Here is a 506,211-nt window from a genome sequence, read left to right as displayed (position 1 = left end):
TGGGACCTAAACACGTATGGGTTTAAGCTTAACCAGTGCTGGTCAGAGGACCTTCTCCCCCCGGGTCCGTGGGCCGTCAGCTCCAATGGGGGATGGCATGGGAAGGGAGGGATGGAGGTTTAAAAAGTTTTAGGTCTCAAACAGAAGATGTATCCATACAGAGTTAGAAGTGCTTTGGCTCCGATGTATGGAAAGAGATGATTTGTTCCCCATGTTCTCTCTATGATGCGTAGAGATGGCACAGGTAGAAGGTGCAGATGTACCCTATCACAAGGGTGCCTTACTCCAACACCAGCTTGTTTAATGTCATTGGACTGGCCCCGAGTTTCAGCAGGAGCTGTGGGATTCTTTTAATAGGCTGTCAGCAGTTCCCGTAGGAGCCACCTCCTCTACTCTGTGGGGCTGTCACTAACCAGGCAGCAGAGGTCAGCAGCTGGAGCAGCAAGGAGAAGTGTAGGTATAGGTGTGATGGAGATGGTGCCTGCTTGTGCCAAAGTCGTCCTGCAGTGGGAGAAGCTGAAGTCATGGGGGAAGGGAGGCGAGACAAGGGCAGGTGTCCCGAATCATGGAATGGGGAATGAGGCGGTGGGTCAGAAACGGGGGCCATCGAACAATTTCCTATCGCTGTGGCAGTATTGGTGGTGGTCTTCTATCAATTCCAAATCCCACTAGAAACAGAGGAAGAGGTCTATTTCTATACCTGTCATTTGATCTTAATGGAAGGAAGGGGAGGGAGCTGACGGGGTTCCAATCTAATGTTCTGAGCGCCCCTGAACCCTTGAATGAGCTTTTTCAGAGGATGTAAAAAGAGACACAGCTGGCAAATAAAAGAGTGGGCTACCTCCCTCACAGGGCTGCTGTGAGGAAAGTGTTCTGTACATCTTAAAATCTGACTTTCTGTCTCTCCCTCCACCCTTCTCCTCAATCTTTATTTATCAGCGTGAGGAACTCTTTGGTATGGTAACACCTTCGACCAAAGTAGACTGGAATGTAAGACCATAGAATTAGAACCAGAAGTGAATTAATTTTTAACCCAGTCTTAGAGAGTTGCCTGAAGGTACTTACAGGTTAAGTACCCTCCCATTGTCTCTCTGCTAAGATAGAGATGTGACTCGAATCCAGGTGTTCCTGACTCCAAAGCTGGTTCTCTAAACTCTATGCCATGCTTCCTCTCATAAAATGCAATATATGTGTGTTAATATTATTTCAGAAACTTAAAGTAGAACAAGGTAAAGCTCCTGATCCTATTTTCTATTTCTTATAGGAGCCAGGGTTGGAGAGGAACAGACACTCCTTGGCGTCTCTTCAGTCCCAAGAATGTGAATGCAGAGGCTGTGAATGTAGAGGAAACTTACCTCCTGCTTTCCTAATTATTATGTTTGTCCCAGAAAAAGAAAGTTAAGGCATTGCTGTTGTGTCTTCCCCCTCCAACAGGGAAATGGCTTGGGTTAGGTAACCCAGGAGATTAATGGGCATCTATAAATTATACTCTTAATTTAATGCACACAGCAGATTTTGAAGTTTCTAATTCTGTTGCCTTTTGGTGACTAGGTTGGAAAAAATCAAGTAACGAAAGCCTTACTTAACTCTACAAGAATCAGGAAAAAAGTCAGAATATATTGGGCATATTGATTCATTCAGAAAACTATTTACTGATCACCTACCATGTACAAGACACTACTACTAAAATAAAGAATGCCACATAAGAAATAAATTAATCAGTCATCCAATATTTATTAAACACTTTCCACAACTGAGGGGCAGCATACCATTATTGATAAAGGTTTAGCCTTGAAGTCAAGGTGACCTGGGTTCAAGCCTTGTCTGTAACACAAGTATAAGCTATGTGACCACAGGAAAATCACCTAGCTTCCAAGCATTAATGGTAACTCTCAAAAAAACTATACATTATAGATAGTCATAGATCTTCATAGGTAAAAATAATTCCACACTAGGCAGTTCAATACCTGATGAAAAAGAAACATGTATTTCAAGTTTATTTGAGTTTTTTCTTTGTAATACATTCTTTGTAATACATTTCTTTATAATACATTCATGAGGTGGATAGCAGAGATATTACTATCCTCATTCTACAAATGAGAAATTGAAATCTAGAGACTCATGCTTGATCACCCAGCTAGCAAATGCCATGGCCAGATTTCGAACACAAGTCTCCCTTTTTCAGTCCTGGATTTTTTTCTGTTACCCCACACTGTCTCTCTATGGAATATTAAATTATTTCTCTAGCTTGTTTCAAGGTTCAGCTTAAAGCCCATCTTCTGCTGTAAATTCCAGCTGTTTGCATCATGCCATCTGAATTATCTACTCTGTATATATCTTAGTTATTTCCCTCCATTAGAACTGAATTCCTTGAGGGTAAAACTTTTTCTTTTTGTCTTTTCTTTGTATCCCCAGTGCTTAGCACTATACCTGGAGTGTCATAATTTGTTGAAGGCACTGTTGTGGCTACAGAAAATCTATGACGTGATTCTTTTCTTTGAAAGACTTATAGATGATAAATGTTGGAGAAGATGTAGGAGAGTTGAAACACTAATTCATTGTTGGTAGAGCTGTGAGCTGATCCAAACTTTCTGGAGAACAATTTGGAACTATGCCCAAAGGGCTACAAAAATGTGCATACCCTTTGACCTAGCAATATCACTTCTAGAACTGTATCCCAAAGAGATCATAAAAATGGGAAAGGGTCCCACATGTACAAAAATATTTATAGCAGCTCTCTTTGTAGTGGCCAAAAACTGGAAATCAAGGGGATGCCCATCAATTGGGGAATGGCTGAATAAACGATGGTATATGAATGTAATGGGATACTATTGTGCTATAAGAAATGATGAAAAGAAGGACTTCAGAGAGGCCTGAAAGGACTTACACGAACTGATGCTGAGTGAAAGGAACGGAACCAGGAGAACTTTGTACACAGCAACAACCATGGTGTGCGAGAAATTTTTCTGGTTGACTTACTCCTTCAGAGCAATGCAAGGACCTAAAAAATTCCCAATGAACTCGAGATAAAATGCCTTCCACATCCAGAGAAAGAACTATGGAATTGGATTGCAGAATGAAGCAGACCATTTTCTCTTGTGTTATGTTATATTTTGTTTTGTTTTATTGTTTCTCCCATTCATTTTAATTCTTCTATGCAACATGACTAAGGTGAAAATGTATTTAGTGGGAATGTATGCGTAGAGCCGAAATGGGATTGCATGCTGTCTTGGGGAGGGAGTGTGGAAGGAGGGGGAAAAATCTGGGATGTGTCGAGGTGATTGTGGAAAACTGAAAAAAAATAAAGGAAAAAAAGACTTATAGCCTAGTTGGTGGCCATAAGACACACACCACACACACACACACACACACACACACACACACACACACACACACATACACACGCACACACACAGCTTAGGAATTCAATTGATTCAGAAATAACAGCTACAGAGAAGGTAGAGATAATTGGCCTACAGCTAAAAGGCTCCTTAGAAGTCATCTAGTCAGAGGTTACAGAAAGAGCCCCCATGGAAATCATGTATTTCAATCCCATTCACTTTACCATTGAGGTCTAGAGAATTTAAGAGACTTGCCCAAGGGCACAGAGATACTAAGTGACTGAGTTAGGATCTGAACCCAGCTCCTGTGTCTCCAAATGAAGCATTTTCCCCACTTCATCACAAAGCCTATCAGAATTTAGCAGAGAGTCTGGAACATAACAGGTACTTAGATGATTTGACTGTCAGTATGGGCTGATTTAGTTGGGGAAGGCTTTTTGGAAATGATATGGCTTGGGCTGGGCTTTGAAAGGTATTTAGGCTTTGGAAAGGTGACAAGAGAAACAGAAAGAAGGATGGATTTCTTTTGGGTTTGGAGAGAATTCATAAGCAAGGCCTCCCACATGCATAGATGAGCATAGTTTATACAGGAACAATGAGAAGACTAGCCTGATTAGGATCTAAAATGAAGATACATACATAGATACATACATAGTTTGAGATCAGGAAGGCATAAAAGACTAAGCAGAAAATGCAGTAAGAAGCAGGATTTACTATTTCTTACAATTTTTTTTTGATCAAGTGCATTATGTGGTTTAAAAAAAACTGTTTTAATAAGATTAGTCTGAAAGAAGTGTTCAAAGTGAACTAAAGGTGGAATGGAAGTAGAAAATGAAGCCAGGGAAACTAGCTAGTTTTGACTATTGTGGTGCTACAAGTAGGAAGCAATCAGGGGTAGGACTATGCTAGTGAGAACAGCAATAGAAGGCAAAACCCGGAGACATTTCAAAGGAACAAAAGGATTTAGTAATTATAATAGATGACGTTAACATAGCACCTTCAAGTTTATATAAACACTTAATTATTCATGATCTTATTGGTCTTGGTGACAGAATGAACTCCAGGGCTCCCACTGCAGATTCTCCTATAAAGAAACTCAGCAAGGTAACTTGGTAGTGCAGTGGGTAGAGCACTAGCTCTGGAATCAGGAGGGCCTGAGTTCAACTCTGACCTCAGATGCTTGACACTTGCAATCTCTGTGACTCTGGGAAAGTCACTTAACCCCAACTGCCTTGCAAAAAAACCCAACAAAGCAAAAAAGAATCTTTGCCTCAAGGTGGGGGCTGGGCACCTGAGAGCTTGATGGATCAAAATCCTTTAGCTGAGCCCTAAGTGTGCTTGGAGGACATAGCACTGCCATTAAGACATGGAAATAGCAATTTTCTACGTAGGGAAGAATTCAGTATTTTTTGTGAAAGATCAGAATGTACCTGATAGATTTGATCCCTTGAAGGACCAGGGCTTCTTCACCTTTTTTTTTTGTTTCCTTGTCCCTTTGATCAGCCTGATAAAGGTTATGAACTCCTTCTCAGAATCATGTTTTCAAATGTGTAAAATAACATATGTAGAATTACAAAGGAAGCAAATTATATTGAATTATAGTTATCAAAATATTACAAAACCAAAATCATGGATTTGAGATTAAGAATTCCTATTCTAGGACAACCCACTTTAATAGTAGAATTGACTGGTGAAAATCTTAGCTGCCCAAGCTAAAAAGGCAGACATTGGGCCCTAGCAGTTCATGGGCTCATAGTTTAGAACTGGAAGGGACTTTAGAGGTCATCTAGTTCAACTCTCTCATTTTACAAATAAGAAAACAGACTTGGAGAGATTAAGAGATTTACTCAAGACTGTGCAGGTGACCAAGATTAGTAAATCCAACTTTCATACCACGGTCCTCAGATACCAAATGTGGTGCTTTCCCCACTATATTGTACTATTTGTCTTCCACCATGGCCCTAGAAGCTGTTATGTTTGCAGATCCTTCAAAGTCTTTTGCTTTGCTAAGCTTTCAGACTCTATCATGTCATGCCATGAACTTTGCCCAGGCTCATTATTACTTGACAATGACTATTCTGTAACTAGAATCCTGTTTACTTCCCAAATCCCTAAAAAAGCAGCCGGCACACAGCTGCCTCATTTATGAAGATAAAAGCTAGTGAAGAATCAGAGATGATTCCCAGTTGTTAAGCTTTCGAGACACTAGAAGAAAGGTGTTGCTCCAGATGAAAGTGGGGTGGTGAAAAAAGGGAGTTCATTCAGTAGGGGAAGAAAGTGACTTCAGTTTAGAACACAGTAAATTAAAGGTAAGAGCCAATGGAGATGTCCTATTTGTTGTTGTTCATTCATTTAAGTTGTATTCGACTCTGCACAACCCTATTTAGGGTTTTCTTGGCAAAGATACTGGAAAGGCTTGCCATTTCCTTCTCCAACTCATCTTACAGATGAGAAAACTGAGGCAAACAGGGTTAAATGACTTGCCTAGGGCCACACAGATAGTAAAGAGTCTGAGTCCAGATTTGAACTCAGGAAAAGATGAGTCTTTATGACTCCAGACCTAGAACTCTATCCACTGTGCCACTTATCAGCAGTTGAAAAATATAGGCATGGAGAACAGCCTGGAGATATAAATTTGGCATCAACATAATACTTTGAATCATTTTAGTTCTTCAGCTGATCAGAGGGAATGAGTGCACAAAGCAAAAAGTAAAGCTGGGGGCTGTGGACTGACATTCACCCACCACTGAAAGGGTTAGGAGAGGAACAGAATCAGGAAAAGTACAATGTCAAAGAAGCCAAAGAAGGAGGGAAGAAAGGAACAAAAACAGCATTTATTAAATGTTTGGGCAGTGTGATCTAATGGATGGAGCCCTGACCTTGGATTCAGAAAGACCTGAGTTCAACCCTAGCCAAGACACTGGGTAGGACCTTGGGAAAATCACTTCACTTCTCTGTGCCTCAGTTTCTTCATTTGTAAGATAAGGGAATTGGATCTGATGGTCTCTATGATCCTTTCTAGCTCTAAATCTATGATCCTGTGATCCTATATGCCCGGCAATATGCACACAGAATGGGTCTTAAAAGTGTTAAGCAATGGAAAAAGCACAGACTTTAGACTCAGAAGATATGAATTCAAATCCTGCCTCTGAATATATACAGGTTCTTCTCAAAGTGGGTGCAATTTTGGACATAACTTGTATAACTTCGGGTGAGTAATTTCATGACCCTGAACCTCATTTTCCTTATTTGTAAAACGAGACACTTGGATTAGATGGCCTCCCAGATCTCTTCTAACTCTAAATCTTATCATCCATACTACAGATGAAAGATACTCAGGTCTGACTAAAGGCCACTTGACAAGAAGGAGGCCATTGGTGATCTTTAAGAAAATGCTGTGAAAGACTGACATATTTCTCTCCATCCTATCCCGTTCCCCAATTATTCTATTTTTCCTTTGATACTGTCCCTTTTCAAAAATGTTTGCTTTTGATTACCCCCTCCCCCAATCTCCTCTCCCTTTTATTATCCCCCTCCCTCCTCTTATCCCTTTCCCCCCTACTTTCCTGTAGTGTAAGATACCCAACTGAGTGTGTATGTTATTTCTTCCTTTAAGCCAAATCTGGTGAGAGTAAGGTTCACTCATTCCTTTTCACCTCTCCCCTCTTCCTGTCCATTGTGAAACCTTCTCTTGCTTCTTTTATGTAAGTTAATTTACTCCATTCTATCTCTCCCTTTCTTCTTCTCCCAATATATTCCTCTCTCACCCCTTAATTTTATTTTTTAGATATCATCCCTTCATATTCAACTCACCCTTTGCCATTTATCTACCTACCTACCTACCTATCTATCTATCTATCTATCTATCTATCTATCTATCTATCTATCTATCTATATTTCCTCCAACTGCCCTAATACTGAGAAAGGTTTCAGGAGCTATAAATATCATATTTCCACGTAGGAATCCGAACGCCTGCCACCAGCCAGAATTGGACATCTCTGAGAGGGGTCCCAGTGAATTGGTTTGGGGGAGAGGGTTAGAACAAGGGTATAAGGGAGAGAGGGACAGATAGGGTACTCTACTCAGACCTCTTTTCCTCCTCCAACACGAGTCCCATGTTGTACACAAAATGACTATTATGGAAGTGTTTTGCATAACTACACATGTATAACCTACATTGAATTGCTTACCTTTTCAGTGAGGGTGGGTAGGGAGGGAAGAAGGGAGAGAATTTGGAACTCAAAGTTTTAAAAACAAATGTTAAAAAACTGTTTTTATACGCAACTGGGAAATAATATATACAGGCAGTGGGATATAGAAATCTATCTTACCCTTCAAGAAAGTAAAGGGGAAGGGGATAAGAGAGAGAGATAATAGAAGGCTGGGGGAAGGGGTAATCAGAACAAATGCCATCTCAGCCTGAGGGGTAAGGGAGAGATGGGGAGAAAATTTGAAAGTCAAAGACTTGTGGAAATGAATGTTGAAAACTAAAAAATAAATAAATAAAATTTAAAAAAGAAAACACCTTTAGCAATCTTAAAAGTGGAATACAGAAATCATGAAGATAATGTGGGAATGGTGTGTTGGAAGCAGAGGCAAATGGTATAGATTGTTAGTTTGACAATTTTGGTGGGGATCAGTTGATCAGACATAGGTTAGATAATAACTAATGGGTGGAAGGGTCAAGAGAAAGAGCTTTTTTGTCTATTTATTTTTAAGACATGAGCAATAACTAGTGTGGGGTGACTTGTGCCTTGCCCCAGGGTATCAATATCCAGAATGAGTACTTCTTAATCAGAAAGATACATTCTCTTGGTAACTACTATCTCCATGTCTTGTTTCTAGTGTTCACCTGGCCCATGTTTCTTTGTGCTATGAAACTCTTCCTGTCTCTTTTTTTTTTACTTCTCTTTTTTCTTTTTTTGTTTGTTTTTATTTATTTTAAGTTTTCAACATTCATTTCCACAAAATTTTGAGTTCTAAATTTTCTTCCCATCTCTTCTCTCCCTCCTACCCCAAAATGTGAGCATTCTGATTATCCCTACCATCACTCTGCCCTCCCTTCTAACATCCCTCCCTTTCCTTATCCCCATGTTCTCTTCTGTCCTGTAGGGAAAGATAAATTTCTATACCCCATGACCTGTATTTCTTATTTCCCAGTTGTATGCAATAACAATACTCAACATTTTTTTCCTAAAACTTTGAGTTCCAACTTCTCTTCCTTCCTCCCTCCCCACCCATCCCCACTGAGAAGGTAAGCAATTCAATATAGGTTAAATATGTGTAGTTTTGCAAATGACTTCCATAATAGTCATGTTGTATAAGACTAACTATATTTCCCTCCATCCTATCCTGCCTTCCATTTCTTCTCTTCTCTCTTTTGACCTTGTCCCTCCCCAAGAGTGTTTACTTCTAATTGCTCCCTCCTCCCATTTGCCCTCCCTTCTTCTATCATTCCCCCCCCCCGCCCTGCTTATCCCCTTCTCCCCTACTTTCCTGTATTATAAGATAGGTTTTCATACCAAATTGAGTGTGCATTTTATCCCTTCCTTGAGCCAAATGTGATGAGAGTAAGCTTCACTTTTTCCCTCTCACCTCCCCACTTTTTCCCTCCATTGAAAAAGCTTTTTCTTGCCTCTTTTATGAGAAATAATTTGCCCCATTCCATTTCTCCCTTTCTCCTCCCAATATATTCCTCTCTCACCCCTCAATTTTATTTTTTTAGATATGACCCCTTCCTATTCAACTCACCCTCTCTCTCTTCCTCTCTGTCCCTCTCTGCCCCTTTCTCTCCCCTTCCCTGTGTATAATTCTTCCATCTACCTAGATGCTGAGAAAATTTTCAAGAGTTACAAATATTGTCTTTTCATGTAGGAATGTAAACAGTTCAACTTTAGTAAGTCCCTTATGATTTTTCTTTCCTGTTTAGCTTTTCATGCTTCTCTTGTTTCCTGTGTTTGAAAGTCAAATTTTCTTTTCAGCTCTGGTCTTTTCATCAAGAATGCTTCAAAGTCTTCTATTTCATGGAAAGATCATTTTTTCCCCTGAAGTATTATACTCAGTTTTGTTGGGTAGGTAATTCTTGGTTTTAGTCCTAGTTCCTTTGACTTTTGGAGTATTCCTCACCCTTTGATCCCTTAATGTAGAAGATGCTAGATCTTGTGTTATCATGATTTTATTTCCACAATACTCAAATTATTTCTTTCTAGCTGCTTGCAATATTTTCTCCTTGACCAGGGAACTCTGAAATTTGGCTACAATGTTCCTAGGAGTTTCCCTTTTTGGATCTCTTTCAGGAGGTAATTAATGGATTCTTTCAATATTTATTGTGCCCTCTGGTTCTAGAATATCAGGGAGTTTTCCTTGATAATTTCATGAAAGATGAGGTCTAGACTCTTTTTTTGATCATGGCTTTCAGGTAGTCCCATAATTTTTAAATTGTCTCTCCTGGATCTATTTTCCAGGTCAGTTGTTTTTCCAAGAAGATATTTCACATGATCTTCCATTTTCATTCTTTTGGTTTTGTTTTATGATTTCTTGGTTTCTTATAAAGTCGTTAGCTTCCATCTGTTCCATTCTAATTTTTAAAGACCTTTTTTTTTTGAGTGAGCTTTTGAACCTCCTTTTCCATTTGGCTAATTTTGCTTTTTAAAACATTCTTCTCATTGGCTTTGTGAACCTCTTTTGCCAATTGAGTTAGTCTATTTTTAAAGGTGTTACTTTCTTCAGCATTTTTTTGGGTCTCCTTTAGCAAGCTGTTGACTCACTTTTCATGATTTTCTTACATCTCTCTCATTTCTCTTCCCCATTTTTCCTCCACCTCTCTTACTTGATTTTCAAAATCCTTTTTGAGCTCTTCCATGGCCTGAGCCCATTAAATATTTATTTTGGATGTTTGGGATACAGAAGCCTTGACTTTCCCTGATGGTAAGCATTGTTCTTCCTCATCTAAAAGGATGGGAGAAGATACCTGTTTACCAAGAAAGTAACCTTGTATAGTCTTACTATTTTTTTCCCTTTTTTGGGCATTTTCTCAACCAGTTACTTGACTTTTGGTTCCTTTGTCAAGAGTAGGATATACTCTGGGACCCTGTAAGATCTCAGTTTATCCAGGGTGGCACAATCAAGCCTGCACACTGGTCTGGGAGCAACCAGAAAACTTTTATGCACAGAATCTTCAAGTAGTATAATGTCCTCTCCACAAACACCTCTCCTCCAGTTCCACCATGCCAGCACTCAGGGCTGAGGTTCAGATCAGCTGCTCAGTGCACCCAGGGTCTTCCACCTCTGCCCTCTGTGGCCTCTGCTGGTGCTGCTTGGGGCTGGAGCTATGGGGAGACCTTGCTCCCTTCTTGGCCAGCTGAAAATGCCCTCTCACTGACCTTTGGTGCCTGTGGGTTGAGGGTTTTGTGCTGCTTCTGGGGATTCTTCCCTGAAACCTGCTCTGGCCCTGCTCCTCCAGGCTCTATGGTCAAGGCTGGGCTGCCCTCCACTCCACATCCAGTGCGAAAGACCTTTCCCATCAGCCTTCTAGGTCAACCTGGGCTGGAAGTCTCCTCTACTCCATTGTTCTGTGGCTTCTGCTGCTCCAGAATTTGTCATTCTTTACAGTCATTCTTTACAGGTATTTTATGGGCTGTAGGGGAAGAGCTAGTGTATGTGCATCTTTCTACCCCACCATCTTGGCTCCACTCCCTCTCCCTGCCTCTTTCCCTAGGTATCTACTCTTAAGGCCCTATTCTTTTCTTCTCCTTTTCTGAGAGTTCATCTTTCCCCAAGTGAACTGGACTGTGTGGGAGATGGGCAGCTCCTCCCTCAGCACAACTATATCACTAGCAGGAAAAGCATAGTTGGAATCGACTCTCTTCTATGTTGCCACTATCTTTTCCCTTCTTGTCTCCATGCAATTGAATTTACCCAGGCATACGAATTTTTAGTTATAGTTTTGAAGACACCAGAGTACATATGAAGTCAAGAAAAGAAGACTGAGGAGAAACATTTTAAGATGTTGGAGAGGGAGGTGATAATTAAGAAAACAAGGTCCTAGAAAAGGGGTGGGATGGAATTGATAGCAAAAAGCAATAGAAAACTGTTAATTTTAGTAAATGAAAATATTTTACAACAGTCCTCCAAAAAGTCCTTATTAGGGAGCTGTGACATAGAATCAGGAAGAATATTAGACATAGAGGCAGGATCATTGAATTCCAATTCCCTACCCTAGTTTGTTTAACTTTAGGCAAGTAAAGTGGCCCTTCTGAGCCTCAGTTTTATCATTTATAAAATGGGTATAATAATACTTTTATTACCTATTTAATAGTCTGGTTATGTTAAAAAATAATACTTTATTAACTGTAGAGTGCTATAGAAATGTCAGTCATAACCATTCATTATATGCACCAATTACTATAAGACATTATGATAGACTATGGGGAATATATAAATAAGTAATCCATACTTTCTCCTTTCAAGAACTTTACAGTCAACTAAGAGAGAGGAGACACATTAATAAGTCAATATAATGAAAAGACAGATTGTAATAAATGGCATTGGAGTGGTATAAATAAAGTCCTATGGAAATAGAAATGAAGGAAAGATTGCTTCTGAATGGAGAATGTAGCTTTTAAACTGGGTCTTTCATGGAGGATAAGATTCTGATAGCTAGAGAGAAAGCTTAAAAGTAGATTGGAGCCAGAATGTGGACAGCTTTAAAAGACAAAAAGAGAAGCTTGTATTCAAGTTCATGGGCAATAGAGAGTTACCAGAACTTTTTTGAGGACAATGAGAGGTGAGAATGGCCTGTGTGGGTAGAAGATAAATAGGAGAGGGAAGAGAATTGGGTGAAAAGATCAAATAGGAAGCTGTTGTAAGAGTTTAGGCAAGAGATTGTTGTGTTCCTCCTTCGTTTTTGAAGAGGACCATGACATCAGAGAATGATGACATGACTTTCACTTGTCTGTTTTGAGTGAAGGAGGGCTGTGCAAGGTCACCAGTCTCACTTTCTCCTTCTGAGCCATCTTGTAAGAGTTTAGGCAAGAAATAATTAGAGCCTCAACTAGCATGACTGAGGCATGAATTGAGGGAAGTGTAGAGATGGGAGACTGTTGTACAGGTTGAATCAACAAAACTTGGCAAGTGATTTGATTGGTTGGAAGGGAGATGAGTAAGAGTGAAAAGCTGAGGATGACTCTAGAGTGTGAACCCAGGTGACTAAAAAGATAGTAGTTCTCATGACAAAAATAGAGATGATAGGAAGAAGGGAAGAGTTTTAGGGAAAGATAATGAGTTCTGGTTTGGGCATGTTGAATTTGAAATGCCTATGGAACATCCAGCTGGAAATATTCAACAGGTAGTTGGTGATGTAGGACTGTTATTTTTTTCTTCTTCATTTTCAAAGAAGACCAATGACATCCTGGGGTGATGTCTTGACTGGTGCGTGAAATTGGATTTAAGTGAGGCAGAGTTGCACAAAGTTGTCAGATTCACACTCTCAGAGCCATTGAATTCTAGTGGCAAGACAAAAATCTAGACAACTGAAGAGGGCCTGGGATGTAGTTGATGACATTGGCATCTTCAGTGTCTGACTAAGTTTTAAGCCCTCCACAGCACCTCTTCAGGGGCTTTCATAGCTGTTGGAACACATATTTCTTGCTTACCCATTTCTGATGTAGGACTAAATTTCAGGAGAAACACTAGGTCTGAGAATGAAGGCATTTCACATAGAAGAAATGGTATGAGGGAAAACAAAATATTGGAAAGCATGAGGGGTATGAATACCTGTGTGTGTGTGTGCGTGTGTGTGTGTGTGTGTATGTGTGTGTGTGTGTGTGTGTGTGTGTGTGTGTGTGTGTGTGTATAGAAGAGAGGGCTGTTCGTCAAATGACTTGGGCTAGAACATAGAGCATGTGAAAGGGAGGAGTGGTGATCAAAGGTAGGAAAGGTAGATTAAGGCTGAATTGCAGAGGGTTTTGAATGACAGGTTAAAGAGTTTGAAGTTTATATGATAGACAATGAGGAACTACCAAAAGTTTTTAAGCAAGGGAATGACAGTTGACCAGAGATATGAATTAAGAAGATTAATCTAGCAGTGATTTGAAATATGGATTTGGGGGGCAAGGAAGAGCCTGGAGACCAGGAGACCAGTTAGGAAGCAATTGCAATGACATAGGATAATTTTTCTCAGTTGTGTACTACAAAGCAGAACTATACTTAGCTTGGTGGCATGCTTTGTACTATTAGCTGCAGGGTGTTGGTCTTTTTTTCTTTAATGGTTCTGGAAATAAAGAAATGAGAAATAAACTTGTCATTCCACAATGGAGGATGAGGCCTTGAATCCCTTTATTTTATCTTCATCATTGAAACCCTGATCAGAACCAGGTGAGGGGGACCTTTAGATCATGCCTCCAGGCAAGACAACCTCATTGTGTCCAAGTGTGCCTTTTTTAAAGGTATTCAGACGAAGAAGATACCCCAGATCTCTCCAGTGATGTGCTCCAGTGTCTAACAGACTTTGCAGTCAGGAAATCTTTCTTTTGTATAACTGAAATTTCTCCCTGAGGCAATTTAATCCCATTTCTTTGGTGGATATAGGAAATCAACAGCATTTGTTGCCAAATCAGAAGTAAGACAGATGTGGCTATAGAACCAGTGAAATTCCAGAACTCTGGTATTAAATAAGTCCTCTAAATATGTAGAAGGAAGGAAAATGTTAGGCTGGAAAAGAATCTCATCCTTTGAGACCATCAGTGAGGAAGGAAAATGAGGGACTTTGAGTTTCCTTTTCCTAGGGAAAACTAAGGAGGAGAGGGAGTTTTTGAAGGGACTTAGAGAGTAACAATTTTCCCACTTTCCCCAGTTTCCAGCCCATAGGGAATTGATCTGGGCCCCTCTTCCTCAGTCATCCCTCCTTTTGATTTCTAGAAAAATGGAAGGATTTCTGTAACGTCAGCCCTCTGATACTTAGGCAGAGCTACAGGCAACCTCGTTTGATTTTCAGTTTGGCAACAAATGCAATTGCAGTACCACTGGCCCTTTCCCAGCCAATGCAGAGTCCACCCTCCAGTATCGCTGAATTGTTGCCTAGAAGAAGGGAAGAGGAGGCTGTGTTCCTCTTTATGATGACACTTGGCATACTTTATGACTTTCATTGTCAACTTTCAGCCATAGCTTCTGCAAGCAAAGCACTTCCAGGTTCTGTAACCTCTCCTCAGGGCCTTTATTTTTCTGCTCTTTAAAAATTTTGCCAGATCCTTCATACCCTTTTCTCTTAAGTAAAAGAAGCACTCACTGACAGGTAGTATGCTTATGATAATATAGTAAATGTGGAAGGGTTGATATAAGATTTAGAAAGCAATGGGATCTAAAGACCCTCTGGTCCAACCCTCTATATTCTATAGATGATGTGAAGATTGGTAGAATGATTTGCTCAATCATATGGATGGTAAACAGTAGAATCAAAAATTGAACCCAGGCCCTCTGACTCCACATCTGTGCTTTTGCTGTTATGTCATGGATATTCATTATTTATTCCAATTTATATTTCAATGAATACATTTACACTAATATAAGAGGTATGTGTGTGTGTGTATACTGCCCATGTAGTATATGTCACATGGATTCCTCTAAATTTGGCTCTGGGGAGGTATGAATAGATATCTCTGGAATCTTGCCCACCCTTCTCTAAGGGAGTCTGATTTCTTCTTGAAGCAGAGCAGGACCCTGGAGTCACAAAACTGACCATGCTGCTCTGCTTAAAGAGGAAATATCAAATTAGAGTTAGATTTACAGTTTCCCAAAGTGAGCAATACTGCTCACTGGGGGGCTCTGGAACAATCCAGAGTGGCAATAGTAGCCCCGGGTGCAATTGGGGGATGTTGAATAAAAATAAGGGACATAAGGAAAGAAGAAAAGAGAAGAAATTTTTGAAAAACCATTCACACATGTTTCATCTGTTGTGTAACAAAGTTAAAGGCATAGTGATTACATTATTTTCCAAATAAACACACAAAATGCAAGTAATAATCAATTGGTGGTCAAGTCTGTGGACAGGTCTTTACAACCAAGTGTTGGTAGGCCAGTCTGTCATGTATTGTCAGGAAGTCTGGCATGCATCAGCAGAAATATGTGCATGTGGTGACTTGTTTACAATACAATACTATACTGTTACATGATATGATATTGCATCATGAAAATTTCAATGCAGGAAAATCTCCCACAAATTTATAATAAATTATTAAATTTAAAATGTCATTTTTTTAAAAATTATATTTTTTTGAAATGATGCATATAAAATTTCTAAGGCTACAATGTACCCTTGGGGGAAGGACTAGAAGCAAGGAGGCCAGAAATGGCCTCATACAAAAGGTGGCACTTGAGTTGATTCCTGAAGGCAATCACAGATTCTAAGAGGTGGAGATAAGAGAGAGTATATTCCAGGAAAGTGAGGATGAGAGATGGGAGATTTTGTGTTTTGTGTAAAAATTAGCAAGTAAGTCACAGAGTATAGAATAGTGGAATGATATGTAATAATAATAAGATGTTTAGAGCGAGTGACAAGAGGTAAAGACAGAATACAAATGTGGAAAAAAATTCTGGGAAAGGCTAAAACATCAAGATGTTGACTTTGAGGGATATTGCATGTCTGCTACTGCATACTCTTTGGTTATTTAAATACTTCAGTGCCTCAAAGAATACAATCCAACTGATATAGATTGCAACTCAGGTAAAGTTTTTAAATTCTTGACCATATTCTTCCATTAATCCTCCAAAGAGAATCTTGTTACCATGATGGAGGCCTTCATAATCAGTGAATGCTAGTGCCAGTCAGTCCATCAAATAGTCTGTTAACCACAAACATGCATGCCAGGCACTGTGCTAATATATAGTATAAGTATATGTATAACATAAACTAAATGAGTGCAAGGTGGTTTATGGGAGCAAGGGCACCAGCATCTAGGGAATCAGAAAAGGCTTTATGCAGAACATGGCATCTGGGATTGTTTTAGACACCTGGCATGTCAGTTATCCCTTACTATTGTAATATGCATAGCCTATATCATTTTTTGACTATCCTTTTATGGAAATTCTCACACACCAGTAAATACTGGAAATAAGTTAGGGATTACTTATACCCACCATATGTCTCTCCATCCATTTTCTGAAGACAACACTAGAAAAATATTTAAATATTTTTATATATACTAAGAAACAACTTAGGATTATTAAAAGTGATGCACAGTTTCTGAAGTGGAATTAGTTTTCTTTTCTTCCTCATCTTCAATTGTAGTCCCAGCCTTTTCAGCCTCTGCAACACATGTGCAAGGTCTATATTCACCGTGCTGGACTAAGTCAGTGAGCTGCCCATTCCACTGCATGCCATAGTCTGAGCAACAGGCATTCTATATTCATTTCTTCTGTGGATTATTAGTCCAACTGCTCTTGAATAGTTACTGGATTTTTTAAAAGAAGATGGGTGGAATGCTGGGGTTTGTTAAAATCAGCAATATATCATTTGCAAACCAAAGTTTCTCAAAATGCTTTCATGAAAATCTGGCTTAGTTATATCTCATATTAGGCTTCCTGCAGACTCATCTTCCCCTCTACTGTACTTGGCTCTTTTGTGAGGTGATACTGCATGCAATCTTCCACCATTCTTTTCTGTTAACATTTTGCAAATGAGCTTATATTATAAACCAGCGTTGACTCTGGCTGTCATGTCTCTGTGCTTGGCAAAGAAATCACATACTTGTTGACTGAGGTAGTTCCTGGGCTTCTTTGGCCAATTCATTGTAGAAATTGCTTGATCAAGATTATCTAACTTTTTCAGGAAATGATGATTGAAGTGATAACCCCGCCTTTGTTCAGTTTGATTTGGTTCAAGTCAATTCAATTTGATCCAGTTCAAGTTAGCATGGGTTTATTAAACACCTACTATGTGCCAAGCAATATGCTGGGTATTAGAGCTACAGAAACACAGATAAAATCTGTTCCTTCCCTCAGGTAGTTTAAATGCTACTGAGAGAAAACAACCTGTGTGCAGATACATACAAAATAAATGCAAAATAATAGTTTGGAGGAGTTCTGACATTTATGGAAATATAGAAAGGCAGCTTTTAGGAAGTGACACTTGAGCTGACTTGGAGAGAGCTAAGCATATCAAGAAATAGGTGGGAGGAAAAAGAACATTCCAAGCCTGTACAAAGCATGGAGGCTAGAAATGGAACACAGTGTAGAAGGGAGAGCAAGTGGGCCAATTTAACTGGAATTTAGAGTTTATGAGGAAGAATGAGGTGAAATTAGTCTGGAAAACTGGCTAAAGCCAGATTTCAAAGGGTATACTGATGAGGGGGGCACGGCAGTATATTATACTAAAGACAATGGGAAAGATTCAAATACTTCAAGACAAAACTAAGTCAAGATGGTAGAATGAAAGGAAACATTTTTGCCTAGCTTTCCCAACACACTTCCTCCAGAAAAACATAGAAAACATGCCAGATTAGATTATGATCAAGAAAATCAAGAAAAAGTCCTAGTGAGTCATTTTTCCAACCAGGGGCAGCTTAGAAAAATAAAAGAGAGATCTATGAATACAGAATTAGGGGTGACCAGGAGCACAGTGCAGTGGCAGAAGGATCAGTTCCAGTGCTCAGGGAGAGCACAAGAGCAGGAAAAATGGGAAGAGAAAGAGATCCCAGGGGACCCCTGAACTAGAGCTGGGTGCAGAAACAAGTATCATCTATTGGACTCTGTTATCCATTACCCAGTTTCGGTCACAAATCCAGGGTGAAAAGGAGTAGCTATGACTGATGGCAGGGCCCTACTTGAGTATTAAGACAAAACAAATTTCAGAAACATGGCTGCATGACTCTGCATTTAGGAGAGGAGTGGTTAACTCAGTTTTAGCTGTTAGCCCAGTATATAAGTCTGTACTGGAAAAACCAGTGCAGGAGACCAAGACCAAAGGGGAGCCAACAGTTCAGTCACTCTGAACCTGCAGAACCTTCTAGCAGACTAACAATGACTGGGGTCAGCAACAATCCACTGATGCTCAACTATATAGAAGCCAACACACCCAATCCTTTGTCAGGAACTTGCAGAGCTCAGACCAAGAGGGCAGTGAACAGACCTCTTCCCAGATCACATCACTTTAGAAGTGCTGAAAACTTGCAACTCCCTCAGACTGATATGTGAAAGCAGCAGAAGCTCAGGTCAGATATTTTCCCCCTATGCCTCAGAAGTGAGCAGAGTACAACACTAACATAAAGTCCAAAGTCAAGAAGTAGGCTGGAAAAATGAGCAAAAAAAAAAAAAAGAACCTAAAAATAAAGGGCTACTATGGTGATAGGGAACCTAAGACATAACTTGAAAAGAAGAAAATTACTTGAAAACATATGAAAGAAAAGCTTTGCAAATTGGATAAAATGCCAAGCAGAATTCCTAGAAGAGTTCAGGAAAGAAAGAGATTTTTAAAAGATCAAAGAAAGTTTTTTTAAGAAAACCAAATAAGAGAGGAAATAAGTAGAGGAAAAAATGTAAAGATAAATAAAAGCTATATAGGAAAGTTATGAGATGAAATTTAACAGCTTGGTAAAGAGGTACAAAAAAATAAATTTAAAAATTAGAACTAGACTAATGGAAGCTAATGACTCCAGTAGACAGCAAGAAGTAAAAAAACAAAGTCAAAAGACTGAAAAAATAGAAGAAAACATGAAATGCCTGATAGGAAAAGCAAGTAAACTGGAAAATGGATCAAGGAGATATAATTTAAGGATCATTGGTTTACTTAAAGTCATGAAGACAAAAAAACCTAGACATCGTATTTCAAGAAATTATAAAGAAAAAAATAACCATGTATCTTAGAACCAGAGGGCAAAGTAGGAGTTGAAAAAATTCACCAGTCACCTCCTAAAAGAAACTCCAAATAAAAACTCAAATATTGCAGTTGACATCCAGAATTCCCAGATCAAGGACAAAATATTGAAATCAAACATAAAGAAAGAATTCAAGTACCATGGAGTCACAGTCAGAATCACACAAGATTTAGCATCTACTAATATGAAGAAATAGAGGACTTGGAATATAATATTCCAGAAGACAAAAGAGCTGGGTTACAACCAAGAATAACCTACCCAGAAAAACTGAGTATAATCTTATGGAGGCAAGTGGACATTTAATGAAATAGAGGACTTTCCTGGTGAAAAGATCAGAGCTAAATAGAAATTCTGACATTCAAACATAGAACTCAGAGGAAGCATAAAAAAAGATATATGACTTAGAAATAAGGGATTTTAAAAAATTAAATTGTTTATATTAGTGTGTGAGGAAATGATACATGTAACTTCTCAGAACTTTCTTATCACCAAGGATCTGAGAGGGAGTCTAATTAGAGAGCACAGGTATAATTCTATTATGTTTGAATTATCTTAAAAGAAGAATGGAAGATTGGAAAGAGGAATGCACTAGGAGAGGGGGGAAGGGAAAAAAAGAATAGGGATCTTATGTAAATTGAGTACAAAGGAAAGAATATATGTAGTGGAGGGGGCAGAGGTGAAGAGCAGTCAACACCTGAACCTCACTTAAATCTGGCTGTTTCAAGGAGGGAAGAATACACATAAACACAGTTGGATACATAAATTCATCTTATCCAACAGGCAAGTTGAGTGGAAAGAGCAGGGGGAAAATAAGAACAGGAACAGATTAAAGGAGACAATAGTCAGAAGCAAAACAGACTCTTGAAGGATAAAAAAGATAAGTATAAGAGAAAAGAGGAGCCAAAAATGCAATTAGCAATCATAACTGTGAAGGCTAATGGGATGAATTTATACATAAAAGAGAACAGGATATCAGGACAGATTAGAAATCAGAATCCAACAATATTTGTTTACAAAAACACACAACAGAAAGAATCACATAGAGTTAAAATAAGGGGCTGCAATAGAATCTATTGTGGTTTTGTTGAAATGATAAAGGAAGAGGGGACATACATGATTTCCGATAAATTAAAAGCAAAAATACACATAATGAAAAGAGAGAAACAAGGAAACTACCTTCTAGTAAAAGGTACTATAGACAGTGAGTTAATATCAATATTAAACATATTACTGTGCTATAAGAAATGATGAGCTCAATGATTTTAGGAAAACATGGAAAGACTTGCATGAAGTAATGAAGAGCAAAATGAGCAGGACCAAGAGAACATTGTATACAGTATTCTTTTAAGAATGACTTTGAGCAAATGAGTTATTTTGTCTACTGTAAATAACCAAATTATTTATCTATTTACTCAATTTATGTACTGTAAATATCCCAAAAGACATAGGAAGAAAGATGTTACCTGCATCCAAAGAAAAATAAATAGAAATATGAATAAAATAATTTTATACACACATATATTTGTGTGTGTGTCTCTCTATGTGTGTATGTATGTATGTATGTATACATGTGTCTATAGTCATCTATCTATAGTCATCTATCGGGGGGAAATGGAAGAAAAAATAAATTTACATGATAATTTTGTTGTATATTTGAAAGGAATAGCAAGTTGTGCATAGTAGATTTGGAGTTTCATGTGCAATCATCTTTTTATTATAGTATGTTATGGAAATACTTGTTTTATTCCATTAATTAAAAATAAAATTTAAAAAATAAACATATATGTGCCAAATGATATATAACTTAAGTTCTTAAAGGAAAACAAATTGAGTTTCAGGAGGAAATAGCAAAATTGTGATAGTGGGGTTCTGTGGTAAATCTAGGTAAATCTAACTATAAAATAAGCAATAAAGAAGTTAATGAGATAAATAGAATTTTTAGAAAAGTTAGATGTGACAGACACAGGAGAATTCTGAATGAGAGTAGATAGGAATATACATATTTTCAGCTGTGTCTGGAACCTTCACAAAAATCGGCAAATGTATTAGGCCATAAAAATCGTACAGCATACCAAAAATTTGAGGATACAGCCAGAGGAGTACTTAGGGAAACATTTATATCTCTAAATGCTTACATCAACAAAAGAGAGAGAAGCATATCAATGAATGAGACATGCAACTAAAGACATTTGAAAACCAACAAAAGAAAAATCTCCAAATAAACATCAAAACAGTAATCCTAAAAAATCAAAGGAGGGATTAATAAAATTGAGTGTTAAGAAAAACTCATTGAGCTAATAAGTAAAACCAAGAGCTGTTTTTTTAACCAACAAAATAGGAAAACCATTGGCTAATTTGATTTTTTTTAAAAAAGGCAAAATAAATTACTAATATCAAAAATAAAAAAGATGGAATGACAACCAATGATGATGAGATAAAGGCAATTATTCAAAGATATTTTGCCCAACTATATGCCAATAAAACTGATAATTTTAATAAAACGGATAAATATTTTTAAAATTTAAAAAATATAAATTACTGATATTAGCAGTTATTCTGTTATAAATAAAATATTGAAATAGAAATAAAATACTTAGAATAACCCTATCTTAGAATGAAAAATTGAATGCCATAAGAAACTCCTTAAGGAAAAATACCCAGGGACAGATGGATTTACAAGGGAAATTTGCCAAAAAATTTAAAGAACAATTAATTTCAATAAAATATAAACTGTTTGGAAAATTAAGTAAAGAAGGAATCCTATCAACTTCCTTCTATGGCACATATATGTTCTTGATATCTGATCCAGGGAGTGTCAAAACAACAACAACAAATTACAGACCGATTTCTTGGTGTAAATATTTTATGTAAAATAATAGCAAGGAGATTATAGAATATATCACAAAGAGTCTACTCTGATGAGCCTGCATTTATATCAGGAATGCAGGGCTGTTTCTATTTTAGAAAACTATATGCAGAATTGACTGTTAACAACAAAAACCATCTGATTATCTCTATAGCTACAGAAAAAGCATTCGACAAAATATGATACTCATTCCTGTTAAAAGCAGAAAGAACCGGAATAAATGTTTTCTTTAAAATAGTAAGTAGCTATCTAAAACCAAGATCAATGATTATCTGTAATGAGGATAAGGTATAAGCCTTTCCAGTAATAGAAGGAGTGAAGTAAGAATGTCCATTATCATCATTACTATACAATATTATACCACAACATGTTATTCATAACAATAAGAAAAGAAAAAATGATATTGAAGGATTAAGAATAAGCAATGAGGAAACAAAATGACCACTCTGCCAATGATATGATAGCTTACTTAGAAAACACTAGGAGGTCAATTTTAAAAATTAATGAAACAACTTCATCAAAGTTGCAGTATATAAAATAAACCCACACAACTCATCAGCATTTCTGTATATTACTAACAAAACTTAGCAGAGAGAGATAGAGAAATTTCATTTAAAATAACCACATACATCATAAAATACTTGAGTCTATCTGCCAAGATATACACAACTATATAAGCACAATTATAAAATCTTCTTTACACAAATAAATACTGATCTAAATAATTGGAGAAATATTATTTGCTTATGGGTAGACAGAGCCAATATTTTTTAAAATTACAATAATGCCTAAATTTATTTACTTAGTGCCATATCAATCAAACTGGTAAAGAATTACTATATAGAGCTAGAAAAAATATTAACAATTTATTTGGAGATAAAGGTCAAGGATATTAAGGAAATTAACGAAAAAGTGAAGAAAGGGGACCTTGTGCAGTACCAGATCTCCAACTATACTACAAAATATAATCATCAAAGCAATTTAGTAAGGATTAAGAAACAGAGAGCTTTGTCAGTGAAACAGATTATACACACAGTATGCAGAAGCAAATGAGCACAGCAATCCAGTGTTTAATAAATCCAAATACTGGGGCAAGAACTCACTATTTGACAAGAACTGTTGGGAAAACCGGAAGGTCATTTGGCAAAAACTAGGCGTAGATGAAATCTCACACCATATACCAAGATAAACTCAAAATGGGTACATGATTTAGATAAAAATGGTGATATCATGAGCAAATTAGTGGAGTATAAAAAAATTACTTGTCAGATCTGTCATTAAGGGAAGAATTCAGAGACAATGATACACAAGAGGTAAAATGGACAATTTTATTACATAAAATTAAAAAGATTGGATACAAATATAACCAATGTAGCTAAAATTAGAAAAAAAACAGGCTTGGAAAAATTGTAGGAAGTTTCTCTGATAAAGGTGCTATTTCTAAAGTATATAAAGAATTGAGTTACATTTAAAAGGATAAGAATAATTTCCCAATTGATAAATGGTCAAGGGATTCAAATAGGGAGTTTTCAGAGCAAGAAATCCAAGTCATCAATAGTCATATGATTACCTAAATCATTAATAATTATGGAAATGCTTTTGTTATGTTTTGTTTTTCTCATGGTTTCTCCCATTTGTTTTAATTTCCATGCAACATGACTAATGTGAAAATATGTTTAATAAGAATGTATGTGTAGAGCCTTTATAAAATTGCATGCCATCTTAGGGAGGGAGGTGGGAGACGGGGAGAAAATTTGGAACTTATAGAAGTGATTGTTGAAAACTGAAAACAAATAAATTGATAAATTTGGAAAAAAATAATTATAGAAATTCAAATTAAAACAACTGTAAACAACTCATATCCATCAGATTGGTTAAAGTGATAAAAAGGAAAAATGACAATTGCTGGAGGGAAGTGGGGAAATTGGTACACTAATATACTCTATGGTGGAGCTGTGAACTAGTCCAACAATTCCGGAAAGCAATTTGGAATCATGCTTCAAAACCCATTAAACTATGCATGCCCTTTCACCCAGAGACACTACTACTAAATCTACATTCCACAGTGATCAAATAAACAAAAAAAAGTGTGTGTGTATACACATGTGTATACATATATCAGTTTTTCATTGTAGTAAAGAATTAGAAACTTTAGGGATACCCACTGATTTAGGAATGGCTAAACAACTTATAGAATGAGTATAATAGAATACAATTGTGCTGTAAAAGATGATGAAGGGGTTGGTTTCAGAAAAGACTTGGGAAGACTCGTATGAACTAATGTAAAGTGAAGTGAGTAAAACCAGAAGAACAATTGATGGAGTGAAAGAAATATTGTAAACATAATCAACTTTGAAAAATTTAGTAACTAATCAACACAATGACCAACCACAATTCCAAATGACTCATGAAACATGCCATCCACTTCTAGAAAAAGAGCTGATTAACTCAAAGTGTATATTGAAGCATATTTTCTTCTATTTCTTTCTTTTCCTTGCTTTTTTTCCTGAAATGTGACTAATTTGAAAATTTGTTTTCTATGCCTTTACGTATTTGTAATGGGTTTTTGGTTTTCTTGTTTTCTCGGTAACTTGGGGAGCATAAGGTAGGGGTGGGAGAAAATTTGGAATGGAAAATTAAATTAAATTTTAAAATAATACAATAAGAGATAACATGCATCTTGAACAAGGGATGAGCTTGTTGGAGCTTCTTTTGCTTTAGTAATATTAATTTGATAGTTGTGAGAAATGTGGCTTGGAGAGGGGAGAGATGAGACAGAATGTGGGGAGACTAATTAATACACTACTGTAATAGGAGAGAAAGGATATGAAAAGTGAACAGTTGGCTAAGAAGATAATGCTGGAGTTTGTCATTTGGCTGCTAGAATGTGGCATAAGATACAGGAATCAGAGCCTCTTGGCTAAGGACGGAGTGCATCTAAGGGCAACTAGAAGAATATATTTGGATATTAGTTGATTTAATTTAAAGAACTTTAAATTGAAGATGTAAGAAGAGGGAAAAAAGTGTTCAACCATGTCAATAATGGTCATTGGGTTCTCAGGACAATCCACAAAGTTTTATTTATCTCAGTTAACAGTGGGTTGGGGAAAGGAGGAAAAGAGGCAATAGTAAAGGGCAAAATGGACTAATTAAGTGAGAAGAGACTCATATGGCCGCTAGGTAATCCAGCTTAGACGCCCATTTCAAGTGACTATTCACATGGGGACAAAGGATTGAGACTGCTTATATTATGACTTCCAATCATATCAGAAAGAAACATACTTGAATTTTAAGTATTGATAAATTTTGCCAAGTCAAATATAATTGTAGGGATAATTTATGTCTTGGCTTTCCTCAGTTAATGTAGACAGACAAGAGTTTACTATGCTCTAATTATCATTTTCTACTGCCTTTGATGCTTTTAGAGGAGAAAAACAAGGTTTCTTGATTGATAGGTAAAGTTCTGCGAACTGTGGGTGTTATTGGGAGTATGTTTACCTTCAGTAATATTCCTGGGTCTGCTTCCCTATGGATATAAATCTCCCTTGGTACTCTCAAATATTCAAATTGGCAATGACAACTAGAAAAAAGGTTTCCATTTACTGCTTTTTTTTTTTTTAAGTCAGCAACTCATTTGAGCAAGTCAAATTGGAGCTGCTCTGATGGAATGCAATATCATCTCATCTTTATCCTTTATTCTGTTTTGGTGTCAATTATGACCCTTTTCCTAATTAGTCAGTGGTCTGACTTTACACAGACAGTTGGTTCAGAAATGATACCTGCATTATTAACCAGTCATTTCCAATCTGTAAAGAAAGAATTAATTTCATTTCTTATGAGGGTAATTAAATCCTTATCCTGTCCTGAACTGTACAATTCTCTTCTGGAAGAATGTATTCTTGATTTGCAGATGTGAAGCTTCTAAGTTATCTATAAGTCTTTGGTCTCTTTTGTTTTTTGTTCTTAAACCATACATTCCAACACATTTGTCACTACCCTCCCCTACGCCCACCTGTGTCTTAAAATAAAATAGCAGATGTTGACTGGTTTTAGTTCTCCCTAAAATTTCTCGGCCTCTTCATCCATTGCAATAGATACAGGTACATGAGCCGCAATCACCTCCATGTCAGTCTTTTTGCTTGCATTTGCCATGAGGGTTGCATGACAAGATGACCATCTGTTCTATCAAGGCACACTCCTTGTTGTCTTTGAGTTTATGATGAAAGTAACCCTACCTGCTCTTCTATGTATCTTTCCAAGGAAAGCCCATGAGATATGTTTCCATTTATCTTTAACTTCCTTCTGTCTTCTGATTTAGCTTATGTATAAATGTCAATATTTCTGTGGTTTACTTCTTCAAGTAGTGTGTTAGCTGGTTAGTGTTTGGACAAGGATCTCTCAATTAGAGATGAACAGCTAAATAAGTTTCTGGTCTATATACTCTAGATTATTTAGCACCCTCTGTCCTTGTTTCTGCCACTTTGCTACCATGACTGCAGATGTAGAAGGAAATCATGTTGGAATAACTTTTCTTTTCTTTTTTCCCTTTGCTTCATGTGCTAGCATGGCCAAATAATTCATCACCAAGTTAGTCAGTCTCCTGGTGATGAAGTTCTTCATCTTTAGTAAGACTAGCACTTGGAAATAATATAATCTATTTCTGAAACTGTTTCTGAAACTACACTTGAAACTTTTCTAACTTGGCAAAACGTCTATTTTGAGCTTGCACTACCTAGTTTTCAAGAACCCAAGCTCACCTTCATTTCATGAATTATTATTTCTGTAATAGTTTTTTAGTCTTTAAAAGAAAATATTTCAGAATTTTATTTTTTTGTAGGGCCCCTCTCTCACTGTAGTACATATTGTTGTAGTGGGCAGTGCTGGGCAGTGAGAGAGAAATGACATGAGCAGGTACCACAAAAGGGTCATGGAATGAAGATGGTGAAAAGAGGGATTCTAAGGTAGTATGGAAGGGGCAGGTTTCTCTTTGCCAAGGCATGCTGCTGAATGTGCCCACCTTGCTCTGTGATGGTTAACTAGGGTCAAAGGAGATCAGATGTCTCCACCAGTGACAGGTCAGTGAGGTCAATAAAGATACTGACTGTGAGAGTTTCTGTCTTCTCAATCTAGCTAGATCCTAAGTCCACCCCTTATGCTTCAAGTTCTAGGTCCAAAATTTCTACATTTCTACTTGCTGGGTGAATGACTCAAACATCAAATTTTAAATCATGTAGTATGGTCTATATTCTTTTGCATGCTTCAAGGGGGAATGAATTATGCCTTTCCTGGAACTCCTTGTCTTCGCTTAGAACCTGTGTACTGTTTGCCAGTCTATGGGCAATGTACTGTCTTGCAACTGCTTGGTAGCTATTTTTTATTCTTTCCTTATTTTCACAGAATCATAGAACTGAAGGGTCAGAAGGAACCTATAATGCATATACTCCAACCAATACACAAAATGAATCTTTACTATAGAATACCTCATGAGTGGTCATCTAGTCTCTTGCCTTAAGATTTCTAATATAGGAAAACTGACCACCTGTGGTGACAGTCTATGGCACTTTTAAACAATTCACACTATTAAGAAGTTTTCATTTTTGTGACATCAGGACTAAATTTCCACTTTGCAGTTTACACCTAATGTTACTACTTATGTCCTCTGGGGGTCAAACAGAATAAGTCTAATCCCTTTTATTTGTGTCAGTCTTTTGAATATTTATGTAGCAGGGGGCTGTCCCCCACATGTAGCTTGGGGGGTGTCCTTGTGTAGCTCAAAGGGAGGCAGAATAGACATCTCTAGCCTATTTTCCCCATACACACCTTTCTTGAAGAGAGATTTTAATGCCTGCCAATAGCTTTGTTACTCTGTTCTGCTTGGAGAGAAGGGAAACTGGATAAAAATCATATCTATCTTTTCCCTTAAATATTATTGGTCTAGGTTCAGGCTAGCTTCTGATTACTTTTTTTTTTAACTGACAGAAAGCAGACATCAAGCTTCATATCCAAAGCTTGATTCCCTTCCCACCAAGTATTAGTATCACAATGAACACACATTAATAGGAAGTAGCAAAGAAACTCATTTATCCAAGTTGATAGCAAAACAGAAATTCAAGAAAGTATACCCAACAGAATATATACCAAACAATGCAGAGTGAAGGAGCTCTCAGTTTGGGAATAAAGTAACTCAGCTCAACGAAGGGTGAAAGAGTCCTAGATCTCAGTCAAAGTCTGTAAGGTAGCAAGCTGGGAATAGGTACATGATGGAGACTGCCAGCACTCATGTTATCTTCTTCCCAGAGTCTTTTCATTCAGCAACCTGGAATTCGGTTGACACTTTTTATCTTCTCTTTCAAAACTGGAAGCCAAAAGCGCCTGAAAGAATTGTAGACATTGGAGAAAACTAAAGAACTAAAGAAATTCTCAAGCTTGAAGAGACTGGCACTCTCCTGCTCCCACCAACTCCATCTCACTCCTCATATAAGTACAGGGCACTGATCTCCACTAATGAGGAGAGAGTCCTATACCAAGGAGCTTAAGGACTCAGAATATACTTAAACACAAGTATCATATCAATTTTGGGTCTTTTCTTTGTTAGGCTATATATTCCTTTGTTATGTACTGTTTATTTAGTTTTCAGTTCTGTGGCAAGAATTAAGCATATCTGCCTGCTTCTATGGAGAGTTGACTCCATTATGCCAAGGTCATGTGATGAGGGTTAGCCGAAGTACAGGAAGTTCAAGTAGGAGATGAGGTTTACCAGTGATTGGCTTCTCAAAATCTGCTTTTTGAGAACAAGTTGTTACTGTCTTCAGGAAAACGACAGAGTTGGGGGATGGAAGGTTGCATGCTCCCTGGGAACTTTACAGAACTTGAGACTTTCTCAGCTTTTCTACACTGTTCATGTAAATAATAATAACAACAACAACTAACAATTTTATAGTGCTTACTATATACCAGACTCTGTGCTAAGTACTTTGTAATTATTATCTCACTTGATCCTGACAACCTGGGAAGTAGATGATTATTCTCATTTTATAGCTGAAGAAACTGAAATAGAGGTTAAGTGACTTGCTCAGGGTCATATAGCTAAGGAAGTGTCTAAAGCTGGATTTGAACTCATGTTTTCCTGACTCCAGTCCTAGCACTCTATCCACTGTGCCACCTAACTGTCAAGTGAGCCCATAGCTGAACAGAATCAGCATCACCTTGTTAGCTTGGTGAACTACTCAGTAATTCTTCTGTTTGAACCTCATACAGAATTAGGACATATATATATATATATATACATGGATTGAAATTTCAGTAAAGAACCTTTTAGGTTCTTTAGGGTGTGATATTCTTAGACATTTAAGTTATCGATAGTAAATGTTAAAATAAGAACTGCTCTTAAGAAAAATGTCTCTAAAACTTTAGAAAAAATAGGTTAAAATGAAACTGTAACCTCTTAGTGACTACATTTAGTCATTGAGTTTGATTCACACCTTTTCCCCACTGAGAATTAATTATTGGGAAAGAATTGTTGAGCCTGAGGTATTTAATTTCATTAATCTCTAATAAATATTTTGAGTAAAGGTTGTTAAAACTATTGCATAACAAATATCTTAATATTGAAAAGCTCTTTGAGGGCCTTCAGTCACTTTTTTTTTGCTTTTGAAAAGTATGAGTTTCATAACTGATGTTTATTTCAGCCTTAAGATACTATCTAATCCAGAAGTGAGAAACTTGTGACTTCAAGGCCACATGTGGCCCTCTAGGTTCTCTGGTATGGCCTTTTGATTAAATCCAAACTTACAGAAAAAATAGTTTGGATTCAGTCAAAGGGCCACACTTGAGGACCTAGAAGTCTACATGTGACCTCAAGGCTGTAAGTTTCACGCTCCCAATAGTCTGTAATTCTCTGAAGAAAATCAGATGTTACTAAATTAAGGGGAATATTTCATTGTAAAATGGATAACAAATCAAACCTTTGTTTTCCTGTAAGCAAAGCCAGTCAGGAGAAAATTTCAAAGGGACTAATTTGTCCTTAGTACCTTCCTTTGTCCCTTTTAGTGCGCTTTCATACCTAGAATGTATCTCTCTTCCCATGACCAAATACCTTAGTACCTTCATGCTCTCTTAACAACATTCAACTATTGCAGGGTCCAAGGGGTTGGAGCACTGATTCAGGAGTGTGCTGCTAAATGATCAATCACTGGCTCTCTGAAAACACATGGCACATTTTAAAGTTTAATTTTCATTATTAACGTTTTCTCCAGGACTTTCTTTAGTCTAGACAATCCACAAAACAAGAAATAATCACATGATGTGCAGCATTTCCCAATTTCTAAGGTGTAAATGCTCGCACTGAAAATTTAACAACTGGCTCCCAAGAGTCTATTTGATCTTGCTCCAGCATACTCCTGTAGCATACTACATCCACTTCCTATCCCTGAGGGGCCTGTGTGTTGTGGTCCTAGGCATGCAACCTGGTTAAGTCATGGGGAACTTGGCCTTTAATGATATGGATGCTTATATTTTCTCTCACACTTCAACTCTTAAAACTACAACCCTGCACTCTGGTACAAATTAATTAAAGGTTAGCATTAGGATCATGTGTAGTTTCTCCAGAAGGAAGAATGGAAATTCACTGAGGATAGAATATGAATCAGGTATGGGACAAGTATTTTTCTTTTTGCCTATACACAGAAGAAATACTAAAACATAAGTCTCTCAGAAAAAAATGGATCGACAATATGAGAAAGTTACAAGTGGTTACAAGTGGTTACAAGCTACTGTTTCATCCATGTGGGAAATTGAGACTATTATGCAAACTTTTATAGTTCAGTCATTTGTCCATATGGAGTTTGTCTTGGTATGTTGTATGAGATATAGATCTAAACTTAATTTCTGCCAGAATGCCCTTAAGTTTTTAAAGAAGTTTTTGTTGGCTAGTGAATCATTTCATTAGTATACGGTGTCTCTGGATCTATCAGATACTAAGTTACTATATTCAGACACTTTTGGGTCATGTGCCTAATCCATCCCACTGAATAATCTCTCAATTTTTTAAGGAGCGCTAAATTGTTTTTCTTAATGATTACTGCTCTGTTGTTATTATTCAGTCATTTTCAGTCATGTCTGAATCTTCATGATTCCATTTGGGGTTTTCTTGGCAAATATACTGGAGTGGTTTGCCACTTTTTTCTCTAGCTTATTTTACAGATAAGAAACTGAGGTAAACAGAGTCAAGTGTCAAGGGTCAAGCCTAAGGACACACAGCTAGTAAGTGTATGGTACAAATATAGACTTAAACAATTGGAGAGAGATTAATACTTTGTTAGGCAGGCAATAGAATAAAAATGACAGTGCTACCTAAGTCAATGCATTTATTCCGTGCCATGACAATCAAACTAACAAATAATTATTTTATAGAACTAGAAAAAGTAAGGACATTCATCTGGAAGAATAAAAAGTTAAAAATTTTAAGAGAAATAGTGAAAAAAGTACAAAAGAATTAGGAAAAAAGTAAGAGTACTCCCCCCAAAATTAAGAAAATTATGAAAACAAAGTCAACCAATTGAAAAGAGAGATCCAAAAACTTAGGGAAGATAACTCCTTAAAAATTAGAGTTAGGCAAAGGGAAGCCAATGACATTATAAGAGATCAAGAAATAATAAAACAAAATCAAAAGAAAAAATGGAAGAGAATATGAAACATCTCAGAAAAACAACTGATCTAGAGAATAGTATTTTTGGACTATTTGAAAGTTATGAACACAAAAAGTCTAAACACTATATTTGAAGAAATTATTAAGGAAAATTGCCTTGGAGTTTTAGAATTAGAGGGTAAAAGAGAAATAGGAAAAATCCACTTATTACTACATTAAAGAGATCCCAAGATGAAAACTCACAGGAACATTATAGTGAAGTTTTGAAACTCTAAGGTCAAGGAGAAAATACTACAAGCAACTACCTTAAAATAGACTAACCCAAATGACAAAAGAGATCCAAAAAGCCAATGAGGAGAAGAATGCCTTAAAAAGCAGAGTTGGCCAGATGGAAAAGGAGGTTCAAAAGCTCACTGAAGAAAATAATTCCTTAAAGATTCAAATGGAGCAGATGGAAGTTTTATGAAACTTTATGAAAAATCAAGAAATTTGAAACAAAATCAAAGGAATGAAAAAATAGCAGACAATGTGAATTATCTCATTGGAAAAACAACTGACCTGGAAAATAGATCCAGGAGAGATAATTTAAAAATTTTTGGACTACCTGAAAACCATGAAAAAAAGTGCCTAGACATCATCTTTCATGAAATGATCCAGGAAAACTGTCCTGATATTCTAGAACCAGAGGGTAAAACAGATATTGACAGAATCCACCAATCACCTCCTGAAAGAGATCCCAAAAGGAAAACCCCTAGGAATATTGTAGCCAAATTCCAGATCTCCCAGATCAAGGAGAATATATTGCAAACAGTCAGAAAGAAACAATTCAAGTATTGTGGAAACACAATCAGGATAACACCAGATCTAGCAATTCTATAAGCGATTGGAAGGTTTAGAATATGATATTCCAGAGGTCAAAGGAGTTTGGATTAAAATCAAGAATCATCTACCCAGCAAAACTGAGTATAACACTTCAAGGGAAAAAATGGTCATTCAGTGAAATGGAAGACTTTCACACATTCTTCATGAATGACCAGCGCTGAACAGAAAATGTGACTTTCAAACACAAGATTCAAGAGAAGCATGAAAAGGTAAACAGGAAAGAGAACTCACTAAAGTTGAACTGTTTACATTCCTACATGGAAAGATATTTGTAACCATTGAGAGTTTTCTCAGTATTGGGGTAGTTAGCAGGACTATAACTATATCTATATCTACACACACACACAAACACACACACACAGAGGGCACAGGGTGAGTTGAATATGAAGAGATATCTAAAAAATAAAATTAAGGGGTAAGAGAGGAATATATTGGGAGAAGAAAGGGAGGAATAGAAAGGGGTAAATTATCTCTCACATAAAACAGGCAAGAAAAAACTTTTATGGTGGAGGAGAAGAGGGGGGAGGAGAGAGGGAAAAAATGAATCTTACTCTCACTGGATTTGGCTTAAGGAGGGAATAACACACACACTTAATTGACTATGAAAATTTATCATACCCTACAGGAGTCAGGGAAAAAGGGGAGAAGGGGAGAAGGGGATGACAGAAGGGAGGGCAAATAGGAGGAGGGGGTAATTAGAAGTAAATACTTTTGAGGAGAGACAGGGTCAAAGCGAGAGTAAAATAAATGGGGGGCAGCATAGGATAGAGGGAAATATAGTCTTTCATAAGATGACTGTTATGGAAGCGTTTTGCATAACTGCACATATACAATCTGTACTGAATTGCTTGCTTTCTCAATGGGAGTGGATGGGGAGGGAGGAAGGGAGAGAAGTTGGAACTCAAAGTTTTAAAAACAATTGTTAAAAATTGTTTTTACATGCTATTGGGAAATAAGACGTACAGGCAATGGGGTACAGAAATCCATCTTTCCCTACAAGAAAATAGAGGGGAATGGAATAAAGAAGTGTGTGTGTGTGTGTGTGTGTGTGTGTGTGTGTGTGTATGTGTGTGTGTGTATGATAGAAGCAAGACCAGATTTGGGGAAGGGGTAATCAGAAAGCACACTGTCTTGGGGTGGGGATTGGGGAGAGATGGGATTCACTTCCAAAATCTTGTGGAAGTGAATGTTGCAAACTAAAAATTAATTAAAAAATTACTAGAAAGCAGAAAGATAAATAGAACTTTCCTTAATATATTAAGTACTATCTATCTAAAATCATAAGCAAACATTGGATATAAGGGGGTTAATTAAGCTAGAATCCTTTCAAGTAAGATTAGTGGTAAAGTAAGGATATGTACTATCACAATGACGGGTCAATATTGTGTTAGAAATGAAAAGGAAACTGAGGGAATAAACATAGGCAAAGAAGAAACAAAATTAATTTTTTTGCCAATTATAATATAATGGTTTATTTCAAGAATCCCTAAGAATCAATAACAACAACAACAAACTAGTGGAAACAATTAATACCTATAGCAAAGCTGCAGTATGTAAAATAAATATACAGAAATTATCAACATTTCTGTATATTATCAACAAAATCCAGCTTTCCTACTCCTTCCATTTCCTGGTATTTATTGATATCTGGCTGTTTCCTGATAACATAGCTTCTCTGGCCTCTCTTTCTGGCATTGGAAGAACTTTTATTTATACCCTTTCTCTCCAATTCATTGGTTACTTTGGGGAGTAAGAATGCTATCTTTGGTCATCTTCAGGCTCTCCCTCTACTACATTACTCAGTAATCTCTCCCTTTTTGAAGTTAACTTAAACCTTATCTACCATCTGATCAAAATTCTGGTAGCTCTTGTCTACTGGCCTCCAAGAACACTTCTTCCCTCAAAGTGGTCAGTGCCTAGCTTACAGTCTTTCTCTCTTTCTCAGTTCCTCCCCTCATACCAGAGGACTTCAATATACACACTGTTAATCTCTAACTTCAGAGTTCCTCAATTTATTTATTTTACATGATCACATGTGCCACTTGTCATTACACAACTAATCATTACACCTTGATCTTGCCATCACTCACAAATGCACCACTTCCATGTTGATGAACTCTGAAATTTATTTATCTGATCACACTCTGTTGTCATTCTACCTCTCCCTCTGCCTTGCAATTCTCAAATCTGTTCTTCACCTTCTTATGATCTCCAGTCCCTCAACTCCTCAGTTCCAACTCAAGCAATCACTCCTACACTGGTTACACTCTCCTCCTTTCCCTTATTGACCCTCTTGATGAAACCAGACTAATTCTACATTTCTCTCTTCTCAAGTCCCTTGCCCTTTTAACCGATTATCACCAATCTTGTCATGGAAAACCTCAAGCTTGGATTACTCCTGTTGTCTGCTGCCTTTTCTAATACTCACATACTGCTGAAGAAAATCACTAAATCATGCTTCCTGAGTCCACCACAAATTTATGTCTCCTCAAGCATTCACTATCCCAATTATCATGCCAGCTTTTCCTAACCTTTTTATTTTTCCTCACGTCTATAGTTTCACTTCCTCCCCTTACATTCTCAGATGAGAATCTTGCCTCAGATTTTATTGAAAAAATTGAGAGCAAGAGCTCCCACATCTCCATTCTTCCTCATTTCATCTCACTCAGATGTCTTTCCCTACTATCTCCTCTTTTATCAGTCTCACATAAAGAGACAGCCTTTCTCCTTGCCAAGACAAATGTTTCTACATATACAAGTGATCCAATTCCATTCTTTCTTCTGAAGTAGATGGTATTTTATATAATTCCTACTTTATCACTTATCTTCAATCTCATTTTTACTGAATTCTTCCCTACTACCTACAAATATGCCCATATATTTTTTACCTTAAAAAAACCCTCATTTGATCCTTCCATCTTCACCAGCTATCATCTACATCTCTCCTCTGTTTTGTGCCTAAACTCCTTGGGGTGGTTTCTACAATCAATGTCTTTACTTTCCTTCCTTTCACTCTCTGACTTTTGTCTTCAAATCAAACTCAACCAAAACTACCTCTTTCCAAAGTTAACAATGACCTATTAATTGCCGAATCTAATAGCCTTTTCTCTATCTCTATTCTTCTTGTTCCCTTAGTATTCTTTGATGCTGTCAGTCATCCTCTTTTCCTTGATAAACTTTTTTCTCTAGGTTTCCATAACACTATCCTAGTTTTCCTTCTGTCTGTGTGACTATTCATTTTCAGCCTCCTTTGCTGACATTTGATCTATGTGATATCTACTAATGTTATATGTCCCCTAGGGCTGAGACTTCTCTTTGTATAGTATTTTGCTAGGTTTTATCAACTTTCAAGGATTCAATTATCATTTATAGGCTAATGATTCTCAGATCTACATATGAAGCCCTATCCTCTCTGCTAATATGTAGACTTGCATCTTCAGATGTCAGTTGGACACCTTGAACTGTATGTCCTATAAACATCTTAAACTCAACATATCCAGAACTGAAGTCATTATTTCCATCCTGATATCCCCTGTTCCAACTTCCTTATCACTCTCAAGGGTACTACCATTCTCCTGCTAAACTCCCATGATTGCAACCTAGGTATAATATTTGCCTCCTCAATCTTTTTCATTCCCCATATCCAGTCTGTTGCCTATCAAGTCTACTTTTGCAATATCTCTTGCGTTCACCCACTTCTCTCTTCTGACAATGACACCACCCTAGTGCAAACTTTCATTACCCCATACCTGGACTATTTCAATAACCTTCTTGTTAGTATCTCTGATCATAATTCCTTATCATTCAATCTTTCCTTCTACCTTATAACCACTAACCCTATTCTTTGTCTTCACCAAAACCTCCAATTCCTCCATCTTTTAGTTGTTGGTTTTTCCTAGGACATTGCTACACTCTCCTTTCTTCTCTAACACCAACTTAGTATTCTCTATATTCCAGTCCCTTACCTCTTATTCTATCATTGTTCATGATAGAATTGTTCATGCTTTGCCAAGCCCTAACCTTGTATTACTCCCACTATCTCATTCCTTTGCTACTGTTCATATGCTGCTGAACAGAACTGGAGGAAATCACAAAACTGTCCATTACAAATTTATATTATATAATCTCAATTGGAGTCTCACTGCAGCAAGACAATCCTTTTATATATCTTTAATTCACTATTCCAATCATCATAGTGGTTTTTCCAAACTTTTTTTACCCTTCTTCAAATTTTCAATGTCATTTACTCTCCCTATTCCCTCAGCTGAAAATCTTCTCCCATACTGAAATCAAGACCATTTACCAAGAGATCTCTCTTCTCTCCTCTTCTCAGCACACATAGATGCTTTCCCCCAGTATCTCCTCCTTTACCTGTGTTCCATATAAAAATGTAGCCCTCCCCCTTGTCAAGACTGATGTCTCTACATGCACAAGTGATCCCATTCCATTCTCTCTCCTCCAGCAAATTGTTCCATCTTTCCTACTCTCTTATTAATCTCCAATATCTTCCTGCCTACTGGTTGCTAGTCTACTGGCTGCAAACTCATCAATGTTTCCACTATCCTTAAACAACCACAGCCACAAGCCTTAATTGATCTAATCTTCCCCATTAGCTATCATCCTATACCCCTTCTTCCTTTCTTGTCTAAATTCCTTGACATGGTCATCCTCCTGTCTGACCAATCTTTCTCAGTCTCTTTTTCTGGATCTTTGCACAGGTCATGTCTGCTAGCCATGAATGTCCCCTAAAGCTCTGTCCTAGGTCGTCTTCTCTCTTCCCTCTATACAGTCTTGCTTGGTGAACTCATCAGCCCCAAGGGACTCTATTATTACCTCTATGAAGATGATCTCAGATCTTTTTATTCAGTTTTAACCTCTTTCTTGCTCTATGGACTGGTATCTCCAACTGCCTATTCAACATCTCAAACTGAGTGTCTCATAGACATCTTAAGATTATCATGTCCAAAACTGAGCTCATTTATTTCTCTCTCCCAAAACCCTCCTCTCTTCTGAATCTCTCTTTTACTCTTTAGGGCATCACCATCTTCTCAGTTACTCAGCTTACAAACTAGGTAAAATCATTGACTCCCCACTCTCTCTCAATTCCCATATCCAATTTGTCACCAAGTTCTGTCAAGTCTACTGTCACAGCATTTTACAGGTTTCATTTTTCTACTCTTCCACTGCCACCACCCCAGTACAGATCCTCATCATCTCATGCTTAGACTGCTATAATAGCATTCTGATTGATTTCTCTGCCTCAGATCTCTCTCCCATCCAGTCCATTTTCTACTGAGCTTCCAAAGTGATCTACCTAAAGTACAGGTCTAACTACGGTGACTACCCCTCACCCCCCCCCCACACACACACACACTCAATATCATTTTTAGAATCAAATATAAAATCTTCTGTTGAGCTTTTAAATTCCTTCACAACCCAGCTCATCTCTATCTTTCCAGATTTCTTACGCATTAATCCTCCCTCCTCATGTACTTGGTGATCCAGTGTAACAGCAAGCACCCTGACACACATCCAGGATGACCTGCTGGCACAAGTTCTTAGATCTGCTTTTTTAAGGAAAGCAACTTAAAAAAATGTCAACAATCTACTTTAATTACATTTACCAACAGAGAAAACAGAAGCAGAGAAACAAAGGCCAACAGAGAGGGCTTCTAACTGTCTGACCATAAACTATATATATATATATCTCACAGATCGACAGAAAGATCCAACTGTCTGACCATTACATACATACATAGTTACCAGAAAGAGAAGCACCAACATCTGGGTTTTCAAAGCTGGGGGCTCCTTAACACTTACCCAGAATCTCATCTGGCACATGAATCTTCTTCCAAGGAGTAAGCCCCAAAGCAAAATCTCACCTCAGTGTATATATAAACTTTTCAGAACTGAAGGACATCATGATCCTTGTGACCCAGTGCCTCATTAGAAATTAACAAAAGGTGTGGGCCTTCCTACAAAACAAGTCTCCCTTATGAGGTCTATTAGTGGACAGGGGAAGATCTTTAACTCTCATTACATCCAGTGACACTCCATCTCTCAACTCTATGCCTTTTCCCTAGATGTTCCCATGCCTGGAATGCTCAAGTCTAACTCCCTCCTTTGTAAAACCAAGGCCCATGCAGTTTACGTGTCTTGTTTATAGTCACATAAGTAATAAACATCATGATAGGATTTGAACCCAGGTCTTCTGACTGTAGAACTAGTGCTTTCTCCCCTGTGTTTTGCAGCAGATGGTGATGAGAAAAGAGTACGTTCCAGGCACAGGGAACAGTTGAATGATCTGTGTGAAAGCACAGAGGTGAAAGACTTAAAAAAGATAAATGTAAAGTCCCACACTTAAGTTAAAAAAAATTAAACTCACAAGTGCAGGGATAAAGAAGACATAATCAGTTGACAAGTATTAAGTGCTCACTATGTGCTAGGAGCTATGTTAGATCCTTAGGATACAAGTACAAATGATGAAATAAGTTTATATTCTACAGAAAGGTTTTATATAGAACATGGTGCTTGAATTGCATCTCAAAGAAAGAAAAGGTCTCTATGAGTCACAGTTAAGGAGGGAGTGCATTCTAGGCCTGGTGGACAGCTAGTGTGAAGGCCAGAATATGGGAGAGAGTGTGGCATGTCTGAGGAACAGAGAGAAAATCATTTTGGTTGGATCAAAGAGTATGTGAGGGCGAGTAATGTCCAGTGAAGCTGGAGAGATTGATTAGGGTCAGGTTGTTTAGTGCTTTCAAAGCTAACCAAAGGGATTGTATTTACCCTACAGGCAATAGGAAGCCACTGGTACTGGCTGAGCAGGGCAGTCACATTGTCATATCTGCGCTTAAGGCATAATGTATAGCATGGATTAGCATTTTAGAGTCAGGAGGGATGTTAGAAATGATCTAGTGGCATTTATTATATTCATAATGCAATTAAGTTCTAAAGAAGTGAAATCAATTAAACAAGGTCACACTGCTAGTAAGGGGCAAAGCTGGCCTATACCAAGAGTACAATTTATAAGCTTAGAAAGACTTTACAGCATGATATGATTGCTAAGAGATGATGTCAGGCAGTGTTCAGAACATGAGGCAGGACAACACCAGTGTACTCAAGGCAAGTCAGACCACACCTAAGTATCTTGTTTAAATCTGGAAAGTACCTTTTAGAGGGGATACTGACAAACTAGAATAGGTTACCAGGATAGGAAAAGATTTAAATCTGCTATCATGAGAATCAATGGAAAGAACTGCCAAGATTTAGGTTGGAAAAAAGACTGTGATTATCATCTTTAACCATCTAGTAAGCTGCCATGTGAACAAGGAATTAGATGTATTCATCTTAGCTCTAAAAAGAAGAACCAGATTAATGGCTATGAATTACAGTCAAGAAAACCTTCTTAACAATTAGAGCTTTAGGCAAAAAGAATAATCTAAATGTCCAAGCAGAGAATGGGCAATCAATTGGAGATGATGTATAAATTACTCATGAATTGGGTAGGAGGGTGGGCTAGATGCCCTCTATGATCTCTTCTAACTATGAGATTCTATAATTCTATTCTATGATTCACTATTAAGACAGGGATTATTTTAGTCATTGTGGCTGGCGTTTCTCACCCCCAAAGTTTAGGCAACTGCCTGATCCACTTGCGCTAAGGCTGAACCTGTCTGTACATATTTATGAGCAGCAGGAAATGGGAGAAAACTCTATTAACCTATACTTTTGTTTTGCATAGTTTCATTTTAACCAGGAAATTAGATTTGGTGTCCTATTTACCTTGCATAAAGATAATCCTTCTATAAAATTAATTTGGGTAGATTTAAAAAATAAAATGTTTCTACATTATTGCCTTATTGTGCTATGAATTAGATGTTGAAATATGTCATAGAAATCAATTACTAAAATAGAAATAGGATTTTTAAAATGAGGTTATGGGTCCATGGAATCATTCTATGGAAAAAAGAATATCAACTACCTGAAGAGACAACTGGAGTCTCAAACTTGAGAAAATGGAAATTGCTTGGCTTTTGAACTGCCTTCCACGTGCAGTTAGTCTGTATTATTTCTCAGAGAGTGAGGAATTTAATAAGTATTTGTTGAATTATTGACTTATCTCCTAGATGGAACAACCTACTTCTTCTGAGGGACAATTGATTGATATCTCAAATACAGCATAATGGTACCTGCATTAGTGAAGTTAATGAATTCCAGATTCCCTTCAATATGAGAAATTTTATCAGGTGAAAAGTTGTATGGAAGGCCTAACAGTGTAGATCATAGAATGTTACATAAGGAAGGGAAGTTAGACCTGATCTACTCCCCTCCCCAATTTTGCAGCTGAGGAAACTGATGTTCAGATGAGGGAAATGACTTGTCCAAGTGTATATAGGTGCTAATGACACAGCTTGGACCTCCATCCTATAACTAGAAATAAAAACCTAAAATGCAAATGACTGGAGGAACGCATTGAACTCTGACACTGAAGTGTAGGCAATCAGGCAATCAAGGAGAGGCTCTGGCAAAGCAGAAAAACACAGACATAGGAGATTTAAGACATGAGTTTGAACTTTCCCTCCAATACTTGCCAGCTGGCATGTTCTTCTGTGAGTCATTTAACATTTCCATGTTAGTTATTTCATACATAAAATAAAAATTATAATAACCTACCTGCTGGTAGGGAACTGGACTAGACAATCTCTTAATGTCAGCAAGTTCCTATCTTATAGGATCTTGTTCCTCTCCTCTAGCTAGAATTTTGCTTTCCTTCATAGTGCTGTGATGATGATCATCATAAGCAAATTTTTACAGAGCATCCACTGTGTTTAGAGCACTCTGGTTGGCTGTGGAGATGCAAAGAGCTCTGAAGGAGGCATTTCCTGTCCTCAAGGCCTTTACAATATGTTTGGGTTTACATATATGTCAGTGAGGTAAATACTAGTACAAAGTACCGTATGCTAAATGCCAAATGACCACACAGTAAGCACTGCTGGAGTTCTGAAGGAATATACTTAGAAAACATAATGGAGAAGATAGACCTCAAAGGAAGAAAAGGCCTTGAATAAATGGACAAAATGGAAGAAGGTATTCCACAAAGCTAAATTCATTGAAACAAAGGTAGAGATAAGATGATAGACAGACAGACAGATAGATAGAGATAGAGATATACACAAATATATAGATGTACACATATATATAGATAGATAGAAATAGATACAAAGATATCTGTATCTCTATATAATCTGCATATCCAGAGAAATAACTGATAAGTAGAAGTATATGTAGAATAATTTGCACACATACATTTGTGTCTAATGGTAGCCATCTCTGGGGTGGGATGGCAAAGAGGGAAGAAAAAAAGGAAGAAACTTATATGATAATTTTCTTGTATATTTGAAAGGAATAGCAAATTGTGCACGGTAGATTTTTATTTTCATGCGCAATCATCTCTTATATTGCACTATATTATGGAAATGCTTGTTTTATTTCATAATTTAAAAATAATTTTTTTATAAAAAAGACTGAATATATTGTGTCTGAATGAAAGGAAGACAATTTGGAGAAGAGATAATGGTTAAACAAGTTGTAGTACATGATTGTGCTACAAGAAATGACAAGGAGGATAGTTTCAGAAAAACTTGAAAAGACTTATATGAACTTATACAAAGTGAAATGAACAGAACCAGGGGAACATTGTGCATAGTTAATAGCAATACTGTATAATGATCAATTGTGAATGACTTAGCTATCCTCAGCCATACAGTGATTCAAGACAATTCCAAAGGATGAATGATGAAAAATGTTAGCTACTTTCAGAGAAAGAACTGATAAACTCTGAATGTAGATTGAAGTATATACATATATATGTATATGTATGTATGTATGTATATGTGTATATGCATATACACATATATATTTCTTTTACTTTATTTTTCTCTGTTTTAATCTGGTTTTTTTGCAACATGGCTAATATAGAAATATGGCTTGCATAACTTCACATGTATAATTGATACTAAATTGCTTGCCTTCTCAAGTAGTGGAGAAGGGTAAGAGGGAAGGAGAGAATATGGAAATTGAATTTTTAAAAAATCATTGTCAATAATTTTTTACTTCTAATTCAGAAATATTTAATGAAATAAAAATATTTTTTTAAAAAATTGATTTTTGGAGGGAGGAGCCAAGATGGCAGAGTAGAAAGATTCACATACGCTAGCTCTGAACCCACAGCCCATAAAATATCTGTAAAAAGGAACTCCCAACAAATTCTGGAGCAGCAGAAGCCACAGAACAACGGAGCAGAGGAGATTTCTGTTTCAGAGAGCCTTGAAAAACCAATGAAAGGTCTGTTGCACCCCGGACCCAGAGCCCAGCCCAGCCCTGCCTTGGCCGTGCGGCACCAAGAGGAGCAAATCCAAGCAGGCTTCAGGGACAGAATCTCCAGCTGCCGCACGGGTCCCTCCACCCACAGGCGCCAGGGGTGAGTGAGAGAGTCTTGTTGGCTCACCAGGAGGGGAGCGGGGTGCCTCCATAACTCAGGTCCCCTCGGGAGGCAGTAGCGGAGGCGGCAGCAGACCAGGGCTCCCCAAGCAGGCAGGAGCTCGGATCCATTGTTGAAGGTCTCCACATAAACCCCCTGAGGGAACTGAGCCCGTGAGGTGGCCCTGCCCCCACCTGAGCACCTGAACTCAATCTCACACTGAATAGCAGCCCTGCCCCAACCCAAACCCCTGAGGCTGGGAAGCAGCATTTGAATCTCAGACCCCAAGCACTGCCTGGGCTGATCTGGAGGTGAGGTGGGGGTGGAAAGAAAACTCAGAAGTCAAGTCACTGGCTGGGAAAATGCCCAGAAAAGGGAAAAAAATAAGACTATAGAAGGTTACTTTCTTGGTGAACAGGTATTTCCTCCCTTCCTTTCAGATGAGGAAGAACAATGCTTACCATCAGGGAAAGACATAGAAATCAAGGCTTCTGTATCCCAGCCCACCCAATGGGCTCAGGTCATGGAAGAGCTCAAAAAGGATTTTGAAAATCAAGTTAGAGAGGTGGAGGAAAAACTGGGAAGACAAATGAGAGAGATGCAAGTAAAGTATGAAAAGCAGGTCAACACCTAGCTAAAGGAGACCCAAAAAAATGCTGAAGAAAATAACACCTTGAAAAATAGGCTAACTCAACTGGTAAAAGAGGTTCAAAAAGCCAATGGGGAGAAGAATGCTTTCAAAAGCAGAATTAGCCAAATGGAAAAGGAGGTTCAAAAGCTCACTGAAGAAAATAGTTCTTTCAAAATTGGAATGGAACAGATGGAGGCTAATGACTTTATGAGAAAACAAGAAATCACAAAACAAAACCAAAAGAATGAGAAAATGGAAGATAATATGAAATATCTCATTGGAAAAACAACTGACCTGGAAAATAGATCCAGGAGAGACAATTTAAAAATTACGGGACTACCTGAAAGCCATGATCAAAAAAAGAGCCTAGACATCATTTTTCATGAAATTATCAAGGAAAACTGCCCTGAGATTCTAGAACCAGAGGGCAAAATAAATATTGAAAGAATCCACAGATCCCCTCCTGAAAGAGATCCAAAAAGAGAAACTCCTAGGAACATTGTGGCCAAATTCCAGAGTTCCCAGATCAAGGAGAAAATATTGCAAGCAGCTAGAAAGAAACAATTCAAGTATTGTGGAAATACAATCAAGCTAACACAAGATCTAGCAGCTTCTACACTAAGGGATCAAAGGGCATGGAATAGGATATTCCAGAAGTCAAAGGAACTAGGACTAAAACCAAGAATCACCTACCCAGCAAAACTGGGTATAATACTTCAGGGAAAAAATTGGTCTTTCAATGAAATAGAGGACTTTCAAGCATTCTTGATGAAAAGACCAGAGCTGAAAAGAAAATTTGACTTTCAAACAGAAGAATGAAGAGAACCATGAAAAGGTAAACAGCAAAGAGAAGTCATAAGGGACTTACTAAAGTTGAACTGTTTACATTCCTACATGGAAAGACAATATTTGTAACTCTTGAAACTTTTCAGTATCTGGGTAGTGGGTGGGATTACACACACACACACACGCACACACACACACACACACACGCACATGCACACACACACAGACAGAGTGCACAGAGTGAATTGAAGAGGATGGGATCATATCTTAAAAAAATGAAATTAAGCAGTGGGAGAGAAATATATTGGGAGGAGAAAGGGAGAAATGGAATGGGGCAAATTATCTCTCATAAAAGAGGCAGGCAAAAGACTTTTTAGTGGAGGGAAAAAGAGGGGAGGTGAGAGAAAAACACGAAGTTTACTCTCATCACATTCCACTAAAGGAAGGAATAAAATGCACACTCATTTTTGTATGAAAACCTATTTTACAATACAGGAAAGTGGGGGATAATGAGGAGGGATAAGGGGATAAGCAGGGTGGGGGGGATGATGGAAGGGAAGGCATTGGGAGGAGGGAGCAATTTGAGGTCAACACTCATGGGGAGGGACAGGACCAAAAGAGAGAATAGAAGCAATGGGGGGCAGGATAGGATGGAGGGAAATATAGTTAGTCTTACACAACACTACTATTATGGAAGTCATTTGTAAAACTACACAGATATGTCCTATATTGAATTGCTTGCCTTCCAAAGGGAATGGGTGGGGAGGGAGGGATGAAGAGAAGTTGGAGCTCAAAGTTTTAGGAACAGCTGTCGAGTACTGTTCTTGCTACTAGGAAATAAGAAATACAGGTAAAGGGGTATAGAAAGTTATTTGGCCCTACAGGACAAAAGAGAAGAAGGGGCCAAGGGCAGAGAGGGATGATAGAAGAGAGGACAGATTGGTGATAGGGGCAATTAGAATGCTTGGTATTTTGGGGTGGGGGAAGGGGACAAATGGGGAGAAAATTTGGAACCCAAAATTTTGTGAAAATGAATGTTAAAAGTTAAATAAATACATTTTAAAAATTGATTTTTTTTTTGGTAGAGGGCATGAAGACCTTATATGCTAAGTAAAGACTTAATAGACAATGGAAAGCAACTGAAGTTTTTGAGTATAGGGGTGATGTGACCAGTGCTGTGAATAAGATTGTTCCTGACAGTGATATAGACAGATTAGAAAGAAAATGGAAGTAGGAATCCCTTGTTAGAAGCTGTTGGAATTGTCCAAACAGGTGTTAAGAAAGGCCTGAATAAGAGTGATATCAGTGGGAAAAGAGAAAGGACAGTTCCAAGAAATGATCTGGAAATACTACCAGAACATAGCAATCAATCAACAAACATTTATTAAGCACCTGTTATGTTCCACACTGTCCTAGGTCCTGGGGACATAAATTCAAAGAGTGAAACAATCTCTACTCTTAGTAAACTTGCATTCTAATTAAGTATAAAAGGAAAATGAAAAACAGGTGAAATATACCATTGTTTTCAAAGGTGAAATAATGAATGGTGACAAAGACAAACACAACGGAGACACAAGGAGGAACAAAGTTAAACGAAAAATATGTAGAGTTTGAGGTTGTGACTGGCCATTCAGGTGGAGATGTGTCAAAGGAAGTGGGAGACTGTAACTCATATATGGAAATATATCTGTAGGGCTGGAAGTTGACATTTGCCATCACTACTATTTTTTCTGGAATCATAACCATCACTTCTAATTTCCCTAACTTTGACTATCTGTTGCTTTCTATGTTCTGTTCTCCATTTTTCTTCTTTCTTGACTCAATTTTCCCCTGTGATTTTATCCATACTTCTTGACTTTGAACATCAGAGTGAAGGAGGAGCTAAGGGTGCAGGCAAACTTGTTAATCTGCATACTGGATGCAGACCCCTGGTCTCTGGAACTTTTGATTTGTTTGTGGAGGGTTGGGTATTGCTTGTTCACTAGAAAAGATCAATTCTGGGGACCATGTCTGGACTCAAAATCATTCTGGATCCTGAGGGTTCTGAAAGTCTGGCACCTGGAAACCTGTGATATAGCCTGTTCTTAAGAAGACATCTGTATGTGACTCATTAACTGAGGTGCAATTTGCCAAAATGTTCTATTGCCAACTATCAAAAGATCCCTGGGTATAAAAGACTGTTGCAAAATTGGGAGAACAGCTACATCAACCATTCTAGTAGAGAATATGGCATGAAGGGAGATTCTCTAATGTCAAAGCACATGTGCATAGGTCTTTGGGACCAGAAAGATTCTACCAGGAGTTCTTGTGTAAGCACATACCATAGAGAAGTCTCAAATATTTGAAGAGAACCTTGGAAGCTGGAGGCAGTATAAGGAGGAAACAGAGAAAGAAAAGTGCTGCTAAATTTGGGGACTCCTCTTATGCCAGACATCATACCACAAAGTTTTCTAGACACTGAGATTTCTCCTTTCCTCTGACCAAAGAAGATTTTGAGGCATTGTTGTTACAGCACTGTTACATCTCAGGGAGGCTGCATTGTTTCCCCTGATTCTTGATTTGGGGCTCATTGTGATCATGTCCTCCCTACCCAGAGATACCTTGTCCTTTTGTGTAGTATCTGCAGGTTCCTGAAAACTCAGTATTTCTTATCAAACAGCAATGATTTCTAGATACTGAGTCTATGGCATTCCTGTGGTATTAGGTATACCTCTAACACCATTTCACATCCTCTAGACCAGTGGTATCAAGCTCAAATAGAAAGAGAGGCCTATACAGAAGAATGTTTGCAGGCCATATATTGAGTTAGAAAACCACACATTTATATATTTCTTTTTCATTAATACATCAACACGTTAACATTAGATAGGAAGTACATTTCAATTTGGTATGTGCCACGTTTGAGTGTTGTGGGCCCCATGTGCTGCATGTTTGACACTTCTGCTCCAGACCAGGGATTTGTAAACTTTTTTATGTCATGGACCCCTTTGGCATTTGGGGAGGTCTGTGAACCCCTGCTTATAATGACATTTTAAAATAATTTAAGGAAATACTAACTTTCATTTAGAGGTTACTGCAAATAAAGATGTAATTTTTTTTTTCTCATCCAAGTTAATTTGATCCTCTGAAATCTATCCATCAACCCTTTGACTGTAAAGTCCAGTTAAGAATCTCTTATCTAGATGAAGGGCTAAATTGACAGCAGTGATATAGTACAGGGTTGGACTTTCTACCCCTGAGGTTGGGAGATGTGTTGCCTTGTTAAATGGGAGTTGAAAGTGTTGACTCTTAATGTATCTTCCTTCTATTCACTTTGCTTTTCTAGCTTAAGTAAAATATACATTTGTATCACTGTAATGTGATGCCATGTGATTAATTCTTGGCTTATTACAGGAAACAAATTCTAAGGGACTGAGGATTCAAAGAACTAGTTTTAGAAAACATGAATCTATCCCTGATTTAGTAACCAGAACAAACAGAAGTGATCTGTTACATTGATAATAGATCAAAATTTTGTTCAAATTCTCATTGTCTTTTATGTTCCAGATATTTCTTTTTTACTTGCTCTCTCATATTTGTCCAAACATAAGACATTTAAATGCCATTTTCATTTATAAAATAATATTGCTAGGTTGCAGAATACCAGAAAAGAATTAGTGTCATTGAAAATATCAAAACTTTGGTTTGTAGTCAATAAAAAAAAATCTTATTTTAAAAGTAAAAATAAAATATGTAGACATAAACATAAATTCACTTTTTTAATGGACATCATTTTAACTACTGTTTTAAAATCCAAGAAGAAATTCACGAAAAAACTCCTTCTATTAAACTCAATAATGGCTTTCAGGAAGAAAAATACTATGAAGAATTTAATCTATATGGGAAGAGAATATGAGACATACAAATACATGTTAAGTTGCAATTACAAGAATGGAGTTTAGATGTTATCCCTTTATGGCAAATTCTAAAATGTAACAAATTTCACCCACTTTCAAGTAACAAAGCCTGACCAAACACTAAAAAAGGTGGGAAACTAAAAATGCCATATGTATCTCAAACAAAAGTGAAGCTGAATTTCCTAGAGGAAGAGTCATCTCAACAAATTTGCATTCAACTAGATTTTTCATTGCAATGTTTATCAAAGTCTGTTCTCTACAAAAAATAGGGACCTCCCAAAAAGAAGAATTGGAATAGTGGACAATCAGCTAATCATTCAATAATTATTTCAGCACCTATCATGTGTCAACTGTATCACAGAGTGATAAATCTCTTGTTCAAGGCAAACCATGAAATAAATGTAATTGCATTTATTCTGCAATGGTGGTAGCAGAGTAAAGGGAAAGGGGACAAAAGTTGTTATGGGTATGTTATAATAAGAATTCTTTTTGTATATGAAATAGACAAGATGGCATCTGAGGTCCCTTCTCTCAAATTCTATGAATCAGTTTTTGGACTATCTATAAACATTAGTGAGATATTTGTCTAATGATGAATGAGTGTATTACATATTATTAGAAGAAGTGACTAATATTAATCATATAATTGTGTAAAGTAATTTATAAAGCAGTTGACTTAGTGAATTGGAATTTATCTTGTATGCAGGATGGTATAATGAATAGAGAACTGACCTTGAAATCAAGAAAGTCTGGGCTCAAATAGTACCATCTCTGATATGTAGTGGGCAAGTCATTTAACCTCTCAGTGCTCTGACCCATATGGGGTTGAAATCCACAGTTTAAGAAATGCTGAAGGGGTCATGAGTGGAAAAAGTTTAAGAAGCTGTGCTCTAGGCAATTCTTTAAGACTACAAATTCCAGAAAAGGCATCAGTTTGACCTAAGAGGGGAAATTTTCTTTCCTGGCAATTCCATATACCAATTACTATTAATCTTGCACCCCATTCTTTAAATTATATTAACGCAGTATATAAAATATGAGTATGAATACAGATTAACAAAATATAATTTTTAAACATCAATATATGGTATTTAGATATGTCAAAACATAAAAAACAGATTAACAAAATAATAAATAGGGAGTTTAAATAAGCCCACTCTAGGGAAGAATTTGAACCAGCCATAAAGGAATTATCACAGAAAAAAGCAAGACAAAATTTACAAGTGAATCTACGAAATGACAAAACATCGAATAATTCCAATATTATATATGTAACATGGCCTTCAGAGCATGCTTAGATAACCTAACAACGAGGCATCTTGCTTCTGAGGAAAGACATCCTGTGTTTCCCCTACCAAATAGATAAGTGTGGTGGCCTCCTTTTTTTCTATTATATAATTTATTTTCAGTTTTCAGTATTCACTTCCACAAGATTTTGAATTCCAAATTTTCTCCCCATCTCTCACCTCCTCCCACCCCAGGACACCATGCACCCCAACCACCCTTTTCCCCAATCTGCCCTCCCTTCTATCACCACTCTTCTCCCGTCCTCCTCCCCTCTATTTTCGTGTACACGTCAAGATAGATTGCTATACCCCATTGCCTATACATCTTATTTCCCATTTGCATGCAAAAACAATTTTTAACATTCATTCTTAAAGCTCTGAGTTCCTCCCTCCCCACCCACCCTCATTGAGAAAGCAAGCAATTCAATATAGGTCATACATGTGTAGCTATGCAAAACACTTCCATAACAGTCATCTTGTAAAAGACTAACCACATTTCCCTCTATCCTGTCTTGTCCTCTAATTATTCCATTCTCTCTCTTGACTGGTCCCTCCACAATCGTGTTTGCTTCTGATTACCCCTTCCCCCAATCTGTTGCCTTTTCTATTATCCTCCCTCTTCTATCCCTTCCCCCTGGGAAGAGAGATCTCCATGCCCAATTAAATGTGTTATTCCCTCCTTAAATCAAATCCAATGAAAGTAAGGCTCACTTATTCCCTTTCACCTCCCCCTTCTTCCCCTCTATGGTAAAAGCATTTTCTTGCCTATTTTATGTGAGATGATTTATTACATTTTACCCCTCCCTTTCTCTTTCTCCCAGTATATTCCTCTCAACACCTAATTTTACTTTTTAGGTATCCTCCCTCCATATTCAGTTCACCCTGTGCCCTCTGTCTACATACACACATATATACGCACACATATACATACATAGAACACACAAACACACTTACACATATATGTATACATGTATACATGAATGTATTGTACATGCGTGTGTATGTATATGTGTGTATGTAGATAGATAGATAGATAGATAGATAGATAGATAGATAGATAGATAGATAGATAGATCCATCCCTCTAATTACGCTAATACTGAGAAAGGTCTCAGGATTTAAAGACATCATCTTTCCATGTAGGAATGCAAACAATTAAACTTTAATGAGTCCCTTATGGCTTCTCCTTCTTGTTTACCTTTCCATATTTCTGTTTATTCTTGTATTTAAATTTAAATTTTCTACTCAACTCTTGTATTTTCAACAAGAATGCCTGGAAATCCTATATTTCATTGAAATTCCATTTTCCCCCCTGAAATATTATACTCAGTTTTTCTGGGTAGGTGATCTTGGTTTTAATCCTACGTCCTTTGTCCTCCAGAATATCATATTCCAAGCCCACAGATCCCTTAATGTAGAAGATACTACATCCTGTGTTATCCCGATTATGTGTCCATAATACTTGAATTGTTTCTTTCTGGCTGCTTGCAATATTTTATATTTGACTTGAGAACTCTGGAATTTGGCTACAACAGTCCTAGGAGTTTTCCTTTCAGGAGGTGATTGGTGGATTCTTTCCATTCCTATTTTACCCTCTGGTTCTAGAATATCAGGGCAGTTTTCTTTTTTACTTTTTCATTTTTTTTTTAATTTTGGTGGTCAAAATACTTATCTCATTTCTTCTTTTTTTATTAATTAATTTTATTTATTTTCAGTGTTCTACAATAACTACCATAAAACTTAGATTATTATTTTCCCCTCCCTCCCCACTACCTTCTCCCTGCCTCCCTGAGACAGCACACAATTTTGTATAGGTTCTACACTTATATTCCTATTAAATACATTTTTACTATAATCATACTGTGTTGAAGAATTAAAATGGGTGAGAGAAATCATCTAACAAACCAAAACACAACACAACACACACACACACACACACACACAAATGATCTGCTACATTCTGCGATTTAATTTCATAGTCCTTTCTTGCGATGTGGAAGGCATTTTGCCTTAGAAAACCATTGGGAATTTTTTTAAGTCTTTGCATTGCAATGAAGTTACAAGTCTATCAGAAAAAACTCTCGCACACTGTGGTCATTGCTGTGCACATAGTTCTGGTTCTGCGACTTTTGCTCAGCATCAGATCATATAAGTCTTTCCAGGCATCTCTGAAGTCTTCCTTTTCATCATTTCTTATAGCACAATAGTATTCCATTACATCCATATATCACAACTTGTTCAGCCATTCCCCAATTGATGGGCATCCCCTTGATTTCCAGTTTTTGGCCGCCACACAGAGGGCTGCTATAAATATTTTTGTACATGTGGGACATTTTCCATTTTTATGATCTCTTGGGGATACAGTCCTAGAAGTGCTACTGGGTCAAAGGGTAGGCACATTTTTGTAGGCCTTTGGCCATAGTTCCAAATTGCTCTCCAGAATGGTTGGATCAGCTCACAGTTACACCAACAGTGTATTAGTATTCCAACTCTCCCACATCCTCTCCAACATTTATCATCTTCCTGTTCTGTCATGTTTGCCAATCTGATTGGTATGATGTGGTACCTCAGAGTTGTTTTGATTTGCATTTCTCTAATCAAAAGTGATTTAGAGCATTTTTTCATATGACTATAGATATCTTTAGTTTCTTCCTCTGAAAATTGTCTGTTCATATCCTTTGACCATTTATCAATTGGAGAATGACTTGTATTTTTGTATATTTGACTGAGTTCTCTATATATTCTAGAAATGAGGCCTTTATCCCCGAGATTAGCTGTGAAAATTCTTTCCCAGTTTTCTACATCCCTCCAAATTTTGGTTGCATTGGGTTTGGTTGTGCAAAACCTTTTCAGTTTAATGTAATCAAAATTATCCATCTTACACTTCATAATGCTTTCTTTCTCTTCTTTAGTCAAAAATTGTTCCCTTCTCCATAAATCTGATAAATACCCTATTCCTTGCTCCACCAATTTGTCCACAGTGTCCATCTTTATACCTAGATCATGTACCCATTTGGATTTTATTCTGGGGTACAGTGTCAGTCATTGGCCTTTGCTTAGTTTCCACCACACTTTTATACAGTTTTCCCAGCAATTTTTGTCAGTGAGTTCTTATCCCTTGGGGTCCTTGGATTTATGAAACAGTAGATTGCAATATTCATTGTCTACTGTGTCTTGAGTACCTAGCCTATTCCACTTGTCTACCCTTCTGTTTCCTAGCCAATACCAAGTGGTTTTGAAAACTGCTGTTTTATAATACAATTTGAGATCTGGTAGGGCTAGGCCACCTTCCCTAGCATTTCTTTTCATTAGTCCCCTTGACATTCTGGACCTTTTGTTCTTCCAGATGAATTTTGATACTATTTTTTCCAGCTCTAGAAAATAATTATCTGATAGTTTAATTGGTATGGCACTAAATAAGTAAATTAATTTAGGTAAAATTGTCATTTTTATTATATAGACTCGACATACCCATGAGCAACTGAGCCTACCCACTTAGATGTGACTTTATTTGTGTGAAAAGTGTCTTGTAGCTGTGTTCATATAGTCCCTGGGTTTCTTTTGGCAGGTAAACTACCAAATATTTTATAGTGTCTACCCTAGCTTTAAAGGGGATTTCTTGCTATCTCTTGCTGTTGGGCTTTGTTACTAATATATAGAAATGCAGAAGATTTGTGTGGGTTTATTTTGTAACCTGCAAATTTGCCAAAGTTGTTTATTACTTGGAGTAGTTTTTTACTTGAATCTCTGGGATTTTCTAAGTATATCATCATATCATCTGCAAAGAGTGATAACTTAGTTTCTTCTTTGCCTATTCTAATTCCTTCAATTTCTTTATCTTGTCTAATTTCTATAGCTAACATTTCTAGCACCATATTGAATAATAGTGGTGATAAGGGACATCCTTGTTTTACCCCTGATCTTATTGGAAATACATCTAGCTTATCACCATTGCATGTAATGCTTACAGAAGGTTTTAGGTAGATACTGCTTATTATTTTATGGAAAGTTCCCTTTATTCCTATGCTCTCCAACGTTTTCAATAGGAATCGGTATTGTATTTTGTCAAAAGCTTTTTCTGCATCTGTTGAGATAATCATGTGATTTCTGTTAGTTTTGTTGTTGATGTAGTTAATAATGCTAATAGTTTTCCTAACATTGAACCAGCCCTGCATTCCTGGTATGAATCCTACCTGATTATAATGTATTATTCTCATGATAAGTTGCTATATTCTTTTTGCTAAAATCTTATTTAAAATGTTCACATCTATATTCATTAGAGAAATTGGTCTATAATTTTCCTTCTGTGTTTTGGCTCTTCCTGGTTTAGGTATCAAAACCATATTTGTATCATAAAAAGAATTTGGGAAGTCTTCTCCCCCAATTTTCAAAAATAATCTATATAGTATTAGAATTAACTGTTCTTTAAATGTTTGATGGAATTCACTTTGTAAATCCATCTGCTCCTGGAGACTTTTTCCTAGAGAGTTCCCTGATGGCTTGTTCAATTTCCATGGGGTTGTTTAAGTATACAACTTTCTCTTCTGTTTATCTGGGCAATCTGTATTTTTTAAAATACTCATCCATCTGATTTAGATTGTTGAATTTATGAGCATAAAGTTGGTCAAAGTAATTTCTAATTATTGTTTTAACTTCTTTATTGGAGGTGAGTTCACCCCTTTCATTTTTGATTTTAGTAATTTGGTATTCTTTCTTTTTTTAAAATCAGATTCATTTTATCAATCTTATTAGTTTATCAATTTTATTAGTTTTTTTAAATAAAACTAACAATTGGTTTTATTTATTAATTCAGTAGTTTTCTTAATTTCAATTTTATTAATCTCTCCTTTGGTTTTCAATATTTCTAATTTGGTATTTATTTGGGGATTTTCAATTTGTTCTTTTTCTATTTTTTTCAGATTCATGCCCAAGTCATTGATCTCCTCTTTCTATATTTTATTCCATGTAGGCACTCAAAGATATAAAACTTCCCCTAAGAACTGCTTTTGCAGTATACCATAAAATTTGGTAGGTTGTCTCATTATTTTCAGTCTCTTGAATGAAGTTGTTGATTGTTTCTATGATTTGCTGTTTAACCTACTCCTTCTTTAGGATTAGATTATTTAGTTTCCAATTAATTTTTGGCTCATCTTTCCATGGTCTTTTATCACATATAATTTTTATTACATTATGATCTGAGAAGGATGCATTGGCTATCTCTGCCTTTCTGCACTGGATTGTGAGGTTTTAATTCCCTAGTACATGGTCAGTTTTTGTATATGTGCCATGTACTGCTGAGAAAAAGGTATATTCTGTCCTATTTCCATTCAATTTCCTCTAGAGATCTATCATATCTACCTTATGCAGAGTTTTATTTACCTCCTTAGGCTCTTGTTTATTTTGAGGTTAGATTTATCAAGTTCAGAGAGGGGGAGGTTGAGGCTCCCTACTAGTACAGGTTTGCTGTCTATTTCTTCCCTCAACTCCCCCAGCCTCTCTTCTAAGAATTTGGATGCTATACCACTTGGAGCATACATGTTTAGTAATGATATTGCTTCATTGTTTATTGTTTTATTTTAGCAGGATATAGTTTCCTTCCTTATCTCTTTTTATTAGATCTATTTCTGCTTTTGCTTTGCCTGAGATTAAGATTGCTACCTCTGCTTTTCTTGCATCAGCTAAGGTGCAATATATTCTGCAACCTTTTACCTTTACCCTGTGTGTATCCCCCCATTTCAAATGTGTTTCTTGTAAACAACATGTTGTTGGATTATGGCTTTTAATCCATTCTGCTGTCCATCTCTGTTTTATGGGAGAGTTCATTTCATTAACATTCACAGTTATGATTACAATCTGTATCTTCTCCTCCATCCTCTTTCCCACTGTTTTTGCTTTTAGTTCTCCCTTCTCCCTTCTTCTCCTCAATAGAGTTTTACTCTTCACCACTCCTGCAGTCTTTCCTTCCTTCTTTCACCTCCCCTCCCTTTTACTCCCCTTTACCCTTACTACTTCTTCCCTCCCTTTTGCTTCCCCTCCCTTTTCTTCTCCCTTCCCCTAGTACTGCCTATACAGCTAGTTAGATTTATATACTTAAGTTTATTGTTCCTCCCTTGAAGCAAATCAGATGAGAGTACCTCACAAACAATGCTCATCTCCCTCCCCTCTTTACCTCTACTACAATTTTGTACTTCTTCCTGTGATGTAATTTACCATTTTCTGCATCCTCATTTTCACATCTACTGTTACAGTCCCTTAGCAGGGTTAAATCATATTTTTATCATCACATCATTTACTTTATACCCATTCCCTTTATGTATATCCCTTTTATATTTCACAATAGACATACAATTCTCAGGATTAACAAGTATCATCTTGCCTTATAGGGAGGTAAACAGTTTGCCCAAATTGAGTAACAAGTTTTTCTTTTCCCCTGTTTATCTTTTTATGCCTCTCTTGCAACCTGCATTTGAAGTTCAAATTTTCTATTGAGTTCTGCCCTTTTTGTCAGGATGGTCTGGAAATCTAAAATTTCTTTGAATGTCCATGTACTTGCCTGACATGTTATGCTGACCTTTGCTGGGTAATTGATCCTTAGTTGTGTCCCAGCTCCTTTCCCTTATGGAATATCGTATTCCAATTCCTTTGATCTTTCAATATAGAAACAGCAAGGTCCTATGTGATCCTGACTGTTGCTCCTCGATATTTGAATGGTTTCTTTCTGATTGCCTGTAGTATTTTCTCCTTTACTTGATAGATCTGAAATTTGGCAACAATATTTCTTGGGGTTTTTAGTTTGAGATCCCTTTTGGAAGGTGAACGGTGGATTCTTTCAATGACTATTTTTCCCTGGGGATCTAGCACTTCTGGGCAATTTTCCTTGATGATTTCTTGGAAGATATTGTCCAGACTCTTTCATTATGGCTTTCTGGTAGGCCAGTAACCTTAAATTTTCTCTCCTGCATCTCTCTTCTAGATCAGTTGTTTTTCCAATTAGATATTTTGCATTTTCTTCTATCTTTTCATCCTTTGGGTTTTGTTTGGCTCATTCTTGATGTCTCATAGAGTCATTAGTTTCTACTTGTCCAATTCTAATTTTTATCAAATTATTTTCTTTAGTTAACTTGTGCATCTCCTTTTCCATCTATCCAGTTATTCCTTTTAAGGAATTATTTTCACCAGTTAGGTTTTGTACTTTCTTTTCCATTTGTTCAAATTTCTTTTTTGAAGAGATGTTCTCATCAGTGAATTCCTTTTTCATACTTTTAAAATCATTGGCCATGTTTTCTTCTGTTTCCTTCTTCAGCTATTCCAGGAGAGATGTTTGTGCATGCAAGAAGTTCATACTCCCTTTTGAAGTTTCAGATGGAAGTACAATCTCACTTCTGACTTCTTTGGTATTCTTCTTTTGGTCCTTGTCCCCATAGAAAGATTATATGTTTTTTTCCACCTTTGTTTTACTTTTTCTTGCTCATGATAGTGATTTATGTAGTGGCTTCTGGTTCTTTCAGTTAGAAGCTGCAGAACTTAGTGTTGAGCTGACTGGTATAAAAAAACTAAGGGCAGATGCCTTTTCATCTTTTTGCATTCTGTTTCCCCTATCAGCCCTGGGGCTAGCTTGTTAATTATAGGGGAGGGGTGGTCTGGTCCAGGGAGATATCCTCAGCTGAGCTGAGGCAAAGGCAAGGTCAGGGGTTTGTCATCCTGGCCGCCCTATTGTCTTCCTCTTTCACCTGGAGTGCTGAGGCTCACCTGGGTCCTAGTGCCAGTTTCCTCCTCCCCTAGAGCTCCTCTCCTAGTGCTGAGGCACGCCTGGGTCCTAGTTCCACCATGCTAGGGTCCCTCTCCTTTTGGTTCACCTCTGCCACAGTAAGAGAAATCCCCCTTAGCTATTTTCCTGTCCTTAGGTGTTATGAGACTGTGCCCTTTGATCCGACATTTTTCTAGGGGAAATATTTTATGGTTCTTTCGAGGTCAACAAAGGGGAAGCATTTACTGATCACTCCACCATTTTAGCTCCTGGAAGTTCAAGTAGGTGACTACAAGATGTTTAATCTGTGGGCTGAAAGTCTCAGGAGCTGACGTGGCTGATATCTGTGGCTCAGCAGCTGTCACTTGCTTGGCTCTGCTGGTCTCTCACTCTGGGCTGCCACTCCACCATTCTGCCTACTGCTGCCTCAGGCCTCCCCAGGGCTTTCCTCCTCCGCTGCACTGGACGTGCTGTGCTGTGTGCTGTGGGCTCACCCCCATGGAACAGATCCTTCCCCTGACCTTCCAGTCTGTTCTGGGCTGTGAATCTGCCACAGCCTGTCTCCTATTGGATTCTGCACCTCCAAAATTTGGTCAGATTCTCTTTTTTAGAGGTATCCAAAGGAGTTTGTCTAAGAGCTTAGGTGAGTAGTTGCTCTCATTCCGCCATCTTGGCTCTGCCCTACAGGGCAGTTTTCCTTGATAATTTCTTGAAAGATGATGTCTAGGCTCTTTTTTTTTAACCATGTCTTTCAGGTAGTCCAATAATTTTTAAAATTATCTCTCCTTTTTTTTTAAAATAAATTTATTTATTTAACTTTTAACATTCATTTTCACAAAATTTTGCGTTACAAATTTTCTCCCCTTTTATCCCCTCCCCCCCCAAACACCAAGCATTCTAATTGCCCCTATGACCAATCTGCTCTCTCTTCTATCATCCCCCCTCTGCCCTTGTCTCCGTCTTCTCTTTTGTCCTGTAGGGCCAGATAGCTTTCTATACCCTTTACCTGTATTTCTTATTTCCTAGTGGCAAGAACATTACTCCACAGTTGATCCTAACACTTTGAGTTCCAACTTCTTTACCTCCCTCCCTCTCCACCCCTTCCCTTTGGAAGGCAAGCAATTCAATACAGACCAAATCTGTGTAGTTTTGCAAATGACTTCTATAATAGTTGTGTTGTATAGGACTGACTATATTTCCCTCCATCCTATCTTGTCCCCCATTACTTCTATTCTCTTTTGATCCTATCCCTCCCCATGAGTGTCGACCTCGAATTGCACTCTCCTCCCCATGCCCTCCCTTCTATCATGCCCCCCACCCTGCTTGTCCCCTTATCCCCCACTTTCCTGTATTGTGAGATAGGTTTTCATACCAAAATGAATGTGCATTTTATTCTTTCCTTTAGTGGAATGTGATGAGAGTAGACTTCATGTTTTTCTCTCACCTCCCCTCTTTATCCCTCCACTAATGAGTCTTTTGCTTGCCTCTTTTATGAGAGATAATTTGCCCCCATTCAATTTCTCCCTTTCTCCTCCCAATATATTTGTCTCTCACTGCTTGATTTCGTTTTTTTTTAAGATATGATCCCATCCTCTTCAATTCACTCTGTGCACTCTGTCTCTATGTATGTGCGTGTGTGTGCATGTGTGTGTGTGTACTCCCACCCAGTAACCAGATACTGAAATGTTTCAAGAGTTACAAATATTATCTTTCCATGTAGGAATGTAAACAGTTCAACTTTAGTAAGTCCCTTATGACTTCTCTTTGCTGTTCACCTTTTCATGCTTCTCTTCATTCTTGTGTTTGAAAGGCAAATTTTCTTTTCAGCTCTGGTCTTTTCATCAAGAATGCTTGAAAATCCTCTGTTTCATTGAAAGACCAATTTTTCCCCTGAAGTATTATACTCAGTTTTTCTGGGTAGGTGATTCTTGGTTTTAGTCCTACTTCCTTTGACTTCTGGAATATCCTATTCCATGCTCTTCAATCCCTTAATGTAGAGGCTGCTAGATCTTGTATTATCCTGATTGTATTTCCACAATACTTGAATTGTTTCTTTCTAGCTGCTTGCAATATTTTCTCCTTGACCTGGGAACTCTGGAATTTGGCCACAATGTTCCTAGGAGTTTCTCTTTTTGGATCTCTTTCATGTGGTGTTCTGTGGATTCCTTGAATATTTATTTTGCCCTCTGGTTCTAGAATCTCAGAGCAGTTTTCCTTGATAATTTCATGAAAGATGATGTCTAGGCTCTTCTTTTGATCATGGCTTTCAGGTAATCCCATAATTTTTAAATTGTCTCTCCTGGATCTATTTTCCAGGTCTGTTGTTTTTCCAATGAGATATTTCACATTATCTTCCATTTTTCCATTCTTCTCACTTTGTTCTGTGATTTCTTGCTTTCTCATAAAGTCCTTAGCCTCCATCTGTGCCATTCCAATTTTGAAAGAACTATTTTCTTCAGTGAGCTTTTGAATCTCCTTTTGCATCTGGCTAATTCTGCTTTTGAAAGCATTCTTCTCCTCATTGGCTTTTTGAACCTCTTTTGCCAATTGAGTTAGGCTAGTTTTCAAGGTATTATTTTCTTCAACGTTTTTTTGGGTCTCCTTTAGCAGGGAGCTAATCTGCTGTTCATGCTTTGACTTCATGTCTCTCATTTCTCTTCCCAGCTTTTCCTCTACCTCTCTAACTTGATTTTCAAAATTGTTTTTGAGCTCTTCCATGGCCTGAGCCCATTGGGTGGGCTGGGACACAGAAGCCTTGATTTCTGTGTCTTTGCCTGATGGTAAGCATTGTTCTTCCTCATCAGAAAGGAAGGGAGGAAATGCCTGTTCACCAAGAAAGTAACCTTCTATAGTCTTATTTCTTTTCCCTTTTCTGGGCATTTTCCCAGCCAGTGACTTGACCTCTGAATATTCTCCTCACACCCACCTCACCTCCTGATCCTCCCAGCCAGCGTTTGGGGTCTGAGATTCAAATGCTGCTTCCAGCCTTAGGGCTTTTGGCAGGGGCAGGGCTGCTATTCAGTGTGAGATTAAGTTCAGGTGCTGAGGTTGGGGCAGGGCCACCTCTCAGGCTCAGTTCCCTCAGAGGGTTTATGCACAGACCTTCCACAATGGATGCAGGCTCCTGCCCCCTTGGGGAGCCCCGGTCTGCAGCTGCCTCTCAGCTTCTACCTCCCGGGGGGGCCTGAGTTATGGGGGCACCCCACTCCCCTCTCGATCTGCCAAAGAGACTCTCTCACCGACCCCTGTCACCTGTGGGTGGAGGGACTTGTGTGGCCGCTGGAGATTCTGTCCCTGAAGCCTGCTCGGATCTTTTCCTCTCGGTGCCGTGACCGTGGCAGGGCTGCACTCAGCTCCCAGTCCCGGCACCCAGTCCGCAGCGCGAAGGACCCCCCGCGAGAGGTTTGCAGGTCTCTCTGGAACAGAAATCTCCCTCGCTCCAATGTTCCATGGCCTCTGGGTGCAGAATTCACCGTGAGTTACTTCCCTGTAGCCGTTCTATGGGTTGTGGGTTCGGAGCTATATGTATGTGCGTCTTTCTACTCCGCCATCTTGGTTCCGACCCCCCAATTCTGCTTTTTAAGACATTTTTCTCCTCATTGGTTTTTTGGACCTCTTTTGCCATTTGGGTTAGTCTATTTTTAAAGGTGCTATTTTCTTTTATATTTTTTTGGGTATCCTTTAGCAAGTAGTTGACTCTTCATGATTATTTTGCACTGTTATCACTTCTCTTCCCAATTTTTCCTCTACTCCTCTTGATTTTTCAAAATTCTTTTTTCATTCTTCCATGGCCTGAGACCATTTCATATTTTTCTTGGAGGCTTTGCATGTAGGAACCTTGATATTGCTATCTTCCTCTGGTTTTATGATTTGATCTTTCTTGTCCTCAAGGGCATAAGAAAAGTAATGCGTGTAATGTATTTCACCAAGAAAGCAATCTTCTGTAGTCTTATTTTTCTCCTGCTTGGTCTCCCAGACAATTACTTGACTTTTGAGCTCTTTGTTAAGTGGAAGATATATTGCCCTAAGTTTCAGGGGTTTTGTGCAGCTATTTTCAAAGATATCTCTGGAGAGCTGTAAATTTTCATTTCTTCCAAAGAGGTATGATGAAAGAAAAGGTGTTTATTCTTCTCCTGGCTCACACTCTGGTCTGTGAACAACCATAAGAACTCCTTTTTGTCCTGGAACTGTGAGTAGGATTCCTCTCTACGGCCACAATAGCTCTGCCACCCATCACTCCTCCTTGCCCCAGGACTGCTACCTAGGACTGTCACCCAGAACTGCAACCCAGATTCCCCCATCATTTGTAGTTTGAGAGCTCCAGAAGCAGCTGCTACTGTGGCAGTGGGGCTGGGGTTGGAGCCAAATCATGTTCTTCTCTCACCTAGGTGAAAGAGCTTTCCCACTGACCTTTGAAGCTGTTTTTGGGATTTGTGGGTTGAAAAGTCTGGAAACCACTGCAGCTGCCAGTGATTCAAGATCCTAAGGCCTGTTCCAGTTCCATATGTGCTGGTGTGGCCCATGCTGAACTGCACTCTGCTCTGAGCCCAGTCAGCCTTCCAGGTTGTCTTGGACTGGGAATCTGTTTCACTCTGTCATTCTGTGGCTTCTGCTGCTCTAGAGTTTGTTTAGAGTCATTTTTACAGGTATTTTGAGGGGTTTAGGGGAGAGCTAATGTAGGTCCCTGCTTTTACTCCACCATCTTGGCTCTGCCCTGTAGCCTCCTTTAATTGACTGCATAGCCAGAATGATCTGTCTCTGTAAAACTGCCAAACTAGGATAGTCTCATTTTCTTGACATATCTAGACAGGGTGAAGGTCACAGTTTATCAAAGTCAGTGAAAGGGGTGGAGAGAGCTTCCTTCCCTTCCTCCCTTTTTTGCCCTGTTTTGGTTTGTATCCTTATCATTTCTGATTCTAGGAGCAGGTTGTAGAATTCCACTGCCCCCAGGATTTCAGGCCAAATAGAAGCCAGCCAGCCTAGCAAGGAAGGCTGCAGAAGCCAGGGAACCTAAAACTTGAACCCAAGCTGGGCTTTGGACTTGGGACTGTTCTACATACTACCTGAGCTAAATAGTAAAATTAATATCCTCTTCCTTCACAGAGCAGGAAACAGTGGGGTAGGGAGTATTATGCTCCCAAGTGTTAGAAGGAATGGTATACCTTTGAAGTAAATATTCTTTTGTAAAAGTTCATCAGCTATTGAGTGGTTAAATGGAACTACAGTACAAAGGGACCTCTTACAATCTGGGGAACACCTGTGGTGGAGGCTGGAACTAGTGTCAGAGAGCTTAGAAACCTTTTTCCTCTCTTTTTGCAAACAATTTCTGTGTAGCAAAGACCCTGCTACCTGGAAATTATGTCTGCTACATCTCACCCTTCCCCCAGGGTTCTCATTCAGTACTGAAGAGGAAAACAATTATGGATACTTAAGAACTATGATCAAGACAATTACCAACCACAACTTCAGAAGATGAATCACGAATTATGTTTTCCATCTCTTAGCAAAAATAGGATGGACTCCAGGTACAGAATAAGTCATAGATTTTCAGACTTGGTTGACATGTGGATTGTTTATCAGGATCATGTTTATTTGGCACAAGGGAAGGCTTTTTTCTTTTTTTCCCTTCCTTCCTTTCTTCCTTCCTTCCTTCTTACCTTCCTTCCTCCTTCCCTCTCTTTATCTCTCCCTCCCTCCTTTCCTTTTTTTATTTCTGGGGAGGGAAGAGTTAGAAGTATGAGTGAGTGGTGATCATAACACTTTAAAAGATAGAAAAGAAAAATAATTACTGAATCATTAAAAATACACAGAAGAAAGTAGAAAGAATTTCAGATAGGGACATATTTAAACAAGCTAGTATTAGGTATTAGAACTACCATGTTAAATTTGAAATATACTTTTTAAAAACCACCAAGCTAGCAGATATGTAGTACAGATTCAAAATTCTACATGTGGTCCCTTTTTTCTTTATATAGGAAAATGCTCATATTAGTTGATGTTTTTCAAGTTTGTATAATAAAAAGGAAAACCAAATGCATATACCTTACTTTAGGAAAACAATCTTTTATAGCACCACTCTTTGTGGTGGCCAAAAACTGGAAATCAAGGGGATGCCCATCAACTGAGGAATGGCTGAATAAATTATGGTATATGCATGTAATGGAATACTATTGTGCTATAAGAAATGATGAACAGGAAGACTTCAGAGAGGTCTGGCAAGACTTATATGATCTGATGCTGAGTGAAAGGAGCAGAACCAAGAGAACTTTGTACCCAGCAACAGCCACAGTGTGTGAGGATTCTTCTGGTAGACTTAGAACTTCATTGCAATGCAAGGACCTAAAAAATTCCCAATGGTTGTTTAAGGCAAAATGTCTTCCACATCCAGAGAAAGAATTGTGGAATTCAATGGCAGAATGTAGCAGATCATCTTCTTTTGTATTATTTTTTGGTTCGTTATATGATTTCTCCCATTCATTTTAATTCATCTATGCAACATGACTATGGTGAATATATATTTAATAGGAATGTATATGTAGAACCTATACAAAACTGTATGCCATCTCGGGGAGGGAGGGGGGAGAAAGAGGGAGAAGGAGGGAGAGGGAGGTAAAAAAACCCTAAATTTTATGGTAGTGACTGTAGAATACTGAAAATAAAAAAGATAATAAAAAAAAATCTACTATAAACTTGCAAAACAGATAAACTAGCATTTAATTATTTTCCTTCATACCAAAAGGATTCACCAGTGATTCCTACAAGTAATCAAACTCCCACAGCACATTTAAAATTTAATATGGCTTACAAAAACTTGATTTGTGTGCAACTATTCAGGAAAAATATCTCTACTGCAAATCAGGACACATCACTTGTCAACAAAATCTTCATCTTATCAATGACAGAAGAAACAGAACAACACAATACTGATATTAGGTGAAACTCAAAAAAGAAAAAGTCCACTAATCATTTTAAGTAATTTTATAATTTCCCTACAAATTTAATTAAATATGCATTTTAATGGCATTTTTATTCTCCATCAAATTCTTGCTCTGATGCCTCATTGTGGAAGCCTTAAACAACTTTTAGGTACCCTGAGTTCTTGAAGGTTATACCAATGCAATGCAAGTTCCAGCAGGTCCTACCAATGTAGAAAGGCTACAAGTAAGGATATGACAATGCACTGCACCTGAACTCTAGACCTATGGTAATCTAGTTATGCACAGAGAATATCATCACCAATTAGTATACTCACCACTAGCACCCTCATTCTCACATCAATATTCTACCAGTCTCCACATCTGTCACAAACTTTCAAAGGCCGAGTTGTTGTGGTTTTTAAGCCTGAGAATACCTTGATTAATTTTTAAAACATGGGGGTGGTATTTAACAGCTGTAAAGAGGTATGCTAAAACTATATCTTCCATATACAGCTATCTGCTTCTTCCTAGGATTCTCAGCCTCGATATCAATACTGACATACTCCCTAAAGATGAAAATAAAAGCATATCTCATTTTATGTGCTTTGCAGATATTGTGGGGTTTGTTCTTACAAATTGAAGGTTTGTGGCACCATTTTTCCAACATATGCTCACATTGTGCCTCTGTGTCACATTTTGGTAATTCTTATAATAGTTCAAACTTTTTCACTATTATGTTATGATGATCTGTGATCATGATCTTTGATGCTATTGTGTTTCAGGGGGCAATAAACCATGCCCAAGTAAGCCAGGGAACTTAATTGATAAATGTTGTGTGTATGTTCTGACTGCTCCATCAATGGGATGTTCTCCATCTCTCTCCCTCCCCTCAGGCCTCCTTATTTCCTGAGACACAATATTGAAATTGAATCAATCAATAACCCTACAACGGCCTCTAAGTTTTTAAGTGAAAGGAAGAGTCAATCAACGAAGCAAACTTCATTGCCTTATTTTAAGAAATTGCCAGAGCTCCCCCAACCTTCAGGAACCACCACCCTGATCAGGCAGAAGCCATCAACATTGAGGTAAGACACTTAGTAACAAGGACAAAAATGGTATCAAGGTCATCTTGAAAAGGCTACAAACCAAGACTAAAATGGAGGAAGAGTTGGTACATGACTTTTTGTTCATAGATGATTGTGCACTCAATGCAGTCTCTGAGGCTGAGATGCAACAGAGTATATATAGAATGATTCTCTACTGTTTGTACTAATTTTGGCCTAACAATTAACAAGAAAATAGGTTCTCTACCAGCCAACACCACATCATTCATACATGGAACCATAGGTTACAGCAAATTGAGAAATTCTGAATGCTGTGGATAAGTTCACTTACCTTGGCAGTATACTTTCCAAGGATGTACACATAGATGATTACATTGATACATGTTGCCAGAGTTAGCTTAGTGTTTAGGAGGTTCTGAAGGAAAGTGTAGGAGAGAAGAGGTATTAGACTGACTACCAAACTGAAGGTTTACAGAGCCATTGTGCTGACCTTATTGTTACATGCCTATGAAACCTGGACAGTATACCAGCACCATGTCAGGAAACTGAATTGCTTCCATTTGAGTTATCTTAGGAAGATTCTGAAGATCACCTGGCAGGACAAGATACCAGACACTGAGATCCTTTCTCAAACTAAATTGACAAGCATTCAAACTCTATTGCAGAGTGCAACTAAGATGTGCTGGACAGGTTGTTTGAATGCCAAATACATTTGCCTAAAAGACTATTTTAAGGAGAGTTCACACAAGGCAAGTGCTCACATGGAGGTCAAAAGAAGTGATACAAGGATACTTTTTTTCATTATTCCAAATAATTTATTTAATAGTGGAATTAGTTGATCTTTAAACGTATGGTAGAATTCACTTGTGAATCTATCTGCTTCTGATGCTTTTTTCTTTTTTATTATTTATTTTTAACACAATTTATAACAGATAAAGCAATTCCAACTTTTGGGTGATACTTCTTTTTAAAACATTTACAATATGGACCACAAAAGAAAAATTTTTTAAAATATTAACCAACTGAGACACAAATAACATTTATGTTGCTAACTTCACAAGCTCTTGACCTAATTGTCTCCACAGTATTACTAATAATTAAAGGACCCTAACTTATTGTTGTTGGTCTAAAGTCCTGTGCCTAATAGCTTAATTTTAGACAACCTCAGATGTTCCCCTACCCATAATCTATAATTGAATAGATCTGGTATTAAGCTTACAAAACTTTTGACTATAGGAAATTGCCACCAATAGTAAGGACATTGCAGGGATACAATATCTCCCCAACTTCCTGTCAATTCAGGTAGGATTAGATTATCCACTTGCATTCAGTCAGGCTTAAAGTCTGCCAGGTGTCAGCGGGGAAATTGAATCAGGAGAATCCCACCTCAGCCCATGCTGAACAGGCGCTCTCCCACCCTTCCCTTGAGATCACCTATGCAGTTCATACCAGCATCTCATCAGCTTACTGGCATCATGGATTGGAGGCTCAGATCGCCTTTCTTGCTACCCATACTTGGAGTTAGACTCAGAAGAACAGCCACTTAATAGTTCCATAGCATCTAAAAATGGCAAGTTCCAATAACCAGGTTTCAAATATGATTACAGTTTCACTTTGGCTAAGGAACATCTTTTGAGGCAAGTCTTAAGTGGCTTACATGCCTTTCTATACATGTTCTAGTTCCTGATTAAATGGCAATCATAAAATCAAATTTACCATTAAAACCTTGACTTTTCCACCAATGCCAAATTTTAACCGAGGTTACCTTCCTCTAGGAAATTTAGGCTGAAATTCTTTTCTCCAAACTAAAGATGTCATTGATTTATTCTCAGTAATTAATTCAGTCTATTGTTTTAATACTAATTGCTTTTACCTCACTTGATACAAGGATACTTTTAAGGTCTGTCTAAAGAATTTTGGAATCAATTGTGTAACATAGGAGACACTGGCAAACGGTTACCCAGCAAGCATGGTGTGCCCATATCAGAGAAGGCACTGTGCTCTATGAGTGAAGAAGAATTGCAGTAGCCCAAAAGAAAGGTGAGATGCACAAATTTACAATCCAAATGTTCATGTGGACTATTTGTGCCTGATCTGTTGTAGAAACTTCTGACTGGACACAGTCCGATGTATATCTTAACCCCAACACAATGATGTCATTTTGGTCCTCTCTGAGAACAAAGGACAACTACAAACCAACCAATCATTCATGTCAGATATTATGCTAGGTGCTGGGAATACAGAGAAAGAAATGAAATATCTCTGACATCAAGAAGCTTACCATTTTATTAAGAGAAACAATATGAACACACAGAAGTATATACAAAGTATAATCAAAGTAAATAATTTTAGAGCAATTTTCCTCTAGCTTTTAGAGGAAAGAGCATCTGGGGGGGGGGGGGGGGAAGAAATAACTTCAAATAGGGATGGTGTTTGAGCTGAGTTTTGGAGGATTTGTGATTCTTAGTGATGAAGGTGAAGAACGGGGGACAGAATATGGAAAAGCACAGAAAGAGCAGACAGAAGAAAGTATGTGAGAAATAGAAAGAAGGCAGTTTGGCTACCAGAGAATAAAGGGGAATAATGTGTGACAAGCCTGGAAAGACAGATCAAAAAGTGACTTCACCTTAACATTTTTCCCTCTGTTGTTTGTTTGTCCTTCATTTTGAAGAGGACAAATGAGATTGTGAGGTGATGTCTTGACTCTTGAGTGAACTGGATTTAAATGAGACAGAGGCACATTAAGTTGTCGGTCTCATTCTCTTTTCCAGAGTCAAAATCCAGTGGCAAGTAAAAAGATAAGGCTAAAGGGTTCTGACAGTTGGTGATCTTTTTCAGCTTGAGAGATGGAATGTCCACTTGATTGATGGAATGTCTTGATTCACTTGATTCAGTCCACTGCTTTGGATGGCATGAAGCACAACAATATGGCATAGCCAGAGTCATGGAAAATCAGATAATTCCTTCTCGTGGAAGAATTTTGTTGATACCATCTGAAACATCACTATGGAACAGCAAGCTTTGTTGGTAGCTAAAAATGTCGACATGTTCCCACAAAACCAAGAGTGCTTTAGCCAGGGTAACATAGATTTATAGTAGATCATCCATGATGGGGGCATGCTAATGCTGCTGCCATTTCTGCTTTACCAGTACAAGGTATGGAGAAAGTGCAGGATGAGCATCTTCACAGTAGCTCAAATGGATGACAACAGCATTCAAAAGAGGAAAGATTTTTAAATGTTTTTGCACCATCTGTGAATCAGTGATGAAGTTGAGGTTGTTGAAATGATTGAAAATGACATTTCAGATTTTACCTATGAAAAGACATTACTGATGGAGCAGAGATCCCAAATGTTGAAACAGATGCAGCTTTCTAAGAATGAAAGTAAAAGAAGGGTCCATGATAGAAAAATCATATTCCATTCTGCAGTGGTGGCCAGGATGAAGGCAGTGGAGAAGATGCACATGATCTGCAGTAAGAAAAAACTAGTCAATGAAAAACTTAGACAAACAAAAAAAAAAAACAAAGACAAATTTAGCTAGATTCTGAGACATTTTCACTTTGAAACCAAATCAGTTCAATGTCAGGAAGATGTGTGCTCAACAAATCCCAGGATGCCTAGCTGATCTCGTCGAATATGCCCGGTCTCCCTAAAAATCGACAAGGAGATAAAAACTATGTGGGACTCCTAGAAGTTTTGACAGAAAGACTAAACTACATGCTTGGGGAAGTGATCACCATCTACTCCTAGATTGCTGGTGACCACCTGGAACTTGTTTAGAACTTGGTGGCACTGAGGAGGTAGATAGAAACATTGGATAAGCAGGTCTTGAGTTCCTGGAGGTTGAGCAGTTGAAATATTCCTGTGTACTTGAAATGATATGCCAGCTTGATCTACTGATCCATATGCTGTGTTCTTGTTTTTGTTTTTACAAAAAGAAGTGATCTGATTTTTTTTGTTTAAACCTAGGGCAAAACTCTAGTTAATACTGAAGAAGCTTTATCTGTTTGTACTGTTAAATAAAAGTCTGAGGGAGGGATTTAGGGGTAGGAAGTTGGAGTGTGAGTATGTGAGAGATTAAAAAGAATTTTTAAAAAATCAAAAAACAAAAACCCTTGGTATCTTTGATATTTGACCAAGCTCTAAGCACAACAGCACCTGTTTCATAGCATAAACCCTCAAGCTGAGACCTCTCAGTTGTGTCTTTCCCAACTTAAATCCATCCTCCACATAGTTACCAAGGTGATATTCCTAAAGTACATTTCTGACCATGTCATTCCTCTGCTCAAGAATCTCCTCCTTTCTTGACTTTTTGGATAAAATATGAACTCCTCTATTTGACATTTAAAGCCTTTCACAATTTAGCTCTAGCTGACCTTTCCAAGTTAATTAAACAAAACTCCCCTTCTCTATTCTACACTACAAACTGACCTGTCTGCCAATGACCCTGATCATGGCATATCTGCTTCTATCCATCCCTTTCCACTTTTGCAACTGGTATAAGGTGGCAGAATCTGTTCTGCCCCAATTATGATAATTGTAGAGTGGCATAACCTCCAAGAGAATGATACTGGAGAAAGAGGGGCCCATACTAGCTTGGTTATTAATATGTTTTATTTGGGTTAATTAGGTTAATTGGGGAGAGTTTACTCAAAAGAGATTTGTCCTTCTGTATGGGAGCAAGACAAAGAAATATCATTGCTCCTCCAACAGGTCAAGTTGGATATTATATAGAAACATAACAAAGATGGCATAGTGCCATCATGGCCCAGGGTCACATGCAAATTTTCCCATGGCATAGTTGGAGATTCTCTTCTCAAGGTAGTTTACATTTATCTGTGGAGTCATAGGTCACATTCCCGCTCTAGTTACTATCATACAGATGGTTATACATGCCTAGAACATTGTCCTTCCTAACATCTGGCTCTTAGAACCTATGGTTCCCTTAACAGCTCAAGCATCACTTCATTCAAGAGATCTAGTTGCCCAAGTTGTTTGTGCTTCCTTATATCCCACCTCTCCTAAAGTATTACGTATTTCTTTTGTACATATCCTATGCTGTGAACATAGGTGGCAAAATGGATAGAGTACTGGGCCTGGAGTAAGGAAGACTCCTCTTCCTGAGTTTAAATCTGGCCGCAGACACTTACGAGCTGTGTGACCCTGGGCAAGTCACTTAACCCCGTTTGCCTCAGTTTCTTCATTTGTAAAATGAGCTGGAGAAGGAAAAGGCAAATCACTCCAGTATCTTTGCCAAGAAAATCCCATATAGTGTCATTGAGAGTTGGTTAGGATGGAAACAGCAACATCATGTAAGCTCCTTGAGAACAGGGATTATCTCATTATTCCCAATGACTGGCACTTAATAAATGCCTGTTGACTGACAGATAAGACAACAAATGTCTAAAAAGTAAAAGCACCGTGGAATTTTAAAATGGAGAAAAAGCAAATTACAGATGACAAGTTTTTAAAAATAAAACTGGAAAATTGTTCCGGACTAGTCAAAGTGAAATGGAGAAGATCCGAAACAATCATTAGGACATTCTACTGTACATTTTAATACTAAGATATATTCACATGAATCATTTAGGGCAAATCCATTTCTGCTCTAGTTTGAACAAACTGTGTAAATTTATCCTAAGAATTTAGTTTTCCATAAATGTAAGTATACTTCTAATTTTCCATGAACAGGTCTGGTGTTAGTTTTTTTGAAGCAGCCATGTTTAAGTTCAGGATGTGTTATCACTATACAAGGGAAGGAGTTTGTTGTTACAGGGCTTAGTCAAAACATGAAGTCATGCTTCCCTGTAAAATTAACTAATCAGTATGGGAATGAGGGATTAATCTAATTTAGATAATCATTCTCTAAAATACATCTTTTTAAAGCACCTAGTTGAAGTTCTGGGGCACAAGAAGTGCTAAATAAATATTTGTTGTTACAGGGTAGTAACTAGAAAGCTAATAACATTATTTTATTGTTAGACTTGGGAGTAGCAAAACCTGGATTAAAGGCCTGCACTTGACAGAGAATGTGTGAGCCCCCTAAACTTCTAGCAACTCTTATATAGGGGTTCTTATACTTTTTTGTGTTCTTTTATGAGCTGTTCTGAGAACGTTTTTAATTGCATGAAACAAAATATACTAGAATACGCTGGTAGCCATGAAAATAACCCTCTAAATTAGATTTACCCTACAGCAAGTTTAATTATTCCGGTCATACTTATTTTGGAGTATTTCGGGCCCTCTGCCTCTCTACCCTTTTGCTAAAGCTGTCTGCGTTCCAGTCATTTTACAGCTTCAGATGGGTATACTTAAAACTGCAACACTTCTCAGGTTAAATTAGAGAAGTGGGGTGAAAAATACAGGCTTTGACTCCTGCAGCCAGCACTTGGTGCACGACTCTGGGCAATCCCAATCTCTCTGGTCCTCAGTTTCCTCATATGTAAAATGAGGGGTAGAGGGGGTCCAACCCCCTGCTTCCCCGCTCCCCTCTCAGTAACTGGGAACTATTTAGCAAAGTCAGTCTACATTAGACCATCTATCATGTTACTACAGCTTCTAAGCCAAGGCGCTGCAGGGTTCAGTGGCCCCCATTTCCATTTGACACCTAGGTCAGGAGAAGCAGGCCTGAGAGTGCACTGCACAGAATACACAGAGACGGCATGGGACGCACAGGGATGGAAGGTGGGAAACAGCAGAGAGGGAGAAGAGAAGAGAGCCCAGGGCAGCACCTCAGGGGGCCTGCCGGAGCTAAGGAGCCAGAGAAGGAGAAACCTAGGCAGAAGAGCCCCGAGGAGCCCCAGGCGAGCCCAGCGCCCAAGAACCACGAGGACCGAGGTCCGGCAACTTCCGAGAGCGCAGTCTGGGCCGAGTCAAGCCGGAAGTCGGCCGGGCTCTTCGTCGGGATCCACGAGCGGTCTTCTGGCTGCAGGCTCTACCTCCGGGGCGCTGGGAAGTTCGGAAAAGCGTTTGCACTCCGGAAGCAAAAATCGGAAAAGGCCCCCGCTCGCGGCGCTCCTTCCAAGTCTGGAAGCAGTAAGACTGGAGTTGTTTGTCCAGGAGCTTGGGATAAAAAATAAAAACTGGAATTTTAAAACTCTCCAGCCATTCAGAACCCTGCTCTTTTTCCGTCCTGCCTAGTGGTCACCACCAGCGGCGGTCTAAATTTCTGTTACAGCTACAACAATAGTCCCCTCCCCCACACCTTTAGCAGTCCCCCCCAACGCCCACACCTGCGCAGTAGGAAGGAGGAGGCTAGCAAGGCGCAGGCACGTGCGGCTCACGTGACCGTGGGCTTTCTGCGCCTGCGCCACTGCTCAGCGGTGCCCGCCCTCCACTCTCCAAGTACCTAGATAAGGCCTCAGGCAGGACGAGCACGTCGAAGCAAGGGCGGGAGCTACTGCTCCCCTTGGGTAAATGGAGGAGGCCGACTCAGCCCCTGTGTCTGGGCCTGCTCCTCCCTCGGAGCCCGAGATGGAGGTCTCCCCTTTAAGCTCGGGGGTCCTGTGCATGGAGAATGGCCCCTGCGACCTGACCATCCTCCATTTTAACGATGTTTACGACGTAGACCCGAGGGTCGAGGAGCCCGTGGGAGGGGCCGCCAGGTACGCCCCTCGCACTCTTTCCTGCCCACAGCCTGCCTCCCGGAAGGGAACGGAAACCGAGGGTGTGTGGAAGTGGGAGGGGCGCCCTTAATCCTGAAGGCCTGGAAGCTGTTCAGGATGCGAGGCCCGCGGAGCAGCCCCGGCCCGACCCCTCCCAGACTGACCCCTCCCAGACTGACCCCTCCCAGACTGACCCCTCCCAGACTGACCCCTCCCAGCCTGGCCCCTCCCAGACTGACCCCTCCCAGCCTGGCCCCTCCCAGACTGGCCCCTCCCAGACTGGCCCCTCCCAGACTGACCCCTCCCAGCCTGACCCCTCCCAGACTGGCCCCTCCCAGACTGGCCCCTCCCAGCCTGACCCCTCCCAGACTGGCCCCTCCCAGACTGGCCCCTCCCAGACTGGCCCTGCCCGTGGCTGCCGCGCTCCCGAAGTTCTGCACAGTACACCCTGGCTCTACTGCAGGACTCTCCAGGCCTTTTGGGCCACATTGCCAGAGCTCCTTCAGTGGGGTAGGGAGACAAATCGGTCTGAACTGCTCCCTTTAAAAAAGTTTCTATTTTTGTCTCATGTTTTTGATATCAGTATAATTTCCCCAGCGAACTCCCTGATGCTGTTCCTCCCCTTCCCAGAGATCCATCTTACATATTTTTAAAGACAAAAGAAAAGAGAGAAAAAAGCAGCACAATCGATGAACTTACATGCCTGCTCTCTTTTAGCCTCAGTTTCCTCCTCGGGGAAAAAAATGGAGGTAAAAATGTGAGAAGTAACTCACCCCGACAGAGTTGTTCTTCCAGTCAAGTGTAAACATAAGCTAAACCCTGCGAACTTTAAGGCTCTCCATATATGTCACTTGATATTCCAGGATAGCTTTCAAAATCCTTTGCTCTGACCAAGGCAGGATCTACAACAACAATTCTAATAATAAGGGCTTTTGCTTCCTTTCCGGGCACAGGTTTGGTTTTTTTTTTAACTCTTTGCAGTCTGGCTTCCAACTTCATACAACGGAAACTGCTTTCTCTAAAATTACCAACGATCTCTTTATTGCCTTTTCTCAGTCCTCATTGTTGTTGGACTCTCTGAAGCCTTTGACACTGTTGATCACATTCTGCACCTTGATACTCTTCTTTCTGGGTTTCCATGACTATTCTATTCTAGTTCTTTTACTTGTCTGACCGCTTCTTTATCTCCTTTCTTCCTGTGGTCCCCATAAGGCTCTGTTCTGGACTCTCTTCTTTTCTCCCTCTGTACTATTTCACTAGGTAACCTCATCAGCTTATATCTCTATGCATCCCCTACCATCTCTATGTATTCTGTGCAGTGCACTCTTAGATCTACTTGTCCTAGTCTCTCTCCTGACCTCCAGTCTTTCACTCCAACAACTGGTTGGATATCCCCTAAACATTCTAAACTCAACATGTCCAAAACTGTCCCCCACCAAACCTTCCCGTTTTCCTAATTTCTTGTTAATGTTGAGGGTATCACCATCTTCTCAGTTCCCTAGGTACATATTCTTCTGCCTCGTCTCTCTCCCTCTCTCTCTTCCCCTCTCTGTCTCCCCCCATATCTAATCAGTTGCCAACACCTATCATTTCTGTATTTGAAACATTGCTTCTATATGTCCCTGTCTCTGAGACTACCTCTAATTTATATGTCTTGTTTGTACGTATTTGTTGGCATGTTCTTTCCTGTTAGACTGTGAGCTCCTTTAGAGCAGGGACAGTTTTTTGCCTTTTTTTTTTTTTTTGATTCCCCAATGCTTAGTTAGCATAGTGCCTGAAACATAGAAAATGCTTAGTAAATACTTGTTAGCTTTCTGATTTGAACCTTACAAACTCTTTTGAGGGTATTTCTATTATCATTGTCCCTATTTTACAAAAGATAAAACAAATTCTGAGAGAAAGCAAGCTGTCCATGGTCACATAAAAAAATAAGGATTCAAGGAAGTATTTAAATCCTTCTCTTATTGACTAATTGGTAGGTGTTATTGTTGTACTCAATTTACAAATGAGGAAGTTAAAGCTAAATTTAAATCATACAGTCATAGCTGTCCAAGGTAGGATTTAAGCTCAAGTCTGACTGATTCCAAGTTTGTTGTTTAGTCCTGTCTGTCCAATGTGCCACCTATCTTCATTCCAGTTTTAGGCACTAAAAACTATGCTATCTAGCTGCCTAACCTCTGAGGTAAACAGGGCTTTTTTCAGGAAGTTTCTCAGAAGGAGTAGTGACCCAGGTTACCAGTGGCTCCAGTTATTTGGGTAACAGCAATTTCAAATTATAGAATGGTGGAAAACCAGCTCCTAGATAACCTTGAGTTTTGCATATTAGTAGTTAATGGTAAAATATACACAGATAGATTAGCTCAGTTCATCAATCTCTAGAAAGATGTCATCACTGTTCATTGCAGAAGCACAATGTTCTATAGCTTTTTTTCTCTACTTTGTCTCATAGGAGACCAATTAGGAACTCCATTTTGGAGCTTATGGTTTAAGCTATGAGGTGTTGGTCTAAAACTAATTGCTACTAGATTGCTGTTAAATTTTCTAAGAAGTTTAGTCTTTGGGTTTGTGAAACACAATGTTACTATATTTGTTTGCTTTTTTGCTATTGTTGTCCTTCATTCTGGAAGAGGACCAAAATGACATCACTATGCTAGAGTCAAATTTCATTGTATCCAACTATGGCTGATGAGACCAATACAAGCATGGAATGCTCTACTACAGGTCCAACACAAATAGTCTAAGTTTGGGATGGATACTTTAAATTTGATCATCCTGCATTTCCTTTGAGCTGTTTCAATTCTGCTATTGTATGCTTAATTTGATCCCCCAATAGATTCTGCCTCTTTCTTAATGGCCAGTACCAAATTGGTTTCATGACAACTGTTTTGTAATACAGTTTGAGATCTAATGGTGATAGCCACCTTCCTCCCCCACCTTCACAGATATTTTTTCATCATTATCCTTGAGATTCTTGATCTTTAGTTTATTTTGTATGGAATTTATTAATTATTTTTTCCAGTTCTAGAAAATATTACTTTGGCAATTTTATTAGTACAACTCTAAATATGTAAATTAATTTGGTTATATCATTTTTATTATATTTTATTATATTGGCTCAACTTACCTATGAACAATTCATCTTTTTCCAATCATTTAGGTTGGTTAGGTTCATATAAACCAGAGGTAAACTTTTAAATGTACTCCCAAATATCTTATAGATTCTGTAGAATTTTTGAATGGGATTTCTCTTTCAAGTTCTTCCTGTTGATTTTTTGTTAGTTATATGTAGAGATGCTGATGATTTATGTCAGTTTATATTGTATCCTACAAATTTATTCAAGTTATTAGTTAAATTAATTTTTGAATTTACTCTCCAGGTTGTGGACTGATCTTACCATTCTGGAAAGCAATTTGGAACTATGCGTACCCTTTGATCCAGCAACACCACTTCTAGGTCTATATATCAAAGAGATCATAAAAAAGAGAAAGGGACCTAGACATACAAAAATATTTATACTAGCTCTTTTTGTGGTGGCAAAGAATTGGAAATTGAGGGGATGTCTGTCAGCTGGGGAATGACTGAACAAGTCATGGCATATGAATGTAGTGGAATACTGTTGTGTTGTAAGAAATGATGAGCAGGAGAATCTCATAAAAACCTAGAAAAATTTGCATGAACTGATGCTGAGTGAAGTGAGCAGAACCAGGAGAACATTGTGCACAGTAACAGTAACATTGTTTGATGATCAACTTTGATAGCCTTAGCTCTTCAGCAATACAATGATCTTAAATAGTGTGACATTAATATAATGTTAATAGGAGTTAAAAGATCTTCCCTGCCCATTAATAGGCCTCAGGTAGAGTCCATTAAGGGAAGCTTGATTAGAGGAGACTTGTTTTGTAGGAAGACCCATACCTTTTGTTAATTGCTAATGAGGCACTGGATCACAAGGGCTCTCTGGCTCTGAAAAGTGTATATATACTCTGAGGTAAGGTTGTGTTTGGGGGGCCTTACTCTTTGGAAGAAGATACATGTGCTAGATAAGACTCTGGGCAGCTGTTAAGGAGTACCCTGCCCTTGAAAAACCTAGATATTGGTCCTTCTTTCTCTGACAACTATGTATGTGTGTAATGGTCAGACAGTTGGATCTGTCTGTTGATCTTTGATGCATGTATTGCATAGGGTAAGACGTTTAGAAACCCTGTCTGTTGGTCTTTATTTCTCAGCTTGTATTTTCTCTGTTGGTATATGTGATTAAAGAAGACTGTTAACCCCTCAAAGTTGCTTTCCTTTTAGAAAAGCAGATCTGAGAACCTGTATTAGCAGGCCATCTTGGATGTGTTAGGGTACTTGCTGCTACAGATAGTTCCAAAAGACTCATGATGGAAAATGCTATCCACATCCAGAGAAAGAATTATGGAATCTTAATGCAGATTGAAATATACTATTTTCACTTTTTTGGGTTTTTTTTGTGGTTTTTCCCTTTTGTTCTGATTCTTCTTTCACAACATGACTAATGTGGAAATGTGTTTAATATGATTGTACATGTATAGCCTATATCATATTGCTTTCTGTCTTGGGGAGAGGGGAGGGAAGGAAGAGAGAAAAAAATTTGGAACTCAAAATCTTATAAAAGTGAATGATGGAAACTATCTTTATATGTAACTATAAAAAATAAAACACTATTAAGTGGAAAAAGAAGTAAATTGACTCTCCAGAGTTCCTATATACAGTCATATCATTTGTTAAAAGTGGTTTCTTCTTTACCTCTTCTTACTCTCTCAATTTCTCTCTCCTTTTTGTCTTACTGTTATAGCTATCATTTCTTGAACTATGTTAAATAATAGTGGTAATAATGGGTAGTCTGGCTTTATTCTTGATACTATTGAAAAGGCTCCTGACTTGTCTATTACATGTAAGTTTTGCTCTTAGATTTAGGTAAATACTATTCTATTAATGAAATTTCTTAACCTATGATTGTGAATTTTTAATAGAAATTAACAAAGGATTTTGTCAAAATTCTTTTCAGCATCTCGATAAAATTACATGGTTTTTATTATTTATGTGACAAAAGTTATATTTATGATCTTTCTTAAGTTGAACCAATCTGGCATTCCTGGTAATAAATCCATCTAAGTCATAGTGTATAACCTTTCTAATATGTTATTATAGCCTACTTGCTAATATTTTATTTGAAGATTTTGTTTTAAGGTCCATTAGGGATATTGTTCTATAGTTTCCTTTTTCTGTTTTCTCTCTCAAGGAAACATTGTAATTGCAAAAATAAGAACTCATGAAGTTCTGAAATGAAGGTCTTTTCTAGGTCTTCTTTAGTTGTGGGAAAAAGGTTATAGAACAGAATCAAAAGCTGGGCAACTGTAAAAGGAAGCAAAGTAGAATTTTTTTGCTGCTATTCTGGATTGAGTTTTAGCTAGTCAAGTGCCTTTCATTGCAGCTTGTCTTTTATTGAATCAATCAAGAAACTTGGATTGGAAAACAGTATATACATATATATGTGTGTATATATACACATATTATACACACACACACACACACACACACAGAGACATACACCCTTATATTATTACTTGGAGAGCTGAAGAGAGCAGTCAGAAGCAGAGCTGAGAGCGAGAAGCAACTATGAATGGACTAGGGGAACTTGTTTGTGGGAAGGCCTAACAGAAAGAATGTTTGTGATGTTGGGAGCCCTGTCTGTTCATCTATGTTATTCTTCAGACAGAAGCCCTGTCTGTTGATCTGTGTTAATTTCTCAAACAGAAGTCCTTTCTGTTGATCTTTTTGAATGAATTGAGATGATGGTACTGGTAATGTGTATAAATATTATTATAGCCCCGTTAAGCTTTATTTTACTAGAAACAGAAGCTGCAGGCAGGAGCCCCTAGAATCTGCCATTAGGCAGAAGCAGGAAGAGTTTGGAGTGGAACAGTCCCCATGAGCTGAGACAAGGAGCAGGAGCAGACAGCTGTCTCTGTGTGAACCCAGGCAAGAGCTGGGAGCAGTTGGCCCATAGAGGAGGAGCTGTGGGATTTGGAAGTCAGCCTCGAGTCATGATGAGAGAGGACTTTACTTGGACACTGTGTATTGATTAAGGAGGTTGTTCTTACGGTGACCTAGGGGTGATGGTGTAGTATTCTCTGCTACCCCTTTAAGGATACATTGTGCTAGGGAAGACCCTAGCCTGGGACCCTCTGACTTTGGAAATGCAATGATATATACTATGCACCATGTGACTCACTGAGTGTTATGAGATACATATATGTATTAGATGATATGCTTTGCTTAAGGATGCTGCTATGAATGTTATGCTTTACTTTATTGAACAATGCTTAGATTATTGCTGAATAAATAGAGAGTTTATTATACTGTACAATTAGACCCTTAAAATCATTCACAGTAGCAGTCCTTAGATGTGCTGCCATGATTGGCATTACAGCAGCTGATTGGATATGGTGTGATGAGGGAGAGTGAAGAGTCAAGCATGATTCTAAGACTATGCATCTACAGAAACAGGAAGGTTAGAAAGGGGTTAAATTTAAAAGGAAAGATCATGATGAAAGTCCATGAGTGCCTGGCTAATGACAAGGTCATTGAAATGGGCTTCCTTTCTTTCTTAAACAGGAGAGTAATATAATTAAATTTATTCTTTAGAAAGATTTATTTGACAGTGGTATGTAGCATTAAATGAAAGGAAAGAATCTTTGAGCAGGGAGGTTTCTGGGGAAAATTATTGCAGTAGACCAAGGATGAGTTATGAAGACCTAAAGTAATGGCAAAAATGAAATAGAAGGAGAAAATTTTGGAAAAATAACCAACCGAATTTTGGTGACCAGATATCAGGAGAGAAGGAACAGTTTAAGATTATTCTGAAGTTTCAAAAGCAAGTGGCTAAGAAAAATGGTGGTACCATTAACAGAAACTGTGAAATCAGGACAAGTTGGGTTGGACATCAGATAATTTCAGGTTTAAGTATGGGATCTTAGAATTTTAGAGTTGAAAGTGACACCACCAGTTTTCAGAGGAGGAAATTAAAGATACCCGTAGTCATATGAAAAAAAATGCTCCAAATCACTAGAGATTAGATACAAATTAAAATAACTCTGAAGTACCACATCACATCTATCAGATTGGCTAACATAACAAAACAGGAAGATGATAAATATTGGGGAAGATGTGGGAGAGTTGGAACACTAATTCATTTATTGGTGGAGTTGTGAGCTGATCCAGCTTTTCTGGAGAGCAATTTAGAACTATGCCCAAAAGGCTATAAAAATGTGCTTACTGTTTGACCCAGCAATATTACTTCCCAATACAATATTGTATCCCAAAGAGATGTTCAAAATAGGAAAAGGCAGAGCCAAGGTGGTGGAGTGTAAGGACAGACCTGCTGTGGCTCTCCCCCCAAAGCCCATAAAATACCTGCAAAAATGACTCTAAATAAATTCTAGAGCAGCAGAAGCCACAAAACAACAGAGTGAAAGAGATTTCCAGCCAACAGCAGCCTGGAAGGCTGACAGGAAAGGTCTATTGCACCGGGCTCAGAACAAGAGCTATGTGGCATGGCAGGGACAGGACTGGAGCATCCTTTAGGGTACAGAATCCCAGGTAGCAGCTGTGGTTCCCAGATTCCTTAAACCATAAATGCCAGAGACAGCTTCAAAAGTCAGAAAGGTCTTTCACTTGGGTCAGAAGGGAACAGTGGCCCCAGGTGGCTGCAGTGTCCATTTTTGGAGCCATTGGCCTAAAGACTCTGGAGGAATCAAGTGACTGATCTGAATCTCAGCCTTGAGAGGTGGCCCTAGGGTGAAGAGGAGTGCTGGTGTGCTGGAGTTGGTTATGGCTGTGGAGAGGGAACCTTGCTTATTGATCCTGGGCAGAAAAACTTGTGGTTGCTCCCAGATCAGAGTGCAGGCCAGGAGAGGAGTAAATTCCTCTCCCTTGATTGTGCCACCTTGAAGGAACTGAGAATTTACAGGTCCCTAGAGTATACCCTCACTTGATAAAGGACTAAAAAGTCAAGTCATTGGCTGGGAAAATGCCCCCTAAAGGGAAAAAAATAAGACTATAGAAGGTTACTTTCTTGGTGAACAGGTGTTTTCTTCCATCCTTTCAAGTGAGGAAGACCAAAGCATACCATTAGAGGAAGACATAAAAATCGATGCTTCTTCATCCAAAACCTCCAAAATAAATTTGCAATGGTCTCAGGCCATGGAAGAGCTCAAAAGAGATTTTGAAAATCAAGTAAGAGAGGTAGAGGAAAAATTGGGAAGAGAAATGAGAGTGATGTGAGAAAATCATAAAAAGTGAGTCAACAGTCAAAAAAATGCTAAAGAAAATAACACCTTTAAAAATAGACTAAGCCAAATGGCAAAAGAGGTCCAAAAAGTCAATGAAGAGAAAAATGCTTTAAAAAACAGAATTAGCCAAATGGAAAAGGAGGTTCAAAAGCTCACTGAAGAAAATAGTTCTTTAAAAATTAGAATGGAGCAGATGGAAGCTAATGATTTTATGAGAAACCAAGAAATTATAAAACAAAACCAAAAGAATGAAAAAAATTGAAGACAATGTGAAATATCTCATTGGAAAAACACCTGACCTGGAAAATAGATCTAGGAGAGATAATTTAAAAATTATTGGTCTGCCTGAAAACCATGATCGAAAAAAGAGCCTGGACACCATCTTTCATGAAATTATCAAGGAAAACTGCCCTGATATTCTAGAACCAGAGGGTAAAATAGAAATTGAAAGAATTCACTGATCACCTCCTGAAAGAGATCTGAAAAGAAAAAACTCCTAGGAATATTATAGCCAAATTTCAGAGTTCCCAGATCAAGGATAAAATATTGAAAGCAGTCAGAAAGAAACAATTCAAGTATTATGAAAATACCTTCAGGGTAACACAAGATCTAGCTGCTTCTGTTGCATTAAGGGATCAAAGGGCTTGGAATATTATATTCCAAAAATCAAAGGAAGTAGGATTAAAACCAAGAATCACTTTCCCAGCCAAACTGAGTACAATGCTTCCAGGGGGGAAAATGGTCATTCAGTGAAATATAGGACTTTCATACATTCTTGATGAAAATACCAGAGCTGAATAGAAAATTTGACTTTCAAACACAAGAATCAAGAGAAGCATGAAAAGGTAACCAGGAAAGAGAAATCATAAGGGACTTACTAAGGTTGAACTGTTTACATTCCTACATGGAAAGACAATATTTGTAACTCTTGAAACTGTTCTCAGAATTTGGGTAGTTGGAGGGATTACGTACATATAGACAGAGGGCATAGGGTGAGTTGAATAGGAAGAGATGATATCTAAAAAAATAAAATTAAGGGGTGAGAGAGGAATGTATTGGGAGAAGAAAGGGAGAAATAGAATGGGGCAAATTATCTCTCATAAAAGAGGCAAGAGAAAGCATTTTCAATGGAAGGGAAAAGAGAGGTGAGAGGGAAAAAGTGAAGCTTACTCTCATCACATTTGGCTTAAAGAGGGAATAATATGCACACTCAATTTGGTATAAAAATCTATCTTACTCTACAGGAAAATAGAGTAGAAGGGGATAAGTGGGCTGTGGGAGGGTGATAGAAGAGAGGACAAATGGGAGGAGGGGATAATTAGAAGTAAACACTTTTGGGGAGAGACAAGGACAAAGGAGACTACAGAACAAATGGGAGACAGGATAGGATGGAGGGAAATATAGTTAGTCTTTCACAGCATGACTATTATGGAAGTCTTTTGCATAACTACACATAAATAACCTATATTGAATTGCTTGCCTTCACAGTGGGGATGTGTGGGGAGGGAGGGAGGGAGAGAAGTTGGAACTCAAAGATTTAGGAATGAATGTTGAGAATTGTTTTTGTATGCAACAGGGAAACAAGAAATACAGGTAGTGGGGTATAGAAATCTATCTTGCCCTACAAGAAAAGAGAGAAGATAGTATAATGGAAGGGAGAGGTGTGATAGAAGTGAGGGCAGATTGGGGGATGGGGTAATCAGAATGCACAGTGACTTGGGGGTGGGGAGGGGAGAGATGGGGAGAAAATTTGGAACTCAAAATCTTGTGGAAATGAATGTTGAAAATTAAAAAATTATTCAATTAAAAATTTGGGAAAGGACCCACATGTACAAAAATATTTATAGCAGCTCTTTCTGTTGTGACCAAGAATTGCAAATCAAGGGAAATGTCCATCAGTGGCTGAACAAGTTGTGGTATTTGAAAGTGATGGAATACTATTGTGCTATAAGAAATGAAGAACAGGTAGACTTCAGAAAAACCTGGAAAGACTTATATGAACTGATCCTAAGTGAAATGAGCAGAACCAGGAGAACATCATACACAGGAACAGCTACAGTGTGCAAAGACTGTTTCTGATAGACTTAGCCCTTCACAGCAATGCAAGGATCTAAAACATTTTTAAAAGACTTTGATGCAAAATGCCATCCACATCCAGTGAAAGAACTATGCAGTCAGAATGCAGAATGAAGCAGACTGTTTTCTCCTTTGTTACATTTTGTTTTGTTTTTTTCTCATGATTTCTTCCATTTGTCTCAGTTTTTCTATGCGACATGACTAATGTGAAAATGTGTTTAATTAGAATGTAAGTATAGAACCCACATAACCTCCTATCTTAGAGAGGGAGAGAAAATTTAAAACATGTGGAAGTGATGGCTGCAAACTCAATACAAATTAATGGTATAGTGCCAATGTGACATACACAGTGCCTCTGGTGGCTATGAATATGCCAGTGTAATTCTGAATCACAAAATATAACAGATTCTGTACATGGAAGACAGAATGAAAACATTCATTTAAACACCAGAAAGCCAAATCCATCATAGCAACAAAAAATACACAATATAACAAAGACATACACATATACAACCTATGCAATAACAATGCAGGGGGCATCTCCATCCTTCCTGCTAGAACCTTCCCACAAATGAACACTCACAGTTCGCTGCATGCTTCCTCCCTCTCCCTCAGCTCTAACTGCTGTGTCCAACTTCCTCTCAGCTCTGCTCCACCCATTTGCCAAGCTCTTCCCACCACAGACTCATATGACAGGCTTCCATGTGACTCAAGCAGGTCACCTGGGCCACTGGATGGGAAATATCTTCCCATTATGCAAAAGTGAACAATACAGCTTAGTATTTTGGATCACTAGGAGAGGGTATTGGAGGGTGGGAGTTTGTTAATCATTAGGGAATGTGCTAGGGTGGTTTTATCAGTATAGCTATTCAAAGCCTCAGGGTAGAGTCCTTTCAGGATGTAGGCAATTTAGCAAGGAAGCCAGGCTAGGCAATCTGTGAGTGTTGTTACAGGTAACTCAAAGGGTAATGGAGATATCAATGGTTGTTTCAAGTAGACTTCAGCATGTATCTATCAATGATCCATGCTCAAGAAGTGGTTTAAGGAATATCATTGAGGAAGTATATGATTGGAAAAGGAGATCTTTTGATATATGATTGGCCCTGAGTGTAGTACTGATACTCTTGAAATTTAAAAATAACTAGAAGTAGGCCTGAAGCACATTAAGTTAATCCTTTGATAGGTTTCTTGGGAGAACATGAATAAGAATTGCACAGAATAGGAAGGTGTAGATGGGTTGTATTCTCTGCAGGCAAAGGAAATATTTAGATCTTTGAGAATTTTTTCATTGAAGATGAGGATGAAAATTACAGTAAGGGACACCAGTTCTTTAGCCCATTTCCTCATCTATAAAATGAAGGGGTTGGACTATGTTATCTCTAAGATCTATGAATTTTATTAATAGTTTAGCTATCTAAAAGAAGGCTTGTTAGTAGAAAAGTAGTGAAAACCCTTTTTGTATGTTTAGATAAGCCCTAAAGCAGTTCATTCATTGAAGTTCCTGGAGTTGTTATTTTAATAATCTGATAGCTACATTTCACTGTAATTGGTTTCCTCTTTAATGCTATGTATTTCATTTTATTAAAAACATTATTCTGAGAAGGAATCCATAAATTTCATGAAATTGTCAAAGAATTCCATGACACAAAATGCTTAAGAACTTTTGTTGTTAAGAGAAGGAACAGATTATATAAATGGCTGAATTTTGTATCCAGTGCCAAGTAATAGATTAAATTTAAGTAGACAAGCAGAATATAAAATACATTTCCCTGTGCTGTGGAGCTATACCCAGGGGATCATTCGTTTTTAATGTATTTAGAGTTTCAGTATGTTATTTGTACTTAATGTTAATCAGTAAGCATTTATTAAGCACTTACTATGTGCCAGACACTATGCATAGTGTCTAGGCACTGGGGATATAAGCACAAAGAATGAAATAATCCTTACTAGTAAAAGGAGTATAAAGTTCATTGTAATGGAGGAGACTACAAGCACACGCAGTTTATATATGTACATATATATTTTACATATTATATGTATAGATAGCATAAATATAAAGTGAATGCATATAAATATATCGAGTATTATTGTTTTATCCAAAATCTTTTCATTATTTTAGATAATTCTAAACCATTTTTTAAACAATGTCTGTCAATTTAAATCTTGAAAATTATTAGGAAAATATTATTGACTTAATAGAAGTTTACTTTTTAGTCAGTTTCTCTGAGTATTGAATATTGGAATATTGGCGTTAGCAGTTTGTCCTTAAAAAAAATACAACATCTAGAAAACAAAGTCAAATTTGGAAGGTGTTTGGGTTTCCTATGTTCCACAAAATAATGAAATCAGTTTCTGGAAAAAAAATCATTTAGGAATTTTCTAACACCCTTAGTTATAACTCAAAGAAAATATTTTATTTAGACTTTACTCTGTTATACTAGTAAATATTTTCTTTCATGTTAATTTATTTTTCCATTTTAAAAGGCATCTATCTAATCATGTGCAAAATTCTGTTTCTCTTAGATTTGCAACAGCTGTGAAAAAGTTCAGTTTCCTGAATCCACTTTTAATTTTTAGTGGAGACTGCTTAAATCCTTCAGTATTAAGTACAATAACAAAAGGAAAACACATGATTCCTATTTTAAATGAATTAGGAGTACAGTTTGCAGTCTTTGGTAAGTAAATATAATTTTCATTGAAATTCATAAAATACTCTATATGAGCAATATTTTTAGGTTGTTTCCCTTGTAAGACAAAAGCCTGATCAATCCCATGAGTGGTAATACATAATATCCTATTTTTAAATTTAAATATTATGCTGTTCTTTCTACATTGTCAAATTATTGGAAGAAAAATGTATAAGTTAATTATGTAGAATTAGGGAGCAACTATCATTTCATTTATTTTAGAAATAGAGAGGGAAGGGCTCTTGAAGATAATTTGAACCAAACTATAGTTGACATGTAAATCCCATCTGAAGCATTCCCAACAAGTGATCAGCCAGCTTTTTTTTTGAAGACCTCCCTATCACCCATGTCATCCCATTTTATGATGCTAAGGTTTTAATTGTTTGGGTGTTTTTCTATATATTGACCTCAAATCTCCTTTCCTGTCACTTTTACCCAGTGATATTAATTTTGTTTTCTGGGGTTGACCAGGCAGGTAAAAAAGGCTTCATGTGACTAAATATTTGAAGACACTTGGGACTCATTAAGAACAAATGTTGCCAAAGTATTCTCAATTCTTTCTTTCTTTTCTTGACAGCATTTCTAAATACATAGATCAAGAAATTCTGTCAATATAACATATTTGCATTTATGGTTTCTCTTACTTCCTTTTAAAAAAATATGAGTATGTTTTATTGATTCTTTTTGTTTTTACATTATAGTCATTTCTGAATATACAGCTCTTGTGCCATATTAGTTCTCCCTTCTAACATTACTTTGTGTCACCTAGAGTGTAAACTTCCACGTCTGTGCCACTTGCAACTTTAAGAACCATACCATTTATGTTTTTTGTCCAAGTAAGTGATAAAAATGTTTAATAGGGCACTGGGGGGAGGGAGGATGGAGCCAAGATGGTGGAATGAGAGCAACTGCTCAAGTAAGCTCTTAGATAAACTCCTTCAGTTACCTCTAAAAAGAGAACCTGACCAAATTTTGGAGGTGCAGAATCCAATAGGAGACAGACTGTGGCAGATTCAAAGCCCAGGACATACTGGAAGGTCGACGGGAAGGATCTGTTCCTTGGAGGTGAAAGTGTCCACAGCATAAAGCACAGCATATCCTGCCATGGCACAGCAGAGAGGGAAAGCCCCAGGGCTGCCTGAGCCAGCAGCAGAACAGCAGACTGGCAGCCTAGGGCTGGACACCAGCGGAGCTGAGGGAATGACAGCCGCTGAGCCTGAGGTATCAGCCGCAGCCACTCCTGAGACTTTTACCCTGTAGATTAAACATATGTAAGTCACTTACTTTAACTTCTGGGGTCAAAATGACAAAATGATCAGTAAATGCTCTTTCCCCCTCCCCTTGTTGACCTCAAAAGAAGCATAAAATATTTCCCCAGAATAATCCTAGATCAGTGGGATCAGCAAAAGGGAAAAACAGTCTTGTAGCACCTGAGGCTAGGAAAATCGCTAAAGAATATTCCTCTTACTGTGGCAGAGGAATGGAACTGTCCCAGACAGCCAGAGTTCCCAGGGGGCAGAGCCTCTCACTAGGACCTCAGCACGACAGGGGAAATGGGAAGACAATAGAGCAGCCAGGATCACCAAGTGCTGAGCTTGCCTTTGCTCTAGTACAGCTGAAGAAATCTCTGGTGACCAGACCATTCCTCCCCCAAACTTAACAAGCTAGCTCCAGCGCTAATCTAGGGGAATAAAAAACAAAAAGAAAAAAATACACCTGCCCTTTGCCTTCTCACACCAGCCAGCTCAACATCAGGTTCTCCAGCTTCTAGCAGAACCAGAGGCCACAATACACAAAGCATCATCATCATGAGTAAGAAGAAGCAAGGCAAGAAGGAAAAGACCATAGACTCTTTCTATGGGGACAAGAACTAAAGCATGAATACCAAAGATGACAGTATTGAGATGGTACTCCCATCTGAAACTTTAAAAGGAACTATGAATTGTTCACAGGTGGAAAGAGCTCTCCTGGAACAGCTGAAGAAGGAAATAGAAGAAAAACTGGCCAATGATTTTAAAACTATGAAAAAAGAATTCTGTGAAGAGAATAGCTCTTTAAAAAGGAAAATTGAACAAATGGAAAAGGAAACACAAAACCTAACTTGGAAAATTGGACAAATGGAAACGGAAGTACAAAAACTAATTGGAGAAAATAATTCTTTAAAAGGAATAATTGGACAGATGGAAAAGGAGGTGCAAAAGTTAACTGAAGAAAACAATTTGATAAAAATGAGAATTGGGCCAGTAGAAACTAATGACTCTATGAGACAGCAAGAATCAGTCAAACAGAATCTAAAGAATGAAAAGACAGAAGAAAATGTAAAATACCTAATTGGAAAAACAACTAACCTGGAAAATAGATTCAGGAGAGAAAATTTAAGAATTATTGACCTACCAGAAAGCCACAATGAAAAAAAAGAGTCTGGACAATGTCTTCCCAGAAATCATCAAGGAAAACTGCTCAGAAATGCTAGATCCAGAGGGCAAAATAATCATCAAAAGAATCCACTGTTCACCTCCCAAAAGGGATCACAAACTAAAAGCCCCAAGAAATATTGTTACCAAATTCCACAACTATCAAGTGAAGGAGAAGATACTACAGGCAGTCAGAAAGAAACCATTCAAATATTGAGGACCTACAGTCAGGGTCACGTAGGACCTTGTGTGACCTTCTACATTAAAAGATTAAAGGACCTGGAATATTCCATAAGGCAAAGGAGCTGGGACTACAGCCAAGGATCAATTACCCATCAAAGTTCAGCATAACATTTCAAGCAAGGAGATGGATATTCAACAAAATAAGGGATTTCCAGACCTTTGACAGAAAGGTTGGAACTCGATAGAAAATTTGATCTTCAAACACAGGTCTCAAGAGAGGCTTAAAAGGTAAACAGAGAAAAAGAAAAACTTGTTACTCAATTTGGGCAAACTGTTTACCTCCCTATAAGGGAAGATGATATTTGTTAATATTGAGAATTGTACATCTATTCTGATATATAAAAGGGATATACATAGATAGAGGAAACAGTTATAAAGTAAATGATGTGATGATAAAAATGTGATTCAAGCATGTGAAGGGTTTGGAACAGGAGATGTGAAAAGGAGGAAGCAGAAAATGGTAAATTACATCACAGGAAGAAGTACAAAATTATAGTAGAGGTAAAGAGGGGAGGGAGATGAGCATTGCTTGAGAGGTACTCTTATCTGATTTGTTTCAAGGAGGGAACAATAAACTTAAGTATATAAATCTAACTATCTCTATAGGCAGTAGGAGTAGGAAGGGGGAAGAAAGGGGAAGGGAAGCAAAAGGGAGGGAAGAAGTAGTAAGGGTAAAGGGGAGTAAAAGGGAGGGGAGCTGAAGGAAGGAAGGAAAGACTGCAGGAGGTGGTGGTGAAAAGAAAAACTCTATTGAGGAGAGGAAGGGAGAACTAAAAGCAAAAACAGTGGGAAAGAGAATGGAGGGGAAGACACAGGTTGTAATCATAACTTTGAATGTGAATGGAATGAACTCTTCCATAAAACAGAGACAGACAGCAGAATGGATTAAAAGCCATGATCCAACAATATGTTGTTTACAAGAAACACATTTGAAACAGAGGGATACACACAGGGTAAAGTAAAAAGTCAAAACAGAATATATTGTGCTTCAGCTGATGTAAGAAAAGCAGGGGTAGCAATTCTAATCTCAGACACAACAAAAGCAGAAATAGATCTAATAAAAAGAGATAAGGGAGGAAACTATATCCTGCTAAAAGGCACCATAGACAGTGAAGCAGTATCATTACTAAACATGTATGCTCCAAGTGGTATAGCATCCAAATTCTTAGAGGACAGGTTGGGGGAGATGTAGGGAAGAAATAGACAGCACAACTATACTACTGGGGGACCTCAACCTCCCCCTCTCTGAACTTGATAAATCTAACTTCAAAATAAACAAAGAAGTTAAGGAGATGAATAAAAGTATGGATAAGGTAGATTTGATAGATCTCTGAAGAAAATTGAATGGGTATAGAAAGGAATATATCTTTTTCTCACAGTATATGGCACATATACAAAAATTGACCATGTTCTAGGGCATTAAAAACCTCACAATCCAGTGCAGAAAGGCAGAGATAGTCAATGCATCCTTCTCAGATCACAACGCAATAAAAATTGTATGTAATAAAAAGCCATGGAAAGATAAATCAAAAATTAATTGGAAACTAAATAATTTAATCCTAAAGAAGGAGTGGGTTAAACAACAAATCATAGAAACAATCAGCAACTTCAGTCAAGAGAACAACAATAATGAGACAACCTACTGCAAAAGCAGTTCTTAGGGAAAGTTTTATATCTTTGAATGCCTACATGAATAAAATAGAGAAAGAGGAGATCAATGGCTTGGGCAGGCAGCTGAAAAAGCTAGAAAAAGAACAAATTGAAAATCCCCAAGTAAATACTATATTAGAAATACTGAAAAACCAAAGGAGAGATCAATAATATTGAAATTAAGAAAACTAGTGAACTAATAAATAAAACTAATAGTTGGTTTTATGAAAAAAACTAATAAAATTGATAAGCCTTTGGTCAATTTGATTAAAAAAAGAAAACCAAATTACGAATATCAAAAATAAAAGGAGTGAACTCACCTCCAGTGAGGAGGAAATTAAAATAATAATTAGAAATTACTTTGCCCAACTTTATGTCCATAAATTCGACAATCTAAATGAGATGGATGAGTATTTTAAAAAATACAAATTGCCCAGATAAACAGAAGAGAAAGTTGTGTACTTAAACAACCCCATCTCAGAAAAAGAAATTGAACAAGCCATCAGTGAACTCCTTAGGAAAATGTCTCCAGCACCAGACGGATTTACAAGTGAATTCTATCAAACGGTTAAAAAACAATTAATTCCAATACTTTATAGACTATTTGGGAAAATTGGGGAAGGAGTCCTCCCAAATTCTTTCTATGTTACAAATATGGTTTTGATACCTAAACCAGAAAGAGACAAAACACAGAAAGAAAATTATAGACCAATTTCTCTAATGAGTAGAGATGCAAAAATTTTAAATAAGATTTTAGCAAAAAGAATATAGCAGCTTATCATGAGAATAATACATTATGATCAGGTAGGATTCATACCAGGAATGCAGGGCTGGTTCAATATTAGGAAAACTATTAGCATTATTGACCATATCAACAACAAAACTAACAGAAACCACATGATTATCTCAATAGATGCAGAAAAAGCTTTTGACAAAATACAACACCCATTCCTATTAAAAACATTGGAAAGGATAAGAAGAAAGGGAACTTTCCATAAAATAATATGCAGTATCTACCTAAAACTTTCAGCAAGCATTATATGCAAGGGAGAAAAGCTAGATGCATTTCCAATAAGATCAGGGGTGAAACAAGGATGTCTGTTATCACCACTATTATTCAATATGGTACTAGAAATGTTAGCTGTAGCAATTAGACAAGATAAAGAAACTGAAGGAATTAGAATAGGCAAAGAAGAACCTAAGCCATCACTCTTTGCAGATGATATGATGATATGCTTAAGGAATCCCAGAGATTCAAGTAAAAAAAACTTGAAGTAATAAACAACTTTGGCAAATTTGAAGGTTACGAAATAAACCCACACAAATCTTATGCATTTCTATATGTTAATAACAAATCCAATAGCAAGAGATAGAAAGAGAAATCCCATTTAAAGCTAGGGTAGACACTATAAAATATTTGAGAGTTTACTTGCCAAAACAAACCCAGGGACTATATGAACACAATTGCAGGACACTTTTCGCACAAATAAAGTCACATCTAATTAAATGGAAAAACATCAGTTGCTTGTGTGTAGGCCGAGCCAATATAATAAAAATGACAATTCTACCTAAATTAATTTACTTATTTAGTGCCATACCAATTAAACTATCAGATAATTATTTTCTAGAGCTGAAAAAAGTAAAATCAAAATTCATCTGGAAGAACAAAAGGTCCAGAATATCAAGGGGACTAATGAAAAGAAATGCTAGGGAAGGTGGCCTAGAGCTACCAGATTTCAAATTGTATTATAAAGCAGCAATTATCAAAATCACTTGGTCCTGGCTAAGAAACAGAAGGGTAGACAAGTGGAATAGGCTAGGTACTCAAGACACAGTAGGCAATGAATACAGCAATATCCTGTTTGATAAACCCAAGGACCCCAGCTTCTAGGATAAGAACTCACTGCTTGACAAAAATTACTGGGAAAACTGGATTACGGTGTGGTGGAAACTAGGCCAACACTTGACACCATACACAAGAATAAAGTTCAAATGGGTATATGATCTAGGTATAAAGATTGATACTATGGACAGATTGGTGGAGCAAGAAATAGCATATTTATCACATTTATGGAGAATGGAAGAATTTTTGACTAAAGAAGAGATAGAAAGCATTATGAAGTGCAAGATTGATAATTTTGATTACATTAAGCCGAACAGTTTTTGCACGACCAAATCTAATGCAACCAAGACTCAGAGGGATGCAGAAAACTGGGAAAGAATTTTTACAGCTAGTGTCTGTGATAAAGATCTCATTTCTAAAATATATAGAGAACTGAGTCAAATGTACAAAAATACAAGTCATTCCCCAGATGATAAATGGTCAAAGGATATGAACAGGCAGTTTTCCGAGGAAGAAATTAAAGATATATATAGTCATGTGAAAAAATGCTGCAAAGCACTATTGATTAGAGAGATGCAAATCAAAACAACTCTGAGGTATCACATCATACCTATCAGATTGGGAAACATGACAGAACAGGGTGATGATATATGTTGGAGACGATGTGGGAGAGTTGGAACACTAATTTATTGTGGGTGGAACTGTGAGCTTATCCAGCCATTCTGAAGAGCAAGAATTATGGCCAAAGGGCTACGAAAATATGCATACCCTTTGACCTGGCAATATCGCTTCTAGGACTGTATCCCCAAGAGATCATAAAAATTGGAAAGGGTCCCACATGTAGAAAAAGATTTATAGCAGCACTCTTTGTGGTGGCCAAAAACTGGAAATCAAGGGGATGCCCATCAACTGGGGAATGGCTGAATAAATTGTGGTATATTAATGTAAAGGAATACTATTTAAGAAATGATGAAAAGGAAAACTTCAGAGGGGCCTGGAAACACTTATATGATCTGATGCTAAATGAAAGGAGCAAAACCAGGAGAACTTTGTGCACAACAGTGATCACAGTGTGCGAGAGTTTTTTTTCTCATAGACTTGGAACTTCATTGCAGTGCAAGGACTTAAAAAAAATTCCCTATGGTATTTTAAGGCAAAATGCCTTCCACATCCAGAGAAAGAATTATGTAATTCAATTGTAGAATGTAGCAGATCATTTGTGTGTGTGTGTGTGTGTGTGTGTGTGTATTGCATTTTGGTTTGTTAGATGATTTCTCCCATTTTAATTCTTCTACAGAGCATGCCTATATTGAAAATGTGTTTAATAGGAATATATGTATAGAATCTATACAAAATTGTATGCTGTCTCAGGGAGGCAAGGAGGAGATAGGGGAGAGGAAGAGGAAAATAATAATCTAAGTTATATGGTAGTGATTGTAGAACACTGAAAATAAAAAGAAAAAATAAAAATGTTTAATAGCACAGGTCTAAGGATATAGAATCCCTGAGTTATTTCACTGGATATTGTCTTCTAGGTTGACATTAAACCATTAGACTACTCTTTAGGTCTGGCCACATAACCAGGTCTGAATCCATCTGTTTATACTACTGGTTAATCTAAATATCTCCTTTTTCTCACTGTCAGGATAGCTTACATAATGCCCAGCAAATGGTAGGTATTAGTTGACTATTAAATGCTTTGCTAAAATCTAGATAAATGGAAAGCAATTTAGAACTATACCCCCAAATTAAATCATATATATCTTTTGACCCAACAATATCACCATTAAATTCAGCATCACTATTAAGATCTCCAAAGACATCACAGAAAGAGGAAAAGGATGCATATATGCAAAAATACTTACAGCAGCTCTTTTTATAGTGGCAAAGAGTTAGAAACTGATTAACCCATCAGGTGAGCAATGGCTATGTGGTATATGAATATGATGGAATACTCTTTTGGTGTAAGAAATGATGAGGGAATGCTTTCAGAAAAACACAGAGAGAGTTGTATGAAGTGATGCCAAATGATGCAGGAAGAACCAGGAGAACAACCTATACGATTACAAACTATTGTTGGTTGTTGTCCTTCATCCGACTATCAGAACAATATGAGCTCAGAATGCTATTCCACAGGTTGGACGCAGATAGTTCTTGTGAATATTTGGGGTGGATACTCCAAATTTGCACATCCTATGTTTACTTTGTGCTGTCTCAATTCTGCTTTGCTCATAGAGCACAGCACCCTTTCTGATGTGAGGATGCCATGCTGAGCAGTCCTGTGCCAGTGTCTCCCATGTTGCAAGGTCAAATCCAAAGTTCTTGAGAGAGACCTTGAGAGTATCCTTGTATTGCTTCTTCTCACCACCATGTGCCTGCCCCATGTGAGTTCTCCATAAAATAGTCTTTCTGGCAAGCACACATTTTGTATTCAAACCACATGGCCAGCCCATTGGAGTTGTGCTCTCTGAAGCATAGTTTGATTGCTTGGCAGTTCAGCTTGAGCAAGGACTTCAGTGTCTGCTATGGTATCCTGCCAGGTGATCCTCAGAATCTTCCTAAGACAGTTGGAATGTTAGTGATTCAGTGTCCTGGCATGGTGCTGGTAGACTGTTTCACAGGCATACAATGATGAGGTCAGCACAACAGCTCTGTAGTCAGTTTGGTAGTCAGTCTAATACCTCTTCTCTCCCAAACTTTTCTTTGAAGCCTCCCAAACACTGAGCTAGCTCTGGCAATGCATGCGTCAGCCTCATTGTCAATGTGCACATCCCTGGAAAGTACACTACCAAGGTAAGTGAACTTGTCCACATCATTCAAAACTTCTTCATTTGTAGTAACTGATGGTTCCATGTATCGATGGTGTGGTGGTGGCTGATGTATCACCTGTATTTTCTTGTTAATTATTAGGTCAAAATTAGCACAGGTTGCAGAGGATTGATCCATACATTGTTGCATCTCAGATTCAGAGGCTGCATTGCATGCATAATCATCTGCAAACAGAAAATCATGTACCAACACTCCCTCCACTTTGGTCTTGGCTTGTAGCCTTTTCAAATTGAAGAACTTAACATGAGTGTGGTAGAACCTTGATGCCATGTTCATCCTCTTTGAAAGCATTTGACAGCGTGACTGAAAACATCATGCTAAGAAGCATGGGAACAAGCACACAGCCCTGTTTCACTCCGTTGGTGACTGGGAAGGCACAAGAGCATTGCCCACTATCCAGAACTGGGGCAAATATGCCATCGTGAAATTGGCGTATGATGCTGATGAACTTCTCTGGGCAACTCAATTTTGATATGATTTTCCATAAGCCTCATGACTAACAGTGTCAAAGGCCTTGGTCAGATCTACAGACATTGTGTACAAACCTCTGTTCTGCTCCTGAAATTTCTCCTGAAGTAGTTGGGCAGCAAGCACCATATCAACTGTTCCTTGGCCCTTTCTGAAGCCACACTGGCTCTCAGGTATATGCCTATCTTCCAGGTGAAGGATCAGCCTACTAAGGAGGAGTCTCACAAGAATTTTGTCAGCAATGACTAAGAGCAGACCCACCTATGATTGTTGCAGGACAATATATTCCCTTTACCTTTATAGAGATGGACAGTGGAGGCATCCTTGAACTCCTGGGGGATAATTTCCTCTTGCCATATAACCTGGAAAATTTCAGTCAGTTTTTGTATGAGCAATAGTCCCCCTACCTTGTAAATTTCAGCTGGAATAGAATCAGCACCAGGTGCTTTGCCATATGAAAGGAGCCTAATAGCCCTCAAAACCTTTTCTTCAGTTGGAAGTTCAGCTAAGGAGGGATTGACTTCAACTTGAGGTAAACTGTCAGTGGCCTCAGCCTTAATTGATGATGGTCTGTTGAGAACACTATGGAAGTGTTCAGCCCATCTCTCTAGGATCATGTCCTTATCACTAATCAATGTGGCTCCATCAGCACTGAGTAGTTGTCATGCACTGTAAGTTTTTGGTCCATATGTAGCTTTCAGGGAATCATAAAAGCAGTTTGGATTGTTACTATCAGCATAAAACTGAATTTTATCTGCCTTCTTTCTGAGCCAGGAATCCTTCATCTCTCTCAGCTTTGCTCGTACTTTGCTTTTGATGAAATTAAATGCTGCCTTCTTAAGAGATGGATGAACTATCCTGCTGGTATATCCTGTGGATTTCTCGTTTTGACCATTGCAATTGCTGTTTCCAACTCCATTCCTCCCTAGGACTCTCTGTCAAGTCTGGTAGTCTGAGCATGCTCTAGCATTAAAGTCACCCAGAATTATAAGCTTGCCCTCTTTTGGCATATTGATGACAAGAGTCTCTAAGTCTTCATAAAATTTTCCTTTAACCTCATCAGGGTTTGTCATGGTGGGAGAATAGGCACTGATGGTGGTGGCAATAGTGTTTTCCTGTGAGTGGCAGTTGCATTGTCATGAGCCTGTCATTCACTTCTTTTGGCAGGCATACCAGCTTGCTGACTAGATTAGCTTTGATAGCAAAACCCACACCAGCTTCATGGCGCTCTCCTTCACTGTACCCACTCCAGAAAAATGTGTATCCAGCTCCAACTTCAGTAAGCTGGCCTTCATTTGCCATCCTTGTTTCACTCAGAGTTGCTATTTGGATGCAATACCTGTTGAGTTCTCTTGCAGCAACAGTAGTTCGCTTTTCAGGTCTACTGGATTTTGTGTTGTTTATAGGTGGGCACACATTCCTTGTGCTGATCGTGAGAGTTGGGTGGAACAGGTGAACACTAAAGGTGGAAAGAGCCCCAAAAAGAGCTCGACAGCCATCATACCAAAGGTACTGGTCCTCCCTGAGCACACCCTACACACCAACACTCTTGTAAAGACACTTTGAAAGACTTAGGAATGCTGATTAACACAATGACCAACTGTAGTTCTAGAGGAAAAGCATTTTTTTCCACCTCCAGATGGAACAGTGATGGACTCAAAGTACAGATTGAGGTTTTGTGTGCTTGTGTGTGTGTATGTATGTGCACACACCTGTGTGTGTATACATATCCATATATATGTATACATGGCTAATGTGAGAATTTATTTTGTTTAACTATACATATTTGTAAAGGGTTTTTTTGGTTTTTTGTTTTTTGTTTTTGTTTTTTGCTTAGTGGGGGAAAGAGGGGGAAAGGAGAGAATTCAGAACTGAAAATAAAATAAAATTTAAAAAATTGTAAATACTATGTACAGCATTTTACTGATTTTCCAGTCTAGTAACTTGCACTAACTGTACTAATTTTGACCTAGATGCAGTTTGCTATGATTTATATTTGGGGAAGCCATCATGTTTTTTGTAGTCTTTTCTTGTAGTCTTATAGTCTTGTAGTACTTTCTTTTCTAGGTATTTCCTAACCATCCCTTGAGTACTACATTCTAGAATTTTGCTAGGAATCTATGTTTAGCATATTAGTATGCTATTTTTTACTCCATTCTTTTTAATTTCCTGAAAGTTGAGATAATATTTCTCCTTTTATAAATCTATAATGCTTCTTTTCTCCCCCACTTTTTGAAAGTGGGTCAGCAGTCATATTTTTCATTTCTTTTGTATAGTTTGCTTGGGTGAATTGACTGACCCTTATCCAGTACAACTAGGTTCTCTGTTACTATCTCCCTACTCATCTTGACTTTTAACTTCTTATTAGCTGTTTTTGTTTGTTCTTTTCCAGTCCAATTCAACCCAATAAACATTTACTAAGCATCTGTCTTATATGCTATCCATATAATTAATGAAAGATAGTCATTGCCCTTAAGGAGCTTGCAGTCTAAAGGGGTAAATAACACAATAAAGGAGGCAGGGAAGGATTTGGGGAGACCAGGAGGTATCCTATTCTGTGGGGTTGAAATTAGTCAGAGCAACAGATGCAAAGTGGAGTGAGTTGAGTTCACTTTCTGATTTCCATAAAGAAAAGCATTGGGAGGAGTTGGGTATTCTATCATATAGAGGAGAGGAGGTTGAGCAGGTGGTGTCAATCAAGGCTTGAGTTAGCACATAATAATGAGATTAGAAGAGATTTATCCTGGAAGAGGGATCTAGTTTAGCTGAGTTGAAACTAGGCAGGGCAGCAGATAAAAAGAGGAGTGACTTTCCTAGTCAAAAGATCATTATCTTTTGCAAAAGTATGCCAACACACCAAAAACCTTGTGATTATTAGTGTGGGAGGTCCTGGTATAGGAATTTTCTTCACCAACAGATCAAGCAAAATAAGAGTTGAGCAGCTCTTCCATCTATTATTATTATTATTCCATCCACTGCCATTAGCCCCTTTTAGCATATCTATTCCAGGTGGGTTTTGTTGGTAGGGTATAGAAATCCTGATGCTTTATATGGGTTTATTTTATATTGTTAGTTGTTTCTACTCTTAAAATTAATTATTAGAAATAAGAAAAATTCTGAGGCTTATTATCTCCTAGTGAAAATGATTTAATACTAGCCAGCAAGTTACTATAGAATCAGGTCAACTAATTTCTGAGTAATTAGTAACAAAAGAATGACTTGCAAAGCTATTTTTGTAACAAAAAAGGAGGAAAAATATTACAGCAATCTTAGTAAAGTGTTTTGAACATAATTCATTTAGACAAGGCATGTTATCTGACTAGTTTGTTTCTCCTAGGTTTTCTTAACCCAAATTTGTACTGTTGCCAACATTTAGCTATCAAAGTGAGATTACCTGAGAAGTCGCTGTCCTGTACCTGTAACACTGGGAAAGAGAAACTTGTGGTTTGTAGTTAGCAATCACCACCCCCATCCTCCAACTGCCAGAAAGGGAAATTCAACTTTAGAACATGACGCTACTAACATCTGGCTCAAGAAAAAAGGGAGCTTATCCACTAAGACTGAAAAGAGAAACTTAACCTTTAGTCAACTTACTTTTTTCCAGGTGCCAGAAAGGAGAACTTAGCCTTTAAAAAGACTTATACTCCTATGATTATTTGATTCCTACAAAGATATATATCTTACTCTAAATTATCTATTATTAAATGATAAAGTCTTATCAGTCTATCCATTCACTAAATCTGTAGGTATCCTAGACTTAAGAGAAAGTCTGTATTGGTTTGGCTTAGCTTTTTGGACTTGCTTTTCCATTTTTTTTTTAAAGGAACTTAATCCTGTAATCAAACTAAAAAGAAATCAGAGCAATCAGTACTAACTGATTTAAAGGCTATTTCTTGTCACAACTAATTTTTTAGTTGATTCTCTAGGGTTCTCTAAGTATACACCATCATATCACTTGCAAAGAAGGATAGTTTTGCTTTCTCATTGACTATTTTAGTCAATGCAGCTTCTTTTTCATGTCTTATTGCTTTAGCTAGCATTTCTAGTACAGTATTGAATAATAGCAGTGATAATGGACATCCTTTCTTGAATTCTGATCTTATTGGGAAAGCTGGAAAAAACCGATTCATGATTTTTTTCTTCTAATTAGATTTTGGTTTAATGAATTTTTTCTATCTGTATGGAGGCATTGAGGACAGAAGGGAGCTTTTGCTGTCCAGTTTTGTCATCTTGATTTTGCCTTCTGAAGTGATTTTTCTAAAACGTAAGTCTGGCCAAGTTCATTGTATTCTAGTGATTCCCTATTAATGCCCACATCAAAGAAATTTTTTGTTTGTCATTAAGAATTCTTCATAATCTTCTTAAATTTTATCTTGCTCTATATTCTTACTTTATATTCTACTTATATTGACTTCCTTGTAGTTTCTCAATATGCTCTGTACCTTTATAGAATATGTCCCCCATACCTAGAATGATCAGTCCTTTCAGCTATGCCTCTTTTTTTCCCTCTGACTTCCTTCGAATTTCAGCTCAAATTACTTCTACTCTTGGAAACCTTTATCTATTTCCCCTAGCTGCTAATGTTTTGCCCTCTATCCTGTATTTACCTCGTTATTAGCCTGTTGTTCCCCTTCTCCCCCCAGTTAAAATGTCCAGGGACTGTTTTTTTGTTTTGATTTGTTTTACTTTTAATTCTATTTTCAGTTATTCCCTATAGTCTTTTCTAGTATTTGAAATCAGTACAAATTCTAGATTAATATGGTGCAAGTTAATTATTTTACTTTAGGTTTAATATGTATTTGTTCATTTCAATAGTCTCTAATCACTGATTTTATTGCTATTAATTATAAAGAATTAAATTTGAAGGTTGTATAACCTTAAGCAAGACATTTAAGCTTTCTGGACCTCAGTTTCCTTATTTGTAAAATGAAGGAGCTTGATTTCTGAGTTCTTTCTCATCTTTAAGATTCTATCTAAAGTTTCAACTAAGAATTTTATCTTTCTCATAATAAGAATAGGAAGACGTTTTGCTAATTTGCTTCTTATTTTTTGCATAATAATGATATCTTTGCCCTTTCTTCCTACTTTTAGGAATGTTGTAAGAATAGATGATAGCCAAATTTTCCAAGAACTTATGCTACAATTTAAGAAAGCTTCATTAACAGTTTTAGGCTACTAGGGCAATACTTAGTAAATTAGTGGAAAAAAAGTAATGCACTTTCAAAGCTTATTAATTTAGCTTGAACATTAGGAGGATATGGGGTTGGTATCCCTCTAGACATGGAGGGAAGTCAAATGGTTTTTCAACATGGCTCCAAATTATTTGATACTCTTCTCTGACTCTCCATACATAATTATGTATATCACTAAGTGGTTCTGTTAAGAAAAAATACTCATTGTTTAATGAACTGGAGAATATCAGCAGAGGGAAGTTAGGATGAAGATGATGATATACTAGGAGGGGCTGGAAAAATGGGTACCTGGACCCCCAAAAGCCCTAAGACCATGTCTAAGTAACCCAGTGCCCCACTCCCCCCACACCATGTGAGAAAATTCTCTGCTTGTTACAAGCACAGACAGAGCTGACCTGTAATTCCCTTATCAGAGCAGAAAGTTTTGATCCGAGGTCTCTCTTGGCACCAGATCCCCAAAGTTCATGCCTCTGACAGCTACCAAAAAAGCTGTCTTTTCTCCCTCAAAGTCTGGTATCAACAAAGTTGTCTCTGCTGAATCCTTGAATTTTCCCATTCATAGATCACTGACACCTACTCCCAAAGATACTTGGACCCTTTGCATTACCCAATTAGCATCCTTACCATTCCTTTCCCTGCCTCTTTCCTGCATAAGTTTTAGATTCACCCTCATTAAGCTGCAAGTTACCCAAAGGAACTTTGCCCATTACTATTAGCTTTACAGTAACTTTTTTGCCACTTGACTGAAAGAAGGCTTGAGTGTGTGAATTCTTTCCAGGCAACTCTGCCTTGTCTTTCGCAGGATCCTGGCACCCCTAACCCATGTAAACACCCCAGCCCTCATCAACATGATAGCTGTTAAGTATTTTATGTATTTGAAGAGCTGACACCCTGGAAGAAAGATTAGACTTATTCATTAATTCTCAGAATATAGAACTATGAGCAATGGTAGAAGTTGCAGAGAAAAAGATTCAGTCATGGAGTATGAAAAAACTTTCTGAAACTCATGGTTATCCCCATGAATAACTAAAGATGACGAAGTATGAAAATGTCAAACTTAAGAGAGTCTGTAAAAACACAGTAACATCTAGCCATTTTGGAAAAAAATTAAGAATTATGCAAAAAGTAACTGAAATGACCATGCCATTTGACTTGTCATCCCACTAGCAGGACATGTACCCTAAGTAGTTCAAATACAGAAACATGACTGAGAGGGTAGAGCCAAGATAATGAAGTGATAGGAAACAATATGATGAGGAATCCTCCAAAAACTCTTACAAATTCCTCTAGAAAATGGCCCAGCCTCAATCCTGGTGGGCAAAAATAGAAAAAGTCATGGTGAGTCATTTGTCCAGCCAGCTTGCAGGACTTTGGGGATGGGATCAGGTACAAGGGTGGGGAACTAGCGGCCTCAAGGTCACATTTGGTCATCTAGATCCTCAAGTGTGGCCTTTTGACTGGATCCAAACTTTACAAAACAAATTGCCTGAATAAAAGGATTTGTTCTGTAAAATTTGGACTTAGTCAAAAGACCATACCCAAGGACCTAGAAGACCAAATTGGCCTTGAGACCACAGGATCCCCATTCCCAGGCTAGGAGTACATCAAATAAAGTACTACAGTGTCCAGTGAGAGACTGTGTAACAGAGCAAGAAGAGGTCCTACACCCATACCAGGACTTCATTAGACTTTTACCAGGGTACTACAAATGGGGGTAAGTGCAAACTAGCAACTTTGTCTCCTATTACTCCATTCTAGGTCACAGATCCAGGGCAGAGTAGGAAAAAGACCTGCACAGGGGAGTGACATTTCTGGGTAGATAGACACTGGTTATATATGAAAAAAGGATGAAGTTCAGAAGCCAGCAGTAGTATTACTCAGTAGTATGACTCAGATTCCAGACACGTAACAGTGTCACACATCTATTCCAGCCTGCAGAGGAATAACTAAAACAGGAATCCCAGACTAAAGGGGAGTCTACAGTTCTGCTGCTCTGAACCCATAGAACTTTCAGAAAGTTGGCTGAAAGGGTAGAGAAGGAGAATGACTGAAACACCCATAAACAAAGCCTCAGAGAATAGCATAGCTTGGGCAAGACTCAACTAGAATTCCTGGAAGAGATAAAGAAAAAGGTTTTTTTAAAGAGTTTAAAAATGTTTTCATAAAAGGAATGGAAGAAATTGAAAAAATTGGGAAATAAATAAGAGCTATGGAATAAAGAATTGGAGGAGTTAACAACTTGGCACAAAAGGTTAAAGAAAAAAAAAGCCTGGCCTGTGAAACAAATTAGCTGAAAATTAGAATGAATTTAAAAAAAAGCCAATGAATCCATGAGGTAGCAAGAAATATTAAAACAAAGTCAAAAAACTGAAAATATAAATAGAAGATAGTTATTTCATAGCAAAAGCAACTGATCTGGAAAAGAGGTTTAACGGGGAAAAAAATGAGCCATTAGATTATCTGAACACCATGACTGAAGAAAGAACCTAGATGTCATATTTCAAGAAGTTTTAATAGAAAACTGTCCAGATCTCTTAGAACCAAAAGATGAAATAGAAATAGAAAGAACCCACTGATTACCTCCTGGAAAAAAAGAAAACTCCTAGGAACATCATAACCAATATCCAGAGCCTGCAGGTTAAAGAAAATACTGTGAATAGGCAGGAAGAAAACAAATTTAAGTATTGAGGGGCCATAATCAGGCTCACATATGATTTAGCAGTCACTACTCTTATGGAGGAGAGACTTTGGAATATTCCAGAAGGCAAAGGACATGGGCTTAAAACTGAGAATAACTTAAACAGAAAAGATTAGTAAAGTGCTGCAGTGGGGGAAAATGGCTCTTTAATGAAATAACGGACTTTCAAGCATTCTTGATGAAAAGACCAACACATGAGAGAAATTTTGATGTTCAAATGTAGGAGGGAAGAGAAACATTAAAAGATATACATGATTGAACAATGATTATTTATAATGATGTTTATCCTTTAAACAAGGATAAACTGCTTACACTCAAATATGGATAGATAATGCTTGTCAAATATAGATAGATAATACCGATTATCAGTAGGGTTCATAGAGGCAATCCAATTATATGAGGCCTAGGAATGGTTCTGTTATGTCTTGATGTTAAGAAAAAATGGAAAAAAGAAGGGAAGATGAATACATTGGAGGAAGGAAAGAGAAAATTATCTCACATAATAAGGATGCACAAGTTGACATCTATACAAACAAGGGGTGAGGGGAACAGTAGCTGATGTTTGAATCTCAATCTAATCTGAACTGGTCAAAAGAAAGAAAAATGCAAGCAAAACAAACTCTAAGGATATGTATGTATGTCTATATATACATGTATGTTTACATATGGATAAGCAAGTTATGGTATATAAATGTTATGCAATACTATTGAGCTAAACTTATATCAGCTAAACTTATATCAAACTATGTTTCCAACAGATTGATGATGAAACATGTTACCCACCTCTGATAGAGAGGTGAAGGACTCAAGATGAAGAATAGGACAATATTTTTTGGTCATGAAAATTTATTTTGATTGACTATACATGTTTTTCCATGGGTTTTGTTTTCCTTGTGTTTTCATTTTGGGGAGTGTGAGGGAGAGGTTTGGCATGAGAGGATGAGAAGGTGAATCTTGGCTGACTAAAACATTTTTATTTTTAAAGGAAAGGGTGTGAATATATCAAAATATTAATAGAAGTATTTTTGGTGTTAGAACTGGAAAAAGTGGATGCCCGTTTATTGGGGAATGACACAAAAATTGTGGTACATGTGACATAAGAAATGATGAATATGAGGCATTCATGTAAACATAGGACTACTCATATAAACTGAGGAGCAAAGTAAGAACAAGGAAATTTATATACAATGATAAAACTAAACAAATGGGATGATGAAACATTATGTAAAGATAACACTTTCATTAGAAAGATGAGGAATGATGTGTATAGAATGTTGGCTATGTTGTAAGACATGTCCAGAGTGTTAGTTGTTTTTGCTGAATTTTTTTTCATATCATCTTTGTTATAAGAAAAGCCTTGCTAGTTGGTGAGAGATGTAAGACTGGAATGAAAAAGCAGATTATATTAATAAAACTTTTTGTTTTTTTAATCACAGGAATATCCAAAATTAGAATGGGTTTTCTTAGGTGATTAGTGGATTCCCCCTAAATAGCAGTCATTAAGTAAAGTGTGGATAATTACTTTGGGACATTTGTATAAAGAGGATAGGTTCAGGTTGGACCAAATCAGAGGTGTCATACTTGTGACCCATCAGCTGTAAATGACCTGCAAATCTCTCAAGTACAACAGAACCAGATTACATTAAAATATAATTGGGAAATGTTTAACAAAATAAATAAAAATATAATGCAATATAATGTTTGTGGTTTTCTAAGTCATTATGTGACTCACAGAGATCCTTTTTTATTTAGATTTAACACCACCATAGATGAGCTTTAAGATACCTTCCCACTCTGAGATTAGGTTATGGTCCTCTGGGGCAAATGTGGGCTTTTTCCTAAAGGAGGAGCTATATGGCTCCTACTACTTTTGGATATTCTAGATTCTGGTGAGCTTTCATAATTCTTGGAATGCAAAATGGGCTGGAATGGTAGAGATCTTTGAAGTTATGTTAGGCCAAATTGTATTGTATCCTCAGATGATAGGGTCTTCCTACGGCAGTTTTATTTTAGATGTACCCTCCTAGAGCTGCATTGCTATTGACATATTTGTGTACATGCATCAATTATTTAGATACCCATTTAGATACCATAGGAAAATGTGAGGATATTCTCAGTTACTGCCTTGTCACCCTACAAGTCAACATAGAGGAGTTCCTGGAAGAAGTAACCTTGGAAGTAAGGTATGTTTCAGGGAACTCTGTGTTAAAACTCTTCAACTTATTTAATAAGCATCACATCTCTAAAAGCCACAGGCAAATATGATTAATAATATTATTTTCCTTTTTTCCTCCCAGTGTTTGCAGATTTGTGTTTACATCATTTGAGAGGCAAAGTGATATGGAGAAAAGAACACCACACCTGGATTTGGTTTGAGTTGCAGTTTTACTATTTATACCTTGGACAAATCATTTTGTCTCGCTGAACCTCCATTCTCATCTTTAAAATAAAGGATAATAAATAATGTTTACACCATATTCTCCACATAGGTATTGCACTGGAAGTACTTTGTAAATTGTGAAGGGATACAGAAACACAGGCAGTGTTGTGTTTTGTAAACTAGTTTAAAAATAAATGAGGCTATTTTTCACTTGGTATTTTTCTTTCTCATTAATTGGTTTCCTTTCTTCTACTAAATGTGTGTGTATATGTGTGTATATACATACAAACATGTGTATGTGTATATATGTATGTATATGCTATTTAGAATTATGTTATACAGATATAAGGCCTGTGCATTTATTTTTTGCAACATACTTCAAATACACCCCCTTCTCTACTCTTAACACTCTAGTGCAGGCTCTCATCATCTCATGTCTGGACTTGTACAGTAGTCCACTGGTGGTTCTGCCTGCCTCAAGTCTCTCCCCACTTCAATCCATCCTCCAATCAACCACTGATTTTTTTTAGGTGAAAGTTTAAACAAGTAGCCCTCCTACTCAATAAACTTCCCTACACCCTCAAGATCAAATTAAAAAATGATGTTTAACATTCAAAGCCCTTTCCAGCCTTCATATACCTTATTCCCCAAGATGAGCTCTTCTATCCAATGACACTGGCCTCTGGCTGTTCCATGAACAAGACACTCCCATCTCTTGGCTTCAGACACTTTCTCTGACTGTCTCCCATGCCTGGGATGCTCTCCTTCCTCCATTCTAACTACTGACTTCTCTGTCTTCCTTTAAGTCTGAACTAAAATCCCTCTTTTTATGGGATATCTTCTCTAGCCCCTCTTAATTCTGGTACTTTCTGTTAATTATTTCCTATTTATCCTGTAGATAACTTGCTTTGTACATATTTCTTTGCATGTACACTTCCTCTATTATATTGTAAACTCTTTTAGGACAGGGATTGTTTTTTGCCTCTTTTTGTATCTCCACTGCTTAGTACAGTACCTGACATATAAGAGGTACCTAATAAATGTTTATTGATGAATCATCTCAGTATTACTTATTGATGTTGGTACTTCCTCCAAATAGTCCACATTTTATTATCCTGTGCATTTCTTATTCATTCTCTTCTAGAACTTCTTCGTTGAAGATTGATCCAATGTCAAACTTCTGTTTTTGTTTTTTTAACATTACAAGGGAACTAGTATAGCATGTGGGCCAGTCTGACTTTATAAATCAGAAAATTGAGGAGCAGGTGATTATTGTCATATATCTATAGCCCTATCTATATCTATTGTTTACAAAAGATTTTGCTATAGAACTCCTCTAAATCATCAACTGTGAACATGTGTTTTGAATATAATTCCACAGATATCATAAATATTTGTTGTATACATATTAAAAGATTTAACCAATTCAGTATAACAGCATTGAGATCTTTTTTGTTCTCTCTCAGTGGTGCCTGAAAACATTTTATTATTTTCAATAAGAAAAATTAATTACAAAAATTATTTTTAAATAAGAAAAAAATCAAGTTTTCTGTTGCTAAGAACATTGATATTGACTTAATACATGTAGGTCTACAAATTAACTAACTACAATTTCTTAACAAAATGAAAATGGAATACCCCTGTTTTATCAAAATAGTTACTAAACTTGTTGTTGATTTTTTTATTAGGAAACCATGAATTTGATTTTGGTGTGGATATTTTGGAAGAATATAAAAGACAAATGCATTTCCCATGGTTTCTCAGCAATGTAGATGACAGATTTACTTCAGAACCTCTTGGACATGGCATAGTTAAAAAAATAATTAATTGGAACAATATAACAATTGGCTTGATGGGACTAGTGGAAGAAGACTGGCTAGATACATTAGCCACAGTTAGCAAATCAAATCTAAACTATAAAGATTATGTTGAAGTTGCTAATCAAATATCTGTAGAACTTAAGGAAGAAGGAGCAGATCTTATCATTGCAATTACACACATGAAATGGATAAATGATACACGGCTTGCCCAGAAAGCTCAAGGAGTAGATCTTATTCTAGGTGGCCATGACCATGAATATGGAATCAAGAAAGTTAATAACACATGGATTGTGAAAAGTGGATCTGATTTTAAGAACTTGACAAAGATAAATATAAGACGCTTTGGTGCATCTTTTCAATATATATTTGAGAAGTTGGACATTTTGAATCATTTGGAAGAAGATCCACATATTAAAGCAATAGTAAAAGATTATACCCAAAACCTACAGGTAAGTAAAATTTTATCATGGACATTGTCTTGGAAATCATAGATCAGCTTAACAAAGTCTCAAAGGTAAATGTTATCACACAGACACTTCAAAGAACATAAAATTCCTAGCAATTAATATAGTTTTGTGAAGAGGCAGTTATGTCATAATAGTTTAATTCTATGAAACTAAGAAAGCATGGTCCTATTTGTACTATAGTTAGATTATTGATTAACAAACCAGTTGAAGGGATATTCTTAAGCAATAGTTATAAATTAGTCAATGTAAGCCTTAGTTGTCATATTTCATGATGTCTGACAGGAGTTGGTCATGTTACATACTCTTCATTAAGTTGTTTAATGTGCTAGATGAAGGGAATTAAGTCTATTCTTGTCACAGTTACAAATGATACTAAATTAGGCATACTTTTTAATACTCTAGAATTATTCTATGAAATTAAAAATGACCCTAATCTAGGTCATTTGATAGAAAAAAATGGCTCTACTAAAATAGGATGAAATCCATTAGGACAAAATGCAAGGTAATACAGCAAGAAACAAAAGATAACCAACATTAGCTATAGGGTTGGGAAGAACTAGGTAGACAAAGTACTGAAGAAAGTAGTAGTAATTGGTCAGAGAAGCTAAATATCATTGGGAAATTTGATATTTTATATGTGTGGTAAAAATCAAAATGGTGCTTGAAATCATGAAATTAGATGAAAAAATCAAAGTGATCTTGTGCATTACAAGAAATGGGAAAGTAGCTTTTCTTCTTTAGACCTCTTTTTAGAGAATTATGTTTAGTTTTGTGAACAAATTATAGACTTAAGGAAAGACTAAAAGATAAAAAGATGGAAAATAGGTCCTCCAAACAAAGGTTAAAGGAATTACTTTATTGATTTAGAGAAGAGAAGGTAAATTTGACTTTGGTCTTTAGATTCTTAATGGTAGCAATGCTTATCAGTTACATAAATCCAAGAACAAGCAAAAGGGAATGGAATTTAAGAGGAAAATACATACAAATGGGTTGTTACTAGAGATTTTGAGTCTCTAACTCTGGAGATCTTCTAACTCTCAAGTCTTGGCTATTCCAAACCTCTTTTCCCCTCAAGTCATCTAGGTAACCCCTGCCACCTCTGAACAGATGACCTTACCTCTTAATTTATTGAGAAAATTGAGACCTCTTGTCATGAGGAGAATTCTTGAAGGCAGGTACTAGCTTACTTTTTTATGTGTATTCCAGATGCTTCCATGTCTAGCAAATAGCAGTCATTTAATAAATTAAAGCATTAATTGATGAGTTCTCTCATTTTTCATGCTCGGTACATTCATGGTGGGGGTGATAGTGTTAAAAACTTCAAAGGATAACTTCACAAGAAACATCAATAAGGAGCTAATAATATAAGAATGGGGAAAATTCATGGATGATATTGATACCCCTCAAATGGAATTGAGAGAATATTAACTACTCAATCATATGTCTGCTTTCTCATTTTTATAAAATATTTTTGAGAATGTTCCACATATATTGAAGTTATTTTCCTTGATCAAAATATGAAGAAGGAAACAAGCAGGCTTTTTCAAATGATTCTTTGCAGTAGGTCAGATCTTTGTAGTTTCTGCATGGAAAGGTACAGAGAATATAATATTGTCCTATGATTACTTTTTTAAATGTATTTTTACTTAATAGTGAAAAGCATGACTCTAATGAATGTCCTTCAACAAGGAGTCTATCATGCATAGATTAAGGTCTTAGAAGAATACTTGACAAATACAACTATAGTGATAATTCTTTTCATTGTAGGTGTGTTTCAAGAATATTTTGCAAAAACCTGCCTGTCGATATTTTCATCAATGATATCCTTAATACATGTATAAAACATCCTTATAAAATTTTTATAAAGATAAGGAAGAAGGCATATGATTCAGTAATTATTAAAGTCCTGTATTATTAACTGTCTATTGGCAGTATTCAAAGTGGATGTTCTATAGATATCTTAAATTAAACATGTCAGAAATAGAACCCATTATATTTCCTGCAGACCCACCCTTCTTCTTGAGCTTCCCTATTTCTGTTGAGGGTACTATCATCCTTCCAGTTTCACAGATTTGCAACCTTGGCATTATCCTTGACTCCCCATTCTCTTTCATTTTGTTTATTGAATCAGTTACTAAATCTTGCACTTCCTGCCTTTATGTCTCTCACAGCAGTCTCCTTTCTATTTTTACAACCACAAACCTTATATCACTCCTTGCTTGAACTGTTGCAGTGGCTTCCTGATGGATCTTTCTTCAAGTCCCTCTCCACTCTAGTCCATCAGACATATAGCTACTAAAGTAGTTTTCCTTAAGTGCAAGTCTGACTGTCATTCACTCTCCTTTCCATTAAATTCTAGTAGATCCCCAGTGCTTCCAGGATAAAATAAACTCTCTTCTTTTTGATTTTCAAATCCTTTAACAACCTTGTCCCAGTCTATCTTTCCAATAATTATACATTACTTCCCTTCATGCACCATACAGCCTTGCTAACCTGGGCTTCTTGCCATTCCTTGCATATGGTGCTCCATCTTGCACCTCTTTGCCTTTGCATGGGTTTTCCCCCCATTTTTAAAATGCTCTCCTGCCTCACCTTTCCCTTATAAAATCCCTTACTTTATTCATTTCAGCTCAAGCACTACCTTTTGAGTGAGGCTTTTTACAGTTTCCCCAACTGTGAATGCCCTTCCTCCCTAACATACCTTGCATTTATTTGATTTCTATTTACATTGTTTATTTGTTTCTCCCAATAAAAAGTGAGCCTAGTGAGAGCAGAGACTATTGCTTTTGTAAGTCCAATTACTAGCACATATTAGGTATCAGTCATTTAATTAATTATTCAAACAAAGCATAAAATGAGATATATTTTCACCAAGGGTATTCACTATTACTATGGAGGATGTTTTACATTTGAAATGTAAGAGAAACGCTCTGTAGTAGTGAGGTTCTTCAGATGTTTCTTTTTATAGATAATATTCTATTAGTTGTCTCAAGCAATAGAACATTATAGATTACCCTTAATTAGATTTATGATTATTCAAGAAATCGACTTCATGATCAATAAAGGAAAAACTAAAAGGATTTAAAATGTCTGTTTTTTAGATATGGCATACAATTTTATGGCCAGTCCATTGAGTTCCTCCTGGAACTCTGGTTAAAGTTTGGATGCTTGGGTTAGGGGAAGGAGAAAGGACCTTCACTGTCCCCCTGTTCTTTTCACAGGGTGAAGGAACTCTCCCATTGGTTATGAGATAACTCAGCTCAACCAAGAGAGAGGATCCTGGATTTTACCCGTGGGAAAATTCCCATGTGAACATGATGGAGACTGCCAGCTGCTCTCATGTCTTGCCAGATTCTTGGGTGAGATTCATGCTGAGAACTAAAGCTATCTGTCTCACCAACTCTACCTTGCCCCTCACATTGGGCTGGGCCTTCATTTCCACCAATAATGAGAGAGTCCTATGCCAGTGGGCTCTGGGATGGGAGTTACATAAATTTTAAAAGGCAGGTCTTTGCCCTCAAATCCAATGGGAGAAGACAACACACAAAAGTAAACTAACAGTGGAGGGGTGGGGAGTGGAGTACCAGGGGTACCCAGCAGAGGGCATCATGTTTCATGGCATCAGACCAAACAGAGCTACAGGCAGAAAATAGAGAGTTATCTGAAAAGTTCAGATCTATAAAGTAAAACCTCTATAAAGTAAAGCTCTGGGAGTTTAGTGCTCAATCCAATAGCCCCCTAACCAGTGGGGAGAGGAGACTGAAGGAGTTGAGAAGGCATTGAATATTAAAAATTAAACATCGAGATGATGAAATTTTGGGTAAGCAGCTTATCCTTAGTTGGGCATTCTGTTTCCTGGAGTCCAAACCAAGCAGGTGCCGGTGGAACGTGGAGAGTTGACTGGTATATCCCTTTCATCTCCATTTCTTTTCTTTTACCTGCATCTCTATCTTCCTCTAAAGCATCTCTGTCTGTATGCTCTAGTAATGTCTTAAACTATGTCTAAGACTAAGTAACTTCACTATTTCTCACAGTATTACCATTATCTTCCATTTTTCTAAACTTGAGATTATTTACCTTTCCCTGTCCCTCATCATTAATATCTAGGTAGTTACCAAGTACTATTGATTCTATCTCCACATCTCTTAAATCTGTCTTTTTTATGTAATATTACCACTCCAATAAAGGCCCTCATTACTAACCAGTTGTTTGTCATAATGTTCTGATGAGTGCTTTGGCCCTACTCTCCCCTGCCTTCAATATGTCTCTTGTATCACTCCCAAAATATTCTTATACATAGGGATGCTCAGATCATTCTGTTGTTCAAAAATCATTAGTGATTGTCTATTGCTTCCCGCATTAACTTTAAATTCTTTTGTCATCCAAAGTCCTTTCTAGTCTGACCGCATCCCATCTTTAGAAATTATGTCACATGTTTTCTTCTACATATTCACATTTCAGATAACCAGTAATAGGAAAGAAAACATTTTCTTTCCACCTCATCTGGTGTCCGTCAGATCTCTGTTTTTGTTTTATGATTATTCAAAAGAGTCCCTTGATGATTCACCCCAGCATAAAACAGCTTTTGCTTGCTTTGAACTTGCATCTGGAAATGAAACCCTATGGTGTCTTCAGGGTCATTGGAATTGTATCATATATTTTTAGAAATAGCATAAGAATTTCTGTTATAGGTCAAAATAAACTAATAATATAACTCTTTAATGAAGAAACAAATGGGCTTTAATGATTAACCTACTTAAAAAGCTTAGCTTTCCATATGTACAAAATGTGTAGTCCAGCCTTGTAGGCCTGCAAATTTTTACTAGCTTTGGAAAAATGTTTCCCATATAATATCACATTTAATAGCATCAGGCTCCTGAGGAAACAATATGCTAATGTCATGGATAGATAATATTTTAAAAATTACAAGTCCTTATGTGTAGACTGACAGTTTAAATTCAACCTTATTTCTTTCAGTTCACAGATAGGTAGGTCCTTCATTTTTAAAAATCTGTCTTAACTTTTTATTTTATATAAGTCAGATGTAGTAAGATTCCACTTGATTGGCAGAAATGTCCAACATATGCAATTTTTCCAGATAGCCATCAACCTGAAAGTAATTTTTAAAGCCTCTAAATATAGGAAGTGGCAAGAGACCTTGAAGAACCAAAGAGAGGAAAGTGATAGATATCAGTGTCATCAGGTGGTTAAAAAAATGAAGCAAAGAGAATCTGGTTAGTGGACAGCATAAAGGGAAGTTTCACCAAGCTCAGTGGTGCCACAGCCTTCTGGCAAATGGCAGTGAAGAGAAAAGAAAAGTTGAGGGGAGAGAACCATTGACAAATAGGCTCAGCAAATGGCAGACATGATACTACGGGCTAGAAATTAGGAGAGGCAGCAAAGACAAGAAGTAACAGGGAAAACAGAGGGTGTCCCAAGGTAGGAGAAAGAATGGTGTAACAGCCTAAGAATGAAAAATGTAGATTTAAAGAGCTTCCAAAACGCAGTAGCTTTCAGTGGTATCACTGCATACTACAAAAATTAGTCATAATAATGCCCTTGAATCATCAAGAAAAGATTTCATTATATTTAATATGCAGTGTTTAGTAAGGCAAGAAAGTATAGACTTTGTTTAAGAAAGATTTCCATCTTTAGTAATCAAAAAGGCTTTAGGACTTAGAGAGTTAGCCTTCAGTTATCTGTAAACTTGGTTCATTCCCTAGACATTCTTGATAACTGAGGTGTTAATACATAATTTCTTGTAATACATATTGAAGAAAGATATTGAGTGTAAGAAAATATTGGCCCTTAATTCACAATTATCTTGATATTCTGTGCTCTATATATTCATTACTGTGTTTGTAATTTTGATTGTTTTGGAGTAAGGATTATTAAAATATAACCTTAATTGGCAGAAGACTGAGTAATAATTGACTTTTGTTAAGAAATTTGATAAAGTTAAATGTTTCTGGTGAGTAAGCCTCTTTCTATTTTGGTATGAGAGAAAAAAACTTTCGTTTGGCCTATAAATCTCATGCTTTATGTACTTTAGTGATAATCAGAAATTTGGTGTCTATTCTACCAAAAACTTCTGCTAATAACAAAAATGGAATAATAATGTATTTGATGAAATTTAACAGGGAATATAATGTATTTAATAGGGAAAAAGGTTAGGTGATACTGCTGAGATTGAGACTAGGTAGCAATAAAATCAAGGCAAGATTCTAGGATATAAAAATCTTGAAGAGTATATGTGGGAATGTCATTGCATACATATAAGATTGCAATGAAGATAAAATTGGAGGAATGAAAATGTTCATGTATTGGCTTCAGAAAACTGAGAAACGAAGATAAGTTAACATCTTGGTATCGTTAAATGTAATACCTCTGCTATTCCCGGGCAGATTCCAGGATGAAAGCCCAGAAAATGTGCTTTTGTCTAGTATTTTGCCATCTTGGTGTTTGCCTAGACTTCTGGCACCTCTGTCCAGGTTCTCTGGAACTCAGGCTGGTTTCAGGTTTTTGGAACCCTCTCAGAACAGTAAATCTAATTTTGTCTTAGGTATTCATAGGACCACTCTTGGTTTTGATTTACTTATTTGGAAATGTATCTTTTTTCATTTTTTCCTATATCTAGAGCAAAACTAGTATCTAATGAGAGTTCCTAAAACCTGAAAATTTATTAGACTGGTCTAGTAAACTAGCATACTAGTCTACTTAGTTTCTTAACCAAACAAACTCTCAACCTAAGAATTTTCTGGAATACGTTACAATGTTTAGGAAGCACTGGGATCTAGAGAGTAAAAAGGATAAAAAAACACTGTTTTGAGCTTGAGAGAGACAAGTTTCTTTTAAAAGGAATAAAGACTAATAGAAAAATAGAAGAAATTAAATTAATTTTAAACAGCTCTTTCTTTTTCTTCTTTTAGTATATGTTAAAAGAAGTTCTGTGCCCAATTGACATGGAATTAGATGGACGTGCAATTACTGTAAGAAGATCAGAGAGCAACTTGGGAAATCTAGTAACTAATGCAATGTTGGAAGCTACTCGTGCTGATGTCGCACTACTTAATTCAGGTAGTTTTATTACCTTACTTTTTAAAAATGTTAATCACATTTCAAATTGATTTTAAATTAAATATATATTGATTAGCTTCCTACTGTCATTTACACTATTATTAATAATTCTAAAATTCAGTTCAGAAGCACTTTCTGTCACTTCTGCATGATGGATCAGATTTTAATTTGGTATACTTTTGCTATGCTGAACTATATCAGTTTAGAATTAATAATTCTATTAATTGTATTGTTCATTATATTTGTAAACTTAAACTTCACTTTCTCTTTGATTTGACTTTTGCTAATAATAAGCATTTTGTATTTAATTCATTACATTTTCCATAAAGATTATTATGATTCCCCTAAAAGTTGTAAATTTTAAACTTGGTATATAAGCCAGTCTTGTTTGAGAATCAGTAGATTTTAAGGTGCTTTTGGATAACTTGAAAAATTTAATTTAACTGAGAAATCTCAATATAGTTGCTCTTCTGTCCTATTATCTTTACTTAACTATGTGATAATAGGGAATTATAAAGCTAGATTATTTTCTTTAAGCCTAATAGTGAATCTTTACTTCTGCTCCATACCCTGAAAGTGACTTGTCCTGTAAATTTTTCTTTGTGTAGTCATAGGGCCCTGAGCTGAAGTTGGGATGTCTGCATGCTTTTTACCTTAGAAGAAAATGAGAACTAACTTTGCTTTGATGTGAACTGTTATCAGTATTATGCTATAATCCAGAAACAGAGATAATGGCTTGGCTATTCTGCATTACCTCTGAGTTGAAAAATGCTCTAATTTCCTGATGACATCATTTTACATTTGTCTTAACCAGCATCCTCTTTAAAAGCCCATTTCCTCTAAGGACAGAAGAAGCAGTGATTTTAAGTACCCATACAAGAAATTTAGGCTTGAAATAGAGTTATTTGCATATTGGGAATGACTTATTTGGAAAGGTTGTGGAATTTCTTCCTATAAGAGTATTTAAAAAGTTAGCTTTTTATCCGTTTGGGAAGCTTTATGTGTGGTAGGGGAAAACTGGAGATTTAAGTTCCCCTTTATCCATAGTAGTCAGTGATAATGGGCATAAGATTAATAGATAGTTTTTAAGTATAACTTTCTTTTAAAATAACTATGATAGATAGAGTTCTCAAATTGACACACATGGAGAAATAGTGAAGAAATTGTTGGAAAGTATATTTCTGACAGTGTGGTACAGAGCAATCTGAAATGTTGAACTTCATGAAATCATTGAGTTGAATCTTTTTCTGTTAAGAGTCAAATCAAGAAGTACATAGTTTCTTATTGTAACTATTACAGGTACTCTTCGTTCTGATCGAATACATCCAGCAGGGGATTTCACTTTGCATGATCTTTTGGCTATTCTTCCCATAGTGGACCCAGTTCTAGTTGTCAGAGTAACAGGTGCACAGCTGCTTGAAGCACTTGAAAATGGGGTTTACAAATATCCAGATCTTGATGGGAGGTATGTATAATATATTTCTGCTGGCTGTCCTTATATTTGGAATAATATATATATGGAAAAATATAAATTTTAGGATGCTTTAAAAATAATAATAGTAAATAGAGATGATTTTTATTTTCAATTTATTTTTAGTTAGGGTATGAAATTAAATACATGTAAATTAAATACATATTAGTCTTTGGAAAAAATACTTATTTAAATTTAGCTATGACTATCCAAATGCAGAGACCAGAAGGTCTCAAATATTCTCTCAGCAAGCAAATATTTGATCTTCTTGCCAAATGAAGGGAGATGGTCGCCAAGAGTAATATTTGTTTAGAGTACAAGATCATTTGCCTAACATAACAGAGAGTGATGAATGATTATTCATAATAACACCTCAAAAAATAACAAAAAGCATTTGGAAAGGATGCTAGGAAAATTGGAATGGGACCCGGTGAAGCCAGATCATTCTGAGAACATTTGTAGATGAAACAGAGGACAACAGATATGTGTGAAATGGAACAGATCTTTGACTATTTCTGTGGTGATTTGTTTTTATCGTTAAAGACAGTAGAACCATTGCCTTTGGACATCATCACATCAGTACCTGACGAACTATCTGAGAAAATGTCGAGGTCATTCAAAAAGATGAAGACTGGAAACAACTCCATGATATTCTATGTACATTTATTTTGATTCAGCTATAGCACAATTTAAACTCACTAAGGGATTGATTTTTAAGATGGCTTAAAGGGAAGGATTACACAAGAATAAAAAAGACTTCACTATTATGAAAAAACATTAATTTAGGAAATATCAGCAAATATTGAACCATATGCTTACTTTCATATCTCTCTAAAATATCTCTCTAAAATGCTCTACACATATTCCTGATGAAAGGATGAGAAGGAAATAGACAAGTTTTCACAGAGTTGTTTGTTTCTGTTTTTGAAGTAACAACAGGATAGAAGATTACATTGTATCTAAAACTATAGAATAAGTTTCTAAAAACTGAATATTTACCAGACTGATGAGCATGCTGGCTTCCTTTAAAAAATATTTATAGGGCAAAATGTATCCTTTAAAGATATTGGTGAAAAATTACTTTTCCATGAATATGTTAAAATTATATGGGATTCCATAACAGATATGACCATTAAGATAACTTTCTTCACAGATATGTGAAGTATCAGACCCTGTCAGATACTAATATATATGTTCACTGAAAGTATTTGTCAGTACCTTGGGCAAATCCAAATTTTATTGTCTTGACACTGAGGCTTTTCAGATGCTCTGGTCTACAGATGACTTTATGATCATTTTACGTATCAAGCTTGAAATGCTACAGACCTATTTGGTAAGATCCATGACTGTTCAGTTGGTTCTACCATATATACTAAAAAAGCATAGTAGATGAAGAACATGACTTGCCTAGATTTTGACATGTAGATGAATAGAGAGTCTATTGAATTACATCACTGATATATTTATCTTGGATAAGAGCTTCTGGTGGATAATGACCTGGGTACATAATTAAATAGGAAATAGAGACCAGGCTACTTCTTATTTAGGACTCTCAATGAGCCCAAGCTACTTATTATTGAAATAACCCATCCTAGTTAAGCTATGAGGCTGTTGTTATTTGTCCTTCATTCTTGAAGAGGATCATGACATCAGGAAAGTGATGACATGACTTGAACATGAATTGGATTTAAGTGAGGGGGGGGGGGCTGTGCAAAGTCAGCAGCCTCACTTTCTTCTTTGGAGCTATCTGGGTCCAGTGACAAGGTATAGATCAGGATAACAGCAGATAGTCCCACATGCAGTAGAAGACCTTGGCCTTTTTAAGCCAAGTTCTTTCAGAATTCTCATTTTGACTGAGGAAACATCCATTCAGTGATTAAGCCTAGATAAGAAAAGAGCCATGGAATGGTCCCTTTTACTAATGAAACTCTATACTCCCCCCTGCAAAAGGTTTAAATTCCAGATGACACAAAGGGCTGTGGAAAGATGGTTAATAAATAGGTTGTAGCATATGAGAAGGGGCATAAAAGACACCATTGAGGATATGTGTGATTGGAAAATGAAGTGAATCATGTAGTGAGATTAGAGTTTGACATCTTATGTACTGTATTGGTATTCACAAAATGTTGAAACTACTAGATCAAGGTCTCTCTGATGCTTTGGGTAGGGCCATGCATGAAGGATTTATTTAGAACATGTGAAAAAGAAGCACAGAATGCAAAGGCATGGGTAGGTTCTGATCTATATTTTTAGAGCAAATATCAACACCAGAGAGATTCATTTACATATGTGAGTACCTCTAGTAATCTTAACTTATTTATCATTTTGAGAGATAGTGGTAATTTTTTGTATTATCAACAGAGATGTATGTAACAATAATAGGAGTGAATAAAAGCTTATAAAGGAAATAAACTGTGATTTACAGGAAGGTTTTATAGAAAACCATTTACTTTTATGTGTGTTATGTCAGTTTTTTCCCTAATCTCAAGGATTTCAAGCTTATTTTCTTGGAGTACCTGTGCTAAAAATTCAGGCAATTTAGGGTGGGGTGTTTAAAGAGTCCTGTATATATTATTGTATTTTATATCTCAGTCTCTGTATTCTGAACCCATGACTTCTCTTTCAGGAGGGTAGCAGGTTCCATCCTGAATCTCTGGAACTGTTGTATGTCATTATGTTAATCAGAGATCCTAAGTCTTTCAAAGTTAGTTGTCTTTACAATATTACTACTATTAAATAAATTCTCCTGATTCTACTTGCTTTGCTCTGCATCAGTTCATCTAAATCTTCTCTTGTTTCTTTGAAGCCAGTTCTTTAATCTTTTCTTACAGCACAGTATTCTATCACATACATATATACTGTAACTTGTTTAGCATTCCCCAATTGATGGGTACCCCTCAGTTTCCAATTCTTTGCCATAAAAAGAGTTACTATAAATATTTCTGTACATTTGAGTTCTTTTTCTCTTTCTTTGATTTCTCACTAGGTAAAGACTTAGTAGTGGTATCATTGGGTCAAAGGTTATGCACAGTTTAATAGGGTTTTGGGGGGGCATAGTTATGAACTGCTTTCGAGAATGGTTGGATTAGTTAAAAAGCTAATATACTCAAACTTTCTTGAGAAGTATAATGTATACAACTAGGGAGGTGATAGATGCATTGTATTCTTAGTCTGGTCAGACCACATCATGGCTATTATGTTCAGTTCTGAGCACCACATTTTAGGAAAGCTTGGATCAGTTGAAAAAGCCTCCTGAGAAGAGCATCCAGGATGGTGAAGGGTCTTATAGTCATGTGGTATGAGGATCAGTTAAAGGAACTCAAGAGTGGTTAACGTGGAGAAGACTCCAAAGGGAGACTCATAAGGAGAGCATATGATAGCTATCTTTTAAAGTATTTGAAGAGCTGTCACATAAAAGAGAGATTAGATTTGTTTTCCTGGGCTCCAGAAGATAAAATATCTGTTAGCAGTTGTGAAGAGGCAACTTTAGACTTGATAGAAGGAAAAACTTTATAACAATTAGACCTTTCCAAGATTGGGAGAGGCTTGGAAAGCAGTAGTGAAGAAGACCCCAACACTGGAGATATTCAAGCAAAAGCTGGTTGACTTGTTCAGTGTTAAGACTGTGGAGATTCTTTTGCAAGTATAGGTTAGAAAAGATGACCTCTGAAGTCTTTTCCAGTTTTGAATACTGACAATAAGTGTTATCTTCATTCTCTTCACCTTCTAGCCCATCTTTCGCATCATCAATACTTACCCAGCTTATGAATATATACAGTTTATACAATTCCTTTGCTTAACACCCTCCATGAACTACCAAATAAAGTTCTTACTACTTATCATGGCATGTAGAGTCTCCATAATCTGCCATCACACTATCTTTGCAACTTAATATTTTTTTTCTGCTATATTCCATGTGTTCCACACTGTGGACAAACGAAACTACTTGCTGATCCTCCCAACCACCTACTCTCAGTACATACTTTCCAATTTCATTCCTCCATGCTTTTTCACACGTGGTTCTTTTTGTCTGTAATGCTTTCTTTTTCCCAACTCCATACCCTCTTTCCTACCTGTTGAATTTCTATCCATTCTATAAAGTTTAGCTTAAGTGCTATCTTATCTTCAACCTTCTCTGATCTTATAGTTGGTACTAACCTTTCCCTCCAAGACTTTACATAGCACTTTAGACATATTATAGATATTTGTTTGTCACATTCTAGTGGAAAGTATATACCATTCCCAGTATCTGGCATAGTACTTTGCATACAGGTATTAATAAATAGTTGTTGAATTTACTTGAAAGAAATCCCTCATAAATTTGCCTCGTGTTCATTTGCCTCTTTTCATTTAAGATGAAACAATAAAGCTATAAAACTTATATAAACTAGCAAATCTTGGTTGCCTTTCTATAAAGTTAATTTAACAAGTTGACTTTCTAACATTCCAGAGAATCACCATTTTCCCTTGATATTGGTACTCTTTGACTTATTTGCATTATTGCAAATCAGTAACTATCATCTCTGTATAATTAACATGATGAACTACAAGTACCTATTGCACTATATTTTGATAGCGTGTGACAAGATTTTCCTGATCCTTGTAGGAATTTGTGTTAGCATGTTTGTGGCTTGAAAATATATTACCATATGAGGAGGATGCCTTTTTGCAGCAGTGACACCAGGTTATCATTTTCTCTGAGTTCTTCTTCTTATTTGAATTTAAACAAAATTCCAGGCATGAATAACAGTAAAAAATCCTAGAAATGCATAGGGGACAAAAATTCAAGAAATGGCCTCAGATGTCAGTGTACAAATACAACAAAGTCTGAGTAAGCTTCTAACTCAAGGAGGCAAATATAACATCAGATATATCACTAAGACTTGGTAGAAGAGGACACCTAACTAGCTCTGGAGGGGAATTGTTATCAAAGAATAAAGAAATATCAAAGTAGCATTGCATATTAAATAAGATATCCATATGAAGAAGTCCCAGAACATGAGTGGAAGGAAGAAGGTAGAATATGGTGGATAATATTTAGATGAGGATGAACAGAGACAGAAACAAAATCAGTTCTATTATTAGTACATATTGTAGACCAGAGGTGTCAAACACACTGCCCTTGGGCCACACATTCTTGAGTACTCCTCAAAATAGATTGAAATGAGGCCTGGAAGGACTTATATGATCTGATGCTGAGTGAAAGGAGCAGAACCAGGAGAACTTTGTGCACAACAATGACCACAGTATGCGAGAGTTTTTTCTGGTAGACTTGGAACTTCATAACAACACAAGAACTTAAAAAGAAAATTTCCCAATGGTCTTTTAAGGCAAAATGCCTTCCACACTCAGAGAAAGAACTACGGAATTCATTCGCAGAATGTAGCAGATCATTGTGTGTGTGTGTGTGTGTGCGCGCGCACACATTATGTTTTGATTTGTTATATGATTTCTTCCATTTATTTTAGTTCATCTACACAGCATGACTATAGTGAAAACGTATTCAATAGGAAAGTATGTCTAGATCCTATATAGAATTGTATGCCATCTTGGGGAGGAAGAGGGGTGGTGGGGAATAGGTAGGGGAGATGAAAAATCTAAGTGTCATAGTAGTGATTGTAGAACATTAAAAACAAAAAAAATAGATTGAAATGTAATTGGGAGATATTTAACAAAATAAATAAAAATATAATAGAATACAGATAATACTAAGATGTAGTTTTCTAAGTCAGTAAGCAGTTCTAGGGATTCTCATGTAAGGTTTTTTGGCTCCCATTTCTGTTTGAGTTTGACAGCACTGTTACAGACTACGTGGAAAGAAAAGAAATAGTTGAGTTCAGGAAACAGATCACAAGCTGAGCACGGAGACATGATAGGTAGGGTAGATAGAGATCTTCAGTTACCTTGTTTTCTGCTAGGTTTCTCCGACTCTGCCAAAAAGAGAATTGTAATTTTTTAACTTGCCTTGCTTTGATGGTTATTTCATACTTCAAAAGGTAGAAGTACTCTATCTGATTTTCACCAACAAAGAGGAATGGGTTCTTAAGGTGGAATTGTTGAGAACCTTGTAGGTAGGCTGTCTTGAAAGTTGTGATAGAAAAAGAAAAGAAAGCTATGCATTATTTGACATACTGTCTAGATATGGGGAGAAAGAGATTTCAGTGTTTATAGAGAAAGGATAATTCTATCGAATTTTATGGACTAAGATTCTTCAGAGGAAGTTAGCCCGTGCTCAAGAAAGAATTTCCGAAGAGACACACATGTATGTGCACACACCCTCACACACACATACACACACCAAATTCTTGGTGAAGAGGAAAAGGAGATCAAGAGAGTGACGCAAATGCACAGGGAACGGATTATTTGAGAATTTTAAAAGACATATGAAGATACTAGAAGCAAGGGCAGGTAATGGAAAATGAAAGTGTGGTATTATAAGAATCTAATTAAGAGTGGCAAAGCTTGGGATGAGATGGGGCTAGTAAGGAATGTTAAAGATTTAAAGACCAGAGAGGGAAAGAGAGGGGAGGGGAGAGAGAGAGAGAGAGAAAGAGAATTTTAAAATGTGTTGGGAAAAAATAGCAACAAGGAAGGGATATGAGTGGAAGTTGGAGTGAATGGAATGATGATAAATTATAGAGAGAAGACAGAGCTCCTCAGTTCTTATTGCACTTTTTTTTGTCTCAAGCTGCCAAAATGATTGACCTAAAATATAGGTCTGATTATTTCACTCTCATGCTCATTAAACTCCAGTGCCTTTCTACTGTTACCTCTGGGATCAAATATGAATTCTTCTGCTTGGCATTTAAAAATATAACCTGACTCCAGTCTACCTTTCCAGCTTTATTATGTATGATTTTCCTTCACACATTCGAATCTCGTCAAACTAGTTTTCCTTCAGTTGTTCACACTTAATAATCCATCATTTGTCTCTTTGTCTTTGTACAGGATGTTTCCCTTGTCTATAATGCCCTCCCTACTCATTTCCACCTCTGATCATCTCGTTTCCCCCAAAGCACAGTTCACAAATTATATCCTAGAGAAGACATTTCTTGAAACTCCCAAATGCTAATACCTTCCACCGAAATTACTTTGTATTTATTTTGTATACATATATTTGTATCAGTTTTTATTTGTATTTTGTTTCTCCTCACAAAATGTAAGCTCCTTGAGACCAGGGACTGTTTCATTTTTGTGTTTGTATCTTCAGTTCCTGGCACATATTGCACACTTAATAAAGCCTACTTAGTGAGTAACTGACCTACAAAATTATAGGTCCTTGATATTTTAACATCTTTTTCTTGCTCAGGAAAATTATCTTTATAATGAATAGGACATAACACAAATGGCTGATATGGAGCTGATAACCAGTGCTAGGTAGGGAGACAAAAGAGAACCTAGCTACCCTTGATATATTTGTCACCAGGACCAGAATTGACAGATATGATTGATTGTTGAGCTCCTGCTAATAGTCTTTGAAAGATGGTAGAAAATGAGGGACATATCACAGGATTGGAGAAGGGAAAATCTTCTGATTTGTTTAAAAGAAAAGAGAATGGAATCACATACACAGGAGGGCCTGCTATCACAGTTTCTATGATCTGCTTTTCTAAAAGGAAAGGCAACTTTTGAGGGGTTCACAATCTTCTTTAATCAAGCACATGTATCATTCACTTAGTTGAAGGGAAAAAGTCAGCAGCCTGAACTTCAGAGAAAATACAGAGAAATCTAAATCAACAGACAGCGCTTCCAAACTGTCTCACAGTAAGCAATACATACAGACCAACAGGCCAATGCAACTGCCTGACCATATATACGTAGTTATCAGATAGGAAAGCACCAACATCTGGGTTTTCAAAGCCCAGGGGCTGCTTAGCAGCTTCCCAGAATCTCATCTGGCAAACAAACACTTCCAGATAGTAAGCACCAAAGTAAAACCTTACCCTCAGAGTTTTTATACATTTTTTAGAGCCAGAGGGCATCACAACACTTGAAAACCAGTGCTTCATTAACAAAAGGTGTGGTCCTTCCTACAAATTTTCCCAGGCCCATTAATGGGTGATGAAGATCTTTAATCACATTATTCAGTCAGAGGCACTTGATTATACTAAAACAAAAACAGCAAAAGATCCTACTTGCTTACTATCACAGCCATTAAACTTGACTTTGATTTCTGCACAAAAATTCTAAAACAGGGATTATTAGTGAATATCTAGAAAGTAAGTCATGATCACGGAGAGCCATTGTGCCTTAATTGAGAATAGTTCGTGCCAGACTAGACTTGTTTCCATCAAAAAAGGAAACATTGTAGATGAAGGGAATACTGTTAAAAAGTCTCCTGTGCAATTCTAGTTGATGTGATGGGGAGATGTGAGTGAGAGGGATAAACTACTTTCCGGGGATTTGAAACTGGTTGAATGGCTAGACTCAAAAGATAGTCATCAATAATTTGAGGTCAGATTTGAAGGGATTCTCCAGTGGAATGTTTTGGGGATCTGAATTTGAGTTAGTGCTGTATAACCTTTTTATCAGTGACTCAAATAAAACATTAGATGGCGTATTTATCAGGTGTGCTAGGACAAATAACTAAGATATTAGATGACAAGATCAGGATCCAAAAGATTTTAACAAGTTGGAACACTGGGTCAAATCTAAAAAGATGAAATTTAATTGTAATAAATACAAAGCCTTATTGTTGAGATTAGAAAAAAATTCACAAATATGAAGAGAGAGTGATGACTAGAAAATAGTTTATCAGAGAAAGATCTGGATATTGTAGTAACTTGCAGCCTCAGTAGCAGTTGAAGATTCCATATAACAGCAAAAAAGAAAAGTTATCTTAGACAGTCTTCTGTGATGGTCAGACCGCATGTGGATTCTTTTGTCGAGTTTGGGATACCATGTTTTAGAAAAGACACTGATCTGCTAGAGAGCATTCAGAGGACTATCATCATGCTGAAAGGTCTGGAGGTTGTGTTGTTTAAGAATCAGTTGAATGAATGAGAAATGTTAGCCTAGAGAAAGAGATTAAAGAAAACTCTCATGTCCCCTTTAAGTGTTTAAAGAACTGACCATGTGGTGGGAGGATTAGACTATTCTCCTTGGCCCCAGGGAACAGAGTGATAAATAATTCATAGAAGTTGAAAGAAACAAATTTGGGTTTGATATAAGGAAAAACTTCCAGTTTTTTTTTTGTTGTTGTTTGTTTGTTTGTTTGTTTTTTAATGAGGGTATAGAGCTGTGATTTTATCATTACCGGTAACTTTCTATGAGGAAACTGTCTCTACTAGGGCAGATAGACACCTGCATTGCAACTTATAGTCTTAGGTTTCTTGAGTCATAGCGAGGTGTGTCACCAGTGAGATACAGGATATTTTAAGGATTGAATCATGCAGTATAATAAGCACTCTTTTCAAAACTAAACCTTGAGCCAAGAAACTAAAACTAAATTCATAACAACATAACAACTTATTACCAGGGTGGCCACATGGCCTTAAAGAGACATGCCTTTTTCCCCCAACAAGTATGGCCACATATCATTCAATATATAACATAACATAGCATAGCCCCACCTTATACATTCTTTGGGGGTCAAAATCTTTGAAGAATCTGTAAAATGTAAAAAATGACTCTAAACAAATTCTAGAGTAGCAGGAGCCACAAAAACGACAGAGTGAAAGAGATGTCCAGCCCAAGAAAGCCTGAAAGGCTGACAGGAAAGGTCTATCACACCAGGCTCAGAGTAGAGTGAGCCCAGCCTTGGGAGGGACAGAACTGGAGCAGAATTCAGGGTATAGAATCATGGGTAGCAGCAGTAGTTCTCAGATTTCTGAACCCCAAAACACCAAAGACAGCTTAAAAGGTCCATGAGAAAAGGCTTTCACCTGGGTGGGAAGAGAATGTGGTCTGGCCCTGGCTTTGGTGGAAGTCACTACAGCAGCATCCATTTGAGAAGCCCTTGGTCTAAAGACTCTGGGGGAATCAAACAGCTGATCTGGGTCTCAGCCCAGAGTGGCAGCCCTGGAGTGAGGAAGAGCCCTGATGTGGTTGAGCGGGTGGAGGTTCTGGAGAGGGAATTCTACTCAGAGATCCTGGGCAGAAAAGCTTGTGGTTGCTCCCAGAGGAGAGCACAGGCCAGGAGAGGAGTTTACTTGATTGTGCCACCTTGGAGGAACTGAGAACTTATAGGTCTTTAGAGTATACCCTCCTGTTGATAAAGGACTCAAAAGTCAAGTAACTGGCTGGGAAAATGCCCAAAAAAGGGGAAAAATAAGACTATAGAAGGTTAATTTCTTGGTGGACAGGTATTTTCTTCCATCCTTTTGGATGAGGAAGAATAAAGCATACTATCAGAAGAAAACATATAAGTCTAGACTTTTGCATCCAAAACCTCCAAAATAAATATGTAGTGGTGTCAGGCCATGGAAGAGCTCAAAAATGATTTTGAAAATCAAGTAAGAGAGATAGAAGAAAAATTGAGAAAGGAAATGAGAGTGATACAAAAAGTGAGTAAACAGTTTGCTAAAGGAGACCCCCTAAAAATGCTGAAGAAAATAACACCTTTAAAAAACTAACCCAAATGGCAAAAGAAGTCCAAAAAGCCCATTAGGAGAAGAATGCTTTTAAAAACAGAGTTAGCCAAATGGAAAAGGAGGTTCAAAAGGTCACTGAAGAAAATAGTTCTTTACAAATTAAAATGGAGCAGATGGAAACTAATGACTTTAGGAGAAACCAAGAAATTACAAAACAAAACCAAAAGAATGAAAAAATAGAAGACAATGTGAAATACCTCACTGGAAAAACAACTGACCTGAAAAATAGATCCAGGAGAGACAATTTAAAAATTATGGGACTACCTGAAAGCCGTGATCAAAAAAAGAGTCTAGACGTCATCTTTCATGAAATTATCAAGGAAAACTGCCCTGATATACTAGAACCAGAGGATAAAATAGAAATGGAAAGAATCCACCAATCACCTCCTGAAAGAGATCTGAAAAGAAAAACTCCTAGGAATATTGTAGCCAAATTCCTGAGTTCCCAGGTCAAGGAGAAAATATTGGAAGCAGCCAGAAAGAAACAATTAGAATATTGTGAAAATACAGTCAGGATAACACAACATCTAGCAGCTTCTACATTAAGGGACCAAAGGGCTTGCAGTATGATATTCCAGAAGTCAAAGGAAGTAGGATTAAAACCAAGAATCCTTCTGTTTGATAAACCCAAGGACCCCAGCTTCTGGGATAAGAACTCATTGTTTGACAAAAATTGCTGGGAAAACTGGATAACAGTGTGGCGGAAATTAGGCATAGACCCATACCTGACACCGTACACAAGAATAAAGTCCAAATGGGTACATGATTTAAGTATAAAGATTGATACCATGAATAAACTGGAGAAGCAAGGAATAGTGTATTTATCAGATCTATGGAGAAGGGAAGAATTCTTTACTAAAGGAGAGATAGAATGCATTATGAAATGCAAAATGGATAACTTTGATTACATTAAACTGAGAAGTTTTTGCACAACCAAACCCAATGCAACCAAAATCCGGAGGGATGTAGTAATTTGGGAAAGAATTTTTACAGCTAAGCTCGGGGATAAAGGCCTCATTTCTAGAATTTATAGAGAACTGATCCAAATGTATAATCATACAAGTCATTCCCCAATTGATAAATGGTCAAAGGATATGAACAGGCAATTTTCAGAGGAAGAAATTAAAGCTATCTATAATCATATGAAAAAATGCTCTAAATCACTTTTGATTAGAGAAATGCAAATCAAAACAACTCTGAGGTACCACATCATACCAATCAGATTGGCAAACATGACAGAACAGGAAGATGATAAATGTTGGAGAGGATGTGGGAGAGTTGGAATACTAATACACTGTTTGTGTAACTGTGAGCTGATCCAACCATTCTGGAGAGCAATTTGGAACTATGCTCAAAGGGCTACAAAAATGTGCATACCCTTTGACCCAGCAATATCGCTACTAGGACTATATCCCCAAGAGATCATAAAAATGGGAAAGGGTCCCACATGTACAAAAATATTTATAGCAGCACTCTATGTAGTTGCCAAAAACTGGAAGTCAAGGGGATGTCCATCAATTGGGGAATGGCTGAATAAATTATGGTATATGAATGTAATGGAGTACTATTGTGCCATAAGAAATGATGAACAAGAAGACTTCAGAGAGTCCTGGAAGGACTTATATGACCTGATGCTGAGTGAAAGGAGCAGAACCAGGAGAACTTTATGCACAGCAACAACCACAGTGTGTGAGAGGTTTTTCTGGTAGACTTAGATTTTTGTAATAACACAAGAACTTCTTACCAAAAAAAAAAAAAAAAAAATCCCAATGGAGGATCTCAAGGCAAAATGCCTGCCACACTCAGAGAGAGAAATATGGAAGTCACTCACATATTGTAGCAGATCATGTTTGTGTATGTGTATGTGTTTGTGTATCATGTTCTGATTTGTTATACGATTTCTTTCATTTATCTTAGTCTGACTACATAGCATGACTATAGTGAAAATATACTCAATAGGAAAGTATATGTAGAATCTATACAGAATTGTATGCAGTCGTGGGGAGGGAGGGGGGTAGTGGGGAGTAGGTGGGGAGGGATAAAATCGCAATTGTATGGCAGTGATTGTTAAACATTAAAAAATAAAAATAAAATAAAATAAAATAAAATACAAGTGACATAAAATAAAGATTCATATTTTCATAAAAAAAAAAAAAAACCAAGAATCACCTACCCAGGAAAACTGAGTATAATACTTCAGGGGAAAAAATGGTCATTCAATGAAATAGAGGACTTTCAAACATTCTTGATGAAAAGACCAGAGCTGAATAGAAAATTTGACTTTCAAACACAAGAATCAAGAGAAGCATGAAAAGGCAAACAAGAAACGGAAATCACAAAGAACTTTCTAAAGTTGAACTGTTTACGTTCTTACATGGAAAGATAATATTTGTAACTCTTGAAACTTTTCTCAGTATTTGGATAGTTGGAGGGATTATACACACACACACATATACACACATGCATATAGACAGAGGGCACAGGGTAAGTTGAATAGGAGGGGATATCTAAAAAAATAAAATTAAGAGGTGAGAGAGGAATATATTGGGAGGAGAAAGTAAGAAATGGAATGGGGCAAATTATCTCTCATAAAAGAGGCAAGAAAAAACTTTTTCAGTGGAGGGAAAAAGTGGGGAGGTGAAAAGGAAAAAGTGAAGCTTACTCTCATCACATTTGGCTTAAAGAGGGAATAATATGCACACTCAATTTGGTATGACAATTTTTCTTACGCTACAGGAAAGTAGGGGAGAAAGGGATAAGTGGGGTATGGGGAGGATGATAGAAGGGAGGGCAAATGGGAGGAGGGAGTAATTAGAAGTGAACAGTTTTGGGGAGGGACAAGGCCAAAAGAAAGAACAGAATAAATGGGGGCAGGATAGGATGGAGGGAAATATAGTTAGTCTTTCACAATGTGACTATTATGAAAGTCTTTTGAAAAACTACACATATATAGCCTACATTGAAATACTTGCCTTCTCAGTAGGAATGGGTGGGGAGGGAGGAAGGGAGAGAAGTTGGAACTTAAAGTTTTAGGAACAAATGTTCAAAAATGCCTTTGCATGCAACTGGGAAATAAGAAATATAGGTAATGGGATATAGAAATCGATCCTATACAGCCCTATAAGAAAAGAGAGAAGATGGGGATAAGGGAAGGGAGGGGTGTGATAGAAGGGAGGGCAGATTGAGGGAAGGGTTAATCAGAATGCACTGTGTTTTGGAGTGGGGGAAGGAGAGAGATGGGGAGAAAATTTGGAACTCAAAATCTGGTGGAAATGAATGTTGAAAACTAAAAATAAATAAATTTATTTTTTTCATTAATTTATTTATTTAACTTTTAACATTCATTTTCACAAAATTTTGGTTTCCAAATTTTCTCCCCATTTGTCCCCTCCCCCCACCCCAAAACACTGAGCATTCTAATTGCCCTTATCACTGATCTGCCCTCTCTTCTATCATCCCCCCCTTCCCTTGTCCCCATCTTCTCTTTTGTCCTGTAGGGCCAGATAACTTTCTATACCCCATTGCCTGTATTTCTTATTTCCTAGTAGCAAGAACAGTACTCAACAGTTGTTCCTAAAACTTTTGAGTTCCAACTTCTCTTCATCCCTCCCTCCCCACCCATTCCCTTTGGGAAGGCAAGCAATTCAATATAGGCCATATCTGTGTAGTTTTGCAAATGACTTCCATAATAGTCATGTTGTGTAAGACTAACTATATGTCCCTTCATCCTATCCTGCCCCCATTGCTTCTATTCTCTCTTTTGATCCTGTCCCTCCCCATGAGTGTCAACCTCAAATTGCTCCCTCCTCCCCATGCCCTCCCTTCCATCATCCCCCCCACCCTGCTTATCCCCTTATCCCCAACTTTCCTGTATTGTAAGATAGGTTTTCATACCAAAATGAGTGTGCATTTTATTCTTTCCTTTAGTGGAATGTGATGAGAGTAAACTTCATGTTTTTCTCTCACCTCCCCTTTTTTCCCCTCCAATAAAAAGTCTTTTGCTTGCCTCTTTTATGAGAGATAATTTGCCTCATTCCATTTCTCCCTTTCTCCTCCCAATATATTTCTCTCTCACCGCTTAATTTCATTTTAAGATATGATCCCATCCTATTTAGTTCACTCTGTGCTCTGTGTGTGTGTGTGTGTGTGTGTGTGTGTGTGTGTGTGTGTTATCCTACCCACTACCCAGATACTGAAAAGTTTCAAGAGTTACAAATATTGTTTTTCCATGTAGGAATGTAAACAGTTCAACTTTAGTAAGTCCCTTATGACTTCTCTTTGCTGCTTAGCTTTTCATGGTTCTCTTCATTCTTGTGTTTGAAAGTCAAATTTTCTTTTCAGCTCTGGTCTTTTCATCAAGAATGCTTGAAAGTCCTCTATTTTATTGAAAGACTATTTTTTCCCCTGAAGTATTATACTCAGTTTTGCTGTGTAGGTAATTCTTGGTTTTAATCCTACTTCCTTTGACTTCTGGAATATCATACTGCAAGCCCTTTGATCCCTCAATGTACAAGCTGCTAGATCTTGTGTTAGCTTGATTGTATTTCCACAATACTTGAATTGTTTCTTTCTAGCTGCTTGCAATATTTTCTCCTTGACCAGGGAACTCTGGAATTTGGCCACAATGTTCCTAGAAGTTTCTCTTTTTGGGTCTCTTTCAGCAGAGGATCTGTGGATTCTTTCAATATTTCTTTTGCCCTCTGGTTCTAAAATATCAGGGCAGTTTTCCTTGATAATTTCATGAAAGATGATGTCTAGGCTCTTTTTTGGATCATGGCTTTCAGGTAGTCCCATAATTTTTAAATTGTCTCTCCTGGATCTATTTTCCAGGTAAGTTGTTTTTCCAATGAGATATTTCACATTATCTTCTATTTTTTCATTCTTTTGGTTTTATTTTGTGATTTCTTGGTTTCTCATAAAGTCATTAGCCTTCATCTGTTCCATTCTAATTTTGAAAGAACTATTTTCTTCAGTGAGCTTTTGAACCTCCTTTTCCATTTGGCTAATTCTGCTTTTGAAAGCATTCTTCTCCTCATTGGCTTTTTTAACCTCTTTTGCCAATTGAGTTGGCCTATTTTTCAAGGTGTTATTTTCTTCAGCATTTTTTTGGGTCTCCTTTAGCAAGGTATTGACCTGTTTTTCATGCTTTTCTTGCATCTCTCTCATTTCTCTTCCCAGTTTTTCCTCCACCTCTTTAACTTGATTTTCAAAATCCTTTTTGAGCTCTTCCATGGCTTGAGCCCATTGAATATTTATTTTGGGTGTTTGGGATACAGAAGCCTTGACTTCTATGTCTTTCCCTGATGGTAAGCATTGTTCTTCCTCATCTGAAAGGATCTCTTCACCAAGAAAGTAACCTTCTGTGGTCTTATTTTTTTTCCCTTTTCTGGGCATTTTCCCAGCCAGTGACTTGACTTCTGAGCTTCCTCTTCACACCCACCTTGCCTCCAGATCTGCCCAGCGAGTGCTTGGAGTCTGCGATTCAAATGCTGCTTCCTAGCCTCAGGGCAGGGGTGGGGCAGGGCTGTTATTCAGTGTGAGATTAAGTTCAGGTGTTCAATGGGGGTAGTGCAGACACACAGGGCTTAGTTCCCTCAGAGGGTTTTATGTGGAGACCTTCAACAATGAATCTGAGCTCCTGCCTCCTTTGGGAGCCATTGTCTGCTGCCGCCTCCGCTGCTGCCTCTCGAGAGGGCCTGAGTTCTGGGGACACCCCACTCTGTTCTCGGCCACCCAGAAAGACTCTCTCACTGACCTTTGGTGCCTGTGGGTGGAGGGACCTGTGTGGCCACTGGAGATTCTGTCCCTGAAGCCTGCTCAGATCTGCTCCTCTTGGTGCTGCGCGGCCAAGGCAAGGCTGGGCTCTGCTCCAGGTCTGGTGTGCAACAGACCTTTCGGGTCAGTTTTTCATGTCTCTCTGGAACAGAAATCTCCTCCACTCCATTGTTCTGTGGCTTCTGCTGCTCCAGAATCTGTTGGGAGTTCTTCTTTACAGGTAATTTATGGGCTGTGGGTTTGGAGCTAGCATATATGTATCTTTCTACTCCACCATCTTGGCTCCTCCCCCAAAATAAATAAATTTAAATTAAACGAAATAAAGAAACAAACCTAAAAAAGAGAAAATTAACCTGTTAATATCCTTTGATCTTATCTTTTGAGCAACTGCTCTTGTTCTTAGATATTTCAAGTCTTTCATTTCCCAACACTGATTCTTTTCTTCTGATATTTTAGAATATCTTTAAAGGGAACACATACTTGTGTACATGTGTGTGTCTGTGTGTGTGAGAGAGAGTGTATTGTTGTTGAATCATTCATGTCCAACTCTTCATGATCCCATCAACATAACAATCCCATAAGCCCTTCTATCCTTCACTCTCTCTCAAAGTCTGTCCAACTTCATGTTTGTTCCATGATATTATTCTTCTGTCTCATCCTCTGCCATCCTCTTTTCCTTTTACTGACATCAAGGTCTTGTCTAGAATAGTTAAGCTTCAGCTTCAGTATTTGACCTTCCAGTAAATAACCTGAATTAATTTCTTTATGTATGGACTGATTTGACTTCCTTGCTGTCTAAAGGACTCTCAGAAATCTTCTCCAGAACCAAAATTCAAAAACATTGATTCTATGGACTTACCTTTCCTTATAGTCCAACTCTTACAGCCATACAATACTACTGGAAAAACCATGACTTTCACTGTGTGAACCTTTATGATGTCTCTTATTTTTTAGTATGCTGTCCAGATTTGCCATAGCTTTCCTTCCACAGAACAAGTGTCTTTTAATTTCATGACTGTAGTTGCCATCTGCAGTGATCTTTGAGCCCAAAAATCTAAAATCTGATACTGTTTCCATTCTCACTCTGTTTGCCAGGAAGTGATGGGACCAGTTTGCCAAGATCTTAGTATTTTTTTTTTTAATGTTAAGCTTCAAGCCAGCTTTTAAACTCTTACTCTCATCAAGAGGCTTCTTAATTCCTCTGCACTTTCTGCCTTTAAAATGGTGTTATCTGCATATCTGAGGTGGTTGTTATTTCTCCTGGCAACCTTAATTCTGGCTTTTTGATTTATCCAGATGGGCATTTCACATGATGTACTCTGTACATAAGTTAAATAAATAAGGTGACAATGTACAGCCTTGTCATACTCCTTTTCCAATCTTAAGCCAATCAGTTGTTTCATGTTCGGTTCTAAGTTGCTTCTTATCTAGCATACAGGTTCTTCAGGAGACAAGTAAGATGATGATCTAGCACTCCCATCTCTTGGAGCACTTGCCACATTTTGTTGTGATCCACTTTAATGTAGTCAGTGAAGCAGAAGTAGATGTTTTTCTGGAACTCCCTTGCTTTCTCCATTGTTAACAATGAATGTTAACAATTTGATCGCTAGTTCCTTTGAAACTTTGAAAATTAGTCTGTTCTTCTGATAACTCTCTGTTCACATATTGCTGAAGTCTGGCTTGCAGAATTCTGAAGCATAACTTTTCTGGTGTGTGAAATGAGCACAATTGTTTGATAATTTGAACATTCTCTGACCTGGCCTTTCTTTAGGATTGGGATGTAAACTGATCTTTTCCAAACTACTGGCCACTATTATGTTTTCCAAATTTGCTGGCATATTGAGTGCAACATTTTAACAGCATCATTTTTTAGGGTTTTAAATGGCTTAGCTGGAATTTCATCACCTCCACTAGTATTGTTAGCAATGCTTTCTAAGGCCTTTTGAGTATTACCAATTAAAAGAGTTGTTTCTTATTCTAGCTTTTTGATTCATCCAGATGGGCATTCTTGAAGGTAACTAATTTTGTTAATTTTTATTTTTAACTGGCTAACAAAATATGTTCATTTATAGTTAAAAAAAATTATTTCACAATGAAATATCTTTTAATAGAGATAGCAGTTCTGTTATAACATTACCTTTTTAAATTTCAGATTTCCTCAGGTTGCAGGAATGGAGTTTGGATTTGATCCAGATGCAGAGCCAGGACACCGAATTATACGAGACACTGTAAAAATTCAAGGACAGTACTTAAGGAAAAAACAAGTATATCTTCTTGCTATTAAGGAGTACATTGCAAATGTGAGATTTCATTCTTTTGAAATTATTATTTGAAATTAAATCAGTACCTTGGAAGGTTTTTTTTGTAAAGTAAAACTTTGTTTTTTGATGATTTCATTTTATCATTGATTTCAATAAATACTATCAGTAAATTTTAAGTTGCTTCCTACATTTTGAATTCCATTTTTTTCATTATTTGAATCTCTGGCCGCATTATAATCTCTGTACTTTTTGTATGGCTAGATAGTAAAAATATAGCAACACATTCATATATCCTTTTTTTGAAACTTTTTAAAAAATAAGTTGTCAACATTCTTAGCTATGTTTACTAGAAAGAATGAATTTCTGTATTTTTATTTTATAAATAGTTCTAATTTGTTTAAAAGCATTTTATTAATTGTAGTAACTTTTGATGATGCACAAACTTGAGCCTGCTGTGGCTCATTTGTAAGAACTTTCTGCCCAGACAGGCCCTAGGCTGCTTGATAATAGAGTCAAAGGGATCAGGACTAAGCACAGGGAGTAGGAAGGGAGATTGTGAGATTATTAGTGCATATGTGTAGAAATGTCCATCTTTGACAACATATTAGTGAATGTATGTCATTATTTCAAAAGCAAATATAAAAATTTTAAATCATCCTTCATGTTGTATTACTTGAAATGGATAATTGAAATCTTTGTTGATTTTTCAGGGGAAGGATGGTTATATAATGCTTAAAAGTTGTCCTCGAATGTTTGATACAGAAACTGCACAGACACTTTCTACAGTGGTTCTGAATCATTTTGAATCGGTCAAAATTATGCAGGGCAGGAAGCAGTGCCTTTCAGGCCATCGAATGAGCTTAATTACTATGTCTAAAACAGCATCATTTACAGGTAATTGAAATTTTATTTTACAGAAAATAACTTGCTCATGACATTTTAATAGGTAGCATTCACTTAGTATTGATTCACATTCATTTTTATATTAATCATCACTTGATATAATGAGATTGGAGATAAACTTAAGTGTCAAAAATGGATACTCTTGTGTGTGTTGTTTCAATTTCTGGTCAAATTACTGAGCCATTTAATCATCCTACTGGGTTTTGGACCTCCTGCTGTCCATTTGTGGTCCTGTGGCTTCCAATTTATGAAACAAGTGATGCATTCATTATCCATTATTCTTGCTATGTGAACTACTGAATCCCTCTAACAAGACAAATTGTGTACTGTACTTGTCATGTAAATCATAGAAAGGTTCTACATAAGAAAGGTTTTGATTCAAGGAAATCTAGTAATATAATGTTGTGTATTCTTTTGAGAATGTAGTAAAGAAATGGAAAAGATAATTTCCAAATGAACACCATAACTTCTTTGGAAGTATGTTTGCTTGTTTATTTATAACTTGAAATTCACAATTTGACTTTAGAATTTCTGGTGACGATGATTAGTCTGAATTCACCTCCAAATTGAACTGGAAAAATCTCTCTAATCTCATGCTAATTTTTTTTTCCCATATGAGAGTAAAAGAAGTTCTTTTTTATGGCCAGTGCCTCAGTTTGTGCCTGTGATTCCATTTATCCACCTCCTCTCCTTCTAGATGCTTATTCTTTCAGTTTTAACTTCTCTATGGTCTTTTACGCTACAGTAATGGTCAGGACTACCTTATCATAATAAGGGGGAAAATAACTCACTTGAACCTTTTGCCCTCTAAAACAACTATCATCTCTCTCTCCCTCCCTGCCTCCCTGCCTCCCTCCCTCCCCCCCTCCTCCTTTCCCCCCCTCGGTCAATGTTTGATCATAAATTAGAAATGTATCAAGTGCTACTTCTCTTTCTTCACTACATTTTCCTATTAACCCACTGGCTTCTAACTTCTTCATTCCTCTAAGAACTCTTATCTTCATCTCCAAATCTGATGGCGGTTCCTCATTTCTCATTTGTCTTGATCACTGTATCATTTGATACCATCCACTTTATCCAAAAAGCATTTACTGTTTACTAAGATAATCATCAATGACTTGTCAAATGCTTATCACTGTGTTCCAGGCACTGTTCTAAGTGTTGAAGAAACAAACAGAACCAAAAACAATCCTTGCTCTCAAGGAGCATACATTCTAATAACTAGATGTAGCAATAATAGAAAATGTACAGAGTACACGTAAGACAGTCTGATAGGAGGAGGCATTTGCAGCAAGGGGACCGGAGAATGGCCTCCTACCTGAGGTTAGATTTGAGAATGGTCTTTAAGAAAGTAAGGGAAAAGAAGGAGTTGGATAGAAGGAAGGAGAAGGGCATGCCAGGCAAGAACAAAGGTGTGGAGACAGGAGGTGGAATATTGTGTTCAAGGAATTGCAAGTTGACCAGTGCAGCTGGATTGCAGAATACATGAAGAGCAGTAAGGGTAAAAAGAATGGAAAGAGAGGAAGGAGGCAGTTATGATGGGCTTGAGATGCCAAACAAAAGAGCCCATATTTGATTCTGATGGTAAGAAGTTGCTACTGGAGCTCACTAAAGCAGGGAGGAAAAATAATCACTCCTTCATTTTAGAAAAATCACCTTGGCAGCAGAGGAGGAAGATTTAGAATGGAGAGAAACTTGAAACACATACACTAGTTAGAAAGCTATTGCAGCCATCCAGGCAAAGAATGGGAGCCCAAACTAAAGTTGTGACTATATGTATGTATGTATGCATGCATACATATATATGTGTATGTATATATGTGTGTGTGTATACATATATATATATATACATACAGAAGGAGACATAGATGAGAGACATTGTGAAGATAGAAATAACAAGATTTGTCAGTGGATTCAGAAAGGTAAAGATAATGAGTTTTGTTTTATATATGTTGAATTTGAGATACCTGCAGGATATCCAACTCAATATTTCCAAGACGCAACTGGAGATGGGTGACTGTACTTCAGGAGAGAGCCAGTTTTCTTCAAAAACTATTGAAACAGTTCTTGAGACCCAAAACAGTGCACAAGGAGTCAAAAACTCCTTCAAAATTGACACCCAGCACGCCACCATGGCAAATGTGGAGGCAGGAAAGCTGCATCCAAGTGAATCAGTGCTGTATCCTTGCTGAATTTCTTTTCCATGCTATGGTTCAGTAAACTTCCTTTTGTTAAATGTCACATGGACTATAAGTGTCTCATTTCTTAATAGTCCTGACCACTTGAACCACTGGACAAGCCTGAGTCAGATCTGGTTTGCAATACCCTCTGTCTTGAAATGCTTTTATCCCTTTGTGATGCATAATCCTACTTCTTATTTTTCTTTTGCCCCTTAAATATTAGCAGTCCCCACTTTTTCCTTTTGATTCTCTTTTCTTCCTTCTTCATTTCCTTTCCCTTGGAAATTTCATGGCTTTGAGTACCATTTTTATTTCGATGATTTTCAGATAATTAACATTCAATCACAGGTTCTCTCCTGAACTAAGATCTTGGTTTTTCAACTGGTTACTAGACATTTCAATTTGGATGTCAAAACTGAAGTCATCTTCACATCAAAAATCTGACCTCTCCCACCTGACTTTTAGCAGTGCCATCATCCTACTAGTTACCTAGATTTGGGAATCTTGGAGCAATCTTTAACTTCTTTCTTTTTATTTCTTCCCACATATATTACCTATTACTTCTATCTCCACAATTTCTTGATTTAACCCTTTCCTTTGCATTTTAACCACTGGGGGTAGCTGATTGGCATAGTAAGTATAGTATTGAACTTGGATTCAGGGGGTTGATTTCAAATCCTGCCTCACATATTTACTTTCTATGTTACCCTGGGCAAGTCACTTAAACTCAGTTTCCTCATCTGTAAAATGAGAATATTAATAGTACCTATTTCATAGGGTTATTGTGAGGATCAAATAAAATAACATATGTAAAGTGCTTTGTAAACCTTAAAGCTTAAACCTTAAAACCTTAAATGTTATTATTATTATCATTATTATTATTGCCATCCTAATTAAGACTCTTGTTGGAATACCATAATATTATTTTTATCAATTTACCTTTTACCTTCAAAACTTTCAGTAAATTCCTTTTGCCTCTAATTTAAATGAAATTTAATTGTTAGGTATTTACTGAGTACCAACTGTATGGAAAAACCTATGTTTTAAGGGATTTTTGAAAAATTTTGGTCCTTTCTTTCAAGCAACTTTTTACTTGGGACCAAGCCATAAACATGGGAAAAGTTAAATAACAGCAAAATATTTAAAAAATGGTTTACGGCAATAATAGAAAGTGTCATAAAACAATACAAAGTTAGTTGCCAAAATGAGTGAATAAACAGTAATTTACTGTAAGATTTAAGAGGAGAAAGAGATCACTTTAGACTGAGATGATCAGGGAAAGCATTATGCCAATGGTAAGTAAGACTTGAGCTGAAGGTTCTTGGAAGTCTGGTAGGAGTTTAATATTATAAAGAAGAAGGAGAAGTAATTTAAAGTCAGGTTTTGTAGGTTATGTGACCAACAAAACAGGGGATTATTTTCTTTTGTCCCCATCACCTCTCCAAAATTCCTCAAAAGGGCAATTCTGTGTGAAGAGATAGAGCAGTTACAGTTTTCTTCACAGGCTGTTGCCAAGAAGCCTAACAAGGTAACAGCTGAGAACGCAAATTCCTAACTCTCTCCCCACCCCCACTACTGCTTCCCACCCTCGCCAGCTCCCACTCTCTGGCAAAGTGCACAGCCAGAATTACTACCAGCTCCAGAATTCAGAATTTCTTGCTGCTATCACAGTTTCTGCTAGCATACCTTGTCTCTCTCCTCACCTCACCATTTTGTGGTAATAAGAATATACCTCAACTCTGTCTTCCTACATGCAGAGGAAGTTGTATGGGAGGGTGACAGAGTATTCCAACAGAGAACTAAAGAACAGAGGGAGCTGGGGGAGGGAGCCAGTGTACATGTGAGCCTAAACCTGGCCTGGTGAAAAGGGACTTAGAGCAGGCCAGTCCTGTCCCCCAAGGAGTCATTGAGACAAGAACTGCTGATGCTAATGTAAAGGGAATTCCTCAATGCAAAATGAAGCTGAGATGAATTTGACATATATTCCTCAGGGGATCTGCCTTCAAAAGGGAAGGAGTCAGAAAGTAATAATTAGGGAATGAGGAAAAAAGATTAAAAGCACCAATGATTTCAATGATTTTTTTATGTAAAACTTAGATAAATGGAAGAACTTATCCTTCCATTAAATTGCAATGTTCTTGTTCTTTTGTGTATAGAATGTTAAGATTGGTATAATTCATCCCTTCTAATATTAAATCCTTTCCATTCTTTAATCATTGGTCAAGGATCTCTGATTTAGAGTATCAGTAGTAAAATTAAAGTTTGTAGAGACAGCCTAATAATTGTGACTTTTAATACACTATTCCCTTTCCTATCACTATACCACCATCATTGCAAAAGCAACATAAGAGCCACACAGGATTGAGGGGCTTTTTTATATTTTTCTTTGTTTCATGGATTGGCCTGGCCAAAAGATGCATCACTGTTCCATTGGTAATGAGCCTTTGGATATGTAGGTGGACTAGTACTCAGAAAACTGATTCAGTTTATTGCCAGAACTGTACTTAAAACTATTCCAGTTGTAGGACCTACAGGATCTTATGCTCCAAAGCAGAGTGCTCACCTCCATGCCATGAAGAGACATTGGATGAGAACTTTGTAGAGAATATAGAGGGAAAAGTAGTGGAGAAAAGATAGAACAGTAGTTCTCTAACAGAAAAAGTATTTCTTTTAATATAGTAGTAATATCCTGTAAGTAGAATAAGTATTTTTCTTTAATATAGTATACTAGGACCAGATTGTAGAAAGTCTTGAAATGGATATATTTGCTCTTTTGAGAAAAGTGTTTTTCTGGTTTCCTACTTTTGTATTCTTTTTTATATGCCACAGTAACCTAGCACAGCAACTTACAAATGTTCAAAAAAGGGTGTTTAATATACATATTTTAAATTATATTTTAAAATTCTGTTTATGAAATAAACTGACTGAATACTGATTTATCATGACTTCAGCTCGGATTCATTTTTTAAGAAGATATGGAAAACATAAAGGTAGCTCCATAGCCTCTTTTATTCCCTTACTCATTTCTGAAGTTGAAAGAGCTGTGGTATAAGATTTCCTGAAATAAATGCTAGATTGTAATTTGAATTAAGAAAAGTGAATGGAATTCTGATTTCATTAGGATATATAATATTTACCTGTTAAAATTTTTATATGTAATTAGATTTAGAGAGAATAGATCATCAGAGAAATTCCAGTTAGAAAATGTAATTATAGTAAAAAATAAAAGTTCCTATATATAAGTAAACTTTCAAATTTAAGTAACAAAATCCCCTATTTATATGGACATTATTATTGCACATAACTACTTAATATTTTTTGAATCAGTGCTATATGTTAAATTTAATAAACTTACCTTAATCACAGCCTTTGAAGAACAATCAGATAAAAGAACATCAATAATGGCAGTACCGCGTATAGAAGGAAGGATTTGCCATATTTCTCAGGATATGAAAGAACATTTGCGGCAACTTAGAACTGCAAGAAAGCAAGGATTAAGAACATATCCCACAATTAATGACAGTACATGTGAAAATTCTGATTCTGACTGAAAATACTATAAGTAATATTTGGAGCCTAATTACAGAAAATTCTACCAATTAATGCCAGGATATATTTCACTTAATTTATAATTTTTGTATATTCAGGTTTGATTATAATAGCATGTTTAATGCATTTAGATTTTTTAAAAATTGTTTAAACTGTGATTCTTATCTTACTGTTATCATTCTGATAGTTTTTGTTTCTGTTCACCTTACAGCTTATCAAGACATATAAACTATGTTCTCTTAAGTGTCATTTGGGGGAAAATGTATATACTGTGTGCATATTATTCTGTTGTATTTACTTGAAATGAATGAATTTCATAGTGTTATTTTCCATATTAAATTATTCTTATACCCACATTTCATAGCAGCAATTTATATATCCAATCCTATCTTAATCGTTTTGTTTTTATCCTACTTACAAGTAATTCTTTTAATATATCTTCATCTTGTGCTTTATTTCTTTATGATTGTACTTTTCCTTCTATCACTGGTTTCAAAAAGCACCATTAACTTTTTAGACTGGGGCATAGGCTTATCAGCTCCATGAAGACAAATAGAGGAAAAAAAGTAAGTCTGTGACATTAATTAACACTCATAATTGTCTCATTACAGACTTGCCCCTACTTGTAAACTCCTTTCAACTCCCTATCATCAACACTCTCATTGCTACTGCTATGAAAACTGAGGGCTATTGTGAAAAATTTGGGTGCATTTAAAAATTTTGTGGATTCAAATATTAAAGAATAATATGTGAAAAGCAGAAAAGGCATAATAACAGAACTGACCTAGCATATTCCCAGGCAGCACTGAATCTGCCCCAAATGTTTTTCTCTATAATACCTGGAAATTTTCACTTTATTGTTACATTGCTTGAAATGCTGATTTTGAGAATAATTTGAGTAAGCAGATTTTTTTTACTATAAATTTTTATTCTATTTTTTATATTTTAAATTTTAAAGCACATAGCACTCTTAATAGTGGTAAGGGTCTATCACCTATCACCTACATATTGTGAATCAGTTTAATCAGTTTGCTTTCTTCTCAGCATCTAGGTACGCTGAAGGGGGGGTAGGGGTTTTGCTTGAGGCTTATAGGAAAATGCTGAAGGACATTAATTTTCAAATAAATATTTGAGGTAGATGTCAGAAAACCAGGGGTTGGCATTTTCTATAGATAAAAACATAATTAGGGGAAAGGGCCCTTTTTAACTACAGAGCTAAATGAAATATATTCCATTAATATTTTCTGTACCAGAAAGCATTCCCCTAGCTCTCAAAGGATGTACCCCTCCATACAACATTTTACATGGGATTAGTAAGCAGTGGCAATGATTCAACATTCTTAACAGAATTATTGTAAAAGTTGGGATTCTTCTAATAGAGAGAAGAACTCCAGTTGTACTGTTGGATTTTATTTTCCCTCTAGTTCAAAACTATTAATGGTCATAAAACCTTGAAGCAGAAACAGATAGACTAGTTTTCCAGGGCCTTCTGATGAATCCTTGATGATAGGAAGTAGACAGAAGGGGTTAACTTGACTTTCTGAAAAAGTTTCAGTTCTCAGTCCAGTAGCTTTCTTAGCCACATCTTAAAATAAGAACATTTGAAACCTCTAAATTTAGAGGAGAAGTCTTTAAAAGGACTTAATAATAAAGGCCTGAGTACATGTTACATACAAAAATCTGGAGTGGAGCCTAGGTGGGGATTGGATTGTGACCAAAATTTGTAGTATGTTGGGGGAGTTAAGGACTCTTAATTGTTTGTTGAGCCCTCCATATGGGCAGAATAAAGTACTGGTTGCCTGGAAATTATAATGAATGTAGAGAATCCTATCAAATCTAAATTGGAGACAATACATAGAAAAGTAAAGACAGAAAAAAAATTGAAGACAGGAACAAGGTAATGAAACAAATGAAAAACCCTGAGACAGAGTTTTTGGGTAACTAATAATCAATTTATTAATTAGGCTAGCCAGCAATAAGTAAGTTGATGGTCATTGGTTTCTCTTGGTAACCAAAGATGCCCAATGGAGACCATGTGAGCCTTAAATACCTTTCTGAAAGGGAACACCATTGACAAGTGAAAATTAACCTGAATTGGTACACATTTAATGAAGAGGTAGGCTAGAAGTCTTCATCTTCTACTGAAAACATGACTTGATTTTGACACTCAGTAACCTCCATCGCTTTGAACAAGGGAATTCATCTCCATTCAGTCCTCTCTGATTGTTTTTCTCCTTCATGAGCTGAGTCACCCTAAATTCTAAAGGACAGGGGCTCCTTTCCCTAGGGTAAGGACTGGCTGAAACTGAATTCTATTTATACTTTAACCAGAAATCAGTTCTACTTGGGTGAGGTCCTGCCTGAGACTGAAGCTCATGTTTTCCTTGAAGGATAAGAGAAATCTCATCAGTCATGTCCTTGGGAAACTGACTTTAAGAAGAACTGGGTCTTAATGAGGAAATAGTAAAGAGAAAAGCCTAGACCCCAATTTAATAATTGGTTATTAATTTTACAGTATAATAATTTCTCTTAGCAACAAATAAACTAGAATGGATTTTCTCTTTCCTACATATTATACACATTAATTCAAGAGTTAAGATACCACATTTCTATCAAATCTTTTGAGATGATCTAAAGAAAATTATTTTCAGGGAGGGGGACTTCCAGTAAAGATAATTACATGAAAATTATATTTCCTTTTAAAACCCACCTCAAGTACATTAAAAAAAACCCCACACACCTGAAAACAAAAGACAACAAAAAAATACAAAGGACTAGCCTATTGGTCTGTTACCAGTTCAACTCCTCTTAGAGCCAATTCTGAGGGAAAAGGTGTAAGTCACCACTATCCCCTAGTTTGAAGCCAGTCCCATCTGAGACTGGATCCCTTGGTATAGTAATAATCACCATTCTCAAAGTTTACTAAGAGTTGCTTTTCTATTTTTTTTTTGGTCAAAACTTTTCTATTTCAGCTTTTCTGTTTGTTATCTCTAATTTAAAATTTAATTTAAGTATTTCCTCCAGTTTAAGTATTTCCTAGACTGCCTATCAGTATTTACATTGACCCAATGCAGCATTCACTCCATTGTGATAATACTTCTCAGCATCCATGAATCCCCAACTTGACACCTGCCCCAACCCCAGCACCAGCTTTAACTAGGAAGGTGACACTCAGAAGCTATGACTTGTCCCATTCAGAACTGTTATAAAGGGGACAGCTAGAAACTACTATTAATCAGGTTTTCTAGCTACCTTCTACAGACCAAGACAGAGTTCTGTGTTGTTTGCAAAATAGAGCTAGAAGGCACCTTGTTTTGAGAGAAATGGTGAAACTAGGGAGGTAAAGAAGGAAAAGTAATTGACAAACCAGAATCACTAATGAACAGAATACTAATGCAAAAATATTGAATAAAATAAGCAAAAAGCCTATAGTCGTTTATTTCAGAGATTATTTACATTGACTAGGTTGAATTTATATCAGAAATGTAGGGATGGTTTGATGTTAGAAAAATCACAAACATGAAAGGTCACAATAATTACAAAACAAGAACTACATGATTATATCACTGGAAATACCAAGGAAGCATGTGTTTATTAAGTGCCAGATGTGATAAACACTGGAGATACAAATGTAAGCAAAAAGACAACCTCTCTCTTCAAACTGCTTACTTTCTAACAGGGAAAGACAACACAAAAAGGGTGGGTCAGGAGAGGAGAGAAATGAAGGGAGAAGTCTGAAATATGTGCAATAGAGTTAGGAAGAGAATGAAAAAAGGCCAGTCTGGGACAGTCCTTAGAAATGGAGGTCCTGGAAGGAATTCACCGAGAGGCCAGTGTGGTAGAGGAATGTTCCAAGATGAGGTCCTGGACACAGGGAAATCAAGTCCCAGGGCCGTAAGTCAGGTACATCAATAGATGCAGAAAAGGCCCTCAACAAAATACAACGTGAATTTCTATTGAAAACAAACACTGCAAGTCATTGGAATAAATGAATTCTTAATATGATAAACTGAATTTGTATAAAACTAAGAACTAGTGGTATTTGTAATAAAGGAACACTAGGAATATTTGAATAAAATCAGATCCATTTTCAGTGCTATTTCTTAAGTAGTTCTAAAATGCTAGTTATAGTAATTAGATAAGAAAAGTAATTGAGGGATTAAGTTTAAACAGGATTTATATGAACAAAACTATAAAATATGAAAATAAAAGAAAACAAATAATTGGTACAACCCAAAATAGGGTTGTGCCAAAATAAAAAAAAATACTTTATTACCTAAATTAATTTAGAGATTGAATGCCATACCAGACTATCAAAGAGTTATTTCATAGAACTTGACAAATTTCAATTCAACCAGAGGAATAAACTGTTGAGAACAACAAATAATCATCCAAATATTTGTATTTGATTAAAAATAGGAGCTTGGTTTGGACTATTGAAATACCCTCTGGTTCATGTCCCCACCTTAAGGTTCTCTCCATTCCAGGTAATTCTCTACTCAGCTGTGAAGGTGATCATCCTAGAACATGCATCTGATCATATTCCCTCATACTTAATAAACTCTAGTAACTCCTGTCACCTCCAGGATCAAATATAAAGTCTTTGGGGATTCAAAGTTCTTCATAACCTGCCTCTCCCCTTCCCTACCTTTCCACTTTCCTTACATCTTATAACCGAACCTCTACTTACTTGACAAACCAGTGACACTGACTTCCTTGCTACTCTTTGAACAAGAAACTCCATTTCCTGATTCTGGGTTTTTTTACTTTCTGTCCCCCCTGCCTGAAATGTTCTTCCTCTTAATCTCTCCCTCCTGGCTTCCCTCAAATTCCAGCTAAAATCCCAGCTTCTACAAGAATCCCAACTCCTCTTAATTCCAGTGCTTTCTCTCTGTTGATTATTTCAAATCACAGTTTGTACATGGTTGTTTGTAGGTTTCCTTCCTCATTAAACTACAAATTCTTTGAGAGCTGGGACTATCTTTTGCCTTTCTTCACGTCCCCATGGTATATGTTTGGCACAGTGCTCAGCGCTTAGTAGGAGCTTAGTAAATGTTCATTGATTGTCTGACTTTGACCCAGGGATTCAGCTATTAGGTATATGTCCTAATGAAATCATTGACAAAAAGAAAGCCTCTTCATATACCAAAATATTTATAGCACCCCTTTTTTTGGTAACAAACAACTGGAAACAAAGTAGATGCCCAGTGGTTGGAGACTGGTTACACATTGTGCTTCATGAATATAATGGAATATTACTATGCTGTAGAAATGGTAAATATGATTAATGAAGCATATAAAGATACAAAATAATACAAAATGAAAAGACAAGATAAGAAAATAATATATACAATGATCACAGCAATATAAGTGGAAAGGACAAAAATCACAAAACAATTAAAAGCAAATGTTACAAAATTTAAAATGTTGTGACCCCCAAAGGAGAAATATCAGAAAACACTTCTCTTCACTTTGCAGAGGTGGGAGTGGGTAGAAGAGGTTCACAAATATTGCATATTATGTCATAATTTTTCAATGTATTGATTGGTTTTGCTGAATTTTTGGTTCCCTTTTTTTCAATATTTTTCAAATTTTAACAATATTCTTTGTTACATGTGATGACTCTCTGAGAGGGAGCAGGGGAAGGGATACGGAAGGAATTCTAGATGATGTTAAAAGATATCAATAAAAATAGGGTGGGGGAAAGAGCTTTGATACCAATCTTATTTGATATTTTGGGGGCTTTTGGGGGGAACACTGATAAGATCATAAATAAAATTTTAATATTACATATATATGTATATATATAAAACTATACAGAATTATAACCCTACCACCACCATTCTGCTCCCATTGCTTGAATGAGATGACCGCACGTTAGTGAACTTTTGTAATGGTAAGGGAATTTGAAGATCATCCCTGACCCCTAATAAGCCCTTGTGACCTGCTTGGAGATCTGGCCCAACCCACAGCCTATGGTGGGAGGAGGTTGCTGAATGGGTGCAGCAGAAAGAGTGAGGTGGAGCTGAGAGGAGGCAGAGTAGAGTAGCTAGTGTGAGAAAGAGAGCGATTTTGCTTCTGGGAACTTGTTTGTGGGGAGGCCTGACTGAGGGAGGGCTTGAGGATGGCAGTTCTCCCTCTGTTGGTAATTTGTACAAACTTCCTTGTTACCGTGGTACAATTGGTTTTCTGGTATCTGAATAAATATTTTGATTTATCTTGGAGGAAGAGAGTTTATATTTTGTGAATTTACACTGGAACTATTTCTGCATATCCGTAGCGACTGCTGTGGTTATTGCATTGGCACTACAACTTTCTGCAGTTGCTGACATGTCAGTGTTTACTGGGCTGTCAAGAATACTATATAACAGGTATGAATCAAAGGCAAAAAAAAATATACATATTTAGAAGAATTTATGACAAAGTTTGTGTCATCTCAATCCATAATAATTTTTTTTTCTTTTTAACATATTCTAAAAGACATAACTGTTACTTAGCTAGGCTATACAGTGGTAGAAGCACTGGGCCTGCAATCAGAAAAACTTGGGTGTAGATTTCTAGTGAACAAGTTGGAGAGATATGGATTGAGTAATACTATGTAATTAGGTAGATTATGAATTGGTTGCATCTGATGTGGATACTGAACTGAATTTAGTTTTTTAAAAATGCAGAGATATTACTGTCTAAGGAAATCACTTTCAATGCATGGAAAATTACCTATAATTCTTAATTATAATTACTATCTTCTTACAAACTTCCCAGTAGATAAGGATCGTACTCAGGAAGCTCTTCACTGTTCCAGGGCTATTGGCAATTAGCAACTATAAACATCAGCATCTTTAGGACCTCACCATCTTAAGGAAATCTTCCTTCAACTTGAACTCTGCACTTCAATTTCAATTCAATAAACATTTATTAAGAGCCTACTACATGCCAGGCACTGTGCTAAGTACTGGAGAAACAAATAAGAAAAAGAGATAGTTCCTGTCCTCAAAAAACTTATAGTCTAATGGGAGTAGATCACATAAAAGGAATCTGAAAAGGTAAGTCACCAAGTGTACCAGGCATACATGGTGAGGGAGCATGTTGTTCTGGAGTCAAAGACAAATAGAGTTGCTGATGGAAAATGGAGTTAGGAGCTAGATTGGGAGCCCTCTAAAAAGGCAGGTTTTTGGAGCAGTTTAGTCACTCTTCAGCCCTCCACTCAGAGGGCAAGTTCAGAAAGTATAGAATGTCAAAACTTGAGCCATTCTTCCTGGCCATGAGATTTCAGATGATCAGCTTATCTTAGACGGAAGGGCATGCCATTTCTTAGATTTTCAGCCAAGTAGCGCAGCTGATGGAAAATGGAGTAGATAACCTTCATGATATGTTTATTGAACATACTCCTGTTTTGTGCCTTGTTTGATATTAATGATCAAACTATTTCTAAATTAAATATAAAATTCTATTTATAAATAAAATTCAGTTTCTAAATCAAAACATCAAACAAATCGTTCTGACTTTCAAGGAATCTTGCACATTTTTACTCTGAAAAACCAAGTGAATGAAGGTAGTCTATTGTCCAGATTATAAGCAGGTGATAAAACCTGTTCCTTCATTGGTATAAACACACACACATATCACACACATGTGCACGTGCACACACACACACACACAAACATCTTGAAAATGAACAAAAATTCTTATCCAGAATAAAACAAAATGGGGAAACAGCTGGATTGCCTTTCAGAAATTGTAAAGCTCCTTTAATGACCCTAAAGTTCTCTCTTGAACAAAGATTCTTCTTCTTCTTAATACTAATGCCCTACTGGTATTCTTGTATAACTGTGAATCACAACACTAATCTCCTAAGAATTAAAAATGTTTACTGCTCAGAGGGCAGTGAGAGGCACAACGTAAATGTGACCAGACTAACACATCACAAATAAGGAAATACAAGGATGAACTGGAGTAAATGATGCCTTCAAAGAAATGTATGATCAACCTTTTCTTTCACATCAAAGCAGATTGAATATTGCTTATATTTTCTGACAAGTTCTTTGCTTAATTCCTTTTATTTGTTACAAGAGCAGGTACCGTCTGGGGCTGGGTGGGAAATAATTGATGTAAAGATAAGACATCAATAAAACTTTAAAAATGGCATGATTGAAAAAAATAAATGTACTGATCATATGGTAAGAGTGTTGGATAGGTGATGGATCGCTACTCACTTACGTCAGTACTCACTTGTATCTTCACAATGTCAACAGAAATCAAGAAGGGCCCCTAACAAGTTGGATGGTCCCCTTGTGGTTAATTTGGTGGAAGAAATCCTAAGAGTTGCTTAGGATAGACAGTCATGAACAGAACAATAATCTGCACCATTGGAAGGAACTTCTATACTGTCAAGATGAAAGGAAAGAAGAAAGCATTTAAGTGCCCACTCTATGCCAGGCACCGTGCTAAGCAATTTACAAACTCTATCTTATTTTAAAATAATCTTCACAACAGCCTGAGAGGTAGGTACTATTATTATCTTCATTTTACAGTTGAGGAAAGTGAAGCAAGCAAAGGTTAATTGACTCATCCAGAGTCACATAGCTAGTAAGTGTCAGATTGGATTTGAAGTCAGATCTTCATGATTCTGTAAATGGGGTAGTGGGTTGAACTCTGCACCTGGAATTAGGAAAAGCTCAGTTCAGATCCAGCCTCAGACACTGTTTCAAGTTGCTGTCCTAGCTTTTGCTGTAGATAGCAACGTATAAAAATCCTTTTCAATTCCATGAACCTTTAAGTGGTTTCTATTTGGAAAGCTCAATTAGGCACTAGTGATACAAAGATAAAAGTCAAAATGTATATTTGTTGACTACTGATTTTGTGCAAAACTTGTGCTAGATGCTGAGGAAGAGGGGTATAAGAGAGCCAGCTCAGATGAGCTCAGGAGAGCACCCTGTTCACATTGCAATATGAGCATTTACACCTTCTACTTCAGCAAATAATACAAATCAGAGCTTGATTTATTGTTTTATTAATTGTCTAGATTTAGGAAAGTGCTGGAGAAAATAATAATAATGCAGGTGAAATTTAAAAGTGTACCCCACATACACTACCCCCCCCAGTAAGTTATTAAACATTTAGCAGCACAGATTTAAAAAAAAACAACACAATTATTTTGCTTCTTAGGGTATTTTTATAGCAGCTTTTTTCTTATACTGAATTTTGTCTCCTAAATAATCTGGTGAGGTATGTAGATTAGTTGTTATTATTCTTAGTTTATGGAAGCACAGATGGGTGAAATAATTTTTCAGCAATTTGTCTAAAAATATCTGGGTTATTTAGTAGGCTGTAAGCTCAATATGTGTCAGCAGTGTGATATGGCAGCCAAGAAAACTAACATAATAAGTTGCATTAAGGGAGAGCTAGCTTCCAGGAATAAGGACCTAATAATTCTATTGTCTTATTTCCTGGTCAGACCGTATTTTGGAGTAACATTGAGAAGTCCCCCAAAGTCAAGTTTTGCTTTTGTTGCTGAAAGACAATAAATGCTGACAAGAAAGATAATTTCTAATCTTGAATCACATAGTTGTCTGGAAAAAAAGGATTATTATTCCATCAGATAAGAGTTAAAAGAAAAGACTTAATCTTGACCCCAGAGGCACTTTTCCTGGCTTTTGTTAAGTGGGCTCATAGTTTATGATTATAAAGAAGGAAATGTCAATATCTTTAACATAGAGAGGCTTTTTAGCCATTGTCCGCTAAAGATAGGAATTGAGATGTTAACAGGAGAAATTTTTGTTAGTCCCCAAAAAGGGATTCTGCCTATTTCTTAAGGCAGAAAAAAACCCAACCAACCAAATTATGGAACCTATGGTCTTTAAGATAAAAAAGTCCTGGAATGTCTGCTGGACTCTTGAGACAGGATTAAGGATTTTAGGGAGGGAGACATTGAAAGCTCTCAAGTTATCAAAGATGTTAGTAACTCTTCCATGAGTATACTGTGGTCCCATGTGCCTGCTACGCGTAAACCTTTCCATGTACAAGACCTACATATAACTATTCTTTCCAATGATGTGTGCATATTTGTGGGATAGTATGTCCCAGGGTTTTAGGGAGAATGTTTTGGTACTATATTTAGATGGAGTTAGATGATGCACAGTAGTTACAGCACTAGGCCTGGCCTCAGTAAGACCTGAACTGGAAACTCACCTTAAACGTTTACTTCCTGTGTGACCCTGGGCAACTCACTTTAACCTCTTTGCCTCACTTTTCTCATATGTAGAAGGAAGATAACAATAGCCTCAACTCCCCAAGCTTGTGAAAAATAAATGAGGTAATTCTTTGCAAAACCAAAGACCTATATAATTGCTAGTTATTATTTTTCTTAATGTAGGCAGCAGATGGTGGCAGAGAGCAAGGCATATTGAACTTGAAACACACAGTAGAGGTATGGGGGAGACTTTTAATACCCTTTTTCTTTGAGAAGAGAGGCTGTCTTTTAAAATCGAGCTCTCCAAGGACAGTCATCTGTTTGGCCCTACCTTCTCCCTCATCCACCAGTCTTTCATTACCAGATGACTATTGGACATCTTGACTTGGATGTCCCATTGACATCTTAAACTCAACATATCCGAAACTGAACTCATTACCTTTTTCCATGGCCCCCTCTTTATCCTAACTTTTCCATTATTGTTGAGATCATCACCATCCTCCCTCACATGTCATCTCCAATTCTTCACTCTCATCTTCCATATTCAGCTTGTTGTCAAGTCTTGTCAATTCTACCTTTGTAACATCTCTTGTAAATGCCCCTTTCATTCTTCTGACTGTTATTTTGCTGTTGAAGGCCCTAATGATGACTTCATACCTGGATTATTGCAATAGTATAATAGTATTCTGATTGGTCGCACTGACTCAAGTCTCTGCTCATACCAACTCCTCCTCCATTTAGTTATCAAATTCATCTTCCTAAAATGCAGGTCTGACCATGTCACATGCACCCCTCTTTCCCCTCCCCTGCCCCAGGTTCAATGAACTCCAGTTGTTCCTCATTAGTTCTAGGATCAGATATAAAAACCTCTATTTGGTTTTTATAACCTGCCCCCTTTCCCACCATTCCAGTTGTCTTCTTATACCTCACTCTCCCTTCATACACTCTGATTCAGACCTTCTCACACAAGTCACTTCATCTCCTGACCCTACATTTTTAATGACTGTTCCCCTGCGCCTACCATGCTCTTCCTCCTCATTCCCACCTCCTGACTTCCTTCAAAACCAGTTTAATCCCATTTTGTAGGGGGAGCCTTTCCTGATAGCCCTTAATGTGAACTCCTTTCTTCTGTTGATTATTTGTATTTCTCTCTCTCTCTCTCTCTCTCTCTCTCTCTCTCTCTCTCTCTCTCTCTCTGTCTGTCTGTCTCTGCCTCTCTCTTCCTCTGTCTCAATCTCTCTGTCTGTCCATCTGTCTCTGTTTCTGTCTCTCTTTCTCTTCATACTCTCTCCCCTATTACACACTATGAGCTCCTTGAACACAGGGACTGTATTTTGCCTTTCTTTGTATTCTTGGTGCTTTTACAGTGTTAGACACATGTAAGCATTTAATGCATGTTGATTTTGCCTTATTATTCAGAAAGGGAAGTACCCTCTGTTATAGACTGGCAACTTGTTTCTAGGAGCATCTGGATCCTGAATTCATATGCCAGATTTATCCAGTATATTACTATTTCACTTTGTCCTAACAAGGAGAAACTAGCTATCCTTGAAACAAATCTTTTGTCTCCCCAGTATAATGTTCTTTTTCCTATATCTTGCAATTTGTAAACCTTAAATAACATATAAACATAGCTTAGCATTTATTGTACTAAATGGTACTAAACCATGGTACTAAAACCTAAGTCACATGTGGTGGGAGGAGCTTGCTGAACGGGTGAAGCAGGAAGGGTGGAGCAGAGCTGGGAAGGACACATGCAGGCAGGCACAGCTTAGGCTCCTGAGTGTGTTTATTTGTGGGAAGGTCCCAGCAGGGGGCGAGGAAGGCTTGGGAATGGTTTTGCCCCCTGTGGTGATCATGTTTATTGATTTCTTGGTTGCTATGATGGATTGTCCTTTCTGGTTCTGGGATTTGGCTTTCTGGTGTCTAAATAAATGTTTTTCTTTTGCCTTCTATTTGGAGAGTCTGTTATGCTTTGTGACTGAGAACTATATCAGCATATTCATAGTCACTACCAGAGCTGTGAATGTTGCCTTGGCAATACACCTACTTCCAAACTTGCCTTTCCAGTCCCCTTTCTGTTTTCCCAAATTTCTCATGTCTCTTCTTCCTGTAATACCTTCCTCTCCCCCACCTCCCGCAAAGGATCAGTGAAAAGAATCTTAAAGTGAAGGTCATTCTCTCCCCGCAAAAGAGATGTAATACAGGTAGAATTCTTAATACTTGACCACTGGTTGGACTTGGAGGGTGAGGAAACTGGAAGAATTGACGATGTCTGAAGTTGATGAACCTGGATGAGTAGAAGAATGATGGTTTCCTTGATAGAAAACAGAGAAATTAGAAGAAGTGTGGATTTAAGGGGAAAAATAATTAAGTTCTCTTTTGGACAAGCTGGGATTGACATGTTTATAGAATATCAGACTGGAAATGTATACCAGGTAGTTATGCTAGACTTTGAAAGTCTAGCCCAACTTCTCTTTGCTTCAGTTTCCCTGTGTGCAAAAGAAGGAGTTGGATTTGATGACCTCAGGGTGCCTTTCAGCCATGAATCTATGATCTTATGATTAGAGCTCAAGAGAGACATAAGGTCTGGATATGTGTCTTCAGTAATCATCTGTAGAGAGTTGATAGCTGAACACAAGATGATATCACTGAGTGAGACAGAGTAGAGGGAACTAGGAAACACAGCTGGGGTAGACTCACACATAGTGGGATGAGATATCTAGGTAAAGGTACGAGCTGGAATTCAGGGGAGAGACTACATTGAAAAGGATTGAGTTCCAGGAGTCAAATTCACATTGGCAGTAGCATCTATTTTTCTCATAGAAATCAGAATTTTTAAAAAAAAGGTGTCATATTTGAAAGCTTTGGTGTTGGAACAAGCAAAGTAGTAGTTAACCCTTCCAGTTTCTGTGATAATCAGACCCACAGGAAGCCCAAATCATTTATATACAGGTGTGCGGGTGCACACGTGCACGCACGCGTGTGTGTGTGTGTGTGTGTGTGTGTGTGTGTGTGTAGCCAAGAGCCACCTTCCAAGCCTCTTGATCCAACATCCTTCCCCACATTGAGAATACAAGAAAAGCAAAGCCCATTACACAAAAAGAAAGAAAAAGATACAAATAGGTAGATGAAACGTGAAGTTCCAAGCATTCACAGCATTTTAATACCACATCAAGAGGTGGGGCCAAGATGGCAGAGTAGAGGCAGGAATTCACCAGGACTTTCCTAACATTTCCCTCCAAACAACTTTAAAATAACATCTCAAACTGAATTCTGGAATGTCAGAGTTAACAAAAGATTGAGGTAAAACAATTTTCTAGCCCAAGACAATGTTAGTTGGCAGGAAAGGTCTGCCAGACTGAGATGGTGGTCAGACCTGCATTACAATTCAGGCCACACTATGGCAATGCCAGATGCAGCCTTACAGATTGCAGTAGCTGTAGCAGCAGCTCCAGCAGATCTTAGCCCACAGACAGTAAGGGGACTGGACAGCCGGTCAGAAAGATATTAGACGGGATCCTTTGCTGGTGCTGGGTTCAGGAACCTGCTGCATTGCCTATGTGCAGTTCTGAGTTGCAGTTCCAGGGTCGAGAGGAGCACTAGCACTTGCATCCATAGGAGAACAGGTGGCCTGATCACTGTTCCAGGGCAGAAATGAGCACTAGCACCTACAAACACTTACTAGCACTAGCACAAGGGAACAAGTTCTCTTCCTGGGCAAAGACCAGAGTACAGGCTAGGAGAGTGATGACCACATCTCTTCTCAGATCACACTACCTTGGAAACACTTAAAACTTTCAGACCTCTAGAACTAGCTTTAAAAACAGCAGCATGAAAAACCTGAAGTTTGGGTAAGTACCCTCTCCACTCTGGGAGCAGAGCTCAACTTTAACATAAAGTGCCCAAATTTATGGTAAAGTCAAAATAGTATTTAGGGGAAAATTTATATCCCTAAATGCAAGTTACTATGATGACAGGGAAAATCAACACCCAAATTGAAAAGAAGATGACTTCAAAACAGCTACAAGCAAAGACAACCCCTCAAACACCCCAAAATAACAGAAAGAAAAACTGTGAACATCAGTTCAACAAGAATTCTTGGAATATTTGGGGGTCTTGGTCTTTCCTGTCACTATAGTAACATGTTCAATCTCTTATTTTGTTGTTTGCTAACTTTTTCCAGTCTATTTCTTGACTTTTAACTTTATGTTAAAATTGAACACTGCTCCCAAAGTGGAGGGGGTACTATCCCAGATTTCAGATTTTTCATACTGTTGTTTTCAAAGCTAGTTCTGGGGGTCTGTAAATTTTGGGTGTTTCCAAGGTGGTATGATCTAAGGAGGGGTGTAGTCCTATTCTCCTGGCCTGTGCTCTGACCTTACCCAAGAAGAGACACTGGGTTTTTATTGGGAAAAAATCAATAAAATAGGTAAATCATTGATTAATTTGATTGAAAATATAAAGCTTCTAGCTCTATTTATTAGTTCAATGGTTTTCTTTCAATTTTATTAATTTTTTCTTTGATTTTCAGGATTTCCAATTTGGTATCTAATTGGGGATTTCTAATTTGTTCTTTTTCTAGATTTCCTTTTTAGTTGTATGCTTAGTTCATCTGCTCTTTTTCTATTTTATTGATGTATGCTTTTAAGAGATAGGGAAATTATTACCACAATTGACCATATCAATAACAAAAACAACAAAAAAATCAAATGTTTATATAATACAGAAAAAGCTTTTGACAAAATAGAATACTCATTCATATTAAAAATACTGGAAAGCATCAGAATAAAAGGGACTTTCCTTAAAATGATAAGTAGTATCTAAAATCATCAGCAAGTATTATTTGTCATGGGGATAAACTAGAAGCCTTTCCAGTAAAATTGGGATGAAAAGAGGATGCCCATTATCAGCACTGTTATTCAATGTTATTCTTGAAATGCTAGCTGTAGCAATATGAGATGAAAAAGAAATTGAAGGAGCAAACAAAATTATCACTGTTTGCAGATGTTATGATGGTATGCTTAGAATTCTAGCAAATCAGCTAAAAATTTGAAACAATCAACTTCAGCAAAATTACAGCATACTAAATAAACTCACATAAATCACCTGCATTTCTAAATATTATCAACAAAGTCCAGCAGGAATAGATAGAAATTCCATTTAAAATAATTGTAGACAATATAAAGTACTTGGGAGGTTACCAAGACAAACTCAAGAACTATATGATCACAATTATAAAATACTTTTCACACAAATAATGTCAGATCTAAACAACAGGAGAAATATTAATTGCTCATGGGCAGACTGAACCAATATAATAGAAATGACATCTACCTGAATTAATTTACTTATTCAGGGCCATGCCAGTCTAACTACCAAAAATTATCTTATGGGTATATCAAAAATAACAAAATTCAACGGGAAGAACAAATGGTTAAGAATATCAAGAGAATAAATGAAAAAATGTAAAGGACGGTGACCTACTTGTACCAGATCTCAAACTATTACAAACTGGTAATCATTAAAACAGTCTGATACTGGCTAAGAAATGGAGTGAAGCAGTGGAGTAGATTAGGTACACGATACACAGCAGGAAAATTACCAGAGTAATCTAGTGTTTTATAAACCCAAAGATCCAAGCTGTTGGGACAAGAACTTATTATTTTACATAAATTGCTGGGAAAACTGGAAAGCAGTTTAGGAGAAACTAGATATAAGCCATCATCTCACATTTATGTTTACCAACATATGGCTAAAATAGATACATGATTTAGACATAAAATGTAATATAATATGCAAATTAGGGGAGTATGGAATATTTTACCTGCAAGATATATGGATAAGGAAAGAATTTTATGACCAAAAGAGATGGGGAGCATTATGGGATGTAAAATGCATAATTGTGATTACGTCAAATTAAAAAGGGTTTATACAAACCCTTTTTGTTTATACAAACAAAACCAATGCAACTAAGATTTGAAGGAAAGCAGTAAACTGGGAAAATATTTTTACAGCAAATTTTTTATAAAGGCCTCATTTCTCAGTTATGTAGAGTATTGAGTCAAATTTATAAGAATACAAATCATTTCCCAATTGACAGATGGTCAAATAATATGAACAGGCGGTTTTGATGTGAAGAAATCAAAGCTATCTCTAGTCATTTGAAAAAGGTTTTAAATCATTCTTGATCAGAAGAATGCAAATTAAAACAACTCTGAGACACCACTCCACACCTATAAGATTGGCTAATATGACAGAAAAGGAAAATGATAAATGTTAGAGGGGATGTGGGAAAACTAGGAATTTATAGAGAGCAATCTGAAAGTATTTCCCAGAGGCTATAAAACTGTGAATGCCCTTGAACCAGCAATAGCACTACTAAGTCTGTATCCCAAAGAGATTTTTTTAAAGGGAAAGAATCTATTTGCACAAAAATATTTATAGCAGCTCTTTTTGTGGTGGCAAAAAACTGGAAACTGAGGGGATGCCCATGAACTGGGGAATGGCTGAACAAGCCATGGTTTATGATCGTGATAGAATATTATTGTGCTATAAGATATGATAAGTGGAATGGTTTCAGAAAAACCTGGGAAGACTTAATGAACTGTTGTGAAATGAGCTAAACTAGGAGAACATTGTACATAGTACCAGTAATATTGTAAGATGATCAACTGTGAATGGCTTAGCTATTCTCAGCAGTACAATGATCCAAGACAATTCCAAAGGAGTTAGGATGAAAAATACTATTTAGCTCCAGAGAAAGAATTGATTGATTTTGAATTCAGATCAAAGCACACTTTTTTTACTTTTCTTTTCTTTGTTTTTTTTGTCTGTGTTTTCTTTTGCTACATGACTAATGAAATTATGCTTTGTATGACTTCACAGAGGGGATTGAGGGAGTGAGAATTGGAATTCAAATTTTTAAAAAATGAATGTTCAATTTTTTTACATGCCATTGATAAATATTTGATGAAATATGTATGTATGTATATGAAAAATAACAGAAAATCCTATATTGAGGATGATTTATTTATTGGTTCATATGCTTAGACTATTCCCTTGAACCTTGTCTTTGTAAGGAGGGCTGGAGGATCAAGCATGCAGAGAGAAGAAAGGTTTCATACAGACTCAGTTTCCTGAAGTAAAAGTTTGTTTATCTGTGATGATTCTCCCATCCCAAGAATCTCATGACCCTAGAGGTGGCAAATTGTAGATGGTGGTGGATCAGCAAAGAGATACTAGGACAGAGCTTCTGGAAATGTTTTTAAGCTGGAAGCAATGTTGTGACTGTAATGGGGTCAGTGAGATGGATCTGGTGCCCAGTTGGGATGTTTTAGGACCTGAGCTGAGGAACAGCAGAAGAGCTACGACATGGTGAGCTAGCCTGGACCTTGCCCTTCACTCGGGTTGTGCATTATGTAGCCTCCAGAGGCATTGATCACTCTCCAGATCATGAGTGCTTTCTGTTAGCAGGGGTCTCCTTGGCCTCAGAGTAGTAATGTGTCAAGAGGAATACATAAGGTTTCTGGAGGAAGTCGGGTTCTTTGGAGAGTGAAGGGACTGCATTTAGACTTTTTAAGGACTTGGAGGTAATTTTTATTTTGGCTTAATAGAGCCTTTATACTTTTGATGTTATATACATGTGAATGTTTTCATGTGAGCACCGTACTTTTAAAAGTTTGGTGTGTATATTTAGACATGGGCTAAGTATTCCCAGGGCATAAACTCTGATTTGGGAAATGAGCCAAAGAGGGTTCCAGTGGTGCATAGATTTGTAGTTGGAAGATAGATGGTTAGAGCATTTATTATGTGCCAGGTGCTACAAGAGGCAGTGTAGTTCAGCTCCCTCTCCTTAAAGATGAGGAAACTAAAATTTAGAGCAATAAACATTCCCAAGGTTCTAACGGTGGTAAGTGGCAAGAGGCAGAAGGCAAACCTGTGATCTCTGACTCCAAATCCAGCATTATTTCCATGGCACCATGATGGAACATGGTGTAAATCATGAACTTAGTTTCTGGGCCATATTATTATATATTATATTATTATATAATACTATAATATTATTATACCTCCAAATAATCATCTAACATTAAAAAATCTATATGCAAACTACATCTATATCTATATGCATGTGTATATATGTGTGTGTATCTCTATATCTATCTATCTAATCATATGTTGTAGGCATAGCTCTGACACCAGCACACTCTTTTCCCAGTTTGCTTTTGGGATAAAAACTGAAGATAAATGCCACTATGTCCTCGCTGCATATCTCCGGGAAAAGTAAACCTCCTTTGTCCAATGATTTGCATTTATCTTCAGTTTTAGTAGACATGGCTTCTCTTGCTTTGTGATGAAAATATATCTGATTAGCAAGTTGACACGATATAGTGACTCACTCCGAGGTATTCACTAAGTCTGAGAAGCCCAGACTTTATGTGGCTGGTACTTTTTGTGCCCCAGATGACCCAGAAACTGCATCAGGGAAGAGAAGACAGTCAGGTGCCAGGGAAAGCTTTATACTAGGATTACCCAATGTTGACTGAGGGAGTGGGGAAGTTTCTCCATCTGAGAAACAGAGGCAAATTAATTCAACTCAATAAACATTTATTAAGCAACGTGTCAAGCACTGTGATACAAAAAGAGGCAAAAGATAGCACCTGCCCGCAAGGAGCTTACAATCTAATGGGGGAGACAGCGTACAAACAGATGCAGACAAACAAGCTATATAGATGACAAATGGGAAATAATTAACAGAAGGAAGATGCTAGAAGTAAGAGGGGTTGGGGAAGGCTTCCTACAGAAGGTAGGATTTTAGTTGGGACTTAAAGGAAGTCATGGAGGTCAGTAGTCAGAGTGGAGGAGGGCAAGCATTCTAGGCATGGGAGACAGCCAGAGAAAATGCTCAGAGCTGAGAGATGGAGGGTTTTGTTAATGGAACAGCCAGGAAGCCAGTGTCACTGGATGAAAGAATATGAGTTAGGGAGTAAGGTATAATGAGACTGAAGAAGTAGGAGGGGGTCAGGTTATGAAAGGCTTTGAATGCCAAACAGAACGTTATGTATTTGATCCTGGAGGCATTAGGAAGCCACTGGGGTTTATTCAGTGGAAGGCAGAGGGTGACATGATCAGAATTTCATTTTAGGAAAATCACTTTGGGGGCTGAATGGAGGATGGATTGGAGTGGGGAGAGACTTGAGGCAGGCAGACCCACCAGCAGGCTATTGAAGTAATAGAGGTATGAGGTGATGAGAGCTTGCACTAGAGTGTTGGCAGTGTCAAAGGAGAAAAGGGAACATATTTGGGAGATGTTACAAAAATGAAATTGGTAGGCCTAAGCAACAGCTTGGATATGGGGGCGTGAGAGACAGAGGAATCCAAGATGTGATCTAGGGTGTGCGCCTGAGGGACTGGGAGGAGGTTTTGCCCTGTACAGTAATAGGTAAGATGGTGGAAGGGGAGGGTTTGGAGGAAAGGTCATGAGCTCTGCTTTGGACACAATTGATTTGAATACGTCTACTGGACATCCAATTTGAGGTGTCTGAAAGGCAGGTGGAGATGGAGTTCATGAATGCAGCTTTTCTAATACTATGTTATTGTGTGTGCATTTAAACAAGGTTGAGTGCTATGGTATGACATCTGGGGAGGGAATGGAGGCAAGGAGAAAATGAAGCTAAATCTCAACTGCATAAGATCAACTCAAGATGAATAGAGAAAGAGCTCACCAAGTTGACAAGCCAAGAAGGAAATTGCAGTTGAAAAGGCCTTAAGGTATTGTTTCAATCTAAAAATAGGAGGGAAAGAACTGAGATGTCTGACATAAAAGTAGAAAGAACCCCTGTCATCAGTTCTTTGAGTAGCCTATGACTATTTCACTTCCTCCAAAATTCCCAATTTTGAGGGCTGGAGGTATTTTACCCTTTCATTTCAATAGCTCAAGAAATGTATACCTTAAAATGGAATTATGAATGCTTGAATCATGACTATTTTACATTTTCATTCATTCTTATCCTCTTCTACACCTCTCTCCCTCCCTGCCATATTGTTTTTAACTTTCACTTGTGTTTCTTGTTCATGAACAGTGAAAACAGAATAGAAGCCTTGCTACACAGGACCTAAGTTTGAAGGTGTTCTAGGCCAAAGCAACCCAGAAATTCCACGGAATATGCTTCTTAGAGGGTAGTGTGGGATAGAGGAAAAAATCCTGGCCTGCAAGTGAGATGACTTGGTTTGCTGTCCTACCTTTATCCTTCAAAGGATGGGTGACCCTGAACAAAATTCTAAGCCTTTCTATTTGTGAAATTATGAGTAGTGCTGAATCATCTCCAAAGTCTTTTAGCTCCACATTTCTACGACTAGGATCTAGAAGTTGAGGATGGAAACCATGCCACAGGAAGATCATTTTAAAGAAACAGGATTGTTTAGCAAACAGAGGCTTTAAAGGCTGGAAATGTCTTCAAGTACTTGGAGATCTATTGGAGGAGAGATTACACATTTTGCTTGACCCTAGAGAGGAGGAGCAATGAGTGGAGATTACAGAGAAATATATTTTGATTCATGAGGGAAAAAAATCCTAATAATTAGAGCTTTCAAAAAGTAGAACAAGTTGCCTCAGGAGATAGTGGCAGCCCCTTCTCTAGAAAGGATGTTGTAGAGTATTCTCGTGTGGTTTATGATTTGGACTAGGTGACCTCTGAGGTCTTGTCCAACTCTAAAGTTGTAGGTATGTATGCATATCTAAAATATAAGCCAATGTCACTTCTTTCAGAAAAATCTAGGTCACTAAAAAATAACCTAGTGAATAGGCAATAGGCAAATCCTTAAAGTACTCAAATGAAAACTGTGATTATTTCTATGTCTAGATTGAGGGCTTTGTTAAAGAACTAGATGTTTGGGTAGAGGTAGCTTCATAGCCTGTTAAATACAGACATCATAATCAGATTTTTTGAAGAAAACTCAGTTAATTTTAATACCATTGCTATGATGGCTTAGAAGGCAACATTTTAAAAAATCTCATATCCTTTTATAGTTCAAAAATAACAAAGAATATTAAATACATGTCACATTTTGAAAAGTTCACTAAAATAATATTCTGATGCCTCATTGTGATGTGGAGGTGACCCTGGGCTATCAGAGGCTACACAAGTCCCAGGAGAGCCCATTCAGGTTTCAAGTAAAAGTACGATTCTGGACTGTGATGAGGACTGGCCTAGCTAGGTTTATTTAGCCTTCGCAACAGCTGATGAGTTTTGGGGCAGCTAATGAAACCATTTACGGAGGTGTGGAAGAATTCCAACAGGAATCAGTGGAAGGAATACTGATGAAATGACAGCTCTTTCAAAGTAATTTGAAACATTTCTGTAACTTCCAGTGCAACTTAAAAAATGTCTGTTTTTCTGGTTAGTAGAAAAACATTATGAATATTCAGTATTTATGGTTTGATAATGATTTTAGTATCTGGGCCAAATCCCAGCCGAAGTTATACGTGTGGCTCTCTCATTGATTCTTGGCCTGTTTAAATCAATACGCTAGGAGAAAATGTTCTATGATGTACAGTCTGTTATTATCATAGAGATCATAAAAGCTGGGAAGAATTGTGGCAGGAATGCTAGTACTTGGTGGTTGTCAATATCATAAAGACTATGTAATAGCAAAATAATTATATGCACTAAAAACAGGAGTTTGTCATTGTCCCTGACTATATCAATAGTGGGTTTGAATAATTACATGCCTCTATCCCTTTCAGATAAAATAATCTTCAATCTATGTGGTTGAAAATGTGATCCAATTCACTGACTGTAAGAGGTAATTATAACTATTGACATGATTTTTAAACACATTGTAACTGTTCCTGTGACTTTGTTACATATTTTTCTCTCAACCAGATTTGACTTAGAACACTACTTTGATGTGAAATTAATATTAATCAGTTAATCAGATATTAATCAGCCCCATTTTCCAATTTTGGTCCCTCTTTTGGTTTGGACAGCAAACCTCTTTTAGTGAGGAAAAAACATGTAAAAGTTACAAAGATGCTGTAATAGTCAGTGCTTAGTCAATCTCATGACGAGAGAGAGAGAGAGAGAGGGAGGGAGGGAGGGACTGGATCAGTTTAAAGTTTCGACTTTCTAAAGTCACATCTTTCTAATCAGTATGTAGCATTCTGTAAATGTTACTAACTTGTAGGATATTCCTTAAATTGCATGTTTTGTCTGGCTTTATAATGAGACTCCTAAATTTTCCAGATCACTAATAGGAAAATATGATAGAATAAAAAACTGCTTTCAATTGTGGCTTGAGATTTCTCATCTACATAATATTTTTATTTTATACCAGGGACTTCTAAACTGTTAGTATATTTGCAGACTGGCTGCTGTGGTTCTTATTTCTAATAAGAACAGCATAGTTTGATTTAGTTAGCTATCATCTCCCTTCTTCATTCCTTCCTAGGCATCTCCCCCTCACCCAATCTTCATTGCAGTATATTGAGGGAAATGAAAAGAAGATGCTGTTCACACACACACACACACACACACACACACACACACAAATGGGATTAGAAAGTTGCTTTCATGTATATATCAACTTGAGCTAATTTTGTAATAAGTTTGGTTCACCTGATTAAATATGTCATTCATATTCAAATATGTATGATGGGCTTCTTATGGCAACTCACACATTTGGACTGGCAGCACATTCCCTCTTTCCTCACTTACCTTACCCCTAGCACTCCCTACATCTCAAACAAAACAATATTTCTTTCTATCACTAACACTACATGATTTTCCATTTCCCATTTATGCTCCTTCTCCCTTCTTTATTCGGTCCCATTTAGATCTTGTTTTTTTCTGCCATCATATGAACCCTCAATCTGGATTTTTTTTCTTTGTCATGGCACTTGTAGATCTGCCATCTTTCCTTAGACCTTCTGTCCACTAGCAGAATCTTAATAATTTTGCACATTTTGTCCAATACAGGACATCAATGCTGAGGGAAAGAGTTGTAATGTGGCAGTAATAAAATGACTTCAATAACGTTACAAAGTATGTTCTAATCATTTATTCACACAAATTGTTAGACTCAAAGTGCATTACAGAACAGACATTTTTGCAGTTTGCCACTCTCATTTTATAAGTGAGGAAACCAAGGCTGAAAGACATCTACTCAACTGCCCAAGGTTCTATAATGACTTCCAATATGAAGTCTATTCCTGATGCAGTTTTGCTTTTTACTCAATTTCATTCTAAAACATGATTTACTCTTTAATAAAACCATGCTGCTTAGTTCACTTATGCTATTAATTTTTTTAAAATGTCTAATGCTTTAAAGTATTTTTTCAAGATTTAGATAAGCACCAATAAAAGGCTTTACTAAATGAATATTAAGCAGTGTTCTTCGGGGGCCTTTAATGGATATTATTTTATTTAACACTTCTGTGAATGAAAGAAAAACATCCCACTTCATGGAAGACATTAGAATTGAGATTTATTTTTAAAACATACTTTTAATTGAGTATAGTCTATTTGAAAGAACATTGTGGTTAAAGTCAGTCTGAACACTCATCAGTTTTATCATAAATTTGCTGTGTGTGACTTTACACAAGTCATAAGAGTTTTCTTCATGCCTTGGTTTCCTCTTCCACTTCTGCATTATATACAGATGATACAAGGAGAAAACGAGCTAACGTGAAAAATGCATTGGGGGAAAAAGTGCCATGTAATATAATTATTTAGTATATATTAATAATGCTTGTTCATATCTACAAAATTATATGATACATGAAACATGTGATTTTTTTTTTTCAGTGTAGAGAACATCCAGTGTGGGAATTCCTCCACAGACTGAAGATCAAAATTTGTTTATGATTTAGTACTTAAGTCCTAGCAAGCTGCCTGAGGCACACAGAGGTAAGTGCCTTGACTAGAGTCAACCAAACTTCTGTCAGAGGCAGGATCTGAACACAGGTTTTGCTTCCCCTATGTTCAGCACTCTAATCACTATAACATGCTGCCTCATCTACACAATTAAAACATTAATTTAGAATTAAATGTATGTTATATTAAAAACATCAAATATTCATACAATCCATGTTGATGAGTAGGCAGTTGAGCTAAAATACAGTTATCACAATATACTGAAGATAAGTGGGCTAGGATAGAGTGATGGAGTAAAGGATATCTAGAGGTGGGAGGTCTTCATTAAGAATTCAACTTTTTTTTTCATTTCTCTTGCTAAGGCAGATTGAAAACACAGCATCTTCAGTATTTCTGTGCTGTCATTAATTGACTGTTTCTAGCTTATAAATGGGCCCATCTACACAGAACAGAAATAGGCCTGTTGCATTATTTCAGACAAAAACAATTAGGAGGAGGAAAGCACTTTAGACTAGGAGTCCTTTCTCACACAAACACTTGTCATGTGACTTAAAATGTGCAAAAGCTTTCTTTGTGCTTCGGGCTTTTTAGCTTGATCATGGGAACACCTGCTTCAGCTGTACTTATAACGACAGAACATCTGAAGCTTTCGAGCCTGTGAGAAATTACATTACTGCAATTATTCTACAGTAATGTACAGAGAGAAATATTTTATAAGAAGAAAATCAATCTCTGCTGTTTGCTTCAAATAAGTCCTTGTCCTGGGAAGTCCATCAGTGAATAACAAGCCACTTTTTATTGCACATTCATAGCATATTTTACTTAACTCACTTAAGAAAGAGAATCACTAAAGTAAATGAACGGGGGTCATGTGTTCGTTCCTTCTTAGGATACTGAAGCTCACTCAGCAAATTATTTCTTAAGGTCACAAAGTTGTATCTAGGAGTTTTAGAAGAGTTCTTTCCTAAGAAGAGGCATTTATTTCCTTCTTATTGGCAGGATTATTCCCAATGTCCCTTGTTTTTTTCCCTTTTGGTGCTTGAAATAATCATATAAAAAAGAACCAAAGGAAGCTATTGTGGTATAGTCAGCTTCCAGATATCCATATTAACGAGAGGCAATCACTTGAAGTTCAAAATAATTCATTTTTCTGGGTTAGTTTCTGAGGAGCGTGGTTTCTTTTCAAGGCAGATAATTTGCCTAAGAATAATCAGAAAAATACTGGTGTGTATGTGTGTTCAAATAATAAAGAATATTCCCTATCTAGAATAATTCTTCAGTATTGTTAGCAAACTTTTTTTTTTTTGAAGTAGAAAACATCTTTTCAAATTAAGGACAAATGTGGAAAGAAATGTGATAATTGCAAGAATGCTAACAAAATATATTTAAAAAACTATTATGGGATTAACAATGTTGTGCTGAATACTGGATAGGGTTGATCTTGAGTTAAGTTCTTTAATTAAGTTCTTGAGTTAAGCTTATCTACATGAGAAACATCAATCAATAGGTAAGTTTATCAATCCCAGGTTTTGTACAGACCAAATAATTCAATATACTGTAACATATAAAAACTTCAGAAAACTTTAAAAAGACTTATTTTCTATAAGTCACTGCTATTTACATAATCAAGGCTTTATATAATTGTTTGACTTTATTAAGGTGTGAAAATTCCTAAAACGGAAAGAAAAAATAGCAAAGAAAGCAGAAAACAATGAATCCAATGACCCAATTTACTGAATAGATATAGATGATAACCATGTCCATGTCAAACCACCAGGCACGGCTGTCATCCTCAAAATGCATATAATCCATTCTATGAGCACCATGTGGAAATTGTCTCCTTGTAACTGGATCTGCACGTCTACGGAAACCTGAATAAAAACATGAGCACATTTTTTTAAAAAGCTGTTTAAAGCAAATTAATACTCGAGTAAGACTAGGTTATGAACAATTCTAATCTTTTGTGAATATAAAAATCTCAGAATCTGACACTAATTAGGAAGGTTTATATCTGATAGTATCTCAATGAGAAGGCCTCTCCAAGAAATGACTATTAAAGATAGATTGGTTTTCATAGCCATAAGATTATTAAAACTCTGTTTACACAAGTATCAGCATGTCAATGACAAAATGCTTATTTATAATGTTTATTTTTATAGGGGAATATAGAATATAGGTTTATTATCTTATTGCATCAGCTGTTAATGTTAGGATAAAACTCTACCTAGAATTAGGAAAGGATTAAAAGAAGAGGTAGAAACATTGGAGGTCAGTTTGGACTTTATAGGGTAGGTGCTGACAGAGTACACTTTATGGGAAATATTTCTGTACAGCATATCTTGATCCTAACCTGACCTTTAATTTTATTTTGTGCAGCGAGTTAGCTTGTTTATGTGGACAAGAAACAAAGTAAAGAGGCTACAAAGAGTCAAGAGAAAGGTATGATGGAGCAGTGTTTCCAAGGTCAGGGAACGGGCAGGAAAGAGAAAGAATCAAAATAGTATTTATCTATCTCTACGGGAAGGGTGGACCAACTTGTGATGTGACATTCATGTCCACTTTAGTATCAGCCACTCAAAACCTTTAATTTTTCTCTGCATGAATTAATAAGTGTAGGGAGGTGCTATGAATGGTGACTGCTGCATGCTTTCTTAGGGGTCAAATTTAGCACTATACCCATCTTTATTTCAGGAAGTATCACATCAATGGAGAGGAAGGTCATGTCAATATTCATTCAAGATGTCAAAACCTTGGGAATTATACTGATGACTTAAAAAAGGAGTGAGATGGAAGTGTTAAGGATGGGAAAGGATAGAATTCATATATGAACAGGGGAAAACAACCACCAGAATCAAGACTAAATCTTCCCAAAGGCCACATTCCCTAAAAAGGATATCTATGAACTACTTGACTATGAGTTAACAATGGATTAAATTTATTTTCTGGCCCTATGGAGCTGAGGGACCTTTACAGATATGACTCTTAGAGCAGGGGATAACAGCTACTTTAGCCATGCACATAACATCAGCATTCAGGGTTCTACAGTTGGGAAGGTGTGTAGGGGACCTTGTCATGCTGCCAAACATCAATGCCTCATTGACTAAACAACTTTCACTGCATCTTGTTTGACTTCTCTGAAATGGAGGCTATTCAACTGAATACATATTTAATTGCCTGCCACATGCAAAACACTGGACTAGAGGCCAAGAAGAAAAAGGTCAAAACCAAACCAAACAAAAAAAAAAAACAACAACACAAAACACAAAAGTTTGTTCTCTCCTGGCATTTTCATTACACTAGGGGATAAAGTCATGCATACTTGAAGTAATGCAAGATAATGTGAAGAAATAAGAGACCCCTCAAAACTGAGCTCGATCAGTGAAAGCTTCAAAGAGGCAGGCAACCCCAAGCTGAGCTTTGGAAGAAGATCCCTCTGAGAGGCAGAGTTGAGGAGGGTGGGCAATCCAGGCTTCTTAGAGGAGTGGACAGAGTGGAGAGGTAACACTGAATTCAGGGAGTAGCTGGTACTGTGATTGGGTTGGAACAGAGATTTGTAGGAGTTGTAGGATATAGGAGCTGGAAAGGCAGCTTTGAGCCAAACTATAGAAAGAGGATGCTAAGCTATAGAATTATTTTCTCCTAGAAGCAAAAGGGAGCAGTGGATCATTTTAAAGATCTCTACTCCTAATCATCACAATTAAAATTTTCCACTAAGTTCAGAGAGTTGAGGGGAAAGATTATAAAAGCTGACTCATACTCTAGCACTGGTCAAACAGGTCAGACATATAGGTGCTCCTTGAGGAACTTCTACTTTTATTGCCACAGATTGAAGCGTTACCTGGATGAATGGTAGGGAGAATTTCTAAGGCAACAGAGCTATAAATCATGTTAATGGGATGAGCACTGGATTTTAAAAAGAACAAATGGGAACTTTGGAAAATAAAATCTATTTGCCCCATATGCTGGCCAAGTTTGGCCTGATGATGTGGTCTGACTAAGACATTCTGAAAATAAAATACTAAAACAATTCACAATTATTGAATTGTGAGCATGTCTTAAGTCTTGCTCTTCCTTACTCTTGCTGCCTGCTTCAAACAATAAGTCAGTGCTTATGAACACTCCTTAAATCAAAAAGCAGCAAAAAGGAACTTGTACTTCTAGTGCATATGAATGGCTCTGACAACAAGATTTGGTAGGAAATGAATTTGAAGTTAAATCTGAACTGTAACACATTCTAATGCTTATCTAGGCTAACTGGAGATAAGGAGGGGGAAGCACAAATAGATAAGCTAATGGCCCTTGATAAAGGTCTCAATTCAGATCTGGTCTCAGACACTTAATTAGCTGTATGACCCTGGGCAAGTCACTTAATTTGTTTACTTCAGTTTCCTCAACTATCAAAAGGGGAATATAGTAGCACTTACCTTCCGGAGGTGCCATAAGAATCAGATGATAGAATGTTTGTGAAAAGTCCTTAGCACAGCATCTTAGTACATAGTAGGTGCTATATGTTTATTTCTTTCCCTTCCTGTTTATCAATGCTAAATAGTAAGCCCTATATTCCCATTTGTTCTCAGGGGATTCAAGCTAAGCCAGAAAGGTGAGGTGACAGAAAAAACTGTATTCATCTTCCAGGAAAAGGAACTGGGTAAGGGTTACAGACAGAGGATTAGGGTTAGGGTTAGTGGTGGCAGTAAAATTAGGATTGGAGTCAGAGCTGAAACACATCTCTCTTGAAGACTCTAAGTCTATCTTGAACCCTCTACCTCAAATTCTCATATATGCCTGCTGAGCACTGTCAGTTTATCCTGCCTATATATTGTTCATACATAGTTATTTTCATGTTGCCTCTCCTATGTGTCCGTAAGCTTTTTGCCTTTCTTTGTATGTATCCTCAGTGCACTTGCCTAATAAATGCTTACTGCTTGACTGGTCTCCATCTCTACAGATGAAATATGAAAGTACAAAACAGGGCTCCCTCTTTTACTTTATTCTTGCTAAAGAGAGTAGTAAAGGGATAATTCCTTCTTTTGACCTCCAAAAAATCCCCCTCAATTGAGGTATATAAGGATTCCTAGCCTATGTTAGTAGACAGAAAAAGTAGTAAGATCATTCTCTGACACATGTAGCTCTGAGGGGAAAATGAGGGGTAGGGATGGCAGAGGAGGAGGAACTAGAGCCCAGCCCTATCCCACTCCCCGGTTCCTTCGCACAGACCTAGAAAGAGCACCAGAATGAATTCTGAGGGGGAAGGCCAAGAAAAAGTCACTTTTCCAGCCCAAATCAGCATAGGCAGTGTGGATATAGAGTTCTATAGTGTCTGAGGATGGGGTCAGGCCTGAAGTGCACTAGGCAGAGCACTCCAGCATGGGGAGAACTTATGGACAGGACAAAAGGAAGTGCGAGACAGAAGCTGAAGTCTTATCAATACAAAATTCTTGCATATGGTCATGCTTTTAAGTATATATGTTTTTATACAAATATGCCCAAGATATAGGATCATTTCGAATTGCCATATAAGAAAGAAGTGTTCCACACATTTGTTTGTGTGTCTGTGAGTACAAACACATCTAACTAGAATGGGCTCTATCGTATTTTGTGACAAGGAAGTGTTTTTTTCCAATGCCCCAGAGACAGCGTTAAATTCATTGTTTAGTGTTTAGACTACTTTTACAACTGTTACTTTCCAAATGTCTGTTTTTTGGGAGTTGGGGGTAAGGTGAGAAGGATGGTTCTGGTCCTGTGATTTCACTGAAGTAGAGAGCTTTCCAGTGAGGGAAGCTCCTTCTACTAGTTCAGATAGGCACCTGCTTTTCACCTCATAGTCCTAAAGAATTTCCTGTGAACTGAGAGGATAAATTCCTTTTACATGGTCACACAGCTAGCTATATATGTGTCAGAGGCAGGCCTTGAACCCAGGTCTTCTTGCCTTCAAGACTAGCTCTCCATCTGCTACTACCTCATATTCAATAAAGAGTGTTATGGTAATAAACTCATAACTTCATAAGAAAGAAAAGTTTATCTCATATAGAGATATATATACTCATACACATATATACACATACATACATATATATCAGGCACCTAGAATAATGAAACGTAGTAACATGCTTTGTATTTCTTGAGCAAGAACAATTACTGAATAGAATTTGCAAAATAAAAATTCCTATTCTTAAATGTCAAATGATTACATTATAAATTCTAATTTAGGATAAATGTAATACTGGTTTACTTAAAGTGAATCCTACATACAAACAAAAACCAGGGATTATATTTCTTTTTCTAAATCTCCTAGACTCTAGCAACTATTCAATCATAACTAATGTCACCAAATGTTTGCATAATTGTATGCTGATTACATGATGATTTTAAGGTGTTGGCGGCAAAAATAGCCATTTCAATTTTTTTGGCCATGTATTTGCTATGAAAGTTAAAAAAAAATAAAAATAAATCACATATAGCAGGCTTGATTACAGCACTTTAGAGAATGGATAATGGACACTCAAATTTATGGATGGAAAGTAAATAAAAATACTGCTGATGCCAGAACTTATACTATTATCCAAGAGCAGAAAAATGTCACCTTTATTTTTGGCACTTCTGTTTAACAGATATTTATAAAACTTTGTGCACCTAAGTACCCCAGTGGATAGAGTACCAAGGCCTGGAGTCAGAAAGATCTGAGTTCGTATCTGGCCTCAGGCACTAGCTGTGTGACCCTGGGCAAGTTACTGAATGCTGTTTGCCTCAGTTTTCACATCTGTAAAATGAACTGGAGAAGGAAATAGCAAACCACTCCAGTATCTTTGCCAAGAAAACCCCCAAAGGGAACATAAAGAAATGGAAAACTGAAAAACTGAACAACAGTAAAAGTTAAAAAGTAATTGAATTGACATCTATGGGCAAAGCAGGAATTTAACAAAGAAGGGAAGTATGAAAAAAGGCACAGACGCAGAAATGCTGTATTTGTGATAAATTTTTTTTCGTTCTCGAGGGTGAGGGCGAGGGGAGTTGAGGGGGGAGGGTGAAAACCATCAGCAGGATCTCAACGCAATCGTGTCCTCCAAACATGTCTTGAGGGTTCCTCAAACAAGGCTCCACTTCATTCATGATATTTTCCTTAATGCTGTCCTTTTTGGTAGTGACTTCCACTGAGTATTTCACGTAGCATTTTGTTTTACACCCTGCTGATATACTGTTCATATCATGCCACAGTCCTATAGTTATCTGTGTTGGTGTCTTATCCCTCTGGACTGTAAGCATCATGTGTAACTCTGTCATAGCTAGTCTATGTACTCTACCCCTTCCTCCACCTTCCTTACCTCTGCCAAGTACTGACAGCAGTGTTTTGTACATAGTAAGCAGTTAATAAATATTTTTTGAATTATTATTTTTCCCCAGAGGATATACTGCGTAGTTTACATGTATGAACTGATGAGTTTAAGTGAAACATGTAGCATAGTTGATATCTGTCTATAATTACATGAATTTCATACCATAGAAATAGTTCATGAAAAATATCAAGTCAATTCTCAAAGACTATCTAAATAAGAATATTTCCATTGTATTCTGTAATTAAAGTATTCTAGGATGGTCTACACATTTTTAAAATCTTGATCTCTCTAGAAATAGGGATACTGAATAAACTGCAGACAATCAGTCAATCATTACCTATCCCCCTCTGTGACATTCTCATTTGGGAATGGTGCTCCTCAAGTTATTTGTAGGAAAAGACATCAGTGAACTAATGGACAGTAACAATTGGAAGAAAGCTGGTGTAATGGAGGGAGCAGTATCAATCAACAAACATTTATTAAGCACCTACAATGTGCTGTGGAACTGGGGACACAAGACAAATGCACAAGTTCTTTCCCTCAAGCAGCTTATATTTTAATGGAAGAGACTGCATGGAACTGATATAAATATATTCAAAACACAAATAAAGCAGATACAAGATAGCCTTGGAGGTTGCCTAACTACTAATTGAGAGGACCAAGAAAAGCTTTCTTTCTTACAAAGTGATGCTTGAGGTGGGCCTTTGAGGAAACTAGGGATTCTAAGAAGCAGAGGTGAGAATGGAGTGTTTTTCCAACGTGAGGGCTAGCCAATGAAAATGCATGAACATGGAAGCCAGAGGCCTCTAACAGTCAAGATGTCTGAAAGCTTGAGTGTGGGGAGGGAAGTCAAGTACAAGAAATCTGAAAAGATAGGAAGGGGTCAGGTTATGAAGAGCTTTAGATGACAAAAAGGATCTATATTTGATCCTTGAAGTAATAAAGGGCCAATGGAATTTGAGTATGGAGTGTGTGTGTGTGTGTGTGTGTGTGTGTGTGTGTGTGTGTGTGTGTGTGAGACACATGGTCAGACCTGCATTTTAGAAAAAAAAATCACTTCAATGGTTATTAGAATAGGGAGAAAGTTGAGGCAGAGATCAGATGGGAGGCTACTGCAATAGTCTAGGTATAAGGTGATAATGGTCAAAAGGTGGTGGGGAAATGACTAGAGAGATGGAGACAGAAGTGAGAGATGTTGTGGAGGCAGAAGTGACAAGATGTGACAACTGATTGGCTATGTAGGTTGAGTGAAGATGGAGAGCTGAGAATCACAAGATGAAAGATTTAGAATTGGAAGGTGTTTTAGTGGCCATCTAGCCTAGTCCCTTCAAACTTGAGGAACTGAAGTCCAGAGAAGTTTAAATGACTTCTAAATTCGCTCAAGGATAACCCAAGTGTGATACTGAGGTTGTGAACCTGGTTGAATAGAAATATAGTGAGTAGTTCCCTTGATAGTAATTAGGGCGGTTTGGAAGAGAGGTTGATTTGGGGGACAGGAGGAAAGAGATAATGAATTCTGTTTCACACACATCGAATTTAGAATGTTTATGGAATCTCCAGTTTGAAATGTTCAACAGTTCATGATGCAGAGATACAGCTCAAGAGAGAAACAAATATATATGTAGATCTGGCAGCAAGGTGGCACAGTGGATAGAATGCTGGAGTCAGAAAGATTTGTGAGTTCAAATCTAGCCTCAGATACCAGTTGTATGACCCTAGGCAAATCATTTAACCGTGTTTGCCTCAGCTTCCTCATCTGTAAAATAAGTTTGAGAAGGAAATGGCAAACCACTGCATATCTCTGCCAAGAAAATCTCAAATGGGGTAACAAAAAATCGAACATGACTGAAAAGGACTGAACAACAAAAGCCAAACTGAAACAAGCAAGCTGCTAAGGTCACAAAGAGATGAAGTATAGAGAGAAACGAGCCCAGAACAGATACTAACCAGTTAGTGCTCATAACATGGATGATGATAATCCAACAAAGGAGTCTGAGGAGTGGTCAGAGAGGTAGGAAAACAAAGAGAGAAAAATATTATGAAAACCCAGAAAGAAGAGGAGAAAATAGTTAACAGTGTTAAATGCTATAACAAAGTTAAGTGGATAAAGATGGAGAAAATGCTATTACAGTTGACAATTTAAAGATCGTTGGGAACTTTGAAGAGAGTAGTTTTCGATGACTGAGGATGCTGGAAGCAAGATTGCAGAGTTATGATGAAATAAGCATTATTAATTGTCTGTGTGCCAGGCACAATGCCAAGAGCTTTACAAATGTTATCTTGTTTGAGCTTTACAACACCCCTATAAAGTAGGTGTTATTATTATTCTCAGTTGAGTAAACTGAGGCACACAGTTGAAATGACTTACCCAGGGTCACATATCAATAAAGTATCTGAGCTGGATTTGAACTCAGGTCTTCTTGACTCTAGGCCCTGCACTCTATCTATCACCAGGTGCTTTTTAAGATGAAAGTGGGAGGAGACAAGTGGAAGCACTGAATAGTGGTGGCTTTCCTCAAAGAGGCTGAGTGAGAAAGTGAGGAGAGAGCTTTGTAAAAATGAGGTAGACTTGCGAATGTTTATAGGAAACAGAAAAGGAAGTAGATAGGAAGAGGGATACAGATAGGGCCTGATTTCACTGGCATAGGGATCCAACCAGTGTAGTTGGTACTTTCTCTGCAGCTTCTTGTCTTAGGCAGTTGTATAAAGCACCAAGAAATTAAGCATCTCACCTAGGATCACAATGAGGTGGGACTTGAATCCCAGTCATCATGGTTTCAAAACCAGCTCTCTCCATCATGCCACTGTGCCCTGACTGAAGATTAAAAAGAGATAAAACTAGTGGAGGGAATATTGTGGCAGAGAGGGGATGGGATTAAGGATATGTGTGTGTGTATATACACACATATTATGTATACATGTGCACATATACATATGTTCATATATACACACATGTGTATATATGTGTGTGTATGTATACCTACACATAGACAAAAGAGTCCTTTTTTATCAGAAACTGAAATAAAGAGGGAAAAGGAGGTTATGAGAAGAGAAGGTGGAGAGAAGTGGTCATTGGGTTTGCTCTCAATCTTCTTAGTAAAGTATGAGAAGAGATCTTCAAGTGAGAGGATTGGAGAAGGAGGCGCTATGGGAGGCCTGAGAACAAGTATGGAAATACAGTAGTGGTATGTGGGATAGGGATTCACTTAGAGAGTCATAAAAGGCCTTCCTTGCTACAAGGAAGAATGTGCTGGGCCTGTAAATGGTGGTGGGTCTGGTCATCTCCATTTAATAGCATGTGAACGAGAGAGAAGGAAGTGGATGGTGAGAATAATCTATGGTTGGGGTTTGGTAATGTGTGATCAGACAAGGGAGGAGAGCAGAGAATAGCACAAACTCATGTTCCCCAGCCTCAGTTTCCTTCTCTGCAAAATGGGCATAATAGCATGTGCTTAGAAGAACTGTTATGAGCATCAAATGAGGTAATGAAGATAAAGTACTTTGCAGACCTGACTGCACAAAGGCTAGCTATTATTATTACAAGTCTTTTTGTTCCTACTTTTTTTTTTAAATCAGTACACCTTATTTTCTATAGCATTTTAAATAACACAGATTGCTTATGCAGATAAAATATACTTATTAAGCAATTACTATGGAAACTACTTAAAATATTAATGCATGTTGATCTTAACCTCATATATGTTTGAAATGTGAGGAGTGAGACTTTTTTCTTTTCAATAGTGTTAAATGGAGCATTTTTAAACAGTGGGGAAGTTGTGAGCATCTGCTATTTAAGTGCTAGAGGTATGCTTGATGTTGTATAACACACGAAGTCAGCAATGATGCTGACCCTTCTGGAAAGCAGGCAGGCAGAGTGAGAGGATGAGCAAATATTTTTAACAAATGAGGGCATTAAATTACAAGGCCAGGAAAGTTATATGTTGTTGGATTGCTTTTTACTCATTTTCAGATGCCCTGATGTGATTCAGAATAGCTCTCAGAAATGAAAAGCTTTTTTTCCTCTCCACTGTCAGGACTGAAGTCAAGCAAAGGCTCATTTGGTTGGTGTCACACAGAGTTTCAGAGCAGTGTCTTTCTGGAGAGCCTCTGATTCATCACGTTAGGCTGGCACGGCTTGGAGTAGATTGAGTAAAACAAAAATAAAAAAAATAATCAAACATATTAATGCTTTGCTTTTTTTTCAGCCTAACAATGAGTACACTTTAAAGGAAAACAGGATATGATGACACTAGAGAGCATTTTGGACAATTTTCCCCAAGTGTTATAATTATGAATCTCTTCAGACTCAAGAATTATTTTAACAGGGCCTCAGTCACCTCAATGAATTCACTACCTTAGGGAGGAATGGGATATTCAGTGATCTTTGACTGAAAGTGTGGCAAACATCTGACCTGAGAAATTAAATAATGAATTTGGTCCTGCAAATGCTATCAAAGAGAAAGGATTCTGTCTACTTATAAACAGAAGAAAGACATATAGGAAGAAAAACAGAAACCCTTAAAGCAGAAGCTTCTTGTTTCTGCTCATATTTCACCTCTCCATGTTTAAAAAAAATTCATTTATTCACTCACTCAACAGGTATTTATTTACTGATGGGATACAACTGTGGTGTGCTGATGACAATTTCAAGTTTTAAAATGGGAGAATTGGATTAGAGGATCTCTAAGGTCCTTATGAGACCTAAGATTCTTAGTATGAATACAAAAAAAAAAATGGCAAACCTCTAGGAGTTATAATCTAGTTGGTAAAGATAAAACACATGAAAGAGTTAGGCAACAATACATATATATATATATATATATATATATATATATATATATATATATGTGATTAATGACAAAATGAATGATACAGAAGAACTAAAATGAATTATAAAGACAGTGAGTTCTATAGGAGTTGAGAGAAGGGAGGAGATAAATGTGGGTTGGACTAAGTATGGGAATTAAAGTTGATTATGCAATATGGGTAGGATTTGGATAGGCAGGGAACTGGGGAAGAGAAGAAGCCATTTAAGATTGAATGAAACAAGTAGGTCATAGAGTCAGCTGTAAGCACGGGTATGTGCAGAGACAGAAAGCAGACACATGAGGCTAGATCATAGTGAAGGTGCCCCATTGTATGAGGGTGTATGAGTGTGTGTGTGTGTGTGTGTGTGTGTGTGTGTGTGTGTGTGTAGTGTGTGTGTGTGTGTGTGTAAAATGGAATCAGCCTCTTAAAAAAGAATGAATATGCCTCCCCAAGTGCCAACTATTTGCCAAACTGGAGAAATGCTCATTTGAGGAAGAAAAAACTGAGTCTTTAAGGGACATGATAAGTTTCTAGACATCCTGTATGAATCCATATAAAGTGGAAAATGTACTATAAGGAAGACTCTTGCTTCCATAAAAGAATTGTAACTGGTTTTTGGTTTCATTGAAGGAGAACTACCACTTTAGCCTCAGGTTTTCTGCCCTGACAGTACACTTCACCTGCTAAAGCACCTCGGGGCTTTTCAGAAGAAGCCAGAGAAAGAAAGTACATTTGATGACTTAGAGAACCAATTCACCTCAACCCCTATTTTTGACATACCTAGGTAAGCAGAAATAGTTCATTGTGTAGACTAATTCATGTGGCTATTGAGTTAATAAGCTCCTGCCTCTGCTATGAACTAGTTTCTGTGTGTATGTCTGTTACTTGACTTTGACAGCTTCTAGTGTCAAAAAAGATTCTACAATTTGGTAGAAGATACTACTCTTAGTCAAAGCTACATTTGGGACATGAAGGCAATCCATCATTGTATATGATGACTCCAAGAATCTGAACTACTTTCATGCCTCTCAACAGCTCAGTTATCCCAGATCTGTTGGGCACTATTTTTCAGCCGTTCCAATTTCACTTCAATTTCGATTCCTGGACACTGAAGCTGGTGAGCAGATGAGCTTTCATGAACATCTAAATATAGACACCTAATAGATCAAACACCTCAAAGGGCTTTCCTGAAGACTATAAACTTTAACATGACTAAATCTTGGCCAGAGATATTAGAACCCAGGTTCAGTGGGCACAAACCCCATATGTAGAGAAAGACTGGTCTCTGACTGGCTTTATCCCTCTGCTAGTAGAAGTCCCTTTGGGCAAGGAAGAATAAACAATATTCTGTCTTGGTCACAATGTCCCAGTGACAGGCTATGATGGCCTAATTGATTCCTATAACTTTTCGTAGATGAGACACAATTGTGACATAATGTTAGTCAATATATCCAGTCATATGAGGTTTGTCTTTAGGTCAAGGACCCTATGAAGAAGTCAAAAGGTTGCTGCAATTTCTAAATATTTCCTTCCACCCCTAGCTTTAACTGTGGAATTATCCCAATTCAAGGGACACTGGTTGTGGTGAAAACTCTGTCCAAGATGGTTCATTTCTTCCTATGTGGGATGTCACACTGTGATGGTGGAAGTTGCTTGGCTTCTCTGAAAGAAATTTTCTGGTTCCATTGCTTTTCCTGTTTTTTTCACCTCTGATGGAAGATTCTGGATTAGGTCACACTCACCTGGTACTACTGTTATGGCATATCATTTATGGGTGGTTGTTGTCTTTTGTTCTTGAGGAGGACCAAAATGACATAATTATGGTAGAGTGAAGTTACACCGTGTTCAACTATGGCTGATCAGACCAATACAAGCTCGGAATGCTCTACCATAGGTTGGGCACAAGTAGTCCATGTGAACATTTGGGGTGGCTTCCCTAAATTTGTGCATCTCCCACTTCTTTTGAGCTACTTCAATTCTGCTTTGTCCAAAGAGCACAGCACCTTCTTTGATGAGGACATGTCATGCTGGATGGTTCTGTGTCAGTGTCTTTCATGTCTCATAATTGATTCCAAAGTTCTTAAGAAAGACCTTCATTCATTCATGACCTCTCACTTGGACTTATGCCACAACCTCCTAATTGATCTTCTTGCTTCCAATCTCTCATTTCTCCCATTCATTCTCCACTCAAAAAACTCAAATGGATCTGTGTAGATTTGAATGTTCTTTCCAATGGTGCATATGGCAGTCCATATACAACTATCCTAAAAAGCTCTTATACATGTCCTTACACAAGTTTGCCACAGGGTGCACACCCAGCATGCGGGGGTCTTCACTTTCTTTTGACATCCTGAAGATATCAATAGAGCACAGATAAGTATATTAATTGTCTCTCACTTTTAACATATGACCAACTACTCTTCCTTCTTTGCCATATATTTCTTTGATGATATCCTTTGCTCTGGTCCTTTTGTATGGCTTTTTATTATACACTACTATCTATTAATAGTTCCTTATACACTGCAACTTGTTCACAAACATCATGTATCTCTCTTTTTTTCCTCTGAATCACAATATTTTTAAATTCTTTGGAGACTAGTATTCTGTGGCTTTTAGCCAGACATCACATATTCTCTATGGAGCTGCCAAAAATCTTCCTAAAGCAAAGCTTTAACCATGTCACTTCTTTATGCAAGAATCAATGGCTCCCTATTGCCTCTAGAATAAAATATGAACTCCTGAGTTTAGTATTTAGGGTGGTTCAAAGCCATGATCCAGGTTGTGTCTCCAGACTTATTTCACATTTGTCTTCTTCACCCACTGTGTTTCAGCCAAAATGGCTACTTGTTTCTCCCTAAACTTAGCATTCCATTTCCTGATTGAATTCCTTTGATCAGATTGTCAGCCATCCTTGGAATACAGGTGTTTCTCACCTCTGCCCCTTAGAATGCTTAGTGACCTTTATGGCTCAGTTAAAGTACTACATATTGTAGAGAGCTTTCCTTGATCTATTTGTAAATATTCTCTCCCTTCCCCTATGGTAGCAGCTAGGTGACAATGAACAGAGCTCTGGGCATGGAGTCAGGAAGACCTGAAATCAAATCTGGCCTCAAACATCTGCTAGCTGTGTGACTCTGGGCAAGTTATTTAATTTATCTTTACCTCAGTTTCCTCAATTGTAGAATTGGGATAATAATAGTACCTGCCTCCCACTAAATTATATGTAGAGGACCTTAATAAATTTTCCCTCCCTCCCTTTCTTCTTTTCCATAGTAGCTTTTATTTTCTCATCTGTTTACATGTGGTACCCCTTCCCTGTTTCCAAAATAGAATATAAACTTGAAGGCAGGAACTGTTTTTATGGTTTTGCCTTTGCAGGTATGGGATCATACATACAGACTTGGAAAGGACCTTAGAGGTTACCACATCCAAACTTTTCATTTTCCAGAAGAGGAAACTGAATCTCAGCATGTACACGTACTTTGCCTGAGGCCATCCCTATGATGTATATTTGTGTGTGTGTGTGTATGTATGTATGTGTATATGTGTGCATGTATGTATGTATCAGCTGGGATTTGAATCCAGGTCCTCTAAACTTGATAAATGTCAGTTGAATTGAAAGAATTCAAGAAAGCTTTCTGACAATTCTACAAGAGTGTCCTGTGACCCCCCTTTCCAAAGGACAGTGAATCCTCATCTCAGAAAACACTGTATGTAGCAGTCATGCAGATCCCTAAGTGGCCATTGTCCTTAGTGGTAGGTGGCATATTTATCTTGCAAAAAGAACAACCTGGTATGCATACATGTTTCATTTAGTTATATGTTTTTACTATGAGAGTTTAAGCATTCCATCAGTACAAATACTAGTGAGAAATATATTCCTATTTTAAATGGAATATATGGAATTTTATATTTTTATATGGAATTTTATATTTCAAGAATCAATTTAAAAGAAAGGAACAGGCAATTCATTCCAATTCACCTTAAGATGTAACACTTAAAAAGTGCTTCCTTCAGCAGTCTTTCTCCCTGTGTTAAACAATCCCTAGGAAACTCGTTTTAACATTACATTCAAAAGATGCAAACATACATGTAACCATGTGATAGTAGTTATGTATCAAAGAAATCACAAAACATATGTAAATAGAAACTTAAGAAAGAGGTTCCATAGATGTAATATGACCCAAGTAAACAAAGATGGCCTTTACTGGACTATTAGAATGGGTCAAGACTAATTCAGGCCAATCTGACAATTAAGGATTGCAGTTGGAATGCAATGAAATACTACTGAATGCAATAAAAATACCTTGACTGACAAAGGATAACAAAGAATACAGTTTTTGAGTTTAAAACGGTAGTAGGGCAGATAAGCAACTCCCCCAGAATTACGCATTCATTCCACTAAAACCTCTGACCTGAACTCCCTTAAGGCAGAGCCTTTTATAGCCCAGACAGAAAGGAAGACAAACCAATGACAATTCCAAGAAGTACCCCCTGTAAGGGGAAACCAGTCCAACTTACATAAAATAGGATCTGATCCTACCACAGTTGTAGATGAAAAGGTTGACCTATTTCCAGCTTTATTATAAACCTGTGAAAAATATAGACTCTAAACTAGAAAAATCACTCATATACTATGCTTCTTTAGTTTTTTACCATAAAGCAGAAATATTTTCATTGGTGTTACTGAGATTGTAAATAACTTCTTCTGAGGTGAATATAAATTAGGTATTTTTGTCTGAATATGTTTCTGTGTATCTACCCTCCAATTATCTTTCAGGATCATATAGCCTTATTCCTATTATTATTCTTATTCCATATTCCTTATTCCAAGCCTATAGCTTGGAGGGTGGGTTATCAAAAAAATATTATGAGGATATCTTCTAACTAGTGTGTTTGCCTGGCACTGGAGATCCCAACAAATACACAGACATACTGCATTAAGAGAAGGAGTGTCCCTAAAGAGGGAGGTGGTAGCTCTACCTTTCTGTCCTGGTCAGATGATTTTGGAGATATTATGTCCAGTTTCAACTGTTACTTCTCAGAAGAGACAATGATAAGTTGAAGAGCATCCGCATTGGTGACAAGATGCTGAGGGAGGCTCATATCTGGTTTAAGTGCTGGAGATATCTAGCTTGCAGAAGAAATGTTTTGGGCAGGATACAGAAGCATAAGCTTGAAAGCAGGACAAGCATCCAGTCCAATGACTTCATTTTATAGATAAGGAAACTAAAGTCCAAACAAGATATGGTTAAATACAAGGTCACGCAAGTAGTGAAGAGGAGAGCTAGAAATAAAACCCAGTTCTTCCCACTCCAAATACAATGAATTTCCCACTACATCAGGCTGACAAGTCTTTTTTGTTTTTTTAAAACTTTTTTAACAAATCAAAAACTTCCCCTATTATACCTCCCCTTGCTGGTGATATAAATACAAACAAGCAAGGCAGTCTTTGCTCTCAAGGAGATTACACTCAAATGGGGGGCAGGGAAGATGACATAAAAAGAGACGCTGAGAAGTGGGGGAAGAGGCTGTGAGGAGAGCAGAGGCATGGCACTAAGGACTGGACCCTGCAAGACCTCCAGACAGAGGGTGGATGATCACTTAGGCTCATATAATCTAGATTTGGAAGAGATCTCTAACATTATCCTTAATTTTACAGATAAGGAAACTGAGGTCAAGAGAAATTAAATGGTTTGTTAACTATCATATAGCAATGTAGAAAGAACGCTGGGGTCACAATCAGAAGACCTGGGTTCAGTACCTTGTATAGGTCACAACTTTCCTGAGCCTCAGTTTGTTCATCCATAAAGAGATTGTACTAACTGATCCTCTGAGGTTTCTTCCAGTTCTAAACCTATGATCCTAGTTAACAGCAAGGCCGAGATTCAAACCCTCTTTCCAATATGCTTACTGACCACATTGTAGGTTTTATTTGCATCATGATTTTGGTGGGATTTATATTAGATGAATGCTCTTCCATAGCTTATAGTCTCAAGTGGTTGCAATTTTAAAAATTCCAAAATTTTTTAATGTAACAATTTTTGGTTATTGCATGAGATCTCAATTTTAAAACATTAGCACTTGGCTTTTTTAAAAAATGTTTTAGAGTACATTTAATTTATTCTTCACCCAGGCTGGAAATGCAGCAGCCATGCATGAACATAATTCCATTTCTGACTGCACAGACACTCATGATCCAGGCTGGTTTGCTTCTCTCCAAAACAGCCTAGCGGCCCTCTGCTTCTAGGGGCTCACCATATTAGTATGAACTTACTGTGGATGCCTGATTGACGTTAGCCTCATTGAAGCTCAGAACTCCTGAGCTCAAGCCTCCTGGGTAAGAGGGATTATAGACATACACCACCACATCTGGCTTGTAATGGTAAAATTGTTTAGGATGCAATGTCAAGGAAATTTTACATAAGTTGGGGATAGATGAGAAGTGAAGGTTTCAGACCAAAAGATTTCTCTAACTGCAACTTTAAAATGCTAAATATCCTTTTAATAGCTACTCTGTTCCATGGGTAGACTTAGAAAAAATGAAAAAAATGTTCGGAATCTGAAGTACTTGTAAATGAACATGAAAGATGTTTGAACAGCTACATTCTTCAAGATTTAACCTTTACTCTCCTACATTATTTTTTTCCCTCAAAATATATAACTGAATATGTGAGATTTATCAGTGGGGAAAGGATTAGTATTAAATACTTACAGATACCTACTGAAGTTCACTTGATACTATATCTCATGAAACAATAAAGCAGTTGTTGAGGATGTTGTAGAGTTAACTCCTGTTCAGGACTCATCACCTCAGAAATATCTGCCCAGTGTTTCTGGGTGAATCTTGTGAATGCCAAAAGTGAGAGGAGAAAGAACAGAGAAGTCCTTCATTTCTTGCTGTCCATATTCTCTACCAGTAGTAGACTGGCTTTAGGAAAATGATTCAGAACATAGGTAGCACCAAACTAGATACTAACTATGGAATTTCTGATGGAATTGGGGAAAATTCTATTATTTGGAATTTTTACACATTTGTTACTCTGCCACTAGTAATGTGTGGCAACTAAGATGGTGTTCATTATTTCTCTAATTTAGAGGATAATTCCTCATAAGATATAATTCTTCTAAGACTGATGTTGTTAAACTTTTATGTGTCATTGATTCCCCTTTGACAAATGGGTAAAGCCTGTGAACCTCATCTCAGAATAATACTTTTAATGGAAAATACATATTAATGGAATTACAAAGAAAACCAATTAAACTGAAACATAATTATTAAAAAATTAAAAGGTACACATTCTATCCAATGACCCTTTTCTTTTTTTGCAGGGGAGGGGGGAGGGAGGTCTGTGGACTCAAGATTAAGAATCCCTGCTCAAAAATATTATTACTCGAAAAAACTATCAGTAAAGATCTGTGATATGGTGAATACCCTTACTACACTTACATTTGCAGCTGAGTAAGCCAGCTGTCTTTGTTCCTCTCTTTTTCATTTTGAGTAGAAACTTCATGTTTTAAGATAGGTAAGAATAGGCTTATGTTTCATTCCAGTTCTTGTGGAGCTTCACTTCAAGGAAAGGACTGTCATGAGTTCATGACAATGACTGGAAATTTTTCCTGTTCATCTGGTCCAATTAATATGAAAACTATATGCATAATATTGCTATAGGACAACACTTTTTCAGCTACATTTAATAAGCAAGTATATTTTTACTCTCTTACACAAAATTCATCTGTAGCTATATACATGCTGTGAACATGGGCACACTATGTTTGGGAACTAACAATCACCAATCAGATTTTTTCCCACTACAAGATAAAATCTAATAGAATTTAGATTATTCTCAACTTTCTGTCTTTACTTCCTTTCTTTGGTATCAGATATACCTGGTCAATATTTTTAGAAGACAGCAGAGAGGACATTTTAAAATATAGTAATATTACATGAAAAAAGTCAATCATTATTAATAACCAAGATAACACTTTGATTTAGCTATATTTAATTTAAAATGGTACCAAATTCAAGACAAAGATTCACTTTTCATTTGTGTTCTAAAAAGCTAGCCACTGATAAGAATGCAGCAACATGTGGACTTCCCTTATCTAATTCTGGTCAAGCAAATTGTCCAACATGTGTCGGACATATCTATTATATGTCCAATATCTATCTACAATATCTATTATACAGTACCTATAATAACAATATAATATCTATTATATAACAATATATTGTTAGACAATATCTATCTATACAGCATAAATGTGAGAGAAGAGATTTATGCAAATTTTTGAAATTTATTAAAATAAATAACCATCAATGGGTTACTGTAATTTGGGCACAATGTGACAATTTCTGGAGAATGATATGACTCTTACAACCAGAACATGTATTTTGCCATTCTTAAACTTGATGTTCAGCAGCCTTCTGGCTCCTGATCTTCTGAGTTGGGAGAGGGGGCCAGTTGACAGTGAAAAAGAGAATGGGTTGTCAATATTTTTGTTTGAGGGAGAAACAGTTTCTGAATTTTGAACTTATACCATTTAAGCACAACTGAAATTAAATATATCATTATTCTTAACTGAAGAGTGATAGAGGGTACTGACATTAAGAATACTAAATAATTCTTTAAGCCATGTATTCATAGAGACAGGTACTTCCTTCAAAGCATTTCTGCAGAGCTTATTTCATCTGATGGTACAACAGCCCTATTACTCCGTTTTACAGATGAGGAAACTGATGCTGAGAGAAGTGTTCAGGATCACAGAGCAAGCAAATGCCTGAGACAGGATCTGCTTTGAGGTCTACCTGATTCAAAGTCCATTCACTATGCCAGCTCTATTTGACACTGTTCACAATATCTTGGCATGATTATGGATGAAAAGGCCAATGGGGAATTAGCAGTACTTTCTACATGGAGTACACACATTAATAGATAAAACATTTATTAATCATTTACTATGTGCAAAGCTTACATCTGTAATGTCTGCTATTTAAAATAGCTATTACAATTTAGAATAATACTATTTGATAGTTGGAATAGACTTTAAATACTATTTGAAAAATTGCCTCATGAGACAGTACTAGCCCAAAGCCTTTGTTAAAAAAAAAGAGAACTCCATTCCATAGAGATACACACTGGACTACTATTCTGGGACAATTATTTTCCTGCTATCTATAGTTAGGCTTCTTTCTTTGAGGCCATATTTGCATGCATCCTCATGCAAAATTCAGTAATTTCAGATGTGCCAAATCTATTTATTCAATCCTTTATGAGATTGCAGGGGTTTGGTAGCACACACACAATCACCCCACAACGAAGCAAGGAGAGACTACCAGACAGTCTGCAGAAGCATAGGGCAGGATGCCCCAGAGTAATGCTTAGCTGGAGCATAAGTTCTTAGCAACAGAGACAGTGGATGATTGAAAGGAAAAATATGTAAATTGGAAAAGCTCTCTTTTCCCCAAGCCCAGGTATAACCCTAGTTATTCTGCCCAGACCTGAACTTTAATTAGTCAATTCAATCAATCTCCATTGCTTGTCTCCCACTCTTGCAGCTCAATTTCTCTAGCTGTTCAATTTTTTTTCCCCGTTAGCTTCCAAATTTCCTCTTAAAATTCAAATATCTCTTGGATAGGTCAAACATTAAGTGTCTTTAGCTAATGAAATCACTTGTCAATTACCACCATAACAAGGATGAAATGATAACTAGTTTTAAAAAAAAAGAGTAGGATCCAAGTTTGGTACTCAGGAGTCAGAAAGGTCACAGAAAAAAGAAAATGGGTTTTGTTGGAGGGCTTGAAAAGGTTCCAAAACAAACTTTACCTACATGATAGTTTTAGCCAGTTGGTTTAGGTTGTGCCTAAAACCCAGCCGTGTTTGGTATTTGTGCTGTAAACTGCTGCTTCTTACATTAATATGTTTCTTCTGTCCTTGCTCAGTATACTAAGACTATTTTGATATCTTACCATATTAAATGGCTTCCCAAAGTATTAAATCTATACTTTGATTTGGCTATCTATGGCACTGTTAGGCATGGGGAATTCAAAGATAAAGTAAGATACAATCCCTGTCCTCAATAAACAATGTAATAAAATTTAAAACATCAATAGATTACTAAGATGCTAGGTAGAATGCTGTAATTCGATTAAAATATATACTAAGTGTCTGCAATGTGAAAGTGATAGGACAAATTTTCAGGAGGGAAAGAACACTGTTACTTGAAAGGATTAAGCTGGGGTTGAGCAAAGATGGGGGGATGTGGGAAAACGAAGTACAACCAGGTTCTATCCTCTCTACAACTTCACACACAGTGATCTAAACAATGCACCAAACTGAGTCCTGATCAGGAAATGCAAGAAAAAAAAATCATGGTGCTATTTTCTCCAGTCCATATCACCACAGGGAGATAGACAAAAAGGTCTGTGGCCATTAAGATGGTATCTAGCTAGGAATGGCCCTGAGGAGCATTCCAGTGCAGAGAGAGGCTGTGTGTATAGGGCAGAAGGAAGGTCCAAGTCCAGCAGCATGGTCTACTTGAGCAAAGTGCAGGAACAGGTGTCAAAGGGAAGCTCTGCTGCTCACCATCTACTTCCAAATCACACATTCAGGGTGAAGAGAGGAAGAGACCTGAGCCCAGGGGTGAGGAATAAGCTCTACATTGTATATTAATCAATGAATGAGTTCAGAAGCAACAAATTAAAACAACCCTCAAATTAAAACTACCTCACTCCTATCAGATTGGCAAAGATGACAAAAAAAAGAAAGACAAATACTTGCAGGTTTGTGGGAAAAAAGGAACACTAATGCTCTGCTAATCAAACTGTCTGGCAATTCTGGAAAGCAATCTGGAACTATTTCCCCCAAATCTATTAAGCTGTGCATACCTTTTACCTAAGCAATATTGCTATTAAGTGGCAGATTTGGATGGTGAGCTCCTTGAGGGCAGGGAACGCCTTTCTGTCTTCTTTTTTCAATTCCTAGTGCTTAAAACAGTGCCTAGCACAGAGTGAAAACTTAATATTTACTGACTGATTGACTGGCTACGTCTACATCCCCAAAATATCAAACAAAGAGGAAAAGGGCTCACATGAACCAAAATATTTATAGCAGCTTTTCTCATGGTGGAAAAGAACTGGAAACTAGTATGAGTCCGAAGAAGGAGCTGGTTTCAGAGGAATCTGAGAAGATTTGTAGGAACTGATGCAAAGTGAGCAGAACTAGAACAGGGGGCGGAGCCAAGATGGCAGAGTAGAAGGATGGACCTGCTCTAGTTCTACCTCTATAGCCTATAAAATACCTGTTAAAAATGAGGCAGCAGCAGACAGGGGGCTCCCAAGGCAGGCAGCAGCCTGAGTCCATAGCTGAAGGCCTCACTGTAAAGCCCCTGAGGGAACTGAGCCCCTTGTGGCAGCCCTGCCCCACCTGGGCAGCTGATCTTAATCTTACACTGAATAGCAGCCCTGCCCCTCCTTCCCCCCAAAGCCCCTGGAGAATTGGAGCAGTTCATCTGAATCTCAGCCCCCAGTGCTGTCTTGGCTGAACTGGAAGCGAGGTAGTTGTGGAGAAGAAACTCAGAAGTCAAGTAACTGGCTAGGAAAATGCCCAAAAACGAGAGAAAAAAAATAAGACCACAGAAGGTTACTTTCTTGGTGAACTCCCATCCTTTCTGATGAGGAAGAACAAGGCATACTGTCACAGGAAGTCAAGGACCCTGCCTCCAGGGCTTCCAAAGGCAACTTAAATTGGGCTCACAAGATAAGATCTTGAAAAGCGAGTTAGCAGCTTGCTAAAGGAGAACCAAAAAATGCTCAGGAAAATAACACCCTTAAAAAGAGGCTAACTCAATTGGAAAAAGAGGTCCAAAAAGTCAATGAGGAGAAGGAGGCTTTAAAAAGCAGAATGAGCCAAATGGAGGAGAAGGTTCAAAAGCTCACTGAACAAAATAGTTCTCTGAAAGAGAGAACTGAGTTCAGGGAAATGAATGACTATGAGATAAACCAAACAGTTAAAAAACAAAACCAAAAGTTTGAAGAAATAGAAGATAATGTGAAATATCTCATTGGAAAAACAACTGACCTAGAAAATAGATCCAGGAGAAACAATTTAAAAATTATGGGACTACCTGAAAGCCATGATCAAAAAAAGAGCATAGACATTATCTTCCATAAAATTATCAAGGAAAACTGTCCTGATATTCTAGAACTAGAGGGCAAAATATGGAAAGAATCCACTAATCACCACCTGAAAGAGACCAAAAAAGAGAAACTCCTAGGTATATTGTGGCCAAATTTCAGAATTCCCAGATCAAGGAGAAAACATCGCAAGCAGCTAGAAAGAAACAATGTGAGTATTGTGGAAATACAATCAGAATAACACAGGATCTGGCAGCTTCAACATTAAGCGATCAAAGTCCAGAAGTCAAAGGAACTGGGATTAAAACCAAGAATCACCTACCCAGCAAAACTGAGTATAATACTTCAAGAGAATAAATGGTCATTCAATGATATAGAGGACTTTCAAGCATTCATGATGAAAAGATGAGACCTGAAGAAAAACATCTGACTTTCAAAAACAATAATCAAGAGAAGCATGAAAAGGTAAACAGGAAAGAGAAATTATAAAAGACTTTCTAAAGCTGAATTGTTTACATTCCTACACGGAAAGAAAATATTTGTAACTCTTGAGACTGTTCTCAGTATTTGGGTAGGTGGAGGGATTGTACATACACATACACACATACACACACACATATAGACAAGGAATACAGGTTGTGCTGAATCAGAAGAGATGATATCCACACAAAAAATATATAAAATAAAAATTAAGGGGTGCGGGAGGAAAATACTGGGAGGAGAAAGGGAGAAATGGAATGGGGCAGGCTATAACTCATAAAAGAGATAAGAAAAATCTTATTCAATGGAAGAGAAAAGAGAGAAGGGGAGAGGGGAAAAGTGAAGCTACTCTCTCCACATATGGCTGAAGGAGGCAATAACATGCTCACTAAATTTGGTATGAAAATCTATCTTACAATACAGGAAAGTAGGGGAGGAGGTGACAAGTGGAGTGAGAGGCATGATAGAAGGGAGGGTTAACGGGAGAAGGGAGTAACTAGAAATAAACACTTTTGGGAAGGGACAAGGTCAAATGAGGGAATAAAAAAATAAAAATAAAGGGGGACAGAGTAGGATAGAGGAAAATATAGTTAGTATTATACAACATGATTATTATGGAAGTCTTTTGCAAAATGACACATACATACCCTGTATTGAATTACTTTCCTTCTCAGTGGGGTTGGGGAGGGAGGGAGGGAGGGAAGTTGGAATTCAAAGTATTAGAAACGAATGTTGAGAATTTTTATTGCATACAACTGGGAAATAAGAAACGCAGAGAATGGGGTATAGAAATTTATTTTGCCCTACAAGAAAAGAGAGAAAATGGGGATAAGGGAAGGGTGGTGTGTGATAGAAGGGAGGGTACATTGAAGGAAGGAGTAATCAGAATGCAAAGTATTAGGGGATAGGGGGAGGGGAGAGAAGGGGAGAGAAATTGGATATGTAACAAAGTGATGTAAAAGCAATGAGTATTAAAACAATTGGTTGAATTAATTACTGAGACTAAATCAGAGACATCTTTAGTTTGGGGAAATGAATTTTAGTCTAAGTCTCCTGGAGGCAGGTAACTTCGGGTCAAATTTGGCATTGATGGAAAAATTAAGGTTTAATGGTAAATTTGATTTTATGATTTGCTATTTAATCAGGAACTAGAACATGTATAGAAAGGCATGTAAGCCACTTAAGACTTGCCTCAAAAGATGCTCCTTAGCCAAAGTGAAACTGTAGTCATAATTGAAACCTGGTTAATGCCACTTGCTATTTTAAGATGCTATGGGACTATTAAGTGACTATTCTTCTGAGCCTAACTCCAGGTATGGATAGCAAGAAAGCCGGTCTGAGCCTTCAATCCATGATGCCAATAAGCTGGCGAGATGCTGGTATGAACTGCAAAAGGTGATCTCATGGGAAGGGTGGGAGAGCAGCTGTTCAGCCTGGGCTGAGGTAGGATTCTCCTGACTCAATTTCCCCACTGACACTTCCAGACTTTAAGCCTGACTGAATTCAAGTTGACAATATACTCCTATCTGGAACTGACATGAACTTGGGGAGATACTGGTTCCATGCAACTCTTAGTGGCAATTTCCTATAGTCAAAAGATTTGTAAGCTTAATATCAGATTGTTGGTAGGGGAACATCCGAGGTTAAGTCTAAAATTAAGCTATCAGGCTTAGGACTTTAGACAAACAACAATAAGGTAAACTCTAAAGGACTTTAGACCAACAACAATTACTAATTCTTAGTAATACTGTAGAGACAATTAGGTCAAGGGCTTGTGAAGTTAGCACACATAAATATTATTTGTGTCTCAGTTGGTTAATGTTTTAAAAAAATTCTTTTGTGGTCTATATTGTAAATGCTTTAAAAGGAAGTATCACCTGATCAAAAGTTGGAATTGTTTTATGCGATATGAACTGTGTTAAAAATGAAAAATAAAGGAAAAAAAATGATGAACAGGAAGACTTCAGAGAGGCCTGGAAAAACTTATATGATCCGATGCTGAGCGAAAGGCGCAGAACCAGGAGAACTTTGCACACAGCAATGACCACAGTGTGCGAGAGTTTTTTCTGGTAGACTTGGAGCTTTGTAGCAATGCAAGGACGTGAAAAAAAGTTCCCAATCGTCTTCTAAGGCAAAGTGCCTTCTACATTCAGAGAAAGAACTATGGAATTCAATCGCAGAATATAGTAGATCATTTTTGTGTGTGTGTATTATGTTTCGGTTTGTTATATGATTTTTCCCATTCAATTGAATTCTTCTACACACCATGAGTATAGTGAAAATGTATTTAATAAGAATGTTTATGTAGAACTTATATCAAATTGTATGCCATCTCAGGGAGGGAGGGGGGAGATAGGGGGAGGGAGGGAAAATAATAATCTAACTTATATGGTAGTGATTGTAGAACACTGCAAATAAATAAAATTAATTAAAAAAAAAAAGAGTAACCCAAATGGCAGAAGAGGTCCAAAAAGCCAATGAGGAGAAGAATGCTTTAAAAATCTGAATTAGCCAAATGGAAAAGGAAGTTCAAAAGCTCACTGAAGAAAATAGTTCTTTACAAATTAGAATAGAGCAGATGGAAGCTAATGATTTTATGAGAAACCAAGAAATTACAAAACAAAACCAAAAGAATGAAAAAATAGAAGACAATGTGAAAAATCTCATTGGAAAAACAACTGACCTGGAAAATAAATCCAGGAAAGAAAATTTAAAAATTATGGGACTACTTGAAAGCCATGATCAAAAAAAAGATCCTAGACCTCATCTTTCATGAAATTATCAAGGAAAACTGCCCTGATATTCTAGAACCAGAGGGTATAATAGAAATGTAAAGAATCCACTGATCATCTCCTGAAACAGATCTGAAAAAAAAAAAAAAAAAAACAAACTCCTAGGAATATTGTAGCCAAATTCCAGAGTTCCCAGGTCAAGGAGAAAATATTGCAAGCAGCCAGAAGGAACAATTCAAGTATTGTGGAATCACAATCAGGATAACACAAACTCTAGCAGCTTCTAAGGGATCAAAGGGCTTGGAATATGATATTCCAGAAGTCAGAGGAACTAGGGTTAAAACCAAGAATCATTGAATAAAACTGAGTATAATAATTCAGAGGAAAAAATGGTCATTCAATGAAAAAGAGGACTTTAAGCAATTTTGATGAAAAGACCAGAGCAGAATAGAAAATCTGACTTTCAAACACAAGAATCAAGAGAAGTATGAAAAGGTAAACAGGAAAGAGAAATCATAAGGGACACACTGAAGTTGAACTGTTTACATTCCTACATAGAAAGATAATATTTGTAACTTTTGAGACTTTTCTCAGTGTTTGCGTAGTTGGAGGGATTATATACATATAGACAGAGGGCACAGGGTGAGTTGAATAGGAAGTGATATCTAAAAAAATAAAATTCAGGGGTGAGAGAGGCATATATTGGGAGGAGAAAGGGAGAAATGGAATGGGGCAAAGTATCTTTCATAAAAGAGGCAAGAAAAAGCTTTTTCAACAGAGAGGAAAAGGGGGATGGTGAGAGGGAAAAAAGTGAAGCTTACTCATCACATCTGGGTCAAGCATGGAAAAACATACACACTGAGTTTGGTATGAAAATCTCTCTTACACCACAGGAAAGTAGGGGAGAAGAGGATAAGTGGGGTGTGGGGGGATGATAGAAAGAAGGGCAAATGAGAAGAGGGAGTAATTAGAAATAAACACTTTTGGGGAGGGACAAGGTCAAAAGAAAGAATAGAATCAATGAGCGGCAGGATAGGATGGAGGGAAATATAGTCTTACTCAACATGATTATTATGGAAGTTTTTTGCATAACTACATATGTATAGCCTATACTGAATTGCTTGCCTTCTCTGTGGGGATGGGTGGGGAGGAAGGAAGTAAGAGAAGTTGGAAGTCAAAGTTTTAGGAACGAATGATGAGAATTGTTTTTGCATGCAACTGGGAAATAAGAAATAGAGGTAATGGGATGTAGAAATCTATCTTGCCCTACAAGAAAAGAGAGAAGATGGGGATAAGGGAAGGGAGGAGTGTGACAGAAGGGAGGGCAGATTGGCGGAAAGGGTAATCAGAATGCATGGTGTCTTGGGGTGGTGGGAGGAGAGAGACGGGGAGAAAATTTGGAACTCAAAATCTTGTGGAAATGAATGTTGAAAACTAAAAATAAATACATAAATTTTTAAAAAAAGAACTAGGAGAACAGTTTATACAATAATAATATTATAAAGACAAATAAATTTGAAAGCTTAGCAATTCTGATCAACAGAATGAGCAACGACAATTCTAGAGGATTCATAATGAAACATATCATGTATTTCCAGAGACAGAGAGATGAAGGACTTAGAGCGAAGAGTGCAGCTTGTTTATTTTTTTTAAATACGGCCAATGGGGTAATTTGTTTCACTTGATTATTTATATAGAAGAGGTTTTGCTTTTGGGAAAGGGAGAAAGTGGAAAGGAGAGAATTAGGGCCTAAAAATAATTGAAAAACAAAAAAAGAAATGTAAAGGAAATCAATGTCTTGGCACAAGTAGTACAAAATCTTTCCCAAGTAACAAATTCATTGAAAATTAGAATGGACCAAATAGAAGATAATTAAAATAAAGTCAAAAGACTAAAAAAGAATAAGAAAATATAAGGTATCTCATAGCAAAATTACCTGACTTAAAAATCAGATGATAGAGATATGAATCATAAAAAAGACCTGAACATCACCTCTCAAGAAATCATAAAAGAAAAGTGCATATATCTCTTAGAACAATATGACTAAGTGGAAACAGAAAGAATCCACTTGTTACCTCATAAAAGGAATTCCAAAATGGAAACTACTAAAAACATCATAGCCTAAATTCAGAGCATGTAATTAATAGAACAAATACTGCAAATACAAACAAATCTGCTAAAAAGAAAGAACTTAAGCTGCAAGGTGCCAGAATCAGGATCACACATGATTTAGCCACTATAAAAGAATGGAGAGTTTGGAATATGATATTCCAGAAGGTAATGGATATAGGCTTAAAACCAAGAATAACTTACCTAGCAAAACTGATTTTAATTCAACAGGAAAAAAAAGAACTTCGAGGAAAAGATCAGAGTTGCATAGAAATTCTGAATTATAAATACAGGAGTCAATAGTAACATAAAACGATAAACATTAGAGAATAATCATTAGGTACTAAAAAAGGATAAAATATTTACATTCTAATATGGGAAGAGGATACATATACCTTCAGAACCATATCATCATTAGGGGTTACAGCAGGAGCCTAATTTGGACAGCGGGCCTGGAAGTGGTTCTGGTATGTTTTAGGGATCTTAAAAGAAGAATGGAAAGAAAAGAAGGGGGGGGTGGAGGAAAGGAGAGGAGGAATGCAGAAAATTATCTCAAATAATTTGGGCACACAAGTAGTTTATACAATGAAGGAAGAAGGGGTGGGAGAAGCAGCTGACACTTGAACCTCTTATGTGAAGTGGTCGAATAAGGGAAGAATGTACACAGTAGGGGGTATGGAAATACATTTCATTCAATAGGGAAATGGGCAAAAGGGAGAAAATTAGAAGGTAGAATAAGATGAATGGTATATTAAGGAAGGAATTATTTCTAAGCCAAATAAACTAAGGATGCACACAAATATTTATAACAGCTCTTTCTGCAGTGGCAAAGAATTGGAAACAGTACTCATCATTTGGGAAACGCTTGAATGACTTGTGTTATGTGAATGTTATGGAATACTGTTATGATGTAAGAAATGATCAAAAGGATGATTTCAGAGACAATCTGGGAAGGCTTACATGAACTGATGCAGAGTAAAGTGAGTAGAATCAGAAGAATAGTTTACATAGTGACAGTAATATTATAAAGTTAAACAATTTTGTAAGACTTAGGAAATCTGATCAACAAACATGAAAACCAAGTACATACAATTCCAGAGGGCTCATGATGAAACACACTATCTAACTCTTGATAAAGAGGTGCTGGACTCAGTGGAAACTGAAATATATATTTTTTAGATATGGTCAACTTGGAGAATTTTTTATGCTTGACTACATGTGTTTGTAATAGGGGTTTTATTCTTTCTGATGAGAGAAGATGAGCAGGGAAAGTGACAGGGAAAGAATGCAAGTTTCTGCTGTCTGAAAAAATAAAATTTAGTAAAAAATGAATGAACGTTATAAGAGGTTTCGTGGTAATAAAAAGCTTAAGCCTTCATTTCAGGTCAATGGACCTTTGTTAAACACCTACTATTTATATAATACACTATGCTAGACACTGGGGAGATTATTCAATAAAAACACTGTATTTGCCTTATGAAGTTTACACACTAGTAAGAATATATTTCCTATCTAGCTTGGTGGTACAGTGTATAGAGCACTGGACTAGGAGTCAGGGTATTTAAATCCTGCCATGGACACTCACTATCTGTAAAACTGGGCAAGTCACTTAACCTTTCTCTGCCAGGTTCCTCATTTGTAAAATGGGGATAATAATAGTATTTACCTCACCAGGCTGGTATAAAGATTAATATATAATAATATTTATTTAGTTTAATAATAAAAATAATTAAATAATATATTTAAAGCACTTTGCAAATTATAACATGCTCTATAAATGCTAGCTTTATTATTATTATTGCTAATAATAATAATACAAAACAATGCAAAGGAAAAGCAAAGTAAAATGTTATGGGAGGTCCAGAGAATAGTTGAAGATATGGTGGTAGAGCCTGCTCCAAGCTTGGGGCTTAGTTTTAACACAGGCTGGATACAGAAGACGGCAGGGCAAGAATAGGAGGCAGTGCTTACTCTAGCTTGACTGAAATGTAAAGGATATAATGGGGAGTCACTTGAAAGAAAAGGTAATTAGTGGAAAAAGCACTAATTCAAAGTCAGAGAACCAAGGGTTCAATTTCAGCTTGGTTACTTCTATGTAACTTTGGGCAAGTCACTCATAGTCCATGGCCTTAACCTCAATTACAAAATGAAGCGAGGGGATGAGATAATCTCTTATAAGGTCCTTTTCAGCTCTAAACCTATGATCCTATGAAAGTGGTAAAGCAACAGGAAAGGGGCTCAGGTGTGGTTGGAAGAATGATTTCTAAAGTGTTGAATCCTTTTCTTATGCCTTTATGTTCCAGAAAAACAAAATTGACAGAAAAAACACTGTGAAAATAAGTAACTTGAAATGCCTGCCTATACATACCCATTTACATATTTACTCATATAGATCTTTTTTGAAAAGTAATTAGAATTCAGCATGAACTATTCCTGAATTCATTCAACCATAAGGAATTATGACTATCTCTTACATCCAGTGGGGTCACTCTGTTGATAGGGATAAGGAAACAGGAAAATTTAAAAGAAATTTCACTCATATATTTACTATTGGTTCCTGAACACCAATGGTAAATAACTTTACATCACAGGTACCATTTCAGGAGTCAAACGCATTTCAGTATGAATAGGCAAAAATAATCCTAGCTAAGTGATTGTGTTTAAAGTCTCATGCTGGAAATGATTTGTTTGCTTATTTTGACTTTTTTTTTCTGATTGCAGCAGAGACAGAGGAATGAAAAAAAGGGTTTTAAAATTTCATGTCTTAGTTCTGGCCCTAATAACAAAATGTTGCTGAAATGCAGGTGTCTGAGATATCTTAACAAAGCTCCTTCTACTCCCAGTGAACGCCCAGCGAATAGTTCCCCAGTCCTTTATATGTTTGATGGTGTTAGATTGCTTCTGCAAGTTTAAACATGTTGTGTTATAAAGCAAGGGATATCAACATGGCATAGTGTGTCTGTGTGTTGTGGATGATAAAACAGCACACTGAAGGAGCAGGCACAATGAACTTGACCTAACGTAGAGAAGGCAGGGGATTTCCTCTGCCCTCCCCCTAACTACCGCAGACTTGGTTCTAGTTCTGAGAATTTAGGTGCATTCACTTTTCAGATTGGCTTGTCTATGACTTATTAAGTGGATCCTAAGTGATCTGAAAAAAAAAAAAAAGGTGGCCTTCTTTTGTAGCTTCTTGAAATTGTTCCATAACTGTCAAAATGACAGGAAAAGATCCTTGTTTTGTGATATTTTGCTTTTCCTCGTGCTTTTACTGTGTTGAGATTGTTAAAAGCTGTCTTAGGCCTTCAGCAGTTAGATATGATTCTATTAGGACAAAATAAATCATATCATCTTCAGGGGCTGCATAGTTCAATGTCCCATATAATTTTATAACATCCTGAATAGGTGGTCATCTAAATTCTTGAACCTTCTCTAGTAACAGGGAGCTTCGCTCTTCACAATAGTTTTTGCCTACAATGATTCTGTAAGGGAGTGCAAACGATATGACTATTATTTCTACAAAAGTGTTTCTCAGTATTTAATCTGAGGTTAGTTGCCTTTAGTTGTATTTTTATTTGCATTATTATAGTTACTGTGTGTGTTTTCCTGGTTCTTCTAGCAGTTTGTATTCTAAACTACTTCGTCCATTTGCTGATCTGGTCTGTTCAGTGATGTACTACTTTTCTCTCTTTTTAAACCAGTACCAAACTGTTCTGATAATTACTACTTTATAGTGTGAGATCTGATCATTCTAGGCTCCCTTCATTCCTCTTATTTTCTGTCATTATTTCTCTTCTGATTCTGGACAGTTTTCTTATCCAAAGGAATATAACTCTATGAAAGTATTGATTACTTGTCTTTGGGAGTTTAATTTTATAACTCCAAATCTATATATTAATTTAGGTATCAAATACTTTTAATATTGGTATGGCCAACTTATTAACAATGAATGCCTCTCCATTATTTATCTTCCTTTATTTTAAAAATTTACATTTTATTTTATTTAATTTAGCAGCATTTATTGTCTTTTCATCCCTCCCCTCTCACCTAAAGAGAAAAAAACAGAACTTTTATAAAAAACATATAAGGTCAAACAAAACAAATTCTCACACTGGCCATGTCAAAAAAGTATGTTTCATTCTACACATTGAGTTCACTTCTTTGTTAAGTAGCGGAGTAGAGTTATTAACATTCTTCACAACTGGTTCTCTGGAATCACTGTTGGTTATTGTGCTGATCACAGATCTTGAGCCTTTCAAATTGCTCCTTTTTATTTTATAGTAGTATTTATATAATTCTTAAATATGTCTCTGTAGGTTAATTCCGAGATACTTTATGCAATTTGTAGTTATTCTGGAAGAAATCATCTTTATTACTTCCTCCTGGATTTTGTTAATACTCTATAGAAAAGCTTATGATTTTTGTGCAACTCTTTTGTACCTTTACTGAAACTCTTAACAGGCTCAAGGAGAAGATACAAACTCTGGGAAATGCCTTCTTTCTATCTCAGTAAACCATCTTATTATATGCAAATAAGGATAATTTTATCTCTTCTTTATTCTTTTATTTCTTCTAGTACTATGTTGAATAAAAGTGGTAGAGAAGACATTTGCTTTACCGCTGGGTAAACTAACTGGGAAAATTTCAGTATTTCACTTTTCAAATTTTCAAAATTTCAAAATTTCACTTTGCTAATAATACTTACTGTAAGCATATGTATATGTGTATAAATAAAGAAGAGTCCTTCTATGCTATCTATGCATATTGGGTTTTTTAAAAAATCTATAATATATTTTGTAGGCTTTTTTGTGTCTATCAATATAATTTTTTGTTCTTATTTATATGTTTATGTTGTTTTCCTAATGGACTATCCATAAAACCAACTTTGTCACAGCAAAAAAATTTTTTTTTGGCTATGCAGCTATAGTGTCTGCTAATATTTAGTTTAAATATTTGTGTCAGTATTCATTAGTGAAACTGGTCTATAGTTCTCTTTTTCTCATTCATCTCATCCTAGTTAGGATATCAGGATCATATATCTCATGAAAAGAATTTTGTAGACTTCTCTCTCAATTACTAAGGATAATTTTTGTAGTCATTAATTGCTCTTTAAAGATTCGATAAAATTCATCTGGAAATTTATAAGGATAACGGTTCCTTTATTACCTACCTACCTTATGGTAGGTCATTTATAGGCACTTGATTTTTCTTGTTGAGATTGGGCTGTTTAAGAGGCCTATTTATTGTTTTTGCAAATATGGATGTTTTATATTTTTGCTAACCATTTCTTTCTAACTCTCTTATCCTCTGTTCCTTGTGAGTTCCATAAAGTATTGCTCAGATGTCATACTGTGATGTGCAGGTGATTTGTGGCTCTTGAAGGCCATGCTAGCAAAGTGTACACTCCAGCACAATCTTCTCTGTTGGAAAGAGAATGGATATGGTCCTGGTAAAGACTGTGTATCTGCTTTCTAAGGATCAGCCTCTCCTTGTGAAAATGTTAGTTACTGGGGTTCTGGCTACTGGGTGATATTCTAATTATCAAAGGTACTATGTAACTCCCTTCCATTTCTGAAGTGATGGTGGCTGAGTAGTTGGAAGGGGGGCATAAGAAGCTAAGTATCTTATAGATTTTAGACTATCTATGAAACATTAGATTTGCCATTGGTCCTATAATCACTAATAATCACTTTGTCCACTGATCTTTCATATGCTAATGAAGGAGCTAAATTTTATTGATTTTAACATTCTTGCTATAAATATTAAAGTAGAAGTCAATAAGTTCTGTACTTACTATGTGCCAGACACTATACTGACAGCAACAAGAATTGCAAGACAAGTCCTGGCCCTCAAGGATCTCCTATCTGAGGTGAAGAAATATGTAAAAAATAACTAGGCACATATGAAATATACAGAGAATGGATGGAAGGTAGTCTGAGGAGGAAAGGCCTTATCGTATGGGAGAGTAAGGAAAGATCTCCAGTAATCAATGGAAACTGAACTGAGTCTTGAAGGAAGCCAGTGAAACCAAGAGATGGATGTGAGAGGGTTAGAGCAACACAAAGACACAGATCCAGGAGGAGTTTTCTGTTCAAGGAACTTGAAGTGAGCCAGTGTGGCTAGGTTACAGAGTGAGTGGAGGGAAGTAAAATGCAAGAATACTAAAAAGGTAAGAAAGGGTCAGTCTGTGAAGAACTTTATATATAAAAAAAAGACTTTATATTTTATCCATGAGGTAACAGAAAGCTACTGGAGTTCACTGAGCACAGGCAGTGACGTGATCCCACTTCTCATCAGAAAAAACAAAACTGACAGTTGAGTAGAAGCTGTATTAGAGTAGGGAGAGACAAGGTAGGGAGAGTAGTTAGAAAGCTACTGTAATAGTTCAGGCAAGCGGTTGGGGGGGTAGAGAAACACATCTGAAAAATATGAAGACAGAAAAAAAAGATTTGGCCACTGATCTGACACATGAGGTAAGACTGAGGAGTTCAGGATGACAAAGTTTGTGAGCCTGGGTGACTGGTAGGATAGTGATGCTTTTGATAGTAAGTGGGAAGTATATCTATGGAACATACAACTTGTGAGGCTCCAAAGTTAGTCAATGAAGGTTGGCTGTAGCTCAGGAGAGAAAGTAGGACTGGGTATATTTGAGATTATATATACATACATACATACATACATATACACACATATGTGTATACATATATATATATATATATATATATATATACAAATAATGATATCTATCAATAGATAGCGATATACAGATATAGATATATCTGGGAATCATCTGCATAGAGATAACAGCTAAAGCACCATGGGAACTAATGAAATCACCAAGACAAAAGGAAACTGCAGCTAACTGGAAACTATTCTCCTTAGGGAAGCAAATGAAGAAGGTGGATTTTTATATACGGAGGCAGTAAGAATCATCACTGCATAGGATATAAGCATATGCAAAATATCTCCATGAAAATGAGATATGTGCTGATATCTGTTGTAAAGTATGATAAAATAAGAGAAACTCAATGAAGATCCTGATAAGACCCTTAAGATTAATAAAGATTGAAATTAATATGAAGTTAGGAAAAAGAAGTAAAAAGAGAATAGCTATGGAGAACAATTAAAAGAGCATCAACCTGACATATTTAAATAAGCTGCTGATTCTGATAAAATGGGAAATGGATAGAGTAATGTGCATCAATACCAATTATAACAATTTATACAAAATCTCAGCAATATAAGTAAATTGCCACAAAGAGACCAAAATAAGTCTGAAAGAAGCTTGTCTTTTAAAAACTTACTTGACTGCCTTGCCAAGTGGAGAAATGTGGCAGCCAAGGGAAACGTTGATGGCAAACTTCTACAGAAGAGGATTGTGAAAAATCATGAGAAGTTTTATTAGAGCAAAAAACAGTGAGGTGCAGTGAAAGAAAAAAAAATACACTGAAAAGAAAGCTGGTAAGTGACCCAACTAGGCAATTATTTTAAGGACATTTGAAGATGATTTTGGAAGGATGGTAGAAAAGAGATGGAAAATGGAGATCTGTAAAGGTTTCTGTTTTTAAATGTCTTTTCAGAAATCACAGAGGTCCGAAAAATAATTTAGGTGGCACAGTACAATGGAAAGAGCTTTGAATTTGCAGTCAGAGAACCTGTATTTGAATACTGGATCTGCTACTCATTATCTGTGCAAACTTGGGCAAATTACTTAACTTATTTTATTCTTTTCTCATATATAAAATGAAGAGGTTGGACTAGATGGCCTCCAAGGTACTTTTCAATTGTAAATTCATGATCATTGGGCAGGGCACTAACCTTCATTCTCCTCCTGGTTCTGCTTCTTACTTTATGGATTTTGCTGCCATGCCTTAGTGGTTCGGACCATCCTTCTGTCATGCTAGTTCCTTTCACTCACTATTTTCCTTCTGGGGTCTGCCTAAAGGAGGGGGCCAGGCTGGTCAACCTTCATTCCTCCCTGAAGCCCAGCTGAAGTGTATTGTCTTCCCCCATTAGAGCAGGACAGGCCCCTTGAGGGCAGGAGCTGTCTTTCTTTTTGTGGTATTTATATTTAGCACAGGACCTGGCACACAGTAGGTGTTTAATAAGTGCTGTCAGTCTGACTGCCTAATGGTGGAGTCACCACATTTGGACTCAACATCATAATTCTGAATAAACTGCAGGAGTAAGTGAATGCAATGAAGAAAAGAAATGAGGCCTGAGCTGAAAGCAACACAATTCCGAGGACATTAGGTAGAAGAATCTTCTTAGGAAGTCTGACAGTATTAGAACTGATGAACCCATCAAAGTAATCAATATGATAAAAAATTAAAGAGAATACTATTGGTCTCTCCACAATACAGTAACAATGCTCCTTTTCAAATGGTTCAATATTTTGGTTTTTTTAGACTGAGTTTATATCCTTTGATAAAGTTTTAATTATTCAGAGTAAACGCAAATATATAACATCTTCAATTTATCATCTAAGTTGAACTGTGAATTGTCATCATATATTTTCTTAAAATAACACCCAACAATAGTTTTCAGTTATTAAAAAACCCCCGATACCTTATTTGTGTATTATTTACAAACAACTAACTCTACCAAGTCTGTCTCTTCATCTAGCCATCAAATATAAAAAGAAGTTGACAGGAGTTTTTGTCCGCCATATATTATTTTAAACGTAAAGTAGCTTGAAAACTTTAAACTACGTATACCTGCTAGCTATTATTATCATATATGACACTTGTAGATTAATTCAAAATGATATTAGATGGCTGTCACTTTAAGACTTAACAAATATAAAGAAAACGAATTACATGTATTAATCATCTATCAAGCAGATAAAACCAATTTTCCAAGTAATGTTTTAGTTTTACTTCAAGTCAACAGTTCAAGTGTGGAGTTATTTGAACATTAGGAGTTCTTTTTAAAGTGTGGGTGGCCACAAAACAAGAACATTTATAACACCTATTATGACAGTGGCTAAAAAAGAAAACTAATAATCTGTTCTTCTTGTATGTAAATTAAGGACTATGTTACCTAACAACATTAATTATTATATTACTGAAGTAAAGCCTCTCACCGCACTTTGTGCCTCTCTGTGCTTCTTTTCCATTCTGCAGTATGGTTATCTGCAAGCAGTATCTCTGCTGATTGCACTGATTGTTTCTCATTTATTTCGTTTAGTATTCTGCTCAGCTTTCTTTGTTTCAGCTTCATGTGGCTCATTTGTTAAAATACTTTTTTTTCGGTTTCACCTTCCATCACTAGTCAATGATGAACTTCCCCTTTGGACCTACTAGAATATCATTGATATAGCTCTCACTATGTGCCAAGCACTGCACAGGTGTTCAATGACACTTTCCTAGACATCTTTGCAATGTACTTATCATGCATTATCCTGTATTATAATTATATTTATAGGTCATATCCCCCTACTAGTAAACTCCATGAGGACAGAGATTCAATTTTAATTAAACTGTTTATCTCCTTTCCCACTAGCACCTAGACAGCAGTGTTCTTCTACAAAAAGAGCAGGAATTTAATAAGGGTTTGTCGAACTGAAATGAAGGCTTAATTCAGGTACTATTTCTTCCATGAAACTTTCCCTGATCTTTCCCTTCTCAGTTTTTTTTTTCATAGTTCCATATCTCAGTCATTTCTCCTTTGGAGGCATTTTCATTTAATAAAAATTTTAATGGCCTATAATATTATTTTGTATCCTGAAAATCTATGTATATCTTATTTTCCTAGTAAATTACAAATTCATTTTTTTCTGTTCCCTATACCTAACATTGAGCCTTTTTATTCCCTACACCTAACACATTGAGCCTTAGATAACCAAATTAAGGTGTGAACTTATTTATACACAGCAGATACTTAAAATATTTTAAATATGAATGAAAACATTATCCTACCTTCTAGTTTTTTTAAACATCTTATCACTCATTAGATTGTAAGATCTTTAAGTACAGAGGCAGTGATTTACACTACCTTTGTATGTATTCCCCATGCCTATTAGAGTGCCTTACCTATATAACAAGACTTCAATGAGTTGTTCTCATCAACAGCAACCAAAGTTGAGAAGTGAAATTTATCCACATAATTCTTCTTCACTTTTATTCTTCCACAAATCCTCCATAGGTGAATATGCAAAGACCTTCCTCTAGGTGATTTAGAATTCTAATAACTACCAAGTTTAGCACTCAAGCTATCCATTTGACTAGTCAATCTTCTTTTCTAACCCCAAATTTCATAGATTCTACCCTTTTGGGCTAATTTTCATATAAGTCATAATTGGTACTGCCTACTAATTTTATTTATCTTTCTCTTAACCTCTGTTATGACTTACATAATATTGAAGGGGAACGAGATTTGTGATTTTATTAATGTAGGAAACTCCCTCTACCAATGTGGATTGGTAACTATTTTACAATATAAAATCTTAGAGAGTAGTTTGGGAGCCTTGAGAGGTGAGAATGACTCATCCAGGGTGACATGGCTAATATGTGTCAAAGGTGAATCTTAAATTTACATCTTTTTGACTCTGAAGCTGGCTCTCCATCCACCATACTTAAAGTGTTTAGCATAATGCTTGGCAAATAGTAGGCACTATTTTAATGCATATTCCCCTTCTCCCTCACCTACATGTCACTGCAGTATTTAATATTTTCTAAAATTTCATTTTTAAAATTAGTAAGCATTTAAGAAAGTAATCTGCCTCACTTTGCTTATACTCCCCCTGCAAACCCCATCCTGATTTAAAAAAAAAACCACACTGTCCCAACTGCCCCCTCCCCCCCAAAAAAACCCAATACCTGAAAAATAAGGCCCTTAATGCATGGCTACAGAGTCTAGTAAAAACAAATTCTTTTATTAGCCATGCCTAAAAAATTGTCTCTCTCTGCATTTTAAATTCATCACCTCTCTATCAGGAAGCGAGTGTTGTTTGATCTTTCTCTTTTTGGAGGAAATCACTGGAGTGATTTGCCATTTCCTTCTCCAGCTCATTTTACAGATAAGGAAACTGAGGCAAAGAGGTTAAGTGACTTGTCCAGGGTCACACAGCTGGCAAGTGTCTGAGGTTACAGCTGAACTCAGAAAGATTAGTCTTCTTGACTTTAGGCGTGGCACTCAATATTCACTGTGTCACCTAGCTGCCTATATATATATATATATATATATATATATATATATATATATATATATATATATATATATATATATATATATATATATACACACACGCACATACATGTATGATGCGTGTGTGTATATATGTGTACATACATATATGTATATATACATGTATATAATTACATACACTCTTTATATACACCCATATATGGATGCATACAGTGTTTGTGCTCAAAATTTTTTGAACTTGTGGGATATAGGACCAAAGAAGTTTGAAAACCAATGTTCTAAGCCCATGGGAAGTCAGGAAGGCCAAATTACTGCTGGCTGTTTTCTACCCTATAAACTTTATCACTAGGAAGAGCAGACAGAGGAGATACTCAAAAGGAGGAAGCAGGAAAAAGGGCTGAGAAAGTTATGATGACTGTGCTTGAAAATTGTGTTAACTGTTTCTGTTCTAAAATGATTTGTTCTTGCTTTTTTAGACAGCTAATTTTGAGGAGCTCTGTAACTGAAGTCAGCTTAAAAAAAAGAGGTTTTCTAGGGGGTTTCTAAGAACCAGAATTTAAATAGTGGTATCATTCTTAGAAGTAACAATTCTCAAAATGTAGAAAAGTTAAGGAAAGGTAAGGAAGCCTTTATTTCTCTAAAGTTAGAGGGAGTGAGGAAGCATTTCATATTTTAAGGTATTTACTAAAAACAAAAAAAAAAACTTTGAAAATTATGATCACTTCATATTACAATTCTTCTAGTGTGGTATATTATAAGTATATGTAAGAAATTCCCTACATTTACTAGCCAATGAACAAAATAAATAAGGTCTTTTTTTTTTTTGTCTAAATAAAGGAAATATCCTTTTATTTTCTTCAAAACTTTAGTGTTGCTCCTTAGTCCTAGAATATAGGGATTGCCATAGTTTTATAGGCCATTCCTATTTCCTTTCAGGTTTTTCTTAAGAGACAGATAAATCTCATTTTTTTTAGTCTACATTCATCAAAAAGTCTTCTATTTCTCTATTGTGTTAGTTGCTCTTCTCTGTACCTTTTCTAAATTTACTCTATCTTCCTTATGGAGAAATGGCAGGAACTAATAATAGATATACTATGATTTTGTTCAAAATAATTTTATTAAAATATACCATAATCATGAAACTTTATTGCCATTATGTTTATCTGATACCTCTTAAATGTTTGAAAAACGGGAAAAATACACAGAATATTAACAGATCGGTGAAGTAGCTGTATGAATGTAAGCAAATCCCATCACCTTACTTGCAAAATAGAGATCATAATACCTGTAATACCAACTTCTTTTGGAAATGCTGATAACAACTGGAGATCTTTTTAAGTGCTTTTATTCACTCAATGAATAAGAACCAGTGAGTTAAGTTTTCATTTTTGAAAGAATCTTATAAAAGGAAAATGTTGATTTGCTTTTTCCTTCCTTGAAGATAGGGAAGATAATTGTGTTTTTTAAAAGAAATTTATAGCCAGGCATGGCAACTATGAGCTTTGTTAAGATTAATTCTTCTTTCAAATTAATCATGTATTGCTTATTTTATATTTTTTTTGTAAATGGGTATGTACATTTTTTTTTAATAAAGAGGCTTAATTAATTCCTTGATTTACAAAAAAGAAAGTGACTTCTATTCTGATTTCTTAATAAGTATGCAAATAACTCCAGGAAAAGTGATAAGACAAATGGTATTAAAAATGTGACCAGGTTTTTATGCAATGATTAACTTACCTCCAAAGAGATGGAATGCTTTTCTGCAACTTGGTAGGGGCCATTTTGCTGAATTGGATTTCTGAAAGTTTTGCTTTATTTTCAAGTATTCCTTAGTAAAGAATGTTTTTGTAGCATTGTTCAGGTCTAAAATGGAAGCAAAAACGTTTCAAAACACAAATTTAAGCAAAATACAGTGCTTATATGAATACAAAGATGAAAGTATCTTGGTCATGGTTTCAGATCTTTTTCAAAGAGTGAAAATCATATTATAATCAATCTTTTCCATTTATGCAAAGATAGTTCCCTAAATTTCCTATATGACCTGGCAAGCCTACTAATCTCCAATTCTACTACTGATACAACAACCTGAGTAACAATTCTTAGAATGACTTTCCCTTAATTTATTCTGCTTCATCTCATTTATGAAGTATATGTTGAGAGCCTAGTGTATGTGTAAAACCACAGTGATTCTTTGGGGAAGTACAAAAAACACAGAAGGTCCTTGTACTCCTATTCAAGAGTTTTTAGGCCTAGTACGGAAGGCTAAACACAAAAAGACACACAAGCTGAGCTCAATTACAAAACAACATGGTAGAAATTGCAAAAACTGTAATTGGTTGGGGAAAAGGTTACTTAGGTTAAGTTTCTTGGAAGAGGTGAATTCAGATGTTGGTCTTGAGAGAGTTGGTTGATGGAAGGGTGAAAGAAATTCTGTGTATTCCTCAACCCACTTCAGCAGCATAAACAAGCATAATCAACAAATCAGTGGCACAGAGCTATAAGTAAGACAAGTACTGGGGCCAGAATTCTGAGGAAGGAATCAGTTTATACTAATTAGTTTGGGTCAATTTCAGTGACTGTGTGGCACAAAAGAAAAAGAGATAAAGCTGAAAAAAGTAGGAAGGTGGCAGTGGTGAGCAGACAACCGAGAAGGGCTTTGATTGCTTCACCTGTAAGAAGTAATCATACCTTAAAAAAAAAATTAAAATACGGTTAAACCCAATTTATATTTTCCTTTGTATAATTTTTACCTTGGACTGATGCTATTGTTCACAACATTAAAAAAAGGGAATTAGATTCCCAACTTTCAGTTTACACAAAAAGCAACTAGTTGTCTCCCTATTCTTGATTGTTCTTTACTCTCGTAGAGGACCAAAATGACATCATTATATTGGAGTCAAGATACAGCGTGTCCCACTGTGGCTGATTAGACCAACATGAGCTCAAAAAGCTCTACCACAGGTCAGGCACAAATAGTTCAAATGAATATTTGGAGTGGAGATGTCTTTAAATTTGGGCATCTCACTTTTCTTTTAAGCCACCGCAACTGTGTTTTGCTCATAGAAAACAGTACCTTCTTGGATGCGGGCATACTATGTTGGATGGTCCTATCCAAGGTTCGTTAGAAAAACGTCCAGTCTCCTTTTATCACTTCTTCTGACCTCCACATGAGCATTTACTTTGGGTGAGTTGTCCGTAAAATAGTCTTTTAGGCAAACTTATTTTGTGTATTTGAACTAAATTGCCAGCCCATGAGGATTATCTTCCTATTCTAACTGCTCCTTCAATGGCTCTTCTTTCCCACAAGCCCATCAGCATTTTTGACCTTTTCAAGAGTTTTGTAGTCAGTGCTCTTCTCTCTATTCTTTCCTTTGGCAATCTCATTTACTCCTATGACTTCAACTACATTTATGTGAATGACTGTCAAATTTCTGTCACCATCTTTAGCTTCTCTTCCAAATTTTTCTAACCTAGAATTCCCTATTTCTCAAACATGTTTAACCATTTTAAGAAACAAATACTTCAAATTCTACCCATTTTACGAAACAACTCAAATAGCAATTTCTCCCCAAATCCTCCCTTGATATCCCAGCTGGAAATGACCTTTTTCTCCTCCAAACTTACTGTGTCATACTTTATATTATTATTATTTGCAGGCAGTATGGGGCTTTGCTCCCCTACTATATGCTAAATTCTTTAAAGGCTAGAACCATGTAAATCATTTTTGTATCTACTACAGTATCTTACATAATGCTATGTACATAGAAAATATTTAAAGCAACTTGTTGAATCATCACTAAATAAAATGGGAAAAACCCAAAATGCCATGCAAGGGAAATGAAGCAGAATGTGATAGTGAAAAGAACGCTGGATCTGAAGTAGGAGATCCTTATTACAAATCCTAGTTCTGCTCCCTAGTACCTGTATGACTTTTAGTCACATTTGTGATGAGTCACATTATTCTGTTAGATTCACTTTATTCCCAGTGGTAAAATGAGAAAGTTGGATTAGATGAACTCTTAGATCCTTTCTGGCTGTCAAAAAGTATGATCCTATGAATTTAATTTAAATGTTTAACTTGGAAATCTCTCTAACAATTTTAATCCTATATCCATAAATTGAAGTACACTGAAGTACAAAGCAAGATGAACCTGGGAATGATTTGTAAAGTTAAAGTTAATGTATGTTATAGTGTACTTTGTAGCAGTATCAGCATAAGTTAAAAAAGACAGTCTGTCAAAGCCAAAAAAACAAAGGGACTGATAGAATTATTAGTAGATACTATGGTATGAATTTGGGTAAGGGCCTACAACTTAAAATTACTGGCAAAGATTTTATTTTAAGCTTTCAGGCCTAATTCTGAAATCTGTCTGCAAATGACAAAGCCCAGTGCTAGTTTCTCAATGATTAAATGTATCTTTTGTTTGCTTAGTTAAAATCCAGTATTGTCCATGGAATTAAATCAGTAAGTATTTATTTATTTACTCTATGTCCAGGCACTGTGCTAAGTGTTGGGGGTACAAAGAAAGGGGATACAAAATAGTTCCTGCTCTCAAGGAGCTCACAGTTTAATGGGGGAGATAAAATATAAACCACTACGTATAAATGATACATGTACAGAATAAACTGGAAAAATCTCAGAGGCAAAGGTGGATAAGTGCAAAATATACCAATTTTGATAATGCATAGCCTCATAGATTTAACTCAGTGACTATCTAATCTGACTTCCTCACTACAGATGGAAACTAAGGACTAGAGAAGTTAAGTGACTTGCCTAGTGAATAAGTATCAGAGTAATGGACTATTATCTATTTTAAAAGGGGTATTTAAAGGCAAAGTGTTGTTTAGTCCTTTCAGTCATGTCCAATTCTTTATGATCCCATTTTGGCATTTTCTTTGCAAAGATACATTTCCTTCTCCAGCTCACTGTACAGATGAGGAACTGAACCAGCAGGGTTAAATGACTTGCCCACAGTCACACAGCCAGTATCTGAGGCCAAATTTGAATTCATTAAGAGGAGTCTTCCTGATTCCAAGCCAAACGCTCTATCCATTGAGCAACGTAGTTGCCCCCAAAGGTGTAATGTTACCATGTACAACATTTCTAAGTCTCCTAGCACCAAGGAATATAATATGCTTTTCAACCATTTGGTGAATTCTTATTATACCTCATAAGACGGGGAGGGTTAGATTATAGGCATTAGGATTCTTAATTAAGACTACATGGTGAGACAAAGGCAAAAAAAAAAAAAGTTTCAAGAAGGCTCTGCTCTGCGTCTTTGATTAACTTTCACCACAGAATCAATCCCACGTTATGTTATTTCATGTTAACTTGAGTTCCCTCTGCTCTCATCCCAGTTCTACTAATCCAGTCATGTGATCTGGGACAATCTCTTAAATTCAGTACTGTTCAGTTTCTAAATCTGTGAAGGGTCTGGAAAGGTAGTTTTTATGGTTACTTCCATGCCCATAGTGGGGCTAGGTGGTGCAGTGGATAAAGCACCAGTGCAGGAGTCAGGAAGACCTGAGTTCAAATGTCACCTCAGACACTTGACACTCACTAGCTGTGTGACCTTGGGCAAGTCACTTAAGCCCAATTGCCTCATCCTGGGTCATCTCCAGTCATCCTGATGAATATCTGGTCACTGGATTCAGATGGCTGTGGAGGAGAAGTGAGGCTGGTGACCTGCACAGCCCTCCCTCACTCAAAACAAAGTCAAGTGCAAGTCCTGTCATCATTTCTCTGATGGAGTGGTCTTCTTCGGCAATGAAGGACGAACACACACATACACACACACACATCCATGCCTATGGTTTTTGTAATCTCTAAATTGCTATATATGTATAAACCATCATTAGGGAAAAGACAGAGTATGTGTACTTGAGCAAAATGTATGTGGACTACCATCTGCCAGCGGTTTTGAGCCTTCTTTAGAACACAGTTAGGAGAGACTGCAGGGTAGCCACCATTTCCTAGGTTAGGGCTAGGGAGTCAAGCCCTAGTTCTGGCTCTGTTGTTAATATTATTCTGTGATTCTAAATCTTCAGTCATGTTTGATTCTTCTACAGCTTTATAAACATTATCCAAGGCAGGTGCTCACTGAATTCTGCTTCTTTTATATGGTTACACTGGAGCAAAAAAACTGCAGAGTACAGGGTACTTGAAGAGTCTATAACATTTCTCAAAAATATCTTGCAAGATGTCAAACTTTTTGAGGCAAATCTAGGAGGCAAACATGGCATTTTAATGTGAACCTATTATATTATGATGTACTATGCTTAATTTTTTTCGTTAGATTGGGGAATTCTTAACCTTGTAAATGTATCATTGGAATCATACAAAACAGCAATTTTCTCTCCTTTTGATAATGCTGACCTAATTTTAAATGATGACACTGCAAATATTTAAGCATTTAAACTAAAATCAGTATGAAAAGGAATTTATAATACCAACATTGAAATCTTAGTATATCTATCCAGGAGAGGTTCATAACTTCTTGCGTGTTACAAAGCCGTTTAGCAGTCAGGTGAAGCCTACAGAACCCTTTCTGGAATGATGTTTTAAAATAACTGAAGGAAATGCTACATTTAATTTAGAAGCTATAAAAATGAATATATGATTTTTTTAAAGAGGCAACTAGATGGTGTAGAGAATGGAATTCTAGGTCTAGAGTCAGAAACACCTGAGTTCAAATACAGTCTCAGAAACTTACTAGTTATGAGGCTTTCAGCAAGTCATTTAACGTGTTTACCTCACTTTCCTCAGCTGTAAAAACAGGATGATAACAGCACCAAGCATAGTTGTTTTGGGGATCCAATGAGATAATATTTATAAAGTCCTTAGTAGAGCACCTGGCACATGTCAGCACAATATAAATGCTAGCTATGCTGCTACTATCACCATTAAGGATGATCATAACTGTTATTGACAGTGATTATGATAATTATGATCACTGCTGTTGTCATTATCATTATTTGTCTTTTTAATTTTTTTATTATTGGAGGGGCTCCCTTCCCTCCATTATCATTAATATTATTCTGATCCAAGTTCAAAGACTCCTTTTAATCAATTCATAGACCATCAGTTAACCAAAGTACAAAATTGCCCTATGTCTGTACATAATAAATGTCTGGATGCTATTGTTTGTATAATAATCCTAAATTATATTTTAGAAAAAACTACAAGAGCTTTAGAGGATCACATATTTACTCACAAACCTGAAATGAAATGGTTACATATGAACAAAGAAGTAGCCTGATTACATTTCATGGATTAATTCCCCAATATTGCCAACTATCATCATAACAACAGTCTCGCCCATAGGATTTTTTCTTTTTAAGAAACAGAGGCTATAAGTCCTAGGTTCTTTCATATCGTATTCTCAAAGATACCATATTTCTATTGTTAACCACATGGCTATAATTTAACCAGAATATACCTCTTTCAATAAATACTTAACCTGGAGTCCATGGACAAATTTCAGGGGGATTTCTGAACTTAGATGGAGAAAAAAAAATCGCACCATTTCCCAACTGAAAAAAAAGAAAAACCAATCCCACAACACAAAAAAGGTTAAGAATCTCTGTTCTGTACAGACTGTTTCAGTGTTGGAAATATGAATTAAATTTCATAGTGATTTTAGTTCAATGCTTAAATATTGGCAGTTATATTTAAAATCAGATTGGCATTATTAAAAACATAAAGAACTGCTATTGTGTGATTCTAACAATATGCTACTCTATTCTAAAAATGGAAAATATCTTAGCACCTATTTGACAAGGTTGTGAGGATTAAATGAAACAACATTTGTAAAAAGCACGTGGCACAGTGCCTAACACATAGCTGGTGCTACATAAACGCTTATTTCCTTTATTCCCTGCACCTGTATCTTCAACTTTTTCCTTTTTGATGTTATAGATCTTGTTTTCCCCTAATTATTTTTCAGTAGCTTTTTTGCCAACCTTTTCCACGAGATCAAGTAGCTACATTATTTTCTTCCACTGCAACCTTTTAAACTCATATAAGAAAAAAGAGCTTATGTTCAAAAAATAAATGCATATATAAGTAAGAAAAATATGCCTAAAACGACCATGATAACAAGATGAGAACAAAGCAGTTGTTGTTAACTAATACTGAACACATCTTAGTTGGTGTAGTAATTATGATGGCAGCTTTAAATCTACAATGTCTTAGATATACCTTTTCTTTTCATAGTGAATTTGATCATTTTAAATAACTCTGACACTTGGATGATAGGTCTTAGTTCACCAAAACCAAGTTCTACTATACTTGAAAATTTTAATTAACATTTTTTCCGAGTTTACTCTGACACCTACGTCAATACTCTCATTAGAGGTGAACTTTCCATGGTGAGCCAGAGCACTTCCGATCACAGTGAGAAAATTCCGATCAAAACAAGATATAAGGTTTCTTTGGCTGTCAGCCGAGTCCCAATGACATCAGCTAGTGTTTTTCTGGCAGTGAGAAGAGGAAGACAGAACCCCACGTGATGTAACAAGATCTATTCATTCTTTCCCTTAAAACTGGCTCTCTTCTATGTTGTGTGACACGTTTCATTTGCCAGAGATGGAATTTGTAAAGCCCAATCAGGCCTAGCAAGAAACTTTTATTTTTTTTCCATAAACATCACAAATAGGAGATTTCCCTGGAAAGACTTTGATGATGTGCTTTAAAGCATCTGTGACACTGACCATGAACACAGATATGCTTGCTACTCTCTTGCAATGGGAACTGTGACTGCTCAAGGAGATTATGGTATAATAGAGGGCGTTTGCAGAAAGGATGCTACAGAATGCCTACTATACAAACCTGGAAGTCAGAGTTCTCACCCATCAGAATGAATAGTAAAAAAATACAAAAAATGGTTAACAAGCCTTTCACAGCTGATACAGAATCTGGTGGACATCATCTTTTAACGTAGCTTTTAGCTTTAGGACTGTCCTGGTCTTCACATCTCAGATTTTTCTGGCCCCACTTATTTCCCTTCATGTATTGATTTTATTACATTCCTAATGCTACTACATCATCTAAAATGCTTCCCACTTCATTGTCTTGGCACCTGTTAAACATACAGAACCCTCAAAAGACCAGAAAACATTTTTATTCAGGGATTGAGAAAATAATGAGGCAAAATGTGTAGGATTTGTTTTCTGATAACATGTTAGAAAACAGTCTCCTTTATATGATGATGTGCTTTGTGTTTGAATGACAAACAACTTCCTTCACTAAGCATTGATTAATGTCTATTATGCTAGGCATAGAAAAGATACTGGTTCCCATATCTTTTATTTTTGTTTCATCAATTTCAAATAATAGTTGTAATATATAAATTTGTTATGTTTACTTCTATAGGAATAACAACTTGAATTACACTGAGGAATAAAATGAAAAGACAAATCTAATGGGATTAACTTCTTTTGCGAATTCATTTTGCATTTTCAGCTTTTGTTGCAAAAGTGTGTCATCCTGTCTTAGTTCTGTGTACATAGTTAAGCATGAAACAGAGAGAATACTACCTCTTCTACCTCACAAGGATTTGGAGAAGATTTATTAACAAAAAGACACTGCAGATGGCAGGGATATTTTCTCAGGCATGATCTCTACTGGCTGTCTATAAATGGTTACTAATATTGCATCTACTTTTACATAAAGTTTAAAAAAAAGGGGAAGAGTACCTGCTGCTTTTGGAACTTTGCTATTTATTTCACAGAACAACCAGGAAAACACTGATATTTTTCAAACAATTTATTTTCCACAGAAATGGCACAAAAGAAACTGAATATACAACACCCCCTTTGCACAACGCCTTTCTCATATTGAGCAGATTATCTGCAACCTCAAATACTTGAACCTCACTTAAAAACTGTCAACGACTACCTGTCACTGTAGTTAACTAGTGGAAAAAAGTACAAACTCCTTGTTTGGCATTCAAGGTCAAAGGCATTTAAAGTTTGGTTCCAACCTACCTATTTAACCTTATCTCTCATCATTTCTCTTGACACAGCTCATATTCCAGGCAAATCAGAATAACCTCCAAAGACTTCCTTCTGTGCTTCCTCTTACAATTTTCCTCCTGCATGAAAGTCTTCCTTCTCCCTAGAACAGCTCTAATTATCTTAATTTCTTCCAAGCCTTCAAACTCAACTCCAAAGCCACTTCTATCATGGTCTTCCCTAATCTCCTAAAGTTAGAAGTGATCTCGTCCCTCCTTTGAATTAACAAAGTAGGTTATACACCTAATGGTACATTGATGACATATTGTATATTAGTATACATTTGTGTATTATCTGTGTAAGTAAGAGGCAGTGTAGAATAGTGATTAAGAATTAGGAAGAGGCAGGTTGAGATTCCACCTCAGGTACCCACAAGCTGTGTGACCCAAGATAACTCACTTCAACAGTTTCCTCATCTGTAAAGTGAAAGAATTGGTTTGTATGGTCCTTTGATCCTTTATGCCAGTGGTGTCAAACTCAAATAGAAACGGATCCTTACGGGTCACATGTTGACTTAGAAAGTCACCAATTATCCAAATTGTGTTGTATTTTTATTTATTAATTATTTCCTAATTACATTTTAATCTGGTTCTGGCTGGGTCAGGAGTTTGATGCCTCTACTCTACAAGACTTTAAAATCCTTGAGGAAAAAGACTGGATTTTATTTTTTGTATCACAGTACCTAGAACATGGTAGTACTCGAAGTAATTTCTTAAACCAAATATGAATCTATATTTAGTTTTTTTCTTACTGTAAAGAATATTTATTAAGTAGGATTTGAATTAGTAAAGATACAGTCAACAGGAAGTTTAAGTGGACTAAACCTGACAGCAAGTTCCTTGTTTTAAAAATCTAGAGTATCAGTTCAAACTGGTTAAGTCAAAATGGTAAATGGAACTCTCTGAATTTAGAAATGTATGGCTATTTCTAGAATATGATCTTTTTAATCTCTTCATAAAAAGAATTATTTGTGGATCTATATTTTAAAATATATTTTAAAAATATTCCTTGTGTTTTTAAAAAGAATTTAAATGAGTGAATATGTCCAGTCTAACTCATTATAATATATAATCTGTGCATGATAGAATTCAATGTTGCTTTTCTCTTGGGAAGCTGGAAGAGTGTTTGTAATTAGTTTGGATTCTCAACAGACTTACAGGAATCTGAACAGACATTAATGCTGGAATGCTCTCAGGTAAGAACATGTCCTCCTCAACTCTGAGGGTTTTTCACACACTTACACATATTTTGTAACCTATGGTGAGTGAGTTATCTTGTTTACTTTCTAAGATCAACTGACCTTAGATGTTGATTCATCAACATCTATTAAGAATGTACTAAGTGCCAGGAACTGTGCTGGATGAGGGGGAATAGGAAAGGTACCTGAAATGCATCTTGAAGGGAGAAATTCTAAGAAGTGGAAATGAGGACAGAGTGCATTTGAGTGTGAAGAATGGCCAGTAGAAAGGCATGGCAATGAGAGATGGAATGTTATATATGAGCAACTGATTAAAGGTCAGTTTGGTTGTGTTACAGAATCTGGGTGTCCTTACTTTTAATTGCTTTGCTCCAAATCTTTACATAATCAACATTAAGTATATATTTTGAGAGGAAGGAAGGAAAGCATTTAAGTGACTATTATATACCAGGTACTGTGTTAAGCACTTTACAAATATCATCTCATTTGATCCTCACAACCATCCTGGTTGTGATTTCACAGATGAGGAAACCAAGGTATACAGAAGTTAAATAACTTGCTCAGTGACATAAGAAATGATGAGCAGGCTGATTTTAGAAAAACACAGAAAGATTTGCATGAAATAATGAAGAGTGAAATGACTAGAACCAAGAGAACATTTTATACAGTAACAGCAATATTGTTTGAAGAATAACTGTGAATGACTAAATCATTCTGAGTATTATAAATATTCAGATCAACTACAAAGGACCTATCTTCATAGGTCTATCCATCTCCAGATGCTATCTATCTCCAGAGAAAGGACTGATAAATAGAAGCATGCATAGTATGGTTTCACATAAAACGTGGGGGGAGAAGGGAGGGAGACAGTTCAGAACTTAAAATGTGACACAAAAAATTAAACTAAAAAAACTGCTACGGATCACACAGTTAGTGACTGAGGTTGGATCCCAGCTCTCTATCCACTGTGCCATCCAGCCGCTTAGCATGATATAGTCGAAAAGTTGTGGGCATGAAGTCAGGAAGACTTGGGTTCAAATCCCACTTCTGGTAGCTTGTGTAACCTTCATGAAATCCTTAGTCTCTACGTAGTCATAGATGATAGAGGCCTTGAGATCTACCTTGTTGGAAGGAGTTCTCAAACTGATGAAAACATGATTCCTTCATGTATTCATTAACCAGAAAACTGATTTTATAAAACTCATTTTGGTTGCCATGATTTATCAGAGTTGTTTGCTAGACATAACTAAGATATATCGTAGATATGATAAAGTACAATGGAAGTTCCACTCACTACTTTTGGCCTGTGCTTCCATGCCTGGTGAAAGCCTAGTACATCTAGTCCTGGTTCTGCTTCTCCCACCAATTTCCTCCTATGTCTCCTTGCTGCAACACTTTCTAAACAGGATTCAGCAGAACCCATGCCTAGGAACAGCTGAACCTTTAGCTTCAATATACTTATAGTGGGGCTATGTTGATCTTATTGGTGAGAATCCATTTTATTGCCCTGAATTCAAATTCCTAATCATACATCATCTCAGCCATCATCTGTTTGCTACACCTCTTTGCTGCTGATTCATGCCTTTGGAGATGATGCTCTCCCTCCCATTTCTACATCTTGCTCTGGGAAGGGAAACCAAATTAACAGTTTTCATTGTTTCTAGAAAGGAAAGGGGCTCTTTCTATATACCTGAATGTCTGTCATTAAATTTTAAAAGGAATTAAATTTTTGTTTTTAAAAAGAATCACATTCTTTAGAAAAATGAGCAAATAGCATGTATAATAAACAAAGCAACTCAGGATAAGAGAAACTCTTTATCTTAAAATTAAGAAATACTTTAAATAACCAAACGACCCATTTTATCATAATGAGAGATTAAAAGCAAGTCTTTTTGTAACATGTAATTTGAGTTTGTAAATGAGAAATGGATAGTTTAAAATTTTACATGGCACTTATGTAAAACTCTAAACACTGTATACTGCTTTCAAGAATTTTTCTTTTCTTACAATTTATAAACTATTTCAAAATTCATAAGTGTGTGTGTGTGTGTGTGTCCATGTATGCAGAATACTCTTCTAGGGATTAAACAAAAGAGGAAAGTTACCTGTCTGGAAAAAGACTCTAGAAATGATTGTCCGACACAATGGACAGGGTGTGCTTGTCGGGTTGTCTTTGGCCAGGGTCCGGAGGCAAGGTTCACAGAAGATGTGGTGGCAAGGGTAGCACATATATGGGTTGAAATAAACATCCAGACACACGGCACAGATGTAGCTTTCCTTTTCTTCTGTACATTCATTGTCGTCATCTGTACTTACATCATTATTCAAAGTCTATGAAACAAAAACAGAGAGGGCCAGGTTCTTCAATCAGCATAAAAGAGGTTTAGAAACATTACAGAAAGTGGAGGTTTTCTATGGTATCAATGAATAATCTTTGCAATTAATGTGAATCTGCAGTATTTCTAGAAAACAGCAGGGATGGTAGGAATATTTTTACAGAAAAGGGGGAAAAATAAAATAGTACATGAAACTCGGATACCTAAACAAGAAAAAACTTCCGGGCAGGATGAAAATATGCAGGAACACAACTGGAACCAAAAATATGCATACTTGTATAAACACATATGTTTCTATCCAAGCTACTGACATTTTGTTCAACAAATCTTAGAAATCATGGGTATAACATTAAAATTTTTAAAAAAATTTAGCTGAAGCCTATTCAGATTAGCTGACTGTCACAAAGGTATGTTGACATAGAACTTTGCTTTGCATCTCTATGACACTTAAAATGAACTAATATGTGGGGTAGTCACATAGCATATTTTCTTGCCCATCTTTTAGACTCTAACTTCTAGGAGATTTAGGATATTGTGCTTTATTTAAACTTTGTGCCTAACATCAGTTGCTTAATAATTACTTATAAAATATGAATTAAATTAGAACTTTGGACACCCAAATAAGATCACACCTGTCCTATAAAGCACTTCTACTTTATAGTTGTATGCCCAGAAGCGGAGTGGAAGAATATGAGATGGTGGCAACAAACACTGCATGGTCTTTTGATCTGAAAAAAAAAAAGCCGCTGGTATCTTATCAGATGTGAAAAGCTATTATCTTTGTGAACCTTTTCCCCAGGTTTAGTGGCTTATTATGAGAATGTTTCAGCAATGGCAGTCATTTCTGCCCGAGTCATGTAAAGCACAAAAATCCAAAGAGGCCAGTAGAAGACTGTTCTTTCCCCCCAGACCTATATGTTTGAGAAAAATGGAGATGAATGGAGAATAACCCAACATTTTAGTATGTTTTAGTCATAATAACTGTCTGTGCAGTTGTTTGAAATGCAAGGGAAAAAAGGGTACAACTGTAATAATGAGCTTCAGGACAGAGACAAAAAAAAATTAGTATACTCCTACAGGTTTTGAGTCAAATTTTAATTATTTAGTAGTTGATTATTCAGTTTGTGAGTTACCCAAGTGCTTTTTTTCCTCCTCTTTGTCTGTCTTTGGTTTATCTATTTATTGCTCTCCCCACTTCCCCATATCAATAGCACTCTATCAAGGATATCTATGTTAAGGAGCAAAAAGAAAGTCATAAAATTGTACCGTTTATTAAATCACTGGCTAAGAAGTAGGATTTTTTTGCATATGCCAATTATTATCCAGGATATCCAAATGGACCATTAGCCCTGACAATCAATAATAGCTCACTGTACTTTTAAGAGAACATTAATGGGTATGTTTGACCCTCTGTGGAAGTTTATTTGTTGAAATTAGAAGTTTAGAAGGAGCTTCAAAAGGTCATTTTTTTTTCACGTAGCTCTGTACCTAAGCAAAAATGCAATTTAAACCAAAGGACAACTCTCTATTCACGAGGCATCAGGATCTGTATAAGGCTGGTCAGCATAAGATGTAGTAAATCAGATCTCTCAAAATTTCTTGGCCATAAAAAGACATTTCAGTCAAAAATTCATGTGTGGCAAAATGGAAGTTAGATTAGTCAGCAATCTAAGGCACAATATACACTTCTATGGACAACATACACTTCAAAACAAATAGAAAGACGGAAATCTAAATCTTGCTAGTCTAGGGAAATAAATGCCAGAGGAGGAAAAGAAAATTATCCCTGTAGAGATCTGGTAACTTAGCTTGCCTAAACTGGGAAGATTTTCGTAATTAATAATGAGGAAGTTCAGATAAATTAGCTAGCCCAAACTACAACTGTTTAATAAAAGATCATTTATCACCACTAATGACAAAGATGATTAGATAATATGTTGGGGGTTAAGATCCTTGGCTTTTCCCTTGACTTTCAGAATAAACAAGACTACAAAGCCAAGCAAGTCTTTTAATGGAGGGTCAGCTTCAGTTTTTCTTTGTGATTATGTGGGGGGAGGGAAGGAAGGAGAGAAGGAGAGAAAGAGAGGGAGAAAGAGAGAAGGAGAGGGAGGAGGAGAGAGAGGGAGAGAGAGAGAGGAGAGTTTGTGCTCAGCATAAAGAAATAATCAGAAGTCAGTTTCTGCTTGTTTCAAAACAGTTATATTAGTGGTAAATTCAAGTGTAGCATACATATCTCTTCCTATTTGATAAGATAATTGACCGTACAGATTTATATTTCTATCATATGTATCTATTCATATTTCTTCAACAGGCATTTACTAATCATCTATTATTGGCTAGGCACTGTGCAAAGCACTGTGGATACAAAGACAATACTAACAGTCCTAACCTTCTAGGAGCTTATATTCTAGTGGAGGGAAACAATATGTACACAGGTAAAAATGAAATTCAAGTTATCAAGGACCATATGAGAAATGATCAGTCACTAATAAGAGAAATGTAAAATAAAACAATTCTGAGATCAACTCACAATGATCAGATTGACAAATATGACAAAAACAGAAAATGACAACTGTTGGAAGGACTATGGGAGGCCAGGCAGAATAATGACTTTTGTTGATGAAGTTGTTACGTAATCTAGATGTTCTAGAAAGCAGTTTGGAACTATACCTCCAAATTCAAGCACGTGTTTTAATGGAGGCTCTGTGAATCTGGACCCAACAATACCATCTTGCCTGAAACATAGAGTCTTTAAGAGTTGTCTAAGACTACTGAGACAGACTTGCCTGGGCTCAACCCAGCGAGTAACCTGAATTTGTCTTCCTAACTTCAAGGTCACTTTCTTTACACTGCACCATAATGCCATTCATATTATCTGGAAAGTATTGACTTACACTGAGAGAGACCAATGAAATCACAGATCCAAACCCTAACTTTAACAAGGTTTTTAAACTATTATTATAATGAAAGAGAGGGATCACCCAGGGAAGCTTAGGCAGCACTTCAGCTAGGACTACAAAGTAGGAAATATTTCTTGTTACATTTGATTTTGATCCTTGAATTGTTTCAATCCTAGGATAGTTACTAAGTGCATACTCTGTGTAAGGCACTGGCTTAGATAATGCGAAGGCTATGAAGCTGAGCAGGGCACAATTTTGTCCTCAAAAAGAACAATATAGGAGACATATAACATGTATAAAAGGAACAAGTATAATACAAGGCTGGACCCTGAATGTTTTGTAAGAGTGATAAAAACTGTTAATTAAGAAATTCAGAGGAGAGATTTCTTTTGGCTGGAGGGCTTCAAAGAAGGCAATAAGTAACATTTGATTTGGGGAAAAACATGAATAGGCAATTGACAGGAGGTAAGAGAGTTGAAGGTAAAAAGAGGAGCACAAAGGATTATGGGATCTCAATGTGGGAGGGGCCTCAGAGATCATCTAGTCAATTTTTAATTTTATCCTATACATGAAAAAATTCAGGTTCAAAGAGGGGAAGTAATGGACATGCTCAAGGTTGTGATAGCCCAGAATTTGAACCCAGGTTTTTTTAACTCCAAATTCAGTGCTTTTTAAAACTACAGTATGCTCTCTTTTGGATCATTAGCAAGTATTCACCACTCCTTAAGAAGTAAAGATCAGATAAAGAGATCAAAATCAATTGTGTGGGGCAGAAAAGGGCAAGAAATGTTCAGTAAACAGCAAAGATTTCTTTTTGTCTGGATTATAGGGTATACCTGGAATACAGCTTTGAAAGGTCAGTTGGGTCAGATGGGGGAGTCCTTGAATAATATTAAACATTAAAACATTCAGAGGAAATATTCAGAAAATAATGTTACCAAATTAAGGTAAACTATAATATACATTTTCTAGAAATACCAACCTTAACTAATATTAATAATGAAGGCTTCAGCCTAAGCAGGATGTGAAATCAACTTCTGAGCTCATATTTCACAAAATTCAACTTCTTTTGGATATCAAACCTCTTCTAAGTCAGTCTTTTATTGTATACAATGAGACTACAGAAGGCAATAATAGATTAACACAAAAAAAATTAAGGCAAACACTTCTTAAAAATACTTGTTTAACCATTTAGAGGGTAAAGATATTCTATCTTTTCATTATGCTTCTGATGGCCTTGAACCACTTAAACATTTTAAAATTCATCTAACTAGAGATGATAGATTGCTCAGTAAACATTTACTAAGTGCCTCATACATATATGAGGTATGCTGTAAAGTGCTGGGTATATAAAAAGAGGCAAAAAACAGTATCTAACCTAATGGGAGACAGCATGCAAACACACACACAGAGCAATATACAGGGGAAATAGGAAATAACTGACAGAATAACTGACACTAAAATTAAGACACTAAAATTAAGAGAAGTTAGAAAAGTCTTCCTGTAGAAAGCAAGATTTTAGTTGGGACTTAAAGGAAGGTAGGACGGTCAGTAGTTCAAGTGGAGGAGGGAGAGCATTCCAGGCATGAGAGATAATGAGAGAATATGCCAAGAGTTGAGAGATGGAGTATTTTCTTTGCAGAACAGTCAGAAAGCCAGTGCCACTGGATGGAAGATGTTAGGGTGTAAGAAGACTGGAGAAGTAGGAGGAGGCTAGATTTTGAAATCTGACTGAAAAAACATTATGAGTAAACTTGTGAAGTCCAAACATAAATATCCTTACTTGAGCTCAGAAATCCTTTTACCAATTTTGATTGCCACTCTTCACTGAGGCCCCATTAAGTTTCTGGGAACAGCTTATCTAGGTTCAGTTTCCATATGGCTTACAGGTGCTATATGCTTATACATTATACATGTTATAGCAGAATTAAATGTAAAGTAAATCTAATTTCTACTCATTATTTTCTGTGGTTTGGTTTCTGTGGTTCCAATGGTTTGGTTGAAGGTACGGGCAGCATACTTAGCAAAGGTAAAGATGACATAGTTAGCAATGGCAGTTATCCTGCTAAATTAAAGAATTACAACCTAAAAATATCTCTGTTGGATGGAATGATGAGACAAATCTAGTCAGATGGAATCTATTTTAACAGATCAATGATATCCTTGGTATGGATACTAACTCCACTGGTGAAGATGACAATTACCCATGGATTCTCATTTTGTGTAATTCCTATACACTTCTTTCCATAAATACTCCCTCCCTTCAGAGTCCTTTCAAAGAACTGAAGAATTGCCTCTGTTTAAAAGACTCAATTTTCTTGGACTCTATACTTTGAGGAATTTAAAGTATGACTTAATGACTACTACAACTGACATGATTAATATCATATGAAAAATTCCCAAATGACAAATACGGATCAATATGCAAAAAGAAAACAGAGACAAGTAAATATTTCTATCTCTTACTTGGTCATAAAACTTTCCCTTATTCATAGATCTGACAGGTACATTTTTCCATGCTCACCTAATTTACTTATAATATCACTCTCAGGGTGCTCATTGATGGTTTGTTCAATTTCTTTTTCTAAGATAGCATTTAAGCATTCTATTTCTTCTGTTAATCTTGGATATTTTTATTTTTGTAAATATTCATCTACTTCACTTAGTTTATTAGCATATAGTTGGGTAAAATAGTTCATAATTGCTTTTATTTCCTCTTCATTGATAAGTTCACTTTTTTCATTTCTTATATTGGTAACTGGATTTTCTCCTTCCTTTTTTAAAATCAAATTAGCCAATGGTCCATTTTTTTCCCCTTAAAACCTTATTTTCAATTTTCATTCACCTCTCTTTTGAGTTTCAGGATTTCCAATTTGGTGTTTAATTGGACATCTTGAATTTGTTCTTTTTCTAGTTTTTCTTAGTTACATGCCCAGTTCATTGGTCTGCCCTTTTTCTATTTTATTGACATAAGCATTTAGATATAAAATTTCCCCTAAATACTGCTTTAGCTGCATCCCATAAATTTGGTATTTTGTCTCATTATCATTCTCTTTAATAAAATAAAACAATAAAAATAAAATAAAACAATAAAATTATTGTTTCTATGATTCTTCTTTGACTCATTCATTCTTTAAGATTAGATTATTTAATTTCTGATTAATTTTTAGTCAATGTTTCCATAGCTCTTTAGTGAATGTAATTTTTATTGCTTTGGGATCTGAAAAGAATGTATTTATTTTTCTGCATTTTGTTGTGAGAGTTTTGTGCGTATTAACACATGGTCAACTTCTGTGAAAGTTCCATGTACAGCTAAGAGAAAGGTATATTCTTTCCTGTTCCCATTCAATTTTCTCCAGAGGTCTATTATATCTAACTCTTCTAAAATTCTATTCATCTCCTTAACTTATTTTTTGTTTATTTAATGATTAAATTTATCTAGCTCTGAGAAAGCAAAGTCGAGGTTCCCCATTAGCATGGTTTTACTGTCTATTTCCACCTATAATTCATTTAACTTTTCCTTTATTAAGAATCTGGATGCTATGTCATTTGATACATATATGTTTAGTACTGGTATCACTTCACTGTCCCTTTTAGCAAGACAGTTTCCCTGCTTATATCCCTTTTGAGTCTATTTTTGCTTTTTCTTTGTCTAAGATCATGGTTGCTACACCTGTTTTTATTTGTTTATTTTTAACCACAGCTGAAGCATAGTAGATTCTGCTCTGGCCCCTTATTTAACTCTTTGTGCGTCTCTATTCCAAATGTATCTCTTTAAAACAACATATTGTTGGATTCTAGTTTCTAATCCATTTTGCTATCTGCTTCCGTTTTATGTGGGAATTCATCCTACTCACATTTACAGTTATGATTACTAATTGGACATTTACCGCTATTTTATTTTTTGTTTTCTTTCTCTCTACCCTGTGCCTCCTCTACAGTCTGTTTTGCCTCTGATTACTGTCTTTTTTTTCTGCCACATCTTTAACCACCCCTCCCACCTTTCTCCTTTCCTCCTCCCTTCCTACTTCCCTACTGGGTAAGATAGATTTCCAGTACCAATTAAGTATGCATACACACATACACATATACATATGTATCCATATCCATATACCTATTTGTGTATTTTCCCTTTCTGAACCAATGTAGATGCAAGTTTCAAACATTGCTCCATCCCTTATCCTCTACACTATAATTCTTTCTTGTGCTCTTCTTTTATATTCTTCCTCTCCCTTCCCTCTTCTCAGAGCACCCTTAATTTTTGCCTATCCACATTTTTTATGTCATTTCAACATGACATAATGTGAATCAATTCACTCTCATACGTTCTTTCTATGTACAATCCTTCTAACTTCCCTAATGATGATAAAGTTCTTAGAATTTACATATATCATCTTTTCATATAGAAAAGTAAACTGATTAACCTTACTGAATTTATAATGATTTCTCTTTCATGTTTATCTTTTCATGCTTCTCTTGAGTCTTGCATTTAAAGTCCAATTTTCTATTCAGCTAAATGCTTGAAAGTCCCCTATTTCATTAAATTCTGTTTTTCCCTTGAAGAATTCCATTCAGTTTTTCTGGGTAGGTTAGTCTACTCTGGACAAGGTAGTCCTGATAAAGGACATTTTCAGCATCACAACTCAAAGTGCAAGTCCTAGGAGCAGAATTTGATTTCTGGATAATATTATGTGTAATTATATCTACAATAAAAATAATGAGTTCTTGGCATATGTTATGAAATTTCTTAAGGGGACATGTCACAATAACCTTTGGTGTACTTACGATGGAAATTTTAGTTTTTATCTACTAGCATGCCAAAGAACTCTGCTTTTTACTCTCTTCTGGTCAACAATTTTATTAATGATTTGATGGATGAGAAAAGTTACATGATATGACAGCTGTTTTCAGATAGTGCACTGATTCTCATGTTGAATAGAGATTTATTTCTGTATAGCTCCAAAAGGTAGAACTAGCACCAAAGAGTAGAAGTTAACAGGAAGACAAGTTTTGCCCCGATGTGAAAAAAAAAAAGCATCCTTGAGTTGTCAAACAATAAAAAGACTGCTTTATAAAAAAGCAATTTCTTTATTGTTAGATTCATAAAATTTTAGTGCTGGGTGGAACAAGAGAGGTCTTTGAGGGACTAATTTTGAGATGCTGAGGAAGCAATTAGTCTCTCCTGTCCATTCCCCACCACCTAATAGAAAATGCTCTTTAAATGCCTGGTTAGCTTGTCAGCAAACCAGACAAGTGAAAAGATGAACTACGAAGAAATTTACATTTCCTTGCAAAAGTAATTGCATGATATATAGGTACCACTGACCAGGTTTCAGGTGAAGAAAGAGGGCTAAAAGCACAAATTCTCTGATTCTCTCAGGTGCTTCTAGGTGAGAAATATGTTCTTATCCAGGTCTGCAGGCTGAATACCACGTCAGCCTCTGGCAGCCATGTGAGTATAAACTTTTACAAATTAGCGTGTGATATGGCAACAGGATGAGAATAGCATCTGGCTTTCTGATTACATAGAGAAGAAAAAAAACTATGCCAATGGTGTACATTGGTGGCAGTTACATCATTAATTTCCCTACTTTGCTAACTCTGGGATAGTGTCTGTAAAACTTTTTAACATTGTATCCTTAGAGATGAAGGGACATAAAACAACTGTCTTCCAGATCAAATGGCCATTACCTATAGGATTGTAACTCTTAGGGAGATGGAAAAGGGCCTTTTCAGTAGTTTAGGAATGCAAAGAAAAATAACAACTATTTAATAAAAATAATAGTACTACTTAATCATATACAAAGAGATAGCCAAAAAAAAGTTCTAAATAATGCATATGTCATTTTCTAAATCATGTCCACACATTTGGAAAACTATATTTTCATAAAATATTTAAACACTTGAGGAAAATTATTTGTAAAATATCAATTTATATTTCATCAAAGTGGCAGAAAATACAATAACTATTGCTCTGTTATTGGTGAGTTTTATTTAAAGAATCAGATAATTTTTTAAAGGACTTGTAATGTTAATATCATTACATACTAAAACAGACAAGGTGAGGCAGTATGATGTAGTAGTAGAAAGAGGTTTGGACTCAGGGTCAGGAAAAACATGGATCTAAAATCATGGATCCCAAATTAGAAACTAAGGCCTGGTTTCCTCATTTGTAAGACCTGGATAACATCTGTTGCAGATGATAAGATCAAAGATATGCAGTTGGAAGGGCCTTTAAGTGGTCATCCAGTCCAACTCTCTTGTTTTATACACAAGAAAACTGAAGCCCAGAGAAGCTCAATAACTTGTCCAAGGCAGCAAGGGGAAGAACTGGGATTTGCCCATCACACAATCCTCTGACTCTAAATCCACCACTGATTTGTGAAGGACTCCAACAGATAGGCTATCTCATTATGTGAGACAGATGTAGACAGAGGCAGATAGTGAGGTGGATAGAAGAGGTAGCACTCAGTGAATGTCATTCTTAAAAATCAAAATATAAGGCAATGTTCTTAGTTGAAATTGGTGTGGGACTGCTTTTAAGAAATTTCAGGAGGCAGAGCCAAGATGGTAGAGTGAGAGCAACAACTCACCTAAGTTCTTAGACAAACTCCTTCAGATACTTCTAAAAAAGAGAATCTGACCAAATTTTGAAGGGGGAGAATACAAAAGGAGGCAGACTGTGGCTGATTCACAGCCCAGGACAGACTGGGAGGTCCACAGGAAGGACCTGTTCTGTGGGGGGGAGCCCACAGTGCACAGCGAAGCGCATCCAGCACAGCAGAATGGGAGGGCCCCAGGGAAACCTGAGACAGCAGCAGGCAGAACCAGCAGAGCAGCAGCTCAGGGTGAGAGACCAACAGAGCCGAGCAAGTGACAGCTGCTGAGCACCAGATATCAGTTGTAGCAGCTCCTGAGACTTTCAGCCCACAGATTAAACATCTGTAAGTCACCTACTTGAAATTTCAGGAGCCAGGATGGTGGAGTGATCAGTAAATGCTCTGTCCTACCCCACTGATGACCTTGAAAGAACCATAAAATATTTTCCCAGAAAAATCCTGGATCACTGGGAACAGAAGAAGGGGCAAATAGTCTCATAACACCTGAGGCTAGGAAAATAGCTAAGGGGGATTCCTCCTACTGTGGCAGAGACGAACCAGAAGGAGAGGAACCCCAGGGCTGTGGAAACTCGCACTAGAACCCAGGCGACCCTCAGTGTTAGGAGAGGAGCCCTAGGAGGGGAGGAAACTCGCACTAGGATCAAGGCATGCCTTAGCATGCCAGGGAAAATGGGAAGACAATAGGGCAGCTGGGATCACCATTCCCTGAGCTTGCTTTTCCCTCAGCTCAGCTGAGGAGATCTCCCTGGACCAGACCACCCTTCCCCCACACTTAACAAGCTAACCCCAGGGATGATAGGGGAAACACAAAACAAAAACCTGCTCTTAGTTTTTTCACACAAGTCAGCTCAACACCAAGTTCTGCAGCTTCTAACTGAAAGAATCAGAAGCCACAACACACATTCACCCTCATGAACAAGAAAAAGCAAAACAAAGCAAAAACCAAAATAAAACAAAACCAAACCATAGAATCTTTCTATGGCAACAAAGACCAAAACACAAATACCAAAAAGGTCAGTAGTAAGACTGTACTTCCATCTGAAACTTCAGAAGGCACTATGAACTGCTCACATGCACAAACATCTCTCCTGGAACAGCTGAAGAAGGAAACAGAAGAATAACTGGCCAATGATTTTAAAAGTATGATAAAAGAATTCACTGATGAGAACATCTCTTTAAAAAGGAAAATTGAACAAATGGAAAAGGAAGCACAAAACCTAACTGGGAAAATTGGACAAATGGAAAAGGAAACACAAAACCTAACTGGGAAAATTGGACAAATGGAAAAGGAAGTACAAAAATTAACTGGAGAAAATAACTCCTTAAAAGGAACAATTGGACAGATGGAAAAGGAGATGCAAAAGTTAACTGAAGAAAACAATTTGATAAAAATTAGAATTGGGCAAGTAATAACTCTATGAGACAGCAAGAATCAGTCAAACAAAATCTAAAGAATGAAAAGTTAGAAGAAAATGTAAAATATCTAATTGGAAAAACAAATGACCTGGAAAATAGACCCAAGAGAAAAAATTTAAGAATTATTGGCCTGCCAGAAAGCCACAATGAAAAAAAGAGTCTGGACAATATATTCCAGGAAATCATCGAGGAAAACTGCCCAGAAGTGCTAGATCCAAAGGGCAAAATAGTAATCGAAAGAATCCACTGTTCACCTCCCAAAAGGGATACCAAACTCAAAACCCCAAGAAATATCATCACCAAATTCTTAGAGGACAGGTTGGGGGAGTTGTAGGAAGAAATAGACAGCAATACTATACTCGTGGGGGACCTCAACCTCCCCCTCTCTGAACATGATAAATCTAATCTCAGAATAAACAAGAAAGAGGTTAAGGAGGTAAATAAAACTCTGGATAAGGTAGATATGATAGATATCTGGAGAAAATTTAATGGGAATAGAAAGGAATATGCCTTTTTCTCAGCACTACATGGCACATATACTAGGGCATAAAAATCTCACAATTCAGGCAGAAAGGTAGAGATAATCAATGCATCCTTCTCAGATCATAATGCAATAAAAATTATATGTAATAAAAGGACAAGGAAAGATAAACCAAAAATCAAATGGAAACTAAATAATCTAATCCTAAAGAAGGAGTGGGTTAAACAACAAATCATAGAAACAATCAACAACTTCAGTCAAGAGAATGACAATAATGAGACCACACCAAATCTTATGGGATACTGCAAAAGCAGTTCTTAGGGGAAGTTTTATATCTTTGAATGCCTACATAAATAAAATAGAGAAAGAAGAGATCAATAACTTGGGCATGTAGCTAAAAAAGCTAGAAAAAGAATAAATTGAAAATCCCCAAGTAAATACCAAATCAGAAATACTGAAAACCAAAGGAGAGATTAATAAAATTGAAATTAAGAAATGTATTGAATTAATAAATAAAACCAATAGCTGGTTTTATGAAAAAACTAATAAAACTGATAAACCTTTAGTCAATCTGATTTAAAAAAGAAACAAGAAAATCAAATTACTAATATCCAAAATGAAAGGGGTGAACTTACCTCCAATGAGGAGGAAATTAAAACAATAATTAGAAATTACTTTGCCCAACTTTATGCCCACAAATTCAACAATCTAAATGAGATGGATGAGCATTTTAAAAAATGCAAATTGCCCAGATTAACAGAAGAGGAAGTTGAATACTTAAACAACCCCATCTCATAAAAAGAAATTAAAAAAGCCAAAAATGAACTCTCTAGGAAAAAATCTCCAGGGCCAGATGGATTTACAAGTGAATTCTATCAAACATTTAAAGAACAGTTAATTCCAATACTATATAGATTATTTTTGAAAATTGGGGAAGGAGTCATCCCAAATTCTTTTTATGATACAAATATGGTTTTGATACCTACACCAGGAAGAAACAAAACAGAGAAAGAAAATTATAGACCAATTTCTTTAAAGAATATAGATGCAAAAGTTTTAAATAAGATTTTAGCAAAAGGAATACAGCATTTTATCATGAGAATAATACATTATGATCAGGTAGGATTCATACCAGGAATGCAGGGCTGGTTCAATATTAGGAAAACTATTAGCATTATTGACCATACCAACAACAAAACTAACAGAATTGTCTAACAATTGTCTAACATGATTGTCTCAATAGATGCAGAAAAACTTTTGATCCATTCCTATTAAAAATGCTAGAGAACACAGGAATAAAGGGAACTTTCCACAAAATAAGAAGCAGTATCTACCTAAAACCTTCAGCAAGCATTATATGCAATAGAGATAAGCTACATGCATTTCCAATAAGATCAGGGGTAAAACAAGGGTGTCCATTATCAACACTATTATTCAATATGGTACTAGAAATTTTAGCTGCAGCAATTAGAGAAGATAAAGAAATTGAAGGAATAAGAATAGTTATCTAAGTATCTAATAGATACTAAGTTATCACTCTTTGCAGATGATATAATGACATACTTAGAGAATCCCAGAGATTCAAGTAAAAAAACTACTTGAAATAATAAACAACTTTGGCAAAGTTGCAGGTTACAAAATAAACTCACACAAATCTTCTCAATTCCTATATTTTAGTAACAAAGCCCAACAGCAAGAGATAGAAAGAGAAATCCCATTTAAAGGTAGGGTAGACACTATAAAATATTTGAGAGTTTACCTGCCAAAACAAACCCAGGGACTATATGAACACAATTACAAGACACTTTTTGCACAAATAAAAAGTCAGATCTAAGTAAGTGGAAAAACATCAGTTGCTCATGGGTAGGCTGAACCAATATAATAAAAATGACAATTCTGCCTAAATTAATTTACTTATTTAGTGCCATACCAATTAAACTATCAGATAATTATTTTCTAGAGCTGAAAAAAGTAATATCAAAATTCATCTGGAAGAACAAATGGTCCAGAATATAAAAGGGACTAAGGAAAAGAAATGCTAGGGAAGGTGGCCTAGAGCTAGCAGATCTCAAATTGTACTATAAGGTAGCAATTATCAAAACCACTTGGTACTGGCTAAGAAACAGAAGAGTAGACAAGTGGAATAGGCTAGGTACTCAAGACACAGTAGGCAATAAATACAGCAATCTCCTGTTTGATAAACCCAAGGACCCCAGCTTCTGGGATAAGAACTCACTGTTCGACAAAAATTGCTGGGAAAACTGGAGAACAGTGTGGCAAAAACTAGGCATACACCCATGCCTGACACCGTATCCAAGAATAAAGTCCAAATGGGTACAGAATCTAGGTATAAAGATTGATACCATGGACAAACTGGAGGAGCAAGGAATAGTGTATTTATCACATTTATGGAGAAGCGAAGAATTTCTGACAAAAGAAGACATACAAAGCATTATGAAGTGCAAGATGGATAATTTTGATTACATTAAACTGAAAAGTTTTTGCACAACCAAACCCAATGCAACTAAAATTTGGAGGGATGTAGTATATTAGGAAAGATTTTTTATAGCTAATCTCAGGGATAAAGGCCTATTTCTAGAATATATAGAGAACTGAGTCAAATGTACAAAAATACAAGTCATTTTCCAATTGATAAATGGTCAAAGGATATGACCAGGCAATTTTCAGAGGAAGAAATTGAAGATATCTATAATCATATGAAAAAATGCTCTAAATCACTTTTGATTAGAGAGATGCAAATCAAAACAACTCTGAGGTACCACATCACACCTATAATATTGGCAAACATGACAGAACAGGAAAATGATAAATGTTGGTGAGGATGTGGGAGAGTTTGAACACTAATTCATTGTTAGTGAAGCTGTGAGCTCATCCAACCATTCTGGCAAACAGTTTGGAACTATGCCCAAAGGGGTACAAAAATGTTCATACCCTTTGACCCAGCAATATCACTGCTAGAAATGTATCCCCAAGAGATCATAAAAATGGGAAAAGGTCCCACATGTACAAAAATATTTATAGCAGCACTCTTTGTAGTTGCCAAAAACTGGAAATCAAGGGGATGCCCATCAATTAGGGAATGGCTGAATAAATTATGGTATATGAATACAACAGAATACTACTGTGCCATAAGAAATGATGAACAAGAAGACTTCAGAGAGGCCTAGCAAGACTTATATGATCTGATGCTGAGTGAAAGGTGCAGAACCAGGAGAACTTTGTGCACAGCAACAACCACAGTATGCGAGAGTTCTTTCTGGTAGACCTGGATCTTCATAGCAATGCAAGGACATAAAAAACAAAATTCCTAATGGTCTTCTAAGGCAAAATGCCTTCCACTTTCATATTGTGTGTGTGTGTGTGTGTGTGTGTGTGTGTGTGTGTATTATATTTTGGTTTGTCATATGACTTCTCACATTTATTTTAGTTCTTCTACACAGCATGACTATAGTGAAAATGTATTCAATAGGAATGTATGTGTAGATACTATACAGAATTGTATGTTGTCTTGGGGAGGGAGAGGAGTGGTGGGGGGTAGGTAGGAGGGAAAAAAAATCCAAGTTTTATGGTAGTGATTGTAGAACATCAAAAATAAATAAAATGATTATATTTTTTTTTATTTAACTTTTAACATTTATTTTCACAAAATTTTGGGTTACAAATTTTCTCCCCTTTTCTCCCCTCCCCCCCAAACCCAAGCATTCTAATTGCCCCTGTGACCAATCTACTCTCTCTTCTATCATCCCTCTCTGCCCTTGTCTCTGTCTTCTCTTTTGTCCTGTAGGGCCAGATAGCTTTCTTGACCCCTTAACCTGTATTTCTTATTTCCCAGTGGTAAGAACATTACATTTGATCCTAACACTTTGAGTTCCAACTTCTTTAGCTCCCTCCCTCTCCACCCCTTCCCTTTGGAAGGCAAGCAATTCAATATAGGCCAAATCTGTGTAGTTTTGCAAAAGATTTCCATACTAGTTGTGTTGTATAGTACTAATTATATTTCCCTCCATCCTATCCTGACCCCCATTGCTTCTATTCTCTTATGATCCTTTCCCTCCCCATGAGTGTTGACCTCGGATTGCATTCTCCTCCCCATGCTCTCCCCTCCATCCTCCCCCCCACCCTGCTTGTGCCCCTGTCCCCCACTCTCCTGTATTATGAGATGGGTTTTCCTATCAAAATGAGTGTGCATTTTATTCTTTCCTTTAGTGGAATGTGATGAGAGTAGACCTCATGTTTTTCTCTTGCCTCCCCTCTTTATCCCTCCACTAATAAGTCTTTTGCTTACCTCTTTTATGAGAGATAATTTGCCCCATTCAACTTCTCCCTTTCTCCTCCCAATATTTCTCTCTCACTGCTTGATTTCATTTTTTTTTTTAAGATATGATCCCATCCTCTTCAATTCACTCTGTGCACTCTGTCTCTATGTATGTGTGCATGTGTGCATGTGTGTGTGTGTGTACTCCCACCTAGTACCCAGATACTGAAATGTTTCAAGAGTTACAAATATTGTCTTTCCATGTAGGAATGTAAACAGTTCAACTTTAGTAAGTCCCTTATGACTTCTCTTTGCTGTTCACCTTTTCATGCTTCTCTGCATTCTTGTGTCTGAAAGTCAAATTTTCTTTTCAGCTCTGGTCTTTTCATCAAGAAAATTTGAAAGTCCTCTATTTCATTGAAAGACCATTTTTTCTCCTGAAGTATTATACTCAGTTTTGCTGGGTAGGTGATTCTTGGTTTTACTCCTAGTTCCTTTGACTTCTGGAATATCCTATTCCATTCCCTTTGATCCCTTAATGTAGAGGGTGCTAGATCTTGTGTTATCCTGATTGTATTTCCACAATACTTGAATTGTTTCTTTCTAGCTGCTTGCAATATTTTCTCTTTCACCTGGGAATTCTGGAATTTGGCCACAATGCTCCTAGGAGTTTCTCTTTTTGGATCTCTTTCATGCGGTGTTCTGCGGATTCCTTGAATATTTATTTTGCCCTCTGGTTCTAGAATCTCAGGGCAGTTTTCCTTGATAATTTCATGGAAGATGATGTCTAGGCTCTTCTCTTGATCATGGTTTTCAGGTAGTCCAAGAATTTTTACATTGTCTCTCCTGATTCTATTTTCCAGGTCAGTTGCTTTTCCAATAAGATATTTCACATTATCTTCCATTTTTTGAATCTTCACGCTATGTTCTGTGATATCTGTCTTTCTCATAAAGTCCTTAGAGTCCATCTGTACCATTCCAGTTTTGAAAGATCTATTTTCTTCAGTGAGCTTTTGAATCTCCTTTTCCATTTGGCTAATTCTGCTTTTGAAAGCATTCTTCTCCTCATTGGCCTTTTGAACCTCTTTTGCCAATTGAGTTAGGCTAATTTTCAAGGTGTTAATTTCTTCAACATTTTTTTGGTTCTCCTTTAGCAGGGAGCTGATCTGCCTTTCATGCTTCTCTTTCATCCCTCTCATTTCTCTTCCCAGTTTTTCCTCCACCTCTCCAACTTGACTTTCAAAATTCTTTTTGAGTTCTTCCATGGCCTGAGCCCATTGGGTGGGCTGGGACACAGAATCCTTGATTTCTGTGTCTTTGCCTGATGGTAAGCATTGTTCTTCCTCATCAGAAACGAAGGGAGGAGGTGTCTTTTCTCCGAGAAAGTACCCTTCAATAGTCTTATTTCTTTTCCCTTTTCTGGGCATTCTCCCCAGCCAGTGGCTTGACCTCTGAATATTCTCCTCACTCCCACCTCTCCTCCTGGTCCTCCCAGCCAGCGTTTGGGGACTGAGATTCAAATGCTGCTTCCCGCCTTAGGGCTTTTGGCGGGGGCAGGGCTGCTATTCAGTGTGAGAATTAAGTTCAGATGGTCAGGTTGGGGCAGGGCCGCCTCTCAGGCCCAGTTCCCTCAGGAGGTTTATGCACAGACCTTCCACAATGGATCCAGGCTCCCGCCCACTTGGGGAGCCCCTGTCTGCAGCTGCCTCTCAGCTTCTATCTCCCGGGGGGGCCCGAGCCATGGGGGCACCCCACTCCCCTCTCAACCTGCCAAAGAGACTCTCTCACCGACCCTTGTCACCTGTGGGTGGGGGGGCTTGTTCCGCCGCTGGAGATCCCGTCCCTGAAGCCTGCTTGGATCTGTACCTCTCGGAGCCCCGGCCGCTGCAGGTCTGGGCTGGGCTCCACGTCTGCAGCGCGACGGACCTTTTGCGAGAGGTTTGCAGGTCCCTCTGTGGGTGGAGGGACCCGCGTGGCCGCAGGATATCCCTTCTCCGTAGCCCGTTCGGATCTTTTCCTCACGGTGTCGCGGCCGCTGCAGGGCTGCACTCAGCTCCCAGTCCCGGCGCCCAGTCCACAGCGCGAAGGACCCCCCGCGAGAGGTTTGCAGGTCTCTCCGGAACAGAAATCTCCCTCGCTCCAATATTCCGTGGCGTCTGGGTGCAGAATTCACCGTGGGTTGGTCTCTTCTAGCCGTTCTGTGGGTTGTGGGTTCGGAGCTATGTGTATGTGCGTCTTTCTACTCCGCCATCTTGGCTCCGCCCCCCTATATTTTTTAAAAAAAGAAATTTCAAAGCTCCTTTGGTAATTTCAAAGCTTCTCCCAGAAACAAAATCTCATCTTTTTGATATAATTTTTTCTACTAGTATTGTTGTACAGCTGATCAGACTCCAAAGAATTAAAGGTAGACATGGGGGCATGGGGATCATAAGCTCTTTTGTTTAGAGTTGAAAGAGATTTTGAAGGTCATAGTAGGTACAAGCAAGATGCAGCAGACAACCAGTGAAGAACTTCAAGGAAAAATAGGAGCAAAATATATCATCACAAAAATGTGTGACAGGAAAGGAAGACATGCTGGTCATGTGGTGCAGGTGAGGGATTATAGGTGGACAGTCTGACTACTAGTATCCTTACAAAGTCAGGAAAAAGTAAGGAAGGTCTCCAGCATTGTGGGTATATTCTACGTAGCAAACATATGAAATGATATATGGAAACAGATTTTTGCAAAGAAGTGGAAGGCATAGATAAAGTTACAATTTGCACTAGTGAAGGACATATTCAAATCAATGAGATCACAATGTATTTGAGTGTGTCTGGGCAGTGGAATAGATGCTTGATAGATATCTGTCTTTACTTCTCAATCTAATAAACTTATAAATTTCACATATTCAAATGTCTTAAATCTTGGGATTAGAACAAGACAGAGATATGTGTGGATTCACCTTCCTCATTTAACAGTCACACATGATGTTGGTTATATGTACTGAAAGAGCAGCCAGAAAGGCCTCTCAATACCTAAAAAATGTTATTCTATTAGCTGCCCAAATTTGACATTTTATCATCCCTTTGAGTTAAGAACAGATTTACTTATTCAGTTCTTTTAAAATGAAAATACTTCCAAGGCGAATAACATGTGATCATTAATATCTTAACATAAACAGTTATCAAATTGCTTTCTTCTTGGTCTATGATGAATACTAGGTCCCAGAGGGGGAAGAAGTGTTGAAAGGCAGGATGAAAGATATAGAAAGAGTAGCAGGTTTCTGAAGATAAACTTCACCTATTTTACAATTTTACCAAGGGCTGGCCCTGACTATGTTAGACATTTTGTTTCAATAAGACTCAAAGTAAATTGAGCAATTAACAATTTTTCCAATAATTAGATCAATACTGACAGCCTATCCAAGCTGTTTTTAAGGCTAAAAAACCCACTGTGTCTCTGGAACTACAGTAAACTCATTTATATGGAATCCAAATAATCTGAAAACTCAAATGATTATTAGAGAAAAAAATCACAAATAAAAGAACAGAAATTTAGTCACAAAGCAATACTATCAATATCATACAGTAAGGATAGAAACTCTGATATAAATCTACTAGCATATCTACTATATTTATGCCATATAATGAAAATCGAGTTTAAGTTGATAATGAGACGCTACAAGCTTTTGAAGTATTTTTAGATTTTTAAGAAAGGTTATGTTATGTACAGTTTTAAATATTGTTTTGTATTCTAATTCCTAATAACATGATTAGTTTACATACAATGTAAACAACACATATTTGTATACATAAAAATTAATCAGTTTGTTAAATTAACCATAGCATCCTTTGAGTTAGAAGTTGATATTGGTCAGATATGAGTAAAATGATCATGGAATTTCAGAATGGGAAGGGACTTCAGAAGACATCTAGTTCAACATATATTTGAGCAGTAATCTCCCCCATTTTCCTTTGGAGAACTCAACATAATCTTAGTTAGTAACAGAGACAGTGCAAACAGAATAATGACACATTAAATGATTTTATGCTGTGTAGCAATGCCAGCCCTAGGGCAAGTACAAAATAGGCTAAGAGTCTTTTTGGCTCCTTCCTATAATAACTCCTTTCTATCATCTTCCTCTCTTGGCTCAATGCTTCACAGCCCCCACATCCTTCCCAGTGATTCTCTACTCCAAATCCTGTATCTCATCTTTAATTTAGTGAAATGTTAATCTCTGCTGTAAATTCACTGCCAGTTTTGGCCATAGAAGCTACAGGGAGGGCAGAAGATTCTGCTTCCATTAAACAGTATAGTGAAAAGGGTGGATTTGGAGTCAGAAGACCTGGGTTTGAATTCCAAATCTACTACTTGCTACCCATGTTACCTCAAATGAGTGCAGTAATCTTCTTGAGTCTCAGTTTCCTTATTTGTAAAATGAATGTTGGTTTAAATTATCTTTAAGGGCTCTTATAGCTCAAAATTTATTATCCTAGACTTTTTTAAAACTATTTTATTCATTTTCAGTGTTCTGAAAACTTCCATATATCTTAGATTTTTTTTTCTCTCCTTCCCTTTCATACCCCTTTCCCTCCCACTCCCTCCCTGAGATGGCTTGCAATCTTATATAGGTTCTACACACACATTCCTATTTAATACAATTTCACCATAGTCATGTTGAATAGAAGAATTAAAATGAATGGGAGAAACCATAAAACACAATCAAACATAATAGAAAAGAAAATGATCTGCTTCATTCTGTGATCCAATTCCATAGTTCTTTCTCTGCATGTGGAAGGTGTTTTGCCTCAAAAGTCAATCCTAGACTCTTCAAGTATTGAGAGGTGTCAGAAATTGGGCAATATGACCTGGGGAGAATACACATTGTACATGGTACTACTTATGGTACCATGAAATTACCACTTACCTACAAAGTGCTGATTAGTTTTTCTCATAAAGTGGTTTGTGAAAGTACTAAGGCATAATCTCTCCATTCTCCTGGTTACCATGAAGTGATAACTCATAGGAGTGATGATGATGATAGTCAACACCTATATGGTATTTTAAGGTTTGCAAAGTGTTTTACATACATTATCTTTTTTGATAATCTCTATAAAAGAGATGTTACATATGTCATTGACTATATTTTACAAATGAGTAAACTGAGGTTTAATGAAGTTTAAGACTTGCCCGTGGCCACAGTTAATGAATGTTCATGGAAGGATTTGAACTTAGATCTCTTTTCTCTCTCCAAGTCTTATATCTCTCTATTAAACCAGTTTTCTTGAAAAAATACTTTAAGGTAAAAACAAAGAATAAGGAAGTTCCAGAAAGGAGTAGAATCCTGACCTATAAGAGGAGGGTAGAAGAACATGACACAAAAAAGCAAAGGAGGAATGGTCCCTTGAGGAAGAAATAGCTTTTTTATACTAAGGAAAATTAATATGAATGAAAAGGTATAGCATCCAGAGAGTGGTCACCCAGTGAGGGTCGGATGCAGAAGAGATAAGTGGTGGTGCTGGCTGGTGACTCAGATGAGAAGTACCCAAGCAGGTTATTTATCAACTAGATATTAAAAAGAGAAAGCTCATATCTTTTGGGGAATTCATCCAGCATGTGATGGACAGCCATCCAAGATCTGTCAAAAATAAGACAAATCCACTCCCAGTAATTCACTTGGAGATAAATGATATTGACATAAAAAACCAGAAAGCATTGTTATCAATTATAAAGTCTGTGGCAAGAAAATGAATGTCTTAGGGTACAGAGAGCATTTTAATTATAGCTGCTGACTGAAGGAATAGACCTGAAAAAGAAAGATATGGGAAGTAAAAAACTGATGAAGAATATGATGTTGAAGTACAGTGTTTGAATTTCTTGATCACATTTTAATAAAGGAATAAAGTATTCATGGCCACAATGAAGACTAAAAAAAATACAATGAAGACTAAAAACAATTCTCTGGAATCTTACAAATGCAATCATGATGTACACTTTAAATGAAAGGGGAGGGTTGAAACAACTGCCTACAAAAATATGGCAAATCAGATAATCTAAAATATAAGAGGTTACTCAATAAAGTGATATTTGAAAGAGCCAAGATGGTGGAGAGAAATCAGGAAGTTACCTGAGCTCTCCTCAGCTTCTGCCAGAAACAATGTTAAATAAAGGCTCTAAATGAATTTTGGAGAGACAGAATCCACAAAAAGATGAAGTAGAACAATTTTCCAGCCCAAGATAACTTACAAGGACTTCAGGAAAGGTCAGCACAGTCCAGCATAGGTGATGTCCAGGCAAGCCAGTGGGAGACACAGGTCAGCAACCAAGGCCCCACAGTTCTGCCTCAGCAGGCCAGTGGCACAGAAAGCCAGCTGTGAGGCCTCCAGCCCCAGCATGGCAGGCAAATTTCCAGCCCCAGAACCCAGGTCACAACAAGTACAACTAGGATGGTCACCCTAGCCATTATTGGATTACCTGAACTAATTGGTATAAAGGGAATCTCTGGACAGTTATGGATGGGACTGAGGGACCTCTGAAATCTCTTCTAAATCTGAGATTCTGTGATTCTGTAAAGGGATATAATATACCAAAGACAATTAACAGACGGACTATAAAAAATCTGCAGACATCATAAGGCTGGGAGGGATCAGACAACAATCAGGATTCTGAAAGATTTTGACAGTCTAGAATAATGGGCTGATTCTAATAAGATGAAATTCAATTGGGATAAACTTAAAATCCTTCATCCAGATTTTTTAAAAATTAAACTAATTAGAACACAGGGGGACATGGCTAAATTTAACTTACATAAAAAGACCCAGCAGGAGGTTTAATGGATTGCAACAGTGCAATAGAAATGATGGGGCATGCACACACGCACATATACATAAAGGCAGAGTGCACAGAGTGAATTGAAGAGGATGGGATCATATCTTAAAAAAAAAATGAAATCAAGCAGTGAGAGAGAAATATATTGGGAGGAAAAAGGGAGAAATTGAATGGGGCAAATTATCTCTCATAAAAGAGGCAAGCAAAAGACTCATTAGTGGAGGGATAAAGAGGGGAGGTGAGGGAAAAACATGAAGTCTACTCTCATCACATTCCACTAAAGGAAAGAATAAAATGCACACTCATTTTGGTATGAAAACCTATCTCACAATACAGGAAAGTGGGGGACAAGGGGACAAGCAGGGTGGGGGGGATGACAGAAGGGAGGGCATGGGGAGGAGAATGCAATTCGAGGTCAACACTCATGGGGAGGGATAGGATCAAAAGAGAATAGAAGTAATGGGGGACAGGATAGGATGGAGGGAAATATAGTTAGTCCTATACAACACAACAATTATGGAAGTCATTTGCAAAACTACACAGATTTGGCCTATATTGAATTGCTTGCCTTCCAAAGGGAAGGGGTGGAAAGGGAGGGAGGTAAAGAAGCTGGAACTCAAAGTGTTAAGATCAACTGTAATGTTCTTACCACTAGGAAATAAGAAATACAGGTAAAGGGGTATAGAAAGCTATCTGGCCCTACAGGACAAAAGAGAAGACAGAGACAAGGGCAGAGAGGGATGATAGAAGAGAGAGTAGATTGGTCACAGGGGCAATTAGAATGCTTGGTGTTTGGGGGGGGGGAGGGGATAAAATGGGAGAAAATTTGTAACCCAAAATTTTGTGAAAATGAATGTTAAAAGTTAAATAAAAAAAAAAAAGAAATGATGGGGCAGCCAAAAACCTCATGAAATCTTGACTGTGTAGAGAGGTAATGTCCAGAGGTTATGGTCCCAGTCTACTCTACAATGGTCAAATCATATCTGGAGTAGTGTGCTCAGTTTGAGATATGTTTTATGGAGGGCAGTTTCAAAATACAGTCCAGAGAGGAGTGTGGTCTGGATTGAAAAGACTGAAGACAAGTCATATAAGGATTAAATAATGGAGCTGGATAGCCTAGAGAAGAAAAACTACAAGGGTTTTCTTCCAAAACTACAGGGCCTTTTATGTCAGCATGTAGAAAATGTATTAGACTTATTGCACTGGATGGCCTCTGAGGTCCCTTCCAACACTCAGGATAGAAGGTGATAACTGGTTTTGATGCGACTTCTCCCTGGAGTATTTGTATTTTAAAAAGGTATTTTCTTGCTGGCAGAAAAAAAATTTAAAAAAATAAAATTATAATTGCATATGGAAGGTATATTGTAGCTGGGTTTCACTTATGTATTTAGGTTAACCCTATTTTAAAGTGGCTGTGGTAGATGAGAGGAAGGTGAGAACAATGGGTGAGACGACAAGAGGCTGGCTGTTGCCATCTGGTGTTTCCAGAAGTCTCAGACTCCAGTGAATGTCTCAAACTATGGTGGCTTCTAAGGATGACAAGTGGATTGTGGCTCTTATACAACACTTCCATCAACCCCCACATCATTGAGCTAGGTAGCACAGTGGATGGTCACTGGACTTGGAGATGGGGAAAACAGAGTTCAAATTCTGCTTTGGAACTTAGTAGCCATGTGACATGGGCAAATGATTGAATCTCTCTCAGGCTCAGTTTCCTTATCTATAAAATGGGGGTAAGGATAGCACCTACCTTACAGAGTTGTTGTGAGGATCAACAGAAGTAACATCAAAAGTACTATGCATAAAACATATAAGTATTTTAAATAAATCTTAAGCAAATATTTAATATAAATAAAAATTTATATTTTATATTTATATAATAAATATTAAACAAATATTTAATATAAATATGTAAATATTAAATACTGATTTTATTAACATTATTATTATTAGATGAGTATGCAAAGACTTGTCAAACATCTTGGAAAGGTAGCTGATTCCTAGTTCAAAGCATTTTTTGGCCAGTCCCAAGAATTTTGCTTGCTGGGTGTTTGCAGATAACAGTATTCACATTATCCAGGTCATAAGACACAAAGTTATTTAGTCTCTTTATTTTGCTAGGCTGCTTGATTAATCCCTCTGTGCTTTCGATGTACTAATTAGATGACACCTGTTGGGACATACATATGAAACTTAAAACTTCAAAGGAGATTATTATTATTTGAACCCTATTATTGCCTTTAGGGGTTATCATATTTATCTCATTAAGAGCTTTTGGAAATTTAGCTCTGCATGATTCACTTGCTTTCTCAATAAATATGCACAATAAATTAAAAGAATCCTTTTACTTGAAGTATGAAATATTAAGTAAAGATTCCAGCTATGTAACTAGTCTTTCTCACAGAAGAAATGGCAATGACCCATGATGGTTTGTGTTCATCTAGGACATTCCTACAAAAAGAAAAGCAAAAGGTAGCATTTACATATTCTCTTTTTAGTGGTGCCTTGTTTAGAGAATTAAGAACATTTACTCTGAAAGGACAATGCTTTCTTGAGAATGCCATCAAAAGAAATATTGTTACACTCTAAATTTCTCAAAATATTACAACACATACAGGACTTAAATACACTGCTCTATGATGGCAAAACTCACAGTTTAATGGTTTTGTCATAAGCCATGTCCACCAACCCAATCTCTGACATTTACAAAGATGCTGTTTGAAATCTTACCAATCATTGAATACTAGTTTAAAAAAATATCTCCTTCCATTTTGGAAATCAGGGATAAATTAGCAACAAATACCAAACGTACTGGAGAAAATACCATTTTTATCTGAAAGTGACAGACAATACAAAATGTGTGTTCACCGTGGCAAAAATACTTCAGTTCAAACTCCAATTTGAAATCAATGTACCCTTCCTTCAATCACACTACTGTCCTTATTGTGCAACATGTTCTGTTCACACGGGATTATCTGTCAAAGATATTGTCATCACACGCTTTCACATGTGTCTCTGGGCCTTTTCTTACACTGTTTCCATGACTGAAATGTCCTCCTCCTCTGCCTTCTCTTTGTGAAATTAGTGAAATTAGAACAGCTTTTTAATCCATAATTTAAATACTATCTCCTCCATGAGGACTTGTATTTTCTGTTCAGAAGATGAGGATTCTCTCTTCTTGCTCTTGTAATGACCTGTTTTGCATTTCTCTTTTGCACTTATCACTATTTTTCCTTTCATCTTTGTATCCTTAGCACTGAATAGAGTGTCTTCCACTTTATAAATACCTGCTAGATTAGACTGGATGTTATCTGGGTAGTTGTCAAACTATTCCCCCTGTCCCCAGTGAGGACCGGAATGTCATATTTGATCTCTGCAACTCCCCTGGCACACTGTCAACTCTCAAAATGAAATGGAAGCATGAAGACTATGTGAGTAAATACATTAGTTACACAGAAAAATAGAATGCTGTTCTCTTTCCATTATTCTGAAGGAATATGCCTAGGGATTCAGTTTAACCCTTCTCCTAGTAACTGCACAATGTTTTATGAGAATATTGTGAATCAGAATATGGCCATTTGTCTTGATTTATGTAGATGCAGTAAGACTGAGGCTGAAAAGTATATCTATTTTCAGCTCTTAACATGTCATCTGTTACAAGGTAAGAAGCCAGCACGACATGCGATTTCACTCTTTAAAACCTGTTAAGACCCAGCAACGAAAAAAGATATGTAGTATAAAGTACCTGCACTATGACCCCTATCTTACAGATGAATAAATGAAGATGGTGAAGTAAAATGACTTGCCCAGAATCATTCAGGTTCACGTTGTCTGACTTGAAATTCAACACTCTTTCTACTTCCTAATAATAATGGTAGCTTATATCATAGTGTACTTCATGTTGCACAGAGGATTTTATAGTAGAAAGTAAATTCCCTGAGGGCAGGGATAGTTTTGTTTTTATCCCTGTATCATAGGGGATACTCTCTTTGGGGTGCAATAGTCTTGAGATCCAATCATCTCTATTCTCTGAGGAATCCCCTTTCCCTGGGCCAGATAAGGACCAGAGTGGTCTGAAAGTGAAGCTTTGCTAGTTTAACCATTGTAGAGGTCCCAAGAACTAAGTGAGCTGAAGTATTTCCCCTCCCTCTAAACAGCTTGGTCCTCATTCTCCAGGAAGTCCTCTTTACTAAGGCTGAATGAAGTGGAGAAGCCTGAGGCCTGAAGAGTCCCCTTGGCTCAGCTCAAAGTGCTAAGTGATGCACAGAGCCTTAATTAAATCAAATATACACATTATTTCATTTGAAGGATTGCTTTTACAATTTCTTGTTGCTTTGCTTACTGACAAGTAAGCAGAAGCTGACAGAAAGGTGACTCTTAAATAGCTTCATGAAAAATCTGTTTTGGCAATGGATATAATTCATGTTATGCTTACATGCTTATATTATTATGTTTATTTGTGTTGTTCTTAGATGGCACAGAACAGATATTTGACTAATTGGGAATTAGTTAAACATAATTCAAATTCACAACTGACATAGTCATAAAAATATCCGTTGTGGTAATTGCTATTGGGCTGTTCAGAATTACTGTTTCAGTTATTAAGCTGAGGGTAGAAATGTTTAAAAGTAGCCTAAAATATTCTCAACTTTTTGGGCATTATTAACATATATGATGCAGAAAATAGGTCAAAGTTAAGCAGAAACAATCTATAATTTCACAAAATAAAACTGTTCAATTATTAGGTATATTTTGTTACTTTAATTTTCAAGGCTAAATGGAAAATCATCTATTTCCAGTCAGCCAAGTCTGAACCTGAAATTAAATCCCTTGAAAGCAAGGCCAGTAATTAAAATCCAGATTCAACTCTAACTGCAGAATAGCACACTGAATGGTGTCACAAATGTTACCATGGAAGCTACTCATTCTTGTGCTTCTAGTTTGTTGTTTGGTTTGTTTGACAGAATAGGTTCGTAGATATTGACAGAGGAACGATGCTGTAGGAAAATAACTATACATCAGTTAGGAAAATTCTAGTTCTCCACTAGCCTTATGTCTTTCAGAATTTATCTGGAACTCAGAGTGACCAAAAGAATAGTTTTGGGGGTAAACCAGTTTCTGAGCTCTCATTATAAAACTACAAATCAGGAAAAGCCTCCCAAATTACATGGGTTAACTTCTGAACATCTTAAAAGCCAAACTTCTTACAAAAAGTTACAAATTAGTTAAGAAAGAGAAAAAAAGAAAAGGAGTGAGAATGGGGTGGTGGTAAGAACCTGGGCTGAAAATCTGAGGTGGTGACCTAGCAGCTCACTTTGTTTTCTCAACTGTAAAATGTATAATGGCACTTATTTCCTGGAATGTTGCAAAGATCAAATGAGATAAGGTTTGTAAAATGTTTAGTGCAGTGTCTGGCACATAGCAGGAGTTTAATAAACGATCAGTCTTTCCTTCCTTCCTGAATACACTATGAAGACTGAAGGAACACTTGTATTATTAACATTCTAAAGTAGGGAGATGAAACATCATTATGTAGCTCTTTCCAGTTGTTCAAATAAATTTACCTGTGTTGGTAAACATTCATAGGATAAGAGGAGACAGTCTTATATAACAGTGGTCTCTATGGACATCATAACATCATAGCACACTATAATAATTGATTTTCATAATGATAATTTGTAATCGTATAATGGTTAAAAGGTTCACAGAAGACTTTCCCCATGACAGATCTGAGTGCAAATATTTTTATACTGTGTAATGAAGGACAAGAGTTGTATTAATAGACTGTGAATTAGCTCAAAAGGCCCAAATCTTACACTGCCTCTATTTACCTTCTATGCTGTAGACATATTTGCATGTCTTAAGCTTTGCTTTTATGTTTAGATTTCTATTTTCCAAAGAAGCAGGCTTTTCCTAGCTCCTATTCATTTTCAGAGCAAGGTATGCACAGACCACTTCTGTCCATTTTCTGCCTTATCACTTTCCCTTACAAATACCTCAAAAGGCCATCTCAGGAAAGATGAATCATATACTCATTACAGAGGTAGATTTATTGTCACCTATTTCTGGCTTTGCTAGGGTCATTCATGTTTGGGATGACGAATAGGATGCTATATGTTACTTTTTGTCAAGCCTCAGAAATTAAAAGGAATATGTTTGAGTTATCTGAAAAATGTATTTATATGTAATAGCTCATTTTTTAATATTAGATAAAGGGTGTTAGTTTAATGTTAAAAAAATTTAATGGCATTTAATTGGGTAGCTATATGGCACAGTGGTTAGAGCACTGAACCCGAGTTCAGTCCAGTTCAAGACCTGAGTTCAAGATCAGTCTCAGACACTTACTAGTTTTGTGACCGTGGGCAAGTCACTTAATCCTGTTTGTCTTAGTTCCTCATCTGTAAAATTAAACTAGAGAGGGAGATGGCAAACTACTCCAGTATCTTGCCAAGAAAATCCCAAATGGGGTCACGAAGAGTGATACACAACTGAAAAAATGACAGTACAAATATATATAATGTCTTAGAATTGGCATTTATAGCTTTATAATTATATTTTTCTGAATTTCAGAAATTCCTTAGGAACTAAATGACTACAACCATCATTTTCAGCTTCTTTGATTATGTCATGATTCAAACTGGTAAAGCTTCCCTTTCTTTTCTTTTTCGAAAGAATCTAAGAAAAATTCTCAGGAAGAAATAAGAGACTGGCCAAATCTAGAGGGATATAGGGAATTTATTTTGAGTGACTGGATAAGGAAATTGGAAATAAAACTGAACACAGCCAAATAGATAATAATGGATCTGGAGAAAGAACAGACCGGGCACATTAACCTTGAATTTTTTTGTAGTGTGTTGTATAACCTAAAAATTTGAGGACTATCATAATAAAAGCCTGGCAAGGTGTATCTACCTATAAAGTTTTAAAAGAAAAGGAAAACAGATAGAAGAAAGTGCTAAGGAAAAAAGAAATAGCCATGATAATATAGGAAATGACAAAAATAACATAGATTATTGTGGATCACAATTTTATTTTAACTTACCTTATTTATCAATCACAAGAATAAAAATTTCCTTGAATCAAACTTCTTTTTAACAATTTTGGGTCTGATGTCAGTCTCTACATAGTGGCTGCTAGTTTCTTCTACTTTACTATTTTATTTTATAAAATAGGTTGTAACGGTCTTAGAATGTCAATTTGCTATGCATTTCTTACTTGTGCATAAGGTTAAACAAATCTTATTGCATACCTACTATGTGCCAAATATACAAAGATGAATAAGCCACAGTTTCTAACCTCAAGAATTTTATAATCTTGCAAGGGGAGGATGACATAGGAACACATATAACTAAAATACAGATAGGGCCATAACAGAAGTACAAAGTACTATGAATATTAAGAGAATAACAGGATCATAAATTTAGAACTGGAAGAACTAGAAGCACTCAAGTCCAACTCCTTCATTTTATAGATGATAAAACTGATGTTCATACAAGTTTAAGTGTTTTGCAAAATATTACATAGGAAGTACTGATGCATGATTTGAACCTAAGCCTTGAGAAAATTTTGTCCACAACTTTGTCCACTGAACAAAATCCAGTTTTATTTTGAGGTGTGTGAAGGACTAGTCATATTGGTCAGGAAGAAAATCAGGAAAGGTTTCATAAAGGAAGAGATATTAGAGATGGACTTCAAAAGAAAAGTAGAATTTTGATGTTGGGGGCAGCATGTGGTGACCAGGAATAGGAAACAGCAAGAGCAAAATCCCAAATTCTTCAGAAATAGGCTAACATGCTAAGGTCCTTGAAATTAATTCGGCAATGGTATAAAATATGGATCAAGGGAGAGAGTAGTAGTTGTGGAAGGCAGACGAGGCATTTGTTTAAAGGGTACTATAACATTACAAGTCAAATGTAATGGAGCTGTAAGAGATACTAAAGAGTCAATCAGATTTGTCAGTTGACTGGATGTCAGAGGTGAGGAAAAAGGAAGAATCAAAGAAAATATACAGATTTAAAGCATGTAGGTGAATGGGCAATACTGTTAACAGAAACAGGAAAGTCAGGAACAAGAGCAGATTTGGAGGGAAAATATTAATTCAATTTTAAATATGCTAAATTGGAAGGTACCAATGAGACATCTAGCAATGCTGTGTAATAAGCAGTTAAGAGTTTCAGGGCTAGAGGTATCTATAGAGATGTGAATTAAAGGCATAGAAATGTATGAAATTATCCAGGGAACAGAAATTTGGGAAAAGCCTACCTAAGGAGATGAGATGAAATAGTGAACAAGCCATGGAATGAATAATAAGAAAATCATGAGAAGAAAGAGTTAATGCCACAAAAGCCAAGAGAGAATACTAGGGTAAACAACAGTGTTAAATGAACTAGAGAAGCAAAAGAACATGTGAAATGAGAAAAGGCCACTAGAATTGGTAATTATAAGACCCTTGAGAGTATAGTTCCAGTAGAATGATGGAAAAAGGAAACCAGATAAGGAGTCAAATCTGAGTCTTCCATTTGGCAAACAACAATGCTGCTTATTTGAAATTCATTTCTTTATGGATTCTTGGTAGCAGTTCTCCTCAACGTCTGCCTCTGATGTTCTTTTATGTTATGGTACCAAGTCACTGCCACATGGATAATGTTTTACAAACCTTTTACTTCTGAATTTTAGCTTTAGTCTACATGGGGCCTAGATGCAATAAGAAGACATATTTGGGGGCCTAGTCAATAATATGTTAAAGATGATCTAACAGGTTAAAGGTAACTACAAAAAGACATTTTAACACTAATTATATATTTTTTGAAAATAAGGGAGCACTAATTTGGGAGTTAATAAGTTAATATTTCTTTTGCATACTTTTCTCATAGCATTTGTAGTCAGGTCACATACTGACTTGGAATAGCTTTACCTTTTCATTTTTTAGTTCAATTTGTAAAAATGAAATATTTTATTAATTAAAGAGCTGATACAGAAAGAGTGCTGTTCCTACTGTTCTCATTACTTCCATCTACAAATTGTTTAGGTGAAAAGCAGTCAAATCTTTCGTAGTAAAAAGCTGCATTGAAAGATTTTGTACTAATCACAATTCTGCAATGGAAACTTTATTGCAGTTTCAAGATTGGATTCTTCTTTCTTTTAAAGAATAGAGGACATTTATCTTTGTTGGAATTATAAACTATAAGAATAAGTTATAAAATCATGAAAGGTTTTCACAGTTCAATGCTGTAAAATGTAACTCACACTTAAACCTTTCAGGTGCTTTTAATTATTTCAAATACTTTTCTGAAATTCTTGAAAGAAAAATTCTGACGTTTAATGTCATCTTAGAATGAATATATATTTGTTTCATTTAATCATAGACACATACTTGCATATGTGAACTTGTTTTATGAATTGTGTGTAAAATTCGGCTTCTCGACATCCCTGTCTCCCTATCACTCTGCCCCCAAGTTACCACTTATCATAATATTAATAAATGCTGACAAAAGATAGCAGTTGCTATTCATCTCATTAAAGACAGAGCCAAAAGCATATTTTACTTCTACAATGATTCCAAAGAAACCATACCTCAAAACTAATTAAATTGTCTATCCCCTTTTATCCAGCAATAAAAATAACAGGCATATAAGCAAGAGATCAAAGAAAGAGGAAAAGGATCTTCTGTATAAAATGTACAGAAAAGTATGTATATTAGTTCTTTTTTGTAATTCAGAAAAACCCTAGAAACTAAGGAAGTGCCCACCTATTGGAGAATAGCTAAAATAAAAGACAGTACATGAATGTAATGCAATATTATTTTGCCATAAAAAAGTGACAAAATGGACAGTTTCAAAGGAAACTTGGGAGACTACTATTAACTGATATAGAATGAAGTAATACAAATATTATGTATGTATATATGACATTGTAAATCTTTGAAAGACTTGAGAAGCTGGGTCAATCCAATGATAAAGCAGGACTTCAGAAGACTGCAGATTAAGCACTTTACCCACCTCCTCCCAGAAAGGCAACAGATTTAAAATTCAGAATGGACATTTTTTGGTATGTCCGATATGGTTATCTGTTCTGTGTATCTATTTTGAGGGTTTTCTTACTTTAAAAAAGATGCTCAATGTGGGGCAAGAGGTAGAGAGAAATAATATATCCATGGAATAAAATCATTCCAAAAGGAAAAAAAAATCAGAGCTTCTATCTCCCTCATCTGATATCATAGCTGCTAGTACATCTCTATGTATACCTTTTAGTCTGCATATATGTTTCATCACCCCATTTAGATTTTTAATTCCTTCTACAAGGGAGATATTTCTTTGTATCTACCCAACATTTATTTATCAGTGAACATGCTGCATCCCAAGTAGAATATCATCTCTTGGAGAGCAGATATTATTTCACTTTTATACCCAGTGCAGTGCAACTGGTAGGGATTTAAAGGTATACTGAATGCTGAAACCTCCTTACTGAGGAAGGGAAAGCTTTTAATTTCTCAATGATGACATGAAACTTCTCACTGAGTAATTCTTTTCATGTCCTCCTGTAAATCCATCATAGAAGATCTACTGGCCATACTGGCTTGTATTATTCTGGTATTAGGTTTAGAGAAATTGATAGATTGTGTTTTTATTTAAAGGTTTCATTTTTATATTAGTTCTCTATATACTGTCTAGATAAATTATGCCATAATGGCCAAAAGATAAACTACTTGTTAGTAACTCAACTTAGGTGAGCACTTATTAATTATATTTTCATTACTGCATTAATGGAATATAATAAATAACAAAGAATATAAAATAAATTACACTCAGCATTAGAATATTTCTGTAACATGAGTATTTGTGATGTCTTAGAATTTGTTTATTCACTTTAAACAAAGTAAGAAAGTCACATAACAAAGAATAGAAAGGGCGAGGTAGAAGGTGTTCTATTTGAACATCTGCTTAATTCCTGTTTGTGACCTCCCTGATGCCAAAGTGCGGACTTATTTTTCTCTCAAACTCTTACAAATTATTTCCTCAAACTATTGTAAACTACTACTTTTTAGGAACACAGAAAGTGGTTAAACAAATCAATCAAATAAAGATGTATTATATACCTACCAAGTGAAAGTCTTACAAGGCTAGGAATCAGACATAAAATAGTTGAAATGGAGTCCTTACCCTCAAAGGGCTTACATTTTATTGGGAATAAACAAATATATACTTAGAAAATTAAAGAAAAACATGTACAAAGTAATTTCTAGGGAGACAGCACTAGCAGCTGGGGAATTGGCTTCTTATAGGAAGCAATAATTACAGTGAATTTTGAAGGAAACTAGGGATTCTACAAGAAAAGGCTAAGAAGAAAATGCATCCTAAACGTTCTAATAATAATAACACACCATACTTACCTGTTCTAAGGCATGGAGACAGCAATGGAATGCTGTGATTAGTAATAGTAAGCAGGGCCAGTCTGGCCAGAACTCTGAGTGACTGAGAGTAAGCTGTGTAGGTCTGGAAATGGAGGCTGAAGTCAGGGAAGGGTTTTATAAACTACATGGTGGAGTCTTTTATTCTAGACGTGAGAGGGTGTCATGGGAGTTTCTTCAACAGTGCAGATAAAGGGTTATAGCTCTGTTTTAGGAATATCACTTTAGCAGCTGTGTGGAGGATTAAAGGAGAGACAGGAGGCAGAGAGAGAGATTAGAAGCTATTACAATAGTCCATGGGGAGAGATGATGAGGGCTGCGTGAGTAAGAGAAGGGGATGGATGCTGAATATATTTTGAAAGGAATATTAGGGTAAATGGATGGGGATAGAGACGCAGAGAGAGAGAGAGAGAGAGAGGGAGGGAGGGAAAAAGATTATAGAGAAGAGATGACCCAGGATAGAGACCTGGAGTACACCCATGCTTAGAGAGTGAAACAAATCTGAAGACCTTGCGAAGGAGATTGAGTAGAGACCATGGATGACTTCCTCTAATTCATGTAAGATGTGGGAAATAATCTTTGAAAATATTTGAGGCCTTAGAGAATCCTATGTCATATTTTGAGATAAATGCTTTAAAGATAATTGGAAGTGATTATTCTTTATAAAAAAGATTAACAAGTTTTGACAAAATGTGACCTACTCAAACCTCAGTTAAAAACACTGCATTTCATTTGCCTTGCTACTAAGCGACCTTGTAGGGTATATAAAATGGTATACTAATGCCCTGAAAGAGTACAGGCTCCTCCCAAAGCAGCTAAATTACTACCTAAGGGAGTTTTAGACTCTGGACAGTATTTAATACAATGAATTATAACCTTGGTTCTATCACTATCTATGTGGCTTTGGAAAAGTCATGTTTAATAAATATCAAGTTCACCAATGTATTATAAAAATTACACAGTTCACAGAGATGCCAAAATTCTAAAATGATTGTAATGCAGGTCACATTCAAAGGGAAAGTTCCAAAAATTCTACAGACAGATAATACTTCTATCTGCACTAGAAAGTGTCCTGAAAAGTCCTCTTATAGTACAGGGAACATTGAAAATATGTCTCTTACTCTGTTATTTTATCTGTCACATGAAATAAAAAACACAAATGGAATCATCTATTTTAATGGAAACAATTTGATGAAATTGTCTCTCCTAAATGTTAAGAAAATTATTATTATGCTTGTGCAGAAACCATGTGCTACCTTTAAAAAAATCAAATAGTCTCTCAGGGAATAATCAGGAAAGATAAGCACAATGGTAATAGAATCTATATAAAGGAAGATACCCTCATTATACTAAATTTGAGCTAAAATTTTCTAACTTGAAATTTTATTATTTTCATGTATCAAGATTTCCTTTCCTACCAGTTTCTTACTTTTATTAGTTAGTTACAGATTGGCAGCTAGTATGGCCAATATTCCCTGTTTAAGATGAATCATTTTAGAGAAAGAAGGAAGACCAGAGTTCTGATCTACTGCCTGACTATACACAGAAGCTTCTTAGTCAAATCCTTGACATTCAAAGCAGTACTTTTAAGTCACTATAGAATTACTTTACTAGTAGGAGCTGTGTTGCTTAACCTGTTGAAAACTCAGAAAAATTAAGAAAGGTGCATAGGTATTTATTAAGTAGCTATGTATCTGGCATTGTGGGGATATAAATAATGAAAATGCTCTAATTTAGAGAACCCTAGAATTTAATTGAAAAGACAAGACAAAAGTTAAGGGAGAAAAAATATGGTACATAATCTAAGTATGATTTGTGTGTTACACAGTAAATATCATCCTAGAGAATCTCAAAGAAAAGAAAGAACTGTGTGGTTTTTGACCCAATACTTAGGAAAGGTATCGTGAAGGAGGTGTGGCTAAACTTGGGCCTCAAACAAAACAAACTGTTAGAGAGAACAGGTGATGTTTCTATGAGTGTTTTGGTATAACCCTTGAACATTTTTCTAAATGATAACTTTTCAGATATGTGGTACTGAAGGAAAAAAATGGGTTTCACAGTTTCTAGACCCAGGATGAGGACCTTACCACAACTTATTTTATATGTCTGTCTGTGTGTGTGTGTGTGTGTGTGTGTGTGTGTGTGTGTGTAGACACACACATACATATATATGATCTCAAAAATGATATTTATATTAATTTGTTAAATCTTGACAAAACAGTCCTTTAATTTCCATGTAGCTGGAATTTTTCTTATTTTTTAAATAACAGGAAAAGAGCATCATTTTGTCTATTTTTTTTCTGAAACACCATAGAAGACCCTGAAGATCAAGCACTGTGAGCCTCAATAATCCACTGGAGCCTAGGAAATGAAGGTCAGTGTAGGAACCCAGGTGACCCAAATAGAGCAAGCAGGGTTGACTACAACTACACACACACACACACACACACACACACACACACACACACACACACACACACACACACACACACGAAAAGAGGAGAAGAGAATAGCTATCTTTGCTCAAAAGATCTCCAACACAACTGTTCTTTCCTCTTCTTCCTATCTCTTCCCCCTTCTCTGTTTCTTGCCCCATACTTCTTTCTTTCTCTTTAGTCAAACACCCTTGTAAATTTTTTAAATAAGATTTCCACAGTTTCCCCTACCTCCATGTCTTACTATGTGTGCCATGGGAAATTTTTGTATCTTCCAGGATGTGAGAAAATAAAAATGAGCGAGAAACAAAGTACTTAGCAATTAGTTTTCTTTTTAAATACAGCAATGAAAAGTAAAGAATCTATTATGTTTAATTTTTTTCAAACAAGTAAAAATGTATTATTTTTTTCTATTCTAAAATTTTAAATTACCTATAATTTACAATGTATTCTGAAGCAAAATCTCTATTTCTTTTCTCACAATCTGATTTATGGTCTATATTAATGTAAATCATCAACTTGCCAGTTTTTGCTTTCTAGTACGTCACTGTCAATCATGAACAATATAGCTATGTTAAGGAGACAATTGGGAAGTTTTTCATCCTTGGATATTACCAAAGGAAGAAACACTAAATTATTAATATGTAAGATTCCCAAGTGATCCTATAGATCCTGTGAAGAAGGCAGGTCATTTATTTCAGTGTCTAAATCTTAAACAGGCTCTCCTGTAATCCCACCATCTAGACTGAAGAACTGTATCAAAGTAATTCCCTAAAGATAACTAGGCTTTTCTTAAAATCTCTACCAAATGGAGCCTTCCTCTAGTAATTTGAAACCCTAAGATCCCCTAGTCATCTGAAACCCCTTGCCACCTTCTCAATTACCAAGCTGAGTTTTATAATGAATTAACAACTGAATAGGATCTTAAAACACATTAAATCTTTTAAACTGATCAGTACATTAAACTGAGGGATACATTTTATTCATTAAATTCAATGCACTAAGCAAGATCCTAGATTTAACCTTCCCTATGAGGGAAACTTTTCTGATTTGTAAGAGAGAAAAAGTAATCCAAGCTAATTTCTCTCAATTGTGCCTGGCGTTTTAGATATTATGTTACATATATTAGTAGTCACAAATACAAGGACATAAGACACATGATTTAGTCTAGTTCTTTAGGCTATAATAGAGAGCATGGTCTCTCTATTATATATTTATAAGAATTATTATAATTATTAATTTATTTATAATTATTAATATTAATAAGAAATTCATTTGAAACAATCAAATACAAATTTGTGCATAAAAGAACTGTAAATGAATAAAATTGAAAATAAACTCATTAACTATTTAAACATCATTGTTTTATCAAGGAAGCATTTAAAATATACAACTTCTATCAATATCTAAAAAACAGGAAAAGATTCAGTATTGTTAAGTATTTCTTCAACTGAGAAAAACTAATTCTTTATATATTTCTTTTGAGAGCTAAGAAATCATAGGGTCTAACTATTTATTTGATTACTTTAATAAAGTCTCTCCGTGTCACACAAATCTAGAAGCTTTTTGGTTTAATTTGTTTACAGAAAAGGGTGGGAAAACTGTATATACCCAAAGTATATACTGTTGTATATACACTGTACTGTGTATAATGTGAAAATATGAAATTGACAAAAGAACAGACATTGACTACCATTTTTCCTAAAGAAATCTGACTAATGTCAATTAATTGCTACAACGGGGAATCCAAAAGGCGTAGAGATCATCTTGGTTGGCAAAAACTTTATCTATTTGCCAAAAAAGGATACGGAAGCCAAAGTTGACATAGGTATAAAATGTGAACTCACTTGCAAAATTTTAAAGATAATAATAGTGGAGGAGAATGAGCCATCACATCTCATAAAAGAGTGGTAAACAGGAGAAAAAAAAAGATAAGCTTGTAGAAACTTTACCGAGGGATCTAATTAAACCAAATGATCCTAAGAACATTTAAGGATGAGCCTAGAAGAATAAACATTAGAAAAATTGAAAAGAAATACCAATATTACTATCACAAAACATTCTCTCTATAAATAACAGTAGAGCTATCACATGTAATCTGTAATGTTACAATCCCTGATATATATACTTCACAAAGAAATAGAAACAGCATTAAAGAAAACAGAGAGAAGAAAAGCAGTGAAATAAACCAAGTTACATGATGAAGGTCTGTATACTTTTTGCCTCACTTCATATTTATAGTAAGGGAACAAGGAAGTGACACAATTTTAAGTTCACTGAAGCAATGATTCTCATTATATTTTTAAAAAGGGAAGGTTAGTATAGAAATAAATATCAAAATTGTTAATGTCTAACAATTCATACGTCTACTTTTTCATCTTCAGAAAATTTTTGGAAATAAGCAACATACAAGTTATACTTCATAAAGATATGGAAAATGAACAGTCAGGATTTTACTAAGAATATTCTGTAGCAGAAGACGATTGAAGGAAAAGTGAAATAGAGAATATTCACTGTGCTTATTGACTACTGATTATTAAAAAAAGTACTTGATTCAGCAGAACAAAATATCACCTTAAAAGCTCTCCTCTAACAAGGTATTTACACTGCATATATTAAAATCACACACGATTCTGTGAAAGATTCAACAAAAAAATAAAACTTGCTTGATGCTTCCTTGACTACACATATCAAGTGAGTAAGAAAATAGGGAAATGTATACTTGTCAAAGGTGTTTATTATTGTTCAAAAGGCTGCCTAAAGAACATTCCAAATGGAAGAGAAACTCCCTAGAGATGGAATTGTGTTGATGGCATTAAGCTCTAGATCAATGCAAAGCCTTAAAAATGAGATAGATAACCACATCAAGAGTTCAGACTAATAATCCACATGGGAAAACCGAAGAACATGAACTATATTTACTATCCAAAGGACAGCATGCAGTTGGACAGAAAGTGCATAGAGGTGGCCACTACCATACATGCTTTGGAAAAAAAATTTTGTTTGAAAAAAATATTTGGGAAAGATTGTATTTGTAAAAATGCTCAGTGATTTCAGAGAACAAAGATCAATATTTTATTTATTTATTTTTCATTTTTAACACAGTTCATATCACATAACACAATTCCAATTTTTGGTCAGGTTTATATTTATTTTAAAGCATTTACAATAGAGACCACAAATGGATTTTTTTAAACATTAACCAACTAAGACACAAATAATAACTACGTATGCTAACTTCATAAGCCCCTGACCTAATTGTCTCCACACTATTACTAAGAATTAAAGGACCCTAACTTATTGTTGTTGGTCTAAAGTCCTAAGCCTACTAGCTTAATTTTAGACTTGACCTTGGATGTTCCCCTACTAACAATCTATAATTTAATAGATCTGGTATTAAGTTTACAAACTTTTTGACTATAGGAAATTGGCACTAAGAGTAGGGACACTGCAGGGAAACAATATCTCCCAAATTCATGTCAGTTCCAGATAGGAGTAGATTGTCAACTTGCATTCAGTGAGGCTTAGAGTCTGCCAGGTGTCAGTGGAGAAACTGAGTCAGGAGAATTCTACTTCAGCCCAGGCTGAACAGCTGCTCTCCCACCCTTCCCATGAAATCACATTTTTCAGTTCATACCAGTATCTCAGACCGCCTTTCTTGCTATCCATACCTGGAGTCAGACTCAGAAGAACAGTTACTTAATGTTCCCATAGCATCTTAAAATAGCAAGTTCCAATAACCAGGTTTCAGATATGACTATATTTTCACATTGGCTAAGGAACATCTTTTGAGGCAAGTTTTAAGTGGCTTACATACCTTTCTATGCATCTTCTAGTTCTTGCTTAAATAACAATCATAAAATCAAATTTACCATTAAAACCTTAATTTTTCCATCAATGCCAAATTTGACCTGAAGTTACCTACCTTCAGGACTAAAATTCATTTCCCCAAACTAAAGATGTCTCTGATTTAGTCTCAGTAATTAATTCAGCCAATTATTTTAATACTAACTGCTTTTACATCACTTTGTAACATGTCCAATTTTTCTCCCCATCTCTCCCTTCCCCTACCCCCTAATACATTGCATTCTGATTACCCCTTCCCTCAATGAGCCTTCCTTTCTGTCACACACCCCCCCTTCCCTTATCCCCATATTCTCTTTTTCTTGTAGGGCAAGATAAATTTCTATACCCCATTCCCTGTGTTTCTTATTTCCCTATTATATGCAATAATAATTCTCAACATTCGTTTCTAATACTTTGAATTCCACTTTCTTTCCCTCCATCCCTCCCTACCCATCCCCACTGAAAAGGCAAGCAATTCAGTGTAGGTTATATATGTGTCATTTTACAAAAGACTTCCATGATAATCATGTCGTGTAATACTAACTATATTGCCCTCTATTCTACTCTATCTACCCTAATTTTTTCATTCCCTCATTTGACCTTATCCCTTCCCAAAAGTGTTTATTTCTAGCTACTCCCTTTTCCCATTTGCCCTCCCTTCTATCATTCCCCTCACCCCACTTGTTGCTTCCTCCCCTACTTTCCTGTAGTGTAAGATAAGATTTTCATGCCAAATTTAGTGGGCATGTTATTCCCTCCTTAAGCTACACGTAGAGAGAGTAGCTTCACTTTTCCCCTCTCCCCTTCTCCCTTTTCTCCTCCACTGAACAAGATTTTTCTTTATCTCTTTTATGAGTTATAGCCTGCCCCATTCCATTTCTCTCTTTCTCCTCCCAGTATTTTCCTCTCTCACCCCTTAATTTTTATTTTATATATGTTTTTGTGGATATCATCTCTTCTGATTCAACACAGCCTGTAGTCTCTGTCTATATGTGTGTGTGAATGTACAATCTCTCCACCTACTCAAATACTGAGAGAAGTCTCAAGTGTCATAAATATTTTCTTTCCATGTAGGAATGTAAACAGTTCAGCTTTAGAAAGTCTTTTATGATTTCTCTTTCCTGTTTACCTTTTCAAGCTTCTCTAGATTCTTGTGTGTCAAGTCTTCTATACAGTTCTGGTCTTCTCAACATGAATGCTTGAAAGTTCTCTATATCACTAAATGACCATTTATTCCTTTGAAGTTTTATACTCAGTTTTGCTGGTTAGGTGATTCTTGGTTTTAATCCCAGTTCCTTTGACTTTTGGAATATCCTATTCCAAGCCCTTCGATCCCTTAATGCTGAAGCTTCCAGATCCTGTGTTATCCTGATTGTATTTGCACAATACTCAAATTGTTTCTTTATAGCTACTTACAGTATTTTCTCCTTGACCTAGGAACTCTGAAATTTGGCCACAGTATTCCTAGGAGTTTCTCTTTTTGGGTCTCTTTCAGGAAGTGATCAGTGGATTCTTTCAACATTTATTTTGCCCTCTGGTTCTAGAATATCAGGACAGTTTTCCTTGATAATTTCACGAAAGATAATGTCTAGGCTCTTTTTTTTTTGATCATGGCTTTCAGGCAGTCTCATAATTTTTAAATTGTCTCTCCTGGATCTATTTTCCAGGTCAGTTGTTTTTCCAATGAGATGTTTCATATTATCTTCTATTTTTTCAAATTTTTGGTTTTGTTTTCTAACTGCTTGGTTTATCTCACAGTCATTCATTTCCCTGAACTCAATTCTCTCTTTCAGAGAACTATTTTGTTCAGTGAGCTTTTGAAGCTTCTCCATTTGGCTAATTCTGCTTTATAAAGCCTCCTTCTCCTCACTGGCTTTTTGGATCTCTTTTTCCAATTGAGTTAGCCTCTTTTTAGAGGTGTTATTTTCCTCAGCATTTTTTGGTTCCCTTTTAGCAAGCTGCTAACTCGCTTTTCAAGCTCTTATATTGCCTGACCCCAATTTAAGTTCCCTTTGGAGGCCCTGGAGGCAGGGTCCTTGACTTCCTGTGACAGTATGCCTTGTTCTTCCTCATCAGAAAGGATGGGAGAGATACCTGTTCACCAAGAAAGTAAGTTTCTATGGTCTCATTTTTTCCCTTTTTTGGGCATTTTCCCAGCCAGTTACTTTACTTCTGAATCCTTTGTGAAGAGATTAGACTCAGCTGCTTGGTTCCCCTGGGCTTTGGGTGGAAGCGGGGGCCATTACTCAGGGCTGGGATTTAGATCAGCTGCTCCCTACTGACAGATACTTTAAGCTGAGCTGCCTGAACAATGGATCTGGATTGCCTACAGTCTGCTGCGGCAGCCTCTGCCATCGCCTGGGGCTATTGCTGGAGAAACCCTGTTCCCTCTCTTGCCCAGCTGAGAAAGCCCTCCCCCACTAACCTCTGGAGCTTTCTTTTTCTCTTGTGGGTTGAGGTATTTTGGACCTTCCCTGCTATGAACCCTGCCTGGAGGTCTGTTCAGGTCCTTTCCCTCCCAGTGCCACATGGCCAGGGCTGTGCTCTGCTCTGGTCAGCGGCCTGTGAGATAAACCTTTGCTGTCAGCCTTCTGGGTTACCTGTGGCTGGAAACCTCTTTCACTCTGTTGTTCTGTGGCTTCTGCTGCTCTAGACTTTGTTGAGAGTTATTTTTACAGGTATTTTGTGGGCTGTGGGGGAAGTGCTAGAGTATATGCATATTTCTACTCTGCCATCTTGGCTCTGCCCCCAGACCTATCTTTCAAAAGTCAAAAATCACCTGGTAATGTAGTATGATGACAAAGAACTGAACATTTGTTTCAGATTCCATAAAGAACAAGAGTCCAGAGCACATTAAAAGGAAGAATTGAGCAGGAAATGAGATATAAAAATATTAACAAATAAATTATAACCAGAAAATTGGAAGGATTATGTAGTAAGAATAAGGGAGAGCTGATGGACAGTCTATGTGCTTCACCAGTACTCATGCAATATTAAAAATCTAGAAAAAAGCCTTCAGAACACAGAATGGTCCCTTTATGGAAAGATATGGATGACAGTCAATAGACTGTGCCTTGCTCTATTGAAGGCAGTACCCATAATGATGACATCACAAATGTATTAAATGAATGCCCACCATTTATCTCTCTATTATTCTTTAAATGACTAACAATCTTAATTTTTGGAAGATTATGGTATTCTATGAATTTCAACCATAGAGTGAACTACCAGAAAGTTATTACTATTAGAAGGCTGGACCTCTTTTAAGGGTAGAATTTTGGATCATTTAAAGTGCTATGCAATTTCCCAAATGCAAGCCATTCTATTCTCGTTTTCTTAGTTAAGTGCCATCAATATTTTGGCTACAAGAATATAAACCAGGTACCAGCACAGACCCCGCCATAACTAAGTCAAGCAAGAAGCCCTGGGTGGTCTGAAACAGCAGCAGCACTGTGGATTCTCAAACATATGAGGCCAGGACAGAAGTCCAGTGGAACTGAGTGAGAGAAAAGCACAGAATCCCAGGTAACATCAACAACCGCTCCAGAGACTATCAGCCCCCAGAGCAAATGTCTATATGTCACCTATTTGAACTTCCAGGAGCCAAGATGGTTGAGTGATCTGGAAATGCTATCCCTCTCTCCTTGTTGACCTTGAAAAACCCAGAGAAAAATCCTAGAAAAGTGAGATCAGCTGAAGGGGTAAACAATCTCGTAGTCTGTGAGGCTAAGAAATTCACAAAGGGGGGACCCACTTGCTGTGGCTGAAGGGGACAAGTGCAGGACTGGAGCTGTCCCAGACAGGGCCACCTCAGCAAAATGGGAGATCCTGAGTCCTAGGTGGGGTGGAGTCCATAACTGCCAACACCAGGACCCCAGGCATGCCTCAGCACAGTCAGGGGAATCAGGAAGATATTATAGCAGATGGGGTTCACTAACTGCTGAGCCTGCCTGTGTTTTAGCTCAGGAGAGGAGACCTCTTGCAGTCAGACCACCCATCCCCCATACCTCACACAGCGTGCTCCAGTGAAACTCCTGAAAAACTGAGAAAGACTTCACTTTTGGCCTCTGCTTTGGCATATCAGCCAGCTCAGCACCAGATAACCTGCAGCATTTTTTCTAGCTGAAAGAACCAGAGGCCACAATACACAAAGCCACAAGTTCCAAGCACAAGAACACTGGGAAAGAGCCCCTGTGCCCCAGAAGCAGAGATCCACTTTAAAAGTCAGGAAAAAGGCAATTATCATGAGCAGGAACTGAACTAGAAAAGAAAACCATAGAATTTTACCAGGAAGACAAATATCAAAACAGGAATACAGAAGAGATTAGCATTGAGACTATACTCCCATCTATAAGCTCAGAAGGGAAAATGAACTGGTCTCAAGTCCAAAGAGCGCTCTTGGAAGAGCTCAAGAAAGATTTTAAAAGCCAGATTAGAGAAGTAGAAGAAAAACTGGCCAACTATTTAAAAAATATGAAAAAAGAATTCACTGAAGAGAACAGCTCCTTAAAAAGAAAAATTGAAGAAATGGAAAAGGAAGTAGAAACCTAACTGGTGAAAATAACTCCTTAAAAGGAAAAATTGGACAGATGGAAAAGGAAATGCAAAAGTTAACTGAAGAAAACAATCTAATACAAAATAAAATTGGGCAAGTAGAACCTAATGAATCTGAGACATCAAGTATCAGTCAAACAAAATCTAAAGAATGAAAAAGGTAGAAGAAAATACAAAATATCTAACTGGAAAAACAACTGACCTAGAAAACAGATCCAGGAGAGAAAATCTAAGGATTATTGGTCTACCAGAAAGCCATGATGAAAAAAGAGCCTGGACAATATTATCCAAGAAATCATCAAGGAAAACTGTCCGGAAGTCTTAGTCCTAGGGCAAAATAATCATTGAAAGAATACATCATTCACCTCCTGAAAGGCACCCCAAACTAAAAACACCAAGGAATATTGTTGCCAAATTCCAGAACTACCAAGTGAAGGAGAAAATACTGCAGGCAACCAGAAAGAAACAATTCAAATATTGAAGAGTCAGGATCACACAGGACCCTGCAGTTTCCACATTAAAAGACCGAAGGAATTGGAATATGATATTCCATAAGGCAAAGGAGCTGGGACTAAAACCAAGGATTAATTATCCATCAAAGTTGCGCATAATATTTCAGGCAAGGAGATGGCCATTCAATAACATACAGGATTTCCAGACCTTCCAGATGAAAAGGCCAGACCTCAATAGAAAATCTGACCTTCAAACACAGGTCTCAAGAGAAGTACAGAAAGGGGAAAAAAAAACTTATTACACAATATGTGCAAACTGTTTACATCCCTATAAGGGAAGATGATACTTGTTAATCTTGAGAATTGTATATTTCCTATAAAATGTAAAAGGGGTCTATATAGACAGAGGGAGTGGGTATAAATTAAATGATGAGTTGATAATAAATATGATTTAAGTGTATAAAGGGATTGTAATGGGAGATGTGAAAAGGAGGAAGCAGAAAAAAAATTCCATCACAGCAAGAGGCAAAAAAATAGAGTAGAGGGAAAGAGGGTAGGGAGATGAGCATTGTTTCAGAGGTACTCTCATCTGACTGGATTCAAAGAGGATACAAACACAGTTAAGTATAGAAATACAATTAGCTCTGTAGGCAGTAGGAGGGGAAGAGGGAAAGAAAGGGAGGAGAGCCTAAAATAGGGGGAAGAAGTAGTAAGGGAAAAAGGGATTAAAAGGGAGGGGGGCTGAAAGAAGGGAGGGAAGAAGAGGGAAAAAGAAGGGAGGTGGAGGTCAAAAATCAAAACTCTATTGTGGAGGGTAAGGGAGAACTAAAGATAAACAAGGGGAAAGGGAATGGAGGGAAAGACAGATACTAATTACAACTATGAATGTGAATGGGATGAACTCTTCCATAAAACAGAGATGAATTAAAACCATAATCCAACAAGATGCTGTTTACAAGAAACACATTTGAAACGGGGATACACACAGGGTAAAGGTAAAAGGTTGGAGCAGACTATTTTGTGCTTCAGCTGATGTAAAAAAAGCAGGGGTAGCAATCCTAATCCTTAGATTAATCTTAATAAAGCAAAAGCAGAAATAGATCTAATCAAAAGAGTTACGGAAGGAAACTATATCCTGCTAAAAGGGACCACAGATAATCAAGCAATTTCATTACTAAATATATATGCTCCAAGTGGTATAGCATCCAGATTCTTAGAGGAGAAGTTAAGGGAGTTACAGAAAGAAATACACAGCAAAACTATACTAGTAGGGGACCTCAACCTCCCCTTCTCTGAACTTGATAAATCTAACCTCAAAATAAACAAAAAAGAAGTTAAGGAGAACTCTGAATGATGTAGATATGATAGATCTCTGGAGAAAACTGAATGGGGATAGAAAGGAATATACCTTTTTCTCAGTGGTACATGGCATATATAAATATAATTGGCCATGTACTAGGCCATAAAATCCTCACCACATAGTGTAGAAAGGCAGAGACAGTCAACGCATCCTTCTCAGACCATAATGCAATAAAAGTTATATGTAATCAAAGGCCATGGCAATAAAAACCAAAAACTAATTGGAAACTAAACAATCTAATCCTAAAGAATGACTGGGTTAAACAACAAATTACAGAAACAATCAACAACTTCATTCAAGAGAATGACAACAATGAGACAACCTACCAAATTTTATGGTATACTGCAAAAGCAGTTCTTAGGGGAATTTTTATATCTTTGAATGCCTACATGAATAAAATAGAGAAAGAGGAGATTAATGAATTGGGAATGCAGCTGAAAAAGCTCGTAAAATAATAAATTGAAAATCCCTAAGTAAATACCAAATTAGAAATACTGAAAACCAAAGAAGAGATTAATAACAGTGTGATTAAGAAAACTATTGAGAAGATGGAGCCAAGATGGTGGACTAGAAAGACACACTTACATAGGGTCTCCCCACACAGCCTACAAAATACGTGTAGAGAGGGACTCTCAATAAATTCTGGAGCAGCAGAAGTGGAGAACAACAGAGTGGAGGAGATTTCCAGCCCACGGTGACCTGAAAGGCCCACGGAAACAGCGGTTGCGCCAGATATGGCGCAGCATGACAAGACTCTGGGAGGAGGACATCTCGGGGCAGAATCTCCAGTCCCAGCAGCAGGGCCTCAGATCCTCCAACCCACAGGCGTCAAAGGTCAGTGACAGGGTTTTATCAGCTGGCCAGGAAGAGGGAAAGGCCTCCCCATAGCTTTGGCAGCAGGCAGCAGCCACAGAGGGTGCACAGCAGCCTGTACAGACCGCTCATTGCTGGAGAGTAAAAACCCCTAGGGGCACTGAAGAGCTTACCTCAGCCCTGGTTGAAGAACCTGGCCAAGCTGGTCTTTGTCTCACACTGAGTGGTGGCCCTGCCCATCCAGCTTATCTGAAAATCACCCCCCAGGGCTGACTTGGCAGAACTGGAGGCTAGGTGGCTGTGGAGAGATAATTGCTAAGATTCTGGACATAAAAATCCCTTTCTGAGTCCAGACCAGTACACGCTTAATTGTGCCACCTTGGAGGAACTGAGATCTCACAGATTCCCAGAGTATACCCTACTCTTGACAAAGGACCCAAAAGTCCAGTCACTGGTTGGGAAAATGCCCAAAAAAGGGAAAAAAAATAAGACCATAAAAGGCTACTTTCTTGGTGAACAGATCCTTTCAGATGAGGAAGAACAATGCTTACCACCAGGGAAAGACGCAGAAGTCAAGGCTTCTGCATCCCAAACACCCAAAATAAATATTCAATGGGCTCAGGCCATGGAAGAGCTCAAAAAGGATTTTGAAAATCAAGTTAGAGAGGTGGAGGAAAAATTGGGAAGAGAAATGAGAGAGATGCAAGTAAAGTATGAAAAGCAGGTCAACACCCTGCTAAAGGAGAACCAAAAAAATGCTGAAGAAAATAACACCTTGAAAAATAGGCTAACTCAACTGGTAAAAGAGGTTCAAAAAGCCAATGAGGAGAAGAATGCTTTCAAAAGCAGAATTAGTCAAATGGAAAAGGAGGTCCAAAAGCCCACTGAAGAAAATAGTTCTTTCAAAATTACAATGGAACAGATGGAGGCTAATGACTTTATGAGAAATTAAGAAACCACAAAACAAAAACAAAACAATGAAAAATGGAAAATAATGTGAAATATCTCATTGGAAAAACAACTGACCTGGAAAATAGATCCAGGAAAGACAATTTAAAAATTATGGGACTACCTGAAAGTCATGATAAAAAAAAAAAAAAACCTAGATATCATCTTTCATGAAATTATCAAAGAAAACTACCCTGATATTCTAGAACCAGAGGGCAAAATAAATATTGAAAGAATCCACCGATGCCCTCCTGAACGAGATCCACAAAGAGAAACTCCTAGGAACATTGTGGCCAAATTCCAGAGTTCCCTAGTAAAGGAGAAAATATTGCAAGCAGCTAGAAAGAAACAATTCAAATACTGTGGAAATATAATCAGGATAATACAAGATCTAGCAGCTTCTACATTAAGGGATCAAAGGGCATGGAATAGGATATTCCAGAAGACAAAGGATCTAGGATTAAAACCAAGAATCACCTACCCAGCAAAACTGAGTATAATATTTCAGAGGAAAAAATGGTCTTTCAATGAAATAGAGGACTTTCAAGCAATCTTGATGAAAAGACCAGAGCTGAAAAGAAAATCTGACCTTCAAACACAAGAATGAAGAGAAGCATGAAAAGCTAAAAAGCAAAGAGAAGTCATAAGGGACTTACTAAAGTTGAACTGTTTACATTCCTACATGGAAAGACAATATTTGTAACTCTTGAAACTTTTCAGTATTTGGGTAGTTGGTAGGTTTACACACACACACACAGACAGAGAGCACAGAGTGAATTGAATAGTATGGGAAGAGAGAAAAATATGAAGCTTACTCTCATCACATTTGAGAATGGGATAAGCAGAGTGGGGAGGGATGATGGAAGGGAGGGCAGTGGGAGGAGGGAGCAATTTGAAGTCAACACTCTTGGGGAGGGACATGATCAAAAGAGAGAATAGAAGCAATGGGGGGGCAGGATAGGGTGGAGGGAAATATAGTTAGTCTTATATATAACATGACTATTATGGAAGTCATTTGCAAAAGTACACAGATATGGCCTATATTGAATTGCTTGCCTTCCCAAAGGAAATGGGTGGGGAGGGAGGGATGAAGAGAAGTTGGAAGTCAAAGTTTTAGAAACAACTGCTGAGTATTATTCTTGCTACTAGGAAATAAGAAATACAGGTAATGGGGTATAGAAAGTTATCTGGCCCTACAGGACAAGAGAGAAGGTGGGGACAAGGGAAGGGAGGGATGTTAGAAGAGAGGGCAGATTGGTGATAGGGGCAATTAGAATGATTGGCGTTTTGGGGTGGGGGGAGGGGACAAATGGGGAGAAGATTTGGAACCCAAAATTTTGTGAAAATGAATGTTCAAAGTTAAATAAATAAATAAATGATAATTAAAAAAAAAAAAAAAGAATTCATTTAAAAATCTTCCTGTATATGGCTAGAGAGTAATGAGAGTGATTCCATGTCATATATAATAGAATCTCAAAGTTTGGGGGGACCACAGTGAATAATTAGCCTAACTTGTATCTGAAATAGAATCTCTCTGCAACAACATACTGGGCAAGTGGCTTATCTAGCTTTTGTTTGAAGACCTCTAGTGAATAAGAATCTATTAACTTCTATTTCTACCACTGAGGCACCCCTTTTTACTTTTAGATAGTTTAACTGTCAGAAATTATTTACTTCTATCAAGTCTACTTTGCCTCTTTGCAACTTCTAAATAATACTCCTACATTTTGCTCTCTGGAGCCTAGCAGATTAAGTCTAGTATTTCTTTTTTTTTTTTTTTCCACACTTGACTCTCTCTTTATGAACTGTAGCACCTCATTCTCTGGACAAAGAGTGTCCAGAATGAGAAAGTGAGAGGACAGTCTCATTGTTCTCTGAACTACTAAAGCCACATCTCTGGCATTGTGTACAGTTCAGGGATCACATTTTATTTTATTTATTTATTATTTTTTTAATTAATTTATTTAACTTTTAACATTCATTTTCACAAAATTTTGGGTTCCACATTTTCTCCCCTTTTGTCCCCTCCCCCCACCCCAAAACCCCAAGCGTTCTAATTGCCCCTGTCTGCCAATCTGCCCTCCCTCCCTCCCCACCCCTTCCTTTGGAAGGCAAGCAATTCAATATAGGCCAAATCTGTGTAGTTTTGCAAATGACTTCCATAATAGTAGTGTTGTGTAAGAACTAATTATATTTCCCTCCATCCTATCCTGTCCCCCATTACTTCTGTTCTCTCTTTTGATCCTGTCCCTCCCCATGAGTGTTGACCTCAAATTGCTCCCTCCTCCCCATGCCCTCCCTTCCATCATCCCCCCCACCCTGCTTATCCCCTTATCCCCCACTTTCCTGTATTGTAAGATAGGTTTTCATACCAAAATGACTGTGCATTTTATTCCTTCCTTTAGTGGAATGTGATGAGAGTAAACTTCATGTTTTTCTCTCACCTCCCCTCTTTTTCCCTTCACTAAAATGTCTTTTGCTTGCCTCTTTTATGAGAGATAATTTGCCCCATTCCATTTCTCCCTTTCTCCTCCCAATATATTTCTCTCACTGCTTGATTTCATTTTTTTTTAAGATATGATCCCCTCCTCTTCAGTTCACTCTGTGCACTCTGTCTCTATGTGTGTGTGCGTGTGCGTGTGCATGTGTGTGTGTGTGTGTGTGTGTGCATGTGTGTGTGTTATCCCACCCTGTACCCAGATGCTGAATAGTTTCAAGAGTTACAAATATTGTCTTTCCATGTAGGAATGTAAACAGTTCAACTTTTGTAATGTCCCTTATGACTTCTCTTTGCTATTTACTTTTTCATGCTTCTCTTCATTCTTGTGTTTGAAAGTCAAATTTTCTTTTCAGCTCTGGTCTTTTCATGAAGAATGCTTGAAAGTCCTCTATTTCATTGAAAGACCAATTTTTCCCCTGAAGTATTATATTCATTTTTGCTGGGTAGGTGATTCTTGGTTTTAGTCCTAGTTCCTTTGACTTCTGGAATATCCTATTCCATGCCCTTCGATCCCTTAATGTGGAAGCTGCTAGATCTTGTGTTATTCTGATTGTATTTCCACAATACTTGAATTGTTTCTTTCTAGCTGCTTGCAATATTTTCTCCTTGACCAGGGAACTCTGGAATTTGGCCACAATGTTCCTAGGAGTTTCTCTTTTTGGATCTCTTTTAGGCGGTGATCTGTGGATTCCTTGAATACTTATTTTACCCTCTGGTTCTAGAATCTCAGGGCAGTTTTCTTTGATAATTTCATGAAAGATGATGTCTAGGCTCTTTTTTTGATCCTGGCTTTCAGGTAGTCCCATAATTTTTAAATTGTCTCTCCTGGATCTATTCTCCAGGTCAGTTGTTTTTCCAATGAGATATTTCACATTATCTTCCATTTTTTCATTCTTTTGGTTTTGTTTTGTGATTTCTTGGTTTCTCATAAAGTCCTTAGCCTCCATCTGTTCCATTCTAATTTTGAAAGAATTATTTTCTTCAGTGAGCTTTTGAATCTCCTTTTCCATTTGGCTAATTCTGCTTTTGAAAGCATTCTTCTCCTCATTGGCTTCTTGAACCTCTTTTGCCAATTGAGTCAGCCTATTTTTCAAGGTGTTATTTTCTTCAGCATTTTTTTGGGTCTCCTTTAGCAGGGAGCTGATCTGCTGTTCATACTTTGACTGTATGTCTCTCATTTCTCTTCCCAGCTTTTCTTCCACCTCTCTAACTTGATTTTCTATGAGCTCTTCTATGGCCTGAGCCCATTGAGTGGGCTGGGATATAGAGGCCTTGACTTCTGTGTCTTTGCTTGATGGTAAGCATTGTTCTTCCTCATCAGAAAGGAAGGGAGGAAATGCCTGTTCACCAAGAAAGTAACCTTCTATAGTCTTATTTCTTTTCCCTTTTCTGGGAATTTTCCCAGCCAGTGATTTGACTTCTGAATATTCTCTTCACAGCCACTTTGCCTCCGGATCCTCCCAGCCAGCGCTTGGGGTTTGAGATTCAAATGCTGCTTGCCAGCCTCAGGGCTTTTGGCGGGGGCAGGGCTGCTATTCGGTGTGAGATTAAGTTCAGGTGCTCAGGTCAGGGCAAGGCCACCTCAAGGGGTCAGTTCCCTCAGGGGGTTTATGCAGAGACCTTCAACAATGGATCCAGGCTCCTGCCTGCTTGGGGAACCCTGGTCTGCTCCCGTCTCTGCTGTTGCCTCCCGAGGGGGCCTGAGTTATGGGGGCACCCCACTCCCCTCTTGACCCGCCAAAGAGACCCTCTCACCGACCCCTGTCACCTGTGGGTGGAGGGACCCGCGTGGCCGCTGGAGATCCCGTCCCTGAAACCCGCTCAGATCTTTTCTTTTCGGTGCCGCAGCCGCGGCAGGGCTGTACTCAGCTCCCAGTCCCAGCGCCCAGTCCGCGGTGTGAAGGACCTTTTGCAAGAGGTTTGCAGGTCTCTCTGGAGCAGAAATCTCCCTCGCTCCAATGTTCTGTGGCCTCTGGGTGCAGAATTCGCCGTGAGTTACTTTTTTGTAGCCGTTCTGTGGGTTGTGGGTTAGGAGCTATGTGTATGAGCGTCTTTCTACTCCGCCATCTTGGCTCCGCCCCCCCCAAGTCTAGTATTTCTTCCATGTTATTATGTTCCCTAACCTCCAAATCTTCTCTTCAACAGAATAAACAGTCATATGTATTTCAATCAATTCTCATCTATCATGATCGTGAGGTCCTTCAACACCTTGGTTGCTTTCATGCCTTTTATCTTTTATGTATTAGATTTAAGACACTGAGATTTGATAGTGGCTTGAGACCATTTGATGTTGCTGTTGCTTAATTGTTTCAGTTCTTTCTGATTCTGTGTGACCCCATTTGGAGTTCTCTTGGCAAAGACACTAGAGTGGTTTGCCTTTTCCTTTTCTATTATTTGGTACAATCCCCATCGTCTTAGAGGAAAAACAACAAAAACAACAAAACCAGGATACAGAGAAATGATCTGCTTTGTCCCATGGAAAAATCAGGACTAAAACCCACCTCCTGCTTCCCTGTCTAGTCTTTCCTACTGTAAAATGTGTAACTCTGTAAATAAAGGCTCCTTTTCCTACTCTATAAGTAGGGTCTTAATGCAAGTCTTCTTTGTCTTTCTCTAAAACTTGCCTAACTTAATCAGAATTATTATAAAATATCTTAAGTATATGTGTACAATTAATTCCCAGAAAAACACATATTTGCCTAGGTTTGCAGTCAGCAAGACATGAAGAATGCCTGGGGAATGAAGAAGAGGAAATGCAAAAGGCTGAGCAAAGAAGTGAATGGGAAGTAAGACTGAAGAAAAACAGATATGTTAATACTCTCCTTCATTCCCTTCAAACTAGGTTCTACAAATTTAAATGAATAATAGGAAACACATTATAGAAGAAGAAAGGAAAATTTGTATGTCAGGCAGCTCCTAGTTCTCTTTGAAACATGCTAATGCCTGTTAAGGGGTTCCCTGAACTATGGTCTTTTTGAGTTGCCAAATTTTCCAGAAACAATGGCCCTGAATTGTCAAGGGGGAAGCATCTCCCTCCACACATCTAATATAATTTGTTGCTTACACCTCAAGCTGGATTTCCTGCATGTCTTTGGAAGGTAAGGCAAGTGCCAGTCAGTTTGTGTCAGGCTGGGAAAAATGCTTGTGCAGCTGGGATCCTTTGTAGATAAGCAGACTCTCCTGTCTTCTTAGTCTAGCAGTTCCCAACGGAAAAGACTGTGTTCTTGCCTTTCTCCTCCCCTTTGGGAAGGCTTACTGTACCTCTGCCCTCCCATGCCACATGCTTTCCTGTTTTCTTCTACTGTTGTAAATATGCAAACTTCTATAAGGCCTATAAACTCTTCGGGTTCCACAGTCATTTTCATTTCTCTTGTCATAAGCCTGGTTTTCACATAAGTCTCGTGAGGTGATTGCCTGTTGACAAACGCTAAGGGACCAGAAATAATGTGGAAAGAATTAAGATCAATGGTGGACATCACCAATGGGTTTTCCATGGTGACTATATGGAAGGAAGGATTGTTGCTAATCCTGCACTCCAAACATCCAACCAATCATATTGTTTTCCCCATCTATGATGCTGCTTTCTAGTTTCTGAATGCTCCTCCTATAGGCCATAAAAATGATCTACTAGTTCTTATTAAGGGTCTCGGCTAGCTGAGGAGGCTATAACCCTGTTTACTGGCAAATTCATGCTTTACTAATAAACTTGCTGTGCTCAGAGCTTTGTGCCTCAGTTTAACTTACTTCCAATAGCAACAGCATTTAATAAATCATTCTTGATAATTGTGTAGCAGCAGTTTTGCATCAATTAAACTTCTCTGAGAAATGGGTGAGAGCAATGTATTTATTTTTATATATTTCTTATTTTCTGGAGTTGAGAATTTGTTTGAACAGGTTGGGTTAGAATTGCTATAATCCTTTTTATCCTTTCTTCAGTATGTTTATTCTGGTCATAGTTCTAACAAGTCAGTGGTGCACACAGCTAATTGGATATGACTCCTTTTATACAACTGTAACTAGTTATATTTCCTGTCTCTTCAACATTGTTCATTTCATTTTTTATTGTATCATTTCATGTTAAGCATTTCCTTTGCCTTCCAATTTCCTTGAAAAAAGAATGAGCTGTAGGTTTCAAGCTTATGGACAGGCTACAAGTTTTTGGCTTCTTTTATTTCGATTGCACTATATTTTAAAATACAATTTAATTACTCTTCCCTATCCCACTTTCACATTAAAATCACAGGCTGTCAAGGCATATGTTGACTTACTTTGAGGGACTGTATTAAGTTTCTTAAAGAATTTCTCTTTCATCAGTTCTAGTAGATGAGCTTCAGTTATCTACATGTGTTGTCTGTTCATGAACATGACAGACAAAAGGATCTAATGAAATGCAGACCTTCTTCTAACCTTCTTCCTTATATTTCCTGCTCTACATGTCCCCTGAGGGAAGGTTTCTAGGGGCAACTTCTACCTGAGCAGATTGCCTCCTCCATCATCCTCACTCTCTTATTTTTCATCTCTCCCTGTATACTGGTTTATTCCCCACTACCTACAAACATGTATATGAGTATCCTAACCTGAATAAATCCTCACTTGATCCTTCCATCTTCCCCAGCTGCCGTTCTATATCTCTTTTGCCCTTTGTAGCTAAACTCCTCAGAGAAGGCCTATACAACTGGTGCCTCCATTTTCTCTCTTCTCATTCTCTTCTTAACCCCTTAAAAATCTGACTTCTGACCTTATCATTTCACAGATACTGCCACCAGCCTGTGCAGGCCCTCATCACTATATTCTTGAAATACTGCAATAGCCTGCTGGCCTCAAGCCTGTCTCCACTCTATTCAGTCACCGAAGTGAACTTCCTAAAGCACAGATCTGATTGATCATGTCATCCTCCTACTCAATAAGTTTCAGTATCTTCTTATTGCCTTTAGGAGAAAATATAAAATCATCCATTTGACTTTCTAATCCATTCATAACTAAGTGCTCTTCTTTCATTCCAGCCTTCTTATACTTTACTCTCCAGTGCATACTCTTTACTGACACTGGCCTCCTGTCCCTTTTTAGCACTCTCTTTCCCTTTTTGCATTATTTCACTACTGTCATAGTGGGAATAGAAGAGGGTTGCATGAGGTCACATGAGACTGAAGATCATTTTATGAGTCCCTATGACTCCCCTGACTCTCCCCACCCTCCTCCCCACCATTACTTTCCAGAGTTGGCTCGTAGAATTCTCAGTCAGCAAATATAGTCTTTTGCCAGGCCTATGCTCAAAGCCCTCCCAGACTGACAGAACCTGCCAGAGCATGCCCTCTCCACTGGCAAACATACAAGATCATAGTGAGTCACAACCGTGATTCTTTGGAGAGGGTGGTATTCCATGATTCAGAAGTACACAGAATCAATAAATAATACTGATTTAAAATGGATATGTTTATATTTCAGGGGGAAGTCTGGAATCCTTAGAAAGTGCTGTATAATTCCCAAGTGTAATCAATTTGCGGTCCATCTCTTTTTTAATCTTATGATATGACCAAAATATATGTGTATGCTGATGAGAAAGTTCTATATGCTGTTCATTTACCTGTAGGTAAAATAGCTACTTGTTTATTTATTAAACACTGAATATTTTTCATACACTTTTTTTCCTGTTTGGTTCTTTTAAATGACCTCAGATTTCATTTAGGAGGCTCTGTAATATTTTTTTTGCAGTATGAGGCAATCAGGACACTATAATCCACATAGTGGGGCATGTGGAGAACCTTACCATGTATGGAGAATCCCTTTCTTCTTTGAATTCTGTTCTGGATATCCTACAAAATAGCTGAAAACATCTAAGGTATAATGAGCAATGTTCATTATGCTTCTGTTGATATTTTTAAAAAAAGAAAAGAAAAAAGTAAATTTGGAATATGATTCAATTCCGGTTGTTGAGAAATGTAATGCAGATATGATTGATTGAATTTACTTTGATTTTTTTCCACCCTGAAAATATCTGGCAAAATTTCTAATTTTACACCTACTCAATTTTCTGCTTTTCTACTCCCAGGTGTCATAATTCATCAATAACAAGAATTTATTAAGCATATGTCAAATACTATAGTGCCAGGGGACACAAAGTAAAAGTCATGTACCTACACCCACTATTAACTGTTAAGGGACATCAGTGAGGTGAGGTAGTTACACAGTTATACTGCAGAAACATGGCAGATGTTTTGAAGTGTTCTGACTGGTCTCATCTTTAGAACTATGGTGGCAGAAAAAGGCAAAGGTTCTGCAGGGCTTTTTTTTTTTTTTAAATTATTTTTAAATGAATTTGACAGTCATCAAAATAACCTGTCCATATACAAATGATAGAAAGGGGTTGCACATGAAGCCATTTAGGACTCTTGTTTTTAAATATAAATTAAATTTTACATGGTAGTACAAACACTGTCTTTGTCTGTATCCTTTTCTGAACTTCCTTCTGCTCTATGTATTTTTAAATGTTTTACTTATATTCTTTTCTACTTTTTGGTTTACAATATTACCGCAACCCACACATTCTTTTCCATATCACTTTCTCTTTCTCATACGATAGCTCTCTCTTATAACAAAGAGTGTAAAGCAAAAGATGTTGTACTAGCCACATCTGAAAATGTATGAATCACTCTGTACCTAGAGATTATCACCTTTCTGCCAAGAGATGGGCAGCATGCTTGTTCATCAGCCTTTTGGAGCTGTCACTGCAGAACTGAAACAAGAATTAGTTCAACATCTTCCAAAAGAAAACTATTTGATAGAACTACATCTCTAGTGTATTGCATAAGAGAGAAGAATTTTCAAGGTCATTAATGTATATACTTTTTTAATGTAAAAGGCAAGTTATTAGGACTTTGGGATAAAAATAGCCTCTAGTTACTACCTACATTTTTGCAGACTGGTAAAATCATGACTTTTGAATATAAATTTCTGAGAGCAAGGGTTATGTTTTAGTGCACACTATTTTTTGAGCATTTTGTGTATAATGAATACATAATAAGCTGCAGCTATCTCAGAGGTCTAACTGGGAATAAATGTACCTTTCAGGTCAATAGCATGCTTATTATATGTCATTTTATTCAACTGTATAGGAAGAAATTCTCTTACCTGAAATAGTTAATGCAGTTTCTAAAGGGACCTAACTTACTCTTAGAGAACAATCTGAGAAAAAATACTCCTGGAAAAGTATGACTCATTCAATTACACTGATTACGATGATAATGCTAATGGCTGTAAAGCACACTGCACTTTCAGGGAAAAGGCAACAGTATATAACTTACATTGCACAGTTTATAAAGGACTTCCGTATACTTTATTTCAACTGTATCACAAATCAAAAGAGATAACATGCTCAGTACTTTGTAAATTTGAAAATGCCAAATAAATGCTGGCTATTATTGTGGTTTTTTTTTTTTTAAAGAATTGTCATTTAAATGCATATAATAAGCACTGCACTGGAAAATAACACTATCTGATAAAGATGCAAAATTGGCATAAGGAGTTTCCCATTAGATTTCTTTTTAAAAGGAATTTAGTTAATGAAATGCCAAAAGTATCTTAACAAAAAAGGGCAGCTAAGTAGAGTAGTGGATGGCATGCCAGGCCTGGGGTCAGAAGACCCAGAGTTCAAATCCAGTCTCAGATACTCACTAGCTGTGTGACCCTGGACAAGTCACTTAACTCTGTTTACCTCAGTTTCCATATCTGTAAAATGAGCTGGAGAGGGCAATGGCAAATTACTCCACTATTTCTGCCAAGGAAACCCCAAACGGGGTCAGGAAGAGTCAGATATGACTGAAGTGACAACATATTAACAAAAAACAGGTTCAGCACGAAGAGAGAAAGCCTGAAAACAGTGTTTATAGCAAGGGATAATTAATATAATTGAAGTAAAATTGATTTCAGTTCATTGAACATGGGAAACTGGACTTAAGTTATGTCTCTTGGAAATAGTCTGATGAATCTAAATCTATGTCCATTATATGGGGAATCTTGTCAAAACTATATTAAATAGATATAAATGAAGATTACTATTACTACTGGAAATTAAGAATCATCACGACATCTAACAAAATATATGTACAGCAAAGCTTCTTATTTTTCTCACCACAATCTGTCCTTCCCTAAATTCATTACATTTCCCTTGTGGCTAATGTACCAAACTCCTACAATGTGCACATTTCCCACACTCCACACTAATTTATTAGAAATTCTCAGCTTGACATAGCCATTGTTTGTATTGAAACTACCTCTGTCTTGGAAAGAGCAATTTTTAAATGGTGCAGGGAGCGAGCACCTAATGGAAAGCAAAACTTTCATACAGTAAACTCAGAGATAGGCATCCTACTCAAAGTCTCTCTTCAAATATTTCACTCCTTTAGACAGCACCTTGAACATGAGAAGAGCAAATCAATAACTGTAGAATGTAACTGAATGTCCCCTGGGTTGGAACAGTATTAAAAACAACAACACAGTAATAAAAACCTGGAGAAAGTTCTCTAAGTTATCTGGTGTACAGAAAATCACAACCAGTTCTACTTCATCTACTGTTGGCAATTCACTTCATTGTTTGTGTTGACATTAAAGTATATCAAGTCTAATTAATTAATCTCCTTTAATTTTAAATTCCTTTCTACTTCTACTCTGGTCCCAAATATTAGAGAAAAGTATTAAAATGTGTTTTAGTTCATTATTAATGAAATGTGCAGTTATTCTGGTGTACATCTTCAAATAAAAATCAATAAAATCATTTTGCAAATAAAGTATATAATCTCCATATAAAGTTTTAAAAGAATTATATCATTTTGGAAAATTTATTTTCTTAGATTTGCCTCTATGAATAGTTTGATAACACTTTTGTAACTGAAAGGCAACCAATAATAGAAGAACTCTGACAAAAAAATTTCTAAATCCTAAGTTTATAGCTTCTGATAAAATAAACACATTCTAAAAAAAGATTCAGACAGGAATCATTAGTTTACTGTTATCAAATTAGAAGATCTGAAAAAAGAAAAATCCTAATAGAATATAAGAATAATAAATATTCTTATATTTTAGGGCATGGTCTTTGTCATTAATTAGAGTCATCCCTTGGAGGGTAAGCAGAATTGGTTCTGGTAGATGACATGAAAGTTCTGGGGCCTGTTTCCAGTCAAACATGGAACAGAGAGCTTGCTAGTTGAGATGATAAAATGATCCCCTTATTTTCTCCTGTGTTGGAGAAGTCTTTGACTTAGTGTAACTTTTAAAAGGAATGATGGTTTCAAGTGTTGTTGCTTCTGCTTCCACTCTCCAATGTGGCAAATAGTGTACTCTACCTTTAGCTTCTTAGTGGGGTTTGTGAGAGAAATGGATATTCTGTGGTCAATCCTGTATGGAGTATGAACCCAACAAAGCAAGATTGTCTGCAAGTTCTTGGATTCCTCCTGTGCTTTTTATTTCCTTTGCTGAGTAGACATTAAACTCTTTTCTTGAGTTTTCTAAGCTTAGAGGAGACCTACTGAATTTTATAAAGGTCACATGGAGTTAGAGTTGACTACCAGCCTAGGGAGAAGTCAAGCACTAAATTACCAATAAGATGAGCCATCATACAAGACCTGTGGTTTATTACAACAGACATATGCTAAGAGCTGCTTAGATACGCAGGGTCAGCATAAAAGGACTAAGGAAACTGCTTTATATAATTATAAAATTTAGACAGTCTCTCAGTCAAGTGAATAGTAATTATAAGTTAAATTACATAATTCTATTTTAAGGTTGTTTTTTTGTCAAATGTATGCTTGTGAATATTTCATGTTTATCATTTTTATTTGAGTTCAGGAATAAAATACCTGCACCAGTTATTCAACAACATTTACTGAGCTACTTACAATGTACTAGGCACTCTGCTGAGCACTGAAGATATCAATACAAGCAGTAAGAAAGACAGTCCCTATTCTAAAGGAGTTTACGTTCCAACGGAAGAAGACAATACATGAAAGAGGAGGTAAAAAGTGAGAGGGGGAGAAGAACTCACCAGTGGTAGTTCTTTTGATTCACAGCATACATGGACTATCCTTTTTACTTCCCACTTTGGGAGACTTTAGATATGAACCTAAATCTGATCTTTAAATAATCTGTCTACACAGCACTAAGGTGCAGGTTCAATGAGCTTATGAATGTGAGAAAAGGGAATCCAGACCCCTTCTCATAGTTCTCCAGGGTTCTCCCAGGGCTGAACCTGATCCAAATTGCATGCTGGGTCTAGAACATAGGGCCCTCTTAGAGGAGAAAGGAGTAAACCCAGTACTCCATCCCCTGTGGGCCAAGCAGTAGTTTCTCAATGTTATATGAGCCCCAATGAATGGAGCACCATGATGTCTGATACATATGGAAAAAACAGTACAAATGAAAATACATCTAACCAAGGTTATCATGGAAAGAGACCTGGATATGTTCCCTATTTGAAAAAATAACTAATTTCTAAGTTAATCAAAAAATTGTAACAATTGAATGCACTACTGACATTACAGAATGGAACCAGTTACATATTTTTCTTTTACTTCATGGTTACTTCAGTGGAACTCTGATAACATCAATATGGAATGTTCTACAATAAATCCACCATAGAGGACCTAATAACATGCTGGAGGCTTTCCTCTAGATTTGTTTGATCATGCTACAGGAATGGCCCACTTCTGGTCATACATTTCTTAAAGGACATACTTTATGCCACTTTTTATCACTAGGTCATTTCTGGTAGCATGGTGCAACTCATTTTAGGTCAACAGTCATTTTTCTTCTTTGGAAATTGTGGTATTACAAGATTTGCAGCCAAAACCGTAACAAAAATAACTGCCATTTATAAAGTGTTTTAAGGTTCCAAAGTACCTCCCACACAACAATCCTGGGAGTTATATAGTCTTTACTTAGATATTTCTATGGTTCTATGATCTCACTGATGTGGGTACTTCCTAGAATGATGCAGCCTGCAACCTATCCATGCCTGTGTATTCACTGTGACTCTTGTCCATGTTTCCTCCTACATTTACCTCAGATATATCCACTCAGTGCTGAGGGTTCTCCTTTATTGACCTTGTAGCACACAGGCTATCCACCAGTTAACTTTTCCTCTCTCAACCTCATCAGTCCATCTCTTTTTCTAGTCAGACTTTTCAGTGATGACATCTTTTACACAGCTTATTAGATATAATTCTTTGTTTACAATGTGCTGCAGCCTTCTCATTTCCAACCATGTACCTCTACTGCCCTTTAGGCAATCCTCATCTTTTGAAAATGTGATATTCTATACTTCACAGTACATAACGCAGTGTTAAAAGATGGGACTTTGTTTGAAGAAGACAATAGGGGTCATCAAGAGAACTGTACAATTTCCCAAAGACGATTTGTTCTCTTCCTCCTGCTCAATTCTGAGTCTACTTAACTGGCCATCTACATTGCCTCTCTAAGTAAGATATAATTGCTGAAAGACAAGTCCTGTGAAAAGTCCTGTCTGTTATACTCTGGAAAAAAAAATTTTCATTTCATTTATTTGGTTTTGTCCTGTGTAGATAGTCAGACCTAATTCATTTGAGAGATTATGGATCTTGTTTTGGGTGGGTCTAATGTGTTATGGAGTGTGATGCAATCAGTTAAACCTAAGCTACCAACAAGAACACATGGTAGACTGTGCCTCTTCTACTTCTACTTCATATTGGATACATATATTTTAAGAAGCTTTGGGACACACAGGTGGAGAGATGTGGCAATCAGGTACTAATGACAGACAAGAATTCAGGAAAAATAAAGAGTGAATATAGATTTGGTGTCATCTTTATATGGATAACTGAATTTGTGCAAGTTAATTAAATTAAAGTTAATTAAACAACAGAGAGTAGAGAAAAAAGATAGGAGAGAATTCAACAGAATCTGGGACAGAGCTTTGAAGGATGTCAATTATCATTATCAGGGTAATAATAACACCAATAATAATTGCTAGCACTTCAAGATTTGCAAAGGACTTTACACAAGTTATTTCATTTGGTCCTCATAACCATGCAAAGTAGGTTTGTGACAGAATCACACCTAGAAACCAGATCTTCTGAATTGAAAGCTTTCCCTGTCATACTTTTCATTTTGTCCTGTGTGTGTGTGTGTGTGTGTGTGTGTGTGTGTGTGTCTGTGTGTCTGTGTGTGTCTGTGTGTCTGTGTCTGTGTCTGTGTGTGTCTGTGTGTGTGTGTCTATAAACCCAAATAAAGAACAGGTGGATCACCCAAAGAGACTTCTGGTATATTGCTGATTTGATGATACTCTTAGGAGCTCCACTCCTAAGGATCCAAACTTACCTCACACTTTAAATCATACTGTAATGGCAATTCCTCCAGATTCAAACTCTTCTTACTGCTCTTATTAAAAAACAAAATGTAAACAGCCAGACAGTTTTTCTAATCTCCCCAAGGACTAAAATCTCGATGTCCTTGTGTTCTGTCCTTCGTGCTCGAGTTCCCTCTCTCCTCATCTCTGCTACTTAAAATCAAATACAGATAAGATCAGATACCTCTTCTTCTCTTCTGAGCTGCTTGTGCCCTCCTCTCAAAAATTACCTTGTGTATATTTTGTATGTAACTGCATATGCGCATGTTGCCTTCTCACCCCCCTAAATTATGAGCTTCTTGCCTGCAGATGCTTAACAAATGCTAGTTGATTCAACAGCTTAGCTACAGATTTCGCAATCTTGTGAATGTTTTCACAGAGCCTTATTTTAGTCTTATTAGTAAAGTATTCTTTTTGTTTTCCATTTTATTCCTCATCTACTTTTTCAGTTTTCTTGACTGGTGATTACTTTCATTTTACTTATTACTTGATTTTTTATAAGTTCTTAAACTGAAAATTCTACATCAATTCATTCTTTTTCCTATTTCATTAATGTAAGTTTTAGAGGAATAATTTTTCCTTTGAGAACTACTTTAGCTGTATCCTAGAAGTTTTAGTATTTTGTCTTATCATTATCATTCTCTTTCACATAGTCTCCCTAATATATTCTTTAACTTATCCATTGTCATTACTAACTCTCTATTTAGAGGTATATCTTTTGCTTGCATTCCCTGTACACATTGCTATTAATTACTGATCCGTAAAAGATCTCAATTCATCAATAAACATTAAATGCCTATTGTGTGCTATGTGTTGTGCTAAGCACTGAGGATATAAAAAGAAGCAAAGACAGCCCCTTCCTTCAAGGAGTTTATAGTCTAATAGAAGAGATAACATTCAAACAAATATATAGACAGACAGATAGACAGACAGATGGATAGATAGATAGATAGATAGATAGATAGATAGATAGATAGATAGATAGATAAAGTTACATACAGGATATATATATATACAGGATGATTAACCCAGGGAAAGCACTAGAATTAAGAGGGGTTGGGAAAGGCTTCCAGGAAAAGATGGGATTTTAGCTGGGAATTAAAGACACCAGGGAGCTCAGCAGACACAGCGAAGAAGGGAGAGCATTCTAGGCACAGAGGACCACCAGAGAAAATACCTGGAGTGAAGAGATGGATTATCTTATTTGTGTAACAGCCAAGAGGCCAGTGACAGGTATGCCTGCTATCTTTGTTTTTTACATTAGTTTATAATTTCTCACTTCTGTTTTTGTAATAGTATACCAAGGTCCTGGGAAACAGATCTACTCTATAATGTTTCCAATCAGTTATAACATAAATCTTTCACTTCTAACTTCTTCAACAGTTTGTATAGTTCTAGATTTTCCTATAATTTTTATAAACCATTAAACTTTATCTTTATGAATTGGGATGCTATGCCATTTGGTGCATACATGTGTTGTATTGAAATTGGTTCACTGTTTATAGTCTCTGTAAGAATAATATACTTTTTTCCCTAAGAAATTATTCAAATTTTCAAATCATTTTAATAAAATGATAGCAGTAAATAATTTTTTTTTATCAAGCAAGATCACATATTGATATGTAAATGGGCTAATATTGAGATTAACAACATGACGCCAGATTTTGTCCATTTTTTGGAAGATTGTCTTTCACAACACACACACGCAACCCCCAAAGCTACATTTACAGAATAAAGAATAATATACTTTCAAATAGGGGATTAAGAACTCAAAGAAATGGTTTGTCTTCTTCATTATTTCTCTTTCCTTAGAGTAACATTTTGAATTTTATTTTCTAAGACATAGGTGATATCTGTTGGTTTTCCCTATTTAAATATTTACTTTGGTTTCTTAATTTTCTCTGAAGGTAAGCCTCAGGAGTTCTTCATGGGGTAAAGTTATTGGACTACCAGGTTAGACTTTTCCCTCCTAGCTAATTTCTAATATTGTTGCCTTTGTATATTTTATCCCTCTCCTCTCTTTTTTTCTGCTATGTTCATTCATTCCTGAGGGAACTAAAGCAATGCTGTGTGGCAACAATCACTCTGGTGTTTCATGCCTTCATTGTGATTAATTTTCATTACCAAGACTATGTTCTACTACCAACGTGCAGCAGTGGATAGGATACTGGACTTGAGAGTCAGGAAGACTTGGGTGAAAGCCCACTCCCTACTGACTAGCCATTGGAACCTGGGCTAACTTAAGCTCTCTGGGCTCAATTTTCTCACATATGAAATGATTGGAGGTTGGAATCATTGGCCTCCAAGGCATTTTTCTAGTTCCAAATTTATTACCTTATTCTATCTCATTTTATGTCTCTGCTATCACTGGGTGCTGGCTACGCTTTGGGGTCTTATACATCTCCTGGAATAAGATACTGTCCAGGTAAATACAATCTTTTCTCAGAGAAGGCTGTCTTGTGTTGTACAAAGCTGCCCAAAATGAAATCCATTATAAAATCCCATACTGCAGACACACACCTTCTTCCCCACACGAATGTTTAGCAGCATCCTTTTCCCTTCTAGTACAAATTTCCCTTCTACTACCACATGATGCTTGGTTGAAGAAACTAGCACTGTTAAGCCTAGAAAATAGAAGACTTTGAAAAGAAACTGTTCTCAAATATCACAGAGACTTTTACTCTATTTGGCCTCAGGGTAGAAGCTGCAAAGAGGTAAATTTAGGTTAGATCTTCCTAAAAATCAGAGTTAACCAAAGGTGGCACAGAGTACTTCAACTTCAGGTGGCAGCAGGTTTGCTGTCAGTGGAGATATTCAAATAAAGGTCGGATGATTAGATACATCTGAGAGACGATTCTTTTTTGGGTATGAGTTGGACTAGATGGCTACTTAACTACTCCCTTCCAATTCTGAAATTCTGTGATTTTTGCTTTAATGCTTGGAAACTACTTTAAATATATTGTCTCATTTAAGACTTACTACAACACTGTGACCTAAGAACTATGGTATTATGCTCCCTATTTTATACATGAGGAAACTGAGGTTCAAAGAGCAGCTTGTCCAGGGTAGTACAGTTTGTAAATGTTGAAGGTAGGATGAAAACCAGCATTTCTCTTCTCTCTAAAGGAAGCTACACTTTCCCACATTCAATCTACTACTCCAAGCTTCCTCTCACCTATTTGTTGACAAAACTATCTTAGCTCACCCTTATATACCATGGTCTACTCAATAAAACATCAAGTCATATTTTAATTGCAGGACTAGAACATTCCATTTCAAAGGTTCATGACAAATCTTTCTGTAAGTGAAAGAATGTCTTGGGTTTATTTAAAGTAAGGTACACAATAAGTACTACCTTAATCATATTATACTTTCATAAAGTATGATACGTATAATTATAGCCTAAATTAAGGTTGTAGAGGTAGGAGTGGTAAGAAACTGGATATGAGATATATTCTGTAGATAAAAATAATCAGAACTAAGTTACTTAGGCAGGGGTAGGGAACTCGCAGCCTCAAGGCAACATGTGGCCCACTAAGTCCTCAAGTGCAGCCTTTTGAATCCAAACTCCATAAAACAAATCCCCTTAATAAAAAGATCTGTTCTATAAAACCTGGACTCACTCAAAAGGCCACACCCAAGGACCTGGAAGACCACATGTGGTCTTGAGGTCGCAGGTTTCCCATTCTTGGATGGGATGAAGGAAAGAGAAGATCAAAGATGACTGAAGTTCTGAGCAAAGGAGACAGCTTCATTCATGGAGATAGTGACACACTGGGGAGAGAAGCAAGACTTATAATAGTGTTTTCATCTTGGTAGTACCTCCCAGAACTTGTGTTTCCTAGGAACACTGGGTCATCCTAATAACAGAGCAAGATTTAGTGGAAGTTGGAACCTAAAAATTTAGAATAATCATGTATTTCAGATGTAGCATGAGTAATATCATTATTTGAGTGTTGAAGAAGGATCATCCAAAAGAATATTTATTGAACCTGTACAATAGCTATAATCTCAAATAAGAACACCTTAGGATTTTTCATTTGAATGCAGATTTATTTCTATAGGACAATTTATTTCCAAGTAAATATTTTCAGATGAAAACTATGCTTGGTTTTTGGATGATAGTTACTTATTTATACCCAAGCAGACACATTATGAAATATTCATTTTCAACATCATATTTTAAAAACAAAGATAACAGTCTAAAGTAGAGGGAATCATGTTTCATAAGAGCATCGATTTTTAAGTGTTTTGCCTGCCAAATGAAGCTAAATTAATAATTTAGCTTGTTCTAAAATGCCGCAATCAGTACAACAGCTTTAACTCAACTGAAGAAAAATACTATAGAAGACATAATAATAAGACATCTCATAAATTGACTCCATTCTTGTTTTGCTTCAGAGAAATCAAATTAGCAAATTTTTATAGAGAAAAGGGAATAGTTGCAAGCATATAATAAACAAAAAATAATGACAAAAATAATTCAAAAAATATAAAAATAATATAATACAAAAATAATGATCACTTTAGCAAAAGTCTTTGAAGCATTGGAATGAGACACATAACCACCATGAAGTATGTATTCTGTACCTATAATGATGTGATAAACATTAAAATTCAATCCAATCCATCACTGGAATCTTCCCTTCAAGTAAAATGAATGCAAGCAAAAAGTGGAGACAACAGATATGTGGTCACATCTGTTGCTTTGATTCACTTTCTTTTGTGTGCTTCCAACTATATTTTCAACCTTCTGTCCTGACTGTAAACTCTGGGTTGCAAGTGTGGAGTTGTCATATTTGAAAATACACACATACAACAACAACAAAAAACAAACAAAAATGCAGAATGGTAAAGTCCTTTTTTTTCTCCAAACGTCTTAACCAACTTAAACATCTTCAACTTCTAAATCTAAATATACCATGCATATTTATTGTTTTAGATTCTGCACAAGAACTTTCTCACATGCAACATGAATCACTAAGAACTACACAGAATCTCAAATTTGGAAGGAATCTCAGAGACTATGAAGTCTAAACTGTACCTGAACAAAAATCCAGTCTATAAGATCTCCAGGGAAGACCTGTAATGTGTGAGAAATCACAAGATGACAAGGCAGTCCATTCCACTATCTGTTGTTGTTGTTGTTCAGTCATTTAGTTGTGTCTGACTCTGTGAACCCATGGACCACAGCACGCCAGACCCTTTAATCTCCATTATCTCTCAAAGTCTGTCTAAGTTTATGTTAAATGTTTCCATGACACTATCTATCCATGATCCTATGCCATCCCCTTTTCCTTTAGCCTTCGCTTTTCCCCATCATCAAGGTTTTCCCAATGAGTCCCATCTTCTCATTATGTGGCCATAGTATTTAAGCTTCAGTGTATTTGACCTTCCAGTGAATGGCCTGAATTAATTTCTTTAAGTTATGACTAATTTGATCTCCATGCTGTCCAAGGGACTCTTAAAATTCTTCTCCAGTACCACAATTCAAAAGCACTGATTCTGTCATGCTGGGCGTTCCTTATAGTCCAACTTTCACAGCCATACATTGCTACTAGAAAAAAAAAAGAACCATAGCTTGACTATACAGATCTATGTTAGTAAGGTGATGTCTCTGCTTTTTAGTATGCTGTCCAGATTAGCCACAGCTTTCCTTTCACACAGCAAGTGTCTTTTAATTTCATGGCTACAGTCACTGCTTCCATTTTTTCTCCCTCTGTTTGCCAGGAAATGATGGGACCAGTTGTCAAATATCCTAATTTTTTTGATGTTAACCTTCAAGCCAGCCTTTAGACTCTCCTCTTTCACCCTCATCAAGAGGCTTCTTAATTTTTTATTTCTCCCATCAAAATGGTGCCATATACATATCTAAGATGGCTAATATTTCTCTTGGCAATATTAATTCCAGATTTTGATTCATTCAAACTGGTATTTCTCATGATGTACTCTACATATAAATTAAATGAATAAGGAGACAATATAGTCTTGGTGTATTCCTTTTCCAATTTGAACGAATCAGTTGTTCCATGTTTCGTTCTACTGGAGAGCTGTAACTGTTAGGAAGGCTTTCTTTATATTGAGGTGACATTTGCCTCTATGAAACTTTCATGAATTGCTCCTCATTATGACCTCTGGACCAAGCAAACAGGTCTAGAGTGACGGCCTTTCCAGTGGTTCCAAGTATCACAAAAACTGAGTATTTTAACTGGTTACTAATGTGGGAGTTACTTCAAAATCAGTTGTTTTTGTATAAATAGTAGGTCTGTGAAACTAGGGATACCATAATATATGAGGAAACAAAACTGCAGGTCACCCAAAGGTCAATGGCAAGACTCATGGCAGGTGTGAATAGTATATAACTCTATAGCAACTAACATGAAAAAGTAACATAAAAGATATTATGCAAGAGGTGCATGATTACAAAAGAAGGTGAGCCAACCAAGTGGCAAGAGAGAGGGACAACAGATAAATCTGTATCTCCACAATGTTTAGAGATGAAAAATACTAGCGCAGAAGAAGGTAAGCACGGCTAGCTCTCTACATGGCAGAAGGGAATAACAGTTAAATCACATCAGAGCTCTGATTTAATATGAATTGTTAATCAGGATTTATAATTATCCCACAAAACACTCCATATTATGCTCTGGCTATTCTTTTTCTTTGTTTAATTTTTTTAAAATTTTTGTTTAAATTATATATAATTTGTTGTTTAAATTATACAGAGAGCAAATACTAATATGAGCAAATGGATTCTGAAGTTCAAATTCCCAAGGATAATATTGGAAATATTATATCCTGAGATTTTTTTACAAATGATTCTGAGTTTCTAGACTAAATAGAATAATCCCAAGTAGAATGTGCTGCTTCCATTTGCTTCCAGGAAATAGTACAATTTGCCTCACTGGAAGTCTTTAATCAGAGATTAATCAGAGATGGCTACTTGTTAAGGACTTTATTATCTGTCAGTCAATAAACACTTACTAAGCATCTGCTATGTAGTAGACGTGCTAAGTGCTAAATGTATGACACAGTGAAAGCCCTGGAGGAGCTCACAATATAAAAGAGGAGACAACATGCAAACAGTTATGTACTGAAAATCACAATATAAATTTTGGAATTTAATAAGGACCAGAGCTTGAATTAATCAATCTGAAGAAGAGCTAGGACCTAACAGTCTCTTTGTTCTCTGAAGTAAACTCAGAGAATACCTCTTCCTATGTCAACAAGGTCAGATGGGGCTGACTTAGCATTCTTTATGGGACCCTTAACCCAAGACACTATCTTGAATAATGGGACTTTTTCCATATCTTAAGTTTGTGGACATATACTATGTTATGGCATGTTAATGGTAAAGAAAACACAGATATCTTGGGTCATAATTTCAATTCAAACTTTGTCAACTCTGTTATCTTATTGTATTCACGGCCTATGCAAATAAGAAATTCCTTTCTCGAGGTATCATGGTCACTCATGGAGACCATAAATCTGAAGGACACAGACCACCTTGGACTATCCTAAACAGATTTAAACCTGGTCATTCTTGTATTAGTCAGAAGTTTTTCTGGCTTCATGATCATGTAACTGCTAGCTTTAAGGGAATAAACAATTACCTTTCTTAACCAAACTTCCAGGTCAACAGTACAAACAAGCTGTTCACAGGATACATAGGAAATAATCAACAGAGGGAAAATACTAGAAGTCCTGGGAAAGGATTCTTGAAGAAGGTGGGATTTTATCTGGAATTTGAAAGCTAGGGAAATCAGTAATCAGGGATTAGGGAGGGCATATCCAAGCACTGGGGACAGTCAGTAAAAATTCAGAATTGGGAGATGGAGTGTTTTGATTTTGGAACGTCAGGAGGACAGTGTCACTGGATCAAAGAGTATGTGGGGAGGGAGTTGTGGTGTTGGAAAGACAGGAGATGGGTACAGGACAGGCTAGTTTATAATGGGTACCCTCAACAGAACTAGTGAAGTTTGAAGGGACAGGGAGATTTTGAGGAAAAAATGAGTTCAGTTTTGGACATGTTAAATTTAATTTGTCTACAGGACATCCAGTTCAAAATGTCTAATAGGCAGTTGGAAATGGGAGACTGGAGGTCAGCAGAGAAATTAGGACTAGATAAGCATATTTGAGAATCATCAGCATAGAGATCATAACTGAATCAACTTTCAGAAGTTGACCTTTTGCCTACTTTTTCTCTATTTCTGCCCATTCCACATAATTTCTCCTTCTTGTGACACTGCTCTCTTGGAATCCTAGAATATGCCAGTGTAGTGCCTTCAGAGCATGACAAATACAGAAATGATGTTCAACAAACATAACCTAACAACTCTTATCCACTTCACTACCACAAAGGTTTGTTCTGAAGATATAATGAAATATATTTTATAAAGCAATTTTTAAAAATTGAAAACATTATGTAAATTCTAAGTATTTTTAAAATAATAGTTCTGAAACTTGGGATCTAGGAGCTTACTAATCTAATGTAAAGTCACTATTAACAGTGTGCTCTTAATAGGTCAAAATGACTACTCTATGTTACTGGGATAAAAATTTCTTGATAATAAGTTAAATATTTAAAAGTACTATTTCCTGAATTGAAGGTAGAATATGTCTCCAAACAACCCATTAATGAAATAACTCATTTTGAGGAAAAGCATTAAGAACCTCCAAGATAAATGCATAGAAGAATCATAGTCAGCATAAGGGATTTCACACCATACCAGAGACTGACAGTTCTCCTTTGTAGGTAACTGCCAAACTATAATTAATTACTTCAGAAAATTCAGCATTACTATAAATCTAAATATAGATCCTTAAGAAGATGCAAATTGATGAGTATCTTTCATCTTTCATATCTTCCCACACACAACATTTATTAAATCCTTACTTTCTGCCAGATACGGTGTAAGTGTAAGAGCTATAAATACAAATAAAAAAGAAAGTCAGTCCCTGTCCTCAAGAAGTTCACATTTTAATGTGGGAAAACATACAAAAGGAAGTCTAAGAGTTGCTTAGAGAATAAAACACCTAGTGCTGTGGGCAGGGGTTTGAATAGAAGCCAAGAACAGGGCTAGCCTGGGGCCCTTCACAAATTGTTGGTTCCAGGAGTAACTCACCAGAGGAAGAAGAGGGCAGGCCTTACAGAAGGGTGTTCCAGGTTGAGAAGGCTACAGGGATAGTTGGATATTTCAGGGCAAGCAGGCTGCTTGTGCTAAGGGAAATTCTAAGATGAGATAGCATGGTTTGGAGTTCACAATTCACAAACAGGACCTGGAGGGTTTTTACTCTACCTGTTGTTAAATTTGTGGTACTCCAGGGAAGCAGTGCGGTACAATGGAAATAACACCGGCATTCAAATCTCTTTACAGATTTCAGGATGGAAATTTCAGTATGTTCAATATTCATTGAGTATGTTCTCAGAAACTTCTATACAACTCTCATTTCAATTAATGAAGACTATATTCAAGTGTCTATAAGCTGGATTTGGTGCATAGTTTCATGTGTATTTATTCTGCGTCTCAAATGTAATTGTTATTAATTTCTCATTACATGAATTAATGTTTTATTCCTTTCACTACTGTCTATCAAAGAAGTGTTTATAACGGCTGCTTATTTTATAGCATACATTTACACCCCTAAGCTATTTTATACTAAAAGTATAATGCGCTTAAAAAAATCAATGAAGGAAACAACAATGGTCTTTAAAAGTTCTTTCATAAAATCCCTGACCCGTCATCACAGGTGTTGCCCCTCTGCTTAAACAGGAAATGAACTAAATAAAGAGTGTGTACTTAATAGTTTTGATTACGGCTCTTAAAGACAAGAACTTCTAATTTCAGTAGTCGGGGCCAGCTAACCAAAGGAATCATATGGCAATGACTTCAACTGTATGTAACACCACAGAGTTTTCTAATGAGCCTATGGAAGAAAGATAAGTTGATTGCTGGCTAACATATCATTCTAAAGTCTGAAGTAATCAGCTGATGTGACAATAAAAACTAAATTTATATGTAATATGTAATGTTTTAAAGTTTGAAAGGGAAGCTAGGTGGCACAGTGGATAAAGTGCTGGGCCTGGAGTCAGGAAGACTTATTTTTCTGACTTCAAATTTGACCTCAGACATTTACTAGCTACGTGACCTTGGCAAGTCACTTAACCCTGTATGCCTCTAAAATGAGCTAGAGAAGGAAATGGCAAACCACTCCAATACCTTTGCCAAGAAAACCCCAAATATGGTCATGAAGCATCAGGGATGACTGAAACAACTGAACAATAACACTTTCCATTAGTCATATTGGTCTACTTGCTGCTACTCATACATGACCCTCCATCTCCTGTATTCATGCCTTATACTGGTCATCCCTCATGCCTAGAATGTACTAATTTCTCATACTTCCTGGAATTCGCTGATTCTTTCAAGGGTCAGATCAAATGCAATTTGCTTCAAGAGAACTATCCTTATGCCCCAAACACTAAGACCACAAGGATAAAAATGAAATAATACTCTCAGGGGAAATAACATACATATAAATAAATATTAAATACCAACAAAGTAAATATAAGGTAATTTCTGAAGCAGGAAAATACTAGTGGGGGGGAAGGAGGTATCAGAAGAAGCATCATTTAAGAGTTAGCAACTGAGCTAAGACCTACAAGAAAGCTAGGGATTCCAAGAGCAGAGGTTAAGGAGGAAGTATATTTTAGGCATGATGGAAAGCCTGTGCTGTGTAAAGGCAAGAAGACAGGAGATGGAATATCATGTATGAGAAATAGCTTGCTATTTCAGCCAGTATGGCTGGAACACAGAGTGTGTGAAAGGGAATAATGTTACTGGAAATGTAGTCTGGAAGCAGACTGTGAAGGGTTTTTAAATGTCAAACAGAGAAGTCTGTATTTTATCTGAGAGGCATAGGGATCAATGGAGCTTTTTGAACAGGGAAATGACACAGTCAGATTTGTGTTTTAGGAACTTTATTCTCCAGCTAGTTTGATAGTTTGGGGAAGGGCAGGTCAATTAGTAGGCTACTGCAATATTCCAAGTGAGAAAAGATAAGGGCTTGAACCAGACTGGGGATTATGACTGAAAGAAAAAGAAAGATGCTAGAGGTGTTTAGATTATTTCATATTTATTTTCTATGCATTTTGTCTCTGTTCATATTATTTACCCCAAGAAAATATAAAGATTTTGTGCAGAAATTGTTTTCATTTTTATCTTTATATCCTCAGCACAGGGTCTGGCAAATAGTAGGTATTTAATAAATTCTTGATGAATGAACTGGCAGTATTCTATTTAAAGCGAACACTGTATGTCTCCTCATTTTGCAGAAATAATGTAGGGACAAGACATATGACAGAAAGAACATTAAGCTATTAAGTCGGGTAACTTGAATTTTAATTCTGGGTCTGGCACTGGTCTATAATCAAGTCATTTTATCACTTTGTGATTAAGTTTCCTCATAAATAAAATCAGTGTGTTGAACTAGATGAATGTTAACCTTCCTTACCAATTCTAACATCTTGTGAATCTGGGCTGGTTTTTTTTGTTTGTTTATGAAGGACAAATGTCCATGATACAAATTCAAACAATATTTAAATTTCTACAAATATTCAATGTACTTCTTGTGCATTTAATCATTTAGTACAGAAGCAGAATTTCAGATCAAAATGTAAGTGGTCGTTCAAGGTATTCAATAATCTACTACTTAAATATGCCATCATTTTAATGTGAATTCTTAATAAATCTGAAACAAATATATCAAACTTAACTAGATATATTAGATTTCTACAGTGTTCTGGAATTTTGTCTTCCCATTTGCCAATGGAAAAGTCAGCATATTAATGAACACTAATGATTAAATACCCTAAATCAGTGTTAAATATCCTGGATTAAATTAAATACCCTGGATCAGTGTTATTGGAACTGACCCAGAAAACTATAAAAAAAAGTTCATATTCTTTATAATGGCACATTTGATCTATATGTCATTTCCTTATATTCATTAATCTAGTTCTTCTAGTATTTATTGAGCACTTATAATGTAAAAGGCCTTATGTTACATGCTGTGGAAGATAAAAAGTGAGTCCATACTATCATGGATTTTCCAGTCTTGTAAATTTTTGAATCTTCTACACAAACAAAATAAGAGGTAGGATGTGATAAATGCTATAATATAGGATTAGAAAATATGCAGTGGAATTCTAGATAAAAAAGAAATTATTTTAATTGATAGGAATGAAGAAAGTGGTTTCATAAAAAAAGCAACGACTGAACTGGGTCTGGAAAGAGAGGATTTTGAAAGACAAGTTGGGACACTATGACAGAAGTTTTTTTGGGGGGGAACATTTTTTTAATGTTAATAACCACTTTTGATTGATTGTGAGTAAAATCTTTAATGTTCAAATGTCTCCATCTATCACTTCTAGGATAAGCTATATGAATATCCTTCCTAATACAGAAGTCAGCTTGGAACAATGGCTACAGGGTCATCCTGGAAACCAGGAGAAGTTAGATTCAAGTTAACTGAGGCACATTATTTTATTTATTTTTCTTCATTTTAATGTAGGATAGTGAGGAAAAAGAGGAAGGAGGAAAATACATAACAAGTAATTATAGCTTAGAATGTGAATATGATGAAATTACCCATAAAAAAGAAACGAGATTAAAAATTGGAATTCGGGGGCGGAGCCAAGATGGTGGAGTGAAAGCAACGATTCACCTAAGCTCCTGGAAAAACTCCTCTGGATATCTCCGGGGGGAGAGTCTGACCAGACTTTGGAGGTGTAGAATCCAGTGGGTGACGGACTTTGACGGATTCGGAGCCCAGGCTGGACCGGAGGGTCCACGAGAGGGATCTGTTCCACGGGGGTAAGACCCCGGCGCACAGTGCAGCGCGGTCGGCGTGGCAGGGCAGAGGGGACCAGAGGAGCCCGAGAGTGGCGGGCGAGACCAGCGGAGCAGGAGATAAGCCAGGCCGAGCCGGTGAGAGCCGCTGAGTGCCAGACATCAGCGCAGCAGCCCTTGAAATCTTCAGCCTAAAGACGGACTTCGGTGGGTCACTACTTGAACTTCCAGGAACTGGGATGGCAGAGTGATCAGTAAGTGCTCTCTCCTCCCCCCTGATGACCGTGAGGGAACCATAAAATTCTTCCCCAGATTAATCCTGGATCAGCGGGAACAACAGAAGGGGGAGGGTGGTCTCATAACACCAGAGGCTGGAAAAGTGGCAAAGGGGGATTCTTCCTACTGTGGCGGAGGTGATCTGGAGGGACAGACGACCCAGGGCAGAGAAAATTCGCACTGAGACCCAGGCAAGCCTCAGAGCCGGGAGACGAGCCCAAGGAGGGGCGGGAACGCGCGTTAGCTTCTAGGCGTGCCCCAGCCCTCCAGGGGAAAAGGGAAGACAATAGGGAAGCTGGGATCACCCCCTGACCTTGCCTTTGCCTCAAGTCAGCTGAGGAGATATCCTGAGGACAGACCACCCCTCCCACATACCTAACAAGCTAACCCCAGGGTTGATCGGGGAAACAAAAAACAAAAGCCTGCTTTTAGCCTAGACACACATCAGCTCAACTTAAAGATCTGTACCTTCTGACTGAAAGAACCAAAAGCTACAACACTCAGCCAACATCATGAATCGGAAAAAGCAGACGAAAAGTGAAAAAACCATAGAATCTTTCTATGGGGATAAGGACCAAAACACAAACACCAAAGAGGTTAGAGCTGAGACTGTACTTCCATCTGAAACCTCAGATGGGACTATGAATTTCTCGCAAGCACAACTAGATTACCTGGAACGTCTGAAGAAGGATATAAAAGAAAAACTGGCCAATGATTTTAAAACTATAAAAAAAGAATTCACTGATGAGAACATCACCCTGAAAAAGAAAATTGAAGAAATGGAAAAGGAAGTTCAAAAATTAACTGGAGAGAATAATTCCCTAAAAGGAAGAGCTAATCAAATGGAAAAGGAAACCCAAAACCTAATTGGGAAAATTGATCAGATGGAAAAGGAAACCCAAAACCTAACTGGGAAAATTGGTCGAATGGAAAAAGAAGTACAAAAATTAAATGGAGAAAATAGCTCCTTAAAGGGAAAAATTGGTCAGATGGAAAAGGAGATGGAAAAGCTAACTGAAGAAAACACTACGATGAAGATTAGAATTGCGCAAGTAGAAACTAATGACTCAATGAGGCAACAAGAATCAGTCAAACAAAATCTAAAGAATGAAAAGATAGAAGAAAATGTAAAATATTTAATTGGAAAAACAACTGACCTGGAAAATAGATCCAGGAGAGAAAATCTAAGAATTATTGGCCTGCCAGAAACCCATGATGAAGAAAAGAGTCTGGACAATATCTTCCAGGAAATCATCAAGGAAAACTGTCCAGAAGTACTAGACTCAGAGGGCAAAATAGTCATCGAAAGAATCCACCGTTCCCCTCCCGAAAGGGATCCCAAACTCAAAACCCCAAGAAATATAGTTGCCAAATTCCAGAGCTATCAAGTGAAGGAGAAAATACTACAAGCAGCCAGAAAGAAACAATTCAAATATCAAGGACACACAGTCAGGATCACACAGGACCTTGCAGCTTCTACATTAAAAGATCGAAAGAATTGGAACCCAATATTCCATAAGGCAAAGGAGTTGGGACTTCAACCAAGGATCAACTACCCAGCAAAGTTCAGCATAACATTTCAGGCAAGGAGAAAGTCATTCAACGAAATAAGGGATTTCCAGAGCTTCCTGACCAAAACACCAGAACTCAATAGACAATTTGATCTTCAAATGCAGGTCTCCAGAGAATCATAAAAAGGTAAACAGAGGGGAAAAAACAAAAACAAAAACTTGCTACTCAATTAGGGCAATCTGTTTACCTCCCTATAAGGGAAGATGATACCTGTTAATCTTGAGAACTGTGCAGCTATTATGATAAAAGGGATATATGTAGAGGGAACGGGCATAAAGTGAATGATGTCATGTCAAAAATATGATTTAAGTATGAGAAGGAAATGTAATAGGAGGTGTGGAAAGGGGGAAGCAGAAAATGGCAAATTATATCACAGGAAGAAGTACAAAACTATAGTAGAGGGAAGGAGGGGAGGGAGATGAGCATTGTTTGAGAGGTACTCTCATCTGATTTGTTCAAAGGAGGGAACAATAATCTTAAGTTGATAATCCTAACTAGCTCTATAGGTAGTAGGAGGGGAAGGGGGAAGAAAGGGGAGGGTGGCTAAAAGGGAGGAAAGAAGCAATAAGAGTAAAGGGAACTAAAAGGGAGGGGGGTCAAAAGAAGGAGGGGAAGGCTGCAGGAGGAGGGGGAGAAAAGTGAATACTATTGAGGAAGGGAAGGGAGACGGGAGAGCTAAAAGCACAAATGGTGGGAAAGAGGTTGGAGGGAAATACACAGATTGTAATCATAACTGTGAATGTGAATGGAATGAACTCTCCCATAAAACGGAGACGGATAGCAGAATGGATTAAAAGCCATAATCCAACAATATGCTGCTTACAAGAAACACATTTGAAATGGGGGGATACACATAGGATAAAGGTCAAAGGATGGAGCAGAATATATTGTGCTTCAGCTCATGTAAGAAAGGCAGGAGTAGCAATCCTAATCTCAGACAAAGCAAAAGCAGAAATAGATCTAATCAAAAGGGATAAGGATGGAAACTATATCCTGCTAAAAGGCACCACAGACAATGAAGCAATATCATTACTAAACATGTATGCTCCAAGTGGTATAGCATCCAGATTCTTAGAGGAGAGGTTGGGGGAGTTGAAGGAAGAAATTGATAGCAAAACTATACTAGTGGGGGACCTCAACCTCCCCCTCTCTGAACTCGATAAATCCAACCTCAAAATAAACAAGAAAGAGGTTAAGGAGGTAAATAAAACTCTGGATAAGGTAGATATGATAGATCTTTGGAGAAAATTCAATGGGAATAGAAAGGAATATACTTTTTTCTCAGCGGTACATGGAACATTTACAAAAATTGACCATGTACTAGGACATAAAAATCTCACAATCCAGTGCAGAAAGGTAGAGATAATCAATGCATCCTTTTCAGATCATAATGCATTAAAAATTACATGTAATAAAAGGCCATGGAAAGAGAAACCAAAAATCAATTGGAAACTAAATAATCTAATTCTAAAGAAGGGTTGGGTTAAAGACGAAATCATAGAAACAATCAACAATTTCATTCAAGAGAATGACAACAGTGAGACAACATACCAAAACTTATGGGATACTGCAAAAGCAGTTATTAGGGGAAGTTTTATATCTCTGAATGCTTACATAAATAAAATAGAGAAAGAGGAGATCAATGACTTAGGCTTGCAGTTGAAAAAGCTAGAAAAAGAACAAATTGAAAATCCCCAAGTAAATACCAAATTAGAAATACTGAAAACCAAAGGAGAGATTAATAAAATTGAAATTAAGAAAACTATTGAATTAATAAATAAAACCAATAGTTGGTTTTATGAAAAAACTAATAAAATTGATAAACCTTTGGTCAATCTGATTAAAAAAAAGAAAGAAGAAAACCAAATTACTAATATTAAAAATGAAAGGGGTGAACTCACCTCCAATGAGGAGGAAATTAAAACAATAATTAGAAACTACTTTGCCCAACTTTATGCCCACAAATTCGATAATCTAAACGAGATGGATGAATATTTTAAAAAATACAAATTGCCCAGATTAACAGAAGAGGAAGTTGAATACTTAAACAACCCCATCTCAGAAAAAGAAATTGAACAAGCCATCAATGAACTCCCTAGGAAAAAATCTCCAGGGCCAGATGGATTCACAAGTGAATTCTATCAAACATTTAAAGAACAGTTAATTCCAATACTACATACACTATTCTTGAAAATTGGGGAAGAAGGAGTCCTCCCAAATTCTTTCTATGATACAAATATGGTTTTGATACCCAAACCAGGAAGAGACAAAACAGAGAAAGAAAATTATAGACCAATTTCCCTAATGAATATAGATGCAAAAATTTTAAATAAGATTCTAGCAAAACGAATACAGCATCTTATCACGAGATTAATACATTATGATCAGGTAGGATTCATACCAGGACTACAGGGCTGGTTCAATATTAGGAAAACTATTAGCATTATCGATCACATCAACAACAAAGCTAACAAAAACCACATGATTATCTCAATAGATGCAGAAAAAGCTTTTGACAAAATACAGCATCCATTCCTACTAAAAACATTGGAGAATGTAGGAATAAAGGGAACTTTCCATAAAATAATAAGCAGTATCTATCTAAAACCTTCAGCAAGCATTATATGCAATGGGGATAAGCTAGATGCATTCCCAATAAGATCAGGGGTGAAACAAGGTTGTCCATTATCACCACTATTATTTAATATGGTACTAGAAATGTTAGCTGTAGCAATCAGACAAGAAAAAGATATCCAAGGAATTAAAATAGCCAAAGAAGAAACTAAGTTATCACTCTTTGCAGATGATATGATGATTTACCTAGAGAATCCCAGAGATTCAAGTAAAAAATTACTAGAATTAATAAACAACTTTGGCAAAGTTGCAGGGTACAAAATAAACCCACACAAATCTTCTGCATTCCTATATATTAGCAACAAAGTCCAACAGCAAGAGATAGAAAGAGAAATCCCATTTAAAGTTAGGGTAGACAGTATAAAATACTTAGGAGTCTACCTGCCAAAACAAACCCAGGGATTATATGAACACAATTACAAGACACTTTTTGCACAAATAAAGTCAGATTTAAGTAAGTGGAAAAACATCAGTTGCTCATGGGTAGGCCATGCTAATATAATAAAAATGACAATTCTACCCAAATTAATATACTTATTTAGTGCCATACCAATTAAACTATCAGACAATTACTTTCTAGAGCTGGACAAAATAATATCAAAATTCATTTGGAAAAACAAAAGGTCCAGAATATCAAAGGGACTAATGAAAAGAAATGCTTGGGAAGGTGGCCTAGCGCTACCAGACCTCAAACTGTACTATAAAGCAGCAATTATCAAAACCACTTGGTATTGGCTAAGAAACAGAGAGGTAGACAAGTGGAATAGACTTGGCACTCAAGATGCAGTAGGCAAGGAATATAGCAACCTTCTGTTTGATAAACCCAAGGACCCCAGCTTCTGGGATAAGAACTCATTGTTTGACAAAAATTGCTGGGAAAACTGGATAACAGTGTGGCGGAAATTAGGCATAGACCCATACCTGACACCGTACACAAGAATAAAGTCCAAATGGGTACATGATTTAGGTATAAAGATTGATACCATGAATAAACTGGAGAAGCAAGGAATAGTGTATTTATCAGATCTATGGAGAAGGGAAGAATTATTTACTAAAGGAGAGATAGAATGCATTATGAAATGCAAAATGGATAACTTTGATTACATTAAACTGAGAAGTTTTTGCACAACCAAACCCAATGCAACCAAAATCCGGAGGGATGTAGCAAATTGGGAAAGAATTTTTACAGCTAAGCTCGGGGATAAAGGCCTCATTTCTAGAATATACAGAGAACTGATCCAAATGTATAATCATACAAGTCATTCCCCAATTGATAAATGGTCAAAGGATATGAACAGGCAATTTTCAGAGGAAGAGGTTAAGGCTATCTATAATCATATGAAAAAATGCTCTAAATCACTATTGGTTAGAGAGATGCAAATCAAAACAACTCTGAGGTACCACATCACACCTATAAGATTGGCAAACATGACAGAACAAGAAAATGATAAATGCTGGAGAGGATGTGGGAAAGTTGGAACACTAATTCATTGTTGGTGGAGCTGCGAGCGCATCCAACCATTCTGGAGAGCAATTTGGAACTATGCCCAAAGGGCTACAAAAATGTGCATACCCTTTGACCCAGCAATATCACTACTAGGACTGTATCCCCAAGAGATCATAAAAATGGGAAAGGGTCCCACATGTACAAAAATATTTATAGCAGCACTCTATGTAGTTGCCAAAAACTGGAAGTCAAGGGGATGTCCATCAATTGGGGAATGGCTGAATAAATTATGGTATATGAATGTAATGGAGTACTATTGTGCCATAAGAAATGATGAACAAGAAGACTTCAGAGAGGCCTGGAAGGACTTATATGACCTGATGCTGAGTGAAAGGAGCAGAACCAGGAGAACTTTATGCACAGCAACAACCACAGTGTGTGAGAGTTTTTTCTGGTAGACTTAGATTTGTGTAATAACACAAGAACTTCTTACCAAAAAAAAAAAAAAAAAATCCCAGTGGAGGATCTCAAGGCAAAATGCCTGCCACACTCGGAGAGAGAAATATGGAAGTCACTCACATATTGTAGCAGATCATGTTTGTGTATGTGTATGTGTTTGTGTATCATGTTCTGATTTGTTATACGATTTCTTTCATTTATCTTAGTCTGACTACATAGCATGACTATAGTGAAAATATACTCAATAGGAAAGTATATGTAGAATATATACAGAATTGTATGCAGTCGTGGGGAGGGAGGGGGGGAGTGGGGGGTAGGTGGGGGGGATAAAATCACAATTGTATGGCAGTGATTGTTAAACATTACAAAATAAAAAAATTTAAAAAAAAATTGGAATTCAAAAATATGTTGCTTTCAGAAACATAAAAATGAGAACACACAAAGATAAAATAAAGGACAGGAATAGAATTTATTATGTAAAGAAAGCAGGAGTACTAATCATGATCTCAGACAAAGTTAACACTAAAATAGATTTAATCAAAAGAGAAGAATAGGGAAACTATACTTATGTGTCAGCAATATTACTCAATATTGTTTTAGACCATTTAGACCATATTAGATAGTATAAAATACCTGAGAGTATACCTGCCAGAACAGACACCGGAACTATATGAACATAAACATAAAATACTTTTATTATAAATATAGGCAGACCTAAATAAATTAAGTAATATTTATTATTTATGGGAAAGTCAATCCAGTATTAAAAATTACAATATTACGTAACTAATCAAGACCATCCCAAGTAAATTACTAAAAATATCTTACTGAGCTAGCAAAAATAATAATAAAGTTCTTTTGTAAGAACAAAAGGTCAGGAACTTTAAAGAAATCAGGGAAAAAAGATGTAAAAGGAAGATTCAGCAGTATCAGACCTTGAACTAGAAGGTAAGAGTACTACTGCAGTATAAAATGGATAATTTTGATTATTTTCAATTAAAATTTGCTTGTTTAAGTAAAATTTATGCAGCCAACTATGGAAGGCATGCAGAAAACTGGGGAAAAACTTTCATAGACAATCTCTCAGATAGGATATGACTATGCTGGAATACTGCTGTGATATAGAAAATGATGAACTGGCGGATTTCGAAAAACATTGAAAGATTTGGACTTATGAAGGAAGATGCTATCTACCTTCAGAGAAACAGATAACAAGTGGAAATAAGCATAATACATTCTTACATATATGTGTATGAGTTTATAGTGTATATACGTATGCTTATGTGTGTGTGTGTGTATCTATACTTAATTATAGCCTTCTTTAAGGTCAGGGAGGAGAGGGAGAGAGGGGTGAAAGGGAGATATAGAACGGGGTCAATTACGTTACAAAAAAGAGACACAGAAGAGCTTTTACAAGGGAGGGAGAAATGGGTAGTGGTTGTGATAAATGCTTGAACTTTACTCTCAAGAGAATAGGTTCAGAGGGAATGAGACATGCTCAGTTGGATATAAAAATCTATCTTACCCTACAGGGAAGTAGAAGAGGAGGAAAATGAGAGAAGGTGAGGGATGGGGGAAGGCTGATAGGGAGGGCAAATTGAGGGAGGTGGTGGCCAGAAGCAAAACACTTTCGAAGGACAGGGTAAAAGGAGAGAGAAGGATACAATAGGAGTAAACATGATGGGGGGGAAATACAAAGTTAGTAATCATAACTATGAATGTGACTGGAACAAATTCACCTATAAAATGGAAGCAGACAGGAAAATAGATTAGAAACCAGAATCCAATAATATGTTGTTTACAAGAAACACACTTGAAGCAGAAAGACACACACACACACACACAGAATAAATGTAATTATGAGCAAAAAAGCAGGAGTAGTAGCAATTATGATCTCAGACATAGCAAAAGCAAAATTAGATCTAATTAAAATATATAAGGAAGGATACAACATCTTGCTAAAATGTACAACAGACAAATAAGAATACTAAACACATATGTATCAAATTGTATAGTATCCAAATTCTTAAAGGAAAAATTAAATGAGTCACAGGAAGAAACAGAGAGTAAAACTATACCAGTAAAAACTATACCACAAATTTCCCCTTTCAGAACCAGATAAATTTAACCAAAAAATAAACAAGAAAAAAATCAAAGAGATGTACAGAATTTTAGACAAGTTAGAAATAACAGATCTCTGGAGAAAAATGAATGTCAACAGAAAGGAATATAACTTTTTCTCAATGGTACATGGCATCTACACAAAAAGGTGATGGTGTATTAAGACCTAAAACCTCACCACCAAATGCAGAAATGTAGATATATCCTTTTCGATCACAATGTAATTAAAATTATATTCAATAAAAGGCCACAGAAAAACAGATTAATATTAATTGAAAACTAAATAATTTGGCTCAGATGCAATCCAGCTCAGACTCTGTCTAGCTGGGATTCTGTCTGGCCCGCTTGTAAACACAAGCGTTACAAATGCTTAGGCTCCTTAAGAGGCAACCCAATTTGGCGAATCCTTAATAAACTTTGTTTTCTTTGGCTTTAAAAAAAAAGAAAAGAAAAGAAAACTAAATAATTTAATCCTAAAGAATAAGTGCGTCAAAAGACAAATCATATGAACAATCTATAATTTCATTAAAAAGAATGACTACAATGAGACAATATACCACATATCAATAAATCAGAGAAATAGCAGATTAAACAAAAACAACAAGAACAAATTAGAAAAAAGAACAAATTAAAAATCCCCACTTATACACCAAATGGGAAATCCTGAAAATCAAAGGAGAGATTAATCAAATTGAGAGTAGGAAAACCATTGAACTAATCAACAAAATTAGGAGATGGTTTTATATGAAAAAAGCACAATAATAGATAACGCACTGTTAATTTTTTTAAAAAAAGAAAACCAAATTGTCAGTGGTCAAAAACAAAAAAGGTGAGTCAATGAAGGGAAAATGAAAGTTATTATTAGGAAGCATTTTGCCCAATTACATGCCAGTAAATCTAAAAATCTTAGTAAAAGGGTGAATATTTACAAAAATGTAAATTGCTCAGATTAACAGGAAGAAATCAAATGCCTCAACTTAGAAAAACAAATCATATGATGATCTCAATAGATGCAGAAAATACTTTTGACAAAATATAACTTTCATTCCTGCTAAAAACCCTACAGAGCACAGAAATAAATGAAGTTTTCCTTAAAATAATAGTAGTATCTATCTAAAACCAACAGCAAGCAATATCTATACTGGTGAAAAGTTAGAAGCCTTTCCAATAAGAGCAGAGGTGAAGCAAGGAGGCTGATTATTACCACTGTTATTGAATATCTGATGTGAAATACTAGCTATAGCAATGAGAAAAAAAAGAAATTGAAAGAATTAGAATAGGCAACAAGGAAACAAAACTATCACTTGCTGCAGATGATTATACCTGGTATACTTAAAGAATCCTAGAGAATCAACTAAAAACCTAGTGGAAATAATTAATAATTTTAACAACAATGCAGGACATAAAATAAACCACCTAAATCACCATCATTTCCATTATTACCAACAAAATTCAGCAGCAAGAGATATGAAGAGAAATTTCAATTAAAATTACTCAAGACAACATAAAATGCTTGGGAATCTACCTGCCAAGAAAAGCCCTGGAACTATATGAACACAATTACAAAACATTTTTGACACAAATAAAGTCAGATCTAAACAACTAGAAAAATATTAATTTTTCACAGAGAGGCTAAGCTAATGTAATAAAAATGATAATTCTACCTAAATTAATTTACTGTGCTATATCAATAAAACTGTCAAAATTATTTTAGAGAGTTTAAAAAATAAGAAAATTTATTTAAAAGGTGAAGAATATCAAGGGAATCAATGAAAAAATATGGCTTAGCCATACCAGATCTCAAATTATATTACAAAGTGATAATCATTAAAACAGTATGATACTGGCTAAGAAAGAGTGGTGGACCACTGGAATAGATTGGTTACCAGTACACAGTAGTAAATGGCCATAGTAATCTAGTGTTTGATAAACCCAACAATCCAAGCTTTGGGGACAAAAACTCACTATTTGACAAAAACTGCTGGAAAAACTGAAAAGTAGTTTGACAGGAATTAGGTATAGATCAATATCTCACACTATATAGCAAAATAAGTTCAAAATGGGTACATGATTTAGACATAAAAGGCGATACCACAAGCAAATTAGGAAAGCATGAAAACAGTTTATCTGTCAGATCTATGAATAAGGGAAGTATTTCTGACAAACAAGTGACAGAGAATATCATGCGATTTTGTGGCTAATTTTGATTACTTCAAATTAAAAAAAGTTTTACACAAACAAAACCAATGCTGCCAAGATTAGAAGAAAAGTAGGAAATTGGGGGTGGGTGGGGCTTTTACAGCAAGTTTCTCTGATAAAGGCCTCATATCTCAAATATAGAGATAACCGAGTGAAATTTTTAAGAATACAAGTCATTCTCCAACTGATAAATGGTCACAGGATATGAATAGGCAGTTTTCAGATGAAGAAATAAAAGTTGTCTATAGTTATATGAAAAAAATGCTCTAAATCACTACTGATTAGAGAAATGCAAATTAAAACAACTTTGAGGTACCAGCTCACATCTATAAGATTGGCTAATACAACAGAAAAGGAAAATGATAAATGCTGGAGATGTGGGGAAATTGGGATATTAATGCACTGTTAGTAGAGTTGAGAACTGATCCAACCTTTCTGGAGAACAATTTGGAATTATGCCCAAAAGGTTATAAAAACCCTTTGACCCAGAAATACCACTACTCCAATGTCATCTACTGCATCCTGGGTGGCCAGTCTTCTAGACATTTGTCTTGTCACTGAACTTTACAAGTCTGCCTCACTTAAATCCAATTGAAATATAAATCAAGACATCACCGAAAACAAAGGACAAAGAAAACCACCATTAAATCTAAATCCTAAAGAATTAATAAAGTAACAAAAAAGGAAAAGGGGCCTGAGTGTACAAAAATATTTACAATAGCTCTTTTTTTGTGTTGGCAAAGAATTGGAATTTGAGAGGAAGCCCATGAACTGCAGAATAACTAAACAAGTTGTAGTATATGATTGTGATGGAATACTATTGTAGTGTAAGAAATGATGAGCAGGATGCTTTCAGAAAAAACCTAGAACATGTACAGAATACAGAGTGAAGTGAGTAGAACCAGGAGAGCATTGTGCACAGTAACAGCAATACTGTATGATGTTCAACTGTGAATGACTTAGCAATTCTCAACAATACAAGGATCCAACATAACTGAATTTTCATGATGAAAAATGCTATCCACTCCCAGAGGAGGAATTAATAGAATCTGAATGCAGATCAAAGGATGGATGCTTTTTAAAGTTTTCTTAATTTCTTTCTTTCCTTTTCCTTCTTGCTTTCTTCTTTCCTTTTCTTTCTTCCTTTGTTTTTTTCACAATATGACTAATATCAAAATATGTTTTGTATGACTGTACATGTGTAACCTATATCAAACTACTTGCCTTCCGAATGAGGGAATTCAAAGGTTGAGAATTTGGAACTCAAAATTTAAAAAAAAAAATTAAAAATTTAATGTAACAGGAAAAAATAACATTCAAAAAATAAGACACATGCCTCACTCACTAAAGGATGATAGAAAATTTTATTCAATGACTTTCTACCATGTGAGGAATTTAAAAAAAAGCACACATTCACCAAAGCTATCTGCCACTGTCAAAGAGGCTATTACTGGTAAATTCTAGTGAGGCTCTCCAAATATTCCTGTTTGCACATGACATAGCACAGACTGCATCAAAACCTAGAATATTCAAGGGTTTCTTCAGTGAAACCTCTGGCTACTCTAAAGAGATAAACCCATCAATAAATAACAAAAAATTCAATATATGGAGTGTCAAAAAAAAGTCACAGTAGAGTTTTAAGTTTTAATCGTTTAAACAGTTTTACTAACTTAAAACTCTGCTAAGACTTCTGGGACACCCTGTATAACACATACAAACCAAGTACAATTAACCTTGCTAGAGGAGGTACTACAACTTGGAGCACTGGACATGGCTCACAGAGGATGGAAGTTAGGGATTCCAGAAATGAATAATGTATGAAAAAAGGCATCTACTAAGTGCTTATTGTATACAGAATACTTTGCTAAGCACTGGGGACACAAAAAGGCTAGTAAAACAAGACTGTTTCTGCTCTCAAAGGGCGAAATTTTAAATTGAGTAAACATAAAGGAAGTTTCAGGTAGAAAGAGGCATTGATCCTTAGTATGTAATAGCAAAATAGATGGTAACGAACCTTCTTTAATGTCTTTTCCAACAAGAAAACCATTTAAGTTTCTGATGCTAAAACATTTGACTGTGTCAAAACCTTTGGGAGCAAAAATATTTTCTCCAGGTTTCCAAGAGTGGTAATGACAGAAGGTGGGAGCTGAATCATCTGCTATGATAGATGCCAAGTCACTTCTCCACAAAGGTTACTTTCCTAGAATGGGTTTCAGGGACCAGGCCAGAAATAAGGCTGGTGGTCCAGGAGAAGGTACTGCTATTTCCAGGGTTTTGGGGCTTACTTCTCTATACATAGCAGTTGGTCTACGATCTGTGCAATTAAGGAGGGAAGTGGGCTGTTTTTTTATAGGGAATATACCCCTTTATAATATCCTCAAAGGCTGATCTGACAGGCTGAAGAGCACTGCAATCTCCAAGGTTCTTGGGCTTAGGGACCTGGGGCGATATCAATCAAGGTGCGTGAAGAAGGTAGCGATTATGGTAGTTTGACCTGCTTGGCACAGGCTGCCTCCCTCCAAAAGGGTTATTTCTTTGGATGATAGATACTGAGACTATGCTTGAAGCAGAGATGCTAGTGTAGGGGTCCACTGTTTTTCCTGGTGCTCTGTTCCTTTCTGACTCTTTCCATTTTCTAGCACTCACAGAGGTCTGGTTCTCTCCTGATGATATTGCTTCCTTAGCCACCCTTTTCAGCACTGGCTGTACTTCCTTCATACTTTGTCTCACAGGAGGCAGAGAGGTGTTGGGAGAGCATTCTAGTTTCGTGGGATACCCCAAAAAAGGGCTCAAAGACATGAGCATCCTGTATGTAGAACAAGTAATCTAGTATGACTGGATCATTGAAAGGGGTAGCATGTAAGAAAGCAGGAAGGGACCAAGGTGCAGTGTTATCAATTACACAATAGCTGTTTGTTTTTTAATACAAGTACTTTTAAAAGTGATTCTAAAAAGTTGCAAATCACAGGCCATAAAAGTTTCTTCAGAATCAGAATTTAAGGTGACTGAAGAATGGAATGATATATGGTGGATGTGAGTAGAAAACAGCACATTACCATGTAAGAAGTGATTTTAAAAAAAGATATCACTAAAGACAAATATGAGCCAAAAAGGAGATATATCAGCTACATGGTAAAAATGAGGAATTAAAGGCCTGTTTTAAATCAGTACCCATAAAATGTGAAAAGAACAGAGGAAGGACTCCAGCATATTGGCAGATCTCTTGTGAAAAATTTATAGAAACATATAAAGAATCACAGGGAAGGAAAAGTAGAGAGGCTATGATCCCACTGCTGAGACATCAATAAAGCCCACTTAAATATTGAAATATTAAATATCCCTTTGGCCTTATTTTAAATTCATTATTGAAAAAATATCAGAATATACAAGTATTACTAAAGGCTGATAGAAAACCACTACAAAGAGAAAAATCTTACTTTCTCTTCCTTGAATATTTCCTGTTATGAGAATTCAGTCAAAAAGCTTAGAATCTAGAATGCCAGAGCCTTGTAAGCTTTAAATTGCTGAGCAAATTAGTTAAATTCTTACTGATTAATTGAATGATCAATTAGCAATTTTAAATTTAAATATAAAGATAGTCATGAAAAAGAATTTGTGAATTTAAGGATTTCTTTTCATTCCTCAGTCACAAAGCCCTGAACCCTGACACTATCCAAGTTATCTTAATAGAAAAAAATAACAGAATGGACCTTGAGAAAGGGTATAATATGCAGAGGCACCTTAAACCAAAGGAATACTTTCCCAGAATATCAAAGGTACAGAGTCAATAAGTTCTGTCTAATTAATTACTGCTCCTGGACTCTCAGATCACTTTCTTGGCCAAAAATGCTTTCTACTATCAATGCCCAGGACATTGCCTTCTTTTCTTTCACAAGCTGACTTAGTCATAATAATATATGCATTTGTCACATACAGTCTAGATTACTGCAATGCACTAAAATGCCGCAGACAGAACAGGAAGAAGCCAACTACTACTTGATAGGCAAGAATCAAGACTTAGTCAACACAACTTTCCATTACATAAAATGATTACTAATCCAGTTGAAAAGCTAGTAATTCAAAGTTCTAACTTCTGGCAACAATGGTTAGGAAGGAATTTTAAAATAATCAATGGATGAAAGAAATCATGAAAGAGAAATATTTTAAATACAGGAGATGGAAAAATTTCAGAAGGAACAAAATCAATGAACCTCTGAGAAGGGAAACTCCACAATAAAGTGGAATCTTTGCATCAGAAAGCTTTGATAAAGATTTGATATTCAAAATAAAAAGAAAACTGCAAATATTACAAACACATAAAAATCATGGGCTATCCTCCCATGGAAAAGTGATCAAAAACATGAATGAACACTATTAAAAGAATTGAAAACTACTAACTATTGGGTTAAAGAGTACTCCAAATCACTAGTAATAAGAAAAATAATAATTAAACTAACTTATAGAATTTATCTCATGACTAGCACATTAGCAAAGATGACAAAAAATGGATATTAAGTCCATTTTGGAAGGACAGAGGAATGTCAGGCATACTAATAACAAACTTGTTATTCTGGAAAGCAATACAGAAGTCTAATTCAAATTCAATTCTACTTCAAAAGTGAGAAAATGTTTATATCTTTTAAATCAAGATGCCAATGATACACATATATGCTAAGAAGTTAAAAGACTGAAAGGTGCCAGATATACACAAAAATATTCATCCCAGCATTTTTTATGGTAGCAAAGATCTAGAAACAAAGAAGACCCCCAAATGACTGAAGAATGGTTAATGATTCTGATGCTTTTCTAGCAAAATCCGAAATGTTGAACCAGACTATAGATCAAGAAGCCTACTGAGAAACCAGTTACTTTTTCCATCCCAGAACTGAACAAAAAGTCAGCCAGAGTTTCATAGATTACAAGAAATGGGGGCCACCCATAAAGCCAGAGAGAGCAAGAGCTGAGGGTTCCCCTGGGAAATCTGGAAGACTTGTCAAAAAGCCCCAGGGTAATAAGAAATTTCCAGGCTAGAGGCCGTGGAAACCTCAAGGGTCTGCAGTAGGCAACCTGCACAGCAACACATGGCTCAGACTAGGACACTCCAAGCCCTGAGGCTGCCCCAAGATTCTTGACTTTCTTCATGCCACTGGACTTGGATGACTAGAAGAGAGAGTGAGGCTGATGACTTTATACAGTCACTTAAATTCAATTCACAGGCAAGTCAAGACAATTAAAAATTAAGTTAATAATTAACAATAATTAGTGAATAGAAGAAAACAAAATAACAAGAGACTTCAACATTCCATTATAAAAAGATTTGAAAAATAAAATAATAACATCTATTTAATAATCAATATGTAATATATAGAGAGAAAACTAAATGGGATAAAAAGCACACATTTTTCAAGTACACAGAGATCATGAACAAGCATAACAAATTTTTAAAAGGCTGAAATTATACAGGCTGTGTTTCCAGGCAATGATACAATAAAACCTGAATTAAATTACAGTAACGGGGAGGAAAGTTATAAGACTACATGGAAAGTTGAAAACAATAATTGAAACTATAACTGGTTAAAGAAGAATTAAGAAAACTAATATCAGAATGTTAAGTGGTTACTTATTTCTCTCATCATATTACAAGCCTCACTTGCCTATCCTTTTGGGTTTTCTTTTTCAATATATTTTATGCTGCTCCTCTTGTGCAATTTTGCAATAGTGGGATGTTGCAGCCCCTTTGTACCTACCACACACCCTTCCACTGACATTTAGTCTTTGTATGCCCCAGTGTCCGGCCCAAAGCCTTGCTCAAAGAGGGTGTTTCATAAATGTTTGTGGAAATTAACTAAAATGAATTTAGGTGGCACTTTAATTCTTCACATAATCCATGACCTGCTACACTATAGTGTCAACTGAGAGAATGCTGTGAAGTATTTAAAGCTCTTTACAACACAGTTCAAATCTATCTTTCCACACTTACTTATTACCACAACACACTGACTTCCAGCCAAACTTGGTTACTGTGCTTTCTCCCCTCACTAACATCCTGGCTCCTATCCCCATGTTTTTACATCAATGACTGGAATGTTCTCTACTCTTTCACCTCTGTCTCTTGAAGTGCCTAAATTCATTCAAGGTTCAACTCAAGGACTTAGTCAGTCAACAAGTATTTATTAAGTAAATAATATGTGCCAGGAACTGTGCTAAGCATTGGATACAAAGAAAGGCACAACAAAACAAAAAGAACAACAAATGAACAAAACAAAAAAAGTACAGGCCCTGTACTTAAGGAGTATATATTCTAATAGGGAACATAAATATGTACACACAATAGACAGGTATACTTGGATACCTTAAAGGCTTCTCCTGATATGTATATACATATACATACATGAATATACACACATATATATTATTTTTTATGTTATACAAATTTCTATTTAATCATTTGTGCACAAGTTGTTTCCTCAAATTATCTCTTTAGGGACAAGGCTGTTTTCATTTTTTTCTTTGCATTTACTGCATATTACAGGTGCTTAAAAATGCTTACTGAATGACTACATGACTAGTAAGTTAAGAAAAACTGTTAGGTAATTAAGGATCTTATTCAGGAGAGCAAAATGTCTCCCAAAATAGGGACATGAGAAGGATTTCATCAACTACAGAAAATCCCTTTTCTGGATGAACTCTATACTGAACATCCTCCATGGCAATGCCAAACTTTTGGTGTTTATACTTCCTCTTTTTTGTCTTACTTGATATTGGTATACTTTAAATATATATTTGGGAAAAAATGAAAGGCAATTTGGCAGGAATTGGATTAGGACTCATTCCTCATACCATATACCTTAGTGAATTCCATCAGGAATAGAATCAATTTATACATGAAAACAAGAACTATAGAAACATGGAAGAAATGAAATAATATTTTTTATCTCAGTTGTGGAGTGGTAACTTTTTCCTATTAAACAAAAGGGCTGATTAAAGACAAGAATTTTGTGCTTGATTAAAATAAAAACATAAAGATAAAAAAAATAATAAGATTAGAGACACTTTATAACAGATATAAAAAAGACAATTTGACTTTTATACTATATAAGAAAATTTCAGATTTACCAAAGTATCTCTCAGTCCCCCATGTATAAATGACCAAAGGATATGACCAAATAATTTTTGAAAGGGGAAAACCAAATTATTAATAATGACTTGGAAAACATTTTCAACTTCACTAATAATCAGAGGTGAAAATTAAAATAATTCCAGGACATGTCCTCACAACTGTTCCACTGGCAAAAAATAATTAAAATCAACAAAACTCAATGCTGGCAAGATTGTGAGGAATCACATATGTTAATCTATTGTTGATGGAATTGCAAACTAGAATTGCAAAAGGTTTCCAGAAACTTTCTGGAAATCAATCTATCAACAGAGCAAAAGTTACAAAAAAAAATCATCCCCTTTGAGTCCATTATTATATTAGACATACTATATATGTGTGTGTATGTGTGTATGTATGTGTGTACACACACACACATATATATATGTGTATGCATGCATGGACACACCCCTCAAATATGTCATCGCATTGTTAAAGGGGCTTTCTGTTAAAAAAAATTTTAGAGCAACCACCATATTTATAAATGTCAAACCTGGAAGGAATCTCGATTTCTGATAACAAGGAAATGGTAAAATACATATTGTTCCTTTGATGTAATACAATTGACTGCCAAATGTAAGCAATATGAAGAAATCCGCAAAGACCTTGAAGAAATAATGTCAAGTGAATAGAAAACAACAACACTGACACACTGAAGCCAGTATGAACTGGCACAGAGTGAATTCAGCAGAATCAGGAAAATAAAAAGCACTTTGAAGCAAACAAAATCTGAAGACTGGCTCTGATGGACCTAACAATCAAGCAAGATCCCACAGAACTGACAACGAAGTGTGCTATGTACCTCCTTTTAAGGAGGCGACAGATTCAAGGTGTGTGTGTGTGCGCATGTGTGCTCCTCATTTTTCACCCTGAAGCAATCAAGCAAGAAATCCATTTATTTCTGTGTATGTATGTATACTTGTATATAGCATGTGCATGGATAATCTTAGTTCCCTATGGACAAATACCCAAAGGATATAACCAAACACTTTTCAAAATGGGAAGAAAAACAAAATTGTTAATAATTACTGGAAAAAATGTTCAACTTCACTAATAATTAGAGATGAAAGTTACAATACAATACAATAATTCTAGGACATGCCTTCACAACTTATATTAGCAAAAATAATTAAAAGCAACGTACACATTTACACACATACATACACAAACATTCATCTATATGATAGAGGGATGTTTTGCTTAACTATGGAGGTTACAAAAAATTCTAACTTAAAATATTTTAACAGAGCACAAAAATTTTGATTTAAAATATTTTAAAAGAGCACACACTTAAAAACAAAAGAGAATAGATGGCAAAGAATCTTCATGGAAACTTATAAGTGACTGAATAACATGACTGACATTTTACTTGTTGCAACTAGTTTTATTTTTAAAATGTAACTAATTGTGGGTGAGTTTAACTGGCTTATTGATGTTTAAGTTCACAATTATTAAGTCAATATCAAGTTTATAATAAATATTTACAAAGGAAGTATGTATACATACATATTTATGTAAAAATACTTCTACAAGTGATAAAGAAATAAATTGTTTATGTGGCATTCAGAACCCTCATAAGACTGACAATTAAGAAAGGTGTGGTTCACGGAGATTTGTTGTAGTCTAATCTAATTTGTTCTAATCTAAAGGCATATTTAGGCATAATCTAAAGGCAAATTTCTGCTAAAGGCATAAATGGAAATTATGACATTATCATTTAAAATGTCATACTACATGCTGAACATCAAAGTTCATCATTTCTTTTATTTGGAATGTAAGCGCTATTTCTAATCTCAAGAGAACCATACCTCTCATACAAAATACAAAACTGACAGAACCAAATAACACATTCACTTAAAAATAATTTATCTGAACCATTAGCCCAAGGTAGTAGTTGGATATTTTTCCCCTTCCAGCAAGTATATAATAAATCTCCCCGAAAAATAGATAAGCAAAAAATGCTGACAGATTTTTGGCAGACAAACACAGCATCAAACACCACTATGATTCTTACAGCCCTTACTCATTAGACACAAATACTGTTGCTATTTTGATCTATCAAGAGCCTAAAAATACATTGTCACACTTTTCCCTCATAAGTCTGTTGCTCTTTGATGGAAATCAACAATTTTCATTATTTGGTGCCCCCTGGTGTTCAAAATAGCATTTTTTAGAAAGTATAAATACTTCACATGTTCCCAAAATGTAAGTGTTGAGAAAGACTGGTGAAAAAAATCTTATGTTACAAGAAGAATATGGAATCAATAAATTTTACTTTATAAAAAGGATCATAAGATCATAGACTTAGAAGAAGAAACCCTAGAGGACATTTTTTATAACTCTCTCATTTTATACTTCAAGAAATTGAGGCCCAGGGAGGTTAAAAAGATAAGACTGTATAGAAAAACGGAAGACAGAGTGAGAGTTTATTAGGCACTGATGATGTGCCAAGTGCTTTGTTACATGCTGGGAATACAAATATAAACAACCCACCCAATCCTGATTCTCTCGGAGTATGTGTTTTAACTGGAGGAAGATAATAAATAAAAGGAAGCCAGAAAAGATGGTGGTAGTGGAAAGGGTAGGAGGAGGGGAAGTTTGGGGAAAGAAGCATGAGGGGTAGGGATGAAGCGAGAGAGTGGGGTCTTAGGCCACAGATTTCTCCAGGATGAGAAAATAATTGCAAAGGAGAAGTTATGGACAAAGAATGTAAGTGACTTGCCCATGAACATCAGGTCCTTTGATGCAAAATAGTTTTCATTTATCGTGCTGCTTGCCAAAAAGAGTGTTTTACGGAGAACTTCAACGGGGCAGGCGATCACATGATGGTCAGAAGAGGTGATAGAAGGACATTCTCAAGGTGTCTCTCAAGAACTCTGGAATTGATTGTGTGACATGGGAGACACTGGCACAGGACCACTCAGCATGGCGTGCCTCCATCAGAGAAGGTGCTGTGCTCTAAGAGCAAAGCAGAATTGAGACCACACAAAGGAAACATAGGATGTGCACATTCTGAAAATCCACTGCAAGTGTTCACATGGACTATTTGTGCCCAACCTGCGGGAGAGCATTCCAGGCTTGTATTGATCTGATCAGCCACAGTTGGACACACTGAAATGTGACTCTAGCACAGTAATGTCATTTTGGTCCTCTTCAAGGATGAAGAACAACTACTACCTCTTAAGTATAATAGTTCATTTTGTGAGTTTTCTGGAATTTTTATGTATTGAGTATCTACTCTGATAAATAAGGTACCTCTTTTTGTGTTAAGCATGATCTAGAAAAACAAAGGGTTAGCTTAAAAATACTTAATAAAGAAGTAACTTTCTGCCTTACTTATCTAACTGACTTTTGTGAGACAGGAGTGAAGTGCTCTGGAGTCTGTCAAAAAAAAAAAAAACGAAATAGAAAGTAAATAGTATAGCAATACCTCAAGTCAGACAAGCAGAATCTATCTTCTGGGGTTCAGGGGTGGAAGATTAAAAGTCTCTTTGTAAAAGAGTTGTAGGCAGGACAGGGATGTTGCAGATGACCTGACTTTAATGAAATTAAAAACTAAAGAGAATAGAAATTAACAATGGCTGAAATTTTCATAGCATTTTAAGGTTACAAAGTGCTACATATGTTTACTCATTTGATCCTTATAACAGCTATGAGAAATTGATAATAACATTGGTTGTAACTGAAAGTTCTAAAGAGGCTAAGAGAGTATGTAGGGGATTCAAATGAATGGAGACAAAATCAAGTCCGGTAGCTCCTATGCAAGATACAAGGTGGTGCTGGAAATGTAAAAGTAAACAGAAGGTAACCAAACACAGTCCCATTAACTTGCATGTCTGTATAACCAGATAGGATCTACACTACCCCTACACACATCCTCAATCCACTATTAAAAGAACTAGTCTGAGGAACGGCTGAACAAGTTGTGGTGTATGGTTGTGATGGAACACTACTATGCTGTAAGAAATGATGAGCTTAACGATCTTAGAAAAACATGAAAAGACTTGCATGCAATGGTGAAGAGCAAAGTGAGCAAAACCAAGAGAACACTGTATATAGTAACAGCAATATTATTTTAAGAACAATTTTGAGCAACTAAGTAATTTTGACTATTATAAATACACAAATTAAAGGACACATGAAAATGCTATCTACATCCAGAGATAGAACTGATAAACAGAAGTATGTATAGAATAATTTTACACATATATGTATTGCGTATACACACACACACACACACACACACACACACACACACACACACACACCATTTGTGCCTAATGGTAGCCAATTCTAGGATGGGAATGGGGAACACGGAAGAAAAAAAGTAACAAAAAGGGGAAAAAAGTAATTTACATAACTTTATCACATATTTTAAAAAATAGCAAATTATACATAACAGATTTGCAGTTTCGTGTACAATTATCTTTTTTTATTATACTACATTATGGAAATGCTTGTTTTATTCAATAAATTATTATTTATTCAATAAATTTATTCAATAATTTATTCAATAAATTAAATTCAATAAAATTAATTTTTAAAAAAGAGCTAGTCTTGGTCACACATTTCTGTGCAGGTCATGAGTGGATTAATTTCATCTTCTTCCCTTGCTTCAACACCTCAGACATAGTAGATGCTGGGAGGTGAGAAGCCAAAGTAAACAGATATAGTGAGGAACTGATGTGTTAAATGGCAGATAGCTATACTTCACCAGCAGGCGGTTGGGAATGCTGGTCTAAGGTTCAGGACAGAGGCAAGACTGGAGTTAAAGGTACAGAAGTGACTTACCTGGAGGGTGACAAAGGCAGCCATGCAGCATAACCTTTGGGGAATGCCCAAGGTTAAGGGGGAAAAACTAAGAAACGAGAGGCCCCCCTCTCCCATTCCACTCACCCCATGCCATAAGTACCTTTCCTTCCTACTTCCCCAGCTTCCACACATGAGTTCAGGCACTCATCAACTCATTAGTCTTAACAGGTCTCCTTGATTCTACTCTTTCCTTTTCCATCTCATCTTTCACAAAGCTACCAAAGTGATATTTCCAGCAGTTTGATTCAGATCAAACTATGCAAAAGCGTTCTGCTCAGTACTATCCATGTACTGGTCTGCAATTGCGATTTCCTTAACATAGGGAACTCTCCAAAGAAGAAATCCCCTTTTACTAATGTTAGCCAGCATCTTCTTTTCAACTTCAAAGTCTTAGAAAGTTGCCTAGCTCACTGAAAGGTTAGGTGACTTGCCCAGGGATATGAAGCAAGTCTGTGGCAGGGGCAATTGCTGAACTCAAGGTTTCCTAGTCTCAGAGTCAGGAAGGCCTATTTGAGTTTGACGATATTGCTCTAGGGAGTTCTGTAATATTGTAAAATGAAGAGAAAATACATTAGTATAGAAGGTTTCCTCACCAAAGAGTTCCCTAAACTACTGAAATCCTATATATGCATATGAAGTTTAAAAAAAAAAGCCTTTTGCATAAATTGTGCAGATATCTATACTACTACTTTGTATAAAAATCGAACTATGTCCCTATCTATATCCTCACTTCTACTGCTGCTGCTGCCACTTAAGCAGATCCAAATAAGGTGCAATCACATTCCTGCCTGAAGTTGCATCCTTATTCTACATCCCTTATGACAGTTGCTTAAGTGGTGGCCATGTATAAGCTCTGCTGAGAGCAAAGACATCATAAGGCAATGTCCTCTCCACATATACAGATTAAAATCTAAATATGTATACTGTTTAGGTTCATTTAAGCACTTATGAAGGAAGTTGCTTAAATTGGTGCCTAACAAAATCACAGAACCACAGAATTTTAGAGCTGGAAGGGAACTCAGCACATATCCAAAAGGAATCCCTAACTGCCAATTCTTTCAGTAGTCAGTGCCTTCACAGGTGTAAGAAATGGAAAAAGTGATGAAAATTATGATGTAATAATTCATTTAGGATTAAGAAAAGTCAGGCCAAAATTTTACAGATTATATCAAATCTTTATATCTATATGCCATCCATAATAAATCATCCACCTTCTGCTTCCAGATCTCCAATGGCAAGAAACCTACCACCTCCCAAGGCAGTGTATTTCATTTTATACAGCTCTAATTCAAGTAAGGTTTTTGTTTGGTTATTTTGTGGCAGCCAATTTAAATTTACCTTTTTTTTTTTTTTTGGCCATTTTCACTCATTGCTCTTGTTGGGTCCACTTGGCCTATAAAGAATAACTCTTATTCACCTTCCACAAAACAGTTCTTCAAACATTTGGGCACAATCATGCCCCCCATCCCAAGTCTTCTCTTTTCCATGCTTAAAATATCCATCTCCTTCAGCTGACCCCGCATAGGACACAAGATCAAGATTCTGATTGCCATCTGATTGCCTTCCTTTGGACATTCTACAATTAATCAGCATCCTTCTTCAAATGAACACAATATTAATGATGAAAGGGATTTTCACCTCCCTGTTCTTGAAAGACATGTCTCCCTTAATGCAACCTAGGATGTCATTAGCTTTTTTTTTTCTACTTCATATTGGGTTTTTAGTCTATTAAAAACTCTATCTTTTCAGACAAACTGGTGGCTAATGTTTTCTCTCTCATCCTACATTTGTGAAGTTAATTTTTTTGGAACTCAAGTGTAGGGCTTTATATTTATATGTACTGAATATCATTTTATTATATTCAACCCAATTTTCTAGCCTATCAAGATCTTCTTGGACCTTGACTCTATAATCCAGTGTGTATCGATTAATCTTTTCCCCTTCGTGTCTCGTGCAAATTTGAAGAGTATTGTGTGGGATGGCTCAGGTCCCTAGTTAAATCAATTACTCAGAGGCCTCTCAAAGTGATGACAGAAAGTTTATTTACTAGATTCTCGAGAATTGGGACAATCCTACACCAGTTCATCTGGAGTAGGAAAGCCAAAGACAAAGAAAAGGCAGTAATTTATATAGACTGTAACGCAAGTCCCTCCTCCCCCACTGACCATTATCCTCATTAGCTGAGAATATGATCTTACATTCTAGACACGAAATCTAACCAATCCCTTTTGAAATGAAGACATCGAGGAATTATGTAAGTTTTATCCAATCATTGAGACCCTAATACACTACACAGTTTTATATCCTTATATGGAACTATTCTACTCTAAACCTTGTAACCTTGAGCCTCTAGGTCTTACCTCACCCCTGGGAGAAGAATTACAATCCGAGAAGTCTTCACTAAACCTATCCCACTCAGTATGATGCCAATACCTTTATCCAAGTCACTGATAAATATGTCAAACAGCACAGAGCCAAAGAGATAGATATCTATGGGGTGCTCCATTAGAGATCTCCTAAGTCACTTCTGTACCTTTAACTCCAGTCCTGCCTCCATCCTGAATCTTAGACTAACATTTCCAACTGCCTGCTGGTGAAGTATAGCTGTTTGCCATTTGCCACATCAGTTCCTCAGAATATCCATTTACTTTGGCTTCTCCCCTTCTCTAGCATCTACTATGTCTGAAGTGTTGAATCAAGGGAAGATGAAGATGCCATAATCATTAACAAATGACTACTCTTTGAATCCACTCAAACAACTAATTAGTCCACATCTTTCCATGTTTTCCACAAGAATGGTATTAGGTACTCTAAGTTATGCTAAAATCTGGGTAAACCAGACCAAAAGCATTCTCCTGATCTATCTACAAATTTAGCTAATCCTATCAAAAAAAATGAAAGCTTAGTCAGGCACTATCCCTTCTTGAAGAAGACATTCTAGATCTTTATAATCATGGCTTTCTTTATTAGATATTCACTAACCATCTTTTAATTGAACTGTTCTATAGCTCTCCCACAAATGCAAGTCAAATTCACTAGCATTTAAAGTTTAAAGACTCTGTTCTTTTTTTTTTTTTTTTGAAATAAGAACATTTTCTATTCTCTACTCCTATGCTGCTTCTCCTATGACTTTTAAAAAAAAATCCAATGTGTTCAACTGGTCTATCAAAATTTCCAGTTCTTTCAGTAGTCAGTGCCTTCAAAGGTAAAGAAGGGTGAATACAGAGAAAAGTGGACAGGAATCACACAGGATAAGGAGCTGTAATCTGTACCACTGGAGCAATTATCTACATCAGTGAGATCCTCCAGAGTCAACATAATTACTATTCATAATTTGCTAATTATTAACAATCATTATTAAGTAATCACAGCTTGAGGTAACTTCTTAAAATATCAACTTTACTTTTTTTTCAGCATTCCTTTCTCCATCCAGGTCAATTAGCCTCAAGATTCTTTCACTTTTCTCCGCTCCAAAGAAAGTATTGCTCATGATCTTTCTCGGACTTCCAAATGACATAATATCTAAGTTGTCACAATCTTTTAAATCTTTCACATTTCACAGATCTCAAAGTCAAAGATCTGTTTTATATTATCTACGTAATATTTCTGGGATTATATAGGCTATGTCTACACAGGACTACTGGAATGACTATTTTGACTAAAGAGATCCACCTAAACAATTTATTAATTCAACAAAAAAAGAAAAAAGCTTAATTCACTATTTTTAAAATTGAACTGACTCATGAACTAGCAGCTTTATGAAACTAATTACAATTTAATCAAATATAAAGTGATTTTTAATTTCAAAAATCAAATTTATTACTTATTTCAAAACTGAATAGTAGATCATGCCTTCTGGCCTCAAATATTACTACACTGAATTATAGAATGGTAAGAGCTGGAAAAGACTCTTTTGGGATCATCTATTCCAAACTCCCAACAGATAAGTGCTTTAGAAATACAATTCATAAGCATAAAATATTTCATTTCAAAGATGTTATTGTGCAAAGTATAATTAGCATATTATCTTCCATTTTCCATTTCCTAACCCAATGTTTTAGGGCAACCTGCTCAATCACTGTTTGTGACAGCATCTTTCTGTGTATTTACTTATACCACAAGATCAACCTATATTTTACTCAGAGGTAGGTTAGTATTTCAATAAAGAGTTTGGTTTTTACAGTTTAGATAAATAAAAATCCATAAACATGTTTGTGTTGCTAAATAATTTGTTTCATTTTCAACAAAATGTATTTTGATGACACAGGACAATATCACTTGCTGATAAACCAAATAAAAATGCCGCAAAGCCTGTTAGCCTTTACTATATTAATAAATCACCTCTTTTCATTGTTAAAATATATTATCAAAAGATGAAAACAAACTGAAGTATGACATGAGGTAAAGGAGAACACTGAATCTGAAATCAGAGGATGTGGCTTCAACTGGACCTCTGTCACTTACTGCCTGGCATCAGACACTTCCTCGTTGGGTGACCTCAATTTCCTCATTTGTAAAATGAGCTGGAGAAGGACATGGCAAACCATTCCAGTATCTCTGACAAGAAAACCCCAAATGACAAGAAAACCACAAAGAGTCAGATATGACTGAAAAAAGACTAAACAACAACACTCATCACCTACCTGGCTATAGATAAGTCACATAACTGTTCTGCGCCTGTTCCCTCATTTGCAAAATTGAAGTATTGAATCAATTGGTTTGAACATCCCTTTTAGCTCTAAGTATATTATTCCTATGATGCTAAAACGACTATTTCACTGAACCTATCTGCAGCATCCTGTAGATCAGAAGCAATACAAAAAAGTATAGAGTCAGGAAGATCTGAATTCAAATGTAGCCTCAGACACTTACTAGGCATGTGACTGACCCTGGTCAAGTTACTTAATCTCTATTTGCCTCAGTTATCTCATCTGTAAAATGGGGATAATAACAGCACCTACCTCTCAGGGTTGTGGTTAGGGTCAAATGAGATAAAAAATTTTAAGCACTTAGCACAATGATTGGCACTTGGTAAGTATTATATAAAAGTTATTATTATTTAAATTAAAATCATAATCCCATAAATATGCTCTATAGAACAAAACAAAAAGTAGCACTGTAGATCAGGAAAAACACTGGGCGTGGATTCAGAAGGCTTGATTCCCAGCTTATTAGCTATATAATGTTGGGTAAAGTATTTCATCTACCTAGGATTCAGGTTTAAGGGCAGATAACCTTAAAAGTCCTTTCTGGTTAAATTTAGCTTTAAATTGAACATAATATTTATTATTCTTCTGCATACATACAAGTTGTACTAAGCACAAATAAAATAATCTTGAATTTTTTATGAAGCGATGATCAATGTCAATTTGCTTATAAGCAACAAATTCTCTGATATCACTGGTATTACATACATATTGATTAATAAGGATTATGATATATTGCCATAAAAAAAAATAGTGGATCAGACCAGGAAAGGATGCTGATGACAATTTAGTGCAGGGTTTGGAAAGCTACAGTCTGAAGGCCAAACTCAGCCTGTTTTTGTACAAGCAGTGAGCTAAGAATGGTTCTGGTAGTCATTTGCTTTAACATAGCTCATGAGATAAGAATGTTTTTTACATTTTAAAATACAACAAAAGTGGTCTAATACAAATACTTCTCAAAGCATGAATCTCTAATATGATGTCTATGAAGGGTGATCACCCAGTGTCTGCTCATACTCAGAACCTCTAAAGGAAGCCTGATTTATCTGGGGGTAGCTCTAAATCATCTGATTGTAAAGACTGTAAAGAAAATTTGCAAAGAGCAGTCATAAAAATTTATGAGATCTAAAATACTTTCATTGTCATATCTTTTCACAGCAAACAATGTAGTGCCATAAAAAAGCAAAATTTACAGCAGAAGGTCCATAATCCCTCACATTAAATCACATATTAAGATCAAAGTATCATTCTGTTTTATGTATTAATAACAATAATAAAAATTTCTTTTCAAAAACAAAGGAAAGTCAAATTAGTTTTAAATGTAACATACTGTTTATTATTCTTCTGCATACATGGCACTAAACACAAATAAAGTACTCTTGAATTTTTCACAGAGATTTCCAATGTCTTGGTCTTAAGCAAGACACTAACCTCAATTTTATGAAAAATATGAAATAATATAATGCAGGGTTTGTTAACCTTTCCTGTGTAATGAATCCTGCTGGTAGTCTTGGGAAGCCTATGGACTTCCTTCTCAGAATAATGTTTTTAAATGCATACAATGGAATACATTAGGATTATGGAGAGAACCAATTATATTAAATGTTACAAAAATATTTTTTAAGACTCATAGACCCCAAATTAAGAACTCCTGATATAGAAGAAATTAGGGGCATTTGAGAAAAAGACTTAGTTTGTAAAGCCTAATATTGCTACCTAAATATTACTAGTACTTCAGGGTAAAATTATAAGGAAGTTTTCAAAATATCTGTCTATAATACTTAGGCCTAGAAATAAAGCTATAAATATCAGCTGCTCTAGTGCTTTGTATTTATAAGGTATTACTTAAGTACAATGATGAACAGTCATTTAAAAAAGGATTAAATCCTTTAAAAAAATCCAAATATTTTAAGATATGCCCCCCTCCTCCCCAATAAGAGCAACAACAACCACCCTCTGTACGGTGTAGAGTCAAGTTTCCTACCTGTTTCTGTAGCCATCTTCGATGTCTCCGTCGCTTCCTTCTCAGATTCTTTAACTTGTTTCTTTGTCTCTTGCTTAGACTTTGGTTAATGGCACCCAAAGAGAAACCAGCAGACTGTAAGAAACCAATAGATGAGATGCCTTCTTCCTGGTCACCAGGCTCATCCACACCACTGACAGCTACAGGGAAGTCCATCCGGAAAGGCAGTTCATCAATAGTATTATGGTGAGAATGTGCAATGGAAGCCTCTAAACCACACTGAAAGTCTTCCTCTCTTTGTCTCAGAGTATTACAGGAAGGCACTGAAAATCTTTGCAGTAGCCCATTACCATCGAAACTGGATGAATCCGCAGAGGAATGACTATTTTTACTAGAACCTACATACAAGCCATGAGGGTCAAAAGGCTGTGTTTCATTTAGCCTGTTACAGGCAGGAATCTTACCATGTGCTTCATATAAAGTAGGCAATAAGGCCAGTTTCTCTCTGATGTTCAGATCCAAACTATGTGATTTTCTATGAAAAGCTCTTATACTGCATCTGTCATTCACAGGCTGGGGAACAAAAAGATGGTATTTTGGATTAGATGCTTTGAAGTGCAGTTTTTCACTATTCGTCTCAAAATTGGTTGATCGCACCTCCAGGCAAAGAGCTTCAGTTAATCTTCCGGGAACATTATTATTTTGGGCCATGTTTAAAAGCCCTTGATTTCTGTTCTTCCAGGTAACACCTGTACTTTTGAGTGTATTCTCTTTGTTGAGGCCTGACTGAACTCTATAAAGTGACAAGTATTTTACTGATGGTCGCGTTAGTCTGATTATAGGAACAGGCTGGTAATCTGTCCTTCTCTTGCAAAGATGTACAGCTACAAATTGGCCATAGGAACATTTTGGGCTGTTGATGAAGTTAAAGCCCCCCAAAAGGGCCCCACAAAATGGGCAATTCAGTTTTCCAACTGTCCACGGTGCCTACAGGTACAGAAAATAAAAACAATGCATTAATTGTATGTGCATTTGTGTGTGTGTGTGTGTGTGTATGTATGAAAGAGACAGAAAGAGAGAGAGAGAGGAGAGAATAGATGAGAGAAACAGCTACGTAAAACTTTTACTATGGTAAAAGCAAGCTTTCTGTTTGTAAAAGAACAGCTGGAACAGCAAATGAAACAAAACTTTCAATGAATTAAAAGCAACTCCAAAATTCTAGAAAGAACTTTATACACTATTGTCTGAATATTACCCTTAAAATATTATAAAAAAATATACTTAAGTATCTGCCCACAAGATGAAGTATACATATATAACTTGGGAAATAAATTTGTCTATATGTCTGAATTTGAAAGTAAAGTCTCAAAGTTAAGTTATTTTGGCACACTTCTTTCATACTAAGGTTTATGGGAGGCAAATTCTTACAAGAAATAGAATAAAAATTTGCCTGGTTTTTCACATATAACCAAAGTACATATTGATTGCATCCTTTAAGTAGAACACAAGTAATATTCAAATTTAAAAACTAGTAGTAAAATGAATTGGTTTAAATATTCATTGTTACTGTAGGAAGTAACAGAATATTTGCAGTATTATAACACATTACGTAAGGTGCAGAATATTTATAAATATTGAATTATTTTTTGAGGGGATAAATATAGTAAGAAAATGTCAAATTTTTGTACAGCACCAAATATTATAAAATCAGAAATCTGTATGTAAACAAAACTGCAGCAATCTGATTCTAAAAATTTTAAAGAAAAAATATTAGGCCTCTCAGGTTTTAAGATGTATATATACACATATGCACACACACATACACACATACACATACACACACATATATGTATAAGTATATATATATTTGTTCCCTCAGGTATTCTTAATCTATAAAAAGAGGATTTTAATTTGGGAGTAGTCTTTAATGCTTACTAAAGTGTTATCAAAAAAAAAATTTCCATGCTTTTGCGATTTATATTGCTTTGGTACTTAATATGGCATAAATACATCCTGAAAAATTTGTAAAGAGGACAAGCAGGATCTTTCAGAAACAAGTACTTCTGGACTTCTGAAAAAGGTGGAAGAATATTCAGTTTTAGGTCATGGTAGCAATGGCAGGAAGTTTTTAGTGAAAATATTTCTCTTTTTTCCAAGTCTGCTTAAGAACAACCTAAAACAGAGTTTATTTAGGATTTGTTCCAAATAGAACTAATGAATCTCATATCATAGCAATCATTTCTGAACTTGGATCATCTATCCACATAATGAACATGCTCTGAGGTTCCTAACAATGACCCTTCTAGAGGATATAAGTGTTTTTTACATTCCCCAAAATTGGAGTTCAGCAGGGATTTAGGCAGCTAGGTGACACAGTGGATAGAGTGCTAGGCCTGAAGTCAGGAAGACTTAGGAAGCTAAGTTACTAACTGGGTGACCTTGGACAAGTCACTTAACCCTGTTTGCCTCAGTTCCTCATCTGGATGAGCTGGAGAAGGAAATAGCAAGCCACTCCAGTATCTTTGCCAAGAAAACCCTAATTACATCATGAAGATTCAGACATGACTTAAATGACTGATCACTGCCATATGATTTGAGATAATATGAAAAGATACAGAATTTACAGAGCAGGTGTTGGGAAAGAAGCATAAATGGAAAAAATATGGCTGACGTGAACCTAGAATTTGAACTTAGAAGTGAAATACCAAAATCAAATATAAATCTAATTTTATCCTATAAAACTTGGGACTAAATTTGACAAAACCTCAGTTCTTATGAACTGAAGAATGGTTTATTTGGGTGTCCATCCATCCATCTATTTGTCACAAATAAACCACTCCTGGTTTTATATGTATGAATAAGAGACATCATGGCCTTGACATAGTGGCTAGAGAGCTAAAGAACTGACCTTACAATAAGTAGGACTTGGGTTCAAACCCTGTTCAAACCCTGACACACACTGACTGTGTGATTCTCTGATCCCCTTTGCTTTCCAAAAATCCAGGCTGCTGAAAAGGTACAGAACTGTGATGGTCAAGAAACTTCTTACCTGGAGCTCCCTGCACTGATGAAATCACAGATCTGGTAAGTTTCTCTCTGTCTCACACACACACACACACGCGCGCACACACACACACACGTACACACTTTTGCAAAGGTACACAATTAGTCTACTTGTACTTTAATAGCAGAAAGAAAGTATTCCATCCCAAAGTGGAAAAACTCTTCAACCACCTGGTTTAGAGCTACATTTTCAAGCAGCCTTTAACTGGCTGCTTTAGAATATGACTGAAGGGGCACAGGGAAGCCATTTTCAGGTAATATACCTTAGTAGAGATTCTTTTATCAGATGATTTCCCAGCTACAATTCTTAGCTAAGAGCTAGGCATAAGTTGACTGCTGGGACGGGACAGATTTCAGGGAGGAAAGTAGAGGCTACTGGGGGAAAAGGTCTGAAAAGGGAGGGCACCAAACCCAAACTACTGCTATTTCATAATGACCTTACAGACTAAAATACATTTCCATACAACCAGTAACTCCTTTACATGTCCTTTTTTTCCCTTCTCCCCTTGACAAAGTCCTTCTGCTCTTTTCTCATCCTTCTGCTAATCAAAACTGTTTTCAGGAAATGACCTAAGTCAATTTCACCTTAGTGTGAATGAGTCATTATGTTCCCTCTCCCAGGAGTTTTTATATCTGCAATAAATGTTTTACTTCTAAGTATGATTTTAAGCTTCTAGAGGACAATTTCATATTCAACACTGTGGGATATTATCATGCCAATCATCATTATCAGGTATTTAAACACATACTGAATAATGAAATGAATAACAAATGAATGACAATTATACAGAGAATTGGGGGCAGGAGGTTCAAATTGGCCATTTTCTTTGCATCCTAAATTCCAAATTTTTATTATATAAGCAACTTCCCAGGAATAAATGAGCATTTATTAAGCAGCCACTATGTGAAAGCACCTAAGTCCTACAGAAACAAATAGAAAAAGTGAAAAATTCTCTGCCAAAAGGACCATAAAAAGTTCCCTCCCCTTTAATGGGAGACATAATATGACAAAACATAACAGTTTAGCAACAGGGCACATGGAAAGGTGCAAAAGTCCTTAGGGACATCAGCTGGGTGGCTGGCAAGGTCCAGGAATTCTTAACCTAAATAACTAGGTCAAATGACTGTGGTGGGGGACTATAGGTAGGAAAAATGGTAGTGATAGATAGTCCTCCATCTAATATACTCATGTGAACATTCAAGCACCTAAGCGTGAGACTGGCCCTAAATGCTATCATTGTTCAGGTAATTGGGACAGCTATGTCCCACTGTGCACCAGGTCTCATTAGCTAGAGAATCTCTTATTACTTGGCTGAATTTCAGCTGCCCAGTTTGATAATGCTGACATATCCCAACAATTTAAATCATCAAATATTTATTAAGCAGTTTCTGGGCAAAGAAGGTATTATTCTGGATGCCACATTTTAGAAATAATATTGCTAAGCTGGTGAGCATCCTGAGTAGCATGACCAGGATCAAGGTACCTAGAAGTAGAAACAATACCCTGGGTACAGTATGATCAGGTCAAAGTATAACAGTTCTGGATATGATGTTCCTCAGTACAGCTTAGGAGAGAAGAAAGCTCTGTGGATGCTATACCATAATGTTAACCAATAATAAGTTTATATAATCCATAAAAATGACCAGACCTTTCCCAGTCAAACTGCTATCCAATCATGCCTCCTCTACCTTATACTTGTTCATTTTAAGCCAAATATAAGATCTATTTTTAAAAATACATTTATTATATTTTATATATAAAATATATTAAAATATAAAAAAATAAAATTTAAAAAATATAATTTTCTTACAGATTAAATTTCATTTGATGTTCATATGGCTAAGGCTCTCTCTACATAATCGTGATCATACTGCCATAGGAAAGAGAAGACTTGGGTCTCCAAGGAGAGAGAATAATAGCCATCTTCAAGTACCCAAGTGGGTTATCATGTAGAAGAGATTAGATTTTTTTCTTGTTAATCCCAAGGGGGAAAACTATAGCGATGGGTAAAAGCTGAAGATGGTTAGAATGAAGACTCTGTGAGGTAATCATCTAAACGCTGGATTTGCTGCATTGGCAGGGAGTTTCCCCTTACTGAAGGTCTTTTCAAGCAAAAGTTGGATGACCATCTGTTGGATATATTTTAAGAAGGGGGTTCTGAAACATATGCATAGGATAAAATGGTCTCTGAGATTCCTTGTGTGTCACATCTCCCCTGCGGGTACATAAACTTCATGAGGGCTGGAACCTGTGTTTCATCTAGCATTGCCATCAATGACAACAAACATTATTAAGCAGTGACTGCCAGCTGCTGTGCTAAGTGCTGAAGATGCAAAGAAAGACAAAAAATATGGTTTTTGCTCATATAATGCAGGAGAAGACATGCAAACAACTATGAACATACAAGCTATAAGCAGTACAAATACAAAGTAGCATAAGAGGGAAGGGACTAGGTAAGTGAGGGGCAGGCGAGGACTGGAAAAAGTCTCCTAGAAAAGCTAGGATTTAAACTGAGTCTTGAAGGAATCTAAGGAAGGCAGGAGGTAGAGGTGAGGGAGAGAATTGTAGGCATGAGGGACAGGCAATAAAAATGCCCAGAGTTGGGTGATGGAGTATCATGTTAAAGGAGGAATAAGTATTGTTGGTCCATAGAGTATGAAGAAAGGAGTAAGGTATATAGGAAGAAGTCAGGTTGGAACGGGCTTTAAAAAACCTTTGCATTTATTCGAAAGGTTGTAATAGGGAGCCACTGTAGTCTACTGAATTAGGAGAAGTATTTACATGGTAAGACCTTTAGGAAGATCATTTTGGCAGGTGAGTTGAGAATAGACTGGAACTGGGAGAGACCTGAGGCAAGATGATCAACTAGAAAGCTATTGTAATAGTCTAGGCACGAAGTAGTGAGAACCTGCACCATGATGGGAGGTATGTGAGTAGTAAGAAGGGACGCATTAAAGAGATGTTGTGACAGTAGAAATGGCAAATTCAGTGATAAACTGAATATATGGGGTGAGTGTGAGTGAGGAGCTCAAGATGACACCCAGGTTCACAGCCTGGTGGTGATATCCTTGACAATAACTGGGAAGTTCAGAAGAAGGGGTTTGCTTTTATATTTGTTTTGGGGTGGGGGGTAAAGAATGAAATTTGGACAAGTTGTGCTAGATGTTTACAAGACATCCTTCAAGATGTCCAATGTTCAATATAAGATAAAAGAAAGGTTACTGTTAGATAAACAGATATAAGAATATCTACACAGAGATGATAACTGAACCCAAGGTAGCTGATAAGAACAAGTAAAACAGTATAGAAGGAAAAGAGAATAGGGCCCAAGAAAGCTTTGGAGGATACCCATGATTAGTGGGCTCCATTCTTGAGACAGATCCAGCAGAGGAAACTGGGAGTTTTCTGTGCAAAGAAGCTGCTTAATAAGTATTTGTGGACTTTAATTCATAGGACATCAGTCAGTACTATCATATTGATACTAATGTTTACTTTTGGAAGGGAGTCTCTTTTCAAGTCCTCCAGCTATCTGTTCCTTGTCCTATGCTATTTAACCTTTTTATCAGTGATTTGAATAAGAACAGGTGGCATTTTTGTCAAATTTCCAAGTGTCACAAAGCTAAGAGGGAGAGCCAAAATATGGAATGACAGAGAGAAAATCTAAAACTGCACTGACAGGCTATATAAAATTTGGCATCAAACATTAGTCATTAGACTATTTTTTTTTTGCCATTCAAAATCCTACCAGTTCCAAATCTATTTCTATCTAGTTCTTATCTCTACATCTTTTGAAAGAGAATAATAATATGAGAAAGGTCAAATATTTTGCAGAAATTTGCATAAATTATAGCTACAGAAGTCCCTGAAAGTACCAGTCTAATAACCCTGCCAAAAAGAAAATTAAATTAGTCAACTATAACCTGATTTTTCATGAAATCTTTCTGAATATCTCTGATTACTACTTCCTTTTTTTTAGATTTTCACAAATCTTTCCCTTAATTGTTCATTCTAGAATTTTATAAGGAATCTAAGTCAAGCTTGCTGGCACATGGTCTGCAGACTCAACTATCCTCTTTTTTAAAAATTAGAACACTTGCCCCTACTCCAGTCCAGTGATACCTTCAGGACCTTTCAAATATCAATGATAGTGGTCCAAGCAATTGTGGTTTCTAGGTAATTCATTACCCAGGCATGTAGTTCATCTAGGCCAACCTAGGGCAGGAATTCTTACTCTGGTGTTCACCAACTTTTTTAATAGATTTTAGGGAGTGCACGAACTTGGTTGAGAAAAAAACACCTCTTTATTTTCACTAACCTCTAACTGAAATCTAGCATTTCCTTCAATTATGAATTTTTTAAAAGTAGATTATTCTGATGAGTCTAGAGGCTTCACCAGACTGACAAAGGGATCCATGACACAAAAACAGATGGCCTATTGTGCTCACTTTGTAATGACCCTACTTATTTTGGGTTTCAACTGCTTGTTAGCTATTTTTCCTTAGCCCTTTCCAGTCAAAACGTTGGTCTCCTTGAGAAACAAAACAGTTAAGCACTTCTGCCTTCTCACTGTAATTTATGATTTTTATACCATCTATACTGAGCAGTAAATATATGACTTCTTTGATTTTCTTTATCCAAAAATAGCTTTGAAAACAAAACAAAAAAACCTTTCACTATTGTTGTCCTTAGCACTGCTAGTCCTCACTAGCATTTTTTTACTCAGAACTTTAAATACTTTAAAATAAAAGCTTTACTGGTCTACACCATATTTTTCGTCTATATTACATTATCTGTCTTTGTTTCTATCTTCTGTACGTGTCCTTTTTGGAATCCATAATTCTTTCCTTTTTTCTTGACAGAATTATTCCTTATCTTTAAAAATTCTTTCTTGAGAGCTTCCTTTCACTGCAGAATTTTAGCCATGGCACTCTACTTGTCTTCCCTCTAAATGCTTTGAACTCTGCTTTCCCAAAATCCAGAGTACACACCAGATTTCCTCTTTTCTTCAACTTCCTTTACAATGTTTCTAATCATTTCTGCCCTTGCAACTAGTTTCTCCAGTTAATGAAAACTAATCTAGTAAAGCATTTCTCTCTATTGGTTCTTTTCTCTTTTGAAGCTGAAACATAAGGTAGATCAAGAAGATCCTGTTAGATTAGCTGTCCTGCTTTTTTGGCACAGAGAGATCTTCAGCATGTGCATATTCACATGTGAATAACTGAAGTTTTTCACTACTACTATAGTTTGCCTCTGTGCCAGGTTTGTGATACAGTCCCCAAACTCATCTATTTCCTCCTTCTATCCAAGTAGTGTGTAGCATATTACAATTATAACATCTCTATTTTTGTCTATCCTAGTTTTTATCCAAATACCTCATCAGGCTTCCTGGGCTCCTTCATACACCTTCTTCACCTAGTTAGTGAAAGGTAGTAACCTTTTAGAAATCCTTTCTTTTGTATCTATGACACAATTAATGCAAAAGAGAGGTAAGCAAAGTACTAATGCAGAATATGAGGCAAGTCATTACTGATTTAGGGAAGGTTTTATGGAAAAGTTGACTCAGAGTTAGCTTTTAAAAGTAGGAGTCAGAATTCAGAATAAAAACAGCAGGATTTGGGGAGGAGAAGATTTCTAGGCATTGGGAATAGTGTGAACACAAGCATAAAAGGAGTAAGATACAGAGCATGTATGAAAGTGAATAGAATGAGACCAGGCTGTCTTTGTAAGATAGTACTAGACTGCGGTACTTCATTGTGACAAGGCTACCCAAATCTCTTAATATTTTTTGTTCATACAAATAGGTTGTATCAGGAGTGGGAAACCTGTGGCCTGAAGGCCATATGGTCCTTGGGAGTAGCCTTTTGACTGAGACCAAATTTTACAGACAAATCCTTTTATTAAGAGGATTTGTTCTGTGAAGTTTGGATTCAGTCAAAGGGCCACATCTGAGGACTTATAGGGCCACACGTGGCCCTGAGGCCACAGGTTTCCCACCCCTAATAGTCTGTAATTCTCAGAAATAAATCAGGTGTTACTAATTAAGGGGAACACTTCTTTGTGAAGTGGATAACAAATCAACCTTTGTTTTCCTGTAAGCAAAGCCAGTTAGGAGAAAATCTAGTGGGGTCACATGTGGCCTTGAGGCTGCGGGTTCCCCATCCCTGGGCTTATATCCAGACAGGCAAAAGACTGGATTGCTCCAAATTGTACTACCTCATTTCTGCATGCAACTTATAAATATAATGAAATTAAAGCATATAACTTTGGTTCAACAAAATCCTCAGGGGCAATTCCATTGGATCACTTTATGGGTGAAACTACCTTAAAAAGTTCTTTTTGGTATTTCAGTAACATTCTTGTACATATTCCAACCATATTTCTGATTCTTCTCTACTGCAAACATTTTAACACTGAGATTCTAGCTTAATGAGAAAATCAGAATTTTGTGTTCTAGAATACTCAGGCAGTGTTTAAGAATTTCAGAAATGAACAGAGCACAGAACTGTTATTCAAACAGACGATGCTCCAGAAGAATTTGGGGAGATAAATTCAAGACATAAGCTCCTAGATATGGAGCAGTAGCTTCTTTTTTTGTTGCTGTTTTTTATCATTGTATCCCCCAGTGCCTTGCATTTATAGGGTACTTAATAAAGAAATTGAATTATCTTAATTACAAAAGGATTATTTGCCCTGAAAGATATTCAGAGCAAGATGTCTAACTACTTAACAGGTTAATAGTTCCCTAACCAATACAGTACCTTATTTTTATATTATTAAAAACAAATTTAAAAGGACTGATCTGTTAACAAATTAATTATTGAAAGTTGGACAAATTGTAGGATATTTAACCCTTCAACAGCTTATTCAGTCTTTAGGTCTCACAAAAAATAACAGTTACTTCTGACACTTTTCTGCATTACTCTTGAGTAATGTATATCACATGCCAATCTTAAGTAAAGATGCATAATAAAGAAGTTGAACTCAGGAAAGAAAGGAGGGCAAGAATATCCTCCTCCTCCTTAGTTATTTGACCTAATATTGACAGATGTGACTATGAATCTATGACTGCGTGACAGAGTAACTTGCACACAATAGGTTTTCAACAAATGTTTGCTGAAGGAAAGAACAAACAAGCTTAAAAGAAAATTCTAGTTGTACTGCTGTATTTTACTTAATAAAGGGCTGAAAATACCTAGGCATCCCTGCAAAAATGCAAGGATCCTTTAAGTGGTTTAACTTAACTTCAATGAGATTAGAGTACTATTACAAGACCAGAAACTTATACATTTCTCTTTAAATTGTAAAAGAGTTTTCCAGTAGTTTTTTTAAAGTTTTTCTTTTGTAATACTGAGGGCAATTTATTTTCTGTGACAAAATATACATTTCAGGATATTATAATGCAAATCAATGAAAATTATTTTATTTTCATAATTTTAACTCAAATACAATTTTTTTCAGGAACATATTATTTTCTTATCCAAGAACTGTACTAAAAGAAATAGAAATAGTTATGGGGCATATATGGTAGAAGAGAGCAAAAGCACTCTGGCTGAGACTTAATTCTTAACTTTGAGTGGTAAACCCTAAAATATCTGAGATACCAAAGGGATGGATTGCAACACCTCCAACATTGTTTTAAGATCCCTTGAAAACACAGAATTGCTCTAACTTGACATGATTGCACACAAATGGCATATTACATGCAGCAAAGAGTGATACGTAGCTTTTTAAACCTCTGAAACCAAATTCTTCCAAATGGAACAAATCCCCCAAGTCAAAGAGCTTAAACTTAAAGAGACAAAAAACCACTGAAAGTTATTTTTTTCGAATTGATTTTAGTCTAGAAAATAGACACCTACCTTTTCTAGTACATAATTCATCCATTCTGGAAGGGCTTCTACATTCATGTGCCATACATTACAAGTATTTGGAGGTGTAGCAGCTAAACCATTCTGCTAAACAGAGAAGTATGAGATTAGTGGTTTATTTAGTTTATAAGCTATATATTCGAGCACATTCCAATTCAGCAGGGGAAACAAATACTCTACTCCGTGCCTGACCTTCCCCCCACCAAAACCAAAACAAAACAAAAAGAAAACTCAGCAAACAAAAAGCATTTCAGGAAGCATCAATTTGCTTAAAGTAGGGATCTAGTTCTGTTTTCATGGACTCATGAATCAAAAATGTATGATTTAGCAGTAAGTTACCTATGGATTTCTGTCTGTTATTAAGTTCTTCACAAGACTCTCTTGACCTCCTGTCTTTGACTAGCCCCCAAATGACTGAGCATATAAATTTATTCTTTCATTATCTCTTTGGCATGTTTTAGGAGGAAAAAATATCCTGATCACAGTCACTGAGATTTTGTAAAAGTTCCTGATTTTGGCAAAACTGATTATTGTTCTACTAATTTATCTGAAATACTGGCAGGACTACCTAACACACCTAATGTGATAAATACAGTGTAATCTTGTATGAAGATAAAGAACATTGAGAATATTATGCCTAGAGGGAAAAAATGATTTTTGAGCCCACAGGCAGTTGAATTAAAAAAAAAAAAAACAAACAAATAAACTCATTCCTGTCTTCCCTATTGGTCAATCTGATAGCTAGAAACCTATGCTACAGAGCTTCGGGGGTTAATACTCAGAACTAGACATGCTGTTTTGAGCAGAATTCTCAGACTTGCTGAGTATCAGTCCCAATGGAAGGTAACATACAACACAAAACACAATATCTTAAATACGCATTTTAAGCAAACACTCTGCCTAAGTCTTAGGACACTAAAACGAGACACATGTGTCCTGACATCCAGGAGCTTTACAGTTCTAAAGGAAAGGCATAGAATTCCTTATTTGAGAGTCCTTTTATTTTTTAGGAATGTTAAATATTAGAGGCAGAAGAATTCTCAGAATTCATCTAAACTTGACATTTTATAAAAAAGAAACATGCCAAAGGAAGAAATGGGAACTTCAAAATCACACAGAGAATAGCAAAGCTACACAGATAGTGGCAAAGCTGGGATGACAATTATTAAACTGATTAGACGAACATGGGATTAAATATGAGATCTACACAGGCACAACTGGCTCTGATAAAGTTTATCAACCAGCAAAGTAGGCACGTGCTAGGCATAGAGTATACAGAGACAAAAATTAAGTAAGCTGTTAACATTTCATGGGGCGTGGGGTGGGATGACAATATCTCCATATATAGGTACATACAAAATAGAGACAGTAATTTTGGCAGAGAGAATACTACCAGGTAGTAGATCAGGAAATGTTCCATATAGAAGATGGTGCTTAAGTCTTAAAGGAAAACTTGAAATTATGATATGCATCCATATTGAACCTCATTTTTTACATAGAAAAGGAATTTTTATTGATACCTTAGCTAAAACCATAATTAGTTCTTGATTTTTTTAGAATCATTTGAAACAAGTTAGATTTTCACTCTGTTGGTATTTAAGATTTTAATTTTTTTTTTTTTTTGGAAGGTAGCAAATGAAGTAGAAGGGCTCTCTAATTAGTCTAAGAAGAAAGCCCAATCCTATTCTTTACCTTTTCTCTAATTGTTTTCCTCTGTTGATGACATAACACTTTCTTTTTGAACTTAGGTTTCCCTGTTATATTATTTTTGGGGAGATAAGCAATCCCCCTGCCAAAAAATATCATATTGAAAGTTTTTCTTTTATTTCTTGCAAAACAGAAATAATCCTGTTATTGTGACTGATTCTCTCTGGAGTGTTAAAGTTTTCTTTTCCCTTGTTATCTGTAATATGGTTTTATATAATAATTCTGAAGTTTGAGTTATGTTTCCTATTAAACATGGATTTTCATTCTCTTAGTGTTCTATAGATTCCCTTGATATGTATTGTGGTATTTGTTTCTAATATTTCTACTTTTTTTCTAATATTTCTATTTTTCTTAATTTCCCAAAGTAAAGCATTCAGGCTTTCTTTTTCATGATTTTTTTTGTCTCCTGGAAGGCCTAAAATATGTATCACTTCACATCCTATATTCAAGTTCAGTATTGTTGTTTTATTGAAGTCTCAAGTGTTTTACAATTGCCTTTTAATTTTAATTATTTCCCTTTATTTTCCTTTTGTATCTATATGTTTGGGTTCCAATTCTGTTATTGTCTTTTCCAGAGAATCTGTTGTTAGGAGAGTGTCTGTCATGTCCACAGAATTACAGAATTTGAGTACTGGAAGGGACCTCAGAAGTCATATATTCAAATCCATACACGACAAGTAATCATTCAGTCTCCAAGGAGGTGAAACCTACCACTTCTCACAATGCATCACTTTGAGACTTCATTAAGAATTTTTTCTTGCGAGTAGAAAGATGCACATACACATAGCTCCGAACCCACAACCCATAGAACAGCTACAAAGAAGTAACTCACAGCGAATTCTGCACCCAGAGGCCACAGAACATTGGAGCGAGGGAGATTTCTGCTCTGGAGAGACCTGCAAATCTCTCGCAAAAGGTCCTTCGCACTGCGGACTGGGCACCGGGACTGGGAGCTGAGTACAGCCCTGCCGCGGACGCGGCACCAAGAGGAACAGATCCGAGCGGGCTTCAGAGACGGGATCTCCAGCGGCCGCACAAGTCCCTCCACCCACAGGTGACGGGGGTCGGTGAGAGAGTCTCTTTGGCGGGTCGAGGGGGAAGTGGGGTGCCCCCATGGCTTGGGCCCCCTCAGGAGACAGAAGCTGAGGGGAGGCGGGAGACTGGGGCTCCCCAAGCAGGCAGGAGCCTGGATCCATTGTTGAAGGTCTGTGCATAAACTCCCTGAGGGAACTGAGCCTGAGAGGTGGCCCTGCCCCGACCTGAGCATCTGAACTTAATCTCACACTGAATAGCAGCCCTGCCCCCGCCCAAAGCCCTGAGGCTGGAAGCAGCATTTGAATCTCAGACCCCAAATGATGGCTGGGAGGATCAGGAGGCGAGGTGGGTGTGAGGAAAATATTCAGAGGTCAAGTCACTGGCTGGGAAAATGCCCAGAAAAGGGAAAAGAAATAAGACTATAGAAGGTTACTTTCTTGGTGAACAGGCATTTCCTCCCTTCCTTTCTGATGAGGAAGAACAATGCTTACCATCAGGCAAAGACACAGAAATCAAGGCTTCTGTGTCCCAGCCCACACAATGGGCTTAGGCCATGGAAGAGCTCAAAAACAATTTTGAAAATCAAGTTAGAGAGGTGGAGGAAAAGCTGGAAAGAGAAATGAGAGACATGAAGTCAAAGCATGAACAGCAAATCAGCTCCCTGCTAAAGGAGACCCAAAAAAATGCTGAAGAAAATAACACCTTGAAAAATAGCCTAACTAAATTGGCAAAAGAGGTTCAAAAAGCCAATGAGAAGAAGAATGCTTTCAAAAGCAGAATTAGCCAAATGGAAAAGGAGATTCAAAAGCTCACTGAAGAAAATAGTTCTTTCAAAATTAGAATGGAACAGATGGAGGCTAAGGACATTATGAGAAAGTAAGAAATCACAGAACAAAGCCAGAAGAATGGAAAAATGGAAGATAATGTGAAATATCTCATTGGAAAAACAACTGACCTGGAGAATAGATCCAGGAGAGACAATTTAAAAATTATGGGACTACCTGAAAGCCATGATCAAAAGAAGAGCCTAGACATCATCTTTCATGAAATTATCAAGGAAAACTGCCCTGAGATTCTAGAACCAGAGGGCAAAATATTCAAGGAATCCACAGAACACCGCCTGAAAGAGATCCAAAAAGAGAAACTCCTAGGAACATTGTGACCAAATTCCAGAGTTCCCAGGTCAAGGAGAAACTATTGCAAGCAGCTAGAAAGAAACAATTCAAGTATTGTGGAAATACAATCAGGATAACACAAGATCTAGCAGCTTCTACATTAAGGGATCGAAGGGCATGGAATAGGATATTCCAGAAGTCAAAGGAACTAGGACTAAAACCAAGAATCACCTACCCAGCAAAACTGAGTATAATACTTCAGGGGAAAAATTGGTCTTTCAATGAAATAGAGGATTTTCAAGCATTCTTGATGAAAAGACCAGAGCTGAAAAGAAAATCTGACTTCCAAACACAAGAATGAAGAGAACCATGAAAAGGTGAACAGCAAGGAGAAGTCATAAGGGACTTACTAAAGGTGAACTGTTTACATTCCTACATGGAAAGACAATATTTGTAACTCTTGAAACATTTCAGTATCTGGGTACTGGGTGGGATTACACACACACACATGCACACATGCACACATACATAGAGACAGAGTGCACAGAGTGAATTTAAGAGGATGGGATCATATCTTAAAAAAAAATGAAATCAAGCAGTGAGAGAGAAAGATATTGGGAGGAGAAAGGGAGAAATTGAATGGGGCAAATTATCTCTCATAAAAAAGGCAAGCAAAAGACTCATTAGTGGAGGGATAAAGAGGGGAGGTGAGAGAAAAACATGAAGTCTACTCTCATCACATTCCACTAAAGGAAAGTATAAAATGCACTCTCATTTTGATATGAAAACCTATCTTACAATACAGGAAAGTGGGGGATAAGGGGATAAGAAGGGTGGGGGGGATGATGGAAGGGAGGGCATGGGGAGGAGAGTGCAATTTGAGGTCGACACTCATGGGGAGGGATAGGATCAAAAGAGAATAGAAGTAATGGGGGACAGGATAGGATGGAGGGAAATATAGTTAGTCCTATACAACACAACTATTATGGAAGTCATTTGCAAAACTACACAGATTTGGCCTATATTGAATTGCTTGCCTTCCAAAGGGAAGGGGTGGAGAGGGAGGGAGGTAAAGAAGTTGGAACTCAAAGTGTTAGGATCAACTGTCGAGTAATGTTCTTGCCACTAGGAAATAAGAAATACAAGTAAAGGGGTAAAGAAAGCTATCTGGCCCTACAGGACAAAAGAGAAGACGGAGACAAGGGCAGAGAGGGATGATAGAAGAGAGAGCAGATTGGTCATAGGGGCAATTAGAATGCTTGGTGTTTGGGGGGGGGAGGGGATAAAAGGGGAGAAAATTTGTAACCCAAAATTTTGTGAAAATGAATGTTAAAAGTTAAATAAAAAAAACAAAAAACAAACAAAAAAAAATCATTAAAAAAAATAATTTTTTCTTGCTTTGTAACTTCCACGTATAACTTCTTGCTTTGTCTTCTGTGAATGAAAAGAACCAGTCTAATTCCTTCTCCAAATGATAGGTCTTTAAATACTTGCACACAACCAACATGATTTCCCAGAACATTCTGTTCATAAAGGCTTAACATGCCCAGTTCCTTCAATCCATTCTCACATCATAGAATCAAGGCCATATACCTTGCTGCTTATCTCCTCCTCTGAACAATCTCTGGTTTTTTAAGATCCTTAAATTCAGATGCCTAGAAGTGAATGAAATACTACAGAGCATTTGGGGATTATCAGTTTCCTATTCCTGGAATATATGTCTCTTTCAAAATAGATCAAGAGCCCCTTATGTTTGCTGCTGCCACATCACCCTGTTGATTACTTTTGAGCTTATGGTCCACTAAAACCTTAAGATCTTTTTTCAGAGTAACTGCTCTCTATATTTGTAAAGTATTTTAATGCTGAAATGAAAGATTTTGCATTTATCCCTGCTGAACATCATCCTATTCTATTAAGCCCCAAATTCTAATCTGTCAAGATCTTGGAACCTATCTCTATAATTCATTGTGTTAGCTATCTCTCTCAGCTTTCTGTCACTTGCAAATTTGATCAGTATGCCATCTGCCCTTATCCAAGTCATTGATAAAAATGTTAAACAGCACATTGCCAAAGACAGATCCCTAGGACACTCCAACCATTAACAGCTACTCCCAGAGCTCACTTCATTAAAAAGAGATATTGGGAGGACTTCTAGAAGCCAAGATGGTGGAGTGAACAGTAAACCACTACAACTCTTCCACGCTCAGCTCCAAACAACCATAAAATAGAGGCCCAAAACAAGTCCTGGTATAGCAGAACCAGCAAAAGACAAGGGGAAACAATCTTTTAGCCCAAGAAACTTGGAGAATAAGCAAGAAAGTTCCATCTCACTCAGGTGAAAGGGAAGTGCAGCCCAAGACAGGAAGCATCCCAGGAAGCCAACAGCAAGTCCCACCTCAGCAAACCAGCAGGAGATCCTGGATCCCAATGTGGTGGAACAGGCAAACACAAAGAATAGGGAACCCCAATGTACTTTAGCATAACCAAAGGAATCAGCAGACTCCAACTCTGAGAATCACCATATGTTTCAGCATAGCCCCTGGCAAACAGGTAGATGCCTACCCTATGGGTTCCTAAGCAAATAAGTAGCTGCCAGCCCTGGCCATGCAGCAGCATAACCCAGGGCAAACAGGCAGCACCTAGAGGTCAGACCTCCATGTTTCAGTGTAGCTATAAAGAAATGCAGAAACACTGTAGCAGGCCCCAGCACACACCAGATCTTCACCACTAGGAGCCCAGATTAGCACCAGGTAAGCTGCTAGACCCCTACAGTCTTCAGCAGTGCCAACCAACCCCCACCCCATGCCCTCAGTACAGAAGCAGACAGGAGAATCCCTTTTTGGGTCTTGGAGCAACATCAGTACAGCACCAGGTAAACAGCCAGGGCCTGCAATCACTAGTGAAAGAAACTGAAGACAGTGCCCCTGCCACCCTGGGAGCAGAGCTCAAATTTAAAAGAAAGAAAAACAAGCAAACAAAAAAGGATGAACAAAAAAACACACACAAAAAAATCTAACCATATAAAGTTATTATGGTGACAGGGAAGACCAAGACACAAACTCAGAAGAGGACAACAATGTCAAAAGAGTTATGGGAAAAACCCCAAAGAAAAATGGGAAGGGATCTCAAGCCCAGAAAGACCTCAAAAAGAACTCAAAAAGGAGCTTTGAAATCATGAGAGACAGAAGAAAAATTGGGAAAAGAAATGAGAGTAATGCAAAAGAATTATGAAAAAAGTCAACACTTTGGAAAGCTGCTAAAAAGGTAGAATTGGCTAAATGGAACAGGAGATACAAAAATCAACTGAAGAAAACAGTTCCTTAAAGAGTACAGTTGGCTGGGTGGAGCCAAGATGGTGGAGCACAAGGATGAACCTGTAGAAGCTCTCCCTCCACATCCCATAAAATACCTGTACAAATGACTCTAAACAAATTCTGGAGCAGTGGAAGTCATAAAATGACAGAGTAAAAGAGATTTCCAGTCCAAGACAGCCTGGAAGGCTGACAGGAAAGGTCTATCGCACTCAGAGCGGAGTGCAGCCCAGCTTTGGCCACAAAGTGCGGCTTGGACAGGACTGAAACAGGCTTCAGGGCGCAGAATCACAGGTAGCAGTTGTGGTTCCTAGATTACTCAACCCACAAAAGTCAGAGACAGCTTCAAAGGTCAGTGAGAAAGCTCTTTTACCTGGGTGAGAAGGGAGCAGGGTCCTGCCCTAGCCCCAGCCCCCGGCGGCTGCAGTGTCCATTTTTATAGTCCTCAGATTAAAGACACTGGGGGAATAGAGCAGCTGATCTGGATCTCAGCCCTGAGTGGTGGTCCTGGGGTGAAAATGAGCACTGGCTGGTGGAGCTGGTGCAGTCTCTGGAGAGGGAATCCTACTCGCAGATCCTGGGCAGAAAGGTGCTTGTGGCTGCTCCCAGACCAGAGCACAGGACAGGAGAGGAATAATATCCTCTCCCTTGTTTGTGCCACCTTGGAGGAACTGGGAACTTACAGGTCCCTAGAGTATACCCTCCTCTGGACAAAGGACTCAAAAGTCAAGTAACTGGCTGCAAAAATGCCCAAAAATGAGAAAAAAAATAAGACTATAGAAGGTTACTTTCTTGGGGAACAGATATTTTCTTCCACCCTTTAGGATGAGAAAGAACAATGCATACTATCAGAGGAAGACATCAAAGTCAAGGTTTCTGCATACAAAACCTCCAAAATAAATATGCAATGGTCTCAGGCCATGGAAGACCTCAAAAAGGATTTTGAAAATCAAGTAAGAGAGGTGGAAGAAAAATTGAGAAGACTGGGAAGAGAGAGATGCAAGAAAATCATGAAAAACAAGTCAACAGCTTGCTAAATGAGACCTCAAAAAAAAAATCACTGAAGAAAATAACATCTTTAAAAATAGACTAACTGAAATGGCAAAAGAAGTCCAAAAAGACAATAAGGAGAAGAATGCTTTAAAAAGCAGAATTAGCCAAATGGAAAAAGTGGATTAGAATGGAGCAGATGGAAGCTAATGACTTTAGGATAAACCAAGAAATTACAAAACAAAACCTAAAGAATGAAAAAATAGAAGACAATGTGAAATACCTCACTGGAAAAACAACTGACCTGGAAAATAGATCCAGGAGAGACAATTTAAAAATTATGGGACTACCTAAAAGCCATGATCAAAAAAAGAGTCTAGACATCATCTTTCACAAAATTATCAAGGAAAATTGCCTTGAAATTCTAGAACCAGAGGGTAAAATAGAAATGGAAAGAATCCCCGATCACCTCCTGAAAGAGATCCAAAAAGAAAAACTCTAGGAATATTGTAGCCAAATTCCAGAATTTCCAGATCAAAGAGAAAATATTATAAGCAGACAGAAAGAAACAATTTGCATATTGTGGAAATACAATCAGGATAACACAAGATCTAGCAGCTTCTACATTAAGGGATCAAAGAGCTTGGAATAGGATATTTCAGAAGACAAAGGAACTAGGATTAAAACCAAGAATCACTTACCCAGCAAAACTGAGTATAAAAATGGTCATTCAATGAAAAAGAGGACTTTCAAGCATTCTTGATGAAAAGACCAGAACTGAAAGGAAAATCTGACTTTCAAACACAAGAATCAGGAGAAGCATGAAAAGGTAAACAGGAAAGAGAAGGCATAAGGGACTTACTAAAGTTGAACTGTTTACATTCCTACATGAAAAGATAATGTTTGAAAGTTGAAACTTTTCTCATTATTTGTGAAGTTGGAGATATTATACACATAAATATATAGACAGAGAGTACAGTGTGAGTTTAATAGGAAGAGATGATTTCTAAAAAAATAAAATCAAGGGGTGGAAGAGGAATACATTGGGAGGAGAAATGGAATGAAGCAGGTTATCTCTCATGAAAGAGGAAAGAAAAAGCTTATTAAATGGAGGGGAAAAGGGGGGAGGTGAGAGGAAAAAAGTGAAGCATATTCTCATCACATTTTACTTAAGGAGGGAATAACATGCACACTCAATTTGGTATGAAAATCTGTCTTAGACAGGAAAAGTAGAGAAGTGGATAAGCAGGGTGGGGGGGGATGATAGAAGGGAGGGCAAATGGGAAGAGGGAATAATTAGAAGTAAGCATTTATGAGGAGTGACAAGGTCAAAAGAGAGAATAGAATAAATAGAGGGCAGAATAGGATGGAGAGAAATATAGTTAAGTCTTACACAACACGACTATTATGGAAGTCGTTTGCAAAATGACACATATATAACCTACACTGAATTGCTTGCCATCTCAGTGGAGATGGGTGGGGAGGGAGGAAAGGAGAGAAGTTGGAACTCAAAGTTTTAGGAACTAATTTTGAGAACTGTTTTTACATGCAACTGAAAAATAAGAAATACAGGCAATGGTGTATAGAAATCTATCTTGCCCTACAAAAAAAAAGAGAGAAGATGGGGATAAGGGAAGTTAGGGGTGTGATAGAAGGGAGGGCAGACTGAGGGAAGGTGTAATCAGAATGCATGGTGTTTTGGGGTAGGGGGAGAAGAGAGATGGGGAGAAAATTTTGAACTCAAAATCTTGGGGAAATAAATGCTGAAAATGAAAAATAAGTGAATTTTTTTTAAAAAAAGAGTACAATTGGCCAGATGGAAAGAAAGTTACAAAAGTTAACTGAGGAATACAATACTTTAAGAGTTAGAACTGGGCAAGTGGAAGCTAATGACTAGGAGAAATCATGAATCAAACAAATTCAAAAAAATTGAAGAAACGGAAGAAAATATAAATTACCTCATGGAAAAATAAGTGACTTGGAAAACAGATCCAGGACAGACAACATCAGACTCACTGGACTACTTGTAAGCCATAATCAAAAGGAAGATCTGGACAGCATCTTTCCAGAAATTATCAAGGAAAACTGCCCTGATGTCCTGGCACCAGAGGGCAAAATAGGCAATGAAAGAATCCACTGATCACTGCCCCAAAGAACATTATAGCCAAATGTCAGAACTATCAGGTCAAGGGACAAATACTACAAGTGGCCAGAAAGAAAGGGGAATCACAATCAGAATTGCACAAGCCCAGACAGGTCAACATTAAAGAATCAGAGGTCAAGGAATGTGATATTCTGGAGGGCAAAGGTGCTAAGACTATAACCAAGAATCATTTACTCAGCAAAATTAAGCATAATACATCAAGGTAAAAAAATGGTCATTCAATGAAATAAAAGGATTTCAAGCCTTCATAAGGAAAAGACTAGAACTAAACCAAAAATCTGACCTGCAATATCAAGACGTAAGAGAAACATAAACAGGTAAAGAAAACATGAGGGAGTCAACAGAGCTAAACTATTTTATATCCCTACATGTAATTCCTAAAAACTATAACACTAATAGTACAAAAAACAGAAGGAATACAGACATACAGACAATACGTATTGGGCATAAGGTGAATTTGAGGGAATGACCAAAAAAATTATGAAAGGATGAGAAAGAAGAGTACAAAGGATACAGAAGGGAGAGGTAGGATCTGGTAAATTATCACACTTGAAAAGGTGAGAAAGACCTTTTACACTGGAAGGGAAGATGGCAGGGTGGGTGATGGGTAATGCCTGAACCTTACTCTCAACAGTGTTGGCTCAAAGGGGGAATAATATACGCAATAAGTTTAATATAGAAATCTATCTTATCATACAGGGAAAGTAGGAGGGAAGAATATTAAGTAAAAAGGGTGGGGGGGTTGGGGAGTGACATAAGGGAGAGGCAGATTGGGGGAAGTGGTAGACCAACACAAAATACTGGTGAGGTGGGAAAGGGTGAAAGGAGAGAGGACAAACAGGAGGAACAACAGGATGGAGGCAAATATACAGGTAGTAATCATAATTGTAAATGTGAAAGAGATAAACTCTTCCACAAAACAGAAGCAGATAGCAGAATAGATAAAAAACCAGAATCCTACAATATGCTGTTTAGAAGAAACATACTTCAATCAGAGAGAGAGACACAGAATAAAGGTGAAAGGCTGGAACAAAATCTTTTATAACCCAACTGAAGAAAAAAAAAAGCAGGGGTAACAATCCTGATCTTAGACAAAGTAAAAGCAAAACCAGACCTAATTAAAAGATTATGAAGGCAACTACATCTTGCCCCACAGACAACGAAGCAATAAAATTAGAAGACCAAGGATCAGATCTATGGAGAGGAGAATTCACGACCAAACAAGAGATAGAAAAAATTACAAAATACAGAATATGTAATTTTATCACATTAAATTGAAAAGTTTTTGTATAAGCAAAACCAATGTAAACAATATTAGAAAGCAGAAAGCTGGGAAACAATCCTTACAGCAAGTGTCTCATTTCTCAAAGGCCTCATTTCTCAGATATATATGAAGAACTGAGCCAAATTTATGAGACTACAAGTCATTCTTCATTGGAAAAATGGTCAAAGGATATGAATAGGCAGTTTTCAGATGAAGAAATCAAATATATCTATAGGCACATGAAGAAGTGCTCTAAATCACTTGATTAGAGAAATGCAGATTAAAACAATTCTGAAGTACCACCTCACACAAAATCAGATTGGCTAATATTAAAAAAAAAAAAAAAAAAGGAAAATGATAGATGTTGGTGAGGATGTGGAAAAACTGAGACACTAATGTACTCCAAGTGGAGGTGTGCACTGAGACAACCACCCTGGAGAGCAATTTGGAACTATGTCCAAAGGGCCACCAAATTGTGCATACCCTTTGATCCAGCAATGACACTACTAGGTCTGATCATAAAAAAGGGAAAAGAACCTACATATGCTAAAACAATTATAGCAGCCTTCTTCATGGTGGCAAAACACTGAAAACTGAGGGAATGCTCATCAACTACTGAATGGTTGAACAAACTATGGTTGTAGCTAATCTGGACTAGATGTAACTAATTGAATTCATCAAGAGCATCTAGGTGTTCTCTTACTGCTGTCTTACTTATCTTGGATATGGAACTCAGGTTAGTTGTTTTTGTTGTCATTTCCACTGTAAAATTTGTTCTCTTTTGCAGTGAAAAAACAAACAAAATAGAGTTGAACACGTCATCTCTCTTTTGTCAGGTATTGTCATCTCATCCATCTCAAGAAATGTCTGAGCCTCCTTTTTCTCTCAGCATTGCTTTAAAAGCACCCTTTTTATTATTCTTAGCTTCCCTTGCCAACTTCATCTCATTCTGAGCTTTGGTGTTCCCAACAATATTCTTAAAGGACTGTGCCATGCTCTTTATATTCATTTTCTATGACCTGAACTTGCTTCCATTTTCTGTACAGTTCTTCTAAAATAATATCTTTTTTGACATGGCCAATATAGGAATTTGTTTTGGATGACTATGCATATTTGTTGCAAGGGTCTTGTTTTTCTTCCTCCAATAGTGGAGTGAAGGAGGGAGAGAAAAATGACTTTTCTTTTCATTAGATATTTTTTAACTAAATAAAATTTAAGTTGGTTGGTAAATTCCCTATAAGTCCATATTAGTCTTTTCAGACAAATCCCATTTTTTCCTCTTCACTGGAACTATTTTCCTTTGTATTTTCCTAATTTTGTTTCTGAACATCTCTCATTCACCCATGTGCCCTTACCTCCCAATTTCCCACTCTCAACTGACTTTCCCTGAAACATTTTAATCTAAGTAAATCTATGTCAGACTATGCCTAAATTTCAAACCCTTTTCTATTACAAACTCTAAGACTGTGTGGTCATTTCCTCCCCCAAGTTTCTAATCAATTGTACTTCAACAACTCTTTCAAAGTCAGATCAGAACAGAATTTCTCCTTATTGACTGTTTCATCTTTCAAAGGATGAAACTATCACTGTGCCATAGGGAGCTCCAGCAGATGTCTAGAACACTGAAGAAATCTATTACTATTACATCATGTCTCCTCCAGGCTTGTGATTTCTCCCAAACCCTCCAATTATTTCGTCTTTCTATTCAGGTAATCTGTAGTACACTCAAATGACCAAATAATTTTTTTATGTCTCCTTTTACAGTCACTCAAATATTCTCCATCATGCTTCCCTTCATCTGGATCCTGGATTTCCTCACATGAATATACCTCATACACACACCCCTTTCAACTTTTAAAAGGTATATCCATTCAGAGTCATACTCCAGTCGTAGGTTTCATCTTACCTAGTCTTAATGAGATAAGATTTGCCCCCCTGGATAAGGACCTTTAGATCCTATTGTGTGGTCTCTGAACTTTTTGAGAGTTTTGTATAAGCATTTGAGGTTACAGATTTTATTACTGCCTCTTTTTCTGGATTTTCCCTTTAAAATTCCTGGTGTTAGAATTATGGAATTAGAATTAATTATGGTATTAAAATGTGTTATTATTAATGTAGTATTAGAATATGATGGCTACCCACTAGAGTACTCTGTACTCAGTTTTTTGGTTTCTCAGTCAAGAAGAGAAAATGTTAGACAGGAGTATGCTGGTAAATATTTAACAACCAGTTCTCTGAAAAAAAAAATGTAGGTAGGAAATAATTTTAAGTTAAACCTGCATTACTGACATTTCATCCATCACTTTCTTAAGTCTAAATAAGCAATGAAACAAACAAAAAAAACAACAAACTCTGATTTGTAGTTTTTGCTAATTTCTGAGATGCAAACACTAATAAAAATTTAACAATCAGCTCTCCCAAGCAGGTATGAGATGGCTCTAGGCACACCACTTGTTAGGTTACATTTTTTACACAAAAAGAAAGGGCAAATAAAATAACAAGAGGAATGATTTCTCCCCCTTCTCCAACAAATTTAAGGATTTCTTGGATAAGAAATTACATATAATATAACAGACATTGTTTCCAACCAACTTTTTATTAAAGAAGAAAAACAGGTGTTGTGATGGCAATCAAATTAGGATCTTTTGCTGTTTTTGTTTTACTAAAAGTGCCTCTGATTGAATAATGTGATTAAAGAAGATCTTCCCCACCCATTCCTGCTCATTGAAGGAAGTTTGATCAGGAGAGTTGTTTTGTAGGAGGGTCCCAAGTACCTTTTGTTTTTTCTATTAAGGCACTGGATCAGAGGGTTATGCCCTCTGACTCTGAAACGTATATAAATATGCTAAGGGCAAGATTTTACTTTGGGGTTTACAGACTGGAAGTGTTTGTCTGACCAGATAAAGACTCTGGGAAGCCACTAAAGAGCCCCCCAAGAGTTGGAAAACTCAGATGTCGGTGCTTCTCTCTCTGGTACCTATGGTCAAACAGTTGAGCCCATCTGCTGATGGTCAGGCAGAGGAAGCCATGTCTGTTGACTTTTGGTTCTGTGTACTTTCTCTCAAGTTCAGGGTGCAGTTGAATGATATATGTGCTTGGTTAAAAGAATGATACATGTGCTTGATTAAAGTAATTGTTAACCCCTCAAAAGTTGCCTTTCCTTTTAGAAAAGCAGATCAAAGAACCTGTGATAGCAGGCCCCCCCCATGTATTTCAGGGTGCTTACTGATACAGGTAATAGATGACTTCTGAATTAACCTTTTGTAAGTTTGAGAACATAATGTTAAACCACAACTCAGTAAAAGTATGTTTGCGAGATCCTGAAATAATAGGATTAGGCAGTTTAGTTTCTGATAATCTAACAATTTGGAGCAGAACTAGTAAAATAAGAAAAAAAAATAGTGTCTAATAGTGTGTATTTCTCAAATATGTGATATTTAAGGAAGCTTTTGACAGATGCTGAATCACAATTTATTATTAAAATACCTAGAAATATACAGTGCTTTTGGTACATGAGAGGACTGTATTTTGGGAGTGGGTTTCTTGTCCTCTTGTTTGTAACATTAACTGTAAACTTTCCAAGAACTATTTGTCTACAGCTGTTAACCTTCCCTAAAAGATAGTCCACTTTAGATCAAAAGAATCATATGGTACTACTTGTCCTACATCAAATAAAAATATGGTAAACAATTAAAAATATAACATTAAAATGCTAATGAAGTAAAATGTTTCACAGGGGACTAAACAAAGCCTATACCTAGTTTTGAAACTCTGAAGCATAAAGCCTCAATATTCAGCTCACTTGGCGTTCAGACACAATCTGTGTAACTGATATCAGATGTTTTTGAAGGACATTTTATACCTGGGAAGGGAGAGGAGACAAGCCAGTCAGTCAGTCATAGTAGAATTCCAGTTGCAAACTGGCAGCAAGCAAATAGCAAGCAAAGAGTCTTAGACTCTCTTTTTTCAGCTCTTCCCTCAGGTCAAAGGGATCTGAATTTTATACCTGGGAATTAGGATGAGACAAGCCACAATCAGTCATGACACAAATCTAGTTGCAATCTGGCTTTTAGGTAACCCACATGCACATGGCAGATAGATCAGGACCCTGTTTCTCAGACTCAAACACTTTACTTATATATTAAGTTTAATAATACATAGGGCCATACTTAACAGATCACTAAAGTAAATAGCCATGGCTGACACTATTCACTGTGAATATCCCCCTTCCCTACCCTTACTAGCTTGTAAGTACCATGATGGTAGAGACCACTTATTATTTAAAATTTTAGTCTTCCCTAGCACAGTGGCATATATTTACTGGTTACTCAATAAATAATGCTGAACCGAGATAAAATATTGATTTTAGTATTTTATCAGTTTTTCCATAAATTCTGGGTATTCTAATCTATAGAGAGTTTGATAGGATAGCTGAATTACTTAGGTAAAATAAAAGGGTTGCCACAGAGTTAGAAATGGTATGGACAGCCTGGATACAATTTCTGTTCAGTGTCAAAGAACACATGTACAAATGTGGTTTCTATTTTTAACCACCTCAGCCTTTTCAAAATTTTTCATCTATTAGGGTGAATAGGGACCAGTGATTATTTGGCCAGCTACTTCTATCATTCCTCATCCAACTGCATGCTTTATTTTAAGTCAACTACTTGAAACAGAAAGAGAGAACCCTCTCCCATTCATATTTATGTACCACACTCCCTAGTCAATAGTATCACAAGGTTCTACCTTCAAAAGGTAGAAATGAATTCTAAGTGATTTAATCTAGAATAATTGCATTCTCTATGTTCTTTGTTACTTCAAGTTTTTTAAAACTTCAATTGTGTCTTGAATACTATTAGAATTTTAAACCAATTATTAAGTAAAGCATTCCTATTGTCATAATTTCCAATACATCCCAATCAACTAATTTAAAACTGAATCCTATGCATCCTCTTTACTTCTTGATTAGCTATTACTACCTTCAATTTTTCTAGGTTAAGAAATTTGCTAACAGTGCATTTTGTAGAAAATTACAGACAGATATATCAGATTAGCTTTTTACTTATTGCTTAATGTGTCACAAATAAGTAATAAATTTTAATAAATCACAAATTAGATAATGTGAAATGATAACTTCTGTAACCACTTGTACTTGAAGAACTGGTAAAACACATATGCTGATAGTGGCAAAATGAAAAGGAATATACTAGACACCAACCAACCTGGTAATACCTGATATTTATATAATATTTCAATCATAGACTTTATTGTAACTTCAAGACAAATATCAAAAATCCAAGCTTTTCATGTTCCCCACAACAACATTTAAGGTAGTACAGGCTTTTTACTGATGAGGAAGCTGAAGCTCATGTAGGTTTAAGTGCATTACCTAAGGTATCTTACATGTCAGAGGCAGACTCGAACCTATGTCTTCCATTCTAACTATATACCAGGTGGCTTCTCTGCTTAGATTGACATCTTTGACACAATTTTACTGTTCTTTTCTCTAAAAGCCAATGTTCTTAGTAACTCTACCTAATTCCATTACAATAAAGTTCATTAATGCACCATTAATTTATTTCCAAAGTTTGAGGGATATTGCATAGATTTAATCTAACTCCTAAAAATTTCTTAGCCAATGCACTTTAAGGAAATAAAGTTGTAAACTAGTAAATATATTTGTCTGGTATTTAATTATTATATTCAAAATTCTTTCTTGTTATATTTGCCTGATGTACACATAAGAGTTTAAATGAAGTTTAACAAAAACAAAGTTTCATGTTTCCTTTCCAAAGGATTAATGTAGGGTCCCACATTAATAGATATAACAATAATTATGCAACATAACCAAAATAAGTTATACTCAATAAAATTAATCAGGAAATGTTTATTGAATGTCCATTATACAGGAGACCTGTGAGGGTTATAAATTAGCATGAGACATAATCTTCACATAGATCTGTGAACAATATCACATTCATGAAGATGTTTGCCAAAGTTTTTCTCTCTCAGGCTTTGCACATTTAAATCACGTTTTCCTAACAGAATATTTTAATACTTTTTCACTTTTTTTGTGGTTCTACTCTATCTCCCTTTACTAATGAAGAAACATTATTACTTCTATGAGAATTTAACTTCCCTGGCCTTTTAGAATTGGTGAACTTTTAAAGGATGAACTAAAACTAAACAAAGGTTTATTAGTCTGCTATGCTTTAAGAGATTATAATGAACTGACAAAGGCATACCAGAAAATTGGCACAATTTTCTTTCTAAATTAAAAGAGTAAGCTAATATGCCTATGGATAATGAAGACTATATCCACACATTGAAAGAATATTACATTTTCTCTAGTTAAAGTTCAAATTTTGCTTCAATGACAATGAAAAAGATTACTTATAGCAACTAACATAGAGGACAGGGGAAAGAAAGAGAAAAAAGGTTTCTACAGTGATTTGTTTCCTTTTTCTGGTAACTGGGGTGAAGAAAACAGGTCAAGATAAGACATAAACACAGAAGCCTTAATTATAAATCAGATACTATCAACTACTTTTCACCCATGTTTTACAGAAAAATGTCTTGCACAAAGTAAATGTGGAAACTTTTTTTTTATTTTTAGGAACAGGAACTATGACTGTGATTTCATTTGTATAAGGAATTCTTAATTGAAGATTTACTTCTACCCATTGGTATAAGGAATTCTTAATTGAGGAATTATTTCTACCAATGCAAGTCAATATCTGCTCTACAACTTCAAAACTTAAGAGCAGGAGTCCTTGAATTTTTTGGTGTTGTGGGCCCCTTTTAGTAGCCTGATGAAGTCTGTGGAACTCTTCTCAAAATAATGTTTGTTGCCTACATTCATAATTTAATTAAATGCCAAATTCTTCAAATATTAGAGAAACTTAAGATGTAAAATTTTTTCCCATTCAATTTCATAGAGCTCTTGAAATCTATCTATGGTCCCCTTTCTATGTTCACCAAGTTAAGAATCCCTATCTTGCATAGTTGCTTGAAAAATGGTCACTATGTTTCAGAGATAGAACTCAAGCCTGAGTCATCCTGATGCCCAAGTAAAATTTTCTGTTAACTATGCAAAATTACATCCTTTTATTTCAAAAACACATTATTATGGAAGGGTTCTGGATGCTGCAAAGGCACCATATGGTTATATTTAGTCATGAAATTAATATCAAAACTACTAAATTAAAAACAAAAAATATAGATGAAACAAGATACAATCAATACATATAAAATTAGGAGTGATAAAGTGAAAAGGAATCAGATTTTAGAGTCCCAACTCCACATCAAAGTATCTTAAACAATACATTTGCTTTCAAAGATTAAAATTAAAACTTCCCCTACAAGCTAGTTCCTTAGATTTTTTAGAATAGCATAACATACTCAGTTTTTAATGTTTACACAGCTTTTTGGTTTATGGCTAATTATGCAACAGCATAATTGATGATGTTAGCAGGATGGTGAGAAGACAGAAGTAAACTATATTGATGGGGCAGCAGAGGGAGCAATTGCATTGTTTTTAGTTACGAATTCAGGGGATTTTAAAGTTGATTTACATGAGGGTATTTAATTTTAAAATAAATTTTATGAATTCTGAAGTTTTCTTATTGCTTTTCCAAGACATTTATCGTGTGCTTCAATTTGAAGCATAAAAAGTTGAAAAAAGGCTTAACATTTTCAATTACATGATTAGAAAATAAGTTCAACATCATCTGACTTCTGCAATGCTCCCAATAATGATCCCTGGGCTAATTTCTTATAAAACTAATTAAACTTTCTTTCATAATGTAGCTACTACTCATAATATTGCAAAATGTTTTAGAAAGGTGCCTTGAGATTTAGCAGCTACATTTTGCAGTTGGGAAAACTGAAGAAGTCCAGAGCAGTGATGACTCGTTCAAGGTCACATAGCAAATGAATAGAGCTGAAGCTGGAATCCAGGTCAGGAGTCAGGCCTCTTGACTCCAAATTTAATACTTATTCCATTATATCAAGTAAAAATATAGACACTTTTTGGAAGATAATGGTATTATCTAAAACTGAACAACTGCGTGACAAATTTTTTGGTTTTACCTTTTCCCAAAAGGATACTAAACTTGACTTTACTGTAATCACTATTGCTTAGTGGTTTATCCACAGTTTAAAGAGTCATTTGTTCATGAAGTTAAAATCCTTGTTTTTGGAACCTTGAGAATATTACACTAAAAAACTTTTAAAGACAAACCACATTTTCACAACTATAGTTATTAATGAATATTATCAGTAGGAAAAGGAGCTTTTCAGAAACTTTCAGCGGTCAAGATAAAAGCCAGCTTAGGCCTTATGTAGCCTGAAAGCCAAAACTCTCTAAAGAAGCTCTTAGTGAATACTTTAAAAAAGAATAGGTCATACTTACCTCTGACAACTCATTTCCAATACAATTTGTGAAACAATCGGAATTTGCTATACATTTTCTACATTTCCAACAACGGAGAATAGCTACTTCTTCTTGGCTATACATTTTAATTCCCATTTCAAGTCTTTTCATCTGTAGGAAACATTAATGTATTTTTTTTTTATTAGGACAGAACTGGAATGACTAAACTTGTTTTGCTAAGTTCTAAACACTGCATCAGTTATATTTAAGGACAGACCATTCTATTTGATGATAGTGGTAATTCATGTTTTTTTTTTCCTGTCAATTAATTTTCTTTTTGTAGAATGTTTTAATGCTAACAATAATGAACTGTTAACTTTGTTCCATATCACCTCCCCTGCTAATGGTAGCAAAAAGCAATCACGTTAAAAATTACTGTAGTGGTTTAAAAATAACTATTGTAAAAGTTATAAATGTTTTTCATTAAGCTGGGATATGATATAAGACAGTCATTTTAAATTATAATTTAACAGCTTATCTATTCTGCTTATCCATGTGTTCCTAATTGCTGCAAGAATCAGAAAAGCTTACTTTATGACTGCATGTAATGATTTCCACCTTATATATACATTGTTCTCAGTAAACTACATACCTTAGCATGTGTAGTAAAAATTAGAAGACTCAGGAAATATTTTCATAATAATCATTAACCTGTATCTCACATGAGCTAATAATTATAAAGTACTTAACGCAATGCCTGGCACATGATAAACACTATATAAATGTTAGTTATTGTTATTACTGCATTCAAATGTGGGCTTTCATATCAAAATTTTACTTTAAGCTAATTCAGAACATTGTTTTATAGAAACAATACAAGGAACTTATTTTTTTTTTGACATCATAATGTACTTGGAATCTACCTGAGCACTATTTTTCTTTAAGGAAAGCATTTTTAACCTTCCTTTAAATATCACTTGTTAAATTACTTTCTCAGTTAAATTATTTATCTCAAATCATAAGTATAAAAATAACTACTTGTACACCACTTAAGGGAATGTTAAGTACCCTAAAAAAGATGACAGAAAAAGTAAATTCTGTAAGAGCAACCTTATTTTTCAATTCACATCCCAGGGAGAAAAACAACAACACACCTGACAGCTATCACACCAGAAGGGGGCAAAATGAGAAAAAAAAAAAGAGCCCAAGTAGAAAACTTTTGGTAAATAAAACACATGCTAATGTATACAAGGTGTGTTTTTCCCATCAGGCATTATGAAAATCTTCACCTAATTATTTATTTCCCTCTTCTCCCCATTTTTTTAAAACAACTTCTTATTAGATTATTAACCTCTCTCTACCTGTTACCAGTCTCATTAGCCATTCTCAATTAAAAAAAAAAAAAAAACTCCCCAATGCCTGATATTCCCTTGAAATACACAGAAATCCAAAATATTTTCTCCCTTTCTTTTTTTTGTGTTAGAATTTGCCATTTTTATTTGTTCAAAATTTCCTTGATATCATTAACTTTATTTTATTGTTCTGTAATATCCTTATAATATCCACTCAATAAATGTTCATTAAGAATGGTTCTGTCATCTCACACATGTGATTGCTTTTCACACAAATAAATCATGAAAACAATATTTTTCCTCATAATTTCTTCAGTTCACTTTTTTCTTCTTTGAAGAAGTAATCACGTCCCAGGAAAAAATTCTCTCAACAGAAAGTGCTTTTTTATAACAAAGCATTAAAATTAACATCAAGCATCTACTCACCACTAGGGTGAGAAAAGATCATTTTGTTATACTCCTGATTCTTATTCATCTCTATCTCAGGAAAGAGCTGCAGAGACATTAGGTATCCAAATGTATTTCCAGATCTTGACAGAGATTCTTATGGTGAACTGGAGTTTCATGCCTATTCCTAATCCTTTAATAAAGATACTTGATTTCCAAACCTAACTTGAGGACAGAAGATAAAAGTGGGGACAGAAGGGGGAGGAAAGGAATAGGCATTTATTAGGCATCTACTATGTACAAGAAGGTTTACAGAGCCGTTATGCTGACCTCATCGTTATATGCCTGTGAAGCATGGACAGTCTACCAGCGCCATGCCAGGAAACTGAATCGCTTCCATTTGAACTGTATTAGGAAGATTCTGAGGATCACCTGGCAGGATAAGGTACCAGACACTGAAGTTCTTGCGTGAGTTCAACTGCCAAGTATTCAAACTATGCTTCAGAGAGCACAACTCTGATGGGCTGGCCACGCTGTTCGAATGCAAAATGTACCTTGTCAAAAAGACTATCTTATGGAGAATTCTCATGGGGCAGGCAATCACATGGTGGCCAGAAGAAGCAATACAAGGATACTCTCAAGGTATCTCTCAAGAACTTTGGATTTGACTGTGCAACATGGGAGACACTGGCACAGGACCACTCAGCATGGCATGCCTTCATCAGAAAGGGTGCTGTGCTCTTTGAGGAAAGCAGAATTGAGACAGTACAAAGTAAATGCAGGATGCACAAATTCTGGATGTCCATCCCACATATTCACACGGATTACCTGTGCCCAACCTGTGGTAGAGCATTCCAAGCTTATATTGGTCTGATCAGCCACAGTCAGACACACTGAAATTTCACTTTATCATGGTGATGTCATTTTGGTCCTCTTCGAGAACGAAGGACAATAACCAACCAACTATGTATAAGGCACTGTTTTAAGTGCTTTATAAATGTACAAATATTAACTTGTTCCTTCTATTCCTGCTACCTATGGTAATATATCTCTTCTGTCCTTTATGGCTTAATTTCTTAAAAAGGCTGTCCATCACGGTGATCTCCACTTTCTCTCTTCTCACTTTCTTTTCAACTTCTAACAATCTGGGTTCTGACCTATTCACTCAACCAAAGCTGCTTCCTCTTGATCTCACACAAATGGTCTTTTCTCAATTCTCCTTCTTCTTGACTTCTCTGCAGCCTTTTCACTGTTGATCAGTCTCTCCTCTTCTCTCTAGGTTTCAGGCCACCACGCTCTCCTGGTTTTCCTCCTACCTATCTGACCACTCCTTCTCTTTCCTTTGCTGTATCTTCTTCCTGATCACACCCTCTAACCAAAACCATACTTTAAGGTTCTGTCCTCTTGTCCCACTACACTACTCTACTTGGTTTTCTCATCAGCTACTATTTCTATGATGATGATTCTCAAATCTATTTAACCTACTAAAATCTCTCTGCTGACCTCTAATTTTACATCTACAACCGACTTTTAAACATCTTTTACTGGATGTTCAGTAGACATTTTTCACTCAATATATCCAAAATGGAAATGATTATCTTTCTCCTTAAATTTTACCCCACTCTTACCATCTTTCTTACTGTAGAGGGCAACATCATTCTCCCAGTCCTCAGACTTACAAACCTAGGAGTCACTGTGGATTCCTCACTTGGTCTCACCCCCTATAACCAAGGTGTTGCCAAGACCTGTTGATTTCACCTTGGCAACATGTCCACTTCTCTCTTCTGATATTGCTATAGAGTTCAGGCCCTCAATATCTCACATTTGGATTATTGCAACAGCCTGCTGGTGGGTCTGCCTGACTCAAGTCTCCTCCATTCCAACTCAACTTCCATTTAGCCAATAAAGTGATTTTCCTCAAGTACAGGCCTAATCATGTTGTCCATTCCTCTATCCCCAATTCAATAAATTCCAATCAGAAATAAAACATTCTTTTTGGCATTCAAACCCCTTTGTAACTTAGCCCCATTCTACCTTTCCAGTCTTTTTACTTTACTGCCTGACATATTTTTCAGTACAGTAACACTGACTTCCTAGCTGTTGCATAAATAAGACATTTCATCTCTTGGCTTCAGGCATTCTTACTGTCCCCCATTTCTGGAACACTTTCTCTCCTTTGCTACAACTACTGACCTCTCTGATATCCTTTAAGTCCTAACTAAAATCCCATCTTTTCCAACTCCTCTTAATTCTAGTGCCTCCTCTTTGTTAATTATTTTCTATTTATCCTGTATATAGCTTGCCTTGTAAATATTTGTTTGCATTTTGTCTCCCCCATTAGATTGTAAGATCCTTGAGAGCAGGAGCTATCTTCTGCCTCTTTTTGTATCACCAGTGTTTGGCATGGTACCCAGCAAGTAGTAAGCATCTGCCACATAGTAGGTGCTAAATGGATGTTAATTATCTCACTTGAACCACACAACCTTGAGAAGTGGGTGCCATTATTATCCCTATTTCACAGTTTAGGAAACTTAAAGAAACAGAGGTTAAGGGACTTAACACAGTTAGTAAGGATCTGAAACTAGATTTCAACTCAGTCCTTCCTGACTCCAGGTCAAGCCCTCTATTCACTAGGCTGGCTAGTCACCTCTATACACAAAAAAAGTGCATATACCACTTTTCAATCCTTTTCCTATCTTTCTCTCACAAATATACTCCAGTCATAAAACCCTTGGACCTCAAAGTACCATTTAAATCTTAAGAATCATTTTGAGAATGTGAAAATTTGATGGGAGAAAATTTTAGAAGCTCTTCATGCCAATGAGGTTTTGTTACTGTTCATTAGTGATAATTCTAGGCTAATGATGATGACTTAGCAATTGCCTACAGCCCAAATACTCAATTTATTTCTCTTCATTCATATTTTAGAAAAAATTATTATAAAAGGATAAAATGAATCTATACTACTTCTATACTTTGCTAACCTACTTATGAGGAATGCTTTACAAATATTATCCAAAAAATATTTGCCAGTATTTACATTACAAGAAAGCAATCAGGTGCTGTCTGTGGTCCTGAATCCAGGCAACAGAATCACTGTCCAATATCTAAAACTCCCACAAAAATGACTGTCTGCTTAAGTCACATTTTGGCAGATCTACAGCTCTTATGAAGCTCTGAATGAAGCTGAAAATAATTGCATGTATCTACAAAGGGTATTAAGAATTTGCTGGTCATCTTAAATTAGCTCATCATATTAGCACTGCTGGGAAAGTTTTCTCAGAATTTTGATCTGGACATTGATACTAAACAAACTATAAAGGTAAATTTTCAGAGAATCCTAGACCTTTCTGCATTCAGTAGTGAATCCCTCTCTTCCTTGAGGTATAAGAATACATGTTCTCTTTTGTAGGGCTCTGAGAATTTTGAATGTACATGAGGAATGAATCTGTTTTTTGTGGCTTATCTATATCTGAGCCAGGTCAGGGGAATTCAGAAATGGCAGCTCCTGAGCAATAGGATGGAAGTAAGTATAGTACAAAATCAAAAAATAACAACACTTGCTTTAGACAATATCACAGGATCCAAATTCAAATTCTTCCTCTAATGTTTATACTTGTGTGACTTCTGTAAAATAACAACTTTCCTAGGCCTCAGTTTCCTGATATGTAAAATGAAGGTACTGTACTAGATGGCTTCTGAGGTACCTTCCAGTTCTAGATGTAACACTCTATTATATATATACATATATATATATCCAAGATTTTCCTCCATATTCATGACCAAAGAGTAAGTTTTGAAAATGATGCAAAACATGTCTTAATCAATGCTGATTAATTCAATGACAAAAAATGATTCCAAAGGGATAATGATGAAGCAGACTATTCATCTCCTGGGAGAAATGACAGACTCAAAATGCAGGAGGAGACATAACTTCAGGTCATGGCCAATGAAGGAATTTGTTTTGCTTACATATACTTATTTGTTACAAGAGTTTTCTTTTTTCTGATGGGAGAAGGGAAAGGGACAAAAAAAGTAAATGAATGTTAACTGAAAAATAAAATATATTATTAAAAACTTAATCCAGGAGATTTACATAAATAAGAACACTGCATGAAATGGAAGAACATGAAAATATTATGAGAAACTACAGTAAGAATCTTCTCAAAGATTAGCTTTAAAATAAGCTATCCTGCTTGGCAAAAAAAATTTTTGGGAAATGGATAGGGAGAGTTATTATCAACTGATCTGATAAGGAAAAACTTAGACTATGAATGAATTTTAATTCTACTTTGAAGGAGTATCAGAAATAGTTGTGAGGAAAAATGTAGATTGTAAACAACTAACTTAATTGAACATAGGTTTCATAATTTTACGTATTTCTCTGAAAAGTATAAATATTGACGTGATATAATGACATTGACAATATGACATAATATAATATGATACAATAATGCAAGAAGTAATAAATTATATTTTAAAGGGGTAAATTAAGAGGGCTCAGATTTTTCTTCTGTTAAATTTATCTCAACAAAAGCTCTTTAAAGGTATCTTAGTCATTATTCATATCTGAAATACATACCAGATTCAAAAATTTACAACCCACTCAGAGAAAACAAGACAAATGTGCCATCAAGGTGTTAAATAGAATAAACACTCTGAATCAAGAAAAGAGCAAAAATGCCATCTAGTGGTAAAATAATAAGAAGAAAGACATGATTTTATGGCATTACTTGTTCTAGGACTTTGGTATGAAAATGACATTGATATGATAACAAATTTCACACAAATACATGAAATATATTTAAGATGAATTCACCAACTTGGTCCCATGTTCACTTCCCCACTCACAGCTTTTCCCATCTCTGTACATATTCTCACAGTCACCACCCTTCCCTACTCATGTATCTACCACTCTGGTTCAGGCCGTTATCACCTCTCTGCTTCTCTCCACTCCAACTCATCCTCCACAATGATGATGAAATCCCCCTCCTCAATAAATTCCAGGGGAACCCTACTATCTCTAGCACCAAGTATGACCTGCTGTGTTTCATATTTAAAACACTTAAGAATTTAGTCCCTTTCTATGTTTTAATATACCCCTTCAGTCATAGACTATGGTCCAGCTATGTAAGACCTCATGCTGTTCCTCATACATAATGTTCCATCTCCCATCTCTATGACTTAGTACTACCTCATGCCTGGGCAGCTAGATGGCATAGGGGATAAAGTGCCATGCCTGAAGTCAGGAAGACTCATCTTCCTGAATTCAAATCTGACTTCAGACACTAGTTGTGTGACTCTGGACAAGTTACTTATCCCTGTTTGACTCAGTTTCCTCATCTGTAAAATGAGATGGAGAAGGACATACCAAACCATTCCAGTACCTTTGCCCAGAATACACCAAATGGGGTCATGAACATATGACTGAAATGCCTGAACAACAATGAAACTGGAATACTATTTCTTTTTACCTTGACCTCTAAGAATCCCTGGTCTCCTTCAAACTCAGCTCAAGTGCCACCTTTTACAGGAGGCAAAAGGAGGTCTCTGAAGGAGTCTGCACTACATTTGAAAAATAAGCAAGAGCTACTTACTGCATACATCCAAAATAAGCAGGAGCTGTCACACACATCCAAAAATTTGAAGATTATTGACTTATCATGTCTGCCCTGGGCTTGAACAATAATAACAACAAAGACTACGTTTGCACATTAAAGTTAATTTCATAAAAGTCCTGCTTTGGGATCTCATTTTCAGGTCTGAAGTGACAATAGATTCTTGAAGGCTATGCCAGTAAATCATAAGGTTTTGCAGTTTTTTCAAAGATGGTCCTGACAGACAATAGGTTGCTATCTGAGGAGCACCTTGACGAAATATAGAATGGCTGATCACTATCAGGTGTGGTCATTAAATGATAAATTTTTTGGCCAGGGTGATACAGGGTACAAAGAAAAATACAAAATGGTCTTCATTCCTATGTGGTCCCCTTCTGCTTCCACAAACATGATGGCAATTTTGCCCATAATGAAAACATGGTTAAGAATCAGATAGTTTTCAAGTCATCTATAAATACTAAAGACTGGTATTCTAAATGAGTTATTTTCTTACAGTGAAAAATTGTCAACTGCTAGAAGACTATAACGTTCATATTTACATTCTTTCCAAAAATGAAACTAAAAGAGTTAGATAAAAAGAACCTGTAAGTTTTCCTTCCACAGAAGGAAATCGAATGAATGGCAATGAAAGGCAACAAGAAGCATTTCTTGTAGGGTACTTAGGCCCATGTCTTATCTTGCAGTGCATATGATAAGCACAAATAAAGAGACTGACATCAAAACAATTACAACTTACGGAGAAATGTCTGTGGAAGAGAAAGAAGTAGACACAGCTATCGGTAAAACTGTACATGATAACAGCTGTGTGATATCCATTTGCTATCAGTATTTCAAATCTGCAACATAATAAATGTCTATGGGAAAAAGAAACTGGTGCTTAAAACTAATAATTATGTATGACAGAAACCAGATGGTACAACTGAACAATGTTTTGTTTGGTTATTGACAACTGTAACAATTGCAAAATGGTTTTGTTCACATTAATTTTTTGCTAAATGAGACACCATTTTTACATATCACTACCCTTTTTTTCCTGGGTTATTTGAATAATTTGATACTGTGATGGATTCCCCCACAATTTGGCTAAATTTTAGTATTCTAGCCTTATTTTTTAAATGCTTATACTCTCACAGAGCTATCATAAGGACATTACTTTGTAACCTGCAAAATATTTTATAAGTGGTAAAGCACTATATGAATTTGAGATAATAAAACAGGGAAAACAAGGATATATTTAGATAAGCAATAGCATAAAGGTATTTAGTGTCTCCAAAGTCTTTTTAGTTTTAACCCTTAATAATTTCAGAAGTGTAAATGCTACAAACCTACAAAAACATTTGAAAGCTTAATTATTTAAATTTTAAAATGTTGATATGCTTATTATTAAAATTCAACAAAATCACTCTCTTGTTCTATACATCACTCTAGTTAATTTTCAGACTTTGTAAAACAAATTTTCAGCAGCTTCTGCTGAGTGGCTGAAAGGGCTGTCTTTGTAATCCAAACCTCAACATCTTCCAAAGAACCAAGCTTTGACGCATGCACAACAGTTTCAACTTGACCTAATAGCAATAATCAGGCTAACGGCAAAGTGGTTGTACCAAACCTAATCCAAGACAGCATGCCCAGAAACTGTCATATATAATGTGTGTGTGCTCATCCTTCACTGCTGAAGACGACTGTGCCATCAGAGAAACAATGGCATGACTTGCACTTGGCTTTGTTTTGAGTGAGGGTTGTGCAGGTCACCAGCCTCACTTCTCCTCCAGAGCCATCTGAATCCAGTAACCAGATATACATCAGGATGACTGGAGATGACCCAGGATGAGGCAATTGGGGTTAAGTGACTTGTCCAAGGTCACACAGCTAGTGAGTGTCAAGTGTCTGAGGTGAGATTTGAACTCAGGTCCTCCTGACTCCTGCACTGGTGCTCTATCCAATGCACCACCTAGCTGCCCCTCATATATAATGTAACATAATGACAGAATGTTATGCCTTGTTAAAATTTAAGCTAAAATGTGTTATTCAAAATTTACAGACAGATGTAAGTATAACAGAAATTTAAATAATTACATTTTAAAGGGATTTTTGGTAAGTTTATAACATGTATATTTCTGGGATTATTAAAGCTTAAAACTTCACCACAACTTTTGGGACACCCTGTAAACCTTGCCATAAATTCTTGATCAATAGGATTACAATCCAATCTTTAATAAATACATTGTAATGTCCAGCAGATCATTCTAATGTTCTATGTACATTAGTAACATGCTATAATAGCACTTTAAGACATATAACAATAATTAAAATTTTCAATACTTCAAAGTCTATTATTTCATCAGTTTATATGTGTCCTTAAAGTTGCTTAGCTGAAAATTGTATCACTTTGTGACAACCCTGTTAGTGAGACTCTCTGAACTTAGTTCTGTAACTCTTTGAATATATTTAATATGCATGTATGTACACACATATGTATGTATGTACATGTATGTTTACGTGTGTATACATGCATATGGGGGGAGGGAGAGAGACAGAGACAGAGAGAGAGAGACAGAGACAGAGAGAGTGAGAGATATATGGAATGAAAGGGATACTCAAAAACCTTTCCATCTTGGCAGGACCTTCCAGATCCTGTAATGCTGTTAACATAATTTTGTGAACCCCACATCACTTCCACGCCATTAATGAGGCAGAGGGGAACTTCAATGGAAGTTAATGAAATAAACTTATAAAAAATACCTTACATTTAGATGTAAAAATGGAAAGTAAAGATCCAACAAAGAATACAGCCAAAGTAAAATGCTCCAATATAACTGCGGCTCCAAAAGAGATTAAGATGCTATATATAAGCAAGTATTGTATACAGTAACATAAATGCTCTCACTGTTTACAGTGAGAAAGGCAGTTTACAGTAAGAAAGGCAGTATGGGATGAACAAAATAGGCATTAGTTACTTATTCAGAGTTCAAATCTTATCTCTACTACTTAACTTATTTGAGTATCAGCTTCCTCAATTGTAATACAAGGGGGTCATACTAGTTGATATCTAATGACTCTTAAAATTATAAATCTTATGATGCTACTATAGTATAATTGCTATTATTATTCATCAGTAATTTCAAAACCATACACAATTAAGTATGTGGCATACGTAATGACTTGTAGAATCAGCAGAAACAAACTGTTTCTAAACTAAATAAAACTCTCAGATTGCTTGTAAAACAGATATAGAGTTCAAAAAGACTACATGCTAAGAGAGACACTTGTTCTCAGAGAGGAAAATATAACAGGTCAGGCACTAGTCTATTTAGGTATGCCTACTATAAAGCCTTCTGGAAATATGAAAGACATTGACAATATTGTGCATTTTAACCAATTAAAATAGACAGGGAGTCCATGAAACAACAATTTCAATACAGGCATTTTCATTAGAGGCCAATGTTTTTGTTTTAATGGAAATCTCCTTGGTGCTACAAAGTAATCCCTATTCAAAAAAAGATATACACCTGGGAGTCAAGATTGGTTACCTTACTTTCAGAACTTTCGTGCTAAAAGAGTTGCTAAAAAAAAGAACTTTTGTGTATTGTTAGGAACAAACATACCTTAACCTGTTCTCTGGTTTCCAAAGAAACTCCCCAAGAATGGGTATAATAAAAGAGCTGTACTCTAATGGATAAAGCACTGAATTAGGAGTCAGGAGATTTTATACCCTGATTCTTTTAAGCATTGATCATGCTCTGTCTCACTGTGTGGTCTTCAAATTTATGTGAACTCTTCTTTTACACTGACTTGGACCTGTTATCTAATCTACAAAAGTAGAGAATTATGGAATTTGAGAGTTGGAAGGGACTCCCCTGGCCATCTAATCCAACCTATCACCAAAATGGATCTCCAAACGGTTATCCAGGAGGTAACCAGTTGGAGGCTTGAAGACCTCCAAAGAGAGTAAATCCACCAAGTCTCAAAGGAACCCACTCCATTTTTTTCTACTTTTTAAAAAAAATTCTATTTAAATTTATTTATTTTTAGTTTTCAACATTCATTTCAACAAGATTTTGAGTTCCAAACTTTTTCCCTATGTGTGGGATGGCTCAGGTTCCTACATAAATCAATTACTCAGAGGCCTCTCAAAGTGATGACAGAAAAGTGATTTATTCGATTCTCGAGAAGTGGGGCTAACCTGTAGGAGTAGGAAAGACAAAGACAAAGAAAAGGTAGTGATTTATATAGACTCTAATGCAAGTCCCTCCTCCCCTACTGACCATTATCCTCATTAGCTGAGAATATGATCTTACATTCTAGACACGAAATCTAACCAATCCGTTTTGAAATGAAGGCACTGAGGAATTATGTAAGTTCTATCCAATCATTGAGACCCTAATAAACTACACAGTTTTATATCCTTATATGGAACTATTCTATTCTAAAAATATTGTAACCTTGAGCCTCTAGGTCTTACCTCACCCCTGGGAGAAGAATTACAATCTGACAAGTCTTCACTAAACCTATCCCACTCAATCCCTCCTCTTATTTATTTACCTGAAGACTTCTCACAGATATTTCAACCACAGTTTCTGTAACATGATCTCACACTGTCTATTAATCTCCTCATACCAATCAGGATCACTCCTGTCTTTTGTCTGCACAGGTGCCCATCCTTCCTTCTTTAGTATCATCAACCGAATGGCTCCTTCGGTCCTCTCTTCTAGAGAATTTCTAACTATTTTAGTAATAAGTGAAATCAAACAAGGTAAACAAATAGGAAGTAATATGATACCACTAATTGCTATGATGCCAAACCACAGTAATCTTTTCCACCAGCTCCCTTCAAAACAGGACCACCAAGACGTATTGAAAAGGGAGTTCCAAGTTTGTACAGGAACATGAGCAATCTTCCTGATATTTTTGGTGATCTCTTTCACTATTCTTCCATTATCATCAAGTTTTCAAGCAACATGTGGATAAATTGAGCGTTCCACAAACTCCCCCTTCCTCTGGAAGTAAATAATCTACATTCAACCTATGTTGCAGTACTGCTTCCCTAGTTTGTGTGGCTTGATCGGCCAATAAGTCCAAAGACTTTGCTGTTTGATTGATTATAATTTCAACTACTGCTTGGAGTCTGATTAGTCTATTTAATAGATATATAGGGGTTCTATAACCCCAACTCCCATCTTGAGCCCAAGTTGCAGGCCCATACTCTCTGATTATGCTCTCAGGAGGCCAAGTGTCACGCCACCCATTTGCATTTCCAGTCTGAGTGAGGGAGGTATCAATGTTCCTCTTCCTTTTGGCTAGATCATCATATAGAGGGACCCCTAGATGCTGTTTCCCTGATTTAGGCAAGAAAAAGAATTTAGGTCTCACCAATCTAATGTAACAAACACCTCTCCAGTTTAGCGGAAGGTGAGTATAAGCTGTCTGTCCACATATCCAATAATGTCCTCTCAAAGCAGGATTTTCCTCTAGAAGCAGTCTTACTTTATAATCCACAGCTGGAAAGTACTTCACATCGTCCAGGCCTAATGGTCCCCTTCACATGGTTTTCTGGGATCAGAGGGGTTGTAAAACTTATACCCGCAACTCCTGTGATATTCCCCTTTTGTTCTCTCCTCGTATAAAGAGGATGGGAAAAATAAATGGGTACAGGGAATCACCCTACCATCTGAGCAGGTAATACTGTTCTGATCCCATCTGTTTGCATACTGGGCACAATCAATATGAGCCAGGGTTTCTGGTCTTCATGTGAATGTCCACTTACAATTACTTTCTCCCAACCATATCTCCTGCAATTCAGGTCCTGTTTAATTTAAACAATGTTCACCTGGAACTGATTCGGACAAAGACCACTGGTGTTTCTCTTGGCTTGTCCAGAATCTTGTTCCGTCATGTACTACAGATCTATTACTTAAAATCCAGACTGAACTCAGCAGTACTGCTACCCCTGGCCATTGACTTAACCGCTGAGGTCCCCCACAAATCCAATAATCGGATACCTCAAAGGTATCCACAATGGTCTGAATTAGGTCCAGGAAACTATTTTCAAGAGGGGGGGGTGTTGATAACTGGGGCCTGGTGTCCCAGCAGTGGGAGAAGGATCATGCCTAAAAGGGACATTCCCAAGGTATTACATTTTGGTTGCACTGTTCCCAAGGTTTGTCAAGTCCACACAATCTTAATAGAAGAGTCCTGCTTAGATATTGTGGTAAATGGCTTAGGACAATTGCTGAACAGAGAATCTTGTTAAGAACAAACAATAATAATCCTAGTATAGTTCCCCAAATAACAAAACTTATAATGAATTTATATATATGCCTCATTGGCTATCCCTTTCCAAATTCTGTGTGTTCTCACACACGCTTCAAACGGAGCTTTTAATACTGACAAAATGTGTCTCCCAATCATGAAGCTTGAGAGTTTAATAACTAATAGTAATAATTATAAATGACAGTAAACAACTTAAAAAATTTTTAATGCAATAACCTTCCATAATTTTGTCTACTGGCTTCCCAATCATGCTAAACATTTTCTGAATTGGGATGGGGGAATAGATAGTTCAAGGTTCAGTCTTACCCATATTCCTCCCCTCCTCTTATTTATTCCTGTTTCCACACCTAAATCCAATCAATAAATACCTCTTCACATTCTTTCCCTTATGAATCCTTCCCTTCATCTATCTCCCTTTTATATGAATATGGGAAGGAAGCAAAGTTGACTGACACATTAGCAAATTACAGGGGGCAGTCCCCTTGTTATAAGCACAGATACAGAGATTTAAATTAATGAACTCTCCATTTAGAGGTTCCATCTCATACAGCAGTCTGGGGAGAAATATCATCTTATGCAATTTTCTGATCTGGATGCTCCTTCAAACAGTCGTCAGCACAGCATCTCAGCATCTTCTTTTCTTTACCTTCTTGTAGAAATCCAGATGTCCACTCTCCTACAGAGCTGAACTTAATACCATCTTAGATTACCATTCCTATCATTCTTACAAAAATCAAAATTGAAACTTTGACAAATTATCATTTAAAAAAAAATTCACATTAAAATGCAGCTTCTACATTTCACAGAAAGTCATTATTCATTCCCTCATTAGGAAGATGAGATTTCACTAAGGAGTCAATACCAGGCTCCAGTACTTATAAAAATACAATAAATAATCATTTTTAACACAGTGCATATCACATCATAAAACAATTCCAACTTCTGATCATGTGATGCTTCTTTTAAAGTATTTACAATATAGTCCACAAACCATTTTTCATTTAACATTAACCATCTAAGACAAAATAATAACTATGCATGCTAGTCTCACAAGCCCTTGACCTAATCATCTCCACACTATCACTAAGAATTAGAGGACCCTAACTTATTGTTGTTGGTCTAAAGTCCTAAACCTGTTAGCTTAATTTTAGACTTAACCTCAGATGTTCCCCTACCAACAATCTATTATTCAACAGATCTGGTATTATTACTTACAAAACTTCTGATTTTAGGAATTTGCCACTAAGAGTAGGGACATTGCAGGGAAACAACATCTCCCTCACTTCGTGTCAATTCCAGGCAGTAGATTGTCAACTGGCGTTCAGCCAGGCTTCAAGTCTGCCAGGTGTCAGTGGGGAAATTGAGTCAGGAGAATCCTACCTCAGCTCAGGCTGAACAGCCGCTCTCCCGACCTTCCCATGAGATCACCTTTTTGCAGTTCATATCAGCATCTCACAGGCTTACTGGCATCATGGATCAGTGGCTCAGACCGCCTCTCTTGCTATCCACACCTGGAGTTAGACTCAGAAGAACAGTCAGTTAATAGTCCCACAAAAATCTTAAAATAGCAAGCTCCAATAATCAGTTTCAAACATGACTAATTTCACATTGGCCAAGGAACATCTTTTGAAGCAAGTCTTAAGTAGCTTACATGCCTTTCTATACATGTTCTAGCTCCTGATTGAATAACAATCATAAGTCATTGCTCTAATAGATTTATATCTGTTTCCCAAACTACTTTATCCCTTTCTAACCCTGCTCAATCTAAAAGAATGAGCTACACATGTGATAAGTTCAAACACTAACTCGAATTTTTATGTTTATGTAATGAATTCAAATCAAAACAATCATTTAACTTTCAATGCCAAATATTACCAGAGGCTACCTACCTCTAAGAAAATTAGACTGAAATTCTTTTTCCCAAACTGAAGATGCCTCTGACTTAGTCTCAGTATTTAATTCAGTCAATTGTTTTAATCCTAATTGCTTTTACATCATTTTGTAACATGTGAAGATCTCATTCCAAGTTGGGACCTTTGTCGATTACCCCAAAAGAGTTTTAGTCCCATTTGTCTAAAGGCCCTGGAAAACCTCACCTTGAAAATTCCTTGGTTTTTTTCCCACATGAACTGACTCTCCTAAGGTCCACTCTATCACTATGCCCAAGTCTATTCTACTTCCCACTCTTAATTCTATCAGTCCAAATCTCCAGTTTACTGGCCACTCCCATCAAGACCATTCCTGGAGCTCCCAGACCACCTGCCCCCCTCCTTTTTTTTGTAAGGGATTCCTTTCCCTGAATCCCCCTGTAAATAAAATACAATTACAATTAACTTTAAATTCCAATTTTGTTCTATGTAACAATGATACAATATCTATTTATTCCCATTAGATTTAGAAAGAATGTTCCCAGGGATTTTATTTACCTCTTAGATCTTAAATTTGCCCTAAAGAGCCAATCACTGAAGATCATTTCTTATACATTTTCAAATTCTCACCAAAGCAAGTTCTATATACAATCTCCTCAGCTGTTGGGGCTGTACTTGTTACTAGCCTGAGGACTGCTTCTTTCCCCCACATATACACACAGTGTACCAGCTTTAGGTTTTAGCATTAGAATTACAAGTGGCAAACATAATTTTCATAAGTGATAACAAATTGTTTTAGCTATGAACCCGAACAATAAATTTCAGATGACATCAGTTGCATTTTCACATCCTATTAGAGAAACTAAATTCTTCCCACTTTTGTAACTTACAAATTGGATAGGTAGGCCTTCCAAAAACCCATACAAAAAATTTTACAAAGTATTTCTTAATACAGCAAATATTTCCTCTCTTACAAACAGTTTGCAATTTATCACAATCCCCTTGAAACTAATTGACAGAAATCACAAGAAAAGACCTAAACCCAAAGCCTTTTCACATTTGCCCATAAATTTTCTTTTACAAACATAGCTTTAGAGTAAATGCTTGATTCATGGCAAAAACAATTTTAGCTAAAATTTCCTTTTCAACAGCAGAAATAAACTTTTAACATAATACATTCTCAGATGGAACAGGCTTGACAATCACACCTATATATAAAATATATATATACATGTACATTTTTAAAGCGTTCTCATTTTCTTAATAAGAATGCTATAAGGAAACTCTTACAAAAAATTCATAACAGCTCTTTTTAACCAATTCATTAATTAGCTTAACAATGCAGTTTCTAATAAAATATTTAGATGAATTACCTAAAAATTTAAACTTATTTAAGTTTACTTAAAACTTAAAATAAGCCATTAACCTATTCAAACTCCTTTTTTTATATAACAAATATAAGTTTCAAATTATTAAATTTCTATCACATCTTTTTAAAACCCCAATCTATATGTAATAAATTACAAAATTTAAAATCATGTAACAGTTACATTAGATTAATGTTGCATCTAACAAATACCTATCCTTTTGTTACTGGATCTAACATTTTTGGCAGAAATGCTACTGGGTGTCTCTGCCCTCCTCTTATTTGTGCCAGGATTCCCAAGGCCACCCCTTTCTGGCCCTCCCACTCTGTAAAGAAAAAGAAAAACCTAAACTTATTTTTTACTTTAAATACATTGTCTGGCATTAAATATATATTGATCTAATTAAACCTAAATTCAAAACTCTCAGCTTTAAGTTGTTTGAGATTTTTTTACTTTCTAATCTTCTGCTTGCTTCCACCAAACTTTAATAAATTCTAACCCATCTTAAACATTAAATTAAGAATGACACATTTCACCTATTCACAATTCCAAATACAACCAGAATGAATTCAATTAACTTTCTGTTATTTCCCATTACACGAAAATTTCTTCTTTTGGGTGAAGCAGAAAATGGTTAAATGGTTGCTAGCGTGCCTCTTAGGTCTGAGGGAAAAAGATAAATTCCCTCCCTCCCTTTTGTACTTCTTTCAAGTCTTCTGATTACACAGTACCCATGCTCCTCTCATCATCTCTACCTGCTTAAATTCTCTTGCCTTTCCCTCAAGCCACTTTGAAACTGCACATACCTTATTTCTTTCTACTCCTAACCTGACACTTCTCCTACATTCTTTTACTTGCTGTTACCAACCATATAAACTGAACAGTAAAATAATATTTTTTTTTTCCTTTCTCTCCCTCCTTGTCCCTCCGCCCCTCTGAAACTAGTCTGGAGGGGTTGAAGAAAGGGAGTAACAGGAATTTCAAGGACAGTTCAGCTCAGCCTTTCTGCTCCTGCTGGCTGGCTAAATTTACAACCTTATCAGATAAAAACAGAGACACACAGACTTTCATTCATGCAGAAATACCAACACAACATATACAGACAAAACATTTAACAGAATAGAATAGTACATATAGGTTTAAATTTTTGGCAAACCCAATCCTCGGAGGAACCATATTTGGGCCAGATTGTGCCTCCTCCTCCGATGTCTTTTCACCCCATATGAAACAACAATACTTAATCATCTTCTTCTACATTCTTTTCTCTATAATTTAGTAATCATGCCAATTTTGTAATCGGTTTCCCAAGGGACTATTTACCGGTATTTCTTCCTGACTCCACTCCAAAGTTCTATTCTTGGACTGCTTTTGCCTCATTTTGGACGAGGGTTGTCACCAACACCTCCGAGTCTAAGACTCAACGAATTATGCTAGCTCCCCTGCTAGCTCTCTTACTGGCTCTCCTGCCAGCTCTCAAGTGGGGGTCGCCCCCCACCAGCAATCACCCAGCAAGCGTTTTTTGGGGGGCCCTTCACCCTGGGGTCCCGCAGTCCACTAATTTGGTTGAGAGTCGTCACCTTCTCCCCAAGTCTAACTAAGACTCAACGAATTGACCCCCAGGTCCCTCCCCTGAACTTTCTGCTGGGTCGTATACTTGTACAAGTTGCCTGACTGCAAACTTCAACACCAACCGGTTGGCATTTTTACAAATTTCGCAGCTTCAGAGTCTTTGGAGTCCTTATCTCTATTCTTTTCTGTCCTCACTGAGTTCCTCTGCTTCAGGTCGTTACCTTGCAGAGAGGGAGGCCCAGCAGCCCTTTTCAAAGACCGAGGGGGGGGGGGAAGCCTCCCCGACGGGTGCGCCTGCTTTTGAACTGAGCTGTCAGCCGTCTCTCAGAAAGGTCACAGATCCCGGACGAGCCCCCAAACTGTGTGGGATGGCTCAGGTCCCTACATAAATCAATTACTCAGAGGCCTCTCAAAATGATGACAGAAAAGTGATTTATTCGATTCTCAAAAAGCGGGGTTAACCTGTAGGAGTAGGAAAGCCAAAGACAAAGAAAAGGCAGTGATTTATATAGACCCCAACACAAGTCCCTCCTCCCCTACTGACCATTATCCTCATTAGCTGAGAATATGATCTTACATTCTAGACACGAAATCTAACCAATCCCTTTTGAAATGAAGGCATCGAGGAATTATGTAAGTTTTATCCAATCATTGAGACCCTAATACACTACACAGTTTTATATCCTTATATGGAACTATTCCATTCTACAAATATTGTAACCTTGAGCCTCTAGGTCTTACCTCATCCCTGGGAGAAGAATTACAATCTGAGAAGTCTTCACTAAACCTATCCCACTCACCTATCTCTCCCCTCCCCCACCTCAAGGCACCATGCATTCTGATTACCCCCTCCCCCAATCTGCCCTCCCTTCTATCACACCACTCCCTTCCCTTACTCTAATTTCCTCTCTTTTCTTGTAGGGCAAGATAGATTTCTATACACCATTACCTATATTTCTTATTTCCCAGTTGCATGCAAAAACAGTTGTCAAAATTCGTTCCTAAAACTTTGAGTTCCAACTTCTCTCCCTTCCTCCCTCCCTACAAATCCCTACTGAGAAGGCAAGCAATTTAATATAGGCTACACATGTGTAGTTATGCAAAAGACTTCCATAACAGTCATGTTGTGAAAGACTAACTATATTTCCCTCCATTCTATCCTGCCCCCTATTTATTCTATTCTCTCTTATGACCCTGTCCCTCCCCAAAAATGTTTACTTCTAATTATTCCCTCCTCCCATTTGCCCTCCCTTCTACCATTCACCCCCACATCCCACTTATCCCCTTCTCCTCTACTTTCCTGTAACATAAGATAGATTTTCATACCAAATTGAGTGTGCATGTTATACCCTCCTAAGCCAAATTTTTCCTCTAACCTCCCCTTTATTCGCTTCCACTGAAAAAGCTTTTTCTTGTCTCTTTCATGAGAGAAAATTTGCCCCATTCCATTTTTCCCTTTTCCTTCCAATATATTCCTCTCACCCCTTAATTTTTTTTAAATATCATCCTTTCCTATTCAACTAACCCTGTGCTGTGTGTGTGTGTGTGTGTGTGTGTGTGTGTGTGTGTGTAATCCCTCTAACTACCCACATACTGAGAAAAATTTCAAGAGTTACAAATTTATCTTTCCATGTAGGAATGTAAACAGTTCAACTTTAGTAAGTCCCTTATGATTTCTCTTTTCTATTTACCTTTTCATGCTTCTCTTGATTCTTGTGTTTGAAAGTAAAATTTTCTATTCAGCTCTGAATTCCATCAAGAATGCTTGAAAGTGCTCTATTTCATAGAATGACCATTTTTTCTCCTGAAGGATTATACTTAGTTTTGCTGAGTAGGTGATTCTTAGTTTTAATCCTAGTTCCTTTGACTTCTGCAATATCATGTTCCAATCCCTTTGATCCCTTAATGTAGAAGCTACTAGACCTTCTGTTATCCTGATTGTATTTCCACAAAACTCAAATTGTTTTTTTCTGGTTGATTCCAATATTTTCTCCTTGACCTGGGAACTCTAGAATTTGGCCACAGTATCCCTAGGAGTTTTTCTTTTCAGATCTCTTTCAGGATCTTTCAATATTTTAGGATTCTTTCAATATTTATTTTGCCCTCCAGTTCTAGAATATCAAGGCAGTTTTCCTTCATAATCTCATGAAAGATGAGGTCTAGGCTCTTTCTTTTGATCATGCCTTTCAAGTAGTCCCATAAATTTTAAATGGTCTCTCCTGGATCTATTTTCCAGGTCAGTTGTTTTTCCAGTGAGATATTTCCCATTGTCTTCTATTTTTTTCATTCTTTTAGTTTTGTTTTGTAATTTCTTGGTTTTTCATAAAGTCATTATCTTCCATCTGCTCCATTCTAATTTTTAAAGAACTGTTTTCTTCAGTGAGCTTTTGAACCTCTTTTTCCATTTGACTAATTCTGCTTTTTAAAGTATTCTTCTCCTCATTGGTTTTTTGGATCTCTTCTGCCATTTGGGTTAGTCTATTTTTAAAGGTGTTATTTTCTTCAGCATTTTTGGGGTCACCTTTAGCAAGCTGTTGACTCATTTTTCATGACTGTCTTACATTACTCTCATTTCTCTTTCCAATTTTTCTTCCACCTCTCTTACTTGATTTTCAAATTTTTTTTTTTGAGCTCTTCCACGGTCTGAGACCATGGCATATTTACTTTGAAGGTTTTAGATGTAAAAGCCTTGACTTCTATGTCTTCCTCTAATGGTATGCCTTGTTCTTCCTCATCTGAAAGGATGGAAGAAAATTCCTGTTGACCAAGAAAGTAACCTTCTATAGTCTTAATTTTTTTCCCCTTTTTGGGGCATTTTCCCAGCCAGTTACTTGACTGTTGAGTCCTTTATCAAATGGAGGAGGATATACCCTAGGGACCTGTAAGTTCTCAGTTCCTCCAAGGTGGCACAATCAAGAGATTGTGCCACCTTGTCCTCTCCTGGCCTGTGCTCTGGTCTGGGAGAAACCACAAGCTTTTTCACCCAGGATCTGTGAGTAGGGCTCCCTCTCAACAACTGCCTCCAGCTCCTCCATGCCAGTGCTCCTCCTCACTCCAGGGCCACCACACAGGGCTGGATGCAGATCACCAGCTTGATTCCCCCAGGGTCTTTAGGCCGAGGGCTCCAAAAGGGGATACCGCTGCAGTGACTTCCACCGCCCTGGGTCTGGGGTTAGGGCTGGACAGTGCTCCCTTCTCACACAGGTGAAAGAGCTTTCTCACTGACTTTGAAGCTGCCTTTAGCATTTGTGGGTTGAGAAATCTGGGAACCACAGCTGCTACCCATAATTCCACACCCTGCAATCTGCTCCAGTGCTTTCTGAGCCATGCCACGTGGCCAAAACTGGGCTGTGTTCTATTCTGATTCTGATGCAACAGACCTTTCCTGTCAACATTCCAGGCTGTCTTGGGCTGGACAAACCACTGTGTTGTTTTGTGGCTTCCACTGCTCTAGAATTTGATTAGAGTCATTTTTCACAGGTATTTTTTGAGCTATGGGGGGAGACATTCTACAGGTCAGTCCTATTCTGCTATCTTGCTTCTACCCCTCCCCCACTCCATTTTTGTACAACTCTGTTAGCAAGGTTTTCCTGTTGTTAAGTCTCAATCTGCCTCCTTGAAACTTGTACACCATGCTCACAATTCTGATCAGTGAGGCCAAACAGAACCAACCAGTCTAATCCTTCTTACATATGACAGACCTTAGGGATGGCTAGGTGGTGCAGTGGATGGAGCACCAGTGCAGGAGTCAGGAGGACCTGAGTTCAAACCTCCTCAGACACTTGACACTCACTAGCTGTGTGACCTTGGGCAATTCACTTAATCCCAGTTGCCTCATCCTGGATCACCTCTAGTCATTCTGATGGAATATCTGGTCACTGGATTCAGATGACTCTGGAGGAGAAAGTGAGGCTGGTGATCTGCACAGCCTTCCCTCACTCAAAACAAAGTCAAGTGCAAGTTACATCATTATTTCTCTGATAGCATAATCTTCTTTGGCAACAAAGGACAAACGAACACACACACACACACACACACACACACACACACTGACAGACCTTAAAAATACTTTGAAGATCACTATCATGTCCCTTTCTTCTTCAGTCTAAAAATGTCCCTATTCCCAAAGGACTCAAGGCAAAATGCCATCTATATCCAGAGAAAGAACTATGGAATCAGAATGCAGAATGAAGAAGACTGTTTTCTTTTGTTTTGGTTTTTCTCATAGTTTCTCCCATTCATTTTAATTCTTCTATGCAACATGAATAATGTGAAAATACATTTAATAAGAATGTATGTGTAGAACCCATATAAGACTGCATGCAGTTTTGGGAAGAGAGGGAGAAGGAAGGGGGAGAAAGTTTAAGACTTACGGAAGTGGCTGTTGAAAGCTGAAAGCAAATAAAATAATTTTAAAACATGGTCAGGTCCTTCAATTTTCACATAACTTGGACTCAGAGTCACTTACATATTAGTTACATTACTATGGTCATTCACCAGCTTATCAATTCCTTCTTAAACTGTGGCATTAAGAACTAAACACAATGAAGCCAAGACAGCTGAGGAAAGCCAGGAAGTTGTGTGAGCTCTCCCCAGTTTCCCTCAGAAACAATGTTAAATCAAGCTTCTAAATGGATTCAGAACCCAGAAAAAGACAGAGTGAAAATAACTTGGTGGGACTTCAGGACGGATTTGTCTCACTTGGGTAGAAAGGGTGCTCAAGCCAATGCAGAAGTGTCCAGGCAAGGCAGTAGGAGTCTCTTATCCATGGCATAAATCACAGCAATTGAGTCCTGAGTACTGAACTCAGCAGGCCAGTGGCACAGAAGTTCAGCTGTGAAGTCTCCAGACCCTGCTGGAGGGCAAACTGCCAGCCCCAGAACAGACAGTACAATAGGCATGTCTAGAGTTGGCCATCCCAGCAGAGTGGGCAAGTCACCAGCATCTGAGGCCGTGGAGCAGAAAGTCAGTAACAAGGACTCTGACCTCCAGCAAAACAAGCTTGGGACAGTGCTCCCTGTGCCCCAGGAGCAGAGATCAACTTTGAAAGTCATGAAATAGGCTAAAAATGAGCAAGAAACAGAAAAGGCCTGACCACAGAAAACTACTATGGTGAAAAGGAAAATCAAAACTCAAACTCAGAAGACAATGTTAAAATGCTTACATGCGAAATGTCAATTGGGAATATGAATTGGCCTCAAGCCCAAAAAGCCTTCTTGGAAGAGTTAAAAAGGGATTTTAAAAATCAGAGAGGAAGAAGAAAAATTGGGAAAAGAAATGGCAGGTATGCAAGATTAAGTCACTGCTTGAAAAGGGGAGGACAAAAACTGACTGAAGAAAACAATTCCTTAAAAAATTACAAATGGCTAAATGGAAGGAAAAATCCACTGAAGAAAACAACTCTTTAAAAAGTAGAATTGATCAAATAAAAAAACTGACTAAAGACAATAATTCCTTAAAAATTAGAATTGAGAAAATGCAAGCTAATAACTCTATCAAGAATCAGTACAACAAAATCAAAAGAACAAAAAAAAAAGCATGAAATATTTCATTGGAAAACAAATGAACAGATAATTTAAGAATTACTAGACTACCCGAAAGTTATGATCAAAAAAAGAGCCTGAGCAGCATATTTCAAGAAATTATCAAGGAAAACTGCAATGATATCCTAAAACCAGAGGGTAAAATAATCACTGAAGGAATCCACTGCTCACCTCTTGGAAGATATCCCAAAATGAAAATTCCAAGGAATATTAGTGGATAGCCAAATTCCAGAGATCCCAGGTCAAGTAAAAAAGACGGCAAGCAACTAGAAAGAAGCAATTCAAATATCAAGGAGGCACAGTCAAGATTATATAAGATTCAGTAATTTCTATGTGAGAAGATCAAGAGGGCCTGGAATATGATATTTCCTAAAGCAAAGGAGCTTAGATTGCAACCAAGCACCAACTACCCAGCAAAATTGAGCAAAATATTTCAGGGGAAAAGATCGAAAGGGGACTTTCAAACTTTCCAGATGAAAAGACCAGAGCTGAATAGAAAATTCAGTCTTCAAATACAAGACTCAAGAGAAGTATAAAAAAGGGAATTGGAAAGAAAAAACAAACATGTTATTCAATAACGTTAAACTGTTTACATCACTATGTGGGAAAATGATACTTGTAACTCTTGAGTACTGTATTTCTATTATGGCAGCTGGAAGGGGTAAACATAGAGGATATCAGTATAAGATGACTTTGATGTGATATAAAAAAATTAAGGGATGAAAAAAGGACTGTACTGGGAGAAGAGAAAACAAGGAGGCAGAACAGGGTAAATCACATCACATGAAGAGGTGCAAAAGACCTATTAGAGTAGAACGAAAGAAGGGTAGGGTAGGCATTGTTTGAATCTTACTCTCATTGGATTTAGCTCAAAGAAGGAATAACGTACACACTCAGCTGGGCACAGAAATTTATCTTACCTTATAGGGGTAAAAAAGGAAAAGAAAAGGAAATGGGGGGTGGATATAAGGAAGGGCAGAAGTAGCAGTGGAAAGGGAAAAGAAAATGTAGGGAGGCTAACACAAGGGACAGCAGATTGAGGGAGATGGCGGTCAGAAACAAAACACTGGTGAGGACAGACAGGATGAAAGGAGAAAAGTACAAGCAGAAGAAAAATTAGGATGGAGGGAAATACACAGTAATCATAATTATGAATGTGAATGGGATAAGATCCCCTATAAAACATAAGTGGATAGAGTGATTAAAAACCAGAATCCTACACTATGTTATTTACAAGAAACATATCTGAATCAGAAAGATACACACAGAGTAAAGGTAAAAGGCTGGAGCAGAATATGTTATGCTTCAACTAAAGTAAAAAAACAAAACAAAACAGGGGTAGCAATCTTAATCTCAGACAAAGCAAAAGCAAAAATAGGTTTACTTAAAAGAGGTAAGGAAGGAAACTATATCTTGCTAAAAGATACCACAGACAATGAAGTAATATCAATACAAAACATATATGCCCCAAGTGTTATACCATCCAGATTCTTAGAGAAGTTAAATGAGTTATGGGAAGAAACGGAGAGCAAAATTCTACTAGTGAGAGACCTCAACCTCCCCCTGTCAGAACTAGATAAATCTAACCACAAAATAAACAGAAAGTTAGTGAACAGAATTTTATAAAAGTTAGGTATGACAGACCTAAGGAGAAAACTATGGGATAAAAAGGAATATACCTTTTTTTTTCGGCAGTACATGGCACTTAAATAAAAATTGACCAGGTATTAGGGTATAAAAGCCTCAAAATAAATGCAGAAAGGTGGGTATATTAAATTCACTTGTGGAGAAACAGGAGATTCTCCCCAGTCCCTTACATGATGGGGGAAACTGAGGAGATCCTCCCCAGCCCCTTGCATAGCCACAACATGACCTGCGATAGGGAATGTAACTTAAAGTTGATATGCATAACCGGGAGTACAATAGAAAGCAGCACATAAATATTGGAAGAACTAATGAACCATATAGCCGGGGCGAAAAGACCCTTATCTCTTCAAAGTCATAAAACTCCTTACTGGAGGTGTCTATGTTCAAGGACCTGGCCAGTCCATGGGCACATTCACCAAAGCAGAGAACTGGAATTTTGGCCAAAGTTCTTTCTTTGATCTCTCTGCTCTCTGTTCATTTTTTCTCAGAAGCTACATGTATAAAGGGACTGAGTGGGAAAAGGATCTTTGGAAGTCTCTGCTTCAGAAATGGGGACACCTGCTTCTGTCGATTCTCCCAGTCAGAACCTTTCCCAACTACTTCCCGCCTTTCAGTCTCCAGAGTCACCAAAGTGATAAAGCTCAGTATTTCTTCTCTTTTTCTATTCTGTCTTAACTATTATTTATTAGATTATATGTATGCACTTGCTAACTTTCACTGTTCGTAGTAGTATTGAATAAACTCAGTTGACTATTAAGCTTGTTTGAATGCGTGCCATTGTATCTTAAGATCCGAACCTAAAGTGAAAGTATTGCACAGTCTATCATCCCTTTCCATTACACCATTTCAGATGCATCCATTTCAGAGCAAGATGCAATAAAAACTACATGTAATAAGATGATATGGAAAGATAAATTAAAAAATAATTGGAAACTAAATAATCTAATCATACAGAATGAGTCAAAACAAATCATAGAAACAATCAATAATTTCATGAAAGAGAATGACAATAATGAGACAACATACCAAAATTTATGGGATACAGACAAAGTTGTACTTATGGGAAATTTTATACCTCTAAATGCTTTCCTGAATAAAATGAAGAAAGAGGAGTTCAATGAATTGAGCATGCAACTAGAAAAGCCAGTAAAAGAACAAACTAAAACTCCCCAGTTAAATACCAGATTAGAAATTCTGAAAAGGAAAGGAGAGATTATTAAAATGGAAAGTAAGAAAACTATTGAACTAATAAATAAAACTAAGAGCCTATTTTATGAAGAATCCAGTAAAATAAACCTTTGGTTAATTTGGTTAGAAAAAGAAAACCAAATTACTAGTATCAAAAATGAAAAGGGTGAATTCATCACCAATGACAAGGAAATTAAAGCAATAATTAAGGAGCTACTGTGCCCACTTGTATGCTAAAAAATCTGAGAATCTAAGTGAAATTGATAAATATTTACAAAAATATAAATTGCCCAGATTAAAAGAGGAAAAAATATTTAACTCCATTTTAGAAAAAAGAAATTGAACAAACCATCAATGAACTCCCTAAGAAAAAATATCTCTAGGGCCAGATGGATTTACAAGTGAATTCTAAACATTTATAGAACAATTCATTCCAATGCTATATAAACTATTTGGAAAAATTGCTGAAGACATACAACCAAATTCTTTTTATGACACAAATATGGTGCTGATACCTAAACCAGGAAGAGCAAAAACAGAGAAAGAAATTTAGAGACCAATTTCCCTAATGAATATTGATGTAAATTTTTTAAATAAAATATTAACAAAGAAATTACAGCAATTTATCACCAGGATGATACACTATGACCAAGTGGGATTTATACCAGGAATGTAGGGCTGGTTCAATATTGTGAAAAACTAACCATATCAATAACAAAACTAACAGAACTCATATGATTATCTCAATAGATGAAGAAAAAGTTTTTGACAAAATACAGCAAAATACAGTTAATTCCTATTAACACTGAAAAGCATAGGAATAAACGCACTTTTCCTTAAAATAATAAGCAATATCTATCTAAAACCATAAACAAGCATTGTCCGTAATGGGGATAAGCCAGAATTCTTCTCAACAAGATGAGGGATTAAACAAGGATGCCCATTATCCCCACTGTTATTCACATTTATATTCATAGTTAGCTATTTAGTTAAATACTCACATTCATCAAAAGCGCTACTGCCAAGACAAAATGACTACCACAAGAATTAATGTCAACAAATTAGAGGTCTGCTCTGAGCATGAACAGTTCGTTGCTAACTTGGAGGGAATGTTGAGCCAATACACAGTTGGCAACAGTGGAGCAGAAAAGGAGTAGACAGCTTTTAGAGATTTGGTGTACAGCACTGCATCTGCTCATCTGGATAAGAACACTTGCAAACACCAAGCCTGGTTTGAGGAAATGATGGGGAAATTCAGAAACTGCTAAACAAAAAATGAGAACTGCACAGGATTTACCAGCAGGATAGTTCATCCACCTCTAAGAAGACAGCATTTAATTCCATCAAAAGTAAAGTACAAACAAAGCTTAGAGAGATGCAGGATTCCTCGTTCAGTAAGAAGGCAGATGAAATTCCCCTTTATGGTGATAGTAACAATCCAAAGTGCTTTTATGATTCCCTGAAAGCTATTTATGGACCAAAAACTTATGGTGCATCACAACTACTCAGTGCTGATGGAGTCACATTGATTACTGATAAGGACATGATCCTAGAGAGATGGGCTGAACACTTCCATAGTGTTCTCAACAGACCATCATCAATCAATGCTGTGAGACCATTTACCTCAGGTTCAAGTCAATCCCTCCCTAGATAAACTTCCAACTGAAGAAGAGGTTTTGAGGGCAATTAGGCTTCTTTCATGTGGCAAAGCACCTGGTGCTTTCCAGCTGAGATTTACAAGATAGGGGGACCATTACTTATACAAAAGCTGACTGAAATTTTCTAGGTTTTATGGCAAGAGGAGATTATCCCCCAGGAGTTCAAGGATGCCTCTATTGTCCATCTCTATAAAGGTAAAGGGAATAGATTGTCCTACAACAATCATGGGGGGTGGGCGGGTCTCTCTCTTAGTCACTGCTGGCAAAGTTCTTGCTAGAGTCCTCCTTAATAGGTTGATCCTTCACCTGGAAGATGGTCACATACCTGAGAGCCAGTATGGCTTCAGAAAAGGTCAAGGAACAGTCAGTATGGAGTATGCTGCCCAACAACACCAGGAGAATTGCCAGGAGCAGAACAGAACAACATCTGTAGATCTGACCAAGGCTTATGACACTGTTAGTCATGAGGGCTTAAGGAAAATTATGTCAAAATTTTGTTACCCAGAGAAGTTCATCAGTATTGTACATCAATTTCATGACGGCATTTTTGCCTGGGTTCTGGATATTGGCCAATGCTTTTGTGCCTTCCCAGTCACCAATAGAGTGAAACAGGGCAGTGTGCTTGCTGCCATGCTTTTTATTTAACATGATGTTTTCAGTCACGTTGTCAAATGCTTTCAATGAGGATGAACATGGCATCAAGGTCAACTACCATAATGATGGTAAGTTCTTCAATTTGAAAAGGCTATAAGCCAAGACCAAAGTGGAGGGAGTGATGGTGCATGATTTTCTGCTTGCAGATGACTGTGCATTCAATGCAGCCTCTGAAGGTGAGATTCAAAAAAGTATGGATCAATTCTGTTACCTGTGCCAATTTTGGCCTAATAATTAACACCAAGAAAACACAGGTGCTCCATCAGCCACCACCACACCATCCATATGTGGAACCATCAGTTACAACAAATGGAGAAGTTTTGAATGCTGTGGACAAGTTCACTTACTTTGGTAGTGTACTTTCCAAAGATGTACACATTGACAATGAAGTTGACACACACATTGCCAGAGCTGGGTCAGTGTTTGAGAGGCATCAAAGAAAAGTTTGGGAGAGAACAGGTATTAGACTCACTACCAAACTGAAAATCTACAGAGCCCTTGCTCTGACCTCATTGTTGTATGCCTGTGAAACATGGACAGTCTACCAGCACCATGCCAGGAAACTGAATCACTTCCATTTGAACCATATTAGGAAGATTCTGAAGATCCCCTGGAAGGATAAGGTACCAAACAATGAAGTCTTTGCTCAAGCTGAACTGCCAAGCATTCAAACTATGCTTTGGAGAGCACAACTCCAATGGGCTAGCCATGTTGTTCAAATGTAAAATGTACACTTGCCAAAAAGACTATTTTATAGAAAATTCGCATGGGGCAGGCAATCACATGGTGGTCAGAAGAAGCAATACAAGGACCCACTCTCAAGGTCCCTCTCAAGAACTTTGGATCTGACTGTGCAACATGGGAGACAGTGGCTTTGGACTGCTCAGCAAGGCGTGCCCACATCAGAAAAGGCGCTGTACTCTATGAGCAAAGCAGAATTGAGACAGCAAAAAGGAAATGTAGGATGCGCAGATTTGGAATAATCACCCCAAATATTCACACAGACTATCTGAGTCCAATTTGTGTAAGAGCATTCTGAGCTCATATTAGTCTGATCAGCCACAGTCAGATACACTGAAACTTCATTTTATCATGGTGATGTCATTTTGGTCCTCTTCAAGAATGAAGGACAACAACCAAACAAGAAATGTTAGCTTGAGCAAAAAGAGAAGAAAAAGAAATTGAAGGAATTAAACTAGGCAGTGAGGAAAGAAAATTGTCACTCTTTGCAGATATGATGGTACACTTAGAGAACCCTAGAGAATCAACTAAAAAACTACTTGAAATAATTAAAGGCTTTAGCAAAGTTGCAGGATATAAAATAAATAAATCATCAGCATTTTTATACACTATCAGCAAACCCAAGCATCAAGAGAGAGAAGAAAAAACTTCATTTAAAGTAACTATAGAAAATACAAAATATTTGGGAGTTTACTTGCCAAGACAAACTAAAAAACTCCATGAACACAATTACAAAATACTTTTCACACAAATAAAATCAGATCTAAACAACTGGAAAAGTATTAACTGCTCAGGGGAAGGCTAAGCTAATATAATAAAAATACAATTCTACCCAAATTAATTTGCTTATTATTAATTTACTTAATTTATACCAAACTACCAAAAAGTATTTTATAGAGCTAGAAAAAAATAACCAAAAATTCATCTGGAAGAACGGAAGTCCTGAATATCAAGGGAATTAATGAAAAGGAATGCAAAGGAAAGTGGCCTAGCAATACAAGACCTAAAATTATATTATAAAGTGGCAATCATGAAAACTATTTGGTACTAGCTAAGAAATAGAGTGGTGGATCAAGGGAATAGACTAGGTACACAAGACACAGTAAATAATGACTATAATAATCTATTATGTGATAAATCCAGACTCCAGACTTCTAGAATAAAAACTCACTGTGTGAGGAAAAAATGTTGGGAAAATTGGAAAATACTATGGCAGAAACCTATAGGCACAGACCAACATTTCACAGCATATACCAAGACAATGTCAAAATGGGTACATATGATTTAAACTTAAATCATGATGCCATAAGCATAATGTAAGAGCAAGGAATAATTTACCTGTCAGATCAATGGAAAAGGGAAGAATCTATGACTAAACAAGAGATAGCAAACATTATTAAACACAAAATGGGTAATTTGGATTACGTTAAAAAGTTTTTGTACAAAGTCAACGCAACCAAGATGAAAAGGAAAGCAGAAAGCTGGGAAACAATTTTTACAGTCAGTGCTTCTGATAAAGGTCTCATTTCTAAAATATATAGAGAACTGAATCAAATTTATAAGAATAAATTTATAAGAATATTAGTCATTCCCCAGTTGATAAATGGTCAAAAGATACGAACGGGCAGTTTTCAGATGAAGAAATTAAAGCTATGATCATGTGATAAAATGCTCAGTCACTATGAATTAGAGAAATGCTAATTAAAAGAACTCTGAGGTAGCACATCACACCTATCAGACTGGCTAATATGACAGAAATGACAAATGTTGGAGTAGATGTGGGAAAATTGGAACACTAATGTATTGCTGGTGGAGTTGTGAAAAGATCCAACCATTCTAGAGAGCAAATTTGAACTAGGCCCAAAGGGAAACCAAACTATGTATTCCTTTTGATTCAGCAATACCACTACTAGGTTTGTATCCCAAAGAGGGATAAGGGAAAAAGGAAAAGGATCACATATACAAAAATATTTATAGTGGCTCTTTTTGTGGTGGAAAAGAATAGGAAATTAAGGTAATGTAATCAACTGAGGAATAGCTGAATAAGTTGTGGTATATGAATGTAATGGAATACTGTTGTGCAATATTATACAATAAAGAAATGATAAGGGGGGGGGCAGAGCCAAGATGGCAGAGTAGAAGAACTACTGCTGTAGCCCTCCTCCCATAGCCCATAAAATACCTGTAAAAAAATGACTCTAAACAAATTCTAGAGCAACAGAAGCCACAAAACGACAGAGTGAAACAGATTTCTAGCCCAAGGCAGCCTGGAAGGCCAACAGGAAAGGTCGATCGCACCATGCTAGGAGCGGAGTGCGGTCCAGTCTTGGCCATGCGGAGAGGAATGGAAAGGACTGGAGCAAGCTTCAGGGAACAGAATCATGGGCAGGAGCCGTGGTTCCCAGATTTCTTAACCCACAAATGCCAAAGACAACTTCAAAGGTCAGTGAGAAAACTCTTTCACCTGGGTGAGAAAGGAGCATGGTCCTGCCCTAGCCTTGGCCCCAGGTGGTGGCAGCATCCATTTTTGGAGCCCTGAGCCTTAAGACCCTGGGGGAATTGAGCCACTGATCTGGGTCTCAGCCCTGAGTGCCAGCCCTGGGGTGAGGAGGAGCACTGGCTGGTGGAGCTGGTGGAGGTTTTGGACAGGGAATACTACTTGCAGACCCTGGGCAGAAGAGCTAGAGCTCAGGCCAGGAGAGGAGTAAACTCCTCTCCCTTGATTATGCCACCTTGGAGGAATTGCAAACTTATAGGTCCCTAGAATATACCCTCCACTTCATAAAGGACTGAAGTCAAGTAACTAGCTGAGGAAATACCCAAAAAAGGGTAAAAAAATAAGAGCACAGAAGGTTATTTTCTTGGCAAAATGGTAATTTCTTTTATCCTTTCAAATGAGGAAGAACAATGCATACCATCAGACAAAGGCATAAAAGTAAAGACTTCTATATCCAAAACCTCTAAAGTAAATATGCAATGGTCTCAGGCCATGGAAGAGCTCAAAAAGGATTTTGAAAATCAAGCAAGAGAGGTGGAACAAAAATTGGGAAGAGAAATGTGAGAAATGGAAGAAAATCATGAAAAACAAGTCAACAGTTTGTTAAAGGAGACCCCAAAAAATGCTGAAGAAAATAACACCTTTAATAATAGACTAACCCAAATGACAAAAGAGGTCCAAAAAGCCAATGAGGAGAAGAAGGCTTTAAAAAGCGGAATTAGCCAAATGGAAAAAGAGGTCCAAAAGCTTACTTAAGAAAATAGTTCTTTAAAAATTAGAATAGAACAGATAGAAGCTAATGACTTTATGAGAAACCAAGGAATTACAAAACAAAACCAAAAGAATGAAAAAATAGAAGACAATGTGAAATATCTCACTGGAAAAACAACTGACCTGGAAAACAGATCCAGTAGAAGCAATTTAAAAATTATTGGACCACCTGAAAGCCACAATCAAAAACAAAAAAAAAAAGAGCCTAGACATCAAAATGAAATTATCAAGGAAAACTCTCCTGTATTCTAGAACCAGAGGGTAAAATAAATATTGAAAGAATCCACCGATTACCTCCTGAAAAAAATCTGAAAAGAAAAACTCCTATGAATATTGTAGCCAATTTCCAGAGCTCCCAGGTCGAGAAAATATTGCAAGCAGCAAGAAAGAAACAATTTGAGTACTGTGGAAATAATCAGGATAACACAAGATCTAGCAGCTTCTACATTAAGGGATCAAAGGGCTTGCAATATGATATTCCAGAAGTCAAAGGAAGTAAGATTAAAACTATGAAGCACCTACCCAGCAAAAGTGAGTATAATACCTCAGAGGAAAAAAAGGTCATTCAATGAAATAGAGGACTTTCAGTCATTCTTGATGAAAAGACCAGAGCTGAACAGAAAATTTAACTTTCAAACACAAGAATCAAGAGAAGCATGAAAAGGTAAACAGCAAAGAGAAATCATAAGGGATTTACTAAAGTTGAACTGTTTTACATTCCTACATGGAAGGGAGAAATGGAATGCAGCAAATTATCTCTCATAAAGGAGGCAATAAAAAGCTTTTTCAATGGAGGGGAAAAGCAGGGGAGGTGAGAGGGAAAAAGTGAAGCTTACTCTCATTACATTTGGCTTAAGAAGGGAATAACATGCACACTCAATTTGGTGTGAAAATCTATCTTACATTACAGGAAAGTAGGGGACAAGGGAATAAGTGAGATATGGGGGAAGATGATAGAAGGGCAAATGGGAGGAGTGAGTAATTAGAAGTAAACACTTTTGGGGAGGGATAAAGTCAAAAGGGAGAACAGAATAAATGGAGGGGGCAGGATAGGATGGAGGGAAATATAGTTAGTCTTTCACAACATGACTATTATCTAAGTCTTTTGCGTGACTTCACTTTTATGGTCTATATTGAATTACTTGCCTTCTCACTAGAGATGGGAGGGAGGATGGAAGAGAAGTTGGAATGTTGAGAATTGTTTTAGCATGCAACTGGGAAACAACAAATACAGATAATGGGGTACAGATATCTATCTTGCCCTATAAGAAAAGAGAGAATATGGGAATAAGGGAAAGGAGGGATGTGATAGAAGGGAGGGCAGATTGGGGGAAAGGGTAATCAGAATTCATGGTGTCTTGGGGGAGGAGAGATGGAGAGAAAATCTGGAACTCAAAATCTTGTGGAAATGAATGTTGAAAACTAAAAATAAATAAATAAACTGAAGTTTCAAGAAAAAGGAAGAAATGATGAGCAGGTAGATTTCAGAAAAACCAGTAAAGGCTTACATGAACTGATGCTGAATAAAGTGAGCAGAACCAAAAGAACATTGGACACAACAATAGCAACACTGTGATAGGATCAAGTATGACAGACTTACTTCTCAGCAAAACAATGATCCAAGACAATTCCAAAAGACTCATGTTGCAAAATGCTATCTACATCCAGACAAAGAACTATGGAGTCTGAATGCAGGGTGAAGCACACTCTATTTTCACTTTTTGTTTTTTCTTTCTCATGATTTTTTCCTTTTGTTCTGATTCTTCTTTCATAACATGACTAATGTGGAAATATATTTACTATGATTATACATGTATAGCCTATATGAGACTGCTTGCTGTCTCGGGAAGGGAAAAATCTGGAAATAAAAATCTTACAAAAGTGAATGTTGAAAACTATCTTTATATGTAACTGGAAAAAAATAAAATACTATTAAGTGGGAAAAATAATAACACTAAAATGTTATTTTTGAGGCTAGGAAAAAAACCCCTAAACACAATACTGTAGATGAAGTACAAAGAGAACAGAGTACAGCTGGACTATCACTTTATTCCTATACCTCTCAAGCCATCACCCCTATTCCTCCTATGTGACTCTTGTCCATGACCTCCTATGATTCTCCAGAGGGGGGGGTCCATTCAACATCCTAGGAGGCCTTCCTCTAACTCTCTTGGCAACCCAATGATATCAGTACTATTGGCTATCCCCCAAATAACATTGCCATCTTTTATGCCAGCTGTCTCACATAAATTCTTCACTGTTATCACAGCCTGTTCATAACCCAAAATGTGCATCTATCTTGCCATATGGGTAACCTGCAAATTTAATTCTTTGGATACAATGGTGTATATTGACCTACAACCTATACAGTAATGTTGGAAGAAGGCAGACATTTAAAAGATGGGTCAGTGTTTCAGGAAGAAGGCTGAGGTCATTAATATATGTATTATTTTCATTGTCTTGAACTATTTCTTAAGGATGTTAATTATAATTAAATCTCACTTTACAATAATGATATAGCCCTAAAATGTTCTACATGAGACAAATATAAACACTAGACCTCAAAATTTTAAGAAATATTTTTTTAAGGTAAATAATAACCCCTTCACAATTTGTTTTTCTATTTCTAGTCTAATGTCAGACTTACTCAAAATAAGGTATATAGTACCTATCAGGTTTTCACAAAGAACTTTCAACTTCTCAGGAAAAAGCAAAAATTGTAAAGCAAAGTAATACTTTATTATTACTGAATATTATTATTAATGAATTTAAGAGAAATTAAAGAATCAGCAGGTAAATAAAATTTACTGAGGGTTCTTATCAAACTAAGGACCTGAGCTGAGCAGATATGTAACCCATAGATTAAAAAAAAGATGACGATGTCTAGAACTAGAAGCATCTAATGTTTTTCAATCTGAGCAATGGCAAATACTCCTAATATCTAAAACCCATAATACTGTAGCTTGCTAATTTTCTTCTTTTCATTTATTTCACCCTGTATTATCCAAATGTGAGATGCAAATCTATAGCGAATCATCTCATAATGAATTATAGAGGAGGCAGTGAGAGAACTCAAACTGATCACATTACAGTTCACATTCTCTTCTGTTCTGTAGGACTTAGAATAATAGGTAATAACATATTTATTTTCCCAGCCTCATTCTCATCTCTAGCAAACAGTTTTCTGTCAGGATCTGGACACAGTTATTAACAATATAGTTGTCTGTGAGAATTTTGGAGAAGGAAGTAAAATATTCTGTTTTGATAATTTATCTCTTATTCCAAATGAATACATGAAAGTTAAATTAATACACTAGGTAAACAGCAATTCAAGTGAATAAGTAAATCACTAACCTGTTTTAAAATTAGCTTAATCCCATAATTGATTAACAAGTCCAGATTTGGTCATTTGAAAAGAGAAAGGATGAATATAGACTACCAGAACTGGAAGTCAGGAAGATCAATTTAAATCCTGCCTCAGATATTTAATAGTAATGAGAGCCCGGCAAGTTATGTAACCATTTTGAGCCTTAGCTAATTCATCTGTAAAATGATGGGGGTTGGATTTGATGGACTCTAAATTCACTTCTAGTTTTAAATCTATGATCTTATAATCCCTGAATTCTAGAGATGACCGCTTCATTGTAAAGCAGGAGATTAGCTCTCAAAAAAAGAAAAAGTTAGTTTAGAACAGGGTTTTAATCTTTTAGGTGTCATGGACCTCCTTCTCTCCCTACCTGCCTTGGAAGTCTGGTGAAGCCTATGGGTCACTTCTTAGACTCATGATTTGTTCTGCTTTTTAAATTCATAACTGAATGAAATACTAAATTTCTTATGCATAGGAAAATAGAATCATCAAAGTGAATGGGGCTTTAGGGGTCATCTAATTTGTTCATTTTTCAAGCAAGAAAACATGAGCTGTAGAGAATTAAAGTTATTTATCCAAAGTCCCACAGTAGCAAATGGCAGAAATCTTCTGACTATACACTCATCCTCCCTCTTCATGTGCTACAGACTACTTTACACCTATTATGAATTAATACATTACTTTATGGATCACTCACAGCTAATTCTTTGGAAATTGTTACATTCTAAGAGTCACAACCATACAGCATCATCAGGGAACAACTGTGTTGCTAGTAAGGTATTTAAACAAAAGGACATCTTGAAATTTTTGAAAGTACTGGGCAATTTCCCAATTACAGCTTGTCCTTTTCCTTCATTTAACTCTGATACTAACTCACTGTCTGTCAGCAATGACTGCCTCAGATATACATATTTATGTACTGACTCAAGAGACTGATCTTTCAAGTATATATTATAGACTGGAAAATAGGCATCTTTTATCCATTTAGGTTTTTTCTGTAGAGATGATTAGGTCAATCTGAGTATTCATGGTGTCTCATTATGTTTATCCTATGTATGACATTGTGGGCTTGATGCAGTCATCCACAAAGTATCTAGAGGACCAAACCATCCACAGAAAATTCTCCTTCAATTTGGACCTGACCAAAACTCTCAACTCCCTATATTAAGTGTCACTCGACAATAATCTCACTTGAACATATTCATCTGTGAAGGGGGGAGAAGCCAAGATGGTGGAGTAGAAAGATACACATATGCTAGCTCTTACCCCACAGCCCATAAAATACCTGTAAAGAAGAACTCTCAACAAATTCTAGAGCAGCAGAAACCACAGAACAATGGAGTGCAGGAGATTTCTATCCCAGAGAGACCAGAAAAACCAATGGGAAAGGTCTGTCGCACACTGGACATGGAGCACAGCCTAGCCCTGCCTTGGCCACACAGCACCTAGAGGAGCGGATCTGAGCAGGCTTCAGGGACACAATCTCCAGTAGCAGAGCAGATCTCTCAACCCACAGATGCCAAAGGTGAGTGAGAGGGTCTTTTTAGCTAGCCAGGAGGGGAGCGAGGTGTCTCCATAACTCAGGTCTCCTCAGGTAGCAGCAGAAGAGGCAGCAGCAGACAAGGGCTCCCAAAGCAGGCAGTAGCCCACATCCATTGTTGAAGGTCTCACTGTAAACCCCCTGAGGGAACTGAGCCCTGGGTAGTGGCCCTGCCTCCTCCTGAGCAGCTGATCTTAATCTCACACTGAATAGCAGCCCTGCCCCCAACTAAAGCCCCTGAGGCTTGGAGCAGCTCATCTGAATCTCAGCCCCAAGTGCTGGCTTGGCAGAACTGGAGGCGAGGTGGGTGTGGAGAGGAAACTCAGAAGTCAAGTAACTGGCTGGGAAAATGCCTAAAAAAGGGAAAAAAAATAAGACTACAGAAGGTTACTTTCTTGGGGAAAAGGTGTCTCCCCCCATCCTTTCAAATGAGGAAGAACAAGGCATTCTGTCAGAGGAAGTCAAGGCCTCTGCCTCCAAAGGGAACTTAAAATGGGCTCAGGCAATAGAAGACCTTAAAAAACAAGTTAGCAGCTTATTAAAGGAGAACCAAAAAAATGCTGAGGAAAATAACAGCTTTAAAAAGAGGCTAATTCAATTGGAAAAAGAGGTCCAAAAAGCCAATGAGGAGAAGGAGGTTTTAAAAAGCAAAATTAGCCACATGGAGGAGAAGGTTCAAAAGCTCACTGAACAAAATAATTCACTGAAAGAGAGAACTGAATTTAGGGAACATATTCATCTCTGACTGTATTTAACAAGGAATCTCATTTGTCTCAATGAATACATGAGAGATTCCTTATTGGGAAAGATCCTTTAAGGCTATGTTTTGGTAAGTTGAGTAAATGCTTTTTAAAAAATTGATAATCAAAACCAGATCTTATATTCTCTGTATCTTTCTGTTGGTTGTGTGACTGATTAAGGAATATGTGTGAACATAAAGCATAAATCTCAAAAATAATGTTATATATTTTATATAAATATAGCACATTAGGATATTTATTTATCTCCTTAATCTCTAGCTTTTAAATGCTAAATCTGATGGCATTTTCTCAATTTTTATCCCTTTCCATCTCTTTTACATATATGACAATGATGAACATCTCCTGGAAACTCTCCTCTCTGGGCCTTCATGACTTTGTTCTGTGTTGGTTCTCCTCTTATTTTTCTGACCACACCTTCGGGCTCCACTTTGTTCAAACATAATCCATACTGGGTCCTGAGAGTAAACCCCAAGGATCTATCCTGGGCCTCACCATCTCTATGCTGTCTACAATCTTTTTAGTGATAACCTCATCCACTCACATGAGATAACTTATATCTAAGCACATCACACTGAGAACTATACATTTCACCCAGATTCTCTCTCCAGAGCTCTAGTCCCAAAACACCACTTTTCCAGAGGAAATTTCAAAACTAGATGTCCCAAAGGTATCCCAAACTCAACATGTTCAAACAACATTATCTTTTCTTATCTCCCTTGCTTGCTAAAAAAGACTGTTTTACGGAGAAGTCAAACAGGGAAAGTGCTCACATGATGGTCAGAAAAAGTCACACAAGGACATTCTCAAGGTCTCTCTTAAGAACTTTGTAACTGACTGTGTGACATGGGAGACACTGGCACAGGATGGCCCAGCATGGTATGCCCTTAACAGAGAAGGTGCTGTGCTCTATGAGCAAAGGAGAAGTTAAGTAGCTCAAAAGAAATGTGAGATGAGCAAATTTAGAAAACAAGTGTTTGCGTGCACTATTTCTACCAGACCTGTGGTAGAGCATTCTGAGCTTGTGTTGGTCTGATCAGCCACAGTCAGAAACACTGTAACTTGACTCTAACATAGTGATGTCAGTCTTCGAGAACAAAGACAACCAATCTTATCTCCTTAAACCCAACACTCTTCTAAAAGTCATGCTCAGGGCACCAAAGTTCTTCCAGTCCCCGAGGTTTATAAACTCAATGTTATCCTAGACTCCTCTCCCCCAGCTCACTCTACATTTCTAATCAGTTGCCAGCAAGTCTTACCAATTACTTCCTGGACACCACTTGCATCCATCCCCTTTTCTGTACTCATGAAGCTACCACTTTATTCAGGTTGTTATCACCTCTTGCCTGGATATTACAGTAGCCCACTAACTGATTTCTGTGTCCAGTTTCTCTCTTCAATCCATTTTCTTCATAGCTACCAAAAAAAAACCCCAAACCACAGCTCAATGCCAACTCCTCTAAGATGGCACTTAAGTGTCTCATAACCTGGCAACAAACTAAATATCACTCCCCTTTGCACACTCCATGGTCTGGTCAACTGGACTTGCCATGTCTCACACAACACTCCATGACTTTGTTCCAGCTCCATGACTTTGGACAGGCTGTTCCCCACTCACCTCTGCCTTGTAAAATCCTTTACCACTCTCAAAGCTCAGCTTCAAACCCACCTTCTACATAAGGTCTTTCGTAATCTCTCCAGTTCCTAATGTCTCTCCTACCCAAATTACCTTGTATTTACTTTGTATGTATTTTTTCATGTATACATTGTGTCTCCTAAAAGAACTACATTTCTCAAGGGCAAATATTTTATTTACTTTAACATCCACTCCTGACAAGAGTAGGAACTTAGTAAATGTTTGTTAAAGGAATTAATAATGCATGAATGACAAGCATATATTCTCACACATTGATAACTCTGGATACTACAATGTGATTTCCAATCCAGTTAACATTTACCAAGTGCTTACCATGTGCCAGGCACTGTGCTAAGCTCTGGGAAAAGAATTAACAAAAAGAAAGACAGTCCCTATCTTCAAGGATCTTACAATCTAATGGAGGAAGGAGAATAACACACAAAAGGAAGCAGGGCAGTGGAAAGCAGAACAAAGGGATGTTAGGGGGGGGAAGATCTTGTTCCACAGAGCTGAAATCAGGTAGAACAGAGAGGTGGAGTGGAGTGAGTCAAAAAATTCACTCTCTGTCATCTACAAAAGAAAACACTGGGATGCCACCCTCCAATCAGAAGGGAGAGAAGCCTGAAAGAGGTAATGTCAAAATATATGGGGAGCTTTAGGAAGAATTTGATGTAAATATCTTGCTATATCAAAGAATTCAATGGATAGTGACTAAACTAATGGTATAACGTGCCGTACTTACCTAAGCTGGTTCTCAGAAAACAGGCACTGTCATTGGGCATATACTTGACGCTTTTCCAATTTGCCAGAACCTGCTAGAGCTTTTGCTCTTCTGACATGGGCTCTGAGAACACAGGCCCACCTCCACACAATGATAAGCTGTCTGAACAGTATTTTGGTAAAGAGGAATGTGACATGAAAACTGCTAGTTTAGCAACAGTCATAGCTGAAGGAAATTGTCTGTAAAATCGTGGCATTTACATCACTGTTATTTTATAAGCCCTAAGGTAAACAAATAGATTTATAGTGTAAACATTCAACTAAACACTTGGTGTGTCCATACTCCTACAAAATACAACAGCACATTATAATATCAAAGAAATACATGTCAGATCAGATAAGAACTTAACTATTTTGGGATAAAAGCCACAAAAAAAAAATCTTCTAGAACAATGAACAAGTAAAATGTGATCTTCAGAATACATAATAAAGCTTGAAACAGAATGGAGTTAGAATACATTTCTAAGCAAGAACACATTTCAGAGTTTAACTTATATATCATGTCATTTATATATGATGAACCTTTATTCCGATTTTGAAACGGAATGAAAAGACACTCTAAGTTACATAAATCTGTTAGATAATATCTAAAACATTTCTTTTCTGGAATTGTTCTTGAATGAATGTTGATTTGTATTACCCCCAAGAAATTTCTGAAACAATTCCAAATATATACAACAAAATGAAAGGTAACAGAAACTATAGCTGAGAGACTTCATAGGCTCCTTGAATTAAGACCAATGGTCACTGCATTTGACCACAGAAATGGTGACAGACCACAAAGAGAATGCCACAAAGTCTTATTTAACCTTAGGAAAGGTAATACTGACAAAGCAGAGACATCTTACTCTAATTTTTTTATCATCATATATCCCTTCATAAAATGTGCCATCTAATGTATCTAATGTTATCAAGCAAACATAGGAGCCTTAATTGAGAGCTGAAAGGGACATCATTTGATCCAATTATCTCATTTTACAGATGAAGAAACTGAGACCCAGAAAGGCCAACTTGCCCAAAGTTACACAAGCAACAGGAATCGGTGGAAAGATTTGAACCCAAGTCCTTTATACAGTGTCTTAATTTTAAAAAATCAGCTACAGAGATGTTTTTTTTTAAAAATTAAATTAGTAAGTCTACAGAACTTATTCAACATTAGAATGATTCAAAACATCTACAAATTTAGTTCTTCTAATTCTATAATTGGACATGAAATAATTTTGATAAATGTTCTCAAGAGGGAGGTTTTGGTTTTTTCTTTGGGGGGGGGGGCGGCTTGGCATATAAGCATAGTTACATGAACAGAGACTCCAAATAAGAGAAATCAGACCACTAATTGAATCAAAGTTACACGATCAAAGTGTATTTGATTGGGAGCAAAAATAAATCTATCTATATGAAAACCTGGGAAGAAATTGTACAAAATTTTTCCAACATGTATACTGTCTCAGATCCACGGTAAAACTGGGCACTGCTCTGCTGTTTCAATTAAACAAATGTTTATTGATATTAATAGTTGGCCAACAGGTACTATGATATCTATCTCATAGGTGAGGAAAACTGTCTTTAGAGAGATTAATAGACTTCTCCGTGGTAACGTGGCTAGTAAAGGTCAGAGAAAATGAACTTGATTCCTCCAGAAGCCATGTCCAGCCCTCTCTCCATTATACCACAACGAACCTGATCTATGCAAAACACCGTACTAAGCATCTACGAATATGATGATGAATAATGAGAGTCATTTGTGTCAAGAAGCTAATGACAGTAAGGGATGCTTCATGTACAAAAATACATTTAGCACATGATAGACTGTGGTAAAGTCCAACAAGAAATCTAGATAAAATACAAATTTTAGGAGAGTCAATTGAAATTAACAAGAATATAATGTTTAAAACTCCATGCTTGGTGGAGGAGATGCAAAGACAAAATTAAACAAGAAGCTTTCATTTTAATAGTACATATAATGTACTATTAAATGTACATAGTACATTTAAGCAAAATGCAAGGCATTTGAAGAGGGACAGAGTACTAGCCATCAGAAGACATATCACAAAAGCTTTCCTGGAGAACGTGGCATCTCAGCTGAGCTATAAAATAAGAAAACAATCTCAAAAGAGGGAAAAGAGATATTGGTGCTTCTTGTTATAAAAATAATGATCACAGCAGGGGAAGAGGTTGCAAAATGTTATTTCGAAATGAGAAGAGAATGTAAGGAAGACTAAAAGGAAGAATACAATAGGAGAATCATTCTGACAGTTACATATTGAATTTATTTTATATTCAGGTAATCTACCCCCCAAATAAGGTGGCTGAGGGGACAACCTTGTGCTTCATATGTACAGGAAGATATGACTCTTATTTTGCTGACATAATGCTGTGTGACACTGCCTATCTGCTTGCTATACAGCATTATTTGAACAGATTCCAGACACTCTTAGAAAAAACACATAGAGAAAAGAGCTCTAGAGAGGCAGTCAGAAAAGACTTTAAATTGTAGATTATAGCCCTCTGGGCCACAGACGTGTGGGGAACTGGCTGGATCATGTTTCTGATTTCTAGGGCCTATATTTGAGGGACTGCTGAGAGAGACCCTGCCATTTTTGACTGTTCTCTTTCTCTTGATTTGAGTTGAGATCTCATTTTACTCCCATATGAAGAGCTCATTTATACCTGTATCTTATACTCTGTACTTGCATATTCTAATCTCTGTAGAACTCCAGTTTCTGCTTATTGTCTTGCCTGCAGAAATAGGTTTATTTACTAATCCCTATGTCTGAGGATCTTTAGTGTAAGGAATGAACTAAATTGGAAGCATAAGCTAAGGACTACCCTCTTAAGAGCAATCAGTGAAGCAGCCTTCCTTCTGAATCCAGACTCATATACCAGAACCAGAGATAGCAGTGAGATGAGTGTCAATTCCAATCTAATACCTTCTTGCCTACTAGAAGTGAGCATATATAGCCTCAGTAATCCCTGACCTTGTCTGCCTATTCCTCCAGGTAGCATGCTTTTAATACTGGCACAACTCTACTCCAATGCTCAGAAGGGTGGATCATACCTCAGGTTATACCAGCCTTTGATAACTACAAGCTGAATCTCTATATTTATACACATACACATCTTACATGAAGAACACACATATCTTACACTAAAAAAAGCAATTTCTACATAATAAAAATTTACAATTTCATGCATAATCCCTCCTTCTGCTCTACAACGTACACAAAATGTGTTTTATTTAGTATGTTCAGAATAAATAAAAGTTCACTAGTCAATAATGTGAAGAATACATCTTCTTATCCTTTTTAAAAAATTGGAACATTTTCCCATCTAGAGTCTAGCATAGCAATACCTTACTTGTTCAACATGATTTTCCAAAAACTACTGACTAATAAATACTTTATTAGATCACAAAGCAAGATCTTTTCAATGGCCTGGGATATAGTTTATCTGGATCCTATTATATGAACCTACTAAGAGTGAATACATGAAGAAATGCAAAGATATCATTTATTTTGAGTATCAAGTCCCTGTACTTCAACTTGTTCCCTACTTACTTATATGAACATTTTCCTTGGTAGAGAAAACAGGATCCAAAGACTTCCCTAGTTCTGTCTTCTTTCTATCATCCATTAATATCACCTCATTAAATTTAAGCAGCTGTCATCATTTTTTTGATTTTCCTCTTGCCCATTTCTTCATTAGCGTTAATTGGCTTCTGTGGATTGTTGGTATTGCTAATGTCATTCTTATAGACCTGTGCCATTCTTGTATTAACTACAGCTGTTTCTATACATACTTAAAAAAATAGTTCTCTATCCTTCATATCATTTTCTTTAGATTTTTCCCTTTTCTCCACCATAATCATTAGGGTAGTGAGAATGTCTTTTTGAGAGAATTCTATCCCTCCATAGACAACTTCCTCTGCATAATTTTAAGTCAGTAGATTATGGTTATCTTTTTCTGAACTCTAAAATCTTCTTTCTCAAAATCAATTACTTGTTATGGGCTATACCTTCCCATCCTTTTGTATCATGAACTCTACGTTGGTACGGGCACTTCTTTCTATCCTTGTCATTTCAACCTGAGCAACAAGTTCCTCCTTGGCAGAATCAGATCCAGAATAGTAACTCCTCTTATTGCTTCTTCCACCTTTCAATGAGTGAAATGATCACTCAAGGGGTGGAACCAAGATGGCAAAGTAGAAGCAGGGATCTGCCTGAGCTCTCCAACCAAACCCCTCAAAATACTTGTAAAAAATGACTGAATAAATTCTAGAGCAGCAGACGTCACAAAATGACAGAGTGAAACAGATTTCCAGCCCAAGACAATCTGGAAAGCCAACAGGAGGGGTCTACTGCACTGGGTTGGGAGAACAGTGCAGCTCAGCATGGACTGCACCAGCACAGATGGGACTGGAGCAGGCCTCAGGACTCAGGAGCAGGCTGAATCACTGTGTCTCAGTTTCTAGACTTCTCAACCCACAACTGCCAAAGGCAGTTTCAAAGGTCATTGGGAAAGCTCTCTCATCTAGGTGAGAGAGGAACATGGTTTGACCCCTGCCTCAGACCCAGGGCAGTGGCTTCTTCTGGAGCTTGGGAGGAATGGAACAGCTGAATTGGATCTCAGTCCTCGGGTGAGGAGGAGCATGGCATGACAGAGCTGGTGGTGGCTATGGAGAGGGAATCTTACTCGTAGTTCCAGGGCAAAGGAGTGTGTTTGTGGTTGCTCACAGACCACAGTGCAGGCCAGGAGAGGAGTAAACACCTTATTATGCCACTTTGGGGGAGCTGAGAATTTACAGGTCCCTGGAGATACCTCTGAAAGCAGCTGCACAAAGACCCTGAAACTTGGGGAAGTATACCCTCCACTTAACAAGGAGCTCAGAGGTCAAGTAATTGGCTAGGAAAATGACCAAAAGGGGGAAAAATAAGACTATAAAAGGTTATTTTCTTGGTGAAAAGGCATTTTCTTATGATGAGGAAGATGAAACCATACAATCAGAGGAAAACAGGAAGGTCAAGGCTCCTATATCCAAAGGCTCCAAGAAAAATATGAAATTGTCTCAGGCCATGGAAGAGTTCAAATAGGCTTTTGGAAATCAAGTAAGGTAAGTAGAAGAAAAATTGAGAAGAGAAATGAGAGTGGTGCAAGAAAATCATAAAAAAATGAGCTTGCTAAAGGAGACTCCAAAAAATGCTGAATAACACCTTTAAAAATGGACTAAATCAAATGGCAAAAGAGGTTCAAAAATCTAATGAGGAGGAGGAATGCCTTAAAAAGCAGAATTGGCCTAATGGAAAAGGAGGTCCAAAAGCTCACTGAAGAAAATAATTCCTTCAAAATTAAAATGGAGCAAATGGAAGCTAATGACTTTATGAGAAATCAAGAAATTACAAAAAAAGACAAAAAGAATGAAAAAATAGAAGACAATGTGAAATATCTCACTGGAAAAACCACTGACCTGGAAAATGGATCCAGGAGAGATAATTTAAAAAATTAATGATCTACCCGCAAACTATGATTTTAAAAAAAGGAGGGGTCTAGACATCATCCTTCAAGAAATTATCAAGAAAAACTGCCCTGATATCCTAGAACCAGGGGGTAAAATAGAAATTGAAATAATCCCCTGATTACCTCCTAAAAGAGATCCCCAAAGGAAAACTCCTAGGAATATTGTAGCCAAATTCCAGAGGTCCCAGGTCAAGGAGGAAATATTACAAGCAGCCAGAAAGAAACAATTCAAGTAATGTGGAAACATAATGAGGATAACACAGGATTTAGCAGCTTCTATACAGAGGGATCAAAGGGCTTCAAATATGATATTCCAGAGGTCAAAGGAGTTAGGATTAAAACCAAGAATCACCTACCCAGCAAAACTGAGTATAATATTTCAGGGGGAAAACTGGAATTTCAACGAAATAGAGGACTTCCAAGCATTCTTGTTAAAAAGACCAGAACTGAATAGAAAATCTGACTTTCAAATACAGAATCAAGAGAAATATGAAAAGGTAAGTTGAACTGTTTACATTCCTACATGGAAAGATGATATTTGTAACTCATGAGACCTTTCCCAGGAATACACATATATACATATATGTGTATGTATGTGTATATTATATATGTGTAGGTATATGTATATTTATGTATATGTATATATGTGTGTGTATATGTATTATGTATATAGACAGAGGGTACAGGGTGAGCTGAATGTAAAGGGACGATACCTAAAAAATAAAGTTAAGTGTTATGAAGGATGTACTGGGAGAAAGAAAGAGGTAGAATGTAGTAAAGCATCTCACATAAAAGAGACAAGAAAGAGCTTTTATAATGGAGAGGAAGAGAGGAAAGGTAAGAAGGAATAAGTGATCCTTACTCTCATAGAATTTGGCTTAAGGAGGGAATAACATACATTCAATTGGTTATGGAAATCTACCTTACCCTACAGGAAGAGAGGAGGGAAGGGAATAGAGGAGGGAGGATAATAGAAGGCACAGTAGACTGGGGGAAGGGGTAATCAGAAGCAAACACTATTGTGGGGGTACAGCTCAAGGAAGAGAATGGAATAAATGGAGGGTAGGACAGGACAGAAGGAAATGTGGTTAGTCATTCACAAGTTATGCAAGTGTTTTACATGGCTAGACATGTATGACCTATATTGAATTGCTTTCTTTTTCAATGAAGATGGGTGGGAAGGGAGGAAGGGAGAGAATGTGGAACTTAAAGCTTTAAAAATGAATGTTAAAAATTGTTTTTGCATGCAACTGGGAAATAAGTTGTATAGGCAAGGGGGTATAGAACTCTTTTTTGACCTACAGGAAAATAGAGGGGAGGGGGATGGGAGAAGGGTGATGACAGAAGCGGGGACAGACTGAGGAAATGAGTGGTTGGGGTGTGCACTGTCCTGGGGTGGGGGAGAGCTGAGAGATGGGGAGAAAATCTGAAATTCAAAATCTTGTGGAAGTGAATGTTGAAAACTGAAAATAAATAAATTATATTAAAAAAATGATCACTCAAGGGCTTCCCTCCCAAGTTTTAAGGACAAAGCAATATATTTTTTAAGTATTTGCAAACTCTGAAACACTACAGAAATGCCAACTATGTCCACCTTGTTTCTTTACTTCCAGACAGAGACAATGGAATTAGATTTTGGCAGAAAGTGGTACAGTGGATAGAGCACCAGGCCTGGAATCAGGAAGACTCCATCTTACTGAGTCCAAATCTGGCCTCAGACCCTTATTACCTGTTACCCTAGATAAATCACTTAAACTTATTTACCTCAGTTCTTCATCTGTTGCTGTGGTTCGTCTGTCATTCTGGAAGAGGACCAATGACATCAGAAGGGTAAAGTCTTGTCTTTCAAGTGAACTGGATTTACATGAGGCAGAGTTGTGCAATGTCATCAGCCTCACTCTCTCCTCCAGAGTCTTAAGTTCAGTGGAAAGCCATGGGTCAAGACTAATGGTAATGGTCCTAATTGCAGTGGGAGACTATGGTCTTCTTAAACTAAGGTCTTTCCTAGGCCTCAGTTTGTATGAGGCAATGCCCATTCAGTAATTAAAGGATAGGTAAGAACTGAGGCAAAAAAAAAAAATGGCCTAGTTTGCCTTCATAAAAGAATCAATCTGGAAGGGGAAGACCCTCAGAGTTTCTGGCCAGAACAGAAACAATTGCTATTTGCACTCACTCTAAATCATCAAAACCCAAAGAGCAAGTGAGGCTTGGGCTGGGACCTATTATAGGCCAGTGAAAGCCAGAGTGATTTGGGTTTAAAGGCATAGTCAAGTACCTCCATTCGAATCACAATGGGCTTTAATAAAACCTGGTTTTCCAGAGCTATATTTCAAGAATCATAAATGAGACAAAAGAGTTAATTGTCCCAGTTTATTGGGAAAGAAAAAAGTGATAGAATAAATAAAAGGAAAAAAAAGACATGCTGACCCCAAATCCCAGGACACCTTGCAAAGTATAAGGGATCAAAATTTATATTCCTTTGGACAGAGCACTCATATGTAAGGGTATGACTCCCCATATGAACAGAATTAGAGGAGAAGGAGGAGGAGGCAGAGGAGGAAGCTGGAGAAAATGACAAATCACTCTAATTTCAATATTTGTCAAGAAAACCCCAAATGGGATCATAAAGAGTTGGGCATGGCTGCAAATGACTGAACAACTGAAGATTTTCCCCTCATCTAGCAATGATACAAAAAATGATCTATTGAACTGAAAGAGCAATGAACCATTTTTCTTATTTTCACTAGACAAAGAATTTGTATTTGAACTAACAGGTCAAAGTCATTAAAAAATCATAAATGTATCTAGTAATTCAAGTTAAACTGGTCTACAAGTTCCCTGATGAAAGGGATTGTTTTATTCTTTGTACATGCAACTCCAATATCTGGTACATGGTGTACATTTTATAATGCTTGTTGTCTAATTTGATTAGATAGATATAATAGTCACTATGACTTATCTGTGGTTTGGTTAACAGTTGAGGGTTCCCTCTCAAGAGAAAAAAGTTGTCAAAATATGACTTTACAGGACAGTACCTCAGTTATCCAGGATACAAGGGTATATTATTGAGATTTTATAAGTACATGATGCATTTGAGGAATATTTTCATCAAAAAACTGAAAAAAAAATCATTTTAGCACTTAAAATAACAAGCCCTCAGTCAGAATCATAGAACTGTAGAGCCATGGAAAAAAGTAAGAAATCATCTAGTCTACTCCCTTCATTTTACAGATGGGAACGAGACAAAAAAAATAGGCTAACGTTGAAGAGGATGATATGCTACACTGTGTCAGTGAGATATAAAAATTGTATATAAATTTTGAATGACACTATCAAGTCAATGGATGTTGATAACAAAGATTTTCTGAGGTTAAGAAATACATTTAGGGGAAAAAAGCTGTGCCTCATCTCTGACCTAATAATTTAGTAGAAAGGATCTGTTATACTGTCTTTAGGATCAAATAACCACTTCACTCACTTCACCTTTATGAGAATAGCAAACGACCAAAAAGCAAGGTTACGGTAGAATTTTTTCAAGGAAGTAAGTTCTTGAGTGCTTTTATTTCTCTCACCAGACCACATTCCCTTCCCAGCTATTCTGACTCTCAAGTTTCAACTGCTTTTCATCCTAGAAATATCCTCAGTGCCTATGACTTTCTTATCCTGGAACAACCCTCCAACATGTTGGCTCCTCTTAGCTCCCCTCTTTCTTGTGCCTCCATTTTGGGGACAGTTTATTCATGCTTATGATTCTCTGGACTTCACCATCATGCCCAGCAGATAACTTCTACCACCTTCATAATATCCCTCTTTTCAGCTCCCTTTTGGGCACTGTTCTCCTCCTCAAAGTTAGAGACTATGTTTTTGCTGGTATTTGTATCCCTAATGCTTACCACATGCTTGGCAAACTAAATGCACTTAATAATGCTTATTCACTGACTGTGAGTGCAAAAATACAATGAAAACAATCACAAGAAAATGTGATTAAGCTTATACTCTTAAGAAACAGGTAAAATGTGAGACACCTTTGAAAACTCTATGACAATTACAATTTTGAATCACCACAAGTTTTGTGATATAAAAAATTTATACTATTAGTATACAATGATATAGTCAATCTGTCTTTAGGGTGTGTGATTCATTTACTAGCACAGAATCACCAAAACAGTTTCATTAAGCATTGTGAAAATGTTCAAGGGATATACTGTGCTCACAGTGAAGTTTCAGAAAAGCCAATAAAGTTCCATAATATCATGGTTTGTTAATTTCTTTTAATGGATTTATTATACCTTCTGATCCCAAAATCAGCTTTAAAATACTAACTTACCTTCAAGGCCCAGGCCCAGCTCAGTTACCTACATTTGTTCATAAAAAACATTGTGCTTCTTGAATTAGCACGGGACCAGAAAAAAGAACACCTTCTGATTTTTTCACTGAAATCACTCATATGGACTACAAGTTCGCGTGAGTTCATTTCATTCCCCTGAAGCTAAGAGATCACTCAGGTAGTGTTGGGGAAGGGCAGGAAAGCTTTAATAGTTAAATGGTGAGGGAGTTGGGGGAAGATGCAGAGAGGCTGCTGATGTTCAAGTTTCTTATCTGATTAAAGGAAAGAGCTTAACTGGCAAAAACCATATGCCTCCTTCCTGAGAACCTGAGCTTGTTGCAAAGTAAAGAAAAAAAACAGAAACATCTAGCTTGAAGATCTAATAATTACTGCACAGAGTTCCCTAGGATGCTTTAATTTATCTTTATATAATGAGAACATCACAGCTATAAACATTTTTATTTACATTTAACAACTGTTCTTCCTGAACATCAATATAATATTAAAAACCTAAATTTGAAGCCATAACATTTTCACATCCTGGCCCTTTTCAAGTTATGTAAAGATTGCCATTTCTTCTCCTAGAGGTTATATAACATTTTTGCATTTCTTTCCTGTTCTTTTACTAAAATTATGTTCTTCATCAACACCTATTCTTTTTGTAACAGAACACAAGAGCTGGAAAGAATCTGGCCACGTCACTCCCCTTTCAAAAAGCTCTGGAGGTTCTTCATTCATCAGGATCAAATATATTCTTTGTTTTTCTCTGTATCCACAGTGCCTAGCATATAGTATGCCCTTAATGGATGCTTGTTGATTGACTGGTGATGAGTTTCCTTAATTTAGGTAGCTGAGTTTTCAAATTAAATCTTTCTAGTTTAAATAGTATGTCAGAAACTGGGCACAGACCAATGCCTGACACTGTATACCAGAATAAAGTCCAATCTAGGTATAAAGGTTGATACTATAAACAAATCAGGAGAGCAAGGAATAGTTTATTTGTCAGATTTATGGAGAATGGAAGAATTTATGACCAAACAAGAATTTATGACCCAACAAGAGAACATTACGCAAAGCAAAATGGACAACTTTGATTACATTAAATTGAAAAGATTTTGCACAAACAAAGCCAATGCAACCAAGATTAGGAAGGAAGTAGAAAATTGTGATAAAGGCCTCATTTCTAAAATATATAAAGAACTGAGTCAAATTTACAATAATATAAGATATTTCTCAATTGATAAATGGTCAAAGGATATGAACAAACAGTTTTCAGAGGAAGAAATTAAAGCTATCTATAGTCATATGAAAAAATGCTCTAAATCACTATTAATTAGAGAGATGCAAATCAAAACAACTCTGAGGTACCACATCATACCTATCGGATTGGCTAACATGACAAAACAGAAAAATGATTAATGTTGGAGAAGATGTGGGAGAGCTGGAACACTAATTCATTGTTGGTGGAGCTGTGAGCTGATCTAACCTATATGAAGAGGAATTTGGAACTATGCCCAAAGGGCTATAAAAATGTGCATACCCTTTAACCCAGCAATATTACTTCCAGGGCTGTATACCAAAAAGATCATAAAAATGGGAAAATGATCCACAAGTACAAAATTATTTATAGCAGCTCTTTTTGTGGTGGCCAAGGACTAGAAATCGAGGGAATGCCCATCAATTGGGGAATGGCTGAACAAGTTGTGGTACATGAATATAATAGAATACTATTGTGCTACAAGAAATGACAAAAAGGCAGATTTCAGAAAAACCTTGAAAGACTTATATGAACTGATGTTGAAAGAATGAGCAAAATCAGGAGAACATTGTACACAGTAACTGCCACGGTGTGCAATGACTGTTTTTGACAGACGTGGCCCTTCATAGCGACTCAATGACCTAAGGACTCATTATGCAAAATGTCATCCATACCCAGAAAAGAACTATGGAGGAGACTATTTTCTCCTTAATTATGTTTTGTTTTTCTCATGGTTTCTCCCATTCATTTTAATTCTTCTATGCAACATGCCTAATGTGAAAATGTGTTTAATAGGGCATGTGTAGAACCCACATACACATGGATTCTTGATGTCATGCTATCTTTGATGCATGCTGTATTGAGGAGGGAAGAGAGAAGGAGGTGGAGAAAATTTGGAATTTCTGGAAGTGATTGTTGAAAACTGAAAACAAATAAATTAATAAATTTTAGGGAAAAAATCTTTCCAGTTTAGAAGGCCTATCAAAGACAGAGCAACGTTGGATTTTCATGATTATCTTATTTAACTTTATAAAAGATTTCTCAATGTTATTTTACTTTAAAAGTGAGATCCTCTAGAAAATGTAAGGTATGATTTAGTTCATACAAATCAATTTATGCTAACATCTTGAGTTTATCTTATGCCAATTACCCCACCAACTAATTCAGTTTAATCTTCTTTAATTACACTTATTTTTACCTTGTCTAATAAAATCTTAGATGTATGATGATTCAAAGTTCAAACAAATATTTAGGATGAATTCAGTGTATTTAGGTTAATATCTGAAATTAATTAGAAGACTGCCAAATACTTAAAAAAGCAAAATCAAAGAATGATAAAATGTAATTTGTTACTGTATTAACAATGTCAAGATCTGTTAAAAAAAAAAAAAACAACTATCTGAATGAAATTGTTTTTGTCTTCCCAAATACCTGTCTTTCTTACCTCCTAAAAACACAGGAAAACTGGGGAGTATGATTTTTATGACGAATAAAATCTTCAAAATAAGGTGCTCATATAGTCTGACCCCCATCTGTATTTGTTTCCCAAAAATTTGTAAAACTATTCATTAAGAAATTTTTAAATAATTATCAGCAATTACTCTACAGAAATTAAGCAGTGTATAACTTTGTTGGACAATCTTCATCAAAGGGCCTACAAAAAATAAACTATTATTTATAATCTAAGAATATTTCTTAAAGTAAAAGACTTTAATATGAAATGGAAAAAAATTCTGCTGTCCAACCATTCACATTGCTTCAATACAGGAATCCTCTGAATCTAAAATTGCACTGCAGGGGTCTAAGAGATGTTAGATAGCAATGCTTTTTTTTTCTGTATTATCTTTTTTTTAAAGCAGCACACTTAGGATTTAATGTCAGAGAGGTTCTTTCAAATATTGCATAGTACAGGATATCTTCAAGGTTAGGCCCAAGAATATAGGCTAAGATTCTGCTAAGCATATCCCTTCTATAACGTTGCAGAAATTTTTGTATTACAAAGCCTCTGACTGCTCTTGCTTCTTTTCTGGTTTGGATTTCTCCATCTCTGTAGCAAGTTAAAGGAATTAGTCTTTTTGGAAATAATACTAAGAAATAAAAAAAACATATGAAGAAGCTCCTCTCAATATAAAAAAAATCTTCAGTCTGTCAGAAGTCTATGATGTAACAGCAGAAACTATTGACAGTAAAAGAAAATGAGACCAATGACAAAATTTCATAGTACAAAAAGTTATCTCAAGTATGATTTTCTTTTTTGTTTGTCTCTGCCATCTTTCTTTTCCTGAAAATTAGTCCTTTTTATATCTGCTTAATATTGTGCAGCACATAAAGTTGGGAAAACAGGGATTTGTACTGGGAGAGGAGGAAAGGAAGAGGCAGATAAGGGTGAATTGCAGCACATGAAAAGGCACAAAAACCTACTACAGTACAGGAAAAGAAGGGAGGGTGATGAGCATTATTTGAACCTTACTCTCATCAGATTCAGCTTACAGGCAATAACATAATGAGGTATAGAAATCTAACTTACCATATAGGAAGTAGGAAGTGAAAGGGGAGGAAAATGGAGGGGGCTGATAGAAGGGAGAGCAGACTAAGGGAGGCTGTGGTCCAGAGAAAAACTCTGGTGAGGAGGGACAGGGAGAGAAGAGAGAGAAAAGCATAAATAGAGGGGAAAATAGGATGGAGAGAAAGACACAGAAAGTAATCATAACTGTGAATGTGAATGGAATGAACTCTCCCATAAACAGAAGAAGATAGCAGAGTGGGTTAAGAACCACAATCCTACAATATGTTGTTTATAAGAAATGCATCTGAAGCACAGAGATACACACAGAGTAAAGGTAAAAGACTGGAACAGAATATAATATGCTTCAGCTCAAGTATATAAAAGCAGGGGTAGCAATCCTGACATTAAACTGAAAAGTTTTTGCACAAACAAAGCCAATGCAACCAAGATTAGATGGGGAGCAGAAAGCGGGGAAATAATTTTTACAATCAGTGTCTCGCCTCATTTCTAAATTATATAGAGAACTGATTCAAATTTTTAAGAATACAAGTCATTTTTCAATTGACAAATGGGCAAAGGATATAAACAGGTGGTTTTCAGAGAAATTAAAGCCATCTATAATCACACAGAAAAATGCTCTAAATCACTATGGATTAGAGAAACGCAAACCAAAATGACTGCAGTACAACATCACTCCTATTAGATTGGCTAACAAGACAAAACAGGAAAATGATAAATGCTGGAGATGTGAGAAAATTGGAATACCAATGCACTGGTGGTAGAGTTGTGAACTGATCCAACTATTCTGGAGAACAATTTTGAACTATGCCCAAAGGGCTATAGGTCTGCATCGCAAAGAGATCATAAAAATGGGAAAAGGACCCATATGTACAAAAATATTTATAGCTTTTTGTGGTGGCAAAGAATTGGAAATTGAGAGAATATCCATCAAATGAGGAATGGCTGAACAAGTTGTGGTATGTGAATGTAATGGAATGTTATTGTTCTATAAGAAATGATGAGCAGGTATATCTCAGAAAAACCTGGAGAGACTAATATGAACTGATGCTGAGATAAACTGGGATATATCTGAATGCAAATGGAAGGATACTATTTGCTCTCCTTTTTTGTTGTTGTTTTATTTTGTTTCTTCTTTCTCATGGCTCCTCCTCTTAGTTCTAATTCTTCTTTACATCATGACTAATGTGAAAATATGTTTAATATGAATGTATAAGCACAGCCTATATCAGACTGCATGCCATCTTCAGGAGACAGGAGGAGAGTGGGGGGGGGGGGGAATTCAAAACTCAAAATCTTATGAAAGTGAATGCTGAAAACTAAACTAATTAATTTTATATTTTTTAAAAATACATAGATGAAAAACTCAGGTAAGTTGTAAATGTATCCACTCACTAGGAAGAAGGGTTGTTACAAATGGTTATAAGCATTAATCACTGTTCAAAATTATCAACCATAAGCCATCTGCAGGGACTCAGAAGTATCATTTGTTCTGATCATACCTCCATAGGGATCAACTTGCCAACTGATACAATCAAAAATTATGGCTGAAATTGCTTGGGAACATTTAGTTCTGCCACACACTATGCAGATAAAGCCTCTGTAGCAACATGGAAAAGTTGGCATTTTGTTTTGTGAGATCAAATAAAAAACTGAAACAAAGTTTTACTACAATAAAAACAATAACTTTACTGTATGTCATTGCTTGTTTTAAAACAATTATAAACAGCAGCAAGAAAAATTTCCATTTTAAAACACTGTAAGATTTACAAAGCTCTTTCCTCACAACTGTCTTGTGAACTAGATATTATAATCTGCATCTTATACATGAGGTTAACTGAAGTGCAGAGAAGTAAAAGGTCACATAGCTAATAAGTGTCAAAGCTGAGACTTGAATCCAAGTCCAATGTTCTTTCCATTACACCATGATACAGTGAAATGCTCAGAAGTATGGTACTATGTTAGCAACAAGGCAAACAATGATTGGTCCCTTTTATGAAAAGGTTACCCTACATTACAAGCCTTAGGTAACTACACAAGGTCTATACAAAAGCACCCTACAGCTCTATGAAGCTCCAAAAGAAACTGTTATTTTTATTTGATTTGGTTTTATTATCTGAGTCATAATACAAGTTTCACCTGTATACCTAATATATCTATCAAAGTTTATTGTGTAGTCAATACTGTACTAAATATTATGAGAAAATCAGACATAAGATCTGGAATTGGATTTGATGTAGCTTACAATCAAGTTGGGAGGGGTAAGCCTAAAACAGCAGAGAAAAATTTAAAAAGCATAAAATTAAGCTCTAAATTATTTGCTAAAATCTTATGCACAACATCATTCAAGTTGAGAAGAGGAAGAGTAGTGGAATAGGCTCAATGGAAAAGATGAGACTTGAGCTGGGCTTTAAAGAATAGTCAGGGCTTAGGAGCCACCTAAGCAAAGGAACCCGAGGAAAGAACCAGAGAATTGTTCAACTGAGCAACTTAGATTTTTTTTAAAGTAATTCATGTAAGACAGAAGCAAGATCAGGTAACAGACAATGAATATGCTGACAAATGAATATAAGTGTAATGCAAAAACTTGTCAGAGGCAGAGCCAAGATGGTGGTATAGCAGGAAGAATATAGTGAACTCCTATTCCCACTTCCAAAAGTCCTCCTAACAGGAAAAAAAGTCATACTGATGGAGAAATCCAAGGGGAAAAAAAAAACAGTGAGTCATTTTTTTCCAGCCCAGGGGACAGACAGAGAGGTCTGCAGATACTAGAGATGAGGTAAGGCCAAGAGTGGCTGCATGAAGCACTCCAGCACAGGCAAAGGCTGTGTGCACTGGAGCAAGAGGAGGTCCCAGAACTATAACAGGATATCATGACCTTTCACAGGTAACAGGTGGAAACAGGTACCAATAGGCAGTTATCACTCACTACTCAGGTTCCAGGTCACAGATCAGGGCACCCTATACAAAGAAGGGTACTGCATCTAGTATTCATAGGTCATTATATCCTGTGCAATGCATAAGAAGTAAGATCAGAAGCAAGCAGTAACTGTGTGATATGGACCCCAGGAGCAGAGTAAGTTCCTTGCTCCAGCTTCTAGTCGAATCTGAAGCCCAAGTAGAAATAACCAGAGCAGGCTGATATTGTCTGACCCAAACTCAGGTCAAGAACTTGCAGAGCTCAGACGAAGAGTGCGGCAATCAGACTTTGCCCTGGATCAGAACACTCTGAAAGTACTGAATCAAGCTTACTATCCCTAGTCTGAGATCTCTCTAAGATACTAGAATAACATAACACTTAACCTCCCAAGAAAGCATCAGCAAGACCAGTCCTGACTTTCCCTCCAGAAGTGCACAGAGCCTGGCCCTAACAAAAAGTCCAGAATAAGAAAGCAGTATCAAGAATGAACAAAGGAAAAAAAATCCCACTTTAAAACACTATTATGGTGACAGAGAAAGACTTCAAAACAACTACAAGCAGAGTCTCAAAGGAAAACAACACTTAAGCACAAATTCAACTGGAATTTCTGGAAGACATGAAGCAAGAGTTAAAAAATAAACTTTTCTTTTTATAAATGAAATGTGAGTGAGAAAAAAGTTGTTTTAAAAAAATGAGAGCTATGGAAGAATTAGAAAAAGAAGTTGCAGCTTGGTACAAAAAGTATAATAAAACCTTGCCTAAACAACAAACACCCTGAAAATTCAAATGGACCAAAATGTAGCCAATGACTCCATGAGACAACAAGGAGTATTAAGACATAATAAAAAATTGAAAAAGTAAAAGCAAATGTAAGGTATTATAGCAAAGACAACTGACCTGAGAAACAGATCAAGGAGAAAAAAATTTTAAGAATTATACTATTTGAATGCCATAACCATAAAAGGAGCTTAAATAAACTGTCCGGATCTCTTAGAATTAGAGGGCAAATTGGAAATGGAAAGAATACATCAATCATCAACTGAAAGTAGCCCCAAAAGAAAAACTATAAAACATTATAATCACACTCGAGAGATTCCAAGTCAAAGAAAAAATACTGAAATCAATCAGAAAGAATTCAAGTACCAAGTAGCCACAGTCTGGACCACAAATGATTTAGCAGTCACAACTATGAAGAAGTGAAATATTATATTCCAGAAGACAATGGATACAGGTTACAGCCAACAATAACACCCCCCCCCCAAAAAAAAACCTGAGCATAATAATACATGGAAAAATGGATTTTTAAGGAAATAGTAGACTTCTAAGAACTCTGGATGAAGAAACCTGAGCTTCCTAGAAAGTCTGAAGTCCAAACACAAGAGTTAAGAGAAACATAAAAGGATAAATATGAACAATCATCATGAACTAAACAAGGTTAAAATGTTTACATTCTTAAATGGGGAGAAGCTACATAAGGTACCCTCTGAGCCCTATCGTCATTTTAAAGGGAGTCTATAATTACAGAAAACCTGGCAATGCTTCCATTATGTTTTGATGATCTTAAAAGAAAAATGGAAAGAGAAAAGAAAAACACTGAGAGGAGGGAAGGAATCTGGGGGAAATCATTTCACATAATTGGCATGTACAAGCAGAAGTCTAAACAAACAAGGAGGAAGGTGGGAGTAGGGGGTAGGAGGGGCTTACACTTAAACCTCACTCTCATCCAAATTGATCAAAGGAAGGAAGAATACACACACACAAACACACACACACAGATCTGGGAACAGAAATTTATTCCACTCAACAAGGAAATAGAAAGATATTTGAATTAGAGAGGAAGTATACTAATGGAGAGATTAGTCCTCAGCAAAACATACTCTAAGAATGTATACATATGTCCTTTTTTGAGGTGAAAAAGAATGGTAGTGTGAGAGCGAGGGTCTATCAATTGGGGAATGGCTAAAAAAGTCATGGTATATAAATGTGATAGAATACTATTGTGACATAAGAAATCATGGAAGAGATGATGTCAAAGAAACCTGGAAAAGATTTATATGAACTGATGTAGAGTGGAGTGAAAAGAACAGTTTATACAGTAATATTTTAAGAACAAAAAACTTTGAACGACTAAAACTTTGATCTGTATGAGTGGAATAGATTCAGTGAAGACTTCTCAGAGTGTGAATTCTTCTCCCAGGGGGTAAAGGAGACGGAGAGGCTCAGGTTACAGCACCTTCAGAGTTGAGCAATTCCCATATAAGGATATAGACTATGTAGTGTATTAGGATCTCAATGATTGGATAAAAATCGCTAACTTTTCAATGCCTAACCTGCATGTGCCTGAGCAATAGGTCCTCAAACAGATGCAACTCATTTGCATGTACTCTCAATCTGCTCATTTGCCTGTATCTCAATCTGCCTTATTAGCATGTACTCTCAATGCTTCATTTGCATATGCTGACATGTATTTTCGGGGGCTTTGTAACGGACAGGGGGGTGTGTTTGGACTGGATTTCAAAGGGATTGGCTAGATTTTGCGGCTAGAATGTAAGACCATATTTCTCAGCCAATGAGAATAATGATCAGTGGTGGGAGGGGTTTTTTGCGTTAGAGTCTATATATATATCACTGCTCTGCCTTTGTCTTTGGCTTCCCTGCTCCAGACTACCTGGTGAAGGGATTGCCCAGCTTCTCAAGAATCGAATAAAGGAACTTTCTGTTAACACTTTGAGATGCCTCTGAGTAGTTGAGTAGGGGGTCTTGCCATCCCATATTATACAAGTTTAATTATCAACCACAATTTCTGAGGACTAAAGATGAAACATTCCATTCACTTCATGATTTAGAGGTGACTTAAGAATATAGGATGTGGGTGTTTGTGTTTTCCATTCAGTCATGACCAATGCAGAAATTTGTTTTGCTTGACTACACATCTTTGTAACACAAAATAGACAAAAAAGACAAGTGAATAAAAGTTTTAGGAATTATCAAACTCTGACTGAGTGAAGATTGGCAAAGGAGTTTAAGGACAACAATAAGGGATTTTTTTTGTTACACTGAGAGAGAAAACAAGATTCAAAAAGGTTAGGAACATTTGCTTGAGGGGAAGGGATGATAACACACCAGAGAAAAGACAGAACTACTTAATTCTTATGTTGTTACACTGCTAGTGAGCACAAAAATGACCATCAGGGAGTTTATACACAAAAATAGGTAAGGAGAGAACAAAAGAGAAGTTGGCTGCCCTTGATGAATTGAAGTCACTTCACCCAAAAGAACTGGCAGATGTTACCACCAAGTCATTTTCACTGATATCTGAAAGATCAAGGACACAAGACTGGAGAAAGGCCAATGTCCTGATTTTTGAAAAGGGGAAGATATTGACTTTGATTCCTGAGAAAATTCTTGAAAGCACTATTGAAGACGTTATTGGTTAATGTCGAGAAAGAGAAGAAAGGATTACAAAAAGCTAGCATGGCTTCATCAAGAGCATGGCATGCCTGAGTAACTTCATTTTCCTTTCTGACAGGCTTACTAAACCAGGAATTGAGGAGAATTCTTTGAACACAGTTTATCCAGATTTCAGCAAGGATTTTAATAAAATATCTTTTCATATTCTTATGAAAAAGAGAGAGAGATACAGGTTAGAGAATAATATAACTGGATGGATTCAGATCTGATTGGATGGCTAGACTCAGAGTGAAAGGTTCAGTGTCAACATGGCAACCTTCAGGGAAGTACATCAGGGATCTGTACTTGGATCTTTGCTTTTCCACATTTTTATTAGTGAGTTGGGTAAAGGTACAGATGGCATGTGCATCAGATTTATAGACGACACAAAGCTTAGGAGGATGGTAAATAGCCTGGATGACAAAGTTAGCATCCAAAACATCCTGCCAAATTATGTAGCACTGAACTGAATTTTAAAAAGATGAAATTTAACAAGGATAGGTGTCTTGCACTTGAATCAAAAAAATCTGCTCTGCAAAGTAAGATAGGGTAGGTATAAACAGACAGCAGCTATTCTGTAAAGGACCTAGGAACTTAAAGATATTGCAATCCTAGCACGAGTGAGCAGTGATGTGATAGCCAAAAAAGGCTAATTCCATCTTGGTCTCGATTAGAAGACATCTAGCTTCTAGGAACAGGGTGGTGATTTCCTTGTAATCTATACTTGTTAAACCTTACCTGGAGTATGGTGTTCAATTCTGGGCCCCATAACTTAAACAGGACATTGCTCAGCTGGAGGCAATGTGCAGAAGAGGGCAGCTGGGATGGTAAAGGGCCATGAGCCCATGCCACATGGGGATAGTATGAAAAAATTAGGCATACAAAATCTGGGAAAAAAAGGCGGCTATGGAAAGAGAAGAGAAAAAGGCACAGGACAGACACTTCATGTATTTGAAGAACTCTATATGGAGGATTGTAGTTGTTGGGCCCCAGAGGGCAAATCGGCAGTAATGGACAAAACTCACAAAAAGGCCAATTTAGACTTTTTTTCCAGGTTTGTTGATAAATAGATTATTTCTTCATTGGCAGGCAACAACAAAAATCACCAGTTCACTACAAATGACAAAACAGCTTTCACAAAATAGCATGCTAAGACTCATATAGAAGACTCATTTATACCACCAATTCAAGCTTGTGGTATGAAAGAAAACAGCATAGAAGGATTACGGAAATTTGGAGACTACACATATGTGTGTATACATATATATGTCCAACATCTCTGTAAGAAAGTACTGCATAATAAATTTAGGGATACACATACATACACACACACACACACACCCCCCTTATATACATACATAGTGAGAAGCAAAACAGAACTGGCTTCATGACAGAAGTCCTGGTTTTAAGTCTCTTCTCTGATACACCCTGGCTATGTGACTATGGGCAAGTTAACTTAACCTCTCAGTGCTCTGGGCAAACTAAAACTATAAATTGCAGGGATGGTACCAATTTGAATTGGCAAAAGGAGTTTCCACATCAAGGAGAACTCCACACCAATAAAATCACAAGTCAAGTCCCTATGCTTATACATATCTTACTATTACAAAAAGATGCAGGACTCATTTTGCATTTTAGAAGCAATTTTGTGGGTCAAGCTATGTAAATATTACAGCAGATGAAGATGAGGGAAATTGGTATTGAGCAATTTAAAAATGTGCTGCAGCAAACCTAGTATACATATAATTTTTACCTAAAAATGATTGCAGATTCGGGGAAATATCAAGGCACACAGAAACATGTATGAACTATCAGTCTCTTCAGCAGCTCTGAGACCCTGTGAAAGTGATACTCTGGCTCCCTCTCCCCAACTCTGCCTCCATCTCTTTGATTATGCCATTTCCAGTGCTTAGAATGTCTTTCATTCATGCCATCTCTACTTACTAAATTCTTACCCATTCCTCAAAACTCAGCACAAATGCCACCTCCTTCATAATACTTTCCTTAGCATAGGTGGGAATTATATTTCCTTTCTCAATATTATTATTCCTTTCTTAAACCTTATTGCTTTATTTGTTCCTTTGTTGTATACTTAGGTTCAATTTTGCATATCATTTGTGTATAGATGTCATCGTTTCCCAAGTACAATATAAACTCCATGAAGGCAGTACCCTCTTGTTTAATATTTGTATTATCCTAATGCCTAATACAATGCTCTGAACATTGTAGGTATTTCATAAATATTTGCTGAATTAAACTGAGTGGAGATACATACACTTATTAGAGGAATTAAGTAATAACTGACTTTTAACACCATGACCATAACTTAGAGACCCTTTTCAAAGTTGTCACTCCAGGAGGCTATATGCTTACTCAAACATATTGTCATTGCCCAAAACATCTATGGAATGCCTCTTTTGGAACAGCCTTCAAAGATGTTCTTTTGAATACTCAATAACAGCAAACAAAGCAGCGAGGGTGGATCTGATTTTAGTAAGAACCCTTAGAATCTCTTAGAAACAAGTCCAGTGAATCAGGTGGGCCTTCAACCTGAGTTTTACTATTCCTGCTATAATAAGTGTGACTCTAAGGTCATGAGACTTTTTCATGTGTTTCTCATTAACTGGCTTTGAAGGCAATTTCAAAAGAGCAGTCTTTGTTCAAAAAAAACAAAAATGCACTGTTACTTATAATCATACCTCATATACTTTTGAATTGCAAAGCACCTTTCTTTTTCTGTCAAAAGTGTTTTCCAAAATAATTCATTTAATTCTCAAAAGTATGGAACAAGCAAATGTTATCCTCATTTTTTTTTAAATGGCCTAAATCAAAGCGCAGAGGGTAAATAAATTGTTCTTATTATCCAAAAGAAGCAGAGTTCTGATATGTTGCCATTCCCCATTTAATATACTATGATGAGTTTCATACCTTAAGTATTTAAGCTTTATACTCCTTGAAAAATGGCATTATAAGGGTACAAGGTACTATTTTATTATTTATGGAAGGGGCCATAAAATATTATTGTATACTTAAAATACTATGGAGGACTATTTAAATTGCTACAAATTCAAATACAGGCCTACATGGGGCTGCTGTTTCTTCACACATGCAATGACACTTAATTCAAGGGGTTCTACTTTTTTCTCAGATACACCCACCAGCACAAGACCTATTTAGGTAACACTTGTACAAGAGATGGCATTTTGACAGGAACTTTCTATAAGTAAATACTCTTTCATTTTATTTTAGGAAAATTTCCATTTGAGGAATAAAGTATTCATATGAAATGTAGATGCAGAAAGTGAGACAGAGAACTTTGTTGGAAAAATTACAGAAGTCAAACCTATGAAGTTTCAGAAACTTGATTCATTTAAGCGAGAGGAGAACAGAAAATCAATAATATAAAAGTTAATCTGCATATAATTCCAAGATGATTCTTATGGAAAAGAAATTAAATTTGAATGTCTAATTGTGATTCACTAATTCAATCAAAAGATGATTTTATGTACAGTACCAAAGGAAGCCAAGGTATTCCCCCTTTCCTTTCCAGCTATTGATCTATCAGTAGTTTTGACTGTCTATATCTACTAGCTGTTCAACAGATTCAGATTAAGTAGGTGGGAAGCTGTATAGGACATAACATATAGCATAATATGAGTCACATTTTAAGCTAAGCTTTAAAAAGATAAGTATTATATATGTGTGTGTGTGTGTATACATATATGTATGTGTGTGTATATATATGTGTGTATATATATATATATATATTTTAAAGCCAGAAATTTCAAACATCATAACAACATAGGGATTCCCTTTGTTTAAAAATCAAATGAAAGTCTCTAGTAGACAGCACTGCCAAGATGGGAGTCAGTTTTTATATTTTGCCTGGGACACGTTAACACTTTATCCTAGCTATGCTCTCCAGTGTTTTACTCACTTAGTAAGAGGAATATCTTGTTGAAAGAAAAAAAGAGTGAAATGTATCCTTTGTCTGTATAGTTTTCACAGAGAAAGCAATCATCTTTAAAAGCGAACATTCAGGAGATTAATCAAGAACACATACCTTTTGTCTGGGAAAAGTAAAACAATGGTGACTTCAAACTCATAAAGTACTGTACCACCTCAGAATACTTGTCCCTTTCAGAGACAACACTCTGAAGGTCTGTCATTTTCTCTATTAAGAACCTGGATAACTTCAACTGAGTTGAAAAAATGAAATACACAGGCAAGGCAAAGGAAATACATAACAAAGACTGGAGAAATAACAGAAATCAACTGTAATTTCAATATTCGGTGCTTTTCCAGAGACTAGGTTGAGCACAGGCCTGGGAATGAGACAAGTTCTAATCACAGCTTCCAGAATGACTGGCGGCGTAGCTTTGGTGCTTACACTCTCTGGTCTATAAAATGGGGTAATTTAATAGTAACCTGCCTACACAATTCTCCTTTGATGTGAACTAATAAATGATTTCGCAGGGCAATACTTTTAAAAGACTAATGCTCTAGAAATATTATGTATGGTCCTCCAATTAAAAAAAAAAAAACCAACCCTCCAAACCCACCCACTTTGGAGCCTACCCCATACCAAGTAATGTTGTTTTTTGGTCTTTTCCCCTCATTCCAGTTCCTCCCCTGGGTAGCCTAGGTGATGATCTGTTCTGATGCCGAAGTCGCCAACAAAAGCGATTTCAAAGGAGATGTGAAGCTGACCAGCCAAGACAAAGTGGATCCGTCGGTGCCCTGCTGGGGCAAGGACCGGGAATCAGAAGGAAGAGAAACGTGGCACTGGTGTTGGTGACCCGCCTCTAGATTAAACTGGATCGAATCCCCAAACCCCACCGGGCTTTCTGCCCGGCCGCCAGCTCTGCTAGCCTCCTGGGGCTCCTAGGCCCCTGCCCCGGGCATGGGTGCCCCGGTGCCCGGGTTTCACCTTCGCCTCCTCAAGGGACTCCCTCCCCAGGGCGCCAGCTCGGGAAGCTGAAGCCCCAAGTGCAAAAGTTGTTCGGGGCGTCGGGGTCAAGCGCCCAGAAGCGGGGCTCGGCCCCGGGCCCCGGAGCTCCCGCACCGCCCCCTCCTCCCGCAGCCGCAGCCGCAGCCGCGGGCCCGGGCCGTGGTGGCCAGCGTCCGTTAGGAGCGGCGGACCGGGGCGGTCCGGCCCAGGCCTGTCGCCCATCGCTCCGTGGCCCGCCCTTACCTGACCCTTCCGGACCCAGAGATGCTCGGGCGCTCTTGCGGATGCCCCCAGCCCCCGCCTCCGCCGGAGCCTGGGCCGGGGGCCGAGAAGCCAGGGAGCGGGGTGAGGCGACGGCTCGGGTCCTACAGCGACTCCCGCCGTGGCGGTGCCGGTTCGGAGAGACGGGAAGCGACAGGAGTCAAACGCAGCCGAAAGCGCTAGGGCGGTCTCGGCGGCCCGGATCCCGAGCTAGGGAGCGAGCGCAGCAGGCGTGCAGCCCCTGGCTGCGAAGGCGCCGCCGGAGGCCGCCACCGCCGCCGCCACGCCCACTGCACCCCGCCCGCCCAGCACCGCCAGGCCTGCCCCCAGCGGGGTCCGCGCCGCCGGGGCTCAGCCTGGGAACCAGGCGAGGGGCACGGCCCAGGCGGCCCTGGGAGACTCAGGGTTTGGTTTGTCGCCTCTCCGGCCCTGTTACCCGTGCAGCTTCTCTGCCAGTGCTCGGTGCAGCCTCGCCCCAGTCCAGAACGAACTTGCGAGGCTTGTCAGCTTCTGAAAGACGGGAGGGGAGAGACTGTGCGCGGAGCCCCTGCCCGGCGGTCCGGCCCTCGGCTCCCACTTCTTTCTCAAGTCCTTTTATACTTGTACCACGCTCCCACGCCCCGCAGCTGAGCAGGCAGGGTTCCCCTCGTGCAGCTCCCACCGCGAGGACGGACGTCCAGCCGTTCACGTCCTGCAGCCATGCCCGCGCAGTAGCCTCTCACTCCGCCGGGTGATACAGTGGTATTCTTAAAGCACGGCTCAGATAGGCCATACCTTCCTCAGGAAACCCCAGCGGCTCCCCGAGACCTCCAGGAGCAATATAAATGCCTGGTTGTCATTTTATAGGATCACATACGAACAAGCAGCCCTGCCCCCACCCCCTGAGCTCTAGCTCTGGCGCGGTCACTCTAGGAAAGGGAGCCAGAGGAGACCTCACCTGGCAGCCGCCTCTTCGGGTGCTGGTGACCCGGCTCTTCAGGGGTGCAGCCACACGTACCGAAAACCTAGGCTAGGGAGAACGGCCAGATCCTCGGCATCACCCGATGGTTTAGCGCAGGAAATGAATAGAGTTTTATTTAGTTAGTTTTTTATTTCATGGAAGAAACTATTAAAATCTGCTTTGCTGCTGCATGCTCAGGATCACTGGGGTTTGGGGTTTTTTTTTTTTACTTAGATTTGCACTTGAAGCTTTCCATTTGCATGGTGTTCTCTGTATACAATATAAGCTCCTTGAAAGCAAGGACTGTTACTTTTCTAATTGTATCCCTAGCCTTTACCACTGTTCTATTTGTATCCTGAGCCTTTGCTACTGTGCTTTACACACTAAATGCCTTGCCTTACATAATAAATGCATTTTCATTGATTTATGAGTAAAATACTCGTTATCGAATATTCAGCATCCATTTACAGCTGGAAGGAATTTTAGGGATCTTCTAGTCCAATTAAGTAACTTTGACCACTGTCATCCAGATAATAATAACAAAGTCAGCTTTGGAACCCAAGTCCTCTGACGCTTTCATTGGTCCTACCATCCTACCTTAGTGCTTCTCCCTTTAAAGCCTTTTACAACTTCTCTCCAAATTATCTTTCCTTTTTTTTTTTTTCTTTTTACCATATTATTTCCTCTTATGCACACAATTGGTCAGCCAAATTGGCCTGTAATGGACAGACTGAGACAGGCAGAGGCAAGAGTCAATTGAGAATTTGGGAGCATCTTTATCAGCCAGCGGCTGTCCTCCGAAGAGGCAGCCCTGAACAAAGGTGTGTGTGCCTTTTAAGCATCTTAGCACTTCCCGTTACAGCCTTGTGGTTCCAATAGCACACATTTTTCACAGAACAGTTTTGACAGGGGTTCCTAGGTGCTGCTAGGCAAGGGGGCACAACAGAGAGGGGGGCCCAAGCAGATGCTAGGCAAAGGGGTACAACAGAGAGGGGGGCCCAGGCAGCTGCTAGGCAAAGGGGTACAACAGAAAGTGTAGCCACTAACAGAAAGTGGCTACTAGGCCCAACCCTGCCTAGAAACTCAACGGACATTTCTCAACCCAGGGGCTCTGGGGGGGAGGGGAAATAATGTCCACTTCACTCCCCCTTTTTCATGTAACTAGTTTAAACGAGGGACTCATCAGAGTCCAAAAGGGTATATCCACGCCTTGCGTCCTGCGACCTTAACCACTGATAAATTTGACAGGATCACTTGAAAAGGCCTGGTCCACCGAGGTTCAAGCGAGGATCCCCAGGGTAGTTGTTGCTTGATATAAAGATTTGAGAGCACTCTGGACCTCGCGTGGAACCTGTAAGGACTTAAGGAGGGCAACATTAGAAAAGTTGGGAAGCCAACACCCAGAATTAACAACTCAAGGAACAACCGGGGGGCTACTCCGAATATGATTTCGAAGGGGGCCAGAGAGAGAGCCATGGGATTGGGGGAGGGGGGAATACACCTATCCCGAAGCAGGGCAAAAGGAAGGAGACTCACCCAGGTCTCGCCAGTTTCAACCTTTAGCTTGGCAATATGCTCCTTCAGGGTCCTATTCATCCTTTCTACCTGGCCTGAACTCTGAGGCCCAAGTACATGTACTCAAGCACCCCACCCTGTCCCCCTTTAAGCAGATGGGACCCAACATATTTTGGGATAAGGGATGAAGGTCTCAGCTTCTGAAACTGCTTCCTGCTGAGACTGGACTGGACGTAGAGCTGACCCTGCCTCACAGGGTCCCAGCATTGGAGGGGCTGGGTCTTTAACCAGTATGAGGAACTTGACGATTCAGAGGGTGATAGGGACGTGCCTCCATCAGGTCAGGGAACCTGGTGGAGGGAGGCAACTTACAGACCCTAATGCAGAGAATCCCACTTAATTGCTCATGTGGCTTTAGAAAAGAGGGGAGGGGGAGAAGAAAGACAACAGTACAACAAACAATGGGGAGATTTGAGTGACTTCCAGGTTTCAGCTACAGCCCACAGCGCTTTCACAAAGAAAGCTGGTAGATGGTAAGGGGGGGAAACTAACCGACCGTCCACAAGCCCTGGATACCTGAAACTCAGGTATCTAAGGAGAAAGGCCTTATGGAAAATTAAATACAATCTTCACATTCTTTCCCCTATACATTCTTCCCTTCATCTATCCCCTTTATTTACAAGGGGACTATCCCATGTTATAAGTACAGATACAGAAATTTAAGATACAAAGGTAGATCAATGAATTATCTGTTCAGAGGTTCCATCTCATCTGGGAAGAGACATCATCTGATGCAGTTTTCTGATCTAGATGCTCCTTCAGTCATCTTCAGCACAGCATCTCTGCACATTCTTTATCTTCTGGTAGAAATCTGAATGTCCACTCTCCTACAAAGCTGACCTTAATACCATTTCAGATGACCATTCTTAAGCTTTATACCTTTATCACTCTACAAAATCAAAATTGGGACTTTGGCCAATTGTCATATTTAAGAAATCCACATTAGAACCCAGTAGTTACATCGTACATTTACATCTAGATCTAAAGTCCTAAACCTGATAGCTTAATTTTAGACAACCTCAGATGTTCCCCTACCAACAATCTGTTATTTCATCAATCTGATATTAAACTTACAAAACCTTTGACTATAGGAAATTGCCATTAAGAATAGGGACATTGAAGGGAAACAACATCTCCCTAACTTCATGTCAATTCCAGGCAGGAGCAGATTGTCAGCTGGCATTCAGCCAGGCTGAAAGTCTGCCACGTGTCAGTGGGGAAATTGAGTCAGGAGAATCCTACCCCAGCCCAGGCTGAACAGCCGTTCTCCCAACTTTACTATCACAGGCTTACTGGCATCATGGATCAGAGGCTCAGACCACCTTTCTTGCTATCCACACCTGGAGTTAGACTCAGAAGAACAGTCAGTTAATAGTCCCATAGAATCTTAAAATAGCAAGTTCCAATAATCAGGTTTCAGATATGACTATAATTTCACATTGGCTAAGGAACATCCTTGACTCTGTTTGAATTCAGGTAGGGGTGAAATTTTCCAATCATGCAGTATCTGTCTTATAGCCAGACTCAGGAACAGTCAGGTGGGAACGATTCCTTTATAAAAGGACACAGTGGAGAAAATGACCAGGAGGATCCCATCCTAGATTGAGTCTAGAATTGTCCCCTCGGTGTTTCCTTTCCAGATACAAATTTCACCTGATAATAGTACAGGAATCAGGATCACAGTCCCTCTGAGTAACTTGTGGCATATTCTTTCAGATACTGATTTAATGTAGACAGCTATACCCAAATTCAAACTTAAACAAAAATATTTATGGTCCCAAATGCTTTTACCTTAAACAGCAAATTTCACTAATCCCAACTTAAAGCCAAATGCAGTTATTCATATTCCCATGGAGTTGAAATAAGCAATGAAGATTAACAGGACTCATATACATAAGAGATTTCATTTCAGATCCTTCCTTCTCAAATTTAAAACTTGTCCTGATATAAAAGCCAATTGTTACAACTTTTGAGCACGTCACATTCATTGTTAATGAATTATATAAGCCAAACAATTTTCTTAGGACTGATGACCATGTCCACATGAAAGGGGCCTTGGCAGTTTTACAAGATAAAAGGAATTGGCATGGATCCCATGCCTGCCAACCCCAAACATACAGGAGGACTGTTCTGAATGGGCAGAACCACTCTAAATAAATTATTACTCCATTCATTTCTTTCCACACATAGTAATCAATTAGCAATTTTAGGTTTAGCATTAAAACAGCAGCTTTTTAGCTATAACTTTTTTTCAACAGGCAAAGGTGAAAATACCTGGTTTTCTGAATAACATAACTGACTTTACACAATTTTTCCAATATCTTTTAGTTTCAACAAAATTCAGATTACAAATTGCTTTCTCCAACACCCTTTCTGGATTATTGATGGTTCTAACTTTTACTCAAGAAAATTTTGCATCTGTGTCCACTCCTTAAAAATGTTTTTGAAAGAAAAAGTTGTGAAACTGCAAGTGGAAGTGAGGGAGACTCTGGAACAAAGTCCAGTGGCACCTAGTCTCCCTCCTTTTCACTTGGAAGTTTCACAGCCCTATCTCTGAGGTATCTTTTTTTTTTTTTTTTTTTTTTTTTTTGCCTTCTTCCCCATGTGTGGGGAGGCTTTAGAGAGACCTTAGGGTTAGGGCGGGGAATCAAATCTATCCAGATGCCGATATATGGGATCTGATCTGGATGGCCCGGATCCCCATTCAGTATTCTCCGCACCTGTCCTGCAATGGATTTATCAAAAAGTCCCCTCGGGTGGCCAATCCACCCCGAAGGTGGGCCACTCTTGTTGACAGAGTAAAGTTAATTTCTCCTTGGAGACTGTGTACCCATAACCAGCTGCAGTTTGTTGGAATTGTTTAAAACACTTTATCATGAACTGCAATGGGGTCTCGGGACCTGAATGTCTTTGGCCCATGAGACCGGGAAAAGAGAGTAAGATACAAAGTCCAATTAAACTGGGGGTCAAATAAAAACACAAAACAAGAGACTGACAAAATGCATGGACACAGTTAGACAGTCCGGACTCAGACAAAAAACACAAAACAGGAGATAGTCAAAATGCAGAATGCAGACTCAGTCAAGCAGTCCAGGACTCTCAGAAACCCAAAATACAGGAGAGTCTACACAGGACCTCACGCGGCGTCCCACGGAGGCCAGTAAGGGCATTTCCCGCTGCGTCCAGCCTCGCCACTTACTCTCCAAGAGTACTCACCTACACAGACAGGGTGCTCAAAATGGCCAGATCAGAGGAATTTTGCTACCGGGAGCCTGGTTCGCATGGCTGTGCTTTGAGATCGGGGCCGGGGAACATCAATCCCGGTGGCCACCCCCTGAAGTCAAAGCACAGTCCGGCCGTCCAGGGCAGACAGTTTGCCTGTGCACACAGAGCCAGAGGCTGTCTTGGCTGAAGAGAAATCACAGGCAGGTACCTGTGCACACAGAGCCAAAGGCCATCTTGGTGGGACCTCCAAGTGTAATGGACAGACTGTGACAGGCAGAGGCAAGAGTCAATTGAGAATTTGGGAGCATCTTTATCAGCCAGCGGCTGTCCTCCGAAGAGGCAGCCCTGAACAAAGGTGTGTGTGCCTTTTAAGCATCTTAGCACTTCCTGGTACAGCCTTGTGGTTCCAATAGCACACATTTTTCACAGAACAGTTTTGACAGGGGTTCCTAGGTGCTGCTAGGCAAGGGGGCACAACAGAGAGGGGGGCCCAAGCAGCTGCTAGGCAAAGGGGTACAACAGAGATGGGGGCCCAGGCAGATGCTAGGCAAGGGGGCACAACAGAGAGGGGGGCCCAAGCAGCTGCTAGGCAAAGGGGTACAAAAGAAAGTGTAGCCACTAACAGAAAGTGGCTACTAGGCCCAACACTGCCTAGAAACTCAATGGACATTTCTCAACCCAGGGGCTCTGGGGGGGAGGGGAAATAATGTCCATTTCAGGCCTTCTTACTGCTTTTCACATAGGATACTACATTTTCCTGTCTTTGTACATGTGCATTAACTGTCCCTCATGCCTAGAATGCCCTCTGTCCTCACCTCTACTGCTTTGAATCTCTAGTTTCCTTCAAGATTCAATTTAAGTACCACCTAAGGGAAAAAAAAAAAAAAACTTTCTTGATATCTCCAGGGGCTACCAAAATTATTTTGTATCTGTTTTGTAATCTATTGTACATCTTATGCAAGCTTCCTGAGAGTAGGAAGCATTTTGTTTTTGTCTTCATATTCTATCACAGGACCTGGCCCCAATTAGATTATAAACTCCTTGAGTTTCCTTTATAGTAAATAATAAATTCCTGTTGATTGATTAATTGCCTGCTTCCATCCCCTCTATAAATTTCTTAATGTTCTTTCTCCAAAGGGTACTTTAGTTCTTGTAGGGAAGCAAAATGCATGTGGAGCTAAGGAGTGAATATTTTGCTTTAGTAGCAATTCTCATATTCCAGTGTATTAGTAACATCTAAGTCTTTTGTCTTCCTTGAACTCTCTCCAGCATCTGACATTGGGAACTACAGCATCCTACTGGACACTGTCTTCTCTCTTGGCCTTGTAGATGTTTCCTGTCCTATTTTAATCCCAATATGACTGCTCCTTCTTTGTCTTCTCGACTAGATCCACATTCTTTTCCCAGTTATTTAACATAGTGGTTAGAAAGTGGCCTCAGTTTGGTAAAGGAAGCAGTGAACTGAAGTCCTGATTTCCCTGTACATAGTATATTAACTAGCAGAAAGGTGACTGTTTAAGGCTATTCATATTTGGTCTCATACCTCTTACATGAACTGGACATTTTTGGAGCTATTTCAAGTCTATTTTATTATGTTGCTGTCTTGGATATACTGAATATGTTCCCACCTTCTTCAGCATCTCCTCCCCTCTGGAGAGTGGAGTACTTAGCTCTTCCCAAAGTTTTCCTTTATAGAGGGCTGGAATTGGACTTCCAGTTCACTCCACTTTCCATTTGCAGTTATACTCAGTTTCAACTACTCCCTGGTGTCCCCTTTCCCCCCTATAACATTAATGGTATTTTAAGATCTTCCCCACCCATTAACATACATCAAGTGGAGCCCATTGGAAGAGGGATTTACCTCAGGGGGAAGCTGGTGTCTGAAGGCTCACACCTTTTGCTAATTTCTAATTAGGCACTGAGTCATGAAGGTTGTGATGCCCTCTGGCTTTGAGAAGGGTATATGTACTCTGAAGTGACCTTTTGCTTTTCCAGGGTGGGAGGGGTTCACTTATGAGAAGGATCTTGTAAATCCCTGGTCAAGACTCTGAGTAGCCTTGTATTCAGAAGTGGTGACAGTCCACTTCCCCAGGATTGTATCTGTTACTCTTACTATCCTTGTCTTAGAGAATTGAGTACTACTAAGAATCAGTCCTGAAAATGTCTATTTGGATCTTCAGGATCCTTTCCCCACAATTGTAGAATGTTTTAAAATTCATTTTCACTGATAAACTTTGGACAAAGGTAAAAAAAAAATATTCATCTTAGAGGTGAATGGTTAAAAATACAATACATGCAGAACTCAAAAATAATTTTATTCGTATTTATTCATCTTTACTAAAAGCCCTGGCAAGAAAATGATAACAAATATTTATTAAATGCCAGCGATATACACTTTGCTCCAACCTTTTCTTCAGTCTTGTCTCTTTGTTTATTTAGTGTCTCTACTGAACTCTCAGATATAATGCCTCATTAATCTTCTTCTTGGGGTGGACAGGATTGTAGTTTCTTACAATCTGGGTGCCAGCATCACCTCCCCTTTGGTGACCACTCCTAAAATTTATTTTCAAAATCTGGCAGTTTTTCCAACAATAGGAGAATTTAAAAAAAATAATTACCCAACCCCTGAGTTTAACCTATAATTAGTCTACCCAGTCTTGTGCAGTTGCAAACATGACTGAATCTTGAAAGTTAAATGAAGCTTCCCCAGAAATACCAGAATCTCTTGCCACCTGGAAAAGTGATTATTAGCTTCCAAAGATTCATGGGAATCCAGGTAGCAAGTAATGTGTCCTGCATTGGATTATTTTGGGTTTTTTTTTTAGAGTTTAGAGAAGGGGATTCTAACCAGGAGTCCATAAGATAAGGCTTTTTTAGAGTCATCAGAAAGGAATTGTAGAACTGATACCAGCCATCATAGACATTAATCTGGGTATGATGGAGACAAGAATTTGAATGGAGAGCTCATCATAGACTACTGTGCAGTGGGAGGAATTCTATAAAATAAGTAAGGAGGTTAGCATAAATGATACTCACTTGCACATGACCGTTTTCTGAACACAGTATGGAGACAGAGAAAGAGTTAAAGCTTTTAATTAAGCCAGGTCCAGTCTCTGACAGGTACTGGCTGTGTGACTTTGAATAAATAATTTGACTTCTCTTTGTCCCAGGCAGCTCTCCAAAACTTGAAATTGCAGAAAAGATGTCCTGCATTGGTAGAAGAAATTTCCTCATAAAAAAGTTTCTAATACTGGTGAAATCAGAGGTTCCAGTCCCTCAACTATTCTGTATTCTACAAATGTGATTTTTGAGTTGTATTTTGTTGCCTTATGTTCCATTAAAAGACTACAGCAACCCAGAATATGAAGTTTTACTATATACTTCTGCATGTCAAGTAATAGATTCAGTTCTACATTATATCATCAATGCAGTTCCTGAATCCTTATCATACTTATTTGGAAGAAATCTCCCTACTGAGTGTAGATAAAATTAAGTATTTTAGGATGGCTACCAAAGTCTACTAGCATAGGTTTATTTTAGATTAACTCATTTGACTCCTATATAATGATTTTTAAAAAGAATAATATGTCTACTAAGTTTGAAGTCATAAGACTTGGGGTCAAATCTTGGTTCTAATACTTACTAGCTATATGATATAGACTTAACTTCTCACATTCCTTGATTGTAAAATGCAGACATAACAATTGTATTAGACACCTCTGGGTGCTATGAGGATAACACTTTGCAAACCTTCAAGTACAATAGAAATGTGAACTATTAAGTGAAATCTTCCATTTACCTACCAATATCTTATGTATTTCCCAACAGAATTGTTCTTTCCCTACTTGGTCCTTGCATAGTACTTTGTTCTTTATACACACGCGCACACACGCACACACACGCGCACACACACATACAGAGGCACATATATATACACATATGCATATATACATATCATATTTACATATATTCATCAGCAATGTTACATAAACGTGTGTGTGTATGTGTGTGTGTGTGTGTGTGTGTGTGTGTGTGTGTGTGTAAAATCGTTGCTTTTGGCCCCACTTTTTGGGGGCCAGCTCTGCTATATCTTCCCTCAGGGTTCCAAAGCACTCTGAATAGTCTGGGGATCTCTTTTCTCTGCCACTGCTCAATCCTCCACAGGCGCCCATTTTATTCCTCCCATTTTAGGAGCTTAGTGACTAGTACATCATCAATTGGCTTTTGCAAGGTCTATTTACTTCACTGATACAGCAAGAAAAAATGTACAAAGATTTTCTGAGCAAGACCTTGGGGGGCATAATTAATTTCTAGGGGTAGGTGAGTGTAGAAAGATAATTAGCTCAGTTCCTACTTAATGAGACCAAGTTCATGTCCAGATACGATATAACTGCTGGATGAATCCTTCTGGACTGGATTCCCAAAGGTCATCCCTGAAGCTCTCTCTTTCTTTCTTGGTGCTGGCTATAAAGACCTGCTTGGATCTAATTCTGAGATTCCTATAGCTTACTCTCCCAAGGTTAGAGACTCCACTCTCTTCAGCAGATACCATGAACTAAGTAGTCACCAAAAAGCCACAAAAGTGAATGAGGTAGAGACCATAGTTAAAGCTGACATGACTTTTTTGAATGACTCTATAACCAATCAAATGCCAAATCTTCAATACATGGTTAACCAACCAGGACTAGTTATGGACTATACCTGCTCCAGCCTATACAAGACCCTTTCCTTATATAGTATTATTATTTTCATGGAACCAGCTCCCTAGCAACTTGCCCAAGGGAGACACCATCTTAACAAGTTGATGGCATCTATCTGCACACACACCATACCCCAATCCATTTCAAAAAATGAAAGTAAGACTGGAGTGTAGTTCTGAAATCAGACGACCTGGGTTCAAATCCCACCCTTAATGCTTGTTACCTATGTGACCATGGGCAAGCCAATCAGGTTCCCTGGGTTTTAGTTTCCTCATCTGTAAAATGAAAAGATTGAACTAGATGGCTTCTGGGGATGTGTTCAGCTATAGATCTGTGATTTTCACACCCACCATGTTATCCTACTAACCTGCAAATTCTTTAAGGCCAGAGAGTTGTGTCTAATCTTTGTACATGCCCCCAAATCTAGGACAATGCTCAGTAAATAGCAGGTCCTTAACAACTGAATTAAATAACAAATAATTTAAGTCATGAAATCAACTTAAACCTGCATTATGCAGGTTATAATGCTCCTCACTTTTTTTTTAAGTAAATACTTCAGAAGAAGTCTGGAATATCTAGGTCAGTAGTCTGTCACTGTGAATGTTCCTAATTTGAAAAGGATTACATTTCCTTTCTCTTTTCCAAACTGTTATCAGTAACTTTCAACTAGACTTTTGCCCTATTTTCAGAGTTAATTGAAATCAGTTTATAGTGGAAAAAGTAATTTAGTGAAAGCTAAGAAACAGAGGGTGCAGTGGGAATCTCATGACTAATACCTTGTCTTTCCAAAACAATCCAGACAAAGAAACATTGAAGCTAATTTGAGGGTGACATTTCTCACTCAGGCCCTACCACAGTGTCTGGCAACAGAATAGCCTGAAGCATTTAGTTCCCCCCATCCCCCCCCACATACACACACAAATACATTAAATGATATATATTTGTAAGGAGTTAAACAGAGATTTCTCTAGTATTTTCAAATCTGCGGCCCAAGGTATCTTAGGAACTAAGTATGATAGGGAAATCTTACCAAAATAGCAGTTTTCACCTTGATGCATATCATTTTATACCTCTCTGTGTCCCAGTCTTCTTTCTGTCATTTCTGTTACTGAAAGCAAGAATCACCAGCTCCAGTTTGGCATTCAAATATGTCTTTTTTTTTTTAATGAAACAATTTCATTTGTTATTCTGCCACTTAGAGAAGTTCAATTTTGTTTATTCTAGTTTGAAGCCAACTTTACATAATATGGTGCAAATAATAAGTCTGGAAATTTTTTTCGGATTTAGAAATATTGATCCTGTGAAACTGAAAGATGCTTCAAATGGTAAACTAATGGCAGTTTAGGGTAGCAAGAAGAAAAATGGTTTGGAAATGAGAAAGTTAGGCTTCTACTATCCATTGTGTCACTAGCTAGCTGGGTTATCTCAAGTAAAGTACTGAATCTCTCTGGGCTTTAGCTTCTTTATACGTAAAAGGTATAAATTGTATAAAATACAATACAAAAAAATAATTACCCAACCCCCAAGTTTAGCCTATAATTAGTCTACCCAGTCCTGTGCAGTTGCAAACATGACTGAATCTTGAAAGTTAAATGAAGCTTCCCCAGAAGTACCAGAATCTCTTGCCACCTGGAAAAGTGATTATTAACTTCCAAAGATTCATGGGAATCCAGGTAGCAAGTAATGTGGCCTGCATTGGATTATTTTGGGTTTTTTTTTTAGAGTTTAGAGAAGGGGATTCTAACCAGGAGTCCATAAGATCCTAAAAGGGGCTAGTTCAGGTAAAACCCATGATTATTTGGGCTATTTGCCATGGTATTGCTAAATTATGAACTTTTACCTGGTCTTTCAGCATTCCATTAAAGGTTATTTTGAAGAAACTTGCTGTCTTTTCTTATTTTTTTCTGACTATATTTCTCTTCAAACTTTTGTTTTATGCTTCTGTTTTAGAGCACCTGGAACAATGAAACTGGGGAAATAAATAACATCAGATGAGAAAATTGAAGGAATTACTATTTTTAGATTACCTATACCAAAGTCTAGGGAGATCATGTGATATAGTAGAAAAAAGTCCTTTGGAGCTAGAAAGACCTGAGTTCAAGTCTTGACTCTGACACACACAGGTTATTAGTATGAATAAGTCTCCTAAATTCTTAGTGCCAACGATAAGTCTAAAACTACAAATTACAGATGAGTTGATTTATTTCAGTGGAGGTTATTTCCACATTGGGAGTCCTTCACCCCAGTGAAAACATTGGTGCAAACTAACAAAATGTTGACTTGCAAAATGATTGAGAGTAATTATAAGCTATATTGAAATCATACATAATCTCCTATTTTGAATACCTGGACATGGACCATAGGGAAATCTTAGTGAATACTGTTGATTTAACTTATTGATCTATTTATAATATTAAGATCATTAGGAAATATGGATGTATTATTATGATTGCATTGGGGGACAATTACTGTTATGTTAAGCATGATTTCTTCCTGCTTCTGCACACCCCAAATCTGATCCACTTTCTTTGAGTTGTGGCTCTACTTGTCCTTCTGTACTCATAATACCATACTGATCTTCCCAAATAAGGAGATAGGAATAAAGCATTTTCCCAGTGCCATGAATGAACCCTGGGTACACGAAAATATAACAAGAATTGGATCCCAGATAGAGGCAAGTCAGGCAAGTCCAAAGCAGATAACAAAAAAGTAAGGTTGGGAGTAGGGAGGAGAAGGACAGTGGGAGAAAGGGGTAGTGATGGAAAGACTATTGAGAAAAGTATTTTCAATTATTTTTTCACTTCCACATAGTTTTCACATGTTCTTACTGCTATTCCCAAAACAAGCTACTTCATCTTTGAGGACTGAGATTATTTGTCTGTGAAGAATGTACCAATCTGAATAACGGATTTAGCAACACCTGGATTAGACTTTGTCTACATAGTTACCCTTTGTTCTCTGTGGTTCATGCTTTAAGGAACTACCTGCAGTCCTGCATTTTCTTTTCCTGCTTTAGCATATGCTCCTGCCATGTATACACTCTTCCTCTACTTTCCAAATTATCTGTATCAGTGCTGAGCACCTGGAGAGAATATGTCCTCTGCCACAGTTGTATGATATTACAAATAGTCCCTCTGACATGTAAGCCAAACTAAGTGGTCCAAGTACTTAAAAGGTATTATAACCCGATAAGACCTTTTAAACAATATTTGCGATGATTCATAGTTTTTGGATTCTATGACCTTTCTTACGTTGTACATAAGAGTAACAGTGTGTGGGGTTGAAGTTGCTTAGGTTAGCAGAAAACTAGCTTCTCCCTCTTGAATGGCCCCTGTCTTCATGAGGAAGAGTCAGTTTCCTCAAACTCCACCTTTTACCTGGACATAAATGTCTCATAGTCATAGCCTCCACTCAAGCTTTCAATGAAGAAAACAGTGAAAAGAGTAAAATTATTCAAGACTGACTGCCTTTGAGAAAACTTGTCCTTTTAACCAAGTCCCTATTCCCCTCCCTAGCTACTGTTTTAATTCAATTTAGGGGTAGAAAGGGAGGAATCATGAAACTGGAATTTATCCTTCTTGGGAAGTTTATTATAACAGTAAGATATCAAAATAGTTCCTGAGCCCCCAATCAAATCACTGAGGTAAAATGACTGTTCTGTTCTCCGCTTACTCCTCTCCCTTTGCATAATATGAGACCTTAAGTCTCTCTTTAGATTCCTCATTCAAAAATAATGAAGTGCTCAAATAAGAATATAAAATCTGTATACCAGCAATGGTATTAATTAAAAGAGAAAGTGTAAACAGCCTGTAAACAACAGGAAAACTTCAGCATTAACATATCTCTCCTTGGATAGGGAAACTAAAAAGGATTGACAGCTGTGCCATCATCACATAACTTATTTTGAAAGAAAAAGAAAAGAGCTTTCTCTTGCTTCAGCCCTAGGAATGCTCTCTGACTGTAGCAGGCTTTCTCATTCAAACTGTGCAACATCTTTCTTATTTGCTCAATTCATTATACAAAGCAAAATTGTTTGCCTGATCTGCCACAGTGGCATTCAGTTCAAACCTCTATGCAATTGTTCCTTCCCAAAAGATTGTCCTTCTCCCATTCTTCTCAGATGCCTGAAGAGCAAATTGTCTTATCCTGCCACAGGGACAGTTTTGTTTCCAAAGATTCATGTAGATAGGTGCTCAGGACCTCACTTCCATTTGGAGATTGGTCTCCAAATGGCCCTTTACAGTCAGATGTATTTGATTCTTAGAATTTTGTAACTGCAAACTCCATCCTCACTCTGAGCAATAGAAACTGATATTACTTGCTAGAAAACAGACACATGCACATACACATTTATAAACAACTCTATTAATAATGAAGGACTTTTTTTTCTCCATGTGGGGATCTTCCTGTATTGGATATGTAATCTCCCTTTCATTAAAAAATCTGAGTTAGCGTTCCGATGTAGAATCCCTAGGAGGGATCGTGGCAATCATATCTAAAAGAGGGCCTTTGACTCTAATTTGAAAGAACTACCCAAGGCTATCCTCTTGGCAATTACCAGGCAACTTAGATGTAGGGTTCCCTGTGAAGATTTATACTTATATTAATTAAAAATCCTGTATAATTTAAATTGCTTTTTGCCTTCTTCCCTTTTACCCTCTAAGACATGCGTAGGAGTTTTGCTATTTCCCTAACTATAACTTCGTTGGTGAGTGCCCACTTAAATCAAAATGGCATCATAGCCATGGGATCATAGATAAGGCCTTGGACATCTCCCTTATTAGCCAACCTCAAGTAAATAATAGAACATCTCAGTCCTTTGATTCACTTTCTCCTCAACCAACTGCAGTGCTCAAAGATCCCAAAACATGCTATATAGATTGGGAAGTGGAGGAAATCTTGTTCCCTACTAATAATAATCCTGCCATATCACCACCCAGACATGGATGCAAAAACCACAAGACCCCTTCCCATCTCCAGCTCTCCTTAGACCTTGAACAGTTGCACAGATTATCCCTTAATAAATGTGAGTTCTGTGTATGACTATATAGTCAGTCATAAACACTTATTAAGCGCTTATTATGTGTCAGACAATGTATTAATCACTAGGGATACAAAGAAAGACAAAAGACAGTGTCTATCCTTGAGGAGCCCACAATCTGATAGGGAACACAACATGCAAATAACTTTGTATAAACAAGCTATATGCATGATGAATAGGAAATAACCAACATAGGGAAGATAACAGAATTATGAGGGATTGGGAAAAGTTGAGATGATAGAGTTTTAACTGAGACTTGAAGGAAGCCAGGGAAGCTGAGACAGAGATGAGGAGAGAGAGAATTCCACGCATAGAAGATACGGGGAATGAGTGCAATTAGATGGTACAGTGGTAGAGCACAGGACAGGCCCTGGAGTCAGAAACACCTGAATTCAAAATCTGACCTCAGACACTTACTTGCTATGTGATCTGGGTAAGTCACTTAACTCCATTTGCTGAAGAAGGAAGAAAAGAAGGAAGGAAAGAAAGAAAAGAAAATGTTGGAGTTTGGAAACGGAGTTTTCCATTTGTTTGAGGAATAGCCAGATAACCAGTATCACCAGATCAAAGAGTATGTGTTTGGGCTGGGGGCAGGGGGTTGCAGTATAAAGTATAAGAATTCTACAAAGTTGGGAGGGGAGACAGGTAATGAAGGACTTTGAACACTAAACCAAGAATTCAAAGAAAATACAAGCATAGAAATCAGCATAATGACCAACAGACTGCCTGTATCAAAGCAACATTGCTATACACTTTACATGCACACCTGGATTGAGAATCTTTACATTTGAACTGTTGGAGATGGGGGTGGGGTGGGAAGTGAGAACTGTGGCCACTCAGAATCTCCACCAGAGAATCACAAGATCTTTCTCATAATCGAGCCCCCAAATTAAAATACCAACCTCTTAGTATATATAGTTTTCAACTAATAGGCATAGAGCAAAAAGGCATCACAACCCATGTAACTCAGCACAGTTGTGAACTACCAGGATTCAAAGAAGATGGAGGCTTCAGATGTTTTCAATGAGCCTGAGAAACAAAACTCCAAAAGGAAAATAAAAATCCCATTTTGCTTGCTTTTATAGCCCCTGAACTACAGCTACCTTCTGTCCCACTATCTCGCTTTTCAGCTACTTTTCATGAGTTATCTTCTTTCATGAGGGTATGGACTATCTTTCTTTATGCTTCTGTTTCTATTTCCAGTACTTAGCACAGGGCTAATTAAATAGTCATTGTTTAATAAATGTTTTTAATGACTAATTTTTTTAAGCTGTAATTTGCTGAGAGGGGTGGTCACTGCTCATCTGTGATGTAGCCTGTAGCTTAAGGGTCTATTTCAGCTGTTTTGTGAATTAGACCCTTACAGCCACAGCACAGCCCTTATGTCAAATCACTTTTTGACCATCTTTGCTCTTCAGACAGGCTACTGTCTTTTAGCATTCAGATATTTGACTTAGAGGGAATCAATTCCTTTCAACTCCAGTTGTGATGTGCCTATCACTTATGAAGAGTCATAAACATTACCTTAATAAGACTGGATGGAACAGGCTAACACTAGTGATCTTTGACTTGATTTTCTGTAACTGTGCCCTAATTGTTCATCTTACACAGGTTATGATCTACATTTGAATAAGTAGTATATCAAATTAGTCCATCAGCACATACATCCAGCTTAGACTACATACAAACAATGAACTAACTGCAAAATTGAAAAGGGAGAAGGAAGTGGTCTGGATTTCACTTAGAAAATTATTCACTGCTTTCCAAGATCACAAGCCGCTCTGACAAAAAGACTTCTATATTCTGTTATAGAAAAAATATGACTGTGAACAATTAAATGGTTGTCATAATCTTTGAGAAGTCAGATTTGCAGGGCATTTCAGAGAAATGTACATTGTACAGAAGAACACTGCAGCATCTCCCTAATAATGATTTACAAACAAGAAATTGCCTAAAGATTTCATCAAGGAAATATAGGAGCAGAAAATGAGATGAGTGATAATACAGTGAGAAGAATGGATAGTTGACTACTCCCTAAGGTATTCATGGGTAGCCACAGAATGTGAAAAAAACCAAAACCTAGAGGAAGGCCTCCAAAAGTGGATGTTTTGCATAGGATGAGAAGAATTAAACAAGTTTGGACTTTTACTAGTACTCGTATTAATGAGATCCCAGAAACACTGAAGCATATTTCTCACTCATGCCTTTTTCTTTTTATCCACACAGCCATGGCCCTAATTCAGGCCTTTGTTATATCTCACCTGGACTATTGAAATAGTCTTTTAATTGGTCTCCCTGATTCTCCAAGGCATCCTCCACACAATTGCCAGAGAACTTCTCAAAAGTACAGATTAGATTATGCTACTCTTCTACTCAGTAAATTGCAGTGACTTCCTATTTCCTCTAGTATTAAATATAATGTACTCTTTTTGGAATTTAAGGTGCTCCACAACCTGACTAACCTACCTTTTTGTTTTAAATACTCATACCTTTTTCTATTTTCCATACCATGGTCATTTCCCAGTATGTCCTCCTCACCATGGGCCTTCCCTTTAAAAAGCAAAAACAGTTAAGAAAAACCCATTGAAAAAGCAATTGTGTCTGACAGCATTTGCAACATTTTTTACCTACAGTCTCCTATTGTAGGAGAGGAGAGGAGGAAATTATTATCTTATTGTTTCTTCTCCAGGACTAAAATTCATCCATTTGGCTCAGTTAAGAGTTACTTTCATTTGCATTTAAGTAATTGTGTATATTAATCTTCCGGTTCTTCTTATTTCATCCTATATTAGTTCATACAAATTTCCCAATGTTTCTTTGAGTTCATTATAGTACAAAAATATTCCATTACATTCACATACCACAATCTGTTTAGCCATTCTTCAATTAGTGAGTCTTTAATTTGTTTTTAGTATTTTTTCTTTTTTTCTTTTTCATTTTTAACACAGTTCATATCACATAACACAATTACAACTTTTGGTCAGGTGATATTTCTTTTAGAGCATTTACAATATAGACCAGAAACGAATTTATTTTTTTAACATTGACCAACTGGGACTTCATAAGCCCTTGACCTAATTGTCTCTACACTATTACTAAGAATTAAAGGACCCTAATTTATTGTTGTTGGTCTAAAGTCATAAGCCTAATAACTTAATTTTAGACTTGACCTCGGATGTTCCCCTACCAACAATCTATAATTTAATAGATCTGGTATTAAGCTTACAAACCTTTTGACTATAGGAAATTGCCACTAAGAGTATGGACATTGCAGGGAAACAATATCTCCCCAACTTCATGTCAGTTCCAAGCAGGAGTAGATTGTCAACTTGCATTCAGTGAGGCTTAGAGTCTGCCAGGTGTCAGTGGGGAAACTGAGTCAGGAGAATCCTACCTCAGCCCAGGCTGACCAGCTGCTCTCCCACCCTTCCCATGAGATCACCTTTTGCAGTTCATACCAGCATCTCACTGGCTTACTGGCATCATGGATTGGAGGCTCAGACCACCTTTCTTGCTATCCACACCTGGAATTAGACTCAGAACAGTCACTTAATGATCCCATAGCATCTTAAAATAGCAAGTTCCAACAACCAGGTTTCAGATATGACTATATTTTCACATTGGCTAAGGAACATCTTTTGAGGCAAGTCTTAAGTGGCTTACATGTCTTTCTGTACTTGTTCTAGTTCCTGCTTAAATAACAATCATAAAATCAAATTTACCATTAAAACTTTAACTTTTCCATCATTGCCAAATTTGGCCTGAAGTTACCTGCCTCTAGGAGACTTAGACTAAAATTCATTTCCCCAGACTAAAGACATCTCTGATTTAGTCTCAGTAATTAATTTAGTCAATTGTTTTAATACTAACTGCTTCTACATCACTTTGTAACATGTCCAATTTTTCTCTACATCTCTCCTCTCCCCACACCCCCTAATACCTTGCATTCTGATTACCTCTTCCCTTAATGAGCCCTCCCTTCTATCACACCCAACCCTTCCCTTATCCCCATTTTCTCTCTTTTCTTGTAGGACAATATAAATTTCTATACCCCATTTCCTGTATTTCTTATTTCTGGTTATATACAATAATAATTCTCAACACTCGTTTCTAATAATTTGAATTGCACCTTCTTTCCCTCCCTCCCTCCTTACCCATCCCCACTGAGAAGGCAAGCAATTCAATACAGGTTATATATGTGTCGTTTTGCAAAAGACTTCCATAATAATCATGTTGTGTAACACTAACTACATTTCCCTCTATGCTTCTCTATCCCCCCTTAATTTTTTATTCCCTCATTTGTCCTTATCCCTTCCCAATAGTGTTTATTTTAGTTACTCCCTTCTCCCATTTACCTTCCCTTCTATCATTCTCCTCATCACACTTGTTGCCTCCTCCCCTACTTTCCTGTATTGTAAGATAGATTTTCATACCAAATTTAGTGAGCATGTTATTCCCTCCTTAAGCCATATGTGGAGAGAGTAAATTCACTTTTTCCCTGTCCCCTTCTCCCTTTTCTCCTCCATGGAACAAGATTTTTCTTTATCTCTTTTATGAGTTATAGCCTGCCCCATTCTATTTCTCCTTTTTTCCTCCCAGTATTTTCTTCTCTCACCCCTTAATTTTTATTTTATATATTTTTTTGTGGATATCATCTCTTCTGGTTCAACACAGTCTGTACTCTCTGTCTATGTGTGAGTGTATGTGTGTGTGTGTGTGTGTGTGTGTGTGTGTATGTACAATCCCTCCGCCTACCCAAATACTAAGAAAAGTCTCAAAAGTTATAAATATTTTCTTTCCCTGTAGGAATGTAAACAGTTCAGCTTTAGAAAGTCTTTTATGATTTCTCTTTCCTGTTTACCTTTTCAAGTTTCTCTTGATTCTTGTGTTTGAAAGTCAAATTTTCTACACATTTTTTGTCTTTTCAACATGTATGCTTGAAAGTCCTCTATATCATTGAGTGACCATTTATTCCCTTGAAGTATTGTACTCCGTTTTGCTGGGTAGATGATTCTTGGTTTTAATCTCAGTTCCTTTGACTTCTGGAATATCCTATTCCAAGCCCTTCGATCCCTTAATGTTGAAGCTGCCAGATCCTGTGTTATCCTGATTGTATTTCCACAATACTCAAATTGTTTCTTTCTAGCTGCCTGCAGTATTTTCTCCTTGATCTGGGAACTCTGAAATTTGGCCACAATATTTATTCCTAGGAGTTTCTCTTTTCAGGTATCTTTCAGGAGATGATCAGTGGATTCTTTCAATATTTATTTTGCCCTCTGGTTCTAGATATCAGGACAGTTTTCCTCTATTTTCATGTCAGTTTTTTTCTATCATGAAAAAATATTGCTCTGAATATTTTGGCAAATACAAGGGACTTTTCTTTCTGTCTTTGACTTTCTTGGGCTTTTAGTCCAATATTAGGATAGCTGGTTCAAAAGGTTGAGAAGTTTAAACACTTTTCTTGGATAATTAAGAATTTTTTCCCTAGAATATTTGGATCAATTCACAGCCCCACCAACAGCATATTTATATGTCTGTCTTCCAAAAAGCCCTCCAACATTGGTTATTTGCATATTTTATCCTCTTTGCCAATTTGCAGAGTATGAGATGAAATTTGCATTTCTCTTATTGTATTTTATATGGTCATTTATAATCTGCAATTAGTGACTTTTATCCTTCTAGCCTCCTTAGAGTGTTGCTCTTGGCTTTATATACCCATACAAAAACACATACATATGCAATATACCTACAACACATTTTATATGCTATTTTTGAATTTTGAAAAGCATTCTGAACTTAAATATCAAAAGAGAAAACATCTACAGAGCTGAACACAAAAAAGAGGATTCTATATGAATAATAAATCTCTATTTCATAGAGCTTGTTTTAAATATATATATACATCCATCCATATGTGTGTATATATGTATGAGTGATATACATGTATTTGTACATATATTCTACATGCCACTTTGTACGTTTTCTTCTGAACTTCCTTCTGTTCTCTTCTGTGCCTTTTACAAACTGTTAAAATGTCTCCCCCCTTTTTTGCGTCACTGTTGCTAATCTCACCATGTCTTGACTCTCCCAATTCTAATTAAGAATTGATAATATGAAAGAAAAAAAGTCAATTGAACAAATCAGTCACTAGACATAACTAAGCACCTACTATGTGCCAGACACTGTGTTAAGTGCTGGGGATCCAAATAAGGAAAAAAGACAATCCTTGCCCTCAAGAATCTTATAGTCTAATGGGAGAATACAATACACAAAAGAAAACCAGAAAAAAGCAAAGGAGAGGAGAGATGGTACCTGATATGGGGGTGGCATGGTAAAGTTCAGTTCAAGGAGTACTGCTGGTGGGAAAGGAGGAGTTGGTTGGTTTGGAAGCCTTTTTTAAATGGCAAGTTATAGAAAGAATTCTTTCTTCTGCCCTCTAGACCTTCAGTCAGAGGGGCAGAAGAGAGGACAATTTACTCACTGAATTTCAACAAAAACCTTTTCATAAGCGTTGAATGGGATGGAAATGTAAATCTCGTGATTTTAGTAAGCACAGCCAATGACACATTTATTCTTTTTCTATTTATGTATCTTTATGAGGTGTCTTTTTCAGATATGATAACCATTGAAGCACAAGATTGGAAGAGGTTTAGAACCATATACATGTAGAATATTTATAAATAAATATGCACATATTAGGAGTGTGTATTACAAATATTTTTACTTAAATATTTTCCAATTACATTTTAATCTGAATCCTGCCACACTGGGAATATTGTAGGCTGAATGCAGTTCAGGGACATATGTTGACACCTCTGCTTTAGAGCACTGTATTAAACTTTTATTCTGTGATTAGCTTTGTATGGGCCATATATTATATGTGAAAAATAATATCTTCCTAGATGCCTTCTGTGCGTGTGTATGTGTGTGTGTGTTTCACTCACTTGAAGCAAATATCCTTATCTAAAAAATAATGTTACTACACTAATCATCTCAAAGTTCTTTCTCAGTTCTAAAATTCTGATTTTGTGAACTTCCTTCCTTCCTTCCTTCCTTCCTTCCTTCCTTCCTTCCTTCCTTCCTTCCTTCCTTCCTTCTGTCTCTCCTTCCTTTCTGTTCTTCCTGATGAAATTAAGCCAGGGGATATAATATAGAGATAAAAACAGAAGCTAATACCAAATAGGTCTAATAGAACCCTATATTTTCACTAAGTGCATTTTAACCATTTCTTAATTTATTCTTTGCTAACAGAAAGAGCTACCACTTGTTTTAATGATGACTGCAGTCTTTAAAAGTCTATTACCTCCTTACTTTGAGTTATTTAAATCTTTTAAACAGTGGTCTGAGTACTTTGGTTTTCAGAAGTTTTAATTTTTATACTTTAGATCTCATGAGAGACATTTTAACAAACTTTTTCAATTCTCTTCTGTATTTCTTTTTATATCTTCTTAGTCACCACAGACATAGAAGGAGAAGACAACAGGCTAATAAAGAAATGCATAACTCTATTAGCATATCATTGCCTTATTAATTGCTTCCAATTTTGTTTTTCCAGATGGAAACATAAACCAATGTTTGTCTCTACTAGAGTAAGAGTTGAAACACATGCATCCACCAATAGATATTTACTCATCAATTAAGGCAAAGATAATTCCTAGAGCAAGTTACCCATAAGTGTGGAGATGAAGGAGCAGAATATGTGTCTAGAGCCAGAGGAACACAGTGGATTTTGACAAATATTGAAGAGTAAAACAAGGGATAACAGTTGGGGGTTGGGAGAGGTATATGAGTACTACACAAATAAAGAACAAAAACAAAATCACAGTCCAGTATGTTAGCCAAAATCGAGTGTAGAGACAAGATATAAAGTCCAGGTATCTGGATGGGAGTCAGTATTTAGAGGTCCAAGAAAGGGAAGAGGCTACAGGCAGAAATATGATTAGTGTCTATAGGTCACAATGTAACCTCTGAGTGTTCAAGTTAGCCTGAAAGGAGCAGATGTAGAAAAAAGTTTGAACAAAGAGGATGTGAGTAGAAGCTTAGAAAGTTGAGCAGGTAGCTGAAGCTATTTAGGCGATAGTAGAGATATGTCTAGTTTCAGATCAAGTAGCAGAGTCTAAGAGAAAGAACCAGTAAGATAGAGAGATGGGGACCTAAGCATAGATGATTGGGCAAGTGAGGTGAGAATTTTGTCAGAGTGCCTAGACAACTATTCATTTAAAGATAGTAATAAGCATAGTGAAAGCTATCTTGGTTTTTTCTGGTCTATGAGTTGGGCCCTGGGGACTGAAAGTCTGTGCCTCATTAAAGACTGGTCTGTGTTTACAGCTGCACAAGTCTCCTTTCCCTTGTGCCCTCATTTCCTTGATCTTTCTCACTTTTCTGTGAGTAGCCATATTCTACATCCTGAATATGATATGGCAGCTCTAGCAACATGTGACATTAGCTGGTCCTTTAAGTGGGCAAGAAGTCCATAATTTTTTTTCCACTTGAAGTATAAGAAACCCAACCTAGAATCAAATTTACTTCCTTGAGTTCAAAACTTAATGACTGAAGAGAGGAAGGGAGTAGTATTCTATGTCCTTTTGGCTTTGAAGTTATACTCTTTTAATCTTTGTTAGTAAAGTTGGCTTGACTATATTTTAATCCTCAAACTTAAATCACTGGACTGGCATAAGTTAGACTTGGGCAAGAATAACAAGCATAGGGACCTACTGAATGAAAGCTCTTGATACTGAGCCAACCTCCTCTCAAGTAAGGATTCCTTCTATGCTCGCTCTCTCTCTAGGGTCAGAAGAAACATTGGTCTGTGCATATAACTGTGCCCATCAGTGGGGAGTAAAAAATCCATTTGACTAGTAAAAACTGATACAGAACAGAAGAGAGGTAGTTGCTGACAGAAAAAAAAACCAAAAATAAGAAAGTAGAGAGAAAAGATCTGTGGAAATAAATACCTTAGAGAGTTTATTAAAAAGGTGGGAACTGAAAAGACTATTTTCTTCTCGGAGAGAATGATGATTATCTGATGACTGAATGATGAAATCACTCAGGGCATCTGTGTTTATGTAGTTTATATGTTTGTCATTGTGAGCTATAATTATATAATTAATACTTGGATCATCAGAGCCTTTAGAACTCCCAGGATCTCTTCTAACTCAATTTAGGTGTAGCCCCAGAATTGCTTTAGGGAACCGTGGGGAGATCGCATCTACTAGTATAGAAATATATTAAACTTAAAATGGAAACAGGAGAGGACAGAGACAAAGGAGGGACAGAGAAAAGTCTAAAAGGTAGGCCAGGATAGGAAAGTAATAGTGGTGGTGGTGGTGAAGGAAGCTCTGGAACTCCAAGGATCTCTTCTCAATCTAGGTGTGGTCACAGAATTGCTTTAGGGGACTATGGGAAGATAGCATCTTCTATGAACTTTATTTCTATCTGATTTGGATAAAAGAAAATTAATCACAATTACAGTCCCACTCCTTCTACTCCCCCTCACAAAAGATTTCAGTATAGAAATATAACAAACTCAAATCACGAATATGAGGAGATAGAGACAAAGGAGGGGTGAATAGGGACCTCAAAGGGAGGGCAAGATAGGAGAATAGTTATAAGTAAAACAAACATGACTGTTGCGGGGAAGAACAAAAAGGAAGATTAGAAAGAAAGAAGAAAGAGTTAAAACTCAGGTTTGGGGTAAGATAAGTAGAAGGCAAAGAAACAGCAGAGAAGGAAAAAATGTAGACCAATACATCTAATGAACACTGATAGAACAATGTTAAGTAAAATATTAGCAAGTAAGCTACAATAACATAATAAAATATTACACAGTATGACAAGGATGAATTTATCCCAGGAATGCTGGGTTCAGTCAACATAAAGAAGACTGTAAATAGATAAACCTTAGAAACTATACCAAAAAATACTGAAAAGACTTTTGATAAAATTCAACACTTCTAGTAAAAGCTCTAGAAATCAAGAATAAATGGAACTTTTCTTAATATATTAAATAGTATGCAAATCTAAGAGCAAACATTATCAATACTACTATTTAACATGCTCCTAGAAATACCCAATATAGCAATCAGATAAGAAAAAAAAGTTGAGAGAAAAAACATAGGCAAGAGGAAAACAAAAATATTACACTTTTAGATGATATCAAGGTGTTTTAAAGGATCTTTAGAGAATCAAGTAAAATTAACTGAAATTATGCCTTAGCAAGGTTGCCAGATATGACAAATTTTATATAAATCATCAGTACTCCTACATGTAATTTTATTTTTTTTAACACAGTTTATAATAGATAGAACAATTCAAACTTTTGGTCAGGTGATACTTTTTTAAGTATTTACAATATGGACCACAAAGAACTGAGACACAAATACTATTTAAGTTGCTAACTTAACAAGCTCTGGACCTAATTGTCTCCACAGTGACCCTAACTTGTTGTTGGTCTGAAGTCCTATGCCTAATAGCTTAATTTTAGACTTAACCTCGGATATTCCCCTACCAATAAGCTATAGCTGAATAGATCTGGTATTAAGCTTGCAAAACTTTTGACTATAGGAAATTGCCACCAAGAGTAGGGACATTGCAGGGATACAATATCTCTCTGACTTCAGGTCAGTTCCAGGTAGGATTAGATTATCCACTTGCATTCAGTCAGGCTTAAGGTCTGCCAAGTGTCAGTGGGGAAATTGAGTCAGGAGAATCCTACCTCAGCCCAGGCTGAACAGCTGCTCTCCCACCCTTCCCATGAGATCACCTTTTGCAGTTCATACCAGCATCTCACCAGCTTACTGACATCATGGGTTGGAGGCTCAGATCGTCTTTCTTGCTACTCATACCTGGAGTTAGACTCAGAAGAACAGTTACTTAATAGTCCCATAGCATCTAAAAAATGGCCAATAACCAGGTTTTAAATATGATTATAATTTTCACTTTGGCTAAGGAACATCTTTTGAGTTAAGTCTTGAGTGGCTTACATGCCTTTCTACACATGTTCTAGTTCCTGATTAAAAAGCAATTATAAAATCAAATTTACCATTAAAACCTTAACTTTTCCATCAATGTCAAATTTTACCTGAAGCTACCTTCCTCTAGGAAATTTAGACTGAAATTCTTTTGCCCAAACTAAAGATGTCATTGATTTATTCTCAGTAATTAATTGAGTCAATTATTTTGATACTAACTGCTTTTACCTCACTTTGTAACATGTCCAATTTTTCTCCCCATCACTCCCCTCCCCCTGCTTCCTAATACCTTGCATTTTGATTACTCCTTCCCCCAATGTACCCTCCCTTCTATTACACCCCACCCTTCCCTTATCCCCATCTTCTCTCTTTTCTTGTAGGGCAAGATAAATTTCTAAACCCCATTCCCTGTAGTTCTTATTTCCCGATTATATGCAACAAAAATTCTCAACATTTGTTTCTAATACTTTTAATTCCAGCTTCTCTCCCTCCCCCGTCCCTCCCCAGCCCCACTGAGAAAGGAAGCAATTCCATACAGACTAAATATGTGTTCGTTTGCAAAAGACTTCCATAATAATCATGTTGTGTAGTACTAATTATATTGCCCTCTGTCCTACTCTATTCCCCCTTATTTTTCCCCTACAATTGACCTTGTCCCTTCTAGAAAGTGTTTATTTCTAGTTACTCCCTTCTCCCATTTGCCCTCCCTTCTAACAATCCCCTCACCTCACTTGTCACCTCTTTCCCTTCTTTCCTGTGGTGTGATATAAATTTTCATATCAAATTTAGTGAGCATGTTATTCCCTCCTTCAGCCACATGTGGAGAGAGTAGCTTTATTTCCCCCCCCTCTTCCCTTCTCCCTTATCTCCTCCATTGAATAAGATTTTTCTTATCTCTTTTATGAGTTATAGCTTGCCCCATTCCATTTCTCCCTTTCTCTTCCTGGAATTTTCCTCCTTTGCCCCTTAATTTTTTATTTTATTTTGTTTTATTTTTTTGTGTGGATATAATCTCTTTGATTGAATACACCCTGTACTCTCTATCTATCTATGTGTGTGTGTGTGTGTGTGTGTGTGTGTGTGTGTGTGTGTATGTACAATCTCTCCATCTACCCAAATACTGAGAAAAGATTCAAGAGTTAAAAGTATTTTCTTTCCATGTAGTAATGTAAACAGTTCTGCTTTAGAGAGTCTTTTATGATTTTTCTTTCCTGTTTACCTTTACATGCTTCTTTTGATTCTTGTCTTGGGAAGTCAAATTTTTCTATACAGATCTGGTCTTTTCCTCAAGAAGAATGATTGAAAGTTGTATATATCATTGAATGACCATTTTTTCCCTTGAAGTATTATGCTCAGATTTGTTGGGTACATAATTCTTGGTTTCAATCCCAGTTCCTTTGACTTTTGAAATATCTCATTCCAAGACTTCTGATCCCTTAATGTGGAAGCTGCCAGATCCTGTGTTATCCTGGTTGTATTTCCACAGTACTCAAATTGTTTCTTTCTAGCTGCTTGCAGTATTTTCTCCTTGATCTGAGAACTCTGAAATTTGGCCACAATATTCCTAGGAGTTTCTCTGTTTGGGTCTTTTTCAGGAGGTGATTGGTGAATTCTTTCCATATTTATTTTGCCCTCTGATTCTAGAACATCAGGGCAGTTTTCCTTGATAATTTCATGGAAGATAATGTCTAGGCTCTTTTTTTGATCATGGCTTTCAGGTAGTCCTATAATTTTAAAATTATTTCTCCTGGATCTATTTTCCAGGTCAGTTGTTTTTTCAATGAGATGTTTCACATTATCTTCTATTTTTTCAAATTTTTGGTTTTGTTTACTAACTGCTTGGTTTAACACAAAGTCATTCATTTCCCTGAACTCAATTCTCTCTTTCAATGAATTATTTTGTTCAGTGAGCTTTTGAACCTTTTCCTCCATTTGGCTAATTCTGCTTTTTAATACCTCCTTCTCCTCGTTGGTTTTTTGGACCTCTTTTTCCAATTGAATTAGCCTCTTTTTAAAGCTGTTATTTTCCTCAGCATTTTTTTGGTTCTCCTTTAGTAAGCCACTAACTTGATTTTTAAGGTCTTCTATTGCCTGAGGCCAGCTCAAGTTCCCTTTGGAGGCAGAGGCCTTGACTTCCTCTGACAGTATGCCTTGTTCTTCCTCATCTGAAAGGATGGGGGGAGACACCTGCTCTCTAAGAAAGTAACCTTCTTGGTCTTATTTTTTTTCCCTTTTTTGGGCATTTTCCCAGCCAGTTACTTGACTTCTGAGTGTCCTCTCCATGACCCCCTGGCCTCCAGTTCTGCCAAGCCAGCACTTGGGGGCTGAGATTCAGATGAGCTGCTCCCAAGCCTCAGAGGCTTTTGGCAGGGGCAGGGCTGCTATTCAGTGTGAGATTAAGATCAGCTGTTCAGGTTGGGCCAGGGCCACCACACAGGGCTCAGTTCCCTCAGGGGGTTTGCAATGAGACTTTCAACAATGGATGTGGGCTACTGCCTGCTTTGAGAGCCCTTGTCTGCTGCTACCTCTACTGCTGCCACCTGAGGAGGTCTGAGTTATGGGGATACTCTGCCCCCCTCTCCATCAGCCGAAAAGACCCTCTCACTGACCCTTGGTGCCTGTGGTTGAGGGATCTGAGCTGCTTCTGGAGATTCTGTCCCTGACGCCTGCTCAGATCTGCTCCTCTAGGTGCTGTGTGGCCAAGGCAGGGCTGGGCTCTGCTCCACGTCTGGTGCATGACAGAACTTTCCACTTGGTCTTTCAGGTCTCTCTGGGACAGAAATCTCCTCCACTCCATTGTTCTCTGGCTTCTGCTGCTCTAGAATTTGTTGAGAGTTCTTCTTTACAGGTATTTTATGGGATGTGGGGTAAGAGCTAAGCATCTGTGCGTCTTTCTACTCTGCCATCTTGGCTCCTCCTCTCCAACAAGTAATTTTTAAAAAAGAAAGCAGGAACATCTAGAAAAACAAATTGCATTCAAAATCACTACAGAAGCTATTTGGAAGTGGATTTACCAAGATTCAGCAAGGGCCTATATGGATAATTTTGAAACACTCAACAGAAATAAACAGTCCTAAATGACTGGAGAATCATTAGCTGCTAGTGGATATGTTAAACCAATGTAATAAAGATGACAATGTTACTTAAATAAATATACTGATTCAGTACTGGACTAATCAATCTCCCTAAATAACATTTTATAGAACTAGAAAAATAATAACAAATGTCACTTCTAAAGAACAAGAGATGAAATAAAAAGTGTTAAGTATATGTATCAGTACCAGATCTGAAACTGTGCTACAAATAAGTAATCATGAGAAAAATGTGAGACTGGGGAGAGAGAAATAGAGAAAGAGACAGAGAGAAAGAAGGAGAGAGAGAGAGAGAGACAGACAGACAGACAGACAGACCGACAGACAGACAGAGACACAAAGAGACACAGAGAGACATAGAGACAGAGAGATAGAGACAGAGAGACAGAAACAAGAGATAGACACAGAAAGAAAACATACAGAAGCAAAAAAAAAAAAAAACCAACCAAATCAACAACAAAGCCAACACAGTAACATAGTGTTTGATAAATCCAGAGACCTCACTTGAATCTAGAGATAGAGGAAGAGTTCCTTGCTGAACAAGTGTTAGAGGACCAAAGAAGAAAAAGTGAAAATTGTGATTACATATTTTTTTTTGCATGAGTAAGTCTGATATAATTAAAATTAGAAGGAAGCAGGTAACTGGGGAGAAAAATCAATACAGCAAATTCCAAGATATATAGACAACTAATTCAAGTTTATAAGACTCAGAACCATTCTCTAATGGATAAATGATCAAGTAATAGGAATAGGCAGTTTTAGAAGGAAGTAGTCTAAACTATCAACCCCCCTAAAAATACTCTAAATTGCTAATAATTAGGGAAATGTGAATTAAAACAATTTTGAGTTTCTATCTCATGCCTATCATACTGGCAAAGATGACCAAAAAGGGAAATAAATGTTGGAGAGGCTGTGAGAAAACAAGCACACTAGGGCACTGTTTGAGATTTGGATTGACTCAGTCATTTGGTGAAAACAATTTGAAATCATGCTCAGTAAGTTACCAAACTGTTTGATTCAGTTGTTCCACTACAAAGCCCATATTCCAAAAAAGTTGAAGAAAGAAGCAAAAGACCTATGTGTGGAAAAATACATATAATGGCACTTTTCATGATAGTAAAAAATTGGGGGGAAAGATGTCCCATTGGGGAGTGGCTAGACAAATGACTACGTATGAAAATAATAAAATGTTATTGAATCATAATAAATGATAAAATGGAAAATTTCAGAAGGAACTGAGATCTTTATGAATTTATGCAGAGAAAAATGAGCAGAAATAGTAAAGTTTATGTAGGGATTTCAACAAAATAGAAAAAAACTTTGAAAAACTGATCAATGAATTAATTGAACTCTTAATGCAGTGATAAATCATGAGTCCAAAAATATGAAACATATCACTCACCTCTTGACCAAGAAGAATTGACTAATATACAAATTTCTTTTTCTGGACTATATTCATTGTCTATATTTAGTCCACATAGTCCACAAATCTATATTTGTCATGAAAAAAATTTGCTCAATGGAGGAAGAAAATAGATGATGGGACATATAATTTTTAAAATGTTTGGTTATTGAAAAAAGAAAATAAAAATAAAGTTTTAAAAGTCAAAGAATTGCTTTAACATGTTTTGATAACATAAATATAAATACTGATATTAATTTCTTCCAGTAACATATTAATTACCAATGGGGTAATTTGCTGCATTAAAATATTTGGTGTACTAAAATATTAATAGTACAACTAGTTCTATGTACAATTTAAACACTACTATTCTTAGTGTCCCTTGCCATCTTTCCTGTCCAATTGTTATAGAAAATGCGCAAGCAGAATGAGGTTGCCAGGTCTGAGGACAATTTTGTGTTTTTATTTGTTTTGTGGTTTCTCCAGAACCGAAGAATTATTCATTTAGTGGTCTGGTCAGGAGCTTCTTCATGTTTAGCTAAGCTTGTCGTTGGGCCATAGATGCAGACTTTCAATGACCTTCTGCTCAAAGTTTTTTCAGTTTGATGCAATATGCCAGAATTTAGACTCTGTTTAGCACAGACTTCTAGAGCTCTTTGCCATGCTAAGACATTTTAAGGAATCCAGAAGACATAAAAGAAGCTGTAGTTAAATGTTATGGTAGCTTACAGGTTTTCCTTGGAGAGGCAAATAAATTGGTGGAAGTGTTTTCATTAAATACCCAAAGGCAAGGAGAGATGTCATTTCATACATAGACATGATTTAAATGATGGAAATCCTGAATGTGGTACCGGCATTCCTGAAGTATTGAAAAGACTCAGAAGAAGGTCTCTTGTACTTTGATAGTTCTATTGAGAATTTATAGAAAAATGTCAACAAGAATTGCATAGAATTAGAAGGTATGCATGAGTTGCAATAGAAGGCGCTATAAGAGAAATCCATGTTGATGAAATCCATCAAAGTATTGAACAAATTACCTTGGTGAGTCAAAGGTGCTCATCTCTTGCATTTTTTTTTGTCACGTACAGGACTGCATTATTATCATTAATGCTTTTATTCTTTGGCCTAACAAAGTATGAGTATTTCCTAGTGATTCCAAGACATATGTTTGTTAGTGGAGAGGGATGTCAAAGTTGATCATTACTTGATAGTTTTCTTTTTTAGCCTAGCTTGTTAGTATGTCTACGTGAAAATGAGCAAGGAAGATAATGTAATTTATAAACTACAAAATGTGTAAATAGTGACTATTATTATGATGGAAAGTAACACAGTTTTAATTCTTTGATAATACTCTATTAGTTCACATTTTCCTAAATTCGGACTGGTCTGCTGAGTCATGTTCAATTGGGTAGTACTGACCAGACAAGGAGGGATGCAGAAGAGGTTTGCATCTGTAAGTTTCATAGAAGAAAGGAATGTATAATGTAGAAGGCAATGTTGCCTGGTGACAGGAGAAGACTGGAAAGAATCCAAGTGGTGTGAAAATTCCAGAATCAAGGTTCAAAACTGGAGGCTTAAGAAGTAGAGTCATCACAACAATGGAAATAACAACAGAAAGCGAGTTCTTGAATATATAGGAATTGAAGAGAGAAGTAGGGTCTGAGACAAAAATGGAAATATTAAAAATGAAGCAAGAAAGCTAGCAATCATCCAGGAACCACAGTATATTGTACTCTGTGAGCTCCAAGGAAGAGTTCAGAGCTTTTTTGCTTAAAGGAGTAACACTATCAGATGCCAAAATTCGTATACAGACAGTCCGTCTAAGTGAATGAACTTTCATTACTCTAATAGGAAACTCTTTTCAATGAAAAAGGAGAAGGTCTAACTTTTATCTCAGGACCTCTGCATTCAGTTGGTTAAAACAAAAGTTTGGAAGTGTATTTCTGAAAAATATCCTACCATTTTTCTCCCACAAAAACAAACACAACAGAAAACAAATCACAGACTGACCTGGCTAAAATTGCATCTCAGCTACTTAGAGTCTGGAAAAGTTGAACATACTGTCAGGCTCACACGATTCATTGTTCTATTCATGGTGCCTTCTGTTTTTCTAGAAGAGAAAAAAGGCCCCCTACATCTCTTTGATGGAGACTGGAGGCTTCAAAATGTTGGCTCAGCTTTTTGTTTTATTTAAAATTAACTCAACTCTCCAAGCTAATTCAAAAAGGGACATGTCTGAATGACTGTTTAGCCTCAATACTCACCACTGCTCCTTGGTAGATCTCAAATTAGAGGCCATGTCAAGGCTCATTCAGACTGAAGAATTCTGGCTCCCGATACTAGTTTTAAATCAATTTCTATTCAGGTTTACGAAATGGTCCCCTGGAGTTTGCTGAATTCTTTGACAAAGCCCAGTCTCAAAGGGCTCCATTTTGTAGCATAGACAACCTACAGGATTGGACCCAGAATGGTTTTTACGCAAAGAGTAGTCCATGAACCTTAGATTTCTTTTGTGTTTCTTTCCTAATCTAGTCAGTCAGGGTATGTATTTCATTAATCTGGCTGACCTATTTATTTCCTAGGTCTTAAATTTAACTTTTAAATTTGAACGAGATCTTTGCCATGTTACTCATAGTGTTCTAGGGAGGCCAGCTTCAAAATGGTGTACACCCTACCCTGTAATTAAATGTTAAATACCTATACTCATTCAGGTTTGGCTTAAGAGGCAGGTGTGCAAGAAGCAACTTTGTGAAGTCATATGCTTTGAATCCCTCTTTTCATCTCCACTCTACTCTGAATCCAGAAACCTAGAAAGCATTGATAAGGATGATGAAGTTCTGGAAGGAAATTGAGGACCACAGAGTAATTGTTCTTGCTGTTGATTAAAGGTAGGAACTTCAGAAAAGAAGGAAAATTTGAGAAGCAAGTTAAAGAAATTTTATCTGAGAATAAGATTTAGATTCTGGGGCCATGACTAAAGATGTAGGAATAAAGATCTCTTAAAGAGGACATGAATTTCTAATTATGGTTAGTAAATTTGATCAAAAAGGTTTCAAAGTCAACAAGGAGAAGAAAGAAGAAAACTGACTGGATATAGCTGTTAAACTAGATACCACTGTAGGTGTCATAGGCAGGAGAAAATTAGTAGAGAGGATCATTAATACACAGAAGAAAAGGGCAGCAGTAAAGCTTATGACTTCAGATGCCTATGCAAAAATATATAATGTATTGGTGATAAACAAAGGAGAATTACAGATCTTAATTAAAGAAGTTAAATTCAACCTTGAGATTTGTACAATATGCCTCATAAGTATAATAGAGTTATCCATATTCAAAGGAAAAGACTAAAAGAAGTGACTGAGGAGCTTTGTATATTAAGGATATATACTTAGGTAAAGAAATTCATGATCAAGAATGGAAAAGCACGGTTTGAGAGCCTTGCCTGATGTTTAAGAAGTGATATTATGGTGGGCTTGTATTACAGAAAGCTGGGTAGAAGGAACATGTGGGTGATGGATTTGAGATACAGATCACAAACCTGACACAGAAGTGTATTGTGATATGAGAATTCAACTAACTAGGCGTCTTCAACTCATTTTCTTCAAAAAAGAGACCAAATAAAAAATTCTTAAATATCCTTAAAATTCTAAATCCTTAAAATCCTAAAAATTCCCAAACTGGTCGAAGTGACGATGGTAACCATAAACCTTGTTCTAATTTTGAGGAATAAGAAGGAATGGGGTGTTGCTATAGAAATATTGGAAGCTATGGGTAGAAGTCATCACTTCATCTTACAGTTTATGATAAAGGATAGAAATTGAGCAGAGGTTCTGTAAGAACAGATTTCTAAAAATTCACACAAATGCAGATATCACAAAATACCTGAATAGGAATTACAAAGCCTCTGACAAGTGGAAACCAAGCCTGCTCTTGAAGACCTTCGTTAAAAAGCTAACCATTAACTCTGGAGGCAAAGCCCTTATAATGCTTTACTTGTTAAGAAATAGTTTTTTATGTAGCACACAGACTCAGACACGCCCCAGGAGGAATCAAGTAGTTTTTCTTCCTCAGAAAGAATCAGAAGGTCCTTTCTTGTGTCCCCTTAACAAAGTATGAGTTACCCTGGTCCTGAGTTCTCTGCTCCTTTATCATTCTCTTCACTACCAGTTCACAAACTGTAAACTAAGTCCTTGGGGGTACACACCCATTTCAGAACTGCCTCTAGAGAATTACAAAACATCTTTAATGACCCCAAAACTTGCATGCAGAAGAGGTCCAACTTTTTATTTTTGAAAAATATTTTTATATAATTTGTTTTTATAACATTGACGTTTCCCAGTGTATCTGTCCTTTCTCTCTGAGAGCCATCCTTTATGATGAAGGATGAAAAAAAAAGGAGAAAAATGAGCAAAACTAACATGTCAAAAAAGTTGTGTTCATCTACTGTTCTGCGTCCAAAGTCCCCCAACTCTGCAGAGAGGGGAGGGAAATACCTTTTCATATCTTGTCTTGAGGGCTAAGTGTGATTACGATAATGTCATTGCATATATTGTTTTCCTGTTCTAGCATACTTCATTTTACATTAGTTCATGTAAATCTTTTCATGTTTCTCTGTGTTAGCCTACATGCATTTAATTCATGGCTTACTATATGTGTGGGAAGGGCAAGCATTTATTAAGTGTCTCTATGTACAAAATATTGTGTTATGTACTTTACAGATGCTATCTAATTAGATTCTAGGGCTGAGATATTGGGTAGTATGAGAATGATAATACTCAGCATGATAGAGTTCAGATTAAAGGATTGTAGCCTAATGAGAAAAGAAGAGATTGCTGGCCTGGACACCCACTATAAATGGAAGTTCTAGGAGGAGCTGGCTAATCAGGGGGAGGAGATGGAAGGGCAGAGATTACTCTCAAGTTCCAGTGTTGAAGTGAGTTTCTAGGATAAAGAAGTTTCTGGAAGCATGATGGAAAAATTTGAGTTGTAGTCTGATTCTTAGAGGTCCAGTCACAGGTTGGGCATCTCCCTCCAGTGTTGTACCCTGGCAAATTTCTGCCTATGATCACTGCTCTCAGGCATCATATTCACAATTTGTTACAGCAGCAATATGAAACTCAAGTAGAAATGGACTACTAAACCTTATATGAAGATCTCTGCTAGCTGCAAACCATATATTAACATTACCAGTGTATTTCTATTTATTTTGTTAAAGATTTCCCAATTATATTTTCATAGTCATGAAAAACATTTTTATGTTAGCCATGTTGCAAAAGAAAACACAAGCCAAAAAAAACCCAAGAGTAATAAAGTAAAAAATAATTATGCTTCCATCTGCATTCATATGCCATCAATTCTTTCTTTGGAGGTGTATCACCCAGGCAATATTCACAGCACTGCGGGTGACTATGAATATGCCAGCATAGTTCTGAATTGCAAAGTAAGAGACTCTGCATACAGAAGGCAGAAGAAAAGCATTTATTCAGACATCAGAAAGCCAAATCCATCATAGTAACCAAGAAATCAATACACATTATCACTACAGGGGACAAAGACATTCCCAAACCTCCCTCCCCACCTTCCCCAATCCCCACTGTAGCCTTCCCACAAACAAACAAACAATCATGAGCCTAGCTGCGTCTGCTTGTCTGTGTCTTCTCCTCCCTCTACCTTAACTGCTTTCACTAACTTCCGCCCAGTTCTGCTCCATCCTTCTTGTTCCACCCTTTCAGCAAGCTCCTCCCACCATGCGTGACTTAGGCTTCCATGTAATTTAAGCAAGTCACATGGGCCTATTAATGAGTGGGAAAGATTTTCCCATTATACATTAGCATTACATTTGGCCCCAAGATCTTTTGTATTCATTACATAGTTTGGTAGGGCAAATGGTATCAACAGAATTGTCAGATAACAGAAAATAAGCATATAAAACAATATTTTAGACAACTAGTGTCAACAAAACTTTACAACAATATAACAGGGACCTCACAAAATAAGTACATAAAAGAATATCTTAGGGTGGGGCTTGAGCACAAGCACCCCATCATTCCCCCATTGAATGAATGGGGCCTAAAATCTTGGAATAAGGGTCTCTTCTACTACAGTAACTTCCAGCTGAAATTGGATGTAGAGCTGTCCCTGCCCTAAGAGGTTCCATTTGAGAGGTCAGTTCTTTAGTTGGCATCTGGAGCTTGGTTGATGTCAGGTCCAGGAGTGACACACCACAGTTGTGGACAGGGGGTGACATCTGACTTAAGTGATCAGACATCTGCAGAGGGAGAGTACTAAGCCTGTAGGAAACAAATCTAGCAAACAAGTTTAATAGACAAAACCCCCTAAAGAAACAAGGAGACAATAACCAGAAGCAGGGTGGACAGAGTCAACCATGTTTCTGGAGTCTATAAACACACTATCATAGCCTCATTCATGGTAGAATATAAGAGTTAAGGGTACAATTTGGTAATCATCTTCTCCTGAATAAATAAGTTATGGTATTATCTTTCCCATGTGCTATAATTTCTGCAGCCTTTGGAACATCATCTGGCTTCCATTTTGCCCATATTTCAGCTCCCAATTTTATTCTATCAGTGAAACCCAACCCTTCAAATCCTCTGCTAATTATTCTGGAAAAAGGGCCAGTTTTCACAAAGGGTATTGTTTCACAAGGAATAATAATCACTTGAACTAGTCTTTTATTTTTACAAAACTGTATGGTGTTTTCACCCAAATTTTGGAATGACACAGTAATTTCTTCTTGATAATTAGAATCTATCACTCCAGTCAATACATGTATTCCTCGAGCTGTTAATCCTGATTTAGGCAATATCCATTCAAAATGATTTTTAGGGATTCTCATAAATATTCCAGTAGAGATTTTTCTTATTTCTTTTCTATCCAACCAAAAGTCCTCTGAACAATGTGAATCATATCTTGCCAAACCAGGTGTCCCTGGATACAGTGCTGGGACATCTGACCTTATAGTCCAAAACTCAATATTTGGGATCTTATGTGTTTGCTTTTTTTCTAATTTGCAGATTTGGGGTCATCATTCTGGATAGAGGTGTACTTCCTCCCAATAGTCTATTATTTAAATTACATAAAACAGTGAACAAATTATTTTTCCAATGTTGATAAGAGTTATTACAACTTAACTTCCTTAACTGTTCTTTCAATAATCCATTAATTCTTTCAGCTAATTCAGATGCTTTTGGATAATATATGATATATCCATTCTATGTTATTTAATATACAATATCTCTTCATTTCATTACCTTTGAAATGGAACCAATTCTCACTTTGAACTGTTGCTTTGAATCTGCATTGGGGTTCCATAATATAGACTTATGATATCTAGAGTTTTACAGGTGTTTTTCTGGGTTGCATTCTTATAGAGATAAGCCACTAGTACACCTGAATAGGTGTCAACACAAGTACATGTAAATTTGCATCCTTTATCTTGGGGTAAGGGTCCATTATAATCTATCTGCCAAATTTGGGCTGATACTTTTCCCCTTGCTATCTCTCCAGTTACTACCCAAGGAACAGTTTGCTCCTTTTCCAATTGACATCTATGACATTCCTTTGCTACTTGTTTTAACAATGAATGAGAGATACTAATACCTTGGTCTTGTGCCCACTGGTTTTTAGCCTGGACCCCTAAATGGCTGGCCATTTGATGGACCCATTTTGCTAATGCTTAATCATCAGTTGGTGTCAGAGTAGGGATAATATGTTGAGTAACAATCTTTGCTAGTCAATCAGCATGTACATCACACTCACATTCTGGCATGGTGAGGGCCACAGAAGTATTCAAGTGAAAAACTGACAAATTAGTAACTGAAGACATGTCCTATATGTCTTCCCATAATTCTTTGTCCCAGACTTGTTTGCCATGAATTTCTCAATTTTGATTTTTCCATATGGGCATCCATGTAGCTAACCTATTAGGTATCACCCATGAATCAGTGAATATGATACTGTCTTCCTTGTTCTGTTTTGGTAACTTGATATACTCCCATAAGTTCAGCATATTTACTACTTCCACCTATCCCAGTACTTTCCAAAGTCTGCCTTAGTACATGGGTTGGAGGCTACCATTTTCCAATGTCTTTTGTGGCCCAAATATTTTCCTGTCCCATCAGTAAAACATGCATGTCTCTTTAGTTCTTCAGTTAATCCATCATATCCCTCATTCCATTTTACCAACTATTGCTTTGGTTCAGGGCGTTTGTCATTTCCCTCAGTATCTAATGTTTGGTATAGGTTCATGTGAAGCAGAAACTCCACTTTTGCCTGTTTTAGATCTATTTTGAATATACCATTTTCATTTGATTATGCTAATCTCTTGTGCATGTTCATTTCTGTGAAAAAGTGGGGTACTCATTACCCACGTCCAGGCCTTAACATTACCTCATGGCCTAATGTCAGTTGTTCAGTCTCTGCAAACGCAGCTAACAACTGCTTTTCAAAAAGGGTGTATTGAACTCCAGATGAAAGGAGTTTCCCAGACCAAAATCCTAAGGGTACATTTCGCCTTTGTTGCTTTTGCTGTAAACTCCAGTTTGCATATTCATCCTGTACAGTCACTTGTAATTCCACTGGGTCATTTTGCATATGCCATAAATCTAGGATGAATTTCATGGCGGCCTTTGTATCTTAAAAGCTTACTCTGCTTAAGTCTCCAATCAAATCCATATTTTTTCCCCAGTAATTTTACATAAGGGTTTCAGCATTTGTCCTAGATGCAGTATGTGATGTTGCCAAAATCCAAATAATCTTATAAACTTTTGGGCCTCTTTCTTATTGGTGGGGATAGGAAAATCCTGAATCTTTTGTTGGGCTTGTGGGAAAATCTCTTGTAGCCTCTTATTCCATTGTATACCCCAAAATTTTACAGTTTGAGCGGGACCTTGAATCTTTGTAGGGTTGATTTCCCAGTCTTTGCTTTTCATGTACTCAGTTAATCAAACTCTTCTCCAATTCTTTTACATTTTTCCCTGTATCATAATATCATTTATGTAGTGGGTAAGCTGTTCACCAGGTAGCTCTAATTCAAAGAGTAGGGATATGCAAATAGCCCTTGTGGCAAGAGTGTAAAAGTATATTGTTGGCCCCACCAAGTGAAACCAAATTGGTCCCAGTTTAGAATCTATTGGGATAGTTAAGAAAGCATCAGCTAAATCAACAACTGCATACCAAGTCACACTACTTTTCTGGATCCTTTCTATTAAGGATCTGGAACAGCAGCCTACAAGGGAGGAGTCACCTTATTCAATTGTCTACAGTCCACTGTCATTCTCCATGTCCTATTTGACTTGCATACTGTCCAGACAGGATGATTCCACTGAGTGGTGGTATGCCACAACATATTCCTTTATAGTATTGGTAATTTCATCTTGCCCACCTGGCATATGATACTGCTTTAAAGTGATTACTTCAGAAGGTTCAGGTAAAGTGATTGGGCCCATTTTTATTTTATCCACTAAAACTGTATTAACTCCTATATCTTCCTCACTGCAAATTGTTATCTTCCTTTAGGTAAATTTAGAGTCATACCTCTTAATATATCTATTCCAATGATATATTCAGGAATAGGTACAATTACCACAGTATATTCTTTCTTAGGGAATTGTCCAGTTTTCATCATTAGTTTGTCTTGTTTGACTGATATTTCAGCCCCTCCCAGTCCTGTAATGGCAATAGGAATTCCATGTTTAAAACTGTCAGGGTTTCCATATATAAGGGAGACCTCTGTCCAAGTATCTATTAATGTTGTAGTTATTGATGTGAGGTCTGTAATCCCATCTGCGTATTTCTTTAATATGAGCTGGGGCTTGGTCAATTTCCTATTCTCTCTGAAGGTATGACAAACTTGGATACAAGGGCTCAGGAGGATCTGTAGGGGCAGTTCTTACTTCTTTGTTTTGTCTAGAATCAAGCCCCCTTTCCCAGTACATTTTATATAGTTCATTAGTTGGAATATCTATGCTTCCAAAATCTGCCTCTGCTCTCAATAGCAGTGAACAATTCTTTTCTTGTCAATTTATTCTAACTTTAAATCTGCTGGCTATTTTCTCTTCTCTCTGGAGGAAATTTATCTTTTCCCCAGTCTCCTAAGACACATAACCATGAAATCTTGTCCAGCACCTCTGAAAGACGGTTCTCTATTTCTCCAATTATTACAGTCAAAACTAGGAGCTTGTAAATAAGAGGAGCTGTCTTCACTATTATATTCCTACAGGAAGCTGCTAAGGGGGCATCATGGTACACATCTACGTTTCTGATTATTATAGCAGTCTTCATTACTTTCTCCTTTAACTATCCTATATAGTCCCTAAGTGAATACAATGGTCTATCTCCACTAGGTCACATAGAGTCAGTAGGATACTGCTTACTATATCTTTTCATAGCCAAAGCTAACAGATAAGTTGTATTGTTACTTCTTTGCATATTGCAATCCTGAAAAGCTTGCTGTACAAAAGGATTCTGACTACCAGCTATCAATGTCAAGCAATCCACTCTATCTATAGATACTCCTCCAGTCCCTTTATTACTGATTCTCACCATCCAAGATACTAACAATTCTCCCATCCTTTGGGTGAACCAACTCAAAATATCTGTGACCTCCTGCTGAGTAAAATCCTCAATTATCTCTCTAAATACTATATTTCCTGCTTGATTCTCTTGGTTTTGCCTTGGTATCAGGTGTGCTTCTACCTGAGAAGTCTCCCTCTGTAACATTGTTTCATTTTCCAATTGTGACTTCATTACATTTTCCTCCCACACACTCTCTTGGCAGTCCTCATCATGGCAACTAGGTTAGGTTTGTACAAAGGTTGTATGCTCATTTCTTTTGACAACCTTTCACTTCTGCTAAGCTAAATGAACAGACTTTTCTTCCACCTGAGATACTCCAGCTTGCTCTTTTAAAGAAGAGCCCTAATGCTGAGAATTCCCATGCAAACTAATTCTTTTTCCATCTGAATTTTTTCCTTTTGTAGCCGTTCGTGCTTTTATATATAATACAATTACCTGTTAATAAAATCTAGCCTGTCCTACACACTCCTGCCAGCTCTTTCTCTGGTTATATTGGTATTTCTTGCAAACAACTTTCCAAATCTCTAGGTTCCCACCTCAGTTCCCAGTTTTCACAGGTCCAGTGTTTTTTAGTCCATTCCCTAAGGCAAATCTTCCCATCCTGGGATATCCAGTTTTTTCCTCTAAAGACTTTCTGCCTCCAAATAGAGATTTTTATACCCTGTGATCCTCTTGTGACACCAAATGTATCCCCCAGGCAATATTCATAGCATTGAGGAGTAATAAATATGCTGGAGTAGTTCTGAATCAAAAAGTATAACAAGTCTCTCCATATAGAAGGCAGAAGAAAAACATTTATTCTGACATCAGAAAGCCAGATCTGTCATAGTAACCAAGAAGTCAATTCACAATGTCATTGCAGGGGACAAAGCCATTCCCAAGCCTACACCCCACTCGCCACCCCTCATTTGCCATTGGGGCCTTCCCACAAACAAACACTCATGAGCCGAACTGAGCCTGCTTGCCTGTGTCCTTCCTCCCTCTGCCCTAACTGCTCTCACCAACTTCCTCCCAGTTATGCTCTACCCTTCCTGTTCCACCCTTTCAGCAAGCTCCTCCCACCACATGTGACTTAGGCTTGCATGTGATTTAATAACCTCACATGGGTTTATTAATGAATGGGAAAGATATTCCCATTTAAATTACCATTACAGGAATTGGATAATATTTTTCATCATAAGTCCTTCAGAATTGTTTTGAATCATTGTATTCCTGAGAATAGCTAAGTCATTCACGCTTGATCATTGTACAATATTGTTATTGTGAACAATATTCTCCTGGTTCTGCTTATTTCACTTTGCATCAGTTCATGTATTTCCAGAGTTTGCTGAAACCATCTTGCTTATTATTTCATATAACACAATAGTATTCCATCATAATCATATACCACAATTTGTTCAGCCATTTTCCAGTTGATGGGCATCCCCTCAATTTCTAGTTCTTTACCACCACAAAAGAGGTACTCTAAATATTTTTTGTACATATAAGTCTTTTTTCTTTGTCTTTGATCTCTTTGGAGTATAGACCTAGTTCGGGGTTAAAGGGTATAAATGGGTTTTATAAGCCTTTGGACATAATTTTAAATTGCCTTCCAGAATGGTTAAATTCATTTACAACTTCATCGACAATGCATTAGTGTCCCAATTTTTCCACATCTTCTCCAATATTTGTCATTGTCTTTCTTCCATCATATTAGTCAATCTGATAAATATGAGATGGCATCTCAGAGTTATTTTAATTTGCATTTCTCTACTCAATAGTGATTTAGAGCATTTTTTTCATTTAACTAAAGATAACTTTTATTTCTTCTGACAACTGCTTGTTTATTTTCGTTGACCATTTATCAACTGGGAGATTGTTAAGTTCCCAAAGATCTCATGCCTGCATGAGATCTTTCTCCTGGGCACGAATGAAAGAGGTGAGAGCAAGGATGGTATGCACTCTGTTTATTCTCAGCTAGCTTAGAGTATATATAGACATTCTACTTCCATTCATGCAAGAGGTTTGTAAACACTGTGTGCTGAGCTTACGTGCTTGGCTGTTGTTGTTCTTTCTCAAGATAATTGTGAAGGTTGGTTATTGCACAAGGGTGATCCATCACGTAAGTCATGCAAGGACATGTCGTCTCAAGAGATTTCTCCCGAGGGCATCATGACCCTGATAATCCGAGAGTTCCAGACCCCTTACAGGAGATGACTTGTATTCTTATAAATTTCACTCAATTCTCCATATATTTGAGAAAAGAGGCTTTTATCAGAGAACCTTGCTATAAATATTTTCCCTGGTTTTCTGCCTTTCCTCTAATCTTGACTACATTGGTTTTGTGCAAATTGTTTCTAATTTGATGTAATTAAAATTATCCTTTTACATCTCATAATGTTCTCTATCTCTTCTTTGATGATAAAGTCTTTCTTATACATAAATTTGACAGGTAAAATGTCTGGAACTGCTAGACCACTTTCTTTCACATTAAAAATTAATTGGTTCCCTTGATATTCTTGACCTTCTGTTCACCCAGATGAATTTTGTTATGATTTTTTTCTAGCTCTATAAATTTTATTTTGATAATTTGATTAGCATGGCACTAAAATAAGCTAATTTAGGTTGTTGTTTCAGTTGTATCTAATACTTTGTGACCTCATTTGGGATTCTCTAAGCCTTTACCTAGATACTGGAGTGATTTGCCATTTCCTTCTCCAGCTCTTTTTACTGATGAGGAACTGAGGCAAACAGGTTTAAATGACTTGCCCAAAGTCACATAGCTGGTAAGTGTCTGGGGTAATTTAGGTAGAATTGTCATTTTTACTACATTGGTTTGGCCCATCAATGAGCAGCTGATATTTTTCTAGTTGTTTAGATTTGACTTTATTTGTGTAAAAAGTGTTGTGTATTTGTGTTCATATAATTCCTGACTTTGTCTTGGCAGATAGACTTCCAAGTGTTTTGCATTGTCTGCAATTATTTAAAAAAAACCAATTTCTCTTGCTATCTCTTGCTGCTGGATTGTGTTGGTAATATATGGAAATGCCAATGATTTATGTGGGTTTATTTTATATTCTATGATTTTGCTGAAGTTGTTAATTATTTCAACTAGTTTTTTAGTTGATTCTCTAGAATTCTGCAAGTCTACCATCATATCATCTACAAAGAGTGATAGTTGTATTTCGTTAGAACCCATTTTAATTCCTTTGATTTCTTTTTTTCTTATTTTATTACTATAGCTCTCAATTACATTTTAATCTGGTTTGTACTTGAAAGTGTTGTAGGTGCTATGAATGAGACCACATTTTTGACACTTCTGTTACAGCACACTAACATTCCATTATGTTGGTGTAACAAAATTTTCTTAATTATTCACCAACCAATGACCCATCTTCTTGTCAACAATAGACCAGTATTATTGGAATTGAGGCATGAAATATAAGTCTGCAAAGAACTAAAAGTAAATATCTCATGAAAGGCTTTAAGAAACGTATGGTAGGTATGAGAAAGCTGTAACACATACATAACCAATAAGAAATATTGAAGAATCTCAGGAACAAAAAATGTCATCAAGGCATTGTGAGATAAGAAGAGATAGGGAAGGTAGTGATGCTGAGTGATGACAATTGGGTAGCCAGAGTGTTCTGTTGATACCCTTTTGTTGTCAGGAGAAAGTGATGAAAGCTTATAGCATGTTGTACAGATGCCTACTAGGTAACTTACAGGAGGAAATGTGTAAGACTCACTCAGAATGGGAAAGCATGAATGGGTTACAATTTGAATCACTGGGAGAAGTCTCAGATCATTAAGATTACAGATCAATTAGAATATTTGGGCATGACCAATAGCTTTTGTCATCTTCATCCACAGTATATGATATGTAAAACCCATGGCCTGGAGGAGGGAGGGGTATGTTTGTGTATGTGTGTGTGTATGTATGTGTGTATTCATGTTTGTGTGACCATTTTTCCACTAAGAATTCCCAGCAGTAGGCTTACATGGAATAGGTTCAGTCCTAAAGGACCTTTATGTTTAAATCAAGGAAATTAGGCTCTTCTTACACTCTCTGTCTCATCATATCCCACTCCAGAACCCTGGGGAAAATTTGTCAAAACTGAGGTTTGGCTTATGTCTACTGTCTCCCCAAAAAGGTACCTTCTAGAAAGGTACTCAATGTACCAAGTCAACCTGATATAAGAAAGCTGTTGATTTCTTCCACCACAAAAGACTCATAAATATCTACCTACAAATACTTAAAGTGTGATATAATAACCCACTATTCCTATTACACTCTCCTTGGAAACTGCTAGTCACAACATCAAAAGATGAAGTACTTTGTGAGGCTATTGAACCATTATTTCACTTTCATCTCAGACCTATCTTGTCCAAGCTACTCACTCAAAGTCTCTATCTTTTGGCAAGCCAGGATGTGACTCATTCTCTTGACAGCTGGGATCTTTCCTGAAGAGTTGTTTCAAAGATCATTTTATAATGGACAACTAGTAACTGGACCTAGATTTTTGTGATCCTTTGAACTCACAAAATTGTCACAAAGGGTAGAAATATGTATTTTAAGATTGCCTTTTAGTCGCCTGTTTTCAGGAAAGAAACACAAAGAAAGACGCAACCCATCTCAGGCTTATCTAGGAATAGTGAAGGTTGTTGCTGCTATGTGTGTGCATAGCTGATATTGTTGCAGACTCTTTACCAGGAGTGGGGAACCTGTGGTCTTGAGGCCACATGTGGCCTTCAGGTGTGGCCCTTCTACTGAATCCAGACTTCAGAAAACAAGTCCTGCTCTAAAATCTCTCTAATGAAGGAACCAATCCATTTTCTTTTTTTCACCCATGCCTTTCAGCAAAATGGCAGGGTACATGTATCATGAAAAGACACCCCATCATGGGGCTATGAAAAAGGACCTGAATGCTTGCTCATCTCTTTGGAAAGGTGCCTCACTCAGGGAAAATCAGAGGGTAGGAGGCCTCTCTGATTACCCCCTTTACATACAAATAAGTTTGAATTCTAACTGTGTTTGTTTTCTAGTCTTCTTTAGCCCCCTTATTATAATAATTGTCATACATAATTTAAAATGTTTCAGATATCAGTGATAAACAAACTCAATGTCTTTGCCTTTTCCATTTGCCATTTTTAATTACTGATAGCTCATTTACACGAGAGATATGGAAATTGTTGCAACAGATCTATTTGTTAGGTGAAATTGCTTTTAACAGATACTTAATAAATGTGTTGAATTGTATACAATTGCCAAGGCATTAGAAATAATCTTTGAAAAATGGGCTAGTGCCACAGAATCAAAGAAGGGCAAATATTGTTTTATTTTTTAAAAATAGCTAAGATGGAGTTTACAGAATATATACGGGAGAGCTTAACTTTGGTTCCTAGACAAATTCTAGAACATATTTAAAGCATATGTACATTTATAAATGAAACCAGTGACTTCTAGGGATGAGCATGAATTATCTGGAATGGGTCATGCCATAAGGGCCTCATCACCTTTTTTTTGACAGGGTTACTGGACTAAAAGATCAAGGGAATGACAGACATGACACATTTGGAATTAGTGCGGTATTTGACCAAGTATCCTTACAGTTGGCTATATATGAAGTAATGTAACTAATGAAGTACTGTAGGTAAATGGTTAACAACCAGATCTGAAAATGCATGACACACTTTTATGTTTAATCTGCATTTTCTTTCTCATCAATTACTTTCTTAAGTATAGATAATTAATAAAACATTAAAATAAGCCCTGATTTGTGGTATTTTCCAGTTTCCAAAGTGTAAATATTTTCACTGAAAATTTCACAACCAGCAGCTCCCTCCAGCTAGTATGAGCTGGCTCCAATATAGCTCTAGATGATATTATGCAATGATATGTGTAAAGGGCCCAGAGAGTCCCAGGGGATGCAAGTCAGAGGCAAAGGCTGTTCCCGTGGGAACGGTGCCGATGCATACCCTGGCAGAAGCTCTGTGTGACCCTGGAACCTGATGTTCTGTACAGTAAAGTTACAAGTGAGCCTGGGAACCCAGGAACTAGCTGCAGGAACAAGATAAGCTTCCTTCCTTACTGCAGGTGTAAGGTTGTGGAATAGTCATGAGATGGTGAAGTAATGGGATGAGCTCAGCATGTATGTGATTGGTGGATACAGCCTTTATAAACCCTAACCCTCAGCTGAATAAAGTTGTTGTTGCCTGGATCATTTTGTCTCTGGTCTCCTTCCTTCAGGGCCCACAGATTAGAGGCCCGTGGGTCAGGGGGATCCAGGGGGCTCGGGCCCTGACCCTGAGCAATTGGCGCCCCGAATAGGGACTGGAAGAGAAACTGAGATTCCCCTGCAAGGCGTGGGCTTGGAGTCGTACGAGAGTGATGCCACCTGCATGCCCCAGTCAGTGCCCTGGTGGTTCTGTGGAGCTTGGGAGAGACGTGCACTTGGCTGACCAGGACGAGGAGGAGAAAGTTACAGCCTGTGAGTAATCCTGCTTATAGATAAAATAGGTAGAGAGCTTAGTCCAGAAAGGTTATATCTAAAGCTACAGAAAAACTAACAGAGTGGAAAGAGGGAGACTATATACAGCAAAAACGAGCAGAGAAACACAATAACTTGGAGACTGAGCTTTCAAAGCTGAGAAAAAGATTAAAGCAGTTAGAGACGAAAGGACTATTTCAGTGAAAAAGGAAGGTACAGATCCTCCCGTGGGACATGAGGAATAAGCGGATCAAGGGGAACCTCTAGTGATGAGTGTGAGGAATCGCACTCAAATGTGAAAGTAAGTGCTACAGCACCCTCTTGTGGCCCTGAATCATGTATGCAACACATAGTGAGAGCACTGGGAAAACAAGGAGATTTTAAGACTATGGATGAATTGGGTCTTTTACACTATCCAGTATTGGAAACACCCGGGGAAACTGGGGCCCCTGCTTAGCGAAGTCATGGCCCTGTACCCGCTTATGAGATCAAAGAATTGAAAAAGGTTATAACTGAGTATGGATTGAAGTCACCCTATGTAAAACTTAGATTTAAAGACTTGGCTCACCACATTCTCACACCAAACTATTGGAGAATTGTATTTCAGGCACTAGTAGAGCCCGGTGACTATGTTATATTTCTGAGCTTGCTCACCGAAGAATGCAGAAAAACGACTATACAGCATGATCCCAATAATGCTCAAAATACCCAAAGATATTTCAACATGTTAGTTGGAGGGGGCGACTTTATTACAGATGCCTCACAGAGTGCGTACCCTATAGAAGCTGCCTGCATAGAAACTGCTTATGACAAAATCCCCCTAAAAGGGGATAGAAAACAATCCTTGACTGACATAAAGCAAAGAACTGATGAGCCTTTTACAGATTTCTGCACTAAGATGCAAAACACAGTTACCAAAATGATGGGCAAGGTGGAGGGCACAGTAGTGGTTATCAAAGACATATTGAGAAATGGGTGCAATGCAGATTGTAGAATGGCTATGACAGGATTGCCCAGACCTGCAGTGGAAGAGATGATGCAAAGGTGTGAAGATGTAGGTTCGGTAACGTTTGCAGCTCACGTGAAGGAACAGGTAAAGAGACAGTATAGAATTGAAGCTTCCAGCATGAGACAAGGACAGAAATGTTATAGCTGTGGAAAAACAGGTCATTTTAAAAAAGACTATAGGAGCAAGCCAGGAGTGAGGCCTAAAACACCATGCCCAAAGTGTAGAAGAAAGGGTCATTGGGCCTCAGAATGCCGAGGAGCCCTACCACAAAAACACTCTAGCCCAGGACCTGAAGGAGGGACAAACGTTCCAACCCAAAGCTATGACAGCATGGAGAGGCAATCCCAACAAGGAGACTCAATACCTCAGACAATGGTACCAAGTGGCCACAGTGGAAGGCAGAAAGACAACTACCTAAGTTGTACATAGACTTTTTGACAAATCCTTCCTCAGTTTTGGATATTTTAGTGTCTGTAGCTGTGGTCTGTCTTTCTGTATTTTGTGTGCGTGTGTTTGTGTGTTAATACCGCCAGTGCCCTTGCGCTGGTTAGAATGCAGTTATCTCCTTTCCTCCCCCTCTGTCTCTCTCTCTTTCTGATGGCTTCAGCATCAGGGAAGAGAATGGGAGAGAGAAAGAGAGGAACTCATCTTGTTTAGTTTTTATGACTGCTAAAGTCAGGTCAGGTCAGGTCAGAAACATGTACCAAGAAACAATGTATGTGCAGTTTAATAGGGGCTGCAAGCAAAGCCCACTAGAAAAGTTGTTGGTAAAAATTCTCTCTCTCTTTCTACCTTCTAAATCCTGGCCAGGTTGTGAAGGTGGGGAGACAGACCAGAAACTGGGGAAACTGTTCCCCTCAAATTACAGAGGTAAATTGCCTAGCGTTTTACTTACCTCATGTCTCACCAAAAAGAGAAAAGGTTTCTTTAATGGTTAAAGCCTAAAGGTGATTATGTTAAGTGTATGCTGTCGCTCCTCCTTGGATAGTTCAGATAGGTTGGCATTTGTTATGTCTTTGAACTCTGCAGTGGAATGGAGAGGACTAGGCGCCACTGGATCTTGTTCCAGAAGTCTCCCTCATTTCCACTGGCAGATTCACGAAGTTTTAGGGACTCAGGTAGGCAAGAAGTTTTAGGGACTGAGGTAGGCAATTAGTTTTAGGGACTGAGGTAGGCTATAAAGTGAAGTAAAGCAGCCTCCTCATGAATTGTTTGGTCATTACCCTCCCCCTCAGGAGGAGGGGATTCCCCTCCTGTGTGTCGGGAGGGGCCAGAGAAGTCCGTTGACCGGGAAATCAGTTAGCTTACAGGAGAGGTAAGCTTCCAGGCTACGGCGCCTGGCCTCCCTGTAGCTGGGGAGAAGGACCAAACAGCCTCACCGTTAGTCTGTGGGAAGCCTCGCTGTTAGTCAGTGGGAAGGGGCCATGTGTCAGCAGAAAGCCTTGCCATGTATCGGCAGGAAGGGGGAGCCCCGAGCACGCAGCAGGAAGAAGTCGCTGTTAGACAGCACAGAGGAGTCTCACTGTTGATCAGTGGGAAGAAGTCGCTGGTAGTATAGCAGACACCTTTAGTGGATTCTGTTAACTCCTCTTTCCGGATTAGTGGTAGGGTAGAGGGGAAGATAATAGAGAAGTTAAGCCGTCCTCCCTGGGAGTAGGGGGCGGACCAAGGTAGTACAAGATCACAAGCCAACCAGCCTCCACATTTGGTAAGCCGCCTTCTATGCATAATTTGTATATTGGAAATAATGGTGCCTGAAGTTCACTGTTTGGGTTACTATTGTGTTTCTAAATTGTAATAACACTGTCTTGTATTGTAAAAATGAAGTGTTCATGGTAATTTCGTTGACACTAAAAGATGTTGGAAAAATTGTGTGTAGCCAGTTACGTTGCTTGGAACTGTTAACAGTCCTGCTAACCTTATCTGCTAATGTTTTGTAATTGCCATTTGGAAAAACCAGGTATTTTCTCCTTTGCCTGTTGCAGAAGTTGTATCATTTTTGAAAGTTGTAAGGTTGTTACCTAAGTTTTTGCAGTTGCTGTTTTACTGCTAGACCTATGATTGTTACTTGATTACTGTGTATAGACCAACAAGTATGGAGCGAACACTTTACGTGGACTGTACGTTAGGGGTTGGCAAGCATGGGATCTGTGCCAATTCCCTTTATTTTGTAAGACTACTAAGGACCCTGGAAACCATCCTGTGAGCGAGGTCACCAGTACTGGGAAAGGAATTTGCATAAACTATGAATGTGACTTGCTCAAAAGTTGTTTTAGAGAGAAAGGAATTTCAATTGGCTTCTACAAATGGTAATATAAGAAGGATAATGTATGTGAGTCTTGATAACTCTTTACTGCTTATTGCAACTCCATGAGAATAGTAATAACTGTATCTGGCTCTAAGCTGTAATCAGTGAAACTTGCTGTGTAAGGTAAAAGGCATTTGGGACTATAGCTATTTTCAGTTTCAGTTTCAGTTTGGATTTGGGTATAGTTGTTTGCCTTAAATCAGTATCCGAGAGGAATGCCACAAGTTACTCAGTGGAAATGTGATCCTGCACTGTTTACAGGTGATATGTACCTGGAAAGGAAACACCGAGGTGACAATTCTAGACTCACTCTAGGATGGGATCCTCCTGGTCAGTTTCCCCTTTGTGTCCTTTTGATAAGGAATGTTTCTCATCTGACTATTCCTGAGTCTAACTATGAAATAGATACCGCATGATTTGGAGAATGTCACTGTTACCCAATTCAAACAGAGTCAAGGATGTTTTATCCTGTCTTATTTGGTATGCCACATGTCCCTGCTTTTCCTTCTATAGCAAATTTCTCTGACCATAGCAAGTGACCAGCAACATATGTGAGCCCTTTTGTACTGGGAACACTAATATTATTTTTATCGGAACACTAATATTAGTTTTATCTGAAATTGGTATGATCAAAAAGTTATGTATGATCAAAAAGTTATGTAAATTCCTTTCACCTTAAGATGTCCCCATTGTTTTAAAAGCAGTAGCATTTTTCTGTAATCAGTCTTGTACTGTTACCAACATGAAATTCCCCTGCGCATTCTCCATAGTAATTATGGCTTTGATTTGTTTGATGAATGTTACTTTCACTTTCACAAAGTTATTTTTTTGTCCAAGGAAACTATCACTCTGGATGGTTTCCACTCCCTTTTCTTAGTAAGTGTTTGGTGACTCTCAAATCAGGATAAAAATTGGCACTGTTTTAAAGGCAGCGGACATATTTCTGGAAGACGTGTTTCCACCCAAACCAACTGCCATTGTCAATCCGCAAGATAGGGCATTATGAAGCAGAAAAGATCTTGCTATTTTGATACGCAACAGTTGCAACTCATGTGTGAATGTATTCTCCACTTCATTTCTACAAGTTTTTCTTCCAGCATGGACATTATCTAGATGATGATACACAAGTCTGTGCAACATTGATGGACATCTCTTCAATTGTGCTGTTCGAGTTAGGGGCCTCTTTTGTTTATGGCTCTACGGCTCTGTTAGTGATTCTCTGCCTTGTGCACTATCCTGTCTGTGGTAGGAAGATTGCGGAAAGTGAAGCAGTCTGGATGGTGGGTTCAACAGCTTTGGATGCATAACAGGTTTGATTGACACTATGGAAGGCAGATGGGAAGGTGGGGTGTATGGGGTCGTCAAGGCCCTTCATATCCCCCTATCGTTGCTTCGGGTACTTTTCAGGGGGTTTAAGCATGTCGGGAAAGTGTGGGGATGTATGTTCAGAAGACAGCAGAATGATGTAACTACCATTTTTAACCCCTTCTGGTCAATTTTGGCCTTTGCTTGCTTCACCTTCTTGCCAGATTTGTCTCCTCCAGGTTTCGTGTCTTCCACTTTAAAGATGACTGTTCTGGCTATATATGACCTACTATCCATGACTTGTCACCCTCTGGACTGCTAAGACCTCTCCACTGTCAGGACCTTGTGTGCCAGGGACAGCTCTACGTCCACTCTCAGCAGGAAGCAAATTGCAGAAACCGAGACCTTCGTCCCTTATCACAGATTCAGGTTCATCTCTTTCTCAAAAACAAAAAGGGGGAAATGACGTGGGCCCTCAGTTTGGCCGTATATACTTGGGCCTGAAGAAGAAGACTGAAATCACTTTTTCCAGATACATTTCTCTCTAGCCCCTAAATACTATCTCAGGCAGTTTCTCCCTCAAGGACACAGTCTGCCCCAGCAGCAACCGTTATCTCTCTTCCTCCTGTAGTAGTCAGCTGAACCTATAGAATTCACTTGCCAGTTATGTATTACTGTTCACTGACCAGTCATGTGTATCCTAGACTCAGATGTATTTATATTGTCACTCAGATGTCAGATGTATTTGTATTGTTACTCAGATGTATGTATTGTTATTTTTATTTGATCAGGATCCCCACTTATTAGGCCACCACTCCTTCAAGACCAGACACACCACCATGAGGTATTAAGGAAGGGAATATGCTTTACCTGATGATATGTATTGTACTTTATCTCGATGTATCAATTCTCAATCAGACCTCTTTGCTATGATTATACAACAACCCACATATGCTATGTTCCCTGCTAAGGTAAATCATACTTGGTATCAAACTCAAGAGTATACACTCTCTGTAGAAAGAGATGGTGCAATGTCTGGCTGTTAGATGTGACAAAAACTATGTATTAGCTGTGTTGTGATTGCTTGTTTCTTTACATCTGCTATGGCCTTAGGACTGCTAATATGCACAATATGCAGGAGGGTTAGCAAGAATGTGGGCAGAGGATTCAAGCTCCGATATGCGAATGTGCAGAGCAGTATAACAGTAGTGATTGTGATGGGACAGATACCAGACATCACCTGTATAGAACTACGGACTTGGATCAAAACTGTGGCTCCCCTGGAATTGCTTGTATGGTACCTCAGAGCTGCAAAAACAAAAAGGGGGAGTTGTAAGGGGCTCAGAGGGTCCCAGGGGGTGCAAGTCAGAGGCAAAGGCTGTTCCTGTGGGAACGGTGCCGATGCACACCCTGGCAGAAGCTCTGTGTGACCCTGGAACCTGATGTTCTGTACAATAAAGTTACAAGTGAGCCTGGGAACCCAGGAACTAGACTGCAGGAACAAGATAAGCTTCCTTCCTTACTGCGGGTATAAGGATGTGGAATAGTCATGAGATGGTGAAGTAATGGGATGAGCTCAGCATGTATGTGATTGGTGGATACAGCCTTTATAAACCCTAACCCTCAGCTGAGTAAAGTTGTTGTTGCCTGGATCATTTTGTCTCTGGTCTCCTTCCTTCAGGGCCCACAGATTAGAGGCCCGTGGGTCAGGGGGATCCAGGGGGCTCGGGCCCTGACCCTGAGCAGATATGATGAATGATACAATTAGATTAATTTAGAACTAGTAGAATGACTGGAGCTAAACAAAAGCGATTTTTTGTTATAATGATGGTCTGAATGGTATTCTCTAGTTGAGTGCCCCACTATCTATCTATCCTTAGCCCTAGGTTTTTCAACATACAAAACTGATAAAAACCAATGACTTGGGGATATACATAAAATACTTACAAAAAGTGTGGATGACATAATGGGAGGGATAACTAACACACTGAGTTTATCAATTATATGATGCACAAGTAGATAGAAGTAATAGCTTCCATATTTGAAAACATGATTTGTAGTGAACTGTTATTTACTGCTACAGACACATTTCAGCAAAGAAATATATAAAGAAAAATAAGGTTTTAAATGAATCCAATATCCAACACATAGTTGGATCACCATGGCTTTTGGCATTTAAAAGAATATATGATACAATGTTAAGGTGGGATAAGGAACCTACTAACAATGAAGAAGGATGAGAGCTAGCAGTTGGTTAGTATGATATACTCCTGCTAATTCAAATACTGTGTTATTAGCAAATGAAATTCTAGAGCAAGTACCACTTTGTATCCTTATAAAGAAAGTATGACTAAGTCTGTATCTCAAAAAGATTAGAGAAAGAGAAGGACCTATAAGTACAAAAATATTTATAGCACCTGTTTCCATAGCTTCAAACTAGAAACTTTAGGGGTACCCATCTAATGGGAAATATTAAGTTCTCAAATTATGTCATATGAATGTAATGTAATATTTTGGGATTTAAGAGATGACAAAAAGGATAGCTTCAGAAGAAATTCAGAACACCTTTATGGCTTCTATGCTGCAGACTGAAGTGAGCAGAACTGAGAGGGAAATTTTTAAAAATGACTTCATAAAGAAAAACATCTTTGAAAGACTTTATAACTCTGATCAATGCAATGATAAACCATGAGTCCAGAGGACTAAATATGAAACACATTGTCTAACTTATGACAAAGAGATAAGGGATTTAAAGTGAAAAATGAGACCTACATTTTTAGATTTGGCCAATGTAGGAATTTGTTTTGTTGGGCTATGTATATTAGTTGTAAATTTTTTTCTTAATTGTTCAATGGGGGCAGGGAAAGGGAGACATAATAATAAACTGTTGAAAATCCAAAATTTTTTTAAAAGGTAAGATATATGCATGTGCATGAGTGTGTGTGTGTATATATGTGTGTTAGTTAACCAAGAGGACCTCTGAAATCCTAAGGATTCTTCTTATCTAAATTTGGTTTAGCCATATCATTAGGATACTACAATCTTAATCAAAAAATAATAGGTAGATGGGCAGTCACTGGCATATTTGTCATTTTTGTCATCTCCAGCATACAAAACACCATGTAACCATAATGCAGAAAGTAATGGGTCTGGTTCTTAATGAACTATCCAGAGTATATATCTACATTAGAGTTGTTTCTTTCAAAATTGTCATTTGAATAGGCTGTTATCATGATTCCAATAATGCTTCTATTGTTCCAAAAATTTTGGGACTTGAATTTCAGAGTCTAAACCTGACACATCCTTTTGCATATTCTCAGGAGCAAGAAATACACATCTTTTGAGAGTGAATTTGATTTTGAAAGCATCCCAAAGTGATTTAGAATCAGAGCTGGTGAATGAGGTAGGTGAACAAACTGGATAAAGTTACTCAAAGTGTAAAATGAAGTGTGACTGTAGAGGAATGAGAACAATTTTCTTGTGTTGTTCATAAATTGACTCCAAAAGGATTTCCAAAAGAAAAGTGTTTTGAGCCATCACAGTATTGCTCCCCTAAGTTTACAGGCTTTTACAGGGGCAATGTTAATTTATGTCCTAACTTCTAGTTTGTTTCACTGGTGGGTCTGGAGTCAGGAAGGCCTGAGTACAAATCTGGCCTCAGATATTCACTAACTATGTAACCCTGAGCAAATCACTTAATCTTGCTTTACCTAAATTTCATCAACTATAAAATAGGAGTAATAATAGCATCGACCTCACAGGGTTGTGATGAGGATCAAATAAAATAATATTTGTAAACAATTTAGCACAGTACCTGGCACATAGTAGGTATTATATAAATGTTAATTATTGTTGTTGCTGTCTTTATTGTTATATTAAAATTTTCATTATTTTGTAGTCATATACCATGTAGCCACAATGTAATCGTGGGGAAAGGCTGGCCAGATGAGCATTTAAAAATTTTATGAGCAAATTCATTCTGCTTGTATTCAATCTCAAGCTAGGATGGGCTATGAAGCACACACATTTGAAGAACAGATTGCTCTCTCCAAGAACTTAATAAAATATATGATGAAAGATGTTCAAATAATATAGACAATAAAGTTTTCTTTTGAAGAAGTTCCATCTTCCCTATGCTGTTACTATTAAAACTTGTGTATGAATGGACAAAAGCTGGGAGAGGGGGAGGGTGTTAAATTTTTATTTATTTTAAATTTCACAATTTTGTTTGAGAATTTTATTTAACACTTGCTATATCTTTTAGATCTTATAAACCCTGTGAAATAGATGCCCCAAATATTATTATTTTCATTTTACAGAAGAAACAACTGAGGGGAGTTAAATGACTTGCCCAAGGTCTCTTAGCAGAGGCATATCAGATGCAAGATCTGAACCTGGGTCTTCAGTGCTCAAGGTCTATATTTATAGTATAATAGTATTATTACACACAGTATTAATACTGGAATGAGTCTTAGAAAACCTCAAGTCAATCTGCTTCATTACACATATGAAGAAATTGAAGGTTAGTGAGGTTAAGCAACTTGCTCAGGGACATGTGACTAGTAATTGTTTGCAGGCAGTACTCAAACCAAGGTCTTCTTAACTCCAAGTTTAGAACTCTGTCCATTATATTACACTTCCTTAACTTAGTCCTCATAATACAATCAAAGGCAAAGAAACTTAATGCGGGATAGAATAATACTACTGTATTATTAGGAAGAGTTAGAGCAGCAGAAACCAGCAAAGTACCTCCTAATCTCTCCGCTCTCTCCTATGCAGCACCAGAATTGTAAGAGAAGCTGTCAAGGAGTTCGCTTGCTAAATGTCAATATCCTATCTCCTTAAACTGCACGAGTTGGAGAGCATCTCTGTTATTCACAGCATAGGGATGACGGCTTAAGTTTCAGTGATCTTCCTCTTGGTGGATACTAGGTGAACATTACTTCAGGGTTCACCTTTCCACATCTTCCTCCATTGTTCCAACAACTCCACTTTCTCAGTGTGCCCATAGCTAAGCTTTCCTAGTTAAGAAGCGCAAAGCTTTATGCCTGTAGCCTTTATACAAACAAGGGCTATTGCCCGGGGGTCGGGAGGTAGCTGGAGTTCAGGAGAGTGGAAAAAAAATAGGACCTTCATGTCTGTAAGCCTCTGCCTATAAAAGGCATGGACAATGAGTCTCCTACCACCATGGGGCCATTAATAATTAGTTGTTTGGGTGTTGTTCTTTGTTCTTGAAGAGAGCAAAATAACATGACTATTTCGGGGTCAAGGTACAGTATATCCAACTGTACTGATCAGACTGTGGCTGATCAGACCATTATGAGCACCATAGGTCTGGCACAAATAATCACATGAACACCTGGAGTAGAGATATCCCTAAACCTGCACATCTCGCATTTCTATTGACCTACTGCTGTTCTGCTTTGCTTATAGAACACAGCATCTGCTTTGATGTGGCCATGCCATGTTGGGTGGGTTTTTGCCAGTGTCTCCCATGTGTCACATAAATGATTCTCAAGTTCTTCAGAGAGATCTTGAGAGTGTCCTTAATACAAAAGCTAACATTTGCAGTGCTTTAAGGTTTGCAAGTCACTATGTATATGGTATCTTATTTGAGCCTTACAACCCTTTGAGGTAGGTGTTTTTATCCTCATTTTACTGAAGAGAAAACTGAGGTGGAAAGAAGGTACATAATTTGCCTAGGGCCAGATAGCTAGCTGGTAAAGGGTTGAGGCATAATTTGAACTCAAGTTTTTCTGACTCAAGTTTAGTGCTTTTTCATCAAACTGATATTAATTTACTTTTCACTTTATTATTTTTTCTCTTCCAACTTTACTTTTCCATCACATACATTAGTCACCTCTTATACCTGAACAACTAGAATCTAGCCTACAAAGTGGCAGTTGTTCAGAAACATCATTCCAGAACTTCAGGGCCACATCCATTCTGACCCTTCTTTGACAAATAATATGAATGGGTGAAGGATTAGAAGGTTTGTGAGGGGGACATCTGTAAGGACTTTATCATGGTGAGAGGAACAAGGGGTGACAGAAAAAGCTCTGTTAAGGAAATTGGATTGAATCACAGTGTGCTGGCTACTTGCCTCAATTTTTTTGAAGCTGATATGGATACTACTTCTTGAGATGCATAGTTTGAGGCCTTGGTTTCCATGTTGCCTTGAGACCTTGACTCTGTGGAATGTGGTAGAGGAAAGCTATAACTAGAACATTGGTTTCAATAAACAGATAAACAAAATGTTTATTAAGCATGTATTATGCACTTAGGACAGCTGGGTGGCTCAGTGGATAGAGTGCTGGGTCTGGAGTCAGGAAGATTCTACTTTCTTAGTTTAAATCTAACCTCTGACACTAACTAACTAGCTGTGTGACCCTGGGCAAGTTATTTAACACTGTTTATCTCAGTTTCCTCATCTACAAAAAAAAAGGAGAAGGAAACAGAGAACCACTCTAGTATATTTGATAAGAAAATCCCAAATGGTCATAAAGAGTCAGACACAACTGAAAAACAATTGAACAACAACAATAAAGTCTCTCTCTTCCTCAAGATGAGGAAGTGGGGGGAAGTTTTTTTGGATAGGGGACAGTTAGGTAGCACAATGGAGAGATTGCTGGCCCTGGAGTCGGGAGGACCTGAGGTCAAATCCAACCTCAGATACTTACTACCTCTGTTATACTCAGCAGGTCACGTAGCCTGTTTGCCTCAATTCCTCATCTATAAAATGAGCTGGAGAAGGAAATGGCAAACCACTCATGTATCTTTGCCAAGAAAACCGCAAAAAGGTTCATGGAGAGTTGATCGCACCTGAGATCACTGAACAATAACAGCTGTTATGCACTCACAAAGCTCTGAGCTCAACACTGGGGATAGAAATAGAAAAGGAAAGATAATCCCTGCACTCAAGATGCTGACATTCTAATGAGAGAAATAACACATATGGAAGGCTTCAGCTATAAGTAAGATGGAAAGGATTGAGTGGTAAAATAGATGCTAATGCTTCTTTAAAAGCATTTCCACTGATAAAATAATTGGTTTCTGATACTGAACCATTTGATAGTACCAAGAACTCTGGCAGTGAGCACTTTTTCCCCCTGGCCTGTCTGTATCTCCATAAGGGTTGCTTCATGGAATGATGACTGAGGCCATTGGGCTAGAAGTGATGCAATTTCCAAGGCTCTTAAGTTCAGAATCCTGGGCTGTGTTCATCAAAGTCTAAGGGAAGATGGTGGTCAAGGTGGTGGTCGTAGTGGTTCTACTTGTCTGGCATGTATTGCCTCCTGTTTCTTCCTCAGGGTGTCTTGCTGCTTCATCTAGGTTGGCTTGTCTGCCCTGAGGGTAGCAGCTAGTTGGGATTTGATGGGGTTTATTGGCTCCTTCTCCACAAGAATTGCTCTCTCAGATCATGATTGTGAGGGCCAGGCTGGTAGCAGGAACAGGGATTTGGAGTGCAGTGTTACTGTTTCTAGGGCTCTTTGCCCATCTGCCTGTTGGTGGCGGTTGGTCTGCACTTGTTGATGGATGGTGATGATAAAGATGTTATGACCATTCACCACAAAGATTTCAGTAACACTGGGATTCAAATAGATCTAGTTGTTGTGGGGTAGAGGGAGAGGTACATTGTTAATTTCAGCACTTGGGTTCAGGATCCGTGGTTGTCTCCTTCAGAAGACAGATGGCGGTCAAGATGGTGATGCTAGTTTGGCCTGCCTGGTACATGAGCCTCCTCTTTTTTTTAATTGAATGAATGTTTTAGAGTTTCAGCGTTTACACTATGTTCCTTTCCCCTATTTAATAGTGTTTTATTTTTTCCAGTTACATGTAAAGATAGTTTTCAGCATTCACTTTTATGAGATTTTGTGTTCCAAATTTTTTTATTGCACTTTGCTTTATCGTTCTTCACAGATACTGCTTTAAAAAAAAAAAACAAAACAATTCAAAGGTTTGTGGCAACCCTTCATTGAGCAAGTCTATCAGTGCCATTGTTCCCAACAGTATGTGCTCACATTGTGTCTCTATATCACATTTTGGTAAGTCTTGCAATATTTCAAACTTTTTAATTATTCTTATATTTGTTAGGGTGATCTGTGATCAGTGATCTTTGATGTTACTATTGTAATGTGGGGGGGGGCACCACTCACTGTGAAGAAGTTAAGGTGAATGATAAATGTTGTGTATGTTCTGACTGCTCCACTGACCAGCTGTCCTCCATTTCTCTCCATCTCCTTGGGCCTCCTTATTCCCTGAGGCATAACAATAACAAATTAATTAATAACAATTAATAACCCTGCAATGGCCTCTAAGTGTTCAAGTGAAAGGAAAAGTCAATCTATGTGGCAAACTTCATTGCTGTATTATTTTAAGAAATTGCCACAACCACTCCATCCTTCAGCAATCACACCCCTGATCAGTCAGCAACCATCAATTTGGAGAGCAAATCCCTCCACCATCAAAAAGATTATGATTCACTGAAGGCTCAAATGTTAGCTTTTTCCAATAATATCATATTTTTAAATTAATGTACATTTTTAAAGTTTTAATATGATTGCACACTTAGTATTCTACTGCATAGTATAAACAAAACTTTTATAACTTTTGGGAAACCAAAAAATTCTTGTGACTCACTTTATTGTGATATTTGCTTTACTGTGGTGGTCTGGAAAGGAACCCATAATATCTCAAAAGTATGCCTGTACTTGGGGTGTAACATCTACAAGAGCCACCAGATGGTGCTCCAAGTTCAAATTGCTCCAGTTGACTTTCACTGATTATGTGTGGACAGCAACCAGGTTCCATTCTTGAACAATCTGAATGGGATTTCACCATCACTCCTAGTATGTTCTGAAATTTCAATTTCTCCTTCTTCATCAAGCCTCATTGTTCTTACAGGAAGGATAGAATGATGCCCTCAACTGCCTTATAACAAGAGCTCTTTGAGTCAGAGTCTTAAGGAAACAGTTACCTTGTCTCACTGTGTAACACATGATAATTGTCCATCTCAAACCATGTAGGTTGCTGTGGTCCAGTGATTCACCTGGTTGCTCACTATGGATCCTGAGGTAAGATGTCATTTCAGTAGTTTATCCCAAGGCCTACTATCCCATGACCCATCTGGAGTACTTGTGTTCAGCTCAGCACATGGCCACATACCATCTGTAGCATCTCTGTCATTCCTCTTGTACATCATGATGACTCTTAAATGTCTCTCTATTGTGAAACTTTAGATACACCTTAGGCAATCCTTTTGTGATAATCCTCTGATAATACTAAGTCAATCCCATGCTTTCCCTCTCTCATTGTCATTAATATTCAGACAATGTAGGATTATACATCTGTTTAGCAAGAAGCTATCATAGAAACTGTTACATGTGGGCAGGGAATAAACTGATATATGTAGTGCAAACTGTAGTGAATTTTGCCAAAGGGTTATTAAATGAAGGTTGGCATCCCCAGAGCACCTACAACTCTCTTCTTCTTTAGGACATCTCGTGATAGCAAATCACCAATGACTGGTACATGAGTTTGGAAGAAATATTTTTGTGAAATGTTTCCTTAGGAGGAATTCCATCCTATCAAAAAACACAGCCAAGAGGACTGATTTATCATGAAGATATGCTGTCAGCCTTAGGTAATGTTGGCCATATGTTAGCAATACTAATCTTTCCTTTTAAATAATGCAGAAAGCACTGCAAGACAACTAAATATAGGTGTATATATGTGTACATACATACATGTATTTGTATGTATGTATATATACGTACCAAAAAGGCACAGTGGAGAGCACATCAGTGGTAGATCAGAAGATATGAATTCTTATGCCTGAAGGGCTACAAAAATGTGAAACCCTTTGACCCAGAAATTCCTCCTCTAGGACTGTGTCCCAAAGAGATCATAAAAATGGGAAAGGGTCCCACGTGTACAAAAATATTTATAGCAGCTCTCTTTGTGGTAGCCAAAAACTGGAAATCAAGGGAATGTCCATCAATTGGAGAATGGCTGAATAAATTGTGGTATATGAATGTAATGGAATACTATTGTGCTATAAAAAATGATGAACAGGAAGACTTCAGAGAGGCCTGGAAGGATTTTTATGAACTGATGCTGAGTGAAAGAAACTGAACCAGAAGAACTTTGTACCCAGCAACAACCACAGTGTGCGAAGAATTTTTCTGGTAGACTTAGTACTTCATTGCAATGCAAGGACTTAAAAAATTCCCAATGGACTTGAGGCAAAATGCCTTCCACATCCAGAGAAAGAACTATGGAATTGGATTGCAGAATGAAGCAGATCATTTTCTCTTGTGTTTTGTTTTGTTTTATGATTTCTCCCATTCATTTCAATTCTTCTATGCAACACGACTAAGGTGAAAATGTATTTAATAGGAATGCATGTGTAGAACCTAAATAAAACTGTATACCATATCAGGGAGGAAGTGGGGAGGTAGCAGGGAAGGAGGGGAAAGATCTAAGATATATGAAAGTAATTGTAGAACACTGAAAACAAATAAAATAAGAATAATAAAAAGATATCTTGGAGAAGAGAGTACACAGGGCATAATCGTAGGTGGACTCAAGAAGTCTGCTTGAATATTAATCTCATTCTTCCCTCCAACATACTGTAAAAACTCACTATTAGGGTCACTCCTTTAGGTTAGTCTCCAAGATTTAGGTTTGAGGGAAAAGGCAAGAATTCAAGGATACTTTTAAAGAAACACACACACACGCACACATACACACACACTGTAGAGGTAGATATCCACTTCTTAGCCATCATTATACTAATTTGTAGCAGTAGAATCTGTTGGTCAAATCCATTATATTCTTGTTCCATACATAGTTTGTTTGGCTACTCCCATTTACTGAGCACTTATCACAAACAATTATGATTTTTTTGCATGAATGACTTTTGTCTTGTTCTCAATAACCTCCTTACAGGTAGTGTAACAGTTAAAAAAAATTAAGGTAGACTGAACACAAAGTTCGTGGCATGATCAGTTTATTAGTAAAGTGAGAATTTACCAATAAATAGGATTTCAGCTTCCCCAACAAAGTTAGGACTTGGAATGAGAGGAACAGCTCTCTTATGGACAAGGAGGAGCACCCAGCACAGAATCCAGCATTATAGAAGGAAAAAAAGTATGATTGGTTACAAAATCTGTAGCATCACAGGCAGGAGGAACAATATGATTAGCTAGAAGTTGGGAATGCAGATCTAGCAACAACCCCTCCTTCTGTCTTATAAGAAATGTTCATTGTTTGAGTCCACCTGCAAGAACAGGTTAGCAATAGTAGACTACCTTAGATAACAGAACAGATCAGATACCCTGATGTCCACCTGAGGCAAGGATAGAACAGAACAGTTAATAGCAAGAAAATTGAACTATTAAAATTAAAGAGACAATTTAGATTTAGAGGAAAGCTGGATTTCCAAAATTAACTCTGAGACAAATGAAAGATGACTTTGGCAGTTACAAAAATGTCAGTCGTGATACAGAAAGGGATCAATAACAAAATAGAATCAGTTTGATTTTCCCAATTTTCAGTAGAGTACCAGTAGCTGAATCTCTGGGGCAAATGGTAAGGAAAATTTAGTAGCTTTTATCCCTTAATTCCAAATCGTTTTTGCTAGAAATCTTTAAGCAAAGACTAGATAGGCAATTGTCAGGGATGTTATAGAGGGCATTCCTGTATAGGTAGGGGTAGATGACCTCTGAGGTTCCTTCCAACATAGGGAACTCTATAATGTCATCCCAGTGCTTTTTCTGACTTGTCCTTAGATTAGTCACTTTCTGAGCCAACTGTTAAGAAGAGTAGAGAAGGACCATGAGAAAAGACCTGTATGCAACCCAAGGGAGAAATGATCCTATTTAGATGCAGAAGGGACCTTAGATCATCTAGTCCCCTCATTTTAAAAAGGCCTAGAGAAGGGAAGTGACTTGAACAAGGTCACACCAGTAGTAAGGTCAGAACCAGGTCTGGAAGTCAAGTTTCTCTGACTCAAAATCTGCTTTCTACTATGTAACTCCTGTGGCTATGGATGGGGAGGTTAGGAAATGAAGAGTCTAAATCCTGTAAGTGAAAAGAAAAATAAAACACAACTACCTGGTTATAGGTGAGCTATGAAAAGAAAATGAAGCTTTTAACATCTCCATGAAATACTTCAATCAACTTCTAGGAAAAAAAGAGAAAACATCTTTCCTCCAATTGTTGTTTAATAGTACATTTCCATTCATTACTGAGGGAAAAGTCAGTGAGAAGCCCTGCATAGCCTAAAGCACTTAAATTACCAAGCCTGGCTATATTTTCCCCTTGTTTATTTAGCAGTCATATAAATTAGCCTAGGAGACAGGCCTCAAGAGAGGGCAATTACTGACCAATGAAAGTCATGTACTTTTTGTTGGTTTAATAAGGAAAAAGATATATTGGCCATTAAGAATGGCCTCCAGAGGGCTTATTTACTGACCATTTATTTCATTTTGTATTTAAAAAATGAGGAACAGGAACCATCTAAAGAGATTCAAGACAAGGTCACTTTCTATCTGAAAAAGCAATTCTTAAAATTGTAAATGAGTAAAAGATAGCAGCTAGGTGGTGCAGTGGATAAAGCACTGGACCTGGATGCTGGAAGATCTGAGTTTAAATGTGGGCTCGGATACTTATTAACTTCATGACCTTGGGCAAGTCATTTAACCCTGTTTGCCTCAGTTTCTTCATCTTTAAAAAGAGCTGGAGAATGAAATGGCAAACCACTCTAATATCTTTGCCAAGAAACCCCAAATGGATCATAAAGAGTTGAATACAACTGAAATAACTAATAACAACAAAAGTGAAAAAAAAAAGAGATGGAAATAGAGTTCAATACATAGCATATAATCATATACTATATATATATATTAAAACAAAACTCAAGTAAGAAAATATTATCTTATGCCAGAACTCATGTCAAGTCTTTGCAGGGCTCTCAGCAGAAGGGAAGATTCCCTGCCAATCCTTAGACAACATGGACAAGGACACTGGATTTTATATCAGAAGATACTATAATCCTAAGTTTGTCACCTCCCAAATCATACGATTAGAAATGTAAAGTTAGAAGGAACCTAACAGACCACTAAATCTCACCCCCCTTATTTTGCAGATGAAGAAACTGATTCAGAAAAGTGAAAAGTAAATTGTCAAAGCCCATGCTGGGAGTAAACATCAAAGCTGAGATTCAAACTGCATCGTAAACACCAAATTCAGTGTTTTCCACTGCACACACTACTTCCAAAAGTAGGCCTCATGAATATGTATGAAAGAATCTCCTACAGTGTGGGTATCTTCTTTGTGAAGTTAAGAGACTATTCAGGACATCCCTGTTCCAAGCCCCTTTTGTTTCTCTTCCTTTTATTCCATTCTCAGAAGCCCAGCATGCTTAAGTGAATCTCTCAGGATAATTATACTTGCAACAAAAAAAATGAGTCTGTTGTTGCCCTGTGTAGAAAACACTGGACAAGCACTCATTTAAACAGGAAGGCTTATGCCTAAAGACAAATTACCAAGAAAGCCTTCCCATCTGGAGAAGAGAAGGCTTGGTCAATACCTGTTGTGAACAGCGTTGTTGATTGTGACAATGACAATCGTTGACATGAATACAAACATTTAACAAATACAAAGCAGAGTACTTTACATATATCATCTCATTTGAACTTCATAGCAATACCAGGAGGTGAAAAAATACAAGTATTTTTTATGCATTGTGCCCCCAAAAAAGCACTGAACTTGTCATCACCAGGGCTTAGCTCAATTTCCGCTCTGCCACACTTACTATCTGTATGAATTTAGATGTCACTTAATAATGTCTCTGGGTTTCATTCTCCTCATCTGTAGAATGAGAGGGTTGGATTTGTTGACCCATTAGCTCTTTTTCAGCTGCAATCCCAGAATACTAGTGTTACAGATGGGAAAAAATGAGGATCTGAGAAATTGTTTTGTTTGTCCTTCATTTTCAAAGAGGAACAGTAGCATCACTGGGTGATATCTTGAGTTGGATTTAGGTGAGGCAGAGTTGCACAAAATTGTCAGCCTCTCTTTCTCTTCCAAAGTCATTGAAGTCCAGAGGTAAGACAAAAATCAAAATTACTGGTAATAGCCCAAGATGTAGTGAATGACTAGATTCACTGTAGTATTTTCACTGTCTGACTTAGCTCTAAGCAGTCCCTAGGGCCAGTTTTAGGCACTTTTGTGGCTATTGCAACAAATTGTTTTTACCCACCCACTCCTCCAGGAGAAGTCTTCACAAGCTTGGGGTAGTCATACCCCTAAATCACTGCAGGGTATGAAGCCTGTTGGTTACACTCAACCTGGTTTAACCACCAGCACAGTCTTACCAGGATATGGTTGCTGTGCATGCTCCAACTTTTTGGAGCTACAAATAAGCAGCCTCAGAAAGAGCTCAGCAAATCCTTACACAAAAGCTTCTAGTCCTTCCTGAACACCCCATTCATCCCTCCTCACTTCTATACCTTTCCCATACCCTATTGATCCTCTTTTCAGATGCTCAGTGCCATCCTAGTCATTCATTTAATAGGTATTTAATAGGCACCCACTATGTGCAAAGCACTTGAAAGGAACTGAGGCCTGAAAAAGCAAAAGCAAAACACCTTTCCCTATCTTCTATAAAAAACTGTTCTTAAGATCTAACATCAGCCATTTAAATTTCAATATGAATAAATTCAATTCCATTGTTGCTTCTCCCAGAAAGTGTTCATATTATTTCTGCTCATGTAATATACTATGAATGCAGTTGTTCCTCTGTTAAAAAAGAATCTGAAACATCAGGTATCAGGTTCAGAGAAGAATATAGGAGTAGGGGAGATAGAAGACCTTCCCAGAATTCTAGAAATAACATGATGTAAAAAAGACCCTATGAATGAGATCAGCCCATTATAAGGTGCCATAACCAGAGTCATATTCTATTTACTTATGGAAAGTAGGAACAGAAACAAAATGAAAAAAACATGGAGTGGCTGGAGGATGAGAAACAGAGTCCTTGTGTGGGAAAACAGCTGAGTATCCAGGATAATTTCATTAGAATTTTCATTCAAGGCCATGAAAAACCAGGAGACAATTTAGAAAATAACAATGCTAACTTAAGGCACTATATAGTAGAAGCTATGTATAAAAGTTAAAAGAATTGACATTATTTATCTGGGAAAAGAGGTAACTAAATAATGGTCTCCAACATTATGAAACTATAAAAATGGTGACCAGGTATCTGTCTTCTTAAAGAAAAGGCTTCTATGGCAAGACAAGACAGTCTGTTTCTATAAGAAACAATATTATGTACTGAAAAAAAAAATTAATGGGTAAAAACAGAATGAATTTTCATTCTTATCAAGCAGAAAAGACTTAGTTTTGGTTTTGGGGTGTTTTCTGAATGGAGGGGAATTCTAGGTGACTTCTCAAAGTCCATCACCATAACCTTGATTAGAATATGAATCTTTATCTGTATCCTACTACCCTCCAATTTTCTTCTACTACATCAAACCAATGTGTGATCCTCATTTGCTCACTAATACAAGGAAGTTTCACTATCACAATATTAAGCACTACTTCATACAAGAAAGATGTCTTGTGTCCTACTCAAAGGAGTTTCATTTAGGACACAATCACCATCATCATGATGGCTCATGTTTGCATAGTGCTTCATGGTTATACATGCTTTCACAAACATTATGTGATCTGATCTTGATGACCACCTGACATAGATAATGCCAGTAACATTATCCTCATTTTACACATTTTTAAAATAACTTGTTAAAACAAAAAAAAAAATAAAACAGGTTGGGTAGAGGGAGGATGGTAAGTGAGGAAATGCTAATGCAAACTAGAATTAAAGGTCTGTTAGAGGCTGGAGATATTCAGAGACAGATATTGAAATGCTGTGAGCTGAGGAGCTGGAGTCCAAAAGGGAAAAATGAAAGAAGTAGGTGGTTGTCCTCCCCATCCTCTTGCCCGAGGTTTGTTTTAGGGTCAGCTCAGGAAGAGAGAAGGGTATAGATGTAGGTGACAATCAACAAAGCTGGCTACGACTTTGACAATTAAACTCATATATCTCAAGAAGAGGATTACTAACTTAGGAGTCAAAGTTAAAGAACATTATTCAACGACCTAAACTTCATCTTTGATTCCTCCTTCCCCAAGGAGATCCTCTGATAACTTTCTGGGAGAAAGAGAGAGAGAGAGAGAGAGAGAGAGAGAGAGAGAGAGAGAGAGAGAGAGAGAGAGAGAGAGAGAGAGAGAGAGAGAGAGAGAGACACAAAGACAGAGACAGAGACAGAGAGAGACAGACAGAGAGAGACAGAGAGAGAGACAGAGAGAGAGAGAGACAGAGAGAGAGAGACAGAGACAGAGAGAGACAGAGACAGAGAGAGAGACAGAGACAGAGAGAGAGACAGAGAGAGACAGAGACAGACAGAGAGAGAGAGAGAGAGAGAGAGAGAGAGAGAGAGAGAGAGAGAGAGAGAGAGAGAGAGAGAGAGAGAGAGAGAACTCTGCTGATGGAAAGAGGCTCTGTTTCACCACTTTAGTTGATGATTAATTGTTAATTATTTACTCTGTTAAGCCATCTCTGACATCTCAGCAAAACCTCTCCTTTGGTGTTTTAGCACCAGTGAACTAGATATTCTATGTATTTAAAGGATTCATCAGTCTGGGGGAAAATAAGTCCCACCCAACTTCTAGTCAAACTGTTTTTCCTTCTCTCTGCCCCCTGATGGAATATATTAGTTGTGTTCTGTTCTAGTTGTCTTGGTAAGAGCAAAGTTTTCTACTTTCTTATTGAGTGAATAAGTGGTGGCAATGGAAAGAGAATGATAATTTTTTTTTAATTTGTGTAATTAAAATTCTTGACATGGGCTTCTGGAATGTGATAGATACATACACATATATATGTACATATATATGTACAAAATTATATGTATAAATATGTATTGTATATGTATGTATGCATTTGTACTACACACTAAATATATATTACATGAGGTATGACTTATCAAAATATATAATATATAGTCACATGTTATATATCATATGTAATACACACTAATATACTATAAATGTATACTAATATTATTTTACAGTATCAAGCACCTGTGATTTCAATGGGGTAGAAACCCCCTCTGTCAATAAAAATACAATACGTACCATAAATATATAACTCAGTAGAAAAGTCTTAGAAAATTGTCTGAGACTCATAAAGGATAAATGACTTGTACAGGATCACACAGAGATTAAGAGTTAAAGGCAGGACTTAAATCTAGGTCTTCCTCATTCTACATACTATAGTCTATCCACTATATCAAGCTTTCTTGTGATGATAGTGATGATAATAACTCACACTGATAAAGCACATGCTACAGAATCCTTTCCTCAAGAGTAACTGTGAAATATTTAAATATTTAGATGTTAAATATTTAAATAAATGTAAATAAAATTTAAATTTTAAAAATTTAAATTTTTCACAAGAGAAAACTGAGTCAGAAAATTTAAGAATTTGCCCAAGATTACATAGCTAGTGAGTGCTGAATACTGAAGCCCAACCTGCTTCCTCGTCTAGTGCTCTTCCATTATGTCATGTTGCCTCTTTAAACACTTTTGTTACACATAATTTCATATATAAGGTAATCCCATAGCATGAATAGATATCAAGAATGGGATGATGGTGGCCCTCCTGGATAATTCCTAAACTATAATAACCACTCTGATGGGATTTTGAGCCCAAAAGAAATGTACAGTGCCAATTCAAATAATGTGAACACTTCACAGGATTCATGATTCACACTAATAAGAACATAGCTGTATGAGCAAAAAGAAAGAGTGTTGTACTGGCATATCATTAAGATTTTTTTTGTTTTTTTTAATGTTTAAAAATATTTTATTATGCAATTCAGAATCCTTTCAAGTTAGACTATTAGATAAACTCATTTGTCTTGGATCTCTTCTAAAATAATGCTTAAATCTAAAATGCCATCTAAGCTTTATCTTCTCTTTATTGAAGATTTTAAATTGTTTTCTCTATTGCAAGTCCCATCTTATTAACCGAGAATCCCAGTGTGAGAAGAATGATACAAGTACTCTATCAACAATATACAATTTCTAGATCATATGTAATATTCATGAGTGGATTATTTTCTTTTCAGGAGTAGTATCAATGTCTTTTTTCATGTGGTATACATTAGCAGAACTTTTGAGTTGTTGGTCTTGCATATCTCATGATATGATCTTTCTCTGTTTTCTAGGGTGGCAATAAACTGTACTCACAGATGAAACTGTGTTAGTATAATGATGGCTATCTCGCACCTTCCAGCCACCATGGCCACTTCATCAGAAGTTGTACTGATTGTAAAGAAGGTACGCCAGAAGAAGCAGAATGGGGCCTGTACCTCATGGCAGAAAGGAGAGTTTGGGCACCTGAAGGCAAAGACAGATTTATAGCCATATGTGTCTGCAAACATTAAATGCCAGAAAATCAGTCCAGAAGGAAAAGCTGAAATTCAGCTGGAGACATGCTGGAGACACCACCAACTCCCACTTTTCCAATGAAAGCGCAGCAGTGAAGGATTGAGATGCTGTGAAAGACCTTCAGCAGTTGCTGCCAAAATTCAAGAGGAAAACCAATAAAAAAGTGGGAGAGAAAAACAGAACGCTTTAAGAGGATCCTGTTTTGTCTCAGTTTTATGAAGACCTGGTTGTGAGTCAGGTATGCAGTGCTGAGGAACTTTGGGCCAATCATTTAAGTAGGATATTCCTACGGTACCCAGTCACAAGCTCGCTGCATTTCTGCAGCATTTCTGGCTCATGACTGCTCCCAGATGACTGCAAAAATTAAGATATCTGAGTCCATATTTAGGATCTACCCAGCAGTAAAAATGAAATATGCAAAAAACCTTCCATTTAAGATGACAGAAGAATTCTGGACATGATTTTTTTCAATCCCATTATTTTCATAGGGATTGGCTCAGTACAAGGTCAAAAGATCTCTTTGCAGAATGTTCCAAAATGGATGAAAAAGATTTAAAAACAATGGTATCACTGGGAGCGAAAAAACCACTACTAGATTTGACATCACTGGAAGATAAATCATTAGATGAGAACTATGGGGTTTATCCCCTGTGTCATCTACTTCTAACTCTTGAAAATCCATAAAGGAGAGTAGCAATGCCACAATCACCAAGAAATTTAACTATTGTAATGCTATGGTCTTGACAGTGGGTCTCAGGAGACATGAAGCACAAAATGATCACAATAGCAAAAACAGCAGCAGTGATGGGAACTCTTGGAATTCAGACTTCTTTCAGCCACCAGTGAAAAGGGTGAAGTACAGGAATACATTGAATATGAAGACTTCAGGGGTGGTGTGGTGGAGGAATAATAGCCCAAAAGCAATTGCACTAAGCCTGAAGAAATCAGATAAGCATTATCATGGCCCAATTTCAATTCAGTCCCTTCAATACACAACAAGTCAAGTTAAGCAAGAGATGGAAACTAATACACCCAAACTAACTTAGGTTCTTTCAAGTGCTGCATGTAGTACCGTCACATCCTTATCACCTGGAGGAGCAGTTATGCAGGCAGGACTACAGCAAATGATAAGCCAGATAGTGCCAAACTACATTTAGTCAAAACTCATTCATTTATGTGTGGCCATGGGGGAGCTGCTGAGGAGTTTATTTTCCTGTTTTCTAGTTAATACACCATTCCTAGAAGAAAAGGTAGTAAAGATGAAGAGTAATTTGGAATGATTCCAAGCTACTAAGCTCTGCCTGTTCCAAGAAAAAATTCAGAGGCAGAATTTAAGCACAAATTTGGTAAATCACATAGAAGAGATGCTGCATATGGCCTACAATAAAATGCACACCTGGCAGTCCTGACCCCTGATGAAGAAGACATGAAGGAGCCTTGGATGTTGGAGGCTTTGGTCCCTGGCATGTTCTCTGCAGCAGTCATGGGAACGTACCCTGAGCAGTTTTTGCATCATCCAGAAGATGTTGCAGGGACATCTGTAGGCACTGACTTGGGAGCTGACACTATTGAATTTGCACACTCTGGAGTAAAAGGAGCTGTTGTTAAACTTGAAAACTGGGAGATAAACTAAGGCAGTACTAAACCCAGCTGAATACACACACACACACACACACACCATATTGATTTGCATTAAGAGCTGCTTTCAGAAATAAAATATCTTAAAAAAGGGTGAAGTGGAAAATCTGAAATATTTTTTGTCTAACTTTTTTTTAAGTACATAGTACAGGATAGAAATTAACTGTCAGGTTTTATCTTTTTCTCCACTGAAACCTCGTGTTTTACAGGATTCTATTTGTACTTTACTGAAATAAAGTTGGAAAAGGAGTTTTTTAAAGCAGAAAGAAGCTATTGCTCTAACCAACAGGGGACAGTTGTGGTCAAAGGCATCTTGGGCTCTGTGTTTCCTATAGAAATGAGAAGCAGTAGAATTGCACTGAGAACTTATTTTTGATTTGGGGTCCTGAAATGACACAAGGGAAACAGTTTTGCAGAAAATCTTGAATTTTTTATGGAATTTTTTTCCCAAGAGACAATGGAACTACATATTTTTGAGTGCAGAAATGCACTGCTGTGATTTTTTTGAAGATGGAATGTGCTTTGAAGAAACTCTTTTTTTTTAGAGTTTAGAGATGTTACAACTGAAGAGAATTAGAAGAATCATTTACTTATTTATACTCTTTAAGAGAAATAAAAAGAGCTTCTCAAGTCTATTTCTCTCCATTCTCTACCTGACAAACTATTTTTCACAAATTGATAATCATTGCACAGAGTAGAAAGTGTGTGAATACAAAACAAAGTTAGATATGGTACTATATCTGGAATCTGCCATGTTTTGTTCCTAATTGGATCACCTCACTGTTTATCCATGACTTACTGTCATATATTAAAAATTATACAAAAAAGTAAATCCATTTTATACATACTTTTTAAAAAAAGTCACTTAAGTCAGTCCAGGTGATCAATTAACCTCAATTCAAAGAAGGCTGATAGTAAAGAATGTTTTTGTTGTTGTGTTTGTCCTTCATTTTCAAAGAAAACCATGACATCAGGGAAATAATGCGTGACTTACAGTTGACTTTGATTTGAGTGAGGAAGGGCTGTGCAAGGTCACCAGCCTCACTTTCTCCTTCAGAGCCATCTGGGTCCAGTGGCCAGATATTCATCAGGATGACTGGAGATGGCCCAGGATGAAGTGGGAGACTTTGGCCCTTTTAGGCTAAGGCCTTTTCAGGTTCTCACTTTGAATGAGATAATGCTCATTCAGGGAACAGGTCTCTTTAAGAAGTGAGTCAAGGGATGGCCCCTTTACTTAGAAATAAGAAAAAAAAATTAAGCTGGGAGGGGAACACCCTCAGGCTTGTGGTTTCAAAGAGAGACAGTTACCCAATGGTAACTTCATTCTAAGCCAGCAGGGCCCAAAATACAGTCATTAAGTGAAGCTTTGGCAGGGACCTGTTGTGGTTCAATCTAGTTTCAGAGTGAAATGTGTTTAAGGTTTTGCGAAAGGAGAAAGAAAGAGAGAAAAGAAGAAGGAAAAAAAAAAGAAAGAAATTTAGCCAGTAAACCTAAAGTTAACTGGGAAGCTTCCAGCCACCAAAATTTGCCTTCCTTTGGAGAAGAAATGGAAAGGAAGAGGGAGAGAGAGAGGACTAGCTGAGTTACTCAACTGTCTGGGAACCCATTCAGGCAGTTCAGTCTATTCACACATTGTGTTTGTCCTTCGTTTTTGAAGTGAAGAATGTTACCTCCTGACAGAGAAATGATGGACCCAGACATGTTTTTGGACAGAGACAATGTAGGAATTTATTCTGTTTGACTGCATATTTGTTATAAGCATTTTGTTTTTATTTTTAACAAAGAGGTTGAGGGAAGAGTAAATAAATAATTGAAAAAGTAAAAACCGGTTTCTGAGATGGTAGGAAAAAAAAAGACACATGGAGCTGGAGAAGAGGAGAATCTGGGAAGGAATGGAAACTTAGAGGAAGTGAGGCAGGATTCCAGAAGCAAGGTTGTTTTGAGCCTAACTGCAAAATGGATGTTGGAACAGATGCTGCACTGCTGGAGCCATTTTTGTCACTACCTCTCTCTGCTCTTCAACAACACCTCCCTCCCCCCCAGTTACAAAGTCTGGATGGTAATTCTTTTTCTCCTTGAGCTTTTTCATGTGATCCTGAAACTATTTACTGTCTGCTTACTATACTTTATGTTTTCTTTTTTTAATAAACAATTTACTCACAGTTTTTTCCTAATTTGGGTATAATTATTGGAAATGCATTTCAGAGAAGGTAACTAAGGGGGGACATCTCCATAGAAGAATAATAAATCTAACATTGAGGTGTTTTGCTACAGGTTGTTTTTCTGACTGGATACTGGAATCTAAAAAAGTGAGGTCCTATGAAACAAATTCCCAAAACAGATAAGGGATATTTCTATTAGGAAAGTCATCTAATCAATGGATCATTGTACAACTGCATTATTTGTTCAGTACTTGTAGCAGTGGTGGAGTGAATAATGAGTAGGGTGTTCAACAGTATTAGTCCCATGTCTTTAGTGCTTTTCATTGATGAAAGTGGCCATTGATGAAATGGCCAAATTCCTTTTCTAAGAGAATGACTAAACTTCTCATAGAGTGACTGGACTGATTTTCAGAAGACCCTTAGGGCTTGTGACCAATAATTATTTGTCCCATGTCACTGCTTTCTTTTTTTTTTTTAATTTTAGACTCAAACACCAGAACACCAATACAGAATAAAAAAAGAAAAACATCATAAACTATTGAAACAAATACAAAATAGAAAAAGAAAAAAAAGCATGTCATGAGCATAGCAGAGAATAAGAAAGAATTCAAAATATGTAGTGATAAATTTTCATTTTAAGAAAGCCTGTATGACAAATACTTCACATTGTATTGAGGGCTGTCCATCATTGCTTCCGAGTAAGTTTTCTTTTGTTCTCGGCTGTGCACTTTATACTTTGTTCTTTCCTCCCCGCTAGAAAGTTACAATTAAACGCAGATATCTATATATCTATCCACACACATGTACATATGTAATACATGCATACATGCATATATAAACATATACTTTCCCTAACAAATTCTAGTCCTAATCTCTTTATGTTTGTGGATACCTCTTATTCCCTATTCTTCCTGACTCCTCCACTCTACTTCTACCTGATATCTTGCCCTCCTATTACTTAACCTACCTCCTGCTCAGGATCCTTCCCTTATTCTCTCATTTGCATTAATCTAAACACCTTTCTATAGCCCCCCTCTAACTTATTCCCTCACCTTCTCCTCTAGAGATCCCTCTTGTATCCTCTCCCTCCTCTAGTTCCCCCCCTTTAGAGGACTTTCATACTCTTCTAGATATATATGTATTGTTCCCCCTTAAACCCATTCCCAATGAAAGTAGGTTATCTGAACCACCAGTCTTCCTCCCCCATCTAATTCCTCTGCATTGATTCTTCCTCTTGCACCTTATTTGTATGAAATAATTACTCATGAATTTCTGGACACTCTATTGCTATTCCTACTGTCTACTCTAGCTGCTACTCTTTAGCATATCTACTTTAGTTTGGTAGAGAGATGTATGAAGTTTCCTCTCTTCCAACTTCAATTTTAAAGCTTCTTTATTAAATTTGCAAAACTACATACGAATCAGTTTTTATCACTTCTTAGTCACACTCTATTTCTGACTAAGGGCCCAATCACTCCTGTATTTTAAATTGTGACTCAGAAATCTGAAGCCTCTTCTCAGATACCGTTTTCTTGACCAGTTGTTTACTTTACAAATCCAACTCTCTAGCTCATCTACCTACTTCTGTAGCTTATCTTATCAGATTTTTAGGATCTTTGTTTGTTAGTCTCTTGTTTTTGACCCTTTCTCTCTCTTTAAGAACACTTTCTGACTCTAACTCCTCTTCAAAGGAATTCCAGAACAGGTATTGTGAGGTAAACCTTTGTCACACATATTTCTTACACATATCTCATTATTATTGCAGTCTAAGTTTAAGCTTACTCCTTATACGGATGCTATGTGCATTTGTGGAAATGGGTGAACCATGTTTTAAGAGAACATTTTGTGTTAGTTGTCTTTATCATGTTATCTAAGTACAGTAGTTGCTGCCCTCTGGGTACCCAAACTGCCAATTCAAGCAGAAGGTGGGGAATGTTGATAGTTCTTCTTCTTCTCCTCCTTTTCCTCTTCCTCCTCCTCCTCCCCTTCTTCTTCTTCTTCTTCTTCTTCTTCTTCTTCTTCTTCTTCTTCTTCTTCTTCTCCTCTTCCTCTTCCTTCTCCTCTGTCTCTGTCTCTTCCTCCTTCTCCTTCTTCCTCTTCCTCCTCTCAGGGTTGGAGGAAATTAAGTACTTGTCCACGGTCATAAAGTAAATATTAGAGATATGATCTGAACTGAGGTCTTTCTGACTCTAAGTTGATCACTCTATCTACTATGTTACGTAGACAAAAAGAGCCTCAAATACCATAAAACTTTCTTATTTTTTCTGATTTTATGTTTCCACTTTTAGGATAAAAATGTAGTGCCACCTTTTGCTTTATCTGCATTGCTGGAATTTTCTTTGTGCAGATGTTTGTGTAGATGTCGTGTCTAAGTCCTGCTCTATCCCAAGTGCTTTTTTCCCCTAGATGCCCATTTTTCTGCATCTAAAGATTTTTATCACATATTTAATGCTGCAATAGATTAGTTCCAAAGAGAGAGTTCTTGCTCTAGAGATGCTGAGCTGAAATACTTCACAATTCAGGTCAGTTATACATGAATTTCACAATCATCAGCATCTGATAGCAATTCCTTTGAATTAAATTTGTGATTTCATTGAAGTTGCCAGGCAATGTCATCGTGTCCATTGTTACAACTGAGGTCGTAAGTGGACAATATCATTTTTAAGTGAGAAACTCAGTATGATAGTTTGACTATGAAAACATTTCCCTCTGCAGCTGTAGGAGTATGGTTGTGGTATGCTAAGATGACTGTTGGTGATGGAGAAGTCTTGAATAATTTTTTTTGAGAGTTGATAAAATTGATGTTTCAAAACTTCAGATAAAGAAAAACAAATAAACACTATACTCATAATCATTCCATGAGTGGAGTGGTAGCAAATGGAAAATCAGAGCCTAGCTGGCAACTAACTAAAAAGAGTTTGTGAAAATCAGCTAGCATGGGGACTCCAAATGAGAAAATAAAAAGTCATTCTTGGAGGCAAACAGCTACCCTTCTGATGTACATATTAACCTTAACCAAGTTTGGTTTGAATCTATTTACCAAACTGATTGTGCAATCTATAATAAACACACACTCTAAAAACAAGTCAACAAACACAGAACAGAACAGAAGGTAGGGAGATGGTATTTCACATCTAGTAATAAATCTTGTGAAAAAAAAAACTCTGATTGCAGTATAAATCAACCATCTGTTTTTGAAGCCGTACGATGAGATCTTACTTGCTGGACAATGAGCAGTTGTATTTACCCCCAATCTGTTACTTAAAGTTGATAGAAGTTTTCTAACTCATTACTGAACAACAATTTCTGAATACACCTACAACAAACAGCAGCCACAGCAATAAACATTTATCAAGGACCAGTTTTTACAGGTTCAGAACTATACTTAATGCTGATGTGACAAAGACAAACATGAAACATTCCCTACTCTTAAGGGACTTAAATTCTACTGGGGAGGCATATTTTATATAACAGAAACTGGGCAGGACGTGAGAGGGGGAAATCAGTACATGCAATAGAAATTAAAAGATGCCACTAATAGCATATTTGAATTTTGCTCAAATATTTATACTATTCAAGAACAGTGACTGTATTTGAAAGCCTATGAGACATTGCCTGACTTAAGCCTTACAAGTGTTCTTGCCATAATGGTTTTATGAAAATTCAAAGAAAACTTCTAAAGACAGGAGGTATATAGAATAATTATCCTGCTGTAAACCATTTTACCCTTGATAAAGAAAGTATATTAAATTATCCATGCCACTCCTGATAATGAGGCAATAGTCAACAAGTATTTATTAAGTATTTATTTATCAGGTGCTGTACTTAGCACTAGGGATATAAATAGAAGCAAAAGGGAGGAGTGCTCACTCTCAAGGAAGACAAATCAATGAAGGAAGACAAAATATAACAGGGAAGTGGAAAGTGAGGTGGAGTGGGAATGGGGAAGGGGTATTTGAGCTGGGGTATCATAGCAAAGTTCATAAAGCCAGAAGCATAGCCAAGAGGGAAGGAAATATGACTAGCCTAGACCTGTCCTCAAAATGGAGGCTCCAGAAAGAACTCAACAACAGGAGAAAGGACCCAGCATTGTGGAGGGCTATTCCAGGGTCAGTTCTCACTCTTTTAGCATACTACAGTTTCTGACGGATATTCTAAGGTGAAAAAAGTCATTGTGACTAAATACTTAGAGTTAGGGCCACAGCCCAGGAGGAGAATGAAGCATGCCCAACCTAGGTCCAGTCCCAAAATAATGCTTTGGCTAAGGCATCATCTTGTTGAATTTAGGACCACATACTTAGAGTTAGAAGGAAACTTAGTTATTACCTAGCCTGACAGAGTCATTGTTTAGATGTATAGAGGTCCAAGGAGCTTTAGTTACTTATAATTAGTTATTTTGTATTTGGATATTATCTTCCAAATGATAATCAATTTTGTTAGATATTTGTCACTATTGCCCTGGTTTCCACATAGAATCATAGGTATAGAACTTGAAGGAATCTTCAGGGTCAACTAGTCCTACATCCTTATTTTGTGGATGAGGAAGTTGAAACTTAACCTAAAGAGGTAATTTCTCCAAGGTCACAGAGGTGGAAGGTGGCAAGGCTAGAATCTGAACTCAGGTCTTAGGCCCTTGCAGTTCCATGCCCTTTCTTTTATACCATAGCACCTCATTTAATGTGGAGATTTCCAAAAGATATTCTGAGAAAAGACACAAAATCAATCTATCAATACATATCAGGACTCTCCCCCTGCCCCCTGCCCCCTGCCCCTGCTCAGTCTTAGACCTGGTACTTCTTAATATTTGCAGCAATAATTGTATCCTCGTTAAGGAAGTGTACTCCCTTAAGTTTCCAGATAAATTGAATTTTGAAAGAGAGGATTCAAAATGACCTTGAGAAGCTAAAGTTAACCAAAGACAAGCAGGTGTTAATACATTGAGAGGGAAAGCACAAACCAAATAAAATTGCAAATAAACTCTCCCTAGATGCAAAATAGTAAATGACTGATAAGACCTAGATGAAGTAGAAAAGAACTCAGGATAATAAGTAGAATGTGGTGATTTGAGCTTTGCTTCTGGACACTAAGATCTAGGGGACACCCTCTCTCACAGGAACATAGTTCCTTTCCCTGGTGAAGAAGAAAAAAATAGCTTTGAAGTCAGGTCTTTCTGACTCCAGGGTCAGTGTTCCATCCATGACACCACCTATCTGCCCCTAACTCCAAATTTCTTAAACTGAAATTCAATGGCCATTGTAATCTGGATTGAACCTAGCTGTACAGCTTTAGCTGTCAATTCTACCCTAAAAATACTCTCACTCCAGCCAAATCAGGTGACATCTGCCTCCCAGCTTCCATCCCTTCTGCCTCCCACCTTCCATCCCTTCTGCCTCCTTGCCTGCATTCATAGTTGTTATTGTTTAGTCAATTCAGTCGTGTCTGACTCTCCATGACCCCATGTGGGGTTTTCTTGGCAAAGATACTCGAGTGGTTTGCCATTTCCTTGTCCACTTCATTTTACATATGAGGAAACCAAGGCAAATAGATTTAAGTAACTTGCCTAGGATTATACAGGTAGTAAGTGTGTGAGATTTGAATATAAGCCCAGTCAGTGATCTGTCCACTTTACTACCTAGCTGTCCTTGCCTGTATCCATACCATTTCCTACACTTGTCATACCCTTCTTCTTCATATTCATCTGTTGAAATCCTATTTACTTTTCAATGCCCAACACAAATACTACATCCTCCTTTAGGTATTCCTAAACACACACACACACACACACACACACACACACACATACACATACACACACACATACACTTGAAGATTTTCTCACCTACCTCAAGCTTTCATAGCACTTGTTTTTGTACCTCTCCTGTGCTCTCTGTTATCCTCTACCTTAACTTGTATGTAGTTACAAGGTAGAGCCCTGAAAGGGGACTGAATGTTCCCACCGAACAAAATTAGCAAAAGTCAAAGGAAGTGTTATTCATCTGGTCTGTTTAGCCTGTTCAGTCTCAGAAAAGCAGATACAGACATGGTAATCAGAGAAAGCAATTAGCTAAAATAATGGAAATCAAGGAGCATGAAAATACCTAACAGATTCTTGGGATTTATGGGCTTTCTCCTGAGTTCTTTGAAGCCAAAGTTATCATTTTTTAATTATGTTTCTGCATCTGGTGAGAAAGATGGTTTGGAATGAAAGTAAATTTTTGTGTCTATTGGGTAAGATACTCAAAATATCATGGAGAAATTCTTGTGCCTGATAAATACTGGTATTGAATACATGAGCTACTAGGAATGAGGTTTCAGTTTCTGATTGATTTAGCAATCTAGATGCCCTTTTCAAGCAGCTCTTTCCTCAGTCCAAGTTTTTCCTATATACCTTGAAACTGTCTTCAGATTAAAATGTTTTTCTTACAACAGCTAATGTTGGCTTTGTCCTTAAACTCATATCTCTGTCATGACTAAACTTAAACTATCCTGGCCAGCATTTGTCCTTGATTATCTCCAAGGTTCCCTTCAACTCTAGATCTTGAGGCCTGGGATGATTTTTAAGATCATCATTACAATTTTTGCCATTATTTCTAAAAGAATAATAGGCTGGGTGGGAAAATGGAAAGATGATGTTGGCTGGAATTCTGACTCTATTACAAGCTCTGGGAAAATCACTCCATCTCCACTGGCCTCTATTTTCTTCTCTGTAAAGTGAGGGAATTGTACTAATTAATTTCTAAGCTTCCTTTCATTGCTAAATCCTCTAATCTTACATACTTATTGGGCACCCCGTAAATATGGTGCTCAGCTAGGCTCTGTACCATGTTGTTTAAGCTGGCACTCTACCTGTCTTTAAAGAGGTCATAGTATAAAACTACCAGCTTTGACCCAGGTAAGCACATAAAAAAATACAGAGACACCTATAAAACTGTGGAGCTGTTGAATTAGTAAAGTATTTCATTATGGACAAATTGAACAAATTATGCTTAGCATGACAGAGAATGAAAAGTTTGACATTTCAAGTGAATTTACGAGATCTGGTCTTTGAGAGTACTTCAGAAATCTTCCCTTCTTTTGTTCCATACCCTCTCACAAAAGGTTGTTTAGTTTTCTAAAAACTGCCTGGCTCATTGACTGCTCTCTCTTGGTCAATGTCCGCTCTTTATTCAGCTTCTTCATGGCATCTAGTAAGAGAAAATGCTGTTAAAGTTAGAGGCTTTGGTCCCCCACTGCCTTTTCAGGGCTGGTATGTGGACCTTTAAAAACAGACATCAATCCTTTGCCTCATAGATGGGTCTTTCTGTAAGACAAAAGAGATTAATCTGGAGGGTCCAGCTTTGTGACTTTCTTAAAATCAAGAGAGCAAGTTTCTAGAAATCTAGGAGTGTGGAGTATACGATTCTTAGTGTATTCCTAGTCTATTCTCTGTTTTGCAGCTGGATCAACATCAATGTCCTGAGGAACAATAAATGTCCTTTGGGAGTGATCTTATACCTTTAAAACCTAGCTCAGTTGTAGCTCAGACAAACACTCACCTGGTGTTTGTCCCACTCATCTGGACTAAAGCTAAATAGAAGGACTTGGCAAACTATGGTCCACAGGTCAAATCCAGCTCATAAAAATTCCACTTAAATGCTGCTCCCCAGTGCCTGGTTGATGCTTGGCATTGACTCTAGATTGCTGAAGGTGATGTCCAGCAAACTAAAAGTATTTTTACATTTTTAATAAAGTTTTGTTGCATTTAAAAAGATAAAAGCCATTTTTTAGCTTGAGGACTTGTGGGCCAGATTTGGTCTTCTGAGCCAGTTTACTGACCTCTGTTATAGAAGAACTGAGCGAAGCCTGAGCCCATTCTGTCCAGTGTAATGGAAGAGGATTAAAAAAAAAATAGGTTACACAGGGCAGAGAGTGGGAGAAGGCAAAAAAATAAAGCTCTATACTCCCTGCTAGTAAAAGAATGATAGTATTGACTTGGAGAAGGATAAGATAGGTGATAAGTGAAACCACCTCAATGTCTCCACCTATTAGTAAACCCCAACAGTGTTATATATCAATACTTTCATGACTTCTAATTTCATTCATCTGGGTATTCCTTCCACTAAAGCAGTTTGCAATCTTCTAAAATTTAGTAGAGGCTCTTTGAGAGTTACTAGAACCAAAAAATTAGTTACCTTCTGGTCATCCTGATCAGCTTCTCCAGCTTAGCTAAGCTGGGCCTCCTTTCATAGGCACACAATCTATCATTGGGTTCATTCTCAAGACCTTTCTAACTTGGGAGATCCTGTAAGAGCTTGTCCTCTGCTGACAT

The 506,211-nt window shown here is 37.1% G+C and overlaps 2 protein-coding genes, 1 long non-coding RNA gene and 1 pseudogene across 23 annotated transcripts; 2 read left to right on the top strand and 2 right to left on the bottom strand.

The window, feature by feature from the left end:
• Positions 1-66,945: 66,945 nt before the first annotated feature.
• Positions 66,946-72,942, bottom strand: LOC140501448 (uncharacterized). 2 transcript variants are annotated; one of them, XR_011966186.1, is made up of 3 exons: positions 72,759-72,942; positions 72,142-72,472; positions 66,946-68,878 (listed from the first exon to the last, which is right to left on the bottom strand). It is a non-coding gene; the product is annotated as an uncharacterized lncRNA (long non-coding RNA). The 2 variants fall into 2 exon arrangements; XR_011966185.1 differs by having other exon boundaries at positions 66,946-72,472; positions 72,759-72,846.
• Positions 72,827-142,317, top strand: LOC140501445 (mannosylglucosyl-3-phosphoglycerate phosphatase-like). Its single transcript, XM_072605039.1, has 8 exons — positions 72,827-73,014; positions 85,930-86,081; positions 107,499-108,079; positions 115,027-115,174; positions 116,474-116,639; positions 135,165-135,312; positions 135,984-136,167; positions 141,723-142,317. The coding sequence occupies exons 1-8, from the start codon at positions 72,827-72,829 to the stop codon at positions 141,905-141,907; spliced, it is 1,752 nt and encodes a 583-aa protein (XP_072461140.1). The 3' UTR covers positions 141,908-142,317.
• On the bottom strand, positions 141,758-427,721 carry RNF180 (ring finger protein 180). Of its 20 annotated transcripts, none has more exons than XR_011966184.1 (8): positions 422,328-422,456; positions 356,581-356,712; positions 336,573-336,668; positions 325,671-326,636; positions 224,147-224,282; positions 220,034-220,259; positions 208,454-208,579; positions 165,142-167,842 (listed from the first exon to the last, which is right to left on the bottom strand). XR_011966184.1 is itself a non-coding variant. In XM_072605043.1 (8 exons), exons 3-8 carry the CDS (start codon positions 356,710-356,712, stop codon positions 167,643-167,645), a joined length of 1,746 nt encoding a protein of 581 aa, XP_072461144.1. In that variant the 5' UTR covers positions 376,661-377,704; positions 422,328-422,412; the 3' UTR covers positions 165,142-167,642. The 20 variants fall into 20 exon arrangements, 19 of the variants coding, with proteins under 19 accessions (XP_072461151.1, XP_072461144.1, XP_072461146.1 ...); XM_072605043.1 differs by lacking the exon at positions 224,147-224,282 and adding an exon at positions 376,661-377,704 and having other exon boundaries at positions 422,328-422,412; XM_072605050.1 differs by lacking the exons at positions 165,142-167,842; positions 224,147-224,282 and adding an exon at positions 141,758-141,833.
• A 42,679-nt stretch (positions 427,722-470,400) lies between these two features.
• Positions 470,401-497,892, top strand: LOC140501444 (general transcription factor IIH subunit 1 pseudogene; annotated as a pseudogene).
• Positions 497,893-506,211: the final 8,319 nt, after the last annotated feature.

This window comes from Notamacropus eugenii, chromosome 4 (genome assembly GCF_028372415.1).
Source record: "Notamacropus eugenii isolate mMacEug1 chromosome 4, mMacEug1.pri_v2, whole genome shotgun sequence".
NCBI lineage: Eukaryota > Metazoa > Chordata > Mammalia > Diprotodontia > Macropodidae > Notamacropus > Notamacropus eugenii.
Note: the sequence above shows the minus strand (reverse complement) of the source record. Positions and strands in the feature narration are given on the sequence as shown.

What these genes read in the sequence shown, in the direction of transcription:
- RNF180 (XM_072605045.1), bottom strand. Translation starts at nt 356,712, where the DNA reads ATGAAAAGACTTGAAATGGGAATTAAAATGTATAGCCAAGAAGAAGTA. An exon ending in TTGGAAATGAGTTGTCAGAG is followed by an intron (nt 336,669 to 356,580) that starts GTAAGTATGACC and finishes TTCTCTGTTTAG; the next exon opens with CAGAATGGTTTAGCTGCTAC. An exon ending in AGCATTCCATCTCTTTGGAG is followed by an intron (nt 167,843 to 208,453) that starts GTAAGTTAATCA and finishes GTTTTTATTCAG; the next exon opens with GTTTCCGTAGACGTGCAGAT.
- LOC140501445 (XM_072605039.1), top strand. Translation starts at nt 72,827, where the DNA reads ATGGAGGAGGCCGACTCAGCCCCTGTGTCTGGGCCTGCTCCTCCCTCG. An exon ending in ATTATACCCAAAACCTACAG is followed by an intron (nt 108,080 to 115,026) that starts GTAAGTAAAATT and finishes TTCTTCTTTTAG; the next exon opens with TATATGTTAAAAGAAGTTCT. An exon ending in TTAAGGAGTACATTGCAAAT is followed by an intron (nt 135,313 to 135,983) that starts GTGAGATTTCAT and finishes TTGATTTTTCAG; the next exon opens with GGGAAGGATGGTTATATAAT.